The 557706-nt window shown below is 41.3% G+C and overlaps 33 protein-coding genes and 1 non-coding gene across 49 annotated transcripts; 19 read left to right on the top strand and 15 right to left on the bottom strand.

Moving 5' to 3' along the window:
• Nucleotides 1-835: 835 nt before the first annotated feature.
• On the bottom strand, nucleotides 836-7035 carry LOC115375560 (ras-related protein Rab-18-like). The gene is made up of 7 exons (XM_030075004.1): nucleotides 6828-7035; nucleotides 6357-6412; nucleotides 6146-6207; nucleotides 5069-5141; nucleotides 4440-4558; nucleotides 3323-3389; nucleotides 836-2559 (listed from the first exon to the last, which is right to left on the bottom strand). The coding sequence occupies exons 1-7, from the start codon at nucleotides 6893-6895 to the stop codon at nucleotides 2387-2389; spliced, it is 618 nt and encodes a 205-aa protein (XP_029930864.1). The 5' UTR covers nucleotides 6896-7035; the 3' UTR covers nucleotides 836-2386.
• Nucleotides 7036-8098: 1063 nt separating this feature from the next.
• LOC115374836 (patched domain-containing protein 3-like) lies at nucleotides 8099-12250 on the top strand. Its single transcript, XM_030073980.1, has 4 exons — nucleotides 8099-8818; nucleotides 8910-9031; nucleotides 9204-9349; nucleotides 10728-12250. The coding sequence occupies exons 1-4, from the start codon at nucleotides 8099-8101 to the stop codon at nucleotides 12248-12250; spliced, it is 2511 nt and encodes an 836-aa protein (XP_029929840.1).
• Nucleotides 12251-14129: 1879 nt separating this feature from the next.
• LOC115374835 (patched domain-containing protein 3-like) lies at nucleotides 14130-20177 on the top strand. The gene is made up of 4 exons (XM_030073979.1): nucleotides 14130-14849; nucleotides 14941-15062; nucleotides 15296-15441; nucleotides 18661-20177. The coding sequence occupies exons 1-4, from the start codon at nucleotides 14130-14132 to the stop codon at nucleotides 20175-20177; spliced, it is 2505 nt and encodes an 834-aa protein (XP_029929839.1).
• A 1367-nt stretch (nucleotides 20178-21544) lies between these two features.
• On the bottom strand, nucleotides 21545-34220 carry LOC115374714 (ATP-dependent zinc metalloprotease YME1L1-like). Its single transcript, XM_030073781.1, has 19 exons — nucleotides 34120-34220; nucleotides 33622-33837; nucleotides 32150-32278; nucleotides 31839-32022; nucleotides 31497-31595; nucleotides 31220-31329; nucleotides 30457-30607; nucleotides 29751-29834; nucleotides 28869-29042; nucleotides 28538-28690; nucleotides 28206-28338; nucleotides 27744-27806; nucleotides 27352-27464; nucleotides 26864-27019; nucleotides 26003-26154; nucleotides 25082-25208; nucleotides 24746-24819; nucleotides 24524-24610; nucleotides 21545-24227 (listed from the first exon to the last, which is right to left on the bottom strand). The coding sequence occupies exons 2-19, from the start codon at nucleotides 33652-33654 to the stop codon at nucleotides 24084-24086; spliced, it is 2166 nt and encodes a 721-aa protein (XP_029929641.1). The 5' UTR covers nucleotides 33655-33837; nucleotides 34120-34220; the 3' UTR covers nucleotides 21545-24083.
• Nucleotides 33995-42701, bottom strand: LOC115374715 (acyl-CoA-binding domain-containing protein 5A-like). 2 transcript variants are annotated; one of them, XM_030073782.1, is made up of 14 exons: nucleotides 42565-42701; nucleotides 42215-42337; nucleotides 41318-41441; nucleotides 40583-40655; nucleotides 39694-39844; nucleotides 39134-39172; nucleotides 38467-38679; nucleotides 37688-37906; nucleotides 37141-37235; nucleotides 36833-37016; nucleotides 36010-36218; nucleotides 35759-35809; nucleotides 35471-35628; nucleotides 33995-35372 (listed from the first exon to the last, which is right to left on the bottom strand). In XM_030073782.1, the coding sequence occupies exons 2-14, from the start codon at nucleotides 42294-42296 to the stop codon at nucleotides 35360-35362; spliced, it is 1611 nt and encodes a 536-aa protein (XP_029929642.1). In that variant the 5' UTR covers nucleotides 42297-42337; nucleotides 42565-42701; the 3' UTR covers nucleotides 33995-35359. The 2 variants fall into 2 exon arrangements, with proteins under 2 accessions (XP_029929642.1, XP_029929643.1); XM_030073783.1 differs by having other exon boundaries at nucleotides 35471-35586.
• A 914-nt stretch (nucleotides 42702-43615) lies between these two features.
• Nucleotides 43616-76047, top strand: LOC115375059 (abl interactor 1-like). 3 transcript variants are annotated; one of them, XM_030074328.1, is made up of 11 exons: nucleotides 43616-43889; nucleotides 53061-53228; nucleotides 60363-60539; nucleotides 64775-64789; nucleotides 65543-65646; nucleotides 66463-66603; nucleotides 67494-67594; nucleotides 68423-68653; nucleotides 70734-70820; nucleotides 74403-74588; nucleotides 74836-76047. In XM_030074328.1, the coding sequence occupies exons 1-11, from the start codon at nucleotides 43773-43775 to the stop codon at nucleotides 75009-75011; spliced, it is 1503 nt and encodes a 500-aa protein (XP_029930188.1). In that variant the 5' UTR covers nucleotides 43616-43772; the 3' UTR covers nucleotides 75012-76047. The 3 variants fall into 3 exon arrangements, with proteins under 3 accessions (XP_029930188.1, XP_029930190.1, XP_029930189.1); XM_030074329.1 differs by lacking the exon at nucleotides 64775-64789 and having other exon boundaries at nucleotides 43620-43889; XM_030074330.1 differs by lacking the exons at nucleotides 64775-64789; nucleotides 70734-70820 and having other exon boundaries at nucleotides 43618-43889.
• A 2989-nt stretch (nucleotides 76048-79036) lies between these two features.
• LOC115375466 (amyloid beta A4 precursor protein-binding family B member 1-interacting protein-like) lies at nucleotides 79037-96182 on the bottom strand. The gene is made up of 13 exons (XM_030074868.1): nucleotides 96105-96182; nucleotides 90078-90137; nucleotides 88412-88499; nucleotides 87748-87917; nucleotides 87579-87650; nucleotides 86611-86770; nucleotides 86290-86411; nucleotides 86099-86173; nucleotides 85612-85755; nucleotides 83398-83508; nucleotides 80921-81019; nucleotides 79801-79924; nucleotides 79037-79297 (listed from the first exon to the last, which is right to left on the bottom strand). The coding sequence occupies exons 2-13, from the start codon at nucleotides 90135-90137 to the stop codon at nucleotides 79155-79157; spliced, it is 1368 nt and encodes a 455-aa protein (XP_029930728.1). The 5' UTR covers nucleotides 96105-96182; the 3' UTR covers nucleotides 79037-79154.
• Nucleotides 96183-107154: 10972 nt separating this feature from the next.
• On the bottom strand, nucleotides 107155-114841 carry LOC115375787 (annexin A13-like). The gene is made up of 11 exons (XM_030075329.1): nucleotides 114732-114841; nucleotides 113878-113953; nucleotides 113566-113660; nucleotides 113262-113432; nucleotides 112443-112476; nucleotides 111783-111862; nucleotides 111132-111200; nucleotides 109548-109649; nucleotides 109326-109401; nucleotides 109094-109206; nucleotides 107155-108417 (listed from the first exon to the last, which is right to left on the bottom strand). Exons 1-11 carry the CDS (start codon nucleotides 114744-114746, stop codon nucleotides 108298-108300), a joined length of 951 nt encoding a protein of 316 aa, XP_029931189.1. The 5' UTR covers nucleotides 114747-114841; the 3' UTR covers nucleotides 107155-108297.
• Nucleotides 114842-117960: 3119 nt separating this feature from the next.
• Nucleotides 117961-190276, bottom strand: gpr158b (G protein-coupled receptor 158b). Its single transcript, XM_030074742.1, has 13 exons — nucleotides 189384-190276; nucleotides 179108-179213; nucleotides 159417-159519; nucleotides 152753-152964; nucleotides 149956-150024; nucleotides 138972-139081; nucleotides 135117-135355; nucleotides 126713-126851; nucleotides 122885-122990; nucleotides 120960-121106; nucleotides 120074-120317; nucleotides 119177-119733; nucleotides 117961-119010 (listed from the first exon to the last, which is right to left on the bottom strand). The coding sequence occupies exons 1-13, from the start codon at nucleotides 190247-190249 to the stop codon at nucleotides 118039-118041; spliced, it is 3870 nt and encodes a 1289-aa protein (XP_029930602.1). The 5' UTR covers nucleotides 190250-190276; the 3' UTR covers nucleotides 117961-118038.
• Nucleotides 190277-195859: 5583 nt separating this feature from the next.
• On the top strand, nucleotides 195860-209252 carry dis3l2 (DIS3 like 3'-5' exoribonuclease 2). Its single transcript, XM_030074588.1, has 21 exons — nucleotides 195860-196000; nucleotides 196557-197332; nucleotides 197464-197594; nucleotides 198063-198116; nucleotides 198403-198504; nucleotides 198704-198887; nucleotides 199211-199290; nucleotides 199494-199723; nucleotides 199818-199991; nucleotides 200508-200587; nucleotides 200728-200840; nucleotides 201095-201202; nucleotides 201919-202152; nucleotides 202595-202674; nucleotides 202861-203044; nucleotides 203590-203676; nucleotides 204107-204254; nucleotides 204725-204855; nucleotides 205456-205560; nucleotides 205927-206034; nucleotides 206609-209252. Exons 2-21 carry the CDS (start codon nucleotides 196585-196587, stop codon nucleotides 206708-206710), a joined length of 3183 nt encoding a protein of 1060 aa, XP_029930448.1. The 5' UTR covers nucleotides 195860-196000; nucleotides 196557-196584; the 3' UTR covers nucleotides 206711-209252.
• A 2812-nt stretch (nucleotides 209253-212064) lies between these two features.
• On the top strand, nucleotides 212065-241698 carry LOC115375646 (unconventional myosin-VIIa-like). Its single transcript, XM_030075119.1, is given in 49 exon segments — nucleotides 212065-212076; nucleotides 212372-212473; nucleotides 212618-212770; nucleotides 213637-213705; nucleotides 213831-213946; nucleotides 214853-214974; nucleotides 215514-215656; nucleotides 216011-216124; nucleotides 216766-216919; nucleotides 217092-217168; nucleotides 217250-217369; nucleotides 218105-218247; nucleotides 218334-218544; nucleotides 219395-219530; nucleotides 219646-219812; nucleotides 220009-220149; nucleotides 221552-221710; nucleotides 222019-222111; nucleotides 222286-222380; nucleotides 222808-222892; nucleotides 223002-223103; nucleotides 223543-223590; nucleotides 223811-224023; nucleotides 224642-224911; nucleotides 225706-225870; nucleotides 226711-226779; nucleotides 226897-227021; nucleotides 227214-227340; nucleotides 227811-227930; nucleotides 228478-228651; nucleotides 229319-229546; nucleotides 230475-230642; nucleotides 230899-231016; nucleotides 231634-231760; nucleotides 232377-232546; nucleotides 233141-233322; nucleotides 234044-234159; nucleotides 234953-235107; nucleotides 235694-235847; nucleotides 236085-236240; nucleotides 236970-237075; nucleotides 237826-237939; nucleotides 238242-238334; nucleotides 238396-238533; nucleotides 238662-238847; nucleotides 239105-239221; nucleotides 239324-239407; nucleotides 240722-240841; nucleotides 240981-241698. Coding segments are annotated over 49 exon segments (6450 nt in total). The 3' UTR covers nucleotides 241074-241698.
• A 3864-nt stretch (nucleotides 241699-245562) lies between these two features.
• LOC115374735 (serine/threonine-protein kinase tousled-like 1-B) lies at nucleotides 245563-261147 on the top strand. 3 transcript variants are annotated; one of them, XM_030073814.1, is made up of 22 exons: nucleotides 245563-246015; nucleotides 247960-248081; nucleotides 248356-248424; nucleotides 249054-249092; nucleotides 249230-249305; nucleotides 249399-249442; nucleotides 249527-249616; nucleotides 249727-249813; nucleotides 249920-250012; nucleotides 250163-250273; nucleotides 250742-250878; nucleotides 251320-251511; nucleotides 252020-252086; nucleotides 252334-252431; nucleotides 253695-253776; nucleotides 253889-253980; nucleotides 254110-254199; nucleotides 254878-255047; nucleotides 255174-255309; nucleotides 255704-255815; nucleotides 256160-256267; nucleotides 258100-261147. In XM_030073814.1, exons 1-22 carry the CDS (start codon nucleotides 245889-245891, stop codon nucleotides 258247-258249), a joined length of 2292 nt encoding a protein of 763 aa, XP_029929674.1. In that variant the 5' UTR covers nucleotides 245563-245888; the 3' UTR covers nucleotides 258250-261147. The 3 variants fall into 3 exon arrangements, with proteins under 3 accessions (XP_029929674.1, XP_029929675.1, XP_029929676.1); XM_030073816.1 differs by having other exon boundaries at nucleotides 245891-246011; XM_030073815.1 differs by lacking the exon at nucleotides 249054-249092.
• Nucleotides 261148-261278: 131 nt separating this feature from the next.
• On the bottom strand, nucleotides 261279-265766 carry LOC115374737 (swi5-dependent recombination DNA repair protein 1 homolog). Its single transcript, XM_030073818.1, has 9 exons — nucleotides 265523-265766; nucleotides 265308-265428; nucleotides 264667-265024; nucleotides 264495-264576; nucleotides 264181-264257; nucleotides 263623-263768; nucleotides 263299-263459; nucleotides 262791-262882; nucleotides 261279-262539 (listed from the first exon to the last, which is right to left on the bottom strand). Exons 1-9 carry the CDS (start codon nucleotides 265596-265598, stop codon nucleotides 262348-262350), a joined length of 1305 nt encoding a protein of 434 aa, XP_029929678.1. The 5' UTR covers nucleotides 265599-265766; the 3' UTR covers nucleotides 261279-262347.
• Nucleotides 265767-266121: 355 nt separating this feature from the next.
• LOC115374736 (Golgi reassembly-stacking protein 2-like) lies at nucleotides 266122-271717 on the bottom strand. The gene is made up of 10 exons (XM_030073817.1): nucleotides 271527-271717; nucleotides 270481-270561; nucleotides 270143-270346; nucleotides 269954-270040; nucleotides 269680-269810; nucleotides 269364-269496; nucleotides 268759-268882; nucleotides 268483-268590; nucleotides 267888-268016; nucleotides 266122-267413 (listed from the first exon to the last, which is right to left on the bottom strand). The coding sequence occupies exons 1-10, from the start codon at nucleotides 271587-271589 to the stop codon at nucleotides 267133-267135; spliced, it is 1341 nt and encodes a 446-aa protein (XP_029929677.1). The 5' UTR covers nucleotides 271590-271717; the 3' UTR covers nucleotides 266122-267132.
• A 3873-nt stretch (nucleotides 271718-275590) lies between these two features.
• On the top strand, nucleotides 275591-294666 carry arhgef18a (rho/rac guanine nucleotide exchange factor (GEF) 18a). 2 transcript variants are annotated; one of them, XM_030075092.1, is made up of 22 exons: nucleotides 275591-275751; nucleotides 280285-280350; nucleotides 280991-281047; nucleotides 281288-281419; nucleotides 282295-282398; nucleotides 282746-282886; nucleotides 283793-284043; nucleotides 284578-284703; nucleotides 285174-285291; nucleotides 286167-286421; nucleotides 287203-287279; nucleotides 287798-287976; nucleotides 288381-288448; nucleotides 288745-288924; nucleotides 289314-289457; nucleotides 290035-290153; nucleotides 290270-290332; nucleotides 290444-290491; nucleotides 290721-291188; nucleotides 291505-291832; nucleotides 292626-292730; nucleotides 293474-294666. In XM_030075092.1, the coding sequence occupies exons 4-22, from the start codon at nucleotides 281352-281354 to the stop codon at nucleotides 293614-293616; spliced, it is 2985 nt and encodes a 994-aa protein (XP_029930952.1). In that variant the 5' UTR covers nucleotides 275591-275751; nucleotides 280285-280350; nucleotides 280991-281047; nucleotides 281288-281351; the 3' UTR covers nucleotides 293617-294666. The 2 variants fall into 2 exon arrangements, with proteins under 2 accessions (XP_029930952.1, XP_029930953.1); XM_030075093.1 differs by lacking the exon at nucleotides 275591-275751 and adding an exon at nucleotides 279501-279609.
• Nucleotides 294667-295864: 1198 nt separating this feature from the next.
• On the bottom strand, nucleotides 295865-307906 carry sppl2 (signal peptide peptidase-like 2). 4 transcript variants are annotated; one of them, XM_030074845.1, is made up of 16 exons: nucleotides 307785-307906; nucleotides 306635-306751; nucleotides 304344-304526; nucleotides 303876-303965; nucleotides 303535-303674; nucleotides 302509-302651; nucleotides 302056-302152; nucleotides 301445-301561; nucleotides 300481-300562; nucleotides 300217-300291; nucleotides 300072-300134; nucleotides 299816-299915; nucleotides 299269-299346; nucleotides 298484-298644; nucleotides 298185-298225; nucleotides 297425-297567 (listed from the first exon to the last, which is right to left on the bottom strand). In XM_030074845.1, the coding sequence occupies exons 1-16, from the start codon at nucleotides 307830-307832 to the stop codon at nucleotides 297558-297560; spliced, it is 1545 nt and encodes a 514-aa protein (XP_029930705.1). In that variant the 5' UTR covers nucleotides 307833-307906; the 3' UTR covers nucleotides 297425-297557. The 4 variants fall into 4 exon arrangements, 3 of the variants coding, with proteins under 3 accessions (XP_029930704.1, XP_029930705.1, XP_029930706.1); XM_030074844.1 differs by lacking the exon at nucleotides 298185-298225 and having other exon boundaries at nucleotides 295865-297567; XR_003929713.1 differs by lacking the exon at nucleotides 298185-298225 and having other exon boundaries at nucleotides 297433-297567; nucleotides 298344-298644.
• A 294-nt stretch (nucleotides 307907-308200) lies between these two features.
• Nucleotides 308201-315906, top strand: dapk3 (death-associated protein kinase 3). Its single transcript, XM_030075006.1, has 10 exons — nucleotides 308201-308249; nucleotides 310350-310477; nucleotides 311407-311513; nucleotides 312130-312490; nucleotides 313001-313130; nucleotides 313338-313386; nucleotides 313478-313504; nucleotides 313595-313747; nucleotides 313856-313901; nucleotides 314231-315906. The coding sequence occupies exons 3-10, from the start codon at nucleotides 311452-311454 to the stop codon at nucleotides 314765-314767; spliced, it is 1365 nt and encodes a 454-aa protein (XP_029930866.1). The 5' UTR covers nucleotides 308201-308249; nucleotides 310350-310477; nucleotides 311407-311451; the 3' UTR covers nucleotides 314768-315906.
• trnae-cuc (transfer RNA glutamic acid (anticodon CUC)) lies at nucleotides 308882-308953 on the top strand. The gene has a single exon. It is a non-coding gene; the product is annotated as a tRNA-Glu (tRNA).
• Nucleotides 315907-317000: 1094 nt separating the features above from the next.
• phc3 (polyhomeotic homolog 3 (Drosophila)) lies at nucleotides 317001-327530 on the bottom strand. The gene is made up of 13 exons (XM_030073976.1): nucleotides 327354-327530; nucleotides 326650-326805; nucleotides 326414-326503; nucleotides 326145-326303; nucleotides 325271-325505; nucleotides 323915-324546; nucleotides 323701-323824; nucleotides 322958-323229; nucleotides 320806-320965; nucleotides 320612-320723; nucleotides 319720-319849; nucleotides 318590-318863; nucleotides 317001-317752 (listed from the first exon to the last, which is right to left on the bottom strand). The coding sequence occupies exons 1-13, from the start codon at nucleotides 327528-327530 to the stop codon at nucleotides 317589-317591; spliced, it is 2685 nt and encodes an 894-aa protein (XP_029929836.1). The 3' UTR covers nucleotides 317001-317588.
• Nucleotides 327531-331490: 3960 nt separating this feature from the next.
• On the top strand, nucleotides 331491-359445 carry prkci (protein kinase C, iota). Its single transcript, XM_030073598.1, has 18 exons — nucleotides 331491-331826; nucleotides 339512-339633; nucleotides 342347-342436; nucleotides 347399-347449; nucleotides 347796-347881; nucleotides 348566-348703; nucleotides 348836-348890; nucleotides 350345-350400; nucleotides 351615-351791; nucleotides 352570-352667; nucleotides 353026-353112; nucleotides 353262-353397; nucleotides 353550-353637; nucleotides 354268-354393; nucleotides 354867-354946; nucleotides 355272-355361; nucleotides 357316-357431; nucleotides 357524-359445. The coding sequence occupies exons 1-18, from the start codon at nucleotides 331744-331746 to the stop codon at nucleotides 357609-357611; spliced, it is 1767 nt and encodes a 588-aa protein (XP_029929458.1). The 5' UTR covers nucleotides 331491-331743; the 3' UTR covers nucleotides 357612-359445.
• A 6445-nt stretch (nucleotides 359446-365890) lies between these two features.
• On the top strand, nucleotides 365891-402070 carry skila (SKI-like proto-oncogene a). The gene is made up of 7 exons (XM_030073597.1): nucleotides 365891-367170; nucleotides 387356-387451; nucleotides 388132-388220; nucleotides 391348-391490; nucleotides 394446-394804; nucleotides 395550-395780; nucleotides 396998-402070. The coding sequence occupies exons 1-7, from the start codon at nucleotides 366049-366051 to the stop codon at nucleotides 397259-397261; spliced, it is 2304 nt and encodes a 767-aa protein (XP_029929457.1). The 5' UTR covers nucleotides 365891-366048; the 3' UTR covers nucleotides 397262-402070.
• Nucleotides 402071-402200: 130 nt separating this feature from the next.
• gpr160 (G protein-coupled receptor 160) lies at nucleotides 402201-406577 on the bottom strand. Its single transcript, XM_030074743.1, has 3 exons — nucleotides 406537-406577; nucleotides 405855-405953; nucleotides 402201-403289 (listed from the first exon to the last, which is right to left on the bottom strand). The coding sequence occupies exons 2-3, from the start codon at nucleotides 405886-405888 to the stop codon at nucleotides 402307-402309; spliced, it is 1017 nt and encodes a 338-aa protein (XP_029930603.1). The 5' UTR covers nucleotides 405889-405953; nucleotides 406537-406577; the 3' UTR covers nucleotides 402201-402306.
• Nucleotides 406578-408187: 1610 nt separating this feature from the next.
• nadkb (NAD kinase b) lies at nucleotides 408188-421096 on the top strand. 4 transcript variants are annotated; one of them, XM_030074950.1, is made up of 12 exons: nucleotides 408188-408281; nucleotides 409209-409505; nucleotides 409631-409714; nucleotides 410365-410494; nucleotides 413326-413434; nucleotides 414067-414152; nucleotides 415421-415523; nucleotides 415828-416009; nucleotides 417303-417402; nucleotides 417747-417904; nucleotides 419695-419777; nucleotides 419862-421096. In XM_030074950.1, the coding sequence occupies exons 2-12, from the start codon at nucleotides 409210-409212 to the stop codon at nucleotides 420019-420021; spliced, it is 1491 nt and encodes a 496-aa protein (XP_029930810.1). In that variant the 5' UTR covers nucleotides 408188-408281; nucleotide 409209; the 3' UTR covers nucleotides 420022-421096. The 4 variants fall into 4 exon arrangements, with proteins under 4 accessions (XP_029930810.1, XP_029930809.1, XP_029930808.1 ...); XM_030074949.1 differs by having other exon boundaries at nucleotides 408209-408316; XM_030074948.1 differs by having other exon boundaries at nucleotides 408209-408632.
• A 588-nt stretch (nucleotides 421097-421684) lies between these two features.
• On the bottom strand, nucleotides 421685-434467 carry sec62 (SEC62 homolog, preprotein translocation factor). The gene is made up of 8 exons (XM_030073666.1): nucleotides 434371-434467; nucleotides 431317-431425; nucleotides 430097-430202; nucleotides 428402-428597; nucleotides 426747-426842; nucleotides 426570-426630; nucleotides 426305-426424; nucleotides 421685-425190 (listed from the first exon to the last, which is right to left on the bottom strand). Exons 1-8 carry the CDS (start codon nucleotides 434404-434406, stop codon nucleotides 424625-424627), a joined length of 1290 nt encoding a protein of 429 aa, XP_029929526.1. The 5' UTR covers nucleotides 434407-434467; the 3' UTR covers nucleotides 421685-424624.
• Nucleotides 434468-435439: 972 nt separating this feature from the next.
• On the bottom strand, nucleotides 435440-442811 carry samd7 (sterile alpha motif domain containing 7). The gene is made up of 9 exons (XM_030073665.1): nucleotides 442413-442811; nucleotides 438820-438950; nucleotides 438135-438258; nucleotides 437747-437871; nucleotides 437552-437630; nucleotides 436685-437361; nucleotides 436392-436507; nucleotides 436176-436286; nucleotides 435440-436059 (listed from the first exon to the last, which is right to left on the bottom strand). The coding sequence occupies exons 2-9, from the start codon at nucleotides 438920-438922 to the stop codon at nucleotides 435823-435825; spliced, it is 1572 nt and encodes a 523-aa protein (XP_029929525.1). The 5' UTR covers nucleotides 438923-438950; nucleotides 442413-442811; the 3' UTR covers nucleotides 435440-435822.
• On the top strand, nucleotides 441579-452957 carry LOC115374659 (apolipoprotein D-like). 2 transcript variants are annotated; one of them, XM_030073667.1, is made up of 6 exons: nucleotides 441579-441672; nucleotides 444110-444203; nucleotides 450823-450870; nucleotides 451003-451410; nucleotides 451853-451941; nucleotides 452379-452957. In XM_030073667.1, exons 4-6 carry the CDS (start codon nucleotides 451265-451267, stop codon nucleotides 452606-452608), a joined length of 465 nt encoding a protein of 154 aa, XP_029929527.1. In that variant the 5' UTR covers nucleotides 441579-441672; nucleotides 444110-444203; nucleotides 450823-450870; nucleotides 451003-451264; the 3' UTR covers nucleotides 452609-452957. The 2 variants fall into 2 exon arrangements, with proteins under 2 accessions (XP_029929527.1, XP_029929528.1); XM_030073668.1 differs by lacking the exons at nucleotides 441579-441672; nucleotides 444110-444203; nucleotides 450823-450870 and having other exon boundaries at nucleotides 450897-451410.
• A 1939-nt stretch (nucleotides 452958-454896) lies between these two features.
• Nucleotides 454897-456747, bottom strand: apoda.2 (apolipoprotein Da, duplicate 2). The gene is made up of 4 exons (XM_030074926.1): nucleotides 456625-456747; nucleotides 456254-456375; nucleotides 455314-455402; nucleotides 454897-455138 (listed from the first exon to the last, which is right to left on the bottom strand). Exons 1-4 carry the CDS (start codon nucleotides 456742-456744, stop codon nucleotides 454897-454899), a joined length of 573 nt encoding a protein of 190 aa, XP_029930786.1. The 5' UTR covers nucleotides 456745-456747.
• A 6619-nt stretch (nucleotides 456748-463366) lies between these two features.
• apoda.1 (apolipoprotein Da, duplicate 1) lies at nucleotides 463367-465384 on the top strand. The gene is made up of 5 exons (XM_030074827.1): nucleotides 463367-463396; nucleotides 463615-463752; nucleotides 464179-464300; nucleotides 464416-464501; nucleotides 464857-465384. Exons 2-5 carry the CDS (start codon nucleotides 463636-463638, stop codon nucleotides 465090-465092), a joined length of 561 nt encoding a protein of 186 aa, XP_029930687.1. The 5' UTR covers nucleotides 463367-463396; nucleotides 463615-463635; the 3' UTR covers nucleotides 465093-465384.
• An 824-nt stretch (nucleotides 465385-466208) lies between these two features.
• On the top strand, nucleotides 466209-470178 carry LOC115375734 (COP9 signalosome complex subunit 9). The gene is made up of 3 exons (XM_030075263.1): nucleotides 466209-466441; nucleotides 467237-467309; nucleotides 469530-470178. Exons 1-3 carry the CDS (start codon nucleotides 466346-466348, stop codon nucleotides 469565-469567), a joined length of 207 nt encoding a protein of 68 aa, XP_029931123.1. The 5' UTR covers nucleotides 466209-466345; the 3' UTR covers nucleotides 469568-470178.
• Nucleotides 470179-475057: 4879 nt separating this feature from the next.
• Nucleotides 475058-479802, top strand: and2 (actinodin2). Its single transcript, XM_030073974.1, has 5 exons — nucleotides 475058-475220; nucleotides 476802-476846; nucleotides 477384-477547; nucleotides 478263-479162; nucleotides 479383-479802. Exons 1-5 carry the CDS (start codon nucleotides 475058-475060, stop codon nucleotides 479800-479802), a joined length of 1692 nt encoding a protein of 563 aa, XP_029929834.1.
• A 16404-nt stretch (nucleotides 479803-496206) lies between these two features.
• Nucleotides 496207-526049, top strand: LOC115375206 (RNA-binding Raly-like protein). Its single transcript, XM_030074587.1, has 9 exons — nucleotides 496207-496291; nucleotides 506193-506470; nucleotides 520664-520739; nucleotides 521530-521577; nucleotides 522417-522610; nucleotides 523340-523453; nucleotides 523793-523950; nucleotides 524529-524566; nucleotides 525265-526049. The coding sequence occupies exons 2-8, from the start codon at nucleotides 506215-506217 to the stop codon at nucleotides 524559-524561; spliced, it is 879 nt and encodes a 292-aa protein (XP_029930447.1). The 5' UTR covers nucleotides 496207-496291; nucleotides 506193-506214; the 3' UTR covers nucleotides 524562-524566; nucleotides 525265-526049.
• A 2666-nt stretch (nucleotides 526050-528715) lies between these two features.
• Nucleotides 528716-543629, top strand: lrrcc1 (leucine rich repeat and coiled-coil centrosomal protein 1). 2 transcript variants are annotated; one of them, XM_030073543.1, is made up of 19 exons: nucleotides 528716-529144; nucleotides 529782-529987; nucleotides 530136-530201; nucleotides 530285-530452; nucleotides 530940-531100; nucleotides 532032-532247; nucleotides 533185-533387; nucleotides 533986-534160; nucleotides 534467-534615; nucleotides 535734-535938; nucleotides 536335-536474; nucleotides 537036-537237; nucleotides 537865-538050; nucleotides 538363-538537; nucleotides 540133-540296; nucleotides 540913-541121; nucleotides 542149-542286; nucleotides 542737-542872; nucleotides 543024-543629. In XM_030073543.1, the coding sequence occupies exons 1-19, from the start codon at nucleotides 529107-529109 to the stop codon at nucleotides 543132-543134; spliced, it is 3048 nt and encodes a 1015-aa protein (XP_029929403.1). In that variant the 5' UTR covers nucleotides 528716-529106; the 3' UTR covers nucleotides 543135-543629. The 2 variants fall into 2 exon arrangements, with proteins under 2 accessions (XP_029929403.1, XP_029929402.1); XM_030073542.1 differs by having other exon boundaries at nucleotides 535734-535950.
• Nucleotides 543630-544258: 629 nt separating this feature from the next.
• Nucleotides 544259-550664, top strand: e2f5 (E2F transcription factor 5). 2 transcript variants are annotated; one of them, XM_030075247.1, is made up of 8 exons: nucleotides 544259-544542; nucleotides 546188-546297; nucleotides 546637-546798; nucleotides 547500-547608; nucleotides 548202-548529; nucleotides 548793-548924; nucleotides 549267-549305; nucleotides 549453-550664. In XM_030075247.1, exons 1-8 carry the CDS (start codon nucleotides 544411-544413, stop codon nucleotides 549527-549529), a joined length of 1089 nt encoding a protein of 362 aa, XP_029931107.1. In that variant the 5' UTR covers nucleotides 544259-544410; the 3' UTR covers nucleotides 549530-550664. The 2 variants fall into 2 exon arrangements, with proteins under 2 accessions (XP_029931107.1, XP_029931106.1); XM_030075246.1 differs by having other exon boundaries at nucleotides 544260-544542; nucleotides 549420-550664.
• Nucleotides 550665-550677: 13 nt separating this feature from the next.
• On the bottom strand, nucleotides 550678-555182 carry ackr4a (atypical chemokine receptor 4a). Its single transcript, XM_030075248.1, has 2 exons — nucleotides 555115-555182; nucleotides 550678-553810 (listed from the first exon to the last, which is right to left on the bottom strand). Exon 2 carries the CDS (start codon nucleotides 553793-553795, stop codon nucleotides 552683-552685), a length of 1113 nt encoding a protein of 370 aa, XP_029931108.1. The 5' UTR covers nucleotides 553796-553810; nucleotides 555115-555182; the 3' UTR covers nucleotides 550678-552682.
• Between the last annotated feature and the right edge of the window lie 2524 nt (nucleotides 555183-557706).

The following is a 557706-nucleotide window of genomic DNA, read 5'->3' as shown; positions in this document are numbered from 1 at the left end:
ACTTTTGATATCTGCTGAAATACATGTCAGTAAATCAGCAGAATAAAACTTTATGGGCTAGGCCAAGGTCCCTTGTAGACAAAATGAAATTTCTGGAAAATTTCTGGAAAAATCATATGTGAATGTCACTCTGTGTAATGAAAAGCTACTATCAACAGCTATTGTGTTGCACGCAGACCACTGTGATACAAAAATCAACAACGGCTCACAAGAGGAGCCCATATTCTGGCCGCGGAGAAACAAAACCTTGTTTTTGCATTTTCTCATACAGTTAACATCAGTGTGAGAGACCCACAATTTTCATCTGTTTTAAATGTTAAAACGTTACGTAAATGCCAAATGAGATCTCAGGAATTTTCTGACCTCAGTGCGGGGTCACCTGCCAAAAAACTCTTGATATAGGAAATATAGAGAACATGATAAACCTCAAGGGAATGTCTGGTACTCTGGCTCTGCAGAGAGAGCTGTGGGGAGCATCCTGTTCCATCTGGGGACATCCTGACACCGAACATAAGCTTATAATCACACACTGTCCGCTGGCACAGTTTTCTAAAACATGCTTACCAGGGTTTTTCCACTTGGGTCCCAGTTTCTGCCTATTTGGTGACATTTTGTGCAAAGAATGTTTTCAGTCTTGCATGTACAACAGCCTCGTCATCAACAAGGTATTATGGAAAGACCGCCTCACACCATCTCCCCTCTAACCTGCTTTTGATTAGGTGGTAGGCCTGCAAAACATGTACACCGAGTGGCAGTTCTTAAATCACAATAACACAATATTTAGTCTGTGGTAGGGGTATTTTAAGATTGTCATTTATTTCAATTTGAAACAATACAAATGTCCATGTTATGAGACCACTAACACCAGCGAATGCCATTCAACTTTAAGGCAGATTTTATTTTGACATAATGCAATTCAAACTGATGCACAACAAAAGGAGAGAAACAAATCAACAAATTCTAACAAACACAAAAGAATTCAAACACACAGCAACCATGTAACATATCCATACTATAATGCGGATATAATGCTCCTTGATGGAGAGAGCACAGGGCTTGATGATGGCATTTCTGACAGGGCCACAGGGAATTTCCTAACGCTACAATGTGAGACATGTCCTCTGTATGTTAGCAGGACACTGCATGGACCCCTACACCACACAGAGACAGTAAAATATAAAGGAATGAACAAAAGCTCACAGGACCCACTGCCCACTTTGTGCCATGAAGCTCATCATAGCCTATAATAAAGTCAGTTCATTGCTTTCTTGCCGCAGCAGATGTGTAAAATAAATGGAAAGCTCTAGTGAGTAAAATTGCATATTTTATTGCAAAAGCTCTCAGCACTGTAAACCTCTCTCTTTTGTGACAATCATTTGTGAAAATTATGGTCTGGACGTGCAACAATCAAGACAAACAAGCTTGGTTGCAGGCAATGCTACAAGACATCATTTGTTGTATTGCATGTTCCCATGTAAAGAGAAAAAAAAAAATACAGGAAATCCATCAGTTCCAAAGCATCCTTACACTTGGAAGCAAAGGATGCAGACTTACAGATGCTGAGGAAAATGACATTAGATAAACAATAATTAGGGTAACAGTGAGGATAATCTGGTGTCAGTAACTGGATAACCCACACACATCTCATGAAATGTTTTCTTTGGGAGCATTCACAGTGTTCTGGTGCAGAAGGTGCAACAGGTGAGGTGCTTTATGGGGGATTTTACATCCTACATAACAAGTCTCTTGCCCATTTCCCTCAGTCCAAGTAATGTGGTGTGTACTTCATAGCACTTGCAGATCTATATATTAAGTAGAGTATCTAATACTTCAGCTTTACAGAAACACTTTGTAGTGTATATCATGTGCAGACATGCTTTTTGCTGGAGGGACTGGATAGGAAGGTTGCCATCTTGATTAGATCAGATTCAGTTTGACGAGCTATGCATTGTAATTTACAGTACAAATTGGTGCCTGTTATAGCCACTATATATTAACCCGATGCTTTAAAGTACAACAGAATCAGTGTTGCCCATATGATAAATTCAAAACAAGCATGGGGTATTATACTTGGCATGGTTAAGTTAATTTAAACTAATGTGCTTCCTTCGACAAGAGATTATTTTTGTATGATCTTTTCATTCATGTTCCGAACAGAAAGTAATGAACTGTGACACATGGCAGATTATGGTTTGATAGGAAGTGTGCAAACAGCAAAGTCCATCCGACCAGCCAAACTGCTCCAACAATAAACTCCTCTAAAACAGCACTCATCTGCTTTACTCTCTCTCTCTCTCTCTCTCTGTCTGTCTGCCTCTCTCTTTTTTGCATCTTCATCTATGGTCCATTATCATTCTTACTGGTGCATTTTCACTACTGTCCAGGTTTAGGGTATTGAGCAATACCCTCCACAGGCCCTGCCGCCGTGCTGCTGCTGGTCCACCAGACGGACCTTCTGACCCTGGGTGTCACTCTCCCAGAGCCCTGGGGTCTGGAGGATCTTTTCCACAAGTTCCTCAAAGGCACACTCAACTCCATCCTTGGTCTTGGCACTGGCCTCTGCACAGAGAAAGAGGAGTATTGAGATTCACCAACGATCAACAAAAAGATAGTAAAAGTCATTATCACAACATGATGGTCAAGCAAGTTCTGAAATGTTACAATGTTCACTCTTGAAAACTCAACCTTTAACTCTTGATAAACTCAAGACATTCACATAACACATCTAACTTTTGGTGATATTTAAAAATGTCATGACACTTATTACAGGGATTTTAAAAAATGGCTGTGCTCTGACAAACATGACATAAAAAGTATGACATGACTTCATCTAAGAACCAAGAGGCATTTTCTGGAAACAAGACATCCACACAGCGGATAAAAATCCATGACATCTTCTTGCCCAGCCCTTTTCAAAACCCCTTAATTTAGCCATTCTAAAATGGAAACTCTACAGAAATGTTAACCTAATTTCCCAGAGAGGGGTAGATTGGTGCTGGGAATAAGGAACACGTGTATACATGGATTTGAATGAATGAAAGACTGCTAGATTTTAATCATAATGCAGTTCTTCTGGAGTGGCTACATCTTTCAATGTGATGCTGACAGTGGGGACTCAAAAATGCCAAAGCAGAATAAACAAAGCAACAAACTCAAACTAAATTCATGACATACTAAGTGATGTCTTGACTAGTTCCAACTATACAATTACAGTTCTGACTTTCAAGTTCAGTGCTGTGATAAACATAAAGTTCAGTATTATGGTTCTGTGGGACATTAATACTACAAATAACCACACTTGATATTACTGAGACATACATACCAATAAAAAGCATAGAATGCTTCCTCGCAAATTTCAAGCCCTCATTTCTGTCCACTTCACGGTTGTCCTGAAAATCAAATAGACATTTAGCTTCCTCCAATCCTGCACATGTAGGCTATGTGGAATAGGGTTGTCATGATACCAGAAATTCAGTAGTCGATACCAATACCAGTGAATATCCACAATTCTCGATACCTGTTTTGATACCGCGGCAAAAAAAAAAAAAAAAAAAAAAAAAAATCCTGTTTACTTCAACATACACACCTTTATTATGTCTGTTGAACATTCAAGTATTTAAGCCTTCAAGCATTTAGAACAAACAATAAGTCTCCTATGCTTTAACAACAACTTTTTAGACTGCACAGAATTTCAGCTGCAGTATCCAGCAGCAATATGAGAAAAATATGGAAAAAATAAGTAGGCTTCTACATAATTAGAAAAAGAAACAACTATTTAACAGGAAACTTGTTTTGCAAATTTCTTATCTCTTAAGCATCCACCTCAGATGCAAAATCCTTCCACACGACTCTCTGTGTTTCTTTCAGACAAGCCGAGGCAGAGCTGCCACTCCATCTTTCATGTGTGCTTATCCCCTCTTTGGCGCACGCTTGAACAAGCATAAATCGTATGTATGCTGCCCCCGTCAGTCCCGGAGGAATATGTTACAGCCCGCTGAAGGCTACATCTAAATAAATACTTAATCTAAATAAATACATGTGGTACCTATGATACCTATAATACCATAGAAAAACAGCTACCGTTATATTTTTGGCCTATTGGCATCGACTTGGTACTGAAGTATCGGTTCTCATGACATCCCCAATGTGGAATATACACTCTACAGAAAAAAAGGCTTTCAAAAAAACCAACAAGTGAGAATAGCATATCTACAAAATGCTTCTTGTGTATTCCTGGAGATGTATGGTGTCCTTGTTTGCTTTAAAGATTAGTAAGTGTGAAAGGGATTTGTGTTGCCAAAGCTCCCAGTAACAACACAAAGAGATAATCACCTTTGATCTTTTACACAGCCTGGCTTTTAACAGCTATCACACAACTGTAGGAGAGATAAGACTGATGGGGAAATGAAATTTGGCACCAGCACAAACAGATACCTCACCTGATCGATTTTGTTCCCAACCAGCATTTTTACAATGTCATTGCGTGTGGTATAGGTCTCCAGTTCATTCAGCCAGTTTTCAAGCTTTGTGAAAGTGTCTCGTTTCGTGACGTCATACACTGTCGAAGACACAGGGAATCAGGGCATGAGGAAGAAGGAAATAATATTTACTGTCAGCACAGACTTTCCCCTAAACCATAAAAATGTGAAAGGTAAGCTATATAAAGTAAGACTGCCGTTATCTAGAAACTATAGCATTACAATTCTGGCATTCATCCAACACGTAAGTACAATAAACTTAGAGTCATAGGTAAAAACCTCAATGCCCTGACAATTTTCCTGTGAACCTGAAGTGATCAGACAAAAGAGAAGTGCAAAGAAAAAATAAAATAAAATAAAATAAGAGCTGAGGACAGATGACTGGGATCTTTAGAGAGATTGAGTCGAGGAGATATAATTCCTTAAAGATATAATTCCTTAATGAAAAAAGCTTAAACATTTTTTTCCCATTTCAACCACTATGACTGTTTCATTAAATTAGTAATAACCTTTGTGCATGTGTGTTTTTCATGATTCTGTATTCAGGAGGGGGGGGCATAAAAAACGTGGCACTAAGCATCAGTGCTCACCAAGTATGACACCTTGTGCACCGCGATAGTAGCTGGGCGTCAGGGTGCGAAACCTTTCCTGTCCAGCTGTATCCTGCAAAAAACAAAGACTCAGTCACTCACAATGCAGACCAGCGACAGACTCCAGCACAGTGAGCACATTATGGCTGACAGGTACTGTACATTTCGTGCATGGAGGACACTGGACCTTTTCCCCTTCCCCTTCCAGTCTCACTCTACATTTCTGTTTGCACACTTACTATGTAATGTCGCCATCTTATGGTGAAAACCCATGTTTCACAACGTTTTTCAAGACATCACTGCTATGGACAAGAGGCTGACATTTTTTCGGGATTTCCACCGGTCACAGGATTCCCGTGGGAATTCCCAAGGATGGGAGTCATTACACTATTAACCACGTGATTGAGATGGGACGGAAAAAAAAGTCAGCGGGAGTGGGCGGGAGCAGGAACTATGATAACAACAGCCCAGTTTTTATTTATGATTTTATTGTATAAAGTTCAACATAGCTGTAAATGCTGTCTATAAATAGATTAACTACAACATGATATGCAATGTTTGGGTTTATATTCAACTAAGGTGGGCATGGCGTGACCCATTTACTGTATTTTTTTTTTTTCTTTTCTTTTTTGACTCTAACTGACCTCCAAAAGAGCCAGAAAAACTATTGGGGCCCACAGGCCATGTGTTATTTATGTTTTGTGCCCTTTAGTGAAGGTATTTTTGTTGTTTAAATTAAGGCAATGCATCCCTCCCTATATGAGGCTACCAGATACACTGTTCCATATGGTTTGAATTAAAATTCCAGTAGAACACAAAGTAATCTAAAAGGGATGGGGAGAGCATAAAATCAAATTCTAAAGAATAACCCCATCAAGGAAAAAAAAAACTGAGTAGGATGGGATGGAAGCGGGAGTTATTCGACCGGGAGTTGGACGGGACAGGATGTTTTATTTTACTCTGCCTCGAGACTGGGACGGGACGGGATTATTTCTGTGGGAGTGGGATGGGACGGGAGCGAAAATCCATTCCCGTGTCACCCTCTACTATGGACAACACTGTGAGGACAGGACTTACCCATATGGCCAGCTTGGCTTTGTTCCCATCTATAGAAATTGTCTTCACTTTAAAGTCCACACCTGCATTGACCAATCAGGAGAAACAGGGCAAGAGATACAGAAAGGAGTTCAGCATAAAGAAAGTTATCAGTCTCCAGGGATTGTGTGTTTGAGTGTATGTGTGTGCGTGCGTGCGTGCGTGCGTGCGTGCGTGTGTGTGTGTTTAAAACCTATCGTCGCTGACTGGTCTGGATCAAAAGTATCGTCTGTGAACCTCAGGAGAAGACTGTTGGGGGAAAGTAAAGATATGAGATATGGAAATGAGATGGGCATACAATAAGGGTGGGAAACTATTGGCGAATTGCTCTGTTTTTTGTTTTTGTTTTTTACAGTATATGAACGGCATCGTGGAATCACAAGACCACAATACATCTTTGTTGTTCACTAAGCAGCTCTTACGACTGAGGATCAGCATTACCAGTGAGACAGCTACTCAACTAAGTGACACTGACTTTAAAAACCAGCTAACATAATTTAACTGCATTAGTTAGGTACAGCTGACGGCATGCGGCACTTCCTGTAACAAGGTCAACAGCAGTAACATGAAGCACCGACAGCTGTTTGCGGAACAACAACAACCCCACTGTCAACATTCACAACAGGCTAGCTAGCTTGTGAGCTAACTGCCGACAGCGACAAACCTGGACTTTCCGACTCCACTTTCGCCAATTATCAACAATTTCAGAGTTGTCAGAACGTCTTCATCCATATTCTTTTGGGAGCTACTTTGGCTTGGACTTGGAAGTACTCTGTTAACGATATTTCACTTGTTGTTGTGCCTGCAGGCAGTTAGCGGCTCCGGTGTCAGCCTGCTGTTGGTGCAGCTTCCGCTCGTCCTGGAAACGTGACGTCACGACGCTTTACGTGTTATCGGGTTTCATGAAAATGTCACACAAATAAAAACTATATCCACACCGTCCACTACATTTTAACTGTTGAACCTTATAAAGCATATAATATGTGCGTGTTAAAACAATTTAAACAATATATGCAATCATAAAATGATGATTATTTCCGATTAGGTTTGAAGTCTCTGATGTTTACCAAAGACACCAAACAGTGGAATCATGAATGAATGTTAGCCCTATAAATCCATTCATTTTTGAAACAAACAACTGATTAAAGTAAATCAGTCAGAGTGGGATTTATCTATTTAGTCTTAACACAGAGAGTAGAAATTAATGTAAGTGGTGCTGTTAAAAGGAAAAGAAAAGTGTCTTTGTAATTAGCCAGCAACATAACAAAATGGTCACAGTGGTCAATGTGACACACGTCTGTCTTTGCGGGGTTGGTAAAAACATTTGAAATGCATGATGATGTGTTCGTTTGCTCTTAAATGATTGGTCAGGTACTCAGTTTACCTGCAGGCAGAAGTGGAGGAGAGTAGGATGGCTACCTCAGAAAATGAGTCAGCTGACACAGGCAAAGAACTTTTTTAATTGTAGGGTATCAACAAAGATGCACAGGTAGAACACAACATTCCTTTGTTCTGCGGCTTCACCAAACACTGAGCACTTCATCACCTCAGCCACGAAAAGGAACCAGTTGGGATTTGGGGGTTAAGCTACGGGAAACCAGTGACAATGATTAGTATTCAGATGGAAACAGTGAGCCATACAACAAGTGGTTTGTTTGTGTAGACTCTTTGATAGGGTCAGTTCTCAGCATCTACTTCTGGGCCTACCTTGATATTATGCAAATACCACCTAATAAAGGGGTTGTAAAACATCCCACTGCACACACATACACACACAGCCTGAGAGACAAATTTGGGTGTGATACAGTGCTCACCACAGCTAGTTAATCTGAATCTAGAGCTGTAGCTCTAGTGTGTAACACAGAAACTCTCTGAAGTGGCTTCTGCTGTAGATTTCAGACCTAAATCTAGAGGAAAAATTGATTTTCCACAGTAATGGCAAATTTCCACACGGACTGCATAGAGAAGCCCCTGCGCCTCTGGTTTGAGATGATGGGCTGTTTCATTGGATGTCACCCATGGTGGTTCTTCATTGCCCCTCTTGTCCTCTCAGCAGGGCTGGGGAGTGGATTTTATTTTCTCACGGACAGGATGTCCAACGACATCGAGGAGCAGTTCACGCCTGTTGATGGGAAAGCCAAGATGGAAAGAAGATACATTCAAGAGACTTTCCCAGAAAATGATTTGATGTTTTCTAGTGTAAGGCTGAGCACAGATGGGACTTTTGCAACTTTCATAGCCACAAGTGACAGCAATGTTCTGACTGTGGAATCACTTCAGGAGATACTAGACCTGGATCGTAAAGTTAGGACCATGGTAGTGTCATTTGACAACAAACCATTTGAATATGTCAATCTCTGTGTTAGAGTGAAAGGAAATTGCTACTCTAATGACATTCTGGATATTATTGGTTACAACACCAGCAATATAGACCTCGTCAATTTGACATTTCCATGGTATTACTATAAGTCTCAGCGCGTTGCCTTGTATGCCAGTCTGGGCAGTGTGAAATTAAACAAAGAGAACTCGGTTGTTGAAAGTGCTCAGGCCATACAACTCCGTTACTATTTACAAGACGACAACAAAACAAAAACAGACCGGTGGTTGGAAGACTTTTTGAATCTGCTCTCAAACATATCAACAACTTCCATTAAGGTAAGGAGAAATGCAGTGTGTTAAAATATAAATTTAAGTGCTTTTTCAAATTGTTTTTTTCAAATCTGTTAAGTATTTGGTATTTTTCTAGGTGTCATACTCCACGTCCATGTCAATGCAGTGGGAATTTGAGAAATCTCCAGGTTCAGTCATCCACCTCTTCGCCATCACCTACACCATTGCCATTACATTTTCTATCATGTCATGCTGGAGGTTGGTAAAACATATGCTGTCAGTGACTACAGTTTATTATGAGATGACCTTGTTGTAAATCCTCAGTTGATTTAGTAGGTACAATAAAAGACTGAAGGCAGTTCAATATATAGTTCTTCTTTGTGTGGTGGAACTGAGTGGCACTTTTTTTTTTTTTTTTTACCTTCCACAGGCTGGATAATGTGAGAAATAAGGTGTGGGTGGCATGTGGTGGAGTGTTTGCCACAGCTCTAGCGATCCTGTCCAGTTTTGGCATGTTGCTGTTGATTGGCCAGACTTTCGTCATGACAGTTGCCTCCTGCCCTTTCATGATACTGGGTAGGTGGAACATCCAGGTCAACTGTACACTGTTTAAGTCTGACTCAATACAAGAAAGTGCTGCAGAGAAAGAGAAATTATACCCATTCACACTGAATGGGTGTAAAATGCATGTTCTCTAATAATAAACTATTAGAGAACTGGATACTTATACTTCTTTTACATCTCATTTAAAGAAATGGTTAATTAGTACTCAGTTCTGTCAGCACTAAGACTTAGTCGCACCTTGCTGTCCTCAGTCTGTCTGTGCTGATCTTCTCTTGCTGTCTACTGTCACATGTCGCTATCTTGCTATCTTGCTACTGCCAGTCTGCCTTCATGTATCTGCATGCATGTCTTACTGTGGTTTTGCCTTTATTGTGTCTAATTTTACATACTGTGCATGCTTTTTGTATCTGTGCTTCTGCTTTGCATGTTCTAGTTATTGTCTAACAATGCAGCTCAGTGTGGTCTTATTCAATCTACTTTTCTATTAACATTAATGTCTTCATGCATTTATTGTCTTGCATATCTTGTATCATGAGTCCCTGTGTTGCATGTTTTAAGGATGTCCTGAAAGATGTTTTTTATTAATATTATATATGTTCTATTTTCTTCATTTTATTATTTGTTCTGCATGTTTATAAATGACCTCAGTAACTGTGTAATTTCAATCACATTTTCATACTCTATTCTACAGCCCTGTTGATTAATGTGCACTGTCCCTGTTAAATAAACAAACAAAATAAATAAATAAATAGATAAATAAAACCTAAAAACATTATAAACTGATAACTATTTGTGTGATGAACATTTGATGTAGCCTACTTGATTATTGACTGCTTTGACCTACCTGTCAACCAATCTTCCTTCAAATGGAGGTACATTACATTTATTTGGTACACACTGATGAAGACCGTGGATCCAAAAATGTTTTGTATCGCCAAAATGTGAGGAAAATAAAACAGTGAAACTCCACAAGTGCAACCCTAATTTATCCATTCACTATTCAAATGTTTCAGATGAAACATTTAGGGTTAATTGGATGATTTAGAAATAGGAAACAGCAAAAAATCCAAATTTTTATTGTCTCAAAGGTAAAAGGAACTGACCTGGTGTCAAATGCTTCCCGTTATTTTGACTTTTTTGGAGTTTTAAAACTAATATGTGTTTTTTTTTTTTTATGGAATATTTTCATGTTATATAATCTTACTTTGTCAGCTGACACCATGTTCAAGATCGGTTTTTCTATGTTCATGGCAACCATACACTGGATTTTGGGTCAACATAATGTTACAACAGATTTATGTTTTTGTATACAATGTTTTCTCTGCACAACCCAAAGGTCAGAAGACATGTTTGTCATTATCTCTTCCTCTTATGACTTTTTGTATTGAAGGTATTGGAATTGATGATATGTTCATCATGGTGTCCTGCTGGCAGAGGACTCATGTTAAGGATGATGTTCCCAAACGTCTCGCTGATACCTATAAGGACGCCGCTGTCTCCATCACCATCACCAGCCTGACTGATGCTCTTGCTCTCTTTCTGGGCTACACCTCAACCTTCCGCTCAGTCCAATCCTTCTGTCTCTATGGCGGGCTCTCTGTTGTTTTCTGCTATTTATACAACATCACTTTCCTGGGTGCTTTAATGGCTTTGAATGGACAGAGGGAAGAGAAGAATAGGCACTGGTTCACCTGTTCTGTGATTCCTTACGACCTACCAAGTGATAAGTCAAAATGCTTCACTTTCTGGTGTGATGGTGGGAGCTATGATCCAAACACTAACATGGAGAAAATGCATCCAATGAACCACTTCTTCAAGAAGTTCTATGGCCCATTTCTGACCCAAAAATGGATTAAACTTTGTGTACTTGTCATCTATGCTGGATATCTGGCTGTGAGCATCTATGGATGTTATACTTTAGAGGAGGGACTAGATATCAGGAACCTGGCTTCAGACGATTCCTACATAAGCAATTACTACGATGACCAAAGCTTGCACTTCTCTGAATATAGCCTTAGTGTGATGGTGGCTGTGAAGCAGCCCTTACCTTACTGGAGCGAAGATGGCCAAAAGAATTTCAGTTCATGCATTGCAAATTTTGAAAATCTGAATTATGTTAACAACACGTTTGCTTGGCTCCTTTCCTTTCAACAATATGCAAATGCTGCTAGTCTCAATATAAACTCTCAACAGGCTTTCCAACACCACCTGCTGGAGTTCCTGGACCTCAGTCCTATGTTCAGACAAGACATCAACTTTACTGCCGACAATGAGATTCAGGCTTCTCGCTTTTTCATTCAAATAGTCAATCAAACCTCCACCAAGGATATGTTGATTGGCCTTAGGAAAACGGCGGAGCAATGTGAAGTTAAGCTTCTGGTGTACCACCCTGCTTTCATCTACTTTGATCAGTACACTGTCATTTTGCAAGACACCATTGTAACCATCCTGGTGGCTGCCATTGTGATGCTGGTCATCTCACTCATGCTGATACCCAACGTCCTCTGTTCCTTCTGGGTGGCCTTTGCAATTTGTTCAGTTATTGTTGGTGTGGTGGGATTCATGGCTCTGTGGGGGGTGAACTTGGATTCCATTTCCATGATCAACCTGGTCATGTGTATTGGCTTTTCCGTAGATTTCTCAGCCCACATCTCTTACTCTTTCATCTCCAGCCCTAGCTACAACATGAATGAAAAAGCTCAGGATGCTGTGGCCCACTTAGGCTATCCAGTACTTCAAGGTGCAGTGTCCACTGTTTTGGGAGTGGTGGTGCTCTCCACATCTGGGAGTTACATCTTTAGGACATTCTTCAAGATCATGTTTCTGGTGATTAGTTTTGGGTTATTCCATGGATTAGTGTTTATCCCGGTGTTTCTGGCCCTGTTTGGAATATGCAAGAAATGTTGTGAATGATGTAGATTCTTTGCATCCAATTTTCAGTTTTACTCCAGTGTCTTTGACACTATCTGGGTATGTAGGAAATTATCTAAATTATGTGATTCTTTGCATTACATTTTGAGTTTTGATTTCATGCTAAGAATAACTGCAATCATTTTTGTGCGTTTGTCTCTGATGCAAGTGTTTCAAATTAAAAGCTAGAAGAACACATACCAGTGTTTTTTGTGTGGTGCTGGCAGTGGCAACCGACTAGAAGAGGGGAAAACTCACAGAAAAAAAGTGTTAAAATATAATACAAAGTACAATAACAGATAATATAACTCCTCTAACCCCACCATCATGCCAATAGGAGCATTTCAGCATAAACCCAAAAAAATATCAACCTGTATATCCTGGTATGAAGTTCAAGGTGAGTTTAATAATGTTATCAAACTGCATCAAGGCATATATAAAATAGCACATTCAAATATTTAAATATCACTAGAGAATCAATACTATGGAAATTGAGGTATGAATTGGAGGCTATGGAGAAAAATATGGTTTCCATAAATACATAGTATACTTAAACATCCGCTGTTGCTGAACAACAGCAGATGTATCATCTATCCATGAAATATCCCTGAGTGTGGCTTGACAGTGGTGCTAGAGGAAAGGTCATGGGTCAAGAAACCAAAAGGTCCTTCCTTAGTTATTGCATTCAGAGACAGGATTTGTGGCACTTGTCAGGGTGAATCAATAATATCCTAGAAACTCTCCTTTGATGATATAATTCATATGATTTAAGTGAGTCTACATTGTATATCCAATCATCATAAAAGAATCGTCATTTACAAATGAGAAACATCTGGATTGTATACGAAACATAACGTGGCCCATATGCAATGCAGATGTTTCTCACCTGTAACTGTCTTATTGATAAACCAGTGCATTTGTAATTACTCATAAAATCCAATAAAGTGAGGACTCAGATTAATATTTGATGTCATAATAATGTTGAAAAAAAAATGCAATAATAATATTTAACCATACAGGCTGCATATATTACACTGAACTTTCATAAAGAAGACAAACTACTTATAAACCTGCACAGTTCACCTTTCATTATCGTATTGGACAATCCAGCAGACTATTCCATGTCAGTTCCATATTGGAACTGTGGCCAGAATTTATTTTAATATTTAACTGTAACCAGCACTCAATAAAGTATGTCATCAGTCTAGTCAGTTTACTGCCAGTCAGTTTATTGCATGCTGGTTGCCTTGGTCGCTGTCAGCATAAACTAGACAATAAGGAAGTATCTACCTGTATTTTCCCCCTAAGAAGTACAAGTTATTGATTGGCCAGACAATCAATAATGTTGCCAACTGGCACACATGATAACAACAATAATGTGCATCAAGACTATGGCACATTTAAAAATAATAGAGAAAATGATTATCCCTAGAAACACATTAGATAATTAATACAATTAACTGAGTCAAAAGCTGATGTCCAAAAATCAGAAATGAAAACATCCATTATAATTAGGACACATCTGGATTTATATGGAACATCACATGGCCCACCCACAATCTAGACACAACAGAGATCTATTATCTTTTGAAGTTGGTACAAAGTTCACTGCCACGCCTGCCCACATTATACAAATACTTATTGAAAGGTTTGTAAAACATCTCAGTACACGCACACTTGCACTTCACAAATCACAAATATAGATAAATATAGATATAAATATAGAGTGTGATTACACACAGCTCTCTCAATTTGACATCACAGAGGTAAGGAGCAGCAAGCTCTACTTCTGTATAAAAGGTGGATATTCTCTGCAGCAGCTTCTGGACAAATTTTCAGCCAAAAATCTCGGTTCCAGAAAGAAAACTGAAGTTCTACAGCGATGGGAAAATGCCACATGGATTGCATAGAGAGGCCCCTAAGCCTCGGTTTAGAAAAGTTAGGCCATTTTGTTGGATGTCACCCGTGGTGGTTCTTCATTACCCCTCTTGTCCTCTCAGCAGGGCTGGGGAGTGGATTTTATTTTATCACGGACAGGATGTCCAACGACATCGAGGAGCAGTTCACGCCTGTTAATGGAAAAGCCAAGATGGAAAGAAGATACATTCAAGAGAATTTCCCAGAAAATAATTCGATGTTTTCTAATTTAAGGCTGAGCACAGATGGGACTTTTGCAACTTTCATAGCCACAAGTGACAGCAATGTTCTGACAGTGGAATCACTTCAGGAGATACTAGACCTGGATCGTAAAGTTAGGACCATGGTAGTGTCATTTGACAACAAACCATTTGAATATGTGAATCTCTGTGCTAGAGTGGAAGGAAATTGCTACTCTAATGACATTCTGGATATTATTGATTACACCGCCAGCAATATAGACCTCGTCAGTTTGACATTTCCATGGTATTACTATAAGTCTCAGCGTGTTGCCTTGTATGCCAGTCTGGGCAGTGTGAAATTAAACAAAGAGAACTCGGTTGTTGAAAGTGCTCAGGCCATACAACTCCGTTACTATTTACAAGAGGACAACAAAACAAAAACAGACCGGTGGTTGGAAGACTTTTTGAATCTGCTCTCAAATGTATCAACAACTTCCACTAAGGTAAGGAGAAATGCAGTGTGTTAAAATATAAATTTAAATGCTTTTTCAAATTGTTTTTTCAAATCTGTTAAGTATTTGGTATTCTTTCTAGGTGTCATACTCCACGTCCATGTCAATGCAGTGGGAAATTGAGAAATTTCCAGATGCAGTCACCCCCCTCTTCGCCATCACCTACACCATTGCCATTACATTTTCTATCATGTCATGCTGGAGGTCGGTTACACTGTTTGCCAAAATCTGCTATCATGACAATTTAGTATGAAAAGTCTATGTTGTAAATTCTCAGTCAAAAAGATTGAAGGAAATTCATTATAAAGTTCAGCAAGGGCAAATCAAGTTATGTGTTCCCATATTAAAAATCCTCCCAAAAATTAAAATCTATCATTCAAAACAGAAACAATTCTTTGTGTTGTGTAACTGAGTGGCACTTTTTTTACCTTCCACAGGCTGGATAATGTGACGAATAAGGTGTGGGTGGCATATGGTGGAGTGTTTGTCACAGCTCTAACGATCCTGTCCAGTTTTGGCATGTTGCTGTTGATTGGCCAGCCTTTCGTCATAACAGTTGCCTCCTGCCCTTTCATGATACTGGGTAGGTGGAACATCCAGGTCAACCGTACACTGTTTAAGTTTGACTCAATACAAGAAAGTGCTGCAGAGAAAGAGAAATTGCACACATACAGCTTGACAAGCAGTGGCGTGCACAGGGGGGGTGCTGCCCTCCTGGTTGAAAATTGTGCGTTAAAGTGCCCTTTTTTTTTTAGTTGAAAACGCCGTGCTAAAATGCCCTCCTAGTTGAAAATGCTGCACTAAAGTTCCCTCTTGGTTGAAAACGCTGCACCCCTAGCGCCCTCTTGGTTGAAAATGCCGCGCTAAAGTGCCCTCTTGGTTGAAAACGCTGCACCCCTAGTGCCCTCTTGACTGAAAATGCCACGCTAAAGTGCCCTCTTGGTTAAAAATGCCGCTGCTCCTATGTATTTGGTCACAGTAGAGTTGCAATTCATGAGGTTTTTTTGCACCTGTATTTTCACATAGCCCTCGACCTATAGGTCGGAGCACCACTGTTATTCTATTTAGCTTGATTTTGCTTTCAAAAGGCACCAGATTGATGGATTTAAATGTACAATTTTCAAAAATTTTCTCCCAGGGGGACACGCCCCCAGACACCCCTGCCCTTCAAAAATCCTGTGCACGCCACCGCTGACAAGTGAAAAATTTGAAACGAAAAGAAAAAAATGACATTCATTGGATGACTTAGAAACCATAAACAGCAAAAATTATCCCAAATGTAAATGGAGCTGAACTAGTCATTGAATGTCTTGGTAAATAAACAACAAAACCACTCTAATAATGCCAGTATAGCATGAAATCTGACAAATACAGCAAAAACAGTAAGGTCCATAAGTATTTGGACAGTGACACAATATTTATAATTTTGCCCTTGTATACCACCACAATGGATCTGAAATGGAGTAATCGAGATGTGATTGAAGTGCAGACTTTCAGCTTTAATTTAAGAGGTTGAAGAAAGATATGGCATTAACCTTTTAGGAATTACAGCCAGTTTTATACATTGTCACCCTATTTTCAGAGGCTCAAAAGTAATTGGACAAATGATATACAACATACATAACTATAATTATTAGGATTCTATTCAATATATGGAGGAAAATCCTCTGCAGTCTATGACTGCCTCAAGTGTAGAACCCATAGACAAGGTCTCCAAATTCTGAGTTTCCTCCATTGAGAGTATCTCCCTATCAAACCCTTTACTGCAGATGCCTTCAGCTGCTGCTGCTTTTTTGTGGGTCTTTTGGCCTTCAGTTTGGTCTTCAGCAAGTGAAAAACATTTCTCTGTTCTGTTGAGGTCTGGAGGCTGACTTGGCTATTGAAGAATATTCCACTTGTTTGCTTTCAGTAACTCTTGGTTTACTTTCGCAGCATGTTTTGGGTCCATCCGCACTGTAAAGCATTGTCCTATCAGTTTAATGGCATTTGAGTGAATCTGAGCAGACAGTATAGACCTATAAACATCAGAATTCATCCTGCTACTTCCATCAGCAATCACATCATCAATAAACACTGGTGACCCAGTTCCATTGGCAGCCATACACGCAGGGCTGGACTGGGAGTGGTGTGGTGTGTGTGTGTGTGTGTGTGTGTGTGTGTGTGCGCAAAGCCTAATCTGGCCTTTCTGTTGTGACACCAGTGGTTTGCACCTTGCTGTATACCCTCTGTATTTATTTTCTCGCAAACGTCTCTTGACTGTAGATTTGGACAATGATACACCTACCTCCTCAAGAGTGTTTCTGACTTCACTCAACATGATTAATGGGTTTTTCTTCACCAGGGAAAGAATTCCTCGGTCATCCACCTTAGATGTCTTCCATGGTCTTCCGGGCCTTTTGGTGTTGCTGAGCTTATCAGTGCATTCTTTCTTTTTCAGGATATACCAAACCATTGATTTGGCTACTCCTAAAGTTGTTGCTATCTGTCTGAGAGCTTCTCAAGGAAATTGAATCAGGTCAACAAGACTTAGTTATATATGTCTAGAAGAGATTTCGCCCCTTATCCAAGTGGCTCCATCAGTTCATGCTGTTCACCATACTAGACTGTTTGTCTGATTTTTTGTGCCTAATGATGACCTCCTTCACCTATATAGACACCTCTTTGGATTGCATGTTGAGAGTTCTGATAAACAATGCAAATGCAAACACTTGGAATGAACTCCAGACCTTTTATTTTCTTAATTTATCATGGAATAACAAGGGAAAAGGCCATCACACCTGGCCATGAAACTGCTTTTTAGTCAAGAATCCAATTACTTTTGAGCCTCTGAAAAATGGGGTGACGATGTATAAAACTGGCTGCAATTCCTAAAAGGTTAATACCATATTTTGTCCAACCCCTTAAATTAAAGCTGAAACTCTGCACTTCAATCATGTCTTGATCACTCCATTTCAGATCCACTGTGGTGGTGTACAAGGGCAAAATGATCATGTCACTGTCCAAATACTTGTGGACCTAACTGTATCTTGGACATTTAGGGCCCTATCTTGTGCCACCCGCTATCCGTTGCCACTACCTGCTACCCGTAAATTGCACATTTAGCAGCTTCCCTAAACGGTATCTTGCGCCCACGCTACCCGCTATACATTATGCCGACTCCGTTATTTGCGCCTGGAGGTGTGTCTGTGGGCGTGTTTTATGCGCTTTCCCTACAATTGCTATCTTGAGCACACACTTTAGGGAAAGCGAATAGCGGGTGCTCAGGACCACCCGCTATCCCATTTGGGCTTTTACAAGAGCACGCCAAGGCGGCTTCAATGCACGCCCCGATGGAGCCACGCTACGCACGCGGTCGGACTGATACCGGGACGCTGTCGGAATGGACTGAGTATATTACTCATACAGACTGTTTAGAGGAAAGACTGTTTTAAAGCAATACGAAATCCCCAAATAACGGGTTTAGGGACTCTGGCGCAAGATAGGGCCCTTAATGTCACCCTTTATTCTGATCTCTTTTTTTAAAGATCAGAATAAAGGGCCATATATTATTGTAATGAAATATGTCCATGTCTCATTATCTTGTTTCATCAGCTGACTCCATGCTAATGATTGTTTTCACTCTGTGTTCATAGCAACAATATTGTGAATGTCAGATCAACATCATGGGTGATAATATTGTGATGACAGACTCATTTTTTATATGCATTGTTTCTGCTTATTTCACAAACTAAAGATCATAAGTAGTGTTCCTGGTAACCATGTTTGTTCTAATCTCTTCCTCTTATGACTTTTCGTATTGAAGGTATTGGAATTGATGATATGTTCATCATGGTCTCCTGCTGGCAGAGGACTAATTTTTTTGACAGAGTTCCCAAACGTCTCGCTGATACCTATAAGGACGCCGCTGTCTCCATCACCATCACCACCCTGACTGATGCTCTGGCTCTCTTCCTGGGCTACACCTCAACCTTCCACTCAGTCCAAGCCTTCTGTCTCTATGGCGGGCTCTCTGTTGTTTTCTGCTATTTATACAACATCACTTTCCTGGGTGCTTTAATGGCTTTGAATGGACAGAGGGAAGAGAAGAATAGGCACTGGTTCACCTGTTCTGTTATCCCTTACGACCTACCAAGTGATAAGTCAAAATGCTTCACTTTCTGGTGTGATGGTGGGAGCTATGATCCAAAAACTAACATGGAGAAAATGCATCCAATGAACCACTTCTTCAAGAAGTTCTATGGCCCATTTCTGACCCAAAAATGGATTAAACTTTGTGTACTTGTCATCTATGCTGGATATCTGGCTGTGAGCATCTATGGATGTTATACTTTAGAGGAGGGACTAGATATCAGCAACCTGGCTTTAGATGGTTCCTACATAATTGATTACTACGATGACCAAAGCCTGCACTTCTCTGAATATAGCCTTAGTGTGATGGTGGCTGTGAAGCAGCCCTTACATTACTGGAGTGAAGATGACCAAAAGAATCTCAGTTCATGCATTGACAATTTTGAAAATCTGAATTATGTTAACAACACGTTTGCTTGGTTCCTTTCCTTTCAACAATATGCAAATGCTGCTAGTCTCAATATAAACTCTCAACAGGCTTTCCAACGCCACCTGCCGGAGTTCCTGGACCGCAGTCCTATGTTCAGACAAGACATCAACTTTACCTCCGACAATGAGATTCAGGCTTCTCGCTTTTTCATTCAAATAGTCAATGAAACCTCCACCAAGGATACGTTGATTGGCCTTAGGAAAACGGCAGAGCAATGTGAAGTTAAGCTTCTGGTGTACCACCCTGCTTTCATCTACTTTGATCAGTACACTGTCATTTTGCAAGACACCATTGTAACCATCCTGGTGGCTGCCGTTGTGATGCTGGTCATCTCACTCATGCTGATACCCAGCGTCCTCTGTTCCCTCTGGGTGGCCTTTGCAATTTGTTCAGTTATTGTTGGTGTGATGGGATTCATGGCTCTGTGGGGGGTGAACTTGGATTCCATTTCCATGATCAACCTGGTCATGTGTATTGGCTTTTCCGTAGATTTCTCAGCCCACATCTCTTACTCTTTTGTGTCCAGCTCTAAGGATGATGTGAATGAAAAAGCTCAGGATGCTGTGGCCCACTTAGGCTATCCAGTACTTCAAGGTGCAGTGTCGACCATTTTAGGGGTGGTGGTGCTCTCCATATCAGCTGGTTACGTCTTTAGGACATTCTTCAAGATCATGTTTCTGGTGATTGGTTTTGGGTTATTCCATGGCTTAATGTTTATCCCAGTGTTTCTGACGTTGTTTGGAATATGTAGGAAATGTTAAGGATGTAGATTCTTTGCATCCAACTTTTAGTTTTATCTGGGTATGTAGGAAATTATGTTAAATATGTGATTCTTTGCATTACATTTTGAGTTTTGATTTCCTGCTAAGAATAATTGCAATAATTTTTGTTATTTTATTTTTGTGTGCATGCAGAAGTACTTTTGGGTTACTCCATGGCTTAGTGTTTATCCCGGTGTTTCTGACACTGTTTTGGGCATGTTCTGGAATGTCTGCTCCCTGTGATGAATCAGACACAAGTGCTGTCAGACAGGAGGATAGCAGCAATAACCAGGCAGTAACACAGCCTATGAACCAACCCTCAGGCTCACCATCAACCCAAGAAAATCTTAAAACAACAAAAGGAGAAGAAAAGAGATTCAGAAGAAGAAAACTGATTCCCACCAACAAAGACCATTAGCAGAATCACTGTCCAATTTGAATCCAATTTTGGATACCCTCTCTGATGAGGGAAGTACTGTCACAACAGGAGATAGCAGTAATAACCAGATGGAAGCACAACCTGTGAATAAACCTTCAAGCTCAAAATATAGTATTGAGTTGACAATATTGAGTTATTGATACTATTGACTGATACAAAGAAAGGTAATTTGCGATCCATATATTAGGTTAAATAAGCTTTATCATACTTAATGCTCAACTTGTGACATTTAGCATTTACCATTTTACCTTGTATTCCCTTTTTGCTTGTTAAGGACAGTAGCTGAAACTGTGTACTGAACTGAGGAGAGAGGTGCTTTTCATTGCCCCTTTGAGAACGCTCCTTTTTATGACTCATTGGCTATTTTTGCACAGAGACTGTGTCAAGGCGTTGTGTGTGTCTTTTGAGGTGAATGTGTTACTTTGATTGCACATACTACCTGATATACACATTTGTTTGTTGACTTGCACTTTGTTATATTACTTGATTTTTTGTTTTCTTATGTGTGGTACTATACTGCAATCTTTGTGATTTTTTTTTTCCCTGATGCCTGCGTATGCCCGCCTGTTCTTATAATATGCATTAAAAAAAAAAAAAAAAAGACCGTACCAGTGATTCTGATTAGTTGGATGTTTGAATTTATCCATGTTTATATTGCAACAAACCATTTTGCAAATCATTTAGGGTTTGGTAAAGATTTCACAACATATAGTCAAAATCTGTCATTTTAAACATGAATTTTTGCTTGAAACACTATGACATTCTGCTTCTGTGGCTAACAAATTCATTGGCATTCCTTTTACACCTGAGCTGCTATGATTTCCCAGAATGTGAATCTTTAACCATTTCTGATAACCATGTGATAAAAGATGTACAATGGCACCACATACAGTCTTGCACTGGAAATACAATCCCCACATCACCCAGGTTTTACTTAGTTATCTTTTTATTTATTCCAGCTGCACAAATATCCGCTCACTTTTGCAATCACAGTGTTGAGACCTTGTCAATCAACAGCAAGAGAGCCATTCAAAGTTTATACAGCATAAAAGCATTACTATACATTTATATACAATGTCCCCATTAAATCCCAATCATATATACAACTAAACATGGGTAAAGGCCAATAACCAAACAATTTAAATATCTGACTGAGGCAAAGAAACCACAAACATACATACCTTATGCTGGATATCAGATAGAGGGGAGCTTAACCTTCAAAGAAATCAGTGTTCTCAAATGCGAAATAAAATATGGCTTTCAACGATTATCACTGCTGTAACTATTCACTTGAAATAGTAAGATAATTAACATTTCAACAGACTGATGACCTTAAGTTTCTATTCTATTCTGTGTTGACAAAAATGTCACATTTCAAATCAAGTGCATTTCGTTACAATTAAATTTCTTGATCTGCTGAAACTTAAGCTGTGTGTTCTTGTGACAGCTTCCCTTTTGTTTGAAGTTGTGCCAGTGAGTACTGTACATTTTGGCATTCTCCACTGTACTGGGCAAGTTTGTTTGTAAATCAAGAGGCTGTGGAGCACTATATGTGGGTGCCAAACCTCTCTAAATGCTGAGGAAATGATAAAAGAAACAGCTATGGGAACTACTGAATATGATCAAATGATTTACAGTGAATTTACAATGATATTGCAGGGATGCTCTTCAGAGGCCAAGTTCAGATCAATGGAAAAATGAGTTTCATTACATCCTCAAGATTCCAGTGCTCTCGCTATCTAAACTTTGCCTGTATCTGTTGCAAGTTGACCTAATGCATCTTTTTGAGGCAGAGCAGCATTTTTTTTTCATTCCATTTGTACACAATGCAATGATAGGCATTACACTCAGAGTGTGCTAGTGTGTTTTCAATTCACACTTACCAAAAGTGCTGAGTCATTGCAGCTCAATTTTATACATTTCCCACTTCAAATGGAGAAATTTACATTTACATTCCCAAAAAGGCCACCTTTAGAAATAAAAAAGACAGCTGACAGAAATTTGGGAATATGAAAGAGGGGTGCAGTGGCATAGGACAATACTGGTATTTCATCTATTTAGCCACACCGGACACATTTAAAGCATCTCAGACTGAGAAAGCTGTGTCAAACAGGGAGACAAAGATGGTGATCTTTAGTTAGCAGCCTATCTGACAGCTCAGTGCTACTGAGAAACACACCAAAACACACCAAAGTAGAGACAACATGGCCTGTTGCAAGTAACAGAGATATACTGGATAAATAACAGATATACAGTCAAACACTGGAAGACAAGTGAAAAAATATAAGAGCTGAGATTCAATCAAATCCTAGCTGGCATGATTACACAGCAACTCTTTGGGTTGAGTAACTGCAGGACAGTACATGCTGCTTGGTGTTTCATACTGACAGAATAAGAAGCTGTATAAACGTGGCTTCAAGGAATTTGACAAAATTTCAGCTAATTTGTGCATATGTACACATACATTTAACATTTAAAAGAGAATCCTATCCAGATACTGTATTTAAGTTTTAGGTGCATATTTACATTCATGAATACGTATTCCCCCATCTCCTACCACCCGTTAAAGCGACCTGAGCGACATGCTATACATTGCACATTACTCTTCATACACAGGACCTGTGCATTCAATGATCAAATGTAATTTCCTGCTTGCAGCAATCAGATCACATGAAAAAATAATAACACAGCAGATGACTAAACCCTAATTCATTAGACTCATGTCACATTACATGACATAACTCTAATACTCACATTAAGGGCTTCATTTTGCCTTAACTTCCTAAGTTTTATTGCTGTTCATAACAGGTTTCAATGTTGGATTGTTGAACATTCTGTATGAGCCCCCAGCTGACAGCACTGATGTTTACCTCACTGTTTATCCTCCATATACACAATACATTTCTACCATGGGTTCTACCATGTACGGGTTCTACTGCACATGCTCTGCAGCGACAACACAGTCTGTCATGTCATGCCAGCATTTATGTCAGCACTCTGTCTTATGTATATGTGCTGAAGATATTGGAGGGGTGGAGGCTGTATGTAAGTCTGTATGCTGTGATATGGTTATCTGTATGTTTTTTGTGTTGTACAGGCTGTGAAAACAAATTTCCTGTGGGACAATAAAGATTACATCTATCTATCTACATTTCTTCCCAACATATACTTCCTTAGATCTAAATAAATGACAGCTTTCATAAAATATCTGATTTAAAACAAAAGGACTTTTTAGGAACACGGACCAGATTACAAATTGATGACTGGATAACCTGCATGGCGAAATAGCACAGTCCCAGATGAGCAGTAAGATACTTAATGAATGCACGCTGTGAGCCCTGAAACCATGACCTCTGACCCCAATCAGAACCATTCTAGCACTGTCCTCCCTCCAAATGTTAAACCCTGAGCAGTCAAAATCTCAACCCTTCCCCGCTCAACCCTGATTGTTGCTGGCCTGGCTGGTTTCATCTGGTCTCTAGGGTCTTGCCCTCCAGTACCAGCTGGATCTCCTTGGCATCCAGTGTCTCGTACATCAGCAGAGCATCCGCCAGGTTCTTGTGCTCCTTGGCATGAGACTTCAGGAGCGCCTTGGCCCGCTCATAAGAGTCCTGTTGACACCAAGAGACAAAATGGTTCACTGCAGGACCTTGGATGGATGCTTCCTACAGTTCCTAGACTGGTCTCACATGTCAGAAATCAATATAAGAAGGTACAATCTAGCAGAAACACTGTTAGTGATATGTATGTGCATTTTCTTTCTATGTAAACTAACATACATGGCAACTCCACACTGTAAATGAAAGTAGAAGGAGAGGACATGCATAAACAGGAACGTGATTGCAGGTTATTTTACGAATACCTGTTTGTGAGTTGTATGAAATGGGGTATAAGATCCTCAACTGACCTTCAATAAGATCCTGACTTCATGTTCCACTGCAGCTTGTGTCTCTGGGCTCTGCTTGGTCATATCAGAGTAGGTCATCACACCCAACTGGAAGACAGGAAGAAAAGTCAACATGTAAAAATGCTGGCAAAAATGGTGAATACACTATATAAAGAATGCTACACAAACGCTATGTATATTTCTAAACTTTTCTGTTTTTAACTCCCCTCCAAGTCGACCTACCTTCTCACACATTCCAAATCTTGTCACCATCAGTTTAGCGATCTTGGTGGCACTGTCAAAATCACTGGATGCTCCTGGAGAAATAAAAAAGAAAGAGCATATTACCATAACATCAACAAAGAAGCATACAAAGGCAACATACTGTGTAACATGACACCACCAAACTGGGATTAAAAAAAAAAGTTCTTTGTAAGTGGAAATTGTAAATCCCTGCCTGTCAATCAAATGTCATCATGTGAGACAATTAAGATTTTACTCATCGGCCTCTCAACTCAAACATGACACTGGCTCACTAAGAAACTCTTGAGTGTATAATTTTCACCAGTTCTGCCTCACCAGTTGTGATGGACTCATTGCCAAATATGATCTCCTCGGCTACGCGGCCGCCCATACTGACGTCCATCTGGGCCAGCAGCTGAGAGCGAGTCTCACTCCAGCGATCGTTCTCTGGGAGCATGGACACCTGGCAGGGTAGGGGGAGGAGGACACAGGTGAGAGAGGAATGAAAAGAGAGAGGCAAGAGTGAGGATGGAGAGTTTGAGGTAAATATAATGAAAACAGATAACAGGGATGGTTGTGCATGTTTACATAGAGTTTGTGTGATAAGGAGGGAGGGCAAAGCAGGAGTGGGGACATGGAAGTAAGTACAAAATCGCCACATCCATACTAGCATGTTAAAAATGAATGTATTCTGTAATTGTATTTATGTGAGTGAAGTTATAGTTAAGCATTAAAATTCCAAAACTAATATCCCTTTCTCAGACCATGTAGGACTATTACAATACAATTGTTAGGATCTTATTCCATTTAGAAGAGAATTCCCACTTTGTACACAGAAATGCTCCAAATATGAGCAAGAAACATGTAGGCTAACTTGTGGGCTGACAAGTTATGTCATCACAATCAGATGTGTTTACATTCTGCATTCACAATGATGGATGACATCGTAGTACATTTCCTCTTTCGCGGGAAGTTGTTTGGCATTGTTTGCTTCTATGTTGTCTCAACTTTGTAACCACCGGCTTTGTAAAATGTGTCTTTCATGTCACATGTAAAGCACTGTATGAAACTGAACGTTCACACCAAGCAGAGCAGAGTCTGGAAAACGCCTTGACTCTAACCTAGACCAGGGTTATTTTACAGCTCAACCCTTTCACACTGACAATCAACCTGAGCCTTTCACAGCTCACTAGTCTGGTGTGAAAGGGGCCTAAGTAGATTTGAACCATTTAGTTAATTTGCTCTAGGTTTACTTACATGTCCCAGACTAGGTCCTCTGGGCATGATGGTGGCCTTATTGATAGGCATGGCATCTTTGGTGTAATAGGCTACAATGGCATGGCCTGATTCGTGGTACGCTGTGATGAGCTTGTTCCTCTTGTCTATTTCCACGCTCCTTCTCTCTGGGCCTTTAATGGAACAGAGGGAGGTGGGAAGAGGCAAGAGTGAGAGTGAAAGAAGAAAATTACTATTATTACATTCCTGACATGACTCTGGTGACAGCTGTCTGAGTCATACAAAGGAGAAAAGTAAACATATAAAAGAAGATAGTGATGATAGAGAGAGAGAGAGAGAGAGAGAGAGAGAGAGAGAGAGAGAGAGAGAGAGAGAGATAGTATAGAGAGATAGTATAGAGAGAGAGATAGTGAGACAGACCTAGTGTTGGAAGTAAATGGATAACTTTTCCTAGAAATGAGATAATGTAAGGGATTACATGTTAATTTTCAGTAATCACATTGCAGTTACTCTCCTGGTAAAATTCTCATTACTTCCCTCACTTAAGCACAGGATTTTTTTTTTAAGATATTCTTTGAGCTGTGTTGGGTCTGACTCCTGTCTGCTGGTCTAGGATCAGATTTTTATATTTGATTTATTTTGATTCAATATGTGAAACTGCTCCTACATCAGTACTCAGTGATTTGGTGTCCAGTCTTATAATGTCCTTCTAGGTTCTACCAAGTAATGCAAAAGTAAAGTGCAATTACAATTACAATAAGAAACAATGAGTAATTTCACTCTTTTTTGAGTAACTTCCCCAACACTAGACAGAAGACATGATAATGAAAGACAAAGTAAGTGAAGTTATGGTTTAACAAACAAAGCTTGCTCACTGCTCACCCATGAGGATCTTGTCTTTAGCAAACTCCAGTTCCTTCATGGTGACCATGTCTTTTCCGTCAACTGCTGCTTTCAAGGCAGCCTGATTCACCAGGTTTTCCAGGTCAGCACCAGAGAAGCCTACTGTGCCCCGGGCAATAATTTTGGCCTCAATATCTGCAAAGTCCATAAAGTTCCCAAAAGATGGGGAAATGGTAAGTCACATGATGGAAAACCATGTAACCAAGGTATGGTTCTGGCCTTAAGGGCATAAATACATAAGGAATTTAGCATAGGAATAAGCATAGGAACCAGGCTGACTAAAACAATACTAGTACTAGGACCCACCAGAGACAGGGTCAAAAACAATTCTGTGTCCTGACTCACAGCATAAGCACTGGATATGTTTACTTAATCAGAAGTGCTTGAAATAACATACACTACAATAATATATTTGCAAAAACAAATCAAGTGGCCAATTCTATGATTAAATCAGGCAAATTGCACACCTGGATCCACTTTAATCTTCTTGAGGTACCAGTTGAGGATTTCTGTGCGTCCCTTAACATCTGGTTTGGGGACAGTCACCTGCATGTCAAAGCGTCCTGGACGGATCAAGGCACTATACCAAAGAGCAGATCACTTGATTAGTAAAACAGTGTTCACTAGTACAGTTGTACAGCAGAGAAATGTTTATGTTTAGCTGTAGTGGTTTTGTTTATGTGGAAGCATGCAGCCATCAGCCTCTGTTAGACACAGGCTTGGTGCTGCTGTCCATTCTCTGTAATGACAAGAGCAGCTGTGACTGTGAAGGTTGTAAACCTTGACATTTACAAATGGGCACTGCCAACTCTGACAGCTCCCCTGGAAATACAAGAGACATAACAAGCATTGAACATACTTATCCAAGGCCTCTGGGAAGTTGGTAGCTCCAATAATGATGACTCCTTCATTTGGTTTAAACCTAAAAAAGGTAGATCATAATGCACATGTAAGTCAACAGATACATTGCTGCAATGCAGTAGTTCTTCTCTTGATTTCCTGCTATGGACTTGACAACAGTAGCAGCAATGGCATGCTCTGCTCTGTGAACTAATCAGCTAAATAAAGGCTTTATAGCCCTGGTGAAACAAGCTTTCAATTCAGAGGGAACCACCATGTATAAGTTCTTTTTCTAGTGTCAATATCAGCCTAGTACCAATACTGTCTGTGTCAGACAGTAAAGTCACAGGTTCAATCCCATCAACAGCCACAACTTCAGAGTGATCCACTACCTCCTCACTCATTCAAGTTGGTCTGGATAGTAGCATCAGTTCAATACCTGAAATGTAAAAAAGCATCGTTATGACATTTTTAGACATACCCATCCATCTCAGCAAGTAGCTGGTTGATAGTCTGCCTGGAGTAAGGATGCATTGGAGACTCAATCCTCTTCCCGCCCACGCTGTCCAGTTCATCAATGAAAATCACACAGGGAGCATTGGCTTTGGCCTCCCCTGGAGAGAAAGCAATGAAATAAAGCCAAAAGTTGGACTGACACAACACTCTGGAGAAGCTATTGATGAGTGTTATCTAAGTCCATTAATCAGCTGCTCATGTTTTGTCTGCTTCCTTCCTTTTCAAGAAGTGCGAGCAAAACAAATAAGACTCCAGCTGTGTTAATAAATGGTGTGTGAGGGAAAAAATAACACTCACTAAACAGGTTCCTGATGCGGCTGGCTCCCACTCCAACAAACATCTCATCAAACTCTGACCCAGAGGCGTAGTAGAACGGTACGTCTGCCTCTCCTGCCACTGCTCTGGCCAGCAAGGTCTTACCAGTCCCAGGGGGTCCAACCAGCAGGATGCCTAAAGAGAGGGAAGGAGAGAGGGATGAGGGATACAATACAACAGAGCTGTTAGAAGAGACCGACTGTATACCAGCGTAAAATACTTTCAATGATGCTTCTGTACATTGCACAGCACAGAGAAAACAGACATAACTTAAGCATTTCTGTCATTCATGTGTTAAGAAAGACAGTCCTACCCTTCGGCAGCTTTCCTCCCAGGGCAGTGAACTTTTGCGGGTTCCTGAGGAACTCCACTACTTCTTGCAGCTCATTCTTGGCCTCTTCCACCCCTTTGACGTGCTCAAACGTCACATTTTTCATCTGGACAGGGTCCACTGCTGAGTCCAGGCCTGATGTGGTTCGGAATCGCACTGTCCAGAATGGTTAGATTAAAGTTCGAAATCACACTGCATGGCATTGTTAATGGACTCTCACTCACACACACAAACTGCCTATCACTACAGGTTAAATGAATGGCCACACATGATTTCAACTATTAGTGCTAATTAGTGATAATTAGTGCAAGCTGGCATTTTTTCAGTGCAGTAAACCTAAGATGGTCCAGTCACAACAAGCTTCATTCTCCATTATATTAAAGGTCAATAAATCTTAAATTCATCATCATGGATTAGTTAGGACACCAGTCAAAAGCAATGCTCTACTCACTGCCAGGGGAAAAGAAATTAAATTATGCTGGTAATTATTTAAAAAAAAAACACAGTATTCCAAAATACTGTGTTCCCAAAAGTGTAAATGTTTATAGCCTGATATTAGAGCTCTATGAAACGTGTCAAAAAGTGATTGTCAGCTTGTCATTCACAATAATGTATTACCTTTACTGACAAAATCAGATGTTTCTGTGTTTGTTTTCAGTGTCACTTGAATGGAATGTAAGTGAATGAACTGTGGTGCATGCATGTAAAACTGATCAGAATTAATAGGGGGATGTAAAATGTAAAACTGAGCAAAAAAAAAAAAAAAATCTAAATCACACTGGAATTGTCCTTTAACAAACTGGAGATGAACTCATCTGTGATATGAAATTTGAACAAAAAACAGAGAAGAAAAGGAGCCTTTACCCGATAGGAAGGGGGTTTTGGAGATGCCGTAGAGCCCAACCAGCAGCAGGACCAGCAGGATTAGTCGAGTCCGCCTCAAAGAATCTGAAAAGCGTAACAGTACATCAGTAGTACCAAGAACAGTTTCATAATGTAATGACAGATTAGAAGAGTGACACTGCCTATGATAATAACACAGTGGTCTCGTACCCTCACATTTTTAGTATTTAGCTGATGTTCATAGCCAAAATGACATAAAATGATAGCAACAGTAAAATATGCTTCACATCTCATGTCAACAATATTACAAGTAGTAAACAGCAAAGAATGCAAGACTTCAAAGGGAAGATGAGAGTGTGATGTTCTCAATGGAGTGGGAGGGTCATTTCATTTGGGATGACAAATTAGGGATTTTTTTCTTTTTTTTTTTTGCCATTTCTGCTTTATTCGACAGTCAGAGTAGAGATAGAAAAGAAGGGCAGGACAGAGAGAGAGGGGATGACATGCCAGCTACTCCTGTGTCAAAGAAAGGAGGTACCAGTATTTAAGTATAGGTACCTTTAAGTCACATACAAAACTACTTGGAATTAGATATCTACAAATACTGAAGTACTTACATTAAGTAACATATGCAAACAGAACAAAGACAAATGCATACTAATCTCTTGTGTGCATAAGAAAGCAGGGATGTGCATGTGTGTGTGTGCGTATGTGTTTGAACACGTGCCTTGTGTGCGTTGTGTCAGGGACTGAGCTCTCAGGAAGCCCTCAGCAAAGCCACTCTTGAATGCATCCTGCTGTCCGTCAGGTATGTTCCTGTTCTTCAACAGCCTGTCTAAAGTTTCCATCTCTAACCCCTTGTCGCGTGTCAGGAAACCCTACAGTACAAGGCAAGATTTGTTAGCAGTGTTTATGAAGCCTGCATACTCCTGGACTTTAATCTCAAGGGTATTTTAATCCCTAGGAGTGTAGTTCAGGTCAAAATATTGGTGCTGGGATATTTAGACAGGGTTACACTTATTGTTAAAGGAAAAGTTCATTATTTTGGAACCTAGGTCCAATTTACAGATTATCTGGCATCATCCTCAGACATAGAGACCATCATTTCACTGGTCGGGGAGCTCACTTTACACTTTTCCCAATCTCAGAAAGTTCTGCTGAAAAAGGTATCGCAAACCAAGCATCTTGTCAATAGTTATGGGTTTGGGCAGTATTATTCTTTTTGGATTTGTTTTCACTGCTTTTACACAGAATGCTGCCGGCTGGACAGAGTCTAGCTGCAGTGTGGAAGTTCACAGTTTCAAAGGTAGTTCTTGGTTTTAAAATAAGTAATTCTGTTCCAAACAGAGCAATTCTGTTGATTTGATGACCAGTTTGCGATCCCTTTTTCAAGAGAAAATTCTGAGAGTATACTGTATCCTTTATCTGTGAAAAATATAAACAACTGATTTTGCAACAAACTGCAAACATTTGTAATTATGAAATATTACCTTCATAAAAGATGGTGTGAAGCCATCAGAGTCCATGGAGCGGTCGGAAGATAACTGCAGTTGTCTAGTTTTGGTCCTGAGAGTTTTAAACCCTCTACTCTGGACCCAAACTTGAAGAACACAAAAAAAATATTAATGCTGTTCAGAGTATATGACATAAAAAGAAATAATTAAGTCCAACAAACATCTTTTTACAACAACATTTGAGTTTTCCAGATTAGCAAAAAAGTGTGATAAAAATGTGCTGAAACTACATGGTTAAATGGTTCTAATTCACCTGGCCAGTACTGGAGCTCTGTGTAGATGGACTGAAGAGGTGAAGGGCTCTGCCTGCAAAAAACAGGGGCGATCATGGGCATAGGACCACTTGAGAAGCCTGGGAAGAGAAGAAAGGGATTATTTATTATACACACAGGAAGGCAGTCACACTGAAAGGGATATAACCTGATGAGGAACTTTTACATATAAAAGAATGTTTGCTGTGTTCAGTCTAATGTCAAATAAGTCCATGCCAACTTGGAAAACCAAGTCAGCACAGAACTGGGACACACCAGAATTCAGCTGGGCAAAGAAAAGACCGGGGGACTGAATTTTTCATTGCATAGATACACAACCTTACCATGTTTATTACAGAAGAAAGAGTGTGAGGAGAGATGGGAGGTCCTCCAGGCTGTCTGACTGCTGGTGTTGGATGGGAGCAGCACCTCCTGTTGGCTGACGCTAGGCAACACACTGTTCACCAGTTTGTCCAGCTGTCGCACTCCCAGATCTGTCAAGCCAAGCTCCCGCAGGCTGCACATGGGCTGCACAAAATGATACAGGGTCGTGGCTTTGAACACAAGCGCAGTTTGGTAGGTGCATCATCACACTTGCTATGACGGCACCCAGAAACAGCATGTTTTTTCGCTCACTAGTGTGCACTGTGGTTACCTCTGTGCCGTGCAGGTCTGACTCTGAGGCATGCTCCTTGTGTTTGCTTGATTTGGCACTGCTGCTGCTTCCCACTGAGCTTTTCAGAGAGTGGACGACATTGATGAGGTGACTAAGCGGGACAGTCACCTGTAATCAGAGAGTAAGTAAAGTGAAAAATTTGACAATGGCCATCACATGCAGAGTCCACAGGATGCTATCTGTTGGCAAAATTTAATACTGCTTTCGCTTTTGAAATTTTAATACACTGAACTTATTACCATGTTATTAGGCTGATACTGAAAAAGTCACAGGTTACTTGTAAAAAACAAGTTTAGCTTTCATCTGGCTCTTGATCATAATATTACACCGAATTCATTACCATCTTTTTATGGTAACTACTATGCCTATTGCTAACTACTCACTGTGCAATAGGCATAATTTCAAAATTATAGATGCTATAACCCTGATACAGACTAGATGTTTTGGGTACACACAGCCCAATTTTAGACCATGTAATTAAAGCATTATTACATATTTAAAAAAAAAAAAATGCATAAAAACTTGAAAATATACACAAAAAAGAATACAATGGATAAAAATGAATAATGTCTTCCTCTTTGGCTGCATTTGCCCCCATTTTAACACAACAAGCGTTTTTCTGTTGTAGCAAGTAACTTGTATTCTATAATTGCATTCAAGAACTCGTATTTTGTCATTTCATTAACTGTATCTACTATTTAATTTTGGTATTTGGTTTCTTCTGGATGTGTATTTTCAATTAATTGCATTTTTAATTAATTGCTGCATTTTTTTTAATGCTGAAATAAAATACTTCACTATAGTAGGTATACGAAATACGTCTTTTAAATCTAAAAGAACTCATAGCGTACAACACTAAGCTAAACCCTGGTGAACTTTGGTTGAAAAGCGATAATTTAGTTGACGTTTAAGTTCATGTAAAGGACGGATTTAAACGTCTGTCGCTTACTAATGTGTCACTTTTCAACCTTTAATAGCCTTAATTTGAAATAGACGTTAAATAGAGCCAATTAAACGTGTTTTCATCAGAGTGTAAAGAGTTGCATAATGAATGTCAAGCTTCAAGCTCTAATGTACTAGCTGAAGAAGTTGTCAAACATATTAATTAACTATGAAAAGTGAGTGACAGTGCTTTATTCTGAATAAACAGCGTGCAGTCCATCAGCAGCCAGGTAATTCGCTTATTGACGCAGTTTCTTATCGGCACACAACACAGCGTACGGACGCTGCAACGGGCCGCGAAATATTTCTCTTGGTCCTACAAAACAGACAGTGGCATGATATAATACTAAAACACTGTATTTTTGTTTTGCTCATCTCTGAGTCGCGTCAGGTCAAGAGCAGTGGAAAATGACACAGGAGTAGCTAGCAAACAAGCTAAGGTTGGCTAGCCGGCTGGCTCGAGCGAGCGAGCGGCGTTTGGCCAAAACAAGCCGCTTCTTGTTTCTTACCTGCGGCTGGACTGTCATTGACAAGGAAAACATTTTGGAGTCCCTCTGGCACTATGCCGCCGGTAAGCTGTTACACCACTGAGCTTAGAGTCACCTTCCTTGTTTCTCCCACTTTATCGCTCAATTCCTGCTCTTCTTCTACTTCTACTTCTTCTTCGTTTGGTGTTATTTACTGTTGGCAAACAGCTTCCCGGTGCATTACCGCCACCGACTGATCTGGAGGATGACTTAAAGCTCCATCTCCTTTAATACCCCTGCCAAACAAAGCAGTACAATCAAAATTATAAACACAAAGGACATATAATAAATTTTAAAAGGAACCAAATTCAATTAAGAAAATATAAAATAATAATCAGTTGCAATTAAGAGCACAGCCTTTGAGTTATTCATTTATTTTTTTCCTGGACATTTGATATTTCTCAGGCAGATGCAAACCATACAAACAGTATGTTTAATTCCCTAGACAGCCTGTTAAGGTCAGCCAGTGTCAAGTCTTACCCAAAAGATAAAGGACAGCCCATTAGGCAAGCAGCCAAAGCCAGCTCGACACAAGCACACACAGCCTTTCATTTCAGCAGCCTTGACTCTTCAAAGAAGCAAAATCAGTTTAAGTAAAATGAAGTGTTCTCCTCATTATCTTTATTGCATGTGAAACATACATAATGTACTTCTTAAATGCATTTCTACAATGATATCACAATGGTCTATGAACATTTGATAGTATTGCACCTTAGGTCTACAGTACATAGTTCTTGCCCAAAATTGTACAACTGGCAAAAAATAATAATAATAATAATATTTTGGAAGAAATTAAACATTTTGTCAGCTAAACTACTGGCATGCTGTGAAATGACGAATGAAGATGTGCCAACAAATATAAAAATAGCATCAGTCTACCAAAAAAAAAAAAAAAAAAACATTAAGATAAAAATGATTGTCTGGACCTTTTATGATGATCACTTTAAAAATGAAACCACTGAGACCACAGCATTTTAACCAATAAAATAAATACACATTTTTAACACAAAGTAAATGCCCATCATTATCACCTAAAATATTTATTTGGTCCAAACAGAAACGTCCCTGACATGTTTCCACGTTCCAGAGAAAGAAGAAAAAAAAGACTACAGTTAATCATCTGTCCCTTTGGGTTGTTATAATGAAGTATTTCGCTACACACATAAACACAGTTTTCAGAAACATACCAGGTCACCTTTGAATAAAATACTGAGAAGTAAATAAATAGTGTGTGAAGTGCACAACAAACACAACTTGTGTCAATGTCAGTGACTAACAGAGATTATCATTCAAGATCCATAGCTACTGTAATATCATGATGTCAGTTTATTTCAATTAATAGTTGGCTCAGTTATGTCATATAAAAACCTCTGGTGATGGAATGACACTGGAGACATGTAAAGAAAGAGACCATCAGCTCATGTTAGGCTTACAGTAATGAAGGAAATGCACCAGCTTCAAACAGCTGCCAAATCTTCACCTCCTGGAACCGTCTCTTTAAACTCCACATGCTACATTATATCGCCCAGTCTCTTTTTAATCCCTTTTCTGGCCATAAAATCATCTAAGACACAACCTACCCATTGCTGCTAGTGCCTGACCACTCTCTATCAGTGGCATAAAAAAGTAACGGCAAGCTTCAAACAAAAGTGCAACTGCTTCACCAACGTGAGTCGAACCAAGCATTCGTGTGCTGTGACTCAGATCATCCTTGAGGCATTCAAATGATTTTCCTGGGAAGAGAAGAGTTGAAACACAAGGTTAATATTGGATTTATGTATTTATGTTGATGTAAACCGGCCTCGAAGCATCTGCCTGATAATTTGCTCACCTTCTCTTCCACTGTAAGTAGAGGTGCACCAGCCAATGGGCAATGAGGGGCCAGATTGTGGTCAACACCACCGTAACTGGAGACAAGTGAAAAGGCCACCAAGACTGCCTGTGGAACTGTAAAAATACAGAACTGTGATGATGGGCTGCTATCACTTTCTAAAAAAAAAAAACAAAAAAACAAAAAAACAAGATATTTATTTGTTTTCAGGCTGCATCACAAAAGCAGCAACCATTTTCAGTTTGTAATAAAAAGCTGTTAAACTGCAGAAAGGGTTTTCATACAGACCTGTCGTGCAAGGGATAGGGAATCTTCCTGCCTTGGCGAAGGTGATCTTGACTGAAAAATGAGATGAGAAAATGTTGTGAAGCAAAAATAACTATTATGGAGATTGTCCTCTTTTTCATCCTTATTTCATTCTTTCAATAAACAAAGCACTTGATGGGCAACATTTATATCCTGTCAGTACAGTACACTGTAAACAATGTTTCTAGATCACTATGGCCAAGAGTTTGGCTCCACAGCCCGCGGTCTTTCACCTGGGACACAGTGAGCACCTCCAGCGTGTGCAGCCTGTGCAGCACATGGGCCATGTCGTCCTGCAGCCTCAGCAGCGCCACGGCAATCTGCTCGTTGATGTTTCCCTGGGCAGGGCTGACAGACAGCCTGTTCTGTGAGATGCAACAACAGGCCGCCTCTACGTTGACACACAGGTGAGAAGCACAGGCGGTCCGCGGAGACTGAGATCCTGGAATGGGTGCCAAAATGTGACCAGTTACAATACGCAATACAATATGCAAGTTTTGACATTACAATAGCAATGAACTGTGTGTCTTCTACAGCTATTGCGAAACTCAAAGATCGTGGCTATTGACAACCATGCAGAAAAGTGTAACAAACAAAATATCAGTGAAGCTGAAAGTGTGGCAGACACAAACTGGTCAAAAACGCAGGTGAACATTGTCTGCATTCATTGTCTACTTTTTCAGCGCCTTTACAAAAGCCGGCTACCTCAGCCTCCAGCTAGACGCTGTTTCAAAGAAGACAGCTCATCAAGATGAGTTACAATTTTTGTGGCAGGAAATTGACCGACTCAGAGGGAGAAGGGCAGGATGAAATGCATCTTCCTGCCTCAAGGTGGAAATTTGCATAATGTGGCTTTAAAAAAAAATGTTGTGAACACAGACAAAGGTGAAAGAGTGCTTGTGAATGCTGTTTTTGACATTGAAAAGCATCATTTGCTGTTGTGCTATGTAGTAAGCTCTCTAATGGTTTTGAATGCACAGGAAAGAGTGTTAAATGCCCGCCTGGGGAGGTAAATTATGGGTCAGTGTGGGTGAGAGGCAGCTGTAGTATTCTCACCTCTTCCTCTTGACAAGGAGCTGTTGTGCTGGATTGTGCAGATCCCCTCTTCAATATGGGGTTTTTCCTCGAGTGCCTGATCGTCACTTCCATTCACTGGCGTCTTGCTGTCAACCCAAAGGTCTTTTCGCCTTGCGGAGGCAGCTTGTGGTCCGGACGACGGGACTTTTGATGTACCCAACCCCTGAATGGAAAAAAATGACAGGCATTTGTGTGAACTGCCACAGACCTTAAATTGATATTTCACTTTCTGACAATCATCTTCTCATGCTTATTGTGCTTCATCCGTGGTGGGACAGATACAACACCTCTTCCATGGCTAGATGCTCCATTGAGTCACAAAATTCTTCGTTATCTGAGTCTGTGGCTCGGTAGTTCTTCTCGGGAATCATATCACTGTGATCTGAAGGATGCAACACACAGTATACCATCAATGAAAAATAATAATATTGCAATTTTGTAAACTGTACACTATTTTAATGTATACTACATGAGCAGTTGTTTATATTTTTAAAACATGGTGTTAATTCATACTTTATTATACAAATAAAGAACATATTTTATATTTAGTAATCCGTATTACCACATTTAAAAATAGGGATCATTTAATTTTAATCTCATTTTATTCTCTTAATCCTTAATCCTTAAAAAGAAACTGAAAAAAGTAATAATCAGGTTCACTGTAATTTTTTATGAAGGAGTTGATGTCAAAACATGCGCCTTTTTACTGCCATATAGTGAGAAAAGAAATTAGTATTGTCTTTGGATCTTTGGATCTTTTTCTTTCTTTGGATCATCTGGAATTTTGGAATTTGTTTTTTTTTTTTTTTTTTCTGAAGTGATTTGGCATCTTACCACTGAGGTGTCCGTTGAAGTGCATGTAGGAGCTGCTCTCTACACCGGGCTCAATGGAGCAGGCCAGTTCCTCCTCTTCCAGCTCACTGTTGAGGGAGCTGTGTGTCCCGTTGGTGATGGAGGACATGCTGGGATCCATGCTGCTGCCGGACCCCCTGGTGTCAGACCTCCACCTCCTGTCCTCCACCCTTAGCAGCCCCGAGTCAGCGCTCCTCCACCCTGACACGGGGCAGGGCAAGAGAGAGAGAGACAGACACAGACAGAGAGATACAAACAGAGAGAGAAAGCGTAGCTGATAAGGCAAAAAAAAAAACAAAAAAACACTGCATTCTTTAAGGCACCTTTTGTCTGCCAAGTCAGGCTGTTGCCGCATCTCATCCTGGCCTGTATTTACTGGAATGACTTTCTCACTGAAAGATTTTTCTCATTTATGTTAATGTCTGTTCAGGGAAAACTCATTGCATTCACTTGGAATAAAAAAGATGTGTGTAAGCGCACAACATGCTTTGCAGAGCAGTTTTCAGTATGTGTTTAAATCACAGTGAAAAGCACACTGCACAAGCGTCTTCTGTCCTTACATTTGGATCAGCATTGTAATGGGATTTCCAGTAGAGTTTTGAAATGTATGAAGGCAGTTTGTCTTGTTTTATCAGAAAAAATATACTTGATGCTCTTTGCTTGCTTAGTGTGTGTATGTGTGTGTGTTTATCCAACAAAACAGTAATCCTTGCAGCAAAAAAACAACTCACAACAACTACAACTACAACTAGTGATGGTACCTTGTTCCTCTTCCTCTTCATCTTCTATATTGTCTTCTTCTTCATCAGCACTCGCCTCTTCCTCACCTTTCCCCGAATCATTAATTTCCTCTTTTCTCTCCATTTTTATATTTCCCTTGCTTTCCTCTGTCTCCTCACTACTGACAGATATGCCATGAGCATTGCTTTCTTTGTCTTGGATGTTTTGTATATCATCCCACAGATCCCCAAAGCCTGAACAGTGAGGGAAATACTCATGGTTAACGCTTCACAAATTAAGTCCAATTGTGAGCTGTGCAGTGCAAATCTACAGGAAGCAAAGACTCGCTTACGCCATCTGCACTACACACCACAACTACTCTACAAAGCACAGACAACACTAAATATAGCGACATGGTGAAGGAAAAACACTTACATCATATACATTACAGATTACACAAGAAGTTTTCATCTGTCTATTCAATTCCTCAGAGTACCTGCAGTGCATTAGCATTATCCTGATTCAGTCAAGGACACTGTACACTAATCTGCCTGCCACTGTCTGCCTTTTGTCAGTGGAGTGAAACAACGATGAGAGAAAAGGAAACAAAGTTTAAATGAGCTTATACACTGCAGGGCCAAGAGGAGCAAAGCAAAAACTCAGCATCATCTGAATCTTCTACAGCTATTGTGAACATCAAAGACTTGCCTTCCATTATTGGTTTTGTGAACGGCTTCAGCAACTCATCTAGTGACATAAAGACATGTGAAAGAGGCTTAATGTTAAAAACATCCCCTCAGTGAGCAAAAAAAGAAAATTAACAGCAGCAATGAGTCATTGTACTTAAGCCGACTTGAGCAGCCCTATCCTTAGTGTACTGTGTTCTTGTTTAAACCTCTTAATGTTCCCTTAAATTTCTTGTTAAATTATAAAAACGCGACAATGTCACATATATATGTTGTGTGTCTGGTGGTTGCAACACTTCACTGACGCTACATCACACTTATATAAAATATAAAATATCTAGATGTCTTGTGCATCATTTTATACACATTTCCCTGTAATCCAGCAGGACATATTTGGGATCTTTAGAAACCACTGGATCCCCACTAGATTTAAAATAAAGCTCTGTGGGTTTCAGTAAAGCTTGGCGGTGCAGCAATGATGAACCCACCAATGGGAATGACACAGTTGAGGGGTTAGGATATTTTTCCTGGCTTGTTATGCCTCCCAGCATCGGGTGACTGTGACATTTTTAGGTCACAAACCTGCGTCTTTTGCAAAAGGCCGGGTGAAGGACCTCTTGTCCACCTCATTTTCTGCATCTTTCGCTTCTGCTCCGTCCACCTCTGTGTAGAAGTTCCCAAGCTTCTCTACCAGGTCTGTGACTTCATCTGAGATCGGGATTGTCTCCAGAATCTGCAAGTAAATAAGCGATAATGTTTGTGTTAAAAAATAAAACATAAAAAAAGACCGAAGGATCTGCGTAATTTAAAAGGGACATGATAAAGCTGGAATCTTGTATTTGTATAAATAGTTGTGGTGGGATTGTGTGCAGTCGACTGAAAACTTAATCAACAATAGATATATTTTGCAAAGGCTGACCGGTTTATCTATTGGACCAATTAATTAGGACTGCTGAGAGCTTTATAAACAATCAGTTAATGGTGGAAGTGAATGTCACTTAGTGCTATGGTGTGGAAAATTAATAATAATGTTTGAGGGAGCGGTCTGCTTCTGATTAAAATACGTTATGTCACTATTCATCAAATGTTCACAACATAATATGGTAAAAATCAAATTCATTTAATTTGTTAAATAAAATTCAGTGTATCAATACAAAATATGAGTCCCACATGACACTGATGTATGCACATGCTTGTTATTGAAATACATTCAAAATGCGGATATTTCACTTTTTATTCTGTGCCTTAAGAAATTCAGAAATGCACTAGGCATGCTACAAAAGAGAGGACTACAAGTGAGGGTCTGATGCAAGAAAAAATGATAAATGATTTGCCCATTTTTCATTCCACTTGACAATAAATTAAGTTCAAATGGAGACAGGAAGAGTGGTCCAAGTTTGTGAGCTGTTTACAGCATGTCTGCATGCTGCTTACTGTATAATCAGAGTTAATTTTTATTGAAAGGGCTTACCAGCTGGATGTCATCAACATAATTCATCATGGCTTCCTCCTTTGTCATATTTCCTAAAGAGTTCCACGCATCCCTGGCAACACAAAATCTTAGTTTCACACTCAAGCATTGAGAGGGAGGTGAAAACAAAGTTGCTGTTACAGCAGTAGCCACTGCAGCGATCTCACCACACTTCATCGGCTCTGTCTTACTGCAGGATTATCTAAATCATTTGTCTTGGGGTTGAAGCAACACAGCAGGCATGAGAAGTCACTGCGCTTTTGACCTGGTTTCCAAATGCCCAGGGTTTGTTCTGGCTCAGATAATATGGATCTTTAATATTCACAGCTTGCAAATACAAGGCACTTGTCACACTTGTCACACTGGATTAAATAATAAAATCTCTTCAGTTTTGTGCTGCAGCACAAGTATGAATAAGTAATTAATAATAAAGAAAAGCTATACCATTATCACACCCTCCCAGTGTAACTCTGGGCATAAAACATACACCTATTTTTAGACTTGGATTTTTTTCTCTTTCTCTGTCCCTCATTGTTTTATTTTCCTTCTCCATATTAAAATTTCAAAGGGTTCATCTTCTTGCAAAGCCCACTTTGAAGTGCTGTTGCTGCTTCTGAAACACGTAACTAGACACCTGCCATCTGTCCGTGGCGTAGCCATCAGCCAGAGCGGTTAAGAAAGAGCCATGAAACACAACTACTTGTGCGTCACATGAGCGTATGTGAAGTTTGTTACCATTTGGCTTTCCCACGAGAATCCCAGAAGCCGGCGGGTCTGGGGATGTTGCAGGGCCCTAAGGTGGCCTGCTTGTAGTAACTATAGAACATCAGCATCATTTCATCAGAAGGCTGGAAAGGACCTGGGATATTAGGGGAGAGAACAGAAGAACAATAATCATTACTAAGGGAGGCTCTGCTAATATGCATTAATAAACAATAGATCATATTTGTTGTTTGTTCACATGACCAGCACCACTTAGAAATGTACTGAAAGGCGGTGGCAGGATACATTTGACCAGCACATGGAGTTGTTAGACCTGAGAAATGACTGAATTAGTTAATCAGCTCTTGTCCAAACAGCTTTAGTGATCAAGAGCCAGCCAAGAAGTGCTCAGAATGTAGGTCAGTCACCTGCTCCCTGTGGTACATTTCCTTAAAAGGGGTGCCAACACACACCAAAAAGCAGAGGCTTCACACTCATACAATCAGATATCCAATCAGTACAGTCCTTTCACCCAGCTCACTTCATACTGTCACATAGGGCATAGTAAAATAGAATAGAGTAGCTGCCCTTTCATCCCTCACACTTAATGTCAAACAGCTCTCAATAGAACATTATAGAAAATCACTGAATAGAATAGAATAGAATAGAATAGAATAGAATAGAATAGAATAGCCGCCCTTTCATCCCCCTCACTTAGTCTGTCACACAGTTTACATCAGGACATTACAGAAAATCACAGGGTAGAATAGAATATAATAGAATAGAATAGAATAACTGCCCATTCATCCCCCTCACTTAGTCTGTCACACAGCTCAGGCTACATTAGGAAATTACAGAAAATCACAGAATAGAATAGAATAGAATAGAATAGAATAGAATAGAATAGAATAGAATAGAATAGGTCGTCACCATCTTCAGGCAAACTCCGGATCACTCTAACTGCGGCAGCAAATTTTGCCTCCAGGCTGGATTTGTCCTCCTCCTGCGCCATGCTAAGTCCCAGCAAGGATGACAAGAGGGGGATCTTCACATCTTGAACAGGAATTTGGAGCGGTTATTGCAAAGATCAGGGCAATGCTTTCAATTTCATGATCACTGCAGCTACGGCTAATTATCTAGGGATGTAGATATATATTTTTTTTTAATCAAAGAGATGGTCGGATAAACACATGGCTGGTTAATGTGCCCTTGTCCGTTTATTAATAACAGGTTATATGCTTTATATGATTTTGTCTGTGCTAGGTTTGCAAGAAACTCACCACAAAGTTCATGTCTGCCTGTGCAAATATTATTTTAAAGCCCGGCGTCTGCAATATGCATCAGAAACTAATCTCGAATTCGGCGAGGGATGAGCCAAACAGTAAACATATGATTAGCAGATATGTCTGGGAAATGTAGTTTTTATTGAACAAAAACAGGTTGGAGACGCAGTGTAAAGCGTAATGTTTACGCCTTCAATTCCCACAAATCCCTGTCAAGCGAGATTAGAGCCGCAGTGATACATGGGAAATGTAGTTTTCTGAGGCTGTCCTGGTTTTGCCAGTCGAAGAGATATTGTACCACCGCATGCTTTATGCTATATTTAAAAAAAAAAAAAAAAAAAAAAACGCTAAACTATAATATTCCTATAATATTCCCACAGAGGTTTGTGCTGTGTCCGTGGTATTTGATAACGAGTTTTACCGTAGGCCTATTTATAGTATTTTTTTTTTCTCTGTATGTTAGGCTACCACACTAGGAATTTCAATATACACTTTCTGATCCGCGGTTGCTTTAAAACTTTGCTGTGATATATGCAGCCTGTAGAAGGCTATACCAGTTAAAAGTTATTACAGAATTACTATAATCACCATAAATATCTGCATCTGTAAATGTTTCGTTATTTCTTTAAATAGAAATTCAGCTGTAGCGTTGGTGTGTAATTTAAGGAATTATGTAATTTGTTTACCCCATTTAGTGGTTTGTTCATCGAAAACATTGTTTCTATCTTCTTCTTTTTCTTCTTCCTTTTCTTAGAGGTAGAAGAAGTAGCCGTGGCAGCCCAGTAGAAGTGGTGGTGGCAATACTATTAGCAGCAGAAGAAACAGTAGTGCGGTTATTATTATTCAATGTGTATATGATTTTTATTAACCACAATTTAACACATAATTTATATCATACTGCAGTGCTTCAACTCGACGCAGCTGTGCGCTATTCTAAAACCTCAAAAGCCTCTTTTTTACCTCTCAATCAATGCGCCAGCGCAGTGAAATCCTATTGGCTCTTGGGTCATCCGTGTCGCCGTCTCAGCCAATCATCGCCTCCGCCGCTGACAACGCAGCTGTGATTTGTCACGGGTTGTTGTGAATTCGAGGCCAGCGGCCCCACAATGCCAGGCGGGGGAGCCCCTTTCTCAGCAACACAGCACAGCATCACCGCCTCGCCTCACTGAAAGGACAGGGAGGAGAGAAATGCAAAGGGATGTAAGATGGCAGAGCTACAAATGCTATTAGAGGAGGAAATCCCGGCCGGCAAAAGAGCGCTTGTGGAAAGCTACCAGAACCTGTCCCGGGTCGCGGAATACTGTGAAAACAACTATGTGCAGGTAGGTGGTGCGTAACTGGCTTTAAAAACGACGGATTTCTCCCTAATCTCCGTCGTGTCTGCGGCGCTGTACTAGAAGTGAGTGAAACCACAGAGACAGGAAATGCTGCCCGTAACGACAGGGATCTTCAAACCGCTAGTGTTTCACAGACTGTGGCCTCAAACACCGGCACAGGGGCTGGGTTTCAGCTCCGTGCCGAGCCGAGCCCGATTATCGTCCATTATCGTCTACTTCAGGGAGGAGGGGGGTCGACTCGGCCCTGTGTGCCGGAGCTGTGTTCACGTTACACAGCCTGTACTCCATGCCAGTGTTCAGGGCTGCTGGGGGCTTTGAGAGGGTGTGTCGTTGTTATGACCAAGTGGTTTGTCACTGCCCGCATTCTCTTTGATAGGTGCCTGTGTAAAGGACAGTCCACAGTCTTTGCCCTCATTGATTTATCACTCCATGATTTACGCCGAAATAGCCTTGTGAGTTATTATTCATTGAATACAACCAGACTGGCGTTACATGTTTAGGCCACACAGTGGTGGGAAATTTCGCAGCTTAACTCTAGAATAAAGGACTATTGAGTATTGTGTGGTATTTTTTGCCATGCAAATGCCAGAGCAACACTGTAAATCTATATAGGAATGTTATTGTGTCACTATAGGAGACTGAATAATCATGAAGTGTATTAAGGTCACCATAAACTCTTTATAGGCCTTATAGTAGCTCACTCAATACCATAAACACACTATAGCCTCTTATAGGAGTGTTATAGGAACATTATAATGATTTTTCATTAAGCTCCCAGGCTTTCTTATCACACTGACACTGTTCAAGCCTATAGCATCTATGGGATTGCTTATCGCTTCAGAGGCATCATTAAAGTAGGCCAAGGCCTTGTAGACTTCTGATACACATGTAGCAGGGATAAACATGCCTCATGTGAGGGTCTTGGTGTGTAACTGTGGGGTTTTTCACTGTCAGCCCCTCATGATGTGGTGTTTGAATGAATCAAGTGCCACAGTGCTTCTAGAGACTAGACATGCGAGCATGTTCATTAAGTGTGAATTTGCATGTAATCAAATGCTCGGTTCAAGTAATTGTCGGCATGCTTGCTTGTGTATTACACACACACAGAATCAGTGATAAATCAGTGTCAGTGAAAATATAAAGCAGTGGTTCGTGAACTGGGGTCTGGGGATCATCAGGGATCTTTAATGGGAGTTTCAGGAGGGCCTCTGCAAAATCAAGAATAGTTTGGTCATTATTTCATTAAATATTGACAGCACTATAGGTAGGGGTGTAATAATTGTCCAGATCCACCGTCCGGTTCAGACTTTGATTTTAGAGCAGCAGTTTGGTTGGAGAAATCTTGGTTGAACAAGTCTCCTTTACATCCCTAGTTATAGGATTGAATTTTCTGGTCAGAAGCTGCATTATCCCCACCCACAATATAAAATGAAGTCCAGGTCTGTATGTAAACATATCCAACAACAAAAGTTTTCCATATCAAAAAGGGACCCATAACCTAATGAGTGCCTGTTTGTGAGGCCTTGATACACAGGCTTTAATCAAGCCATTTGATCATGACAAAGTGGCAGACAACAATGCAGACCACCACTGGTTTAAATAGTCCAATGTGAATGGCCGTGAGCTCGGCTATTTGAGTGTTTTGACAGGCTGTCACACTCCAGGGACCCCAGTGTGCTGGTGTGTGGTAGTTATGTGATTGTGGAAAACCTAAATGCAGAGCTTGCTGCTGAGAAAGCCCAGAGATACAATATAATAACATACCAAATCGCTTCAGCTTGTAACCAGAAAGGTAATTCACTTTGCTGTGCTTGCATGCTCACAAACATACTGACAGATAGCCTACTTGAAGAACACACAATGTTTCTAGGTTGCAGTGTTTTCACTCCAAGATCATTATTTATGCAGCCAGCTTTATGAGAAGTACAATATTTTGATTGTGCCATTCACAGATTCAGTTTCAGATGTCACGCACACCTTTTTCTGTTATCTCTTTCTGCCATTTGACGGTGACAGTATGAGAGGAAATGCTAAGCTTCTGGTTGTAGGCTTTCACTCACTGAGTCACCATGAGTAACAGTGTGTAAGAGGTAAAACCACATCACTCTGCTCCACAGACCAGGTGGCTGCTATATTGATTTTCAGTGTTCCTACGGGGATGGATTAAACTTCAGTAATCTGGATTATTGTCTGGATATTCGATGATTGTTTTGGCAGGCTGCCCCTAGTTAGGAACACCAGGTTGACAATGTGACCTTTTTAGTGTCGACCCACTCGATATTAGGCCATAATATATGTGAGTTCATTCATAAATTCATACATGGGGTACTACAAGAATAGGGATTATGCTCCCTGCACCCAGCCTCCCAACATGCCGCAGTAGTTTCACATTTTTGCCAATCATTGATGCTCACTAAACAAAATGGAATAGACGCATCTTAGATGTTTGTAAATTGACAGCAGACAAATATAGCCATGCTTTGCTGATGTGTGATATACCAGATATTGATAGACCCCAGAATAATATTCATGTATAGTCGAAGAATGCAGATCTGTGATTCTTATCCAACATTTGACTAAAAAGAAACAAAACTGTAGAGTGGACTGTAGATATGAATGAACATTACAGGCCGATGGCTATTGGTTATAGATTTTTGCAGAAATTGTCATCCTCATTGCCTTATGATTGAGAGTCATAATGATAACAGTCATTCACCACTTTCTATGAGTCATATAGACCACTGTGACTAATGTCAAGAACTCACCATGACTCTCACTTTGCTTTTTATAGTTATACAGCCTGTGTTCAGTAAAATAGTTTCTCCTTAAGGTTTTTTTTTCCCCCGCAGCTTTTTCTTGCATAAATTTCTTGGATGCAAGGATTCTTTTTTTTTTTTTTTTTTTTTTTTTTTTTAATTCAGCATTTCCCAAAGCTGCCTTGTTAGTAAATCATCTATAATCACCTCATATGTCTCATAATTCTTGTGTACGGATGGAATGTAAAAGAAAAAATATATATTAGTAAGCGGTTTAATGTTAACAAGAGAATGATTTTTAGTCCAAAGATCTTAATTATTGTCTAAGTAGGCTACATGGTGTGTGCCCATATTATTCAGTGTTGATCAGATATTCCAGTTTTGAGTTGGCAGTTGCCGAACCACATATATTGTTTGTAAAGCCCTGAAGCTGTTATTTCATTTATGAGAAACCCAAACAAGCCAGCTGGGGTATACTGATATTAGCAGCGAAACAGAGGCATGTATGCATCTAATCTCGTTCACTGTTGATTTTCACAGCCAGCACTGACTCAGTTTCCACAGCAATCTCAAGAATATTGTGTTTATTTATGTACACAAGGATATCCATGCATAGAATATGAAGGTGCATGCATGCAGCGTTTTCTAAGTAATGATCTCTGCAGGGATATATGAAATCCCACATACTCCATTCATGTAAACTCTTGCTGGACACTGGAATTGAAATTGAATACAGAAATGTCACTGTACTCTGAATAAAGTTGTGAATGTGGCCTCTGCGCCCAGTGGCATAACATGTCTTTATTTTTGTTATGATGCAGCATTGTCATAGACTTAAAACAGGCATTGTTGTCATTATATGGGGTGGATTATCGACATAATTGCATCGGAATGGGATCTTATTAATAAATGTATCCAGGTCAAATGGAATAGCAAGTGTTATAGCTACACCTAGTTAATCCATGCGCGATATAATGTAATTATGAGATGTGTATTCAAGACAGCTGAAGTCAGGGGACTTTATAAAATCTTAAGTGGAAGTCGGGCAATGTCAGAATTTTACATTTGAGTAATTTTCCAGATATTGCCCAAAATGTGTTTATCTAACTTGTTTTACACATTAATTGTATTAGATGGTGGTTTTAGGCTGTTTTGCACCACAGAATCCCCAGTTAATGTGAAACGAGACTGTTAACCCTTTATAGTGTCTCTTTGCTGAAAAATAACATTAACAAATAAATCAGCATGGAAACACAGTTTTGGTAGGTCTTGGAGCCACAGCAATTCATCATGGAAAAGTCATGAAATTCTACATCGGGGCCATGGTAGAAACTATGCAGCCATATATAATTGCAGTTTGCTATGGCTCATCTCACAGTTGAAAAACAGGAATGCAATTTCCTGAATTTATTAGACTGTCTTAGCTTTGGTATTATTTGCCTCTGCTTGGTCTTTATGTGCACATTACTAAAGATTGTTGCTCATCACAAACCTCTTGAGTGTAAATATTGTATGAAAGCCCATAGTCACCTGATAGTGTTGTCACAATATCAATATCAAAAGGTATTTGATTGATTTTGTCCCGATTTTAAAAGTGGATCTGAAAACGGCATCAGTGCTCAGTGTTTGGTCAAGCTTACTGCATGGAGTCATTGAAGTATCAATGGGTCATGTGGGCTAATGCTAAAGGGTTGAAGCTCAGGAATCTGCTAAATATGTCCCAGTTGTTACTGGGACTGTTGTTGGCCATACCCGAAATCCCCTTTCAGCTCACATGATGTCCCTTTGACTCATAGCTGTTTCATTCATGACTCAGGGCTAAGTGGATACATCAGTCACACATACCCTGCAGTTTACAGTGATAACACACTCAGTCATACACTCAATAATTGCATTATCTTAGCACATTATTAATACTCAGCCTGGTGTCTAAAAAGAAGTCTGACAAAAGTCCCTTTATAAGCTCATTACTAAAACATTATATTTAAAGGAGGGAGGGGTGGGGGGGTGGGGGGGTGGGGGGGGTCCATGAAGAATAACGTGTTTCATCGAGATGTATTATTACCCAGGGTTTTCTATGCTGGATATTTTCAGACCACTTTAATTAGTTTGATTCCTTTGGAAGTTTCGCCTCTTTTTAAATCCCAGTGGGCACGTTATCTTCCTCCTCCTCCTCCTCATTCTCCTGTCCTGCACTCATTGCACTCCGTTGAAGACAGCAGTGTATTTCTGTCTACCTTTATTCTTTATGTGTGATTCTAGGTGTCTGTGCCAGCTATGTGTGATAGAGAGTGAGAGTATGTGACTGTGCAAGTACTGTGCTGCTTTTATTGTGTGTGTCAGAGAGAGAGACAGTGACTCATGGTGAAATTTGAAACTGCAGTGTGTTTCTTTGCATGCCCTATGTATTTGTTTTTGTTGCGGTTAAGTATTTCTGTCTGTACGTTCTTCATTAGGAAAATAAACCAGCGTCAAGCTCAGGGTAAAAAAAAAAAAAAAAAATCATTTCCTGTACCTTTTTGGCTTGTGGCTGCTCTGTCTGTCATTGCAGGTAGAGGGGATGGGCTTGGCAGAGTGTGATCAGCAACACTAGCAACGTCCTGAGCCCTGTGTGCCAGGGCTCTTTAAAAACCTCGCCGGTGACAGTGCGCTCTCCTCTTCTGGTTGTTTTGTTTGGCATCTCGGCTTTTGCGTTGTTGTTTTCCTTAGTTAATCCACCATACAACACTGACTACACACACTGTAGTTGATTAAGGGTTTTCTTCTCTGTTCTTTTCCTTTTAATAAATTAGTTTGTGAAATTGCCTCCGGTTGTATGTGCCTCCTTTTTTGACATTTCTGCACGGCCCGGGTTGTGACAAGTGGGATGCTGCTCAGTCTTTTCCTCTGCTGGCTCCGTGCCGCACGATCTAGACTGATCTTACATCTAACCTCTTCACACTCACACTCGGCCTGAGACGCCCACAGGTTGAATTTTTTAAACCCTGTAATTGAGTTAAATTGAGCGGTTAATTAACAGCATGCTCAGTCAGCCTCAGTGTAAACCTGAGTGATGATAAATTAACATCACAGGTCAATAGGATCAGTCAGTTCTGGTTCCTGTGATGGGCAATCAGGATTATTTTTTGTCTCTCTCAATCTGATATACTGTCCATGAAAGACTTTGCTTCTGACTGTCTTCTCTCTCCAGGCTCAAAGGATATGTGTGTGTGTGTGTGTGTGTGTGTGTGTGTGTGTGTGTGTGTGTGTGTGTGTGTGTGTGTGTGCGCGTGTGTGTGCGCGTGCGTGTATGGCCTTTAAGGAACTTAATTAATTAATTAACTTAATTAATTAATAAATAATTAATTAGTTTTTATGATTGCCCAATTGATTTAGCAGCTCTAGTGTGCATGCGCAGTGTACAATATGCATGTTGATTAGTAGCCTCTGCATATACCAGTGAAAAATGTGTTTCCTTGTAGTCATTTCCATAGGCCCATGGTGTGAGCGCACAGTGTGTAGAAGCAAGTGTGTGTAGTACAGCCTTCCCCACCCTCACACTAACAAGGTCGCCCAAGGTAGTAGTCTTGAAATCAAATTGTAGTCCATAAAAATAATTCAAACTAGAAGTCAAACTAAAGAGATTTAATCATAGCACATTATTTCCTCTCATCTGTGGGGAGCAAAAGGTTGCGTCTGTGTGCTCTAACGATGGTTAATGTTTGATTACACATGACATTTGGATCTTAATTTTGAGTTCTGATTGTAAAAGCTAGATTTTATGTAGAGCTGACCTATTTTGGTCCACCAGTTGTTCAATCAGCCGTGGGGGTCGTGACAAAGATTGTGGACGGTTGATTTGCCTGGATGAGTTTAACTTTTCAAGATTATGTTTGTAATGGTGTAGCTTTAAAATAGCTTTAGTGAATGCAGTTTTGCGACACAGCAGCTGAGCAAAGATAGCACAGTCCACGCAGAAAGACAAGACAAAAATGGGTAGCTGAGCTCCAGGGCACAATGTCAAAAAAGTCTGCAGTTTGAAGACACTTTGAGATGTATTAAGATGACCTTTTAGTTGGCTTTTCACAAGCTAACAAAATAAGGCAACTGCGTGGTAGTACACATAAATGATTTTAGTTTTGTTTCATTTTGTTTAAAAGGGTTGCAGTTATTTGAAGTGAGAGGTCTGAAATAGGATTAACCATGTTTGACAATGTCGATCAATCAGCGTGAAAGTAGGGGATTTAGAAAGGAAATAAAACAAATCAAGAAACCAGTCCTTGGTCGGGGACAGCCCTTGTTTTATACAGAGTTCCCACTGCTTATGAAATTTCGGGAAAGTCATGGAATTTTGACAAGTCTATCCCAGACAGAGAAAGTCAGGAAATTTAATAAAACAAGTCATGGAATATAATTATTTATTCAGGGTCAATTAAAAAACAGTAACTAGTTATTCATTCAACATAATAGGCTATTTATTTTCTGTTGTGTTCATGTTATGTTCACTTCCCTGGCAGAATAAAATGATAATAAACTTTTATAAGGCCTTTGTATCTGAAATGTGCTTAATATATTAATTTAATCTCTGCTATAGTGGGATCCTGTTTGTAGGACTTCATCACTGTGTATTGACTCCTGACAGTGGCTGTCGTGCATCTCCTGTTGTTGTATAATCTGTATCTGCATTACTTTGTCCCTCTCTCCCTCTTTCACTCTTTGAATTAGCCCGTCCATTTCAGCATCTGATTTTACGATTCAGTAATGACATGAGTGAAATCCAGTATTTTTGCATCCAGCCAAAAATGGGTCCTTGTGTGATTAGATAAAGTCAGGGAAGCATCTCCTGTTGTTGTATAATCTGTATCTTTGTTACTTTCTCCCTCTCTGCCTCCTCTACTCTTTGAATTAGTCCTGCACTCATTCACTATGTGCACTGTGGCTGGATTATGTATTCCCATCACACTTTAAGCCTGTCCATTTCAGTATCTGATTTTATGATACACTAGTGATATGAACAAATCCAATATTTTTGCATCCATCCTAAAATGTGTCCTTGTGTGATCAGATAAAAGCTGCATTCAAATGCTAAATTTAATTAAAATGCCACACAGTTTTTATGCATTTTAAATGTATGTTACAAAAACCTTCCAAACTTCCAGTGATGATAGAAGGATACAGTTGTTTGCTGGGAAAGACTGGCAGCCCCATGCTGGAGTGATTGTGTGTGGTTGTATTATTCCAATGTTCATCGCGAACTATAAATATGAGTATTCAGTCGCGGTGCTATTAAAAGCATCCTGAAACAGATGGTTTCCACAACGGGGGGGTTTGGGATCCTACGAAATGTCTTGGCATTCCTGCCTGTTGGGCTGAGCTCCCACCATGCACCTGTCCCACATTATCCATGTGAGTTGTACAGAAGTTATTGTTGTCCAATTCCAGGCTGCTTTGCATTCCGAAAAGTTGTTCCCTCTGAGACGCATGAACTCGAGTTCACAGGACTGTGTAGGGGGAAACAGCTGAGAGAGTAAGGGTCCTGTCAGGGCGAACTTTTTCCTGCAAAAAAATACCCAGTCACTCCCAGAGCTGATAGGATAGTATAAATGGATTAGTTCTCCTTTAGTGTTGCACCCTAGGAATGTTTGCACATTCATACTGATATGTGGACAGTGATGTCAATGTCAAATTTGCATGTTTCTGTCAGGAAAAGCTGTATAGGCCAAATTATGACTTCAGTCCCGTTCAGCCCACCCACTAGATTATAAATATGAACTAGGGCTCGGCATTACAGCCAAAAAATAAAATGTTGATTTTTTTTTTTTTTTTTTTTTTTTTTTTTTTTTAACTTTTTAGGATTCATGATTTTAATCTACATTTTTCTTGTTTTTCGCTAACTACTACTAGTAACTGATGGGAACCTTTGCAGGCAAGATGATGTAACAGGTGACTTGCACATGCGTTTCTGGGAAGACACCTTTTGTATAGGAATGGGCATTTCAGCCAAAAATGCTACTTGGTAATCATGGTAACTATCCGACAATTTGTCAGTGACAAATATAGTTCTGTATAGATGAGTGAATTGGAGCTTGTTTGACAGAGCCCCCAGCAGCTGTGTCTCCCCATGTTATAGCATTTGTAGTCAAAATCTCAATTTTTTGATTCAGATGTTTTTTTGTATCTATAACATAAATCACTTTATGTATTGCCCAGTCTTAACATGAACAATTTTGAAACAAGGAAGAACTTACAGAGAATTGTCCATGTTGATTTTGTTTACAGTGTCAGTATTGAACATAAACACTCATTTTGCCCTCGTCTCTTTCTGCCCTCTGCCACATCTATTTTGTCCACTGACCTGGTCATCCTTATAGTGATTAATCTTTGCTTGTCTTCTTTCTTGTGTTCCTTCTCTCCCCACCAGGCCCAAGACAAGAGGAAGGCCCTGGAGGAGACCAAGGCCTACACCACTCAGTCTCTGGCCAGCGTGGCCTACCAGATCAATGCCTTAGCCAACAATGTGCTGCAGCTGCTGGACATCCAGGCCTCACAGCTTCGACGCATGGAGTCCTCCATCAACCACATCTCCCAGGTAGGCACAAAGGCCTTCATACATGAACAGAGTTGAACACATACGCACGGAGATGGGTACCATACTGTAACCTAGCAACTACAGGAATTGTGGATATGTGCTTAATGACCTTCTTTGTGGATATAATCTTTAATTCCTCAGCTTGAGAAAGTCGCAGAAATCCTGTTAGAACATACAAATTCCTCTGAAAGTGTGTCATCTGGAGAGACTGACGAAGAGGTACAGAGCAACCACCAAAGCAGTGCATTTGCACCAGTCAGACAGGAGAAAGTTCAGAGTTTCATCTCTCCTCAGCCGTCATGCATTTGCAGGTGTACTTCATGCACTGTGCTTTGGGACTAAAGGGACAAATTTCATAAACACCTGGAGAAAAAATAAAGAAATTGTCTCTTGTTTTACAAACATAAATGATGCATGACTATGGAAACACCCCTCTGGATGCCAAATATATAAGATACTTTATTGTCATTGCACTGGTAAACAATACAACGAAAATATTGCTGAGAATATGCACTCAAGTTGCAAACTAACCGAGCATGTACAAATTGTACACATTTGTAAAACCTACAGTATTTTATTTTTTATTTTAGATGACAATGCATTTATTTAGAGTTTACTTTGCACCACTATGCATTTTTTGATCATTTTATCTATTTTTATTTAGATGCTGTTTTCTAAAACAGGAGTAAATGTGGGGGGTTTTGTGCATAGTGGCATATTTGTGAATATCAGATAATTTTTGTGGGTTGCCCTGTGGATTCTGCTTGTTGAGGCCCAATCAAATATTTCATAAACACCCATTGTTGCCACAACTGTGAAGTGCACTATATCCCATTCACACATTATAAAGACAGAGAGATATGGCAGGGGCATGGATCCTGCTGGATCTGCCAACTGCTCCACAACCGCTCTTCAGTCCCACTTGCTTCATCAGCAGTCCTCTCTCTATCACCCACCCATCTCTCTCTCTCTCTCTCTCTCTCTCTCTCTCTCTCTCTCTCTCTCTCTCTCTCTCTCTCTCTCTCTCCCATGCTGCACTCGGCCACCCAGCCCGTCAGCCAGTGATTGTCCCCGTCCCCTCCCTGTGTGCTTCATTAAGCCCTGTCAGGGATGAAGCGAAAGCCTGACGCCAGCACTCTTGCCTGGTTAGCATTCTCAGCCCCTGCTTCGCTCCGCACGCTGAGAGATGGAGCGGAGTGGGACATTGTCAAATGAGTGGCCATTAAGAGAGTCTTTTTGATCCTCTGAGATGGTCAGGACGGTTCCCCCGTGATATTTGGAGTAGAGGTAATAGTACTATAGAGCGGCATAAGCACATACTGATGTGAAAAGATGACAGCATCCCATTACAGAAAGTAATAAGTAAGTAGGATGACTTCTGCTGCAGGTGGGAGTAAGAGTGTTTTGCAAGAGAAGTGGGAGGAAAACCTTAAGGCTGTAATTTGAATTTTACTGTAATTTCACTTATAGCATAAGTGATTCTCCAAATATATACCAAGTGGGATTTGATACTATCAAGAAATGCAAACTGGGTCTGGTGATTTGAATGATTTATCCACTCTCAATACTCCCCTTAAAGTGTTGCTGGTCCTGAGCCAACCAGACGTAGATGCATGAAAATACTTTTTGTTGCACCTTTGCACCGAGATCCTGTTGAAAACATGCATTAGTCAGGGCCTTGGCTTAACACATCTTTGTGAAAGCAGTCAGAGCAGATACCTCACTAGCTAAACTTCAGACGCTAAATAAAGTGACCTGATAAGATGTGCGTTTACTTTCTTTCTGCTAAGTAATGTTCACCAATGTTCACCAGTGGCCGCTCACCGATCGTCCAATTAGACTGAAAAAATGAAAACCGGCTGAGTCGGAACTTCTTTTGCCGTTTTGACTTTTAGCCTTGTTATACACAGCCTTCAAACTTTTTGCTGATGAATAGTTGGATTCCGGCTTCATTCATCTTTTCAGACATTTGTTTGAACACATTGTGGTTTCAAGCCTTTCGACCATGGAGGCATTCAATAACCCTTTAAAGATTTAATCTTTACAACAGAAAAACTTGTTTCAGCCACAGAACAGTTATGTTTTGCTGAAGCTGTTTCTGTTCCTCCCAGAAACTTGTCGCATCACCTCATATTACATAATATTAGCCTACATTTACAAGTTTACACCACCCCTTTCAACCCAACTGAAAATTCCTTCCAATCAGGCCAGAGCCGGCCAGTCTCTTCTGATTTGGGATGGTTACATGACGCATTTTTATTCTAATTGGGCTATTATTCCGATTGTTAGTGGATTATTAGGGTTCATGTAAACGAGCTAGGGTGAGATCCATTGATATTAACAAAGTATACCTCAAATTTGTTAAATCTGTACAGAGAGTTGTGCTAAGAGCTCACAGCGATTTTAAACCACAGTAACCGATTCTGTTTCTGTTTCTGTTTCGGCCTCTTGTGAAAAGTCTTTCACAGATACTTGGATAGATCAAAAATCAAGTAGCGCCTTTTTAAATTCCATTTTTCTTTGATTCTTTTGCCATCGGTTCCCAGTGGACATGAGGTCATTGGCTACCTTGTTATTTATGTTAATATTTGGCTATGCTTTATAGGTATCATCCCATGCTTCGGTTTATTATCCTAGCAGTGATGTGTCAAGGGAATGAGATTTTTAGCTTTCTGGGTGTGCCAAGGATTTTTCTGGCTTGGCTTGCGCAAAATTATCTTCATTGGCCAGACTTTGAATAGGAGGATAGGGAGAAGGCAGCCAAAAACTACTGCCAGGACAGTACCCAGAATCCTAGCCCCATCCCCGCAAGATGTAGAGAACCCACTATTAAAGAAGCTGACACAAATTAAGACAAGGAAAGCAATCTGTATACAGAACAGAAGTGTATTTCATCAAGGGCAAGCTATGTAAACCCTCCTTTCGTCTGAGTATATATCTGTTACACTGAATAGGTTGTGTCTTCACAGACTGTGTTTTTGTATTCCATTTTAGCGTCTCATCTTAAACCATTGTAATGGTAAACAAAAGGGAAAGTGCTTCATTTTGATTCTGCAGCAACAAAAAAAAACGTTACAGGACCTTCCCATGAGTCACTCTGCCCATCTTTTCCTTTTCCTTCTGTCCTGCTGTCAGTCATCTAGCTGTATGATTCATCCTTTCTTTTCTTTCACCAAACGTGTCTTGTCATTCATCTGAACGGTGACCCACTTGTGCCTCCTCATCCTCTGCAGCTCCATCAAAGGATTTTAGCACCATTTCAATTGGTCAAATCCTCCTCAGCGAGAGATCAACTTAGAATTACATTCGGGTTTAAATCCAAACACTTGATAATGACACAGATACAGACACTTGTGAGAGTCTGTGTAACTCACGGTAGGTTTTGTTCATGGCATTGTCTGATTTCCAAGTAGCTGCCAAGCCAATGTGAGCTCTGACGCACTGACTCACAATTCTGACACCCATTGAAATCTCAATACCGACTATATCACATTCTCTACCTGCCAATAAAACACCAGCAAGAATTTTCAGTGATAATTAAAAGCCGAATGGAAGGGCATCACTCACACGGAGCATGTTCGGTTTTGATCAGATCCAGAGATCTAGCCACTGTAGGATCCCCAGCTTTGCAGTGCTGCCTTTTTCACAGTTATTATTTATTTTAGTTTGTATTCAGTTTGTTTAGTTTGTAGACTATAGAGTGAAGATATTAGCTAGCATGAATAATCTCAGACCAAATAAATACAAAACTAAGTACCCATCTCTTTGTCCTTGTAGTGCAATTAATTGAAAAGAGGAAAAAAAAAAACATGTCGCTTGTGTTTTTTTTTTTTATTCTTTCAAAATTTAGTTGGAAGGCTCATAGATGCCTTGCTTGACATTTTGCCGGATGTGAAAACACAAGAGCTGCAAGATTGCAGTCAGTGTTTTGCCTAGGAGCATGCTATGGATACATTTATGGCAGTAGTTGTGGAAAAGCTCCACCCCCAGGAGGACTTGTTTGGGGAAAAAAGCTGCATTACGAATGCAAAATAGCTGGTTGGCAGGGCGTGGACTGTACAAATTGTGCCACTGTAACGTAGAGAGCATCCCATTTGCCCAAGCAGAGATTCATTAGACTAAAACTATAGATAAAGCATTTAACATGTTGGCCTTACAGCTGCACCATCTGTTTCCACACTGATAGAGGGGTTGGAGAGCCGTCAGATGTAAAGAGATTACACAAGAAAAAGAGACAGACAGAGAGAAAGGGAAGGGCAAAACGAGGTCTGTCCCCAAAGGTTAGATAACAGTTATTATGTCTAGACGTTTCGTAAAGACAGATGCACTTACATAAGCTAAAAAGACACCCATGCTCAAGTGATTTGACCGCTGCTGGCTGTATAGATGCGTGGCGGCATAAATGCGGTAGATCCTTCACGGTGGAAATGCACCGTCTGTACTATGTATGTCTGACAATTGAGATAAGCTCATATTTTTAGTGTCTATCCCGTCACCCCTCTCCTCTCTTCTCCATTTCCTGCCATTTCTCCACTCTTTGATCACGGTAGTGATCAAAAACACCACAACACCAGAATCAGGCCTTAGCTCTCCATACTTTCACCCTCTCTCACTCTCTCGCTCTCTTTCTCTCTCTGTCTCTCTGTCCCTTTGTCTCTCCTTTTCTCTCTCTCCTTCTCTAATCTGCGCTGCACTCTATAGCTTTACTTGCCTTTCCCTGGCAGGAAATAGGCGGGTCTTCTTCGTTGGTTCTCAGTTGAAACAGGGCGTGACCCTTCAGTTTCCTCTCCTAAAAATAAGAGCATAGCATGTTCTCTATATATATCTCGCACACAGCACACAGAATTCATGGCAGACTCAGAGACAGAGAGACAGTGCATAGCAGGCAGCAGCGACGAGGGCTGGGTGATATGGACAAAACCAAATATCACAATATTTTTGACCAAATACCTCAGTAGATATTGTGGCGATATTAAAGGGATGACTATTGGTGATATCACACAATACACACAAAACACCTAGAGCAGTCTATTAAGTTCAGAAAAGTGCATCCCTTTACTGTAAGGCAGACTTTAAAACCAGGAAATGACAACACTTTATGCCAGATCATCATTGCAATATCCAAAATCTCAGGTGATATTTAGTCATATCACAATATTGATATAATATCAATATATTGCCCAGCTCTAGCAGCAACCCAAGGTCAACAACACTGAGAGAAATATTTAAAAAAAAAAAAAAAAAAAAGTTGTCTGTCCATCAGAGTTTCAATCTCCCAGGCGGTTTCTTCATCTCCAGTGCCCAGAGCGAGAGAGCTGCAGCAGTGGGGCGGCGGGGGCGACTGGATGGGATGGCTGAGAGGTGATTGATGCCTGACCCCATTGCTGTGTGGGGTGTGCACACAGACCCAGAATCACGCATGTCTGTATTCTTGCACACACGCAAGTGCCGAAACGATGAGTCAGTCAACGAGCTGATCAACAGTAGATGAAACGATTGTAATTTTGATAATCGTGTAATTAATATAGTCATTTATCAAGTAAAGTTTTTTCTTTTTTCTTTTTTTTTTTTTGGCTGCTGTTCAGACTAAGGAAGTCTGTTGACTTCCAGTAGGCATTTGCCATTATTCTTCAGTTTGTAGAGTAAGTTATTGATTAAACGCACATGTATAGGTTTAGTCCCCTCACAATTAGATGTGCAGTAATGTAGAAAGATGGACATACACTTGAATTCAGGCTCATACACTCCACACCACACTATGAGCACAAACACACCTCCTCAGTCAGGAGCTGTGACTTCATGAGAGATGCACCCGCCTGTCGTTTCTCATTCATCCACCTCGTTTCGACCGGCCTTCCCCCTCTCCCCCCCTTCCAGTTTCATCTATCATTCATAAAGTTTCTCATGAGTGAAGGCCCGTCCATGGAGGCGCCTGCTGTGAATGGCTGCTGTGAGTGATGATGACTGTAATCGGAGAGGAGATGGAGGTCACTGGTATTTTAATTTGGTCTTGGTGTGGAGGGGAAGGAGGGCTTCATCAAATGGTCCCCAGGGTTTAGGCCAAGAGAGCAGAGTGGTATTTCCAACTGTAGAGCCAGAATGTGTTTCTATGAAAGTAGATATTGGAAAAAAAAAAAAAAAAAAAACTTAAAGTAATAAACTGGGTGAAGTAATAAAGCTTTTAATAACCTTTTCATATAAATTTATGTCCACTACTCCTTGTCATTAAAGTTCTACCCAGTTTATGGACTCTTTTACATGCATTGATCACAACACTTGAAAAACCTCCAAGGCACACAAAATTCAAGGGAAAGAGCACTGGCCACTCAGTTTGATTGTCAGTTGATCTTTGGCAGCCGTGCAAAAAAAAAAAAAAAAAACCCTAAAAACATACAAAAAAAAAGAGAAGCTGTCAGGGATTACCACTTAAAACCTATTTTGAAGTGTCAACACATAACAAAAGGCTGTACAGAAGCAGAAGGCATGTACAATAAAGCTGAAAATGCTTCTCTGTCTGGCCTAATAGCGTGTTCACGCAACAAGAAAGGCATGACAAAAGATGTCAAAGTAGGGCCACAATCTGCTATTGGTACCAAATATTTCTATGATATCCACCTGCAAGAGAGCTGGGATGAAACTGGTCATGCCAACACTGACAGTCTGAAGGAAAGTAGTGACAGTCTAAGAGAAAGTAGTCCAAAACCCCAGGCCATGGAGGTTTCTGCTGGTACTATGAGCAGTATTTTTAGAAAGGGACAAAAGAGGAAGCTTAACAAGGGTTGAAACTGGGTGACGTCCTACATGTTGATCCAGTCATGAAATTGCATTCACCTTTTAAACTAAACCTCGTACCGAAAAGTGATAGGGTAAAAAAACAGACCAGTTTAGTTTATAGTTTTTTTTATCAGTGTTTATATAGTTTTTATAGTGTGTTTTTATAGTTTAAGTTAATATAAATCACTCAGTTGAATACACTACAGGCATATCCGGCATAGTCGATTCTACAGAAAGATCATTCAAATGTCATATCACCTGCAGTGTTGGTTATTTGCAGAAAGCCAGTTTGCAAAATGTCTTTTAACAGTCCTTCCTCTCTCTCTCTCTCTTTCTCTCTCTCTCTCTGTCTTCCTGCAGACGGTGGACATCCACAAGGAGAAGGTGGCGAGGCGAGAGATTGGCATCTTGACCACCAATAAGAACACATCACGCACCCACAAGATCATCGCCCCTGGCAACATGGAGCGGCCAGTGCGCTACATCCGCAAGCCCATTGACTACACGCTGCTGGACGACGTGGGGCACGGCGTCAAAGTAAGAACCACCAAGGAGGGGATTATTTTTTCAAAGTATAACCCCCCAGAAGTTTCTTTATGTTGTGCTGTTTCATTTGGTTTGTTGTGGGTAAACTAATCTCAGTGTATGTATTCACTCAGATTATAGCCCTGTTAGTCTGTTAGCTTTTGAGCCTCAAGTATTGACAACGCTTTCCAGCTGCACCACCACCACACTGTTTCAGCTAATTACTGAACTCATTATTTTGACAAATCGCCTTGAATCACAGCTTAAATCAATTTTGGCTGACAGGAAAACATGCACTTAAGAGTCCACTTCACACCTGGCACTTTCATGTGAACAAACTGTCTGCTTGCATAATTACCACTCAGGCTTCTCGGCGATCGATATGCTGGCCTTTTAGCTAATTGAGTACAAAACTGAAGAAAAAGAGCGCATGCACACACACACACACACACACACACACCATACATGCAAAGTTAGCAGCAGATTGCTGCTGAGAAAGCTTTGCTTGCCAGGGGTGTTGGTCTTGCACTAGAGCTGGACAGACTCACAAGTAGGATATTTTGTGTGTGCATGTGCGCGCGCGTGTGTGTGTGTGTGTGTGCCTGAATGAGTGTAAGGAAGACTGAGACATCTTGGCCAAATGCTGCTCACACCATCACATCCCCCTCTTGAGTTATGGGAAAATATTCTTTCAGCTGTTTTCCGTCTCATTCTTTCATTTTGTATTCTCTCTCCCCAGGATCTATCCGCTCTTTCCTCTCCCCCTATCTTTCTTCCCTTCTTTCTTACAGGCTTCTCTGTGTGTGTGTGTGTGTGTGTGTGTGTGTGTGTGTGTGTGTGTGTGTGTGTGTGTGTGTGTGTGTGTGTGTGAGTTTGTACACACAACTGTGTGCATTAATTGTTTGTGTCATAGCTTTCCACAGTGTGACAGGTTTTGAGTCGGTCTCTTCATCCCCGTTTCTGTGTCTGTCCCTGTCAAGATAGTGGCTGTTTGTTGATTTTCAAACGTCCGCTTGATTCAAATGCAAAAGCTATCGTTTCCCCCTCTGAGAACCGGCACAGACAGACAGAGATTTGGCATGGCCCGCTATGCAAATGAAGCATCGTGAACAAATGCTGCAATCAAATGGATCTCTGCAGAAATGACGAGCATAGATTTGAGAAAATGTTTGCCAGCTTTTTATTTTTTATTTTTTTATTTTTTTGGGCCTCTCAGATATACCTGCGTAAGGGAAACGGCAGCACACTGTCAGCACTCATTTTGAAAATACATGACTCATACATCCGTGAAATGACTCCAAACATTTGGATAGCATCTTTAATTTAATTATCTTTTTATGCCAATGGGGGCACTGGAGGCATGAAAGAACAAATGAAGGAAGGACAAAGAAAAGAATGAGGGAAGAAATGAAGAAATAAATGACTAAAAACTCCCCGGCCACTGCAGAGATTTGAGCCGTCCATTTTGAATTCTCTGTGATTTCTCTGTCTGGCTCGTTGCAGAATGTGTGTGTGTATGTGTGTGCATGTGTGCGTTAGTATGTATTTGTGTGTGTGCGTGTGTGTGTGTGGTTGCCTGTGTGTTTGTGGATGTGCATTTGCCTGGCTCCTGCAGGGAGAAAGGCATATCAGATTCCATCTTTTGCCCTGAGAACACAGTCACACACACACACACACACACACACACACACACAAACTCACATGCACACACAGACACATACATGTGTGTGAATAATTCAGGAGAATTCATATCAACTCAAACCCACCACTGCAACAGCCACAATACAGGAAAGGAGAACACTGAATAGTGCGCAACTGTATGAGTGTAGGCATGTTTTTCATGCTTGTATTTGATTTTGTGTGTGTGTGTGTGTGTGCGTGTGTGTGTGTGTGTGTGTGTGTGTGTGTGTGCAAAGTGTGTGTAAACATCCTATTAGCAGCCATCCTTACAGTCTATTTCTCCCAGGCTGGGGCGGATTCCCCAGGGACTCGCCTGAGGTCATCAAGGCGTGATCGCTCCCTAACCAGGAGAGCTCACCCACGGACAGACAGACTCGCACGCTGCAAGATCCATTCACACTTGTACGCTTGACTGTGCTCACCCCTCTGCCATAATGCTCTTTATTGGCATTGCTGTCAGTTGCCAGGGTGACCGAGTTATAGCCATCCACGTTACAGCCACCACCTCCCCATCCCTGTGTCTGTGTACCTTGCTCTGGTTATTTATGACCACGCCGTGCATTTCTCGCCTGTGCACCGCTTCAGATTTCAGCGTGGTATCTCTACACCTCAGACATTACACGTTATTTGTAGTGTGCTTACCAGTCAAAGTGCATGGTAACCTCACCTCACACCCTTACATTAGCAATTTTAAAAAGTGAGGAAAAAATCTTAGTTTGTAAGATTTTGGTCATACTTATGGGTTGTTTTGTTGCAGAATCGTAAATGCTCAAATAACCATAATGCCTTGCACTACACACCTCGGTCAACTCCAGCCAGCTCCGCCCTCTGCCCCACTGAAGGCTGCCTGGAGAATGAGGACATGCTCTGCCCCTCCTCTGCTGTTCTAGCTTGCCCAAACACACACACTCACACACACCCACACAAAAAGAAAAAACACAAAATATTCTGACCCCATAGATTCCATGCTTTTTACATGGACTTTGAAGTTTACAAACTATCCGAGAGACAAGTCAAGATGTTTTATGGGTCAAATGTTGTTGTAGGGTTAACTGACTGATTCTGATTACTGCCTGCATTACAAGTCTAGACACTGTCCTACACACAATAGACTCGTACATATGTGCGTATCAAATGTAGAAGTGGTGAACATCACACCTCTTCCTGTGGTGAACCCACAGGAAGAGGTTTGTAACAAGTTAAACAGAAATGCCAAAAAAAAAAAAAAAAAAAATGCACGTCATGGTGTCATAACTTCCAGATTATGCAATAACTTGACAAAATGTAATAAACTGTCTCTCTCAATGAGATAATGTAATAACATCACATTATTACATTACACTAGCGCTATTCATAAAACTGTGACATTTCCAATTCATGGTGTAATAATAATATTAGAAACTGGTACAATAACTGCACTTGTTACATTAGTCAGTACATATATATATATATATATATATATATATTACATCCTCAAATCTTTTGAAGTTGCAATTTTGAAGTAAATAGACATATTATTACTTAATAGATGTTATTACTTTTTATGCATTATTACAGCATTGTTTAATTTGCATCTATGACTAAGCAGCCATCAAAGTGTGAGAGTAATAGTAAGCATTACTCACACTATTTTAAATCAAGTAAATTTCAGATTCAGATACAGATATACTTTAATGTCATTCAAACATGTTGAAAACATGGAAGAACAAAAAGTGTCTCCCAGGACCAGTGAATAATAATAGATAGATAATAATAACCTAAAAACCAATAAGTTAAAATATATAATAAATAAAACATATAACATAGTCACAAATTTTTGGTATGATCAGCTTTTGCAAAGAACTTTGAACTGAATTTCTAAGTACTTCCTAATGAGCAAAACTGTACTTGTCTTGGAGGCAGTGGTGTTGTAGTTCAGCTTCTCTCAGTGTGAAGTAACTGTTTGTTCTCCAGCAGTGAACTCAAACACACATACACACATCTTTTGGCAACAAGGCCAATGCAACCATCAAGGATGTGGAGGGAATGGAATAGAAGCAGAGATTAAACTGAATTTTGTTTTCACTTCACTGTCAGTATTATCCCCTTACTGTTCTTCCTGATGTCTCTTTCTCCTTTCTCCAGTTGTCTTTGCATGACGTTCTTTTATCTTCACCTAATGCCTCAGATGGTTTATTCCTAAGTGCACTGACATATCTTGTTGTTTAAGATTATGTCAGGTCTCTCACTAATGGGTACAAGTACAATGACATTGTAGCCATTGTTCAGATTTAAACTGGAAATCTGAAAGGTTGTTTGTCAAATTCTATTTTCTTGTTAGCTGTCAGATAGTGCGGTGAATCGTCCAGCAATGAAATCGTTGAAAGTTTTAAATTACAAGATGCCCATTCACCTCTACTAGACAGCATTTTACACAAAGCCGCAGTTACCTCCTACAGCACTAATGGAAAGTACTTGCAGCGTAAATGCTATCACTGCATTGCAGAATCACTTTTGCTTATTTTTATACCATTAACCAATGAGCCTATCTTCTCTCCTCTCTTCTCTTTTTGCCTGCTTGCACTCAGTGGCTTAAGGCCAAGGTAAGAGATGGTTGTCCTCCTCGTCTTTCCATCATGCTCTGATAGAACACCAAGCAATCTGTGTTACCATTTTACTCCCATTAAAATTGCCGTCCATGTGCAAAACCTATAGCACAGCGATAAATTGTACTGATATTGAATTACTTTTCAGGAAACAAATTTAATTTTATGTGAGAAGTGATTTATTTCAGTGCATCAGAAACATGGTGTTTGCCTCTCATGTTATTTATAGTTACCAGCACAGTGATTGTCAGTCATTAGCCTATACCTAAGATGACATTCTCACATGAATAAAGGCTGAACTTAATGTATATGTTATAGTAAATGTGGGAAAATGAAAAATGAATATATCAATGATTTTTCTATAATTACCCTAACACACTTCTCTGTGCATTCATCCGTACTCCTGTCGACAAGTGTCATCATCCCATAGCACATGCAATATGCACAGTTTCTTCATTCATGGCAGCCAATCATCTCCTTTGCTGTTCTCCTTTGTCTGTCTCTCTCTCCTCTTTTCTCCCTCTCTCTCCTCGTCTATATATCTGTCTATCCATACCAAAGACTTTGCCATTGTTTTCCCCAAAACTTATTTGTCCTTTGATTGAGTGGAAAGCCATGCGATGTGATTCTCTAATGAAACTACAAATGTACAAATTAAATTTTCTCAGGTTGAAAAACTCCTCAGCCTTACTGGCCTTAGCTAATCAGATCTGTGCCACAGTGATTTTTAAACTTTTTTTTGTCTTCCAGCAACATGGGAACAACGCAGCAGGGCGAGGTGGGACGCTGTCCAGGACCAACCCCCCAACACAGAAGCCCCCCAGCCCACCCATGGCTGGTCGCGGAACCCTGGGGTGAGGACTGAGTTTTTTAAACTGATTTCACACACATATTTTGGAAAAGCCACACTGCTTCTGAAATACTTGTCCTGCTAGGCCTCTGTTGTCGTGGGGACCAGTGTTGGCTTTCTCAGCTGACCAGTTTTGTGTGTGTTTGCATGTTCTTGTACACACTGAAGAAAGCAAGTGTTCTCAAGGCAGTTCAGCCAATACTGCTGATGTCACTTTCCTCAGGGGTACAAACACTCTTGTCTAGTTCTGTATAGCAGAGGTTTTCAAACTTTTCATGTTCAGGACCCCCAGGTTGACTTTCATCAAGCTGCCGAGCCCCATTTGAAGTAATTTTTTTCTCTCAGGATCCTAATATAAAAATAATAATAATAATAATAGTTTAAGTATCAAATGGTTTAGTCTTACTTGAACATTGAAAAATGGATTCAAAGTGCTGAGATTAAAAACATGTTAGAATTATCACTCAGGCATGTTTTTGTATCCTAACAATTTCCAGTGAATTAAATTGTAGTGAAATTAACCTATCCTCATTTTGCTGAGGACGCCAATGAAAACAACTTCTGCACTGAACCAGAAAGGGTTCTGCTGTGGGACAAACCTGTAGAACCATTCTTTAGTACTACAGAGAACCTTTTTTGTGATAAAAATGAGTTTAAGACTTTACTTCTTGTGTTTAAGTTTAAATGAGGTGACTGAGTGCGCATCGTGTTGACAAATACTCTCCCACCTGCTGTTCTCACTATCCTCCTGCTCACCTCTTTTGCACTCTCTCTGTCTCTGTCTCCCTCTCTCTCTCTCTGTCTCTCTCTCTCTGTACAGACGTAACACTCCCTATAAAACCCTGGAGCCTGTTAAGCCTCCGGTGGTGCCTAATGACTACATGACCAGCCCGGCTCGACTAGGCAGCCAGCACAGCCCTGCACGCACAGCCTCGCTCAACCAGAGGCCCAGGACACACAGGTACAAACAGACTCCCTCTTTTCACACACAGCATTAATACGCATCCTAGGTTTGGATTCTCAGACGGACCCATAATGCATAAAAGTCCCGGTGTAATGCATTTAAATACCAGCTATAAATGTAATCATGTTAAAAATAAAATCATATCGAGACACATTCCAGTTATGATAAGCATTCCTGCCAGATGCAAAGGGGAAGCCATTCATGCACTGACACATACACAGACACACATAGGGATCAATACAAATGCACACACAGCTTATTAAAGGTGTTGCATGTAGTATTTTACACATCAACATATTGTTGTCAGATTTTATGTGATACTTGGGTATAATTACCATAAACAAACCATGGTAAGGATAATTGGCAGCCTCTGTGGTGCCAGTGGTATTGGCAGCGTTTGTGTTTTTTTAAATTACAACCACATTTCCCACAAACGCGGTTGTTGTCTAGAGTAAGGAGGATGTTGCTGTTTGCCTTGTTTGTGCTGGATGAACAGCAGCCCTCTTCCTCTTTTGTGTTGTAACGCAATAAATACGTTATGAAAATGAATGTGGTGTTAATTTATTGATGTTAAAATGATATGTGACTTTCAGCCAGGTTCATCACTCTGTCTGGTCTTTTGACCTCCTACCCTGATAGTTTGCTTTTATTATCCCAAACAGTCCTGGCTCTCACATTGTGTTTCATTCTGTTTGTTACTTTGTATAAATTTGCATGCTTCTTCCCTACAGCACAGACTGACAGGAATATCATCATGACAGAATGGCATATGAAAAATTAATAATAGGATGTCAAGTGTGGTCATGCAATTATGTTTGATTATCTATGATTATCTCACTCTGTGTGTGTCTCTGTCTGTCTGTCTGTCTGTCTGTTTGTCTGTACAGTGGCAGCAGTGGTGGTAGTGGTGGCAGGGAGAACAGTGGAAGTGGTGGTGTGGGAGTTCCTCTTGCAGTCCCCACCCCCTCCCCTCCCAGTATGGGGCAAGGTGAGTCCCAGCAGGCATCCAGAACATGGAGCAAATGGTATTTCTATGGTAACATTCATCTGGTATGGCTCCTCCCTGGAACTTCTTCTCCACATTGAGTGCTTCCACTCTTCCTCTCTCATTCAAATATAAACAAATACAAATTAAACTAACATGTTAACATGTTGAATAGAAGAAAATTAAATATTGACAGCTAATTCCTTAAATCAGAACACAGTAACACATGTTACAATAAAGGAAATAAAGGAATAAAGGAAATCTGTTAATTCAATTTATTAGAATGTATATTAATCTAAGTCAAAGTAAATTATGCTCTGCTTCACTGTGACCTTGTTTCTTGTTTCACTGTATAAGCCTGTGCTTATACCTGTGGAAAGACATAGTATAGAGTATAAAGTATAAAGAGCAAAAGCTCTCACACCTCCATGAAATATTGTTTTCAGGCACGTCAGAAAAATGATGTTGACATTGAGTGAAGAAAATCCTCATTTAATATTACATGATGAAAGAGTGTAACAACACAATACATGTACCCCCAATCAGATGTCATACACTTTGTACAAATTGTAGTAAAAGTGCAGTAAATATGAGGCAGCTTTTCAGTCTGAACTAACACAGTATTTTTGCATATTTACTTTTCTAAATGCTAACACATTTGCTTATTCAGTGGGAGAAAATCCTTTGGAAAAGACTGTCTGCTGTCACAGAGTCGAGTGTTACGTTGTGGTTAATTAACACCAAGCAGCATAAATAAGTCAGTTGCTCTCTCCTCCCTGCTCCTCTGCTCCCTCTCCCACACCTCCTCTGCTCCCTCTCCCACACATGCAGCATCGTCAGCCTCAGCCTCAGTGCCCCAGGGTCCCGGCTTGGGTCCCATCCCCATGTCTCAGTTCGGCACCATCTCACGCCAAATCTCCCGTCACAACTCCTCCACCACCTCCTCGGCCTCCATGGTGTCGGCTACCGGCACCTACCGCCGCGCGCCCTCCGTCAACTCCCAGTTCTCCGTGTCCCAGCAACCCCACCTCAACGGAGGCCCCGCCTACCCACAAAACTCAGGTAACTCAGGTTTACAGCTTTATTGTTTTTTTTTTTGTTTGTTTGTTTGTTTTGTGAAGCCTATATGCATGTTGTTCAAGGAATTAATTGTTGGTTTGTATACAGAGGCAAGGCTGTGTTTGGTCATGATGCAAAATGAGGTTTGTGCTGTCAAGCTTACATGTGGCTTCTTTTTTTAATCTCAAGTAAGAGAACGTTTAGAGAGCAATGTCCATTTATTCATTGTTTTTTGTTTTGTTTTGTTTTTTTCAGTCATGCCACATGCCAATTTGGTCATACTACATCTAGAAATATATATATATATATATATTTTTTTTGTGATTTAGTGACCATAAAATAAGTATTATCACCAAAAAATTACACACAAAAATATCCAAGCCTGTCTGCAGGGGCTAAACAGTTCTTAAATTGTATTAATTTATTTTAGCGTCAGAGTTTCTTCAATACCATTAAATTTGGCCTTTAAGTAGTCAATCCACTTGTAGAAGTCTTAAAATACAGCAGTATGGTGGTGCCCTGCTTTCCAAATCAACCAGCCACCTACTTGCTTGTCAGAAGCAGCGCTGATACATTACTTTTGTTGTATTTAATTGTTGACAATAGATGTCTAGGTATTGTTCTCCACAATACTTAAATATCTTTTTGTCCTGCTGAATACTGTCCCATCTTAAATGTGTGCTTGGGCTAGCACTTCATCAGTAAAATGATGAACCATGATTGAGGAAGTCAGGGTTGTCGAAAGCTTCCCACCCAAACTTTGCTGTATAATACAAGTCATTACATCCTCTAATTGAGTTATGACAATGTCACTTTGGTCAGTCGTAGGTGGCTCCTTTTTTCAGTGGAAAGACGTAGGCAGGAGGACTTTCGGGGGAGAACAACACACATAGACAGAGCCGCTAGACAAGGGGAAACCCAGGACATATGCATATTAGCTGTCTGAGCAATGGAAATTTACTTTGGCATCCATCACTCCGAGCCATTCTCCTCTAATACCTCCTCTCGAGGGACAGCCATCTTCCTCTGTGCAGAACACAGAAGGAGGAGGTTGTCTTGTCTGGGAACAGGGACACAGTGATGTAGAGCTTTATTTTTGCATTCAGCCAGAGCCACAAAATGGGATTTCATGTGATCTCGGGGGGATTGCAACTCATTGAACCTTAATTACAGTGATTGATTACGTACTTATTGAAATCTTGGAGGTCTTCAGTAGAAACTGCCCGGCACCAGAAACAGCTCCAGGACGTAAAGAGCCAAACTGATCCCCCGTTGAAGTCACATTGTGCAGCTGTGGATGGATGTGACTCTGCAGTGTGAGCAGGGTGGAGTGATGTGACATTACTGTGAGACTATAGACGCCCCTCCATTACTGGGGTGATTTATGAATCAGACCTGCCCTTCGTGTGTGACATCATGTCTTTGAGGGAGGGTGACTGCGTTTCTATGTGTTAATCTGCAAATTTTTATTTGGAGTGATGGTATAGCAAAAAAGTTTTTTGAGGGAGCTTGAGATGCAGATTGGATCTATGCAAGATTATTTAATGAAGGGTTTGTGGAAAGTGTTAAACTCAGTTCACGTTTAACATTTTGATGAACTTTCAGTTAAAATCAGCTTGGTGCCAAATCCTGCATCTCTACCGATAAATGATTCTCTTTCAAGGAAGCAAAGCTGCTCTACGTCATTCCTGCTGCAAAGCTACTGAACTGCTACCTCGCCACTGTAGTTATTTTGGGGTCTGTGCAGCGCTTTGCATCTCTTTTGTTAGTTGCAGAAACCCGTCGTTGGCTACAGATTCTGCTTCTGACTTGAAACGGATGCTACAGAGGTGTGTTCTCAGGCTTTAGCTCAGCTGAGCAAGTGTGGTCAAAACAAACATCAGTCAGTCCTTTAAATGGGATGCTCAGCACTGCTTCCTGCACCGTTTTGCTTGCTCACAAGCCTTTTTTTCTCTCTCCTCTCTTTTTTCCTTTCTCTGCTCCAACATGACTGCCACCTGTACTCCATTTTTTTCCTCTATCTCTGCTCTCTTTCCTCCTGTCTCTGCTGCTCTGTATGTCAATGTGGGTGTTGCTGCTCCAGTGTCTGTGGCTCCTCCTCCTCCCCCCATGGTCCAGCTGACCCCCCAGATCCCTCTGACCGGCTTTGTGGCCAGAATGCAGGAAAGCAGTAAGTACTGAACCCACACACTGACACAGACATAGGCGTGCACATATGCTTACATACATATTTCATGCATACACATACAAATGTATATCATACACGTGCATTCTGTCATACATGCAAATTCACATACACATGCCTGCACCGCATATCTAAAAACCTGATACAGCACAGTTGCATTGCGTGTGTCCCCCTCACAAAAATTGTCATGCAAATCAAGTGATAAAATCAAGTGATAATGCAAATTGTAAAATTTTCAAACAGTTACATTTACACACAACAGTAATAAAGCTGTGGACAATACTGTAAAGAAGGCAATGCTCTAATTAGTTTATGTTATGTTAATTTATATATATTTAATCGCATAAACTGACAACTCCTGCAATAATAATGTGATAATATTTTATTAGTAGTAGTAGTAGTAGTAGTAGTAGTAGTAGAGAGAATTCTGGAAATGGGATTTCCTTCTTTTTTTCTTTGCTAAAAAATAATGTTTCCTGTTCGGACACTAGCAATTTAGCTGCCTTGATTTAAGCTCTACCACCTGATGTTGTTGCAGCCATATTTAATCTCTGTAGTAATTACAAAATGCCATCCTTTAGCGACAACTTTTGGAAACCCATTAAAAGAGAGAGAAAACATATGCAGTTGTTGCACCACAGGCAATCTAGCATATCTGGAGGAGAATATGAAGTAAAAATGGGTGGGAATGGGTGCCATGAATTATTTCAGTGATGTAGAGAGGAGAGAGAACTTTAGACAAGAGCTGTGTGACCTGCTGTCTGTGCTCCTCATTATCTGCACCGCATAAACCTGGAAGCTGTTTGGAGTAGTCTACCAAGTCATAGTCATCTGGTTTGGCATGCATAATTGTATGTGTGTTCAGGGACTTATTCCGTAACAGCTCGGTGCTGGTTGCACAAGACTAAATGAAGTACCCACATGAGGTGTGCATAGTTGCACATTGCTTAGAAATTGTGCCTCGTATGGATCCAGGGGATTTCATCAACTGAAATATATCCTATAAACAGTTGTGAATGATATATATTGATAAGAATCATCCTTTCATCTAACCCAGTGCAATCTACAGTTCCCTTCTTCCTCCAGATAACATGTTGAGGTAGACACACACACAACTTGGTCTCAGTTCAATAAATGTGACTCAAGTATCCCAACAAGGCCTGTAACTACTTTCTAGCATAAAGTCGGTATCTCTGAATTATTTCAGGCTCTTCTAGTTCAAGAAAAGATATCTCTCTCAGCTTGCTGAATCTGCTGGCAGCAATGTCTCTGTCAAGCATAAATATCAGCCATCTCGGTGAAAGCCAGCCTGCCCCAAAGAGAGGCCAATCAAACAGTGCAGTCCCACTTCACAATTAAAATGACCTTTTCAAAGGTTTTGTTTGTGCTACTTTGCCTGCAAGAGCAGAGTCTGAGATGTTTGCAAATTGGTTGCAAAGTCTAATTTACACGACCAAACCATCAAGGGATTAATATTTGCAAAATAATTAAATGCAAAACGCCTATCTACATATTTATAAGGAGCACCAGCTCAGTCAGCTAGTGCCCCTCATACTGCCCCGTTCATTAATAGCATTGGCTCTGTGTTCTCTGATAGTGGAGTTTGGCACTAACACTTCAGGGTCTCAGATTTTCTTTTTTTTTTTTTTTTTTAGTTAATGTTCACACACACACACACATATCTACATACAAACACACACACACCCTTCCACACTTCTCTTATTCTCTTATCAGCACTCTGTGGCTTCCTACAAACTACACACCTTTCTGGCACTGGCATTATTTAAGGCTTGCACACACTGACACACACACACTCTTTACCGCTGCCTGTGTGTGCCTGCGTCCAAGAGTGAGAGACACACCCCTCTGATGTCTGTCTGTTGCCATGGTGACGGATCACGGCAAGCGTGCGGTGTACTCTGTCCACTGAGGAGAGAAAATGTGACCTGATGCTGCGTCCTGATTCACCACCGTCCTGTCTGGACAAATGATCTAGCTGTCTGTATCTGTCTGACCAAATGTAACGCACTCTACGCTCACACTGACCTTTAAAAGAGTACTGGAAATTAGCTCATATAGTCAGATACTTACCTGACAATGCACATTCATATTTTCAGAGGCATATCTTGCTGTAACTACCTAAATTTTAATAGAGAAGGTTGGATAGGAGTGGTACAGTCAAGTAAAGTCCTTTGCAACTGCATACTTGTATTTGTAATGGCTCATCCTTCTCTTGAACCAAATATAATGTAAGCAGCCTTTGCAAAGAGCTCAAAGCAGATGATGGATAGGCATAATAAAATCCAAGAGAATTCCTGTCATATAGTAAAGTGTTTTCAGTTGAGAGTAAGAGAACGAGGCTTACACAGTTTTACTGTCGGTCATTAAACCAGTGGAAAGAAGAGTGTGAGAGTAATGGAATTGGAAGAGTGCATTAAATTCACTGCTCTGGTAAAATATTACCATTTGTTTAATTCAAGAGCGAGCTTATGAATTAGTTAGTCCAATAGTGCAGCTGTCTTTCACTCTGAACCTGTGAGTTCAAGACTGGAGGCAGGTTTGCTCCGAGATGATGCTGTGCAAGTAGCACCCTGGAAACAGTCTCTGGGCCAAACCTAACTGGTCTTATCACACGTATATGCAGATAGCACATTGATTCATCCATTACCCATGTGCTCTCAGGGTGTGTCCTTGCCTGCTGGTCCTTCAGCCTTCAGATGGTGCCTACATAAAAATCAAGATGATGCATATTTATGTAGTCATTTCCAGAGCGGGGTTTCTAAGTGGGTAGCTCAAAGTAAACTAAATGGAAGGTTTAAGGATTTTTAGAAGCCAGTGCTTTGTCATCACTAATGAAGCTCTAGGCTTTGGACATTCAAAAAGCCAACAGAAAATGGTGTTACTTTCTCTGAATAAGTAATTAGATTAATTAACTCCCATAACAAAACTCTTTTTGAGGTACACATAACTTTTTGAATGTTCTACAAGTAGGCCTCAGTAGTGATTCATAGGCGAAGCATGAAAAATCCCTGAACTCTCCCTTTTAAGTGTGATAGCTGTGGAAAAAATCCCATCCTGTGTTTTTGAAAAAGGAGAAAGTGCCCCGGTGAGTCATTTAATATTCTGGGCTCTTACTCCAGCTGTCCTCTCAGTCTCCATGGAATGATAAATGAACTCAGTCGTAGTAGTAGTGGTAGTAGACGCAGTGGGATGACTGCTCCACTGATGAGTCACAGAGACTCTTAGCTGCCCTCTAGTGAACAGTGAAATCACTGCACATTTAACTCAGCATTTAAAACTGGAAGATAAATCCTCATAGTAACAGGTTCCTGTATGTCTGTAGTGTACAGGAACAGATGAAAAAATAATCTGACATAATCTAGCCTTTAAAAAATTGTGAACTGTGCAATGGGAAATGTGCAGGAACCTTGCAGCAAAGAAAGATTTTGAAATACATTGCAGCGAGGATCAGATCGGGTCAGCCAGTACTTTATCTGCTCACTCTTGCTTCCTTGCCTTTCTCATTTCGTTTCTCTGCCTCGGCTCCAATTCTCTTTCTCATCTCAGTATCAGACAGCCCCGCCCCGCCTCCTCCGCCTCCCCCAGAGGACATGGCCATGTTTGAGGAGCCCTCCCCCCCTCCTCCTCCACCACCCGTGGACTATGAAGAAGAGGAGGCAGCGGTGGTCCACTACAGTGACCCCTACGCCGACGGAGACCCCCACTGGGCTCCAAAGGCCTATTTAGAGAAAGGTGAGTGTCAAGAGGAAGGCCCGCAGAGGCGCAGCAGCACTCCATCTGAAAAACAGCTCCAGTTTGAAGCACCTGAGCTGTACTTGATGTCAGTGGTTAGACACTTCATCATCCCTGAAAAGTGGACACTTTCAAGAAATGCTGCTCAAGAGCTACTCCTTTTTTTTTGTTGTTCTTCACTCAGCTATCCCGCTCATTTTCAACTGAACTTTTGTCCTGATAATTTTGTGTGTCTGTCCCCTCCCAGTTGTGGCCATTTACGACTACACCAAGGACAAGGAGGATGAGCTGTCTTTCATGGAGGGAGCCATCATCTACATAATCAAGAAGAACGATGATGGCTGGTTTGAAGGCGTCTGCAACGGCGTCACCGGACTCTTCCCCGGGAACTATGTCGAGTCGATCATGCACTACGCAGACTAAAAAAATAAAGAAAAGAAAAAAACAGGGCACTGCAGTTTTGAACAGAGCTAAAACCGTGAAGATGTGCAGTATGCAATGCATTAATCGCAGTCCATACAGCTCCCCTTTTTGAATGAAGTGCCATTTTGAAGTCTTTGGAATTTACAAGTGGTAGTCTTTTCGGGGGGCGTATACTTCCACGGTTTTGTTCTGGTCCAAAAAAAAAAAAAAAAGTGCCACCCAGAGCAGGTCAGTCCTGAAAGCTTTGGAAGGCCAAGAGGGTCTGTTGGTTTACACTGTGGAGTAAAGGGAGGAGCTAAGGGTCTTTGTCTACCACCGTGACAGGACAGTGGCTGTCGGGAGAAACGGTAAAAGCACTTCTTACAATACCAAGAATTTAACGGCCATATTTCACTGAGGCCTTTCCAAAAGAATTCAAAGTTCTGGCACACTTATGCACATGGAATAAGCCCATTTGTGCAGTGGTCTTTCCAACAATTAAAAGATGAATCTCGGTCTTGAAGTAGAGTTAATTTATTTCTCAATCTCTTACTTGTCTCTTGCTGAGATTTGAACACCTCAAAGAATAGATTGGGCGATGCGACATCGTTATAATATCAAGCACGTGGCTTTTGGCACTGATTTCCCTGCCCTTTTATTGACACTGTAGGCCAGCAGACCAGCCACACTCCAAAAGACCAACCCTTTCCCTCTCATAAACAAAAGAAAAGCATCCATCTTACTTTATCCAGAAAGTAAAAAAAAAAAAAAAGGACAAGCAAACATCAACAAGTGCATTAGGACACGGCTCAATGTTGTACACTGTCGATGTCCAAATCACAGATGTTGAGGGGCAAAAAAAAATACAAGAACCTTGAGATATCTATTTACTATGCTATGTGTCGGTGGGAATGCCAGGAGAAAATGGGGACAAGTTGGGTGGGGAAAGGTGGGATGTTTAAGGGTAAACTGAGTATATAGAATGCATTACAAAAAAAAAAAAAAAAAAAAGATATGAACTGTTTAAGTTACTTATTTCTGGTGGAGTTTCTTTTTTGTTCTGTAACTTGTATATACTGTAACGTGAGAAGCTGCCAGTACATTTGTCAGTAGTGTGTTTCACCTGTGAGTTTCCATCGGCGTCAACGGGACTGGTCAATGGGAAGCAAGGTGGTGCCAAGACTGGGTGGTTTTAAAATCAGTTTGATTTTATCGGATTTTATTTGGTTTCTTTTTTTTTTTTTCTGGAACCATGTTTAATTCATCATTTTACAGTGCCATTTTTACTTTAGCTCAGCCAAGCAGTCATATACAAACATATTCTTTTGTACGGTGAATCACAGCTGTATCATTTCGTCAACTTGATCATTGCTACTATATTTTTGTTATGCTGTCCAGCTACTGTAGCAGAGCTCCCTGAGATGTGTCTTGCTTTAAACAGCAAATGTGAAGAAGAGAAGTTAATATTGTACGTTTTTCATATTGTTATGGTTTTCCATTTGTGTTGGAATAGCTGCACTGATTAGTTATCAACGACTGTGATGACTTTTTTGTTTGTTTCTTTTAATTTCCATCGTGGCTTTGATCGCAATGCAAGAGTCGCATTTAAGCCACCGAATAGTTCAACTAACCTTTACACTTTTAGAATAGTTACCTTCTATTCTTTCAGTGGTTACTGGTATGGTGCTTTACACTGGTGCTCAGTACAACCATAATCACCTACCGTAACAACCTCAATGCAAGTGCAAGGCTGTCAAGAATGGTCTACTCTACCTAGAAATGTAATGAAGGATTTTTTGTCTCCTTATTTTGTTACAAAGGGTAAACATTCAGCAGTTTTGATTGTAACATTTTTCAATCACTTTTAAATCTTAGTGAATGTAGGCAATTCAGCAGTGCGTCTTATGCGCCTAATGTACTGCAGTTAGATTCATAGTCAGCGACTTACTTTTTTTTGTCTTTGTATGGAATCAGATGAAAAAGTCTGTACCACATATGAATGATAAAGTACATTGTCATCTTAGATATTTAAGATTGTCTCGATTTCCAGTGAAAGGTTATTACGGCCTACGCACCTGATTTGCAAAGCTGCATTGGGTAAGTGAACTGCAGTCTTTAAGATATGACCGATATGAAGAATGTCATTCCAAAATGAGATATCTACCCTGTGCAAAATTAATGGTTGCACTTGCAAAATGATGAAATTAAATTTTTCTGCCTGTCTCCTATATAAAAGTTAAATGCCATGAATTGTATAATCATCTGTGCTTCAGAAAAAAGGTTCTTCTTTTCTAAAAATGGATATACAGCTTTTTGGACTGACATTTTTCTGACATATTCTTGGTGGAATATTTGTGAAGGAAATGACACATACAGCTGTCTGGTCTTTGAAGCCCTGTTACTTGAGGTCAGTGTGCTGCACCTGCAGGAGACTCAAGGTTTCAGGTTTCCACACAGCGTGGAAGACAAAACAATGCCAATTCAATCAGTATGAACAGTATTCATCCAGCCTCAGTGCATATCCATACAGTATCCGCATCTATACAGACACACATCGATACACTTTGTTTATTCCAATGAATGATTTGCCACTACATCCCATTCTTGATTGTATTTTTTTCCATCATGAGGTAATTTTTGTGGGAAAACTTTTTCTACCTGACGCATTTCTAGCTTTGCATTCAAATTGTTTTTAATGTCTGTTTGTCTGAGACTGCTGTGAAAAAAAAGGTTTGCCAGCAGTTGTACGTAATGGATTTATTTATACTTTTCCTAGAAAAACCATGAGACAACCACTGACGTGCAGAACTTTGTAATGTTTACCACTTAACGTCTAGCATTTCAGGGCATCACAGCTCAAGGCGCCTTTCTTTGATGTGTGTTTTCTTATGATGAAATGTGAAAGAAAAAAAAAAGTGATCCGTAACTTAAATGTTCATGGGAACAGAATCCAATATTTGTCCTCTCCTCTCAGTTTGTATATACGATGTGTTCATTGAAATTTATGTACAGTCCTTTTGTAATAAACAGCTCATTGAAACAATAAACTGTGCCCTGTAGTTTGTGAGCCATGAAGCTGATTAAAGATTCATATTAATAGGACTGAGTGATATTTTGGCATTGTATAAATGTTGTGATATAAGATATTATCTGGGATTTTGGACATCATAATATTGTAATTTTGGCATAAATGTCTTTCTGCATTTAAAGTCTGCATTACAGTAAAGGGATATAATTTTCTACCTTAGTCATTATATCCTAATCATCATATACTAATGACTGTTTATCAAAAATATTGTGTAAATATCTTAGAAATACCTCTACAGTATCATCACAAGAAACATTCAAGATATTTAGTCAAAGATATAATGGTAACAGGCTCTGTCCATATCAGCCAGCACTAATCAATAACCTACCATAATTATGCACATAAATAATTTTGTCCAAAACAAAACAGATAAATAGTGCAATGCATGCAATAATAAATTAACGAATTTGCTATTATTACAATATCATGTAACAGGCCATACAACACCGCACAGTACATAATAAGTCTATGTTCACCGGATTATGCAATGTATTATACTATATAACATCAGATTATGGCCTCCAGGTCAAACTCTAAGTTTGTACATGCAGGGCTGCACCACTGGCTGAAGCGCAGGCGCTCAAATTCTTTCTTACAACGGGCCAAAAATTAATCTGGATGGAGGGCCATGGGCCAAAAATAAATGTTGATGTTATGTGAAAATACATTGCATTAAAATGTAATAGAAAATTAATACCATACATAATTTAATAGGGAGGCCATGTGCTTGTTGTGCGTTAAAATATATTATATTTTATAGAAAATGAATAACATAATTCTTCATAGATAAGACATACATAATTTAATAAGGAAGCTTAACATGCTGTACATCGCTGTAAAAATCAGATCATGTACCTTTTAGCTGCACAACATTTATGTTTTGTAGTCACTGCGGTTAGGATTTTACAGTATTTTCAAAATAAAAGGAGAATAAACACGAGCTTGTCAGATGCCATGGCGGGCCAAAACAAATGGCGTGCTGGCCCCAAACTGTGCCGCCCGGGGCTGCAGGCTACATGCAGGGTGAAGGTAACCCTGCATACTTTAGGTAGGATGGAAGAAAGTGGGGATTATTTTCACAGTTTCTTCCGGCCTGGAGGAGGAGTAGGGATGAAGTCTGGTGGTGGCTCGGGTAGGTCGTCATCGCCTTCATGCATGGAGCTGGATGGAGCGGGAACAGGCTGCTGGCTGACCTGAGGGGTGTCACCATTTGCCGTTGCTGTAAAGAGAATTTAATGAGAGTAAATATTTAAATAAATGTGTTTTTCTGGATTTGAAATGTGTCAAACAATAAACTAGGGCTGAACAATGGGTTGAAATATAATCCTAATCTACCCAAGTGCAATATCCAAATCATGAGCAGCAACCTTTTGATAAAGAAACCAAATCTGTGACAAAATACCATTATTAGTGAAATATTGTCCAGACCAGTGAATCATATTCTCTAAACATGAGACATGTTTGGTCCAAACCCTTGCAAAAATGACACAATCATTTTAATCATTTTTTTTCCCAGTGAAAATTATGCACATAATGAAAGCAAGAAAGCAATATGATTTTCATTGCATCATTCAGCCTTATAAGAGCTCACTGTAGGGCAGCTCTCTTTCCTCCATCTCCATTATTGTTGTTCTTTTGAAGTTGTTCTGAAATGCATCGCTGCAAATTGTTGTGATGGGTGTTTGTGTATTTTGCCCACATGTCCTGAATCCATTGCCTTACCTTCGTGGGCAGCAGAGGGTGCAGACGGCTGGGGGGCAGGGAGAGTGGAGAGGTGGAGATTAGAGGACAGGGTTGAGGCTCTCTTCACTGCAGCCTGGTAGTTCTTGTACAAGACAGTCCCGTACTAGACGTACAGAGAGAGGACACACACCAGTTTAACTGTCAGCTTCCTCTATCTGGTTGCTAGTTACAATAAGGGTATAATGCCAATAATCATATTTTAAGTTCATAGCATGTGATGAGTGGCTCTACAGTCTTCTTATTTTTTTGCATATTTGTCACACTTAAATGTTTCAGATCATCAAACAGATTTTGATATTAGACAAAGACAACCAGAGCAAATATAAAATATAGTTTTTAAATGATGATTTCATTTAAGGGAAAAAAGCTATCAAAACCTACCTGGTCCTATGTGAAAAAAGTAATTGCTGGGGCTGCTTTGCTGCTTCAGGACCTGGACGACTTGCCATAATTGATGGAACCATGAATTCTGCTCTCTACCAGAAAATCCTGAAGGACAATGTCCGGCCATCAGTTCATGACCTCAAACTCAAGCGCACTTGGGTTATGCAGCAGGACAATGATCCAAAATACACCAGCAAGTGCACCTCTGAATGGCTTAAAAAAAACAAAATGAGGGTTCTGGAGTGGCCTAGTCAAAGTCCAGACTTAAATCCAATTGTGATGGCATGTGTGGCATGACCTTAAACAGGCCTTTCATGCTCGAAAACCCTCCAATTTGGCTGAATTAAAACATTTCTGTAAAGAAGAGTGGGCCAAAATTCCTCCACAGCGATGTAAAAGACTCATTGCCAGTTATCACAAACACTTGATTGCAGTTGTTGCCGCCAAGGGTGACACAACCAGTTATTAGGGTTAGGGGGGCAATTACTTTTTCACATAGGGCCAGGTAGGTTTGGATAGCTTTTTTCCTTAATAAATGAAATCATCATTTAAAAACTATATTTTGTATTTACTCTGGTTATCTTTGTCTAATATTACAATTTGCTTGATGATCTGAAACATTTAAGTGTGACAAATGTGCAAAAAAATAAGAAATCAGGAAGGGGGAAAATACTTTTTCACAGCACTGTATATGATGGGCAGTGTTGTGTCTGACCTTGGCTACCCTGATGGAGTTGACCCAAAGAGACAGTGTGTGTTCATCATCACAGCACAGAAACTTGATGTAATGCGACTCTTTCTGGATGCAGGGATGCTGAGGGGAGACGGGGGGAACACAGCACAGGTTAGTTAGAGCACTTGACTTGAAAAAAAAACCCTCTCCCAGTGTTTTTTGCAGTTCATCCAAAAGCCAGCAGAGAGCAGACAGGAGCCGTAACAGCAGCGAGGACCCACACAGCCTCCAAACAGCTTTAGGTTCAGATGAAGAACATCAAAGGCTTAAGCCCAGACAACACTGGCACAGGGACCAGAACTCACATATAAATGCATATTTACAACAACGGTACAAAATAAGGTGTAAAAATGCAGGATTCGTCATTCACCATTATACCAGCATAAATTAAGCTGTTTTCCTCTGTGAACCTCAGCCTGTTTGCCTTGAATGAGCTAAAAACAAAGCGACACCTCGTACAACCCCAAAATGCTTCTTTGGGATCTACCCCAGCAAAACTTTATTTGATGTTCTGAGGAGCCATTTTTGGAAAGGTTCTTTGTAATGCCATGCTCGATCGGCTCTATATACATCAGTTTTGGTGCTGTCTACAACCTTTTATGAATGAATGAAATATGCAAATTAAGCAGCATGTAATTAACTTTAACATCTCTCACACCGCACCTTTCCAGAAACCCACGAAGAGCATCTCTTTTTGCCATGTGCACAATGCATCCATGCAATTTTTCCTTCACGGGCCATTTAAATGAATCCATTAATTACTGGAAATATGATATCCAGGATGTTCATTCCCATTTGGACAAACACTTGTCTGACATACTGCAGCCTGACCAAAACAAATGCCTTCTTTGAAACAATAGGTAGCCACATAAAGGCTTGTGTTTATGTGAGCCTGTCTTCACTCTTCTCACTTCCCCACAGCATGGCTCTGGCCGTAACAGCCACCATCATTATCGACACGTCCTCACTGTGCTCATTTCCTGAGCACATGAAGCCTCGGCCTCATCAAGTTCAGCTTTCTTCTCAGTCTGTGCTCATCAGCTGTCCTGCACGTCCAGACAGCAGGGGGAGTGGAAAGATCAGCATCGTGGGTTGTGTATTATTTATATGTTTAATTCTGCATGTTGTGATGTCCAAAACAGTTATGAACTTTGACTTTTAAGACACAGAGAATAGATACCACGTTTCACCTTTGTACAGAGTTATGGATCTCTGGTTCGACGTGGAATGTAGCTGTCACCACGGCAACAAGCCAGCCCTTTAACACACAGTCCAACCCGGATGTGGTTGTCATGAGTTTGCGACCCAGGATGCCCTTTCAGCTGGAAACCACAAACTCAGCAACCTCAGAGTGGTGCTGTCAAGCCTTAGACACACACACACAGACACACACACACAGAGACACACACACACACACACACACACACACACACACACACACACCTCTTCTAACCATAGTCTACACCTGGTTTCGTTCTCTGTTCTGCCTGCGTCTGGGCTAAATTAGTTGCTCTGTTACATGATAAACTACCAGCAGAAGGCTGTAATATCTCCAGTGACCGTCGAGTTACGCTGGACTGCCTCAGCCCGCTGAAGTCTCACTTGCTGCCTGCTTTTCTGTGTTCTGCTTATTTCTTGTCTGTGCATGTGTGGTGTGAACACACTGCAAAAGTCACTAGGGTGTGAGAGGCGTGCGAAAAAAAACAGCTTAATTTAAACATGTATGTGAGCAGAGACATTTCTTTTTGCAATGTGGCAAAGACTGGGTGACTTGTTGACAGAGAGCGAGCATTAATATTCAGTGTATCAAACCACAGTAGAGTCATGCAGCATAATTACAGGAATACTCACTTGACTGACTTACCCAGACTGAGACAAGATGATCGATATCATTCTCACGTCTGTACGCCCAGTGGTTCAGTTCCAATAGGTAGCATTTTGTGTTAGCTTAGCATAAAGACTTGAAGTCTATGGGAGTCGTTAGCCTAGGTCTGTCAAAGTGACAAAAATAAAATTTACAGCAACTCCAAAACTGACTTATTTACTCAGTATGGCATGCGGATTGTATGTGTGTATAGGTCTTGGATTTTCAAAACAATCAATACGAGAAGCTTTTTTAAAATTTTTAATGTAAATTAATTTCGCTGGATCCTCCTACACCCTCAGCGATGCAAGGATTCCTGTGGAAGAATAAATGTGTTCAGCAGTTACAGTTCCATCATATAACGTCTCCTAAAACAACTCTCTGAACCACTGGATGTACAGAGGTGTATATGGTATCCAACATCTTGTCTGGGTGAGGTGGAAAAAGGTTATTTCACCCAAAATGTTGGAGTATTCCTTTAAACACCTAAATTGAGTCTCTCTGTGCTGAGGAATGTTATCCAAACATTATGTATATTTGGCCGGCGATGCCTGTGCCTCTACAAAATTGCAGGGCCAATAACTGTTCAGCTCACCTTTAGTATGAAGCAGAAGTCAGTGGGGGCTCTGTACTTTTGTTTATAGTCGCTGGTGGTATAGATGTTGACTTTTTCAAACTGGACAAAACAGGCGAGGTCACTGGACGACTGCGAGACGGAGAGACAAGCAAATTACTCAAACTGATAAACAGACATCAGGCGGTGTGGAATATATTTACGACTGAATGCAGGTTTGGACTAACTGAAGTGTAGTGATTACAAAATGTCGATATGCATAAGCTGCCGGTTGTAAACGCTCTCATCAGGTGCAGGTTGGAGCAGTAATACTGTATGTTATTTACTGGAGTTATAAATAAAATAATTATCAGAATTATAGCCATTGTGTGCAATCAGTCTAATTCCCAATTACATAAACAGATCTGATACCAAGGATTTACCCTTGACATTGGAATTTCTGCGCTCCCTCAAAAGAGAAAACATTTCCATAAAGTGCCATTGATTTTTATTCAAAATTTCTTAGAAAGTATACACGCAAGCTCCACTTCAAAGCGAAGATGCAGGACAAAACCTCCATACTGGATTGGCTTGGAAAAAATCATTAAACGGCCGACCACATCCACCAAAAATGTATTTCTTTAAGAAATGCTAGTTCATGCACAGGTCAGATTATGTTTTTGACTTTAAAGCGCAAACAAGTTGCTCAGTCCTCTCTGGGTTTAGATCTGAAGCAGAAGCACAACATGTTCACACTTCAAACCACACTGGCAAACGTCTAGCTCTACACAGAAAACTGCCTTGGTCTGTGAAAGCCTGTGTGAATGGCATGCGTTATTTCTCTCTATTCCACATCTGCAGGTAACATTTTGAGTTTAAAGGTTATTTCTGTACTTTCTCTAGTTGAATTTTCTTTGGAGAGGAGAAAAAACAGTCTATATCTAAAACTATAGTATAAGGAAGTGTGCAGTCAGTGCAGTCAATAAATGACTCATTAACTGACCATTTCTCCTTTGTGTCTCTCCAACCCTGCATGCTCGCTTTTAACCAGCTCCATGATGCTTTTTCTTCTGTTGGCTTTTCTGTCACTGCTGGTTATTGTTGTCCTGTAGTTTAATTTGGGCTGACTTCATAGGCTGCTGGAGAGCCTCAAATATTTGGTCCCTCTCCTTGACTTTGTCCTTTGCCTTTTCCTCTGCGTCCTTTGTGTCTCCTCCCTCCCCATCATCCATCTGTCCTCGGCTTCAGATGATTCCTTACAACATCAGGGCTTTTTTTTGGTGGATCTCAAATCTCAGCTCTCTTTTACTTTCATGCTTTGCACATGCATGTTTTGCCCTTGTCAAACTATTTTTCTGAGATAGCCTGGGAGGCCTTGTTTCCAGTGTCCATCATCACTTTCTCCAGCCTCTCTCTGGCACTGCTGGGCCCTTAGGCACTGAGATGAAAGCCATCAAAGACTTTATTAATGGAAAACAATTCTCTTGTTCATATTTCTCTTCTCCAGCACTCTCCTCTCATTTTCCCATCTTTTTCCTCAGCTGGAAGGTTATTTGCTGAGAGACCCTCATTTGTTAACATTATGTATGCACAAATATATGTGTGAACAATGCATACAAGCATTTCTAAGCAAATAATGGAATTTATGAACTTGTATTTATGCACTTTTACACAAGGTTGGTATCATTTTTTTAAAAAAATGCAGTAGACAAACTATTTAAAAGTGTGTATATGCTCATATGAAATGTAAATTAAGGTAAATTATGGCAGGATCTCCCTGTTTTTGGACATAAGAGAACATGATCCTTTTGCAAAACTATCAGCTGTTGAATAAGTTCAGGTTGAAGGATGTAAATAAGAGAATAGTCATAAGAGTTGTCAAATGAAGAGCACGTGCCACGTTGAGGGAATTTTTGAGCGGCTTAATAGCAAAATAAATGTCCAGAGGTGCAGATATCACAAATATTACAGCAAATCACGAAGCAGAGTTAGATTGTGCTATATTCTCCCTAATTATATAGTATTCTTTGTTTTAAAACCTCAGTAGGCTTATTTTTGTCGCCAAAAGTCACAAATATCATGTTCTACATTTTCTGTTCCGTCTGGCTTTACGTGTTTGGTCAGTTCCGTTACATTCAGGTTTAATGTCTCTCCAGCACCCACAAATACTTTGGGGTGAAGGGTGCACCATATAAAAGACACATTAGAGTCAGGAGAACATGTCATAACTGTAGCTCTGTCATTGGTTTGCAGTACCTTAGTCTTTCCTTTGGGTACATAGTAAATGCCTGAGGCTCTTAGCACAAAATAGCGCTGTTTCCAAGCCTTCTTCCCATCCTCCTTCAGGTACAGCAAACCCTCAATGTCAGGAACGATCAGGGAAGCGCCCTCAAAACTCTCCTGTCAGGTCGGAGGGGAAAGAAAGCAGGTAAAACTGAAATTAAAGCAACGTGGCTAAATCAGAGTAACATGAAATCTCACCAAATAATCACAGATATTAAAGTCCTTATGTAATATTAACTGACTTATTAGAAATCGTATTATTCCGTTAATCCTTTTAGGATGTGTTTGACAATTTAATAAATGGTTAAGAGCAGTTTACTTTCCCCCCATAATGAAACAAATAGAGAATTATATCTAATATTAAATATATGACATGAGTCCATCGGTAGCTGAGACATGTCACTGTGAGAAACCTGATTTAATCTTCAGTCAGTGGAAATGTGTGTGTTTGGTAACTGACCTTGAGTAAGAGCTCTTGGTCTCGTTTGTTTATGCTGTTCAGAAGCGTTCTGTCCTTCTTCCACATGTAAAATACCTTCAGGGTGTCAGAGGCATGACTCGGTTTACTAATTGTGCATTAAACCATGAAAGCAATGAAAGTTTGCTGGTGATGAAAATGGACAACATTTACTCATTTTTTTTCCTCCTCACCTGAGGGTCTTTAAACAAAGTGTATTTCTGCGGTCTTGAGAGGAACCAGATTTTGTTTTCAGTGTTGCGAGTCCATGCTGACAGCGGCTCCACTAAATATTCATGATCCTCAAAGCCCCTCTCTGAGAAGAAGAGACAAGCAAACAATGGGCACAGTTTTTAAAGGCTCTCCGTGAACTCAGAGCACAGTTGTGTATTGTTAAATGTTTGTGTGTGTCTGCGTCTTAATCTGTTCTTGTGCATGGTTTGCGTGCACGTGCATATACTGGTGGCTGTGTATGGTTTGTGTGCATCTTTGTGTAGAGCTCTTGTTGATCTCACCGATCTGCAGCTCGGGGTTGGTTTCACACAGGCTCCAGTCTATGCTGCGGTCACAGTGTGTCTTCTCAAACAGGTTGTCCAGAACCTCTCGGACGGTCTGTCTCTCGTCTACCATCAGCGTCTTGGAGCTGCCGTCAACCATCAGCACCTTTATTATCAACTTCGAGAAGGAATGCAGCAAAGTAAACGGATTTAACCGTGTAGCTGTATAGTCAAGAATGTCTCATTTAAACCATGAAGTGACAAAGGACAGATGGAGATATTCATCAGGATGTTTTAGAGAGCACTGCAATGCTTATCTTATGCAGCAGGACCTAATCTGTGAGGTGCATATAAAGTAATCTGTAGATTGTGAAGGAAATTATGTGCCCGTGCTTAGCAATAATGCTTCTGTTTAGCATTAAAATCATGTAACCACCACTTTTAATCCATATTCATGTATGCTCTGTGTGCACATTTTGTTATGAGAGCTTCTGCCAGTGTTTAGCTCGCTGTGTGTGTCGGTGTGCAGAGAACAGAAACACTCCCAGGCTGCACTGTCCATGTCACACTTTGTTTTGTCTCTAGCAGCAGTGAGAGTGAGGGAGGAAAACTGAGCCCCTTGCATTATGGACAGAGCTGAAGTGCTCTTTTTAACCCATTACACTGACCACTTTGTATCTAGTGACCTAATAAGGAGACAAGAGGGCCTTGTTTTCTGCCTGGCAACAGTCCTAACCATTCAAAATCTAACCAAGCCAAATAATATGTAATGACTGTAATGAAATATAATAACCAGCAGGTATAAAGAAAAGATAGCCATATTATTTAAATTATCCTACACTAGCAACTTTTACATTGTCGGTGTATTGCATCCTCCATATTGTGATATTAAGGCGCACAGAAATACAACTTTGACTGTGAGAATGAGATCAATTTGACTGTGAGAGCCTAAATTGCATAATAACTACATGACTACATGACTTTACCTTCCTCACTTTGGCCTCTCTGAGCTTCTCCAGGGCCAACTGAATTTTGTCTGCTTTGGTGTGTGGTTCTCTCTGGAAGCATAACATAAAAATGTGATCAAATTCCATCCAGGTTCATGAAAAGAGGATCGTGTTTTCATGGACAGTGACGGTTTCTCCTGTGGGTCACCATTTGCAAAACTCGAGGAGATTCGGCATTATTTGTTTGAGGGGGATTTGTGGCTGCTGGTGCCGCTGCCTGAGTGATGGCGGATGGTTGACTGGCCGGGGTGGATGATTTTGAGTTCAGGTCGGCCACAAGAGCATCCAGGTCCTGGTCCTCCAGTTCATTCAGAGACTCTATAAGGAGATAAGGGAAGGACAGAAGTGAGAAACACATTGTTGAGAAAAGCATTGTTACTGTTGTAACAATGCTTGCATTAAAACAGCTGAATTTATTCAGTTCTGCAAGGAAGGGCTTCTAAAGGTCATTTTTATGTCCTCAACTTCTCTCCCTCCTGATTTCCTAAAGGTAGAATGACGTTTCCATTAAGTCAAAGCGAACACTCCCCTCCTTCCACTGGAGCATGCACCACTTAAAGAACCGAGGAATGGCCACTTCATCCCAATAAATTATTTTCCTTTCATGTTTTCTTCCTCTACTCACTCTACTGTACACCTATCTTGAAAAAAATCCTTTCCTTTCTGTAATAAAAATATTTCTTGTTTCTATTGCTAGGACTTTTTCACTCTGACCCTTGCTTGTAATGTTGCTGACCTGGAAAATCACAGTTTATTCACTGCGAGTTGTTCTGGATTAGAGAATCAGCTACGTGCCAAAAATGAATTCTCACCATTCAGGTCTGTGAAGCCAATGGAGATGTTACTGTGTCTCTGTGAGCTGTTTTCCCTTTCTGATGCCTCTCCTTCAGACACCAGGCTCTTGTATATTTAGGGAAAAAAGTAAATATTATTTTCAAATGAAATGTTATAAGTATATTTTTGATGGAGAAATCCTAATTTGATAGAAGTTGAACTGTGTTAATGTTGTGGATAACACTAACATCATAAAAGAAGAGCATCCCAGAAATAAAAGAATACCATATGCGTCCTTGGAATATTTTTACTCTGAACTTCACATCCGGCAGCATTCTTTAGTTGTGTTTTCTAATCCTGTTTTATATCAGTGATTTGCTTCCCTGCACTTCGTTATTTTCAGTTCTCAAACTGTAGCTGCACGAGAGGATGTTCTGTTCTCTGTTTCAATATTGAGGGCAAATTATTTGACAGTTCATAAAGTAGCTGATTTATCAAAGCTGTGAAGTTGCCGGGTCATTTCTCTTTGAGCCAGTCTGTTCTCAGAAACCACAGAAATACCTCAGTGCCCAAGTCAATGACCCAGCTTATTGTGGGGCGAACACGTCTGTAAATGAAAACATCAGCACTATAAGTCTGTCCTCATCAAAGACTTTGAGCAGCATGCGGCTGATGTCACGGAGGAAAAAGGATTATTATCAAAGCTGCAACATTTTCATAAATAATGATGGCAACTCCTCTCAGGCCCAATCACATGCTGTAAACAACCTAACTGTGACTGGGCAGGCTGCCGATCTGCACACAGCATGATGTCTGCCAGCATGCACTTGAACCCTGATGACTGGGGCTGAAAACAAATCCTCATGTTGGAGCTCATGGTTAAATGACACCTCCGAGCCCCTTTAAGTCAGGGATAAGAAAGACTCGTCTTTGTCTGCTCGCTCCAAGGCAGTAAAGCAGAGAATGGGTCCAATCAAGACAATAACTGGAATTACCTCAAATCTCTTTGTTTCTCAGATTCAGAGGGGATGACTGCTTTAATCAAAATGGTTTTCTTGCAAACTCGGGTAATTGTCTTTGGAGTGGCGTTACTATGATGGCTCTCCAAGAGGAAGGATGCCCATTAAATCTCTTTAAGTGACAGATATATGGACTAGTTCTGGTATGTTTGATGATCATGTAATGTTAAAGACTGATCTCATCCTTGGGGCTGCACACATTTAAATTATATGAAAGAGACTGAAATTAACAATAATGAAATGCCTAAAGGCCATGGCTGCATCAATTAGAGGTGTCTAATGTTTTTCTTGGCAGACCACGGTGGTATGATGAGTAGCTTATGTGTGCTTTAGGAAATCTGCAGCAGTCCTACACAATCCAGATGGGATGACTTCACATCTCGGCATTGCTTTACATTTTTCTATACAATGCTTATTTTCAAAACAAAAACCATGTCTAACCAGTCAATGTCCATAGAGTGCCCAGGCGAATATCAAGAGACAGATCCGCTTCTCGTGGCTCATCTCGTTACATTTTTGGAAAGAATGGGACAAATGGAGCAAAGATGTTTGATTTTACACCCTTGTTTGGTCTCTCTATCTCCAGATATAATTTACAAATAAATAATGGCGAATGTTGCACAAAATATAAAAAGAAACCACTGCAAAAATACACTCCTCCAAAAATCTCCTAATGATAACTCACCTGAGTGAGAAGATCCATCTCCCCCAGTAGGTCAGTGAACATGGCATCTATGTCATCCATCTGGGAACAGTACAATGAATAAAGGTGATTCAACAAAATAGTCAAATACAGGGATCAACAGATATGAACAGAGTGGAGTAAACCAGATTTAAATAAATAAATTAATTAATTAATTAATTATCTTCCAGACCCAAATTTGACCTTCATTAAGCCGTTAGACCCTGACATGAAAAGATATGTTGTTTAATGTTGAGTATAAAAATGTTAAGATGTCATACTTGAGCCCTGAAAAATAAATTAAATTTGGTGAGATTAACAATTTATTGTCAATTAACCTACAGCGACATTAAGCTATTCTTCATTTTGCTGAGGACCTTTTGTAAGCCCTTCAAGGACCCCGTGCGATACATGAAGGTAGAAAGCTAAATATGGGGTGACATCTTAACTTCAGTTAGTTTCTAATCAAGTTCACACTTACAAAGCCGAAAAATCACTTTCAAGCTTACTTTCTTGAATAGTTTTCTGAGACTCAAAGTCTGCTGCCTGACAATGAACATTATTATAACAGCACACACACATACAAACACATTTACACACTTAGAGTGGTTCAAGATCTAAGGTTTGAAAACATGGTAAGATAAGAAACCTGCACTTTTTCAACCCACAGAAAGAGCCAGAAATGTGATCTGTGTTTCTTAATATGCTCAAAGTCACAAGTGTAACTATTTGTTCGTATTGTGATATGACCGCCAAGACTCAATAAAGTGACAGAGCAGTATGTGACAGACTGAAATGGCTTCCATGCTCTTCTGACTGTGAAGATAGACACACTGTTTTTATTAGACTGCAGCACAAGAAGCACCATGATCAGTCTTACTAAACCTTGGGTTGAGGTGGCTGCACACACATCTAAAATAAAATTGTTTAAGCCCTTTTCTCAGTCACTTGGGTGCACTTTAGACATGTGCTCAATCCACCAAGCCACATTTATTTCATATAATTTCGACTGTTAAATTTGTTTTGCTGATTATTCCTCTGTCTTCTATTGAAAGACAGTAAGCAATAAGAAGCAACAGCATTTTCCAAAGAAAATATGTTAGTACCAACTGTCCTATTTACAAAATATCAAAAAATAAACACAGCACTGAGGTCTTTGCCCCTGCTGGGAGACATGAATGGCTGTGTTGGTCCATCTGTCTATTCAATGCTTAACTCCATGGCAACATGCATATGAAATCTGCTGGACAGATTGCCAGGACATTTGATGAGCATATTGAGGATGAACCTTGTCACTTTTGATGACCTCATGACGCCCCTTCTAGTGCAACCCTGAAGCCAAAATGCCAACTTTGTATATAAGGTATCACAAAATGTCATCTGTGGATGGCTATATGTGGTTCATGCTCCTGAATGAAAGATTCCTGTTGATTGTGATGACCCTATGACCCTTTTCTCCAGTGCCACACTCAGGCCAAACATTTGAATTGTACACAACATATTTCCAAAAGTAACACATGTATCACCATGAAATTTGGTGAGCATATTCATGCTCCCCAGGGGACAACACCTTTCAATTTTGGTTACCTCTCCTCTAGTGCCATACTCAGAGCAAATTGTACAAACCCCGTTCTCCCATTACTTGGATCCCTGAGATGAGCACCAAGCCAACAGCAGATGATCTGTCCCTTGTTTTGTTGATTTCTAGTGATAACTCACAGCTCAAATTTGAATGATTCCAATGTTTTAACTAAAAGTTTGGTTTGCTTCTTGTTTCACGAGCTATCATTCCATGAAATCCATATAGAGCACAAACTGCTGCTAATGCTTAACAGTTTTCCAAGTTACAAAGCCACAGCCTCCTAATTGCTTTGTTTATTAATTCTTTGTTTTTCATGTTTGATTTCACAACAAAATAGCAAATGAATGCAGCACTCGTTAGCAGCCGACTTGGAAGACCCTGATGTACTGCCATCTAACAACACAGTGAACACAGTTATGACTGAAAAACAATAATCATTTAATGGCATATATCCCAGACCGGGGTCAACACCAAAATATACTCAACTGATCCATGGCCTGTCCGCCAAATCTGTTTTTTTTTTTTTTTTTTTTATAGATATCTTGTTAACAAACAGATTGATGGGTTGAAAGTATAACCTCCATCCAACTTTGCTGGAGGAGATAATTAAATTTCTAATATCCAAAGTACACTGCTGCTTGTCTGCAAAAGCGGCCCTTTAATCTTTCCTCTAGCTGTCTTGGATAATTGTATGTTTCCTGATACAATTCTTTATGCAGTTTCCCAGCTGTCAAGTGGGTTCTTTCAAGCCAGCAGGGTTAATCGTCCCATGAGCCCAGTGTTATTGCAGCCAGTAGCAAGATTAGAGATAAATGAGTCTCATATTAGGGGCCAGAGGTGGAAAGTAACAAAGTATATTTACTCATCCACTGCACTTGAGCACAATTTTAAGGCACTGGTGCTTTTCTTATGCATTTTAAGAGACTTAATAATTTAATTCCAGTACATTTCAGAGGGAAATACTGCACTTATTAATCCATTACATATATCTGAAGGCTGTAGCAACTAGCTGCTGTACAGTCAAGGTTTTGCATGAAAAACATAAAATATGTTGCACTATTAGACATTAAAGTCACTAACTTCACCTGGGCTACCTACAAATTAATATACATCTTACAGGTTAATGCACTGTAATGTACTGAGCCTGTTGTTATTTTATGTTACTGTATTTTATTATCGCTATCATTCTAAATTTCTATTTCCCTTTTTTATTGACTGTTTTTATTCTTTTAAATTGTGCCTTGTTGCTTTTAATATTTCTGTAAAGCACTTTGAATTACCTTGTGTTGAATTGTGCTATACAAATAAACTTGCCTTGCCTTGCCTTGCCTAATAATGACACACTGAGCACAGGGAGAGTGTAGATACAGACTCATGTAGGTGAGATCTGTGATCACAGCGGCTCTGGAGGTGAACATTTCCATCAGGTCACAAATTCCTTTTCAGCCTTCTGGTGGTTTCGTGGGCTTCATTCAATGAATCATCTCTGAGGGGAAGTGCCCACTTTATGAGCCCAGTAACACACCAGCTCGCACCTACCCCTCTTTCCTCCAACGCTCAAGCTGGAAAGTGCACACTTACACAGAACAAGAGAGAGTTGCATCACATCACATCCTGCACACTGATAAATGATCATTCCTAAAAAAAAAAAAAAAAAAAAAAATGGCTGCGTGGAGATCCAAGAGTTTCATCCAGCAACAATTTGTGAACCTCTGCATCTGAGCTTGTCCATATGGAGACGGCATCGGGCCAGCTTTAGGGTCAAACATACACATCTCGCATGTGGCGCAGCTTAAAACAGAAAATTGTGCTCTGTCGTACTTGCCAACCCTTTGAGATTATGCTACTAGCGTAATGGAAGCTAATATATTTCCAGGCCGCAGCGGCATTGAAACAACTTATTTTAGATATAGAAGAACAATCACAAAAAAATGAACAATTGTTAGAAATGCCATTGGATGTACAACTTGCAGTTTGGACAGTGGGGTGTAAATGGCTTTCATGAGCCTTACTACAAGTGAACTTTCAGTTCAGATTCACCTTCGGGTCATGCCACCTCTGCGGGGTCGCTGATGACTCCTCTTTTATCTTAATTCAAGCAAAATAATGAAATCTCCAGAATAGAATTAGACAGCACTGTAATATCAAAGGCTACATTAACCAAGGAAGAAGGAATAAACATTTTAACAGTAAGACCCTGGTGAGATTAAACATGGGACAGGCGAAGTAGACTTTTGTTTTGCAGTGTTTAACTTAAAAATGAAATATTTTAAACATTAGACCTTTAGCTGGTGATATGCAATGTGCATGTGCTGTCTTATACACAGAACATTTGTATGCACATGGCCTTTACGTGGTGTATAGGCCACACATACAAATTTAGCCCCTCTGTCTTGCTCTAAAGTGCTCTCTGTCCCACTTGCTTTCTCTCTCATACACAAACGCACACAACAACCACACGCACAAACATAGAGACCTATATATGCGCTCATGCCTGGGTTCTGTGTGGTGGCATTTTGTGTTTACGCTTAACATTAAACAGACCATCCATTAAACTGTAATGAGGTAAAAGGGGAGGAGGACAGAAAGTATTGTTTCCATATGAAAATGAAAATGTTGGATTAAAAAAAAGTGAACCATTTGGGCCACACAGGACTTCTTCCTGTCATATGTGGAAGTAAATCGTGACTTTGTTTTTCTGTGGCTTCTAACAGCTTTGGTGTGTCATAAACAAAACATTTAGGTGTGTCTTCATGTAGCTATTTCTTATACCTACTGCAGCACTCGCTGTGTCAAGGAGATGTATTTATGTGCTATCCCAGGCCGCTGCTCATCAAGGCATGCTTTACAAAACCACATCCAAACCACATTAGTTTATGAATTCCATACTCTCATCAGGCGTGTCACATTTGCTGCTGCCGTCTACCACTGCGGTCTGTCAGCTCGTCTCGCACACATCAGCAAAACTAGGAGCCACCAAGAGAGACATACAGGCGGACGAGTGTGAGCCAACAACTGAGTACAAGAAGCAATTAATCGAGTGCTATATGCGTGAAAGGAATAGGAACGCGGTGCCTGTTGACAGTAAACCAACATGTTTTCCCTTTTCTTGTGGTCAAGAGCTTCTTACTGTTTTCTAATTACTTGCACAACCATCGTTTGGCTGCTGTGTGAGGACATGTGTTTGTCCTAAACAAAGCTGATGTGACTCTTCAAGTATTTAACTCTTACAGGGAATGGTTGAATGCACGGGGATCAGTGGAGGCCTCCATGAAGGCTCCTTAATTACGTATACAATGTGTAGAAAATAGTAAAATAAATAATAAATAACAAATTAACAATAACAATTACAATGACAATACTGATAATAAATAATTAAATAATAATAATAACAAAAACATATAGGTTACAAGCCGATCGACATCTTGACACCAGATTTGTCCGGTATTTTTACAATGAAAGCTCTCGTCTAAATCAGAATCAGAATCAGAATCAGAAATATTGGCAGCACTTTACAATAAGAGTACAACAATTAACATTAGTTAACGTTAGTTAATGCCGTAATGGTTAATTAACTGTTAGTTAATGATTATTATGGCATTTACTAATGTTAATAATATCTACAATAACCTTTAATAACATATAAATTAATACCTTAGCATAGCATAAATAGCATTAGTATATGATTCTTAGACACATTAGTTAACGATTAGTTAACTGTTATTTAATGTTTACTACCTGTTACTTAATGCTTATTACGGCATTAACTAACGTTAATTGTTGTACTCTTATTGTAAAGTGTTACCGAAATATTTTATTGATCCCTGAGGGGAAATCGGATCAGTTGCAGTTGCTCAGTTCTCAAGAGAAGAATTAAATTATAATAAAATAGAAAGAAACACAAAATATATGTGCCTTGCAAATTTTAAAAAAGTATGTGCATTAAGTCTAAATGGATGCATTACTCCTATACAATACTACAATAAGAAATACAGAAATAAGAAATTAAGCATATATTAATAATAATAAAAAAGTATACCTATGTGTATATATATATATATATATATATATATATATATATATATATATATATATATATATATATATATATATATATATATACATGTATAGGTTATGTATATGTATAGGTTTTTGCTCAGATATTTGTAATGCTGCTGATTTTTGCCATTCAGTCACAGGGCTGCAACATTTATTTTATTTACCTATTTGTTATTGCTTTTATTGTTTCATATGAGAAGGAACAATGTATATTAATCAACATTCAAAAAAGGTAAGCATACTCAAGTTACCCAAAAGGCTAGTTTTCATTGGCAGTCCTTTTGCCAAATGATGTTTGGCACCCTAGACTGCATCCTCTGAAACGTTTCAAATCAAAAACACTAAGAGTTAATATCAACTCCTGTCATTACAATTTTCATAGCTCTTACCTTTTCTGCTCTCTTGACAAATCAAGCGTCATGCAGTGTGTGCAGAGGATGGTATGTGAAAGCTTGTGTCATTCTGTGAGTGGACACCTTGCACAAGTGATACCGCCTCCACTCTGAATGGTGTGAGCTTCCCTGTGCAGATACTAGTTGTGCTTCCTGTTAAAAGAGGAAGCGTAGCTTTAGCCTCTGCTCTCGTAAAACAGGGTGGGTGGAGTTTTCTCCTGTAATTACGGTGCAGGAGAAATATGCTGCCCTGCATCTACCTGTCCCTGCTCTGCTCACCTCCTCTCTTCTTCCCCTAAAATAGTTGATTGCAGGTTAAGTGTAGGTAAAAGGTCACCAGAGGCAATGCACCATGTAACTAGGTAACAGCTTCAAACGGTGATTGATGTTGGGGAGATGGGATTATAGAGCAAGGCTTGGTGATTATTGTTTTTCAGGGCCGAGTTGACGCCAGTGCACTCAGTTTCTTGTGTGGTCCAATTTAGCCTGAGTGAGAAAGTCATTGCAGTAACTGTACCACAGGCCTGCTATACAGTATCACCTGCTTTGATGATTTGTGTGAGTGCATATGTATGCATGTGTGTATGTGACTGTGCACGTGTGTCTCTGTGTGTGTGTGTGTGTGTGTGTGTGTTGCTCTACCATAAGCGTGTCCATATAGCTCCAAGCCTTTCAACAGTCCTATATGAATGTCCATAATTCCATACTGAATGTATTCCTCATGTGACTGCTTCTTATCACTGCCAAGCGCTGCATAACAAACAACTACTGAGGGATGGAAGATTTACTGACTTGCTTACATGCATGTGTGTATGTGAGCGTAGGAGGTCCATTATTACTGAGTTGTGCCATGAAAATGAAAAGAAGAAAGAGAGGGAAACGTTTAAGGATGGCTGAAAGTTTCTAATGTGGCCTGAGGCCTTAATTAAAGCCAGGTGGGGTCAGGGGAGGGAGAGTGGCAATAAACTATAATAACGTGTACATTTTACAGGGCCAAGCTCACAGTTTTACCTCTTATTTTACAGTATCACAGAGTTGTGTTTTAAGGGTCCTAACCCTGCACTCTAATCTTGCACCAGAGATAAAGATCAAAGCGCTGATCCCATATGAGGAGCAGTCGTTTTGGGAGAACTTAATTTTAACATGGCCTGTTAAACTCCCATATGCCTGACCCTGTCATCCAAATTAATGTCAAAGAAGGAAACAAAGACACTGAAGCTCTTAAAACTGCAAATGGTCCCTACATGTAAAATGCACTACTGATGTCCTCTTGACCGTTTAGCACTTGCCATGCATAGGGGGACATTTCCGGTCACCATGCTTGGGGGAAAATAAATAAAGTAATCCTAGATCAGATTTCTAAGTTCAGACCTTCTAATTCTTCATCCCTCCCTGGGTCAGGGTAATTCCAATGAAATGTCCTTTAATTCCTAGAAGTCTGGAAATAAAAATAACATGGATCAAAATATTCCAAATATCTACCACATGCACAGCATCAGTAGAAACAGAGTGACTCGGCAGTGTGGTATGTCCGGGAAAGCTAGGGGTTAATTTAAGACTACGGGCGAAACCTGTTGCCAATTAGGAGCTGGGAGCGCCACATGTGGGCTAGACGCAGCTATCTGCACAGAAGGGGCAAAAGGGGCAGAAACCGCCGTGCGCGCAATGGAAACAAGAGACTGACTTGCTGTCCAATCACTTGTTTAGTTTCAGATTTGAGTTAAATTCTGGATCAATCGCTAATTTGAAGAAAGATTCCTTTTGAAAGAGATGATCATGCAAGACATGCAAGACTGAAGGATTAATGCGCGAAAACGGCCAAGCAGAGGATGCTTACCATTGACGCGAGGCACATCTAACCATTCACAGTGGGGCGTGCATTGACTTTAATCTTTCCACAAAGCAATATGGCCCGTATGTCAGCAATATTTTTATTCTGTGTTACATCTTTGCTCAGCACAACCGAGAGTACATCTGATAATTGCCGAGGGACGCACTGCTTCCCTGCGCAGGACTGGAGCCGGCTGTGCGCCGGAGAGCACTGTCAAGGGCGCACGGAGGCAGCCGCTTCCAGACGGCAGTTTCATCAACCAGCACAAGCAAGACAAGCACAGGTTTACCCCAGTTACCAACAGGATAGTCACCTGGCTCAAAGCGCGCCGTTAGTACCGTACACTATCATCCAGCCTCAGCGAGGAGGCACTGCGCAAGTAGCGGGGACGGATGGCACCAGGAGGACAAACCCGAGAACCATCACGGCGGAGGTTTTCCATCCGGGCTGCGCCGGTGGCACCTGCCAGAGCGGCGTAACCTCAAGAACAGTGACTAATGACGGTGCAGCACGAGAGTGCAAAGGGCTTGAATGCAAACTGCCCCAGCGGATGCGCCAGAAGCCCAGGGCTTGCGTCGGAGACAACTGCGGTGCCAGTGGAGGAGAGGACGGGAGAGGTAACGCTTCACCGGTTCACGTGACAGACAGAGCCGCGCAATTTCTTGGGGAGTTTTCGGACTTTGGGTCTGAGCGTGGTGGGGCATCCCTGGGGATCCAGCTGTCATGTGATCTCAAACCAGGTCAGTATCAGATGGAAAAGGTCATCTCTGGTCACTTCTGTAGGTCAAAGAGACATTAGCCAGTTACACCATCTCATTAGGAAATACACAGATAGAAAATGACTGCACTTGAGTGATAATCTGACTGAATTACACTGCATCCCCATTACATGGAATGATGAATTTATCACACAGATATGTACAAAAGTTGACATGTAGTTCCTCCCATGCCCTTCCACAACTCTGCAGGCACCAATGAGGTTCCCGCTGAGGACGCCCTTGTGCTGCAGCTGCGGTTGTCCAAGGGCCAGGAGAAGCTGGTTGAGGCCCTGCGGGGCCAGCAGGACGAGGTCAGGGAGCTGCAGAGACTCCTCAGTGAGCAGCAGGAGGCACTGCTCAGCCAGCAGAGAGAGATCCTGGAGCAACAGAGGAGGATGTATGAACAGATGGACCAAGTAAGGCTGGCAGGGTGGTGATGATGATGATGATGATGATGATGATTAGTAGTAGTAGTAGTAGTAGTAGTAGTAGTAGTAGTAGTAGTTGAGGGATCCAACAGCATAAGATGAACATTTGGGCCAGCATCATGGTACAATATTAGAGAAATTGCTCAGTCAGGGTGGATCTGAATTCCCTCTTCAAGGATCAATAAACTACTACATTACAATTAGAAATGTAGTCGTGTTATTGACTACATAAGTCAAAACAGGAGTTTATATATTATATTACATTTTTTTTCCAATGAGTTGCTTGTTTGTTTGTATTTGACTGGTCCCAGGTGAAGACCCAGTATAACAGGTTGCTGGAAAGTGTCAAACAGACTACCTTCCAGGACCTGCAGGGGGAGCTCGAGAGCATGCGGGGTCAGGCCAGGGCTCAGCAAGCACAGCAGGCTTTCTCCCTGCACAAGGTGGACATGGAAGCCAGTGTCATGGAGGTGAGGTGATAAAATTTAAACATCAAAAAGGATTAAAAAATGTAGGATGAAGAAGAGTTTAATTCCAGTTTGCAATAATATATACATTTTGACAAACAAAATTATCACGGGGCACAGAGTTCAGTAATCAGTATTAAAGAAAACAGATTATTCTCCCATCGAAAAGGTAATTAATGTAAGTAATGGTTAATACATCATTATTTTAAATCAGCCCATATCTCTAACTGTTGCTATTGCAAGTGCTTTACCTTCATGTCTGCCATCACTTTTCAAGAATAGATATTGACTTTATTTTTTTAAATTTTGGATATCTCATTTTGGAAATTGTGCTTATGTTCCTTTATTATTTTAAATATAAAACATGTACTGCACTACAGAAGAAGCTTAAATTTAGAATTTGTACAGTTCTTACATGGTTTAATCTAACTTACTATTATCCAATATAAAATTAGTTGCACATAACTTAACTAACACATAACCAACCCTAACCCTAAACTAACCTAAATTCCTCTTTCCTTAGTGACCTATTCAGTAGATCTGCTTGTCATCAGGGTTCCTGTGATATATTTTACCTGGTTAACTGATGCACTGAGTCTACTGTAAATCACTTAGTAGTAGCATCATGCTGACATGTCTTGCGTTTGGCTTGGATAGGTGGGGCGCTCCCTGCTGGCCTGTGGCAGCTGTGGTGCTGAGGAATACTGTGGCTTCAGCAACGGCCATCCTCGTTGTGAGAAGTGTACCATCTGTCCAGCCGGCTTCTTCCTCGTCGCCCAGTGTTCAGTCCACGCTGACAGAATCTGCCAGGTGAATCAGAACATAGAAGAAGAGGGCAATAAAAATGCAAAATTGAAACAGGTCACTCCTACATCATTACGCACATGTGAACTTTAAAGCGCCATTCAGTTTCCATTTGTTTTTCATTACAGGACAGAGATGAATGCCTTGAAATAACTAACCTATGTGGAGATCAGCAGAAATGTCTTAACACCCCAGGTAAAGTGACCTACTAAGAACTTTTGACCATTGTATGAAATGGATTTGTAAGAGCTGCTTTAATTGGTTCTCTGTAACTTCATACTGACGAGCTCCACCATTCTCATACTTCCACTCTTTTTTCCTCAAACAAATGGATTATTTATAACTGAAGGCATTAACACTACCTCCTTTTTCTTTCTGCTATGCTATGATCAGGTGGCTTCAGGTGCCAGGGCATGACAGAGCGAGATGCCAACTCAGGCATGTGTGGCCATTCTTACTTCTTTAACTCCGACATGCAAGAGTGCCAGGCTTGTTCTGAGTGTGATGGAGAACCTGTGCTTTCACCCTGCACCTTTACCACCGACACCATCTGCTCCAGCTCTGCTTCCGGCGACAGCACCCTATCTCTGTCCTGGGCCGGAGACGTGAGCCTACCCGCAGCAAGAGGACACATCCCCGGTCACGGCATACAGCTGCAGATCCAGGGAAGGGGTGACGGAGGCCTGGTGTCAACTGAGGACGGCCGCCTGGTGCTCAGGCAGCACGGCCTGGTGTGGCTGGATGACAATCTCTCTCTGAGTCACGGCTGCCGCAGCTTCGTCCAACTGTGCCTGCGCATGAACACCACTGATGGCTCTGAGGGTCGTGACTTGAGCGGCGTCAGAGTGGAGCAGAGGGAGGGGAGGACACTCCAGAGCGTGAGCATCAGTGGGGTGGCAGAGGTCGCCCCGGGCCACATGATCTCCCTCCTCCTCAGGAGCGCCAGCCACCACTGTAACCACAGCAGTGATGTGCTGCAGCTGTTCAACCCCTCAGCACCTCCGCTCAGTCTCTTCTGGCTGTCTCATGACACCGGGGCTGTTGCCATGACAGCACAGGCAGTGGCATCTGCACACTACCACACTAACTATCGTCCAGTCTTCCGCACCACCTTGACCTCTGACCCTTATGTAGTGGGACTGACTCATGATGGCCGCGGGGTGCGTTTTGCAGAGAGTGGCACTGTGCGCTTTGTGTTCCAGCAGGCTTTGTACTCCATGGGCCAGGCGTGTGTGAGTGAGGGCTTCCATCTGTTGGCATACCTGAACCGTAACGGGACAGGCATGGAGCTGTCCCGCTCCTTCAAACCAGGGGTCCACTACCGGGATACATCCATATCTTTGTCTGGAGCAGCTAAAGTCGGCCCCGGGGACACACTAGGGTTTGAGATCCTCTCTCCTGCTCAGTGCAATGTCCGCTACTTTGGTGATGAAACAGGCATCAGTACCCTCAGCTTGGTTTGGGTTCCCGCTGCCATCTCATCCTCTCTCTCTGCCAGTGTGATTCGCAGCAGCCTTCCTTCAGGAGCTGTCCGAAACAAGCCGCTGTTTTTCCGCCAAACCAGCCACCAGGTGTCCCAGGTGGAGCTGCCAGCAAAGGGATCCACAGACCAGAGACGAGACTTTGTCTTCAGGGAGAGTGGAACTGCTAGTTTGACTCTGGACCTCAAACTCATCCATTCCTGCAACCTGGTCAAGGTGACTCTGCTCAGGCAAAATGATCCAGAAGGGCCTGGAGAAGCAGGCAGGGAGGCAGAGGCAGGGAAGCCAGTCCCTCTGGCCCAGCAGGTGGGTGGCCAGATGCCTGAGGGAAGCCAGTGGGCCAGTGTGGCACTGCGGGCCTCCTTCCAGGTTCGCAATGGCACTGCAGTGTATTTTACATTGGACTGCATTCGCGGACGGGTTAACCAGATCAGTCATCAGACAGGAAGTGGAGTGTCAATACTCTGGGTGGCAGCATAATAGACCAAATCATCCTCCAATCCAGTAGACCATGCTTAGCCACCAGTAGGTTGGACTATTTCCGTTGTTTGATGGTCAAACTGTTTATTTTGGTAAGAGGTATAACCAGTTTGATACGTATTTCTCTACTTTCTAAAGTTTGCGTTCAGAAAAGACAAAATACTCACTTATAAAAATTCATGTATCATTATGCATACCATCTTAATACCTGTGTTGTTTTATTTTTTCTTCTAAAGTACAATTAATGATGCATAAATATCAAGTATATTGTTTCCAACTGTTATATTGGTGCTAAATATTTTTTTCATGATAAGAGAGTCCAGTTCCAGCTCAGCTAGTGCTCGTGCTATGTGCTTTCTATGTTTAGAAATTGTTGTTGTGTATTTTGTCTGTCTTGTATTTGTGTAATTGAGTTATTCTGTTGACGCCAAGGAAACTTTAGAAGTACTCACTCTGACTAGAGCATTTTCTGCTTTTAACAAAAGTGGTTTACTGGTGCTGGTTTCATTCAAAACTGAGTTGTTTAAAAAAAAAAAAACATGTGTTTCATGTTAGCCGCCATTTTCTAATGTGAGTATCTTCTGCATGCCTTGTTTAATGACCACTTTCTGCATATTATGGACTTAAAGATAGTCCATGTGTTTTACTGGGGTCCTGTTGACTTTTAACCATCCTGGGGAAAAGGCATGTTATTCTAAATATGAACACAGAGAACAAGATAGTTACTGTTTACCCAAACTGTAATAAAGTGTATATTTGATCTTTTATAGTGAACCCAATAAACAGAATTTGTTTTGCCAGTCCTGCTTTGCTGCTGCCTCTGTTGCTTCAGTGAGTGCTTACTGTGACATTTAGCAGTAAGTGGCATGAAGTGCTGTAATTTAAACTTGATAATGAGCTACAGTGCTATCTAAAGCCACTAGTTACAGGAAGTGTGCTCTGATCTAGCTCACACCCAGATCACAACTGGCACCATGATCACCAAACTAATCACAATACATCTCAGACATAATCATGAGCAATATTGGCATGAATTTCATCAAAATATTGTGATTTCTGGCATAATAAGGTTGTGTGTTCTTGGTGATGACTAGGATTCACCAAAACTGCCATCTGCTGTCTCTTCTCTGATCATCCGTTAAATTTACCCTTACATAGCTACAAAGTTAGAAACATTTCTCTTCCATATTGTATGACAGTGGCACATATCTGTTCTATATCTGCTAGTTGCAATGCTTACAATAAGGAGCATAACTTTTCCATCCAAGGATGACATATTGGGCCTTATGATCCCATTTTGCTGCTCTTAATTGCATTTCCTTTGTGATTTCAAAGCAAAGCAGTGAACATTGTCTTAAAATCCCATGGCAAATCCAGAGGAGTTTCATGTTTACTTTAATTTCTAACTTTCTGTCTCACTTTTTTTCATATAAACATGCAAACAAAACAATGCACTGCCTTAAGGCATGTCACAGCCATTCTGCCTGTCCTCGATTACCCAGAGTGCTAATGGCCACCACGGCATGCCAGACAGAGTTCAGTTGTGTATATTGGGGTTGACCTTCTTTCCTTTAACGTTTATCATCCCCAGACCACCATAACTCACCCAGTCAGTCATCCATCAGTCTGGGAATGGTTTCGATTTGTCCCATGATATGGTTTGTTTCTGCTCTGCTGACTTGGATCTGGTTGTTCTCTTTGCTCTTCTGTCTAGGTTTCTGACAAAGGTCATGCACACAAATTAGAATAGGTTTACAAACACTACTGCAATGTTTTATTTATAGTAACAGTCTGCTCAGGCCGGCCTGAACCAGGAGGCATCAGAGGACCAAAGTGGAAAACGGTGGCGTAGGGTTGTCTTTTGATCCTGCAGGGCCCCAGACATACCAGCTCCTCCAGGATACCAACTTCCATGTGATCCTTTATAGGTCATGATTTATTAAATATTGTTTGGTATACAGCAGCTTGGAGGTCATCACTTCAAAGACCCAGGACAAGAAATAATAACATCCACTGGTCTACTGGTATTCATAGAACATATGCCCTGCAACATGCTGTGCCTTTTGATCTCGTGCCAAAGCAATGGCTACATTTTGGGAACAAGACGACAAGTGTGTAGGATGACCGCTTGGCTGTTAACTGGCCATCTAATATAATTTTAACTGGTAAAATCCACGGTAAAGGACCTCGCTCTTTTGATGTGTAATAGGAAACACCTGGCAGTTTCAGCTGGCGGTACCTGTGTTTGACTCAGTCTGCACACCCCCTTTCTGACTTTAAGGCACACAACAATGCAAAGCTCATGATTGGATTACAAAGTTTATCTGTCAGTAAGTGCTGGTTAGCCTCTTCAACTTTGCCGCACCCACAAGTGGGCTTTGTTGGCGGGCTGGGCTTTGTTCAAACCCACAGAAATTCATTTTCAATTCTAGCGGAGATCCCAGGGTTTCCAAAGAGACCAAACATGTCTTGCTGAATTACAGGGAAATATGTCTAAAATGATGAACAGGCATCTTGACATTTCTCCAGCTGATGTAAAGGTGCAGGCAAAAAAAAAAAAAAAAAAAAAAACATATTTCACTCAGAACAAGTTTGATGTAGCTTCAATTAAAAAAAAGTTAACTCAATAAACCTATCACTTCTGTCACAATTTTCTTTGTAAACACTTTGATGAAAAAACTCCAACTCAAGATATTTGCTATTACATTTTCACTAGAATAAATATATAATTCAATAGTAATTCAATATAATTCAAAGTATCAACAACGAATATTTTGTATTTGTCATAATACTAGATCTACATATCCTGTCATTTTGACGGGTCATAATTCCAGTACAGCATTTTTGTGATACCATTTTGATTAGTCAAATGTCACCACTGACATATATTGAATCTCTTATCAATTCAGTTTTATAAGTAAAAAAGTCCAGTTGAAGAAAAAAAAAAAACAAAACACGGCTCCAGACAAATGTGGGCAGAACTCTCTCACACGGGGACGAAAGGGAAGATGTTAGAGATATTTCTTGTCTCTTTATTTTGCAGACAAGCAACTTTGAATACAGGCATTTTAATTTCCCTCTGACATGCTCCCTTTCTTTCCAGCGCTAGAGTGCCTGGAGTTTTGCCCACATTTGTCGGAAGCCGCTTTTTTTCCTCCATATTTGTGTCCCAGTTCTTCAAGAGCACATCTTTTGGAGTTGGAGCAAAACTCACATACTTCTCATTCTGTTTTGTCCTTTGTCCTTTCTCCCTGCTAGTAGAATCTGTAATTCCAGATACAAATTGACATATTCTGGTGAGGTGTTATTCTACTTCTTTCAATAATCTCTATATTATGCCAAGTCAAAACTGAATTCTAGATGGCTACAACTATATATAAGAGATCTAAAACTGCACATCTTGAATGCTTTTTCAAGGTTTACTTATGAGCATATCAGTAGTGAATCTGGAATTACAATTTCTACACATAAAAATGTAATTGTTTATATCTTTATTAATCTGTAGTTTTTTCAGGTAAAGCCTTGATTGTTGATAAGAGAGAATGTGATTCCATGTAAGTCAATTGCAACAAATGACTGATCAAAACTACCTCACAGATATATCATTGTCATAACATCACTGTATGTTTAAGTTGACCTTGTAAAAACTGCACTGTGGACATCTTGAATTTCAGTTTCTTTGAAGCTGTGGCATTTTGTGGTAAAACAGCTTGCCGTACATTTTGGTGTATAAAATTAGACGCTGGAATAAAATCAGAGTTTTAGGTTAGTTTTCAGGTTTGAGCAAACATTTTAGATTGATCTGTTTGTCAATACTCGTGTCTGTCTGCAAAGGCGTCACGCTGGAAGGAATTTGAAGCCCCTCACCCTTCCTCTTATATGTAGCAGGCATGTGTGATACATGCAGACCTCTCACCAGCAGCCAGAGAAATAGATACAGAGACACGCTGCCAAAGAGTCCATCACGAGTTGGATGGCGCACAGGGCTGCATATGGTGCGCAGACACTGAGGACACAGGTAGAAAGAATCCAGAGGGCAGGTGCTGCTTAAAACATTCCCCTGAATATTGAACCAAACCTTAAAATCGGGGCAGCGTACGGAAAGAAAGAGAGGCATTCACAGGAGTGGGAGAAAAATATAGAAAAGCAACGAGGATGGCAAGCACCAGTAGGAAGGCCTGAAAGGAATCTACTGCTCCTGTGTTGGTGCATCTGGAAGCAGTTCTGCCTTGTTTTGAGCTTTTCTTCTCCTCAACGCTATTAACTCCCTGGCTGCATCTCCCAGAGGCTTCCTACAGATTCTGTGGCCTGTTGCAAGGCAAAATGTCTTTGGGTATGTGTAATAAAACCATCGATACACATCTATTGTGCGGCTTTGCATCACAGGCCACCAACAGAGACATGATGAAGCAGTTTTCAGTGTAATTAACAAATAAATCCCATTTATCTGACATCTGAGCAACAAGCAGCTAATAAATAACACCACACTGTTTCATGGTACGGTTAGTTGAAGCACGCAGTAGGTGGGCGTTATGGAAATATCACTGATTGTGTAATGATTTCATTAAATTGCAGAGAAGCTGATATTAATTTCAGTGTAAAACAATCCACAAAACAACAAATCGGTCACTGTAATTTAACACATCTTTTTTTCTGAAAAGTACAATTGGTCATATTTCCAACCAGTCACAGTGAGGTCATAGTGATACAGTGCTGCCACCTACAGGACATCAAGAGACTAAAACACTGTGGGTAATGCAGATATAATTTATTATCATATATGCCACATATTTTTGTGTGTGTTATTACAGTGGGTTAACAGTGACTTTATTCATATTTTAGTGTAGCAACTTGCTTTGTGACAATACAACAGGTTATTATATTACACTATTTTTTATTAACCCTGGTTTAATAGAAATATAGCTATAATAATTTATGGAGTGTTTAATTAATACATACAGTAAGGCCATTATCTTGTACTTTGGAGATTAATTGCCATAATGTCTTACTATTCATTCAATTTTTTTAAATACACAATGAACTGAGAGTTATATAATGTAGAATTTTACTCTGTTGTAGATGCCTATTGAATACCTATAGAAAAATGCTATTATTCAATAATGTGTGTAAATGTGAGAAAAAGGCAGGTCTGCAGCTGTGATTAAAAATGTGACTTGCAAACAAAGTCAGTCACTAATCGGAGTTTTTTTTTTTTTTTCTTTTTAAAAATCCCAAACAACCTTTAGGGATGTGGCTACAAAACCTATAATGTATAATTCAGAGTTTTGGTCTCTGACAAAGGAGGGAAAAATGTGATTATTTTTGGTCTTGTGTGTGATATAATCTGAGCTGAAACTTAATTATTCGGCACTTGAGTGTTGAGTGTCACGGCGAAAAGGAAATTGCATCGCTCTCATCTTATACAAGGCATTTCCGTGGCTAATAGAGGTGACAGTTACACCCTCCGATATCTGCATGCAACACAGATACGCACAGAGAGGACGACGGGTGAGAGGTGTGTGTAAAGTAGCAAAAATAAACGGCTGCATAAATATTTAGTGCAGCGGCAACTCTGTAATTCCTATAGCTTTGGGATAAGCTTCAAGCAGCAGACTGAAAGACATAGAGACTGTGAAGCTGCGGATTGTGAACAAACTAAGTTGAATAACGGAATGTAAGTATGATGCTCAGCTGCTTACAATCCACACAGTACACACACTGTACAGTAAGTGAGTTGATTTTTGGTCCATGCTGCAGAGTACTGACTGTTTGTCATTGAGAGAGAAAGAAGAAAAGAGATATGAGTGGGAGGACAGGTAGGAGTGAAAACGGTAGAATAAAGGAGGAGGAGGAGTGAGACGAGAAGAAGAGTGAGTACAGAGGAGACTGTCCCTTGGATGTTTGGTTAAATAAGGCCGGTGGGAGCAGGACAAGGGGCGATTTAGTGCAGGATCTGCACGAGGAGGCGCTTGAAGTCTCCACCACACTCAGAGGCCAGAGCTTCTTTAAGGGGAACGTCGTACTTCTCCAGGTACATATCCTTCACTGTATCCAGGTCAATCTGTCGGGCGAAAACACAACACTGCTGTCATGACCAGATCCTGCACTCCTTTTGTCTCTTTTTTTCCCCTTGAACTGGAGGATTACAGAGCGGCTTTCAACATTCAAGAGCTCAAAAAAAAAAAAAAAAAAAAAAAATCTGTGGTTCATTTTCAAAAACGCACTGGCGCCAAAAACTAAAAATACTTCTGGAAGGTTTTCAGACGACAGAATCAATGTGATCAATGAAGTTTCAAAGTGCAGAATGTTTTCAAACTAGACAGGATCATTCATACCATAACTGAGATATTAAACTCCACATGAAATGAATTCCCAGTAGCTTAACTTTAGAAAAACGTAAGATTTTTTTTTTACTACCACCCTCTGTGTCCTTCCAAATAAAACGGTTTCTCTCCTTAACTGATTTAATATCAATAAATCTATATTATCTATATTATTATTTGAATGACCCCTCCTTATGTCTGCCCCAACATCCTGTTATAACAAGAAATACAAAAAATATCAAGGAGGTAGGAGGGTCATTTCAAGAGTCTTAAATCAACAAAAATTATTAGAAAATATCAGATGCGGACAAATATGTTGACAACTATGTGGCTATCCACTGTGCTTATATCCTTGAATTTGCAATCACACACACACACACACACACACACATACACCCACACACACACACTTGCCTCAGAACGGCCTACGATGATGCGAATGAGTGTGTCCTCATCAGTGCCCGCTCCCTTCATGGCAGCGTTGAGGCGTCGGGCAAAATACAGCTGCGGGTTCTTAGCACACCTCACTATGAAAAACCACAACACACACGCACACACACACAGCATTATGAAACAAAAAACGCTAACTACTGTATTGAGTGATTGTTCATGATTTGGATGATGTGAACCAGGCCTCTGTGTCTACCCAGAGTGATGTAGCACTCCTTCAGGGTTCCTGTGGCCTCGCTGTCGATGGCATCCAGGATGTCTGTTCCTGAAAGCTGCGCAACAAAAACACATTTTCACTTTCACCCAACAAAACACTGGCAGGTGTAACTGCACACAGCTGAAACGTTTTGCAGTCGGTCTTGGCTGAGGCTCCCACTGAAGCAGCTTTTGCGTGTGAGAGGCGAGTTGCAGCACGTACCGACTCATAGACCTTGAAGGTGGCCTGAAGCTGCAGGTAGTTCCTGTGGGTCAGGATGTCAGTGAAGGTCGTCTCGTCTGTGCCAAACCTGCCTTCTCCCGCCTGACGAAAGGGACACAGAAATGAAACAACATTTATTTGCACATTTCCTCTCTTGGCTGATGTAACCAGGGATCTAGTCTACACCCAGTGTCTCTTCCTGTGAAAACATTCCCTCTAAACCTTTTCTCATGCCCAGAATCCCTACTTTCCCTAATTTCCTACAGCAATCACTGCCATTAGACTGAGTCAGGCCACCTGCACCAAGGAAGGGGAAGAGTTAATTATGAGTTCCTCTCCTTAAAATATTGTTGGTATATAAATGTTTGCTATGCTTCAGTGGGGATTTCCCTCTATCCCCTAAGTAATGGTTTGGCCCAATTAGGGTGGGGCCAGGTTGGGGTATATAAAGTCAAGTTGTCATTAAATAAGAGAGTTTTTTGCCGGTGGCAGCTTGCTGTGAGGCTGTCTGCCAGATATTTTTTCAGTTTGTTTGCTTCTTGTTAATTTTCCCAGGGCTTTCGCTTCTCTCCTCTGTGTGATTGTTGTTTTCGGTTCATAAAACCACTGCCCTTTTTTTACACCTCCAGTGCCAGACCCTCACTAGAATCTCTCATCTATGTGGAATTACTACCAGTAATGCTGTACTTCCAATTACAATCCTCAGCACTAACCAACTGATCCTGTTATATTTTGGTTGCAAATGCACGCGTCCTGACATAGAATAACCCAGGTCATTTCTACAACCCATATCCTTACATTATTGAGCAGTTTGTAATGCAATACAGCCTCAGAAATTTGCCTGTTGGCGATACGATCAGCTAATATTAGCTCATCACAGATACAATGGTATAAGTTTGTCCATATGCACGCACGCACACACACACACACACAAACACACACAAGGCAGCACACTGACTCCATTGTTTACAATACTTTGTATAGCAGTGAGCTGGCAGAGTGTCACAGCTGAGCAGATGGTGCTGCAGATTGTGTTAAGAAGTTTATTGTTCACTTGTAAAATATCAAGCCTCCAGCACATGTCTTTATTAGAGCTATCTGATTAACAAGTTTTGATGATTCCTTGCCACAAATGTGTGTTTTTAATGTATTAAAAATATTGGCCAATATATTGTAACCAGAATTTTTTTCACTCTTAAATATCAATATCGACCAAAAGTCGAGTATCTAGTATCTGATTAATAAACAGAATTAAAACTTGGAAATGTTTTAAACAAGAGAGTATAGGTGGCCCAGTCAGAATTAAAAAGAAAAGAATAATTTTATAATACGCTTTTCTCATATTCAGAAAGATATGCTGTGTAAGTTACAGTATAATATGCCATTGCCATAAATACACTATGTAATTGAAAAAAAAAAATCTGCTTTTGTAAGGTTTAAAAGTTGCATGAACAGATTTTTAGATCTAGGATAACGACACAAACGTCACACGGATTGAAAAAGATCAGCTCATCAAACCTATTTTATGAATCGGGGCTCTGATTTAGGGAAATTATGCAGGATGGACTTTATCCGGGCGCTCACCTCAAAGAGAGACGTGGCATCCTGTTCTGCTAAAGCCCCATCCACCTCATAACCCTCGTCCCTGTTTGCCTGCAGAAAACAGAGAAGGAGTGAGGGAAGAGGGAGCAGAGGAGATTTACAGAGGTCAAAGAGATGGACGACAAAAATAATCTCACATGTTTAATGGGATAACAATCATATGGTACTTATTAATGGGTGAGAGGCAGTTGACACCGCAGTTACTTTGTTAATTTTAGGAGGATATGAGTCACAGGGGCAATGCTGTTGTTTGTCCTTCACTCTAGGAGAATGGAAGGAGAGGGGAAGTGGGTGAGGGTGGGAGCGCTGAAAGGCCCACCGAGGCCAAAGCATGCCAAACAATGATGTGGTGTTTGCCGAATGTCCCAGTGTGTGATTCACAAGTGCAGCGCGGTCACCCCACAGAGCAACTTTCAGCACCTCAAAGGAGGAAAAGATGCAGCGTGGTACCACTCCCCCTCACTTCACGGCTTCAGTCTGCTGTTAACTTCTCCGCTTTCAGATATTTGGTTGTGTTTAAAGACTGCGGTGCCACTGAACCTCCCTCCCTTGCAGCTACTCCTCCATATTTCTGCTGGAAATCCCTCTCCTGGTTAAATAAGGCTAAGAAAAAGCAGTTCAGTCGGTGTTTACCTGCAGTAATGAGATCAACAGGTTCCTCACGTCTCCGCTGGTGTCATCCTCGATGTCCGCCTCCAGGTCACGCTCATGCACTGGGAGGTAAAGGCCACACATAATCTGTAGCATGCTACTTACAGAGTTGTTTTTGCACTTGTGCTCTTTTCATTCCAACACAAGAAAGAAAGGTTTTGTAACTTGCACTCAGAGAAGAATAACATCATGCTCGATTTGCAATTCATATAATCTCCGTTTTACCAAGTCATTTAGTCTCATATTCAGTGTTAATGTTGTTTTTCTTAAAACAAGTGAAAAAAAAAATCCTGAAAGAAGTGAAACTGCATTGGAAAAAAGTGGAATTATCTCATCCCACTGGCAGATTTTTGTCAATTTAAGAAAAACAACATTTTAACTCTGAATATGAAACTAAATGACTTGTTAAAATGAAGATTTTTCTTTCTTTCTTTTTTTTTTTTTTTTTGCAGTGAATCATGTAAAAGATGACTGTGATATGACTCATTCCCAAAAGTTACACACCCAAAACATTATAACTAATAGAAAACCCTTCTGTCGTTCCGTGTGCTGGTTGAGTGACCACACTTTCCAGCAGAAGTGGAACATAAATTGGTGGCTACAGTGGCCGATGCCTGTGAATCACTGCTTAAAAAAACTTACCCTGGGCATAGGCCTCCTTGTAGCTCAAAATGTCCTATAAAGGGAGATTAACAATGAGATTAAGTTAGCCATTATCATTTTACTGCCACATAATCTGACAACACAACAAGATTGCATTAAAGAAGCAAATACAGACTGCACCAAGCACCTTTTATGCAACCTTCAAGTGCTCCTTGAAAGCTTGTACTTCTGAGCTCTAAAGTTATAAATATAACTTGGCAAGCATTTTTTAGGGCTTTGTGCTTGGAAACAATAACAATATCGACCGTATACCAAAAGTAGCTATTTGCTGACTCATGTTTTACTTTGGGAGTCAGGTGGCACAGGGCTGCTTTGTGCCACAGTGGCACAACAAAGAGGAGTAAATCAGTGACAAGCACGTAACTGAACAAAAATGCTTGACGACTGTGGTTCGACAAAAAGTGAAAACACAAACTTACCACAATACTAATTATTAACGTGGGATGCCAAACAATAACATATCCCATACTACATTAATAATAACTACTGTGCGACTGATGAACTCTATCGTTGTTATTAATTAATAGTGTGGTTTTCACATTCTCTTGCCCCAAACTTCATATCACAGCAACTCGGATTCTTCTGACTTTTTGGTGTTTCTGAAATTCTGACATTCCCAGTTGTATTTACCACTTTGTTGGTGTTTTTCATGCACCCTCAGCTTGTAAATAAATCATTTCTGACAGCACTTGAAGATGGAGCTAGATCTCATTCAGTCATCTCTCTGAGGGTTTACCTCATCAGCTATAGGATTCACATCAATCATTTCAATCGGTTATCTATCAGGTATTGACAGACCTCATTGGTAGCTGTGCACAGGATCTCTACCAGAACAGCTTCATCGGTGCCCGCACCCTTCATGGCTTTCCTCAGCTCCTTGGCGAAATAAACATTGGGTGGGTCCAACATGGCCATGATGGCGTTCTCAAAACTGCCTGTCAGCTCCTTCTTCAGGACCTCCTCCAGCTCCTGGTGGGATACAGAGATGCATGATGGGAAAAGGAGGCAGCGGGTGAGAAACAAGAAAAAAAAAAACAATATGACGGACAGAGATACAGAGATAAAGTGAGGCAGAAGGAGGAGGAAGATGGTAGGTACTTACATCATCGTACTTTTCAAAGTAGGCCTGTTTGATCTCCACACGCTGAGCGGAAGATCGATTGGCCAGGATTTCAATAATGGCCTCCTCATCTGTGCCTGATGAACATTAACATACAGGGTTACATCATGCAAGTAAAATATTACAACTTGTTTTATCTGCTTTCTATGATTGAGGGAATATTTTAGAGGCGAGAATCAAAATCAGTAGCTTAAACAATATTTTCTAACACCTGGGGCTCATCTCGGAGTAATCTAGGAAATTAGGTCCCAAAATAATTACAGAGGAATGAAAAAAAACATCCCATAAACTTACCTAAACCTTTACAAGCTTTTCTAATGGCCTTGATGTCAGCTGTGACATCAAAGTTCTCATAAGGGACTATGGTGGGCTGGAGAATAAATGACAAAATGAAACAAATGGTCACACTAAACAACCAAGTGACATATATTTTTATGATGAAAACTGACTTACTAAACAGAATGTAAACTTTATAAGGATAACTCTTTAAAAGAAGTTAGAAATGACTGATTTGTGATGATGTGATTGAACTGAATTTTGTTTATATTTGTGATATTCTGGTCATGGGCTGGTGTTATACAAAACACTGAACCTCAAACTTTTTTTTTTTTTTTTTTTTTTTGCAGCACCCATCCAGCTCATTTGTTCCTGCAGGAAAAGGGTGCAGCCTGTGTGCTCGCTGAGTCATGTCATGGGACAGGAGCTGCGCGGCATGCAGCCTCCTCTCCTCGCCCACCCTGCATCTAATACAATGCGGCCTTATTGATCAGCAAACAGAAAACAGCGTTGCTGAGAAATGCCACATTGCTGCCGCTGCCCCCTCACAGTGCACACTACCAAATTCTAACTATCTGGTTAGATAGTTTAGTCTAGTTTTTCTCCCATGACGAAAAATCACTAAAAGACTCGCATGGTAGCCTCTTGCTGGAGTTTACAGTGTCAGCGTTCACTCTAAGTAACCTTATCCATCTTTAGGATATGTTTTATAATATTTCTCCTGTGGTATCACATAACACTATACTCTAGAACAGGCAGAGTATGACTCCTAGGAATATTAGTGATACACATACTCTGTTTATTTAAATAATCATGAGGGTTAATCTTTCTTTTCCTTTTAACGCATGCTCTATAAATTTTTGGTTTCTTACCTGCACGTTGCCCATGATGTTTCCGGCGAAAATTCCCAGTTGTTGTCACAAGTGAAGGCTGTGCGTGCTGGGCTGCTGTGCTGGAGTTGGTGTGACGCGTGTCAAGCCAGGGACGCAGCCCTGTCCGGTGCTGCAGAGCTGACGTCACCTCTCTGATTCATTTAACCGGAGAGACGGGGTCGTGCTGATGGGTTGGGCATGGGTGTGTATGTGTATGTGTGTTTGCGGTGGGGGGTCATTAGAAGTAAAGGTCAGACAGAAGAAAACATCAGAATAATTTCCTCAATCAATTATAAACTGACCCTTAGTTTGAGAGGAGTGTCCCATTACAATGCAGTATGCACTTCATGGACATATTTTATTTAAAACAATACCAGATACACTGCACTGCCAAACACAGCAGCCAGTAATCCAATGCACTAAACACACTAAGATGTATTAGTCTACAGTCAAGTGGAGACATCAGAGTTACACTTTTGGATCCCAATCTCCACAAGAACAAATTGAAATGTGAGCTATTATGCGCAGGGTATGCAGTTTGATGCTGATATGACCCTCTTCAACTCTAGTGCATGGGTTTGCTGCGCAGCACTGTGAAAATCCACAAGATTTATTTTAAATATTAGTGGAGATCCCAAGGTTTCCTAAGATACCAAATACATCGTGCTGAATTACAGAAAAGTGTGGAAAAAATTATGCACAAGACATGCTGTGGATATTTTTCCTATCTAATATAAGGGTACAGTCATAAAACAACATGCTTTTTCTTAATTTGAAGCTGCCTAAGGGGAAATTCAAGGGACACTGAGAGTTCAAGGGGTTGAACTATAAAATTACAAGCTGTGTATAGTAATAGATAAATCTCACTTGAACTTAAGTTGTAGGCTAAAGAAATTTGTCTCCCCTTGATCAGTTTTAAAGATATGTCTAAACTTTCCACATGGTGGCAGTGTTGTACTATGCCTCCAAGTACATAATTAACATCCTGAACACCCACTGTTAGTTGCTGGGTGCCATTAATTAAAATGAACTGGAATCAATTCCATTGAACTGAAACCGAGTGTGGCAGGTAGTGTGGGCTATCCAGCTAAGTGGATTATTATTGTAAACCATATATAAACAGTAGTGAACGGGCCAAATCCAGAGCTTATTCAGTGACTGCCACAGTGGAGGTTTTATAGAAATGTTTATTGTAGAACTGAGAACTGGGTATTTACTATATGTACATGCAACACAATATAAATGTACAATATAAATACTCCCATCGTGGATGCTACAACAGCTTATCACTGTTTGAAGCAACACTATATAACAAGCATACAATACAGTTAGTGGGCAAGTTACAACTTTGCATGTCAAAACAGCCTAAAACCATCTCATAGGAAAGCGCTTGTGAAAGTTGGACAATGCTTAAGCAAAGTAAAATAGTGGGCTTTTTTTAATTTATGAAGCCTTTCAGTTTATAGACACTGTTGCTTGGTTGCTCACCACACCTCCGTGGCCAAATGTTTTATTATGATGATGCTGTAATGCTTAAACAAATGATACTGTCTGACATGCCATGCAGATATCTGAAAAATCAGAGTTGGCCCTAGGTTGTTTCAAACCATCTTTTTTAATGTATCGCTGGTGAATTTCATGAACCCAGTATCTTCACTGTCATGCACACATACTGTACTAAAGCTGGACTGACTAACATGTAGGTGACGGTGGTGGGTGGCTGATGACAGGACAGAAAGGCTGACTGTTGTTGTTGGAGGTGTTGCTGTTGTTGACAGCGATGTGAAATCACTCGTTTTCTATTAGCAAGAAAGTGGTAACAAGGCTTTGGTCATGCATTGTATCGGTACACAAAAGACCCGCATGCACACACAAACAACATCCACGCACATATCTTACACACACACACACACACACACACACACACACACACATTTGCAGTTCTTGCAATGGAGCCAATCCTAACATTTGATTGTTTGGAGCCAAGAAATGTGCATTCAAGCAGATGTAAGATGGGCAAGCAAGCGAAGAAAAAAAAAAGTGCATTATTTTCATTATCCACCCAACACCAGTTTGGTTTTGGTCCTTCAGTAGCATGTGAAAGACCTCTAGACATTTTTCTAAATGTGCGGTAGACATATTCTGTACTACAGCATTTGAAAGATTTTGAGGGAGGGAAGTCCCAGGTATGTTTAGGATAAAAGTGTTACTTTAAGAACAATAATGTCAACAAAAGGAAATGCATCATGGATATTTTGGTACTGCTGAAATTATTCCTTTAACAGCAAGCCATTTCAAAAATCTGTGTACATTATTGATGGCAATGCACATCATTTCAGAAGCCTCATGTGTTACATCGGGAGACAAATACCATAAGCAACATCAAAAGTTTCACTGTCATATCTGAATACAAGTTAACCCATAAATATTTAGTCACTGGATGCTTCAAATTTTGCTACATGCGATGAATTTTGAAAATATGAAAATACATACATGGATTACTCTTATTGGAACTTACAGTATCCCTCATAAAACATAAAATCCTTTGCTCTCTCCATGTTACTCCAGTCAAACAGTCCTCTTCATGGCATTAATTATGTATTTGGCCTAAAGTTAAGGCATTACAACTGTGTCATCTCCATAGGGCTTTGGTCATTTTCCAACTGCCTGCTCACTTTCATCAGTACCCCTGTCCAGCATCTGATAGGTCTCCACTAGCTAATGTGTAACCTTGAATATCAGTTTCATCAGCTTTCAGGAGAAACAGCCTATAATTCCATGAACAACATTCATTAACCATATTCGGCCAAGCCACCACTGTGTTTGTTGTTAGTGGATGGTCATATATACTGGCAAGGGAAAGAACGACTCATTATCAAATGATCTTGTTGGACTTGATGTGATAAAACATACACGCTATGCAAACTGAGCAAATGTGCAAGCAAAGTGCTGACTAAATATTCCTTTACAATGAAGATAAAGTGTCGTTAAAGTTGCATAAACTGCACTATTTAACATTAAGAAGTCTATTATTTCCCAAATAGGTTGGTCTGGAATGCATTAATGGACAGCAGAATTAAGTTTTTTCTTCAAAAAAAAATTATTTAAACATCCAGCAAGAGGAGCCACAGAAAAACATTCTCGTTAATACAATGTAAAATCTTTGATTTTTATCTTTTGGATCAAGGACACACTCTCCTTTTTGTACTCCTCCAAAGGATGTCTCAAGCTTTAAGAGTTCTGCATTGTCCTCTGTGCTGTAAATCTGTGAATACAAAAATTACAAAGTCCATCATCATCCTGGATATCATGCCTTTTTTCCACAGTCTTGATCAGCGAAATCCCAAGGACAAACATCTGCCATTTTAGCATTGCTGATCACTGCAGGTTTGCTCAAAGAGTTTTCTTGCTTCCTTTCCGGGGAAGTTTTAGTCTGAGCAAGGCTATTGGGTGGGGGCTCGTTCTCCCAGTGGCAAACTTCTCCCCTCTTGTTCTCCATCACCTCAGGGTCTCTTGTGGAGCTCCTTCGCCTCTCAGAACCTGGACCACCGCACTCCGATGACTGGCTGATGCGTCTTCTCTCTGATGAAGGCTTGCTGGAAGAGCTCCGCCTTTCTTTGCTTTTTTCTTTGTCCTTCCCTCTCTCCTTCTCTGCCTTGTGGTTGGAAGAGCAGGAGCCTTTCCGTTTCCTCTTGGAGTGCGGTGTGGGGCTGTTGCAGGTCTTCTCCTGCTTGGGTGAGGGTGGAGTGTGGTAGTCCCACGGACAGATCTCCACCATCAAGGAGGGCGGCTGTAGGAGGCTCCCTGTGGACTTGGAGTGGTCTGAGTGGAGCGTCTTGGGTTTCCCATCAGTGGGTGTGACGCTTTTCTTACGCCTGATCCTGTCTGGGGAGATGGAATCTGAATCACCTCCCAGCATGGGCTGCTCATCAAAGTCCCAGGGAGAGACGTCTGGTTTGAGAGGGAGAGGCGACCTAGGAGACCGAGGTTTCTTTGTCTCTCTAATTTCATCCCTCTCTCCCCCCTTATCTCTGGAGCGGCGTCTGTTGGCGGGGGATTGGCCTATTTTCTGCTTCTGCTGGGACCGACTGCCTTTAGCGCTACTGGAGTTGCTGCCCCTTCGCACTGCAATGGTTTCACCTGGGGCAATGGAAACATGCTTCTGAGTCTTTCCTTCTGACGGGGTGGGAGGGTCTTCTAGCTCCCAAGGACAAACCTCGGACAGGTCGTAGAGGTTCCTCCCTGGCTCTGAACAGATGGATGGCTGGCTGCCACTCACCTATTTCAATCAAGCAATAATATCATTAGCCATTGAGTGACTGTTTTAATCCATTAATAACATAGCTAACCAGCACATGATTCATTCAATCACACAACCAGTCAATCAAAAACTGTTTTCCAGACTTCAAATATGATTTGCAATGTATAAATAGAAAAAAAGGTACCTGCTGTTTCATGATGCCCATCTTCATGGGCGTCTTAGAGTATTCCACTGATTGGCTGATTATCATCTTTGGATAATGCTCAGGGGTCTCGTCCACCTCTGACAGCATCCGTCCATCCCGTCCTTTCAGACCCTTCTTACTTGCATCCTCCACACTCTGTGTTTTGTTAGTAAGGCCCGGCATCCTCTCCTTGGCACTAGCAATCACACTTAGAGACTTCTGCATAATGGAGGTCCGCAGATGGACGGGTTTCTTTTCATGTGTTAAGTTGTGAGCGCTGGCTGATTTCCAGAACAGCGGAACAGACTCGGTGGACTCGGCCGGCTCCATTTTTGGTTGATTGGGCGCTGGTTCCAGTGACTTCTTAGCATGTTTCCTGCCAATGAGGGAGCCCAGAAGAGATCCTTCCCCACTGCCTCCAACAGGAGTCATCTTGTCTCCTGTGGTGGAGCCATCTTGGCTTCCAGTTTCCTCACCTTGGTCACAGACATGATCATAGCTGAGAGACTTCTTCAGGCCCAGGACTTTGTTTTTCAGGGAGTCGTCCCGAACTTTACCTGAGTGTAACATTAAAGCAATGAATGGTCTGACATGACAGTGAACAATGAATGTGGAATTTTTCCTCTAACAGTCATCAAGAGGATTGACTTTGTGACAATGTTTGTACATCTTACATGTTTTTTCATTTGTGTCTGGCTGTGGTTACTGTTATTGTATGCTAATAGTATATTTCTGTAAGCTGGCCACTAAAGATGTATCTGATAGACACAGTGGCTAACTGTTCCTGGCCATTGAAACAATGACAAAATACAATACATTTCAAAGGTGAATTTTAAGGATAAATTCCCCTCTTTTCTGCTCTGTTGCTACCAGAAAGTCTTTGGTACTGGGCCTTACCATGGTGGGACGGATCAAATGGATTCCTCCTCAAAGTGTTGCGGTTGCTTCCATGTTCACTGCCATCATCACGGCTGCACTGGCGGTGCATGTGCATCGTTTCTGGGATCTCTGTGATGCGTTTCATCAGGGTACGACCCAGGCCTTTCTTAGAGCTGCGCTTCTTTTGCAGATGGGGGTTGTTGGCCAGCATCTTCTTACGTTTGTAGACCTCCAGCTGGGCATACAACTTCTTAAGCTCATCCTGAAATAAGACAGCAATGGCAAATGGAAAATTGTGTGGTTTATTATTATTGTGTGGTTTTCCAATTAATTACATCAACCTCAAAGTTCAACCGGGAAATACGGTATAACATGGATTTCATCCTGTGGCCAAAACAGGATGGCTGTGTCATTACAACACTGAGGCTTGAACAGTCAGCTTGAACAATTTCGAAACAAATATCTAATGAAAAATGGAATTATTCCTATTAGTAAACAAGACCAAATCTCCTCTTAATGGTTCAAAAAACAAAGCCTGCTGGAAAGCTAACAACACGCTCCAGTGAGGAATGGGACACGTGTTTTGTGGACACAGACACTGCTCATTTAAGCTTAAGCAAATAACTGAACATCATGTAGAAGCCGAACCTGCGGTTTTGAACCATAAAATATGTTCCCCATAAACTCCCCCTGCATATTTTTGTTAAAATGCCATTCACAACAGATCCCTTTTCACTGTTAATGGATCTGTTCAAGGATTTGTTTTGATGACATCAGCCATTACTAGTAGCTTTAGGAGAAAGTATTAGTAAAGTTTACACATGTAGACTGACATATCCACAATCATGGGAAAAGCTGAGGTTAGATCTGTTTAAACATGTTACAATTCTCAGTGCCAGCTCACCCGTATGTCCTCAGGGTCCAGACTGTGCTCACTCCAGGCTGAAGTGATGCTGTTGTTGAGGTAAGAACCAGATCTTCCCAGGTCCAGCTCCTCCTCATAGGCTTCAGTAGCAATGTCTTCCCTGGCCTGGGTCCCCTTGGATATAAACTAGAACAGATGGAGAAACAAGGTTACAGGATGGCATGTAGTGATGACCTGACCCCAGAGGAAGTTTGACAAAGAGGTGGGAGCAAGTGGGGAACATTTGGAACTGTCTCCAGTAACGTCCCTGGCACCTTTGACAAGATCTGTTGTATGACATAATGAATATGTTGGATGGTTTCGGGAGGAGTAAAGGTAAATAACTCTAAATAATGCTTGCTGCGAATTATTAAATGGTATAGATTTTAGGACAACTAGTTGCTAACCACTAACTCTGAATAAATGATCTCCTTATGCCAAAGAATATTATACATGAAACATGGGAAGACACTGAGGGAAATAGTTTTATTTTTCATATATTATTGAATTTTGCATTCAGAGATGTAAAATGTCATATTACAGGGTGCAGATAAATAAATTATTTTGTTTGAATTATTAATTGTTCAATCAAGCATATTTTGATCAAATGTTGTCTGATGCAGCTTGAGTCACCGTCTTTGAATTGGATCTTTGATCGTTCGCGTTTCTTAAGTCCCCTGATGTGTGTCACAGCGAGTTCAGTCTGAATCGAGAATAGTGAACTTAGACTGAGAAAGCTAATTAGGAATTAAAGTTAAAACTTGAATTCAGTGGTAATCACGCTAAGTTTAAAGCAATTCAGTATGAGCATGAGGAGGTCAAATTTACTCAGTTGAAATACAATCTCTGCAGGCATTCCTCCTTGGGATTCCCTGTGTACACAAACAAGGGGCAAGATGAGGCAGCGCTATTACAGTAATGCACTAAAGTGATGGGACAGAATGATCTGGAAAGAAGAGTGGAGAGGTTCTACTTTGACTTTGCTTTAGCGGCCACATTATGTTTCCACAGTTGAATAACAAATTCAAAAACACAGAGGGAGACTAAACTTGAGCGCAGATTCAGGAACAGACGCTGTGCAAGATTGACATTCTGCCATTGTGCTTAATTATCCCATTGTGCTCAACTGTCTCGTACTTCTGAGGCACCTAATTAAGAAAGAATGAAACAAAGAATGCAGAGTGGTGACGGCGCATTGCATTTCTCACGCAGCAGGAGAATTAAATGTTCTCCATCAGACTTGAGAGATTGCGCATAAAGATACCCGCGGGAGCGCTTAGCTAAATTACAATAACCACTAACGCAGTCTGAACGAGTTTAAGGCAATGGTGGCATATGTATGTGTGTGTGTGTGTGTGTGTGTGTGTGTTGCCGATAACTCATATCAAATGAACTTGAGATGATTAATGGGCTGTTTTATGGTCCAGATACAAGTGCACAAGCTACAGCTGCAGCCATTAAATAAATCTCTCCATACTGCATCACTCCTCCATCACATTTGCAGGATTTACCAAAAAATACTGTCAGGGTGGAGCAGCAGTGTGGCAGCAGTGGAGCGAGCATGTAAAACCTGATTTCTGGCCTCATCTGTACGGTAGTTTGAATAGCTAGAGAGGAGGAGGATTAATTTACCAAACACCTGAATTTGAGGTGATAAAGGAATGTTAAAGTCCCCATCCAGTCATTTATTAGGCCCCTAAAAATAACCTTGCACAGATACAAATCAGTATAGTCAAGGTCAGACATTTTAGGGGACATAAACACAAGAAAAACACTTTTTGAGTGGAGGGGGACTTTAAGTTTTAGTAAGTGATCAGTCATAGAGCCCAAGGTGAGTCCGTATGTTTCAGAATTCAGTTTTGTAAATTCATGTTAGACCAGTTCGCATAATAAGAGCTGGTGCGGTTCATAAATCAGATCATTACCTTTGGAACAAGCAGCAGGCCCAGAGTCACAGTCACAGTCAGATGAGTGTGAGCAAAGAACAGTATGAGCATCCAGTCAGGGTGCAGGCCAGGCGCCAGGGAGAATCTGCAGAAAAACACCAAAATAAAGATATGCCATTTTTAAGAGAGTCATTTCAATTTCATTACTTCATAAACATTGTCTCTTCCCTTCCCACGCAAGAGTGGTTGAAAATTATGCCTAGATTCATCCAGAGCCTCTCTTTCGCCGATTACACAACCAGAACCCTGTCAAAGTTTGCATGGGTACAAGATACCGCATGTACACTCACAAGCACACACACAACCACAGGCGTAAAACTACAGCCCTTTGTGATTATGTGAGAAGAAGAGTATGAAATGTACCAGAACACCCAGGCAGCATCAAAAAAATATGGAAACAAGGAAACAAACAGCAAATGAACTGTGAAAAGAGGCAGAAGATGTGTGTGTAAAAGACGCAGTGTGTAAATGGTATGGGGAGTATACTACTGGAAACATTTGCATCCATTTAACAAGTAAATTTAATTTATGGAAATATTTGCGTGACTAACTTGATTGTGAGGGTAATGCAGTATATTATGTAGAGGCAACATATATTAGTTTGAATTCTGACTGCAGTTACAATTAACAGTTGAAACACTATAGCTTTAATACAAATGATAAGCCATACTGAGAACAGGTATATCAGTGAATAGAGCATCCCTTTTTAGTTAGATGGCTGTGGATCATGCCAGGCATCCATGTCATTATTTTTGGGGGAAAAAAAAAAAAAAACTGTTACTGTTTAGTTTTTCCCATGTATATTTTTGGTGGTTTGAGCTCCACAAGCCAAAACCCATCCAGCCTCATTGTATTGTGATGGCAGGGGACAGGACAGAGTGCAGCAGACTGGAAACCTCGCCAAATCACACAGAAATTACCTGGGTGGACAGATTTCCCACTAGTGGAGAAACTTTTTTTTTCTAGTTTGGGTGAACTGTGTATAAAATAAATAGCCTTTTAGAGTTATATCCTCACAGTGTGTAGCACTTCTACTCTAGTGGGAATAGTTTCACCTATAATGACATTTTTTTTCACCCACAGGGCACAAGCAGTCAGTAAATTAAGGAGAATAAAAATGATGCAAATACAAAACAATGTCTGGTCTAAATTTGACACTTACTTGACATACTAAAGCAGAGCAGAGACATTTGCAGAGACACTGAGTCCTACAACCACCAGCAAATAATGCAATTTCTCACAGAAGAATTGTGCTCAACTTCCGTCATTACTGATGCAATCCAGATTCGTATAAAATCTGTGCTAAGCCACCCTGAAGCTATTCTGGCAGCTTGCGGTGACCCAACATAGTTGCTGCAATTTTCTTAGTACATCAGGCCTGGTATTGTATTCGCGAGAAATACAAATTCTCTCTGATTACAGCCAGAGACTGTGACATAAGCGTCATACAATACTTTGGGCTCTGAGAAGTCGGTACGTTTTGTAACCATTTTTCAACCGAGCGATCTAAGGCAAGCACCATGATGGATTAATCGATCAAATGAATCAGGCTGTGTCAAGCCGAGTTAGATGTCTGTATCTCAAGAAAGAAAATATACAAAAGTATATGCCTATAAAATCCCATTGAAGCTGCTGTGAGGCAAAGTCTGGAAAAGATTCCTCTGTGGCAAGTGTGTGTATGTGATTGTGAGGGGGTGTGTGTGTGTGTGTGTGTGTGTGTGGGTGGAGGAGTGTTGATGTGACATCTCCCAGGCTCATTCTGCAGAGACCAGCCAAGGTGGATCAGAGGTCACTTACCCTTTGTCATCACTCCCAATAATGAGATTCACACTCATTAATCACTAAGACATCCAAATGTACAGAGTGTATGTGTGCGTGTGAGTGTCTGTGTGTGTGCGTGTGTGCGTGTGTGTGGGTGTGTGTGTGTCTGTGTGTGTGTGTGTGTCTGTGCTGGCAGATGAAGCAGTTGAAAATCAGCATTACAACTGTAAAATCAGCCCAGCTCCAGCACAGCACCACACACACTCCGACAAGCCGGACCCTCGGCCTTATCTCTGGACCACAGCAGCAGCCCGGCTCTGATGTCAGCCCACCAAACCGCACTCTCTAACGCCGTGCTCCTCCGCAGGGGAGAGTGGCTTGACTTGTAATAGTTTCACACCACTCGTGACGTGCATGTGTTCCTTGCACTTTTCAGTTTCTCCACAGATAAAAGGAATCTGACTTTTTTTCTCCCCTTTTTTTGTACAACTGAGCACAATAGGCTGCTGCCTAAATGAAAGAATACTCAATCACGGCCGGTTTTATCAGAGAGACTGTGACAAATGAATTTTTTTGCCCATGGCTCCGGTAGGCATTCTGTAAAATACATCTGACAAGTTCTATTCACATGAGAATGAGCCTGACAAAGTGCCGTTTGGTCTTGCAGTCTTGTAAAAGTTTAGATATTACTACCTCTTGCATTCTTTGGAAAATGCTAATTCAAATGTTTTCAAACACACAGAAGTAAAACTATGTCAACACATACATGCAGAGGCAAGAGTAAATGATTTCATAACTCATACAGCGAAACACAATGACTTATGAACCATTGAGCAGAAATCATCCAAAAGTCTGTGTTACTGTCCTTGTATAGCAAAAATCTGATGAATCATTATCATGCAAATTTGTGGACTATTCCTTTTTGCTCAGTCTTAAAATTCTTGTCTCGTAAAACAAGTAGTAATCAAATAATCAAAAAAAAAAAAAAAAAAAGACTCAAAAATAATAAAACATATAATCCCACTTGTTTCCAATGCAAATTAACTTGTTTCCAGAGGTTTCTTGAATGAAGTGTCTTTTTCTTGATATTAATGGGCTGATCTGCCCAAATGTGCATTGTCTCAATATATTTATACTTGCTCCCAGAAAAGTCCTGAAACAAGTGGGACCTAATTGGAAAAAAGTTGGATTATCTCATCCCACTGGCAGATTTTTTTCACTTGCTCTGAGAAAAACGTTGAATCTGAGACTCAGCGACTTGTTAAAATAGGCATTTTTTACAATGTCTTTAATTCTGTGCAAATGCACATAGAGAAAATGCTTTCACAAGTGTTCAGAAAAGTTGCGATACAATTCTACTGGAGTGCATGACAGCTGCATCTCCAGCAGTTAAAACTAGTTACTTTCCATCTCTGCGAGCGAGCGACATGAAGACAGACATGCAGAGAGACAGACAGTCACTTGCAGGGCACAGAGAGTTTATTTTGGGCCCAGTAGATCTATGCTGTGAGTCTGCCTGGGGAAGGCATGTTTTATTCACCTCCTCTCAACCGGCTTACTCGGGCAGCTCTGCTGACACTGTTCATTTGCCTGATGAGGGGGCGGGAGCACTCTGCCTTTCATCTGACATGTTCAGCACTTGTAATGCCCGGGCCAACAGGCAAATATCGCTATGATTATGATTAAACAACAGCTTCTGCTGTGGGCTAGGGAAAAGTCGCCTATAAGCCCTTGTTATTGTTTACTTTATTTATTCGTTACTGTCAAAAAGACGTTCATCATGTCAAAGTGATGCTTTCTCACTGTTGTCACTGTTTTTGTCTGTTCTCTACCCAGTTTGGTCTCCTCTCATGTCCTTTTCTCTTTCTCTCGCTTTCTCTATGCTGTCTTCCCACCAGAAGACAGAGCATATAATCCACTTTTCTACAACTTCTGACTATCTATCTTTCACCCTCACTCTTTTTACTCCTACCCTTTCCCACCACTGCTACTTCCAACTCCACCCGGCCCCATTTTCCTCACATACCAAACAAAACATCCACCCACCTGATGACATGAAAAATGGCCGATATTAGGAGCTCGTTGTAGATGGCCACAGCCATGTAGCGTGGCTCATGGAAGGCTGATGGGACGGTCCTGACAGCATAGCACAGGTAGACGCCCCATAACAGGAACAGGAACTCCGCTGGAGGGGAAAAAGAAACAAATGACCACCAGCACAATGAAACTGCATTCCATCTGATTTCATAAGATAAAGTGTCACATTCATCTGTAATTTCGCAAAGCCATCAGGTTGAGACCTCTGTAACATACAAAAATGTACAGTGCTTTATTTATTTATTTACTTATTCATTTATTTTTGTATAAAAGCCACCATTATGGCAAGTAACGTTTGTGTCTTGACACAAAAATATACCCAAATCAGCTTTAGACATTGATTTAGTCTCTGTCTTTACATGCTTGCTGCTCCACTGCTGCATTGATACTCAATTCAGATGAGAAGTTGGTTGTGAAATCCTGCAGGGTGGATGTGGGGCGTGGGGACTTACAGTGACCACAGCTGTAATAACTGGGTCTCCCTCTCAAGGGTGTCATGATACCAGACTTTTGGTAGCTGATACCAACACAATGACAACAACACAAATCCCATTCAGCACGTACTCCTTTATTTCAGAATTTTAACTTTAACTAGTAAACAGAAAGATGTATTGACCTGTAGCCTTCAAACAGAAAACAAAGCAGCAAGCAACATTAAGTGTTTCAGTATTCAAACATAATGATTGAGTCTACTGAGTCTACATTAGAATAACAACACTGAATTATAGAGTGAGGGATCAATTCGCATCAATTCTACTGATACTAAAAACACTGATAAAATTTTGTTATTGACTTGGTACCTAAGTATCGATTCTTGTGACATCCCTACTGCCTCTGCATAATTAATCGCTATGCAGCACAGAGGGAGTCTGAGCACTAAGGAGTTGAGCCTCAGCCCTGTTACAATATTTGATGCCTCTAGTTTTGACGGGAATAATGCAGTTCCTAATTTAGCAGTTCCCAACTTAGCAAGACTTCCCTGCCTGTCTGCAGTGTTTCCCCCCAGTGAGGCAGCTGCTGCCTCGGCTGTGTGTGTCAACACACACACAGCCGAAGCAGCTACTGTCTAATCTCACCAAGGTCACACAGCTAGACTGAGACTTACACAGCAGAGAGGTGCTGAAAGAGAGAGCAGGTTATATTCACGGTGGTAACTGCATAGCAACATGTTATGGACCTACACACGTGCCAATAATTCATTACAATATATCCTGTGGATGTATTGAAATTTTAAACCACATCAGTTGCAAAAATCAATAGCAATTACAGTTTGAATTTAATAAAAGGATTTCTATTAGGGTTGCTGCATTTTTGATGCATGAAATTGTGTCTTGCAGCAGTTTAAAATACCTTGCACTGGCTGCACTGTGGTGGGGAATAAAATGATGTTGTTTTAATGCCAGTGGGTTAAAGTACAACATCAAAGAAAACATATTTTAAATGATCTTCAAATTCAACTTAAAACAACATTGATGAGTTACCTAGTCAGAGGTCTGACCCCAGACAGTCTAACTGGTAAGTGCTTGTTGTTACTGTCAACAGCGAACACCACCAAGACAATATCAAGGATCACGTTGATATATGAATTAATAATGTGTTGACAGTGATTACAGACCATTATTATTCATGAATAGGCCTCGTTGATAAATCATTACTAATTACATGGTGCTTAGCCTCTGAATTAGGATCAACAGAGATGTGTTTGCAAGAGGGAAAGGATAACAATTCTAATTAATATAGATTAATTACTGATTGAAATCAATTGCTATAGCTGTTGACATTAACAATACAGTTTTGCACCAACTCCCTGCCGCTGTACGTTTAAATACAGAATGGAATGATGTTGTGGTTTTTATGAAGCCATGTGTTGTCTAGTCAGCATTGTGAGATTTACTGCACATGTAAAGCAATAACATGGAACAGCAATTAGAATTTAATTAATTTCCCCCAGTGTTGCTGCGCTATAGACTCTCATTGTTTTCAAAATCATCCCAAAGCAGCTTCACAGGGCAAACCTTCTGCACACCACCCTGTCCTCACTGGCTGTCAGAACGAACAGCGGGCTCCCTCACCTCCTATCCTGTCCACAGCTCACATACAAATTTGTACCAACGCACACACACACACACACACACACACACACACACACTCTCACAAACACACAGGGACTGATGTGCTCTGCATGTCTCATTCCATTTAGAAAGTACCAAGCTGTCGCTGCTTGCCACAAACGCACACACACTTCCTCTGCTCCTCCGTCCCGACTCCACCGTGTCCTTAGCTGTCCTCCCTCCACCAATTCTCCGCTCTCCTTCCCTTCCACTAAAGTTTTTTCCCCTCAGATGGAGGAAGACTCTCCTTTGCATCACTGCCCACATCCCTATAAGCTTCACACTTCACAGGCTTCACTCCCCTCGTCTTTTCCTATGCCCCCCTACCTCTCCCCCCCTTACTGTATGTCTCTTTGTCTCTCTCTCTCTCTCTCCTCTGTCTGTCAGTTTTCAGAGGCAGACCAAGAGCAGCGTCTCTCAAGGCTACATCCTCTCCCTCTTCCTAAACAGGATTAGTTTCCCCTGCTGTCAGTCTGGCTTCAGCGAGGTGCTCATCACTGCCTCAAGAACCTGTCATTAGGAGGCTACTGTAATAGATACACAAGGGCCATCCAGGCACTCATGAGATATGAGTGCCTCGACTTCCTGGCTGTGCTGCCGCTCTTTAGGCTTGTTAAAATCATTAATTCTGACTGTGTATCAGGCAGCAGAGACAGACACATATGGAGAAGTCAACATAACCAGCCTTACGCCAGGCTCAAACACGAATTGTTACGTTTAGGTTCAGTGGCTCTATATGTAGCTTGTTTGGGACTCTATGGGCATGGGATAAATGTGAACATGAGTGTATTGTTTTGTTAAGCCCTCCTCCTCCATGTATACCTGAAATAAGCTCACACTATCTCCTCCTGTTGCCCTGTTAGAGCTGCAGCAACAGGAAGCAGGAAGCACAACTTCAGTTTAATGAGAAGACTAGGTAACAGGAAGCGGTGTGAATAGAGTAAGATGGGATAGGCTAAAACTGAATAGAGCAGAGCTTAAATGTTTGTCAAAATACCATTTTTTCTGATTTACCCAGATATTCAATACCATTTTCATGCCTGTACATCTAGTGGTTCAGTTCCTATGGGTAGCGTTTTGTGTTCGCTTAGCACAAAAGACTTGAAGTCTATGGGAGTGATTAGCCTAGCTCCATCAAAATGAAAAAACAAACCTCCTATAATGACTCTTTTTTTGTTTGTTTTTTAATAATTATGAGACAGAAGCTGAAATTAAGACAGCTTCTGAGGTGTTGTACGATTATTTTATTTACTTTGACAGAGCTAAGCTAACGACTCCCATAGATGTCAAGTCTTTATGCTAAGCTAACATGAAATGCTACCCACTGGAACTGAACCACTGGACATAACAGAGGTGAAAATGTTATTGAACATTTTGTCTCAATCTGAGGTGGAAAGAGGGTATTTTGCCGAAAACATTGGATTATTCCTTTGATGGAGTATTAATGGCCAGGGGACGTTTCAACACGAACAAGTCATTAATAGAAACAAACACACACACACACACACACACACACACACACACACACACACACACACACACACACACACACACACACACACACTCTGACCTTACCCTTCTCTCCACGAAAGGCCTAGTGGAGACCCTAACCTAATCCTAATTCTAAAAGCAACAGTAAACCTACAATACTCACAGTCACACAGATACACTGTTAAAGTAGATACAAGTTATTAAATCCATAAATGAAGCCTTTCTTTCTCAATGAATAATGACATATTTATCTTTATAAACTGAGAAGCATAGCATAAGGGCATGCAGACAATTTAACCATTGACTGGTGCAGAGGTGAAAGGCCACTTGCACTGCGCATCTACACCGCCATCTGCTGTGTGTTTTGCTCCCACCTTATGCTCACCATGCAGTTACCCAGCTAATGTGCAAAAATGAGCAATGGATTAGATTAGATTAGATTAGATTATTATCCACAAGCAGAAATTCATGTGTCAGGTCATGCATAATATAAACATAGATATAAGAAATATAAGAGAATAACAGCAAATGCCCACAGGCTGATAAAACAGGGGAAACAGTTCAATGTTGCTTTTGTCCTAATTTCTCATCTTAACCCAATTCACTCTTTCTTTGTTTGCAGTTAGCGAGAGTGCCAACATCACACACCAAAATGAGGCTTAACAGCTTCCTTTTGAATGCCCTACCAAGAATTATGGTGAGAAATGAACTGGCTGCAGTTTTGAAATCTTTGCGCTAAGATTTAACAGCGATTCTGACGGCGGCTGCAGCGGCTCAGAAAATGAGCACAGCAGCTTTGATTCGTGTGACTTGAGATCTAGCTGAAAAGGGCAAGCCATCTGTGGCCGCCGAGGTTGTCAAAATTTGCACCTCAGAAAATGCGGGGGAGCTGTTTTCTGGGGTTATAAACAAAAAGGAGACAATAAACCATTTCAAGCAAGTCCTATTATCAGTTTCAACAATATCACAGAGGCTAGAAACTATGTGCAAGGAGAGGCTTTTCAGCACTAGTTTTCAGTCTTCAGTCTGTGGATTACCTATCAGTTGCTACAGACGAGCTCACAGATAAAACAGACAATGTGCAACTCGCTTTTCTGTGAGATACTTCAGTGGTGAACTTTAAAGAGGAATTACTGCACGTTTTTCCAGAGGTGATCCAATTGTGGAAGCTGTGAAAAGCCACTAAGGGCCATTTACTATCGGTCAAAGGAAGAGCTTTGCATTTTGAGTCTTGTTTAGCAGGAAGACGGGCTAGTTGTTAACCGGCTTCACTCCAGCATTCATTCAGCTGTTATCAGAGGAGATAAAACAAACAATGGACACAAACATCAAAATTCTCAACCACATCCATTCAACCTCAAGTTCGAAGCGAACGCCTTTCAAATCGAAGCTTCGGGACAAGGAGGCTGAGCACAAAGAGCTGTTAAAGTCTGATGTCCCCTCGTGTCTGGTGGTTTCGCAGGGGACCTGTGCTGGATTGTTCTCAAACAATTTGATGCCCCTCGCTGCTTGAACAGATAGCGCCGTTTCTCTCTGTTTCTCCCATTATTTCTTTCTTTGTTTTTTTTTTGTTTGTTTTTTTTCTAGACAAGGATCATAGTATGTGACACTCCAAAGTCACACAATATTGCTTTTCTATCATTCATCACAACCTCTAACTGCCAAAAGTTGTTTTTTGTAATTGAAATCATGAATGACAACATAGTGTCGAAACACAGAATGAATAACACATATATTACAGCAAGAAATAAAAAGGAGGAACAGGCACCGATGCATCACGCTGCCTTATCACTCGCTCACTCACTCCCACACATAAAAACAAGACAGCAAGGCAAAAAAAAAAAAAAAAAAAAAATACAGTCCAACAAAGACATAGCACAACATTCAGGACAAGAAACTGGAGGCCAGTGAGAGTTTGTCAGATAGTTTTCACGTTGATCGCTTGGTCAAACCAGGCTTTTAGAACAAGTCTTCTTTGCTGCTGTACTTGCAGCCATGAAAAGAAATCGTTTTTCGTCCACTGAGAGCGTAGAGTAAAAAGATGCCTGGACATTTTGGTAGGGGTAATTCCGATAAATCGTCCATAATAAATGAGACATTGTCGCATAGCTGTGAGACAATAGGATGTTCACAAAACATGCGCAGGTATGTTCCAGGGGCCCCTGCATCCATTGCACTGCAGGTATAAGCATCTGCAAGATTCATTTGGAAAGCCTATGAGGCGTATAATAGTACTTAAGATTGAATTTGAAATGAATCAATTGGTGCAAAAGGTTTTTGGAGGACGAAAAGACACTACACCATTTAAGTTTGCAATCCAGTTGAGGTGCAGTTCCAGTTAATTGTCTATTCCACACAGATACCACAGCAAGAGATTTAGTTTGTTTGGATCGAAGCTTGCTGCAGAGGGCAGATACCGGGCCTGGGAGACGGGGGGAGAAGTGAGAGTTTCTATTAGTGGATAAAGTAGAAAGGGGAAGTCCCAGAGCACCGCACACAGTAGGTCTTCACGGCTGAAGTTAACTAGAAAATAAACTGAGCCAGGTAGGTCATATTTACTTTTTAAAAACCGGAAAGGGCATATTCTATCATGATTAAAGATTTCACCAAGATTAGTAAGAAATGAAAGGCTTAGAGCAAAGAAAATTATAGCTTCAGATGGGGTATTGAAACTTACACCACATCCATATGCTGACTGATTTGATTCCATACCTGCACAGTATTAAAGATTGAATCTGTGAGGCTGCACGAAGGGATTTTCTCAATTCCTGCAAACACAAAGTCTTGACCCCGATTGATTTCAATATCAATACTTCAACAGCCCTCCATGCAGCTTCAGAGTTGGGGTCCAGCAGAGGAGTTTATCAACTTTCAACCTCCGCTTGTGAGTGTACAACTGCAAGCCTGACATGATCTACTCTCAAATCCTTTCTTGGCCTGTTTAGAGCCTGAGGAGAGCATGTTTACTTGAGAGAGCTGTAGCACATTCTGAATACCAGAGAAAGGGTAAAAACTTTTCAATAATATATCCGCTCAAGTTTAATCTCTCTGAAGCCCATACAAGTCAGACCTCAGAAGCTGTGCCTCCTATAGGGTTCAACCACAGAAGGTACGTTGGTTTACTCGCAGTTGCAACAACTCCCACTTTTGAATGGCTGAATTTAATCAGTGCCTAAGTGAAGGTGGGATATCCAGTTAAGCATGCTTCATACTCATTTTGGACAGATGTGCGAGATTAATCATGGTCATACCAGATCAAAATTCCATGACACACAAAGTTTTTTCTTCATGGCATTAGCTTTCACGTAAACAAGCTATATATTCAGTGTGGGAGACCTGCCTCAAAAAAGTAAACATATTTTACGTAAACTTTAACATACTCTATGTGGATTCGAGGGGTGAACAGGTTATTCCCACACTACGTGATATGCCTGCTAATCCAACTGTCCAGTCTCATTTTCCCTGTGGCTGCATCGCTCCCGAGATTGGCTGAACATTTCAAAATGCAATTCAACAACTTCACAAGGCCAGAGCAGGTGTTTTTATTTGGGTGCAACCAATTTGCTGTCAGTGCCACTTCGCAGTCCAGCAGAGGCCAAGACTGAGCCGCCCACAATAGACGAGGCCACATTCCAGCTGGAGATGGTGCAGCTGCAGACCAGCGCTGTCCTGAAAGCCCAATTCAGTGAGGAGGGACACTGTGCCCATCAACTGCCAAACTGCAGTAGGCTGTTCACCTTTCAACCCTGTTAGGATCAGCCTAGATTTGTAAGTTAGGATTTTAAACCACCTGCACTTGAACCGCTGCATGCACATTTACCTTGCACCTTAAAAGCCTGTGTTCAGTGGAGCAGAGCAGCCACCTCTCCGTCCACTGTTTTACCTCAAGAACATCAACTCATGGTACTTGTATGATCTGATGTAATCTACATAATGGAAGCAATTTTCAGTTTGCACCTGCTGAATTCCAATGAATATGCAGCACTTATTGTGAGTTACACGGAAACTGATGTGGTTTCGATTAATATGCAGAGTGGGCTACATAAGGAGAGTTAATGGCAGTAAAAAGGTACTTTTCTTTAACAAATGAACTGTCTTAGTCTCTTAACATTAAATATACAAGATGTGCATGTGAAAATTTACTGACAGCTTTTAAATAGGTCATAGACACTTTTAAGATAAGATAAGAAAATATATATTAATATGGAATGTAACAATATTATGAATCTGTACTGATCCCCTTTAAGGGAAAATTGTTTGTTCACACAGTTAAAGTCACTGAAAAAAGGAGGATATGTATTATTCTGTGTTTGTGCAAGACTGTTAGCACTTACAACTTCAAAACTGAAAAACAATGTAATATTGTTATTGCCACCACTAATGAGAATTTTCAAAAGAAGCCCCAAAGCTGAGTTATTGGAGCATCCCCGGCCCTAAACACTGCATTCCCTGCAGGATTTTGGGATCACGAGAATTAAGATAAATTCAAGCAATAATTGAGAACTTTTGCAGTTTTGTCCACTCCCTGCAATAATTCCAAAGAAAATGGTCATGAGAAAAATGCTGCGTCTGTGTTTATTTAGAAAGAGGGAGGGTAAGGGGTGGGAGATGATGTGAGTGTGTACCATATTTTTTTACTTCTTTTTTCCTCTTTACTTCTTGTTTCTTTAATGAGGTGAAGGGTAGGTTCTTGAAAAAAAAAACGCTGCTGATTTGCATCTTGCCAGCTTGCCACACACACACACACTCACCAACAGCCATCATGTAGTCCCATCGGTCGAGCAGACACATGCTGAACTGCAGTCCCTCAGGGGTGAGGCCTGCAGCGATGAGGGCGTGGCTCAGCTCGGGGTTCTGGCACACAGCCGAGGTCCAGGCCACCAGGAACCACAGCACCACCAGCAGAATCACCCCCAGCAGCCGCAGCACCCGCCAGCTGGTCATGTACGGCGTCCTTTGGGCCGTACGGGACAAGAACACCTTCAGCACCCTGGGGGGAGACGGGGGAGCGTCACCGGTTGAAATCATCCCTGGAAATCTGCAAGCGATGCTCTCCTCACCATTAACAACTTGTGCCCCTGGCTGTTGCTCTTATTAACATGTCGTGTTGCATAAGTGTTAAAAAAAGGAGCAGGTGGCAGAGACGCTGTTATTTCAGTTCATTAATTTTGTTAAATATGCGCAGCTTAAGTTTGTGGCGTAATGATTCTGGTGCCGCGGGGTGAAACAGAGGGAGGGCAGAGTTAAGTAGCAGGGCACAGACACGGTTTTGACTACATTCACAGTAAAGCATCATGGATAGGTGCATGTTCAGGAATAGAAGGGGGTAGGGACAATTTTTGTTGTTGTTGTTGTTGTTTTTTGTTTCTTGCACTTACACACCTTAGAAACTGAATGGATAATAATGATAATTAATGTAATGATAATTGATAATAATGAACCCGTATCTGGTAGAGATATGCATGGGGTGTTCACTGTTATAAGAACAATTTTTAGTGGAAAATAGGCATTCCTGGTTCCCTGTACATTATACATTATACATTTTTCTATACTGTTAATAGAACTACACAATGGCATTTACGACACACCTATCAAATATGACATTTTGCTAAGTTAGTTAGTTTGTATCAGTTTTTGCAGTTTGTAATAATGTTACTCAGACAGGGTGATATAAAACTGTACTTGCCTTTGTTATAGCATAGCTATCGACCAATCAGATTGCATGACTTGAGCTATAGTTCTTACTGCTGTTGGACTTCAGTACTTCTTGATTTGGGATAAATGGGGACGGCATTGCTTTGTTTTGACACAAATGTTTTATATATCCCTTGACTTTAACTAAGATATCGTCGCTGTCGGTTGAAAACTTTTATCTCCAATTTTGGTGATTTTCATGTTTAAACTTAATTTGAGTATTTGCAGAAATCTCTAAACCTTTACAAAACTCATTCCATAAACTGAGAAATCTACAGTCGTCAGCCAAGTGACACGACTGTTTCCTTAGTTTTATTGATATTATGGCGATACAAGGTTTTGGTTGGACAGCAGCAATATGTGGGAAAATACGTGCAGAAGCAACAATGGACTGTACCTGCAACCCTGTTTGTAGAAATCTGAGCAAATTGCCCAGTGTTTATATTTGAATGCACAAGACTACAATACCTCAACAGAGCACATTAAAATGTATAACACATCTCTCAGGATTTTTGTGAAATGATGAGTCCGGGTAGGTGAATGTAAACTGTCTAGACAGTATTGGCTGCAAATACACAAATATTAGTGTCTATGTTTCTCTCACCTCCGCTCTCATCCACAAGCTGACATATACAACAATCAGTCTACTGTTTTCTCTGCACTTTGTCAGCCTCCATGCTCTCCCAGGACCAGACTGAAACAAATCTACCTCATCTGTCTCATCTCTGATATATTTAGTGGTCCCGGGCTGTAAGGACTCACCCCTGGGGCAGACTCCACTCCCAGCAATCTAAAGGAAAATCAAATTTGTAATTTTTTCAAGGCCTCTAGCCAGCAATTGGCCCTCCTCCTCCATCTCCGGGGCTGACCACGAGCTCAAGAGCAGGAAGTGAGCGTGCGCTTGAATAGATGCTTCAGCACGCACAGACAGACAAGTGCACCTGACGGGAGAATGCAGATGTGCTTATTGGCAGGAGTGTGTGCATGTGTGCGTACACCTGTGCAGATTGAAATGGAGCGGTGGTACTGAAATTGAAAAAGGCTAACTCACAGGGCAACTCAATTACACAGGAGAGGAGGAGGGGAGGGGAGAGGAGGGGAGGATGGGAAGAGGAATCAGGTTGCAGTACCATGTGCATCCATATGGCCATGCTTACTAGTAGTGCTATACCTTTTTTAACTGATAATTGATTGATTTGGCATGTGATGTGGAAAGATCAATGGTAATGATTTGACTAAGCTGCCATAAGCCACTGGCATTTATGACTTCACTTATATATTATATTGTATATTTTACATTCCTTGGCCTAACCTTAGTGCCACCATTAAGATATGTGATGCCCCATTAAGGTAAGGAGGTACCAGGGAAAGGGGTTGAGTATTCTTTCCTCCCCACCTCAATTGCTCTATTGAACAACCGGCACATAGTTCATAGCCCTTAGTGTGGGTGGGATCTCTTGACTGCTTGATAATTATTTATTATGGATCATTATTTATTATGGATGAATACAGTTCTCTTTGTACTGTATATTTTTATTTCTTATTTTTAACTTCTACTACTCTTACATTTTACTGGCACTTACAATACATTTGCTATAGGGACGGCGTAAATTGAAGGGCCTGTCTACCTATAATATTGTACAAATGCTGCTATTGTGTGTTGTCTGTCTGTGTTTTTAAATGTTGATGTGGAATAAGTGCACTTTTGCCCAAGACAAATTTCCCCTTGTGGGACAATAAAGTATATCTTATCTTATCTTATCTTATCTTATTTTATCTTATCTTATCTTATCTTATCTTATCTTATCTTATCTTATCTTATCTTATCTTATCTTATCTTATCTTATCTTATCTTATCTTATCTTATTGAATGGCCAGAAATGGAGCAAATGTGAGCAGGAAAGGGAGTACATGACTTAGTTGCAACATGGTTGAGAAAATGATAACGTAAAGCACCGTGGCTCACAGAGGCACAGCGGTGTGTGTGCTGCCAGCCAGCTGAGCCACCAGGATGCCCCATTATTACCACTTCCATGACTGTTTTTTTCTATTTTCAGCCCTACTACTTGTGCACAGTCTCTATTCAAGTTTCATTTACTGCTACAGCTACTTTAATGGATACTATAAAAACAGACTTAGGTTAGGTTTTATGTAGAATCAAGTAGACATTAAAACCAGGAAAGGAAAACACAGATATTAAGGGAATCGATAAAAATACAGTGCTAGAGAGGCTGCTGAAATTAAAGGTACTCAATGCAGTTTGTGATCACTAGTGGCGCTATAGTGCACACTATGAAAACTGGGTATCAGTGTTGTTGACATAGCATGTATTTCCAGCTTGAAAATAAGTGGTTGTGCTTGTCCAATCTTACACATTTCTTTTTCTACATCTTAACATGCAGAGATTGTTTTTGGGTCTGCAGCCTTCATCACTGTGTTCAGGTGAACGAGATCATAACATCCCATCAGCAACCAGTTCATCACGTCACATTATCTTAGAAATGCCAACGTCCTGTTTTGATTTTTGACTGATTGAAAAGTCTTACCACGAATAGCGTTCACAGTAAAATTGATTTTTTAAAAAATCACTTCTAATACAAAATATGCTCATTCACCCATTTTATTATTTTTTTTCTCCTAAAATAAGACAAGCTATTATCAATTTGTAGACACTGTTGAAGCCTGCAGAGTCGGAAATAATTTGTGTATGTTAAGATGTAGAAAAATAAAACTGTTAAGACTCAAAGTGTGCTAGAAGCAGTTTTCAAAATACTACAAAATAAGGCTTTGCACATGTGTTTTGAGGTAGGCCCCAAGGACACGATCAATGTGGGTTGATGAGAAAGTTTGAGAGTAAAGAAGGAAGACTACGTTAGGTTGTGTTTCAGATGGGGCTTGTCAGCGTACAGTACCTGTATAGCTTGAGGATGACGGTGCCGTACATGATGGCGAAGCCCAAGAAGCGAGCCCACCTGAGCAGGATGCAGCGAAACACACTGGGATGGAAGTACAGGATCATCACCTGCAGAGACACACCACACACACTGTTAACACCGTGGACACACACACTGCAAAGCAAACAAAGACTTTATTATGTTAGATCTTCTTCATTTTCTTGCGAGAGTCATATTGCTCACTTCCTCGCCTTCATATGAACACAGAAGGAATTGTAAATGAAAAAAAATGAGGTGAGTTCACAACATGTGAGAGTGAGAGCTGGAGGCAGATTTGGCCCCACAGATATCTGACGCCTCCACAGCTCATGCTGACACCTCTCGGCTGTGTGTTGTTCACATGCCAATTGCCGGAAGAACACTTAAGCAATGAGTGCTTGATTGCAGGATTTATACCCTTCTCATCTTTCACGTTTAACGTTCTCATTTTCAGTGTGTGTATGCGCATGCTATATGTGCATGTATTTGTGTATTAGTATGTATATCTGTGCATGTACATGTATGTGTGTCTGTGTGTGCGTAAGTGTAGGTGTGTCTTTTTGTTCTCTTTGTCTCTGTGTGTGATTTGTGAAAAAAAAAAAAAACGGTAAGAATTCACCAGCGGCTCAGAAAATGTCAGCCTATCATTTTCTGCTTGGCGAGAGGATTATTCTCACTCATTACTGTAGGAGGTAAGCCTGCAACTAAGGCTGAAAACACAAGGCGCACGTGTCAAGCTGAACTGATGAGAGTTTCCCGTTGCACATTTTTTTATAGTTGAATTGGCGTCCTCTTTCATTTCGTAAGTGTGTTTCTCAGCAGGAGTCCAAATGTCAAATCTCCAGCGACCCAAGCGAGGCTGAGCTCTACATTCTGTTCTGAATAGTCATTGTGATGTAAGTGTGATGCAGCCTGTGACTCTGTACTCGTTTCCACTGAAGCAAAAGAAAAACTCTTTCAGCCACCATGCAAGCCTTGGATACCGTTCAAGCATAAACTGTTTCCTGAGTCTACCTAAGTCTTGCGGGCTTAATGTGCTCTGCATAATTCACACAAAACACAGACGAACCTGACCTTCAACAGCCTATTGTGTCCTCCACCTATGGGCCACCTGCTATATGGAAAATATAATAATATACAACCATTAACATTTCAAATCTTATTTTCTTTATAAGAAATGTGAGCTTGCAAACACATTTGAAAATGCAAACTCTTGTTTGTGTGTACACCTAGCTTCTTCATCCTTTTGTGCTTATTTGAATAGACTTTAATGGTGTGTTCAGACCACACATGAAGAGTGTTTTTGCTCCATGGACCCGGACAAATTTTTTGCTCAAGTTGAAAAATTTAAACTCACACAAATTCACAATGCATGTTTGTGTAATTTGCAACGCGGACTTCAACTCATTTGCATCACCCACTGCACATTTGCATCTATTCGCGTCTTTGCATTGACTTTGTGTCTGTAATCGCGCCACATTAAAAACTCACTAATAAATTATTACTATACTACTATACTATAAAAGTACAGTAATAATTGACCTGCTAAAAACTGTTACTGTGATGGCTACTGAGATTTCAAGCTCTCAGAATAGCCATGCCGGTCCGGTTTTCTCATTACATTTTGTTTCTCTCTTTTTTTGTCATTAAGATGAGAAGGAAATCTGCCTGATCCATGCAGGTTAATGCCGAATGCGTGGGTCTGCAGAGTCTGGGGTTAGCCAGGCTAACGCACATAGCTGTTTAACACCAGGAGTGTTTCAGTCGGTTTGGAAAAATGATATCATAGTGAACAAACCAGTGGCGGATAGTAATATAGTACATTTTGAGTATCTGTCCATCATTTAAGGCCTTTTTGAATAATAAACTCATATAATAACTTTTTTTACTCCACCACATTTAGCATAGACAAATATTGCACTTTTGTAAGCAACATATGCTGTATTTAACTACCTTTAGCATTATTGTTAACCCTATAAAGCCTGAACTATGAAAGAATTGGCAGAAAATTCCAATTTTTTGAAATTGAACCCTTTATTTAGTCCTATAACAAAATGTAAAAAAAAAAAAAAAAAAAAAGATTTTTCAAAAAATATGTTATTACATACGATTTTTCTGTTGAATTATATATGACAGTACTTGAAGTGCCAATGGTCCAGGGAGAACAGGGGAAGTGTCCAAAGGTATACAACAGTATTCTGGTCAAATATTAATTAAACTGAAAACGGAATGTGTTATTTGATAACGTGTATCATAAATGATACAAATGGCTTTATAGGGTTAACCAGACACCACTAATATAGCCTCATGTTCATTCTATTTGTTGCTGCTAATACCAGAGTATTATGAGTTGTTACGGCCTACGTATGATAAGTTTGCCTGGTTTCACATAGCTGTGGCTTGATCTGATACCTCAGTGGTCATTTAAACATTTCTAACCTTATATGTTAATCCAATTATGTTGTGGTGTAATAAATATTGCATCTATGTTAAATGAAATACTATTTGAGCTTATTATTCCTGAACTCCTGTCTATGCATAGCGACTAGATGGTGCTAAAGCATTCAGAGATTACATAGTGTACCTTTAACAGTCTGTAGAGTTTATGCCAAACATTTTAGGTGGGCCTCAGTCATAATGAAGTTCATTTGCATCATAGTAGGAAGCAACAAAATGACAGGGACACATGAGGATAGGATCTTTAAAATAAGAATAAATTTAAAACTTTTTTTCCTGACAATAGAGTTAGGGTTTTTTTTGTTTTGTTTTGTTTTTGTTTTTTTTTTTTTTGCATTTTTGGAGGTTTTCTTTATAATAATGACCAACCATAGGTCATAGTTTGTCCATGTTTATGTATTTACCACTGCATCACCGCCTTCCCTAGACCATTTTACACAGGGACACACAGAGCCCTATGAAGTACAGCTGGTGATTTATCCCAGCTCCTACGATGCAGCGGTATTTGAGAGATGGCAGGTATCCTGGGTAATTAAGCCTAAGTAACATGAGCACCTGCAACCTGTTTTCTTCTTTTCCTCTTCCCTGCAGCGAGGCAGCCGACCATCTGTGGCCAACTCAGCTTAGCAACAAGCCAACATGAAGCTGAAACAGGCTGCCTGTGATGTGTAAAAGGAAAGGAAAACGAATGGGTTCCTAGGAATATGAAGAACACTGTGTGTCACCTCCAACAGATAGGTGGGCTAAACTGCAAGGTGAACATTTTACATAATATTTTCAAAAGTCAGTCGTTTCTTTTCACTGTAAATTATGCTTGTCAGTTTGACATTAAAAGACCGAATAAAAGACTTCATTGTGAACAGGTTTACTTGACTAAAAGCATTAATATTCTGCCATTTATTAACTTTTTTAACCTTTTTAAATTAGATTTCCTAATATTAATACACCTTAAAAAAAAAAAAAAAGTGAGTGAAATGAGTTTCTACTATTTTCCTGTGTTTGTCACGTCTGACTTCACCCCTCATGGACAGAAATTTCTCACACCTCCTTATTAACGGTGTGACCTGCAGAGTCAAGGCACAGAGCGCAGCAGCAACACTTCTCTTCCATCCAGAATCCTCATCAAAGTGTTGCAGTGCTAAAGCCTGTCATTGGTATGCTGATCATGGGAGAGCAAGGAGCCAAGTCCATATTATACCCAAGAACAGGAATTATAGCCGTTTCTTTTTTTTTATGCTCGGCTGCTGGCTGTGAGTCACTGTTCCAGCTCAGGATCTGATAAATTAGTCTCAAGGTAAATAGACAGATATACATTAATATTAAGGATTTGGTTCCACATATCCATTATGGAAAACATATTGCTACCCTAAAAAAAATGCAGGAAAAACATGCACATACAATGTTAACCATCTGTGCTCTGAAGCAGCAATGCAAAACCATGAGAGAAAGAAAAGACTGCACAAACGTTTTTTAACCTTGGTTTTTCAACAGAATTAGATATTTATATCATCAAAAATAGAACAACTTAATGAGTAAAACTCACAACTTTAATACTTTTTCAAAATGTGCTTAGCATTTAATGCCAACAATCCTTTTTTTAAGGATTATTTATTTTTTCTCTGTGTCCCATTTGGCAATAAATCTCTTTGACTGATCTTTCTGACAAAGTGTTAGTGTGGCTGATGCGGACTGCGTGGGACAGCAAGGAGCTGTCACTACTAGACAGGATACATTCATTTGACAGTGTTTGAAAGCTGTTTTTTGATTGGTTCTCATGTTTGAATTCACACTGCCCCTCGCCTGACCGTTGAATGAGATTTGCATTGCCTCGTAATGATCTCTACACCAACAGCTGTGCTCGTGATCGTGATTTGTTCGTTTCAAATGGGTGACATCCAACCACACCAAGATCAAAACAGCCATTCCAGATTCAACGGCGCGCAAGTCAATGCAGTCAATGCAATGCAGGCAATGTGACCGGCTCCACGTCATCTGCGTTCACTCTTTCCATTCAACTTACGTTACGCCTCAGCGTCTAGATTGTGGTATGAGCCAGGTAACAAAACGTACAGCTGAATCAAAACACTGAGAGGCGTTTCAGTGATGTAAGTATGAAAAACAGGTCTGTCTAGCAGTGCAATTTGCTGGAGCCAATTTAGATCAAGTAATTGCAGTATTCTTTCTTTGAGCTCCCACAAAGCAACACAGCACTTGAATCAGATGCTCTCTACTCCGAGTGCCGAGAAGAATGATAAAGCAGACAAATGCACAGAGGAGCGAGAGCTGTAAGGATAAAGATAAAGAGTGGGAACAAAAGAGACTGAAAGTAAACAACCCTTAAGAGTTCAACAATTCACCAATCACTTAGTTTTTCTTGAAAAATCCATCTCTCTTTTTCGGTGGGTTTTCTGTCTGTCTCTTTCTCATGTCCTCCATTGTCTTCCCCCAGGCTCTGTTCTCTCGCTCTCTCTCCTGCTAACCTGTGGTTAGGATTAGCCGATGCTCCCTGGCGCCTTCATCTTTTTGCCTCCTGAGCAAACATCCAGCCTTCCAGCCCTCTGGTCTGCATGACAGACCAAAACAATAAATCACCTCTGAATATCAGAGCTATAACTAGGCCATGGGTTTTTTCTTACATCCCTATACGTTTGTGCAAATGCAAGAGCTCAAAAACACACAGATTTTTCACAGACACACAGATGGGAAAACGTTAAGCCACATATACACTCACAGGACCTTTCCAGCCTATACACACACACACACACACACACACAAGAATTATGCATACACATAAATAGTGGCACACCCTTTCTGCAGTGTGCCATCCCTGCGAACTCTAAAGCCACAGGGGACTGCATAAAAGAAGCCACATTTTTATAGCGCCCAGCAAAAGGTGGCCCTCCTGGCTTGCAACCCACCTCCCCCGCCTCCTCCATCAATTAATCAGCAGATTTATTTTTAAAACAAGTTGTTCTAGAACTTGATGGACTGTTTAAAAATGCATTGAGTGCCCGAGAAGAGCAGCTGTGCCAAGCGGAGCTCAGGGCAGCAAAAAGAAACGTGAAGACTGCAGGAGGGGAGACGGAGACGGAGCATGTGGAGGGGAAGAATGAAAGGAAAACATGAATGTTGCGGGAAAGAAGGGCAGAGAGGTTATACAGACAAGGGGATACTCACAGACAGAGAAAAGGGGGAGTTGAACGCTGAGAAATGCAGAAAAAAACGGGGAGAGACAGCAGAGAAGAGGGTGGAAGAGACTCTAGGGTGTATCTAAGTGCCTGTGAATATGAGAGTGTGGTGGGATATTTTTGGGGGAAGCAGGGGGACTAGAAAGCTATCTTTTGATTTTAGTTATCCTTGGGGTGAATGGGGAAGTGGACGGATGGATGGATGCAAAACTGAATCCACTTAGAGACATCACAACAAAAAAAAGTGTATGCAAGGTTTTGTCAAACGTGCAATTAGAGATTCATTTGACTCCTGCAGGCTTGTATTCAGGACACACCGGGGTGTTAGTTTTTAGTAAGAGCTACAATATGAGAGTATCAGTCTAATGACATTAAAAACTATCGGCGGTCCATTGTCTGATGTGTATGACATCGCGAAAAACACAACGTTTCATTGTAATGCAAATGTCTTTCTTACGGTAACACTCCAGTAAGTGCGGAATGAGAACAAAAACCTTATCCCAAGAGTCAGCCAAGCGCTCTGAAGCTCTTTCTTCTCAACAGATTGTTATTTCTGCCCAAAATGGCAAACATCCAGCCATCAGGCTCACTCTTTGTGTTTGAGGAAAGCACTGCCTCACTGTTGGCAGTCTGTGCGAGTATTTAAAGGGAGCGAATTCCCCCGGTTACATCAGCTCTCCCTGTTACATGGTGCTCAGGTTTCTTCCATCTGTTTGCCTGCTAAAGATGGGCCTCTGATGCTGCACTCCAGGTGCACTGTGGGCTGTGTGCACAAGTGTAAATACACACCCATGCGATGCACACGTACCTGTACACACTGACACCCCCACCCATGGATGCACTCACACAAAGACTGGGTAAGACAAAGACACATTCGCACATGCACACAAACTGTGATGTCCAGCATTCTGTTATTGTCTTGAAGTATCATAATTGGTATTTAGCTGGCATTCAAGAAGTACTAGGGAGTATTATTGCATAATTTACATAGTTTTATAATGTAGTATTGTGGGTGTGAATACTTGTCTCTGATTGGCTGGACAGTGTGACACATGTGGTCACTGTTAAAAATTCATATCCATAAAGTTTTGAGCAAACCAGTGTAACCACACCAACGAGCTGAAACTTGGAAAGAATAAAACAGAAAGCCTTTTTTTTTGTCATTGTACAACGTACAACGAAATAGTACAACGAAAGTAGAAGTGCTACTCCTGGTTAGTGCGATTAATAAGACAGGCAACTAGCACATATTCAGTATGATAATGATATGATAAACACTATAAAAAAGGATAGCTATTGCACAAAACATGTGCATTGCTCTTAACAGAACAGTATATTGTATTCAAATGTTGAGAGTTACCAGTGCTCAGCAGATGACGGCATTACTCTATCGTGTGTGTGTGTGTGTGTGTGTGTGTGTGGTGTGGGTGTTATGAGGGAAGGAAACTGCTCTTAGGTCTGTTTGTTTGGCTTCTGATGCACCTGAAGCGCCTCCCACAGGGCAGCAGCTTGAACAGGTGGGGTCCACGGTGGGAATGGTCTCTGATGATTTTCCTGGCTCTGCAGAGGCACCGTGAGCTGGAGACGTCTTCCAGGGAGGGCAGATGGCAGCCGATGATTTTTTTGAGTTGTTTTTATGACCCTCCGCAGAGCTCTCCTGTCCGCCGCTGAGCAGCCGGCTTGCCACGCTGTGACGCAGTACGCCAGCACGCTCTCCATGGTGGAGCGGTAGAAGCCCACCAGCAGCTTCTCCTTCAGTCTGTTCTTAAGGACTCTCAGAAAATGCAGTTGCTGCTGAGCCTTTTTTTTTTAACCATGGCTCATGTGTAGGAAGACCAGGAGAGGTCCTCTGAGATGTGCGTTCCCAGGAACTTGAAGGTGGAAACCCTCTCTACACAGTCATTGCTGAGGTAGAGTGTGGCAGGATCCACTCTGTGCCTTCTGTAGTCAACGACAGTTTCCTTTGTTTTGCTCGTGTTGAAAGCCTGGTTGTTCTTGGAGCACCAGTAGATACGAATTCAAAACTATTGTGGTTATTTTCCAGCCATTAACTTGGGTATAACATTAATACTAACACTGAGCTAGCTGAGCCAGTTCTATTTAGATATGAGATATTTAATCCATTTTGGCAAATCCTGCAAAGAGGCCACATCCCCAATGTCACCGCTCAAGCTGAATATTGTTCGTCTTGGCTCTTTCACACCTACCTCCTTTGGTCCAAACTTCTGGACTTCTCGGCTTGATGTGAACCAAAATTACAGATATGAAATCTCTCCAACACCGCAGTTCAGACCAAATAGCCGTATTTTGCTCAGACCAAAAATCGGTCTGAATCAAACTTAGCCATGGTTCAGGTCATTTCTAACATGAAAACATTTTTTTTGGATGGCTCGGACCTTTGGACCAATTACAGGATGCTCCAACAGGTTATCATAGGAACCAGAAAAAAGAAAAAATGAGCCATAGTAGCACATGGGGGGAGGAGGAGACTGAGTTTTTACCTGAAATATGGTCCGACTGTCAACTGGAAAAAACTAAAAATGCAGACATCTTCCAATTATTTCACACAATAGGACGTTCAGTTGGTGAAACCGAACGAGTCGCGAGTGTTGTGCTTCAGGTTGGTGCTGCTGGTAGTAGAGTCATAATAACACTAGCCTATTATAATGGCACAAAATAGATGTCTTCATTCATTTCTCTGTTCATTCAACATGCTGACATCAGATGCACGCCCATCTAAAAACCAATCAATGTCAAGTTTACAGTAGGGAGATGCAGCCCACTTAGGGGATGACAACAGGATGTACAGTGGTGTGAAAAAGTGTTTGCCCCCTCCCTGATTTCTTATTTTTTTGCATGTTTGTCACACTTAAATGTTTCAGATCGTCAAACAAATTTTAATATAAGACAAAGATAACACAAGTAAACACAAAATGCAGTTTTTAAATGAAGGTTTTTATTATTAAGGCGGAAAAAAAATCCAAACCTACATGGCCCTGTGTGAAAAAGTGTTTGCCCCCCCTGTTAAAACATAACTTCACTGTGGTTTATCACAGCTGAGTTCAATTTCTCTAGCCACAACCGGGCCTGATTACTGCCATACCTGTTCTCAATCAAGAAATCACTTAAATAGGACCTTTCTGACAAAGTGAAGTAGACAAAAAGATTCTCAAAAGCTAGACACCATGCTGAGATCCAAAGAAATTCAGGAACAAATGGGAAAGAAAGTTATTGAGATCTATCAGTCTGGAAAAGGTTACAAAGCCATTGCTAAAGCTTTGGCACTCCAGTGAACCACAGTGAGAGCCATTATGCACAAATGGCGAAAACATGGAACAGTGGTGAACCTTCCCAGGAGTGGCCGGCTGACCAAAATTACCCCAAGAGTGCAGCTACGACTCATCCAAGAGGTCACAAAAGAAGCCAGAATAACATCTAAAGAACTGCAGGCCTCACTTGCCTCAGTGAAGGTCAGTGTCCATGATTCAACAATAAGAACGAGACTGGGCAAAAATGGCATCCATGGGAGAGTTCCAAGGCGAAAACCACTGCTGACCAAAAAGAACACAAAGGCTCGTCTCAGTTTTGCCAGAAAACATCTTGATGATCCCCAAGACTTTTGGGAAAATATTCTGTGGACTGACGAGACAAAGGTTGAACTTTTTGGAAGGTGTGCATCCTGTTACATCTGGCATAAAACTAACACAGCATTTCATGAAAATAACATCATACCAACAGTCAAACATGGTGGTGGTAGTGTGATGGTCTGGGGCTGCTTTGCTGCTTCAGGACCTGGACGACTTGCCATAATTGATGGAACCATGAATTCTGCTCTCTACCAGAAAATCCTGAAGGACAATGTCCGGCCATCAGTTCATGACCTCAAACTCAAGCGCACTTGGGTTACGCAGCAGGACTATGATCCAAAACACACCAGCAAGTCCACCTCTGAATGGCTGAAGAAAAACAAAATGAAGACTTTGGAGTGGCCTAGTCCAAGTCCTGACCTGAATCCTATTGAGATGCTGTGGCATGACCTTCAAAAGGCGGTTCATGCTTGAAAACCCTCCAATGTAGCTGAATTACAACAATTCTGCAAAGATGAGTGGGCCAAAATTCCTGCACAGCACTGTAAGAGACTCATTACAAGTTATCGCAAACACTTGATTGCAGTAGTTGCTGCTAAGGGCGGCCCAACCACTTATTAGGTGTAGGGGGCAAACACTTTTTCACACAGGGCCATGTAGGTGTGGATTTTTTTCCGCCTTAATAATAAAAACCTTCATTTAAAAACTGCATTTTGTGTTTACTTGTGTTATCTTTGTCTTATATTTAAATTTGTTTGACGATCTGAAACATTTAAGTGTGACAAACATGCAAAAAAATAAGAAATCAGGGAGGGGGCAAACACTTTTTCACACCACTGTATGTCATTTAAAGTGTAAAACCAAAACTAACCAGATCAAATGTTTATAATGTAATGTTACAATATGTGGTTCAGACTTTCAGGTGTGAAAAGGCCCTCTGTTGTTCAGCTGTCTGACTTGTTTGAAATCAGTTCAGTGCATTTCTGCTTGATTTGATAGTGACAGTAGAGAGAGACAGGAAAAACAGAAAGGGGATGACATGCAGCAAAGAGATCAGGCTGGAATCAAACTTGGGCCACTGCGGTAAGGACTTAGTCTTGATATGTGTTACACATGCAGGCAGAATATTTTATTTTCAAATCCTGTTGCTGCTTAAATTAAAGCTGTAGTGATCACAATTGTGGAGTAAGGACTGTTTAGACTAAGCTAAAAAAAAAAAAAAAAAACACATGAAATAATCATATCATTTGATGGTTGAACCTACATGAGTCTCATTGCCAGACTCACTCTCTGATAATGGTTTTTAATCAGCTGAGTCTGAACCATCATCATTTCCACAGTTCCAGTTATTGCGCCTTTAATTATCTCTTCCTATTTGCTCATTGTTGGCAAGTGGCCATGGTAAAAGCGAGATCCAGTCCCAGGTGTGCATTCCGCTTTGTGCTGAGTGCTTTTGTGCCTCCATATCATGTATTAAAACCCTTTACCACACACCTCATCGTGGATCAGCCCTTACTTCATGTATTATGACAGGGCAGCGTGATGAGGGATGAGGGGGAACATCACCCCCTGTTTCATACAGAATACAACTTCCAGCTTGTTGACTAATTTTTGCAAGAAAGTGAGCAATTATTCAGCTCTCTGCGTTTCCTCATTTTAATGTGAACAAAGCACGCACTGAAGGAGCGATATACTGCATCACTGATTCAAGGCTGTTATATGGATACTTACGGGGAAGTAGAGCAGTAAAGCCCCGAACAAAATGGCCTCCAACAGAATGAGACCAGATGTCCGGATCCTCTGTTGATGAAAAGAGAGAGAGAAAAAAAAACAGGAACATCATCAATCAATCACAGGCAGACGGTGATGTTAGGTAGGTGCATTGTGTAGTTATGAAAGAAAATGGTTTGTCTAACACTATCATCAGAACTGTCCTCTCAGCCTTCAGCAACCTGGTGTAAAATGAACCTGGTGTCTTAAAATGCCAATAAAGTATTTGGATGTAAGAGAAATATGTTTCCAGGACAAGATTACATGAAAAACACATGACTGTAAACAGCCAGTGTAACACTAAAGGATCAGACGTTGTGTTGGTGGATGGATGTAAATGCTTACCTTCAATTCTGATAACCCAATTTCAATTTCCAACTCATGAAAAGCAGTTTTCTACCATTAGTGAAGTTAAACTTTTTAGCAAAAGTTCTTATTCAAGCATGACCTAAATCTTACTCTTGCCTTAGTTAAACTGTTTTAGTTGACGGTTTGTCACAATACATAATGTGCTCATTTCATGAAGTTAGAATATGAAAGATGGCCATGATTTTACTTGCCTGTCACCTCCCTCTGTATTGTAAATCTGTGTAAGTCACCCAGAACTGATCACTGATTTTTAAACAAACAACAATTAAGAGTTAAGACTTGTAACTTCAAGGTCTTTTCCAGAACAGTCTAATGCAGCCAAAGCATCTATGCCTCATTCCAAACAAATAAATGCAAAGAAGAGCTTACGAATGCTGAATATTTACCGTTTTTCACGTTGTGCCTTTCACCAAGCAAACAGATAAATAAATAAATAAATAAAGGACGACAGGGCTCTTCTGGGTTGGATTTAATTACTCTCTATATCCTAGAAGATTTATATGACTTTTATGCAAATTCACAAAGCTCCAGGGACATTTTTTGTGAACTGTAGAAGTGTGGGAGATGCTGAGGCAATAACACAAATGTCTATAAATATCATACCAGGATAGGATTCAATCCAACTTTGCCTGAGGATTGGTTGTTATTAGCCTTCACTGTGAGCATCTCAAATTTGCTTCAGTTTACTTTATTCTATTACCAGAATTATTTTACCAGAATGCAACTTAAATCTGACGGAAGTCACCTGACAAGCTGACTTTTGACAGGAGTGTGTAAGTAATTGTGTGATATGCATGTTTGGTTAGTTCATATGTGAACAGAGGAGGAAAAAAGAGGAAGGATTAGGTGATGAAATCAACCAGTATCTCTCAACCTTGTCTGCAATAAACACACTGAAATCAGCGCATCGATCCTCTGCAACAAGAATTTAAATATACACTTATGGACTCTGAAACATAAATATGCTGCAGATTAATGTAGCCTACATTTATGAGGCTCACTAAATCTCCACAGTCCCCACACATCAATTTCTGAACGTGTCAGTCTTTAAAAACCTTCTTGATCTGGGACATATTTTCTAATTTTGCAGCCATTTATTGTGAGAACCTATTTCTGGAGGCATTGTTTCTCTGTCATGTGTAAAAAGGTCCAGTTAAATGGGTTAGCATGGCCGTGGGCATTTTGGGCTGTCTATAGGGGCATTTGGCTTTATAAATCACTATACACTTTTTGAGAGCTATAGTGGTTGTAGAAATAACTTTATCTTATCTTAAACACCAAAGACTGTGACCCCATTCCTCAAAAAACAAACACTGTGGAATTAGCATTTTTCAGTAATAATGGAAAAGGGGGGCAAAAGTGGCAAAATAGTGACTTTCACTGCACACTAAAAGACTCAAACACCAAAACATTCATTCTTACAATTTCATAGATTCTCTTGTCCTTAAGCTTGCCTTGCCTTGACCCTACTTTTACCCCTTTTCCACGTGAACAACCCTTTTTAGGAACCAGGAACTCTTAGCCCTGTTTTCACCAGAGGAAACAGTCTCTCTTCTTTTTTGCCCTCTTTAAACCCCAAAATTGTCCCCGAGCTCCTGGTGACCACTGGTGAAACTATAACCTCCACCATTTTAAAAACAGGAGCAAGTGAATGCAAACGCAAATTATAGAAATATTTTTTTGGAAAATAAACATATCATTCATCTCCATCATAGCTGATTTCCATTAGTCCGTTACTCGTGAAAGCACTTTGATCTTTATACTGTAGCTCGTGCCTTCCTTGCATCTTAAATCTCACTTTCGGCCTCTGCGCTTATCTTTTCCAAGACCAAAGAGAATGCATCACCGTGGCGCAGTAGTAGTAGAGCATAACGCCATCTTCGACACCTTCCATGTTCACCGCTTTGCTGTTGTCAGTCCCACATAGAATAGCTGGATACCTCCTCCTTATTTGCATAAAATTCACTATTCCCCTGGTTTGTGGAAATGCAGACACACAAGAGCTGAGGATACCCGCTTTATCCCAAAAACTTCTTCCGCAGCAAGACTCAACAACTTCGACCACAGAATCTTTTGGTGTAAAAGGAGCATATGACCAAAAATCAGGAGAGGGTAGATCACAGGTCCACTTTGGTAGCTGTAAGTGTTGTCATCTAAGTTAGTATTTCTTCAACTGCAGGTCAGGGCCCAAAACAACATGGGCCTGCTGCTTCTGAGTCCCCAAAATCACAAAGGCACTCACATGTGTTTACTAGTCCTGGGTCAGGGGCTAAAAGGAAACACTCCAGTTCAAGTCTGAAGCTTTAGGTGCAGAGGTTCAGCAGAATCTGCTTTACACACAACTTTCATCCACCTCACCTCATCCCACAGCGACCTCTGACCCGCTCACCTTGTTCCTCCTGAAGTGGTAGACCACCACCATGCTGACTAGGTCCAGCACCATGCACAGACCCTGGAAGGCGGCCACAGCAAGCCGAAGGGCCCCGTCCTCTTGAATCAGGCAGGGGGTGTCGTCCCGGCAGTAGGGGCAGCCTTCGCGACAAGGCAGGCACTTACTGGACACGTCAGAGGGCTCCTCCCTGTGAGAGCCCTGCTCCTTACCTGAGGAGGGGAAAGCACCTTAGTTGCAGCTGAACAACACGGTTTTAGGTATATTCTCATATGCTTTTTGAGAATTTGACATCTACATAGTTTAAAACTCCTTTTGAGCTCTTTTTTTCCAACATATCAAAACACAAGCCTACTCCACTGCATTGTTTTCAGAAATTAACAGCAGAAAGAATGCAAAATTAATGTTTAGCTGTCACGCACTGACTCCACATTAATCAATAAATGACAAAATTATGAATAAATCACAAAGGAAACGAAGTAGGCAAAGGGATTAAAAGCAGATCATTTTAATAACTCAGCTATGGGGGCCACATGCATAACCACTGCATACGCACAAATACATGGATATACCTTTTCTACACAGAAACTGGTATTATATTATTATTATTATTATTATTATTATTATTATTATCAGATAGTATTATAAAAAGATGGTGCAGTGAGAGTGCGTACACCCAGTTTTTGGCTGCAGGCTGATGGAGAATGAATGTGGGAATTTATGTGACATTATTATCGTCTCATTATTATTTCAACATACTGTGTCCTTAATATCCAATCTCATCATGTGCATATGATTTTATACCAGCCTATTTGTCTATTTTATGTTGTGAGTGCCATTGTGTCTGTTACACTGTGTCTCAAATAGCACAGTTGTGATTGGGGATTGATTAAGAGGCACAGGAGTGATCAGCTGATAGTCATTATGAGAGCTATAAATAGGCAGAGTCGTGCGTAATGGCTGTGCGTAATGACACAATGGCAGCTTTGGCGCTGTTTGAGGACCTTGTCATTGCAAGACGAAGAAGAGAACGGGGGTTTAGAGACCGTGCTGATTTTCTGGCCCACGGTGGTGAGTGACTTATGCGCTGCTTCAAGTTTCTAAGCGCTGTTCCCTTAGAGCTGTGTGCTGAACAGGCCTCACTTTTAGAACGACAGATGCAGAAAAAACATGAAATCCCTGTGACTCATCTATTTTGCAGAGAGGTGGGGTCCCCTCTCCTCCACCTGTAGCTCACACACGTGTTGTGCACCCTGATGCACTTCTTCACCTCGCACTTGTAGTCACACCATTTCTTTCTGACTTCCTCAGAACTAATTTAACTTTAATTTAATTTATGGCTTCACTCACTCTTTGCCACTCTACATCTTTTATTTTGTGGGTGATACTCGTGTTAAGACCTCCAAACCAAATGGCTCTCCTCTTCTCAACCTCTCCACCGGTGAATGTTTTGCTTTAAAAATGAATGAGCAGCAACAAATGTTTTTATCACAGTAAGGCTGATTAGTTGTGTGGCTGATTGTAGCAGTGGGCATTAGGCTCATGCACATGTGAACAATTCCACAATGACTGAGATATATAAAACAGAACAGTGCATACACATTGTTTTATAAATCCAACACAAACAGTGCATATGCATATTTCTGCATTTGAGTATACACGTAATTTTAGTCTTGAATATATAGAGTTTTATGCATCTGGCCCCTGATCTTTAACTCCTCTGCAATTTAGAGCATTAAGCAATAGGCACCGCATGCTATATTTCCAACAGGATTTAGCTCTGCATATTGTGATTCGCTGCAGCAGCATGTGGCAGACCGTGCTTGGAGGAGAAAACAGAAATGTTGCTAATCGAACGCTGTTGCTAATTACTTTTTCCTCCATCTCATTCTAAAGTGAAACATTACAAACAAGGCATCTGTGAGCGTTACTGGATGCCTGCCATATGTTGCATGATGGAGGCGAGGAATAATTTTGCTCCTAAAGCCATTTAACCATCCAGAGGTTAATCAATTACCACATGCAGAGAAATAGACGATGCCAAAAACACAGTATTCACTCTTTCTATGGCATCTCCGCTGACTACAGCCTCCAGTTTCATCATCAGCTTATATACACACACACACTGTGCTGCTGCTCTTCTAGAAATGAATGCTTGATAAGCATGTAATTCCTCTGTAAGTCGCACAGCTCATACAGTATGCAAACGTTTTGCTAAAGTTGCACAGAGCACAAACATCATTGACAGAAAATATCATTGCAAGAAAATACCCTCCTGCTGCAGAGGCAATGACTGATTGGTTGACTGATTAATTGATTGACTGATACAAGAACACACAAAGTGGTTTTCTAAATGTTCTGAATGTGTAGTCTTGCTTGTGCATTGTTTTACTAGTCCTAGTTACTCACTGTTTGGGTATTTAGAGCAAAAGTGGCATAAGTGATGTTTTCTTAACTTTATAGCAGAGAAAAAGCAAAATTTTAAATGGTGGTATCATTTTTTTTTTTTTTTTTGAAAAAAAATCAAAGCACAAGGTATAGGAACCACTGACACCTTAAGGAGCTTAAGATTCAGAAACTCAGCAAACATAATGCATTTGTACCCTTTTTGTACCAAATTAATCTGTGGTTTTCACTTAAGTCTCTTGGATTTCTACTTTATTTTATTTAATTTTTTTATGGACACAAACATGTGCTGACAATTAAAACCCGAAGCCAGAGTTTTCCCATAATGCACAATATTCATTTGTGGCCAAAATGTCACACCAGACCCTTGTATTATGAATGTCTGGGCCTTACAGCATATGGAGAGGCCATTTCTTCACTAAGGAGACGAAAGAAAATTCGGCATCTTTCAAGTAATTTTAAGTCCCTTTCAAAGCAAGTGTGTGTGAAAGCAAAGTGTACAAAAAGGTTCTTCATGAAGGGCATGGAAAATTGGAGGTGTGTGTCAGAGCATGTGAGTGTGTGCAAAAAAAAAAAAAACGCATCAGGAGAAAACAACAGCGGCTGGAGGTCAACCTCTGAAGAATGGCAATCACGGAAAAATGTTTTTGCAATCATGGCTTCTCTTGAGGGCCATTTGCACTCCTGATGGGTAATTTGACAACGGGAAGCATCGCCTGTACAGTACATGACAACCGGCCCCGACCGGAGAGGCGCAGAAGCAGTGAGAGAAGGGGCTTCCGCTCCCACGCAAGATTTGTGAACCCAGTCTGAGTCACGAGAAATAACAGCTTAAATTGGCTTGCTCTTCCTTTCTTTCCCTGTGCCCTGCCTCCATTTGTGCACTTTCAAAAAGTCAAATCAAAGCGTGTAAAATGAACAAAGTACCGTCTCTGCTTTCTGATCAACAGAATGTGTGCCCAGATTTGGTAAAGCAAACGGGTTTTGCCCTTCTAGTATAACACACAAAGATGCACAAAGCCAACAGCAACCCAGCTTCGATTAAACAGAAAATACACACACCTTGAATGACAACGAATGCAAAATTAAACAAGGGAAATGGGCTAAACAGTCAAGAGACAGTGTGTGATAGTTCTCCTCTGAAGTCATTACCCTGATGTACAGCATAAAGGGAGAGAGAGCGAGAGAGCAAGAGAGAAAGAGAGAGAGAGAGGGAGGGTGGGGAGATCATCAGTCATTTAGTTATCTTCCTTGATGCTCATTAAGCTTGCCAGCCCCTCTGTGTAGATACAACTTAATGATGTGTGCATTATAATAATAGCATTATCTTATTCTCTCACTCTCTCTCGCCTATTTATTGTGATGTCTTGCTATGTTCTTTTTTCACCAAGGTGGCTGTGTCAATAGAGGATTGATTGAATCTAGTTAAAGGTCTCTCTTGCGCTCTCTCGAGTAAATTGGCTTCATAAATGTCAAAAAATCCCATATCCATTATATATATATAAAAAAAAGGAAAGGCTTTTCCCAGAATTGATTCGTCTTTAGTTGTTCTTGAGTGTCGGCTCATGTTGGCCATAATTCATGCTTTCATCTGAACTCAAAGACAAAGAAATGCACTTGGCAGCATAATCATACACAGACTAATGTCCATGCAGCCATGATGGCAGAAACTGTTTTCCAAGATGCTGCTCAGCTGATGTGCAGCGACCCCATGTCTACTGCAAAGTTTCAAATTTTCTGCCTCAAGTGAGTGTAAAAACCATCTCGTGATGCTGGGTAAATTTGATCCTTTGATTAGATGTTTTCTACTATTTACAACTTTTCTGATTCATTACATTCTAGTTTTCAGATAAAATAATACTTGGACGGAAACGTAGCTTGTGTATTGTTGCAGCTTACTGGACTCGATATCACTCTGTCTGGCACAAAGCAGCTCTCAGCACTCCAAGACTTGTTTTTTTTTTTTTTTTTTTTTTAATGTTTACACTGCAGAAATTGTCCATCTTAATATGCCATTTACACAAATACGCAGTCTTAAAATCTTGTTTATCTTTATACAAGTGAAAAACTCTGCCAGTGGGATGAAATAAATTCTTTTGTTTCCAAACCTAATCAACTTGTTCCCAGGATTTTCTTTGACACTTTTTTTGATACTAGAGAGCTGATCTGCCTTGTTTCAACATATTTCTACTTGTTCGCAGAAACAAGTGAAACTTAATTGGAAGCATGTGGATTTTTTTTTTTTTTTTTAATTTTACATGTTTTAAAAAAAGAAAGATGTTCACTCTCAATATGAAAGCAAACAGCTTGTTAAGATGGATATTCAATATACATTGTGGTGTGCTGTATAAGGAAGACTCACTGATTGGATTAGATTTTAACGCATTATCACGGCCGTCAAAGCAACATTTGCTCAAGCCTGAAGTGGCAGCTCATGACATGCAGTTAAAATGTCATACTTCATTAACTTGTGCTGTTCTCCCAGATGTTTTTTTTTTTTCTGTCTTATTATTGTAGGCATTTTCTCACTGTCGATGGCTGCTCTCCTTTGATATCTGTCCGTCTGGTCTGTTGCTAGGGAACAATGTGAAATCTGTTTCCAGTCCAGAATGTTTTCAGAGGGATGCGCGAGGAATAACAGGCTCGTTCCAGAAGCGGAAATCAGAGTTGCCAGCTACAGCGATCCAATCTGATTTTTAATGACGGGTCTGTGTGGGGTTTTCGAAGATGACTCTCTCTCCGCAGGCAGAGTTGTTTGACTACAGGCCTCATCACACTGCATTACAATAAAGCTCCGGCTTAGCATATCATCCCCCTTGGGGTGCTGTATTATTTGAGTCAGGGATAAAACCACCGCAGTCGTCTGATTATCTTCCTCTCATCAGGGTCCAGCTTTCTGCCTGAGGACATGGCAGCACGCTCAGTCAAGGTGTCAGAACAGAGTCATTCAAATCAACACAAGCAGGAAAGTTAAGTTAAAGGAACTGTTCACCCATAATACCAAAATATATTTTCTCACATATCCCTAGTGCAGTCTATCTATAGTTATAGAATACTATGGTATCTATAGAGATCTATAGAGAGTCTGTCTGGATGGATAGATTGCAGAAAAGTAGGTTGGTAGATTTTTTTTTTTTTTTTTTTTTTGGAGTGAACTATTCCTTTAAGGATATGCTTTAAAGCAGTGTTTCTCAACCCAGTCCTCAGGGAACCCCTGTCCTCCAAGTCCCAGCTCCACTCTTACACACTTTATCCAATTAAGGGCTTAATGCTGATTGGTTGAAGCAGATCTCCCTGAAACTGGGTGTGTACGAAAGTTTGTGGCCCTTAAGAAGGGACACTAAGGTATGTAATTTTGCATTAAAATGATTTTATTGTCATCACTGGGTGTAGAGAACATCACAACACTGCAAGTTTACTATCACCTTCAGTTAAAAATGTGAATTTTCTTACTTAGTTTCATTCTTGAGTATTATCTTCATTATCTTCAAGATTTGGCTTTCGTTCCCCTTGTAGGGTAACAATGTTGTTTGACTCGGGAGAAATCAACTGATTGGCTCTTTTCTGCATAGAAAGTACTTAAGACACTCAGTTCACTCTCAGGTCAAGGTTTTTACTCCCAGTTATGACAATAAAAATCCTTTCTGTGAGAAATGACATATTAGTTTCCTATCCCCTTAACAACACCACAGCAAAACAAGAACAATATTAATAGAGAAAAGGGCCCAACCATAACATTGCACTTGTATATACCCTCCAGGTCCAGCTTGGGCTTGCTATATTTATCAAGCGTGATGTAACAGTATATAAAGTCAGGTCAGGAACAACAAATGAAAACGGAGTGATGCTGGACACAAAATATCAGCTAAACTGTGACTATTCTTTATTCAAGTTCTCTTCCACTGAGACCTCTTCTCTGTCAACACAGCCAACGTAATCCAACAGGTCTGTGAATCAGCTGCCACCTGTGGTTGACTTGAAGCCTCCCACCTGAGCTTAGAGTGGAAACGGAGTAGACATTTCCCCAATACGAGTAGCCGGAAAACCTTGTAACTCCGGCTTCAAGCTTCATTACCCTATAGGCCCATCCAACACCCGTAACAGAAGTTCAAACAAAATGTGTGAGCTGTCAGCTGGAAACATTTTTTTTGTTTGTTTGTTTTTCTTAAGTCCCAAAAGGTTAGGCTTGTGAGATTCACCATTTTGATCTGACAGCAGCATTGTGTATTTTTACATCACACACGGATTTGTAACCTACTTGTAAAGCCATTCAGCGCCACTCGGCTTGGGTGGTAGAAGCCCCTCCTGCACTGGCACTTGTACTTGTCCAAAACAAATCCATGGCCGACGATAGGGGTGCACTGAGAGGAGGAGGAGGAAGAGGAGGAGAGACACAGAGAAACAGACACAGACAGAGATTGAGAGATGATCAGCATTCATCAAAATTTCACATCTTTCCCTTGTAAACAGCAAGAACATTATAGGGGGTACCGCTGTAGCGGGACAACAGTGGGAGGCCGAAGAAGCACTGAGGTGAATCGGAGATGCGATGGAGGGGGATGACAGATGAATGTGATGACTCAGCCAACGCAGCTCTGTTTGTGCTTCTTGAAACCAGAAGCAAGTGGGAGTAAAAATAATGAATGCTTCCTTGTATTAAGGGTGCTTAAGTCAGAATAAAATATCACAGGGAAGAGCAACAAAAAAATTCTGTCAGAAATACAAACAGAGAGATTTTCCTCTCCCTTATTGAACATGTCAAGGGATTGGTCTTGCTGATCATCACAGAACTGGGCATTTACCATGATAATATATCAGGCATTTGTCCTGCATTAAAGGAACAGTTCACCCAAAATACAAATTTTTTATATATATATTTTCTTTCTATAGTTTCTGTGTGGTTCCCAGTCTCATCACAACACAAACTGTATCCATCCCCCTCTTGTTCACACTTGTGAGGTGCTTCTTTTGCTGGGAACTAATTCCTGCAAGCTGTTTCTAGCTGCATGTAATTCATACTCACTGGGGCTGAATAGATACAGTTGACTGGTGTTCTTTGGCAGGAAATAGTTCCCAACCGAACTCTAGTCATTGAGTTTTTCACATGTAAATTCGAGCTTCACAAAACATTACCCATCCATCCCCACTGAATTGCAGTCCTAGAGCACCACAGCAGACTGGAAACCTGGCCAGATTACACAGAAATTATCTGGATAAATGACTGCACTGGGGCTAGGAGGGATTTTTTTCGGGGGGGAGGGGTTCCTTTAAAAACATAAATACAAGTGCAATAAACAGATGGTTTGTATCTCCATCAAAGGTACCCAAACTACAGTATCAAAAAAAAAATTCAAACTAGAATGGTTATAAAAATGAAGTGATTATAATATATGCTACAAGCATTAATTTTTGATTATTTGTGGCTTCACAATATGTTTCAGTTTGCCTCATGAGTAAACATGAGCTGCCTTCACAACTGTTTACATATCGTGGGAAAATATTGACAACATCTGGATGATTTATTGTATCTTACAGTGGGATTAGTACAGATTAGCACAATGTAGAGACTAGCGCATCAACAACACTACAGCAAATACTGTTTTGCCTACCCTGCAACTATCGCTGTAATGAAGATTTAGAGAATTTAAACAGAAAACAGACATCTCACAAAATGAATGAAATATGGTGATTATGCGTCTTCACTGCCTACACATGATTACAGCCCTTTTCAGGAACACACTCACACTGCATGTTTGGTCTCAGTTAATGAACTTGTCTCAACCCTGTTATTGAGGATTCTACATCTTCTACATCTTTTTTTCTGCGCCCCAGTTATAAACACACTTGGCGTCGGGGGAAATCACAGGTCTTTGCCAAGTAACAGGGAAACTAATTAATATCTAAATTAAGAATTAAGGGTTGTTTGCAGAATTTAAACATGCCCGCATAATTCCAGCTTGCATTGATAACTGTGGGAGCTGGATGAGCTCACGACCATCTGGAGTGAAACACACTCTGTCACACACACACACTTGCTTGCTTGCATGCGCACATACAGTCAAAAATAGACCTGTAATAAATTTGACATGAATGTTCATAAATAGTGCATTACACTGCATGCTTACAATAAAGCCAGTATATCGCTCCTGGGACAATGTATTGCTACTGTAGAGAACAGCTGGGGTATTTTTATACTTCATGAATTTGAATCAATCACAGTCACTGCAAATAAAGTGTTTTCATTTCTCTGTGAATGTTCACAGCAGGGAGAAAGATAATGGTGAGATGAGATTGCCTTGTTTGGGATTCGCACCATCAGACAGTGACACAAGCCTGGCTTGTTTTGTAATGCAGGAAAAGGCCATAACCTTCCCAACATGCTGTTCTGCTGTTCAGAGATAACAGAAAAAAAAATGTTATCAGACTGATCTGCACCATAAAATGTCCCCATCTCCCTTTAGATTCCCCAAACCTCCACTTTCACCTGCAGTGTGCTGCCACATGCAACATTTATATCTTTTGCAATTCATTCTCTATAGGGACCTTTACTTTAGTGTGACATTTATTTCTGGTTAAAGGGGAAAACAGTAGTGAACATTCACAAAGAAATTGCATACTAAGGTGAGGGCAAGTTCAGACACTCAGCGGCGACTCTAACAACACGTCATTATTGATTAGATATGAATTTTTTCCACACCATTGCTTTCATTAAAGTGTATGAATGCTGCATGCTACTGCACAGCTTTCAAACACACTGCTGCACAGATCTCTTGTTTTTTCAAAGCTGACAAGCAGCCCCAAATCTCACAACTGGGAAGCAGGAGGAGGGGTGGGCCGCAGATGTTATAAATGTCTAAACTGAAGTCCAAATGGCTGACAAGAATAAACAGATAAATCATAGCTCCAGTATTGCACCAGACAAGAGACAAGAGGGCAAATTATGATGCATGTTTCCACTGTTTTTTGAAGAAAGAATGTGAGCTACATCCCTTGGAGATGTCACCATTTATTGCTTTTTTCATATGAGCTATTGACTGATTGAAGTTTGCTTGGAAATGTGAGGTGGAGATCCTGAAAGCTATTCTGGGTTCAACGCTGAAAAATTGAACAGGAACGAGACAGGAGGAAAAGGGCAGGCAGGCATGACAGCTCTGCTTGAGTTGGGACCACATACTGTACAGAGAATGTAAAAATATTAGGAACATCCCTTCCTGATACTGAGTTGCAAACCCCTTTGTGTAATCCAAATCTCAGATCCTTTAAGATCCTTAGAAATCCTTCTCTAACTTGTGCTTCTCTGTCTACACCTTCTCTTTTTTGACTTGGCTGGATCTGATCAAGGAAATCAATACTGGATTTTGGCTTTTGCACGGATCAGCCTCATCAGTGAACTTCATGCGCGTCAATCAAATCCTCCTAATATTTAATATGTAGGAAAAAGCACCCACACAAAAGGTCAAAAGAGTTGTTATTTGGCAAATTCAGCTGCATTAAGTTGCATTAAAGGCACAGTTCACCCAAAATATAAAGAAAGCTTTATGCAACTCCTTCCAGATGCTTACTGTGTGATTTGATGAGGTTTCCAGTCTGCCATGACCTTTCCTGACCGTGATCTGAGACAGATACAGTACGCCCATGTTCTTTGGCACAAAATATTTCCTAATAGTTCCTCTTAGCTTTTGAGAGCTGTGGAGTATGCTGGGTATCTGTGTCAGAATTTTTGGAAAGAGCTGTTGCATCTGAGTTTTTCACAAGGAAAGTTTTGGCAGGTTGTGCTCCTTAAACAAATACCCATCCTGCCCTGTTGTTTGGGGTCCCAAGGGAAAACTGTGATCACGGTGGACTGGAAACCTCACCAAATCACACAGCAACTATCTGGGTGGATAGACTTCCCCAGATTAAGTGGGAAAATATCTTTTTTGGTATTTTAGAGTAAACTGTTTAAGCAAAATTTTTATAGTCATTCTTACCAGGCTAAGTGTAGAGGAGTTACAGTAGAGAAAAGCATCACCTATAACAGACAGTCAAAAACACTTGATATTCTGCTGCTGGATATGGACACTTTTTCACCTACAGGAAACAATAAAAACTATCTAGAGCTATCAATAACTGTCACTTTAACAACAGTAAGCTGCCACTGTGCCCATATTTTGCCACCATTGTTCTTTTGGTATCCTTTGGGATAAATCACCACAGACCGGCCAGTTTGTAAACATGAGCGCGTTGTCTGTGAGCAGTTCACTGACATCATCTTCTAGGATTTCTGGCGATTGAAATTCTGATTATTTTTTTTTTTAACAGTTGTCTCTTGCTGCCATTTGGAGCTACCAACGTGTGAAGAACAAATTCTTGGAGAGAGACCCAGCTAATAAAGTAAAATGACCCTCAGCCAAAAGCAGCTGCAGCTCATTTACTACTGTTGGTGCAGATGTGTATGTGTGTGTGTGTGTGTGTGTATTATTCACTCGCGTGGGGCTGGTACACCCCCAGCAAATTCAAATGTAAAAACTACAGAAAAGGCAACTGATTTGAGTTCAAGCGCAAATTTGCTGATTCTAAAGAAGCAGGTGGTGAGGACTCAGCCTCCCTTAAGGGCTGGGGGGAAAAATAGTCCACACTCCAAATTTTCAACACCTCCTGAGTGGCAGGTAAAGATGGGGGGACAGAGAGAGAAAGTGTGAGAGAGAGCGATAGAGAAAAAGAAAGAGAGAGAGAAAGGAGGAGAGAAACTGAGAGCACAAGGACAGAATATAAATGCCTATTACTTCCTGTCAACAACAAGAGAATATTGGCAAGGAGAGCAACCACCACCCCAACCATTCTGCACTTGCACAAACACACACACACACACACACACACACACACACACACACACACACACACACACACACGCAGTAATACAGACATAGACATACACCTCCAGCATGTATTATGAACTATGAATTTTCTGCTTATTCCAACACTCATTAGGATAAGACATACCCAGGGACACCAAGGTAGGCAAGGATGAAATATGATGCTTATTTTGGGCCTTTATTGCTCTCTGTGCATTAGAATTGTTGCATTTATTAAACCTGCCTGAGCCACCTAGGCAGAGGCAGTGTTTCCAAAGGGGAATTGTTTAAAGCGCTGGGCGAATAGAGTGTAAAATACCGACTGTGTGCATCTTTAAAATCTTTAAAAACTTCAGTGTTGCTGTGTGATGATTAGGATTGCTGTTTATGAGTTGAAAATGAAATGAAAGATACGTTACAAGGACAGTTCAACTAAAACACACAAACACACAAAAATATTTTCCCACATATGATTAGTGCCATCTCTCCATCCAAATACTTTATGTGTGATTTGGTGAGGTTTCCAGACTGCCAAAATGTTGGGAATGTGGGAATGGGCTTTGCTTTAGGAAGCTCAAACCATGAAAAATTTACATGTGAAAACTCAACAGCAACAGTTCTTTCTAAAAAAAAAAAAAAAAAAAAAAAGAAGAAGAAGAACAGACCGGAGTCAATCTTCAATTTTCTGATGAAATATTTATTATGGTCACATATAAAGCACCACTGGGCTCAGAGTGACAGAGCTCTCGCAGGATCTCGGTCAGAAAGAGCCCTGATATTAGGAAATGATACACATTTATGTTCTTGGGCTGGGCCTGCCCCGTACAAAGGTTGGACTTAAACGCAACGGAGAATAATTGGCCAGTTACCCGGACATGGACAGGCCAACCACTGTCCACGCCTTGTTTCTAGAATGTGTGATCCTATGTGTGTGAATGTTGACTGGGCGTGTATCTAATGCAACAGACCTAACTAACAAGATACAGAAAGTACATCTGGGTCCTGTTTTATCTGTCCTCTGCTTAGCAGTCAAGCTGTCCTGAACTATACAATACATTGGATAATGCAAGAGACAATCGAACTATAAGGCCAATTGTAACAGATGGGAGGCAGGGAAGATCTCAGCAGACTGGAAACCTCACCAAATCACACAGAAACTCACAGGTAACTAGAGGTAAGTTGGCTAATAGCTTTTTTTCATTGTCTTGTTTAGCATTTTGGGTGAACTGTTCCTTTAACACGTTAAGGAAGCATATGTTAAGCACGCCGCATGTGTTGCAACATTTTCCATGTATTACTATGATTACCTGACCTACACATGAACCCGTGCATTTCTCAAAATTATTTCAAGTAGTGAGACGTGCACAAGGAGACATAATTGGAGAAATGTATGCATGTCACACAGGAGAGTGACACAGAGGCACGAACACGAATCTCGAGGCTTTTCACAGTGAATAATGTAACCTTAACACGTCTGGTGTTGTGTTGTTAACCGCCATGTGTGAACTGATTCATGTGCAATCTGCTCCACACGTCATGTATCTCCAGTGCAGTCTTGTCTTGTCCATCACACACACACACACACACACACACAGAGAAAAATACAGGCGAGTTAAATGGTGCCAAGGCTAACCTCGTTTTTCCTCAGCGGCTATGAAAGGAGCATGAAACGGTCGTTTGACATGTCTCAGTGTGATGGATCACCTTCATCAGAGCACAGGCTAAAAGTGAGAAAGTAATTTGTGATTGCACCCCACTTCTGATGCGGTTAGGGCTTTTAATTCCACCTTTCTTATAACACCTTTCTGATAGAGTTCAAGGTTGGATTGTCAATCACAGAAAGTGCAAGTGAGTTAACTTTTAATAAGGTCACTTGGGGGTGTGGACAGAGAGATATTATTGCAGAACCAAGACCTGCCTGTCCTTTAAACAGTACAGTTTATCAATAGTATTTAATTGCTGACTTGCAACGTTAAAGGAAAAATCCATCCTTGTATACAGTTATAATTACGTTATATTTATTTTGTGGTTAAATGTCATAATTTACCTGTCATGGCTTTGCTTTAGTTAGTAATATCCTACATTTCCTGGAAGGAGACTAAACTTGTGGCTTGCAGTCAAAGGTGAGGGTATGGGCAAAGATAACTAACTACTGTATGCCCATTACTGAAAACACAGTATGACTTGTGGCTGCAATGCATTATGGTATACTGAAGCTGCTGGAGAAACTGGCATATCTGTCTCCAGGAGAGACTAAATTGACATACTGGACGTGCATATCCTGCCATGCCCGCTTCAGAATGGCTAGTAATCATTGCCTTCAGTTAAGGTTAGGGTAAGGGTTGGGTGTGATTAGAGTTAGCCAATCAGAGATAGAGTAGGGGTGGGTCTTCCTGCAACATGCACATGTAGCATGTCAATTTAGTCTCTTCCATCTGTCTCCTCTACAGTGGATTTGTCCCTGAATGATTGTTGAAGGAAAATGGTGATTCTAGAAAAAAGCCCTTCTTCTTTGACTTTCAGACACTAAAACCTGACATTTCTCATTATTTTAGACAGGTGAAACATTATCTACTGTTAAACTTCATTGTAACTGCAGTGGAAATGTCTCCACATCCACACAAATTTTAAAAATTTCCCACCAAAGAACAAAATGGACCTTGCAATGCAAGGTACTGTACATCGCCAGTAACTGTTTAATACTTGTCAAGTGTTTTCGTATAGATTTTTCCTTTTATTTTTTTTAATTTATTTTTTTTTTTTATTTATCAAGACATCATATAACAAAGGGTTCCCACTCTGTCTGATGAAAATGAGACTTTTCCATCATTTCCCATGGTTAAAATGTGTAATTTTCATGATCTATAATTTTTTTTACCCTTGACCAAAAACACTTCAGATTCAGAGGCCTTTTAGAAGTTTATTATTCTTTTTTTATTCGGCAGGGCAAGTGAGCGTAACTGCAGCACAATGGGAAAAAAATTCATTTACTGATTAACTTGCTGCTGATTTTTTTTAACCTGAGCCCTAAAGCATAAAGTTTCCATGACATTCCATAGCTTACCCTGAGAATTTATTAAATCCCTTGACTTTACCTGACTGGAACAGACTTTTCCAATTTCCATGACATTCCATGACCTACGAGTGAGAGCCCTAACCTAACATCTGGACTAGGACTTGCTGACCTGCACAAAATACTAATATGCTCATTAGTATGGTGGTAGCTGTTCTTGGGGAAAACACAACAAGATCACAGGTTTAAGCACAGCTCCCTACAGAATGCAGCAACAACAATAGTACTGACTGTTTCCATCATGCAAAGTGTGACACATACTATATGGTACAGTCTCCCTAAGGTATTGATGTAGCCTGAAACCAAAAATGACGTGTAACCTTCATATAAAAAGCCCTCATGTTTGGTCTGCCACCAGTGCTACAGGTACCTTCTTCAGTCTCTTCCAATGTCCAATGTGACAAAAAGCTGTAAACAAGACAGATTGAGAAAGAGAGAGACAGAGAAAAAGAGAGAGAGAGAGAAAGAGAGAGAGAGACGGAGCACTCTGCATCCCTCAGAGATCTATAAATACACTGAAAGCATTAAACCCTAAAAGCATTACAATCACTGTGTCCCCTGGGTATGGAGTCTGCCTGCTGCCTGCTGCCTCTTCATAAGACTACCACCACTGAAATACTGGACGTCTGAGGAAGAAAAGTCCTTGGGCTTAAGTCTGTCTGGAGGTTCTGCATCAATTTATGAGACGAAAACTGGGATATTACAGCCAGATATTGATTGGCGGCATGTCGCTCGTACAGTGCTGTGTTCTGCTGAGCAGGGCAACAGTCAGAGTGGTGTTCATTGCGAGGCATTGATGTTGGCCTCTGTCACATTTGCCCTGGTTCTTTTTCATATCTTTTGACATCCGTGGTTTCACATTTATCATATTTTCTCATGCAATACAAGCGTAAGATGAGCTCACAATGAATCTCCAAAAAGTGAAGGCAGCCATTTTTGAGTTAAAGAGGGCACGACATTCAAATTGTCAGTAATGACTGACTGGCGACCTTCAGAGACTTTTTGCAAATGAATTTCAATCATTGCAAATACAAGGGCAGCAAAGGCAGGCCACTTTGCCAAAGGCCTGTCTGGCATTTCAAGGGTTATTTCGATGAACCTTTATTTTTCCCACAAAGGCACAAGGGCGGGTGGGTGGGTAGTCCCTGAGCCCCCCACACAGACAGGTCTGGGAGGCCTCAGCCAATTAAGATCCAACTGCTGCTGTAAGGTTGACATCCTCTTACATTATTGCCATGGCAGCCACCGAGCTGCAGGCAACAGATTAGAGAGTGAATGGTGTTTCTCTGTGGAGGATGTAGATGAGTCCTCCCTGGCGCCTCCCCTCTCTGCTCTCTCCCCTCATCCCTCCCTCTCTCCCTCGTTCGCTCGCTCACTTTCTTCTCCATCTTTTGCACTGTGCCAGCATCCTCACCCTCACTCTCTCCTCCCTCTCCTCATGCTGTCATGCATGCATTTGTTGGCCTCATTAAAGCTTCATCAACTCGAAAAACATGGAAAGACACTGAATTTTTCTGGCCAGAACAGACTAATAAAACTAAAGAATATACAGATCGCAAAATAGCATGCCTCAAAACATATTATATTGTCTAATCAAGGTGTTTTTATTTGTTACTATCGGTAGCAGTGCTTCTCAGAGAGCATCTCTTGATAAGTAAGACACACTATTGTACAGTTAATGTAAATCAGTCTCTAGTGTAAAAGATTTTCCTGGAAGCTGCTGTTATCAGTCTTCACATGAAGCCATGGAGGCATGTCAACAAGGAAAAAAGAAGAAATAGATGCACCCAAAATAAAGAACATAGACTCTGATTTTGCTGGAAAGAAACCCTGGTCAAAGCGATATTACACTGAAAGCAGAATTACACTGAAACAGATACATGGTATCTAAAATATATGCTTGCCTAGCAAGTGGCTGCTTGTTATTCATGAAGCACTATGAGGGCAGCACTTATTTAAATTCAGATCGTTAACTTTTTGTCATCTAAGGGCTATAAGGCTATGAAATACTTTGTTTTTTTTTAAAGCATTTTATAACTAAGGAGGAAACCCGCATCAACAGAGTTTTTTTGTGAAGTTTGGGTCTAAACTGGATAACTGTAAAAACTAAAGCCATGCTGTGAAATTCCACTTTATGTCAACACCGCCAAACTTCTGTTCCCCTGTGTGATTTTCATGCTAGCAATGGTTCAGAAATCAAATCCCTTTGGCGAATTATTCAACCAAAGCAGCTGATCTACTTTCATCTGAACAGCAGCCTCAGCGTTTGCATCGCACAGATAACAGTGAGTTCCTGCTATCTGCATGTTGAGCCTCATTTGATAGCATGGGCATTGCTTTGAACAGAAGAGAATAAAACAGGACAGAATGAAACAGAATAGAACAGAATAGAACAGAACAGAACAGAACAGAACAGAACAGAACAGAACAGAACAGAACAGAACAGAATAGAATAGAATAGAATAGAAGTAGCAGGTCTATTGATGCACAATGGCTCAGTGAACACAAATCATAACATACAACACTGGACGAAGGATTTTATTCCAAAAGCCTCACAGCGCTGTGAGTGTAATGATGTAAATGAAGTGTAGGGGCAGATGCTCTGTGCCTGGGTGGCCCCAGGGGGAGGGAACGCCCTCACCCTCTCTACTCTGCCCATGCAGGACCATTCAAGAGGGCAACACAGTCTGATGGGTGCAACATGTTAATTAACAGAGTTAAGATGGTCAAGTTATGCTCTGCCAGCCATGTTCCCTGCAGCCCGTGTTTGTTGCATGTATAGTTTCCTCGAAGTCCTTTTACATTATAAAGGGCTATTACAACAAAACTCTCTTCATAAAAACTGAGAGTATATTTACCTTGGTGTGGTTTGAAAATGTGGCTTTTGAAATGGAGCTTTGAATACGCTACTTGTTTTTTTCTTCAGCTACTGGTCCCTTTGATGGTGAACAAAAAAAAAAAATGAAAGAAAGAAAGAGAAATTATGCAGACACACACACACACACACACACACACACACACACACACACACACACACACACACACACACACATAAACGCACATGCACGTCATTCCCAACCGGTGTGCAGACACACTGAGTCTTGAAACTTCAATCCAGCGTTAGCTGTGCAGCTTGAAACTCCCCCAGGAGAAATGAGGAGCCTCTGGCAGAACAAAACAGAAGGAAGAGAGTGGAACAGAATAGGACAGAGCAGAACAGGTTATTTTCTGTCTCCTCTGCTCCTCCAGTCACGTTTTTACCTGCCAGAGATAAGACGGCGTGTGTGCGTGCGTGTCTGTCTGCGTGTGTGTACCAGTGCTCCTGCCATATACAGTACGACACACCTTAAAAGAAACCCCAATCCAGAACACTGCTTATAAATACCTCTAAAAATTGAAATTATGCACAGGCTGTCCATGCCACACTGAGATGAAAATCTTGGATTAATTCAACATCACACTCACAACATGATATGATACCCACTTGTCCGACATAGATTGAGAATGCAGAGAAAACTGACTTTTTACAGCGACGCAGTGCAAAGCCACGATTAATTTTTCAGAGGAGAGAGACCTGCACGTCTCTATATAGCCATGTGTGCCACAGCACCGAGGTCAAGCCAGAAATAACTGACACGGACAAGCTGGATGAAGAGTGCTATGTTTTCAAACCACAATGCAAATTTCTTTCTCTGAACTGAGCAATCCACATCTTGGCAAAAGTGGTTTATTCTAAAAGTTAAAGGAATGTTCCATCCTCATTGCTGTTTAAGGGTTTTCCACTGACAAACTTGCAATGCACACAGAGAGCATCAAGCTACAGTGGAATCACAATGAAACAGCATTTTGAGGGCATCTTGCTTCTTTAATTTGACGTATTTCCTGTTCAAACGGGTCGCTGGGGTGGAGTTTAACCCAAATCAAAAAGGTAGAGAAAGGCAGTTTTATTTGATGGGAGGAGCGTGAGTGTTCACACCTGCTAGTTTCTCATTAATTCACCCATAAAGATGCAGTGTTTTCTAGGATGAAGTAATGGGATTTTGATCAAAAACAAGTAAACTCATTTGAATTTACCTATTATTAAATGGGTGAATATGCTGAAATGAAAAATTAGGAAACAAATTGAAAACATTGTCATTTCATTGTGACTTTAATGGGAGAAAGAAGTGAGCTCTACCTCTTCAATGCTGGATTTCTCCCAGCATGTTTGTGTAACATCACTACAAATTATCACAGAGAAGCTCTTATTGGATTATTTTTTTAGGGCTTGACACTGAAACCTGACATTTAATGCTTCTGTTGTACAGTGTTGATTTTTTTTTTCTATTAAACACCACTGTAGCTGAGTTGTGAATATCTCCCAGTGATGTCACTGGATTAACTTTTGATAAATTAGCCACGGCAAAACAAACATGAAACATACCACAAAACGGCACGTGAAGCGCATGAAAAGGTTTTAAAAAGCATTAATATGTTTGGGGCTGGATTTTTCTTTTAAACGTGTGTGGCACTCTTTCAAGATGTTTGTTTGTGCGTTGGAAGAAGCATCAAAGACATCACCTGAGGTTCATGCCAATTCATGCTGCATGTATAAAGATAAAGTGAAAGAAGAAAGTATGAGCTTTTTTGATTGAATTTTCCCATTTTTTTTTAGTCATAATTATGGCTAGGTCACTTCGAGTCAGGATTTAATGCGTTTGCACGGTGCTTGAAGTTTTCTTTTTTTAAAAATCAGAGCATCTGAACTCTGCCAAAACAGCCAAGATTGAAATATTGACAGATGGAGGGATAATTTCTGCCCTCGTCTGAAGAGTTAATTGGCTTCAAGAAGATGGAGGCAGGACGAGCGAGAGAAAGAGAGAAAGGAGAGAGGGTGGGAGGAAGAAAAAGAGAGGAAAAAAGGGAGAGAAAGCGAGAGATGTGGAGGAAGGGAGTAAGAGTGCGAGGCTGATAGGCAGAACACTGACTGAAAAACACTTTGGCAGACGAGAGATATACAAAGATTAAGAGGATGGGGAGAAATAGTGAAAGGGTGAGAAAAGAGGGGGAGACAGAGGAGGGGGGCAGCAGAGAGAGAGAGAGAGAGAAAGAGAGAGAGAGAGAGAGAGAGAGAGGGAGAGAAGGGGCAACCCTCCTTGGCTGTCACAGCAATTTACACTCATTAGCAGAGCTCTCCCTTTGAAGCCCTTTATCTTCATGCACACGTTTCACAGGCTGGGCAAAAAGAAAAACACACACACACACACACACACACACACACACACACATATACACAAACATGCTTATGCACATAGATAGATGCCTTCTCGAGTAAAAACAACCCAGAGAGAGAGTGAAAACACACATGTTCAGATGCACACAGTGTGATCGTGCTCAGGTCCTCTTCTAATTATATAAGCAGTGGCTCCTTCCTTATGTAAGATGCCTCCCCTACGACTGACTATCCATAATGCATGAAGTCTTGTATTTGGCTCATGGTGACTTAAACACATCCTACCTTCCTCTGCAGCCTCGCTGTATCTGGGCAGACCAGAAAAAAAAGGGGGCCGAGAGAAGGCTCGGGAGCTTGCTGCCAAGCAGACGGATGCACAAGATCACACAGTGAATATAAAACCACAGCTTGTAGTTAAAGGGTTACCTTGAAGCTGAAAAATGTGGGTGATACAAAAAGCAAATTCCTTCTTTTTGATTATTGTCTGGTGTTGGGAAGTAATGTATTTCATTTACAATGTAAAAGTGCAGCAGAAGAATACAATTTGAGGCATTTTGCTAGAAAATATTAGAGGTATTAATTGCCAAGCGCTGCACCAAAACCTCCTCAAGTTTCATTAAGCTACACTGCAACAATTTATATCTGAGCAAGTGAAGTTTCATATCAAGTGTTAAAATCTTGTTTTTCTTTACACCAAGTATAAAAATCTGCTGGTCAAACGAGATAATCCCACCCATTTCCAGTGCAGGTTCACTTGTTATAAATGTGCTGAAACGAGGAAGAATGAGGCAGATCGGCCCACTAGTGTCAAGAAAATTCTGAGGTTTATTAGGCAAAGTAAACAACGTTGAAGTCAAACACCTCACTCAACGTCACTGTGCCTCGTAAGATCAAATGTATTAAGCCGCATTTGACTGGAGCATTACATCACAACAGCAGCGAGGAGGGAAAATGTTGTGATAATCCGGCAGCACACTCCTTCAGAACACATTATGTTCTGTCACATTACAAAAGACTATCTTGTTATTATCTTTCTGTGAGAAACAGGAGCTCGAGGGTGTGTTTGTACTCTACAGCAAAGCAATGAGCCTTGCATTGACTTTCTACAGCCCATTTGGCAAGAAAAAAAACAACATCAAAAAAGTGAGATTTTAAACTCGACTGTTTTTTAATGGGAGCATTAGAATAAAATGTGATTTTTGCTACTTATCATATAATGAGCTCAATACTTTACTTTTTCTTTCTCACTCAGGTTTTGCTTAAATCTAACACTTTCATAGAGTGTGTGTCTCAGATCATGAGAGTTTCTTTGGAGCATTTGACTGCTTTTTTTCTTTTCAACAAATTGGGAAACTGGACTGGCAGGGTAAAGTCCTGAAAAAGTTGCTCCAGCAAAGTATGGGATGGACACTATGTTGGATGAACAGTAGCATCAGTCATTGATTGGAGGAAATGGGAAAAAGGCAAGTAAAGGAAAGACGAGGCTGAAGCACCGAGACAGAAATAACACCAAATGGCAAATGACAGGGATGAAGAAAGGAGATAAAAAGTTGGACCATGGAGAGTGAAAGAAAGAGGTAGAGAAAGAGACATCTGGTATTCCAAATTTTACCATGAATCCTTAACAAACATCTGCACATCTGTACTGTACATCCCATATTATCCAACAGTGAAAAACACTGGGATGGCACTTGAAATAAACAAAGTTATTTATTAACAGCCTTTCGGGTACTAATAGGCTACACAATAGCTAATTAAAGTATTGATCTTTCCTAATGACTGCTTCTCTCGCCTATTACAGAAATCTCACCACAAATCACGTCATGAATATTTATCTATGACTTTTAGATGATTATCATGAGCAGGCAAAACATGGTGGTGACAAAGACACAAGCTGGAGCTGCTGAGCAACACAATCTGAGTAATCAAGGGCTCCTCTTCATGAGTGTCATGACGTCAAAGACGGGGGCAAGAGACAGTAAAGAGACCATGCAGATGTGTCCAGATACTATTAATGCCATCCAATAGTGACTATTTATTACATTAATAATGCCCACAAGTGTTCTTTACTGAAGTTATGGGTACAACAGTGATGCAGTAAGTGCAATATCAATAGGACTGCTGTAATCGCAGAGAGATCCATCTTTTTAAGCTGCACTGCAAACACCCCCATTTTAACAAGACATTCACTGTTAAAAAAGCAAGTAAAAAAATCTGCCAGTGGGATGAGATACACTACAAAAATCCCCATCTTAAGAAGTAATTTAGTCTCATATTCAGTTGTAAAATCTTTTCATCAATCAAGTGACAAAAATCTTTGAGTGGAATGAGATAACCCCACTTGTTTCCACTGCAGTGTCACTTGTTTCAGGATTTTTTTTTCTGGGGACAAGACTAAATATGAAGAAACAAGGCAGAATAAGGAAGAGCAGAACATGTGTATCAAGAAGAAAAACAAGATTTTTACACTGAATATGAGACAAAATGACTTGTTAGGATGGAGATTTTTGGCAGTGTTTTTTGCAGTCAGCTTGGGTCCAGAATGTTCTTGAATAATTTTTTTAATACATGAGGGCTGATTTGCCTACCTCCGAGTGATTTTGACATATTTGTGCTTGTTGTGATGAAAAAAGAATCCTGAAAGAAGTGATTATGCATTGGAAATCAAATAGTGTTATCTCATCCAACTGGCAGGTTTTGTTTCACTTGTTTTCCCCCTGGCTGCCCTCGCTTGAGGGGTATAAAAATTATACCTCATTTCCTGTTTGCACATCTCGGCTATAATCTTTGTTTGTTTGTCACAGTCAGACTCAAAGTGTTGTGGGAAAGCTCTGGGAAGTCCAAATATGCTTTGTGCAAAATTTGCGGGAGCGGTGGCAAAAAAAATAACAGGTTTTGCATAACATTCACACTGGCAGAAATCTATCAAGGCAGAAATGAAACTAGTGTGTGCAAAGGATTCACGCTGAGTGAAGGAATGGGCTGCAGGAAGCGTTCTTGGCTTTTATTTTTCAGCTGAGTAGTGATAGAGAATTCAATTATACTGTATCCACCAAATTTGGTGACCCCGGGAGACACAGCCTCTGAGCTCAAGTCTGCTTTAAGGCAAAAAAAAAAAAAAAAAAAAAATGAAGAAACAGAGGAAAAATCCAAACAGGAACAGTGGGGCTCCTGCATCTGCTGTGCTCGAACCTAACCTCGCTAACTAGCTTCCTGATTACTGCTGTTGTTTATTGCTGTGCTTTATGGGATTTCCAGTGAAGTCAAAACACATTCAGGCTCTCCAGCTCTGATTAGCTGAGCCACATTTGAAACCAGCATGTCAAATGCTCAATGAATACGCTCGTGTGACCATGCATCTCATGTTGCTCCAGCAGTTAGTCAAATCCCCAGCTGAAGGGCCCGCGATTGTGCCTGCTTGTCAACAGTGCACACTTGGCAAGTCGCTGTGCTAAAACTTCCCCATTTCATCAAAAAGGATCATCAAACTCGAGTTACAGTTTGTTAGAGTTTTGTTCATGCTGGGGCTGGGATGTTAGGATCCACACCCTAATTGGATCAAACCAAACAACCACAGCAAAGAGTGAAGCATTTGGGCCTAATTTTCTAACTAAATTGGAATTCATTTGTTGTTTCTAAACATACGGAGGTATAATGTTTACCATCTCTACGCTGGGTTTGCAGTCACAGTGCTAAAGTCACAGCTTTGACAACATGCGACCACACAGACAATTTAAATTTTGTTCATGTGCTATGATGGATGAAAAGCTATCTAAAAATGTCTTACATCACAACTACTGCTGTTTAAAAAAGACTGTGTCAATCAAACTTGTGATTTATCACTTCATATTACTGATCATGATTAAGAGAGACTGTATACATCTTACAGAGGATACAGTCAGAGGACCGTCGTCCTTTAGGTCAAAGTTCATGGATTCATTTTTGCCTCACAGACCCAGCTGAACATCTGTTTTGTTTTGGGGTTTTGTTGTTGTTGTTGTTGTTGTTGCTTCATCGCTCGATGTTGGTAAAAGCACACACGGGTGATTTCCCATGAGAAACACATCTGAGCATACAGTGGATGTAACTAACCTAACAGGGATGTTTTGTTGAGAAACAGCGGATGCCAGCAGGGAATGAAGCTTCTGCTGACCTTCCCTCCGCTCAGCAAACACAACAACAGGTAGACCGACCTCATAAATGCAGCTCAAAACAAAACTTCAGTGGACAGGTGAATTACGTTAAACGGATGCTATGAAGGGAAGTCATCTCCTGATGTTAATTTTTTTTTTTTTTTTTTTCAAGCAGTGAAGTTACTCTCAGAGTGACAGGATTGATGACATTGCAGTGAATCAATATAGTTTCACAGTCAATACCCCTCGCCCGGCTCCGCTCAGCGTAAAATATTTGTAATGAATCAGTTTAGACTCTAGGCTGTTTATCATGCCTAATTCTCTACTTTGAAATAGTGTGAGACAAATAACACTGCTGATTTAGGCTGGCACTGAATCACTGGCTAGTGCTTGGCCAAAAACAGCGCATGGAAAAAAAAAAATCATTGGAGGATTGTAAAGAGCAGTGAGCTCTGTAATGGCCCTCTGAAAATGTCAAATTCCTCTCATAATGTTCCCATCAAAGTTGTCTGGAACAGAAAGATTGGAATGGCCTTGGTACCTAAAATGAGTGCCGGGCCTCTAGAATAATAATAGGAGCACGCACACTGCATGCGTGCACTCCACCTACACACAACCAGCACATATCTCAACCAGGACCGCCTACACTAAGACGTAAACATGCATGCAAATGAACACCCAATCCCAAAAAAAAGATGTTTTGCTCATGCATGGGTGCGCGCAAGTTCACAAACATAATCTCCCCCGAGAAGACACAACAGCAATTTCAGCTTCGCCATTCAGATTTTGCCAGACAGCCGCCTGAGAGAGTTTTCCTTAAAAATGAAACAATGGAGGAAAGGCAGCACAGTAGATCAAGGGGAACATGGAGACCTCCCATGTCTCCTCTGTAGTTTTCCCATGGTGGACCCAAAGAGAGAGGCACACAGACAAAGAGCATAGTCAATTATTCACCACATCTTGCTGCAATCCATTACTCTGCATTTATTATAGATTGTATGGCCAGCAACATGCCATGCAAGCATGAGCAGCTCCTCTCCTGCTGCAATACATCATACAATATAAAAGCAACGCGCTGGCACTGTACTGCAAAATAAAACCCCTCTTAAGTGATTTATTTTCATGGTCAGTGTTAAAATCTTTAAACAAGTGTGAAAATCTGCCAGTGGGATGAGATAATCCCACTGGTTTCAAATGTTAATCAACTTGTTTCCAGAATTGTCTTGAGTCACGTGTCATCGTCTTGATGCCAGTGGACTGATCTGCTCTATTCTGCCTTGTTTAGATGTATTTATATTATCTTACCAGGTGAAACCAAACTGGAAACAAGGGCATCCCACAGTTTTTCACTTGTTTTCACTTTTTAACAATGAATATGAGACCAAATGACTTGCTAAAACATAGAATTTGTGTTGTGTGACATGGGCGGACAGGGCAAGTACGAGCGAGCAAAGACATGCAAGTGCAAAGAGACAAAGGTGCGCACACACACACACACACACATACACACATTTTCACTCCAGCAGACACGAGTACAGTGCTATTTCTTTGCTGTCTCTCGCTTTCTCTCTCTCTCTGTCAACAGTCTTCACCCTGAAGAGTGACAAGCCGTGATGTACGGCTGCTGCCAACTCCACCATGGCAGTCACACAGGTAAGAAAACCACACAATGGAGAAGACACACACATAGACACACGCACACGTGCACACACACACATATCATCATCCACATCATCATCACATATGAGGGCCCTGCAGAAGCTTCACCTAGAAATGTGTGTGGTTTAGTCTTCCCAGGCAATTCACCCTGAACATCGCTTGCGTGACTTTTAAAAATTTTTTATCCTGTGGCAGTTTTTATAGATGTTTTTTTATAACCGTACCGCTCGCAAGCAGTGGCTGAATAAACGGGCGGTTTTACATTTTACATTTTAGCCCGTTGGCTGACTCTCTCATCCAAAGCGAGTTCAGTGTCTTGCTTAAGGGCACTTTGACAGAACACATCATGGCTATGAGACAGAAAGATGAACACATGATGAACACATGAAAGGATGGATGGAATAGCAAAATACCTATAACAGTATTCAGACAAGCACATAAAGAGACACACAACGTACTGCATGATGGAAATATCATCAGATTCATCATCATTTCTTCAGGTAAGAGAGTCACACTGGAGATGCACCAGTACCAATACTGGTATTGGTATTTGTAATGATACCAGGCTAGAATAGAGTAATTTATCCACTTTTAACAGTTCATTTATTTGATTTTGATTTTCCTTTAAAAAAGTGAAAATTTGTTTGGAATTTGTGTGGAAACAAGTGGGATTATCTCACACCACTGCCAGATTTTTTTTTTTTTCATTTGTTTTAAGAAAAACAAGACTGAATATGGGACTACATAACTTGTTATATAGAGTTTTTTTTTTCTTTTTTTTGCTCTTTTTTTTTTTTTTTTTTTTGCTTGCACATTATCAGAGATTTTACCCAAGACAAATATCAGAAATAAAAGCAAACTGTGTTGATTCTCTCCTTTTTTGGCACACAGAGGCCTGTATTTCTCAAAAGGTGGGAGAAAGAGCATTTGAAAAAATGGTGCATCCCTATGTCAGACACATGTAGACGAAGATGATGATGACAATTACAATGGTGGTGACAGTAGTGAGATGCTTAGGGGAAGGACGGGCCGACTCACTTCCATGCTGGTGAGGTTACAACGGTGGGTCCCAGCAAACCAGCCACTGTTGGAGCACTGGTCAATGTCCACATCCTGCAGGTTCACATCCACACGAACCACGCCCCTAAGAAGAAGAAAAAGAAGGAGAAGAAGAAGAAGAAGGAGGAGGAGGAGGAGGATACAATGTCAGGAGGCGTAAAGAGGGGAGGGACAGAAAAAAATAAGCAGAGAAATCAAGAGAGAAGATGGCGTGAGGGGAGAGAGGAGTAGGAAAGGAGGGAGGAGAAAGATTAAAGAATGGAAGAGGGGAAATAAAGGAGTGATATACACTAGGCAGCAAATGGAGGAGGGCGAAGACAAAGTAAGATCAAAATAAACAAAATGGAAGAGGCAGAATCAGTGGGTTGAGAACACATCATCAAGATAAGATTAAAGAGAAGGGAAGGGAAGGTGAAAGAAAAAAGAATGCAAGCAGACATAAGGAATGCAAAGCAAAGGAAGGCGGAAGGTAAGAGACGGAGGTGAAAATGAAAAGAAAAATAGGAGACGGTGAGGATGTGGAGGAGAGATAAGGGAGAGGGGAGGAGAGGGGAAAGGTGAAATGAATGGAAGAGGTTAAGCAAATTGGTGTGAGGTGGAGGAGAAAGGAGAGGGGAGGGAGGGCAGGCATGATACAAAAAAAGGGAAAATTGAAAAGAACGGAAGAGTGGTGATGAGGGGAAGTAAGGTCGAGGATGGAGAGAAGTAGCAGAGAGGAATGTATGAAATAATTTGAAGACATGGGTTTGAAGAGAAGCGAGAGAGGAAGCAGAGAGAGGCAGAGACAGAAAGAGGGAGAGGTGAAGGGAGGAGAGAAATCAGAGGCAAGAGAAGAGGAGGCAAGAGTGAAATGATTAAATCAGCATGAATACTTGCAAAGTTACATTTTACTTATGCTACTGCTAGCTGGAGAGAAGCAGGAATTACAGATGCACTTAATATAAACACATTTTCTCTTACTGCTTCAGGGAAAATATTCCAAATATGGCATCTAATGCTAAGAGTCCATTTTGTTTCTTCCATAAAAAGTATAGAAAGTTTTTTTCTTTCACATTTTCACATCATACAGTATGCTACACAGTGCTCCTTCAGAAGTCCAAAACTATTTAACACAAGTCATTTTGAGTTTTGCAAATGCACAATTGTCCTCAGTGGCCAAAATTTGAATGGCTACAAATGGCACCAAGGGTGTTACAATAGCAGAATTTTGGTAGTTAAAACCAACACCTGTACAAATTCCCAGAGTGATTCCCAAAGAAATTCCCCAATTTGTATCAACATTAACAAGTAAACAGAGACTTTTTCTGTGTTTTAAGTATTAAACACATCCTTGTAGGCTCCATTAGAATAAGAGCACTGAGTTACAAGGGCAACCATGAGCTGCCCTTGCCTTAAAGTAGAAAACAAAGTAGCCCAACAAAATACTAATTGCAGATTAGAGGAACTGTGTTAAATGTCCTGCTGTAACAATAAATACAACAGTGTAATTATGTGCTTTCATTTTGATTTACAGTCCTGAAAGCCTGACAGACTACACAATAACAGAGTTACACAGTGAGACACCATGGTGTGTCAATACCACGGATACTAAAAACACTAGTCCTGGTATTATTTTCAGGATAGTGGTATTTGACTTGGCGTCTAATCAATTCAATTAATCAAATGTTTAAAGCACCATCAGATTGGAATAATTTACCTATTTCAACCAGATCAACCAAGACTTCTCTGCTTGATCATCTTGATTCTGCTTGTTCCTGTTTTTGACTGCTTTTGATTATTTTGGTTTGGTTTTGATTATTTTGATTATTATGGTTTTGATTATTATGTTCTTGACTACTGTGCTTTGACTATTATATTTGCTTGTTTACTTTTATGTTCTGTTAATTTGATTATTTTTTATATGACAGGAGTAACAGAGACAGTGTGGTCAGGGAGGTTGGGAGAGCCTTGTGTGTATGTATTTATTCTTATGACATGGCACTTACAGTATGTCTTTTGTTGTTTAATCTCTGATTAGAGCCCCAGCTATTTCTACCAGAAGGTGATGTTGCCATTTGAAACCCCACTCATGGAAATCATTTGACTATGAAGCCATCACTGGGCATTTCTGCTTTATTAGACAGTCACAGAGGACAGAGACAGGAAGGACAGGGGGAGGGAATGACATGTAGCAAAGGTCCTGGACCGGATTCGAGCCCATGCCGCTGCAGCTTAGCCTTAGTGTTACATGGTCGTGCTCTACATGGCGAACCGCCGTGGTGCCCCCAATAGCAACCTCTTGAGATGGCCATTTTTTACAGTGTAAAGTTAATTACTCTTCAGGGATGTGACAGCAGCAGAGCATTAGAGGGAAAACCCCTGAGACTTGAACCAGTGAAGCTGAGGTCACTACCGCTATTGTCTTATTGTCTTTTGTGTCCCTGGATATTAGAGCCGAGCCCAGTAGAAGAAGGGCCATTAGAGAATCTCCCTCTATCTCTCTCTCTTGCTCTCTCACTCTCACAAACACACACACACACACAAACACACATAGAGAAAACATGCCCTGTCTCCTCTGCTTCGCCTCTCTCGTTCACTTAGTTACCTCACCGTCCCTAACGATTTCTGTCTTTGTCTAAGGCGATCTGCAGTAATTTTCTCACTATCAAGAGCGCACAAACACACACCAACACGCACAGAGATACGTTCACAGGAGTATCTCTCTCTCTCTCTCTCTCTCTCTCTTTACCTCTCTCTGGAAGTGTCTGACACCCATTACCTCCATCTGTCTGCTGGGAAGTGGAACAAACAGCCATGGAAAGAGGCTTTGGCTGCCACCTCTCTTCAAGCACCATAAATAGACAGAGAGAGAGAGAGAGAGAGAGAGAGAGAGAGAGAGAGAGAGAGGCCAAATCCCAACCAAACCCCAACACCAGGGGTTCTAAACTTATAAGTCAAAGGCCCGCATCTGATTTTCGTTCAAGGTCAGAGGTCCAGAATCATCAGTAGGAAAATAACATTTAATCAGCTCACTTATATCTTTCAAGCAACATACATTCAATTTCCAGACAGTCAAGATTTGAGCCTAGTCAAATAGCATTGTGCATTGCATACCAGTAGGACCTGTGGGCCAGGGTCCGGACTTTCAGAAGCCCTGCCTTACACACTCCCCTTATCCACTCCCCTCCTTTTGCACATTTGTGTGGCAGGTCCGCCACATTAAGGACTGTCCCAAACCAGTTAGCAGGTGGATGAGGACAGTAAAGCCCCCTGATAACAAGTCTATTAAGACTCGCAAAATTCCACTAAACACTAAACGGGAGCACATAAAGAAAGACAGAGGAGTTTGCACCGCCCCATCATCTGTGAATATTGAAGGAGATTAAAAAAAAAATGTTTTTAGGATTCCTGCATTACTGTACAAGTACTCAGATATAAACTACACAGATTACTACACAGATAAACCACCTACAGCAGATATTTATACAACAATACATTATATCAGAGAAAAAAAAAAATAAATATTTAACAACTAAAAACATAACTGTTCTAATATGAACTGTGAGCATTGCCATACTGGAATTTGTAAAAACAAAGAACTAACATGCCATGAGGTTGAAATGGACATATGGCAGAGATCTCTTTAGCCTCTCTGTCTCTCTTCACTTGCTTATTGGCTCCTGTCTTTCTGTCCATCCATCTCTCTGTCTTGCTCCCTCTCCCTGTCACTGTCTTCCTCTCTCCCTCTATCTCACTTTCATCTCTCTCGTTTTCACTTCCTTTGGCCTGTCCTCTGATTTATTTGTTCCTGAAAAAGCTGGAGATGTCCCCATTTTGCCCTTTGTCTTAATATTCTCTGACTCAGATTAAAGCCATGAAAGTATTTGTACAATCAAGACATTTGACGAAACTGTAGGGGTGCATGACGAGCTAACAAACTATTGCTGTTTTAGGACATGCCAGGTTACTGATTATCTTTGAATGTTATTTCATTAAAATATAATCTATCTCTAGGTATAGAACACTGGAAATATAGTTCAAGTTTATTTTGAGCCCCAAACCACTGTTAACTGCAGGGGTGCATGTTCAAAAAGGCTTTACGGGCCACGCGTTCATTCGTCAGATCATTTTCTTGTGAAAACAGAGCATGTTTCTGTTAGCCGTGCACCAGTTCACCAGACGTAAACAAACACAGTGGTGGCTGTCTCCTCCAGCTGCTGCGTCGGTATAGCGGCGATCCTTACCAATATATTGTTTGTTAAAATGTGAACTAGAAGCGTTGTGGTTAGCATTCTTTTGCCGTTTGTTTCATCAAGGCAACTGTATTTACTTTCTTGCTTGCTTCCTTTTGTTTGGCCTAACCCTAACCCTAACCCTGGCGAGATGATGACGTGGATGGACCAACGGGATGAGCACACCATGTACAGGCCGTGCTCATGGGAGTAGTAGTATCATGTAGTATCACACTGAGATGATTTATTTAGTTCAGGCCCCTTTCGTGAACTACTTTTCAAGCAAAAATACTGCCTGCCAAAGAGGCTAGTAGGAGTGTTACGCGCCACTGCCAAATTCTGCCCGCATTTGGCAGGTGGGCAGGTGTTAATGTCAAGTCCTGCTCTTGAAATGATCCACTGTCATTTTCTGCTGCTACCGGCTGGGCTGCTACGTATAGCTTAGTCATCTAATGCTGCTTTCACTTGCACTGGGACAAGTGAGTTACATCTTGCCAATGTGCAATCAGGGATGACGTTTAATTTTTTACACACACACACACACACACATATAGATAGATAGATAGATAGATAGATAGATAGATAGATAGATAGATAGATAGATAGATAGATAGATAGATCTCCCAAAACTTGGGATGGCATCTGGGGTGGCAAGGCCTTTCTGTAAGGTGGCAGCTGCTACCCTCTAGAACCACCATTGTTGTCAAATACTGTTGTTTCCCCACACAGCCTGTTCACTTGGCTTTAAATGTCATAGAACGACATTTAAAATCAAGGCATGTGTAGCAATTAAATATTATTTTGTCCCAAAGTTCAAATGACTCTCAGATTTTATAGACAAATTACAAGTATCCATCATTTATCTTACTGTATAATGGAGATTATTTTGGTGATATGACACTTTTGCAGGGAATATGAAAAGACCAAGGAGACTATGACACTCAGAAAAGAGGATGACTTTTTTATGTATTTTTTATTCAGCTATTTTATCTTTTTTTTATTTCCTTTTTTTTACACTTTGTGAAAAGGTGATTGTCAGTAGCCATGGTAACACCTGTTTCAGGTGGCAAGTGATGAGGGCATCTCCGAGTTTCCCCATGTTTTTATACCCTCTCTTTTATGAAGGGGTTCCTTCTGCAGTTCCGAGTGTGACTCCATGAGGAGTGTCACCCATTAGTGGAGTGCAAGTCAGGATGGACCCATTTGGGAAAGGGCCACAGAGAAGACAGAAAGTGTTGATACCTGTGAGTGAAAGAGCCTGCGTGCGTCAGTGTGTGTTTACAGTGCAGCACTTGGTAGTGGCTAAAAGCATTAGAAAGAGAAAAGATATGTGATTGATGTTAGATCTAAGAGCTGTCTGCACAGGAAAACACATGGCATAGCATTTGAGCACTATGTAACAGCCGTAGCCATCACAGGCCACCCATAACATTTAGTTTGGTTAAGTTTATTGGACACGTTTTTAAAACACATTAAATACTTACATAAATTGCAAAATTCTCAAGCATATCACAAAAAAGTGCATATTATTTCCACTATGATGTTTTGTGTTTTTTATGTTGTTTGCAGCAGTTTTAAACATCGTGACATCAGAGTCAAATTGTGATACCTTGCTAGAATTACTATAAACAAAAGAGACTGATGACAGCGATATTGTTAGTGCTGGTGTTTCTCAAAACTAAAAAACGCATTTCCCATAAACCCTTTTTCTCTCCTGATGCAAAGAGGATGCTGCTACTTGTTTTCTCTTAAGTCTCACTAAAGAGGATGAACATGATGGAAGTGATTTTTCCATCAACCTTTCATTCCTTCCACCATTTGCCATAAAACTGGAAAGTGGCAACATCACCACTGGTTAACTGGCAGTTTTAATAGTAAAGGACAATGAGAAAAATCGCTGGGCTTCAGACATAATCTACTATAGCTTGAGATCTGGAGATCAGGAGTTACCTATAGCCTATGCAATGTGATGATAAATCTGGGTTTATTAAATGTGCCTCCGTATCTCCCATGTATCTCCCCTGCTTTTGCAGACAACACACCTTTTTTCACCTACCAGGAGAAGGCAATATACGAAGGCACTGCCCGCGTATCTCATATCCCAGAGACAGATAATATTGGCATTTTCACTTTGAAATAGACATTTTACATCATTGATCTTTTAGAGTTGTTTCTGTACAGATTTGCACACCAAGGTACCAAAGACAGCACACCTTATGGAGATCTGCACTCCTCTAATTGCTGCCCTGCATCTGCCAGATTATTAACTAGCACTAGCTATAGGTCCAAATTTACTCCCATTCTTGCTTCCTTCCAGTGGTTACCAGTGAAATTCAGAATAAACTATAAGATTGTATTGATTACATATAAAGCACTGCAAGACCTTGCCCCCGCTTAAATTTATGTATGATCTCCTCACTCCTCAGTCTAAGCCCCTTATCCATCCCCTGCATCATCAATTTGATTTGCTGGACTGTTTTAAGCAGCTTCTATTTGCACAGGTCTCTAATTAAGATCTTTGGAAAGACTTAGGATCTCTATGTGTTCTCCATCTGTGCTTTTTTGTATGTGTGTGTTTTTTTATTATGTGTTTGTTTTTATTTTCCATATCTGTAAAGCACTTTGTAACTCTGTGTATTAAAAAGTTTTACTTACTTACTTACTTACGTAGTTTGATTGATTGTGCATTTGTTCAGGGTTTCATGGCCTTGTGGAGTTCTCCATTTGCTCCACTTTTGTGCATAAAACAAATCGAACAGAGGTAAAATATAGTTGAAGGCCTAATTGCTGTCTGGTGGGTGGGCATGGTTTGTGAGTGCGGGCAGGCGCAGTGGTAAAATTTGAGGGTGCAGGTGGGTGCAGTACAAAAAGCAGTAGGAGTGGGTGGGAGCAGAGCAGTCTTGAGGTAACCAGACCACTAATAGAGGCTGACGGCATTCTCAACTGTCTTATTTGTTTATAGTGTTGACTGAACATCTCAACATTAATGTGGCCATAATTTATTGATCGCAAATGTAGACATGCCCAGTATACCCACGTAATTGTTTAGGGTCCTGTGAAAAATGGGAGAGTTCATCACAAAGGTCACACCTGTGATGAACTGATAAGTGAGCCTGAAGAAGCTTATGCAAAACACATTGTTAATTCCACCGATTGTACTATTATTAGTAATATTTTGAACTCAATGATTACCGATGATAAAATGCCACATATAGAACCTCTCAAACCAGCTGAAAACAATCATAGCTATCACGGCCTGGCAGAAATTATATGAAGTTCTTTAATCACAAACATAGACTATTCATAGTCCCCTTAAACCTCCACTGGGAGAGTATATTTCTCTCTCCCTCTTTCTTTGTCTGAGAAAGATCGGTTTGTGTGTGTGTGTGTGTGTGTGTGTGTTCATGCGTGTCTCAGGGTGTTCTCAACATTACCTTATGACCACAAAGAGTGTTCCAAATTTGCAGGAATCATTTACATTTTGATTAGGTTTACAAAAACGAATGGCCTTGGTGTATGTAGATTGGGTTTTAAATTTGGCCTGGGAGGATAGAGAGGCAGAAAAGGAGGGGAAGGAGAATGAGGAGAAAGAGCAAGCTGTGAGAGGAAGCACTAAAAGATGCTAGAACTGACTCCATCATCTACTGTAGCTTATTCTTTTCTGTCCACAGCAAACCATCTTCCTATTTTTAGAAACTTCATCATAAGACAAGGATGAGAGGAAGAACCAGCCACAGAGTTGCAGATTCACAGTTCACACTACAGAAAATAGAGGGAGGAGGAAAACAGCATGCAACTTCACTGAAGACTGGAATTCATATTCCACAGGGCGTGGAAGTACTGACTCAAAACTTGACTCCACTCTCTCACCTTTTTGTCTTTTACTTTTCATCCTCTAGTAGCTTACAAATGAAGAAACTCATACACCTAGTCCTCTATTTGGATGCTTATATGCTTGTAAATATTGTGGAATATAGCAAGAGCAGTGTGTGGGAATTTCTCAACTCTTAATATATATTCCTAAGAACATAAAATATTGGAAGAGCAAGTTATCCTGCTTTTCATCATCTAATTGTCACAAGTCATCTACAGACACTTGTAAAATGTCATGGTCATTTTAACATTCCCTCAAATTGCCCTTGGCAGAGCTTGAATGATTGACTGATGAATTATTAATTTATACATTAATTCATTCATTCATTTAATGACATGTAGCATTAGCAGATGCTGTGGGCAGCAGATACCAGCAGAGCTGCCATTTCTCTCAACCAGTTGGAGATTATTCCTCAGAAACTAACAGTGAATAGCAGAGACAAATGGGTTGTTTGAGCCTCTAATGTTGAAAAATGTGACTTGAAAGTTGTACTATGGCAAGACAGGCTCTCACTGACTTTCGAGCTCGTATCAATCTGTAATCTTCATTATCAATAAAAAGTGTTGTGCGAATAGGCATTCTGCTGTATATCTGGCAATATGTTCATTTTTCATTATGAGGTAAAGTAACCATCCACCCATCTGAAGCAGCAAGAGTCCACAGCAAGATGCTGAGCAGCGATAAAACTGATAGCAATGCAATTCCAAAATGTGCGTGTAGACCAACTTCAGGGCCTTGTCATGAGCATCACCACACAGGAGTAAACAGTCAACCAGCAATATCACCTTTGGACCTGGAATACAAGTAGTATTTGAAGAAAAATGTTGTGTTTGCACTGATTTCCATAGGGATATTCCTTTTTTTGCTTGGCCCCCTGCTTGCCAGCATGAAGCCTTGAACCCGATCCTCCAAATAAAGAATGGTCTCCCTACTCAGCACACCACTCTGCTGCCCATAAACCATTGACCAGCATTCATTTTTTATTATACTTTCATCCCCATAGTTGCACTATGTCATCCACATTCCTTCTGGGCAATTTACAACTCCCTGTCTCTGCTGCAGGTAATAATACTCAACACCACCATTGCCTCCATAAGGTTTTATCTTTCTAACCGCAGGAGTTGCAGCATTTTTGGGGTAGGGGGAGGGGTCAGAGGGGTTATGTGGGGACAAGTCTGGATGCAGGAATTCTGAAACTTTTGTACCTTCAGGGCCTAAAACAACACAATATGAAATAAGCTACATCAAGAAAAAAAAACAAAAAAACAAAAAAAAAAACCTTCTCTCTTGTCTAACCTTCCTGAGGATTTACTAAATTTAGCTGTCGGCCAGTATTGAACCTTGTTTCTTGTTTTGACACACAGCACCACTCAGACTGGGGGTTAAGTGGAGCTGACATTCAGAGTGGTTTCAGATTGCTGTTGTTCATCTTTCATTGTTTATTCATGACTAAATTGATCTTTTTGAGACACACTTGGACTGGGGCCTTGAAATATGACATCCTTGGTGTTTTGTAACACACCAAACTATGTTCAGCCAGCCAAATTATTTGCACACTGCACACTGGTCTACTGTACTTCACAAGGCCTATTGTAAGCCTGATGATGAAGTACACCCATAACAAATGAAGTGCAAAAGTTTTTTTTGTTTGTTTGTTTGTTTGTTTGTTTGTTTGTTTCGATTGAATTAGGTGTTTTTAGGTGTGTCTAATGTGGAATACATTTACATCTATATGTCACCTTCTGGAATTTACCTTAGGTCACATGCATTGACTTCAGTTTTATCAGTATTTTGTATTTTTGCTGTGATGTGTTTTTTTTTTTTTTTTTTTTTTTTTTTTCATATAGTATTGATGAAGAGCTGACTGTGATGAGAATGGGAGAACAGCCTTGCAATTACATTACTATTCTACATTGACTAGAATAGAATAGAATAGAATAGAATAGAATAGAATAGAATAGAATAGAACTCCTGTCCTGATTTCTCTTGTTTCTGGGACAGTGCTGCTGATAGTTTTTGTGTCGCATGCAATGTCATCTTACGCATTTAATTTGTGTATTCATATTGGTGAGTATTGAAGAAGGAAATAGCGACTGCAATAATAAGAAGTTGTGGCCGATTACAGCAAACTAATACAATCTCACTGAGTCACACACACTCATACACACACCTGAACTCTGGTGCAGAGTTGGTTCTCAGTCCGTAGAAGCCAGCAGACAAGGTGAGCAACCAGTAGGGTACGAAAGTCCCGTGTTCACACTCCAGGTAGGGCGCCGACCACTTGATCTGGTTTTTGTCCAGAAGGTAACTTCCGCTGTTGGTGACGGCTGAGTCCGGGCCAGGTGGGGCCCTCCTCTGCAGGTGTGGTCTCTTATGGTCCCTAAAGTCGTTGAACCACTCGGACTCCGCGGTCCTGCTCTTCAGATGATGGTGCGCGGTGCTGGAGAGGTCCTGCAGCACCACCTCCTTCTCGGTTCTTGTCGCCTGGAGGAAAACGTGCGGCCCCGGCGTCGGCGCGTCTGTGTGGAAGGTCACCACCGCCCTGTGGATTTTGGGGTCCCCTTCGAGGATGCTCCGGACCAGCGCGTGGTACCAGTGGATGTCCCTCTGGAGGGTTTGCTCCCGGGACCTGTTGGTCTGTAGGATCATGTTAAGGAAGTTTGTAGCGTGCGCCATGGTGTCCAGGACGCTGTGGAGGGAGTAGTGGGAGGCGACATGCACTCCGCCTCGCAGGCTGCTCAGCTCGTACCTCCGGGAGCAGTTCACCTGCCTCAGCGCCGAGGAGTCGCCGGTGTGCAGGAAAGCGGTCACCACCCTCGGTAGATCCTCCTCGATTTTGTGCGCCACCACCGTGCGCTCGGTGGCGGGTCCCGCGTAGTAAGTCGGATGGTGGGGCGGCTCCTTGTTGATATTTTGGGTGCTGAAGATTGTGGGATTTTTAACGTCTTTGTCATTGTCAGACCATTCCACATAACCGTAGTTTGATCCGAAAACGAGCCCTGTTTGCAGAAGCAGCGGGACTACCAGGAGAGCCATCGTTCCTTGTCACAGGCACAGAGAAGAAACCGTGGGCACTTGGCGAAGTGTAGCGAGCATAACCAAACACACTCCCGTCTTTCACCTCCAGGGATTAGGAACAGATCAAAAAGCACACACACCAGATGATATCCTTAATTCCAAGTCCATGATTTAAAGAAAAATAAATTCGAAGAATGGACTCAAGGCTTTCCACTTCTCATTCCCTGCATTCTTCTTCTCAGAGAGCGGCAGAGGGACCAGAGACTTTCCCTGTCTTCTCCTTTCCGTTTCCTCGGGGATACAGCTTATTTCAGTCTGATCCCAACTGCTGCCCAGATCGCCTCTAGCCTCCCAACTTATACAAAGTCACAGACTGAACACAGATAACGGCGACTATCCTCATCAATTCGCAGCCCATTTAGTGCATAACGATGCAGTGGTGTGAGCGAATCCTCAGGCCTCCTTTAACTCCTCAGAGAAATCCATGTGAACGGAGTACGGTGATGTGGAAAGGAGAAAACTGCTTTTGAAGTTCCGTCCCTCCCAATATTGGCTTTAATAGGCCACCTGAAGTGTCGCGCACAACTGTGTGGTTGTTTCTCTCTGCCAATCTGCCGGAGGTGGGCGGAGCGTGGGAAAGGATGGGAGCTGTCCGGTGCTGAAAGTAGCGACCGTAGGAAGAAAAGCAAGGGAGGGATGAAGGTATTCTGTTGGTGAAGCGCCGTCAGTGATGAGAATGGAAGAGCAGCCTTGCAATTACATTGTGTCTAAAAATAGTACAGAATAGAATAGAATAGAATGTTTCTGGGACAGGCAGCATACTCTGCTCGTTGTTGTGTTGCATTCATAAACATTTTGCACATATAGTGTGTGTATATGGGTAAGTGAAAGGAGAAATATATAGAGAAAAGTTACCTACACAGCGTAGAGAGACTGTGTGTGTGTGTGTGTGTGTGTGTGTGTGTGTGGTGGTGGTGGTGGTGGTGGGGGATTCCTCTCACTGTCTTTGTTTTGAAACTGCATGAGTCCATCTGTTGTGGATCATAAATAAACATGAAACCCCTATCGATGCATGTGTGTGTGTGTGTGTGTGTGTGTGTGTGTGTGTGTGTGTGTGTGTGCGTGTGTGTGTGTGTGTGCATGCCTACATGCACACGCTTGTCCATCTCTGTCTGCTTTGACATTCTCCGGGGCTCATCAGGAGTCAGTTCCAGACCATAAATGGGTGTTGCAGAAAGAGCTCGCCCGGGGTGAGTGACAGGCCGTTGCCATGGTGACAGAAGGTGACGACCACAGAGATCTCCCCATGCTGCCCCTCTGCAGCCAGTGATCAGCAAGCCACACACACATACACACTCATCAACCTACGCACACTTCGCACTCCCAAACTCAGACAGACTGATGAGAGAAAGACAGATGATCTGATGAGCGCTGTCAAAAGAAGATGAGTGAGCAGACATAATGGACACATAAACAGGACACGTCGAGATTATCAGAGCAAAGAAAGAGCAATGATCACACACAGGCAGACAGATAACAGCAGACAACCTACAAAGTATTGACAAGCCGGTGTTTATGAAACACATAAATCATTATGAATACTCTCATTCAGTTTCTGTGTTGGCTTAAATGACTAAGCAGCCCACCAGGTGCTGTTAATGAGGGGGAGGTGGTTACAAGGTAGAAAGGGAGTTCAGAGGAGAGAGAGAGAGAGAGAGAGAGAGACTGTGGAAAGTGACTGCTCCTGCCCCCTCCATTTCATCCTCTTTTATAAGCCTCACAGCCTCCCCTGGCCTGATAAATATTTGATGGGCATTTGCTGCTTCATCTGCATGCGTTACAACTTAGGTTCATACGCCCATACAGTGGTAGAGGCCACTGTGCCAGCCGGTCGCTCGCCCCCGCTCTAAGTGTTTTCCCAAAGGTTCCTTTATATTTCCTCAGAAGAAGGCAAGGGGAGGAAAAGGCTTACAACCAATGGGGCATTTCTCCAGCTGTTTATTCTGTGTGAAGTAGTCTGTTTTTTTTTTTTTTTTTACTGCATCCTCGTTATAAGATGCAAAGAACATGATTGCAATTAGTAGAGTGCAGCTCTCCACCAGGCATATCTCCCCTTTTCTGGACTATAGGTGCCCCAATGTGATGAGCAAAACTTGGGAGAGACTCAGCAGCCAATTGTATTGTCAAGTGCTTTTGAAATTGCAAATGAAATTACTGTATGATTCAAATATAATACAGTAGAGTATACAAACTATACCACAAGACTCCAAGCCTCTCCAGTTTAGCTGTTTCTTGTTCTATGTGTATTTCTTTAACTTTATTGCACACATTATACCAGTAGTCAGGAACCTCTGGCTTGTAAACCATCTCAGGTCCTTTGCCAGAGGTCATATGGTTTCAATGGACACCGTGTCCATCCTGCATTTTTTCACCTGCGATTGGAGCAAACACAGCCAAAACAGGATGAAAAAACAGCAGCCTAGACAGTGAATGAAGGAAGGGACCACCATATAACAACCCTGGAAGAGGGAAAGAGAGAGGGACAGAGAGAGACAGAAGTGATGGTCAAGTAAGCCAGACAGTAAATGAAGAGAGAGAGCAGATGTAGCCAAAATAAATATTTTGCAAAGGTCTTGAATCACCGCAGCAACAAGAGGTTCTTAATTATAGTCATAACTGTGCACAAAAAAAAAATGTAGGCTGATAGGCCCAGTAATTTCCAAGGTTAGCTGCAGACAGGTGTGCATACAGAAAGGACCAAATACATGGTCTCCTCCAGGCTGCCACCTGACAGAGGTAATAAACTGACCCAAGTGAAATGTTGGATGCCCCATTAATAGGAAGGTCAATGGGAATTCCATTATATACCTGTAAATGGTTTATACTCAGAAGATTGCACAATGTTACGCTTATTTAATGAGGGTTGGTTTTTAATGAAATTCTTCGATTGAACATGAACTTAAAAGGCACTGGGAAAACATCAATACCTAATCTTCACAAGTATGAAAATATTTAATGCCTTGATCTTGTGAGCAGGACATTGAGTTCATAAAAAATATAAATTTTCAAAGGCTTAAAGGCTAGAGGCTACTCAGAGATAGATTGAGTCTTCTATGCTGAGCCATCACATATATATATAATATGCAATGATTTACTGGTGTGTATTATGATGTTTTTGTGCTACTTAAACTTGAAGCTGGAATGTGCTGCCATTACAGCAGCCTGCTCCATTAAAGACACTGGCTTCAATGATAATCCTTCCTGAGATGTCAGCAACATCAGGGCTCTGCAAAGAGGGAATATTTTATACACTCCTATATAAAGCAATTAGTGGTTGATGGGCCAAACTAACAGTTACCAACTTGGGTATGTTGATTTGACATGTCAATTCCATTCATTATCACTGTATAAATGGATAGTTTGGGGAGGTTTGGTGGTGATGGGTGCTAGAAAGCTTTGGATCCTAGAATCAGACACGTCTATTTCTGTACTTCCGTTTCTGCATTTAACAATTTGAGGGTGGCCACTGGTGACTTATAAGTGGGATAGCTACTATAGAGAAAATAATGATGATGATGATGATGGCGGCACACACAATTAACTGAACGTAATCACAGCATAATCACACTGCACTGGCATGAAGATGGGCAATCAAATTAATTACATTTATTTATGCAGATAATCCATTATGTGTAACTTTTAGAAAGTACACTTCTCAAATCCTGATGCTCATCAATACTAATTCCAAGTTTTTCGTGTGGGGTGTCGGGGAAAGCAGTTCAAAGCAGCGTAAATGATTTCAGAAAGGACAACAAGGTTCAAAGTAATGATAAAAGCTCTTTAATTTTAGTGTACACAGCCATAGCAGACCCCCAACCACCACACACACACACACACACACACCTCCCTAGAATCAGTCACGCTGTTAAATGCCAACTCTTTGACTGCCAGACCAACTGCAGCTCCCTGATTAAGATGAAAAAGGTTGAGTGAACTCTGTAACTACGTTCATTTCCCAGGATAAAACATGCCAAAGGAATGATGATGTGTCAAGAAGCTGGTAACAAAATGTGTTTCGCCCTCAGGTATCAACAGAGTTTTTCCTGATGTGAGTGTGTACTGTTATCTTGCCAAAAGTTGACAACTTTAAATGTGGTTCTGTCTGTCTGATCTCTCAACTTATGCTGTTTTCTGACAGTCTAAATAAAAACCTGCAATTAGACCCTCATTTAATATAATCAATGTCTCATAGTGTAATAGCAGGTGAACCTTTGCTGAAATTATACAATCAATCTGTTTGAAATCTTACAGTGCAGTCACTGATATTTCTGTTTAACTGGAGAATACTGCACAAGTAGGTAATAAACAGAAACCAGAATTTTCCACAGTGCAGTGATTGTGCTGAAGTGCTGAAAGGTTGTGAGGAATGTGTGTGTGATGTGGCATTGAGCAGCATGTGTTTGGCATCTGCCTAGTAGGCCAACTATTTTTCAGTTGGCTGAGATTTTTTTTCATAAGTGGGTCAAGGCATAACTGCTACCAAAGTGTCACCAGCCTTCACCTAGATACAAAATTATTTATTTGGCTAGTTTTAAGTGTGATTAGTTTTTATTTTGGCTTCACTAGATGTTGTGAACATCTCGTTTTACTTTAATGACATGGAAATTATACCTTATGTCATAGATGCATGATATTGTGGTTACCCTGGAGGGACGTTTTCTCTGTTGCCATGAATTCTGGACCCCTAATGCATCTAAATATAACCCCAAACCCACTGATGTGGCGAACCTGTGTATGACGCAAGAGTCAACAAACAGGTGTAAAATCACAGCTTGTCCGAGGAGAGAGTCTCCAGTGACATATGTGTGATAACCACACCTATAAAATTACACACATGCACAAAGACACATATGCACACACCTCTGCCTCTATGTGTCTGATTTGTTTGAATTTCTCCTCCAATCTTTTTCATAAGCACACACAAGCAAAACCAATAACCTATTGACTGTATAAGCACTTAAAACATTGGCTCTGTCTCACAAGGCCTGCATGTATCTGCTGTCTGAGTTAGCACATGAAGGCATAGTTCAGTCTTTGCTGCTCTCTAGTGGTCGCTTTATTGACTCTTTGTGGTGCCCCATGGATGAATGGAGCAATCAAGTATCAAACTATGATCAGACAGTAGGTTCAAAGGTCAAATATAATGTCAATTTATCAATAAGAATCAGCAGATGCAGCCTTAAAGTGCGCCTCGTAAATTTGTAATCCTGAATTGAGTTGGTTGAATGCTGGCGGATGTTATCACATTTTTAAAAATCAATGAACAAATGCCTACTTTATGTTGCTGTAGCACAATAATACCATTTATATTTTAATTCAATGTAGCCAAAAGTTTTTTTGTTTTTTTTTAATCCTGAAGATGTAAGTCAGTATACTAGCATATTATTTTTTCCCTGCAGTTTTTATAATCTGTAGTAGCCTATATTCTTTGCACTGCAACCATACGTGCAATTCATAAATCAAAGAATACAAGCCTGTATGAAGACTCAATGTATTAAATGTTCCATAAAATGTCAAATACCTTTATTTCCAACTGAAAAGTAGAAAGTGGTCCTTCTAGCGGCCAGCTCTTGTATGACGCAGCTCCATTGCCAGCAGCCAAACAACAGCAACTGGAAGGAAGTAGCCACAAGTGTTAGCGTCGTTACACTGAAGGAGACTCACTGTCAAGACAACAAGACACTGTTGTGTGAAACTGAATCGAACAAGGTAGCTATAATGTTACGGTGGTTTGGCTTTCCACAGACTGAGGTGATGGGCACACAAATGAACGTAAAACCAACAGCGACAACTGGTCAGCTAACGCTAGTTTGCTATCACTAGCTGTGAGCTAGGATGTTGGCTAGCTTTTTAATGGCGTTAGCAGCGTATGACGCTTAAACCGATGATGATGTAAAGTTGTCAGGTTGTAATGTTTCCTGTCTCTGTTGTTCTTTGGCAATTGACAAGTGAACGGATGTAACTTTAGCTTGTTTAATGTTGTATGTTAGTCCTAGTCGTGTGTCACAATATACAGCTAAGCTAACGTTAGCTAACGATGTGATGTAAGGTGTGTAACGTTATTCAACGAGTAACCAGAGACACATGCTGTGGACTTACTCATGTAATTAGTCAAGCGTTGTTTCCATTGTCTCTTAATTAGACGTTTCTCTCTTCTGTCTGTCATAACTTACTGGGGCGAGTGCTTTGAACACTTCATTGGTCTAAACCAGTTTGAATGTTTTGGTAAGATATAGCAAAATACATGACACATTTTTTGTCTTAGATTTTCAGAGACAACATCTTCCAAGGACATGGATTCTCCCCGGCAGTCCAAGAAGGCTAACCGTAATCGAGAGGCAAAGTGCAACCAGAATCACTCAAGCACTCCACAGAAAGATGCCTATGCCAGGCTCGTCAGCCAGCACAACAGCAGCAAGTTCAGGTTGTACCTAGAACAGTATGCAAAGGAGTCCACATTTCAGGGTGAGGAAAACGGGCCCAGAGCACCAACCAGCGCCCGTAGTGACAGACTAGACATACCACAGCGAAAAATGGACCAAATGTTTATTGAGTTCTCGGATTCCAGTGATTTCTCTCCTTCCTCCATGAAAAGTAGAGGTGAAGAGAGTTCGCTGTATTTGTACATGGAGAAGCGAAATAGCCGCGGTGGGCAGCAGGACTGTGACAAGAAGCACAGTGTGTCTGACAGGCAGCGACGGGGACAGAGGAGGGACACCGCCACCAGTCACGATGGTGACATCGAGTCCGGGGAGGAACTCAGCTCTCTCAAACTGAAAGACTCAAAACAACAGCAGAAGCAGCAGAAGAAAAGCAAAGAGAGAGACCATGGCTCAAAGGAAGCCGTGTCAATCCAGTCCCCAAAGAAAATCAGTCCAAGTGGACCTGAACAAGAGAAAACAAAGAAGTTAAAGAAGAAGAATCTGGCAAAGAACCATCAGGAGGAGAAAAGCAGCGATTTGTTCAGTGCTGGAGTTGATGCTGAGATGTCAAGGCCTAAGTCTCCCCAGAATAAAACCAAGAAACTGCCGCAGCTTCAAGGTAAACTGTTGGTTAGTTGTTAAGAGGTCCATTTTTTGTGGATCGACACAAATGTTAATACTACATTTCTATTCATTTAATGAGTTGGGAGTTTGGTCACTGACTTCAGTCTTTTTTTTTTTATTCTTCAGCTTCAACTTCCAGTTCTCCTGCAGACAAAAATAAAAACAAAGGAGGGAGAGGATCAAAGAAACAAATCTTTGAGTCCTACATGACCTGTGAGGATGTTTCTCATGGTCTTAAAAGAGGACAACTCATTCAGGTGATATATTACAAACAGAGAAATGCCTTTCCTATATTGGTTGCAAGAAAGATCCACAAATATGGATTTTGTGTGTGTGTGTGTGTGTGTGTGTGTGTGTGTGTGTGTGTGTGTGTGTGTGTGTGTGTGAGTGAGTGTGTGAGTGAGTGTGTGAGTGAGTGTGTGAGTGAGTGTGTGAGTGAGTGAGTGAGTGAGTGAGTGAGTGAGTGAGTGAGTGAGTGAGAGATATAGGGTTATAGAGTTCTTACAGTGATTGTATTTTGCAGGTAGTACAGGGTAAAAAAAAAAAAAAAACACATTCAATTTGTAAAAGGTGTCTACAAATGATAAACTTTTTTATGCCACAATGAAGTATAAAGTTCAAGCTCAAGATCCCTACCTTGGTGCCTGAATTTTTATCACTCATGAAGTAGTGTGGACCTGAGTACGCCATACAGAGTACACTCCTGATCTTTGTAATCTCTTTAGGGGTCACTAAGAATCAACCCCAAGAAGTACCGTGAGGCTTTCATCCCATCTCCTGTAAGTTGTCATTGCTCATTTTCAAACATTTATCTTGCTTGCCAGCATCCACAACATAAATAACAACTGACTCATTAGTTTGTTTAGTTGTGGTTATCTTCCAGTTTGGTTCTGTCAATGCACCATGCAGTTCATCTGCAGCACATCCATATTAGAAGTTTGGCTATCTTAGACAATACATGAATCTGAAAAAGAATCGACAACTTGTTTGTCTAGGCAGCATGATGCAGTTTGCATCAGCAAGTAAAGATTGGTGAAAGACAAATGTTCATTTGTGTCTCCACAGGACGGAGATCGGGATATTTTCCTGGATGGAATTGTAGCACGCAATAGAGCACTGAATGGAGACGTAGTGGTGGTGCAAATCCTCCCTCGGGATCAGTGGAAGGTGATTTACTCTAATCCATACACAGTATATCTGCAAGCCCAACATCTTTACAATGCATAATAAAACAACAGCAACCATCCATCAACCATCTGTTGTTTTATCATAACAGCTATTACTTTATTTATGGAATGACTTCTTAGGACATTAAAGCGCACCAGTGAGTGTGTTAGCAGCAGATTAATGTTTGTCTCTCCTCCAGGTTGTGAGGTCAGATACTGACTGTGAAGGCAGCACTGAGTCAGAGCCACAGACAGGTAGGATGGCCCAGACAGCCCAGAAGAAAAAAGAGCGGGATCCCAGCCCTGATGTTATTGTGGAGGACCAGTATAGTGACCAGGATGAGCTCGTCCGCAGAGTTAAGAATATTGCGCTCAGTGCTGCAGGTACTATATTAATTCAGCAACAAGGGTTGTAATTGCAAGTTGTCAAATTAGCGAGTTACGATTAAACCTGATCATCATTTCACATTTAATAACAAATTCACTGTGGCAGTGGGAAACCGTTTAAACAGTTGTAGTTAATAAAGTAACTGGTGTGTCAGATGAAAATGAAATGATGCAAATTGTGTTGCTGAAAGTAAGATTTACATTTGATAGTTTTTTTTTTCTGTTTTCGAGATTTAATTAGTGCTCGGTAGATCTCCCTGTAGTTCACAATAGTTGTGCTAAGTCAGTACTTTCCCTGTTATCTGCTTATACACCATCAGAAAAAGGGGAAATAGGAGGATCTTTGGAAGATCCTTCAACACCACGATCCAACGGCGAAATTCTTCAAAGAACTGCCAAAGTGAGAATCTCTTCTGTCTTTGTTGGCTCCCTAATTTATAATTTCCTTTAATATCCTTATCTCTCCCTTCCCTTACATTGTTTTTTTTTTTTTTTTTTTTTTTTTTTTTCACTTTTATCTGATTAAAAAATACGTTATCACTGAAACAATCCCAAACTATTTTAAGTCAACTGAACTGAAATCATTGCGTCCTGGTCTTCTAGGTGGTGTATATTGTTGAGCGGAAACACTCGAGGGCTGTAACCGGCTTCCTCAAGTTCCTCCCAGACAAGCCCTTCGCCATGTTCTCCCCAGTGGACCACCGTGTGCCACGGATTAATATCCCCCTGACCGATTGTCCCGCTGACTTCAGTTCCCGTTCAGGCGACTATGTCAACACCTTGTTCATTTGTCGTATCACCAACTGGCCAGCTGACAGCAACTTTGCTGAGGGGTGGGTATTATATCCAGTTGTGTGATGTTTGTGTTTTTGATCAGGGTGCTCTGGTTTGACCTCCTTCCAAAATTTCTCTACCTCTGTCCTCTAGTCGTCTTGCTAAGACGCTGGGCCAAGCTGGGGAAATAGAGCCTGAGACAGAGGGCATCCTGATAGAGTACGATGTAGATTTCTCTGAGTTCTCCGATGAGGTGCTGGACTGTCTACCCAAGAACCTGCCCTGGACCATCCCACCTGAGGAGATGAGCAAGAGGAGGGACCTCAGGTGAGACTGTTGGCCTCTATACTGTATTGTTCTTATCAAATCCTCTTATGGTCTTTTTGATGCATCCCATGGTTCATACATGATGTTTGGGTGGAAACATGAGCCTAGAACAGATACAAATTGGTTCCACACTAGCACTGGAGGAGTAATGTGAACTGCATACATCCAGGCTAGGATAGTCAATGCTTTCTTCCAGAACTATTAAACTGCCTAAGGGTAGTCAAGTTTAAACAAGCAGACTTTTGTTAATTTAAAATTGCAACAAGCTGTTGCAATTTTATCTGCCAACATTAGTTTTAGAACAGAAAGTTCTGAATGAGCACAAGTAGGATGCCAGCCAAACAGATTAGTGGTCTTGACAGAAGAATGAAACTTTACCAGTGCCTCACAGGTGGTTTCTGATCATTTCAATCTCTCATCTAATGGCTGCAAGCAATTGCACTACATGGACACTTAAAGTGGTGCACCATGTCATTTTACTCACAGTGCATTGTTCATTTGTTATTTTATCTTCAGGAAGGAGTGTATTTTCACTATTGACCCTGCTACTGCCAGAGACCTGGATGATGCCTTGTCTTGTAAACTACTCCCAGATGGTACGTAGATGTCTAACTGTGATGATGATGATCATGATGGTTTCCCAGTATAGAGACACAGTGAGGGGTCATGTGTGTTTGTTTTTTTAGCTCAGCTCAGCGCAGTGTGTAGATCATCTTCACAATGTGTTTTTAAACAGGTAATTTTGAGGTGGGAGTCCATATTGCTGATGTGAGTTATTTTGTGGAGGAGGGCTGTGACTTGGACTTCATGGCCAGCCGAAGAGCCACCAGCGTATACCTTGTCCAAAAGGTGAGTTCTCCCAGCTAACCTTTCTATTGTATTATGTTCAGTTTTAAATTCACTTGTTGTCATAACTAGAACTGCTAGTTAATCCAGCTTTCATTGGATTTATATGGCTTTTTTTATCATTGTGGTAGTTTGTTGATATGAGCAAATACAGTAGTGGTTTGTGATCATTTAGCATTCTGCTGCCTGGCAGCAAGCTGGTGTCTCTGCCATAGCTCCTGTGAGTACTCAGCATGCTCACGCTTTGTCACCCCCAGGTGATCCCCATGTTACCCAGGCTGCTTTGTGAGGAGCTGTGCAGTCTGAACCCTCTCACTGACAGACTCACCTTCTCTGTCATCTGGAAAATTACCCCTCAGGGGAAGGTATGCCAGTTTACAAGTATATTTATCACAAAACAAGTCCCGGTTTTGTCCAGTTCCACAGCACTGTCATGGTTCTGCAAGCTCTGGGTATAACATTTTAAAAGTAAAAATATCAGTCACAATAGTAGTACTATTTACTTTCTTTTATGAAAGATACAGCTCAATATCAGGGTGTCTGCAGATCCTTAAAATGTCTTAAATTCAATTTAGTAAATATTAGGTCTAAAAAGGCTTTTAAATAGTCTTAAATTTAAATGTATGAGTTCTTAATTTCCATATAAACATGTTATCTAATTTCATTTATCCATCTTTTAATTTCTTTTTTTCAAAAACTGTCAAGCTCCTCTGTATGAAAATCAACATTTCTGATGTTATAGAACTCGTACCACTGATACCTACTCCTTTATACTAACATGCTACACTTAACCTGTTGGGAAAATGCCTGATGCACTTATTCACTTCATTCTTTGTCTCATATACTACATTTACATGCACTTAAAAAAACAGATTTCAGTTTATCTTGACAAGGTCTTAAAAAGCACTTAATTTGACTCTCAGATATATGTAGACACCCTGAATATGCAAGGCATGATTTGTGAGAAATTATTTGCTCAAGTGTTGTAAGTGAAGTCTGACAGCTGACTTGATCAATCTCAGGGGAGGAGCTGTATTTTCCTCCTTTTAATTTATCTCTCCTCCAAATGCCTATCTCTCAGATTCTGAGTGAGTGGTTCGGCCGCTCCGTTATCCGCTCCTGTGTGAAGCTGAGTTACGACCATGCACAGAGCATGATCAATGCCCCAGATAAGATGTTCTCTGCAGAGGAGTTGCCCCCTGTGGACCCTGAACACCCCATTGATGAGATCCACCAGGCTGTGCTCAACCTGCACTCTATTGCCAAGAACCTTCGAGCCCAGCGCTTCGAAGGAGGAGCCCTCAGACTGGACCAGGTTAGTCTGAGTTCCCTATTAGTACTTGTTTTGTGCTATTGTTTTGTGCCTCTACCTTTTGTAAGAGAAAAGAAATCACAATGATCACAGGAGGCACATACAGTCTATTTTTTTTTCTTTTAAATTCCTTCAAGCAAGGGTCTTGCTGAGGGAGATGCATCATCTGCATTATCAACCTACTTCACTTTCAAACAGTAACACATTCACCTCTGGCACTTGACATGTAGAACCACAGTCTTCTACTGTGGGACAGGAGCAGCTCCAGTTTAGCAACTGCAGGTTATGCTTCTTGCTCAAGGAACTTCAATGGTAGTTGCTCAGAGAGCATTACTAATTAATTAATTAATTAATTACTAATGCCCAGATCTCTCTCTCTAGTCCAGATTTTTAAATTGGTGAGCTCGCTGCCATTCTTACTTCTTACTCTGTTTTTGTGTTTCAGCTGAAATTGTCTTTCACTCTGGACAAAGACACTATGATGCCACAAGGCTGCTATGTTTACCAGTACAGAGACAGCAACAAGTGAGTCACAAGCTCTCCTCAGACAGTTCTATGTCTGCATCTCTTCTATATCTGCTCTTCTTGAAAGAGAACCACCTTGATTGAACAGACCTATAACCCTTTTGAATCATTCTGGAGTCCTTTTAAGGCTTCTTTTTTGTTAATTATTTTCCTATTCATTCATCCTTCCATCTATCTGTCCTCTAGATTAGTGGAAGAGTTCATGCTGCTGGCTAACATGGCCGCCGCCCACCAGATATATCGCTCCTTCCCTGAGCAGGCCCTGCTCAGGCGCCACCCCCCACCCCAGACCAAAATGGTGGATGAGCTGCAAGAGTTATGCGACCAGATGGGCCTCAATGTTGACTTCTCCTCTGCAGGAGCGTTACATGTTAGTGCCCCATGTGCTAATGTAGCATAGAGTCTAAACATTCAGGGACAGTTAAGAAATACTTCTCATTCTGTAGTCCAGTGGTCCACAATCATAGCACAGGACACGTTAGTCTACTGTTGAATGATCTCCACTGGGCTTTGTGATCTTTCCCAAGTGATGAAAATCACAGTTGTTATTGTTTCATTTTTCTCCAAGTTGAAACAATTTGAAGCAGCATCAGTAGCACCTAATGATTGCTAGACCCTTTTGCATGGCACTATGTAACCCTTAAGAACAGTACTGTTACTATGTTTTTGGTTGTGTCAGTGGACCAAACAGGTCGAGACCTTATGCTGCTGTAAGGTACACAACTCATATTAATTTTTTTGGGGTGTTTACCTCTCCAAGAAGAATCACTAACTAGGAGGACCCTTTTCCCTCCCTAATTAATAGACTTATTAGAAATATCTAAGAAACACAAGTTTTTTAGAAGGACCACTGTTTAAATTTATTTCCATATTAATGTTTTCATATGAATCGAAATCTCCACTTTTCCAACACAGAGAAGTCTCCACGCCACCCTGGGTGACGATGAGTATTCCAGTGCCAGGAAAGAAGTGCTCACCCACATGTGCTCCAGACCCATGCAGGTGAGAGTTCAATGGGTTCAAAAGTTAATTTGAGTGCCTTCCTCTCTTATGTTTATTTTCCTATATGATTATATTCTCCTGTTTGTAATAACTTGTGTAGGGATTTATTTCAAAGAAGATAACCATGGCACACAGTCTTTCATAATGACTGTTGGCACAATAGTAAGCCATACCGTATAAAGGGCTTTTGTTGAATTTAAGAGTCATCTTGCACAAAAAAAAATTGTTTAGTGATGGAATCAAAAGTCATAGTTTTTAAAGTAGTGAGATGGATGTATACTGTTTCAGAAGGAAACTTTTGTATAATATAAATTAATTCACAGAACTAGAGTATTTCATGTATTTACTGTTTAAGTTAATTGTGGCTTTGCAATGAAGAGATATTTTTGTATTTAATCTGTGTTCTCTCTGTGTTATCTGTATTTCCTAGATGGCAGTGTACTTCTGTACAGGTGTCATAAAAGAGGAGCACCTGTTTAAGCACTATGCCCTCAATGTTCCATTCTACACACACTTCACATCACCTATTAGACGATACGCAGACGTTATTGTACACAGGCTGCTGGCTTCATCACTGGGTGGGTATAGTTCTCTCTCTCTCTCTCTCTCTCTCTCTCTCTCTCTCTCTCTCTCTCTCTCTCTCTCTCTCTCTCTCTCTCTCTCTCTCTCTGTCTCTTCATCTCTCTTTTTCTCCCTTTGTCTTTCTCTCTCTCTCTCTTTGTCAGACACAAAGGACCATATGTTTTTCTTGTTTTGAACAGTGCTTCAATTGTAGTGCTGGATATTTCTGGATGTTATTGTAGAATAGCAATTCAGCAAAAGACAAAGCAGCCTTTGTCTGGAAGCATTGTTTGCGCCATTGTCTTTAATATTGTTACTGCTCGCTACCTCTTTCAGCTTTCCCTGTGTGAGTGTGTAGATATTAATGTCTCTATTATTATTATTATTATTATTATTATTGTCATTATTAGTATTAGTATTATTTTCATTGCCCTTAGTCGTCTGTGTATGTTGAATGTTTGAACATATGCTGAATGTTTGTATGAAGGTTGTGGGCAGCACATAAGACTTTCAGAAGAAGAAGTCCATAAGCAAGCAATGCACTGCAATGACAAGAAGACTGCCTCCAAGAGAGTCCAGGAGCTCAGCTCTGAGCTGTTTTTTGGAGTGTTTGTAAAGGTGGGTAACCAAATCACAACATACTGTTCAAAGGTGGCACTAAAAAACAACACATATCTTCTGCTGTTGTTACTGCAAGCTTTTTTTCTCTTTTTAATTGTTATTGTGGCAGTATTTTAGGTTTTTTTTACAGTGTTTGCCTGTTGCCTGACTCTGAATTCGTCTCAAAACACTGAACTCCTCTTTCCAAAGCTCCTGTTTTAATTATTTTCCCGGTACAGCTCATATGATTTTGTAATCACAAAGGGTCATTCATTGTGACTCTCACCCTTAGTTATACCGCAACTGGAGCTTATTCTACTACCTATTGGAAGCTGTTCAGGGCAAGACAATGCTCATGGTACTTTTTTGTTCTGAAAATTGCCTGTAAGGCAGTGCCTCCTAACCCTAAGTATAACCATAACCATAGCTCCAGAGGCAGCAACACGTTACAGAGAACAAGGGGGGGCAAAAACCAGAGTGAGTAAGGAATTCAGTTAAATGTCTAACATGTAAATGTAAGACTAGGGTGGGCACAGAGCGTTGATGGTGAGAACCTTGTCACAAACCAAAACTGCAGTGTTTCTTGGAGGCTGACTTGTCTTGCTCTGTTCACTGAAGGAGTGCGGCCCTCTGGATTCTGAGGCCATGGTGATGGGTGTGCTGGATCAGTCTTTTGACGTGCTAGTCCTTCGCTATGGTGTGCAGAAACGCATTTACTGCAAGGTGAGCTTCATGATTTCTTTGATTCAGCTTAATTTTCTATACATTTGTCAATACACTGTATTTAAGTTGTTGAGATAAAGGTACCATTATTTACCTTTTTTAATGATTTTATAAACGGTGTCAGTGCACTCAGCAGGTGCCCTTTAAGATCTAAAAAGGCCTTTTCTTTCAACTTTTCATCTTTGGGGTCATCATCACAGACATCAAAGACAAATTATCTTGGTCACATGGTATTTCAGGCCACAGTGAAAATGAGACACTGTAAAACAATGCAACAAAACAGCATTGTGCAACACTGCGATGGTAGGTAAAATTTCAGTTTCATTTGACACCATTTATATCCATCTGTGTCTTTCTGTCCACCAGACCTTGGCAGGCCTGGACTCCTTCCACCATCACAAGGTGGGGAAGAAGGGAGAGCTGACTCTGGTCTGGTCACCAGATGAGGCCTCACAGAAACCCCCACTACAGCAGGTGAGAACCACAGCTACTGAAACAGATGGTCACAAGGTTTTTATCATTGTGTGATATACCAGAGGGAATTAAAAATAAATAAATACATGTAGATATGTATGTATGTATGTATGTATGTATGTACATATAGTGGCCTGCTAGTTGATTTCAGGCATTTGTTTTATCTTGTTTTCTAATGTCCACTCATAGTTTTAATGAACTCCTACACAAGCTAGCATTATAGTAATAATACAAAAAGAAGAGAACAAGACACAGGGAAGCATCACCAGTCTCATCAAACTACATGTAATCAGTGTGAAGAACATCTTCTCCTGTATTGTAGCTTTTGTGAATACATTGTATAGTTTCAGTTAAGATCAATGCATTTGGAAGTTTATTTAAAGTAGTAAGCAGAGAAAAAAAAACAGGTGAAAACCAACAAGATTACTAATTAAACCCCTTGTTACGACCTTGTTAACAGTTTTCCTAGCTAGCTGTGCTTTACATGAATCCTCAACATAGTTGACCAATCAGATTGCTTGACTGAAACTGCTGTAGGATAATGTTATTTAATAATTTACTGTTTTCTCCACAGGTAATTTCTGTCTTCACCTTAGTGGAGGTGCAGCTCAGAGCAGATGGCGGGGCCATGAAATACAGCGCAGTGCTCAAGAGGCCTGATGAGAATGGATCATAATCACTAATATGTACCATAGATCACACAAACATATGTACAGAAAGTGAAGCACCGTACTGAAAAAGTATGCTTGTACATGCTGTGAGGAATTGCACATTATTTCTTTATTGATTGTCAGAACTGAAGTGATAATTCCACTGGCAGAGGTTGAGTTGTGAATGCGGCCTGGCCAGGGTGTAATTTGGAGGCAGTATGACTGTGGTTCTGTGAGACTTGACTCCTGAGGAGTCACTGAACAGGCTGCAATCCAACTGTAATCATATGAGCATGTATGAGCTCCCTCATTGGCAGACTTTGTTTGCCATTTTTGGAACGTTGAGTTCCAAGGAACAGTTGCTCAATCAAATCAGAAAATTAATTCAGTATGGATATCAAATAGTATTCGAGCCCAGGTTTGACTGTGAAAGCACCAAAACCGAGCAATGAAGTTTATTTTGCAGTTCATTTAATTGTAATTTTTGGCTTGGTATACTTGATTCATATAGTCTGGTGTGGGAGAATCTTGTAGATTATAGAACTATTTTTAGTTTAATATTGAGGCTTGGTTTCCTGATGCTAGATTGAGGATAGCCTCTGTTTGCACAGCTACTGATTTTTACTTTTTTGACATGTCTTGCCATGTAGTTGACCAAACACTGACTGGCCACAGTTGCTATAATACTCCTGTTGTTTTTAGCACTGTGTAGCATCGGTAGAGTTGTTTTCTGAAAAATATTTGCTTGCAAAACAGTTTCAAGATAATTTTGTTCATAGCAGACAAGTATCTGTCATTGCTTTACAAACACACCTGCAGTGACATGCCATCAAGGCCAGTATATATTTAGAGTTTTCATTCCTGAACCAAACAAACAACAAGAAGTTGGTGTTGTGTTTTATTTGAATGAAAATCACTAGCCTAGTCGCTCTCTACAGGTTGAGGGGTTGGTTGGTCCAGTTGTCTTTGCTGCTACGCCTGGTTGCCAGTCAAATATTTATAAAGCGTCTTAGAATAAGACTGATATTGATATTTCAGTCCGATTCTTACATACTTGCCTTCATGTTGGTGTAGTATATTTCTGTTTTGTTAAGTAATAATTTGGTCTGATTATGCTAGTGGTTAGTTGTCTTAGGTCAGCTTCATTGCCAAAACCACCATTTCAGCATTGGGGGGCACATTTTTGGAGTGCCTGAACATTGGGGGTGACGTGTACCTCTCAATGTATATGGGCGTTTGGGCCTTGGTCAGCTTCATTATTGGTGTTAGAGGTTGAAATGTTCAAAACTGTGGAAGCATGCAGAATGTGTGGTTAAGATTGAAAGGAAGCTCAGTCTACGTAGAGGAAACCTGCAGTGGTAGTTGAAATGAGGGCCTCGTTTCCTTGTTTGGGCTAGAGTGTAATTTTAATTACATATCTCCAGCTGTTAAAATGTAGCAGTCATGGCAAGGTTTATAGCTTTCACTGTATCGAATCCATACTGCAGAACTCTGCTCGGTGACAGATGATAGTAACTGCTCCATAGAACCACAAACAGCTACAACATCTGCCATCCTGACTATTTTTATTGCCTTTGCAATATTGCATTATTTATAGTGTTTTAGTGTTGTTATTGTATACTTCTCGTTAGCTAGAGTGCAACTCAAGGAGTTGTTTCACAGACATGAAAGACAACAAGTCACAGTAATTTTTATTTACTTTAAATTATGAAAAGGGAATCTGGCATTATTTTTACTTCTAGACTGAGATACATGTGCATTATAACACAAGTTATGAAAATGACGTGAATAACTTGTAATGCTGCTGCAAATTGTGTGTGGCCTTGAGATCTTAATGAGTTTAATTTTGGTTTAAGTTGTTTTTTTATTGCTTTGTTTTATTCTCTGCTAATCAACAAGTCCTCTCCAACAGCTGACTTTTATGAAAAGCATGCACAGTGAAATCAATACAGAGCCAGTCTTGAGTTTTCTCTTTGTTTTGGCCCTTTAAGCTCAAACTTAATATTGCAGCCATAACTCACTGAAGACCTAGACAGCATTATGCATTGTGAACAGCTCTCATTTTGGAAGTATACATTTAATGGGCAATTGCTTTTCCTTAAACTGAATGATGTGCCTCTTTGTTTCATCTTCATGTTTTCAGAGTAAGAGGCTTGTTTGTGATAGGATTATGGTGCCCCCTGTCGAACAACAGCTAGTTTAATGCTTTCATGTATTGGGCCGAAGACTTTTTTTTTTTTTTAATACATGGACTGACAGTATGTGAGTTTTAAATTTATTTTTAAAAAAGCAAATTGTTGTGTTGTTTGTAAAAGACTGGAACAAAACAACTGTACCCTGACTGAGGTTGGGATCTAAAGTTGATGGATGAAATTGTAGCCCCAAGGGTTGAAGTATAACTTCTTTATGCCTTTTGAGAGGATTGAACTCTCACTGTCACCTGTCAGCTGTGATTCTGTTTAGTGATGAAAATGTGTCTGTACTCTGCATCATCATACAGGGCAAAAGATAGTTGTCCTTGTCTCTTAACGAATAAATAGATGCCTTAGGTCCAAAAGGAGCAAATGACTGTAACTGTTGTTTCATTTTTTTCAGCTGAATGCTAATTTTAACACAAACCCTGCTTGGAGGGGTGGAGGATTCACTGATAATAGTATCAGACTGGGAGAGACAAGGAAAAGGAATTTGTGAATGTTTTCTGCTGACTGCACTGCTGGTGTCAGTTAACCGAACTGTGCCACTGGCCCCACCTATGCATGTTTAGTTTAGATAGTGAATAAACGTTGCTAATCGGTTTGCCAGGGAGTGTCTTATTATAGACATTTATTATTATAGATTATAACAATAATCATAAACCCGTTGCAGTGACCTGCTGGAGACAGAAGTCTTCTGATATCACTGTGCTATCACTGTGTCAAGGTTGAGGGTTTGTCTCTATGAGCTATATGTCACATACCTTGAATTCTCAAAACATCACCTTATGTAACACCTATTTTCAAGAACTGCACTGCAGAAGCTGTCTTCACCAGTCCTCCTGTAGTGAGGTTTAAAATGATTTATTCCCCAAAACAAGGGGACATATATCTGTTAGCAGGGTGAGCCTTTGCATTCATCTCTACCAAACCAATGATCTTGAATCCAGTAACATCTTACAGATTGATTTACCTCGTTTAAAGATGTCTAGTTATTCTTGGCATTAGTGTAACTACAGTTGAAACAAGTCAAATTCATTCAACTGGCATATTTTTTTCACTTGTTTTAAAAAAATTAAAAAAAAAATCAAGATTTGAAGACTAGGTAATTTGTCATGATGCAGATTTTTTACTTTGTGAAGCATCTCCTCAAGCAGGTCATTCAGAGTAAGCAGCGCTGATCTAGTTTTAGTTTCTCTCCCTGTCAGTATCATGATAAAGTCTGTGCCAAAATGGTGGTTTCATGACATCATGAAGACGGTAGTCAAAGATTAATATAATGAGCTGAGATAAATGAGCACGTCTCGCCCTTGATAGGAGGAAAAACTCAGCAATCTGTGTTTATGATAACTGTGGTTTCCTGTTGTGTGAAGTGCATTATGTTTCAATATCATCACAGGAGTTTACACAATTAATGAGCTGAGAGGTGATAAGATTTTAGTGTATGTTTTATGTTTAAAAAAAAAAAAAACTGGAGGCAGGTATACCAGTTGTGGGAAGCAGGGTCCACGTGAGGCTGAACCTGCCAGTACAATGTACTAAAACACCCAGTTCCAAGGTGCTCAAGTCAATAAGTAAGAGAATTATACCATTATTACAGTTCACCACACACAGTTTTGACCTACAATCACCCACTGTTTTGAGACTTCACAAACAAAAATTGCAGCAACAAGTCCACTCGCCATGTTGTTTTTTTATGGCAGTTTGTCACGTTTCTTCCATGGTTACCTGTTCTCCACGTCATATCACAGGAAATTAACATCACCATGTTCTCTGGATACACAGATGCCAGTGACTGACACTTATCTACCTGTTGAGCAATTGTTAGCCTGGTAGCCTCCACTATTTTCACATTACAAAGATAAACACTATAGGCTGTTCAGATTTATAGTGCAGTAGATATCTCAGATTTCAGGATTCACTGAAGCTTCTTTCTAGCTTGTGCTGTTGCCTAGCTGATGTTGCAGTGTCACTCATATTTATACTCAACAGTGCAAGTTGTACTGAAAATTTATGAGGTACTGTATTCATCACAGCCATCTAGTAGAAGATGAGATGTGATTTAAAACCCCAGGAAACCCCATGCTAAGCAGGATATGACATAAATGATAATGATCATGCAGTAGATAATCAAAAATCAGGTTTTGTTCATCTTCAGTCCAAAGATGCTTAGTTAAGCCCTGTATTTATAGCTTTATTGCAGTGATAGTCAATGGAAGGACCAGCCACTGTCTCCCCTGATTGACGCAGCCAGGTCCAAAGGCTGTTGTTTTATTTTTTAATTAGAGAACTCACTGTCCATTTGGATTTTACAGGAAGGAAAAATGCGAAATGACATTTGTCTGAGGTGCTTTTTCATGTAAGAGTAGTAATACAGCACTTCAGTTCTCAAGACTGCTTTAGTACAACAGCTCTACATGGACAATGCTTAGTCATAGCCAGGCCCTCTCCCAGGATTGTTAATGGTTTCGCCATCAGGCCAAAAGTCCAACAGTACACATGGATAAAAGCTGTAGCAGCAATACTGCAGGAGTTGACTGTAAGATGGAAAAGCTCCTCTAAAAGCACAAAATGGAGACAAAGAAGTATGCACAAGCGAAGTGACAGAGAAGATATTTCCTGCTCCGAATACAGGTAGAGTATCAACTCGCTCACCCCCTTTTTAATAGTCTTGTTACTTTAACAGCTGGCTTCACCTCATCCTGGTGCCTCTGCTCATGTCAGTTCAAAGTCAAAGTGCCATAAAAGAAATTTCCCAGTCATAGGAGCTGTTTCCCCCTTCCTGGTGTCCAGCTGGATTAGCGACATGAACATATGAGCTTCACAGCACACTGAAGGAGAGGGATTTTAATGAAGAGCATTGATTGAAACGATCATCAGGTAGAGCCTTAATTGATCTTTGGGTAGATTAAGTTTTAGGTTTTATCTTGTAAAGCCTGTAGTCTCTGGCTAATGTCATTGAGCAAAACAGTGTGTGTTATTTGTTAAATGAAATCCACTAGGATGATTTTTTTTTTTAATATGTGAGAGGAAAATCTTCAACGTGTGCTGCTTATGGTCTTGATGATTTACCTAAGCTACACACAGTGACAGAACTGATCAGTTTTTGACATTTCTTGGAAATTGAGCGAGTCATCAAGTGAATTTTTGTTTCTTTATTTGTTTGTTTAAGGAGTTGGAAAGTTGCAATGCTGAGAAAGGTAAGACTGACGCCAACTAGTATTTCTTGAGCAAGTTTTTGTGCAGCATTGTCAATGTATAATTATGTTTATGGATCCCATGGGAAAGAATTTTGCTTGCCGGGAAGATCTGCCATTCAGTTGGCTGTGTTCCTGGTTACAGGCATATTCCTGTTACTAAGTCATTCATTCATGGAAATTCTGTAAGCTAAAAATTGAAGCCCTTCTCTAAGTTACAGGTTATCTAACTATGAAAAATGTACAAGAACACATCAATGGATTCATTTACTCATTAATTTTAATTTCATATTTTCAGGGTGAGTGGGTGTGGGTGGACTCCAATATTGGGGTGGTCATCGGCGCCAGGCTCAAACTGACAGATTCGGGTCAGCGGATCCTGGTGGACGATGAAGGACAGGTAAATACTCACATCTGGCTGTCACTCAATGCCAAATCTCTGTTTTTCACAGTGTGTGTCAGACAATTATGTGTTGTTAAACCTTTTTCAGGTTAACATTGTTACCTTCGTTTTTAATTGCGTCCCAACTTCTTCACGTCCCAGGAACGCCGTCTGTCCCAGGAGGAGGAAGCCTCCCTCAGGGTCATGCACCCCACATCAGTGGAGGGGGTGGACGACATGATCCAGTTGGGAGACCTGACTGAGGCAGGCCTCCTCAGGAACCTGCTGGTCCGACACAAGCAAGGCATCATCTATGTAGGTCACCTCACTAATGCACATAATGCACAAAATGTCCATTTTGCCAAGTTTTTTTTTTTAAATGTTGTATTCCTTTTAAAAAAAAAAAAAGTCAGTAGAGTGAGGTTAGTTCATTGGTTTCCAATGCAGTTTCACCCCTTTCTTAAAACGAGTGACCTTATCTTGAAACAAATCACACAAAGTATAAAGATAATGTCTCTTGATAAAAGGAAATTCTCAAATACAAGGTGATTTGCACTGGAAAGAAATGAAATTACCTCATGGAAGAAAAAAACAGACATTTTACTTCAGTAGAAGTGCCATTACCACAACGGAAAAATATTTCATTAAAAGTGAAAGTCATGCATTCAAAATGTTACTTAAGTAAAAGTATAGAGGTATTAGTGAGAAAATTCAAGTAGGAAAAGTAAACAGTTATTGTTAAGAATGTCCTTTCATTAACCTGCATTTTAATGTTTAGATCTAACTGCTCCAGATACTGCTGGCTAGTTTTCTCAAAACCGATTTTATGTTTTATAATCAAAATAGAAACACTGAAGTACCAGTGTACCTCAAAATAGTACTCAAGTCCAACACTGCAAAAACGCAAAATCTTACCAAGAATATATTGCTTGTTTCACTTGAAACAAGTGAAACAAGCAAATTTTCAAGTGAAAATTCACTTGAAACAAGTGAAAATTGTCTAAAAACAAGTTATTTCTTAGGTGATCATGTCTTATTTTAAGTGTAATGAGATATTTTAACTAGAAATAAGACAAATATTCTTGGTAAGATTTTGAGTTTTTGCAGTGAATACATGAATGAGTATTACTGTCAATCCTAAATGTCTTACAGTATTTTTTTTTTTTTTCTAATATTGTTAGACATACACAGGCTCTGTGCTGGTGGCAGTGAACCCATACAGAGAGCTGCCTATATACACAGGTGACCAGGTGAGGCTGAGTGAGCACTGATTTCTTTCTTTCTTTTTTTTTTTTTTTTTTTTGTGTCACTGATCATGGAAGAACAGTGTTTTTAGGCTGTTGCTCCTCCATATAATTTTCCTGCTGTCTCTCAGGTGAAGTTGTACCATGGTCGCAAACTCGGGGAACTCCCTCCGCACGTCTTTGCCATCGCCGACACTGCCTACTTCAACATGAGGCGGTACCACAAGGACCAGTGCTGCATCATCAGGTCAGAATAAACCCACTAGAGAGTACGGCTGCCGTGATATGCTTATCTCACAATTCAGTACTATCATACCTCATATCCTCTGTTTTGGAAATTGCTACTATTGCTACTCCCTCTTATTGTCAGTATACCTTAGAGAACCATACATCCTGTGAATGGCCTCGCTCTCTGGTTTGTGGTTGTAAAGTTTAATGAGGCTGTGATCATCCTAGAGGTCACTAGAGGTCATTTAATACGATGACATCAAGTTTCGCAAAACGGTCTCACTACAGTGACATGGCTACTATGGGAGACTAACATCATCGCACACAATTAAATCACTGAATCCAAAAGAGTCTCAGCTTTCCAGTCAAACCCAATTTATGCAACTTTAAGACTGTTTAGGCCCCATGCAGAGGTACACCATTTTTCAATAGGCCAAAAGAACACATTTGTGCTGCATGGGATTAGCATAAGGTGGTCATGTCTGCAAAGGGGAGACCCAAATACCAGTAGAGCCCAATTTTATTTAAATATCAGGTGAGAGGTCAAGGCCAATATCTACCCATCTTACCGACAATCTAGCATGACTTACCTGGCATTGATTCAGGAATCAAAAAATCAATTAAAAACGTGGAGAAAAAAAATCGCTATACTTAAGTGAATCAATTTTTCCCACCCCTTCTAGACGGGATGCATCAATACAGGTGAAAACTGCAAACTGCAGACTCAGATACAGCCCTGCTAATCGGTGCTGAGAATCAGTTTTGTATTGAGCTAATGGTGCCGGCTATTATGCATACAATCTTTTCAGTGAAGCAGGAAAATCTATTTGAACTCTTTCTCACTCTTTGTCTTCTCTCTCTTTCTGTTGCACTCTCCTTTGTCATTACTGTCACTCTCTCTTTTCGTTCACGCTCTCTGTCTCAGTGGGGAGTCGGGAGCAGGGAAGACAGAGAGCACTAAGCTGATCCTGCAGTACTTAGCAGCCGTCAGCGGTCAACACTCCTGGATCGAACAGCAAATACTGGAGTCCAACCCAATTCTAGAGGGTAGGACAGCATGGCAGCAGAAGCTTTCACCACACATTTAACGGTTCACCTTTTTCACCCTTCACCTTTTTTTTTTTTAGCCACGGTTTGATTTGTATGATGGTTTACATCGTGAAAAACTGAAATGACAGGTTCTTTCTTTTTTCTAGTGTGAAGACACACCTGAAAATTAATCAGAAAAAAATCTTACATGGGGCTTTTGGAAATGTTCTGTTAAAGTTGCGCAATGTGGCAACAGAACATATTTGGAAACGGCTCATGGAAATGCTAGTTATTTGCTGTTATTAATGAAAAACAGCGTTGAATGTACTACATTACATAAATACTTGCTGAAATGTTGCATCATGCAAAAAAAATGAAGCACAGTTCATGAATGGCTCATTGAATCGAGGATTGCAGAATCACCATCTTTCGTGTTGTTACACACCTGTACAGGTTGTGATGAGTGTCCTCACTTTCTCTATTCAGGCAGAAAACACAAACACACACATGTAACAGTCCCCAAAAACAACGCTCAAACGTCCTTCTGTCTCATGCAGCTTTTGGAAACGCGAAAACGGTTCGCAATGACAACTCCAGTCGCTTTGGGAAATATGTGGAGATCTTCTTCAATAAAGATGGAGCGATCGAAGGCGCTCGCATGGAGCAGTACCTTCTGGAGAAGTCTCGTGTCTGCCATCAGGTGAGAGGGCTGTGCCCACTGGAATCAAGTCCTCCTTATCTCTTTAGGGTGAATCTGTATGAGTCATTCACAGTGTAGTGCAATAAGGATTTTACAAGGTGACACCCTTGAATTACTCTTAAAACAAACATGCTCCTACTGTTAACACGGCCATTAATGTTAACTGTGTCATCCATTGCATCACTATACTGTGTAGTAAAAATATACACCACATGAGACATTACTACACATGTTTCTGGGCTCATTTGCACCTCTTGACAGAATAGCCACAATGAATCTGTGCATTCACCTGTTGCTACTAGTTTAACCTTTCTATTGCAGTAATAAATGTACATTCTTGCTCCACCTTCGCAGGCCCCGGAGGAGCGTAACTACCACATGTTTTACTGCATGCTAGCAGGGATAACAGCAGAGCAGAGGAAGGCCCTGAGCCTCGGGGATGCCAAAGACTACAACTTCCTCACCAAGGTATTATATAATGTTTAAGAATTTATATTTCATGTATCATATTAAAATGTGCCAATTAAACTGCATCAATCTGCTAAAAGAAATTAATAGAATGCATTGCTCTGGCTTTGGCCTGCATAGTTGTGGCGATGTGCCAGAATATTATGAATTGCGACTTATCCAGGCAATATTTTTAAGAATGAATAATATTAAAGTAATTCTGTTGTCTGATTTTTTACATTTCAGAAGAAACACATAATCTCACATTGTTGCCTGTTCATTCGGTGGATCTTGTCGACTTGTCATGATGCACAAACTTGAATTGAACTGTTCTGAAAAGTAAAAATCTTTCTTAAATTGAATTATCAGCTAGTAAATCATCAATCAAATTGAATCTGTGTTAAGACAAAGATTCACACCCCTGTATGAAATGAACTATCTGCTATTTGGAGAGAAAACTTACACTGTAAAATACACAGCTTTGGAACATTATTCAATAGCGACACAGATTCTGTCTATTAAAACAACTGTGTCTGTATAGATGACAACAAATGTGAAAAAATGAATACGTCAACAATTGTTTTACATTTACCAAAATGTGCTTACATAATCTGTACCTACAGTGAGTGATACAATCTAATCCTCCCATCTCTGTGCTGTAGGGTGACTGTATCGTGTGTGAAGGCCGTGACGATGCTAAAGAGTACAACCGAATCTGTTCCGCTCTGAAAGTCCTGACCTTCTCAGACGACCAGCACAGGGAAATCCTCAAGCTGCTCGCCGCCATACTGCACCTGGGCAACGTCTGCTTCCAAGGTGGGCGTCTCCTGGTGAACGCCGTTAGTTATAGAGTTTCTGTAGGATTTTATTGTAGATGATACAGTTTCATGCAGTTTACTTTAGTTCCACAACAAACCAACACAATAATGTCATCTCAGTGCCTTGAAAATGAGATCCTTGCATTTTATTTCTTGTGTTTTGCCACCAGCCACCACCCTGAACAACATGGACTGCAGCGATGTCAGCAAGTCAGAGCATTTCAGCCTCGCAGCTTCACTACTGCAGGTGGGCTTTGGTGCCACTGATTGATTTTCATTTTTCACGGTGACATGATGCTGATGAAGTCCTCGTGTGCGCTTTCTTCAGGTCCAGAGTCCGTCCCTCGCTAAAAGCTTGACCCATCGCTCCTTTCTGACCAACAGAGAGAGGGTGACTAAACCCCTCAGCTCTGAGCAGGCGTCTGACTGCAGAGACGCCTTCGTCAAGGTAATGAAGCTGAGCCGCTGGCAATAAATCGATATGTGGTGTATTTCCTTATTGTTAGTGACATTGACCCACAAGATCAGAGGAACATTATGATGATTCCAGAAAATCATTGAGATGAAAAGATTACCGAAAATGTGGTTAAGATTAAAAGATTAAAAAGACAACCGAAAGATCACCAAAGGATTTCCGAAAATGCAGAAGTGTCTCAATTCAGCCATATTCAGACACAAGTTTATTTCGGGGTTTTTTGCTGTTTTTATTTTGTTTTGTTTTTTAACTTTTATTTCTAACTTTTATTTCAGTACAAACACAGTCTTCGAGTTGGCCTCTGGGCAGCTCCGCTACTTTAGCTTAGGTTTCCACAGCACACTTTTGTTCTTTTAACAATGTGGGAATGTTTCTTTTTAGTTCTGTGAATGTTAATTTCAAAATGTCTCCTTAATGCACCTCAGATGTTAAAGTGACACATTTTGCTGATGTAAAGCTAAGCTTGCTAAGTGTCATGTAACATGCTGACAACAAGGAACCTTGGCAACGTTATTGACACCCACCCCACCTCCCCAAGAAAGCAACAACAACAAAAAAGCCTATTATGTGGTTACTGGAAGTTCCTTGCTGAGTAGCATGGTAACAGTGGATGTTAAGGGCTAAATATTGTTTCAATTTAGATCGTTTGAATTTATTTTTGGTGCTCAGAATACCAAATTAAGCAGTGACATGTGGCTGATCTTTCAGGCCATCTACAACAAGCTGTTCATCTGGATCGTGGGAAAAATCAACAGTGTCATCTATAAGACAATGACCAACGGCCCCAAATCCTCCTATAGGTCCATCAGCCTGCTGGACATCTTTGGCTTTGAGAACTTCAACACAAACAGGTCATGAGATTTCTCAGCAGGACGACATATTTGGTGAATAACAAGTGAGCGTTTGTCCCAATAAGTGTCACCTCATGTTTTTACAGTTTTGAGCAGCTGTGCATTAACTTTGCCAACGAGCAGCTGCAGCAGTTCTTTGTGCAGCACATCTTCAAGCTGGAGCAGGATGAGTACCTGAGAGAGGACGTGGTGTGGAACAGTGTCAGCTTTGGTGACAACCGGCACATCCTGGACCTGCTGGCCGGGCAATCCTGCAACCTCCTGGCCCTCATTGATGAAGAGAGCCATTTTCCAAAGGTACTGCCATCCATGAATCATTGGTCTGACTCCTGCTCTGTGAAATCTGCCAGTGAGCTGATTATTTTATTTTTTTTTTAATACAGAAACATGTGTTTTAAGAATTTTTTATGAACCGAATGTCTTGATGCTGATGCTTGTTTCTTGAAATATTAAGTATTTGCATGGAAAAGAACCTTTTTTGCCTCACTCCAGCTGCAGATCTTTTTTTTTATTTTTATTTTTTATTGACAAAATAAATTTTAGACTGAATATGAGATTAAATGGCTAGTTACGTTGGACATAGCCTACACTCACTGGCCACTTTATCAGGTCCACCTGGATAATCTAATGCAGTTCAGTAAAACAGCTCTGCCATAAATTGTACCTTTCAAGAAAGTTTATAATATTCAGTTTTTGTTGGCATTAAATAAGTTTATTATTGAGGCTGTAGTTTACAGAGGTCTTGTTCTGGACTACATTATATTGCAAGGCGTTTTTAGTTTTTTTGTCCTCTCTTTGTACATACATTAGAGGGGACAGAATATTAGAAACACCTCAATAAAATGCATTTCAGTCTAACAGCAGCACTAACTAGGAGCTCAGTGCTAAACATAGAATTGAATGAACACCTCTATTACTGTGACAAAAAGAAAACCTGAGCATTATAGGCATCAGAAAGGTAAACTTTATGGCAGAACATTTATATTGGATTGTATTAGATTGTACAGGTGTGCCTAATAAAGTGGCCACTGAGTGTATTTTACTTGTATATATTGTGATATCAGATGGTAATGACTTCAGCCTAGTTTAGTGTTTGATAAAATTGCTCAAATGAAATCTCATTGGTCATTGTGTGGGTGGATCACAGGGCACAGACATCACTATGGTTACCAAGATGAACCAGCAGCATGGCAAGAATGACACCTACATCCCCTCCAAGAGTGAACACGGCTCAGACTTTGGGATCCGCCATTTTGCTGGGGTGGTTTACTACGACTCCACAGGTACGTGAACAAATGGAGTGGATTACAGACAAATAAAAACTTTAAAATTCTATTAATAGTAAAACATGGCAAATATGCCGTTACATCTTCACTAATTTTCTTTCTTTCCATTAAGGCTTCCTGGAGAAGAACAGAGATACTGTCAGCTCTGACATCATCAAGATGATTGAAATGTCGACCAATAAGCTACTTCGTCAGATATTTGAGAATGAGCTTTCAACCAATGGAGTGAAGGGTCCCGTCAACGGCAGGATCATCATGACACCCAAGAACTCACTGCGGGTATGAAAGTCAAACCCTGAGTTATATGAGTGTAAACGCGGTGTAAACTCTCTGTTTAAAGAGCAGCCGTTATGTCTCGGATGCTTCATTTCACACCAATGCATAACCATGATGCTCTCGATGTGGCAGGATTTTTTTCACTTATTTCAAGAAAAGTGTTTTTTCAAGGTATTTAATGAGTATTTTGTCCACGCAGGCCCAGACTGACAAACGTAAGCAGGTGGTGACGCTGAGCGGTCAGTTCCGCCAGTCCCTGGACTCCCTCATGAAGGCCCTTTCTGTCTGCCAGCCGTTCTTCATCCGCTGCTTCAAACCCAACGACGACAAGCAGGCCAAGGTGAATGACACCAGTGCAACATGGGATAGCAAAGTCCTACATCTGTACCAGCGACTGCAATTTAGATGGTTGCACAAACACACAAGAGCTGCCTTCTTCAACATATTATCGTCAATTTAATTTTGATACCTTTGTATAATTACCATAGACAAATGAGTTCATAATTAGGAGTCTGTAGAGTATTTCAGCTTGTCTAGGCCAGCTGGATTTCCATTGACACTTCTGGTCTTTGATCGCGCCTCAGTGGGGCTGTCGGGGCCGGTTTCCAGGTGCTAATGGCCCACCAGATACCCATGGGCCGGACAGGGCTAACCGAATTCTGGGGTGGAGCTAAGAGTCATAAGTGGGGAGAGTTACAGAAAATAACAGAGTAAAGAAAAATGGAGAACAACTGGCAGAACTGGTCAAACGAGGACATTGGGGCTTTGCTGACTGGGCAGAGGATGATGCCCAACGTCAAATCGACGGTGTTTGCTGAAATGAGGCCGTTATGTGATATATAGTGATAGAGGTGGGGATCCAACACGCAATTGAGCTATTGTTGGCATTGTTAGTGCTTATGTAATTAAAACAACATTTCCTACAAATCCCCCATTAAGTCCTATTACAAAGAGAAAGCTGCTTCCCTGTTGTTGCTCTGTGTATTTTTGCTGTTCCCAACAACAAAATTGGGAGAGGGATTAAGAGCCAGCTCTGGTTCGTCCGTGCCATAAATCAGATTTTAATGGAAGTTCCAGGGATGATGTGTGTCTTTTGTCTGTCGTGGCACTTTCAAATATACAACATTTGTCTTTTTGGCTTTACTGAAGACGATAAACATGTTGGAAGTGATTTTTCTATCAGTCTTTAATTCCTTCCACCATCTGCTGGAAGAGCAGCACCCTCTTCCTGTTTTGTGCCATAACACAATATCACACATTTCACACCCAGTGGCAAACAAAGCAAAATGCAGTGTGGAGGCCAGGAGAAACCTCCAGTCTTTAGTGGTGTGGTTCACATTCAATGTCAAATGTCTAAAATTAAACACTGTTAGGACAAGGACTGTATAAAGATATATCTGTATGTTCCTTGGATTGATTTATTGATGCTGAAAAGCTCCATGTAGCTCCTTAGATTTATCAGGTGACTGATTGGTCTTGAAGGTTCGTTTATCTTGCTTGACGGTAATTTAAATTAATTAGCAGTAGATTTAATGATTTTCCAAATTGATGTTTGAATAATTGGCTGGCATTACAACAATATTCACTAATATTACATGCGCCAGATCTGAGGTCTTTTTTCATTTTAAGTAGCTATACTGTGGTCATTTGAAGACAGAAATCTCATACACAACCAAACAGATAGAAAATCACTACTGTGCCATGTATCTGAAAGTTTTAATCCCTGACTGGATCTCCTCTAGGTCTTTGATAGAGAGCTGTGTATGCGTCAGCTGAGATATTCTGGCATGATGGACACTGTCCGGATCAGGAAGCTGGGATATCCCATCCGACACACCTTTGAGGAGTTCCTGAGGCGCTACAGGGTGCTCCTGAAGACAACCACCTGTGACCCCAAAACTGTTAGTTATGCTGTAGAGCTGTTGATGGTGATGGGCATGATAGTCATACATTGCATTTTTTATTACCCATATATATAAAAATATAAGCAAATGTAAACAATATGTACATGTACATGAATATAAGTGTGTCGCATTTACAATACCTAGAATATTCCTGCAGTATGGTGCTCAAGTTAATAGGCAAAGCAATACATACATACGTACAGCATCCTTCATTTTGGCTTTGTTTCTCAATCATTTGGCAGAGATTGTGCAGTCTTTGACCTGTGCTCAACACTTATCAAATAAATGTGTTGTTGTGTCTCCAGGCAACAGCTGCAGCCTGTTGTGAAGCCATCTGCAAGTCGGTGATTAGAGGAAAGGACGATTGGAAAATAGGGAGAACTAAGGTTTTCCTGAAGGTGCATAAACCTTATGTGAATTCACACTGTGATATCAACTATCCCGCCCATTTTGTTGCGCAAATTTGACTTGATTAGTCGGTAACACCCCGCTTTTTGTTGTCTCAGAATGTCTTTAGCTGGGGATCAGTATAGTGGGAATATGGCCACAAATGACTTTTCACCTCATTTCAGGATGCCCATGACTCCTTCCTTGAACAAAAGAGGGAACAGGAACTCAACAGGAAGGCCCTCATCATCCAGAGGGTCATGCTGGGACACCATGACAGGTACGGTGTCTATGAATAGAAACAGGAGGAAAAAATTATACAGAGATTATAAACTGGGAGACACTATGGTGGAGAGAATATGGACAGGCACAGGGGAGGATTGGGATGGTTGGCAAAGACAACCCGATATCAAGTTGTGCAGTGAAATAAGAGAAATACTCCAATGCAAAACAGATATGAGCCAAGATAATATGGTAATACAGCAGACAAAATGAAAACAGATCAAGATAGGAATTTAATAAGGTTGTGGGCTGTATCCGCAGCACATGACAGTAATTATATGCAGAGATGTTTGACGCAGATGATGTGTTATTTTATTGATGAAAATCTTGAGGTTACAGAGACAGACAAGAGAGATGTGTGGACGGTAATTGATCAAGGTGTGTGTGTGTGTGTGTGTGTGTCCCACCCCACCCTCCCTTTCTAGAAAAACGTTTTTGAGGAAGAAGAGGGCAGCTGTGGTGCTGCAGAAACACTGGAGAGGTTACTGGCAGAGGAAACAGCAAAGACGGGTGTGTGGCTCTCACAGCTTACTTTCAAACACAACACGTTCACCTTTGCCACACAAAGGAACCGTGACTCCGCTGACCTTGTCCCTTAATCCTTTCATCCTCCAACCAGCTCCAGCACGGCTTTGAGCGCCTGGCATCGAGGCTCCGTGGTCGGAAGCTTCAGTTACAGTACCAAAGACAGCGGGCGGCAGCAGTCACCATACAGAGTCAGGTATGCCGATACCTTGGCCGATCAGTGTCTCCTTTATTCATTTTTGCATGTTTTACAAATAAATCTCCCCAGTTAAAAAAATGTACTTAACTTTTTCTGCCTTTTGGCTCCATATAAAACGCAAATGAAGAATAGATCGAGGAAGCTCAGTTAAAATCTCAACCAAGATGGACAAAAAATTGTGCCCAAAGCCAAAAGTAGATCCAAAGTGCTATTGAAAAGGGCCAACACTCAAAAATAATGGCTCACTAATACACATAATCAATTTCAGCCACATGCCTTCAGTATCAGTGAGACATGTTTGCAAATTCATTAAGTGTAATATTCATTGCTTTATTTTTGATCGCTGGCTCTTCTCAATAGCACTTTTCATCTTAAACACGAAGATATGAATAAAATCAACAGCGTGAGATCTAATCTAAGTGCTAATAAACCGTAGGTACGAGGCTACATGGCGAGGAAGGCCTGGAAGCAGAAGAAAGATGCGGTCAGGTTGCTGCAGGCCTCCACCAAAGGCATGCTGGCCAGAAGAAAGGCTAAAAGAATAAAGACTAATGTAAGTGCTGAAAGTCTTGAAACTGGGACTAATTTAAGGAAAATAAAGAAATGAGTGTGTGTTTGTGCATTTGCGTAGTGTTGCATGTAACATCCTCTCCACACACACACACACACACATACACACCTCTCTCTCTCTCTCTCTCTCTCAGGCCTTCCTGTCAGAGCAGGAGCAAGCAGATCAGGAGCGAACAGCACTTGAGCTCCAAAACCGACTGCAGATGGTTCTGGCCCAATCGAAGCAGACCGCCCAGGAGGCTGAGCCAATCAACGAGGAGGAAATGGTGGACAGAATGTTCGGCCCCCTCTTGACAGGTGTTGCAGCAGTGGGAGGACGTCAAGGACCAGCACCAGAGGGCATGGAGGTCCGTGTAGAGCTCTGAGCAATATGTCATATTAGTAGGGCTGTATTTTGACTGATCATTTACTTAGTACTCAATACTATGTATGATTCTATGTTGTTGTAGTTTTTTTTTTTTTTTTTTAATTCAAAGGCATTATAGCCGCTAGAAAATACACTGTTACATGTTTCAATAATACTCAGAGCAATCATAATCAGTCATAATCCAATGCAGCAGATGTACCATGTCCTGCTGAGCTGTGCAGTGATGTACTGTATATACACTTCAATGTCAATCAAACATATTTTGAGTGCTTACTCTAAAAATCTATCAAATTCATCATGAGACTTTGTCTGCACATTATAATTGCTGGCCACTTTGCACTGCAGACACAAAATGCTAATGTAGTCTCCATGCATGATGGGCAAACTCTATCCTTACTGTCTTTAAAAAAGGAAATACAGACAAAAGGACTGCAAGACCTAAAGAAAGTAAACTGAACCATCTGTGCAACATGATTAAATGTGATGACTTATGCAACTTACTATGCAGCGTCTAGACTGGTGCATAGTCTCGAGATTACATGGTTAAATGCCTTGAACTTTATTATACATAACTGACTGTCTCACTGGTTTGCATTAGGACTTGGAGACGAAGCAGAACATCCAAGAGCTGGTGGTGGAAAACACCGTGGAGACCTCAGAGCCGGAGCCGAAGTCGGAGCCAGAAGCTCCAGCCTCCCCAACATCTCCACCGCCGGAAGATGATTATGACGACTATGATGACAGTGACGAAGAGTTTTCACTGTTCAAGTTCAGCTCGCTTTACTTCCAGGGCAACGCGACTCACACACACATCACCCAGAGGCTCAGGCAGCCCCTGCTGCACCACGAGGATGAAGGCGACACACTGGTGAGAGGATGGACAGACAAAGACAGTATTCTGATTGTTTTTTTTTTCTTTTTCTTTTTCCCACCCTCTGCCTACAGTCAATAATGCACAGTTGTCGGGCCAGGTGATAATAATAATTGAAACCAATATTGTGATATTCAGTGATTTTTTTCCCCACTATATATTGCTATTAAAATTCCAATCAAATTCTTCTCATTGAACTTGATGGTATCTTAGGTGCGATGTCAAACAACGCAACAACATTTTCAAATTTTCTTAGATGTTAAATGTTTAAACAATCTAAAATGTTAAATGCTTAATTTTGTCAACTTTTTTCTCTTTTTTATTTGGAAATATTGACAAGCACAGCATACAGCGATACAGCCAAACACCCCCCACCACCAATACCTAAACCACTGGGGTACACACACCTAGAGGAGCTGAGAAAAAAAGAAAAGAGACATTTTGTCAGTTCTCAAATAGAAATATGCTCATTAGTTTGGACAGCAGAATGGTATTAAGATACCTCAGTGTGACTTTGTCATCATCATATGATTCTACTGAGAAAAAAAAAAAAAAGATAATATTAAAATGTTGCCCAGCCCTTAGTGTGGTGGTAAAGAAAAAGCTGAGTACACTATGACCTCCAGATGGTGATGCAATTGAAACATACTGATGTTTTCTATGAATTAAAAAGAGGAGGCTAAATTGTGTTCTGTGAGTCGTGAGCTGTGGGTTAACCCTCCACTAGATCCCTGCCTGCAGTGATATATCTTCATCTGTCACATCCATTTTCTCCCCCCTTCCTCCTGCAGGCATCTCTAACAGTGTGGTGGGTTATCCTGCGGTTCATGGGCGACATACCAGAACCGAAATCATCACAGGAGCAGCAGCGAAACACCCCCGAGTCCAGCATGGCCTCCCGGTACCTGAACTTGAGACAGGGCAGGAGGCTGAGCAACCTGGTGGGAATTGACCAGGTAAAGTGGAAAAAAATTCCTGTATGTCAAGAGAATTACCTCTGACTCCTGACAACCAGAAACAGACGTCTGCGATCAGTGGACAGATGGTTTCACTAGAGCGACGTTTGGTATTTACTGTGGTATTGAGTAAGGAAGTCGCCCGCCCTGAATCTCTCCTGCATTACCGCTGCAGGATCATCCAAACAAATTCCTCCTGGAGGTTGAGCAACAGCACAGCAGCACTGAGCCACATCAAGAGTTAGATTTCTACAAATGCTAAAAAAAATGTCTGCCAACGTGTCAAACCAGGTCAAACATACGCAAGCGAGTGTTACATATGAATGTTCAACTAAAAATAACGGCAGCTGTTAATAGTACCCGATTAAGTATCTTTAAATTTGCCCATGCTCAAGCCAAATATGTACCACATTATGCATGTATTAGATATATCACACAAAATTGTATCCTTGGCAGGGCAGTAAAGCCTCGGAAACATTTTGAAAACAAGCGTTTCTGCCAAGAGATGATACAGCTCTTTATTAAAAATTAGGCCAATAATAATAAAGCATACATGCCTGTGAGGAATCCAGTCCAAATGCAGCATTATAATCAATTTCATGTTTAGGGCTCCCTATAGAAAATTAGTGCTAAATTCCATAATAAATATGTCATCAGTCAAATTTCATCAAATCAGAGGTGAACCAAACTGATGTCTCATTTTTGATATTGACTTCTTATATCACCAAACTAATATATTGGTCTAACCCTATTATGAATTGCTACTTTTCTGTTATTGTATAAAACCATGCACCATTTATTCCTCTCACTGAAAATAACTGCATCTGTTTTTTTCAACAGAAATTACTGAGGAAGAACAAGAAAAAACTTGGCGGTGGAATCAGAAAAGGCTCTATGATTCCTGAGGAGGTTAGCCGTCACATTGCTGGCATCATCATCTTTAACACAGAGCTGCATTCATTCTGTTTTGATTTGAATATAATATGATCCGCCCTATTATTTTGCTCTTTGTTTAATATTTGCCAGCCAGAGGATTTGACAGGCGAAGAGGACATCCTTATAGGAGAGGGGCCCACGCTCGATCGACCGCTGACATCCCTGGAGAAACTGCACATCATCGTGGGATACGCTCTGTCAAGACGAGACATAAGGTAAAGCTTGTGTGTGGTTTCCTTTCTTTTTTTTTCTTTTTTTTTTAATTTGCTCCATGGTTTTCCCATCCCATTAGTGCCTGTGTGGTTTGTTTGAAATCCTGACGCCTTCAATGTTGAGTGCTTCTCATTTTTGTCCTGTTTGCTGCTGTGTTTGTCTGCATGATGCTGTGTGTTTCCCTCATTGGGCAGGGATGAGATTTACTGTCAGATCTGCAAGCAGCTGGTGGGCAACAGCAACAAGAAGAGCCGTCTGCGAGGCTGGATCCTCCTCTCCATCTGTCTTGGGATCTTTTCTCCTACAGAGCTGCTCATGAAGGTCAGTGTGTCCTGTCGATGCTGTACCGCGGTGCTCTAGTCTAGTCATCATAACAGTGTTTTCACACTCCAATCTCTTTTTCCCATTTTTGTTGTATTATTTGAATTGATTAAAATTAGCCTCTTTTTAGGCCATTAATTTTCTGTCTTGTCTTCTTTTATTTTTGAGTCTAACTGATGTCACAGGGCCTCACATTATTATTATTATTATTATTATTATTATTATTATTATTATTGTTATTATTATTATTATTATTATTATTATTATTATTATCATTATTATCATGGTTGTTGTTGTTTTAATATTTATTTTTTTATTTCAGAACACTTAGATACTCTGTACTGTTGTATACTATATTATACTACATTAAAACAGCCAGTTCGTTCTTGGGGAAATTATTGTCCTTAAGCTAATCTAATCTATTCTATTCTATTCTATTTTATTCTATTCTATTCTATTCTATGCTGCAGTACCTGGAGTTCTTCCTCCGCAGAGGGCCCAGTGGTTATGGTGCATATTGCAGTGAGCGGCTACGTCGGACAGTAGCCAACGGAGACAGGACAGAGCTGCCCTGTTGGATAGAGCTGCAGGTAAAGATGCTCATCAGTGACGAAACAGGAAGATGTTGCCCTGTCTAAAAATGAGCAGCAGGGGGCGCGCCGGTGGTTCACGTGGTAGAGCGTGGACCAAATATCAAGGCTAGGTCCTAGGTCCGCAGCGGCCCGGGTTCGATTCCGAGCCAGGCCTTTTGCTGCATGTTATCGCTTCTCTCTCCCTCAGCTTTTCTGTCTGTGTTTACTGTCACTATCAAATGGAGTAGAAATGCCAAAAATCAAATAAATAAATAAATAAAATAAATAAATATGACTAGCAACACGAAAGAGTGAAACTGAGTAGAAGATACTGCATTTTGGTTGGTTTGCCTTTTGCTGTATGTTATTTGGAAAATTTGTGCTTATCTTTGATCTTTTTTTATTGTTTATTACTGTTTATTAAAGCATTGGCACCCTCGGTGACTCCATGAACATTACAGCCCTGTTGTTTGAATAACATTACAAATGAGCACAGCCTCCTGTCATCTAAATTATGTGCTGATTGAATTCAGACAGAGCTCATCTCCCCTCTCCCCGTCACCAGGCTACCAAGTCCAAGAAGCCCATGGATGTGTGTGTGGCTCTGATGGACGGCCGCAGCATCAGCCTGCCCGTGGACTCAGCCAGCACCTCTGCTGAAATCTGCCAAACCGTGGCCAAGAAGATTAATCTCAAAGACACCAGTGGATTCTCCCTCTACATCGGCCTCTATGATAAGGTGAACCTAACCCGCAGTGGTAGAATACAGATTTTCATTTCCCAATTTTTATCGGAAAATTTTAAGGACAAATATTGTTTTTAAAGTATAATCTGCTACAAATCCACTACCAATGTGCTCTACCTTATCCATAATCTGTAAATCTGTCCAGAACAACAGGATTCTGTTATAGCCGTTATGACGAAAGATATTATTGGCATCATATAGATATTGTTTATTTGTATTTTTCTTTTTGTTTATGTCTGTTTTCCTACCTGTTTCTACCCTGAATGGCCTTTCTTTATTTTGTTTTCCAACTTGTACATGTACATGTTGTTTAATCATATCTCATGTTCATCTCATCAGATTTTTGCTCTTCTAATCTTATCTAATCTAATCTCACCTCTCCTCATCCCATGTCTGTTCATCTAATCTTTTTTTATCTTGTTTTTCCCCATCTCATGTCCATTCTATTTTTACCTTTCATCTAATCTAATCTCATTTTATCAGATTTTTGCTCTTCTTATCTGATTTTTGTTCATGCCATCCTTGGGACTCTCCCAAACAAATATGCATGGACGCTCTTTAATCAACACCATATGAATCCAGTTTTTGAAGGTTATAAAATCAAAATTTGAGCATAATTACGGACCGTGGTGGTCTAATCTTGGCAGTCTTTTCTCTGCAGGTTTGGTCTCTTGGCAGCGGCGGGAAACACGTGATGGACGCCGTGTCTCAGTGTGAGCAGGAGGTGAGGAGGCAGGGCAAGGAGGAGCAGGACGCCCCCTGGAGGCTCTACATCCGGAAGGAGCTGTTCACACCCTGGCACGACTGCTCTGTGGACCCGGTCAGCACCGACCTCATCTACAGGCAGGTCATCAGAGGCATCAAGTGTGGCGAGTACGTCTGTGAGAAGGTGAGGCACGGAAATAAAACAACCTCTTCTTTTTTATCACATGGCTGTGTTGAATACTCGATTCTGATTGTCCGAGTAAGAAATTCTTATTTTAGAACATTAGTTATCACTGAAAAACATCAGAAGACCACTGTCCAGGCTGTTGTCAAGCTGCAGCTTTGTCACCACATCTTTTCTTTCCAAATGAATGCACTCCATGTTGCCTTGTTGTTGTGTGTTGTAGGCAAAGACAGCAAGCCAGCAAAATATACAGAAAGAAGTCAGTTCAGTAGCTGACTCATACAGAAGCCTATTGTATGTACTTGAGCAAAAAATCTCCCCATTTTTTCTGAATTCATGAGTTAATTATCTCAGAATTCTGGGAGAAGTTTTCATTTAAAAAAAAAAAAAAAAAAAATCATCAGAAATGATTTTTCATGATGAGATGTTCTCACATGGTGCACTTTTTACATCTGCCGTGGCTAAAAGTCAGTACTCAGGTTTCTTCTCATTCCAACACAGAGGAATTACATCTTGGCATTATATGTCCACAACTAAATCTTTCACTATCACAAATAACCTTATTTGTGATAGTGAAAGATTTGGTGTTTTCAAATTCTTGCTCTGAGGTCAGAAATAATATTCTAGTTGGGTGAAACATCAGAAAGGCTAAATGTAAATAATCACATACAGTAACAACCTAAGGTTACTCTGGATGTTTGGCCTCATCTGTCATAGTTTAACACAGCCAGATAAGATTATTTCTGCTCTGCCTCTGAGAAAGGTTGACGGGAATACAACTAATATTAGTTGATGTCCATCATGTTGTCAAATATGGCAACAGCTTCCGCCTGCAGTGTGGTGGATCAAGTTAAAGTCTCTCAAACAAGAAACTACACCAGTTGACGAGTAAGTGGGTCGGCTGTAAAACATGTTTTGCGTCACTCAGGAGGATGAATACGTCCAGCTGGCGGCAAAGCACCACTACATCCAGTTTGGCCCTGTGAGCAGCGCAGAGAACGTACAGAAGGTGGTTGAGGACTGCATCACCACCACGCTCATCGAGACCAAATCCAAGGCAAAATGGGTGCAGCTGGTCAGCTCAGCAGTCAGAGAGGTACAGTGTAGTGCCACACAGGCAAACAGACGGACAAATTAACTAAGGACTAAGAAACAAGTGGGATTTGAGGATGCCGTGTGTCGTATTCCAGCTGATAGTTTCTTTCCTGAATGTGCTTAGTCGCAGTGTGCCCATATATCTACACAGCGGCTGTGCTGTTTTTCTTTTTCAGCTCTGTTGATTATATTGATTATGAGAACATGTAAATGAAGGTGAGTCAGCCAGTAATGATTCTTAAATCCTGATTACACAGGAAGCTAAGAGCGACGGGAAGAGGAATGCAGACAGTGTAAAAGGAGAAATAGTCTACTTTGCCCGTCAGAAATGGCCCCTCTACTTCTCCAAGTTTCACGAAGTGACAATGATCTCAGGTTGGTCTCTCAAGAAGTACATGCATGACACTTTGATGGAAGAACAGCTCATAATTTTAGATTTTATTTCTGGTCACCCTACAACATGCAGTCATTAATTACATGGATGATAATGCACATCGGTAGGAAAGGATTTTTAATAGCCCACTAGCTTCTAGCTCGTGTTTCTCAATAAAAGCTCAAATAATTTTTTTCTCAATTGACACAAGGCTAAAGGAGATGAAGGAGAGATCAGGGTTCACACAGTGGCTGTGCTTTAATTCCATGACATTTCAACCTCCCTGAACAAAGTCAGAGCATTTCCATGACCTAAAAATGTTTCTCCAATTTTTTTGTGTTTTTTTTTTCCATTTCATAAAAATTGCTTGGGTTTCCTATGGAGAAAACAGCTGAAAAGCCCCATCTAGCGTAATGAATGTCTGAAACAAGTTTAAAAATGCATTCAGCAATTTTTTTAAATTCCCTAAAATTTCCAGCTTTCCCACAGAAATGATCAAATTCCTTGACTTTTTCCACAAAATTCCATGATTTTTCAGAGAAAATGCACCTGGTTAATGTAAAAATAAAAACTTGCAAAGCTGCTCTTGAAACACTTGCCTACCTATATCTGTCCACAGGACAACCTTTGCCCAAAAGCAGATTCATTGTGGCCATAAACTGGAACGGAATCATCTTCCTGGATGGAAAAGACAAAAAACTGATTGAGTTTCCCTACCTTGAGGTGACTGGAGTCCATACGATGAGGTATGGATCATTTCTCAAGAATACAACCAAGAAATAACAATTCCTATGTCATAGCTGTGATTACAGGGTATTCCTTTTTGAAGATAATTGCTTCATTAGACGGAGGAGAGAGACAGGAAACACAAGGCAGAAAGAGGGGATGACATGCAGCAAACAGTCTGGGTCAGATTCAAACCCAGGCCGCGGTGTCTTCTCATCACAGTCTAAAATTGCACTTGGCCTATTCCCAGCGACAGGTTTTCTATTGATATTGACTCACCTTGGCGATACACTTAGGTATATTAGCCCCAGGGGTCTGCTCCATCTATCCATCTACCTGACAGACCATCTGATTGGGCATTTGCCATCAGAGCTTTTAAACTTTGGAACGACCTGCCTGAGGAGGGCAGACCTGCTAATTCTGTATCACCGCCGAAATCATCTCTTAAAACTCAATTTTATGGGCTTGCCTTTATGTAATAATCTTTTAGTAATTGTCCTCGACCTCTGTTTTTGGGCCGCCTTTAATGTTTCTTGCTTTACTTTTACTTTGCTTTTGTTTGCTTTTTGCTTGTACTTTTGATTTTGAGAAGTGCTTTAAGAATACAGATTGTAAGCGATGATAATGTGTGTGTAGTGACAGCAGGTCCAGCACTCAGGAGGTGAGTGTGGTCACAGTCAGAGGAGAGTTTGACCTGATGTGTCCGGATGCTGAGGATTTGGCTGCACTGGTGGACACAAACCTGAGTGGGCTGAGGGAGCGCTCAGTGTACGCAGTGGCCCTGCTGGATGCCAGCAAACAAACAGGCATGTAGACCCTCACACACACACACACACCTGTTACATATGAAGTATGCATACACCCATTCAGAAATAGACATTTACATATAGAAAGAACCTGTCTATAAACCTGTAGCTGGACTATTATTGTCATTTTCGTACTATTTAACATTTATAATGAGGAAATACTTACAAGCTGACATGAAATCGGTGGTTGGGAAATTGATGACACTTCCAAGATTTCTGCTAGCATTGAGGCTATGTGGTGGTGAGTAGTTGCGTGACTAGATGGTTCCAGATTTCATTCATCTCAGCACATTAAAATGCATATCTGTGACCACCGTCTGGTAATTTCCACCAATGCACAGGGAAAAAATGGATTGAGCCACTGACCACTGTTCATTTGATTCTGTTTAGTCCAGTTTGAGTGCATTACTTTGCACCCTGGAGGTAGCCTCCAATATTCTTGTAGGAAGAATAACTCCCTATTGTCTCTGGTACACAGGCAGCAGTACACAAAACACACACATTGTTGTTTATTGCTTGCTATTATTCTGTAAGTATTTGAATGGCCAAGGGATCACTTCCTCTGTCACTCTCTCCATCTCTCTCTCTGTGCAGAGGACCCCTCATTCCTGGCCTATAAACGAGGTGACCTTTTGGTGATAGAAAAACATGACGATTACTCTCCTCAGCGGAGCTGGAACAGAGCGACTCACGATCGGACCGGTAACAACGGTGCCATCTACATGGATACTGTCCAGTTTCTGCCGACGCTCAGAAGTCCCAATGATGACACACTGGTAAGACTACATTTACTTCATTCACTTACATTTTCACTCATTTGCTATTTATTGTGACTCATGTGCTAAAAGATACACATACACATACACAGGGAGGTGGGAGACATGATTTAAACATGACATATTTAAATCACTGAGCACCTGTAGGCTATGGTATTGCAAGTGACAAAACAACACTTTTTATTAGAAAAGTTGAGAAGTTATTGAGCCCCCTGGGAAAATTAGGTAGTTGCCACAGCAAAACTAACAGGATTATGCAGGGGATGAGGATAAGAATAGAATAATGAACAATAAAAACTCAAAGCATTGAACTGGAATATAAATAATTCAGAGGCCGTATAAAGATCTGCTCCCAACAATTGCAATATTTGAATATGCTGAAATATATCCAGGTGGGAAAAAACAGTGCAGAGACATTAAATATGTAAGTAAGATAAATGTATGCATACATATAAATATAAATGGCGTTAGCATTGTGCAGAATAAAATTATATGTGAGAAGTGTACAGATGGTCACACATATCTAGCGGTGTGTTGACAAGTGCAAAAAAAAAAAAAAAAAACCCTTATCAAAGCCCTTTATCCACAGAATGAGTTCCAGCTGACAAGTACAGTAGAAATGCTGCAGTTTTCTGTTGTCTTCAGTGGTGGATGTGTGAATGTGACAGATCAAACGAGCCCCTCTTGTGGTGTTACTGATAAATTACTTCTAACCCATCAGAGCCTGCTCTGTCCAAGTCCGCAGCAGAGGAGAATCTCACCTGCACAAAGCGCACCACAGAGAGAAGAAACAGTGGCCCCCATGTCTTTAAAAGAGTTTGCGCTTGACTACTTCAGGTAATGAGAAAAAACTATATATATCTTATTATTTTTCTCACCTCTGTCAAACACTAAATAGCACCACTTTGCATCCGGGCAGTCCTTGATAACTGGACAGTCATCATAAAATAAGCTGAACGTCTGGATTTGGTTGGTAATGCTTATTAGGGATACTTTATTTTGCCAGCAAAGCAGTGATGTTGTGCATATTTAAACAATTCAAACTGCTCAGTGCTCAGGGGTTTTCCAGTGTCAACGTCATGACCCAAATGTGGGCGACAAAAAATTTTAATTGGCTCGTCAAAGCTCTCAGAGTGATCTTCATGCCTGCAGTACACAAGCTCATATTAAGCTATGAGCTTATCTACCCTGAATCCTGACTAGCAGGTCCACCTGCTCAGCCTTAACAGGAAGTATGTTAGCTAAAGTGTGCCGCAAACAATATGCCAAGTGGTAATTCTGGTCATTTTTACAATTTCTAACCACAGCTATGTATTAGGGGTTATGAATAAGGATAGAATAATAAACAATAAAAAAACAAAAGCTAAGTCTAATATTATTCATTTCAATAACCTAGTGAGAGCTTATTGCTCTGATCATTTTGGTTGTAGTGACACTGAAAGTGACGTTTTTTTATACAGATAAAGGCTTAGAACTATACCATTCAGGGAAACAATTTACATTTATTAAAAGAAAAGAAATTAGTGAATCATATGAATGTAAGTTTGTTTTAAGTAGTGCAAAAAAAAAAAAAAAAAACACCTCAAAGGAGCATTAGTCATGCGTTAATCTGTCCTTCCCTGTCACCCAGGCCACCAGGTAAGGATGTGGGTCGGCCGGGCGTGTCCAGAGGAGCCGGCAGGGAGAAGCTGTGGGCCTGTTCCAGAGAGCCTCTCAAGCAGCCACTGCTCAAGAGCCTGCAACGCCACTCTGACCTCAGCCACCTGGCCTGCAGTGCCTTCACTGATATCCTTCAAACCAGGGCACCATTTTCTTTGCTTGTTTCCACACCCGTCTAGAGCTGAATAATTAATCCAAACATTGTCTAAAATGCGGTATGGCCAGGTGCAGTAGTCAAATTGCAGGGGCTGCCATTGACAATGAAAATGAAAATCACAATGCTAAAATGATCAATTGTGTTAAAACTGATCATGTCTGTCAAAATAATTGTAATTCTGTATGATTTTTAGGAATTATATCCTTATATCTCTGAGCCCCACACCCATCCGTCTTATTATAAATGTCAACACCTGTAAAAAAAAACTGGGTTGGTTTGGTATTTGCTTTGTTTCCATTTCAACATTTCTGTAGCAACTGTGAGAATTTTCCTAGTGCAGTAGTCTACCGTTGCTGTGTGTAAACTAATATTAGGAAGACTAACAAAGACAAAGAATGTCTTGGTGTGATAATGAAGGCTATAACTCATCCAAAAAAAAAATATTATTCACAGCATTTTATTGGTACGCTGTAATTATACAGCATGTAGTCTAGTTTATATGGTGTGTGTGTGTGTGTGTGTGTGTGTGTGTGAGTCCTTGACCTTGGTTGCCACCTATCATGAAGTATATGGGAGACTACCCCATTAAAAACACCCGCAGCCCTGTAGAACTCTCTGACCAGATCTTCGGTGCAGCCACCCAGAATGAAGCATTAAAGGATGAGATCTACTGCCAAATTATGAGACAGATGACCAACAACAACAACAGGTGCTCCTTTTGTATGTGTGTGTGTGTATGTGTGTGCGTTTGGTGCTCTACATTTGAATGAATTACTAGACAATCAAGAGGCAATATAAGGGCAAAGCCAAGGCATTTCATCTGCTGTCTTTGTCTGTATCAGCCTCCAGTTTTGTTTCCATTTCTACCTGTAACTGTAATCCTTTGTGTATTTCCTACCCTCTCTCTCTCTCTCTCTCTCTCTTTCTCTCTCCTGCTCCCTCTCAGGCTGAGTATGGAGCGAGGTTGGCAGCTGATGTGGCTGTGCTCGGGCCTGTTCCCACCCAGTCAGAACTTGCTGAAACACACCCAGCGCTTCCTGGAGTCGCGGCCCAGAGATCCGCTGGCTGCCGGCTGCTTGCAGAGGCTGCAGGCAATGCTCAGGTTAGACAAACACAAGACTGAGGAATAATGGAGCTCGTGTAATGAGATTACAGTCATGGCAGTCTGTTACGGGGTACTAAGGGTAGCCAGGGTGTATATATGTGTCAGATGAGCAGAGGAAAAATGGCTATGATTATGTGTATTAGAGACAAACACATCACGTTAACTAAACCACATCCACAATCTGAAATAATACTTCCCAAGCTATAACTGATTATTCTGGTGCTGTTGAAATGACAATGGAACACATTGTGTGTTTTTTCACATTATATAGATTAGAATAATCCAGTTGATTAAGTAGGTGATTATGAGTCTATGTGGCTAATCATTGTTCTGTAACTTCATCAGATCCTGCCATATTGTTTATATAGAAAACTAGTAAACAATTTGGACTTGACTTCCTAAAAGAAAGTATGGTTCCCATTTTAGCTATGGATTTATCTTGACCAGAGGGATTTAAAGGGAGTTTACAGATAAGTGTGTGTGAAGGCTAGTGTTTAAATACATAATTTGTAAGTTGCAGTGTTTAATTTATAACTATAGGGAATCTTGAGTGCACATTTGCTGCATATTGTACATATAAAATAAGAAAATCAGTGTTTTGTGGTAAAATGGCAAAGTGATGGACAGTGGTATTGTACAACAAGAAAAAAAGATACTGTCCATTCATATGTGTGTGTAAAATAAAATTTTCTGGGTTTTTTGTTTGTTTGTTTGTTTTTTTATCAGCATGGAGGCAAGGAAGCTGCCTCCTCATCAGGTGGAAGTGGACGCCATCCAGCAGAACAGCATGCAGATCTTCCATAAAGTCCACTTCCCCAACAGCACACATGATGTAAGACACAACACACTTCTATAAACACATAACTAACTTTTCTCAGCTGATTTTGACGCTTATATTTACTTTTGAAACATACAGTGTCACCGGCATTTGGTTTTGCTTTCTTCCATTCACTTACTGGAAGTGGTCACCTTCACCCTGCGGCGCAGCGCTGTGCTGTGTGTCCATGTTCTACAGTTTAACTTAACCACTGCCAGCTGTGCACGCAGTGTGCAGGCTGTTGGAAACACTCTTCAACATGTTTAACCCAGTATCACAGAGTGCAATGTTGCTTCTTAACAAAAGAACGAAAGACTGTAGTTGAAAGATTCAAAATTTGTACAGGGGAAATATTTTGGAAAAGAAACTCAGGTAAAGAGCGGAAATTGTTTATTTATGGTCTTCAGGCCGTTGCTTTTAAAAGTAAAAGTCAATTTCATGCTAGAGAGACATTTGTAATGACTGATGAAATGTGGCTCAGTCTTTATTATTTCACAACTGCTTTTATCAAACTTTTCTTTCATTGTATCTGTTTGTTGGATAATTTATCTGTTTGTTCACTTCACTTTCCTTTATCTTGTTTCTATCAATCTTTGTTATTGTTATTTCCACCCTACATACACCCTACAGCAAAAATGTATTCTTGTGGATAAATGATTTTTTTTTTTTTTTTTAATACATATCTACTTATAAATCGTCAACCATTAAATACTCAGATATTGTCCTGGTTCCTCAGCAGTACACTTACTTGCACTTCCATTGCAGCTATTTGAGGTGACATCAACAACCACCATCAGAGACCTGTGTCGCAGCATCGCCTCTCACCTCAGTTTGAGCTCATCCGACGGATACGGCCTCTACATGAAAACACCAAACAAGGTGGGCCGGGTGGTAATCCTGTCAAAGTACTTTTACCCACAAAGTTCCTGATAAAAAGTTGGTGATCGTCTCATTAGTTAGTTTGCCATCCACAGGAGAAGTTGGGACATTTTCTTATTTGGATGTCATAATGACAATGATGTAACTCGTTTTAAAGTGAGCCTACAAAGTCAGACTTTAATGCATCACTGGATATGTGGAGTGTTTCATCTCTGGATGGTCCAAGGCCTTATGAATGACAATGACTTCTCAAATTAAATGTTTCTCTCCTTGAATATATTTATCCCTTTTTCAACTCCTAGGTCCAGAGCTTGGATGACCAGAGTTATTTGTTTGACAGTTTAAGGCAGTTCTCAGACCAAAATAAGAAAGCCAAAAGGGTCAGAGAAGGTAAAGTGCCATAATGCCATCATCTTCAGTTGTGTCTCTGTGTTTTTCCCCAATTTATAGTTAAAGGTAAATCATTAAAATGTGTATTGTTTCCCAGGCAACACATCCAGTACACCCTACCTGGTGCTCTTTATGAGGAAGCTGTGGTTCAACGTGACTCCAGGGAGAGACCTGATCGCTGATCTCACCTTCCATTTCCCGCAGGTATCAAACTCACAACCTCGAGACGCACTTTATTCCGTTGCTATTTCCATTCACTGTTACTTATTCCAACTGAAAAGGTACAAAACAAGCAACTAATGACGTTCCTAATGACGTTTGCCTGCGTACAGGAGTTGCCTAAGTACCTGCGGGGATACCACAAGTGCACCAAAGAAGACATGATCAACCTGGCCGGCCTGCTCTTCAGAGTCAACGTAGATTCAGACAGGTCGCAGTTTGTCATGATCCCCAAGATGCTGAAGGATCTGGTTCCAGCCGACCAGATGAAAATCATGTCCCCCGATGAATGGAAAAAGGTAGACAGAGAGGGGGAGGATTAAAAATGAATCAACAAAGGCACAAAGAAAAGACAGAGGGAGAAAACAGAGAGGCGAGGGAGAAAACAGATGACATGCTGATTTTTCATATGTAAACATACAAAAGATAAGAAGAGTGGGAGCGGGATTAGGAAGGGCGAGCTAGCTTTTGTAAGGCTGTTTCCAGTGTAGGGGTTGTGCACTCACAGCTGCTGTGTCTGAGTATTATTTCTACTGCTTTTGTGTCCTGCCTGCAGCACATCATCTCCTCCTACAACAAGCAGACCGGCATCACCGTGGAGGAGGCCAAAGTCGCCTTCCTGCGAAACATCTCGAGCTGGCCCACCTTCGGCTGTGCCTTCTTTGAAGTTAAAGTAAGTGATCATGATAGAGTCAGCAGGGTATTATTTGCAGGGAACTGTCTTTCTGGGAGGATATGTGAACTAATTATATCATTTGACATTTTTACTTTGCAGCAAACATCTGAATCTAGCTACCCAAGTAGAATAAATATTGCCATCAGCAAGCAAGGTGTGAACTTAATAGACCCAAAGACTAAGGTACGTAGAGTCACTTCCCTCCACATCACATGTACCTGTGGGCTTCTTCCTCTAACCTGCAACATCTAGATTGTCCTTATCTGCTTAGACAAAGAACTGTTCTATTCTATTCTATTCTATTCTATTCTATTCTATTCTATTCTATTCTATTCTAATCTATTTTATCATGTTTCATCTTACTGTTTTCTGATGTATTCTTTTCTGTTCTGTTCTGTTCTACTCCACCCTGTCTTTTTATGTTTCATTTTATTCTATTCTGTGCTGTTCTGTTCTGTTCTGTTCTATTCTGTCTTATGTTATTCTAGTTTATTCTTTATCTTGTTTATTCTTATTCTTTTCTAGTTTTATCCTGTTATGTTTTGTCTTATTCTATTCTATTCTGTTTTCTCCTACCCTCTTACCTTGTTCTAGCTCATTCTGTTCTACCAATGCTGTTATTTTTTTTTATCCTATCCTATTCGATTCTAGTCGAGTGTATTCTGTTCTGTCCTGTCCTACTCTATTCTATTCTATTTCAGTCTAGTCTAGTTTTATCTATTCTGTCCTGTTCTATTCTATCTTATTCTATTACGTTTCACCTTATTTTTTTCTGTTGTATTCTCTTCTTTTCTATTCTACTCTATCCTATCATTTCACGTTTTATATTATTCTATTCTATGTCATTCCTTTCTGTTTATTCTATTATGGTACCTTGTTCTTGTTTATTTTGTTCTAGTCTATTTTTATATTACTATTTTTATATACTATTTTTATATATGTCTATTTTATCTTACTCTCTTCTGTTCGATTCTATTCTCTCTTGCCTTGTTCTAGTCCAATCTGCTATATCTATCCGGTTATTTTTTATCCTATCCTATCCTATTTGATTCTAATCTATTCTGTTCTTTTGCTATTATATTCTCTGCCATTCTATGCTACGACAATAATACTAATACCACAAGTATTAATACTAATACTACTACTCTACTATTACTACTACTACTACTTCTATTGCAACTACTACTACTACTACTACTACTACTACTACTAATAATAATAATAATAATACATTTGTTTTATCTGTAAAGTGCTTTTCAATGTTACTCAAAAACGATTTATAATAAAAAGAGATAAAATCACATGAAATAAACAATATTTCAAAAAACAAAGTACATAAGTACTATTCTTCTCCATTCTATTATGCCTTACCTTATTCTGGTGTCTTATGTTCTTATCTGTTTTATCCTATTATGTATTTTCTTGTGACATTCTGATCCATCCTGTTCTGTCGGACTAAAAAAACATCAGAGCCTAACAATGAATTGAACCTTTCAGGAGCTGTTGGTCATGCACCCGTTCAGTCGCATCACCAACTGGTACAGCAGCAGCAGCTCCTTCCAGATGACCATCGGCAACCTGGTGAGGGGCAACACCTTCGTCTGTGAAACCTCACTGGTGAGTGTCCGATCCAGCCAACACCCGTTACTGTTCTTTTTGACTCGATCGCATTAACCGCGCTGAGAAAAAATGAACGACAACGACTTTACTATGAAAAGTTCGCTGATAAAACATCTCGGCTCTCTCTCTTTTTCAGGCCTACAAAATGGATGACCTTCTGAAATCATATATCAGCATGTATGAGAAGGAGAGGCAGGCACTTCGACCAAGGCACCAGATGTTTTCTTGAGGATTTCATGAGAAAGAAGAGGACAGATTGAATAGCCTCTCTTCATATGCAACCTTGAGTTACACCTAGTATGCCGAACACTTAACCATAATACACACTCCCAACAAAATGAATTAATAATACATCTCATTTTCAGTGTAACGCTCTTGATTGTGGGAGTTGTTTTGTGCCTAGAGGATTTATCAAGGATTTATATGAATGCATTGTGTGTCCAACGATATCTTGAGACATTTTTGCCTGTGATCGCCTCCTTCAAATATTGCCATCAACAACCATTTCAGTCACAGAGAAGCTGTTGAACCTGATGTCCACTCTTAAGGATACATTCAAGGAATAATACCTCCCACACTGTTGCCAATTGAGTCATCTTGTATTTATTTTTGGATCTTTTTTGTATATCAAATAGGAATCACAAGAAGCACTGGTGTAGTTAACATAGGCAGGGGAAACCACAACGACTAAACAGACAAAGAGGATAATTTAATCAAGAGAAAATCCATGAAAAACTTGGTCACACTGCTCCATCTCTGGAAAGCGCAGTGCAAAAAAAAAAAAAAAAAAAAGCTGCATTAATGGCTCAGCGTCGTCTTTTCTAATTTATTTTGCTGTGTGTGTTGCCTTGTGTTTGAAGACACTGCTGAGGAGTGATTGGTTGGTACATGACGCTGTTCAAGTATATCTACCGTAGATTTTAGCCGTTATTTTGAATTTTTAATGCTTGAAGCCCCTGTTTGTAATTTTGGTGACATCTTTCATAATAAACTGTACATCCCCTGAAATATTTCTCAAACACTGTCAGTTCCTGCTTTTTTTCTCAACAATAGTTAGATCGCCACTTCCTTTTATTCCTAATGCAGATTTCTAGTTTCTTGCTTTCTCTTTGCATTGTTTGCTGACTTTTTCCACTCTTGGCATTGCTGAATTGAGGTTATGGTTGATCAGTAAAAGGGATTATGAGGTCTACAATGTGTTCCAGCACCAACTTGTGACATGTTGATACATGCACACTAACATCCTATTATAATCCAACATACTCAAGTATTCCACTTTTGAACTGGCTCAGGTAAACATGGTATACAAAATCCTTAATAAGTTCGTAAGTATGTGTCCATGCATGTATGTGTATATTTTCCTATATATTAAGAAACCTTGTGATGAGATTTTAGGTGGTCCTCACAAAGAAAAAAGCCTAATTTTGACTTAATAAGTTGGTTATGGCTGGGATAAGGGAAAAGCTGTAGAGATTGAATGTAAGTCAATACAACATCCCAACAAAGATAGAAAAAATAAAGAGTGCCTATGTATAAACAGACTCCGAGGCCAGCTCAAGCCAGTCATTTGGCTCTGTTTGGGCTTTTCTTTTCCTCCTCAGCTCTCTCTGCTCAGGTGTAAACAAGATGTGTGCATGTGAAAGACCTCATGCTTTTGAACTCAAGGCGATGCTGCTAATGAGCCACAGCAAAATTGCACTCAAAGTAAATATTGCTGTGGCCTTTTTGATACTTCATCTTTCATTAAATGCTATTTATAGATGCCCCCTCTCCATTTACCAGCACATGCTCTTAATTGGTCTTGTGATGTTGCATTAGCTCAATTACTGCTGTCAAATAATCCGGGAAAACGCTGACTCCGTTGTAAGCACAATTCTCATCTCATAACTCATGCTGTGCAAACTTGACCCGTGCAATGAATACATCAAACGCATTTACCTCTTACAATTATTTTGCTTTGCGCCCTCCAACTAGGAATAACTGTTGAAATGAGCTGTGGGAAACTATTTTGAGAAAATAAATGACTACAAACAATAATGGGATGTTTTGTGCTGTTTGTATAGTAACTATAGTTAATAGCCCAAAAATTAACACCTCAGAAATTCTGTCCTACATTGTGAGGGTAAATATGTGAACTCAGGATGATGTCATTGTAACTTGGTCAAAATATCAAAAATGCTGTTGGGAATTTCCGAATATCATTGTTAAAAATATGAAAGATGAAATACAAACTATGCATTGATAGACTTGCCTCTGTGGTTACTCACTTGTTTTCAATTCATTTTTATTCACAGACCTTAATCATTAGTATTTCCTCTAGTCCTTATCTGTTTAGTAACTTACTTCATATCCATGTAGACTCACTTCATATTGATCAACATATTTAATTGTTTATTTACTTACCTACTCATGTCTGTATATGGAATACATTCATTTGTAATGCAGAAATAATAATAATGATAATGATAATGATAATAATGCAGTTAAATTCAAAATGAGAAATAAGCATATACTGTAGCATAATTCCAACTGCACAATATATCAAGTAGGTTATTCTATTCTATTCTATTCTATTCTATTCTAAATGTAATTATTCTTTTCATTCACTCCCAGAACAGTTATACAACAGTACAAATAAAACAATCAAAATGCATGGCCTGCCTACATTTTAGTATGGTCTACTGCTTCCTCTCAGGCCTGTTGTACCATTATGTGTACCTACATTTTGTATTTTCAAAATGCCTTTGACATTTTTTTTTCTTTTGGAGGAGGTGGGAGCTTACTTTGTTACTCAAAAAATTAAAAAATTGGTGCCCTCAGACAAATCTTGTCAGAGATTACAGGCTTGTGTTTTGACATCCAGAAAATACCATTTAGCAAATCAAGCGAAGTAATCCAAAACACCTGTCAAGTGATAGAAAACAATTTCAGCATTAAAGCCAAGACATTCATGAAGTGACACACCTTCTGTGATGGGTTTACAATAATAACTTCTTTTCTCTCTCTCTCTCTCTGCCTCTCTTTCTCTTGTGAATTTACAGTATTTTCAAACAACACAGGCTCCCTATTAGGATACAGCAGAGTGTCTTTTCTTCACAGGCTATGTGGGCCATTTTCAAAATGGCAGCCAACACTCCCAGTTTTCCATGGGACATTCGATGCTCCTGGAATGCCCTGGCTGCAGCTTGGATGTCACCAAGCCACCACTTCCCTCACAACACAACTCCAATTACATACCTGAACTGATGGCACCAAATCGTGTGTGCATGTGTGAGTTGTGTAGTATAGTGTGGAGTTAAGTGTAAGTGTAGGGTAAGTGTAGTGTAGTAGACTGCTTATACAACCCTCCTCATTGCCTGTCAAGACTATTGCTCTGTTACCATGGAAACCATGTGACCAAAAAAATCAGGTTACCATGGGCAGGTGCATATGAGGTGCAATACGATTGTTTGTGCCTCAATCTGTTTCCTGATGCAATCTGACTGCAAGGGAAACAAGGGGTTGACAGAGAAAAGAGCCACACATATGCCCAGTTATTTATATGCTTGAGAGCTTTAGTGGAATCAATCAAATCATCATAGAATCTACATGGGACTCTATTACCAGACATGGCATTGTTTTTTTCCCACAGTATTATTGCATAGGGTGTCCGGGTACCCCCCTCCTTCTCCCTTTGCTCCCCACCTTCCCTTTTTGGATATGCCTGCTATCTATAAGCCTCTGCGGGAAGTTGGTGAAAATTTCCACAAGGCTGCCTGATATCAGGACACGGACACGGACACACACACACACACACACACACACACACACACACACACACACACACACACACACACACACACACACACACTTATTGACACTCAACTCACTGCTTGGGTTAGAGCAACTCATTTTTGTATCTGATGTGAATGTAAAGTGAGCACACTAAGATGTAGAATGTAGGCCAAACAGTTGAATGTCAGTAAGAATGTATGTGCATCTGTGTGTGTGTGCATGTGTGTGTGAGTGTGCATGTGTGTGTGTGTTTGTGTGTGGTGCCCTACAAGGCTTTTTGATGCACTGCACCAAATTTGGAACAAAAGACCTTATAGCCCAGACCACATCACTATCTTCCCACCTGCACCCTGCACCCCTCCCAGCAACTTGTATTTCAACACTGAACAATAGCATAGCAAGACCATAGCCCCGCCTAACACACTCGCACTCTCACACACACTATCTCTCTCACACACACGCGCACACACGAGCGCGTGCATAAACGCATGCATACACAACGATCGCACCCCTTGTAACTGATGTAATGAGTTTTAGTGTATATGGACAGCTGTAAGTACAACATATTAATACATCTAATTACTACACACGTCTTGATTGGGTGTTTCATTAATATATGTTACACTGTTATATATCCTATATCACAGTTCATATTTTAATAACTTCATGATTACTGAGAGATAGAGGACGTCTCGCAGTGTATTTCCTCACATGCTCCTCAAGCAGAATAGACAAGAACTTTCGGCCATTTTTTCGGGGTGTTTGTTGTTTTCACCAAAACACGAGGCTGTTCTCAGGTCGATGCTGAGTTTCGCCTCGCAGTGAACCGAAGGCTAGTTTTGAGGAGGGTAAAATGATCCGGGATCTGTGTCTGTGTCGGTGTCATGCCATCTCCCCCCCTCCTCCCCACCTCTCTCTCTCTCTCTCCCTCCCTCTCTCTCGCGCCTGCTAGGTGCGCGCCAGCCTCGCGATAGCCTCTCCTAGAATCAAAGCTTCGCTCGCGCACTGGATGCTGACAGGCGGTCATCATGCAAAGGTTACATTGGATCCGTTTCAGCGAATCTCGAACGTGAAGAAGAAGAAGCCGCCGCTCCGCAGGACCGACACGGGATCAAAATGCGAGTCGTGTAGCTACGCAAGAATGTGTTAACTCCATTCTGGCCGGCCGGTTCGTCTACAGCAGGTGTCAACGATGGACGCGAGTTCGGGATTTGGGATTTCCGCGAACGGCAGTGTGTGTGCTGGCTCCTCTCGGCGGTAAAGTGGCTTCATGAGTGTCCAAAGTAACAGTGGAAGTGGTGGTGGAAGTTTGGAGGCGACGCCATCTTGGTCGCAGCTCTCCTCGTCCCCAACGATTTCTCAACAACATATAACGGCGACCGCAAAGAGCAAGGAAGGTATCTTAGCTCGCCAAAATGCACGACCGACACTTAACACTTCTCGGAGTCCGTCCTTTTGCAGGGGAAGTGGATTATTTTGGCCGTGTCGCGATATCGTTAGTTGAAGTAAAAATGGATGTCAAGTTCACTGATGCCGTGAATTGGAAGCCAAACGTCAGCTGTCAGTTCAGTTGATGGCCAGTCTAAGTAGCAGCGAGCTATCTTGTTTTGCACAAAGGCAGCGCTAGCTTGTTGTTTTGTTTGTTTGACTGTCAGCTTTACACGGCTGCTTGCAACGGTAGCTAGCTGTTGATGCGATAACACATTTTTGTTTTAACAGTTTGTCACATTTGTATCCTGTCAACAGCATCCGATTGGATATTGAAACAACGTATGCATGCATACATGTATGCATTGCAATGCATGCCCCTGCTGCTTTGAACTTGAGAGCAGGCCCTGGATTGTAGTTTGTGGGTAGTTTTAATGCCGCTGTTTATCCAAAAAATAGTTTTTCATCTGGTTGTAGAGGACATTTTTATTTACTTCGATATTGCTGAGTTGAACATTTTAATATGATAGTGCAGCGATCATGAGTAGCAAGAGCTACCATCTGCAATTCCTTTACTAGATCATAGATCAACATTTAAAAAATAACACAATTTAGCCAGTTAGTTTGGAAATAACTCAGTAAGAGTTGGTGTTTGTATTATCATTACCTAAGGTCGATGTTAGTTTAAGTTTTATAAATCTCTCTCTGACACATTATGGATAGGAAATATAAGACAATAGGCTTGACATGGTGGAACCTAAAGCTCTATAAGGAGTACTTTTCTCAATTCTGTCTGTCCCCTATCCTTAGATAACCTCGTGGGCCATGTACTGTGCTCTCATTGGTTCACAGCACAAGGCTTTTGCATAATGTCCATTATTCCTTTTAGGGCTTGCCCCTTTGTCAGAAGCTATGTAAAGATGACAGCCAGGAAATGTCCAATAAGGAAACACATGCATGCACCAGTATTCACAAGGGAGCAGAGGAGCAGTGTGTTTTCTCTCTGTGGAAACTGGTTGTCATGGAACTAGGCCTAGTCAGTCCCTTTATCAGTCAGCATATCCATATAGTCTACTGTATGTGTGTTAGTCATTTCACGCACACTGTGGCACTGCTTTACGGTGACACAGTTATTCACTCAGTCGATGTCTGCAGATTTGGCATTACTTAGGAGATTAGAGTCTTTTTTTAATTGCACGACTCTGGTTGAAAAAGTTGTTTTGTGCCAGCTTTGACAGGCTAGAGGTTATCTCCTGTTTCCACTGCCTAAGGAACACTGATCTATAAGTGCAGCCCCTTGGGTTAGGCATGCATGTTGTATCTCAAGGCCTAAATCCATTTCTCTGATACTGAGCAGCAGGTAGAGAGATAATCAGCATCCTTTGGATTGATTTGGGGATAAACTCCCAGCATGCTTATCTCAGTTGTTATTGTGTATCACCTGTAAGATTCCTTAGCTATCAAGACTAACTGGTGTGCAGCTGGATGGGCTGGTTGATGATTTCTGTGTTGACAAACTGGATATCGCTCTGTCCTGCCTTGACTCCTCTCCCTCTTGGCTCCTCAACGGTGGAATGACCTTCCCACTCCAGTCAGAACAGCAAAGTCACTCCCCATCTTACTCTGTAGGCTTAAAATTCATCTCTTAAAGAACTGGCTCACAGCACCCTATCCCCACTGAATCACACCCCCATGCCTACCTTTTCCTCCTCTATACAGTCTTTTTGCTCACAGTCTATCCAAAAACTTAAAAATTATAATCAGTTCTGTTGCAGGAACTTTTTTTTGCTGACAGTATTGGTAATCTAGGCATTTAACTGCACTTCACTGTTGCCTTCTTTGTGTTGTAAATGGCTTTGTAAATGGATAATAGTGTCAGCTGAACATCTAACATTTAAACTGTAAAATGATAGGCCCCATGGAGGAGCTGCACAGCTTGGACCCCAGGAGACAGGAGCTGCTGGAGGCCAGGTTCATGGGAGCCGTCAGCGGAAACACAGGAGGTAGCACTGGGAGCACCAGTGGAGGTGCTAAGGTAACAGATGCACAGGCAAATTAATGCCTTTTTTTTATTCTGGAGATACGTCACGCGCCACACACAAACACACAAGTCGACACCTAGTACGTAACCTCAGGTCCGGAGTGTATTCCGATGAGCTGTGGTAGGCTTGAGGCCTGCCTCCAGGCTTTCTGTCAGTGTTGTTTAAATTTCATTAGATCACTAAGCTTGGATGCCACTGCACCTGGGTCTGATTTCACATTGTTGTCTCATGTGTTTGCTTATTTGTTTGTATTCTTTCTTTGTTTAGGGTTTGGCCAATGAGTGCTCCAACCACAGCTATGGCAGCCTAGGCTCCTCGAGCGACAAAGAGTCAGAGGTAAAATACTAACAGCTGGGGTGTTACAAGAATCAATAATTTTGTACCAAGTCGGCACCATAATTTTGCAGGTGATACCATGCATACTAGTAGTTTTAGTATCGGTAGTATTGAACCAACTTGACATGTCACTCTGTAACTCAGTGATCTTATTCTAATCTAGCCTATATGTTTAAATAATACTTTATGTTTACAAGTTATTACAGAGTTCATAAAGGAGTGAATAGGCATCAGAATAGGCATTTTGACATCAGGATATCCCTAACACACACCCACAATCTTATCTGTAATGCAGAGACAGCAAGGTTTTGCAGATTTGCAAGGCTACTTCACTTCTATGTATGAATCTCTACAATATAAAAATGTTATGATAAATGCCTTGGCACATTGATTACTAATATGTAGTTATTCGTTGTCGAGGTCATATTAATAATCTTGAAATAGTTCGGGTTAGCATGGTGAAAGTAAACAGGTTTTTTAGGCATATGCCCATAGTAAACCCTCTCTAGACACAGAAAACACATAGTCAAAAGACTAAATGCTACTGTCTGATTTTGTCTTTGCACTGCCCACTGGTCTCCCTGTCTCTCCCACTCCCACCACCTCTCCACCTCTTCTTCTCTCTGTAGAACTCTGATCTGAAGAGAGGGAGCTCCCCTGCCTACTCAGTACGTATTCTTCCTTCCTACTGTTCTGTCCTGTCAAACACCACTACTGGAATCTACATTGTTAAGCAAAAGGCAGGGGTTTTATGCATAATAAATATATATATATGTGTATTCTTTTATATCCTATCTTTTAACAGACTCCGGAGAAGAAACACTCTGAGTCGTCCAGAGGGCGAAAAAGGAAAGCTGACACCCAGTCAGAGAGTAGTCAGGGTATGACTGACACCTGTGCAAAATCAGTATAATGGAGGCATGTGTTTGTTTTGATTGCTCATTTTTAACCATGTTGTCAATTTTCAACCACAGGGAAGACCTCCACACGTGGGCCCAAGATCAGTGACTACTTTGATGTGAGTATCACTTCCATATTTTATTGTCTTTCCTGTTATCTCGAGCTAACATGTTAAATCTGTCCATTTGTTTCCCTTGCAAAGTTCCAGGGTGGAAATGGCTCCAGTCCAGTGAGAGGCCTGCCTCCTGCCCTCCGCTCTCCACAGAACTCACACTCTGCTCCAGGCTCAATTGTAAGTATTTGAGAAAGAGCAAAATGTCTTACGCAGGGGATTTTTCTGTTTGCAGGTCAGATTTGTGTGAGAGCCTGTGTGAATTTATAATAATAAATTTGTGTTCGTAGATCCGGCAGAACAGCTCCTCTCCCACCAGTCTGTGTTTCGGGGAGCACCTGATGAATCCCAAAGCTTCCTCCAGCAAGTGTGTCCAGGTAATATGGCACACATACGACACATGCTGCTTTTAGATGCTTAATCTGTTTATAATCAACACATCTCTCTGCAGTATGCATAAATCCTTTTCTATCTCTTTCTCAGACGGAGTTGACGGGCCTGAAATTAGCAGCTTTGGAGAGCAACAAGAGTCTCGACCTGGAAAAGAAAGAGGGGCGGATCGATGACCTGCTCAGGGTGAGTCCAGTGTTTATAACTGTGTTTTGAAGGTGAATGTTGAGTGGTGTGACTGGCTAATGTACTAAGAGATGTTATGTGTGGTTTCATCTGTAAAATGTTTGTAACTACACAGACTTAAGAGTCTCCTTGTTGCTTTTTCCCAACCAGGCTAACTGTGATCTGCGGAGACAGATCGATGAGCAGCAGAAACTCCTGGAGAAATACAAAGAGAGGCTGAATAAGTGCATCACCATGAGCAAGAAACTGCTCATAGAGAAGGTACCTATCTATGCACATGTGCACAATTTTATAGGTTTACTTATGCAGGTGTATGCAAAAAATAGCTGTCCTCTTCAAAATGCTACATATCAAACTGAAAATCCATATCTTTAGAGAGTGTTACACACTCTCTAAAGATATGGATCACAGAGAGTGTTTGCGATTTTTAAAATAAATGTACTTACTGTATCTGTACCTACGTTCTCGTAGCGATTGTAGGTGTTAAAGGAGATTTTAAAGAAGAGGGCTTGTGATTGTAAGATAGCCATTTTTTAATACCAGTTCTGAAGTAGCAGATTGTGGTGTGATTTAGTTTAATTTTGCAATCTTGTAAGAACAGGCGGCTTTTTTCAAATGGTGGTTTTCTCGTTTTGAAACTTGTGAATTAGAAGCAGCAAGATTTGTCTCTGTTGCTGTCATATGTAGCTGTGTGCATGTGTGTGTGTTCATGTCTGCCTGCCTTTACAGAGCACCCAGGAGAAGCAGTCTTGCCGTGAGAAAAGCATGCAGGACCGTCTGCGTCTTGGCCACTTCACCACTGTCCGACACGGGGCGTCCTACACCGAGCAGTGGACTGACGGATACGCATTCCAGAACCTGGTCAAGTAAGCGTTTGCAAACACACACAGTTTTAAATGTGACCAAATAAAAGCTCTAATGTCTGACTTTTCTCACGGTATAGTTTTCTGATGAACCAGGCAGATGCATAGAGGAAGTTTAATTGATCCCACTATAATTTGAAATGAGTTGTAGTTAAATGTTGTAAACTTGTCAAACATGTCAACGGTTGGACATATTGTACAATATGAACTACGCAACAGATGCTGTGGACAATTTGTCCTTGTGTGAGAACAGAGTAAAAAATGTGCCCCAGGTTTTTGGCTAGACTGTCTGTCTGGCTGACTGTTCCACTGCTTTTAGATTCTGTTTAGAAGACGACTGGGTGAATGTTGTGTGCATGTTCCACCTAATGACTGTTTATTGTCTGTTGCAGTATTACTCATATAACCCATTCCCTCCCCCTCTCTGTCCCCCTCTGTGTGCAGGCAGCAGGAGAGCATCAACCAGCAGAGGGAGGACATTGAGCGCCAGAGGAAGCTACTGGCCAAGAGAAAGCCTCCAAACCCCTCGTCTCCCTCGCTGTCTGTGGCCTCCACCTCAGAGCCCAAGCAGCGCAAAACCAAGGTGGTCAATGGGAATGACCCTGACCCCTTCCTCAAGCCCTCCTTGCCACAGCTGTGAGTGCACTTACTTAAAACGTAACTATTGACGTTAGAGAGCAGTGGCCTAAATAGCCTTATACATTTGGATCACTATTGTAACCGTTTTTGTTGACCGCAGTCTTCCTCAACTTTTCGGGCACCAGCTTCAACTGATGAACAAAAATTACTTTTTATTTATTAACATTTTCCTTTAGATTTATATAAAAAACAGAAACTAAACTTGGTAGAGCACATACCACTTATCAGGGCTGTGCCCTTGCTGCATCGGACCGAAATCCTTTGCTGCATGTCACCCCATCTTTCTCCCATGCCTTCCTTGCACCTCTCTCTGCAGTCACAAAAAATAAATAAAGCAAAATGCCCAAAAAAAAAAATCATCTTTAAAAAAATCTTGAATAGCATCTCAGCCCAAAGACATTGTTGTAGCATTATAGCTATGTGATGACCGTGTCACATTTTCCTCAGTTTTTAGTCACTCGTGCTGTGTTCCTGCTGTGTTTGAGACTCGTTCTTATTTTGTCAGACTGACCTTGGCCGAGTATCACGAGCAGGAAGAGATCTTCAAGCTTCGCCTCGGCCATCTGAAGAAGGTTGGTGACAAAGAAAAAAAACAATCACTCAGTCAGCCTCGAAGAACAGTTCAGAAAACCAAAATGTGCATCAAAAAATGTACTCAAAATGATGATGTTTATTATTCGTAAACTGCCGTTTGGGCATAATAATATATTAGGCTGAAATTTTTGACTGAACAGATGAGGTTAAAGTATGTGAATCCTCATATAGGAACAGAATCGAAATATATATTTTCTCCATCACATATGGTGTTTATGTGTGTAGGAGGAAGCTGAGATCCAAGCAGAGCTGGAGCGGTTGGAGAGGGTGAGGAACCTCCACATCAGAGAGCTGAAGAGGATAAATAATGAGGACAGCTCATCGTAAGTCCTTCACACTCACTAGATCCATAACATGTCCACTAATGGTCAAGACTGGTTGAATGTGCACAATTAATGATGTGTTGTTTGACATTGCCATTTTATTGAAACCTTGAAGATTGAAGATACTGAGACAACATTGAAAATTTGATTTTGTTTACTTAAAGTAAAATATGTTAATATAAGATTCCAGAAGTACAGTAAAATTGTGTTTCACACATTGTCAGGATGAATATTATTATTACTTGTGATCTCAACATCTCAACATGAGAATAACCAGAATTGATATTTTATTACCATAATTGTGCAAGCTTAACTGAGACTAGCAGAAATGCTTGCTGATACCGGATGATAATAATAGGAAGTAATGATATAAAACACAATATATTTGGGAGAGATAAAATTGAAGAGAAGAAATGTGGTTAAAAGTAGAATAACATTAAAACCATAAGAAGCCCCACACCATAAAGTGGGCAAAATACAAACTCAGTTATCTAAAAATTCATTTTAAGTTGTTGTTTTGAAGGTGATTCTAAATAAGTTAGTCTAAATTGGGCTTGTTTGCTAAGTTTGTAGATGAGAGTTGGGTACAAGAAGAGTGGTTCCTACACCCAGGCATACTTGGGCAGTCTACTCAAGTACAGTAACATCTGCCCGAGTATATTTTGATCGATTTTAGTGATTGTTCACGTTTTACTTACCGCTCTGAGAAAACACCACCATTTATTTCACTATTCTGAGAAAATAGTGTGCCTTGTTTCCATTTTGGCTGTGACATGTGAAGGTATTAAAACAATTCCAAGTCAGTCCATCTCTAACAGAAATCCCTCTATGACTAATTTCGAGTAAGTAACGAAGTGTAAGTAAGTGGTTGTTCTTCCAAATGCTTTGTTTATCCATTCCATAAGTACTTTCATGTATAGCTATGGAAAACAGGTTGCAATCATGGAAGTAGTTCTGCGATAGGATAAATACACTGTTTGGACGCATAAACACTTTATAACATTATATGCATACTGTACACATACAGCATTGTATATACAAAGCAGGAAAATGGTAATATGTTACACAGAGTTCCTGCTCAGTATTGCCAGTTATATTATTTCAGATCTAATATCGATCTAACAGATGCATTTAACCCATTCACCTGACCTTCCTTCCAAGTACATTTCAGACCTGTGGGAAATACTGAGTGATAAACATTTCCTCCTGATGACACCTGATGATGAGCTTACTAAGAAGGAGCTACTGTTCGTCTGTTCTCAGGTTTAAAGACCATCCTACTCTGAATGAGAGGTACCTGCTGCTGCACTTATTGGGCAGGGGCGGCTTCAGTGAAGTCTATAAGGTAAAGTGCGTATGACTGTACTCTTTGTGCGCTTTTTATTTTTCTCTCCATCCCCTCATCATCTTTTATGCATGTTTGGAGACTGATGTGTGTGTTTTCTTGTCTTGCACAGGCTTTTGACCTATTTGAGCAGCGCTATGCGGCCGTTAAAATCCACCAGCTCAACAAGAACTGGAGAGAGGAAAAAAAGGAGAATTATCACAAGTAGGTCCCACACACTGAAAGGCAACCCCACACATACACATAGACAAAACGTATCTCCACCAACACCCCATTTATAGGATTAACTGGTGTTTCCTGTATATTGCCACAGTATCATTTATTTCCTCTCAGGCATGCATGCAGGGAGTACCGGATACATAAGCAGCTGGACCATCCCAGAATAGTCAAACTGTATGACTATTTCTCCCTGGATACCGACACGTGAGTCACCTCTGACCTGCCAGCTGCAGCCCTTTTAGTGGTGACAGATCCTGAAGTTGTTTTTCACACAGCACTGGGTCAGATAGCATTTCTGAATGATTGTAGCGCTTGGTTTCAAACTGCCTGATGGACTAGAACCGCACGGTTGACCACACAGGGTAAAACAATGAGGACCAGTAAGAATAGGCAAGGAAAACAGTGTATTTGAAGGCTGATTTAGAATACCTCTGTGTGATTGGCAACTGGAATTGTCACGACACACTTAAACCCGCCCATCTAGTGCGTGCAGCCGGGTGGCGTAATGAGTAGCGACACTCAGTCAGAAGACCTTCTTCAACTCCCCGATAGCAAGCGTCCACTTTGCTGAAGTGTCCTTTAGCAAAACACTGAATCCACACCAGCTCCAGGCATATTGCTCTGTTGCTGAACCTGACCTCTGACCTCTCTGTTAAGGGGGGAAAATCAAGAGAGAAACTCCTCAGGGCCTCATAAAATAATCACGGGGTTATTACATTATTGTTTTAATAAGAGCCAGGAATGATTTGCAAGCACCGTTTGACCCAGTTCTGTTTTTGCTCCGTTGTTGACCTCCCTCCTCTATTTTTTGCCTGTCCTTCTCTGTCCGACTCGAATCTCGATCACCATCTCCACCTCCGTTTCTGTTCTGGGCCCCACCAGGTTTTGTACAGTGCTGGAGTTCTGCGAGGGCAACGACCTGGACTTCTATCTGAAGCAGAACAAGCTAATGTCAGAGAAGGAGGCGCGCTCCATCGTCATGCAGATTGTCAACGCCCTGCGCTACCTCAATGAGATCAAACCCCCCATCATCCACTATGACCTCAAACCCGGTGGGTCACTCGGCCAGAAGGCATTTGTATATTATTTAGGATATATCGTTTATGGAGTTATAAATTGTTGAATGTTAGAGCCAGACACGGACACACGGCACTGGCTGACTATGTTTGTGTGTTCAGGTAACATCTTACTGGTGGATGGTACTGCGTGTGGAGAGATCAAAATCACAGACTTTGGCCTGTCCAAGATCATGGATGACGATAACTATGGCGTGGACGGGATGGACCTCACATCACAGGGGGCCGGAACCTATTGGTGAGACACACACACACACACACACACACACACACACACACATAGTGGTAAACAGTTCCACTGTCACAGAAAACCTGGGGAGTAATGCTGTTTCCCCATGGGGGTTATTAAAGTGTCATCTTATCTTCTTTTGAAATTGTGTTATCCTGGCCTTGAAAAATTTACTGGCTGCATTAGTCATAAGCAATAATTTATTCCTCCTAAACACAGCCTAGGACACTGATGTCTAAAACAACAAAAATGGAACATTGTAGTCTGGCTGTTCATCATGGAAATTATACTGTAATGTGTATCATGGAAAAGTGGAGTGTGATGTGTATAAACTCGGATGACACTGATAAAGCACACCACACTCAGTATGGCACTCCATGTGTTGTGTGGGTGTGTTTTCTAGGTACCTCCCTCCAGAGTGTTTTGTGGTGGGTAAGGAGCCACCTAAGATCTCCAACAAGGTGGATGTCTGGTCTGTAGGAGTGATCTTCTTCCAGTGCCTCTACGGACGAAAGGTACAACACCAAATGCCACCTTTTAACACTGTTAGAAGAGCAAATTAACCAGCAGTTTGTGTGCATTCACACATCAAAGACCAGACGTACTCCCAGCTGGGTGTTCTGCACAGATTTACAAGACTGTGTTGCATCAGTTCTCTGAAACATTGCTTTGAAATGCAAAAATATATATGTTGGTAATCTTGTTTGCAGTGTGTATATTTGTTAGATAGGATTTGTATTTTATCGTCCATTTACCTGAATTCCGTGTCCAGAGCAACACCCACTTCTGGAGGCGAAAGCAAGGCAGAAGCCATCGAACCAGACCAGAGTAATTATGATGTTCTTTTATGTCTCTCCAGCCGTTTGGTCACAACCAGTCTCAGCAGGACATTCTCCAGGAAAACACCATCCTCAAAGCCACAGAGGTCCAGTTTCCCGCTAAACCACAGGCCAGCACAGAGGCCAAGGTAACACACACACACACACACACACACACACACACACACACACACACACACACACACACACACACACACACAACAGCACATAAGGACACAGAAGGAAAGGATTGGTAGTTTTACATACTTTAGTATACTATAGTATACTATAGTTTACTATAGTTTACCTCAGTAAACTATAATTTACTGAGGTAAAAATGTTAATGGCACCATCATAAACATCATCATGAACAGCTTGCAGACCACAAGACAATGATCATACAGATATCACGTCCAAATAAACACATTTAAACAGAAAAACAGCTGCAGTATGATCAGTAGTCTTTAATGTACATACTTGTGAAAGTTTCAGTAGAATACTGTTACTTCTGTGTAGTGTAAAACACAGCAAATTGGTTGTAACATATATTAGTTATCATGGCAACATTATCATATAAAAGATGATCATCGCATTCAGCTAGATACAGGTTAGTAGGGGTGTTATGATTGTTTAAGGGTGAGTTTATCAGCAGAGCACAATCACTTACAGGGTTTCCTCCAGGATTTTTTGAAACTGTGGGGGAGGGCTTCGGCAAGGGCTTCGACGATTCCATGATCGCGGAAATTATAGGGCCCTACAATGTTAACATTAACATTAGGGTCGTTTTCACAGGCTTGAACAAAAAAATTGATTAAATTTAATCTTGCCTAGGTACCTTTCTCTTGCCCTTTTCTCTCCCTTTGCGAGCGCGCAGCAGTAGAATCAAAGAGGCAGGTGATGACTCCGGTGTTCATTTTTCAAAATAGTTAATTGCAGTGTAGTGTAGCAATTCATGATATCTAAATTATCATTTCAAACTCTGATTATAGTAAGTATATGTGCGCAAATATAGGCTATATATATGCATATATATATATATATCCATTCATATAATATACTTTAAATTGTTTTAAGATATCAAAAAAAAAAAATCATCATTCCAAAGGCGTGGCGGTGCACCACGATCAATTACATGTAGCGGAAACCCTGCATTTATCTTGAGGTTTTTATTTCTTTTGTAACTTAGTTTCTTCATGTTATCCTGTGCCAGTAGTAGTTCCTCTACCTTTTGTGATAGTGGCTTTTGTTTATGCTGAATTCAATTAATGTGGAAATTGGAAATGTTCAGTCATTCAGACTTCATCTTGAATTATGTTGTTCATAATGAGCTTTTTCACATTTTACACGAAAATCTATTGTTACATTTAGGTATTTGTTTTAGAGCAAACCAGATATTGCATTGTCAAGGATAAAAAATAAGCAGGTCATGGTCTGCTTTTGCATTTTGTTCTTTCATGTTTAATGTGCAGAGACACTCGTGGTTCTGTTTGGATGCTTTTATATTACTTATCATTAGGACTAATTAGCCCACTCATTTTGGAATGCAAGATTCTCATTTATCCAGCAGTGGATCAAATTGCTTAAAGAATGAAAATTATAGGGATCACTGAGATCATTTATGTTATCAAGCTCCAGAGAAATAACCAAAATTACAGCATTAGCTTAGTATTTTGTAAATTTTGTCAGTAAAATATGTACCTGGTTTTATAGAGCTGATTAATCTTTATGTAAGGCTAAGGATGTGATCATGAGTCAAAGATGATAACAAATTGTTTTGTATCAAATCAAAAAATTAAATCATTCCTGTTCAATTGTTGACCCGCTCAAAGACAATTTTCTTTATTTAATCACTATGTCTGTAGATTGACGTTAAATAGGTTTAAGGAAAAATTCACATCCCTATGGACCGATACCCAAAACACATGCACACACACACACATACAGTGCTACTCAGTGTAAAATGCTTCCCTCTGCTTCCCAGGCATTTATCCGGCGCTGTCTGGCCTATCGCAAGGAGGACAGGTTCGACGTTCACCAGCTGGGCTCGGACGCCTACCTCCTCCCTCACATGAGACGTTCCAACTCTTCCGGCTCCCTGCAGCCCGCCACCTCCTCTCTCCCCAGCTACTGACTGGCTCTCCCACATGATTGACAGGACCCTCTGGCCAATTCCAAAGCAGGATTGAACGAATTGGAGGATGAGGGGAAGGGATGGGTTGGGTGTGGGGATGAAGGAGGGCAGGTGGGGAGGACCATTTACCTGGGCTGTTCTGAACGGATAGGAATTAGCAGCAGAGCACGATCAAATGGAAAACCTGAGATGGAAGCAAGAGAAGAGGAGGAAAGGGGGAAACTCCTGTTGCAAATGTTGCACAACAGTGTTGCACTTACAATGCGACTGTGAGAGACAAAAGAGAGAGGGGTGGGGGTGGGGATTGGAGAAGAATCCGTGGAATTGCTCTGAATTGTTTTCCTGTGCTAGGTTGGCCTGTCAGTGGAGCAAGAAAAGGTAATCTCAAACCTAGTGGATGTGTTTGTTGACTTTGAATTTTAGTTAACCCCTGCAGACATTTCAACAGCTCCTAGATGCCCTGTCCAAGCCCGCCTCTTAGCTCCTACACCCTAGGGTGCACTTAATAAGATGGCAGACAGTTGAGAGAGAATTGCTTCAACCTCCAGTGGCTGTTTGAAGATGTTCCCTTGTCACTTATGTGAGGGTGGTGTTATAATCAGATACAGATCCATGGTGTAGAGGAGGTATGAGTGTATGTCAAATGTGCATTGCCCGTTCAAGTTAGGCCCTGAACACACCGCCTACCTGAGTCTGCAGAACCCCTTCTTTCCATATTGGCGCCCACAGATCAGAATATCCACACAGCCTGTGTTAGCAGTGCATCTCAGGCACGAGTCGAGCCTTGCTGCAGCAGCATGTCTAGAGTTTCGGCATGGAGCTTATTTCTCTGCGTGAGGCGTGAGTCCTCAGCAAAAATAGACAGGGAAAGTGATCTGTTGATAGTCATATTGACAACATGCCAGCGACATTACATAACTGACACCTTTCAATATAGTTTCCGTGTCTTTCTCTGGAATATGTCACAGGCGTGAAAAAAATATAATTTGTTATCTTAAAAACTTTTTATTTTAGAAATTGCATGTTATTAAAGGAGAAAGAAGAAAGTGTAACGTTCCTATAGTCCTCGAAGAAATCCCATGTATGTTGGTAAGGTAACAGCATCAGTTGAAGGCCAGAAGTTTTCTGTAATGATCAACCTCTCCCTCTCGCTCTCTCTGTCTTTCTTGCTCTCTCTCTCACTCTCTCCCTCTCTCTCTCTCTCTCTCTCTCTCTCTCCCTTGTTCTCACTCTCCCCCTCGCTCTGAACAACAGTAAACAAAAATCACTGCTCTCTCTGGTTACAACTCTTCAATTTTTGGACTGCTCATCAATAGTCAGTGAACCAAACCGCATAGCAACTCTGAACCAACATCTGCCTGGGAGTTTTCGAGACACTGAACAAGTCAGTCTTGGTCCCATTTTCCAAGACCTTCCATTCTGGAAATATAAAAAGATTACATTGGCTGTTATCACAGGCAAACTCAATGTAAAAAGATAGGGCTGCCAGTAGCAGCACTGCAGCAGCACTACTGTCTGTGTGGACACCACAAATGTGTGCTCCACAGTTCAGTGAGGCAGCCGTCACACACAGGGAGAGGTAAGCAGTGTGTTCAGGGCCTCAACTCTGCATTACACATCTTATTGAACACACCCTCCCACCCCTCTGCACAAGACGGGGCGAGTGGCCAGTGGGGCACAGGGCAGGAGTCACAAAGTGAGGTTGTAACCCTTTGGGACTTAACTTAAAAAATACCCCAGATTAAAGCTCTGGGATTGATTTGCACTTCAAGATCAAGATCATCTGGTCGCAGATTTGGCATGAAGTACTACAGTATAGGTTAGTTCTGGACTATTTAGAAGGTCAAGTCCAAACCTCCGTTCACATTTTACATTGTTTTGAAATCCAAATCAGGTTGACTATCAGGTTTACAGAATGTGGATCTGTGAATCTGTCTTAATCCATTGTTGCTGTTAAGATAAAGAAAACCGATCCTAACTGCTCCAGTTAGAAGTTTTTTCCCTCATCGACCTGCCTGCATCGAGACTGGACTGAACTGAAGGATTGGATCACCTGTTACCATGCCGCCTAAGACTCCTTTGTTGCAGGACTATTTTGGGGTGACACGGAATTTAATGTATATTTCATACGCAGGAGAAGACATTGCCTACTAGCAAATATATAATAATGAATCTTACCCTTGCTTCCCAATGTCTCACTTGCTCAGTTTATTTGTGTTCTTCTGAAAGCTGTTCTCATTTTGCTGCTATAAATGTTGCTTTTAGTTCGTAAAGTGTGAATGGTTCTGCCTTGGATATGCATACTTGAACTGTGTTAAGAGGAACACTCTGAAATGGACACCCACTGTGCTGTTCGAGGGGATCCAACGAGTCCTACCACCCAACATTGATGTCCAAATGGGTTTTTGTTTACCGTCATGTAAAAGTTCAACAGCCATTGTATGGAGCGAAGTCCCTGTATACTGCGAGTTGATGCTGAAAGAAGACAAATGGTCATATTTGTTCTTGAAAGGTGCAGGAAGTGAATTGATGCGGGCATTTTCCTGGTTGTTTACCTTGCTAACTTGACCCCAGCTAGAAATCAAATGGATATATCAAAATGTGCTCAATCTATAAAGTACGTGTCTACCCTCCCAAATACAAGCAACCTGGAACCTGCCCAAAGTACGCCAGCGGCTAGAAAGGGAAATACTGTAGTAATAAGTCAGATAAAAGACAAGTGGGAGCAGCTCACAGCAAATGGTGGTTGTCTCATCTCCCCTCTGTATTCTGGCCTGCCTACAATACAAGCATGAAGTCTTAATTGCTTTTCTGTGTGCGAGCCCTCTGATGGACAAAAAAAAAAAAAAAAGCCAAACAGACCTTGTTTCAGTAACATGACAGGCAGTTAAAACTGAAGGAAATACCTGCTCATGGCTTGCTGCCTCCAAATGAAAAGCAAGTGATGAAGTGCAATGAAATGATTGAAACAGGTGTAGTCTGTGTCCAATTTGATTAATTGTAATTATATCCACTTGGGTGCAGTAAGGCATAAAACAAACTTCCAATCCCTGTGCTGTGTAGTTTTTTTTTGTTTTGTTTTTTTTTTTTTGCTCCTCCTAGTTGATGACACGACAGTACAAAATGGGTGCTAGTGTCAAGTGCATACCAGACTATTAATGACAACCGTATGTAGACAGGTGTAAGTATAGCCATTACTGAGCTCAGATACATGTCAAATCACATCAGTTGAAGGGGTGCAACACTAGGTCATGTCATTCATATGCAATAAAGATTGCCTTACAAGTCCTAAACCTGCAGTGTGATCCATATTTCCTTCATAGGGTGATACAACACTGTATGTAACAGCATGGAGTATGTATAAAGACGATTGACGTCCATGGCTCGGTGAGCTCCACTGCTGAGAGCCTGGCAGACATGGTGGTTGAGTCAGGAAATGTATCTATTCATTACAGTATGACAGTACAGCTGTATTTTGGTGTAAATGCCTCAAATCTTTGGGGCTCTTCCTGCATCGGTTCAGTGACTATTCTTGACAATAAAGAGGATGTGACAAAATTGAAACCCATGACGATGTACAGTACAGAAGAGAAAGAGCAGCTGGAGTAAACAGCAAAACAAAAGGAGCAGAGAATTTAGGGGCAATATATCAATACTGTGATATCATGGCATTTTGGATTCTGTGGTGTGGTGTCAGTGATGTCTTTTCTTGGTGTTAAAGGTTGCATTACAGTAATAGGGTGTAATTTTCTGAACTTAGTAGACCTTCAACATCATCACAATATTGACACTGATGTATTCAGATATTGTGATAGTTGATTTTCCATATTTGATCCACATCACCCAGCCCTGTGAAGTTCTATTTCGTTTCCTCCAGACAGAGGGAGGTGCAGGGAAAGCTTCAGAAATCACTCTGGATGTAGCCGGTCCATTGCCCAAAGACATCAAGGATGATCTGGTAGATGTGAGTGTCACCAGTGCATGACTTACTGAACCTTCACAATAATTATTTTACAGGCTCTCTGGATGTGTGGTGTCAGTGTTCGGCCAGTCCAAAGGTCTGCTCACTCAGCTTTGACTCGAAATACGCCGAGACTCTCAGCATGATCTTTTCTCGGACCTTTCCCCTCCCTCGTCACTGTTGCATCCCTGCTCTGAGTGCTCGTTTCGGCAGTCTGACTGTCCTTCCTCGCTGACAACAAGGAGCTTTTTGGGGAGGTCTCCGCCTTGTGATGACGGGGAAGGATCCAGTGCATGTCTGCCTGTGGGAGGGGCAGAGTTGGAGGAGAGCTGTTGGGAGAAAAAGCATTATATTTAATCTCAATCAAGCTTTGTGTGAGTTTTAATTTTCATTTCAAAAATATACACAGGGAATAACAACTAATCAATAAGATCTATTGCTAGTAGAAAAAAACGACTTGCATCAGGCATGTATGTGATGTCAGTATCCGCCTTTATGTTAAATTAGTTACGTTTGTTGACCAAAAGACTGTTTACAATGGTGTGGCTCAAGGCAAAGAGACACAAAATAGACACCCCACCTTCCTGACGTCTTTTATGACAGTGAACTCTCCCTGGCTGTGCCCACAGTTAAAATATCTGGAGCCACCGAGGCAGCTGTCATTTTCACCACCTGGGAAACAGGAATAAATGTCACTGTTGACTCCTTAACACACACACACAGCAAACGCCAGGCCTACAAGCTTAAACTTCAGCCTCGTCTCTAACACACTCCCGTTAGTTCGTCCATGCCGGAGAACCTCAGCTTTCTCTTCTGGGATGATTTCTGCAAAAACCTTGAGTTTGCTATGTATTACAGTGATCACCACGTGGGACAAAAAACAGTGACCAACAAAAGATTTAAACAATCAAAGGAAAGGGAACTTTTCTGTGACTGTCAGCTTTCTTTAAATCTGAATTGTTTAATTGCAGTAAATGCCACCCATCTGGTATTCAAAGAAGGTGAAACTTAACAGCAAGAATCATGGACAACCATTGTTTAACTGAAGCCTAACACACACACACACACACACATACACTTTGACTCACAGGGTATATTCTGTTCCACACTGATGTTGACATCTGTAGAGTCGGTTGCCCATTGAGGTCCAGTAAACTTCACCACTTCTCCCCTCTCTGCCCACTCTTCCTCTTTCTCTTTTCTGGTTTCTACAGCCACTTGCTCATTCACATTTAAGTGGTGTTTCCTCCTAAAATGCACACAAGAACCACTAAACATTCATATTCGATGGGATGATATATGAGGGAAGCTACACATTTGAAAAGATTTTGGAGTTGATTTGGTAAATCCTGGGGGACTCTGTGGGGCCAACAACTTTATACTGTTGTTTCAGTTGAACATTTCTACTATACCTAATGGAGCTTGGATGAAGGACCTCTCCCTGGGAAAGTGTTGCCTCCTCCAAAGCCTCGTCTTTGTCATCTTCCTCTTTGGAGTCCTCCTTGTCTTCTCTCAAAGGATTTCCACACAAAGTCGTCCTCTGCAAACAGCCTCTTTTCTTACATGGTGAATGGAAAGCAGTTTTATGTTTGCAAGTGTGACTTCATGGATCCTCATAGAATCAACACCTGAGGTACCTACTAGGAATGGATTGAGGGTTTTTTTTTTTTTTTTTTTGAGGCCATTATCAATATGTGATATCCTCCTACACATAACGGCTATACCAATGTGTATATTTGTAAGAATTCCTGTCCAAATGCACTGTTATGTTTTATTAATTATAATGGTTAAGTGACAGACCTCACTTAAGACCCACCTAGAAAAGAGGGTCACAAAAATGACAATTACACAATCAGCCAAATATCAGCATCAAATGACAGTGTTGGACCAATACTGATACTGATTTTAAAAGCTGATTTTGACCGATATAGATAGTCTGTCGATAAAATGGTCCATCTCTAGTATCTTACCTTGAGAATGCGTTGTGTCTTAGATGATGTTGCCCCATAACCTGAAGATATGGTCCTCCTGCCTCCTGGCTTCCTGACTAGAGGCAGGTTTATTTCTACAGTGCATTTCTTACATAAGATAATTCAATGTGTTTTGCAAGCATAATTGAAAAGAGACACAAAAAATAACGATTCAAAGAAACAAGAGGAAACAAACAAGGAAAATTATACATGTGAGGTTGGGCAGATTTATGCATGGGAAAAAATGCTGGAGGAAACAAGACCGGAATCAGATACTTCTTGACCAGATGTGTCATGCTGTCGTGTGCGAGCACCTGCATTGCTCCTCTGTCTGGTGGAGGGAGGGTGAGGAATGATGGGTAGTTTGTTCCCCTCTGTGCATGGCACAGACAAGGCCTGATGGAGAAGCATCATCATCATCACTATCAACATCAATACCATAGCCTCCTTGAATGATGCAGCGTAGCACGTGGACGCATAATTTACCTGGTGGTTACAAAGGCTGATGGGAGGATGAGGATGGGGGGTCTCTGTGAGATGAGGCAGGAAGGGAGGGGTGGTGGTAGATGACAAACTCCCTCTTCCTGAACTGCAAGAGGAGGCTGAGGGAGAGGGAAGGTAGAATGAAGAAGAGGAGGCAGGTGGAGGTGGAGAAAGAGAGGGAGAAAGGAGGTTGAAGCCTGACTGAGGGAGAGGAGGGAGGCGAGGTGAGGGTGAGGAAGAAGAGGTCTGCGGTTGGCTGGGGGGTTCAGGACTCGCAGGGTCATCAGGTGAATGGGCCAGAAAGCACAGAGATCTCAGCCGCCTAATGAGAGCTTTCTGTGCCTCTATGGTCTGCTGAAGGCTGGGATGAAAACACACACACACACACACACACACACACACACACACACACACACGTACATACACAGTCAAAGGTCAAGTCTGAGCCAAGGAAAACATGCAGTCCAACACACCAGGAGGGGAGAAAAAGTCAATAGTTAACTGTACCAGAGGACAGACCCACACTGCAAGAAATATCCATCAAGTTATTCAATCTAAATTTTAGTCTTGAAATCTCACCATCTTGAGTTAGTATGGTAGATATTTCTGATCAGTGATATTGATCCGCGACCAGCAGGATTTACCTTCTATTCTCCCGCATTAAGTCTGCGACTCTGGCGCACAGGTGAACTGCCCCCCTCTTTGTGCCGCTCATGACTAACAGCACGGCTTGGTGTGCAATTTCCTTGTCCTCCTCTAGATCGTCTAAGGGGGGAAAAAAGAGTTTCCTGATCGGCACGGGCAGATGGTAAGTTTTGATGAGTTGGTGGATCAGTAGAATAGATAGAATAAAAGCTACCTGATTTGGCATTGCGCCGGTCAAAGTCCAAATCCAGCGGCATTGTTTGGCCACTGCACTTCCCGCTGTCGTTCATCAAGAAGCTTCACTGTTGAATCGTTTCGGTAGCAGATGTATCATGTGTTGGTGAATACGATACATCAGGTGCATACTCGTGTGTTGAACGCTCAATCATGCCTTCTCACTCACATCTACAGGCACAGCGACGTGGAGTTTTTCATCAACCGCTGCAAACTTTGCCCTGTGTTTTCTTGTGCCACGCGCGTAAAATTACGCACTGGTTGGATGACTGTTCAAACGATGGTCCGTGGATAAACCCTCAGCTAGTGTGACCATCATGCGTTATTATGCCTACTTATTGCTTATTGTTACACTTGAACGAAACAGTAATGTTAGGGTACATAAGTATCACGGAGATTATAAAGATATTTTAAGGATATTATAGTAGTGACACAGCAGGACACACTAAGTCCCCATAAGAATATTTTAGATTTTATAGATTCCACCATCACCCTTATTAGATAATAGCAGGTGCAGTAACAAGGACAGGAAATCACTGCCTAAAAGACCAACAATTGACACACATTAGACGCATCGTGTAAAATTAGTTTTGGCTTTATTGCTCGCACTGTACATGAATTTTTAGTTATGTCACACTGACACCTTGTGGCTGTACGGCATCACTGCAACTTCGCGGCCCCTCTCACCCAGGCCATGCCAGGAAGAACCAAGTACTTTCTTCTTCTTTCTTTATTATTTTTTTTTAATAACCAACACCCATGTTTTATCATATCTAATGATCTCCCAATAGCAAACATGCATTCTGCTCAGTAGCTCATGTAACGTAAAACCTCCAGTCCCTTCTGGCATGGCCTTTGGCTGTTACCACCCTTGTAGTTTTATGAATATATATGGAGACATACAAAGGGACAGACATGCCTAATAATTTCAAAACACAAATATGGTGCAAAATAATGCAGATCCATTTATGATGTGGAAACAATCATACAGTGATTCAAACAAAAAAAATCAATACATGGCAGAATCAAACAAAATCTATTGGTCAGGTATCTAACCGGGAGGAGGTTATACATATACAGTATATATAAAAGAAACCCAAGGTGAAATGCAAAGGATTGCCAGATCAGAAAGGAGAAAAAGTCTTGAGAGTTATTTGCCACCTTGTAACTGCAGAAGTGTGAAACACACAAGAAGCCAGAAAGTAAACCTCGTCCTCCTCATACAGCAGCTTAAGCAAGCCACAGTGCTGCTTGGTCTTTATGCAATATGACACTTAATCTGGTTACACAGACATGTTGGTAAGACAAACCTACATCTGTCCTACCATCCACTCCTCATTCCTCTTATCCATCCATCCTTCATAGCTCCAGACAAGCTTCACAATCCACGACTGCAACATGCCGACGTTCAAGTCTGAACGGGCACCGCTGTCTGCCTGTCCCTCTTGACCAAATAAATAGAGAGAAACACATAAAGACAGACTGAGGAAGAGAGAAACTGTGTGTGTGTGTGTGTGTGTGTGTGTGTGTGTGTGTGTGTGTGTGTGTGTATGTGTTTTGGTTTGATGGCGAGTGAATTTCTTTGTCATGTTATGATGACGTTTGCGTTGTTTCCGTAGGGTCCTGTGTTTCCGTGATGTCTGTGGAGGCGGTTTCCATGGTGACTGCAGGTGTGGCGGCAGTGGCCTCAGGGGCAGCGGGCGCCGTAACAGTGACTGAGGCTTCGGGGGCAGTGGTGGAGGTGGAGAGGACAGGGGCCACTGCCTGGGGCAGAAGAGGAGGCAGCTGGGAGGGCAGGACAGTGGGCAGAGGGGGCAACGGGGCAAGACCAGGCAGATTGAGGGGTGGGAGTGGAGCTAAGGGCGGGAATGCTGACAGTGGAAAGAAGGGAGAACAGAAAGAAGAGAAAGATGCATTAGTCACAGGATAAACTGCCTTTAACCCGTTCTTCAATGTGACTTAGATCAGTGGTTCTCAACTGTTGTTCAAAAGTGGACCGCAAGTTGATTATGAGCAGACCCTGGGTATGTAGGTGCACTTGATGCAAAAAAAGAGGGGAAAAAAACATTTTATTTTGAAATGCATACATTAAAACATATACAACTTATAAAAAATTAGCATATAAAAAATATGAAATCTTTTAAAAATGGAAAAAAAGCTTAATGTCCAATTTGAATGTGTATACTTGTTTAGACAAGTTGGTGGTTTCCAAGTAGAAGAAAAAAAAATGAAAAACATGAAAAAACTGAAAATGAAAAATCTGGTTCTTCATGAGCTAGAAAGAAAGAAAGGAAATTTAATTAAGCTTTCAGAGCTAATTCACAGTTCATTTACAGCTTATTTACCTGTGGTTCCTGCTGGCGGGGGTAGGCTGCTGATGCCTGGTAGCGACACGGCACTGAGGTCTGGCAGTGCCAGGTTGAGGTTGGGCAGGTTAGGGAGAGGGGGCAGGCCGGCTGGTAGGGGCATCAGACCTACACAAAGCACACAAAGGTTTTCAAACTCTTATTTAAAGTCAGCTGCCTTCTATCTGTTTCAAAAAGCATGGCATGCATTGAGAGCTTTCTTAAGTTTAGAAGGCTGGCAGCAGCTGTTACTCTGGCATGAACACATTGGTTGTGCTGAGGGAATCTGTGGTAAGTGTTTGATAATTTTACATAAATACTGATAGTTGCAGTTTGTCCTTATTGGAAACAAAGAATGTGTTTACACAGCCCGCTTTACATAATCAGCACCAAATGCGGTTGAGGCACCACGTTTCTTGTGCAAGAAAAGTGAAATGCTGTGAGAGCACCCTGAGAAAACAGTGGCGACAGGGAAGTAGTGTGACTGTATCGGCAACGTGGTGTTGAAAGTTAACTGACTCAGCAGGAGTTAAGACATAGTAGTAATGACAATGATGACGTGCTTTGGGTGTGAGTGTGATTGAGAATCACCTACCTGGTAGCGTGGTGGCAGGGTTGAAGTTGGTGGCAGCAGGATTCAGAGGAGAAAGGGGGGTGAGGGAGGGACTGGAGGAGGTGGGAAGCAGGGGAACTGTAGGCAGACCTGGATGGGAAACAAATAACACATGGCATGAGATAATACAAAGTAATTACACAGTCGATTACTTTCTGAGAATGTGGACGAGCTTTATGGAAGTTCTAAGGAACTAGAGAGAGAGAGAACATGAGAGAAAGAAAGGACACAAGAGAGAGAAAGAGAGAGATGAAATACCTGTCTGCAGCTCACTGGGTATGGTGGGCGGAGCTGAGCTAATCGACAGGCTGGATAATGACTCTTCCAGCCCGGACGGGACCGCAGGTGCAGTAGGAGGAGGGGTCACAGCCGAAAGCTGGACCTGAGGGAGTTAGAAAGAGCACGAAGAGGAGAGGAGGCGGAGGAAGAGACGATGCTGTCAAACAGGTAAGGTCAACTTCATTCAAACATGTAATTAGCTCTAATGAGCGTCATTCCTCTCTGTTTCATAATGAAGGAAGGTCGCGTTTCCAGGGTGTGTACAGATTTAAGGAATCAGAAGCCACAAAATGATGGAAGTCCCCAGCGTTGCATGTTTTCATTAGTCAGAAACAGGCAGTGCACCTCAGACTACGGCTTGTCTTTGTGATATGCAAGGACGGCATGGTTTACAAAGACTGATATTACAGTTTTAGTACTTGTATGAGCAGTGATGTTCATCCAGCGCATTAGTATTTAAATTATGAGGTGCTCAGACAAAGATGCATTTATTTGCCAGCTTTAATTGGACTCCTTGTGGACTGAGAGCTGGAAATTTTCATTCTGTTGTCCCAGCAGAGCATGAATATTTTGAGTGTCCTGACCTCAGTGAATCCGTCCTTTAGCGGGCTGACGGGCTCACTGGAAGTGTTTCCAGGGAAGCTGATCTTCTTTCCCTCTTCAAAAGGCCGGGTTGGAATCCTGTGGAGGTATCCATAACCAATCCCACACCCTAGACTAGAACAGGAAGAAAAAAAATCTGCTCATTCAACTGAGGACCCTAAGATTTTCACTCAAATAAATGAAGATGACAAATACAAGGAAAATGCTTTCATATGTTTTCTTCAGAGTCTTTCGTGGAGCAAATGTGATCTGTATGTGTGTGTATCAGGAGAGATACAAATGTAGTTAATTTGTTACCTTCCCTCTCCTCCCCAGGCACTGTTAGGTGTGATGACCACCTCTCTGCAGTTGTCAGTGTCGGTGTTGTACACGTAGAGCTTCAGCCCCTTCCCCTCATGGGTCTCTATCAGAGAGAAGAGATCCTCTGACTGGACGTCCAGCCACAGAGGGAAGAAGAAAGTGGGCAAAGTGAAAAGTCAGTTACTGCAAGGCTACAATACCAGGGGCTAAAACCCCTTCAGTGATAGCTCCTATTAGCACAAGTGTTACAGAGGTATTGCATCTCACATACCTCATTCATAACAGTGTCAGCGCCAATGATATAGTCAGTGTGCGGCCGCAAGCCAGCCAGAGCTGCTGGAGAATTTGGCTCCACCTCCTAGAAAAAGAGAGAGAATGAGAGGGAAGGTGAGGAAAGAAACTATCAGTATGAAAACAAGATGTAAAAGAAAAGGAGAATATCTCAACTCCGGCTACTGACCAGCACGTGCCAAACATTCTCATTGGCTCCCTCAAAGCTGCAGAAGCGAATGGAGACGCCAAGCAAACCCTGACCCCCCCACAGGTTGCTTGGGGTGACAGTGGACTCCCTCAGCTCCAGGGTCTTAGAGGAATACACCAGCATCCTCACCGGCTTCTCAACACTGGCTTTCAATAAGTCCTTCAAGGTGTCGTTGTCCTTGTTCTGCAGGAGAGGAGATGTGGACCAGAGAAGGGGCAAGAGTGAATCCCATTATCTCCATTTTGGCTTACGTATATACAGTACATACAGTGGAGGCACAATACCAACATTCACTTTCCACTCTGTACAGAGCTTACCAGTCTGGTGTTATTGATAGAAACAATGAAGTCAAAGAAAGGCTCCAGCCCTGCCCGGTGGCCCGGCGAGTTCTCCTGAACCTGCACATGGGTGAGAGACAACTTCAGCATGTCACTGCTGGAGAGCAAGTTGTAACATCACTTTCCACAATTCATTACATTCTTACAGAACAACTACACTACTGGAGGTGTCAAACGCTTTCAAGACAGATTACACCTGAACTGATGTTGACGCAACACAAGACAGAGGGGAAAGGGGCGATATGGGCTAATGTCACACCAAACTAGGTAGCCAAACTCATGCTGGCGTTAAATTAGTGACTTGTGAAACGTTAACAGATCAAACTGGTATTTTCTATGGATAACAGATTGATGGCCTCGTGCATTGTAGCTTGCCTCCTACAAGAATATCCCAAATGACACACACAGCCGAGCATGGACTCCGCTGCTGCTCAGCACAGATGTTGACTATTGCACGGCCCTTACACCAAGAGTATCCTCTCCCCTATTTGTTGAAAGGAAGCTGACAAGAACAGGGCAAGCAACTTCGCAGCGCCTACTTGTTGTCTTCCTTATCCAGTAACTGTGCATGACTCCAAAACTTAGACGCACACATAAGCCTGTGCCAGTGGCGTGGATTGCCTGTCTGGGGGTAGTCTTTGGCTAGATTTCACATGAAAAGGAAAGAAACAGCACAGAAGACGGGGACGTGTCCGATAATGGACGCATTAATATTACAAGCTTGGCTGCTGTCATTCAAGACAGCTAGGTAGCTAGCTAGCTTTAGGTAGCATAGCATCACAGTAGATTCAATTATCAACAGGCAGAAATAGATGAAACATGAAGGGTGGTGACAAGTGCCACCGACACAGTTCTAGTGCACGGGAAATGTTGCATGACAGGGGTTGAGTGTTGTCCAAACGGAGGCCCAGGTGTCATCCCCGGCCTCTAGTCAACACAGGCAGGCGGCGGGGCATCCTCCATAGTCAGTTAGGTCCAATGCTAAGCTAACGGCTAACTGCAGGCAACGGGAGCCAAACACTAACCCGGAGAACATGGTAGCCCTCTGAGCCTCCTCCCGGTATCTCCACACTTTGCGAGCCTCCCATGGTTCCGCTGTGTTGGACTTTTAATGGTTTTCAGGCAGTTGTTTTCCCCCAGTAGAGGTGAGATGCCTGGCTTCACAGCCGCACCGGTACACGTCGCCAATTTACTAGCTGAGCGATGCGCATGCGCCATTACGTGGCAGGAAATTACACCCACATCCTAGGCAAATTTTATTTTATTTTATTTATTTATTTTTTAATATCGACTAAAGATATTAACCTTGTAATGGTTCTGTGAATGTGTTTATCATCCTACTGAAATTTTATTTACTCACCCTGTTGACACTCCTTCTGTTTTGTATGTCTAAAATAATAATAATATTAATACATTCCTTATTTCAGCATGAGAGTATTTCTATCCCTTATGTCGCCCCCTACTGGAATAATTTTGTAATAAGTGATAAGTGATATTCCAAGTTTGGCTGCCGCCTCACAAATCTCATCACCAATAAAATAAAACTCCTTTTTCCCCACAAATTCTACCCTGTGATACATTTTCTCAAAAGATTTAAGAACGATATTTATGTTATGCACATCTTGGAACTGTGCCTCACTTATTTTGGCATTGTTACTACACTAAAAGACCGTGGCAAGAGGTTTCTAAGTTTATTAATGTCACCTTTGTAGCAGATTTTACTTTACTCTATGAACATGGTCTGTTTTTTAACAACAGAAAGATTTATATAAGTTTTATAATTTTAGCTAAGTTCCATATTCGTAAATATAAGTCTGCCAAAACAAAAACAAAAACAAAAACAAAAACAAACAAGCAAACAAACAAACAAAAATTGTATGCAGGCGCAGTCATGGTTTCGGACATGCCAGTGCTGCATTTTTCATTTGACTTTGCTTTGGCGTAAGATGTAGTGAGGATGGCCACAGCCTTACCGTTGCCAGTGAGCATCTTGTGCAGAATCCATACATTTGTATTTATGGCATTAATGACTGGTTCCACATTATGGTGATCATATCAGGGGCCCTCATGCACTTCAGCTTTACATCCATGTCAAAGCTCTGTTGATGAGCTTTAAGGTCACAGTTGCAGAGTGCAGAGCATTCACACATTTCTTGCAGCTTCAAGCTCTTTAACAGCCTTTTTAAATTTGCAATTAATAATTCAGATAGAGAGATCAGGGCATATCTATGGACTCAGAATGACCTACTAGTCTTTTTTGAGAATTTCACTGGAGCCTTAAAATGCTGCACCTGCTTTTGAATATGAAGTAACATAAAGGAAATTGAACTGAATTTCCAGGGTGATTTTTTGTGATTTAGTGGAAACTAAACAACTTTACCAGTCTCATAAGGGCATGATATGGGTGTAAAATTCAGACAATTGGGGGTGTAATTTGTGAATATGTAAAAAGCCATCTGTGTCATCACTATTAAGTGCTATTTTGGAAATAATACATGGGCGGCACTATGGCTCCGCCTGGATCTTTGCTTAACTGGCACATCAGGTATTTTCAACATTAAAATATTCACATAAGTATGCAAATTTTTACCATTCTACACACACATTTGATCCTTTTGGACATATTCTATTGGAGTATATGTGCAACTTTTGCATTGCAGTTCCACAGGAGGGCCATCCAGTGAAAACCATGAGTTAGGTTTGTGTCATCATATGGGATGTTCCATAAGAGTTTAGTAAAGAATTAACAGTAAAAGTTTCATTTGGGACCTGCAATTAATTTCTTGAAAGTTGCATTGTGTAAAGTCTGTTTATAAATTATAATTTTAGTGACAGATGCAATGGTAGCTTCAAACAAAACAGTAGTATAAATACTGAACATTACAGTCATGCTTTTTATTTGTGATTATGTATATTCTGTCATGAACATGAATATTCATATAGATTATCTGGTATTGTCTTACAGAACATCCATCAGGTCCACTGTCATTCTATCACACCTCCTCTTCCCTTCATTTTGTTCTGCTTCTGCTATTGTGTTACTGCTATATTTTCCTGCTATTCTGTATTTCTTTTGGCACTGAATCTATCTCATCCCCCACTGGATAATCTCTTTCCAGACATCCCAGCATGCCCAGTACTTGTCATCCACCCAACACACACTACATATGGGCACACATGCACTCTTCTTCCTGCGGAAGGGCATGACGCCCTCCCCCGGCGTGGGACAGCTGCTGTACCAGCGTGTCCTCAGTGAAGAGGACTGGGTGGGACTCAGTTGCAGTGGACGCCTCCGTCTGGAGCCTCTTTGCTTGCTTTGTATCTTGCTTTTACCTTCACTGGTGCCCTGCAGGGTGCTGTCAGGAGAGGAGCTTACATGCACGATCCAGCTGTCCTATTTATTAAGGTGAAGCCTAATGGGAGGCTTCCTGCCTGGCATGTTTGCCCTGGCCTGGATCTTAGTGCACTCTTCTCTTAAGACTTTGATTACATTAATGCCCTTGTTGATTCGAGTGCAGCCTCATAGCACCCGCCGTCTTGGTCCCTGCAACCCTCTGATGTTGCTGGTCCTTCCTCAGGATGGTCATCCTGCTAGGCTCAGGGCTTTTGGTGGGTCCCACAGCACCCACTATTCCAGTGCAGTCCTTGGCAAGATCAAGATCAAGATAAACTTTATTGTCCCACCAAGTGGAAAATTTGTCTTGGGCTAACCACCCATGCTGCAGCCATTGAAGAAATAAATAAATAAACAAATAAATAAAAACAACCATGAAAAAAACATAAAACACATGGAGCAATTAAAAAGATACATAATAAATACAATGCAAAAGATATTAAAAACAGAATAAATACCTACCCAATACCAAATAACAGCTCTAAAAAATGAAAAATGCACATCCTATCATACCTGCAGTGCAAATATGGAGATTCACAGGAGCACCAGCTTTATCTGGTCTTTACTTGCTGCTATTTAAAAGCCTAATGGAAGAGGGGATAAATGAGTTTTGGAATTTGTGAAAGCCTCTCTGCTCAGCTGGGCACAGCTCTGTTCTCATTCTTGGTCTCAGTCTTGTCCATGTTCCCTTTTGCAGAGCGCTGCTTTAATTTACTCCTCTTCAAACTCCCAGACTCTTTCTACTCTTTAAGAGCAACCATCTCTATTGTCAACATTTCTCTCTGCTCAAGTTGCTTCACACCAGCCTTTCCTCTGACAGTCTATCTCAGTTTATCACTGAAAACAGCATAAATGTCACTCATTTACTTGTTCGGTTAAGTTAAATGATACAGTCAAAACTTCTTTGACACAGATGAATGGTGCTACGTGTGGACAACCAGACTTAGCATTATAAGCTCCATCACTCCATATTTTACTTTTAATCTGGTGTCTCAAACAAGCTACAGTTGCAAAAACAACTTCGCTCTCAATTAATAAATAATTAGAAAATGACCAAAACTATCATCTTAAAAGACTTTAAAATGTTTCAAGATATCCTCTGACATTTATTATTAGCAATCATCAACATGGATGACTGAATCATACCACCAAACCTAACGTTTGTTTTACAGATTCAAATCACCATCAAGAGGATGAAACATAGTTTTCCACAGTTGTCTCTAGTAATGCTTTGTTACCTTATGCAAATGATAATGATGACAATAAAATTATAGACAATATGATTTAACCTACCTATGCTTTCCCTGTAGCTGAAAATCAAGTTGTATATTATGGCATATTGTACATCTTGATTTGTACACCAATTTTCCATGGGTACAGCTTGTGTCAGTGTGAATGTCACATTAAAAATAAAACGGAAAATTTATTTCTATACCACCAAAATCACAGCACTGTCACGCAGCAGAATAGTCATGGAGATATGTCATGGATGCCTCTGTCTCTACTAATTAAAAGAAAGGGTGCGTCTAAACAGCAGTCAGCCTTGTGGAATGAACTTGTGGAATGTGCGGCCAAAGTGCTGCATTGAACCATACGATTCCCACAATGCTTAGAGAGAGGAGGAGGAGGAGGAGGGCTCATCCAAGGGGGCTGGGACTTTTCCTTTTTTCACCAACTCCATCCTTCTTTTTTTTCTAATGAGTGCACTTGTTCCTCCGGAGGTATCACCGCTTCGTTTTAGTGGGAGTTGTTGAAAGCTATAATTTCCCTGCCCTGCCTCGCCTGGAAATAAACAGAGAAACAAAGATTTGATTTAAACTTCCGCTGTGCGCCGTGCTGCTGCATTTCAACACCGGGTAAGAGTTAACAAATGCTAACTTTGTTGTTCGGGTTTTTTGTAAATTAAAGGTCAGAGGCGGCAGACATGTTGATAGACAGACACGTCTAATGTGATATCGAGTCAAAAACGCGTGAACACAATTTCCAAGAGGTGACGAATGTAGTTTTCAACTCGGCTAGAACTGGAAAATCTTGAATGTATCAGCCTTCTCACCTGACACAGTAATGCCTGTTATCACCAGTGTCATTTTAGCCTTATTTAACGTCGGCTACATCTATATTTGAGAGTGTGTTAGTAGTGCGAAAGGTAAACAGTCACCTGCCCACTCGCAGCCACTCCTAAAGCCACTTCCACCTGTCATTGGGTTTGCCTTGGAGGAGTCTGAGCCTGTTTTGTTGTTTTTTCCCCCCCACTGAAACTCTTCGCGTCTGTCTCTGCTGATAATGATTTCATCTGACACATGGGAAGCGCAGTAATGTATCCAGGTCAGTGCTCTCACCATGCACCTTGGCATTCCGCACATTCCCGCACCGCGGCACACATGTACACTTAACTTATACACGTTTATATAAATTTAGTTTGAATCTCGCTTGAAATTAACGTGTACCTCTGCTAACACAGCCACCCCACTCACGAAGACATAAATGTGACAATAAAATGCGAGATGCGACTTGCTTTTGAGGGATTATTTCCTGGCGTAGACTGTAGGTGTGCGCGTATTGATATCAAAAAGGGACACTAAAGAAACTAAATTAACGTACCTGTTGTCTGTCACCTGTCAAATGCCAGAATAATGAGCTGGAGTGGCCGTGAGGCAAGGCTTTATTCACTGGGCACCGTGTTAATGATTGAAATGTAGGAATCTGGGCGCAGCTGAAAGTGAATATAAGTATCTCTAAAATGTAGCTAGGAGTGTGTGCACGTATGTTTTTGAGCTGCCAGGCAACTGGGTCCTCAGTTTGTGTCTTCACACCCAGCACTCACTGTGTGAGGGGGAACATCGTTTTAAATAAAGAGGAAGGGCCCTCAGGCTGGGCAGCCATTGAGGACTACAGTTTTCCACTGTGTCCCAGGTCCTATAGGTCTCATAGTCACATGCTTATAATTATATCTGCCAGTGGCAGCCCGGAGGAGATCATGTGTCTGGCCGTGTGTATCTGTCCTCTGCTAATCTTGGAAAACTGCTGGGCCTATCAGCCAAAAATGTTCAATGCATGATTAAGTCTGTATGATGAAAAACTTGCATACTTGTGGTGATTAAAAAAATCTTTGCAGAGTGCTTGTTCTTTGTACCTCTGTTCTTTCTTCGTTCACTGTCTAGCTGTGTTCACTGGTGCACTGTGTGTAATAAGGTCAAACACATACAGAGAGCAAAAGAAAAAGTGAAACCCAGAGAGGCTTTTGTAGTTTTATGGTTTATTTTCTGTATTGTTCTGTATTGTATTTGAATCATGCATTAATTTCATATGTAAACTGAAAAGCGTTTGGCAATACAATTGGCTCCTGAGTCTCTCCCAAGTTTTGCTCAGCACATAAGGTAGCTTATAGTCTGGAAAAAGCAAATATGCCCGGGGGAGATCTGCAGTCTACTGAATGCACTGTTCGAGTTAGCTGAGACTGAACTCTACATCACAATCACACAGTTCACATCTCTCACCTGTTAGGTTTAGGGCTTATTATAAAGCTTAAGGATTCACCAGCTCACACTTTATGATACACTTGGCTATCTGTGTACACACACACTCACTCAACAACTGGGGAATGTAATATGTTGCAGTTAATTAGTAAACTGTCAAGGCTGGTGAATGTGAAAGCAGCATGGAAAATGCTGGTGGTCCTTTTAGTGTTGGAACGAGGAAGCATGAGCAAATGTTTTCTGTTGACAAATGCAAAACCACTGTAATGATATTTTGCAGATACATTATACATGTTATTAGGACAGGAATAGGAGCAGCATGGATCACTGCTCAGCTTTTATGGCCTCATGAGCTAATGGTTAGTTTCATGCTTGTTAACTTTTGATGGCCTGGTTTGGCGGCGGGGTGGGACCACCAGTGGTACTTTTCAACGAGGCCTTTTGCTTTGTCCTTGCCCACAACACGACCAGACCATCAGCAGCGCTCTGTACGTTTTCACTTGTTTGAACAGTCCTATTCCCGCAGCGATTACACCTCACTCTGCCTCAGTGAAACTGTTTTTCACAAACACAGCATTTAGTGTTTTTCTTTTTTTTTCCCCTCTGTCTTTCCGTCCTCAGCAGGATACTTGACCGACTTGCTGGTCTTGTTTTGTCTCTTACAGGGAATGACCTGTATTTCATGCTGCTTTCTCTCTCACCCCTCCAGCCCCATGTGGGTGAATCATATGAGGTGTGGCTGTCACTCAAGACGAGGGGCTGAACCACACACACACACACACACACACACACACACACACACACACACACACACACACACACACACACACACAATATGGCTAATAACATAGCATGAGGCTTACAGACAAGTGCTTAAAGACTGTAATGTGACACCTGGCCCTAAGAAATGTGTTTTATGAAAATAGTGCTTCAAAGGTTATTTTGTTGGTTGGTATTTAGCAGTGATGTTGTAAAGCACATTGATATTGTTTGTGTCCCAGACAAAGGAGAAGAATTAGAGGTCTAAGCTTTTAATGGTGGAACAAAAGTATTTTTTCCTCATTTAGCTTTTTTTTATGTGTTCATTTTTTTGATTAACCTTTATTTAATCAGGATAAATCCATGTTGAGATCCACATCTCTCCTGCAAACTTGACCCTGACCAAGAAAGGTGGCATGCATGCTTTAAAAACCACAAACATTGAAAACACCCAGAAAACATTAGGCTACAACAACATGTGCATCAAATAATTAATGCTGTGATCCAAATCCAAAATTAAGAAATGATAAAGTCTTGAATATTTCTGTAGCTCATTCCAGAAATGTGGAGCACTGAAACCAAACGTGGCCTTTAAAAACTCAGACCTTACAGGAGGAGTTTGAAAATGGATGGAAGCAGAAGTCACCGGAATGCAAACTGTGTTTCAAGTTCATGTTGTTTTTGAACTGAGGCAAAAAGCATTTGATTAAAATTTTCAGTACCCCTCAAAAAAAGCAGCAAGGTGATGTAGGACTGTTGTTCCAGCTCTGACAGCCTGGGTTCGAGCCTTTATAACACCAAGCATCTGGCCTGCTGAAGTGTACAAGTGAATGGATGTGTTGCTGGCTTTTGCGTGTCAATTTCTCTCTGTAGCTCAAGAATTATGCAGAGTGTGAGAAAACATTGTTTAGGGAGTCATATGAAATACATTTTCCTCTGAGGAAAAACTCACTGCAGCACTGTCTTTCACAGACCAACTTAAAGACGTTTTCAGGACAGAAGACATTATTTTAGCCCGCCTATGTCGTGCACTGCAGCAGGGCTGAACAATTTGACCAAAAAAAGTATGATTAATTTTACAGATATTGCAATTGTGATATATCATAATTATAATTTTCTCAGAAAAAAAGATTAAAATGATGATAATGTGATTTTTACTGGGGTGTGTACCAAACAAACATGCCTTCTTACCACTGGACAATACGATTTGTAAGCCAGGGTGTCTCTGTAGCACCATAACACTTTACTTACAACAATGTTTTGTCACACATTTTAACTCCTCGATTTGGATATTGCACCTTGCCATATTGCGATTTCAATAATGTGTTTATTAATTGTTCAGCCCTGCACTGCAGATAGTGACATTTCTACTCCTGATCTGCAAGATGGGCTGGAGTGTATCTCATATGTGAGCCAGAGGTGAGCGTGTGAGCTGCATGTGTGCACCACGGTTCCTCCAGTCAAATGGTAGCCTAATGTGTAAGTTTTAGGTGTGTCTGTCATTTGACAAGTTCTTTTTGTTCCTTTTAAAAATGATCTCATGTTACACAAGTCCAAACCTCACTGGCCTCTTTTTTGGCATGTGAAACCGATTTGAAACTAACACCTTAAGAGCAATACAACACAATTTGTCAAAGCTCTCACGTGCATTGAAGACTTTTTAGGTGCATGACCATTTGCAATGTTGTTGTCTCTCCGCTGCATTTTATATATTGTTCAGGTTTATTTGTCGAGTATCACCCGCATTTCCAACCACAATAGAAAGTTGTTTGCCCTCCTTTAGTTTTATTTCCAACACGCTTTGATTGTAAATGTTGAGTGAGTTAAAACTAAATGGACAGTGTCTATTAAAAACAACTGGTGCTGTATCAGGTGGAGGGTGTGTGTACACAACAGTGGATCAGTCTCTTTGACCCTTAAGGGCTTGTTAAACACACACACACACACACACACACACACAGCCAGGAGGGTTACTAGGGGCCACTGTTTGTAATATGGGACACACTCATTACACTGATGCTGATTTTGGTTAGTTACTGGCACCAAAACCTTTTAAGGCTGTGAGCCAAGAGCATTTCCAGTAGTTGCAGCATATTTTCCTCTTCCGTTTTTGTCCACTGCTTTAGCAAGCTTTTTGTCTTTGTGTTTTCTTAGAGCCATGAGGAAGCTCTGGAATAAATAACGCTGGGGGAAAAACAGAGCTGAACTCTAGCCTATAAGGTGAGTCACAGTCATTTGAAGCAGCTCTATAGTTCGCTTGGTGGCTTGGGTTGGGTCGGTTGGTCGGTTGATTCTCACACAAGGAGGCTGAAATCTGCCATGGTCGCAGCTGTTGCAACTTCATGCGTGTTTAAAGGTTATTGTCTTTTGACTCCATTTAAGAGCAGTAATGAGGTATAATCCTCAAAGCTGGTTTTCTCAGGAGATGTTAGTCATGAGATTAAAGAGTCCATCAGCATTATAACACCCTGCCCAGTTGAGATGTGTATCACCCTAAAGAGGAAAATGCTGAGTAGATAAAAGCAGGGTGACAGGCAACTGAAGCATGCACTGCTTAGCTAACCAAGGAATAGCAGATCCAGTTATGTGCACACAATTTAAATGTTGTAACCTCACAGTAAATCAATGCAGTATTAATATTTCATCACATAATGCAGCACAGTTTTTGAATCGTTCTCTTCCTGTCTTGGACAGCGTCTCTGTCATTTGTCTTTGTTGGTTTGACTTGAGCTGTGCTGTTGCAGTCTGCCAAGTCCAGTTCCCTCTCCACAGGGCTAGATTAGTTTTGCAACAGCCTGTTGTTAAGATTCTGCACCATGAAATCCACTTTTGGTACTTATGCAGGTTTTTCTCTCTTCAGAGGGATTGTGAGTCCACATAGCAGAACATAGTGCACCCAGTAACACAATAAATAAAGGTACGTTTATTTACATTCTATGTCGACTAATAAACTTTCATCTTCACTACTTTCCCTGTAAGATGATCACAGACTGTTGTTTGTTCTAACTGGCAAAATACAGAAGATGAAGGAATGCAGTCTGAGTTCTCACTTGCAGCAGATCAACTAAAACTCATTCTTTCACACTTGTTCTCGCTCATTTTCTTTTTGGCTGCTTGTGCCAGTCTAACTCTCTCCCTCTCTCTCTCTGCCCCTCAGTTCAGGGGAGAGTGTTTCTCCCCCATCCTCCCATGGCGCCCCTGCCTGCTCCCTCACCCCAGGTATGACAATCACCCCCACAAATTACAGAGCCCAGCGTGCTACCTCCTCTGACAACGATAGCAGCCCCAGGTTGGTCACTACATTTTTAAAACCATTTATTAAAATAGATTCCTTGGAATAACTCATATTAATGTGTATAACTAAGATCAAGGAAAAAGAAAAGGATTTATTTATTTATTTATTTATTTATTTATTTCCTATACACGAAAAATTGTCAAGTTAGGTAGGTGAGGCTGAAGCTAGTCCATTGTGATCATATAGAGTATTTAATTTGTTCTTCCTTAACCCCTCTAACGGGTGCTGTGTGTTACCTAAATTACCTGAAATGGTACAAATGAATTGTTCAAGTCTCCTGTGTCGTCATACTGTATGTATGTTGATGGTTGCATGTGTGCATGTGTTTTTCAGTCTAGATTCACACTGCATCTGATAGTATATGTGATACAAAATGAGGTCTTGAAGCATGTGACCTACTTGCGACTTGTATTTGAATGCTCAAAGTAAAAAGTGTTTGCATTGCCCTGACAGTAATTAAATTGTACATTACTCACCGGAGACAGTTGTCAAGGGGTGGATAATGAGGCACAACAATGGAAACAAAGCAGAATAACCAACATGACTTGTTCTTGGGGTGACACGTCCACGCATTCAGAAGCTGGAAGGCATTTACTGTAATTTAAATGTTTGCAAAACAAGCCAGTGAAGCGGATGTGATGTCTTGTATTTTTACCCATATTTGTCGTTTTGATATCACATTTAATTCATATTGAACATCTTTAGATGATCCTGTCATCCAAAAAGAAAAAAAAAATCAGGCCTGTGCAGCAATCCAGAATTTAGCATGAAGGTCTGCTGTGTGAACGTAGCCTTGCAGTGTGTTTTTTGTGCACTGACATCACTTTTTAATTTTATTATCGACCCTTATCCCACCACATACCAACTAGATCCCGTCCAGCGCAGATGGATGAGCTTGATAGCCTACGAGGGAAACTCTTCACTGAGGACTCGGTTCTGGCTTCCTTTGTGACTGAGCCCATCAACCTAGAAGGTCAGTCAGTAACACCACGGGGGATGAGGACCTGTTGAAAGCTCACTGTACCTCTATCATAACAGCCCGTCATAATATAACTGTGGTCATGAGGGCATTTGTCAAAGTATTACCTTGAATCACTCTGTCCTCAATGTTTCACTGTTGAAGATGCACATTATGGTGCATGAAATGCTTTTTATTCAGTAGAGAAAAACTTTTCATATTTATTTTTCATCTGTCAGCAGTAATGCAAATTGTCAAGGGGCATTTTTGCCCTGTACATGGTATCACTCATATGACCATAAAGCACAAGCCAGCCACTGCTGAACAATAGGTTTTAGTGTGACTGTCTGTGTTTCCCCTAGATAACCACTATGCTCTGTTGCGAAGTGAGATGGAGTCTGACGCCCAGGACCTGGAGGCAGAGTCCTGGAGCTTGGCTGTGGACCAGAACTACCTCAAGAGCCTGAACAAAGAGGCTGTCAAAAGACAGGATGTCATCTATGGTAGGTACACAGCTATATCCAAATCTAGCATAGGATGGGATATGGCCTTTTGCAGACTAACTAAAGAGTTTCAGTTTTCTGCAAGCAACTTTGTACTTTTTTCCTAAGTGGAGAATGTCAGTTATCTCTTTAATTACACTTCACTCATGTTATGTACTGATTATAAACAGAGGATCTACTTGACTTTTGTTAAAGCAATTGATTCAGTATTTTGTTTATATATGTGCAATTTTCTGAGTCTATTAGGAAATTTATTAATAGCATATCCAAAGTGCATTGTGTGTACATGTTCTTTTTTTTTCAAATATACTGTGGCAGATGTTCCTCATGGTGTTTTGTAAATAGTAGTTTAGTTAAAAGGGTATTTACTGATTGAATTTGAAGATTAGGCCATTTCCTCACAGTGCTGGACTGAGAAAAGAATGGACTTTTGTAAATGCAGTAGCTCTAAATTTAACCACTCTAATGTAATCAGTGTCTTAAAATAGAGAGAGAGAGACAGAGACTGTGGTCATGCCAAACAATCTTCCTTTGAAAAAAAATTCTTAGTTTAGCATTGTTGGCAAAGTACGTAATTATATTGCTGAAGCAGAGATAACAATGCCTGTAATTATGATGATAATAGACGCTCTCTTGAATACATTCTCATTCACCGCAGTGGCCTGGCATTGTGCAGCAGCTCTATTGTGTTCACATACACGTCTTGTTTAGTGTCAGTGGTGATGCTGAGATGTGTGGGGTTAAATACCTTGGTTTGTGAATGTATAATATTAAAAACCCCTTTTTGTAGATAGTTCAGAGTCCAATTCAAACTGGATTACAAACTCACACCTGTCACTATTAGACCACCAACCCCTAATTTTATTATGATAATCATCAAGACATTCCCCTTTTTCCATTTCCCAGAGTTGATCCAGACAGAGATGCACCATGTGCGTACCATAAAAATCCTTCTCTATGTCTACATGCACGAGCTAAGAGAGTCTCTGCAGATGGAGGACGCCAAGCTGGAACGTCTTTTCCCAGGACTGGACGTCCTGCTCCACCTCCACCAGCACTTCCTCATCTGCCTCAAAGTGCGGCGCACGCAAAGCCTGGAGGCAGGCTGTCCAAATAACTACCAGATCACACAGCTCGGGGATATACTCATTTCTCAGGTAGACTAGAACAATATGTCAAGCTGCAGTAAGAAAGCTTTTTTGTGTAAAAATACATAAAAATGTAAGAGTTGTATTTGTTTCATTCACCAGTGAGCTCCCAATACTCGGTTTTCAAGGGACTTTACAAGAAGGAAATGCACATGTGCACTCCTGTTTTTCCACTTTGCCCCACCTCCCTTTTCTTATCTATTTCTCTCCCTCCTCATTCTTTCTGTCCACTAACCCTCGACCCTCTGCTGTTCATTCATCTCCACATCTTTTGTCCGTCTCTCTATCTGTCCCCTTTTCTCTGCCCTCCTCTCACTGTCTCACTCCATGAGATGAGTGAGTGTATAGGTGTCTTGGAGAATGATTGGTATATCTGAAATGCGGGATGACAGACGTGTGTGTCGGCTCTCACAGCTCAGGAATGATGCTGTGTCACTGGCATACCATTCTCAGGAAAGCACTTAGTAATGTCTCTCACTGAGGGCTCGGAATCAGCACAGACTTTGTTCTCTTCTTGACTTAACAGTCCTCTTGTTTTCATAGTTTTCAGGTGATCTTGGAGAAAAAATGAAGGAGTGCTATAGTGTTTTCTGCGGCCACCAAACTGACGCTGTTGGTTTCTACAAAGAGCAGCTACAGAACAGCAAGAAGCTGCAGGGCCACATGAGGGTAAGAGCTCCAGTCTATAACCACTGTGTTGGTTGGCCAAAACTGGATTCTTTCTACACACAGTGAGGCATGGCAGTGTTGTCTGTGCTAGGCACCAGCTGCCAGTATCTAAGAGACGGCCTTTTCACAAACACCAGTGTTGACGTTTTACAAAGCAATGTGAAACTAACACAAAAAAACGTACAGTTTGCTGCACCGAGGCTGAAAACAGCTTTTTGATGAGAGGAGCATGTCTAGACAACAGATGGTTTACAAGTGTTTAAATACCAGTGCAGTGCAACAACAGCACAGCATCACGGAGGTACACAACTTTGTCTGTCTTTGCCTTGCTTAAACTGGCAGTACCAACAGATGTTTTCCTGACTAGTACATGTCATGAGTGTACCTAACAAGCTGGCCACCAAATAATAATGTATCAGTGAGTGTTTAAAACGTACATAAAGCTCATGTGGAACGTGTTGTTTTTACAGAAAATTGGCCAGCTGCCCCTTGTGAGAAGGTTGGGCATCCCAGAGTGTTTTCTCTTAGTGACTCAACGAATCACAAAATACCCCGTCCTGGTAGAGCGAATCATACAGAACACTCAAGGTGAGCAAGCATGTAATGCACCACTTATCACATACTTGCATTTCCACAGGTTGCATTGATCTTCAGACTTCCCGTTTTGAAGTCATCACCGGCTGTTTTTATTGACTTGAAGTCATTATTGCAGTTGCCACAGTATTGGCTTATGCACAGAACTGATTTCATCCTGATGCTAGAGGTACACCGATGCTCTCTTGCAGTATGGAGACGTGAATTGTGACCTGACTGCATTTGCCAAAGACAGCCAGAACGTGACCATCTAACCGCTTGAATATAATGGGTTGAATTAGATGGATGCATGAAAAACCGGAGGGAGAAGTTGCAGTGATGCTCTGTGTTGGTCAAGTTCTTTCCTCACCACTTTCATTTAAATTCTTCAGCCCTCCTTGGATGGCTTAAGTATTTCATGAATGCCTGTATGGTGAAATGTTTGAGGACCCCAGGAAATTTATCCTTTCTGGAACGAACATCGCATACATTTTCTCTTGCTCTCTTGGTGAAAACTGTCTTTAAATTACTTTGAAGTCCTAGTGTAATTTTCACCCAATCTGTATCTCTCTGTTTCACACAATTGGCAACTTGGTATCTGTTTCACAAGGTTCATATAATTGAGGCAGGTCAGAACAGCAATACCCTTGACAAGGAATTGGAGCCACTTTTGCCTAATTTTTTGTATGGTGGATGACATATTTGCATGGGCCTGTCTCTGGATTATCATACTCTCTCGTTAAATGACTTCACTGTCTGGATGGCTGACTGAAATTACTGCAATTACCAACCTTTCCTGGTGATGCTAATACTCTCTGGAAAGGTATTTTATGTGATGTATTGCTATAAAATGAAGATTAGTTCCTTATTGTGTGTCTTTCTCCCTCCAGCTGACACAGAGGAGTATGATTCTCTGGTTGAGGCCTTAGCGCTCATCAGAAACACGATCTCCGAGGTCAACACCCAGGTCAGCGAATATGAGAAAGCTGCTCGTCTGAGGGAAATCTCCCAGCGTCTGGAGCCCAAGTCTCGGGGCCGACTGAAGGACGGCAGGGTCTTCCGCAGAGAGGATCTGATCCAAGGCACCAGGACACTGCTGCAGGAAGCCACCTTCGTCTGGAAGGCAGCCTCCGGTAGAAGCAAAGGTTGGCTTTAAGTTATGATTAATTAACTGACTTGAATTGATTATTTAAGGAAAAGCAATTATGTGGAATATTCACGCCAGCACTCAAGAGAATTCACATACATTATTATGTAAAAACTATCACAGTTATGAGTGCTAATCAACTTTTTGGGAAATTAGGGAGGATGATTAATGCATTCAGCTGCCTCCACCCATTTATTAAACATGAAATCTCACTCTGATTTTGATGAAACTTGTGGGCATAATGCATCTTCACACTGCTCTGGCAGCAAAAAATTACACTGATTGGCCTGATGGGAAGCTGTAATTAAATTCAAATTAAATGAGATAGTAGTGCAGCCCATATAAGATTAACTATGATAAATTGAATATGGACGTTATTTATTGGTGTGTTTGTATGGTTCTCATTTCAAAGCTCTGCCAGAGCAGCAAATTACACGAATAAAGTTTGAATTGTGCCATTACATTGTATTGACACAGAACTTCAAAAGCCCATCCAGCCAACCTTACAAAATACAGTGGAGCGGCTATAAGTACAGGTCAAAGTTTTATGGGGGGACTTGTTTCCTTTGTGTTCATCAGTGGGAGGTTCAAGGTTGTGGCAAAACTCCTGTGTTATTTTATCTGATTGCTTTATGCAGTCAGCATGTCACAATGCATAGTGTAATATCCACCAACACACCTAAACATTAGATCTGAATGTGTAGAAGTGTTTGATAAAAACACCTCAGCATTTTGTGTGGTTTTGATGTTGGTATGATGGTCATCTGTCTCTCCTGCAGACATCCATGCTGTACTGCTATCAGATGTGCTCCTCCTCTTACAGGAAAAAGATCAGAAACTGGTATTCGCTGCTGTGGTGAGTTTTCCTCAAACATGACCATTTCCATATCTCCTAGAGTAAACTTAGAGTGTTGAGATAATTATCTTCTTTATGTCGCTGAAATATCTTCTATAGATTTCTCCTCATCTGTCAGAGGGTTTCTTCAAAGGTTTTTTTTTTTCTTCAAAAAAAATGTCTTAACTTTAATGCTTTATGGACTCCATTATTATTAATCACTACCTATCTTTTACCTGGACAGAACAATATTAAGGACATGGACATTTTCCTTTAATTATTTTGATTACACTATGTTGAAGGTAATTCTGCATTATTGCATGTTATGGTTAGGATTAGGGTTGCCTTTATTTGCATGTCAGCCCATTGACCTGTATGGACTACAGTCTTGCATGTTAGACAGCAAACCTCAATGAACAAACAGATTTATAGATTGATAACAATGATTAGAATGCTCTCAGAGTACTGATCATCGCACAATTAGAATAGTAAAACCTGTTGTACTATGATGACTCATTTGTTTTCCCCTCTAAATGCAGGATAACAAGCCGCCGGTGATCTCCCTTCAGAAGCTGATTGTTAGAGAGGTGGCAAATGTAGACAAAGCCATGTTCCTTATCTGCGCCTCCTCCAGTATGCCAGAGATGTACGAGATCCACACCAGCTCCCGAGAGGAAAGGAATACCTGGATGGCCCTCATACGGGAAGCTGTGGAGACGTAAGCCCAGGGCTCTTAGGGGGAGGATGTTTTTTTTTTTTTTTTTTTTTTTTTTTTTTTTTTGTGCAACAAAACTCCTTTTTATTGTTACAACTCTGCATTATTTGATAGAGGAGGGGACACTACAGCAGCCGAAGAGTTAACACCGTTCTTTACAGGAAGGTAGAAAAACAACACCATTGTAATATATATTTTTAGAAAAAAATAGGAAGCACATTATAGAAGAAATAGGTTAATAAATAAGTCTAAATATACAGAAAAAGGAGATTATTAAAAGAAAATAAATAACAAAATAAAGATGGTTAAAATTAAAAACAAATATAATTTTGCTGTATAACAGCATGTTTTATAAAGTCAGTTTTAAGACGTGATTTTAAAAGATGAGTTTTGTCTGTGTGGTCCAGTTGTCCAAAGGGAGAGAAGGAGCTGTACAGCGAACAGGAGGCCAGCGCCAAACTGCAGGAATTCCAAGGTAAAACACACAGATTATCAGACACCTCTTAAACAGGGTGTACAGGTCATCATGTATGTGTGTCTTTATGTGAGCCCTGCACCTTGTTTAAGACAAATTTCTGTTATTGCTTGGATTAATGGACAAAAAATTTTGCAATCGTGAATATTGAAATATGGGCAGGGACAATAAAGAGACTAACACTCTTCTCTACCACAATAAATGCTGCTGAGATGTCTGCATATTTATTACTGTAAATCATGAGGATGTGTGTTTGTTTTATATTTGTGGGTTTGTGTGTGTTACTTCCTGCGCAGATGGTCTGAAGATGAAGGATGACCAGATAGTGCAAAGCCTGACAGACAAGCTGCAGATGTTTGCCGCCTTCTCTGAGACTGTGACGGGGAATGAAAGCCCACAAACCAGACTGCTGCTGCGCGGAGACGCCACCGACCTCCAGCAGGGGGAGACACTGCTCAAAGGAGCTATTTCTGAAGGTACAGCAGGAGCTGAGACAGTTGCTGTGTTTCATTAGTGGTTTAATTCGTCCTTGGGGGAATCCCCACCCCCATCATAAGTGTCGTTCCACTTGTCTGAAAAACTGAAATGAACTTGGTGAGATGGAGGAAGGCTGAGGGAGTAAGTCAACGGAGATGGCTCAGTACATGGGTCACTCTCCACTTCCTTCAGCAGATTTCAGTGATGTCTGTCAATCAGAGATCGGGGAATTCATCCAGTAATTGAGCATCAATCTTAATTAGGTCCATGTTCTTAATTCTGAGGAAAATTCACCTACGGAATTGGACAAACTAATAGATATTAAAATATTGTGGATAATTGTTGTTTAGTTTCAGACTGATGTGCTGTTTTATCATTTTTTCTACAGTGGAAAACCTGCAGAATATGCTGTTTTCTTGGATGAAGGCTGCAAACCTTCTTGTAGAGGAGAACCACGGGCAGGCGAGGCAGCTCAGGAGGGCTGAGACCTTCGGGGGGATCAGCAGTAACCCCGTTGCCAGCACCATGAAAAGTAAGCCTTGTTCTACTCTTTCATAACACATGCAAGTTCATGCAGTAGGTTAAATAGACATACAGACTATCGTTGTGGGATACAACAGATGTTAAGATTTGGAGATTTGGACAACTTTTTTTTTTTTGGTTGTTTTTTGGTTGTTTTTTCCCATTTTAGTGTGACTTACAGAGTCCCTGCTGGTCCCTGCTGGAGTATCATGAAATTTTGAGAGTATTCCACACAAGGAAAGTCGGGGAGTATTATGAATTGGAAGTCAGTCACTTTAGGAATATACCAGAATTGAGTTAGTTTAAAATTGATTCAAAATTTGTCCCTTATCTTCATTGTATTGAATGGTGTTTTTGTTAATGTCAAGGTCAACTTTTCTGAGCTTAAAAAAAAAAAATAGAAGTCATCCAAATTTACATCAGGGCCACTGTAGTAACCATGGATATCGCTCCATCTTGTTACATTTATCTGCACTACATACCAGTGATGAAGTTGGCACTGCACAATAAACAAAAATGAGAAAAACTACTCATATGTGAGGATGTTAAATGAGTTTTGGGTGGTGTACATAATTTGATTTCCGCAGATGGAGATACATCCGAGAGGCGAGGTAGCAGCGAGGGCCTTCTGATGGGCCACATTCATCAGGCCAGCAGTGACCCCCAGCTCCTGGAAATCGACCACTTTGAGAACCTGGAACAGTCTGTGAGTGAGGAAATGAGTCTGGGAAAAAAGTTTTGCATTTGCAGTGGCTGCTGAAGGACTTCTACCTGGTGATGAAATAAGAAATATTTACATTTCTCTTGTTATTTTGCCTCAAGGCTGATGATGAGACACAAGTGCCACATTGGAATTCAACCTCCAATTCTTTCCCTGTAGCAGAGGTAAGTCTTCTGAAACAGGTATTCATAATTTGTTTTTTAAATCTGTATTCATTTTTGCAGTAGCTGCCCCTGCAGTTCTTTTGATGTGTGTTAATCTCTTCCTCTCTTTAGGCTTATGACAGGGTGATATTGCTCTCACAGAGGCTATACAGCTTGCAGGTAAGAATGTGAAATTACTCTGAAATCTACATAGACTACCTATGATTGCACTTGTGAAGCCAAAGTTGTAATTTATGAAAAAAATACCTTGAAAATCAGGAAATCAAAATCAGTTATTTAGATTGATTCTCCCTCATTTTCTTATATATTGGAGAAAACATAACTTTGTTTTTATTGATTTTATTAATCAGGCACAAACTCACCCATCTCTCGGTTCTTGTTTTCTCAGGCCATCATCATCCAGCAGGACAGCCAGATCGAGTTGCAGCGGGCTTTGCTGTCGGATCAGGAGCGGCCCTCCCGCCATCGCAGCAACGTGCTGCTGGAGCAGGAGAAGCAGCGCAACTTTGAGAAACAGAAGGAGGAGCTGGCCAATTTCCATAAGTTGCAGGCGCAGCATCAGCTGGAGCAGCAGCGCTGGGAGAAGGAGAGGGAGCGCCAGAAGATCCAGGCTGAGACCTTGGAGGCCCAGCTCCTCCAGAGGGAGGAGGAGTGCCAGAAGCTGGAGCAGCGGCTGGAGGAGGAGAGGGAGGAGCTAGAAAAGCAAAGGCAGACATACCAGGAGGACCTGGAGAGGCTGAGGGATGCAATGAAAAAGGTAGAAAAGGAGAAGGAGCTTCTGGAGCAGCAGAACAATTTAAAGAGGCACAGGAGCATAGTACACCCAAGCCATGTGAACTATGATGATCCCACACAGGTGAGAAACAAGAAATACAGTCCAGTTAAAAATTTCTTGTTATTTTTGGTCCTGTGTTTTATTCTACTGCCTTAGTCTGTTGTGTTTATTCTCTCTCTGTATGTTAAATGGAACATAGACTGTGTAACCTAATTAGGGAAGGTCCTGTCAGCAAATACTTTGTGTAGCTCAGGACTGCCTGCAGCAGTTTTCAAATTGCTGTTTATTTGATTTTATTGTTTTCTGTTCAGTGTTATGCACCTTCAACTTTTCAAGATGAAGATGTATAACACTTAACCATTACCATTAACCTTATACAGTTGCTGTTTGTCCATAGTTCTTGCAGGTTTCTCACTCCCCGTCATTCAGAGGAGACAAAGGGAGCACAGGTGGGCTTCTGGCCTTAAGCCCCAAGTCACAAAATCGGGCCAACATCTCCAATGCTGACCCCAAAGAAGTGCCCCCCGTGGTGCCCCCGCGCAAGGAGAGCATCAGCCCCCAGCCCGCCAAGGCCGAGGTGCCCATCCACCTGATCAGCACCACTAATCAGGCCCACAAACAAGGGGCCGTGCAGCAGCAGATCCCCACCAAGCTGGCTGCCCTCAGCAAGGGCAAGGAGAAGAGTTTTAAAAGCAAGAGGTCCCACCAGAGAACACAGAGTGCAGGTCAGGATACAGGGTGCTGATGTAAACCTTATTTTGCTTTGGCTTGCCTCATTTCTAAATCATGTAACAGACAGTTCAGGTCTTTCCTCATCTATAAATTTAAATTCTAACCATGTATTCACAATGCCAGCAAAGTCAAAAAATGAATCACCAGAAGATTCTTCACCAGACGATCATTCATTTTCTATGACCAGAGAAACTGCAGCTCCCTCATGTCTTTGGTTGTTGGTGTGAGATATTTGGCTGCAGCTGCAGCCTTTGGGCAAAATTTGCCATCAGCAGTCAGTCATTACTGACGTTACTACAGGTCCTGCCGGGTGCTGTAGCACCACCAGCAATGCATCTGGCAGAAGGCTCAAATCAGTCATCAGACATTAATATTGCAGTCTGGTTTAAGCAATAAGCCATGTATCATGCTGACATAGTCATGGTCCTTAAATCACTGTGCAGCAAGCATCAAGTGGCTTGCTGCTTTGGAATGGCAGGAACATAATAATGTCATTAAAACATAATTAAGTCTTTGAATAATGACAAAAGGTAGTTTATTCAAGCAATATTGTGTAGTTTATTTAAGTAGTGGCTGAACAAAGCTCCTGCTCTCCCAAATGTGTTGAAATCTTCAAATTCATCCATTTCAAATGCCAGTAAGTGAGCGGTGATTACAGTTATTGCATTAGTGACATGGTCTTGTATATATTATACAAAGCTTCAAACATGACCATGTCGGTTTGAATTGATTATATAATAAGATATGAATCCTACCATTGACCCAGTGCTGTGTTTCCACATCCAGCCTCTATCGACATGAGCCAGGTGGTGCCTATCAGAGTGACTGGGAAAGAAGGAGGCAGTCTGAGAGCCAAAAGGACAGCGAGTCCTCAGAGGATCTACCAGTCAGGTACAGCGAGCAAAACACTATCAGCCTGTCAGACTCAATCCATTCACCCGATACAGCAAATGTAGAGGATTTCCTCTCGGTGAACTTGTGTAGCCTTGAACAACTTAGAGAGTTACAAACTACACTCTGATACAGTGCCTGGACAGTACGACCTCAAACAGTGTACACATATCACGCGACAGTTTCTTCTAAACTACATACTCCTCGTTAGCAGAAAAAAATGAAAACAAATCTTTGTACTTTTTAAAGCAAGGTAAGTTACAAGTCCTCTGCTGGCATAGTGATACTATTTGTTCATATTGTATCATTTAGCTTTGATGCTGTCTGATGACCAGTACTGGGGGCACAAAGTAATGTGTTAACAGTACTCAGAGTAGTTTTTGTGCAGCTAGTAAGTTAACATGCTAGTTTTTAAGTTCTTGTAATCCATTATTAGTTACTTTTTAAAATTAGAATCCTATGATTTTTCTTTTTCTTTAATTTTGCAGTAGATATGAAAAATGAACTCCTACACACTGCTTCTAGCAATAATCACCCTGTGTTTATTGTGATGCTTCAATCACACTGGATCTTTTTCAAATTGTTTCAAAAAGATCCAGTTCATTATTCATTTCTCATGAGTTTTATCTCCAGCACACCTGCACTGACCCTATTTGGATGTGCACTGTACACTGCAAATGTACATCCAGAATTTTTGCACTATTAACTATCAACAGAAAACTTGTGTTCCTCATCCCCCCCAGATCTTTTCAACCCACCTGCATCCGTCAAAACCTCTGAGTCTTTCAGCACACAAAAGAGGAGCAGCAGAGCTTCTCCACCTTTGCCACCTCCTTTTCCAAAAGATGTGGCCGAAACAAAGAAGGAGAAGGTAATATTCCTTTAAGCATGAACGACAGACCGCTGTTGGGAAGAGTCTCATCCTGCGTACAGGACAGCACATTTGGAACGTCTGACTACTCTGTTGAGACTGTGGAAGACTTCATGACGTCGACGTATGAGCAGTATGAGGCGGCCAGTCACTGATATGATATGGTTATCATTGAGCCAACTGTATAAGCTGGAGACTGAACTTGAAGAAAAATGAAAGAACTACTGATGGACACACTTTTGTGAAATCTGTATCTGTTTGGTGCACTAACAAGTTATTTAAAAAAAAATGCACAAAATGAGTCGCATTTGTGCCTGTTTGCACAGTGGGGAAAAATGTAATTTTATATTCACATGTTGCTAACACTTTTAAAGATTTTGCGCCTTTATTGCCAAAGACTTTTCTGAGAAGTCCTTTTTATGCCTTTTTTTTTTTTTAATGAAAATAGGTTGTGCCGGTAACCACTTAGCACTCAAGTCTTAACCTTTAATAGCTTTCTTTTGTATTTTATGAAGAATATATGGTGTTGTAAGGAAACTATATAAAGCTGCCATGTTTACATACATGTAGATCCAAAGTGCCAAGCCCATAATTGTATTTCAGGATGCAAAAGGCACTCTGTAAATCTATACTGTGGACCTGCTGCTCAGCATCTGTTATGTCTAAATACAAATGATATCTATGGAAGATCATGGATGTTAACTGTCAATTTAATATGTTTTGGGAAAGAGGTACTTTGTGAATACTTTCTACTGTGAAAGATGAGTAAAGGACCTGTGGTACTTTGTGCACTTCTTGATTGACTCAGTCCATAATACAAGCATCATTATCAGCAGAGTTTTAGTTAACCATAGACAATTACTTGCATGTAGAAGAATGCAACTGAATTGATCCTGAGTCACACGTTCACTGTTTTTGAATTAGCATGTTGTGAAATTAAGACTGTAAATTATTTCGAGAGTGAAGGCATTTGCTGTGGATGGAAGGCAATGGATGCTGTCAGCATTTTGAAATGTCCTGCTGAGTTTCCCAGCCCATATGGAATAAAAAGACGCTCAGTTTTCAGGTTTTGAATTGTTGTGTGATAAAATCAGGCTTCAGTTTTAACTAATGGAGGACGAATGTCTTAAAAAATGATGAAATAATGACTCCACTTTAGCTGAAAGAAAGGATGAAAGATCACTTTACAGATTAATTTTAAAACACACCAGCATCGGGATCATCTTGTACATGTGCACAGAGCTCCGTCTGCCCTGCTGGCTGACTGGGTTTCCTTCAGCCTCCTCGCTGCTCATCGTGGAGGACGTGAGAGCCGAGAGCAGCGCCAGGCCAGCAGAGCTGATGTGACAGGCCTCCAGTATCCACCAGCTCCTGCAGAGCCACACAGACGGCTCATTCAGACGGCACCATCGCCCACTGACAGCGCAGTGAAAAGGACAGGCTTCTTTATAAAGTTTAGACCTACATATGGGGCCATTATTGGCTCTTTATTAAATATTGGCTATTTGCCTGTCATGTGGTTCACGGCAGATACAGTTGAGGTTATTCCCTCACTTGCTGTTCAGTATGAGCTTTATTCTTCATTGTAAAGGCAGTGATCTGTGCATTCCTGACAGCTTTTAAACCCTACCAGGAATAAAATAACACTGAACTGCAAAGCGAATACTTATCTTTTGTAATGAAAATGGAAAAATTGAAAATGATGAATATTGGGATATACTGAGCTATAACACAAGGCTCTGTATTGACCCCTGTTGGTAAATTCCTGATCATTTTGCATCTGGAATGGGAGATCTCTTACTTATCCCGTTAGACTAAACGGGATCAAACACTGCACCAACAAGGGGTTTAATTCCCAGTGAGGCCACCCACACTAAATTTAAAACCAGTACTGTAAGGCGCTTTGTGCAAACACATCCACACACTCGAGAAGTGAGCCAGTGTAAATACAAACTCTACTCTACAAACTCTACGTGGAGTAACTGAGCTGAAGCTGTTACAGGAGATACAGGAGTCTCTTTGTCAGGCTGCTGCTAATCTCCCCAGTGCCTGAACAACAGTGGACCTTTCCACCGCTGAAAGAGACCCTCTGTCTCAATGTTGTGACCCAGGCCATTGCAAGGTGCTGCGATACATTAGACATCAACATAAGCAACCACTAACATGGGTGGCTTCATTTTCACACAGTGCCCAAGTCTGTCCAAGGCACTTGTAAGCAGGACTATTAGGCTTTTTTGTGCGGTACACAAAAAAATACACCAAATGTCAAATACCATGTTTATTTATTTCATGTAATATCCTCAACAGAGGTATTTAAAAACCATTTGGTGACATTAAACTATACTGGTGAATAATGTCATATCCTTGAAAACACTGTGCTATGGAATGAGCGAGGGCACACACACCCAGACAAGTAAACTGCTGTCATTCCACCTCCGAACTGAAGCACTCTGTTTTCGGCTTTGACAATTCTACGAGGAACCGCTGAATTTGGTTAATAGGCGTGATAATATGAATGACAACCAACCCTATCTAATATAGTCATCTAGCAGTAAAGCATCATGGTGACTTCTGCGCTCTATGCTGTAGATGAAAACTTTCATCTCATAAATGGATGAAGGCAAAAACAAAAGCATAAAGAATACCGCATACACTGATACCATGAATTTCCGTGTCTTAAATTCTCATGGGTTATATAGAGATATGTATTTATATATATATATATATATATATATATATATATATATATGCAAGAACCAACAGTCTTCTCATCAGTCTGTCGATTCAAAAAATACTGTGCAAATATTTCATACGAAGGACAGAAATCTAGAACTGTTAGTCTTGTGACGTCTCAAACATCAACTTCACCCACTCCACAGCTCATACATTAAACCGCAGCACATACTTTTGAATACAGTACTCTGTTTCTCATAAAGCAAGTTGTACACTGACACATTCTATCTCCACACATGGACACAGTAAGGCCCAAACCAATTATTAAGACAATATGAATAACTACTGGAATCAAACAAACAAACAAAAAAAAAAGAAACTTCAGTGGCCAGCAGTTTGACTGTTGGACCACTAATACTGTATACAAACAGTGTGGTACAGAATATACACTGTATTTATAGAAGGGTCAAAAGCAAAACTATAGCATGCAAGATGAAACATAACCAAAGGCAAGATGAAAGAAAAAAAAAACATGTTTTAGGTAAAAAGAAAACAAAATAGCATCTGATTCCTTTGGCTCAGTCCAAGACCATGGTAGCACATTTTAAAGGGTATGGAACTGTTTGGTTATCCTTCCTGTGTAGTGTGACACTGGTGTGATTCATGATGACAACAGAGGGTTAAAAAAAAAGGAACAAGCGCCCAAAATGGCTTCATAGCTAATTCACAGCAGTGTGTATACTTGTGTGGGTTTGAGAACGAGGGCTGGCCAGATCCTCAGCTGAGAGCCTCAGGATTTTTAGTGGCGTCCAGCTGGAATTGGACTGATGCAGACTGTACGCAGGGGAAAGTGCCGGGGCTTTTGTGTGCCGTTTTCATAGCTGAGTTTGACGATTTCACAGCCTCAACCTGTTGTGATTCTGATCCCACTGCCCTGCCGATCCAGCCGCTCAGAATGCAGATGCCCTCTGCTCTTCCCTTTGCACAATGTGCACTCAAACGTTCATACTTGAAAACGTCCATTATGCGTTTGACTGAGATACTATGTAAATTTAAGAAAAAAAAAAGTAGAACATGGAATGAGTTCCACAATGCTGCACTAGTAGTCCATTTTTTTTATTCAGATTTGTTTTCCTCACTCTCTATGGGGGGCGTTTCCTGAGCTTGATATGGGGGCGGGTCTTCGCTCTGATTGGCCGTCTCTGTGCTTTGTGGCTCAGGATTGGTCGGGGTCCCCTCCGCTGGCGGCGCTGCGGTTTGTGTACAGTTGATCGGTGCGAGCACTATGGGAGGCTGCAGGGGACATTAAAAAGGAAAAAGATGAGACAAGGGGATTGTGCATGAAACAAATCTTAATCATTATCAATAAGGAATGAGACAGAGATCAGAGAAAGAGAACAAAAACGTACAGTCATTCCTCTGCCCACAAGTAGATTTCAGCTAAATAAACACTTTCACTGTCTTTCATTAAGTCTTGCTTAAGTCTTGACAATTCAACCCCAATTAAAAAGGAGCGTGATTTGATTGTTGTCAGAGGCATTACTGTACACAGAGCTAGAGAAATTCTACAGTCCATAAAGCATATCAGAGAAAAGACCACAGGTGACTCAAGTCCCTCTAAACTAAAAGAAAACATCATGCTACCAACTGTAAACACTATGTGAATCTCTAATAAATGACAGGAGGTAATCAACACGTTTCTTGTCACCACCAATGACAGATCGAATTGTTGTTACCCTCTCCCCTCTATGATTATCAATCTACTGTTCATGTACACTATGTACACAAAAAATGGAAATTAAAGGTCTATTCTGCAGGAAAACAAATGATAAAAAGGAACCTTAAGTAAGATCAGGATGTTTTAATGGTAGAGTGGAAAGTAGAGGCAAAAGCAAGCCCAGATAGAATACCTGCAGCGACATTCACAGACAGCTGAGCCCTCAGCGCCAGACTAGAGCACACCCACAGTAAAATATAAGGGAAGGAGCAGCGATGGGAGGGAGGGGGAGGACAGCAAAACAGAAAGAGGCAGTTGGAACGGGTGGAACTGTTTAAAGGGGTTACTCAACTTGAAATTCTACTTTACTGTGCGTGTTAATTAACACTAGAAATTTTTGTTCTTTTTTTTTTTGTTGTTGCTTTTTTCTTTTGTTTTGTTTACGTCTTTTGCTTCGTCCGCAGTAGGCACTCAAATCAAACTGGTATTCACCACAAATCCACTTCCAGTCCAGAACTGAGGCAGCTCCCTGCGCCATATCGCTACGGCCAGGCTGGTGAGCAGAGTACAAGGCACCAGGTAGAGCAAGGCTGGCTGGCCCTTCTGCATCAAAGCCAGCGCCACAAAGGTGATCAGCAGGCCGATGCCGTAAGCTGAGAAGAGAGACACAGAGCAGTAGATACAGTTAGGCCAAACCCCGAGTCACCCTTTTCCTTCCTTTTAAACAACGCGATTCTGGAGCCCTAATGCTGCATTTGGGCGGGCCTTGTTAACTAAGTCAAAAAAAAATGTCCCATGACCAACTCATTTTCACCAGTTTGTATGTATTCAGGTGATCTGCATCCACTCACTGGGATGTTAAGAAGCTGGACCAATAACATTGTCCATGGAAAGATGTAAACAATGAACACCATGAGTAAATTGTTCAGATCACTGTTGACTGCTTACTGATAAAGCCAATCACTGTCACAATGATTCATATGATCAAAAAAGGCAAATTTATACAGGCAAGTTATGTGGATATTATTATCACTGACCTGAAGTATTGCTTTCAAGGTATATACAAATTTAGCACTGGTTTTTACCCCTTTGTCAATATCACAAATAATTGTGTCCTTGTTCATGGAAAATCCTTAACAGATATATGACTTTTGGGATAAGCTATGAATTAATAATTAATATAATGATAAAGAAACGAGTATCTCAACAATGTCATGACCAAGAATAGTACACTGATTACAGACTATCAGTGCCTAAAGAGCATTTTGAGTACATACCGATGGTGCAGGCCACAAAGTAGATCCTGGAGGACTGCATTAAAATGTCAAACCTGTGACAGTATGCCACCAGCAGGCCTGGAGGCGAAACAAGAGGCGTTCATGTTAGTCAGTGTGGGGAAGTAACTGTATTTTGCCATATGCCAGCATAGAGCCTTAGGTTTATCTCTGTAAACACAATTATGAATTTGCTGTCAAATTAAAACTAGTTTTAAATCAATAAACTGGTTAAATTAATGAAAAAAAAAAACTTCAATATGCCAATATTCTACAATTGTAGAATATAACATTATTTGTTGTAGAAAATAAAATTATATAGCATTAACTTTGCAGCAAGGTGTATGTGCCTTAATGTTTAATGCTCTACTGGTCCAACAGCAAACCTGAGCTTGCTGAATTTCTGGCTGCTAGTTATGGAAAAGGTGAGCTGTAGCCATCCTTTCTGCACCAACCCAAGATGAAAAAATGTGGCAGTATTCAACACTGGTCAGAGCATTTCTGTTTATACGAAAATGAGTGGGCATCTAGTAGTTAGCCCATTAGCTACCTGGGACTAAGACATCACCAAAGCCCAGGAGGGAGAAGGGCCGGTCACACAGGGCCAGGGGAGAGGAGTTTAACCTTGGCACTTTGAGCACCATAGGAAGCTGGAGCAAACAAAATACTCAGTGTTAATACAGCTTTCATGACATCCATTCAGCATGAGTATTCAAAGACAGAAGAACAGTATTTAATGTCAGTGCTGTGCAGTAATGAGACCCCCACCCCCACGGGGAGTCCTGGAATTTGAAAAACAGGCACACCTTTTCATGCGGGGAGGAGTCAGAGGGACCAGCCGCTACCTCCACCATTATACTTTCCCCGCTCTGTGAAGGAAAGGCAGGAAAGTAAGCAGAGACTCTGAATAGATACATATACATTACAGTGTGACCAGCAGTCTTGACATACCTTTGTAAAGTGAGGTGTAATAAATACAAAGAAAACATCGTAGACAAAAAGGACCACCAGGAGTAAAGTGCAGGCCTGCACAGAGGAGAGAGAGCAGAAAAATAAATCAAACAAACTACTACTGATAGTGCAAATACAAGCAAACAAGGAATCATCACTAGAAAAAAGATAGGAGTTGTATATTTTCAAGAAGCAAATCCTGAAAAAAAGAAAAAAAAACACCCCACTTTATTATGGTATGTGAGTATGATAGCGCCAACCCACCTTAAAAGTGGGCAGTCTGATTGTTTTGAGCATGTAGAGACAGAAGGCGATCCCCAGGGCGTCTTGTAACACCCACGCCCACCTAGAGGAGACACCATATGGAACAGCAGGACTGTTAAGTCAGCCCAACCGAACTGCAACATACATCAATGCTTTCGTTATCAGCTCTGACAAGTTATTTCTCACACACAAGCAGGACAATGTCACTGTTATATCATCCAACACACGTCTATAAACCAGAACTTACAGTGGACATAACCCTGGAACAGAACCAGGCTCTACACTGACATTTGAATGTTAAGTGCATGTTTTTTCTTTTTTTCTAAAATTCTTGTGATCCTTGTTTAATATTATCAGGACAATTTATTCATTTATTTACTTTCTAACGTACAGTGGATCTTCACATCTACTCAAGAAAGACTGTCCTTTACAGCTGAAGTGGAAAGACAGATGAATTACAAGCAAATCACATTAAATTAATGAAGCAAGTTTGTGTGTGACTGTTTACAAGCATGGAGAATTCTGTTTTTAACTGGTAACCAAAGTAAACTGATTCTGGGATTGATGAAGATAGAAATTGTTTAGAATAACTTAGGTAAGATCATACTCATACATGTCTTACTCCTTCCACTTTTTGTTTTTGCTGTCTGCCCTACTCGTATGGGTTTATGGGTACTTTCTGATGTCAACAAAAAAACATGCTGCAGTTGGAATCACTCTTTCTCTCCTCTGCTGAAGATATTGTGGAAACAATGATAGTCAGTGGCAGGGCATGCACTCTGTGTGTAAACAACTAGCCAGCTAGGTTAATTCATTCATTCAGCCTTTATTTTTTTTTTACCTCAAAAGATCATTGAGGGGTTATCTTTATTTACAATGGTATTGAGGTTGCATACTGCATGTAAATACAGCTTGCATGTTTATGTCTATGTGGGTTTGACTGTGTTTGTCCGTCTATACTCACTGGTCTTCATTGCGAAATACCACCCAGGTGACACTGACACCAATGCAGACAGCTGAGAGCAGCAGCATGCGGATCTGTGGCCGTTTGTGCAAGTATGGCAGGTTGTTCTCTGGGATCCTGTGGTCATAAGATGTAAAAAAACAAACAAACAAAAAAAAAACTGTAATACAGCATGAATACTTCTATTTATGAACTGTCTGCCCCCAACATTTGTTGCCAGTGTGCAGGCTTTCACACTTCTACAAGACATACAAACTACAGTGGACAATGTTTCTTGTGTTCAGGGTTGTGAATGAGGGCTTATACATGCAAGGACGCAAAAAACAACACAGAGAGATAGATAGATAGACACACACACACACACACACACACACACACATATATACATATACACTATATATACACTGTTTAGACATATATGAAAAAGATTTTAAGTCCTTAATGAATCACAACCCTGGATCTGAATCGAGCTTTGAAAATGTTAGCTGAGAGAAAATGAGATTGCAGGCCGTGACAGCAGATCCTTTGGGCAGCTGGTGTCAGCGCTGAATATTCATTAAGTGACACCGGCAAATAACAGATTGTGTGCACTATGATTTGAAGAGTCTCACCTGCACTTGCAGAAGGGGAGTCGCCTGACAAAAGGCCACAGGCAGCTGTAGAGGCCAACAGAGGAGGCCACACAGAAGACAGCTATCACCCAAATGGCTAAACGAGAGGATCAGCAGAGGCAGTCAGAAGATTAATACAGTTTGTCAGAGTAACATTTTATTCATTTACACGCTGTTTAAGAAATAACCTTTTGGGGTAATTCTGCTCTTTGGCCAAGTTAATGTTAACAGATGAGAAGTGAACTGAGCAAACATGCTCTTTTTCCAGAATGACCTTCCTTCATTCTCACACATTTGAAATCTATCATCTACGTATATGTCACATAACGGGGCATTTGATCAAAGAGCTTATTTTCCAAAAAGTGATACTTGAGGAGGCTATCACACTGTTATCACACCATGGTTACTGGTGTGATAATGGAGATGCACAGCTCAGTGTTGTGGATGTCGTACCCAGGTGGTCGTAGAAAAAGTAGAGTAGCACCAGCATGCTGCAGCACATGACCACGAACACACAGATCATGATGGGGGTGACGTCTACCGTCTCCTCGTCCTGCTTCTCTGTGCTGTCATCCCGCTTGTGCTTCATGTAGCGCCTGCAGAGGGACAGGAGGAGGACTTGCGAACTGTTTGGAAGGCTGGGAGTGTGTGCAATGAACAGATGAGTACTCATCTGCGAACACTCGTCAGGACACTTAAACATATTCATCCTACCACGCTTCAAAAGAAAAGGAGACTAGATCAACACAGAATGCTCAACTTTTTGTCCACTGGCCACAAATGACAAACGTAAGCCACATTCAATATTTTACCACACTGGTTTTTTAGGATGAACTTTAACTGATGGTGGGTTACCTGTCAAGGTGGTCAGGCTGACAAAAATACCAACAACGGCTGATGTTTGCCAGCACTTGGCTGGTATCTAAGTCAGGCCAAGATTCACACTCTATTCTCAAATGTTTTTATCTCACGGCGCTATGCGTCAAGAGACTCCATCTGACCATGCCCTTAGTCACCTTGGCAACTCTGTGAGGAAGGAGAGATTCAACTGGCTTAAGATGGTGAGTCACTCAGATGGCCCCAAATAAACACCTCACCATGGTATAATCCAGACTACTGCAGAGAAAAGATGCGTGCTCTTCAGACTAAGAAATTTTTGAGACAAGCACACAAAAATGAGTCTATTTCCTGTGCGCCAGTCAAACTACTTGTAATTCCTTCCAAGTGAAACTGTGACAGATTTTCCCCAGAGATGACTCCCCTGATAAATTAACCTTGATATATATTTAGCAGCCGGGACTAATAGCACGGCATGTGTAGATAATTCGTGAAGACTGTATCCTGTAATGAATTGCATGTTGGGTAGAGTTAGTTCTGTGACCGTGTAACACTCAGTCAGAGCTGAGCATTCAAGACTGTGAGATGATTGTCCGCATGGGAGGCCAGTTTTCTCTTCTATCCCCCAGTTTGTTCACTTACTTCTTGCTGTCCCTGCTGCCAGCCCAGTATCCTCCGATGGCCACCGTCCCCACTGCCATTAAAAATATGATCACCATGTTGTAGTCCAACACCGGCTCTTTGGGTGCATACATGGCAACCAGTCTTCCTTTCCCAAAGTTCTGCAGACATCAGGAGATAGCATGAGTTCAGGACTGGGTAATTAGTGCAAGTTTGGGGTGACAGATTTGGGGGATGGGATTGTTGTGAGCCTGTCACCACATTAACCAGAGTTATATGGTGCAGAAGAACTGAGTTATGTACTTGTGTGTTTCCCCTGTCAAACTGTAAAATGGTAACAAATAATAACTTTGACCTCTCACCTTGCTGATGTCCAGCATATCAGAGTAGCTGAGCAGGGCTACAGGAATGTCGATCTCCTCGTACTGAGTTGTGTTTCCTGCAGGCGGTGTCTGTAATTGAAGAAATAAATATATACTGTATATATGGGCATTGATATTGTTTTTTTTAAACAACCAAAACTTGATGCCTAATCTTGAACCACTTCTGGCATGACCAGACTAATGGTAAGCTGCAAGATAACTGCTAATAGGACATTTTGATATGAACATAGGAGAAAATAAATATTGGGAATGTTTTGACATTTATTTTTAAATAGGTGTACAATATCATATGAAGAATTGGCTAACGTGATTTCATTTCCCTGAGACTTCGGAAAAAAGACATTATCAACAAATATCCTAAAAAAGACCTAATGAGTAGACTTTCTATAAAAAGGTAGGGATGCTGTATATAGCACAGCTGTGCCCATGTTAGTGTCTCCCCCTTACCAGTCTGTCCTTGCTGACGATGAGCAGACCTTTGGCACCATTAATCTGGGCCAGTCGGACCTTTTCATAGAAGGTGCAGTTGCCCCTCATCACCATGGGGATGCGGTTGGGGAAGCCTCCCTCTGGGACCTCAGAGGGGGAGCACAGGACAGATGTTGTCAGGTCGTAGATCTGGAGACGGGACTGTGGGATACAAAGAGAAACACGCAAATGAGTTCACAAAGTTTGCAAAAGCACGATGTGAACCAAGGCTGGAGTAAATTCAGTTACAATTCAGCTGCTGAGGACAAAATAAGACAACTGCGTCACATCCAGTCTGCACAAAGATTTATTCTGTCCTTCATCGCTGAAGAAGCACAAACCAAAATAAAACAAGGCATACAGAGTAGGGCTGGGTAATATGGCCAAAAATTAAATCTCAATTTCTTTTCAGATATGTCATGATTTTTCTTGTTTTTCCACTACTACCACCACTACTAGCTGATGGGAATCTTTTCCGGGATGATGATTTGCATATGATTTTCTGGGCATGCACATTATGTGTTACATGTGTTGCATCCCACCTCTCATGGGATGTTAAGCAACTCCCTAACCTTCTGACTACAACATCGGGGAAGAGTATATTTTGCAGCCAAGAACAAAGATGAAGATTAAGAATTAAGCATTTTTAATGCTTAGAAAAATAACGAAAGTACACATATTGCACAAGAAGAATCTCAACTCTCCCTCTGTCCTTGGTGGCCGGTAAAAAAGGATATACTTGTGCCAAAAGTTAATACACATGTTGTGGGATGAGTGATTACTTCAAAAAGAATTAGTGCTTTGATAAAATGATTTGGTTACACTGTGCAGCACAAACATAATAGTATTACAGAGTTCAACTTTTACACAAACTCTTACACAACCAATTCTGAATATTAATTAAAACAATCATTTGCTTACCGATGAGTGCATTTTTCTCCATTTACTTCCTTGAAAAATAGCTTTAATGAATTTCATAAGGCAAAGGTCTTTATTTCTCAAAATACAAAGGAAAACTGATACTTGATTCCATGAAACTTAACTGGACCCATCAGGAGTTAAAATCCTCCAACATCTCTTAAACGTCAAAATTTTTCAGATGTTCAATACTTTCACCAAATGTCACTGTGCAAGATGAAATTGTACTTAAATCAAACCTCTAGAGAGTGTACTAGTTGACTGTAATTGTTCAAGAGAGATGCATCAAGTTTCTACATTTGTCAGAGCACATTTGAAACTTTTTGCAAGAAACCTTACTGTGCCTTTTAACTTCCAACTTATATTTGAGTTAAGAATGTTGTTTTTTTCCCCATTCAGAAATGTTTTTCAAGTGACATCATTTTTGATTGCTTATAAACTAGAAACGGTGATCGAGGTATTTATTTCCTGAAGAACTCCCTACACTATGGTATCATACTGCTCTCATGTAACTAATGAGGGTAACAGCTAAGCTCTTAAAAGGCCCTAACTCCACTGACCACCTTCAATAGATGTTTTAGCCCCATCTTACATTCCCATCCCAATAGTCAGCAATATACTCTCACATCTGAGAATATGGCTTTTCTCCAAGTTCCCAAGTGCAGACTGATGTCAAAGGTACAGCAGGCATTTGCAGGAGGAGCTTCTAAGTTGCGGACCAGCTTGACAACTTAGATAAAAAGTTGGTAAAATCTGTGTCATCATTTATGGCTGCTTTAAAAACCATCTTCAATGACCTGCGTCCTCTTGACTTTTTTATTATATTATTTCTTTGCTCTTATTTCCACACTGGATTTAGTATCACCCTCTCTTGACTTATAGTATCAATACAAGTGTTTTTATTGTTCTTCCATGACTGCCCTTATCTTCTTGACCTTCTTGTCCCATTGGTGGGTTTATTATTGTTACGCAGTAACAATGTTTGTTTTAACAATTTTTGTTTTCGTTCAAACCCATAGAATTTATGTATTTTCACTTCTAGCAGAAATATCAAAGTTTCCAAATACAAGGGAAATGTGTGTAAAATGATGCATTAGACATCTAGATATTTTCTATTTGATGTAATGGTGCATCCATAGAAGAATGGCACCTTGTGTTTGAAGAGTTCACTAAATGTTAACAGTGATGTAGCTTCATATACAGAACATGTATGACATTTTACAGTATAAAACATGAAATACAACACTAATGGGCATATATAAGGGAAATCAGAGTTGAAGGGGTTAGTTTTGGTGTTGAAGTCAAAGGTCTGATACGTTGTCGGCACTACTTGCTCATAACTCTTCACTTACTGCCTTGTTGAGGTCCTGAGGTAGACGTGCCCATTGCGAGTTAAAGAAAATGCAGTAATCCTTCCCTTTGCTCTTGCCCTTGTCACTGAAATGGGCCATGCCATATTCACCCACGACCTGTTAAAAATGAAAAAAAAAAAAAAAAAAAAAAAAAAAAAATCAGAGTTTTTAAACTGATTAAATGTTCATTCAACATATTGGTAGCTTTGTTTTTATTAGAGGAAAGACAATGAGAACATATTGTAGAGCCTGAACATCAGCTGTTTTAATGTTAAGGTACAGAAGAGAGGCCCTACAACAGCTACACATTTAGGATGTAAGCAATTACTGTTCAACTTATCAGTCCAAACAATTAGTCGTGATGCTCTAGTCTAGGCTGTAGCTGTACTAACTAAGGTGTACACTGTCGCACTTCTTGTTGCTTATTGGTGCAAGATCGATTAGTATCAAAATCAGAAACACTTTAATGATCCCCGAGGGGACATTGGGTCAGGTGCAGTCCTTCAAATTCTCTAGAGAAGAACTGAATTATAAGAAATAGAAAACGAAATAAGAAATATAAAAATATTTCCCTTAAAATTTGTAAATAAATAAATAAATAAATAAAGTATGTGCATTATGTATAAATATCTTCATTAATACTATTTGTGCATTAATCGTACAAAATACTGCAAAAATAAATACAGAAATAAGATGTACACTGGCACATTGCACTGTTAAAGTGTTGTTAAGTCCTACAGGTATAAATTATTGTACAGTTAAATTAGCTGTCAATAACTGCCCTTGACTATTTACACAGCTTACTCTCAGTGGTCCAGTTGGCGGTGGTTGACTCAAGCGATACCACAACTACTAGGTTTATTGTTTACAGAGTTGTTTTTCTCACTAAATGACAGAGCCACCTGTGAATTTAGCTTTCTTGACATCAAAGAATCTGTAATAACCGTATTGGTTGTTTGAAATCAAAAGGTAAATCATAAGCAGGTTGTCAGGGCCCGTTCTGTAATCTCCGCAAGCTAACACAGTCATAGCATGCAAGCTAATGATTCCGGAGCAGAAAAAACAATTTGTTTTCCTCGACCACGTGTAGGATACGGCAGTAGTTGGGCACTGCAACATGTTGCGAAAACGAAGACGTCGTTTCTCTCACCTTTTGGATACAAAAAGCTGCCCAAATCAGGGTTATAGGGACCCTCATGATGTCTAGCTTGTTGTTTTCCCCATCAACCGCACGGTTCGGTCCACACTCCGCAAGCCACCAGCTGTTACTGAATGTCCCGCCCATTTTCTGCAGTGCGGTTTCCTATTGGCTGACACTGCTTGCACGCGTGTAAACAGGCCTCTTCATTAGTTGAGGTCAAAGTCAGTCAAAAAAAACAAAAAAATGGACGTTTAAATCATGCGGCTTTGATTCTAAATTTGTGGAAAGTATAACATTTGGTTTAAATTTTCAACAACTATATAAACAAGTGAAGATAAGAGAGAAAAAAACCAGTTGATTTATCCGGGGTGAAAGGTCGTGAGAAACAAAGAGGCGTGGACAAGCGTTTAAAAATGGCGGTGTAAATACTACATCCATGGTAACATTACACCTTGAAAAATCTAACGGATTAAGGTAAAAATAAACCTTTAGTATCCCATTGACACAATGATTTGCCATCTTAACCATAGTTCTTTCATAACCAATTTAATGTCATATAGGTAGTGGAGTGGTTAACTGAAAAATGCACAACTATTAAGCATTATAACTATATTTGCTTCTGTCTTGGGGTTTTTAATACTTCTACACTGCCCTGTCTGCTACAACACCACATTGAGGTATGCTTTATGAATGAGACCACACTGACTTGGACACCTGTCGGCTGGGTCTGGTGGGGTGTGTGTGTGCTTATCTACACACAGGATGGTATTTTAACTGGGCCCAGTCCCTTCAGCCAGGAACAGGAAGGCTACACCTCTGATTTCCTACCTCACCCTAACTCCATTTTTTTTTTCTCTGGACACTGTAATGTACTGCCTCCAACCTAACTCCATTCATTTTCTCTGTGACTGCCTCCACACTGCCACAGCTTCATGAAATGCAGACCACACATACCACATGCCTATATTTATTACCTCTGGTTACCCGCTGGTTTTCTCCTACATTAATAAAACATTTGTGTTTTATTATGGGCATAGATATTAATAACATCCCCTACCAACATGATTTTTTCCCACAAAGAAATCAATATTTTTCCCCTTGTCAGCTCCCTGGTGGTCTAGTGGTTAGGATTCGGCGCTCTCACCGCCGCGGCCCGGGTTCGATTCCCGGTCAGGGAACGCCTTTTAAAGGCAATGGGATAGTGATTTTTTCCCCCCTCTTTCACCTGTCCAATATACCATTAAACCTGACCCTGTATTCTACTAAGCTCAGAGGTGACTGGTGTCTGTGCCTTCCACTCGCTAGGTGCCATTAGGTTGCATCATGTCGATGTTTCTATTCCATTTCCAGGTTTCTTCCACTTGTCATCCAGTTTTCAACTATATGGGGACTTTTCTCCATGGAAGTAACACACATTTGTTTTCCATGTCTTCACTGAGGGAGCCTGTGATGTCTTTTCATAAGAGGCCTCATACCCATCTAAGTAACTATAAGTTGGCTCCTTCACTGAAAAAAATCCTTTTAGACACACTTTCTTACGAGTTATATATCGTGACTTTATCTTACATCTTGGCTTGATAGGATAGGCTAAATCAAAATTGTGTCAAGTTTTTAATAAGAGGGTTCAGTATAATAGTTGTTCATTTATGTGTAAAAGTTCCGCATTGCAGGTTTAATAAAGGCATTCATCAGCACAGTATGACATCAGTTATGTGTCATCTTTTTCCTCACGACTGTAATTGCCGCTCCTATAAATTAAAACTGTACAGGTGTCGCGTGTTAGGGATACCATCAAAGATGATACAAAATCTCATACATTAATGTTAATGATTTTTTTTTTTTTTTTTTTATTGTTAGTGTTTTATAATTATTGATTAATCGGTCCTTCTAGCCTTATTTTGTTCACTTGGGAAGCCTTTGATTAGACTTTTTCAGATAAGAGAGCATCATCTGGTCCTCCCTGAGACATCCTATAATCTTTGCCTTGCATGCTCGATCTTGTTATCCTTTTACGTACAAAAGGCGGAGATAGGCGTTGATTCACTCAATATGATGTCATCCCACACGTCCGTCCTGCTGCATAGCCGTCAAGTAACCTAGAAACAGCTAGAGTAGCACCGAAACTGGAATGATAGAACCTTCAGAATAAAAGTACACTTGTGCGCGTATTTATTATTTTTAATTGTTTTGTCACTTGCTTGTATACTGTCACTGAATTGTCATAGTGAGCGTTTTGAAGACTATATTTTATAGCATACTTTAGCGTTGCCTGCCATTACGGTATATACTATTTATTATTGATTTCTGTTTTCTTCAATCACTTTGAAAACAGATCAGTAGAAGCACTAGCATTAGCGTGGAAAGCAGGTTGACCACGATTTTAACTCCATAACAGTGCCCCAAAAACCGTTCAGGTAGTGCATACCATAGATTGTATGGCGCAGACTTGAAGCCAAGAGAAACCTTAGACGTTCAAATATTTCATTAATATATTAAAATGTCTTGTGAACGGAACAAAGAACGCCATAAAATGTTGCTTGATATGGCTCTCCTGATTTACTATAATTTCTGCAGGGTCCATGCTTTTATGTTGGAAAAAGATACCGGATGTGCTGCTTTTCATTCTGGCACACTTGACACGTATCGGTCGGATAATTCACTGTCGTCAGGAGAGGAATGCAGCACTGCTAACCAACTGCAATGTAAGTAGTAAACCATTTTATTGTTTTATTAAGAAAACCCTGTTATCGCCCAAATAGTACACATCCCATTCTGTAAGCCATTTCATGTTAGTGTGATGAAACCATGGACTTTATCTCTGAAGTAACGTTAATAGTTAGCGACAATACAGTGAGAGCCGGGTCTTATGCTAACCCTAGCCCCATAAGTTAGTTAGCTGTCTTGCTAAGTAGCTACCTTTCCAGGATGCCTTTTTATCTTTTCCGTGGTTCGTTTAAACTTGAAGTAATTAGAAGGAGGTACCTACGGCTGTACCGAGTTTTTAATCGTTTTTTTTTTTTTTTTTTTTTTTTTTTTATTCACAACAAGCCTATCATTGTCGCTGTTTGCAAACGATAAGGCAATTCCCTGAGAAATGTTCCTGCTGCCTCCTTGCCTGGCTTGGAGTAGCTGTAACAACCGAGTCGCTGTTCAATATCTATTGTTTCGCTGACCACAGTTATCAACATGGTGAACTGTGTTTCTATTGTGTTTTAGTGGATCGGCACTTTTTCACCAGTAGTTAAACAGCTAAACAGCCAAACACCAGGCAGTGTATTTAAATCCCAGTCTCTTTAATAGAATCCCAGATAGCTGGTTTTGGGAAGGAGGTGACGTAAGTAGGACTGGTATGCAGAGGTCTGACACCAGCCAGAAAGTCGAAAAAACAATGTGAGCTGTGCTGAGCTGAGCTGAGCTGAGCTGGCCAGATAGCTGACCAGGTTTTTGGAAGTGAACTGGCATGTCATACAAAAACGGCATTATTGACTTTTGTTCAGACTTGTGTCAACAAACCTGTCAAAATGGCATGTGTTTAAGTCATTGTGGTATCTTTGGCATTTTAACTAGTAATGTGCAAATCCTGATTGGGTTCATTTCTTCTTCTTCTTCTTCTTCTCCTTCTTCACTGCAGTGACATTCAAAACATCGCTGTTATCAGCATCCCAGTCAGCAAACCATGGCTGGCTTCAGGCAAGAGGATGTTGAATTGTATTATGAGATGGGAGAGGAACTGGGGAGGTAAGTTCTGTATATTTTTCCTGTTGGCAGTAACTGTGGGATTCCCTGTACCCCAATTAATAGAAGTCTTTTTTTTTTTTTTTTTTTTTGTCATAATGTGAAGGTGTATCTCAGCTTGTGTAGTACTCAAGCAATGTATTGCATATCTTTGTACACTGTGCTAGAGCTTTGTGAGTCATTAACTTGTAGTGGATTAAAGCTGACTTCTTACCTTTATATGGAAGTATTTTTTTTTCCTGCAGTAATGCAGCAAAAGCATGACATCACTGCCTCTCAATGTGCCTTTCCACCTCTGCTGTGGTGTAGTCTCTCCTAAGGAGAGGGCGCTGTGTGTGTGTGTTTGCTGAAGAAGAAAAGAATTCAGAGAACATTCAGTTCCTTCCTTAGTCTTCCTTACTACAAGCTATTTTAGTTGTTTGTGTAAATAATGTTTATCCATTGTGCTGTAATGTACAGCACATTGTCTACTGTTTTCATTTTGTGAAAAAGTTTTAGTTTGCCTGTTGTTATGGTGTGTATATATTCTCTGTTGACCTAAAGGTCTTAGCACAATACATTACACATCATTTGCTAATATCATCCCACTACTTGTCCTTCTTTGTTGTCCTCCCTGCAGTGGACAGTTTGCTATTGTCCGGAAGTGTAGGGAGAAGAGCACAAGCTGCGAGTATGCAGCAAAGTTTATCAAGAAACGGCGTCTGTCGTCCAGCCGGCGGGGCGTGAGCCGCGAAGAGATCGAACGCGAGGTCAATATACTGCGTGAGATCCAGCACAGCAACATCATCACTCTGCATGACATCTTCGAAAACAAGACCGATGTGATCCTGATTCTGGAGTTGGTGTCTGGCGGAGAGCTGTTTGACTTTCTGGCTGAAAAGGAGTCTCTGACTGAGGAAGAGGCCACCCAGTTTCTCAAGCAGATCCTGGACGGTGTTCAGTACCTCCACTCCAAACGCATTGCCCACTTTGACCTCAAGGTCAGTGCTCTGAGGGGAAGACAGTCTGGTATTGACACACTGGGCCAGCAGACGTAGATAATGTGTTAGTGAGAAATTCAGTTGACCTTTTACCAGAAGTTTAAGTACAGCTGTAAGCATCTAGCACTGTGTTCTGCATTTTTCTGTGTTATATAAGACTATAAACACACAAGGCTGTCCAGCTACTTTTGGTATATAGGTAATTCATTAATTATGCTATCAGTCTCTCTTTATGGCTTTTAGCATTTTACAAGGAATATGGCAACTTATTTCAAATGGTGACAAGGCCAACATTCTGACACACTAAGAAAAACACAAAGTAGATCTCATACTTTAAATGAATCTTAGCTCTTAAATCTGAGGAGATTTTGAATAATCTAAAAAATTGTTGTTGTGATGGGAATCCCAGTAGCATTTACTGTCGTCACACACTTCTGTGAATATCTCTGGCAATTCAAAACCTGTTATCCCTGTCCGAATGATGTATTGCTGCATTGTCTTATCTTTCAGCCAGAGAACATAATGCTGCTGGATAAGAACGTCCCCAACCCCAGGATCAAGCTGATAGATTTTGGCATCGCTCATCAGATCAAGGCAGGAAATGAGTTCAAGAACATCTTTGGAACGCCAGAGTTTGTTGGTGAGATACTTTTTCTTGTCTCTAATATCTGTAACAACAGCTGAATAGTTCCACTTTAGAAATCACTAATGAGTTTGCTGTGATACTATGTGCCCACAATGTAAAGGTTGTTTTAGCTCATTAAGCTGTATAAATGTAAATAGTGTGTTTGAGATCTACACATCTGGCTTGAATCAAAATGTTCTTTTGTATGTGTTTACATTACAGCACCAGAAATAGTCAACTATGAGCCACTTGGACTAGAGGCGGATATGTGGTAAGATTTCAACATGTTTTATTCTTATGAAATTGTGTACTCTTCAGTATTACAGTCCCCATTAATAATAGATCCTTCTTGTCTGTCGCAGGAGCATTGGAGTGATCACATACATTCTGTGAGTACTGTTTCACATTAGACTGTTGTCATAGAAATAACTTCACTTTTCTTGATCGATGTTCTAAAATAAATCCTTTATCTGTGTCAGGTTGAGTGGTGCCTCACCATTTTTGGGAGAGACCAAGCAGGAGACCCTGACCAACATCTCAGCTGTCAACTACGACTTTGATGAAGAATATTTCAGCAATACCAGCGAGCTGGCCAAAGACTTCATACGTCGTCTGCTCGTCAAGGATCCCAAGTATGAATAGTTTCACATCTCGTGCCGAGAGAGAGTAATTTCTGAGGAGTTAACATATTAAATTCCAAATTCATGTTTTTGTCACTGACAGTTAATTTTCTTTTGCAGGAAGAGAATGACTATTGATGACAGCCTTGAGCATCCCTGGATCAAGGTGGGTAATATGCAGCATTAGTGTCATTATTGTGAGCATGGACTGATATGTTAATATTTAATGATGTGTTATAATTGAAAGTAATATGCACAACAAGATGAGGTGCCAATATGTATAGCTTACATTAGAAAGAAGTGAAGCCTCCAGGAAGTTTATTCATGTCTCTCATTCACTTACATTGTTTTGGACATAATTTTTGATAATTTCAAGAGAGTCATAATCAGTCAATGACCAGTGTACAGCCGGATTTTGAAATGGGCTTCAGTCTATTATTCCATTATCTAATCACCTGCGTTCAAATTCAAATCTGAACTCTTCTCATGCTCTAGGTGATTAAGAGGCGGAATGTGCGCCAGGAGGAGAGCGGCCGCAAGCCTGAGCGCCGGCGCCTGAAGACCACTCGTCTGAAGGAGTACACCATCAAGTCTCACTCCAGCATGCCGCCCAACAACACTTACATCAATTTCGAGCGCTTCTCACAAGTGCTGGAGGAGATTGCGGCAGCCGAAGAAGGCCTGAGAGAGCTAGAGCACAACCAGCGCTCGTGCCGGGAAGACGTGGCAGCGCTGCTGTCCATATACGAAGAGAAAGAGGGCTGGTACAAGGAGGAGAACCAGAGCATCTCCAGTGAGCTGAGCCACATCCGCCAGGAGCTGCAGCGCACCCAGGCCCAGCGCAGGCAGAGCCAGGAGGAGGCCCGGGCCACCATGCTGGCCGCCAACGCCCTCAAGCGCAAGTTTGGGCGTCTGGAAAATCGTTACGAGGTCCTGGCTGAACAGGTGGCGTCAGAGGTCCGCTGGGTGGAGGAATTGGTCAAGTCCATATCTGCTGAGAAGGACGGCCTCGGCACTGGCAGCATGCCCTGAGCCTGGCCCCGGTCCCACAATGACATTTTCACCCTCAAATATCCTCCTGCTCATTTTTTCTCTGCATGTGTGCCTCACAGCAGGGATCGAGTGGGCCAGTCCTCATCATAAGCTATGCTGCTGCCCTCTGGGAAAAATGGTTCACTCCTTGTATGTCATCCTTGAGAGAACAAGCAAGTACAAAAGTCACCCTCTATTGAAATATGAAAACACTCATTCCAATGTTTTTTTTTGTTTGTTTTTTTTTATTTTAAATAAATTAATTTATAATCTTAAAGACTCTTAAGTGATCATCATGCATAGTACTTATCACATTGGTGAATTATATTGGCAGTTTGCAGTTGCCGATATCTTATTTTAAATTAGCCCCATTTGTTTTCTCCGAGATTTATTTACATTCTGAATTCATGGGCCAATGCTTTAAAAGCCATAGATGTTTGCTCATTTGTTCCTGCCTCAGGCTAGTGGCCAGTTATGTGAGGCAGTACTCTGCCTCATAATATACAGCGTACAGTGTCAGGGTTGCACAGAATTCAGGGGTATTTATTGCATGGAAATCCAATTACATGCATTTCAGATCTGATTTTTGGTGACATAAAGATGCTCTTATATTTTGGGACAGAAAGCCTACCCTAGTGGATGCAATAAACATGAACCAATAACCTACAGGAAAGATTTGGAATGTATAAGCTCATCTTTGCAGTGCCTGTAAACTGAATGACCTTATTGCCTCTGCAAGCTTTCATCTGTTATCACATCAATGACATTTAAGTCACAGTGATATTGATCAATGTCTTAAATGCACTAACTTTTGCACAGTAGCTGTGGAAACCAAATTATGTGCATGGAAACTAGATGTGTCTCATAAAAATCATGATTCATGTTTTCATGACCATTGTCACACACTTCAAACATTCCATCAGTAAGTTTTACATCTAGGCCACACATTCCCATGTATATCTTTGAAAGTACATTGTATGGTGTATTTCAGTAGAAAATTGTACTCATTTGCACTTATAGGATTATAGCAATGTGCCAGATGGTATTTTAATCAATCTCATAGATGTAAGTAGGAACTATACTTTCAACTGAAAAAAAAAGTTTGGATTTGTTTCAAATAAACCAACTTATTAAAGTAACCAAGTCTCAGTTCTGAGTTCTTCTTGAGTTGAATGTAACTTTGTCCTGGGAAGGTGAAGTAATGAGATGTCTACTATGCTCACATCTTTAATAGTTTGACACCATGTAAACATTAACTTCATCCCAGGAGTTGGTAAAGTGGTGGGTTAGTGTTATCTGTTGATCTAACTAGTTTTGTATAAAGGAAATGCCTCTGTATCTCTTTGGGACTGTACTTTAATTTTACATTTATTGAACATAAATGACTGCCACTACAGAGTGTAACCATAGATTATATTCCTGCCCTGATAGCTACTCACCTCTTGTTTAAATCTCATCTTATTAAGTCTTAGTATTAATTTTGTAATATGCAGGCACACAATTAACTAGACTTGGGCCAAGTAGTATTCACAAATACTTTGAAATTCCGAGTACTACAGTTTACATGGTGGCAAAAAAACGATATTAGTGTTTATGATGCCCTCTGGTGGTGGTTCACAGGAATACAATATGTTACATTCTTAATATGAGGCACATACTTTGGAATTCTTGCCAACCACCTAAGACACACAAATATCTGTACACACACTGCCTGACAGAAAGTGCTCAGTTAGTTTTACATAGATAAATAAAGCTTAAAACTCAGTTTATCTGGGTTGAACTCAATAAAGAATTCATATTATGCAACATATGAAAAAAAATGTGTGTGGCTTATGACTGTGCTTATACAGTTTTAAGTCTCAGCATTGATCAAAGCAAATCTCAGCTATTTTTATGTGAGTTTATGGAAGTTAATTTTGCTTTCATCAACAAAACCATGTTTTATGACCGATGTTTGTGCAAACTGCTGTGCAGAAGCACATAATGCTATTGATTCATTTTATTACAGTATCTGTATGTTTGAGCCTAATAAATACCAATATTAAAACACTTTAATGTAATAAATCTCCTCAGTCCAAATTCATCTCCATAACCACACTCATCACATTGTAAAAGTGGAATTCTGGCACCATTTGTCAAAGCTATGCCAAAACACAGGACCAAAACACAATGTTTTATGGTTTTATTTGAGTATAATAAATAATAAACAAAATTATATTCAGTTAGCCTCCATACATTATAATAGTCACTTGTTTGATGCTGTAAAGTGTATCAAATTCCTCTCTCAAGATAATATACAATCATCTGTTTTGTAAACTCTCGAGTTTGTACTGCAGTCTTGTTTCTGTGTAATGTAATGTTCTCTTTGCAAACTTTGATTTTTACAAATGATACAAAGAACTTTTTAGACCATTTTGAAACAAATGGCAAACTGGAGCCAAATCGCTACAATCACTACAACACAAAGCCGACTGATGACAAAAAGAGCTGTTCCTCATTACATTGGAATCACTGGTGTCAGTGTGTGGACTGCACTGTGATCAACCAACAGCTGGAACAGATGAGGTCTGAAGAGCAAAAATTTCTTGGCAGTGGTCTCAGGGAAATGCAACTGTTCTCTGTGCTCTAATGATTATGTTCCTTTTCTTTGCCTTTTATCCGGCCAAAGGCTCCGTCTAAGTAATGAGGTTGCATTATTTACACAACCTGAAGGCAGTGTTTCTTTCCTGTTTGTCCTGGTGGAGGTCGAGGATGAGAAAATCTTCTGTTTAACTGTCTTGGTCCAGCCCGGCACTAACCCAGTCCATCCGATCTGGGAATGCTAGATTGCCTGCGAGTCCTTCAGGGAATTAAAATGAGCACAGAGTTTTAGGGCCGGTCCCAGTTTAAGGTTCATGGTGCTGACCAGGTGGTCTTCTGTGAGCAGCAGCAGAGCCTGTCCATCTATTTCCTGGGAGCGAAACTGCTCGGCTATGTCCCGACCTCCTGGGGAGAGAGGAGGACAGAGGCTGCTGAAATATTCTTGCCAACAGAGCTCGGGTCCCCTTGGTTCATTTAAACATATTATCTTGATGTGTGTAGAATTACTCACTCATGTGAGTCTTTAATTGTTTTAATCCATGTTAACGTGTTAACGCATTATTCCTACTTTGTGAGCAACAGGGGGCTGTTTTAAGGGGACTTACATAGACAATTCTGGGTAATGATTTTTCAGCATTTATGGAGCAATTTGAAAGTAATAATCTGTGACATTTTCATCTGAATAACAGCTTAGTCTTTTTTCTCACCTCAGCCTTTTTCTTCCATTTATTTTTAACTCTAATGTTATCTGATTTTGTTATTTTGTGGTGTTTTATTGTCTTTCCCCCCCACTATCCTTAATGCTCCATTTTTGTTTAACCGAGGCACATTGCATTACATCACACTACTCTTTATTGCTGATTAATATAACTCAGTAGTGAGTTAACCAATACGAAGTTCATTAGCTTTACATTTGTTGTTTGTAATACTTGGTGGTGGGTGGTTTTGAGTAAAAAATATCCTCTGGTGCAGAAATTTCAGTTAATGAATAGACAAGGAAAAGAGCGCCACTTACAGAAGGTCAGATTTAATCAACAGGAAATCCAAGGAAAAGCACATCAGTGTTGTATACTGGATGGAAATGCAGTACACAAACACCACAGCAATTCAGAGCTCAGCACCAAACATGGTACCTTTAATCTAAGCTGATGAATTGTATTTGTTCTCTCTCTGTGTGTGTGTGTGTGTGTGTGTGTGTGTGTGTGTGCTTTTGAGTGACAAATGAGGAGGTGAAGTTCGTACCGGGCAGGGAGTTGATATAAGAGCACACTTGTTCCACATTCCACTGGCACGGGCTACAGAGGTCTTCCTCTCCGTCTGAACCGCTGGCTGTTTCAGTCATCCTCTGCTCCTGCTCCCTCTCTTTCTGCTGTGCTCGCCCACTCTCTGCCTGCCTGCGGAGCCTGGTGGTCATGGGAACAGGAGGCGCATCTTCCTCCTCCTCCTCCTCCTCCTCCTCCTCCACCTCCCTCAGTGGGGCTTGCTGGGTCTCCTCAGAGCAAAATGACCTGTGGGCCTATGTGAAGCACAATGACAATCATGTCAAAGCATCTCCTGTCATTAGAGTTAACACTCAGGAGGATGAGACGGAGGTTTTTCCTTGGCCCAGCTACAGGAAAATTCTGTGAATTCTGTTCTTTTAGTTTTTTGTTTTAGATAAATTAATTCTTCATTTACAGTAAGGTCACAGTGAAATAGCATTTTGAGAGCCCCTTGATTCCTTTCATTCAGTGCATTTCCTATCGAAATAGGGTGTTTTGGTGGGGCATAATAAAGAGAAGCACCTTTTGTTTAATTGGAGGGATGTGATGGTTTTGTCAGTTGAAGTCACCATTAATGATCCACCATTAAAGATCCACTGCTTTTCTGGAGGGAGAAGCAATGGGATTCTAACATAAAAAAAAAGACTATCTAAATTTTGGAAAATCTTTATCATGTCTCTTAGTTAACAAGGTGAAAAGTTATTTTTCATTTTACTGTGACTTTAAAGGAAAAAATGCATCCAAGAGTTTTCCTTACCATTACATGCGTAGGGTGGGGTCACTGTGCTAATCCTAAAAGAATTTAATTAGCATGGGTTTAGCTTCATTACTGTTTCATATTCAAATGATGGTCTATAGGCTGCTTCAGTGGGTTTTCCACACTAATAGTGATATAACATCTAGAAAAAATGACTCCTCCTCCTGAAAAGAGAGTCTATAAGAAAATCCAAGGCTGTATTTTTTATGTCAGTGCTTTTTTATACAGCTACAACAGAGTCTGTCACTGTCAGATATATACCTGTTCCCCAGAGAGCACCTGTCTTAAGACCACTGATCCCTGTAGCACTTCTGCACTCTCCTGTATGTATGAGATCAGTGATGCCATCTAACCTGTCTCAGGAAATGTTCTCTTGATGCCCCGTTGACTCTGCCGGGGGGTCGGCCTCTCCTGCCCATGGGCCTGTGACCCCAGCGCCCTGCTTTCAACAGGGTGACACGCTTGGTGCAGCTCACACTGAACCTAAACAGTTGGAGAGGAGGGCAGATTAAAGCCGTTGGTTTGTACATTTCCTACACCACAGACTATCAAATTTGTACAGTGATGGCAAGACGCTCGTTGCATCGCTGACCAAGCTAAGGCAGTATAATCCAGTAATGCGTCACCGCCACGTGACATCAATCACTCCTAAAGCCCAAGAGCCCTTGGAGATCTGATTTTCCTCTGTACACTGAGTGAGGGCAGTTAGACAGGCATTTGCCATTGGGTATTTGTTGTTAGTCTGCATCTGGACCTCTCCTGTCTTTGATGCCTGGTTGGAGAGCCGGGGAACGAAACCTGGGAGTGATTATACACTTCGACTTTCTCTTATGACACAAATGGAGCTCAATGAGATCCAGATGTCAGATGACGTGTTCCACCGCCACGGAGACAGAAGGCATTTCAGTTTACTGTCTACTGCGGCAGGAAAAAATAAATATAATACAGTATTTTGGATCTTTATTTATCCGGGGAGGGTTTGCTGTTTTTCAGCAACACCCTGCTTCTCATTCATGAAGTTACGCTTGAGAACTGCCAGATGCAACCACAGTGTTTTAGTGGTGGCTTCATGAGCCGCTCTACTAGACCAAATGGGAGTGAAATGCCTTGCTCAAGGGCACCTTTGGTTTTAGAGGGATGAGAGTGTTAGTTAATCTCTTTAGCCAGATTTTCCCGGCCACTGTGGGGAATTTGAACCAGCGACTTGCAGCAGTATTCACAGATCAGTGTGCTCAGTGCTTTTACCTTCTGACACAAGTCATGGAGCAGAAACGTCTGGAGCGCAGAAACGTGTGAACGTGACCCATCTTCCCACAGAACTCGCACTGCAGCACATCTGCCACACACTCCTTTGGCTCTGCAATTTTACAGGGTCAGCTGTTAGACGCATACATGCGCGCTCAAACAAACACACACACACACACACGCAGGGTCCCCACCATCTGCTGCAGGGGCATCATTTTCCATCTCTGAGTCTGTTGAGTCTGACTGCTCGGCCTCCAGCGGGCTGTCCTCAGGTGCTGCATCCCCGTTGGCCTGGATCTCCTGGGACTCAGGAAGTGTTGCCTGCTGGTCCGCTAAGAGTGAGGAGGGGCCCACCTACACCCAAGGATGTATTCAGAGAAGAAAAATCTTCTACAGTAATGTAAAAAGATGTGAATAATGTGCAAAAAAAAAAAAAAAACTTGTGGGGTAGCTGTTTACCTCATGTCCAGGGATTACAGTAAGTTAAATAAAAATACTCATGCAATCAGTAGTTAATATTTTCTAAGTAATAATTCATTATTTTCTTATTTTATGACTTTATGACTTTAAGATCAGTTTGCCAACCATTGTGGAGAGGTCATGCTTGTTTTCCAGTGTAGCCTCTCCATTTGGTGAGAATATATGACAAGATACAGTGTATGGACAAAAGTATTGGGACACACCTCTTAATCATTGAATTCAGGTGTTTCATTCAGTCCCATTGCCACAGGTGTATAAAATCAAGCACCTAGCCATGCAGTCTGCCTTTACAAACACTTGTGAAAGAATGGGTTGTTCTGAAGAGCTCACTGAATTCCAGTGTGGTACTGTCATAGTAAAGTAATAGGATCCCACTGTTGCAACAAATCAGTTTGTTTGTTTCTTTCCTCCTAGATATTCCACCATCAGCTGTAAGTAGTATTATTGCAAAGTCAAAGCGTTTAGGGAACTCGGCCACCAAATGACAGGCCATGTGAAGTGAGTGAGCGGAGTCGCCGAGTACTGAGATGTATAATATGTAAAAATTGCCAACACTCGGCTGACTCAATAATCGCAGAGCTCCAAACCTCTTCTGGCATTAACATCAGCACAAAAACTATGCAGTGGGAACTTCATGGCATGGATTTCTAGCAGTCTGATGGACAAGTCTGGGTTTGGTAAATGCCAGGAGAACATAACCTGACTGACCAAAATGTGCCAACTGTAAAGTTTGGTGGAGGAGGGATAATGCTGTGGGCTTGGTTTCCTGGGGTTGGCCTCAACCCCTCAGTTCCAGTGAAGGGAAATCTTAATGCCTCAGTTCACCAAGACATTCTGGACAATTCTCTGCTTCCAACTTTGTGGGAACAGTTTGGGGAAGGCCCTTTTCTGTTCCAGCATGACTGAGCCCCAGTGCACAAAGCAGCTCCATAAAGGCATGGCTGGGTGAGTTTAGTGTGGAAGAACTTGACTGGCCCGCACAAAGCCCTGACCTCCACCCCATCCAACACCTTTGGGATGAACAAGAACGGAGATTGTAAGCCAGGCCCTCTTGTCCAACATCAGTGTCTGACCTCACAAATGTTCTTCTGGATGAACGGGCCAAAATTCCCATAAACACACTGCAAAATCTTGTGGAAAGCCTTCCCAAAAGAGTGGAAGCTGTTATGGCTGCAAAGGGGGACCAACTCCATATTAATGCCTATGGATTTAGAACGGGATGTCATAAAAGCTCCTGTAGGTGTCATGTGTAGCTGGCCCAATACTTTTGTCCATATAGTGTAGCAGTGCTTTAAGGAAAACTCCTCCCTCAGATATTCTTACACTGTTCATGTACATCTACCTCAGTAAGTGATTTCCTATATTTCCCAGAATGACTTTTGACAACTCCCTGAGGTGGCATACCTGTTTTCTTGTTGCATTCAGTTGTGGGTTATACATGTAGTTTGAGAGAGCAATTGCATCAGTAAGAGCAAGAGTGCAAGTAGAGAAGAAGTGAAAGTTTTATCCTTTAAAATATTGTGGCTGAGTCTTGAACCACAAATTTGAACCACTTGGTAGCTACATTGCATTCTGGTGTACTGATGGTACTGTTGGTGCAAAAATTGGCATCTCTGCCTCTTTTATGATGGTTTTCTCCCTCTACGATTGTTGCAAAATTGTGAGTCTAGCAACATGTCTGACACCAGTGCAGCTACATTCTCCAGTGTAGCTGCACTGGAAACATCTCAATATGTTATTATGTCATTATTTATGTTTGACCAGATGTCAGTGGGTGATAGGAAAAATACACCACTAACACGTTTAATGTGTGTTTGGGTAACTTTTCCTTTCACTTAAACATCCACCTGTGACTGAGATACCTACCGGAAACGGCTCCAGGCCCTCTCTGATGACAAAGCCTTCTATGAGGTGTGTGAGGATGTGGGGTCTAAACAGGCTGTCGGGGCTTCCTGGGAGGCTGGTTGGGGCAAGAGGGGGCTGGCCAAGACCTCCTACCACATCGGGCAGGATGGGAGGAGGTAGAGGAGATGGTGGAGGAGGAGGGTCGCTGCTGCTGGTGCTGTGCGAGGGTTTCTCCACTTCTGATGACTGGACCACTGAGTGACCGGATGGGATGCGGGACAAACCCGTCGCAGCTGGAGAGCAGAAGGTGTATAAAGCACAGTGCATGCCAGTGAGTGTTTAACATAAATTAATTCAACAGTATATGACAATATCGAGTGAGACATAAAGACTATTTCATTCTAGTCTAGTGTAGTGTTGTCTGGTCTTACATATTCTAGTCTAGTCTAGTAATCAAGTCAATTGTTCTAGTGTAATCTAATTTAATCTATTCATATCTAGTCCATTCTGGTCTGTTCTAATCTGTTCTAGTCCAATTTTTCCTCTTGGTCTAGTGTAATCCAGTATAATATAATCTAGTCCAGTCTTGTCTGGTCTATTCTGAACTAGTCTAATCTGGGATAGTCACTTCTAGCCTAGTCTAATCTGGCATAGTCTATTTGATTCTAGTCTAGCCTAGTCTAGTCTGTTCTGCTCTTGTTATTAGATAAAATGAGGTAAAACGAAACATTAATCATCCCCTTAAATCGCTGTTTTACATGTACCTGTGCCATTCTCTCTAGAAGACATCTTGGCAGGTGAGGGGCTCCTGTCTCTCTGTGGACTGGGAAGATGTTCCTCTTTCCTCTCCCCTGAGCTCAGTCCATTTATTTTGCATGTTTGCGTCAACTGAAATACAAACCACAACAAAACCTTTGTCAACTCTTTATAAGAATGGATGAGCCATCGAAGTGGAGGCTCAAACACCTGGCGACTCACCGCTGGAGCTTCAGTGTGCCTGACAGGATGGACCTTCAGATCCACGGCCACCGTCTGAGGAGGTGGGAGGCTCTGGTAGGGCATCTGGACCAGGGCCTCTGCTACAGGCAGCTCCTCCTCTGTCAGCAGCACTTGGCCTGACTGGGCTGCCAGGGCCTGGACTGAAAGCAGCGACTGCCTCTGGAGTGAGGCTGGAGGGTTCTGGGGCAGCCTGGGCAGGACCAGGGGTGGAGGAGGAGGTGGAGGCTGGTTTTGAACTTGGGGGAAGGAGGTCCGTCGTTGGGGAGCAGCTACCAGAGGAGGCGGCTGTGGCTGAGTGGTGGCTGCTGGAGCTGAGGTCTGAGCAGATGATGCAGACATGCAGGTGATGCAAGAAGAGGACAGGGCTGGGGAGTCATTGCTGGCTTGTGATTGGGTGATGGCTGAGGTGGGAGTGGCCAGTCTTTTGATTGATAGAGGAAGTGGGGTACAATTGGTTTCTTGGGGCGCTACTCTCAGAGCAATTGGCTGGAGCTGTCTGTGGCTCGAAGCTCCACCTGTGGCCTGCTGGAGGATGAGCTGGTGGGAGTGTTGCGCCCCGTGCTGGCTGGGAGGGCCAGGCAGCTGCTGCTTGACCAGAGCATGGGGCTGGACTGCAGAAACAGGTGTCAGATTGGTGATACACGGATAGGCATGAGGACAACAACTAATAAACAATGAAACAAAAGTAGTATTTCTAAGCATACCACATCAGTCACAATGTTAAAATCACCCCAAGTTGCAAGAATTAAAAATTATATTGACTAAACTAAACAAATCAACTATACTCAGTAAATAAAAAAAATGTAAAATGTTAAGCATTAAAAATTATGTGCTCACTCCTTCTTTTGTCAGCTGAGTCTAAACAATCCTCAGTTAAAACATTTTGACTTTTATAGCCTTAGAAATGAGAACATGAGCTTGCTTGGTATTGAACATTAAAAAATATTCAGCATCAGGTGTTATTATAATTAATGGTATTATGTTTGTAACTGATTAATGGAGTGGTGTCCACTTTGTGAAAACCTTGTCACCTGATATCACTTTGCCCCTGCACAACACTTCATAAGATAACGTGACTACATAATGAGTCTCTCCCACATAAACAGAGTCATTATTTAACCAGAAGATTATCAGTAGGTTGCAAGCAACTGTTGGAGATAACAAACCATGAGCAAACACCCAGCAGAGATACACTCAAAAATAATTAACAATGAACCCACCGTTCACACCACAGATTTTGTTACTGGCAACCTAAATTGAAATTTGTGTCCGAGTCTGACAAATTTGACTTTTTAGAGAGCTATCGTTAAAAACACATACAGTGCAGTTACTGACCTGGGGCTATAATCTGGGGCCCTGGGGTAAGATGAGTGACATCAGCCTGCCCAGCCTCAGATCCTGTCTCTGTTGTTGTGTCAGGGTGCTGGTTGGCTTTGAGGGCACAGATGGACATTTTGGACAAGGCGGTGGCAGGAGCCATGGCTTGGGACTGAGAGGAGGGCTTCAGGAACACACTCTGGGCTGTAGTCAGAGCTGCAGGTAGATGGGCACGCACAGCCAGGTTCTGAACCTGAAGACACACAAAGATGAAGTCATTTTTCACTCAAGCTCTGAGTTATATGAGGCTATATAAGGCAAGTGTCTATTACACCTCAGTCAGCCTATAACAGCATTCCGATAGGTTTGGCTTCACACAAAGCAGCTTTCATGCAGCTAATTACAAGTTGCATTTAACATTATTTCCATGCTTTGTTGTTCAGCTAACATGCATAAAATCTCATGCAACAATTTCACTTCTCACATCGTTAATCTCTATTTATCTTCTGACTGAAGCCGAAGGTATATGATATCCTGTATTAATGTCTGAGGTATATAATGCAGGAGTCGTGTGTCACGCATGAACTATTATCCTGTGGTGCTTGGAAAACTTTATACCTGAGAGGAGGGGGGCAGAGAGGAGCAGGAGGTGACAGCAGGGAGGTCTGACTGAACTGCAGCTACTGTGGCTGCAGGAGTTAGAATGAGCTAATAGCAGAGAGGAAAAGATTAAGGAAAGAGAGACAGGAGGCAAGTTGGTTTAAGTGTGTGTTGTAGGATGAAAGATAGGAAACACATGCAGTGCAAACTGCAATAGGGCAAACAAGCAATATATTCTTGAGTGCTAATAATAATTATGGCCAGCAGCTCTAGACGTTTGTAAAGCATATACCATCTGAGTGCGAAGGTACATCTGAGCTTGGTTACAGTTGGCTGGTCGATTTCCTAAGAGCATGGCCTGCTGGGATATGGTGCTCCCTGCAGCAGTGGAACTAGAAGTCTGTGTCCTCCCAATCAGCTGGGCCGCTACTGGGGAAGCTGGTAAAGTGATCTGGATTCAGGAAGGAGTGATTAAAAAAATGTGATAGAAGAAAGAAACAGAGCTTTATATTTCTAGTCACAGCAGGTCAGATTGATGAGAGTGGACACAAGAACACTTACTGAGTTTTGGGATGCACCAGCAGGCTGAGGCAGGCTCCCATTGGATGAAGAAGGCAATGAAGGTGACTGTCTTCGACCTAAGATTGAAGCCTGAAAAGCATTGGGAGGACTCTCATATTCTCTTTCATCCTGTCTCATTCGCGTCTAAATGAATCTTGATGCATATGTACATAATTGGACTCATATGCGTGATAAAAGTGCGCATAAATCCACAACACAGATACATGCCCTCTGACCTGCTGTATGGTGGCCAGGCTTTGCAGATGGGGTGTGTGCTGGTGTTGCTGCAGGGCTGCTGTTTGCAGCATGAGGTGCTGCTGCTGGGCTGCGTACATCTGATGCAAGTATTGGGCTGCCATGGTCTGAGGTCTGTGGATGGCTTGCTGGATCACCTATTGGGATCACACAACAACCAGAGCAAGCCCATAATGCAACTGCAATCCATTAAAACACAAGCTACAATACCTTATTCACTGCACTGACCAATAATTTATTGACAACAGACAATGGTTGGAAAAAATATCATTACCTCAATTTAGTCAGGTATTAGAGGATCTGAAAAAGGTGCCTCCTTTTGTCAACTAAAGATTTACCTAATTCAAAATAAATAAAATTATGAATTTATTCACTTTTTTGCTAACAGATATTTTGTAAGCATGGGAGTGAGCTTTATCAAATGGGGAATGGCTCATTTTGGAGTGGGAAAAAGCAGAAAACTTATTTGAAAAGGCTTTTTTGAATCGGACTCTTACCTGCTCTGTGTGCCTACCTAGTGAAAATATGCTCAGAAAGGACTGTGTATTTCCTGCCTGTGTTTCAGGTGGTCAGTTGTATCTCTTAGCTGAATTGCCGGTATATTAGGTGAAACACTTACATGGGACCATCTGCCTGCCTGTCAGGGGAAACCATGGCTCTGGAGGTGAAGGGGACTGTCTATTACCTGGACTGCCTGCCTGTCAGGCGGGACAATGCTCAGTGTAGTAGAGAGCGCCTGGGTGCACGTGGGGTTTCCGGAGCTGACTGTTGCCATGGTGATGACAGCTGATGTGGTGGGGGTGGTGGCAGCAACAGCCCTATTAGTCTGTGCCTCTTTCTCTCCTGGGCTCTGCCTATCCATCTCCCAGGTCACAGAGAATCACTAATAGGAAAACTGTGGAGATAAAAGGACCTTAATTAACAGGAAGCAGTAAAGAAACAGTAGCCAAGGACGTTCTTCAGGTGTTCAGATGTTCATGGGCCAATACACTGTTTTTCTCTTTATTTGTCTAATGTTCTCACTCACCATCACTACAACTATAGTCCATTTTATGTTCAGATAAATGTTACAGAGAGCAATTGGAACTTAAAAAGATACTGACGATATATATATATATATATATAGCCTACATATATATATAGTGAGAGAGAGAGAGAGAGAGAGAGAGAGAGAGAGAGAGAGAGAGAGACCCTGACATCCTCAACAGTCACCCTATATTTGTGCAGCAGTGATGATTTGATCTTTATGCTAAATAATCAAATAATGTAACACTGGGGAGGCATATGATAACAAAATGGAAGGAAGGACGGAAATACGTAAACAAACAAACAAATGGCGTGGCTACTCTCAAAGCTTTGCACAAAATATAGTGCAATAAATTTCAAGGGTATTCCATTATTAGACGAAGCCAAAGCGCTGGTGCTTTTTGCTTTATGAATGTGAGACAGCGCTATGACCTTAGCCTCTTAAAGAAAGAAAGAAAACTGACTAAATATGAAAGTGATTAAATATGAATAACCTAATTAGATTTCAAAAATAGGCCCATAGGTACCCTAACTAATCGAGGCCTATTGTAATTGAAAGTTACAGTTGAAGCGCAGTTTTGGGGGACAAACAGAACATTTTAGACTGTAAACCTTTCAACTTCATATGGTAATCGTGCATTTATATTTCATTTGTTCGATTGTTTAGGACAGGAACAAACTTTCTCCTGTGGCATTCATTTCAGTGCAATTCACTTCAACGTTGTCCCCAGTTTCAAATTAGCCTCCATAAAAACAAGCACAAAAAACACAATAAATAAAATAAACATAGCCACGAGAAAAGTACACACGCTGATGCATAACACAAGACGAAAATTAAGAAAATCATCAATCCTTCACAGCATCGAAACAGGCCCAGACAGGAACAGAAACACACGACTGACTGCAATATTCATTACTGGCGTTAGATGATGTGAAAGATACAGAAATGTATTGAGCCGTCAAAAGCTGTCAACTTACAACTTTCACCTTAGCTCTGTGTTAATGAAACCAATCAAAACCCTACTGCAGAATTTCGTTTCCCCATTTATGTTGCTCTTTTAACAGAAGTTCGTGTCCTTTTAAAATGATTCAAATGAGTCTTTTTAATTCAGACAAGCAAGCTGATTTATGAGAAAGATTTGGCAGATTAAAACTATGTTTGAGTTTGGGGATTTTTGCTGTAATAAAAGACAGCCGATGGCACAGAATTATCAAAATAAAGAGACCCCAAGTGAGAACAAAAGATTGAGTTATAATTAAAATATATCAGAACACACGGCTTGAAATGAAGAAAAAATAGAGGCAGAGTTCTTTTTGTGCACTATAAACTGTGAAAATGTGGTTATGGAGATCTGAATAAGCGGTAGGATATGAAAAGCATGATAAATAAACTGAACCATGTGCAAAATTAATCTGAGTTCTCAAAAGTACCTGCTCACAGGCTCTGGCATCACTCACACATCTGTAAAGAGGCTGCAACTACCGGACAGATGTGCTATAATTAATGGAGTTTTGCCACCTAAAATGGAGATACTAAATCCTGCTGGAAATGTAAACAAAATATTTTTAATAAAAGAAATTGCAAAGAGGTGGAGGCTCATATAAAATAATCCACGGCACATTTCATCAAGCTGAACATTTGCCGTTTGCAGGCGGAGCAGCCTGGAAAAAAGCGTATTGATTGTATTCTGCTGCATCGCCGCCTGTTTCCAAATAAACGCAAGCGGAATATTCGTTGTATTCCCTGAACGACCATAAAAATCAGTCTTAATAAACTGGCTCTCCATAATTTATATATACAGACACACACATATAAAATATATACGAATGCATTCAACAGCCATAAATTGGCAATCATCTCCTTTCAGTCTGGTCCTCGGCTCCGCTTCATGCATGCACAATTATTCACCTCTTGTCGGCGTTACCTGCCTGGTATTGATAGACATGACCCGTCAGGAGCGGACCAGACCCCGGCACATTGTCCCAGTCATGTACTAATGCGTCAGTAGTGTCTAAAATGGAGATAAAAACAGACGCTATTGAGCAGGCAGTGAAAAAAAAACTTGACACAGCACCGCTTGCAGTGCGGGAGGACCTTGCACAGCCGTGGAGAGATTTCATGAAATCCTCTTTTCATTTTGGAGAGTGCGTGCTGTGTCTGAGGAGGGGACTCCCAAAGAAAAATAGGCATGTTTGGCAGTTGGCAGTATCCTTTTGTAGGCTATTTTAAGTTTCACCTAGAGGAATGAGACTGCCTCATGTGCATATGACGTAGTTATAAATATGACATGAAGACGACATCAGGTTTAAGAGTTGTGTGAGAGGTTCCCGAGGTTGTCTACTAAACATGAGTGACGTCAGCTCAAACCTTGGGTATTATCAGGATTTCGATTTTTTCATTTGTACAGAAATAAATAAATAAATGAAGAAAGAAAGAAAGAAAGAAAGAAAGAAAGAAAGAAAGAAAGAAAGAATATTTTTGCCAATTTGATTTAGTGACAGTGAAATACGTTGAATACATATGAGAGACTGAGCCACTGCAGCAGGACGTAGATATCCTTAGTTGCTTTGTAGCTTGCTTGGCCTATATTGTTTCCTGTGCTATGAACTGCCAACATATCAGGTGGTGTGGTTTGGTTTTCTTCTGCAGTTGGGCTGTTTTGTGTTCCCTGCACGCCTGTCATCAGAATAAAAGAGGAACATGAAAAGATGGGTAGGAGGAGGGGTGAGAAAAAAAGAAGGAGAAGCCAGAAATTGCATGCATATGACATAAACAGATAGGCTCCCTTCTGTGCCAAGCACTGGAGATTGCACACATAATCGTGTCCTGTCAACAGCTCCATCAAGGAAGTGTGTGGAGGATATAGAAATTGAATGAAATGGAATTAGTTTTCTATCATTTTCTATCATCTGTGGTGGAAGAAATCAGATGATTTACTATGGCAACTTCGTGTGCTCTTAAAAAAATGTAAATACTACATTAACCGACATGAACGATCGAGCAAAGTGGTAAATAGGCAATGGGAGAGTGGTAAATGTGATGCAAAAATTTCGTATTTGTGTGTGTGTGTGTGTGTGTGTGTGTGTGTGTGTGTGTGTGTGTGTGTGTGTGTGTGTGTGTGTGTGTGTGTGTGTGTGTGTATGTGTGTGTGTGTGTGTGTGTGTGTGTGTGTGTGTGTGTGTGTGTGTGTGTTCAAGATTTTTTTAAAAAAAAAAGTGGTGTAGGTTTTTATTTTCACCCGTTCTTTGATGTTTACTGCCATACATGTAGGCTGTTTGATTTTAATTGTGCACTTTGTGAATAATATGATAACAAACACATCAATTTCATTTACTCATCATTTGACTTATGTACTTTTTTTGTCGCTGCAGAACAAGGTGCATCTGTGCTCCTTCATTTCTATAATTAAACGCCAAAACCAAATATATACTTTTGTTACAGGGACCATTTTGTTATTACTTCCGACTCACATCACATGAATGCGAGGCAAGTTTTTCTGGCTCTTTGGGATCTACGAAGTTGAAAGGTAGAACCTGAAGGCAGCACTTTACCCACATGAAAGACCACCCCTCTGTTTTTTAACTTGGTACGGTCGGAATGCTCGCAAAGAAAAATAGTACACTTTTCAGAGATGTGCACCAAAGTTGGACTGATTATTCACGTAACTTGAGAATAAAGTTGATCAGTTTTTCCACTGTAGTGTTATTTTTATGATGCGTGCGTATAACTTCAGCGTGGGTGTGTATATTGTTTATGTATCCAAGTTATGCGCCTCACCTCCGAGCATTCCCCTAATGGTTTCGTCCGTCATCAGGCCTATGCAGTAGGGAGTTGTTTGGCGGACCTCGCAAGTTTTTCATTACTTTACATGTTAATTTTGTTTGTGTTAGACAGGGCGTTTTGTTTCCTTTTATAGCCAGTTCCCCCTGTAGATTCTCGGTTTGTCGACGGGATATAGAAACAAACTGTTTTGGGCGTGGCGCACAACTAGAAAGCTACAGAAGGAAGGCATCCTTCTCGGTGACTCGGACTGACCGCGGCTGAGCTTATGATGCCGACGTTGCGGGACAGCACCATGTCCCACCCCGGCGAGAATTCCCACCAAGTCCGGGTGAAAGCTTATTACAAAGGGTAAGATATTGCAATGTCTCTGTGCCTGGCGGGGAACCTGTTTATAATCCGACTGGTAGCGGTTTTCGAGGTGGAAAGGTGGCTCACCAGCTGGCTAACGTTAGCGAGCTAATGGCTAACAAGCTTGCTAATGTTGCCCATCCAGCTTGATAAACTTGACAAGGCAGCTAGAGAAGTGAAACTATTTCGACATGTCGCCAGGGGTTCAAGCAAAGCCTCCGTGTGATTTAGGTGACAGGTGTCAGCAAAACAACAGGTGGTCAAACGGTATCATTGTTGATATATTTGTTGTTGAAGACTTCTGTCACAGTTTCCCAGGCTTTTAGCTGCTAGCGGCGGGTCTTGGTTCAGGTACCTGATAGTGCTAGCATGTAGGTAGCAGATCATTCCTACTGATTTCATGGACGTAGTTTACTATTCGTCTGACACATTTTGCCCTATTGTTATCACATACCGGCAACACTGCCAACCTAACCTAACCTAATGTACTAAGGTTAGTTGTGAATAAGCAGTTTGGGACGCCACAGATTGGGGTTAGTGCAGCTAAAAGTCGTCTTACACAACATAACATGCAGATTGTTTGAGTTTCGTTCATGCGTTTGGTGACGGAAACAATCTGTCATATAGTTGTTCCTACGACACTCCCTGTCCTCTGACTCCATGTGATGAAGGCAGTGATTGGACTTCAGCCAAGACTTGAAAAACATGTAGGGCAAGTCACCTCGGCAGACCTGTCTCACCAACTCCGTGACACACCTAAAAGATACTGTAATGCGCCTGGATCATAGGATGCCTTCTCACAGAGTAAAGCATCCAAAGTATTCATGAGCTTGCTCAAGGAATCTCAGCTATGTAGAGGAGGAAGGGGTGCATTAAAATGGTCTCAGTCGGTTCGCCAGTGGGACACATTAAGCCAGGCTGTCATCGACTTTGTTATGTATAGTATCCCACGGTGGAGTTCAAGGCCTAATGTCATGTCTCTGGAATCTGTATTTATTTAACATTGGCCACTTAGTTTAGTGGATACTTTCAGTCATGGTTGGTCCTAGTGGAAAGTGAACCTGGCTGTGCGACAGTACCTCTTAACTTTTCAAGATGCCTTTATTTGGTGTGGCCTATATCATCCTAATAAGCGTTTTGCAGTTCGCCCAATGTGTTTGTATTTGTTAAGTAATATGGTGGAATGATTTCTGTCCTCACCTCACTTTAACATTAGGATATTAGTTGTGAGCATCAGAGAAACACTATTGCTGTTGAATCAATCTAGGGCAAACATGTTATCTTGTAACATTAGAACCTCTTTAATGGCATAATACTCAGATGACAGAAGTTATTCAGTGGCCTAAGAGTCGACATGTTTGAACATGTGTTAATATCGAGTGAAATTGGTTGATGAAGTGAAAACATGTCCAATTCACAGAACCTAATCCGTGTATATCAAAGACTCTGTTCTGTTGTGCTCTCACAACAGGACTAGTTTTCACAACAGTTTGACTCTGTTCATTCCCATTTGCACGTCTGTTGTCAGCCAGCCACTGTCAGCACCTCCAGTCTGGTGTCAGCCTGTAGCAGTCTCAGCCTGTCACCGCCTTGTCTTCATTTGTGCACATAAAGCCTGCTACTCAATAGAGAAGACTGGTGATGGACTGGCCACATGACCAGAAGCGGACATTATGGTGATGGTGAAGCCTATAATATGGTATTATGGCAGTCGATCGAGTGGAAACTATTATACTGACAGTGTTATACTGAGTTTAAAAAATATATGAAGAAAAAAATAGTCAGTACTTAGTATTCCACTCACAAAGTGCATAGCCTATATTTCAAGTGTGTTATCAGACCATTTCATTGGCAGCAGATTACAAAGTACAGCTCCCCAGAAAATAATTGTTTTGTAGGGTTTCCATTGCCAATACCAAAATTACTTGCTTTATGCTTCTTACGCACCAGATCAGCATCAGGATCCCTGTGTAAGCCGTGTTGTTTGGCAGGAATCTGGAATTACCCCATCTTGAATGAGTAATTCATCAAAATGTTATTGAAGATGCAGTAATGCCAAGTGCAGTATCCAGTTTTTGATAAAGACAAAATGTATGATCAAATAGCAGTATAAATGAAGTATTTTGGTGCTACATAGAGGCCCTGGCCAACCAATTGTATACTTTGGATGTAAGAAATAGGGATGCAGCGATGCCGCTTTTTTCACAGGCACATGTTTGTTTGTTTTTTAAAAACTGTGTGCAACACTGGTATCAGTATGAATTGTAGCCTGCATCTTAGTGTTTTCGTCACCCACTTATGAGTACACAAAAGTACCAGTTATGGTATCCCTAGTCAGAGAAAACATTTGTTTGGTACAGACACCAGAAAAATGACACCATCATTTTAATATATATGTATTTTATTGACAGTTATACAAAAAGATAATTTCCATTAAAGTTGTGAATTATCTTACAAAAAATCTGGCAAAATAACAGCAGTATGATTTTTTTCTGTGCCATTCAACCCCACTGAGTAGTTAAGTAATTTTCCTCTTTTGTGCAGAGTTGCCCATCTTTTCTCAAAGAGTCTTCCATCTGCATCAGTGCTCCAAGGCTGGGCTTTGTTTAAAATATGGGAAGCGTTGCTTGTCTTGCCTTCTTCTTTTGCCCTGATAGCCCTTCAAGCACTAAACCACAAAGCCCTTGAACTCACCCCAACACACACACACACACACACACACACACACGCACACGCACGCACATGCACACACAAACTCCTCTTGTGATGATGGCTAACAAGTTTGAGCACTGTTGTTGTCAGCAGCTCCTGACATGCATATGCTCAAGCTGTACTGCAATCTGCATTAAACCTATATTGAAAATTGAGTAATGTACAGAAGTGCTTGTCCATCCCACACAGTATGTGCATGTGTACACATGTCTATGTGTAGTTACAAGTGACCTTGGCTTTCTGCACAGCAGGAGTGCATTAGGCTGGCTCTAACAGTGCTGCAAGTAGCCCTGGTTAGTGCTGTGGGTGGGCTGTGTTGCCTGGAGACCAGAGCATCCTGTAGGTCAGTGGAGCTGCGTTTCATTTACCCTGACCTCACCAGAAAAGAGTTGGAGACGTGCCAGAGCTAGGTGGCCGTTGTGGTAAAACTTGAAATGTGCATGTTTAGTTTTGTACATGCTTTAGATTGATGTCAGTATGAATTTGTTGCAGTGAAAATTTGTGCGTTTATGTTTAAGCACCTGAGTCCCTGCTCTCTGAGTGTGTGCATGTGGGGTTGGGGTGCATACCCATGCAGTGATGACAGAGATAGATGGTCCAACGTATGGATGGTAGTCCAGGGAGGCACCATGACCCCTCTCCCTGCTTGAGCGCTCAGCAGTGACGAATGGCCTCATGCTGGGCAGATGGGGCTGCAGCGTCCCGCTCATGGCAGTTGAGACGCTGGGGGCCCAGGCACGCCCTCAATGCCTCTTTAATTTAGCTGTACGGTACGACAGAGGAGCACAGAGGAATGCCAGGTCTGTGGGATGCCACTTCCTCCTCCTTACTCACCAGTGATGAGCTCCTCATCCTGTGCTCCACAATACTTCTGTCTTAGTCACCCTGGGAAATCCCACATCTCTTTTGTTCCGTACAGGCCTTATATAGTTTTTATTTTAGTGCTGTATTTCTTACCTCGTTTCAGTTTCAGTTATTTTTCAGTTGAGTGAGATGATCTATTGGCTGAGGTTGTGCAGTTAATTAATAGATCTCAAAAAAGATCATTGTTTTTAGCTCTGTCCTGTGGCTTTTTGTATTAGGCAGTTATATTGTAAATGTATTGCTGAAAGTATTTTTCTTATTTGCTAGTTAAGGTCATGGCAAAGGGTCTGGGCCAGATTTAAACTGCTGCGACTTAGCCTTTGTTTTATGCGGTACGTACTCTGCACAGTAAGTCATTGGGGCACCCCATACCTCACCTTTTTTTTATACTAATAATTAAGGTGCAAAAAGAAAGAAAAACACTTTACATTTTATGTGTTGTCACACATATGTTGGAGATATCATAACAATATAATTTGGGTTGTCCCCGTGGCTCACTGTGTATACTGTGTACACAAACAAAATCACAACATGATTTTAAGTATTTTGCAGCCCTCTTGTATGTTATCACTATGCAACCTATGTCAGCTTCTTTTAAGTGTTGTAACCATTAGCAGAGCCTGTATCTGTGTCAGAGAGAGTGTTGCTGGAGGCACCTGAGATGTAGCTAAAGTTTAACTACAGTGTAGTAGCCACACAGTGTGTAATGAACAACCACAGCTCAGGTCCAGTTACACATGACGCAAGTCAAGTAGCCTGCTGGCATTAATAGGCTGTCTGTACTCTCTCCAGTCCCAGCAAGGCAGTTGGTTTTGTGTGTGTGTGTGTGTGTGTACGCGCTCTCCCTATCTCCCAACGCTATCACGGCCTGTTGGTACTTAAGGCGGAAGTAGAGCTGCCCTGCCAGCCTGCGAGGGGAGATCAGACTGTGGGAGTAGAGTTGCTAAAGTGGTGGCAAACAGTCTTTTCCTTTCCTCCCTCACAGGCAATGATTAACACCAGCAGGGCAGAGGAAGGGGTGAGAAAATGGAAGAAGGGGGTGGGGTGGTGGTAGGAGGACAAATAGGCTTCAGCCTGATCCTTCTATCAGTTTGTTCTTGCCCAGAATAATTAATTCTCTCTTGGCATGTGGATTCCAGTCTAGAGTTTATTATCAGCTATGTGGAAGCTGCAGCTACAGTAATATTAAAGAATGTGTGGATGCTGAACATTGGCAAGTATAGTCATATTTTACCAGCCATAAACCAGCCTCTAGTATTGTTTGTGTGTGTTAGCTACTGGCAGTGCCTTGCCCTACGCTGACCTACACTCTTTACACTTGGCCTGGCCTTGTACTGGAGATGTCCTTGGAAGTGTTTGTGTGTGTTGTTTACTACTCAGACTGGGTTTTTATTGCATTGCTATAAAGCTCTCAAGTCAATGAGACCAGGTCCATCTCTGAAGATGGCAGTAAAGAGAGCAAGAGGACTGTGTTTGTAAGGGATGTCTTTTTTCATTATCACTGTGTTATCACTTGTCATTTTTTTTTTTTATTTCTGTGTCTCGTTTATCCCTTTTTTGTTAACCTTATCCATCGTTTTTTCCTTTTTATTTTTCAACCTCATCCATTAGTTATCTTCTCCTTGTCCTTCATCTCACCCCCCCACCCCGTTTCCTCCGAGACACCCAAGCTCCGACCCCTGTCGCTTTCAGACCTGTAAATGCTCACGTGCCGTCTCCACCCCTCCTTCCTCTCCCCAGTCATAAACTCCACTGTAGTGGGTCAGGGGGCTGAGCGCAGAGGACATCAATCCTGCTGCTGCCTCAGTTCCCTACCGAGGAGCGATGATGAGGGACAGATGATCAAGTCCACTGGGATAAATATTCTGTCACCCGCCACTAAGCTCCTCATCTAGCTCCCCTCCTCACTAGCATGCTTGTGCGTCTTGGGGAGGCGGTGAGTGATAGATTAGGATTGTTGTGTGAGGCTGAACTGGTGCTTGTTGATTAAGGACAGAAAGCATGGCTCTCTTCCCCCCCCCTTGCTTTTCAGGAACTGATTGAATGCAGCGGAGGACAGTGAGAGCAGCCGCAGCAATGCCAAACCAATACTTTCTTCCCCTGTGATTCATTCTGTTTAAGTTTCTCTATAGTCTTTTACTCTCTGTCTCTCTCTTCTGCACTCTTTCTCACTCTCTTTTTCTCACACCCACCACTACAGATGAATGCACAAACAGTGTGACAGACTGAGAGACGGTGAGTCACACAGCAGCATTTGAAAAGGCTGCTCTCTCACCCCTCGTAAAGGGTGTGAAGATTCATCGTTCCCATTGATACATCCAATTTAAAATCTAATGATGCAACTACATCAAGAGGAGATTGCAGTCATTAAAGCTGCATTGTGAATATCATTGGCTTTACGTGCAAATAACCAATGTATAGCCGTTAGCCACTTGGTTAATGCTATAACAAACACATTTTCATGTAGACATGAAAATGGAACAAAATGTGTGTAGTGACTGCCAGAAATCATGATGTATAACCTCCATGTTGTGTGTCTTCTCACACAATTCCAAACACATAGCCGCACTACATTTCATTTTCATTGCCAAAAAAACATCACAGTGGCATGAATCAGCAAAGTGAGTAGTATTCCTCCTGTCCTATGTGTTTGTTGGTTGTAACCACATCTTTTTATGCCCGTGTTTGCATCTGTTTGGCTCTGCCGTGTCAGGTTGATAAACCATACCTGCTGTTTTTTAGATTGGTCTGGATCAGCACATTCAACCACAGATTATACTACCTTACCTTTCCTTTAAAGGGATCAACTGCTCCAGAGACTTGACTGTGTGCCTTTCTGACTGACCGTCTTTGTAACTGTGAACACCAGCTGAGTTTTTCTTTTAAATTGATGACAAAGTAAAGTTTAAGGGGACAGAGTCTGATCGAAGAGCGATTGGCTGGAATACGTCCTTGTGCTAATTTCGTGTCCGATTACTGGGAAAACCGGAGGAGGATTTTATTGTTATGAGAATTGAGCTGAACTGACCTTCCATGATTTATTATTTTAGCTATTATGTGAAAATTAGAGTTTTTGTATAGGTTGGACTCGGGTTACAAAGGCACATAATAGAAGGTGTCTTCTGTTTGATTATGATTGCAGGATTCATCTGCTGTATTATGTGCATGCATCCTCTGTGGCGGAGACTGCTGCTGACACGACCTTGGCTACAGAGTCACTTTTGTCATACTCTGTTCTAGCTTGTACTCTGGATAACCTTAAAGTCAAAACACTGCACATGGTACTTCCCAGCTCCTAATCAGTAAGATTGGGTTTAGTTCATGGCTGCCCATTGTGCAGTCATGTACTATTCACAAATTCAAGTGTTTGTTTTATTTCAGCACCTTTTTGCTTTGTTTCTGTACAAGTCGTTTCTTACTTTTTTAACACGTACAGGTATTGATTTTCATAGATGACATATTGAATTACAAGCTGAAGTTGTGATCGTATCATATCAGCAGTCTATTTAATCATGTTATTTTAAGTGAATTTCTATTTTGCTTGTATTATATCAGCACCTAGGCCTACATTACCAGGTAAATCATATAGGTATTTCATCGCAACAATTTGAATTGTATCAAATCATATCATTTTAGATAAAGTAGTAATCGTTCTTTGATTGTGCCGCTATCCGCGTATCTTGACACATCTTATCACTGTTAAAGCAAAGTTTCACACTGATATTCTCACCATTTAAAGTCCATAGTTTTCAGTATCATTGCGTCAGAGAGAGAGAGACACAGATGGAGGACAGTGGAGGGAGGGAGTGATAGGAGTGGGAGACTGGGTGAGCAGTTGAGTTGTTTTTAATTTTATCACTGTGGTTTACAATATAATTAATATGTTAGGGTGTTTTTCATTGGTGGTTTTTGTGGCCTTGTGTATTGGCTTGATTCAAATTTCAGTATGACAAAACCACTCCTGGAAATGTAAATTACGGGAAGAGTAAATTATTTCCTGATTCAAATTTAGGTATGCTAAGTTTTTGTTTCGGCACAGTAATAAGCATGTTTCTTGACTCCCAGCTGTCTCTAAATTAACATGCTGGACTCCTTTGTCTGTTCTGCAGGGACATCATGATCACTCATTTTGAGCCGTCCATTTCATACGAGGGCCTGTACGGGGAGGTGAGGGACATGTGCTCCATGGACAATGACCAGCTCTTCACTATGAAGTGGATCGATGAGGAAGGTTTGTCTCCTTCACCCGTCTCTCTGTCCTACAATTTATCTGTCTATCACCCAGCCTCTCACCTGGGAAAAAAACTCATTGGCTTGAGTACACATACTTACCAGCCTCATACTGAATTTACCAGCATTCAGTTGGTAGCTATTATTAGTTTCCTACTCATATATGAAAAATAAAGAAACAAACATCCATAAATATATATACCCCTTTTCCACCATGCTCAGAGTCAAATCATGAACTGTTCTGAATGTTTTAACTGTAAAAAGGCCTATGCTCGGGTGGGGAAATGGGCCTTGAGGACGATTTTACTGGCCCCATTATTAACTTCCTACTCTTGAATCAAATAGCAAGTGACATATGAGGCTGGAAGGCAGGGAAATGTCATTGTTTATACTAGTTGAGCCACCATTTATATAAACAGCTAGCAGCAATGACAGCAAAGCTAGCTTATCACAAGAAAAAAAAATGATTGAAGTAAGTCTCAAAAAACAATGGATCAGCACTCTGAAAGACATCAGTGCATTATTGGCAATATGGCATAGCAAATCCTGGACAAGTTGGGAAGTTCAATTGAAGCTATATGAGGAGGTTAGAGATGAGCTAGAGACGTCCAAAGTTATTCAAACTGCAAAGGAGGAGTCGAGCCGATTAGAGGAGTTGAGCCCTGCACCAACATCATGTCAGAGGAAAGGGGATAACGCCGCCTTCTCATTTGTAAGGTTATGTCTTGTCTTGTCAGTCACAAAAAGTGCACCGCCCCCCCGATCCCTTGCTGTCAACCCATTAGTCAGGCAGCAGTAATAGTGTCATATCAAAGATGGAGCCCTCAGGTCGCTGTACTCAGGAGAAGGTCAAACTGCCTAAACTCATTAGTCTCAGATCAGCCTCCATTGGTGGCCGTCCAGATATCTCACTGACCATTAGCCTGTCTTAGAAAAATCATCGCTTGATGGACACGATGAAGTAGGCTTGTCCGTTCAGTGATATATGTTTCTCCCACTGCCCCAACCACCAAACCAAAAGGAAAATATTCTACTTGCTGCAAGAGGAAATGCAACACATCAAGGGCAATATAACTGGATGAATGTAGCGAACCATAATTATGTTGGACTTTGTTTACTTCATTAGTCAACAGTAATCAGTGTTTTTTCGTTTAGTAGTGGTACACCACCACAGCAAGGAAATTACAAACACTGAAAAAGGAAATGTGAAATTAAAATGGAGTGCAACTCAGATGTTTTACAAATGAATATACTGACTATTATTATTATGATTATTATTGGTGATTGATTATGATGAATAAGAACATTTTTAACACTAGAACCTCAACTGGCAGGCTCTACGTGCACAGCAAACACTTAGCTATGTGCTCTGGTGAAGGGGTGCACTTAATCAAGCCTCACTAGTCACCGAGCACAGTGAAAATGAGTGCTGCCTGTTTGGTTGTTTAATAAACTGATCAAGTTTGCACTGTACAAGATCTATCTTTACTTTCAGTTTGCCTGAATGTAGGTAAATCTGTTGCTTGTGTTTGTTTTACTGTCCTTAGCCACACTGGGACGCCCACAGGTATTTGGTGTGCACAGTATGTTTATCTTCAACCACGCAGATTAAGCATTCCTTTAAACAGCGTTAGAAATGGTAAATTACATGTAAATAACACAATGGAGACACAGGGGGAAAAAAAAGACATTGCAGTGTCTTTTTTCAGTATCTTGCAGCCCTAATCAGGAGCCTGGTTCAGTCCATAAGGAGACGCTGTGTTCCCTGTGTGACTGCTAGAGGGGCACACATGCTACTATACTCAGCAGGAGTCATTATCTCCAAAATTTAACTAGTGGTCTGATTTCGGACATGAATTTTTCTTATCATCTGTGATTTGGAATTTGGACTCACTGCATGCTTCTGGATTTGCAGTCACAAGCCCTCACATTTTTTTTTATTGGTTTCTGTACCCAAATACTGAAAACTTCACTTATGTAGGGGGATTGATTTAAATATCACACCAGTAAAATGTCATTGTCTCAGTTTTGTTTGTTTTAGCAGTGAGTGCATATATCTGTTCTTGTCTGTCGGCTCTCTATTATCACACACAGAAGTTTATGCAGGTACACATAGTAGCCATCAAAACATGCCGACATGCACATGATACCAGGTGATTTTTTTCCCTCTCTCCGTGCCTCCAAATAACCCAGGCCTCTTGGCACAACACGTTACCTCTGATCACAGTCCATCCTTTTCTTTCATATCAGCTTGAAGCTGTTCGTGTCGTGCCATCAGTTTTTAAACACACCATTGTCTGTGTCATAGTTTCTGTTCTCAAACTATTTGCAGTGCTATTGTTTTCCCATTAGGATTTACTACATATGCTGCCAAGAATAGAACTCATTTTGTATCTCAGTTGATCTGTATCTCAGTAGTATTTAATCGCATTAATCACTATAAAAACAGGACTCCGAAAGTGAAAGAAAAATATTGAAATGACAGTGTCTCTTTCACAGACACCTGTACCACAGATTCACAATTTATTACACAATTGAAAAATTCAGGATTCTTTTTTTCTAATGTCATATTGCTATACTGTATAACCCAACTTTGAGACCGTACATTGACAACCTTTTGGTTTGAGGCCTGGAAACATCAACAGCAACTCTTGTTTCTCCATTGTTAGGGCTTGTCTTGTTGCTAACCTCCTGTCTGCCTCCTCCCCTGTTAGGTGACCCCTGCACTGTGTCGTCTCAGCTGGAGCTGGAGGAAGCCCTGCGCCTCTATGAACTCAACAAAGACTCAGAGCTCATCATCCATGGTGAGCCTGACTGCTGCTCACACAGGCAGTACTCACAGCCAGGGCTGCAGCTATCCAATACTTTTGTAATCGAGTGTTCTACTGATTATCCCATCCATTGAACAGTAATTAGAGAAGAAAAAACTTTTGTTTGTGTTTTATTAAATAGCAAAAAATAAACAAAATATACCAAAAAATATACACAAATACATAAAAAATACACAAAAAACTAGGTCAGGTTTTGTAAAATAAACAATTCGTTTCCTTTTTTTATTGCATATTTTAAAGATATAATAACTTTATCTTTCCAAACAAAACACATTTAATGCATCAAGTGCCATATTGCATTCATGTATTATAAGCTATTTGATACAGTTTTTTATTAGAGGTGTGTGATATATATCGTCTATGATAATATCTTAATTGTTGTTTTAACGATGATGGTGAGTTAATGACAAACTCGCAAAAACCAATCAAAACATGCCTTCAGAGTCCGCACACATTCACTGCATGTGATCACGCCAGGTGGGACAGACTGCTGTGCATGTGCACTGAGAACACATGTAGTTTTCATGCATCACAGCAGGCTAAGCTGCTGTAGCTGCCTGTATGGCTGAAGTTAAAAATGAGTGAACAGCACTATGAACAGGGCCAGGAGACAAAACACAAACACCACCAGCCTCTGAATTGACGTCGCTAGGTTTAACTGCTAGGCATGGATCATCCTCACTCGCATGGAGGTGGTTTGGCTTCAGGAAGACAGATGTTGCTCAAAAGACACCAATCTGCAGACCATGTCGGACAGTGGTTGCCGTTAAAGCCCGCTCCACAACTAACTTGTTTCACCGTGTGTGAATTAACCACTGCACAGAACATGAGGAATATGAAAAGCTTCTGGAGTCAGGGCTCAATCATGACCAACCAGCTGAGGTACCGGCAAATCAAAAAACACACTCAGCAAAGTTTGGCAGAGTCATTCTGCACAAGAGCGCCTTACGACAAGAAGAGCAACAGATGGCAAGAAACAGCAAACGCTGTCACCAGTTATATTGCGGAGGATCTGGTGCCGATTCAAGTGGCTGAGAGAAACAGTTTCAAACAACTTTGACTACTTTGGACACCCTGCCTCTCTGGGAATATTTCAGCCATACAGCTCTGCTAGTACAATACAAGACTTTTACACATTTTTGAGTTTTTTTTTTTTTTTTTTTTTTTTTTTTTTTTGAGGGATGCAAAATATCGGTAATTATCATTATCGGCAAACTCCCCAAAATATAAAGATATTATTTTTGTCAATATCGCACACCCCTAATTATTATACTTGTTGAACTTCAGTTTATAGCAAGTAAATTGGTACAAAGTTTATAATTCCCTCTGTAATATTTATTATATCTTTATTTTGCTTTGAAAAACATAAACAGATTTCTCCCTCAAACAAATATATTTATTCAATTGCTCACATTACATTTGAACACATCATGATAGTAACAAGGAGATGGCAGCAGCCCAGTGACCCTCAGATCTTGTAAAATTGTAATCCTGCTCCAATTTGGATCCGGCTATGATCCTCGTCCCTTTTCTGTCCTGATTTGCTCTCATGTGTGAGCGGTCGTTTTGTGTGTCATCTGTGACAGTGCCTCTAGAAGGCAAAATCTGCAGTTCCACACATGTAAATTTATCTAATTCAGTATAATTGAAATTATAGTACATATTTTGGCTCCATGTATAGCCCTACAGCTGTCTTTTTCATTTGGACGTCGAAATGATATGGATAAGCCATACTACACTAAAAAATTGCAGGCAAGTACTCACTTCCTCATAAATCAGGCTCTCTCTCTCTGTCTTTTTTGTCTGATTACATGTTTCCTACCTGGGCTACGAAGTGTGAATGCTTCTGTGTTCCATCTCCATTTTGTAAAGATACTCATTGAGATCAAATTGAAACAAATGTGATTAATCTGACTATGGATACACATTGATGGTAGTCAATACATTATTCGTGCCAGACTCTAATTTTGCTTAGTTGTCCAGTGGACGCCACCCCAGAGCACCACCAGCTACTGCAAACACTCACATTATTCCCACGACATTACCCTCTGGCCTTTTGTTGGATTTTATTTAGTTTGAGAGTTTTTAAACATCATTTTTCTGTTGTACATTATGAGCCTTTAATATTTTCATTTTTGCCTATTGGATCAGTGAAAATATACTGGGCGGCCCCAGTGGGAATGGAGCCTCTAAGCCTGATAGTGCGAGGTGCCAGCTCTACCCATCGAGCTGTATCAGGCTTTGGCCTAGAAGAGCAAAGCCAGTAGATTTAGTGCCCTCCAGAATTATTGGCACTCTCATTTTAAATAAGGAAAAATTACATGATTAAATTCACTTTATTGTTTATCTAGGTTTCTGTGCTCAGCAATATGAGAAAGTTATAAAATTTTATTGTTCTCCCTCCTCACAGAGTAAAGGGAAAAAATAATTTGAGTTACAAGTATTGGCACCCTCTCTTTCTGTACTATGCAGCAACTCTTCGCAAGATTAGAGTGCTTTGTTGTCACTTACAGTATCTGATGTGGGAGAACACAGCAGGGGATCAGAGACCATTCCTCCATCCACAGTCTCTTCAGATCCTTGCGGGACCTCAGTCCTCAACTGTGGACTCTTGTCTTTAGCTCACACTGCAGGTTTTCAGTTTGGCTTATATCAAGGGATTTGGGTGGCTGTTGCAAAATGTTGGCTCTGGTGATAGTGAACCCTTCATGGTTGGATATGGAGGTACACTTTGGATCACTGTTGTGCTGAAGACCCAAACACAGCTCAGTTTTTAGCCCCCTAGCAGCGCCGCAGTTTTTTCTCTAAAATAAGCTCATGATGCCATGCCATCACCAAAGGGCTCCCTGGGCTCTTGAAACTAAAACATCACCACAACATCACAGCTCAACCCGCTATATTTCTGCGTGATCGTTCTTCTTTTAATGCCAAATCCACCTCTTACATTTAGAGTATTCCACTTGAATGATATTTAGCGTTGCAGGTGTCTAATTATAGTTTTTGAGGCTCGTCAATCCCAAGTTTCAACCAGCTTCTGCAGTTGGCCATCTGCGGTCTTTGTGGTCTTTTGCCTCTCAAACCATCCTCCTCACTACGTGTGGACAAAATATTCTTGCATCCTCCTCCACTTGCATCCAAACAGGTTCAACACAGCTCCAGTGATTTTTATTATACTTTTAAACTTAAACATGTTGCCCTAATTAAGAAGATGAGGAAATGGGTTTTCAGATGTATATAGCTATTTTTTCATAGCCATTTCTCCATTTATGAAGGTCACCCACCTTTTGTCTCATTTCATTTGTTTGTTCTCTGATCTTCCTCATGTTGATGGATGACTAATGACTTGGCCTGTATGTCACCACATATTTATGTTTAAACTGGAGATCATGGATGTTATGTTAAGAGTTCCCAAGGACTCCAGTGAAGTTAAAAAAAAAAAAAAAAAAGAAAGAAAGAAAATTAAGTGTGAGAAAATTAATTAAGAGTTTTTTTTCACTTTGTCCGTATAAGATCAAGCTGATAAACAAGAAAGACATCCAAAGCCTTTATTGCCATTTTTTACTAAGAATGCAAATAATTCTGGTAGGCACTGTTGACATTCCTGCCATCCAGGTGCTTGCTGCAGACAGTTATCATGCTATTAAAAAGTAATAAGTCTACTTTAATGCCTTTTACCTCTACAAAGGTATTGACTATTACTCCTTACAGCCAGTTGTAATACAATATAGAGATTTCAAATTTGCTCAACATCAACCTTTAAAATGGTTTGATGGTTTAAAACTGATTGTATTGGAATTAATGAGCATGTACACTCTTAGAGTTATGTTGTTTTTATTACTTCTCTAGATACAGTTGGCATTATGTCAGGCCAACAACATTGCAGAACATAGGCTACTTGGATTCGGTTCACCAACAGTCTAAAAATTTGCGGGTTTGATGAGGACGTCTATGCATGTCCGCTGATAGCTTGTAGTTCTCTTCCCTTGCCTTTTTTCCTTTTCTATGTTTATCTCCATTTCTCTGGAGTCTGTCTCATAGAAAGTGCGCCGATTGCGTGTCTGATAATGTCTGTACACAGGCGGAGAAATGCACAACAAGGAAGCATCACAGCATATGGTTAATGCTGCATTGACCTGTGAAGGAACATTACTTATGCTGTTGACGTCTAGCTAAGGGCCCTTGAGCGAATCCGTGCCCCTGTCTGAGCATACCCTACTTATCTTTGAGAAATAGTTTTCCAACTTCACTTCTGGGCTGACTAAGACCTGGGGTGGAACTGGGAGTCGTGGTTGTGTATACGAAATATGATGTGTCTTGTGATATGGAACATTTCATTGACAGGCCATGCATGTGTGTGCACGAGCATGTAACCTGGGGTGGCGGAGATGGGAGCTGTGTGGTCAATGTAGTTTAATGAAACTAGAGGTGAGGGGTCAAGAGTACAGTGGACTGTCAGCGAGACGGTGGAGGATGAATGAAGGGGGGTGTAGCAGAGAATGTGACTGTGCCGTGGGGGGTCGCCAGGTCTGCTCGTTAATGAGCACATCAGCTGTCGCCCACGCCACGCCTCTGACTCACACTGCCCCCGGACTCCCTCTCTCTCTGTCTCTCTCACTCACACACACACACACGTGTCATCTTTTCTGCTTCTTTCTGCATCCTTAAGAGTCTTTTTCCTTTTCTCTCCTTTCTGTCAGACACACACACGCACATATAGGCCAACATGAAAACAGAATGAATGAATTTCATTCTGCATTGCTTGAGGCGACAGGTAAACTAACACCACATCACTTTTGTGCAGGTATTTATAATTGCTATGTGATAAGATGAAGTGAAATATATCCACCACGATACAAACAATATCAGATGAATGCTGTCAGCCTTAATTGAAATAAAGACTCACTAAATGTGACACTGTTTTTCCCCTCTTTTCAGTGTTCCCATGTGTACCTGAGAAACCAGGCATGCCATGTCCAGGAGAGGACAGTGAGTTATCCTTTCTTTATTCCCTTCTTGAGATTTAAAAATTTTGATTTCCAGTGTCCCAGAGAAATCTCATAACCATATTTAAAATACATTTTATAATTGAGGCATCTGATGGTTTTATCCAGAAATACTTAATGTGAATAAACATGTTACAGGTTTAGTGTCTTGCTCAACAAATTAGTTGCTGCCTCAAAAAGTCAACTTTTTAGGATTTCACAAGCGTATATGTACAAAAAGTCAATTCCGATTTCTGCAGGACACTGTTGTTACACAGTTTGATCATATATGCACAAATGCATGCAAAGACAGGCTGAACAGTACTCAGTCATCCTGCACTCCTCCACAGAGTCTATATACCGGCGTGGAGCCAGACGTTGGAGGAAGCTTTACTATGCCAGTGGCCACGCCTTTCAGGCCAAGCGTTTTAACAGGGTGAGACATGCACATGCAATCTTTTTTCATAATGTTTGACACTGCAGGGCCCACTGATGAGGGATGGGAATTGATAAGATTTTATTGAAAACAATACCATTATCGATTCTGCTTATAGTATGCCCTTACTGTATCCCCTTCTCTAGTGCTCAGATTTAGGCGAAAAACCTCAATGATAAAAAGAGTCGATAAGATCAGAGTCATACAATTATGATGGATTGGACAATTTAGAACCTGTTCTCAACTTGAACTGGTTCTCGATTCCCATCCCCACCGCCTGCTTTATAACTGGGTTTTCATTTTCCTTAGATGGTGTAATCAGAGAAGGGCTACATAGACATGCAGCTCAGCAGAACATTTTGTGCATTATGCAATCATTGTTGAATCATTGTAATTGGGGTGGTAGTGGGGCATGTTTTGTAATGCTGTAAAATTTGAATGTGAAATGCACATGTGAAAGCTCATATGTTTGTTTATTTAAAGATGAGTGAGAAGTTTAGTCCCCTTAGTTATTTGTAATTTTATCGATGGAGCAATTAGGATGTTGTTGACACAGAAAGGAGGCTCCTGCGGGATTTGATTCTAGGCCGTGTTTTAGAAGCTGCCTTAGCTACTATAGCATCTCTGGGAGCACAATGTATGCTTATTTATGATGCTGTTTTCTGTGTCCGCCATGCTGAGCAGCGGGCCCACTGCGCCATCTGTACAGACCGCATCTGGGGCTTGGGAAGGCAAGGATACAAATGCATCAACTGCAAACTACTGGTTCATAAGAAGTGCCATAAACTGGTTACAGTGGAGTGTGGCAGGCAGATGATACAGGTAAGGCACAGCTCTAATTTAACTGTGAGCATCAAGATTGTAGTGGGAGCTGCTGTTCTGGCTCACTTGTACATAGTAGGCCTGATTATGTGTGCTGTTTCTTATTATTGGTATTCTCATGTTGTTGTTCAGGAACCTATCCTGCCCGGCCCGGGATCTGCTCCATTAGACCACCCTGAGCAGCCAGGTAACACACACACATGCACACTACCTAGAGAGGGCTCATTATAGATTTGCCATTATCACATTGCCATTATGTGGCAAAGCATAGCGCTGCACTTGGACAGCGGGTGCAGCGTATCGCTCCATCTGGTTACTAGGTAACAAGTGGCTCATCAACTTTAACTTGAGCTGCCTCTCTGTAGTTCTGCCTTTTTATATTCTACCAGTTCTGATTGGTCAGGTCACGCTGAAGTGACACTGACAAGCGTCGCGTTTCAGATTCAAGTTGGACCCAGCTCAGTTTTAAGTGTCGCAGAACCAACACACCGCTCTGAGCTCCACTCTGGAACGATAGCGTGATCAGTCACACCGCTCCAAAGCCATTATGCTGCTACCTCCACCACCTGCCAGTGTGATTGCCATCTTACAAAGCATGCCCATAGAATGTTTGATAATGTTGTGATGGAAATTGGTCTTAATTTGGCACATGAGACTCAGAAGGCTGATGAGTTACCATGGCAATGGTGTTGTTTGAATGAACATCCCGGAGGCAGTTGTGTTGAACAAGCCAAATGTCTCTTCAAGTCTCATGTTCTGTCCATACAAGAAACAGCTTTCATGTAAATGACAACATTAAAAAAAAAAAAAAAAAAAAACTTCCATGGAAGCTATGTTCGGTTTATTGAAGGAAATTACTATGATACACCAGCAAGTGTTGTCTTATCCATCAGATTTCCATGGACTTCACTGGCCAGAGCTTTTAACCGCTGGTCCTTAAGAATAAACACGCTGACCTCAGGAATGTGTCGGTGTCAGCGCAGCACTGGCCATCCAGACCACAAGTTGATCAGCTGCATTTAGGGTTTACTTGCAGACCTAAGTCCAGTCAGGTGGTTGAGAGGCTGACTGGAATGAGAGGGCTTAGGATCCTGGTTGCTGTTGTTTGCGGCGAAGTACAAACTCCCTCCGCTGTCACTTCCCACAGGCCACTTTGGTGCTTGTGGGGTGCAACTAGAGTGAAATTTAGTCTCAAAATCTTTGAGATCTTTGTTTTTATGCTATTATTCTTAGATTTTTCAGTCTGTTGACAGCATACAAACATGTAAGTGTGTAAAGTTAACATGTCTGACTAGATATTTAGATGTAAAAGTAGGGACATTGCATGAGAATCCGTGAGTGGAGTAGAGATTATTTTGCCTCCCCACACAGCCTAGTCTCTGCATACACAGAGGAAGTTGTTATCTGAGATGTCTGTTTGATATTAGTTAATGGAATATGAGGACAGATATGAAAAGTGTTTAGTTGCTGAGCAGCCAAGAAATTAGGCTGGCATTGTGGAGCTGTGAACAAAGCATGTGACTGTCTCTCACCCCGTTTCTCCCCTTTGTCTCTCATGTTTCTTTTTTTCCTCCTGCCTCCTCCTCCTCTCCTTCTGTCTGTCTGTCACTCTGTCTGTCACTTTCCTCTTCTCCCTCTCAGGCCCGCAGACTAAAGACTCCAGAGAAAACTTGACTTACGATGGAGAAGAGAAAGAGGTGAGAAGGAGAATTATTTTCAAACGCTATTGACGTGTGTGACTCATACTCCGTCATCCTGTCATGTCATCTAAATGGATGTGTGTGTGTGCGTGTGTGTGTATTGTTTAAAGTATATGTTAACTGTGTGAGAGAGAGAGAGAGCGAGGTCATCTACAATGTTGAGCATGTCTTTGTCTGCTTGTTTTGCCATTGTGTGCAACTCGGGTGATCATCCCTCATGCTCTTGCTGCTGTTCATGTGTGATATAGAGAGCGTGCAGACGTAGGCACCCTTGCAGCAGTGCGGGTATTGATTTCCTTTGCTGGAGCTAATAAAGTAACCTTTTATCACAGCTCTTAACACCAGGGGCTGATTAAGGGCCAGGTCTGCGCTTTGGGTGTGTGTGTGTGTGTGTGGATGGATGGAGCAAGAGAGGTGAAAATGGATAAAGAATAGATGGAGTTGGACACAGAGATAGACAGAGATAAAAGAGAGTAGTCCAAAGGATCTTATCTAGGAGTCCATGTAGGACTCTGGAGATGGGGTTTGTCATGTGAAGGGGGGTTAGATGTATATATATATATATGTGGTGGGAATGGTGTAATACAGAATAGGCTAGAGGGAGAGGAGAGAGCGGTGGGGGAGATGGGTGAGAGGAAGGTTAATGTGATAGGTATAAAGAGACGTAGGTCTGTAATACAGTGTTCACATAATAAAATTGTGGCTACATGCTAGTATTTCACAAGCTAGGTTTTTCCACTATTTTTTTCGACTGAGAGAATGAAACAGAATAATCAATTTTAATATGATCTATGAATACGAAGTGTATTGAAAATTTGGCATATGGAAAACACAACTTGATGCACCATTTCAATGCTCAGTCACCTCCAGCTGTCAGTCAATACATTTTTCCGTCGTTAGCCTATTGTTAGCTTGTTAATTTTTTTACATGGAAAAAATTTTGTTGGCCTACATTCCAAAACCAATGTATTGACAAAATGTTATTTGAGAAGTCAGATTTACACAGTTTTTAGCAATTTGGCAATTTTTTTCCCCATTTTGAATCGTTCTAAGGGGGTGGCCTGTTAGCAACAGCTGACGTGTATTTAAGGCACTGAATATTTCCTTGAAAACCCTTGGAAAATTTCCTTAAGAGTGAGAATCCTGTTATCTTCTCTATGATACTCATTCAAACTTTTCGCTCACTGTGTTTCTCTGTAACCTCCTGCCAGGCGCGGAGCAGTAGAGACACAGGGAAGTCGGCGTCCAGCCTGGGCCTGGCAGACTTCGACCTCCTGAGGGTGATTGGCCGGGGCAGCTATGCCAAGGTGCTGTTGGTGCGGCTGAAGAAAACAGAGCGCATCTATGCCATGAAGGTTGTCAAGAAGGAGCTGGTCAACGACGATGAGGTAAAGCAGACTGATGTATCACCTGCCATCGGTGTCAAAGTCAAAATATTGGTGCTGTTAGAGCACCAGGCTGGCCTCTGTTTGGACTCTGTACTGCAGGGAATTAACAGGTTTTGATTAAATCTGAGCTGTGAACAGATGACACAGCACCTCCTGTCTATTTAGATATGCCACAATTGGTTAGGGTGAAGGGTAGTTCATAGTGAAGTCATCAGTCTTCTGTCACTGGCATGTATAATTAATACAATCAGCACAATCAATTTGAGCTGTTATTCATAGCGGAGCGAACATTTGTCTCACACGATTGGACATCCATCTTGTGTATCTTGTCTGAAACACTTTCGGTTACACTGACAGAGCTCTTCAAAGCCATCAGTCTTTCTAAGAAGGTGTAGATAACTACCATGTCATCAAAAATTGATCTCCTTGTATACATCTAGCAGCACAGCCGGCAGCAACGGGTAGTAGTTAGCCTTGATTAGACGCACTTAGTGTGATTGACAAATTGACAAGTACCTCTCGATCGATGCTGAAGTGTTCTGCTGTCCCTGCCCTGTCAGTGTGAGCGGTGTCCGTGTCCAGACACGTTATCATCTACCCGTCGATTGCTTCTACTCTCCATCTACTGGCTCAGCTGTTTTTTGCTGCTAGCCTGACATATGAGTGAGCCTTTCGCTGCGGAAGATGGTCAATCAAGCAATGTGCTTATTTGCCTTATAAGTTCAAGGTTACTGTGTCAGAGTGATCACTGATTGACATTTGTGTTTGTGTGTTCCAGGACATTGACTGGGTTCAGACAGAAAAGCACGTTTTTGAGCAGGCCTCCAATCACCCCTTCTTGGTGGGCCTCCACTCCTGCTTCCAGACAGAAAGCAGGTGAGACACTTCATATGGTTCTTTCAGAGCTCTGGAATTTTTTGGAGCATGAATTTGATTTTTAGCTCTTAAAGATTTGGCAAAATATATAGAAAAGCATATTACAAAATAATTTCTGTAAAAAAAGATAGGAGTGCTCAAACAATTTACAGTGATGTAAAACAGTAATGCAAAGCAGGAAATGAGCAAAAACTCAAATCACGCCGGAATAGTCCTTCTCTAAGAAAGAAGATTCTTATTTTCCACCTCGAGCCTCAAACTTTTCAAGAGTGTAGTACGTCATGTACTGATTCCCAGTTGTGGCTTAAAGGTTAAAGAAAACTAACTTTGTCAACATTAACACTTGTTCTTTTCACAGACTGTTCTTTGTTATTGAATATGTGAACGGCGGCGATCTCATGTTCCACATGCAGAGACAAAGGAAACTTCCAGAAGAACATGCCAGGTAGAGTCGGCCTCTCCTCCCGACTAGTCCGAGTTATTTTTCTCACGTCTCATTAAGGATTAAGATTGATGTCATTCGGCTCAGTGTGTCTGTACATTGCCAGAGGCGATTTTCAATAGACTGAGATCTTTTCCCTTCCTCCTTATCAGATTCTACTCAGCAGAGATCAGTCTGGCGCTCAACTACCTCCATGAGCGGGGAATTATCTACAGAGATCTGAAACTGGACAATGTGCTGCTGGAGTCCGAGGGACACATCAAACTTACAGACTATGGCATGTGCAAGGTGCGGTTTCCCACTACGTGATTTAAGTGACATACTTTAATTATGTACTGCACCATAGCGGCATGTTTGTGTGTGTGTGTGTGTGTATGTGTGTGTGCATATGCTCACCTGTCTTATCTAAAGGCTTTTTTCTGTTTCTCTTTTAATTGCAGGAGGGCTTGAGACCAGGCGATACAACCAGCACTTTCTGTGGTACCCCCAATTACATAGCCCCCGAAATACTCAGAGGAGAGGATTATGGTGAGGAGTACAACAAACAAGCATTTACTCAATTTCCTGCCCACAACAAAAGCAAAACAGTTAAATAAATAAAGACAAAGCAATTAAATAGACGATAAACATTTAGGGGGTTCTATAAATATATATTGGTGTCTTTAGACATGATATATATAGTTGAGTGTAGGTACTGGAGAAATGGGTAATTATTACTAATGTGGATTAAAGTTACATTTGCCGCTGAGTTCTCTTGTAATCATTAAAAATAGATGTTAATTGCGGTCACAGCTGCTTATCTAAATGTGGATATCTAAATCATAAATATGTACTAACTAAATATGAGGATGTATAAACATTATAAAAGTAACCGTAGGGGAACTGTTATGAAAAAGATCACTGAACTCCCTGGTTACCACAAGAGCCGTCATAGCAACCACTTCCACTATTAATATCTTGTTCAAGTTGCTCTATTTCAGATTGCCAAACCAAAAGTACTTTGTGTATATGATAGGATTTGTATGTGATTTATAGCTTTTTGGGCACACATTTCCATTCTTTGTGGATTAGTAATTTTTTTTTCAGTGTTGTGCACATCTCTCATCATGCCCATTTGCCCAGAATATGATATTGAATGTATGTGTGTGTATGTCTCAGGGTTCAGCGTGGACTGGTGGGCGCTGGGGGTGCTGATGTTTGAGATGATGGCGGGCCGGTCGCCCTTCGACATCGTGGGGAGCTCCGACAACCCGGACCAGAACACAGAAGACTACCTCTTCCAAGGTGACGCACCACTAAAGGGTTAAATCTGGAAATAAATATAGCACGTAACACTTTCATGATGGCACCTTCTTAATGGCCAGTTCTCAGAATACGAGGTACATGCCATCTGTTTAAGGGAAATGTGTGAATTCATGTGGTTTTTTTTTTTTTTTTTTTTTTGTCTACATGTTCCATTGTAAATATGTTTCAGGGTAGAGTAGTTATCTACTCAGTGAGTATTTGATGGAAGGGGCTAACATATCACCTCTTCACAGACGTGGTCGTGTATCAGACACTTGTATAAAAAGCCACTGGCACTTCAGTGAAAGGTTACTCTATGTATTTTCAATACGAGTATTCCCAGAAGGGACTGAACTCATAACTGCTGCAGTGTCAGTACCATTCTCTGTCATTTGAGCCACTGGGGACCATCAATCTGACCCTCTCCTCCTGTCGTACACCCTCTCATCCCCCCACCCCCCCACCTCCTGCAGTAATATTGGAAAAACAGATCCGAATCCCCCGCTCGTTGTCAGTCAAAGCTGCCAGCGTCCTCAAGGGATTCCTCAACAAGGTAAGGAGGTTTCAGACAGGCCTGGATCAATCTCATACACCGACTCAGTTGCCATCTTCATACATCGTCTCACTATCTTGCATTCTTCTCTTTCTTCCCCCGGTGTCCATGCGCCTCACACTCTTCACCTGTCTGTCACCCTTTTTTCTTCTTCCTCTCGCCCTCACACCCTCCTCTTTCCCTCCCTCTCGAATCCTCTTCTTTCTCACTCTCTCCTCCCTTCCACTGTCTCTCTCCTCCACCATCACCTCCTCTTATCTTTCTCTCCGTCTCTCACTCCCCTTTCACCCTCTGCCCTCCCTCTGCCGTACTCTCTCTCCCACAGGAGCCCAAGGAGCGTCTTGGCTGCCACCCTCAGACAGGTTTTGCTGACATCATGGGTCATCCGTTCTTCCGAAATGTTGACTGGGACCTTGTGAGTCATTGGCTTTTATCATCTACCCTTTCTCCTTATCTCGGTTTCTCTTTTATACAGTCTGTCTCTATAATCTCAGTCTTTTTTTCTCTTGTATGTTGTTCAGTTAACCTCGTTTGAGTTACCTCTTTATATGTGTTTCTTAATTCGTAATTTCAAATTAAAGAGCTTCACTGTATGTTGGATGCCAAATAGGTCAAAATCAATCCATGTATTGATCAGGGAGGGAAGGAAAAACAGAGAGCAGCTACTAGATAACAGAAGGTCAAATCTAAGTGCAGTGGATCACCTTGTCTCTCTCGTGCCCTGCAGGCATAGAGGCTCCGTCAAAGCCGAGGGTTATTAGCGAGGAGATGAGACTACTGCCCTTGCGCAGGCGGACAGAGATAGACTGAGAAAAAAAACAAATAAGACAGGCAGGAGCAAAGATTGACAGATGGACTGAAGACACACAGACAGGAAATCAGCCAGACATACGCTGTTACACCAGTATAGCTGCAAAGGCAGAAAAGCACATGGAGCTAAAATGTTGGGTTTCTGAAGTACATTTTCCCCCATAGGATTTAATAGTCAGCTATAATTTTTAAACAGTGCAAAGTGGATTTACCATGAGCTGCAGAGGCCATCAGTCAATGTGATTTCAACCACTCTCGTGATGGCATCTCATTTTATTCCTCGGTTCCTTGTGAAATACTGACTACACACAAGCGGTAGCGAGTTCCCACCAACTGGAGAGGTTGCTGTTACTATAGAAACATTACCTCTTTCACAGTTGCACATGGTTTGTAACCAAACCAAAGCAGTCATTAGGTGTCTCTTGGCAAATTGTAATGGAAATAGAACCTAATGAAAAATGAAAATGTTCCAGTAGTTAGCTCTTATTTTTGTTTTGTTGTTTAATGCTGGTTTTCCCCCTCTGTTTTGATGTTTTTGATTTTATGTCTCTATATTTATGTATAATTTATGCTTTTGGAACTATGCAAGGGTTTGATGGAAAAGAACATTCATATTAAGCCAGTTTAGCCCATGTAATTAAATGTTAAATTAAAATAAATAAATAAACAATAAAAACATAGGAAATTATAAGGAAAAGAAAGTGTGTAGTGAGGAAAATAATTGCAAATCAGTTTGCAGTATTTTTTTATTATTTATTAGCACCAATGAGAGTTGACAAAAGGATGAACAGGATGAACAGAACATTCCTTCTTGAATAATACATTGCCTACACCCTAAAGATTTTTTATGTAGCTTTTTATTTATTGTCACAAGCTTATGAATCAAGGTGTAGCTGCTTTATTTTTGAGGATTTTCTGAAACATCTGTGGGGAAAATTAATATGAACCTTACTTCTGGAACTTTGGACACTGAAAAAAGGAGGGTCTTGTTTCATCCATTCAGGCAGATTGAAACGAGCGCAACAAAAGGACAGACAGACATGCACAGATGGACGACGGGACACACTCGCTGATAGATAAACAGGCACACTGTACCTCAACAGACAGACAGACATGAAGTTAGGGCAGCAGCTCACGAGGGATCACCATGACCTCTTTTTCCCTGTTTGGTCTGGGCTGCAGGGACCCACCAGTCGGTCAGACTGTCTGGAGGGATCGGCTTACACTTCCTCTCCCACACATATACACACACGCACACACACACAGCAGTCTGCAAGCCCGGCAGTGCACCCGTCTGCCTGCAGGGGGAGCAGTCAGTAGCTCACAGGCAAGCACACTGGTAATGGAAAACTGAGAGGCAGAAGTTGAGGCACAGAAAGTACCTCATCAAGAGTTTGACCTTTGTTATAAATGGTCTAATCAGTCTGTCTTTCCTTCATGCATATAGCGTGTTTTTGATTCATATTATATTTGTATGTTGGATATATGCAGCCTTTTCACTCCTGTGTGCTATTAAAAAAATATTGTGTTCATTGCTGATGTGTGTGCTGCTGTTTCAGATGGAGCAGAAGCAGGTGGTCCCGCCATTCAAGCCCAACATCTCAGGGGAGTTTGGACTGGACAACTTTGACGCCCAGTTCACCAATGAGCCCATCCAGCTCACGCCTGATGACGAGTGAGTTTCTACTTTTTTATGTCTTTGCAATGATTTACACATTGTAGAATTTTCCATGAACTGATGCTACTATCCTTTTTTGTTCACTTTAGCGATGTGGTCAAGAAGATTGACCAGTCCGAGTTCGAAGGGTTTGAGTACATCAACCCCCTCCTGATGTCAGCGGAGGAGTGTGTGTGAGGGACCCGACGCACAGGCCTGCCTTGCACACACACCCAACACACACTCATACACGCGTTAAAATGTGGCATCTCAGTGTCTTCAGCTGCATGGTTATGAGACGACCCGACAACATCAACCTTCTGTTCGAGGGCCGCACATGCTCAATAGAACGCTTATTTGCCAAAACCAGTCTCACACTCTGCCATTTATAACCACTTGCCCTTAAAGCCTACCTTCTTTCTTAATTATTTTTGTACCATGTAAAACTGCACTGATATCAGTTTTCTCATCGGGGCCTGTTTATCAGTAGCCGACGAGGCTACAGAGTTCTTCCAAGGTTGCTGGACACCGGGGGCCGGGGCTGAGCGATGAACTAAGTGTCCTCTTTCCTTTGAGCCAGTGGGGTGTTTCCAATGCATATTTTATTTGTATATATGACACTACTCTTGAGGATAAATGTTAGACAAGGCCTTTTTAGCTCCAAGCTAGATCACAGTCGGACGTAACTGACAAGAAATCATCATAAAGTCCACATGGATTAGCTTTGTCACAGCATCACGTCTCTAGAATAAAGAAGAAACACGACTCTAGCCTTTTTTTAAAAAAAAAAAAAAGAAAGAAAGAAAAAGTTACTCTATATATTTTTCTCATGTTTTATTTAACGGCATAGCAGTCACTATATATGTTCTGAGTGTTAAATGTCCAGCCTGGTTAACAGAACCAAAAAAAGGTTAGATCTCTGTTGTTGAGACAAACAGTGATGAACTCAACATCTGGAACACAGGAGGTGTCTAGTTCAAGTCCCTTCTCCCAGAATGAAGGAACATTTTACAGTAGAAACCAACCAACACTAATAAAGAGAGCTGATAGTCACAAACTGTGAATGAAAGAGTTTACTATGTGGGGAATGGGCTGGAAGAGTAGGACATAATACCGAAGGTTGGGGCACTAGCTAAATTTAGCTGTGCAGACCATCCACACAATTTACATTCACACAGGACCAAAAAAACATTTTTCAGAGAAATGTCTTGCTGGTACGTTTTAGAAGGTACAGTATATATAAATAAATAGGAAAATGTGCTGTTCTAAGTCATAGAAATTATATATTCAAATTTTTATTTCATTTTTTTATACTATGCCTTTCTGAAACTTATGGTCTGTTTTCAATGTTTTTTTTCCGACTTTATCCATTCCATGTATGTCTTTCATTATAAATCTAAATACTATGTGATTGTTTAAACGAGAGCTCAGTTTGATGTCCAAAGCCCAGACACAATGCAGTTTCGTTCCCTTGTTTGGCTCTGCTCTCAGGCCCTTGAGATGTGGCGTGAAAACTGTAATTTGTGTCTGCAGCACAAAGAATGGGACTCTATATTTTTCCATCTCTAACCCACAGTTCATTTCCTGAATGAGATTTTTTTTGTGTGTGAAATCCAACTGCTTTAAAGCATATACAGAGCACCGGAGAGCCATTTTCTCACCCCTGACTGTAATGACAGTAAATGATTATGCATGAACTTCCAGACTCTTCTCCAGTCAGAGGCTTTGTTCTACTTGGAAAATGTTTATGGGCCCACATGGTGATAGGAGGAACAAGCCCGTCTGTTACACACTTTTTTTTTCTTGTTACCTTTACTGAATCAGATTTACTGTTGATTTTGTTATTTTTTATCACTACATTGATTCCTAATTGTTATTGGGTCAACCTTCTGGAAACCCTACTGGTTGATGAACAAGACTGGTGGTGATGTGTCAAATGTGGGTGGTGGATACCACCCACAGGACTCTGCTGATCTTTATTATCAATGTGTAAAGAGAAAACAATGACAGTAAAATAAACATTTTATTTCCCTTCTTGTGGTAATAAGTGTTGGTATTCATGCAAGTCTTTGTTAACCCCATTAAATAGTATGAATGAAATGATATATATGATTTGATATCCTGCAGACGTGGTATTAACTCACTTTGAGTTAGTAGAGTTCAGTAAAATGTAGATTCTGTCATGTAAATTGCAGTTTGAACTTATATCCTAACTCTGACATCTTGGAACTGGACTGGTAGAGTTTCTGTTTATTGAGTGTTTTTGTCAAAGCAGAGGTAATGTCATCTGAATTTATGTCCTCCAAATCATGCCCAGTCATGCACATCAAGCCTTGTAATGTTAACAACAAAACATTAAGGGTGGTGCCGGCAAATCTGGACCATGCTACACTAGAATTGTTAAGCTAGCTAGTATAGCCTGAAAATCCTACTTAAAACTGAAACAGTGCCCTGTCCAGATCATGCAAATATATCTCAGAAAATTTGGCTGTAACAGCCTGTAACAGCTTCATTGCTGGGAGCCAAGCTATTCTCCCAGAGCCACATGGGTGTCTGGACAGGAGGGAATTAGGGTTGAGTCATTAAATAGCCTGAGCCTTTCCACTGCAGCTGCTTGTGTCTGCACTGGTCACATGACTCTGGCCGGGCTTTTAGAAGGCACTCGACATCCCCCTGGGGTGAAAAGGTCACTGACACCAGAGCCCTCCCCCCTGCCCTCACACAGTGCTGAGCATTGAGAGGTGAAAGAAAGGGTAATGGAAATGATGATGTGTCAAAAATAATAAAACAGATTGATTTGTGTGCTGCAATAACTCAGACAATAGCAGATAGAAAACCATTGTATGAGGCATATTTCACGTCCTACCTCCCTTAATCTGTTGTACATTGTCTCAGTTGAATCAGATTTTGTGGAAAATTACTCTACAAGAGACAAATTCAACATTGCTGTACCAGGGGTGCGGGTAAAATGTCTTTGCGCAATTCTGTATTCCCAAGATGCTGTGTTTGACATTGTTCCTGTGCCCTCTCCTGTGGAGAGAGGGGGCTCGTCTCCCCAGGCACTGTGGCTCCACATCACCCTGTGGAAGACACATGGAAGACTAACCTTGTATAATTAATGATGTAAAACGGAGGAGGATCTGAAAAACATCCTGTTTTAATTGCTCTTATCTTGTTGGGGTGTTTTATTCTGTCCCTAAAGGGATTAATTAAGCAATAGAAGACTTGCACTTGTGTTAAATGTAATCCATTAGTAAAACACACAATTCAAGGTGTGTGCTGTATTACTTTGGCACAGTCTGCACATGAACAGTGCATTTACAACTGCGCTTGACTCTAGTAGGGAGGCAATCAGTTGGGAGGAGTGATTTCCATCATCAACGGGGATATTCGTCACACCTCTTACAAGGTAGCTGCAAATTGAAGGCAGTCTAGTGTATGCCACTTCAGTCAATGTAATGACACAGATGAGGCAGCTTGAATGATAGTGTCGTTTGCTTCATTAGCTGACACTTAAAGATGATTCTTCACTTGACCACCTCAGTAACACACACCTACATGTGTTAATATCCCTGGGAAGTGGTACAAAACCTGCAGTTACAGGAGATGTGAATGAAAACAGGAGCAAAACCAATGATAAACATCAATAGGTGAGATACAAAAACCCAAAGGCTGTACAGAATAGCATCTCATCTTAAAACAGACTTAAAATTATGTGTGTAGTGAACACTAGGCTTGGGTGATAATCCAAAATGTAATATCACAATATTGTCCTCTCAAATTATTGTAATATTCAGTAGTAGTGTACAACAGTAAGGCAGCCTTTCCCAAAATCTATTTTTTTTTTAAATTGTAAATTCTCCTGAAATCTCATGAATTTATGCACATTAAACAACATTGCCATTTGTGTGTTCAAAATTACAACTGCATACTGTTACTGTGCATCTGTTTGTGAATAGGTAACATGCCGCTGGACAAAGAGAAGGGGTAATATTGTAGAAAATATGACATATGGTTGCACACATCACTATCAGAAATTATCGGCTATAGAACCAAGCTATTGTACAAATGAAGAGATATAAGGGATGAAATAATAGAAACAATAAGCTTCTACTATAGTTGCTAAATAAAATGTGGCAACGCAATGACCTCAAGACAACAGCCCTAAACATTTCCAGACCCAGTCTGTCAGACCTGCACCAAAGCAAACATCATTACCCCGAAATCACAGATGCATCCAGTGAGCAGCTCGGAACACATTTCAATATCCCTCATTGATCTCAGAGAGGATGTATGAAAATGATTGTGAGATGTCTGCCCCTAGGGCCCACTTAGCACTAAGTCCAATAGCAGTTGAGACAGAGCCTCGGCTAATAGTGCTAGTCAATGTGCTAGTCAGTTCCATACTGTCTGTGAATCCCTACTCCCCTGCTACTCTCCATACCACCTCATCCTGCTGCTTTGTGTTTTCCCCTTTAATGAACAATCAGCGCCAGTCATGTTATTGCACATATGAGATTAATTTACTCCCCGCAGCACACAGAGTGATGTTATTACAGGAAAATCAATGTCCCTCTTGTTGTTCTCTGGGGCTGAACAGGGTGTACGCACATCTGCTCTCATAATACAACTGCTGACCTTGCTGTCAGAGAGTGAGCCAGAGAGAGGCTGCGGTGAAATGGTCAACGGTGTTGTTTATCAAAGCTTTATCAAGCCGCCCCGCTCTCACAGATCTGTGACATCAGACTGCAGGTCAGCCAGCCATCCAGGCAGGGTTGTATACTCCCTGCCCAGAAAATGACCGAGCACACAGCCTGTGCAGCCAAGGTATGATAACCTTTAAGATGAAACAGCAGGGATGGCCAGGGAAAAGTTGCAAAGAAAATTCAAATTGTCTTGTGCAGATAAAGAATGAAAATACATTTCGCTGACAATTTAAGTCTCGTCTTTGTGTTGACCGTCTCCCATTTCTCCAACGCCAAGGACAAAATAATCTGCCTGACCTTGTGACCTTATGCAGGAGGTGGCCCATAAAGAGAAGTGGGGGAGGGGATCTCTGGGAAAGGGCATGCTCACCACCAATCCACCCTTTTGCCCAGTGTGGGTGTTTTTCTCTCTTTTTCCTCTTATCTTCAAACAACCACTCATTTTACAAACTTGACACTACGCCAAGAAGATAGAGCAACTGATTGTCATATTAATCTGGTGCCAGCAAATGCCATCCAAGGCCATGTCAATAAAACTGATCTACAACATGTTTTAGACCAGCAGCAGCTAGGGCCATTGAACACAAACGCAATTTGAGGAGCCAGTAATACTGATATCATGTGATTCAAGTAATTGGACTCTGTATGGGAATAATATGGGAGTATTATGGTGATGCCATAGGAGATAAAGAAATTCCATTAAGTATGAGGAGGTTACCATAAACTGACTATTATGGAGACTATAAGCATCATAATATTTAATAGAATGGTAGAACGGCTTGTTGACCAATTAATTTAATCCTGTCGTTTGCATATTCCTTAACAGACATGCAAAAGAAAAAAAAAAAAAAAAAGATTTACACTATGGTTGGGCGGACACCAATTTAGAAATTGAACCCTACAATGAAAATACTCACGCTGTACTTTGCCCTATTGGGCTAACCTATAGTAAATAACATAATATGCTTGAAACAAATGTGTTATAAAGGTACTTTGCTGTGGCCCCAACATTATGGGACGTCCCGTAGGGGCCCCGCACTCCACTTGGATCAGAAATGCTAAAAAGCCTATGGACTCCTCTGTTTCTAGATGCTCGGTGCTAGAGAAAACAAACCCAGCAGATGAGGCAAACGCAGACAGGCAGACAGACAGACAGACAGACACCCCCGCATAGTTTCCGTCAGCCGGGTGACGTCTCCGCCTCTCACAGCTCGTGTGCAGTGTGACGTACCGAGGCTGCTCCTCTAGCTGCATCTTGTTGACGGTCCGCTAGGCTTCCAGTACGGAGAGGACCCCGAGCGAATGCGGACGGCCGACGACGTTCAGGCAAGTGTTTACACGGCACAAGATGGAGCTGGGTCTATTTTTACTGAGGTGTATCGTAATTAATTGAACAACGGAGCCCCCGGTGACGGTTTGATTTGAGCGTTTTGTCGCAGCGGATGGTGGGAGGACACAGGCTGGGGCTGGGGATTTAACGGACGAAGCTAGCTGGGTTAGCCGGCCATGTCGCTCTCCGTCCGGGGTTAGCCTGCTTTTGTCGCTCGCTACGCTGGGTTGTTAGCATGCCTTATCCGCTACTACGGGGTTAGCCTGCTACGTGCTGTCTGTGGTGGTTTTGCCTGTTTTATCGCTGTGTTTGCCGTAGTGAGCTGAATTAAGATAGCTTTATTTATCACTCACTGTGACGGGGGGATCCAGATTTAACCAGCCTGCTACATCGTTCTCGCTGCTTGGGGGACCCGGGTTACGTTAGCCTGTCTTAAAACCCAGTACGATGAAGTGAGCTGGGTTAGCCACCGTGTTGTGCTCGCCTGCTGTATCTCACTGCACCAGGGGAAACTGGGCTATCTAGCTGAGCTAGCTAACGCAGATCTGGGTATTCAACACTGACCGTTCGTCTGAAAACGACCAGATATTTCTCCAGTGTGGCAGACGATTGCGCATATTTTGTACACTTTCAGTTTCCCAGAGCGTAAATACTTGTGTCCCACAGGCGCCGATTTTTTGCAAATTAAAACCTAAGCTAATATGTTTTGTTTCAGCGGAGTGGAAAGTCGGTATACGATTCAGGCACTCTCTGTATGTCATGTTGGTTGGCTAGGAAGCAAGCCGAGGTTACAAGTCCTATGGTACACTGACTAAATCTGTGTGTGTGTGTGTGTGTGTGTGTGTGTGTGTGTGTGTGTGTGTGTGTGTGTGTGTGTGTGTGTGTGTAATGTCGTCTCGACCGTGGTGCCTTCGCAGACCAGACTGTAGACAGTGAATGTCATTATCAGTGCTGTCTACATACCAGTGCCATCGTGGCGAGCCAGCAGAGGAGGCGAAGTACAGTTTACAGTCTGAGAGGAGGGAGGTGGGGGAGCTGGGATGGAGCAGGGCAGTATTATACGCGGTGTCCTTGCAGCAAAGGATACCACAAATGTGTACGTGTGTGTATATGTTAGGGTTGTCACCTCGAAATATTTACCTGATTTATCAGGGGTGTGCAAGTCGCAACATACGAGGCTGTTATTGGAAGAAAGGATGGTTACATTACATTTTCTGAGGGGGAAAAAAATCCGATTTGTTTGAAGGTTGTTTGGCTCAACCGGGAGTCCCGTATGCTGAGTAGAGCTGAAGCCCCCTCGCTGTAGACCTTCATTTATTTATCGGCGTTGGTAGCTGAATTGCAGTGTTTTGCAATCGGCCCGCTGTCCGTTTTCGGTTTTCAAACACCCACGCAGTCCGCTTCTGTGTCGAGCTGGTTATTTGAATCACAAAACCGATGCAATTGGTGGAAAAAAGACAAGATGTTGGAATTTACAAAAGCCGTGCAAATCGAGTCACTATGGATAATTTAGCACACTGAATGCGCGTTATTGCGTTTTGATTAGTGCAGTTTGATAGGCCGAATCCTTTTTTTTTTTAATTATAACCTTAGATGGCAAATGACAGATTGTCTTTTTAGTCGGAGGTTGTCTCGTTAATAAGCGTTCAAGCTCCCCTCTGTGGTGTAGTATTGCCGCAATAGCCATTGTCAACATTGCTTTATAAGTTGGGGATATAAATTGTTGTTTACCTTATCACGGTTGACTTAGTTATTCCACTGAATTACTAGTGAGGGGGAAACACCTTGGTCGACACCATTGACTGTCAAGCTGTGCACAGCTGAATGAAGGGAATGACTGCTGTTACTCTTATTTATCAATTGTTTTTCATGCAATTGATGGGGTCAGCATGGGGTAAGCAGACCGAGGGGGAGGGACAATGGCTGGGAAGGGCACTTTCATTTGCAAAGTGTTAAATCTGTGTCCCTTGTGTATCAGACTTACAGTTAACAATGCAGTGGAAGAGGGGCAGGGTCGTGGTGAATTTTTCTTGAGCTGCCTGTCTGGCCAACTGGTTTTGCTTGTTAAAACTGGCACTTTGTGTTGGAAATTTTGTTTCACTGCCATCAGTGAAAACCTGGATGCAAAGTCCCCCCTGGGGTTCAATTACAAGGACTGAAAAGCCTTGTGTTTGTGTGAAGTATGGCCATTTGGCTTAGTGGTCCATGCAAACAGCCATTGACCTCTTCAGCCTCCAACCGGGACAGCTGCCATAAAACATTTAAAGTCCTTATGGATATTTCATGCTCCACAACATTTTTTGATGAGATAATTTTCTATTTGTTTATTCCTCTACAGGGAGCAAATCGATTAGCTATAGTTTGGATTGAGATTGAGTGTTTTCCCTCCCCTCTGTTCTCTTTTCTAAATCCCTTTTTTCTTCTCCTTTTTATGCTCAGGAAACGGATCAAAACACCGAAAACTTCAATCACCATCATGCATGTGTCTGAATACCAGAAGATTTGTATCATTTGAAAAGAGATAAGTAGAAAACACAGACTCAGAGGAATACAAGAACTCAGCCAACAGACAGAAAGAACAATAAACCTGTGCTCAGACATGGCCAGCACCCAGACCAGTTTGAAAACCCCTTTCAAAGACTTGACCTCATTCAAGGGCAACATGAAACGGCTGTACAGGGAGCGACTAGAAGATGCGCCCATTAAGAAACGGGTGATGGCGGAGATCAACCTCAAGCACCGCAACTTGGATTCCTTCCCCAGGACCCCCAAGGTGAAGAGGGAGCAGGCCGAGGAGCAGCATCACGACTCTGACATGAACGTCGAGGGCCGTGCTGAGTTGCACGTGGTGGGCTCTGCCAAAGCCCTGGACCTGAGCCCTGGGCTCAAACACACACTGGCCCAGTTCACCCTCAGCAGCCAGAGCTCCCTCGGGGGCCCAGCTGCCTTCTCAGCTCGTACTGGCCAGGAGCACTCCCCTGCTGGCATGCCCCCACTGCCTTCCCCTCCTGTTCTTGGAGGGGGCCCCCTGCTGGTTCCCTGTGACAGCTCAACTGAGCTCACCCATTCCCTGCTGGAAGGAGAATCTATTTCTTGCTTCGCAGTGGGGGGAGAGAAGCGCCTCTGCCTGCCCCAGGTGCTCAATTCAGTGCTCCGCGACTTCTCGCTGCAGCAGATCAATGCTGTGTGTGACGAGCTCTACGTCTACTGCTCGCGCTGTGATGCTGAGCAGCTACACATCCTCAAGGTGCTGGGCATTCTGCCATTCAACGCGCCCTCCTGTGGCCTCATCACCCTGACAGATGCACAACGGCTGTGCAATGCCCTCCTGCGCCCTGGGGCTGCCTTGCCCACTGACCCCAGTGGCAAGCTGCCGGTTCAGGGCCTGCTGAAGGAGAGCGAAGCCAGCTTCCAGGTGGAGCACCAGTGCCTGGGGAAGTGCCAGGGCCTCTTCGTGCCCCAGTTCTACACCCAGCCCGAGGCACCCTGCATCCAGTGCGTAGAGTGCCAGTTGCTATTTTCACCACAGAAGTTTGTCATGCACTCGCACAAGTCGCCTGATAAGAGGACCTGCCACTGGGGCTTTGACTCGGCGAAGTGGCCCTGCTACCTGCAGCTCGCTAGGAAGTACCAGGGCACGCCAGAGGAGCCCCAGCTCAAGCAGCTCCTGGACGAGGTCAAAGAGAAGTTCCACTACCAGCTCAAGCGGTCGCTAGACAAAGTAAGTGCCCCTCTGGGAGTTATCAGTTTCTTCTATCTTTGTCCTGGCTTGCTTGCATGCAGTAAAATTGTCATTCGTCACCGACCCTCCAATCTGTGGTTTTGTTATATTTGGCTATCGTTCTCTGATACTCTTCCCTGTTGGCAGCGTTTTCACCTCTTCTATGTAATGTTCTGGTCCCATGTTCTGTGTGTCCTGCAGCTGTCAATAGACTCCCTTACTGCTGGTGTTTTCTTAAACCAGAGCTGACCTAATATGTGTGAATGAGGCTTGGGACAGGTGGTGACATATGCCTGGCCAGGTCTGATCAGATGAGGCTGGGCCAGCTGGCCCCAGCCAAAGGGGAAGTGCATCATTTGTCCCCTCAGGTCACCTGGAGGTCACTTGGAATGTCACTGAACAAAAGGCAAAAATGGAGGCCCAGTAAAGGAGGAGCCTCTTTGACTCCTGCACTGAGATTACAGCTTTTTTTGGTGACCGCCATCACTCACTTTGTAGACCTAATATAAACTCATTTTAAATTAAGACAGTTTGCACAAGGTAACTGGAGTTTTTTTTTTATTTTGAAATTTGTCAATATTTCTTAGATAGACACCCATACAAATACACGTGAGAGCCCTGTATATAGAAGTTGTCTACTTTGGAGCACTTACGGGATGCTCAGCAGTGGTGATATGGTGCCTGTCACTGTCCAGTTACCATCTGACAAATGGACTTCACCCCTTTGCTTCTGCCAGGGACTGAACCTAGTGACACTCTTTACCTCTAGGCAAACCTGCCGTCCCGAAAGGAGAATGGCCATTTACCAGCTTATGTCTCATGACCTCTCCCTGACCCACTTTTATGTATTGTTTTACCACTAAGGGTTGGGTTGTGTCTTTGTCTGTCGGGTGCAGTTTGTTCATGACCAGCTACCACAGGAGACACTGAAATAGCCGCTATTTAGCTTGTATTTATAGCAGGGCTATTTTCACTTCACTATTAAATCAACCAATGTAGATGGGTTTTTGTCAAGAGGCTACAAATTGAGTTTTTATCACGCAAACCTTCTTTAAAGGTCCATCCTGAATGAAATATTTGATTGGCATTAATCGATCAACTGTGCTCTCACTTTACATTGTGAACTGAAACAGACTTGACTATAGTCCCAAGTGACAGGGTTTGGCTGTGACAGTGGCATGGCAGGCATTGGGTTAAGCAAGAGACGGTGGAGCAGACAGGCTGTGGAGTGTGTGTGTATTTATAGTGTGTGCAGGTGTGAGAGCGCACGGCAGCACACACATTCTGTACTGTTTGTGTATGTGAGATAGGGAGAAGCCCGGCTGTCTTCCTGTGTGTTTAACTTGGTGTGAGTGTGCCGGAAATACCGTCTGCTGTCTCGTCTAGCACCCCGACCACACCTCCCCACACACACAGTCTTCCTCGTCTTCCTCCTCCACCTTGGCTGAAGGTACATGTCTTGGAAGGTGTCGACATTCTTGCTCAAAGACACAGGCCTAGACATTTCGATACTACAGATGAAATGTGCATGTACACACACACACACACAACCAGTGACATATATAACCACAGGTGGATGATGAGTCTTCCACTTCTTGCTGTGTGTGCCTGACGTTACCACCCTCCCTGTGTGTAATGAGCTGCTAACTAGAGGCTAGTATGACACATCTATGTCGCTCTGTCTCACACTTCACCAGCCTCTCTGGAGCCTCTGTCTCACCACAGTTTCAGGTGCTGTCTCTTTGCTGGGGGGATTTCTCTGCTTGATGGTGTTTGGTAAACGCTTTTTTTTTTTTTTTCCTTTTTCGTTATTTTTTTTTTTTTGAGTTAGTCACAGTTGGGCTGTGGAAGGTGGTTCTACCCTGTTGTGTCATTAGGGGGGCAGGGCATGTTAATAAAGAGTGGTGTCGTGCAAATGTGGAAATGAAATCTTATGCAACCGCTAAAGCTGTGCAGACAGACAGACACCCCCACACACAGTCACAAACGGCCAAATTCTTGGAAAGACACTTGCTTGCGAGGCTACAGGAAGCAGGTGACTTTGGCACTGGAAGAGGCCTCCCGCCCACCACCCCAGAGCGGATGGACGGGTGTGTGAAAGGTCAGTGGCCAGAGAATGAGATGACCCAGCACGGCCTGGTCTGCTCAGGACACTGAGGTTCCCTTCCAAGTCCAACAACTCTGTTTGTGTGTCTGCATGAGTGTGTGTATGCGTGCGTTTGAGCGAGCAGGAAGTGAGGCAGACGGACATGTCTCTCACCCTGAACATCCTCCAGACTCCCAGCGTCCAGGCGCCTCCGCTGCACTGGCTGTGTGACTCATAGTTTCCACATCCCAGTGGATGTTAGTGAAAGGCCAGCCAGGCAGCTTATAGTCCTCACATACCTTCAAAAAGATGGCCCGGTGTGTTGGTTTAACCCCGACTCCAGACCCTTTCCCCAACGGCCTGTATTTACACAGTGTCAATGTGCACATTTACAAGCAGTTCAAGGTTTTACCAGAGAGCTCTGGGGCTGCTGGAGGAGAAGAGACTCGAACAAGGGAGCCTTCTGGAAGTTTTTCCCCCTTCTCCAGTGGATACTAGTCCCATATCCTGTTGGCAGTGTTTGGTTTGAGAGGGTGCAGTTAAAACTCCACAACTTGCTCTTTGTAAATGATCCTTTGTGCCCCCAGGCACAGCCACCTAGCCTCCTGATCCCCTCACTGTAAATAGAGTTCACTCGACTATTGGTTTTCAGAGTCTTTGAGGGTTTTTTTGGTGCTATTTTGTATCTGCATAATAGTAGTTTTTTGCTTATGTTTTTACTAATATTCTGGTCCTTTTTGCTAATTTGCTAATCACACTTTCGCCCTGTGTTTGAAAGAAATCAAGTGAATTTGCTTGGGTTTCGAAGGGTTAATTCACTATGACACAAATATCAGCAAGTGATTGTTTTATTTTAACGTTATTTTAATAACCAAATTATTTTTTTCTTATGAGAGTCCCAAGGCCAAATAACCTAAAGTGATAAGTGATAATATAGTCATAATGAGAGTCAACTAGGGGTCCAGAACATGAAAAAGTTTGAAAACACCAGTAATATGCCACTGACACACTATTCAGACAACAACAAGCCAAAAGCTTACCTCAGGAGTTGCTCTAATGTCCTAAAAACAATGAGTTCATTTGGCTTTCAGCTCTGACGATAGTTGTACTTTCCCCTGAGACTACATAGTGTGTCGTCATCGTTATTGGGAGATTTTTTCTTGTTCTGCTACACAGGAGGAAACAGAAATTCCATTTTGATGATCTGTTCCTCCTCCCCCAACCCTCTTGTGAAATATCTGTCTCGCTGGAGGGACATTTTGTTTGTTTGGGCTGGATGTTTACATGGCCTGTCATCAGACAAGCTGCAGCAAAGCAATTTATTGTAAAACATATCAGCGACAAAATCCCCAGTGGATAGATATCTGACTCTCGTTGTTGTTGGGGACAAAAGTATTTTAAGTTACTGTATTCTAACCTACTATCACAGAGCATCATTAAGGTGTGTGTTTTTCAGTATTAGCCTATATTTAATCATACATGTACTATATAATATATATTAGACAAAGTAATAAACAGCAAACTGCACAGTATAAACTTGTGTGATTGGTTTGGTGTCCTTGAGTCATGAACTTTTCATACAAAAAAAAAAACATCATATATTTGTTACACTTCCAAAAATAAAATACATACATACATAATGCCATGATATTTTGGTCACATTTCCCAACCCTAGCCGGTTATTAGCTTTACCATAGCAGAGCACCCTAGTGAACATAGCTGCTTGTGTGTTGCTTATTTGCCTCGGCCCTGTTTTGTAGCGTTGTGTTGGCCCGGAGTCAGCAGTGTCAGACAGAGAGAACAGCCTTCCTCTGTCTGTCTCCCTGGCCAGGCTGAGACAGTGGCTGCGGCACAGACGGCAGACAGCTGCATCTCTCTGGCTTCCTCTATTTGCTATTTGGAAACCAGTGACTTCATTACCGCAAACCAGTGCAGCTGCACACTCTGGCTGTCTCCTTGGCTGTCTCTTCTGTCTGTCTGTCTGCTTGTCAGTCATTCTCCTGGGCTGTATTTAATTGGATTTTGGCCGGCCTGCTGTTTGTTCACCGTGCTGCCATCGCTATCTTCCCTCTGTTCTTCCTTCCCCTCTCTTTCCCTTGATGTTGATCTCCATCTCCCATCTGCCTCCCTCTCTTGGATTTATGTCCTCCACATCCTGACTTATGGCCTCCAGTCTGCTCTTTACTACATCATCATTCACCCACCATCATTCCTTTCTTCCTTCTCAGAACCCAGACAGCTTCACTGATGCCCACGTGTGTCTTAAACAGTCAATACCCCCCGGACCCCAATTAACGGACAGTAACAAAATCAGCAGCCAAATGACCCAATAAGTCGATCGTTACATAAGCCAGAAGACCACTTGTGTGCGTCTGTGAGGCAGATGAGAGGAAAGCCAGCAGGTATTGATCGGGTCTGTGACCTTGATGGATGTGGCGAGTCGCCTGGTGACACCGACACTGAAGAGGAATGGTTTGTGGGGGGAGCAGGTGGAAATAGAAGAAGAGTGAAAAGAGGAGGCTCGGTCGCAGGAGCCGCAGCCAATGTTACATAAGTTCTTGTCTATGTTCAGACACCCGTCTCCCAAGTTAACCTCACCTCCCCGGCCGCCGTCGCCTGCATTCGCCACCGTAACTCATGCAGGCTGCCAGACGGGACTAGTGTCAGGCAGACAGACAGAAACAGTACAACTGTGGTCAGAAAACACACCATCCCCAGGGAAAGCACATAAGCATGAACTGTGGTAAGAGAGGAGAAGAGGAGGAGGTGGTGGTTAAGCTTTGGACAGTTGGCTCCTGCTGTTGTCACAGTCGCAACTTTCCCTTTCCCTTGCCTTCCACTTTTTCTTTCTCTGGCTCTTCCTCGAAACAAGCAATGCCCACAGTCAGTGGGTTGCTGTAAGGGGGGCTCGGGCCTCAGCTCTTCCCTCCCTGGGTGAAAAATTAACCTCCCAAGACCTGAGCTGAACCGAACATCGAGCTTGGCTGGAACAGCCCTCTTGCTCAGCCAATGGCATGTCGGCTATTCTTGCATTCCCCCCCAGACACTCACTCTTTTTTACCTCCTCCCACCCCACCCATGCACATATTTCTATGTCTGTCTGTGTTTTGCAAAAACCACTCAAACACAAACAGTTATCCACTTAAACTGAAATCACAGCAGCTTTGAATGCTGGCCCAGAATAACCGAGAGTCAGTTGTGTCCTGAACTGACAAGCCTGTATGTAGTTTGGTGTGGACTTTCAGCATTGCCTGTGCACAACAGGCTGTGCCTTGGCCTGTGTTTGCTGCCTGTTGTAAAGGGCTAAATGGGGCCCCGTTGGGTGGGAGGGGCTGAGCTGAGGGGCCTCTGGTATGTCTCCATCAGGTCAGCGCCGGTATCACAGCTCCATAACAGCTTTGCAGCGCAGTGGAGGAGTGCCAGAGTGCTCGATACTTCTCTGTCCCTTTCTAATTTGGATAGGAAAGTTTCTGATCTCAGTTCCAACATTTGAACATGACCAATAGCACCAGCCTTAGCTGAGTTTATCACCTTAGTTGTGCACTAGTGGACAGCTAAGCTGTGCACTACAGCCACTACAGGAAGCGAGTGTTTCTGTCTGTCAGATAGCCACAGCCAAAATTTACCGTTGTTGGGCTTGTGGGTCATAATAATTTTGCACCCTGCCTCCAGCTTGTTATTTGTCATGGCTTGCCAGGTCAGTGCTCTTTTCCTACCTCACCATCGGTGAAGATAATGCACAGCTGTGGGACTGATGGTCACTCCCCACATCAGCAGGAAGCAGAGATAGGCTAGCGCAGATGGAGAGGAGCCTCTGCCATGTCTGCCAAGAGACACATAGACTAAACAAACCAGCTAAGGCCCTCCCAGCCAAATCTCCTCCAGGCTTTACAAGGGCCCCGCACTGACAGCCTGTTTGCATGTTCGCCGCACTCTGGCGCTCTCCCCTCAGGGCTTCAGATCAGTTTGTGGCTTCTAAGGAAAATGAGAGGGAGAGTGAGTGAAATAGAGGGGAACATAATGTGTTATGAGTTCAAACAAGACTGGAGGAAGAGAAAGCCGCTTGGATCGCAGCAGAGCCGACTAGCCTGCCTGGGTTGTTTTTGCATGAGACCAGAATAATGAGGAACCTTTGTATTAATTAATCTGTGTGTTGATGAGAAGATTAACTGTCCAGTGTCTCATCTCCTGGGAGACAGTCAGAAAAGGACGGGCCTGTTGTTTGTGTGTGTGTGTGTGTGTGTGTGTGTGTTGTGGGTGGGGGGTGGAGGCAAGGGAGGGATACTGTAAAGGGGCTGTGGGAGCCTGCCAGCCTGAGTGTATGTCTGTGTGCAAGCAGAGCAAGTGCGTTTGCATTTGAAAGACTCTTCTGTGCCACCTTCCCGGTGGGAACGGTGATTAATGGAGATATAAATGGAGAGACCCAGAGACGGCGCTTTCCATAGGAGCGCCATATACACAGCAGACACAAACCTAAGTGCCACCATATAGGCACTTAGACTTGCTTTCTCATATTTTCTCCCATAGCTCCAGCCTCCCAGACAGGCAGATAAACAGAGGATATCAAAGGCGTGTCATGAGTCCCGCTGGGCTGCCACCCGGCACATCCACAACACATTAAGCCCCAGCCACTGCGCTGATCAATTATGCATGATGCAAACACTGGGAAATCTGGGGAAAATAGTCAGGCGGTACGATTAAAGGAATCCCCATCCCTCCACTTTGCCGCTAATTTATTTGTGTGTTCAGTAATGGCTCGTCATTTCCATATGGAAGCGATTCCGCTAGCGTTGTTTTATCGCGTATCCGTGCTCTCTTGTCAAATGCCACCATGCGCTTCACGGCACAGAACAATGGTAGCCAGGATAAATTCTGCTGTGGCTCATGCTAACTTTAACTGTCAGCCCATACACCGGATGAAAGCGGATGGCACAGCAGACTAACGCAAGTGGGGAAAACAGGCTAACTAGGCTAGCTTATTACCTGCACCTCAAGTCATTTATGCCGCAGCCTCACCTTTGCTCCACTAAACATCAAACGCCTTCCAACATTTTATTCCCCTTCCATTCCTGGCACCCCCTGTACCCTGTAAATCCTTATCACAGCAGGGGCTTGACTCATGTTGTTTAGGGCTGGGCTGTAAAGTCAGGATCCGGGAACAGGCTGCAGCAATAATGGTTGAAGCAAGTGACATTTTTTGGTCCGCCAGTCTTCCACCTCTTTCAATTTAATACTGATGTGTTTATCTCACTGCTATTCTCTCACACGGTAATGCCACTCACGGGAATCATCTGTCTCCCTGATCTTTCTTAGAGAACACACACACACACACACACACACAGAGAGTCCTCTTTGCTTCACACGAGTCCCATGGGGTTTCAAACCAGTTCATCTAGACCCTGTAAATAGATGGCTGTTTTCCCATCTCCTCAACAGCCCTGCTGCGTCTTTCTACTATACAAGCTAAGTAGTAGACAGTCCAATAGGCCATTGACCTTCAGATACAATTTCTCAGTAGCTTTAAAAAAATATTCAATTTACATTTTTATATCGGCATACCACCATGATGGAAGCCCAATAAATGAATTTGTGTGCATGCGAACTGATAGTCCAGTACTCCTTGACTGTCTCCAAGCAGTAAGAATAGTTTGTGTTTGTGTGTGCGCCTCTTGTTGAGTACGTGTCACTCACTCCCATTCTTTGAGTGTACAGTGCTTTCTCTGGCTTCATTATTGCTCGCCTCTAAACAGGCTCGCTGCTGGGAGGTCTTTGCTTGCACGAAACCAAATTGGCCTTGAGTTTGTCCTTTTATTTGAAGTCCAAAGCATTTCTTTGCGGGTTTACAGTCTAGCGATATTTCAACCAAATCCTGTGACAAGTGCACATGTCATGCGAGACATTTTCTGTGTCATCAGTATCAAACTGTACTGGCTGAAACACATCCTGATCTCTGGCTGAGCCAGATGCAGTCCTTTGGAAGTCTGACTCACAGTGGCACATTCGCAATTTATCAGACAGATGCTGGTAAATTTTGGCTGCGGTTGGGAAGGGTTTTTTCATCAGCTGCTTTGGCAGATGACCAACCAGTCTGTTTTTCTACTGTGAAAAACACTGTCTGGTTTTAAGGGATGGGTGGGGGTAGGGGCATGGGGGGGGGGGTTGAAATTTGGAAGCTCTCAGCGACTGTTGCCTGTGTATAAAAAGTTAAATTTGTTTGTCTGGTGTCATCATGAATGTCATAAGTAGGTGAGAGGGGCCAGACAGTGACATGACCCTGACGTGAGTCTTGAATGTGTCCCTGTGATGACATCTCTCAGAGAAAGCGCACACACACACACACACAAACTGCTTTGGCACACAATAATGTGACGGTGACACAGTACACAGTGGGGATGTGTAAATTTTTTTTCAAGGTCAGCTAGTCAGTGGGTTGTCTGAATAATTATTAAAGTAGATGGCTCCAAGAAAGGCCTTTATTTAAAGTATGCTGTGCTTTGGGTAACCTTAAGAGTATCTTGGCTATGAAGTCTTCATTAGTTTCTTCTTCTAGATTGAAAAAAAAAGAGTTGAGATAAATGCAAAAGATGTTTCTGTCCTATTTGTGGCTTTGTGCTCATGTTAAACATGGAGCTACAGCCTTGATCCACTTTACAGTTTGGGTGTAATAATATAGTTTAACTAAATGATGGAACATTGGAGCATATTTAGAAACAAGAACACTTTTCTCAGCCTTTAAAAAAATGTTGGGAATTGTTACACAACATTGCCGCTAACACAAAAATGAGCAAACATTTTGTGTTGTATGAGTATCTTGTAATGTTCACCTGCTTTAGAATTTTAACCTCAGAAAAAAATGTAATTGTTGATTTAGCGCTTAAAGAAGCTGTTCATCATCTGCTCCTATATATGGATGTAACACGCCTCAAAAAATTCTGATCCCTTTAAAGGAAAGCAAAGGGTCAAACACTGCCAGAGAGGGACATGTGCTCACATACACATACACACACACACACATGCATACATGCATGCAGACTCCAACCACTTCCTTCCGTCACCACGCCAACCCTATCCTCTACAGCGTGAGTCACAGTCCTCCATCAGCACTATGTTCTGCTCTCCTCTCATCAGTGTCACCATGGAGCCAGGGCAAAGATTTATCACTGTCCTTCTCTCTGTCTCCCTCTCTCTCACACACACCTTCACACACGAACACACGCTCTTTGATCTATGCACAGGTGTGTTCACTTACAGCTCTGACTCAACAATAATGACTTCTAACTCAACCGCCATTTTTTGGACGCTTGTCAGGCATGCCTCAGACAGTGACTGTCTCAATGAAGGAAGTCTGGTAATCCAGTGTTGTCACCTCACTTGTTACACTCTTGAGAGTATTAATGTCAGTGCAGGCAATGTGGAGAAAATGAACACCAGCCTCCAGCCAAAACGATAGTAGCTTTCTGTCTGGCATCGGTGGCAGGTTCGTGAAATGCTGTTTGAAAGCAGAGAGAATTTTCCTCTGAGAACAGAGTTTTGAAAAACAAGAGCTTGCGACAAAGAGAAAGATGGTCATGGTAGTTGATAGGTTTTCATTACAGGAGCTGTGCGTGTGTGTGTGTGTGAGAGCAAAGAGAGAGAGAGAGGCAGGCCCGAGGGGCCCGGATGGCAAAGCCAAGCTGCCCATGAAGAGACAAGCAGGGGAGGCTTCTAACAGGCTCCTACATGTAATATGGATGAGACCGGAGCTCCCTGCAGAACAGACACTGGGCCTGGGGCTGCTTTGGCTTTAACTCTGTCTTTCTGTGTGTGTGTACGTGCAAAAGACATCACCCTGCAGGGAATTTGGGCCAGGTGGAGCTCTGTCCTTCTTGCACAGTGACTGTATCATGGGTGGGCTCCCTCTCCTCTCTTTCTTGACCCCCACCTCCTAATCCATCCCAATCCATCCATCCATCCCTCCTCCGGCCTCAGTGCAGACAGCAACGACCAACCCAGTAATGACATTTCCTGCAGTATTCTACACCACCGCCTAGGAAGAAGTAAACAAACCAACGATCGATATACAGTCAGATACAGGGACCAGCGGGGACAGTTTTAGTCAAGGGCAGTACCAGCTCTTAAATTAAAAAAAAAAAAAAAACACTTACTAAAGGAATGCAACTCTGAAGTAGCCATTTCTTCAGATTTTTTTTTAAAGAGAACAAGAACGAAAAGGTTTAAATCATCTCCGGCTTTCATAGCGTGACTTTTTGATCGCGCAGGCCTGGCCTTTGTGAGCTTGAAGAGACACAGCCTTAAAATGTCCTCCAGTAAATCAGGACAAAATAATAAATAAGAAAATAATAAAGGATTAGTGCAGGTGGTAAAGTACATTTATCTACTGGATGGAAGTGAACAGCAGGCTTCAGGCCTGCATTGATTTTTAAGGTGTTTTTTTTTTTTTTTTTTTTTTTTTGGATGCTGCCCAATTTAGTGCAAGGGCAGAGGATCAGGCTGGATCTCGCATCTTGTTCTCTCTCACTCTCTCTCTCTCTTTCCCTCTCCTTCTCTCTCTTTCTCTCTCTATATATCTCTCTATCTCTATCTCTCTCATGCACTCTCTCACTCACTCACTTACTCACTCTCCACTCTCTCTCCCTCCCCCCTCTCTGTAGTGATAGCAGTGCATTGCTCGCTTGCTGACAACCTCTCTCAGCTTTTTGTCTGCTTAGCAACGCTCGTCCTCTCTGCCTCTCTCTCTCTCTCTCTCGCTCTTTCTTTTTCTCCCTCTCTCTCTCCCCTCTCTCTCCCTTCTGTCTCCAAGCACTCCAAGTTGCTTCATCCATTCTAATAGCAGCAAGCTACCAGGGTCTGTCTTCCCCTATACAGAAAAGCAGGCAGCTATGCACCCCCATTGGTGTGTGGCGGCAGTGGCAGTGTGTGTGTCCCTGATTAGAGATTTGAACCAGTAACCTACCACCATACAGCAGAGCTGAATCCTGCCTTTATCCAATGGCAGCAAGCCTTTCTTGGTTCTGTCTTTTTTTGGAGGTGGTAAAAGCACACGCAGACAAACACCGGCCCAGATGAAGCCCGACTGATGAACACAGTCAGCTGCAGACAAGACAAGGGCCCACTGGCCTCATTCTCAGTCGAGGCGTCCTCCTGGGAGCCATGCAGGCTCCGTTTGTTAGTGTGTGTGTGTATTCACACACGACAGTTTGCTCGCAGTAAAGCGCGTCATCATCCCATCCTCCCACACTGTTGTTTGATGGAACCGGTATTTGATGAGATGTCTCTTTTACGCGCACGCGTCTGTGTGCCTGTGTATGTATGATGTGTCTCTATCTGTGTAGTGGCCTGGTTATGACTCACATAGGTGAGCCCTGACAGCTTTGGTAATTAACGCTCTGGGGGGCGCAGGGGAAGGAAAGTGGAGCACACACTCACCTAGATTACTGCACTAGAGGAGCTGGGCTACGCACACCGGGACACCACGGGCAGATGGAGTGTGTGTATTTTATGTTGCCACCATGCCCTGACGAGCATAAATGATTTTTAAATACTCACCACTGACTCAGACGCTCATATTTCTCTCTGCATGGTCTGATAATATTCCTTTGATCACGTAAGAGAAAGCATAAAGAAGGCTCGTTGAAATTTTGATATTATATTGATACCACGATAAGAGGCTTTACATCTGGGATTTTGGACATCAGAATATTGTGATATGGCATAAGTGTTGTCTTTTCCTGGTTTTAAAGGCTGAGTTACAGTAGAGAGATGCATTTTTTTTAAAATTCTGCTCTGCTGCACTACCTTTTATTTACACCTCAGTCTGGTACTCTTCACAACACACATCAATATACATTAGATCTTTAAACTGACAAAATTGATTCAACAACTGGAAACCATGACTCGATGAAATCCAGTCCTTTACCATTTAATTTTACCATTTAACTATGCCAAATACAAAATTTTATTTGCTTTAATGATAATCTGACTTACATTGGTCATGATTATTGATAATGATTACTGCTCTTATTGATTTGAGGAGCAATATCATTTAGGCCTAGTTGTGCTTTTTTTTTTGCCTCTTGTGGTATTATTTACAGTTTTTAAAGCAACATTCCAATATTCTCTGATAATTAGGCATGGTAACTAAAACGCAGTATTTCACAATTAATCATGCAGTCCCAGTCTTTTAAAGTGATGTTCAAGGTCTGAGAGAGATCAAGATGTCTGGATCATGGACAAAAGATAGTGTCATTGTATTTATTTATTTATTTTTTTAGCCATTCCAGGGTATACTTTATTGTCGATGGTGTGTGTGTGTGTGTGTGTGTATGTGTGTGTGTGTGTGTGTGTGTGTGTGTGGTGCAGTGGTCTGTGTGACCTGCCTAGTGTATTCCAGTCAGACAGTTTGTCCATTCATGAGGTAACGTTATTACAATCCCCCTCCTTCACCGCTGTGAATATAGACTGAGAGCCGCCGCCTGGGATTTGACTCTGAAATATGAGAAACAGAAGAGAGAGACAGAGACAGAGGGAAAGAGAGAGAGAGAGAGAGAGAGAGATGAATAGAAAAATTGATTGAGAGAGCTTAAAAAGAAGCCTTTTTGCGGAGGATCATGGAGAAATACTGTAGTTGGTTTCCAAATTAAACTCCTCATTGCGAGTGCTGGGGGAGACGCAGGATCGCGCACTGGGGGGAGATTCTCAGCCATCAGTTTCATAACGAGGTTTAAGGCGCTACATTTTCTCCCATAGATTCCCATTAACTGTTGCTCCGCTGGGCCCCGTTGGCTGTGGCTGTCATGGCTCTGCTGTAGTTGTGTGGATTGTAAAATGGCTGACTGGAGCTGGAGCTGTGGAGGAAGGTGCTCAACATGTTGTTGGCAGGGAGGGGTAATGCTCTGTGTGTGTGTGTGTGTGTGTGTGTGTGTGTGTGTGTGTGTGTGTGTGTGTGTGTGTGTGTGTGTGTGTGTGTGTGTGTGTGTGTGTGTGTGTGTGTGTGTGTGATGTCTGTCTAGACAGACTGCCCATGTGGTGCAAAAATGTGCCTGAGGCCTCGAGCCAAAGTGAGTCGGGAATGAATATGTCCTTATCTGCCTGTGTGTGTGTGTGTGTGTGTGTGTGTGTGTGTGTGTGTGTGTGTGTGTGTGTGTGTGTGTGTGTGTGTGTGTGTGTGTGTGTGTGTGTGTGTGTGTGTGTGTGTGTGTGTGTGTGTGTGTGTGTGTGTGTGTGTGTGTGCGTGCGTGCGCGTGTGTGACTCTGGCATGACTCGTCTGGCTGATGCTTATCAGTGTGCTTGTCTGGCTCTGTTTCTCTGTGTGTTTGGAAAGAGGGAGGAACAGGTGTGTGTGTGTGTGTGTGTGTGTGTGTGTGTGGGGCTTTGTCTGTGTCTGGGGAAGGAGCAAACAGACAGTCACATGCAGTCTGTTTGTCTCCTCGTCTGTCTTTGCAGTCTGCCGGTGTTGTTTTTCCCCCTGTGGCTGATTGTGTTTGTCATCTCTTTGTCTGATTGCCCACCTGTCAAACCTGTCCTCATCTGCGTCTTTACATCACCACACTTCTGTTTGTCCGAGGTTAAAGGGGAAAAAAATAGCTTGGAACCGTTTTCCTCCACGGTTTATGGGAAGCCCTGTGTGCAATACACTGAGTGGGATAAGAAGAGGCAATTGTTGGCCCTTGAGTTGAAATGATGAACAAAATGTGCCGTCTTTTTGGCAAATAAGAGCTCGTTAATAAACAAACACCAAGGGACACAGAAGTTTGCAACAATCGTCTACTTGACTAAATCAAAGAGCCTCCACCCAAAAATGGTATTGCCCATTCCTTTAAATAGTATGCATTTCACCCCCTTTGCTGCCTGGTTCCCTTGTGGGCTGCTATTGATTTGGCTGCTGAAACAAAGTGAGGCCCCCAGCCCATGGATAAATGGCTTACTGGATTAAAGCTTCCATACAAAGGCCTCTTGTCGGTGTGTGTGGGGCCAGGTGGGACCACCCTCGGCACTGGGCCTTGTACCTGTTCACTAGCCTCAGCCATCCTTATATTTTTTTATTTAACGTTTTGTTTACTCAAACGGAGACTGTGGACACTTCAATTTGCTACCCCGGAGTTATCAGCGCACCTAATTAACCATCCACAGATGAACATGATGTTTTTTTTTTTTTTGGAAGCAGCCGCGACTTCAAACCAAAGAAACTGTGTTGTGCTGTACAGCTCGGCCCAGCGAGTCTGAGTATCTCCTTCTATCTGTAGCCCGATCTTCGACAAACTCGGCGGCTGCAGCAGAACAGGATGTGGTCGAGAAACAGACAGGGCGTGACTGACTGGCTGTCTGTCTGTGTGTGTGTGTGTGTGTGTGTGTGTGTGTGTGTGTTCCTCCTTCCCTCCCTCGCCGTCTGAGAGAGAATGAAACGGCACCCAAATAAAGGTTGTTTACTTCCTCCAGTGAGAGGAAAAAGAGAATGAGCTGCATTACTCCGTCTTCCTCTGCTGCCCACCGCCCTCGCTCCCCTCCCCTCTGCTCACTCCCCTCCTGAATGCCAGGCACATGAATGGCTCAGAGGGGGCATGGTGTCGGGGAGCAGGAGGAGGAGGAGGAGGAAGAGGACGAACAAGAAGGAGAAGGGGAGAAGGGGGGGGTGGCACAGTTTGGTTTTGTGGACTCGCTCCCAGTTTCTCTGCCCGCTGTATCCCCCCGACCACCCGGGGCTAGATTGCGGAGCTGTTGTGGCGGTTTTGTTTGTTTTTTTCATCCATGTCCACTGATGTTAGGGATTCAACAGATTGACCCAACAATATCCGCATGTGTGTTGTGGCACAGAAGGGAGTTTATCTCTTAAATTAGAATATAATAACTCCCACGCAGTCCAGCTGCTGAAAGGTCAGGCCAAAGCGCTCTTTACGGTGCCCTAGATAAGATTCGTCAGTAGGCTGGTGGAGACTGTGTGTGTGTGTCTGTGTGTGTCTGTGTCTGTGCTTGGCAGGGTTTTACAGTGTTAACATTTAAGTAGCATGCATATTCCCCCTAAGAATCAACTCATGCTACAAATTCAAAGGGAAGCATATTGATGCTATGGGAAGAAAGTGTGTCTGCAGACTGACACCGTTTCAGCTTGTTTTCATTTTGACCACCTTCCATTTTTAGGGGTTTGGAAATGGGTTCCAAAAGCTCAAGGGTCTTACAATTTCCTCAACCCACAGAGGACCGCGTTAATGTTCAGTTGAAACATGAAGGTGTAAGGATTTCACTTCTCAGCAGCTATACCTTGAACTCAGTGTTCGTTTTTGGGATGCTTATATGGTTGTTCTCTTTCTGGGCCGCACGCCTAAATTTTTCAATGTAAGTGCCGGTTTGCTCCCCAGAAAATACATCACTTTAGAGTGTTTTTGTGTATATGCGTGGAGGAGTAGCTGGGTATGTGTTTTATTATACATGTAAGGAGACAGCAAATGTATTTATAGCCAAGATTGGCAGGGTTGTGTGTGTGTGTGTCTGTGAGACAGCAGTCATCTGGAGTGTCCACGTGACAGGAATGGAGAGACAGCGGGGAGGAGGAGAGCTTGACCTCGGATTCGTTCACTCTGCGTGTGGGAGTGTGTCTGTCTCTCTGCGTGAGTGTGTGTGTGTGTGTGTGTGTGTGTCTGTGTGTCTGGCTTCAGCTGAGTCCCATATTTCACCACGAGAAGGTAGACCGGATTCTTTCTCACTTGTCTACGAAGAGGAGCGCAGACTGGCAAGAGCTGCAAAGGACTGGCTCACCCTTCGCAGTCTTCCACTAAAAAGAAGTTGGCCGGTTGTTGACTTTCAATAAAGCTGAAAGCGCCAACCCCAATCAGAAATCAGCTCTTTACCCAGCACAGACTATTATGAAATCTGCAAAAATGAATTTGTATTTTAAACTACAAACATTTTGGATTAGGACTTGGCAATATGAACAAACCAAATATTACAATAACTTTGACTGAATAGCTTAATACTGATCACATCAGGTTATTGCAGGGACGACTCTTGGTGCTCTCATAAGATATTAAAACACATTTTTAATGTGGATATGATAATGGTCCATCTCATAATTTCAGAGAGTTGCATCCCTTTACTTTAATGCAGCCTTGAAAACCAGGAGAAGACGTCACAATATTATAGGCTAATATCGAAAATCTTAGACGACATCTAGCCTCATATCACAGTGTCAAGATAATATTAATATATCGGCGAACCCTGAGATAGATGGATAAATGCTTCTTATAAAATGTCTTTTCTTCTGCGTTTTTGCGTTGAACAAGAGGACAGAACTAAGCGGTGTTCTTTTAGTGTCAGTTTTCAGATTACTGTTCATACAGGCTGATGGCGACAGGAAAATGGCAGCCTCCATTTGAAATATGTCTTTGCTGCAAGTTTTAGGTTTTGCAAAGGGAAGTGAAGAGAGAGAGAGGGAGAGAGAGGAAGTAGAAAGTAGGAATTTAGCTTCGACACTGAAGTGCGTTTTACTCTCTGCTTGGGCATGCACGCCTCTGTATGGGAGTGTGCGCGCGTGGACGTCTCTGTGGTGTAGTGTAGAGCTCGTTATTGTCGAATTTAACAGCACTCAGGCTCCGCAGACAAAAACCACATTCTGCTCCACTAATGTGTCTGCTGGGGAAGTGTCACGTGCGCTAATGGTCTGGGGACCATATTGAGGCTGTGCAAATGGGTCAGTGTAAAAGTTCACAGGGCTGGCTGTGTGTGTGTGTGTGTGTGTGTCTGTGTGTGTGTGTGTTGCAAAGGCAGAGCAGTATGTTTCATCTAGTTGTGTTATTATGGAATGAACTGTGGCACTCTGCGTGTGTGTGTCTGTGTGTGTGTGTGTGTGTGTGTGTGTGTGCTAGCTGCAGCAGGAGGCAGACTGCTGGTGGTTAGGAACAGCGGGGTAGAGTTCAGCTGAGTGAGTGCCTGGAATGCTAATCCACATTGTCATAAGGCTAGCCTCAGTCTGACAATGGGCAGGAGACATGGAAGGTTGCTTGGTGTGTGTGTGTGTGTGTGTGTGTGTGTGTGTCACAGCAGCAACCCCCAGATAAGAGAGGTGCTTCATTACTGCAGATTAGCACAGACTAGCAGCGATGCGTATGTTAACTCCTTGAAACCCGGGAACTCATGGGCAGGCAATTATTTTCAAAGGTTTTATTTTACCCACTGAACAAAATTCATTTTATATATTTTTTATTTATTTATTTTTATTTTTATTTTTTGTGATTTTTGTTTTTATGGTAATTTTCTTCATTTTTTAAAATATTTTTTGGTAATTTTGTGGTAATTTTGTCATTATTTTCTTGTAATTTAATTTTAGATATATATACTTACAATAATTATAAATTAAGTTTTCTGGGCTTTTTGTGCTGATTTTCTGTTCTTTTTTAGTTAATATTATTGTCATTTTTAAAACCCAGTAATTAAAAATTTTTTTTTTTTTTTTTGGTAATTTCATGATAATTTTCTTTTTTAAAATTTTTGATTATTTTGTGATAATTTATGTTTTTTAATAATGTAATTTAAATGATATAATGTGAATTTGCTCAGGTTTGAAAGGGTTAATAGTATGTGTGTGTGTGTGGTAAGGGGTAGTGACAGGTTGGAAGGTGGAATGGACTGAGGGAGACGGGCAACAGGGGAGATATGAAAACTGGTGTATGGAAATGCACACACACACTCACACACATACTCATTAAGGAGTCACACAGAGCAGTGGCAGTTTGGGGAACAGCAGGAATAATGAGCAGGGGTGTGTGTACGTGTATGTGTGTGTGTGTGTGTGTGTACGTGTGTGTGTGTGGGCGGTGGGAGTCAGGCTGTCAACTGTCAGACAAGCTAGAATTACAGGGAGAAACACAAGCAACCATTAGAGAAACACACAGACATACATGCCTGTGTATTATGTATGCACACTCACAAATGTGTGCGCGTACAGGCAGACGCGCCACGATAACACATCACACAGGAGTCTCATGTGCAAACACACTCTCACTCTCTTTGTACCACACACCCGCACACACACACCTACACCTACCTTTTAATGAGCTGTCAGTTGTCTCGTCAGCAGCACATCTGCTGTTGTAGAGGTCAAGCAGATGAGAGACGTCTGGATGACCTGGTGTTAATATCACTTTGCCCCAACGGTCTCTCTCTCACACATACACACACACACACACACACACACACACACACACACTACCTTGATATTGGAGGGAATCTTGGCAGCAAGGACTCAGCTTGCCTCAACACCACTGCAGTGGGTTTATTGTTGTTGCTGTCACTCTTCTCCTCCCTCCTCCCTCTACCTCTCCCAGCCCCCTCCATCCATCCCTTGGACTCTTTCTTCCTTCCTTCCTTCCTTCCATTCCCATCATCCCTCTCTCCCCCTCCCTCTCTCTCTCAGCCCAGCGCACCATATCTCTCTTTCTTTCTCTCTCTCCCTCTCTCTCCCTCCTCCTGCTCAGTGCTGCAGTGCTGCCTCTCACAGAAAAAAAAAAAAACACCAACCACAAGCGCTCGTAAACAGACGAGCCCCCTTCTACACAAGCAGCCAACACACACACACACACACACACACACACACGCACACACACACGCACCTGGCTGTGCGTATGGGTTTTACATTTGCATGCACATGCTCATTCATCCATGCCCTTGTAAATAAGGGACAATCCCCTGCACACACACAGACAAGCACACACACAAACACGCAAATCCCGACTAGTAGTTAATATGAATACAGGGTGGCTAATACCTTGCTGTCACAGTAATTTGGTCTTATTGTTTTGAGGCTGTTTAGCCCTGGTAATTGACAGCACCTCTTAGCCAATGCAGCACAGGAGGAAAAATCCTTAAGTCAGGCCAGAGAGAGGCAGTCTATAATTCACTGTGTGTGTGTGTGTAGTCTGTAGACAAACATATATACGTGGTTTTAAAAGGCTAGTGAGTCAATTATTGATGCCTTCCACTACCTCTCTCTCTCTCTGTTTCCGTTCCCTTCCTTCCTCTTACTCTTTGCCTGTCTGCTTCCTCCTCATTGAATTCACCCCACTGCCAATGCCACTGGCCTTCTGTTCCCCCCCCCCCCCCCACCCCCCCCACCCCCCCACCCCTCTCTGTAGCTGTGGGCGATCTAGCGGTGCGTATTGTGATGCTGGAAAGTCTTGTTCCTCTGGTGCCTGTGCTACCTGTCAGATTGGTTGTGTGTGTGTGTGTGTGTGTGTGTGTGTGTGTGTGTGTGTGTGTGTGTGTGTGTGATTGTGTGAACTGTGTGTAACGTCAGGCCTGTCTGCCGCCGATAAGCATCAGCCCATCAGCTTGTGGCCTCTTCCTGAGCGCGTCCTGGATCTGCTCAAAGACAGACACACGTGCACACACAGGCTAGCGCCAGCGGTATTTACTGAACACACACACGGCACAAAGGTTATGAAGCTAACAAAATGAATACTTTCTACACACACACACACACACACTGAGAAAGAAGAGGCTTCTGCTCCAACCGCATTGCATGTTCACCAGTGAAATCCCTCACACATGAGCGCCTAACGACGAGCCATGTTGTAGCCATGTAGCCCCAACTATCAGCTCAGCTTTTCCTGTGTTTTATTCATGGGACTTCCTCACTGGGCTCATTCAGTCTCTCTCTCTCTCTCTTTCTTGTAGACTTATTCATTACCCTGCCTCCTTCGCTTTCCCTGCCGCTGTACCAGGGCCGGCTAGGGCTATAGCTCACTTTCACCGTTCACTTTTACGCCATTTGTCTCCATTTTCTATCTCTTTAATGTCATTTGTCTCTATTTCCCATCGCTTAAATGCCATTTGTCTCTATCTTTTCCCTCCGTGACCGCGGTGTTAGCCGTAATTTCTTCTCCCCGCTTTTGCACTTTCTCTCCCAGCCGCGCTCTGTGACAGAGCACATCACTTTAATTGTGCAGTGTATTATAATGTATACCCCCCCCCAATCCCTTCCCTTTATTCCCAATCTTTGTTCATAACCTCTGGGTTACTTAACCCTTCCCTCTCTCTCTCTCTGTCTCTTTAACCATAAGAGTGTGTTTGTCCCTGTGCTTAACCCCTGTCTCTTTTTCTCTGTGTTACAGAAGGCGGTGGAGGAGGAGGAGAGCCAGGTGAGGAAAGTGCCGTCAGAGCTGTGCTCCCCCAGCAGCAAGCTGGCCGATACTGACCCTGCAAGAAAAGTCAGTTTTCCGTCCATTACCTTTACTCCTTCTCTCCAACCCATCCACAATCTCCTCCCCTTGCTCCCTGCACACACACACACACACACACACACACACACACACACCCTCCCCCTCCTGGATACAGGGGTCACCTCTCAGGGTCACTGATCCCAACCCACCCATCTAACAAACACACCCCTATTGAAAGTGGCACACTTCTCCTCTTAGACCTGGCAGGAAAGACACACTCACGCAGGAAAGAGTAGAGCCACTTTATCATAATAATCTCCCTTTTCTCCAACTCATGCACAAATGCACACACGCTCTCTCTCTCTCAGCTGATGGCTGATAGTTGATCCCTCATCCACATGCATGCATATATTAGCTCTATTAGATTATGGTTGTAAGAGCGCCATGTGCAGTACAGCACATTCCCTTCCCCTCCTGTTCCCTCTTTCCCCTTCTGTGTGTCTCTGTCCATCCGTGGCGATGTATCAGATAGTCATTGTGATAATTCATCCATTCTGTTGCAAAACGGTATGCACCAATCAATAAATGTGGATGGAAAAGCCACTGCCATTCTGTCTCTTTTCATGCTGTGACCCGACTGTAATATCTAGACAGATAATATCCTGCCATTGAGTGTGATATTGATGTCTGTGTGTGTGTGTTTGTGTGTGTATGTGTGTGTTTCACAGGGTAAAACATCTCCACCCACTCTGGTGTTCAACCGTCTCTTCTCTGACATCAAGGAGGAGCCGGGACACCCTGCCTTGGTCCACCCCAGGTACGACACTACCCATAATGCCCATGTTTCTGCAACTGCATTATGATTTGTTTTTCTTTTGTTCTAATTTTTTTGTTCTATGTGTGTGCTTTATTTCGCCGGGGGAACATTAATTGACAAAAGTCCTTTTATGAATTCAGTTTGTCGACTGCATTCCCTCTCCATTCCCTCTTCATCCTTTTGCCTGCACCACTTCACTTTGCCTCTCCCTCTCTCTGAAAGCTGCCAACATTCCTCACTCCTGGTACTCTCCCTCCCTCCCTCCCTCCCTCCCTTTTTTTTTTTTTTTTTAAACCGCCTTTCCCAGAGCACACCAGGCTGTGTTTGGATCCAGCGCTCGGCTAGCTACCCCACTAATCTGACCCAGATTAAAAGCTGGAATTAGCTGGTTTACAGTGCCATAGCTGGGCGAGCTGCACGTGACTTACTGACTGAGTGACTGAGCGACTGGAGGCTCGCAGACGCCGGGCCAGACACATTGGCCAGAGTGGGATTAGAGCCCCGCCTCATGTGGTCACCAACCAGCATCACATGACTCAGTCAGTCTCAGACCAGTCAGGACTTGTGTGGACCAGTTCTGAGCACATCTCTTGCATCGCACTGTTAGTAATAATGAATTGTATTTCCACAGCCAAGCAGCTCGCTAGACAGCCAAAGCACTTAACGTCGTATTCGGGTTACTACCGACATCCATTAGCGGTACACTTGTCAGATACGAGCCAGGTTTGCATTATTCAATCACATCTTAGCTATTTAATGTGAAGAAGTTCAAAATTTCCAGTTAGGCAAGCAGGCAGCGCTCCAATGTTGCATTCCTATCCAGAGGAAGAGAAAGCTAGGCTTCGGTTGGTAGTGCCGTAGTATTGCAGGCAGAGCCCTAGTGAGCTGTCATGCTTAACCTAGTTCACAGCTCCAGCCCGAGCTCTGTCTGGAGGGGACTGCTAGTGGGGGAGGGGTTCAAAGCCTCTCTTCTCTTCTCTTCTCTTCTCTTCTCTTCTCTTCTCTTCTCTTCTCTTCTCTCCTCTTCTCTTCTCTCCTCTTCTCTTCTCTCCTCTTCTCTTCTCTTCTCTTCTCTTCTCTTCTCTTCTCCTCTCTTCTCTTCATTTCTCTTCTCTCTTCTCTCCTCCCCTCTCCTCCATGAATAGGCAGATAGTGTTGGCTCAGTGGTTTGAGCGCATCTCCAGGCACTATCTCTCTCAGTTGCACCCGCTACCTGGACATTTGTGATAAGCTGGAGGTCTGCTCAGGCTAAGGTCCTGTACACACATGATAAGAAATATCCACATTTGACACTCGGTTTCAGCCCTGGTCTTCAGATGGTGCAGTCACTGTAGGCTAAAACACTCTCCAATTTACTGTGTTGTTTTGTTGCTCTGATTCAGCTTTGTCGTACTGTAGTATAGGTACACACGGGCCATCTTGCATGCATGTCGTTAATCCTCTAGTGATTGTAATTTTTCCGTACTATTGTTTTATATTATATACACTATATTACCAAAAGTATTCGCTCACCCATTCAAATGATCAGACTCAGGTGTCCTAATCACTTGGCCTGGCCACAGGTGTATAAAATCAAGCACTCAGGCATGCAGACTGTGAAACAAGACATTTGTGAAAGAATGGGCCGCTCTCAGGAGCTCAGTGAATTCCAGCGTGGAACTGTCATAGGATGCCACCTGTGCAACAAATCCAGTCGTGGAATTTCCTCGCTCCTAAATATTCCACAGTCAACTGTCAGCTCTATTATAACAAAATGGAAGCGTTTGGGAACAACAGCAACTCAGCCACGAAGTGGTAGGCCACGTAAAGTGACGGAGAGGGGTCAGCGGATGCTGAAGCGCATAGTGCAAAGAGGTCTCCGACTTTCTGCACAGTCAATTGCTACAGAGCTACAAACTTCATGTGACCTTCAGATTAGCCCAAGTACAGTACGCAGAGAGCTTCATGGAATGGGTTTCCATGGCCGAGCAGCTGCAGCCAAGCCACACATCACCAAGTGCAATGCAAAGCGTCGGATGCAATGGTGTAAAGCACGCCGCCACTGGCCTCTAGAGCAGTGGAGACGCGTTCTCTGGAGTGATGAATCAAGCTTTTCCATCTGGCAATCTGATGGACGAGTCTGGGTTTGGAGGTTGCCAGGAGAACGGTACATTTCAGACTGCATTGTGCCAACTGTGAAATTTGGTGGAGGAGGAATTATGGTGTGGGGTTGTTTTTCAGGAGCTGGGCTTGGCCCCTTAGTTCCAGTGAAAGGAACTTTGAATGCTTCAGGATACCAAAACATTTTGGACAATTCCATGCTCCCAACCTTGTGGGAACAGTTTGGAGCGGGCCCCTTCCTCTTCCAACAGGACTGTGCACCAGTGCACAAAGCAAGGTCCATAAAGACATGGATGACAGAGTCTGGTGTGGATGAACTTGACTGGCCTGCACAGAGTCCTGACCTGAACCCGATAGAACACCTTTGGGATGAATTAGAGCGGAGACTGAGAGCCAGGCCTTCTCGACCAACATCAGTGTGTGACCTCACCAATGCGCTTTTGGAAGAATGGTCAAAAATTCCTATAAACACTCTCCTCAACCTTGTGGACAGTCTTCCCAGAAGAGTTGAAGCTGTAATAGCTGCAAAAGGTGGACCGACATCATATTGAACTCTATGGGTTAGGAATGGGATGGCACTTCAGTTCATAGTATGAGTAAAGGCAGGTGAGCGAATACTTTTGGTAATATAGTGTATATCATATTAATGTATTTGCAGCAATGACAGCCAAATATGTGAAAGGTTACATGGCTCCTAAGCTTGCCTAGGCTAACAAAAACAAATTAAAAATAAATTTACCTCCCTATGTGCTTGCTGTTTACCCTGCTAGTTTTTTCCTTGCAGCTCTGCCTTTGAATATGTATGCATACATTGAGCCTGAATATGAACTCAAGCAGTCATGTGTACATGATATGAGCCACAAAGATACTCCAGGAATTTTATTTTGAATGATGACATGAAAATTTTATGAAATTACTTTTTCATACTATTAATCAGGTGCACTATACTGTATGTTTCTTGACATGTAAAGCCAGTGTAGAGTTTAAATGTCTGCCATCTTTCTCCCTGTGCCTCTGTCTCTCTTAGTTACTACCTGTACACATATGATAAGATGGTGGCTCCAAACGTGTCTCTGCGGAGGGAGGCGGAGATGAGCCCCGAGGTGCTGGGAGCGCTGCTCAAACATCACTACAGCCGCAGAGCGCTTGGCCACGACGAGCCGCCCATGGGTCAGTAGTGACACACACATGGATCCACACAGGCGCACAGGACTGGCCTGCACTGATCATACGTCCCTCTCACACACAGCAGAGGCATATTTATAGACATACACACGTGCTGTATACATGCAAAACAGGCACGATGCAGATGCACAGTTGATGACATTTCAGTCATGAGTTATCCATATATTCATAATTTTTGAATGTTACTTAATGCTTCTTGGTAAAAAGGTTTTTATCAACATGAAAATAACTAATAACTGATGATGTTAATATAAAAGTCCTTTTAAAAAGACCTAATAAAACACTAATACAGTTTTAGATAATCACATCTTTCTGGACTCTGTCAAACACACGGTAACAAAATTGACTTAATTTGATACAGTCCAGCCTGAACATGGTTTCCAATTGAAACCTGCAAACCATGAGAACATTGCACAACCAAAGCTAGACCGACCTCACAGACTTACAGGGTTCTCTCTCTCTCTCTCTGTTTGGACCCTCTTAAAAATCTCGTCTCTAATTGTTGTAGGGATTTTGATATTTCGGTTTCACAGTACCACAGGGCTGCAGTCGCTCCTGAGCAATGGAAGAGATTTAACTGCGTATCAGTTCTGCCGGCTGTGAGGTCAACACTTTGACGTTCAATATCTGAGAACTGGCTTTTATCCAGATAGAACATTATACTCTAAAACACAAAAATCGTATATGTGTACAACACACAACACTGCTGGCATGCATACTGGATTGGAGCGATGAGTATTGCTGAATGTATTTTATTTATTTATTTATTTATTTTTTGGTGCCAGTAGCTGATATTTTGTGCCAATATACAGTATCTTTAAATTTCAAGCATTTTCATGCCAACAAATTGTGTTTTTCCCCAAACCCTTCCCCTTTATTTTATTGTTGTTATTGTGAAAATGCCTCTGACACAACAGCAACAACACCATGAAGCACTTTTGCTTTACACATTTCCTTTAAAAACTCTATTTTTATTACGATGCTGATGATTATGATATTAATAATAACATGCGTATTTGTGTGGAATCCAATCAGTAAACTCAAACGGCTTTGCATAGACAACCAATGTGGCACTGATCAATTAAACTATAAAAATGTAATCCGATCGATCATATCAGAGGTGGGTGACATCGCCCGGCCAATATCATTTTTGTAAATACTATCATAATACTTAAAGGTGAGCAGCTACTATGTGTACACGACACACACACACACACACCCTGCAGACTCATACATACTATAAATAAAACGCACACACAGCAGGGACTTTACATGCCTACGACATAACAGACGTGCATCTCATATTAACATATACAAAGAGTCGACACGTGTGCATTGTAAACATGCACACACACACACGCCGCATTACACACATGCACACACACATTTTGCTGCCCGCAGCCACACGCATAATCATACATTGACCTTCACATATTAAGGCTCTGGGGGCGCATCGCTATTGATGAACAAGAGGGGTGGAAATGGCAATGGCCTCCACTGCGCACGTGGTGTGTGCTTATATGTGTGTTTTAATTAGATGTGTGTCTCTGTGTGTGTGTGTGTGTATGAAGAGAGTGTGAGTCACAGAAATGGTGGACATGGTTTCCCTCTGCCATTACGCTACGTCTGACTGCCAGGCTGTCTCTCTCTCTCTCTCTCTCTCTCTCTCTCTCTCTCTCTCTCTCTCTCTCTCTCTCTCTCTCTCTCTCTCTCTCTCTCTCTCCCTCCCTCCCTCTTCATCTAGTTACTCTCTCTCAGCTTGTGCATATCTCTCAGGCATTCTGCTTCCCTTTTCTTTCCCGGCCAATCTGTCTCTTTCTCTCCATCCACCCTCTCTCGCTCCCTTTTCCTGGCAGCTATTTCCACATCCTCTTTGAGTCCGTCCTCCGTCTGCTCCCCGCACTTCCTTTTCCATCCATCCTCCTCTCTTTCTTCTCTGGCTCGCTTCATCTCCGCCTCCCTCACAGTCTGCTGTCACTGTTTTTTTTCCCCTCCTCCTCCTCCTTCTTTTTCTCTGAATGCTTTTCTCTCTGTCTGTTCGCCTTTCACTCTTTCTCTCATGCACTTCCCACCCCCCACATACACACACACACACACACACACACAAATACAAATACGCGCACGCTCAAATGACTCACCCCTGATTAGTGTGTGTTTGCAGGCGTTTACTGTTGTGTCATCGCCTCTGTGCGAGTATTTTGCGCGAGAGGCTGAATGTATGTGCGCGCATGTTTTCTCTAAGTGTGTGCGCCAGCTCGTAAATGATTCTCCTCGCCAGAGACGCTGCACACGGAGTGTCCTGCTTCCTGTCAGATACATACATGAATGCATCAGGCCGGCGAATACCCCGGTCTTTCTCTTTCTTTCACCGTCTCTTTCTCTTAAACTGCACTTTCAAGCTTTCACTGTCATTACCAGCAGTTTAGAAAAACCTACACACGCCGCACCACAGCATCCCACTGTGTGTGTGTGTATGCGTCTGTGTGTGTGTGTGTGTGTGTGAGAGAGAAGCCTGTTTGATCTGTTTTCCCCATGATGTACAACTTAAAGGGCACAGTGAGTGAGCGAGCCAGAGTTACAACAGAGGAGACACCCACGCAGAGTAGCACAGCACCCACACAAGGCCCTTTCATTCCTCTCCATCTCTCCATGTGTCTGAGGAATTATTTGTAGGCGAATGTTTGGTTCCTCGGTTGTTGCCATGCATTAGTTGTGCGTTTGGTGTGTATGCGCGCGCGCGCGCGCGTGTGTGTGTTTCGTTGTTTTTGTGTGTGCTCACACTGAGAAAGAGGTGTGAGCGTTTGTGAGGTTGTGCGAGGGTGTTACTAAGCGTGGGCGAGAGTGCGCACCAGCTCAGCTCACACTTCCTGTCTTTCAACCTCCTCCTCTCTCCCTTTTTTCCCTCTCTCCCTCCTCCACCTCGTCCTCCCTCCTCCCCAGACCTTCATGCGTCGCCTCCCGTTGCTACCGGCGCCGAGGAGGCCAAATCCCAACGTGCTGCTGCTGCCTCGGCCGCCGAGCGGGAACGCCAAACCCAGGCAGTTTCCATGGAGACCAGCAGCCCGGGCTGCAAGAAAGCCGCCCACACCCCTCCTCCTCCTCCCCCGCCTCCTGTGTCGTTGTTGTCACCAGGAACGGAAGTAGCGGCTAAGGACATGGGCTCCGCCGCTAGCGCTGCTGCAGTGGTGGGGGGGTTGGAGGACGACAAGGACAGGATCGTGGTGGAGATCATGCAGATGTACAGCAGGCAGCAGGAGAAGCTCAACTCCACCCTGCACAAGCAGCTGCAGCTGGAGATGGTGAGTTGGCGGTCAGGAGGAACAAAGCCCAAGATAAATGAGCCCGAGATAAACCGTCCTTGCCTATTAAAAGCGTCCTTGATGTGAATGGTGGAGGTGATGCTGTTCACCTTCCAGTGACCCCCTCCCTCCCTCTTTCCTTCCCTCTGAAAACCTTCAAGTGACTAGAACAAAAAAAAAACCCAAAAGCCACTGACGATGCCAAGTTTGGCATCAGATGGGTTTGTCTTTTTTAAAAAATAGGTTGGCATCTCAATTAAAATAGATTACTTGGTTTACCAGGATGTAATGTATTGTTTGTGTCAGTGTGCTCATAACAACACATAATCAAAACATTACAGAATTTCTGTTTGGACTAAATTGAATCTGTGCTGGCTCGCATTACCTGTAGGTACATTTACAGCTAGTAATGAATTATGTTATTTATATACGTTTTGTTCTACAACAAGATATTCACCATTTGAAAAGATGAATGGGTCCCATCTTAAAATGGTAACACAAAGATGCTTCTGTTTTTTATAGGATGCTAAGTAACTTAAATCTGAATTGACAAAATTAGAACTTTATAGTCAATATCCTCTATATCCAATCTTAACTTAACTTAATCTGTATCTGAATTTGGGTAGATACATGCTGTAGGGAGGCCTTCTTTGAGCTTGAAGGCCTCCCTGTGAAAGGGGCTAAGTGCAAAGAGTATTTCCCTCCTGAGAAAGTGTTTGTCCTGACTGAGTGTTTGTGTATCCAGGAGCTGGAGGCGTTACGCGGGGGCGAGGCAGCAAGGCTACGGGAGCTGAGCGCAGAGCAGCGGGAGCTCCGCAGCGAGCTGGAGGCGGTCCACAGCGAGCAGGCACGGCGGCTCAGTCAGGCCCGCCAAGAACAGCTGGAGCTGGAGACCCGTCTGGAACAGCTCCGACAGCAGGCCTGTGCCTGCGAGCCAGGGGCACAGCGCCAGCAGGAGGCCCACTACGCTGCACAGGTATCTGGGGGTGGAGGGGTGAAACATGCATACAGAACATTGATATGGACAAAATGCTGGAGTGACGTTTGCACATTGGCTTGCATTGCAAAGCTTATCCCATTATGAAGACCTTTTTATCCAAAGCACCTAAATACCAAGCTCCTAAACTATCCAGGATCTTACATTCAGAATCACTTTGCCTTGCACAGTGAATGGCATTACTGAAAAGACAGTGTCAGTTTGCCTTGGACTATACTACAACACTGATGCTGACAGCGCAGGCACAACAGGACCTCACATAGAAACAACAGTGTAACACATACAATAGACAAGACATATCACTCTACAAATGTGTTTGATCAATGTCCGGATTTATTCACAAATATCAGCTATTCTCTCCGACCAGTGGATATCCATTAAATCTGTAGTTCTCAGCCGTTTTGGTGTCAAGGACCCCCAAATTTATATGTATCAGACCACAGACCTGTATTTGATAAGATGTGGTCTCAAGGATTCCCATCTGATAAGATTTAGTTTGCCCGTAACTGTCTACACTGTAGACTGGCAGATTACCTGTGAAGAGTATGAAACCTGTGAACACAGCAGTCATTCTTATACATTCTCTCACTGGGATAACTTCTAATCAATGAAATGATAGTGAAAGTAATAGTGGACCCCAGGCTGAAAACCGCTGCATTAGATGGAGAAGGATTATGAGCTGTCTTTAAACTGGTCCCATCAGATAGTGTGTCTCTTGTAGCGTCACACACACACACAGTCAAGTCAAGGCCAACACACACCTGCATGTCTCCTCTAAGCGCTGCAGAGCCGCCTGAGTTAATAATGCTACACAGAGCGGAGGCAGCACCTCATCTGTGTCTGATTGAGACTTCCCCAACCAAACTGTGTGCACAGGTGTGTTTTAGGTGCGTGTGCCGTCTCACACACACAGGGCCTTTGTTTGGGTTTCCACTCGGTTTTATCTGGAGATAGGGGCTGTTATGCTGGCCCGGGCTCAGCGCTAGAATGTTCCCCTCCCGCCTTTCTCACTGAAGCTCCGGCTCCTCCTGCGCCGCTCCCCTTGGCACTGAACTCAGACTGTCTGGCAGTGAAGAGAAAGGGGTGTGTGCGTCTGTGTGTGTCTGTGCATGTGTTTGTGTTCAGTCGAGACCAACCTGACCTCATGTCCCTCTCTCTTTTCTCTCTCTCTCTCTCTCCCTCTCTCTCCCTGCTAGTTGTCGGAGCTTCGTCAGAGGCTGGAGAAGGCGGAGGCGGACCGGCAGGAGCTGCAGGAGGAGCTGCGCAGGGAGCGGGAGGCACGGGAGAAGCTGGAGCGCATGATCTCCCAGCTCAAGCAGCAGATGGCCCAGTCTGGCACGGCGGGAGGCAGCCCCTCTCCCCCTCCCACCCCTTCCACCGGACCCCCCCATGCCCACTCCCCACCCTCCTCTTCCTCCTCTTCCTCCACCTCAGAGGCCCCAGAGGCTGGCCAAAAGTAGCTGCCGCCCTTCCAGGCCCCTCCCTCATTTCTCCCTCCCTCTATCCATCATCCGCCAGCTCTACAGACACAAACAAATCAGCCTGAACCAGAAAAGAGCTCCACATTTCCCCTGAGGCTGTTTTTTTTTTTTTTTTTTTTTTTTTTTTTTAAGTTTGTTTCAGTGTGCATCACCCTTCTCTCCTTTGTTTTTTTGTCGTTTCTTTGTCCCCATATAGGACTGACTTTTGTTTTTGTAATTTAACATTGACTTAAAAGAAATAAGTTCTATCTTGTGTTTTTTTTTTTTTTTTTTTTTATTCCCACCTGCGTTCCCCTCCCTCCTCTGTAAACAGTATTTAAACATTTTTGGGGCATGTATATGTTGATTTTAATTTATAGTTTTTACTGAACAAAACGACTGCTTCACACACAGGAGTCTGGTCATTTGGAGACCAAATTCATTCATTTCAAACCATCTTTCTCTTTGTTTCGCCCCTCAAATTTCACCTCCCTGCTCCGTTCCTCTTCACTCTCTCTGGAATCAGGAGCTGAAGAATTGTAATCTACAGAGATTTAGGAGTTCGGCTCGGACACACAGACTCTTGTCTCAGCCGCTTGCAAACTTCACTTCAATCTACTACCTGGCACGGCAGTGTGGCGCCCTTGGACACATAACGGCGCCCCCTCTCTGTCCTTCTGTACATAACAGCCCAAACGCTCAATTACCAGCGACTGCAGGAAACTGCATGGACATTTTTCATTACAGTTTTCCTTTTCCGTTTTCCCTTATCAAGTGCAAAGAGAGAAAGATTTAACAAGTTCTACATGTGTATAAAAACATCAAATCTATATGGATGAAAAAGACGTTTTATTGTATAAAGACAAAACCACAAAAAACATGTTGCAGACATCGTAAAACCTCATGAAAATATGCCAATAGTGATGCTGAACTTGAATTGAGTGTTTGAGTGCGAGCCCCAAGGTAGCTAGCTAGTCCTCTGGTCTGGATCCCAGCCGCTCCCAGCGCAGACTAGTTTCTCTGTAGTTTTCTTTCTTTTCTTTTTTTTTCTTCCTCTTCAGCCTGCTGGGCAACACCTGGACTCTCCTGCCACAGACCAAACAGTCTGTTGGCTGATCCGCCAGCTGCCCGCCGGCCACGCCCCCTCCCCTCCCTCCCCCTCGAGACCTCACACCTTCCACTGCTGTAGGCTAGCACCAATGCCCTCTGCTGGGAAACTCCTTAACACTGTGGTTTTCACCCACTTTGGCCTAGACAGGAAACACTGTGTTCTTTTCAGGCTTGGCATGAGGAAGCTCATGAGAGGTGTTATGCACTTAACCCCCCCTTCTCCTTCTTCTCCTTCTTTTCGACTCCCCAGACCCCCTGGGAATGGAATGTGTCTGGGAGTGTGTATATACACACACATATATTTATATATATGTGTGTATATATATATATGTGTGTGTGTGTGTGTGTGTGTGTGTGTGTGTGTGTGTGTGTGGAAGGGGGGTGAGCTAGTGTAGCTTTTGTGAGAGGGAAAAAGGCAGAGTCTCACATGTGTGGTAGCTGCACTCTGTTACCATAATACGACATCCTCACACACACCACGCACATTCGAGTGTGTCAGCGTGGTCCAAGCATTCAGGCAGAACAATGGCCCCATCGTTCCCAGAAGATGATCAAAGCTAGAGTCTGTCCCGGTTTTCCGGGCCTTTTTTTTGGTTTTGTTTTATTTGACTTCATTGTCAGTGGACGGTTTTTATCCCCACCCTGTTTGTCAGAGCGTCATCTTGTCCCAAGAATGTGGGTCACAGGTGAAAGCAGTTAGTCCAGGGTGGTTTGGGGTTTCGGGTCCAACCCCTGCTTCACGTTATTCTGCCTGGCTGAACAAACAGCACCGAGGAAGAGGGAGGCGAGGGATCGAGGGGAGCGCGCAGGGGACTGACGCCCCCTCCATGCGGCTGGCTGGGTGGCCCGGACGCCAGGGGTACAGAGAGAGCCCCTTTTGTCCATGCCGTCAGAATGGGGGCAGCTGTTGTTGTCTGGGGGCCTCTCCCTGCCCTCGGGTGAGACTGTACAGGATCCCCCTCCCTTCTCTTTGACGCCCCACCCTCTCCTCTCACAGAATGGCCATCACTCACTCACTCACACACACACACACACACACACACACACACACACACACACATACTCACACATACCCGTCCATCCATCTCCAGTGCCAGATCAGCTGTGGGGGAGTGGGGTGTGCAGTGTTTTGTAGATGCCCAGGAGAGCGAGCAGACGTCCAGCCAGAGGAAGAGAGGACTGTTATTGTGTCAGTTGCCAGGCAAAAGCGCTTTTTATTGCCACTAAAGAGATCCCTGCAAGTGAGTGCGTGTAAATAATTGTTTAAAAAGAAGGGGATTAGCCTTGACTAAACTCTGAGCTTTTTTATGCATCTGCTATAAATGCAAATTGATAGACATTCCACTGTGCTCCATCCTGTTCAATGCAGATTTTTTTCTTACACAGCCTCCCTTTACAATGACAGACCTTAAAGACCGGGCAGAGTACAGTTGTGGTTTGTTGGCAGTCATAAATGCAGGTGTATTCATGAGAAGAGAGAGTCTGACAATAGAAGTGGGTAAGCCGAAAAATCCAACCCATGCCGCAAATGTACACTCTACTGTTGTTCCATATAAACCTTTATTGAAATTATGAAAGAAAAAGATATTTAATGTATTAACTAAAGATTTATATACATGTTGTAAATACAGTAGTCATTAATATATTAACTGTTCTTATATGAATAATCTTTAAAAGGTTCTATAAATTGGACCAGAACTGAGGCTCCAAACAGATTAAATGTGTTTCCTTTCTTTTTTCTTTTTCTTTTTCTTTTTTTTTTTTAACAAGTTGACTGTTGTCAGTGATAACCCTGCAGCAAGGGTGCAAGTTGGATGTGGAGGAGTGTGAAGCATTGTTCTGAGACATGATGCAGGACAGACACAAAATAGGAAAAATGCTTTTCTCTACACAGTTCTCCCCTTCTGAACTGATTGCTCCATTTGTTTATTTGTGGATTTAATCTTGATGGACTGTGGATGTGTAATGTAATAAGCTTTTCCTCTTTGTTAACCTGACCCCGTTATTCCCCAGCAAAAATGAAAAGTAAACATTAGTTTGACAAAATGCATTTTGGAAAAAAAAAAACTAAAATTATTTTGTCTTGCATGTCTCACTGCCCTTTATGTTTGATTTCACCAGGCCACTCTATTGATCTGTTTATTGTAAAGTGGATATCCATTAAATACCCCCCCAGTAATGCACAAGCTATTGAGATGGCTCATATGCATGATAAACTTTGACAGAACATGTGCAAGTTTTTATAATGAATTATTCTTATTGGTTGAAAATGTAAATTCAAAGTTAAATTTACCAACAACGTAAAATGTAGCCTCATTTGATTTGGAAATGATACAGACCTGTGAGCGTGTGCATGCGAGCGTGCGTGCGTGTGTGTGTGTGTGTGTGTGTGTGTGTGTGTGTGTGTGTGTGTGTGTGTGTGTGTGTGTGTGCGTGCACATGTGTGGGCACTTAGTGTGTTGGCCACCCACTTTTGACTGAAGCAAAGCACAGCAGCTATGAAAAGGGAAAAGACTTGCTCATGTAGCTCTGTGGATGTGTAATCATGTTATCTGATTTGAGATGGTGTATCTTTGGCAGTGGTCTTTTGAAATTGAATGCATTGTTTGGATGTGATAACATCACTCAAATGATAATCAGTATTAGTTTTCTATTGACATAATTACCTCTTCAGCAGTCAACACAAAATCCTTTTTACTTTAGGGGATGTCTGATGTATTTCTGTATTTTACTTTCTGTGTAAGTTGCATTTTATACACAAGGGGGCGCTCTTTATCTACTTTAGTTCTATGGTATAATGAGAAAATGGACTTTAAGATGGGGGGGAAAAATCCCTTGTAACACGGAGTGCTGGGCCCTCTTGCATTTGCTGTGTTATGAGATCTTGGATATGCTTTGTACAGAATTTTTATAGGTGTGCAGTTTGCCCAACTCACTAAAATAAGGATTTGCCCTGTCCCACTGGAAGGAACACGGCTTTACCATTTGAATACATTTGAATACAGGATTTGCATATCCATGGAATGCTTCCCGGCTGTATGAAGATTATAAAACTAGGCGAGTTCTGTAAACAAAATTCAAGGTGACCTTTGAACTGATTGGAGGTGACAATGCTTTGTAGTTGAGTGTATAATTTTCAGCCAGCAAATTGCGATTAAGCCAGTGTGGGAGAACTAGGAAGTAGGCTGCACCTTGTGATAAAATTGATCACATGGATAGGCATGAACTGGTTACTAAGAATAGGTACACCATGTTTTCATTTTATACACCTTACACATCCTATTAGGAAGATGAAAAAAAAAATATTTATGGCTTTGTTAAATGAAACATTTTTTTTTCCCTCAATGCTATTCTGAAACTTAAAACGCAGTGTCTGTGTATGACCATTGCATACTATGTTGCCAATACTACAGTGTGATGAGACGTTTGTTCTTGCATGAATCGAGACACTGTTCTCCTACCTCATGTTGTGATATAAAAAAAAAAGTTTTTTAAGCAGAAGACACTGCATCTCTAACCGTTTATCATAATTGATATTTACTAGTAAATTACATACCTGTAAATGCTTTTAGCTAATACCTCAGTTGTATCTAGTGTTTTTTTTTCTGTTTTTGCCCTTCCTTGATTTCAAATCTTGTAAATATACCCTGTATAGACAATGAACTTGGATCAAATTCAAGTAAAGTTCTGTAGTGTCAAGCCAGTGTTGCCCTTTGCCTTTATTATAATGTTGAAACTGCAACCTCCTCAATGACATGAAGATTCTTAACATACATAAAGCCAAATGCAATCGCCAGTGTGCTTTCGTTTCAGAGTGGTGGCTGCAAGAGGGGAAGCCACCACTGCACTCAGGAAATGGCCCACAGCTGTATTATCAGTCTGAGGGTGTGAACGTTTTAAACATTACTCTAAATAACGTTGAAGCCGTTGTGCAGTCATATTCTGTGCTCTGCTGTGGAGCTTAATCTCCAGTTGCAGAAGCTGTCAGGGGGAAGTGCTGCCAAGCCTTGTGCTAACTGTGAGGCTGGACAGATTGCACATAAAACCACTCCGATCAAAAGGCTGTTGAGGAAACAAAGCCAGGGAACGTTCAAGCCCAGGTATGTGGGTATTCCCGCAGGCAGCAGGAGGAGCACAGCCAGGAAAACGAGGAAGAGAGCCCAAGTGTTCAGAAATATCCTCAAGGCTTGGTGAACAATATCTCTCCTGGACTGAGTAACACTTTGGTCAATAGTTTGGTCCTTTAATGACAAGTATTGAGGGCCACGGTAGCTATGAATAGGACATCCTGCGTGCAATATCAACAATGCACATCCCACAGTCAGGAAGAGCACCATGGCAACCTGCAGGATCTGAGGCATGTGAAAGACCGAGCATTGGCGCAATAGGTAGGGAGACTGATCCTCCAAGACGGGAATGAAGTCAGACAGCAGAAACACATAGAGAAAAGCCACGTTCCACAAGAGGCCAGTAAGAAATGAGCAGATGGCCGTTCGGTTCCTTATGGGCACAGGCTGTAATCTCTGAGACACGGTGCAGTAATGGTCCACACCTGCCACGGCCACCACAGGCCACTGCAGCACGCTGTAGATTTCTCCAACAATTTGAACCAGCAAACACACATGATGCCTGGAGAGGTGAAGGCCCAGGAGGAAGCAGTCTCCCTGGAGGTGGATGGCAGTGAGAGTGAGAGTCAGGGCCGTGTCGGCGAGAGCCAGGGAGACGCTGAAAAACCCTATGAAGGTCCTCCAGATGTGGCTCCTCTGCAGAGCCACCATGCCCCAGTTGAGCAGGCACTTCAGCCCCAGACCAAGCAGGATGGAGGGGATGGACATATTCATGGCATATGGAATGGTGTTTGCAGTGGGATCTGTGGCAGTCTCCTCCCGTGGCTCCCACAGGGCCATAGCAGAATTAGCTGTGATTGCAAAAACAACATTTTCAGGTTAAACCAGTGCAAGGAATGAAGAGGCCCGCTACACACAACACCCACAACTCACTTTACACAGGAACCTAGCAGCTGCAGATGAGCTCATATCAGCAAAACCAATCATCAGCTTAACATGCACGGAAATAAAACGAATGACAACCAAAGAACTCGAGGCGACCTTTAAAATTAGAAAGTGTGTATTCTGTGATTTTCATTCCTTTTTTCCCACTGTAAACTACAATCCTAACAATCAAAATGTAATCTTATCTTAAATTATTTACACCCACTTGGTCAGGTACATGTCACAAAGAAAATACTACAATAATAAGATAATATTTTTTGCTTTCCAGTGTCTAAGCACCATCCTATAATCTGAGGTAAGGGCCAATCTGCACTGTAGAGTTTTTTGTGCTGTCAATTCCACCTCTTCTGGTGTTATACCTAATACACTGAGTGCTGGGCTTTGTATCAATTCAATACCAAGTACTTTGTTATGGAATATTATTATATTATCCCACAGATTCCTAGTCATTTGACAACCATATAGCATGTGCGTGAGTGTTCCTTTAGTTCTTTCACATCTCCAACATAAATCCGATTCCCGTAATTTTAGTCTTGCCATCTTACAGGGAGTCCAATAACTCCTATGAATGACCCTATAGGTAATTAACCTCGTCTGTATTTCCCTTGATGTTTTATACCAGGATCTCACAGTCTCTTATCGTATCTCATTAGTTATCTCTCCTTCTAGATCCTCTTCCCAGGATCTCTTGAAACCATTGAGTTTTGGTGGGTGGGACTGTCTCATAATACTATAAAATCCAGATCCTCCTTTAGCCATCTGGCTGTTCTGTAATGTTTCCTGTACAATAGTTTGAGGTATTAACGAAAGTTTTCTTCGTATGGACATTATGCAGCTTATCAGTCGAAGATACTTCCAGAAGTCCTTTTTTTTTTTTTTTTTTTAGTTTTTTTAGAAATTTTATATTTAGTTATTAAATGTCATTAAACTGTCACCCTCAAAAACATCTTCAATAAAGGTAATACCTGCCTCAGCCCATGTTTTCCAATAAAGAGTTTTCTTAGCCACCTTCAAAAGTTTGTTATGCCAGAGGGCTGATTTTTTAGTGAAAGAAGGTTTTGCCCCTATGATTTGATGTGATATTTTCGAAGTGTTCCCCTCAAATTCAAGCAATGGGTTCCTAAATGGGATTTCTCCCCCTGTTTGTGATATGAAAGCCTGAACAGGAAAGGGTTCTGTAAGTTCCATTTCAATTGATACCCATCCTGGAGTTTGATCTTCTGCCATATACAGTTTGGACAGCTGATTAAGAGAAAAAGCATAGTGGTACCAGTCCTCTCTCAGTAGAGTGAGACCCCCATCTTCTTTGGGGGTCTAGGAAAGACTTTATTGCCCTATTGAACCTTGACAGTAGTGGGGCGGTAAAACTCAAAGGTAAAAGGTATGTGAAATGGTTAATTTGTGAAGGGAAGAATTTCTTATGCCATTCCGGGAAAGGAGTCACTGTGATTTTTTTTTTTTTTTTTTTTTTTTGCCAGTGATCCCAAATGGTTCTCTAACCCTGTTCAAGAACAGTTCAAACTCACTTAAATCAACTTCAGTGACAGAGTCACTGAGCATCATAGACACATTATAAGACCCTATAGGAATATTAAAGCAACATGTCAGTGATTTGTGAACAACTGGGGCCCAGTCTCTTTTCTCTCTCTCTCTCTCTCTCTCTCTCTCTCTCTCTCTCTCTCTCTCTTTTTTTAAGGCTAAAAATGGGCATTTTCTTGAATGAGAATCCGAAAAATGCATCCTAAACCGTTTCAGTTCAGTGGACACTGACATTATCAAAGATTACTGGTTGACATTGCAAGTCTACTTCTGATTCATTTGAAGAACTAAATTGTCTCTTTTTGATAACACAGAGCAGAATGATACCTAAGCCACCACTATCCATCTCTCATTTGTATGCATATCAGAACCTGTCATTGAAGGATTAGTTTCCTCCTGCTGGGAAGACCCAGTGTGAGTTTTTGACAGTCTAAATTGTTTAAATCACAGCGGTTTGGTCATACAATTACTTACCTATCAGTATCTACCACATGGGCCATGCTACAGCCACAGTGCACCTGTAACTTCCTGCCTCCGTTGTTCTGTGGTTGGCAGTACACAAGTCAAATAGGCTGAGCTGCCGTGTAGCTTTTAATGGCAGCTTGATAAAAACCAAATATTGACACAAGGAAATTCAGTCACTGTTAAAGAGCCAGTAGGTAGAAGGGAGCAAGGCATCATTGCAATATGATGCAGATATTGATTAAGAAGGGAATATTCTCTTTGGGTGGATGTATTTGGTTGTCCTGTGTACTACCTCATTAAAACTAGTTCCTTGTACAGAGGAATGAATAAAACACCTGCACTAGTCTTCTTGGTTGACTCAGTGATTCAAGACACAAGCAAAAGATTCATTTTGCAATAATATTTGAGCAAAGAATTGAACTCAAGTTATTGCACACAAAGGCGAAGACATCACACGTACAGTTTACCTTCAGTTGCAGTTTCCTGTCTGAATGCAGTCATCTGATGGTAAATCTAGTATCTTCAACCATGCTGAATTCAGCCTTAATGTCCAGGGTGTCGGTAACCTTGAGTTTATTCACAAGGTGTGGTCGAGAGAGGGGAAACCAGTGAGCCAGTATCTTTACGTTACACCAGCATTTACACCACGTGACCACTTATACTGAAAGAGGAATCATACATCTGTAAATCATTACTCGTGTAAAGTTTTTATTATAACATGGCATATTGTTTAGAAAACCAAAGCAATATTAACCACACACTGAATTTTATGTATACATTTTCCATATTTTATGTAGTTCAGTGGGAGAACATCATAGCTATACAGCATAACCATAATTATAAAGCACCCAAGAGCATGTGCAAGTGCATTGTGGCCAAAGTGCATTGTGAAGCAGGTGAATAAAACAGCAGAGAGAAATAAACCCCTATGAAGAAGAACAGAGGCTCAGTGTATTCTATGGTATGGCAGGCTATAGCATATTCTTACATGTATGTAAAACAGGCTATCACCAAAATAAATTACATCCATTGCCTTACACCATAAAACACACTGTTGCAACATGAATGAGTAGGAACACACTGAACAAATCACAGAATAAGAATAAGAATAAGAATACAAAGGAGAAGAAGTAATCTAATAAGACATACGTTGATAAAAAGTCCTCAGCCATCAAACAATTCAGTGTCCAGTGTGTTCAGTTTTTCAACTGTGAAGTGTGTAGTGAACAAAGAGGAAGTATCACTGTGGTCCTGTCACTCAAAAAGCCAAATTTGGTTAACGGTTAAACAGCAGTGTTCGAGAATAAACCTGACTGTGTGGTAAACTGATTTCATTGCCATTATGTAAAATATCTTACAGCGTTGAAAAACTACACGTTTTCAGCACAAGATAAAGTAAATAAACATTTAAAATTGAATGTTAGTCAAAATAAAATGAAATGAAATAAAATAGTGCCTTTTTTTGCAAGGGGACTTCAGGTGATGACCCCAATCGGTAATAAAATGCTGCACTGCAACATAACTCAGACTAACAATAACCTGCGCCAAGTTAAATTACAACTATGCTGCAAACTGGTGATAACAGCATTGAAACACTCCATTTACACTGCATTACACTGATCTGATTGTTTGTGTGAAGCTGTGCTGCCTGAAAAATACAAATGTGAGTGCACCAGGTCCCTGATTAGTGAAGAATTAGATCCTGACTTGTCTGGTGGGGGACCTGGAAGTTGAAATCAGATAACTTTAAGGATCCATTTCATTATTCTTTACTAGAAAGGCTTCTGTGCCATTTAGATCATTTATGTCACTTGATATAAAAAATAAGTGCAAGTTGAAAACAGCAACAACAAACAACCACAACATTTATTTCTTCATCCATCCACCCATTCATAGAAAGAGTTATAGAAGCACTAATGTAAACACATAATATAAGTGTAAACACATAATTTCATATTAATGCTAAATATTCAGTTCTCCTTATTTGTATTACACTCACAGAGACAAAAAGCAGCATTCTTCCATGATAAGACAAATTTGTTGCAACCATGGTCAATAATGTGTCAAGCATACACTGATTGCTCAGTTCAGGGAATTTTAATCAGGGTGCAGCCTGCTTTCACTGGAGCTGGCACTGGATTTGCTGTAGTGTCGCTATTGCTGTTTAATGGCTGTGCATGACACTGCATGTCATCAGAGGAGCGACCACAGCACCAGAAATAATTGCGGTTACATTTTTTTCACAACAAAACTTATGCATGTTTCAGGATATCGCTTCTGTACGTGGAATTGAGCTGTCATTGAATGAAAGCCAACGTCAACTGATTTATTCCTCTTAATTTATTCTCAAACACTGGGCTGTCATAAACTATCAGGTTTTGATCCAGCATTAATCCCAACAGATTTTTTTTCCAGCTGGGATTCAGACAACCACAGGGTGGTTTCCAAGAGAAAATAATGTTGTTGTACTTGTGCAATGACTGTAAAGGCTTTCTTTTGTCTATGTTCCTCCACATGCTTTCATTTAGAGACTCTTCTCAACTTTAAAACAGAGGGATGATGTTGCTTTTAATTATCCCACTGAAATAAATAGTCAAGAGTGACTATAACACAATAGCAATCAAGCTGTAAACACTTAAAAAAAATCCTTTGAATTAATTCAGGATTATGTATGTATGATTTTAGTCAGCCCTTGCATCGTGGACTTTCCTGGTTTGTCCTGATGGGATGTTGTTCTAGGTTTGACCAGCAGGGGAAACGTGGCGCTGTTCCTGTGACCGACTTTCCCATCCTGCGTAAACGGGTGTCACTCTGATGCTCGTGACGTGAGCAACGGACCAACGGAAACAACATTGCAGCGTTTTGTAATGTGATTTTGAGAAACTGACAACAATGTTAGTGTGTTGACAGTCGCTTTAACACTAATTTGGTAGGGTTCAAGCACTCGCTTTAACCGTGTCTATATGAACTAGCAATACACGTGTCTTTGCTCACTTTCGAGGAAGTAAAGCTTGTTTATATTTTTAGAGTGATTCTAACGGGTTAGCTAATGCTAGCTAGCTGTCAACAAATTAGCCGTAGTTGAGAGTTGTGACAGTCTCAGGCTAAAACGCGATAAACCAGACAGCTCTCTCATGGACTCGCTCTTTATGTGCTTATTCATTTGTTTCACTGACAATCAATGGGATATCTTATGATCTTTGTTGTACGAAAGCGGTTTCAGTCTCACACAAGCTCAGTCCAAGGTCAGTGTGTATCACTCTCAGACGAAAGAGACAACGTGGCTTGAATTGTTTTTACTTAATTGCTGTCAAGTTAAACAGAGTCCCAGCTCCAGTCTTGTATGGTTAAAGTGTTGGTTTCGTGCATTTAGTGCTGCACTGGCTGTGTTTTGTGGCACAGAAGCAAAGTGAGATATTTTTTAAGTCGTGTTGTGTCTGTACTAGGTAGCGTTACACGAAATAATTTCAGTCATAAACAGCTCTTACACATTTGTGTATGGAAACAAGAACATGTAGGACAATTGTAACTTTAATCAAGTTGAGTGAGGTGTGTTTATATAGCTGTAGATTACAGCTATATTACAGCTTGGTCTCAAAGGACTTGACAGAGAACAAGCCCACATAGAGCTTACTACTCAACAATCAGGTTCTCACACAAATAATAAAACACTGTACAGAAAAAAAACAAAAACAAAAAACAACAGCACATGTTTAATGGTTAATGAATTACTTTTTAACATTCATAACACCACTTCATAGAGTTGTGTTTTCAATGAGTGATTGAATAACTTTTTAACATGTAGGGTTGCTTTCCCGCAGAATGGAGAATCTGGAGACTGGTCAGGGATCTCAGCCCAGCCTAGCTATGCCAGGGAGGGGAATGGTACAGCCCTCAGGGCACCCAGGGCAGGTGTCAGAGTCAGCCAGGCCCTCCAAGTACCAGGAGCACCCATCCAAGTCACCAAGGAGACGGCGTGAGGGAAAGAGGTCGCAACGAAGGGGGGGTGGTCATGAACAGATGCTTCAGGAGAGCGAGCGGCGGAGGTTGCCAAGCCAACACGAACACCCGGAACCGTCTGGCTCGGCGATCGACACGGCGGAAAGCTCTCCTAAGAGGTTTGCTAAGTGCTGCAGGTTGCCAGCTGGTCAGCTGCGCCGCTGGCACAGCTCTGCTGCCCTGGAAATGAGGTGGTGACTGAGTAATATTGTCTTGACTAGTCTTCCTGTTCTTCCCCTCACAGGAGAGCCCACTTTCTTCATGGACCGTATCCAGCCACTCACTTTGGACCCAAAGCCTGTATTCTTCCCAACCCGACTTCAGTCATGTAAGCTTATGGGTGTGGAATGTAAGAGAGGGATACTTTCTGGTTTGTTTCTTTGGGACATTGACACAGAAGCTTGTGTAACTTGGCTCTGCAAGATAAGATAAAACAAGAATGCTAGGCTGTGATTGGATGTTGAATGAGATGGGATGGTGCACAGCAGATTCAGATTGTAACTTGGTCATTTAGAGTGTATCAGAGTTCCCTTGGATCTGATCTGAAAACACACTCATTATATGCGCAATGCCTGTTATCCACCACTCAAAAGAAGAGAGAGTCAAACGGTAAATACGAGAATGAGAGACTATATTTAGGGCTCTGATTAAACTATGCTCGGAGTTTGCACCTTATTCTTACAAACATTGACTACTCATGTAATGACTGTTAATGGTTGACTGCTGCTGTGTTAGAATTATGTCGGAATTTTCTAGTAACGTTGGACGTACTTTGGAACCATTCAAGAGCTAGAAAGAAAACTAAAACATGGATACAGTGTGACAATGTAACATTTAACATGTTCAGAATCGTGTTAAGTACATGTTTGGTCTGTAGCTTTTGTAAATCTGTGTTTCTGTGTACTAGGCTATTGTCTGGCAGTAGTGGTGTGTGTCTGAGCATGTGTGTCTGTGTATATCTGTGTTTCAATGTTCCAGGCACATCCAGGACCCAGCCAGCCAGCGGCTCACCTGGAACAAACCTCCGGTCAACGTGCTCGTCATCAGGAAGATCCGAGATGAGAGCCTGGTGGAGCCCTTCAAAGAGCTCTGCAGGTTTCTAGTAGAGGTACTGCATGTATGCAAAAGCATATGTCTTTGATGTTGATTTGGGAAAATAAGGAGGCTGACTCAGTTTGATTACCTTACATAATATAGATAAGATCTTGGCCTCTTAATTCTGCGAGCAGACCTGAACAGCTTTTGCCCTGCCAATTTTTCCAAAACTTGGCACTGTGTTTGAAGGGTATTTCTAATGGCCACTAAATAAATAAAGTATTGATTGGTGTTGTGATAATGGGCTAAAGTTTACAGAAGCAGCTAGAATTTGAACAGGCACGTCTCATGTCCCATTGAAGCCTGCTCTCGACAGAGAGCCATTTAGCAGGGATGCACTGATATCATAAACAAAAAGAGATCACTGGAACACATGGTCATACATAATCTTTTAACCAAAAACCACTAACATTTTAACATTGGCATCTTCATCAGAGTCTGAACACCTCTGATGAAGACACTGGTGGCATACAGACTGTTTTGATTTGCACCTATGAATAAAGGCTACTTATGACCTTGTAGTGCAGTGAACTCTTCTTGTTTCTGGTTATGCTTCTGGCTGCTTGAAGCACATGTTCTGCATACATGACCAATAACTGGCTGAAGTGCAGTGAACTCCTCTTTCACTTTATTCCTCCACTTTACTAAGAATGAAACTTTTAAGTGTGATACTCAATTTCAGCCTGGTGTCATCCTATTTCAAACAGGCTGTTGTTCAGCCTCTTAAAAAGCCCAATCTGGACCCCTTTCTACCAAACAATTTCAGGCCTATATCCAAGCTGCCTTTTGTTTCCAAGATCTTGGAGAAAATTGTAGCTAACCAGCTTGTCAGTGCTCTGAATCAGCACAAGATTTTTGACAAATTCCAGTACGGTTATCGTTAAGAGCCATTCAACTGAAACAGCTCTTCTCAAGGTATCTAATGATATCTATATCTAATGATATAATTGATGGCGTCTGACTCTGGAAAATGTACTGTTCTGGTGCTGCTTGATCGCAGTGCAGCATTTGACACTGTGGATCATAGAATCCTTTTAGACAGGCTCAGAGACCATGTAGGCATCTCAGGCAGTGCCCTCAACTGGTTTGCTTCGTACCTATCAGGCAGAACCTTTTCTGTAGCTGCTGGCACTTTTATATCTAAGTCTGCCTCCCTTTCCTGTGGGGTGTCTCAGGGGTCGGTTTTGGGCCCCATTTTGTTTGCACTGTATATGCTGCCTCTGGAAGAAATTATCAGCCAGTTCCAGCCAGGTGTGTCTTATCATATGTATGCAGATGATATTCAGTTAGTGTTCTTTTAAACCTGACAAGACCAACAGTCTGAATGTGCTGCATGATTGTTTGTCAGCCATTAAGGTCTGGCTGGCTGACAATTTCCTTCAGTTAAATTCAGATAAAACTGAAGTCCTCATTTTTGCTCCTGACAGCACTGTTTCTAAGGTGAAGTGCAGTGTTGGATTCCTCAGCTTAAATGCATGTTCCTTGGTGTCATTTTTGATCATGTCATGACCTTTGATAAACACATCAACACTTTGACACGCACCTGCTTTTTTCATCTTAAAAACATTGCAAAACTGAGAACTGTTGTGCCACAAGCTGCACTTGAAATGATTGTTCATTCATTTGTATCATCACGGCTTGACTACTGCAACTCTGTGTTCACCTTTCTCAGTAAGGCTGCCATCAACCGCCTGCAGCCGGCACAGAACGCTGCGGCTGGGCTACTGACAAAATCTCGGAAGAGCTGCCATATCAGCCCCATTCTGGCCTCGTTGCACTGGCTTCCTGTTAGTTATAGAATCCATTTTAAAGTCCTTGTTTTGATTTATAGAGCTCCCCATGGTCAGGCACCAGAGTACGTGTGTGACCTGCTGCACCCTCATGTACCCAACAGGTCTCTTAGGTCTGTAGACTGGGGTCTATTGGTTGTGCCTTGTACCAGGCTAAAAACCAAGGGTGACAGAGCTTTTCAGTGTGTTGCTCCCAGGCTGTGGAATGCTCTTCCACAGGACCTGAGAGTCTCCGCTACTGTGGACATGTTTAAAAAGGAACTTAAAACATACTTGTACAGGCAAGCTTTTCCTGAAAGGTCGTAAACCAACCATGTTCTGACTGTCACTGTCTTTTGATAAGTATGTTTTGTGTTTTTTTAATGTTTTTATTTGTCTTCTGTGTTTTTATAGTTTTTACTGGTTTCCTTTGTTTTTTCTGTCATTTATAAATAAAGCGCTATATAAATAAATTTTACTCACTTACTTACAAAACATCCCTACCTTACGGTTTCAAAATCATTTTGTTGAGAAAGTTCTTGAAATGCTGGTTGCCAAATACCTCATGCACATCATAAATGAAATGTCTCTTGCAATTTCCAAGTGATTGGAAAATTGTAATTGACTGTCATCTAATATAATTTTGCCCTTGTTTAAAAACTTAAGCTCTTGCTATGCTACGTTGAATGTATGATAAAGAAATTATATCTCAGAACATTATTTTGTTCTAGAACTAAAACTATTACTGAATTTTTCATATTGTGTTAAAAACAAAACAAAAGCATATAATGGGTCTCAGACAACAGGAGCAGTTGAGGCATCTAGGTGAAAGTTTCCAATTGTTCCTTTGTCAGGATGTGGTTACAGCATCCTGTGCCTTCCTAGGCTCAATACAAGCTTTTTTTTTAGTTGTGCCTTTTGCACTGAGAGTCAAAGCTGAGGAGCTGGTGCTGTGCGGTTTCTTGTAATCCACACACATGTTCTCTATAAGCTCATCTCCATTTTGAAATGCTCACCACTGAAAGATGAGTTCATTTGTTTTGGCTGTTTCTGCTAAAATGTGTCTGTGTCCCAGGAGAAGCAGATGATGGTGTATGTGGAGCGCAGAGTGGTTGATGATACCAGCCTGTCAAAGGATGAGGCCTTCGGCTCCATTCGCAATCAACTCTGCACCTTCAGAGAAGGTAACATTCCTACAAGTCCTCATTTTCACATGTCTTGAAATCATGTCACAGTTATATGCCAGAAAGTACACGGAAGGGAAATGACACTGAACCACAAAATTTCAGTTATGATCACACTGGTTCTGTGGAAGTGCTCCTTGCAGGTTTTCACTTCTGTCGATATTGAAACTTGCCAGTCATGATAACCCTGTTTTCTGTCCATTTTGAAATTGTTTTCAAATGTGAAGATTCCACAGAGCTCGACTTGCACTTTCTTGCTAATACTAAAGTATATAGTTGCTGCAGGAGATTAAGAAAAAAAAGTTGACACATGAGCTCAAGTTGACGCATGAGCTGTTTTAAAACCATTGCCTTTTCTCTCTGTTTAGATGGGTCTATCATTGATCATTGGGCATGGTTTATATCTTTCCAGAAACCTTTATACTTGGATGCAACAGTAATTGGGCACATTCACAGGCTGCCTTGAGGACATTTTCTCCGCTTTTGACCAAATTCTGGAACAATAATACTAGGAGTATTTTTGCTTTTTGTATTTTGAGTGACTTGTTTTGCCTTTTTTAGGTAATGTAATAGTATGAATAAGTTGAATCAGTTGACTATGTTGACTATATTTTGTTTTTATTCAACAACAGGCTATGATGATATCTCTGACTGCATAGATTTGATCATCTGTCTGGGAGGAGATGGGACTCTGCTCTATGCCTCCTCTCTCTTCCAGGTAATCACAGTGAAGCTCTGAGTGATTTTGCCAGCCTAAGCTGATAAAATCAGTCATTCAAAGCAGGCTGATTTTAGGCCACTGATTTTATCTCTCAAAGCTGATAAAATCAGTAGCCTCCTTCCTCTGACTGGTTGATTGTTACAGCTATACTATTTAATCTCAAGTTGCTTGAATTATTTTCTGTAGCCCAGTTTATAGTAGATAATACACCATGCTTTTGCATTTTGGCTTGTCATAAATGTTTATTAAAAATACAAAGCCAAGTCTGATCTTGTGGATATTAATTCCATGATCTGCATCTCAGAGGACTGGTATTTTATGGGATTTTCATTTTAGGCATTAACTCGGTATTACAGTCCAGAGCAATTTAACAGTTGGTGAGCAAGTGGGGCCTCACCCTCTTCCTCAAGGACACCTGAATAATGCCACTCTAAATAGATAAAAAATTGACCAGTTCATGTACATGAGACAATACTGTCTATGTTATTTGGTCCCTGTTTGGTCAAACACTTTTGGTCAAACACTAGAGCAGAGATGGGCTGCAAGTGTGTTCATGGGCTGTATGGCCCTTTCATACCTTAAATCTTGTATATAGATGAACATCTAACTTCTCTGGGGACTAACAGGTTTGAAGATTTACTCAAGATGACACATGGGTTTTGCATGTGGTGTAATTTTTTTTTTTTTTTTTTTTTATCTTTCATTTCACTGAGGCCTCTTGCAATTCACACATTGACCTCAGTTAATGCTCACCTGTTTATGTTGTAATATGAACTTTCTGAATCTACTCTGACCATTAGAGACTGGGATATAACAAGGAATTTAAATTTGTGAAGAAGGTGGTGTACTTAAATCTTAGATTTTTCAAGTCAGGGAATTCTCTAACACTAATTTCAACAATTTGATCTTTTCAATAAGTGCCACTTCATGCGGCATATTCAGGATGAGATCCAGATCATTTGTGACAGTATTTGAACTTTGTTTGAAGACTCTTCATTCTTAAACATGAAGAAATCAGATTGCTACAGTGGGGTTTATATATATATATATATATATATATATATATATATATATTTATTTACTTGATTTATTTGAAAACACCATGGTTTAAAAAAAATCTTCTAATGCCAAATTTGTAGAATCTTAATATTGAGAGCAGTATTTGGAAAAGAGAGGAATTTCAGGTTATGATGGGACACAGTGATGGTCCTTGGGTGAGAGGGGACATGATTTAAGGCTGGGTGGTATTCCTCTTTCTTTTGCAGGGCAGTGTCCCTCCAGTTATGGCATTCCACCTTGGTTCTCTGGGTTTCCTGACACCCTTCAAGTTTGAGTCATACAAGACTGAAGTGGCAAAAGTATTTGAAGGTAAGTACAGGCTCATATATTACACCTGTAGTAGTAGTCATGTTAATGTAAACAAAAGATTACACTCTGCAACCGTCAGACTCCTTGATTCCTTAAAGGTCAAATTAGTAATGTGTCATCTGTAGTTTCCCAGTTGTGTAACTATTTCCTTGTACAGATCGGCTGAATTGCTTACTACATTTTTGTGCTCGCCTGCCCCCTTCTGTCACTCATCATGAGAATAAATTTACACCCACAGAGCAACTGTGTGTGTACAAGAATGCTACGTGTTTGGGCTTATGTTTGTATGTGCATGGGTTTTCAGGCAATGCGGCCATCACGCTGCGTAGCCGTCTGAAGGTGAAGGTGGTGAAGGACATGCTGCAGAGGACAAGCCTGCAACCGTACAGCCAGGAGCCTCAGCAGCAGCAGCAGCAGGAAGTCAACGGGCTCCTTCCTCACGGACACATGAATAGCGAAGCCGGCAGGGTCACCCTGCAGCTACAGGTGAGGACAGACACGGCAATGAAGTGAGAGGGGTCAAACAGGTGAGGAATGCTGTGTGTATCTGCACACAAATGGAGGCACATGTTGGACAGGTGCTTGGCAAGCCAATCAGCTGCTGGTCTGTGTCTTTCTGTCTTTATAAATCTGCAAAATCCTCAAGTGTTTTTTGTTTTTTGTCTTGGTGAAGTGCAGCTGTCTTTTGCAAGGACTTTGGATGATGTTAGAAAGGTCCAGAGTGCAGTATGAGCTCAGAATAATACAAAGTACTACAAGATGTGGATCGGCATGATTGTGTTCTTTCTGTTTATTACTTATTCCTCATTACACTCCTGTAAATGATGTCATTTGTGAGTGCTGTCTCCCTGCTGAGCTCCAGAAAGATGATGTAAGCTGACCTGTTCTGTGTGTGTGCCTTGGCTGTCCACTCAGACATTTCCTTTGCTTGACCAGCCTGTGTGTTTGTGTGCATGAGCGAGTGAGCGTCAGCCGGGTTGCCATGACGACAGTCATAATAAAAGCTGCTGGGTGAAAAAAATAGGAAAGTCGGATGTTGTGGGGTTCTGTTGAGCCAGTTGCCATGGAGACGGTGGCGTCAGTGCAAGTGATGCCGACCGAGCCTCTAATGAGCTCTGACGCTTTTCGTCTGACACACTCGGTAACTAAATAACATGCCACAGTGCTGCAGTCATGCAAACACAGACAGAGACAGACACATCCACACACACACACACACACACACACACACACACACACACACACACACACAGTACTGGGTTTCCTAATTTTCAGTGCAGCTCTACTCTTTCTCCAGGATCTTTTTTCTCTCACTGATAAAAGACAGTAATAGTTTGTTTTTGTTTCAGAGCCTTAGTTTGACCTCGTGTAGCATCACGTCTGCTGCATTCAGCAGGTGTTCAGTTGACGTCAGACACTGCACACATAGAACTGCACTTACTGCTCTGCGTAGCAGTGTCTGTTAAATTGTGATTGGACTGAAGTGTGGAACATGATTTGTATGCTGCCCTGCTTGTCTGCAACATTTTGTGCCTGTACTATCCCCATGTTGTAATGCCCTGTAAGCCTGTGTCTGTTGAAGTGAAAATGATACAGTATTAATTTATTCCAGCCTTTTTGGTGGCTGCATGGAGCAACTCTGCACTCTACAGTGCAGGCTTCACAGTAATCTCATGTTTATATTAATTGTGGTCTCTGTGTGTGTGTGTGTGTGTGTGTGTGTGTGTGTGTGTGTGTGTGTATGTGTGTGTGTGTGTGTGTGTGTGTGTGTGTGTGCAGGTGTTGAATGAAGTGGTGGTGGACCGAGGCCCCTCCTCCTATCTGTCAAATGTCGACTTGTACCTGGATGGACGACTCATCACCTCAGTGCAGGGAGATGGTAAGGCCAACCACAGAGGGCAATGGATCCAGTTTATTGTCTTGTTGCATCACATTTTTTTTGTCTTTTCTTAAACTGAAGTAAAAATCAACATACAGAGAACATCTAGAAATTATGCAAAGAGGTTAAAAGAATAAATAAAAGCATAATAAAGCACAGGAAGTAAAAACATAACATTGTCAGTCTCTTTCCATATTCCTCTCCATAATCTGTCTGTCTCTATGTCTCTGTCTCTTTCTCTGGCTGTCTGTCTCTATCTGTCTGTCTGTCTGTCCCCCTCTCTCTCTCTCTCTCTCTCTCTCTTTCTCTCTCTCCACACCCCTCTCTCTCTCTCTCCCCTCTAGGTGTGATTGTGTCCACCCCTACAGGCAGCACAGCGTATGCAGCAGCAGCAGGTGCCTCCATGATCCACCCCAATGTGCCAGCCATCATGGTCACCCCCATCTGCCCACACTCACTCTCCTTCAGACCCATAGTAGTCCCTGCTGGCGTGGAGCTCATGGTAAGAATGAGGGGGATGCAGCCGAACTGAAATCAACCCTGCGTTCCAAATCGCATACTTATACTTTTTACTTTTAGTATGTACTGCAGCTGCCCTTACAAAGTATGTAGTTCAGTATGAAATATGCATGCATATGCATACTATTGGGACACACTACGTACATCATCCCTGAAGTCCGGCCCTCTCGCTCACTTCCACCGCCGTCCGTAGTGGCAAATTTGAATGTTGTTGTCAAAATGCCGGTGCTGTTTCATACTGCGCTGTCCTCTGTTATATTTATTATCTTCTATCTTCCTGTCGCTTCTGCGGTCACTGAGCGAGTTTTGTGCAATATGTGTGTTTTGTTGTCGTCCGTATGTGGGCGTGGCCTGTACACGCAGTGCGACGTAACGTCCGCTGCACAAAGGATTGTGGGTCAGAATGGCCAGAGCAGCATGCTGAAATCCATACTGCGAAATCTGACTGGATATAGTAGAACATCCTGGTACTCTTGGCATACTGCATCTGACATACTATGTATTGGGACACACTAAATCTTTTTTTCCCTACTAAATAGTATGATAGTATGAGTATTGGAACGCAGGGCATATCTCACACTCTGCATTCTTGTAAGATGCATATAACTTTAATTCTTATTTTTTTGTCGTCCAATTCAGGAGAGTTTATTCAGCTGTGAAATCATACATTTGCAAATCAACATTCAGTTTGTACATTTTACTTAAAATCAGAATATTTACTGTAATATATAGTATAATATACCACATGACCCTCACACCCTTTTTTTTGGTTGGTACAGTGTGTTCTTGCAGGTTTTTACTCTAATGCAAGAGTGAGGCTTATTGTACATATTGTACACATGCATCCACACACTCTAAGCACTTAGAATACATGTCCTATCAGCTTAAACTATAAAGTAGGACTGGAATGATTGATCAAGTAACTTGAATAATTCCATCACTAAAACCCTTGATTGAAAAATTGCCTTGAAGCTTTGTTTCATCTGTACAATTCTATGCGGTGGGCTGTGGAGCGCACAAGCGATAATTACTTTGACACAAACACGTGGTTTGTCTGTGCAAGTGGCATATTATGGTAGTGAGATGGAGGAAGGGAGAGAAAACACAAGCGAAGAGTGAGAAGAGGTAGGCTCATGTAGAACATAGCAGACGGTGTGTAAACTTTGGGATCTATGGCTACAGCCAGTGTGTTCCACTACCGAGCATCTCTTCTCGTGCTGCTAGTGATCACTGGCTGTCCCTTTTGTTGACTCAAGTGCGAGACTCTTATAATGATATAAAATGTAATTATTCTGTTCCCCTAGTCATCAAATCAGTAGAATACTTCATTACTAAAACAGTCAATAGCTGCAGCCCTACTGCAAATCGGGGTATATAATAAGAATATTCCATTGCTACTAACTGAGTCTGTAAATTTGCCTTGTTCAACCAAATTCTGGTGTTTGACTTTGGCTGCTTTATTGCTGCTCTTGTCTGTTTGCTTTTCTTTGTTATAAAGCAGTTACAGAACAGCTTGGGTGGTAAACATCAGTGTGTAGTGTTTCAGTTCACTAATGTCATGTTAGAGGGGTTGCATCTCACAGTTTCCTACTGCTGCAGTAACAGCATGTTTAGTCGGTGTTACATTTTAACCCGTCTGACAACATGATGATCTGCCTGACTATGCCATGCATTTATCTTGGTGGCATTTATTGCCCTTTTTATAATCTCTGTGAGTCATGATGCCCCGCTGCTGGAAAATGACTGCCTTTCCCCTTCCCGTCTCCCAAACAGATCACCTTGTCCCCTGATGCCCGGAACACAGCCTGGGTGTCTTTTGACGGCAGGAAGAGACAAGAGATCCACCATGGAGACTGGTAAAAATCACTGTCACCACTGGTGGTTGTATGCCTTGCTAGTGCTTTACAAATTACAGTAACTTTCTCCCTCTCTACCCACAGCATCAAGATCACCACGTCCTGCTACCCGGTGCCCTCTATTTGCTGCCATGATCTGGTGTACGACTGGTTCGAGAGCCTGGCCCAGTGTTTACACTGGAACGTACGCAAGAGGCAGGCCCGGCTGGCAGATGTGTCCGACTCTTCGGACACGGAAAACTGAGACGCTGCGCGCCCACACACATTTTCACACCTGCTCAATGCCCATTGAAATGATCGAGTGAGAGGCGGGGTTCAGCGTTGTGCTCCAAAATATTTCAATAGGACACATGCTTGTTAACAGCCATATGGACTGAATTGAACCTGTGGCCTTTCAGTTTCAGGGCAATATTTCTAACCAGGCAGTGCTGGCAAACACTCACTGAAGACGCTGGATTGCAGTGTGTTAATAAACCAAAGCAGTATTTGAATAGCAGATACAATGAGCATATGTATTATACATGCTGAGTCATGCTTTTGAGTGAGCATCTCATTACATTCCAAGCTTTTCAATACTAATGACAGACAGTAGGGTGCAGGGAGAAAGCATGTTTCTCATACTGAAATGAAAAATATATGGTTTTATTATGATGTGAAGGATGAGGGACACCTAAAGCAGTACTTGAGCAATAACCATTTATTCTGACTTTCAGCACTTCATCATCTATCTGACACTCAGCTTTTAGAAGCCTGCATAATGCCTGATATGGGGTGGTGGGGACACAGAAGCAGCAGAAATAAGCCAAAGGGACTGTTTCTCTCTCAACCTTAGTTTAAGCCTTTTAAATTGTAAATTTGTACATATACATGCTAGGGATTGCTAAGGAGGAGAGATTTATTTAATGAGATATTTATGTGCTATTTATATGATCTCAACATCGGCCCCATGCTGAGATTAAAGGCCTTGTTAAGGCAACCCACTGAAGCTTTATTTGTAGGTTACTGAATCCACCACAGACTAATGTATGTTATTTTTATCCACATTTCAAGGATTGGTCATCATTTAGACAATCATACAAGTATATGTATCGTCTTTTAAGTGCTTTGATAGCCTCTCTCAGTAGCCCAAAGGTCATACATTTGCCATTTTTATTCAAAATATTGAGTTTAGCCACTCGTTTATTCAAAAACATGTTTTAGAAGTAAAAATGGAATGATGGAGAGAATTTTACATGGGCCACTATTTAGCTGTCAGGCTGTCATGTAAATTGTGCAGAGAAGGGAGTTGTGCAAAAATAAAGCTTTAACAGTTTCCATTCTTTTCTTTGAAATGAGACTCTGTCGATACTTTAAGCTGTTACTACAGGTTGTAACTACAAACCACTACCAGGGACAGATTGTAGGAGATGCTGGCTTAGTCATTTATCAGGAGAAAGATGTAGTTGTGTGCTTTTTGTACTTAAGAATAACCTTTCACTAAATAGAAGAAATCATGACTTGAAGCCTTATCCAACAGTGTCCTATGTGAGTGTATTTTGTACCTGCTTCTAGTCTGAAAAACTAATGGAAGCACCGAAGGAAAAGGTTAGGACTTCGCTGCAATGTCTGGATGTTTTTCCCTTTCTTGTTTTACTTGCACTAATTACTGACATGCAACCAGGTAGGTGCCAACTACTCAAATCCAGAGACATGAAACACTTCTGTAATTCCTGAACCTTCAATAAAAAAGCTAGATACGCTCACTCACACTTGGCCAAACACTTTTTCTTTTCTTCTTTTTGACATTCAATCCTGCCTGAAGACAAAGAAACAGATGTTTTGATGCACAGTCTACATGCTCGAAGGAGTTTTGTCCAAGACTTGTCCAAAGGAAAAAATTACTGCTACACAAATACGAGACGACTCTAATCCTTTCTATATTTTTATTGCAATGATAAGATACAGATATATTTCCAGACATCCAATTTATTAAATTATACTCCAATATTGCATGAGACAGTCTTCAGAATGATATTGATCCAAACGTGGACAACTAGGTGATCAAAAGACACTTTTGACCAGAGATAAAACATGAAGGATGTTTACATTTTTCACTTTTTTCCCCCAGAAATGTGCGATGAGAAGCAGCAGCATAGAGAGTAATACTACAATATACAACAGACTGATACTGTGCAACACTCAAGAACAATTGAAGATTTTTTTTTCTTCTTGAAATAGTTTTGCCAAAATTCAGAGTACAGCAACTGGCACCTCTCTCCAGAACAGAACACAACAGGACACAGAGATGCACTGTGCCTGTTGGGGAAAAAAAGGATACTAAAAAACAAGAGCAACAATATGGTGCGTGAATTGGAAAAGTCAAATAGCTACAAACTTCGATGGGATTACAGGAGATTGTGAAACAAACTGATAAACAAGGCTAAAGGTTGAGAAAATTACCAAGCATGCTCTTTCCAGAGGAAAATACAAGGTGGGCAATTCAGTGACTCAGTTTTAGACAAAATTAATGGACAGTTTTGTACAGTTCAGCTGTGTGGAATATACCAAACAAACTTTAAGCTGATTTTTGTTTGGTGTCACACCGTCCTGTAAGGAGAGCTTGCCACAGATTTAGTGGGATACTGAAAATTGTTGTCACTGTTATGCAAGCCATTCATTTCCCAACCTCAAGTTAATGATTAATCATTCTTAGAGAGAGAGAAACATGTGGCAATGCTTTACACATAATCTATCTAGTTACAGTTATATGTTTCACACATTCAATATCATGGTGTAACATGTAAAAATACAATAAAGAATGACAAAACCATCCAATATATTCCAACTGTTTTCTAATCCCAGATGTCATGCTCAAAAAGAGTGTACTCTTGAATGAGTTTGCCAACTGATGATCAAATAAAAACGAAAAAAAAAAAAAAAAAAAGCATTAAAAAAAAAAAAAAAGTATTCCTATTTTGACCAAAAAAGGACACTGTTCAAGTTGAACAAGCTGTTACATAATTTCTTGGACTGTAAGTATGTATATATTTGATATATCAATAGAATTCATATATAAAATGATACATTTCTATTTTTTTATACTTAAATATTATCCTCACTATGAGTAAAAAGAGCATCTAAAACAATTCTAGCCAAAAGATAATGTAAATGAAGGGAAGGACAGCGGTGGGCTGCGGCCCCTGTGGGTGTGCTAATCCACCTCCAGGGCAGGACGGGGCCGGGCCCGGTGCCGGGGCCGCAGCCGTGCGGGGTCAGAAGGTGTCAGACTGGGAACTCAGCTCTAGTCAGTGGGCCTGACTGGAATTCCAGCAAAGGCAAAGCAACAAAGCAAGGTTATGGTCAATGGATTCAATAAGCAAGCCCACCATTTTCACACATGACAGCTTGTGCTAAACTAGACGGGGCATGGTTTGCTCGGGATGGCGTGTGAATCGGAGTCTAGTGCGTACACCCTTAAATGGTTTCATTGAGACCAAAGATCTTTGTTTAGCTAGACACTAACAACCTTGTGCTGTGCTTTTTTTATTTTCTTTTCAAACGTGTGAAAGGTTTGGAATTTGACACTACTGTTACAAAATGAATGAACAAAATGTACCAAAATGTGTTGCTCACACTTGCCTCTCCATATGAACTCAGCATGCATAACATTGTATGTTGTGTTTGGCACTAGAGTTTTCTTTTATATCTGGTTCTCTCTGTAGACAGAAAGTTAACAGGTGAACTTTTCATCTTTCAGCTGTAACAGCGATGCTGCTTTTTTTGTTGTTGTTTTTTAACTGTAAAGAAATTAAGCCAAATGTATCAGCTGCTCAGTTTTGAGTCCCACTGTGAACAAACATGAACTAGAAGTACTTCAAAGTGTGTAGAGAATTGCACTATGACCATAATCAGCCATACAAAAACCATCATTTCTCATTTCTGAAAATATTAAGTACCTCAAAGAGCCATATGATTCTCATACGACTGCTCCTCAAAAGCTCTATCCAGCCGCGCTATCGTGGATTTTAGGATCCTTCGGGTGAACTAGGGGGATTTGGTCCGTTTGACTAAGTTCAGTTTTCAGTGGCAAAGCGGAAATGTTGGTCAGTTCACTAAAAGTGTAAGTGCTGCCTGAGAAAGCTATCAGCCTGACTGGCATTCAACAGGATGTGATGCGTGCTCCTGGCATAGCTGGCTCACCGGGCACAATTTAACATCATAACTGCACCAACTCATGGAGGACGACGAAACCACAGGCTGGGGGGGGCAACAGCTAAACGAGATGCCACTATGTCCTCGTTATTAGCAAATTTAGGAAGACAGCAATTCAATTATCTGTATTTAAAACAGGGATTTGACCTTAGATACAAAAAAAAAAAAAAAAAAAACATCCAAAGGAAACCAAAGATGGGACATAAATAACAAGTCATTTTGAATTAACAGGGGAGAGCAACTTCATGACAATAACAGAGCTAAGCCAAAGAAAAATAACAACAACAACAACAAAAAAAAAAACCTCCATGGGTGTTGGTGTGATGGGGGTTTTGGTGACAACTTCCTCAGGCGAACATGTCTGGTGGCAGATTTCATTTTTACTTAATCACATAAATAACAGGGCAGGGGAGGAATCACATCCACCATAAGGCTTCTTTTACATTTTTCTCTCCATTGTCATAGCCGTTTTCTTTTCACCGTTGTGTCTATCCCGGTACTGGTCTATCGGTACGGTTTAGTGGAAGATCTCAACAGACAAGAGATGGGAGCCTCTCCACAGCCTCGGCGTGGTCAGAGGGACTGGAGGAGCAGGTCCTGGGAGCACAGGCGGAAGGGCGGGGAGGAGAACGAGAGAGAGATCGGCTTGAAAGAGTTTATGTTTCAGCAGTCTGGGGCTTAGTCTCGCTCGCTCCCCCTTCTTTCCTCTCCTGTGTCTCCTCCTCCTCCTCCTCATCCTCCTCTTCCTCCTCCGTGTGCTGCTCCAGCTCCTCTCTGGTGATCATCTCAAAGTCGTTTCCGTTGCTGTGCTGCGAGCCTTCGTCCTCTCTGCGGTCGCTGTCTGTGTCCGATTGCCGCTCTGCCGCCGTCCCCTCTATCTCCTCCTCCTCCTCCTCCTCAGCTTCTTTGCTCTCCTCAGGCCCCGCCTCTTTGCTCTCTTCCTCCTCCTCGTCCTCATCCTCATCCCCGTCCTTCTTCTCACTGTCTGACTTCTCATCGCTGTCTGACTTCTGGGCCTTGGTGGAGGCGGCACTGTCCCCCGCCTTGTCGTCTGACTTGTCCGAGCCCTTCTTGGAGTTGGCCCTTGGGCCCTTGTACTCGTGGGTGTAGAGCGGCCTGAATGAGTCGATGAAGCCCACGTCTGCTGTGAGGTTGGGTAAGAACCAGAAGTGGTGGCGCCCGCCCGTCACCACCCAGATGATCAAGAAGAGGATGCAGCGGGCTGAAGAGAGAGGTGACAACCAATGGGGTTCAATTTTCAACTACAACTTGCTAGGACATGTTATTTAGTTTGTTACAGGGTTCACACACATTTTCTGTTCTCACATTCATTATATTTATAAGAGCACAATTTCTGGAATGGCTATGGAGATTCTGTTCAATGCACAAAATGTTGTATCCTGACAGAGGGCAATGTAACTTCATCAAAGAGGTGCTATCTCTCTCAAGATGACCACTACCTTTTTGTGTTACATAGGGTGTCCACAAAGTCTCTTTACAATTTAAAAAATCTATTACAAAAGCAATTGATGAGATATGTTAATCAGATTTGTTCTATGTACTCAGTGGTTATCAAAGTTGTTGATTGATGAGGCTCTGCGTCAGTGAAGGATGGTAAGAAATCGAGTACCGTCTTGATGTGCTTCGTGCAACTAATGGTGCCCATACAGAGGTGTATTAAATAAGGCAAAAAAAAACTTCAACATCTAATCCATTTTGTAATAATTTCCACAGATTTGTCTATTCATTTGATTTTGTGATAAATTTGTTAAATTGTAAAGAGACTTTAAGGACACCCTGTCTGTATAACCTTTACCTTTTGTCAAACGCAGTCCTTCTTGAGTACTGTGCTCTCTCTGAGCTAATCCAATCAAAGCAAAATAATCACTCTGCATCAAACAGCATCCTGACTGCCCGTTTCACTGCTATACAACGCTCTGGCACCTAAACTTCTGTTTTTGCATTTTCTGGATGGTTATTTCACTGATATTAGCTAAAACACAACTTTATTCCCATGTGGCAACACATAGCAGGTGTAAAGGCAGCACAAAGACACAACAAAGATCAGATGAGAAAGATCCATTTTATAAGTGAGTGAGCAATTTCTAAACTCTAATAGTCTCTTTGCTGAACGTGTCACAATTTCTATACACAAAACAGCAGGTAGGGTGACATTACTATGAAAAAAAGAGAGAAAGAGAAACTGCCAAAAAAAAAAAAAAAATGCACACAGATTTACTAAAACCATTAGTGGGTATTAAAAAGTCTTCAGTGTTGCAGTGTAGCATTAAGTCTAGGTGTGCAGTGAAACATTTTTAGCGACTGTCTGTACTTACCAACAGCTAGCAGTAATATACTGGCCACGAAGCAGCCTGCTGCCACACTTAGGTAGTACACTCCTACACGCATCTCAGCTGGCCACAGCGGGAACAGAGTGGCCGCTATTACTGCAATGACTGGAGAAGCAACACACACACACACACACACACACACACACACACACACACACACAGGGCTATAATGAGTACAAGTAGCAGACTCTGCTATTCAGTTGTTGTTTAGCAGAACACCATTTCTTCTGTCATTCAACCTTTGACTCACCCAGTATCAGTCCCATGGCAAAAGTTTTAAAATGGACTGGATCGTAAATCCACACATACACCTAGAGAGAGAGATGTGACACATTTTTAGTGTTTTTTTCCTTCCACATTGATGAGCACACCATCAGGAGTGTGTGGCTGTACTCCTACACATCGCTCCACTTCTCTGCCTACTCACCTCGTTTCCATCCAGGAACAGCTGGTCTTCGTGGGGCTCCAGTTTGAACTTCTTCTTCACCTCCTTCTTCTTCTTCGGGGTTCCAGGACTGTCATCCTGTGAAAACAATGATTAAACTTTTTTTACTCAAGTCAAAAATGTGTCTCCTACAAACGGCAGTGTGGCTTAGCAATTAGAGAGACCATCTTCTTACCAAAAGTAACAGGTGCAATCCTTGCAACAGAGCTAAGTTTCCTGTTGAGGTGTCCTTGTGCAGTGGCTCACTCATTCTACCTCACTCTGGATGCCCTGCTTTACATTTTATATTCCCTATTTATTTTGGAGTCATCCAAGCTCCAGGGGACAACTTTCAAAACTTTACAAACACCATCTAATTTTTCTAATATCTATGATTTGTCCAAATACTCGGTGCATATCGATGAACCAAACTAGAGTATGCTTGAATTTCACATCCTATTATCACAAATTAGAGCCTCTTTAATATTTGGGACCAAAAGAAGAATTTGTGCTGCTGCAATAAAGAAAAAAAAAAAAAAAACTTACATGTGCCACCAGTGGCGCCAAGAGAGAAAGCACTTCAGTCATCAAACAAACACTAACTAAATTTTACATTTTGGATTAAAACTATGTTTACACAATATATACTGGAGGTCTGACTCATCAGCAAAATGTTTTGCGGATCTTTTGAGCAGTGAGTGTCTGGCAAATATCAAATGCTAGGTCAATTTTACTACAGTCCACTTTCTCAGTAAAAAACTGATGATAAAGCCTTCATTATCATCAACGCTGTAGGGTCGCAGGTTGTTCGAAGTGAAACAGGGTGTGGAGAGAGTTAATTTCCTCACTTGTTCAGAGTTGACTTGCCACACTAACGGTACTATGATGCACCGTGAGCTCATGGCAGAGATGCCTGAAAACTGAAACCACGAGGTGGCTGAAAAAAAAAAAAATGAACCAATCAATTCATAATCGTGGAAGATAAGGGTCGCGATTTTTACCTGAATAGATTTTTTTCCTCACCCAGATCACATCTTCCCGTTCTAGAGTGGAATTCTATTTTTTACACTTATTGTGTACTTTGACTTGATATGCCATTGTTAGTAGAAGGTCTGAATAAAAAACATCAATTCAACTGGAGACTGGATTATTGGCGATTATTGACTCATCTAAGCCTCCGTTATAACCCTTGTGGTACATATATAATTATTTGTCCATTCAGCTGACACTCAGTGACAATTTCTCTTCACGCTGATGAAGAGTGGGACCTCACACTAACCTTATCAGCCTTTTGCCAAATGCACTTTAACCTACATAGTCCTGCAACCTGCAAAGTCAATATTGGCCCATTTACTGTCAGGAGAGGAGGACATTTAGATCAGCTCGGGGGAACTCACAGTTGTGACTTTTAACAGAAAAATCTACCTATGCAAAGATGTAGTGCTCCACACACAGTGTTAGCCCTGGGGCAAACTGCCCATATCATTAAATGGTACACCATTTCAAGGGTCTATCATTTACACCAACAAAGTTTTGCAATACTCCTTTTCGACAACATCAACTTCCGCTTTATCAAGCCTCCCACCATGATAACATTATCTTACTGGGACAACTCTAATCTGGTGTAAAGAGCTATGTCAACATATGTCATAACGTACACTCTTCTCTTTCTTGGATTCACCAGCCTCAGACTCTTTCTTCTTCTCTTTCTCCTTCTTCCCTTTTTTCTCCTCCTCCTTGCTGCTGTCACCCTTGGCTTTCTCCTTTTCTTTTTCTTTCTCTTTCTTGGTCTCCTTCTCCGGCTTCTTCTTCATCACTTTGAGAGCCCGATGAAAGAACTGCTTCTTTAAGAGTCTGTTGTAGGAGAAGGAGAACAAAATGCTCATTACTGCTGGATGTAAACATTAATTAAATTCAAATCATAAGTGCATCAAAATGAGATGCTTGCAACGTGCAGAGAAAAAAACAAACAAACTTCTATTTAATATTTGTAAAGTGTTCTATCTCAAAAGCAAAAGGTCTTGCAAACCAGGCGTCAGGCCTCCCTCCCTGAGAGCCATTTCCCCTGGGGCATTGCTGCCTTGTTATTAAGCTCTAACCAATCAGCACATGCACAAGTCATATGATTTAGACAGTGTGCAGCTAGGTTAGCTGGTTAACAGTGTTAAGTAGCTTAGCACATAAGAGCAATGTTCACCATTTATGAACTTCATCCATGGTGACCCTATTCACATGCTTGATACAGTGTAGATGAGCATGTTTGTCCATTATCATTCACCTGCTAATATTACAGACTAGTGGGCAGAAAAAAAAAGATAGTGATCTTTCAGCAGAAGATACTGTGACCAGTAAAATAACAATAATACTGATGATAACAACAATCCTAACAATAATAATATTGATATTTAGAAAGTCATTTTCCATAGATGATCACTGAGTCATTATTAACACCAAGTTTACCCAGTTTTGCACATTAACAGAACCAAGAATGTAAATTACAGAGACAGAACAATAAGTGTGAGGTGAGGCTAACCGAATCTGGTAGGAAGAACAACAAAAAGATGTTCTCTGACACAAATGTATGCCTTTACTGAAATTATTCATTCTACTGCAAATGCTTTTGAATTCTGAAATAACAGAGGCCACTGCTTCATCGACACAGACAATGCTACCATTGTTCTTTAAAATACTGCTGCTTTGCATCTCGCTTACATCGCCCCCTTGGATCAGCCTCCAAGCGGTGACTGGACAGCCAACTTTGTGGCTGAAACCACCTGAGGGCCCGTAACATCAATTTTCAAAACAAACTGTACACTGAGCATCATCGCACAAGATAAATGATGATATCATCCTCCAAAATGTTACGTTACTCTAAGAAAAAAAAAAGTCTTAAAATAGACAAAACATCAATCACCTCTACCTCCTTTCGTCCAGTTTCACAGTAATCACTTTACAAGAGTAGTGGTCAGACGTTCAGACAGTGTTTCCTTTGTATTCCAGAGGTGTGCCATCATAGCAAGGAAAAACACCACCATCGCAAAAGAAAATGTGAAATTACAAGAAACACTGTGACTGGATCTTACTATTATCTAAAACTAAGATAAGCAAGTAGGCCTATATTGTTTTAGATAACATGATTATATCGTCATTAAAAACATTTTCAGCATTAGAACCTCAACTAAGATAACATATCTGAGACAATCAAAGATATGGGGCAAATGTAGAACTGTCACTCAAAGCACCACAGCAGCATGAAAAATCTGTCTCATTTTGACATACTGAAGCCCTTCTTATAGCAGAGTTCTGTCCTTCTACAATGGCAGAGGCCTAGCAGAGGGTGGTAGGGAGCCAACCTGTTGCAGTAATCCAGCACAGACTCCCTGGTGGTGAACAGTGCCTCCTCTCCCTTCTTGGCCTTGGCCCACTTGGAGTCAAGTAGACAGTCCACTGCCTTGGAGGCTAATGCAGGGAAACAGAGACAGACATTCAACTACACACAATAAATACAGGTCTGTATAAAACTATCATGGTGCAACTGTCCTGGTTAACCATATTAACACAGGATTTATTATCATGTTACCAAGGTATGAAGTCCTGAATCAGAAATCCTGAAAAGTGTGTGCACATGCTATGTAACTACTTCTCATGTCATATCATGATCTTTGCAGGAGATCCCTTTGAGGAAAATGACCAGCTGCCAGATATCAGTTATTCCACCCACGACCGCTGCGTAAACAGCGTTCACCAAAGTTGTTGACAAATGGATTCGTGGATGGATAAATGTAAATATTATGTAGGAGGATTTTTCTGAGAACTCATTAGTTCTCGGCCAACATGGCACTGAGCTAGCCCTACGGAGGACACTGTAAATGCCACTCACCGTTGGCTGCATTTTTATCATTTACTGCGACAAAACAAACAGTGTTTCAATCCACATTGGATCCCTGCCTATATATATTTATTTAAATTGCAGTAATTCAGTCAGACAACTCATATAAATGTGTTATTAATACATTAACAATGTAAATACTGAATAATATAATTGTTCTACCTAGGCTCTGATTTTATCACATCATGTGCCTGAGCAAGCTGAAAGAAACAGGGAGTGGCAGTAGGTATCTTAACCCCCACTGGGGGACGTGTAATCAGATCCTACAGGTGGAAGGTGTGGAAGAGGTGGGATTGAAGACTGCAGCAACCGGGAAGCAGAGAGCAGCAGCAAAGAGGAGTGGAGGGTGAGTAGCTGTGCTTTGGTGGTTTACACGTTAATAGGCCACCTTACTGGGATGGAGCGTTTGATGCAGATGTTGTGAGCGAGTGTTGGTCATGTGATGGCGAAGTGACACGAGCTGACTGCCTGAACCAGCTTACAGCTCACTTCATTTGATGAAGTGCCAACTAATAAGGTGTAAATTTCGGCAGTCCTCTTCCAGCTCACAGTGAACCCTGCACCTGGTCTGGATGTGTATTGGAGTCTTTGATTTCTACAGACTCTGCCTTCTGCCGCACACCCTGCAGCTGCAGTGAAACTAAACAGGCAGGAAGTGAGTCGAGGTGAGAGCTGAGCACTGACCAATGAAATAGTCGACCCGATGGCCCATCATGTTAGTGGACTTGGTGGGGCAGTTGAAACGGAGGTACTTGGCCACTGCCTTCTCCTCCTTGGTGGGCTCGCTCACCTCCTGCATGGACATGCACATGCATGCGTGCGTGCACACACACACACACACACACACACACACACACACACACACACACACACAATCACAAAAAACAAAAACACAGCTGCAATCAGTCCATCCAGGTGATAAACTGGGGTTGCAAGCTGGGGCTGAATTGAAGACAGCCCTCCAATGGGTCAGTGTTTAGCCACATCACAAGTTAATAAGGACACATAATGTCAAAACAGATGTAGGCTTGTGTGGTGACTCTTACAAGATCTGGGCAAAAACATATTACAAGAAACTGGCAATAGCCTTTTGATTTATATTAATAAATGCTTAAAAATGCAATAGTTATTTTTACTGGCCTTTTTATTGACCCTTAGCGCAAAATTACAATTAAAATATATGTGGGGGGGTTGATAGTATTTTTGATCAATACCGATGACTCAACAATTACTTCACCATGTGGTGAAATTTATAGCTTTCAAAACTCACTTTCTGGCCTGTACTTTCTGTTTTGAAATGAAAACTCAAGTGTTGCCCTGTTGTGAAAGATAGACTCAAATAACATGAAGTAAGGAAACATCATGTTTGTTCTGTAACCATATCTGATAGATAAGCAAACAATATTTTCAACAAGTGATGCTGTAACAAATTGTTTCAAGAAAAACCTGTTATGTGTCAACATATCACACTCAGAAGATTATGTACATTTTTGTTCACATTTTACAGAGCGACACATCCAGTTTCATGTGGTTGTTCATCTGTCTCGCTCTGTGAGCACAGCAGCCAAATCCTCCGCTACCTTGTTCTCGCTTCTCACGTCTGCACTGCCAGCCAGCCAGAGGCGGTGGACTGCATGCCAACACAGGGGGAATGAGAGCATCAGCACAATGACATTCAACACTGCTTTATCCTGCCCAGCTGGCTCTGGCCAGCATGCACCAGCAACATGAGGAAGACGGGGCCCTAAAAACACCCTTTGTTCAAAGAAGCAGGTATCAATCACGGTTATGTGAGACCCCTCCACGGAAAGCCCCCTGTCGCCACCTGCATGATGTACCTGGCCTGTCCACATGACACAGGGATTAACCTTTCTCTTCTCATGCTGTAAGACATGTATAAGGCCAAAAGTGGCAACCCTCTGGACCTCTTTGTGCCCACAGTGCCATGAGCAACTCGGCCCTTGGCCAGGACCCCAGTCTGTGAAGCCAGCTGGCTAGACCTCCACACCAAAAACAACAGAATCACCATTTAATGTGCATTATCAAAATAACAATCTCAGCAAGAATAAAATGTCACTGTCAAAACAGGCTAAACAAAATGTAACCCTCTCTGACCCTTACACAACGGAGTATGATAGCATTTGAATAATCAGGAGAACCTGTCAAGAAAGGGGCTGACAGTTGCATAACGTACAGCAGTGATCTTGGAGACAGGCACAACCATGAAGGTAACAGCTGAAATGCTTGTGGTAAAGCCATAAAGGAGAGGGGAGTCTGTGTTGTTATGCAACTGAACTGATTCTAACGAGAGGAGAGCACTATAATGCTGGCTTGTTGGCTTGCAATTGCTATAGATTAGTTTAATGACAGATGGAGTGAGTAGTTCAGCTCAGCATTGCTTAATGCCTTGTTTATCTAAACACTATCAGCTTGGCAGAGCTCACAGGACACCCAAAATAATAACAAGAAGCAAACAATAAGGACTCCATTAAAAATTTACCACCTGTAATATTTCTTCCTATGGCTGCATGATACGTCAATATATTATTGATGCCATGATATGAAATTGGATATCGTTTGAGATTTCAGATACTGAAATATCAATATGATATGACATGACAGAGGTGGTGTCGTTTCCTGGTTTTGAAGGCTGCTTTATAGAAAACAGATGCAATTTTATTAACTTATTTGACTGTTCCAGCGGTTTTATTATTTGCCTTTACCTACTTGGTCATTAGATCCACATTACTAGTGACTGTTTTGCAAAAATATCAGGTATGTAAATATGTCATGACAGCATCAACAGACATCTTTACAATACTGTCACAATATCAGTATCAAGGTATTTGGTCAAAAATATTGTGATATGTGATTTTGTCCATTTGCTCATCCTCATTTCTTCCTGTGTTCCACTTAATGTGTATCTTCTGGAAACAGAGCCATCACTTTGGACCTCATCCTACCATAATGCCCAATGGACAACAGAGCTAAACAACCCATGCACGTTCAGCTCTTCAGATATTAACTTTCCATATGAATCAGAGGTTATAAACTCATGGTTGAGATTAAGTTTGGGAGTTGAACTGAATTGATGATCCCAAATTTTAACTGTTTATGCTTCATATATTCAGTTCGTTCCAGTTATCCTTGAATGAGCCAATTTTGACATTAAGTAGTGCGTCGCTACCTGTATCGTTTGTGCTGTGGGTATAAATCAGAGTGCCTGTGTCACTGGAGCTGCACTGCATGCTACGGACACAGTGCAGCAGGATGCAGTCTGTTGGCTTCTTGGTAAAATTCCCCACAGGCTGGGCATTTAAACTTGTCCGACGCGTGAATATGGTTAGAGCTGACGCAGCTTGGCGAGCAGTTAACGTTAATTAAGGATGAAAATGGATGCACTTGCAAACCGACTGGGGATACCGCTACCCAGCAATTCATTATGATTACACGATTCCCATTTGTAGAGCAGGATGTAACTACCACTGGCAGTCCAAATGATAAACAACTGGGAAATTCCTTTTCCAAATAAACATCTGTTTTCGCCTAGACAGCTAATGCTAACGTTAGCTTCTGCTAGCTAACGTGTGTCTTCATCTCTCCGCCTGTGAACAGCTACCGGGGCTGCCGTGGTTAACAAATGTCATGCAACAGTTCATAAGCCAGCGTATGGTTTGATTCATTGCCCGTATAGCTGCAGAGGCAATGTTTATTTATGTTGTTGAATAAAAGTGTTACCTGGATCCGTTTTTTATGCCTCCTGCGCTCCGCCATGATCCTCCAACTCAGCGCTTCCGACGTGCGCGCGACTGCTCATAGAGCGTGTAGTATCGCGAGAGCGCCCAATTAAAGTTCGGGGAAAGAGACACTAAGAAGTCCGTTCGCAGCAGTGTATCTCCGTGTTAATGTTATTAATTGGTGGGTGTATATCGTGTGACGTGAAAGATGGCAGCTTTGATCCATTCAGAGATACATTTTGGTCTGCAGTATGGTAAGAAAACAGCACTGCGGGATCCTACATTGAAAAAGACTTTATTTACAAACCACGTCGTACACATCCAGTTCTTTAGAACTCGCTCATCCTCAAATGGTGAAAAGGTATCAAACACCCCAAATCCCAATCCCAAAACTTACAAAAATAGTTCACCCAAACAACGCTTAAAGCTGCAGTCTGGGCCATTTCATTAGGGAGTTTAAGCAACGACGGATTTTGCGGCGGCTACGGCAACCGGAAATGGATCTGCGCTCTGCTGATCGAGACTTCAGCCGTCGCGCCGGCGTTGTCTGCCGTAGTAGCCTGATCTACAACGGCGAAAGGATCATTCTCACGTTGTCGCTACAACGCGTGATATAGGCGTGTCAGTTAAATAGTTTTCCTCATATTTCTGAAATTAAATGTGTTCTTGCACGTCATGCAGGTCACGCACTGATCCCTTCACACTCCGATCAGATGTGTGCTTAATTGTAAATAATTAATTATTATTATTAATATATTATTATTATTATTATTAAATCTTTAAATTATTGTCCGAAATGCACACATCTTTCCGTTTTGCTTTCTACCTGCACTTGGCATAATGACAATACATTTGAATAGCAAAAAAACTATTCACACTCACTATGAGTGTAACACTTTTAATTAATAAAACTGCACAGCGTTGACGCTGAGGAAAACGCTGCCGCTGTCGCGGTAGTTTGCTTAATGACTACTGTGGATTTGACGGCTACGGCAAGAGCGTCGGGAGAGATCCATTTCCGGTTGCCGTAGCCGCCGCAAAATCCGTCGTTGCTTAAACTCCCTAATATCAGCTAGGCTACACTATATTCACATATGCTCTCAGACACTTCAGCCTGTAAACTCAGCAGTTGTTTTTTAGCATCTTTTTAGCCCCTCACAGCTCAAAATCCACACGAATTTCACTCAAATCACAAGCATTACAAATGCACTACAGAATACATGTAATAGTACATGTAAAACTCATGTTTAGCTGTCACCTAGGCCTAGTGTGGACTGTTGTATCAAAAGCCCAGGAAATAAATACTGGAAAAAAGCATTTTCAATCCAATAAATCATGTAAACAAAACCACTAGTGGGGCAACGGCATTTCAGTAGTGCAATTATTGCAATTATAGACTGGGCCTGGTTGGCTTAGCATCTGTCCACATGGTACACTTTATACTGGGACTGGTTCAGGCTGTCTCACTGCTAGCAGATGGAGGAGAATTGTTTTCTGTGTCGTGAAGGTGCTCTGTGGACTTGAGAGCCTCTGGGTCTCTGGGACTCGCCAGCATCTCCTCACTGTTGCAGTTAACGGGGGAGCCAATCTCAGATGAGCGGTCCCCAGGCTTCTCAGGAGCAACCTGCAGGGCGGCAGAGGGCAGCGGCAGGTTCATCATGTAGAACATGCTGCCCAGCCGCCTGGACACCTACAGTAAAGACAAAAGGGAGTGTGTTAATGACAGATTGTGCTGGGTGAGTACCTTCTCACTCAAACGTCACACAGTGCAGTTTTATATGGTCTGATCTTTCTGTGCGTCCACACCTGTGAGCGAATCTTGAGTGCAGGTCCCAGCTTGAGTCCCAGAGTATCCAACAGGTGTTCTTCTGAAAGGAGCGGGAGAGTCTCTCCATCGATCATGTGGTCCTTGAATGTCTGCACAGTGCAATTAGCTCATATTAACAAAAATATAGCAGGAACTGAGACAGAACAACAGAAAGAATAGAACACAAACGCTCACAGAAAATTGTAGATACGAACCTGAGCGTATTCTGAACAGGTGGGTATGCTGTTGATGAAATTGTAAACATCATCCACTGTCCACTTCCTTATGTCCTCAGACACATCATCACCGTTGAGAAAGAGACTGGGTGGGCCTGAACACAAGAAAGAAAGGCAGAAAGAAAGAATGAAAGACTTAAATATAGAATTTTGAACAATTCTTGGTGCTAAAGTATACTGTGGATTAAAATTGCTTAATTAAAACTTGTGTTTCTACAGTATCTACACATTGGAATGTCTCCCTTGTTTTTGTTTTTTTTTTTCAAACGCACCAGGTGGGAGGAGACCATTTCCAGGGACGGGGAACATGTAAGGCATGCCTGTGAGAGGTCCACCAGCGGAGGGATACATGAATTTGTCCTGGAAAGCAGAGCATTGGCTGGACATGTCTTTCTCACTGGCACCGCTGTTGACCACATCTGAGCACCCATCTTGGCTGTTGACACAGGCTTTACGCAAACCTTGCTCGCCTTCTTTGTAGTTCTTCCTGCTTCCTGCGTCGAGCTCGGAGTCCATTTTGGCTTGATGATGCATCTTGCCGGTGACGCCCTCCTCTCCCATGTCCCCCTTTATCTCTGCCTCTTTCTCCTCCCCTGAGGTGGCACCTGGGCTCTGTTCTACACTTTTATCTTCTGCTTGGCCCTTCAGGCTGGACACATGGCTCTCTGCGCTCTTGTGAGTGGTCGGTCTTCTGCCGGCCTTGCGTCCCCTCTCCCTGTGGAGCGTACTGATTGGTGGGTAGGGGCTTGCTGACATGAGTATGCTGTTGGAGTGCAGTTCATCCAGGGTGGGACGGTGTACAAAGACGTCATGGCCGTCAGGCATGCGCTGACGTCCTCTGAATGCCATGGGGTTGGGAGGGTACGCCATGGGGTTGTCCATGCCCATTAGTCCCTTCTGATGTGCATTCTCCAACTCCTTCTGATGCAGGATGGCATTCATCTCCATTCTGAGTGAGAACACATGTAAATATTTCTTAGACCTATTTGTATTGCAGTGACAGTGGAGCCATAATACCAGGCCTGCTTGAATCAGTGGGCACTGAATGAAACGTCTCTGAAATATTCAGTGGTCTGAAATGCAGAACTATGTGTAGGTGGATTGTGTGTAATATACTAATGATATTCTGCACACAGTACCTGGCAATCTTCTGCTTATGAATGAGCTCCTGTCGCCGGGCAACTGTTTCCATGGGCTCTGAGGGCAAGAAGCCGTAGCCTGCAGGGACACAAAAAAGAGAGTGGGTGTTAACAATAGTCTCTCTCTGAGACTATTGAAACTAGAGACAAGTTGTGAATTTTCTCAGGAATGAGCATGCATTGGCATGTGCTAACCTGCTCCAGGGAAGGCCCTCCCAGGGAGGACACTGGCATGCGGGGGAAGAGGTGGACCCAGGTGAGTTCCCATGTGCATCTGTCTGGCATCAGAGGACACCATCTCACTGGGCTGGACCAGCTCCCTGAGGAGGTAAATGCATGGAGGGTCAGTCAAAGGGTGAAAAGGGGCAAAGATCTCATTCGAGTAAGTTGCTCTTTGGAGCCATTTGCTAAATCCAGAGCAAGAACTCCCCCAGGCTGGACAGACAGATAATAAGACAACTGTTTGCATCTTTACTGACTCCTATAGAGCTGATGGCTAAGATATATGTGGGTTTAGGAATGACATTACAGCTGAGGCAAGAAGCAGCAACATGCAGAAGACACAAAACTCATATGATCTCACCTCTCCATGAAGCGAGGTTCAAACTGTGTTGGGACCCCCTGTAACCTCTGCTGCCCCTGGGCCAGGATCTGTGGAGCCAGAGCCATCTGGTTCCTCATCATCAGCTCCTGCCTCTGCCTCAGCTCTGGATGAGAGTAAAGAACCAAACATCATTAGGAAACCAGTACAACCACAGTATCTGAAACACACTCTGCCTGTGAGAGATGGAGACAGCATTTGTATGGGACAATTCTCTGTGTTTGCATCAGCAGGCTTTTGTTGGTGTAAATGCTGCATAATAGAGGCAATTAAGCCTGATTTAAATCATGACCAAGCAGCTAAATTAGTGCATGTGGGCCAGACTGATTTGTTTTCACCTGCCTGACAGGTTGATGGATGGGGTGTACTGCATTCAGGCAATTCTCACCACATTGTGAAAATGTCAATCATAGAAAAGTAGGAAATTTACTTTTACATACTTTTTTTGTGATTGTCTAAACTCTCAAACTTTTATTCATTGCACTGCGTGGCCAACACCAACCCATACCCAGCAGCTCTAAAACATACCAAGAAATGTCTGACAATAGCATTGAACCAGGTCTGTTGCTCCCACAATGCACCCCAAGATTGAGACCGAGAGAGCTATGCTGCATAACATGGATCTTTTTGTGAAACTCAGATTCCTCTGTGTTATCTTGTCTCTTACCTCCAGCCGACATGCCGTTGACCAGCCGGTACCAGTGCTTTTCATCCAAAGCCCCCTGCTCTCCCAGCGCTGTCATCTTCCTCAGCTGTTCCCGTGGAGTCATGATATGACCTCTGACCTCCACGTGGATTCTGCAGAAGGTAAAGTTTACAAGAAGGTCAAATGGAGAGTTGTGTTCCAACACAAGATATTTATCATTTTAAAAGGAGACCTGGTCAAACAAAAAAGTTGAAAATTAATGTTGTTAGCTAACATATAACTTGTGTCTACAAACATTTTGGGGTATTGTTCACAGTGCTTTTGAAATATGGCTTCATGAATGAGACTTTGTTTTCCTGTAAGGTACAATATTATGGGAATAAATGATTGTGAGGTGTCCTGATGTAAATCCAGAATTATAACTGAGCATCACTGCTACATCAGCCCACTTTACGATATACCCCTTCCTCAAAATTATTGTAATTGTTCATCCTGCCAGCTGAGGCAGCACTGTGAACAAGTTGCAGTTTCCTTTTCTTACCACTAGAGTGCAGCAGTAATCAACAAATTAAAAAGCTATGCAGTGCACTGTAAATTACCTGCACACAGATAATAATCACATAATCAGATATCTCCATTTTTCATACTGCTCATCATACACTGGACATTGCTACCCCACAGATTAGCAAAGCATGGGTACAACATTAGATATTTCTATTTTATTATTATTATAATCATTACTGTTGTTATTGTTAGACATATTCATTGCGCATGCTTAGTAAACTCCTAGTGACTAAAACAGATTTCTGCACTCTATCAGTCCTCTGTAAAAATACAGTATGAAAATACACACACACACACACACACACACACACACACACACACACACACACACCAAGTGGCCACATTGTTCTTGGCTGAGCCAGCAGCTTGTGTACACAGGCACAATCGACTTAGACACCTCCAATTAGCCTTCTACGCTGCAGAAATCCCATTACCAAATATGATACTGTAAACGACAGCACAGTAATCCAGTTCTGATAATCCACGGCCAACATGCACTGTGCCGCTGGATAGAGGAATGTGAATGTGAGCTGCATGAAAATTAACCAGCCATTTATTTTTATGATATCAGTGAAAAAGTTTGAAATTCGACCTGATTCACATACATGTGTTCACCAGTGTACATATTTGTGTATAAAGTGGTGAAACTGTGTAGGCGTACTTGACCGCATTTATGTCTGCTGTCCCCCTCCCCCCAGTCATATCCCTGCCCTAAGATTTGCCCCGGGTCCCTGGGCATTACCCACAGTCCCTCAAGTTCCCTCAGAAGTCCATCTAATCTGAGGGCTGTAATCCCAGTGTTAGTTGAGCAGCAGTCTGCTAGCTACATCTGCTGACTGGCATGCAGACTGGCCTGCTGGCCTGGCCAACCCCCATCCCCACCTTCCCAGGCCCCTGCTCCCCCCCAGGATCCTATTAGCTAAGTCCTGGCTATACAGCACTTTAAAGGGATGTGTTGGAGGTAATCCGCACGTTTAGAGTTTTACCCTCAGCAAACCTTGCCTGTAAGCATCCCGGACAATACACCCTAAGTGCTAAGCCTATTAGCCTCCATTAGCCCTCAGGATGTCCTAAAAACACCTTGGGGATAAATCTGGGGATGCAATCGGTTTATGTGCAGCTATGTGGTGCACACACATGCACCCTGCCTCCTTCTCCTTCCTTCCCAATGTCATAACAGCTAGTGTCAGCAAATGAGAAGAAAAGTATTTTAATGTTTGTGTCCTTGTAATTCCCAAGTGTGCATTAAGCTTTGAGCTTCCTGCTGTAATGTGTTAAAGCCCTGACATACATTCCCCTGGGAATACATGGTGCATGAAACTGTAAACTACTGAAAAATTTCAAGGTTATTAGTCTTTTTTTTTTTTTATCTTGTTTGTGTTAGTGGTAAAAGTTAGTGGTAAAAGTGGTAAAAGTCTTGACATGGTTACATACAAGGAAAACATGTTTGATCTCTGAGTTATAACAGAAATTGTGCATCACAGTCCTCAAAGTAGACCCGCACTTTGACAGTGTTCAGCCCAAATATTACTGCAAAATAGTGAGAACGGCCTCAGCAAAGGTGGTTTGAAACTGAGTTGTGAAGAGGAAACTTCTTGAAGTCCTTTGATCGCAGCAAACTTCATCCTTTTACCAAGGCAACAGATCGCATTTGTAAAGATATATATATATAAAGATATTTATTTATTTATATATTTATATATTTATATATGTGTGTGTGTGCATGTGTGTAAGAGCATGCAAAAATAACTCCGATGCTGATTTGTGTCTCCTTACAGTACACCAAATAGTAGCCTAAGAATTGGTACGTGTGAAAATATACTTCGTGACCCAATGCAATTTATTGCATGCGTCATTTTAAATCTTTAATAACTGTGACGCCTATGCCAAACATCTTAAATATTTTTAGAATTCCCACTGAAATTTCATGTGGAATAACTCTCGCATTAGCCATAGCATCTTTTTGTGAAAGCTGAAAAATGCAATATTGAAACGGTCAAAGTCAAAGTCTGCTCAGGTTTTCTTACCAAGTAGAGGCCACACTACAGTGACCAAGTCCAGGGATTGGGCTGCTTGGATTTGCTGTTGCCTGCTTAATCTCATTACAAGCATGAATTAAAGGGAAAAATTGCTGACGACTTAGATGGAGCCCTGAGGAGGTCATATCAGACAAGGCAGAAGCATTGTCTAGCCCACTTAATCCCCTGCACGACGTTCACATGCTAAAGCCATGCATATTCTTTCAGGGTTTGCAATGAAGCAGCTTAGATTTCCTGGGAGACTTAAGCCTGAAATGAGTGGCAAGCTACAGTGAGTATTGATTTAAGATTTGTTTGCAGTGTCATAAGCTCATGAGTAAAGGCAAACTGTTGGAAAAACATACTGGCATAATAAGATATAATAATAATAATCTTTGATTATATATGCAAATAAGTCATAAGATAAATATATATCAATAAAACTGAAAAGCACCATTTTGGTATATTTTTGTGCTTGCTGTGACATTATTGGTTCCAGTCGCCTACTTTTACAATTACATTCCAATAAATGTTACTTTCAAAATCTAGGCTAATTAGTAGGTTAATGATAGTGATATCAAGGTTATTCTTTTAATCGCATCAGTATTTAGATGAATCACTTGCCGAGGGATCAGGCGCCATTTATATACCATTTATTCCTTATAGCGTTACGCACTGAAATGCGCTACTTTATTTTTTGCATGGCAATAAAATTTTGGTTAGTCTTCCAATTATTTTCACAGTTTTCAAGGTTGTCCCAGTGAGGGTTAAAATAATGAAAATAAATGATGATAACCTACAAAGGGATGTGTCGATATGTATGTTGTTCACTGCTGCAGTACAGATTGCATTCTAAAGTATAGTTGCCAGATTTTGAGTATTTACAAGAATAATGATACTGAGAGAATGTTACATTTAAGGAAAAAGAGCAAAACAATTCGACCGGTCGCACAGACGAACATGAGGAGAGGGGAGGAATCGGGACAGAAAGGGAGAGGGAAAGATTGAGAGAGGAAGGTTTAGTTAACCTACCTTCAAATTCCCACCAGTGAGCCTGACTTGGAATGGGGCCGTCCCAGTTCAAGGTGAAAAAAATGAGTTAAAAAAAAAACAAGAAGAAGAAGGAGGAGAAGTAAATAAACAACTCAAGCTGCTCACAGAACCTGCCACACTGCCTCTTTCACTCACAACTGAGCGGCCTCCCACTGACCAGCCAACTGGTCCAGCCTCAGCCTGTTGCCAGCTAACTGCCTTAACTAAAAAAGACCTTTTAAATACCGATTCATTTCATCTCCATTAGCTGGCCTTATCTCCTGTAGTAAGCCCTCCCTGCCCTGACATCACTGTGATCTCCCATCCAACTGCTTGCTGCACCTTGCAACTGATGTGTAATTACTGGAGCAGTGCTGGCCCTAAGCATGGAGTGCTAAACCTCTTTCAACGTTTACCTCACTAATCCCTTGTTAGCACTTTAGGCCGTGGTTAAGACACCTAAATGCTTAGCTTCCTTTTCCAGTGGCAAAATGGCTGCCCCCCAAACTACTCTGTGGCAACATGCTGGGAAGCAACAGGGTGCAGGTTGAAGACATAAAACAAATTAGATCAGTCTTATTTTTCTTGCCTTCAAATGTCTAGTGTCACCATTATTGTACACCCTAGGGTGCCAAGCGGTTAACCCAAACATGCTTGATGGTAATTTGCAAGAAATCCGGCTAAATGTGTTGGCCGGATCATCCTCCCAGACCCCTTAATCTGACAGTTTGTGTGCACCAACTGCTTATAGCATGGGCCTGCACCTCCTTGGAGTATGTTTTTTAATGCTTAGGAGGATAAAGGGTATTAGTTAACAGCTAGGTATGCACAATTGGTGGGCTGATGGGTAATTTTGCTAAACAGCAGATGTGACGATGGGTGGTGAGGGGGGGGGCGGCTTGGTGTCTCTGTTTCGCTCCTTAGTCTGCAAGAAAGAGGGTTGCTCCTGGAGGGTGAAGCAAACCCAAAGGCTGACACACTGCTGTCATACTCAGTTTTGCCAAGACATTTAGTCTCATATTTGGTGTTAAAATAACATTTATTCAAAAAGTGGAAAAATAAGAAAAAAATTGAAAAAGCACTGGAAAGAAGTGGAATTATCTAGTTATACTGACAGAAAACAATATTTCAACACTGAATATGTGACTTCATAACTTGTTAAGATGAACACTGTATGTTCTTTTAATCCAATTTATTCAAATAATAGTATAGCATGGTCCAAAAACATCATTGCCATCTACTCCAACAACAGTGCCATTGTAGATATGCTTCATAAAGGATGGTTGGATTGCCTAGAAATCATATAGTTCATGCTGAGTCTCACCCTGGTTTCGCACAGCATCAGTTCATCATCCAAGCATCCCACATCCCAGGTTACAAAAACTCAGTTACTGACTCACTATCTCTGTCCTCCTTCCAGAAATTCAGACAATTTAGCCTCCAATCTCCTTCTAATGCCGGTCACACTGTTTTGAGCCACCATCTTCAACTGACACCACAACGGGAACAGTTAATCACCACTTTGCAAGACGCCATCCTCAACAGCATTGCTCCCCGCACACTCTTCATGTCGGCCCGCATGGAACTGCTTTATAACTTTCCACAGCCTTCCATTCCCATAATTTCACGTCTCGATCCTCTCCAGCTATATCACATTTGCCCATTTAATTGTAAAGATAAAGTCTTTCACCATACAGGTCTACATCAGTGGAATCAACTTCTTCATTAGACTGTCCTAAGGGGCACCATGTCCAGGCTTATCTCACTTGCACATCCACATGCTAATCAAAGGTATGGCCAAACCACAACCTGCATCAAAACGTTTTGCAACCCACTGCCAACCTCAGGGCCCTATGCATCCAAACTCACCACACCAGCTATCTGACCCCTTGAACGGACAAAGTGTTGCAATAGCATTCTTTGGTTTTCTGTGATGCTCAGGGTTCACTGCTTCTACCCACAATTATGATCCACCTCGTTACTCAACAGTATCCAGCATTTCGATTCTTTCTTCCAACACTGTCGTCTACAACCTTAAATGTAAAACCAACCAATCTGGACTACCTCAACAACAAAGTCCATACTCTAGTCAAGACTACTCAGTCAAGCCTCCCCCCAAAACCAATCTTCATCTCAGAGAGTGGTCAAGTGACCACATGCTTCTGGTTTCATCACTATTTTTGCCAAATATTATACAAATGTGAAATATCCCTCAAGCTGTACTCCAGGCATTCATTCCACATCGGAGCTGCCTTCACTGCTTTTTGGCAGGGAATCCCGGATCGCATCATCAAAGTTCTTGGGCTTTACAGTTCTCCAGCGTACCTTACGTGCATCCTCAATGATCTGAATGACATCAGAAGTGCTCACACCCATTTTTCCATTTGAAGCTGTTTTGGAGGCTGAATCTTATGAGACAGCCGCAAGAGATGGCTCCCCCTCTCTGTGGGAGTTCCTCCTGTTTTCCAGCCTCTGGTCTACATCAGCCAATCATTGTACTCCTCTACCCGTTCGTTCTTGACCTTTTTATTTCCCTCATCCCTTCAACTTTCTCCCTCCATCCCTTCATCCAATAACCCTTGACCCTTGATCCCTCACCCTTCAACCCTTATCTCCTCATCCCTTCATCCATTGACCCTCATCTCACATCCTTTGACCATTACTAGAATCCATCCATCCCTTAACCCTCATCCTTCTCTCTGGACTTGGAATATATCATCAGTTCTCCATCATACAATAAACTATTTTAAATTTGTTTCCTTTTGGTGGAGGCTTTTGGCAGTGAACATATTCTTATCCATATAATCTTATATATTACACACTAAGTCCATGAGTGCTGAATATATACAAAGCACTGAATATACATACAAAGTTAAATCTTACAATATATTTATGGGTAATTCTTCAATTGAGGGAACTTTTGACTTCTTAAATTGTAAGAAAATACAACTTGTAGAAACATATTTTTATCCATCTGAATATTGCTTTTATTTTCTCAGGAATTCATTCTTGTGGATGGTTGTGACCATTTATTTCAGATATATTAATATATTTATAGGTTTTTCCAAGATGTCAGGACAAAACGTCATTACCATCACATCATCAAATAATGAATTATTTTTCAAAACAACATGAAAATATGGTGTTTTTAAAACATTGCATGTAATTTCAAACATTAATTTTGACTAAGCTGTGCTGAGAATGATTTTTATTTCATTTTAAACATATTTATAGGAGTTGTTTGTTCTGATATTTCAATATTATGTTAGATGCTACTCTGACAATTAAATTTATGCTTTCAGTACATTAATAACTTATATATTTTTTGGATAAAATGTTAAGAAAAAATGTTAAATTCTCACAAATACAAAATAAATATATAGAAATTATTTAATAAATTTGTTTTTCTCAAAAAATATGCGCTGTGGTGGTAATGACTGTGTGTTGCGGTAATGACAAAATGTTTTGGTAATGACATTTGATACAAACAGCTAATGTAAAAATGAATCAAATCCACCTTTTGAAATAGAAAATGTTTATTACCTTGTTACAAAACAGTTAACGTTAATGTTTTTGACCTTTGCGCAGTTGTTTTTGGTGCCATGTTGAATTAACTGTAGCCTATTAAGAGAAAATGTATGAATTTATTTTAAATGACACGTGAGGCCTTTATAAAGTATTCAGACATAATATTTATGAATTGGTGCAGAAAAATGTTATTCAATAATGTTATTTAACACAGCTGTTATTTTAAAATTTTAACACATATTATCCTTGGGGTTAAACCTCCAGAAAATCACGCACACACACACACACACACACACACACACACACACACACACACACACACACACAGACAAAGACAGACACATATGTTTTATAGAAGCCAGGGCCCAAATTGACCGCATCTAAAACCCCAGTGTCAAAATAGTCAAAATGTGTACTAGACATTGATAATACAGTACAGGCCAAAAGTTTGGACACACCTTCTCATTCAATGCGTTTTCTTTATTTACATGACTATTTACATTGTAGATTCTCACTGAAGGAATCAAAACTATGAATGAACACATGTGGAGTTATGTACTTAACAAAAAAAGGTGAAATAACTGAAAACATGTATTATATTCTAGTTTCTTCAAAATAGCCACCCTTTGCTCTGATTACTGCTTTGCACACTCTTGGCATTCTCTCCATGAGCTTCAAGAGGTAGTCACCTGAAATGGTTTTCACTTCACAGGTGTGCCTTATCAGGGTTAATTAGTGGAATTTCTTGCTTTATCAATGGGGTTGGGACCATCAGTTGTGTTGTGCAGAAGTCAGGTTACTACACAGCCGACAGCCCTATTGGACAACTGTTAAAATTCATATTATGGCAAGAACCAATCAGCTAACTAAAGAAAAACGAGTGGCCATCATAACTTTAAGAAATGAAGGTCAGTCAGTCCGGAAAATTGCAAAAACTTTAAATGTGTCCCCAAGTGGAGTCGCAAAAACCATCAAGCGCTACAACGAAACTGGCACACATGAGGACCGACCCAGGAAAGGAAGACCAAGAGTCACCTCTGCTTCTGAGGACAAGTTCATCCGAGTCACCAGCCTCAGAAATCGCAAGTTAACAGCAGCTCAGATCAGAGACCAGATAAATGCCACACAGAGTTCTAGCAGCAGACCCATCTCTAGAACAACTGTTAAGAGGAGACTGCGCCAATCAGGCCTTCATGGTCAAATAGCTGCTAGGAAACCACTGCTAAGGAGAGGCAACAAGCAGAAGAGATTTGTTTGGGCCAAGAAACACAAGGAATGGACATTAGACCAGTGGAAATCTGTGCTTTGGTCTGATGAGTCCAAATTTGAGATCTTTGGTTCCACCCGTTGTGTCTTTGTGAGATGCAGAAAAGGTGAACGGATGGATTCCACATGCCTGGTTCCCACTGTGAAGCATGGAGGAGGAGGTGTGATGGTGTGGGGGTGTTTTGCTGGTGACACTGTTGGGGATTTATTCAAAATTGAACCATTTCAGGTCACTACCTCTTGAAGCTCATGGAGAGAATGCCAAGAGTGTGCAAAACAGTAATCAGAGCAAAGGGTGGCTATTTTGAAGAAACTAGAATATAAAACATGTTTTCAGTTATTTCACCTTTTTTTGTTAAGTACATAACTCCACGTGTTCATTCATAGTTTTGATTCCTTCAGTGAGAATCTACAATGTAAATAGTCATGAAAATAAAGAAAACGCATTGAATGAGGTGTGTCCAAACTTTTGGCCTGTACTGTATATCTGTGAATTTTATCTTTACTCAGTTATCTCCATTAAATAAGGAAAAATCATTGAGTATGAGGCAAGAAAAAAAAAGAAATGTCATTACCACCACAGTTTGTCTTTACCATCACAGCTTATTGTGTGGTGGTAATGACGTGTGATGGTAATGACATTTCTTACTTTCCTGGTAAAAAATAGCTCATTGTATGACTTGGCAAGGCTAACCCAACAGCTAGTATAAAATGCACTCTAGTTACACACAAACAGAGCAAATTTTCATAAAACTACACTAAAATAACAACATTGAAGCTTATTTGGTAATGACGTGTAATAAACATACTCTACTGTCACCCTATATAAATCTTGAATTTACTTACATTTCTGATGATCAAAATGTCAAACTTTCCTCTTGACAGCCATGTGCTCATCTGCCTCTTCACATATGCAGATGAGTGAAGTGAACTGATTTTGGAAAAACTTTATTATTCTGTGATTTGTTCAAAGTGATGGTAATGACCACAGTACTTAGGGACAGCCATATTTTGTTTGAGAAAACCCACATATGGCACATTAAAATGAAATATCTATGTGAAATTTATTTATTCAACTTGTTTTGAAGAAGTATAATGTAAAAATTTAGTTATTTTTAAACTTTTTTTCACTTTATAACATAGTTGAAGTATCACACTCTGGGCTAGGGACATGGCCAAAGCACTGAAAATTTGACATAAAACACATTTAAAAAAGTATAAAAATACATGACAAAGAGACAATAAAAAAAGTTCAGGGTTAATTTTATTGCTACTTAGCAAATGTGACAAAACCTAATATGATTTTAATTTTTTTCATGAAATTTTAGGCCAGGGACTGAAAAGTTACCCAAATTGAAGAATTACCCTTATATGCATGAGCTTGTCTTATTCTAAATTTTAAAAAAAGTGTTAATAAAGAAATTTACAAATTTCCCACAGCTTTATCAGTCCAAAACATTTCTGCTTTGCACCCACAGTTGCAAAATTACTTTAAGAAACTGAATTAAAAGAATATTTTGATGGACGTGGGTGTGCCATCTCCTTTTTGATGCTATTGGATGCTTATACACACATACACACAGCAGAGAATTAACAAATATGAAAGCACACACTATGAACACAAAACATTACACACTCCATAATCAACTGATCTGCCACATTTTTGGTATTCGTGTTTACAATTTACAATTTATAAGATAACTCAAAATGACTTAAGCCAGTAGCAGTATAAGGAGAAATATGGTAATAGTGGTAGTAGTACAGTAGTAGTGCTGGTTGTAAAAGTAGTACTGTATTATTAATATAAAAGTATATAATTGTTGATAGCAGCAGTAATAAGTAGTAGAGTAGAGTAAGTATTTTCTATTCCATCAGTGCCTCATTTTTATTATGACTATTAGACATAGGGGAAGAGCAAGTACTGTGCTGTACCTATACGACCCTCAAATAGTAGAGTGTTTACAGCCCTCCAGACAGCATAATGTCAGGTGTTAGTAATTTTTCTCGAAAAAGGAGAAGAACCCACTAATGTAGGACTTAAGACTTAAGTGTACAGAGAATTAGGACCAGTAAACCACTAATTAAAGAATCTTCTAGGTGTAAGCTTTTTAAAGGGGATTTTTGTCCGGCTTGTTTGCACCCAGCATTACAGAGTCACAGCGAGGCAAAGGGATCAGATCCGTTTAACCTGAAGAAACAGGCCTGGCTATAAATGCCACAGGTCAGTGTGTGCATGGGCCTCCTTCTAATTACAGTAAAACTGTGGTGTCCGGATGACCTGCATTGCCTGGCCCACTGTGTGACGAGTACTGCCAGAGCTTAATCCCTCTAAGGTGCAGCATTACACTTTTTGCACAATCCCTGGAAGCAATCTTGTTTAGGCCTTGATTACGATAAGATCCTGGTAGTAGGATTCCTCAGGATCAAGAATCCCTGAAATAACGGAAAATCCCTACATCCAGAGTATTAAACCCAGAGAAAAAAAATGACCCATTCGTATGATAAATCTATTTTATGTCCTGATCAAAGGAAAAGAAAAACGAAAAAAATCCTGCTATATTCGCAAACAGTAATTCTATCCCAAATATCAGTAAATGATAAAAAACTACATTTTGGCTTTGATTTAAGCAGGTGACCATCAAATAAATTTACTTTGTCAGAAGTAAGTTTCTTCTCCAGAGGGAATAATCCCTTTATGGTGAGATGCTTGATATTTTCCAGACAGGTAATCTTACTCTCACTTCAGTAACACTTCAGTGAAGTCTTCCCATCTTTCCCTGGATAAAAGAGGACTACCTTTGCCCTTCTGCGCTCCCAGTCTCAAGTGGGCTGATCAAACATTTCATTTGAATCAAAAGGATTCCCTGCTACAAGCGTTTTAGAATGGGCTTTGAAAAATGTCTTCTTTTCCTCAGTTGATCGGCAGACTTTTGGTTTGACAACTGACAGTGGTAGGAGGCAGCCAAAAATAATTCACTTGAGTTTTGACTTAATACAAAAGGTGTCTCAGCAGGTTTATTGTTAATTTCCTGTATGACGGTCTGTATGGCTGTCATGATGTCACCAATTTTGCCAATTACACCTGTCCAAGAATAATATTTAATACCAATCAGTGCAGTGGAAAAATAATTTTGTGTTATGTAAGTTTTGTTCTGTGGCTTTTCAACAATTTGCACTATTATTGTGTATGTGCTGAACATGCCAATATATCTCATGAAGCATTGCGTTCTTTAATATTACCCTCTTGCCCTTATTTAATTTAATTTAATTTAATTTAATTTAATTTTACTTTATTTAATTTAATTTTACTTTATTTAATTTAATTTTGCTTTATTTTATTTTATTTTATTTTATTTTATTTTATTTTATTTTATTTTATTCTATTTTATTTTATTTTCAGTTTAATTTTAGGTTGCCCATGGCACACACATCTGGACCTTTGAATTTAGAATAGAATATATTGAATGAATTGGAACAAAAGGTTTATATCATGTTACAGATACATGTTCTTTATTTAGTAATAGGTCATGTATGTTATATAATAGATGTTCTTGAGATTGCAACAATAATCTGACCACTCCACTAACCAGTCAGTCACCCGTTTTTTCTCTCACAGGCCTGGTTAAAACCTCACTACTGTCAGGAGGCTCCTGATTGCGTGCAGGTAAGCAGGCTCTGTCCTACTCTTCATCTCTCTCTGAAATGTGTTGTCGTAGATCAACTCTATGAATTATACAAAAGGACTTGAAAAATAAGAGGATACTATGCTCATACTGTCTGTGCTGTTCTCTTCAAGTTGCAGTGGTAAGATGAAGGCTGGTCAGGTGATCTCCTTGACTCTGCTGTGTGTCGTGGCAGCCAGCGCTCAGGTCATCCTGCCTTGAAAACGCCCCAAACCCGCTGTTCAGGAGAACTTTGATGCTGCTAGGGTGAACACCAGACTCCTTTTTTCTATTTAGTTTGAGACAAAGGCAGTGTTCTGTCTCAGGAGAGAATTAAACAAACCAGACTGACCAGGATGATTGACTTAGTGGCCTTCTCTGCTACTTCATGGCATCATGTCCCCTGTGTTGCCTCTGCAGTATCTTGGAACCTGGTTCAACATCCAGAAACTGCCAGATGTCTTCCAGAAGGGTGAGTGCAGCACTGCCACCTACAGCCTGAAGAGCCCTGAAGTTGTTGGTGTCCTCAACAGAGAGCTGCTGTAAGTAGAAACTACACATCTCCAGTGAGTATGTAAAAAATGACAGGATGCCTGCCAAGATACAATAAAATTATTAAGGATTTATTTGCCATCACCAATAACATATATCCACTGATGTTCTTGAAAGGTTTGACTTATAAAATAAGCATTTGAGAACTTTCTTTCCAGCCATAACTGGTCTGTTTCACTGCACTGTTTAAATACATAATGAATGAAACTCTGTAAAACTCACGCTTAAGTTATCACATCCTGATGGTTATTAACTCAAAAGGTCACACAACACAAGAAAACAATGTTCCCTCTCAGAAATCACAAACAAAAGCAGCAGAGGGATGACTGTGTTTTAACAGGTAGCGTCACACTGCAATTACAGCTGAACTTTAAAGGAGTCAGATTGCTCTACTTTGTGTTGTTCTACTTATATGTCATCTATCTTTTTTAGTGCTGACGGGACCATTAATTCCATCACAGCCTCTGTCAAAGCCAAAGACCCCTCTGAGCCTGCCAAGCTGGAGGTTTCCTTCATTGAGAGCAAAAAGCTTTAACTTATACTCATACTCATACTCATACTTATACTCATATTCTCCTAAAAACTGCAAAAATCTGCCATTGGGATGAGATAATCTGAGATAAAAAGTTTCCAATGCAAATCAAACTGTTTCCCGAATTTTCCCAAATGAAGTGTCATTTTCTCAATCTTAGTGGGCTGATCTGCCTTATTCTGCCTTGTTTCACTGTATTTATTCTTGTTACCAAAAAATTACTGAAACAAGCAAAAATGCAATGGAAACAAGTGGAATTATCTCTTCCCACAAGATTTTTTTTTTTCATGCTTTTTAAGAAGAGGAGATTTTAAGACTCATTATGAGACTAAAAGACTTGTTAAAGTTGGGAGTCTTTACTTCTTTACTTCTCACAGTTAGAAATTTATAAAATCTTGACTGTCCTGTGCCCTTTTGCACCCCCAGACTCCCCCCCTGTCCCCTATTGGGTCCTGTCCACTGACTACGACAACCACGGCCTCGTCTACAGCTGCACCGACTACGGCCTTTTCCATGTGGACTTTGCCTGGATTATGAGCAGGAAGCAGGAAACCATCGTGGAGCTGCAGAGCATCCTGGCCTCTGCAGGAGTCAGTGTGGACAAGCTGCTCGCCACCAACCAGTATGAGGCCTACTGCAGCGCCATGAGCCAGTAAACACACAGAGGGGAACTCCTGATCCACCCTGCAGGCCTGCAGACTGTGGTCTGCTGCACATTGTGCTGCTTACCTGAGGACTGCACCTGCCCTCTAAGTCTCATGCAAGATCAATGCAATAAACCTGTTCAATTGCATTAAGGTGTCATGTTCTCCTTTTGGAATGGGCCCAGGACTTTGAGGTGCTAAGATGTAATACTTCACAACACAACTTTCCTTAACCTCTCAAACCTTGATTTTGCCTTAAATTTCCTTGTAAGTAGATTAAAAATCAGAAAAAAACTGTTTCCACACTATATGATGATGTTACAAGCATATTCTGTATCTGCTGGTTGCAACACTTCATTAAAACTACATCACACTTAGATTGAGTGAAATATTCAAAGCCAAGACGCCATTTTTTATGGTTGCACTGTTACATCAAATAGAAATATCTAGATATCTTGTGCATCATTTTGTACACATTTCCCTGTGTTTCAGCAGGACATGTTTAGTATCTTTGGAAACTGTGGGATGTCCTGTAGAATTTTAAATAAACTTCTGTAGATTTTGGCAAAGCTTTGCTGCAATGTAATGACCAAGCTACCAATGGGACCAGCAGAGTCAGATGCCCAGCTGAAGTGACTCTTGAGTAAATAAACTCCTAACCCCAGCAGCACTAACCAGTCCTATATGATCTAGAGGAGTTGTGCTCGTGAGGTGTGCTTTTATGACTCAAAGAGAAAAATAGGCACTGCATGTCCCAGGTGCAGCCTCCACAAATAGAGCTAAAATTACATCAAAAAGGAAAAATGGCTTACAGTGCCATTTAGGGCATATGACTCATGAACGCACCAAAAAGGAGAAAAGGAGGCTGCAGGCTTGCATGTGGTGAGTATATCTCTATTAAATCATCTGCACATCCTTCTGAAGACATCACCAGGGAGAATTTTGGTATCTTGTAATGTAATCTTGAAAAAGGCCTGCAACCTGAAACATTGATTTCACACAGATACAATCAACACATGCAAGCTGTCCATCTTTTTTCCCCTTTTTATTGCTCTCATTACTTACAATGGCCTAAATTGCACAGTGATATAATTTGTTGATATGCAAAATATTAGCTGCCAGACACACACATAAATAATTTTATACTACTACTACTGCTACTGCTACTACTATTGCTACTACTACTACTACTACTGCTGCTACTACTACTACTACTATTACTGCTGCTGCTGCTGCTGCTGCTGCTACTACTACTACTACTATGACTACTACTACTAATAATAATATTAATCATTATCATGATCATCATCATCATGATCATCATCATCATTTACACACATAAATAATTTACAGCTATATGGGCATCAGAATTACTAAGCCAAAAGGTAATAATCAGCTATAACTTTTAATTAAACAAATGAATAATTTACCCCCATTGTTTCCAATAATTTTTGAAATCACTGACTGAAATGTGTATCTATAAGAATGTGCTGTTAAATGCACAATAGCAGCTCTGCTGCAGTTCTTTCAGTGATTTATGAAAATTTGAGTTGCTGCATTTGGCAGCTGATTTTTTTTTTGCATATCAATAATAGCAACACCACAGCTATTAAGCCAAAATGGTGTTTGTACTACAAATGCAAGATTCAATTATTTTTTATTGTTATTATGGCTAAAAACACATGCATTAGCTCCCTGTAATCATGATACATTACAGCTTATAACGGCTTCCTGTAAGAGGGACTAGCCTGGTGCACTACATGGATACACGCAGGCTTTACTGTCTGAGGAGCCATAAAAGCACACCTCAGGGTTTCAGATCCATGTGGCATGACCTACCAACTAACTTCACTGTCTGTGTGTTCTGCTGAATGGATAGCAAAACGATGTAAATGTTTAAGATATTGGAGTATAATACAGCCCTATACAAAGCTTAAGAACTGTAAGTACATAGGACTAAAAATATTGTTGGCTATTGTATAGTTGGTACTATATAATACACATATCTATCTGTCTGTTTGTCTATTTATCTACCTATCTATCTATATTTATATATATACATCAAGTACTGACATTTGATTTTTTAACAGCGTTGTTATGCAGACTAGGGGACCCTACAGAGTCATGGCTCATTCATAAAAGACACCACAATGTGCATTTTTTTTCTTTACAGGTTTATTGCACTGACTCTGCATCACATCAACAGAGCAAACCCAAACACATAGCATGCATCACACTACATATCAAGTTGCCCTGTGTCTCGCAGGCCTGCAGACTGAATTAGGAGCATGTCTCTCTGTTTACTGGTTCATGGCTGTGCAGAAGGCCTCGTCCTGGTTGGTGGAGGTCAGCTTGTGCACACTGATGCCATAGGCGGTCATGATGCTGTGCAGCTCCTCGATGGTCTCCTCAGGAAGGGTGGGCTGCCTGCTCAGGATCCAGGCAAACTCCATGTGGAACAGGCCGTAGTCGGTGCAGCCGTAGACCAGGGAGTGACCCTCGTAGTCGCTGGACAGCACCCAGTAGGGACCAGGGGGAGATGCTGCAGGAGAGGGGTGCACTCGAGTTGCAATTAATGCAGAAATAGACACTGATACATTTTCTATTGCTGCAAATCTATCTGTAAAGACTAATTTTACATTCTACAGAGTTAGAATCTGGGTGAGAGTTTAAAACTGTAAAATATTAAAGATTATAGTTCTCTTAGCCGTCCTTACACTCATAGAAGGAAACCTCCAGCTTGGCAGGCTCAGATGGATCCTTGACCTTAGCAGAGCCAGTGATGGAGTTAATGCTACCATCAGCACTGGAAAAGAAAGTAAAAAATTGTATAAATCATAAAACAGCACAAATAATCAAGCTATTTAGTCATTAGAATGTGGTTAGGAATAAAGCATCTTGAAGCTGAGCATGGGCAAGCAAGACTCCTTGAAAGAAAACACAATGAATATTGGCATTGGTTTTTCACTGCAGATTCTTTTTATTTTCTGCCTGCTTCTTCTGTGCCTGTGATGGCTTTGTGGGATCCAGTTACCTTGGCTGCTCTGCCTCTATTTATTCTCTTTCAAAGTCAGCAAGTTGCTGCTCATGAGCCAAGCATGCACTGTGGAGAAAGGAGTGATACAAAAGCTGGAGATCTCAAATTGTATGACTGCTCTCTCCCTTGCTTAAATATTCATTATTTTACCTAAGGTTAGAGTGTATTTGCTTGCAGGAAACATGCACTGAATCTTAAAATGTTTGGATAGGACAAAGGCGATTAACTCCCACTTGCTCCCATGACTGAAATGCCTAGATGTGACCAATTTGAAGTAGGGGCCACTGCTCCTTCCACCTGCTGCTGAACACCTCGTCAAGTTGAGTGACAAATATGAGAGGAACCGAGCAACTAAAAGTAAGGAGAGAAGTTTGTATATGACACTTACTGCCCTCAAGTATAAATATGAATAAGCAGCTTTAAAGGCCCACACCAGTGATTTTGCCTGTTTGCATTAATGTAATATATACAAAATGTATAAACTTAATATTTCTGATGATCTCTACCCAAAGCAAGCTGTCATATTTTATAAATCAGATATTATTTTCATGAGACTACTCGAGTATGAGATCACTCGTGTCAGTGTCTCTGATGCACTGTGTTGTATTAACTGTACTTACAGCAGCTCACTGTTGAGGACGCCAACGACTCCAGGGGCCTTCAGGTTGTAGGTGGCGGTGCCGCACTCACCCCTCTGGAAGACGTTTGGCAGCTTCTGGATCTCATGCCACTTTCCAATGTACTGCAAAGATGGCAGACAGGATACAACGTCAGGCACTGTGACTGAAAACCTCAGTAGGTTGTGAATATGTATTTATAACTGATGATGTATCAGGCGGTGAAGTAGACTATTGTTTTACTGGTTAGTCATCTCCGAGAGCCAGATTTGTTATATTCTGAGGCTGTGTATGCTCCACACTGCATGTAACATTGATTAGTAGGTAAAAAAGAGAGGCGGTAAATAAAAAAAAGGCTAAGGTTTAGTATTCACCCTGGTAACATCAAAGTTCTCCTGAACAGCGGGCTTGGGGCATTTTCCAGGCACAAAGACCTGAGCGCTGGCTGCCACAACACACAGCAGAGTCAAGGAGATCACCTGGACGGCCTTCATCTTATCACCACAATCTGCAGGGAACAAAACAGACAAACATGATCACCGAGGAGCTCGTCCTCAGTTTGACATCAGAAGACTGCTCCGGAGCACAGGGCATCATTCATGCGCTTCACCCACAGAGAGGCAGACAGAGTGGAAGAGGCAGACTCACGGCTCCTGCCTGCTTACCTGTATGTAGTCAGGAGAGCTACCTGCTTGCAGTGAAGTGCAGAGGTTTGGGCTGGTTTTTATAGACCCGCAAGACCTGTAGCTGTAGTACTGACTCCAACCCACCGCCCCTCCTCCGTGTTTACATGTCAGGGTATTGTGATGGAGCGTGTGTGAGAGTTGGCACCTGTTCAAATCGATATGTTGTTCAAACAGGCCTCATACCAAACGCAGGGATGATTGACAGGTAACTGAAGCAATGTGATCTACCTATCTCTCTATCTATCAGCAGGCTTGTGGCCAGGTCTACTTGAATTTTGACTAAACAAAACCACGACAGCTCCTTCTTTAGTCTGCTGCCACACGTTCCCTCATTAACAATCTAAACCCGACACAATGGACATTTTTCAGCTCTTAATCATTTTGTGATGAGCAGAGTGGGTGAGGGCACTTTCATTTTATTCAGTTTTGACCTTTGACTTCAGGGAGCAAATACAAAAACACACCCTGTGACTGTAAACAGTAATTTCCTCTGACATTTTTAGAAATATAAAAACACGGTGATTTTAGGGCATGGGTCCAGAATGGCTTGACAAATTAGAGTGTACTGATGAATACATTTTGTCAGTCAGAGTTTGCAAAATCATTTCAGCAGCATTTCAAAGGCTTTAATATGGTTTGTACAGTAACTTATCAGATTCTCAGCATACAGATGAAGATTTCTAATGGACACATTTTAACACCTTAAATTTGTATTTTATCTTAAATTTACTGTTAAGTAGCTTCATTGTTAGAAAAAAAACAAAACAAAACATTTTTTCCATATTGCATGACAATGTCACATATGTGGTGTGCTGACTGCAGCACTTCCCTGAAACTACATCCCACTTACACTGAGTGAAATACTCACACCCAAGAAGCCATTGCTTTATGGCTGCAGCATTACATCAAATAGAAAATATAGATGTCTTGTGCATCATTTTATACACATATCCCTGTAATTCAGCAAGACATATTTGGTATCTTTGGAAACACTGAAAAATTCTCTTGAATAAAGAAATCTGGCTCTAAATCCGAATTTACTGTAAGATGAAGTTCTGTGCATTTTTAACAAAAAATAAATGATATATATGACCAGGAGTCCCTGGGAAAAGAGATATTGTATCTCCTCCTTCATGGATGAACAACAGATAAATAAAATGACAAGACTGAGCAGGTTTGCAATGAGTAGAAAAGCTTACATGAAAACATACTGTAATGTATTGTCTAATGCAGGAGTAAGAAAGCCCTTCCAAAGGAATTATCTTCTTAAAATGTCTCCTGCTCGAAAAAAAATATATCTGAACTGCAGATTTAACTGAGATGAGGCGGTAAACTACTCATGACAGTACGTCTCCATGCTGTGTGAAAAAATGCTGTGTGAATAACACATATATTTTTCATGTTTGACTCAGTGTCCTTGGTATTCTTTATCTTTGTAAAGGAGGAAATTCCCTCACAAAGAAATGAAAATTAAATATTTTACCATTATGTCCTTAAATATTTATGATCTTCCCTGCTGCCCTCATTGTGCTGTGTTTCCTTGCTCAAGCCTGCTGAGCATTTGAGTACAACAGCGTCTTGAGTTGCTCACTAAAAAGCACCATGACCAGTACACAATGTTTGGAAATAGGGCTTTAAATATTAAGCAGAATGGGACACACTTAAACACAGGAAGAGCAGTTTTCTAAGATTCAGCATCCAGATTGAAAATCATTTTCTGAAAACCAGAGTTGACATGTTTTGGACGAGCAGGATGGATACTTGAGATGGCGCTCAGGCTCTCACTTGTTTTTATTTACTCATCACCAAAAGGGATCAAAGAAAACCCAAAATCTGAGCTGCTGCTGCTGCCTGTATCAGTTTTCTCCTATTCAGACGCAAGTGCAGTCTCCAGTGCACAGGCATCTATCTTCCTGCTTCAGTCCACATGCTCCTCTCTCAGCATCCACTAAAACACACACAGATACAAACAAAGGTTAATTGGGCGCAGATGCACCATGTTTTCCTGATGGGCCGCTCGCACAATCGCTCTCTCTGCCTCTTGACTGCACGTTTAATCCCTGCCCTGCTTGTACACAAAGCTTTAAGGGCCTTGAGTTATCTCCTGCAATGGAAATGGACTGCTGCAGCTGAAGGACTGAGCAGTCCTTGGCAGCTTATCAACACGGGATTGCACAGGAGTGGGAGAGAAGGCAGAATCCAGCGCAAAGCCAGAGGATACAAAGTGCTCATTAAAACCATCCACCATTTAAATCAGCAGTATAACCATTGTGAACACAGAAAAGCAATCCATTACTGCTTAATTGATTTCCACATTTCAGCAGGAAATACAATCCTTTATGATATCTGTGAAACCAAGGATGCAGTGTTTTGGCACTGAAAGCATCACCAGCATTTAAATTCACGGCCAAGCCTGTGGAAAGCAATAGATTTAACCCCCAGTTTCCATGGGACTATTGATATTGTGATTCTCAGTGTGGTAAACTGTTACAGAGTGAAATTGCTGTCTCATGACAATCCAAGTCTGGGTTCATACAATACCTTCACAACAACAAATATGTTTACTTGCTTCCTGCTGCCGTTAGACCTTGTAACAAGGACACCGCCTGTGGATCTGAGCGCAAAATCTTTTTCCCAAAACTCCCCCCAAAACATTATGAAGCAGATATTCCCTTTGATTCAAAGAAAATGCCAGAGTTGTCCAGAGATGTGAACATCAAAGACTGACGCATTCCATTTTTATTCAAGCAAGGGGCTTATGTTTCTTGTTTATTTCTACTTGTAATCTAAAAATGTATCAAATGCACAGCTTCTGTTCTATTCCCCTGATTGATTTGTGTGTTTGATCTTAGGCAAAACTCCTCTCTAAAAAGCAATTTCATATCGTTTGGTTAAAATGTAATCTGTCATTGATTTGTAGTGTTTTACATAAACAATGTGTTCCCAGGTCAAAAAAAGTTCACTCATAGTAAAACCCCTGTGATTTTTTTCTGCCATGAGGCGCTGGAATTTCACCTGCGATGCCCTATGACCTCCCAATGTGACACATTCCCAGGCATGTTTGACCACAACCCTCAACATAAAGGCCAGAGGAAGCTTATCTGTGTTAAAGTATAAACCACATACAGTATCTGACAGAAATACACCACTTAAACAAACTCACCCCACTTGACTTGATAATACATGTGGACAATGGTTACCACACAGTTTGTTGTATAAATACAAAAGGTTATATAAGTTATGGAGTGGGCCTCATTCATCTAGCTTAGAAGATGGAATTCATTCTCTATAATAAGAAAAATATCACAATTTTGCTTAAAATCCAAATGCAACTTTATATGAAAAGTGAGAGCAAACAGTAAACCTCAAGAATGTGATTTTTTAACACTGAAGACATTGTAATACATGTCCTAAAACCACATAACAAAGCATTGAAGTCTGTAATGCTTGCCCTCAGCACGGACGCCGAACACAATGTGTGTTATGTCTTTAATGTATTAATAAAAATCATTTTAGATGCATAGTTTTGATTGTTTTTCAAATTTCCCAGTCCAATTGTTTGGTGATCCTCACATCAAACATGAATAGCTGATAGCTCTTTGGGTTTCAGCTCCCTCATTTAGGTAATTATAGAGTAATTATGGTGTTATGCTACTAAAAAAATGGAGATGAGTATTAATTTATCATAATTAGTGATGGATTATCTTTGTGAGATAGCCAGTGGGGAAAATGCCATTTGGTTACTCGGAGATTTCTCTCTCTCTCTCTCTCTCTCTCTCTCTCTGCTGTCCCTCAACAGCAGGGACGTTCTCAAGCAGTGTGTCTGTGTGAGAGAGATGTGTAGGAGGTTGTGTGTGTGAGAGCAGGTTGTATTCACTACCAGATGTTAAACGAACACAGTGTGTGTACACAGGTGCCGGAGCCCTGGGTGTGACCTCGTGTGTGTGGGTATGAGTCTTTACTGTAGAAGTCATGTCACGCTGCCTGTCAGTCATAACTACATGAACTTCCCCACCTGGGAACAGGAAACAGTCATTTTGACATGAAATAGCTGGGAAACTGAGGTGTTATTAATGACGTTAATTTTAGGTTCAGTTCCATTTAAGGGGACCAGAGCCTTTCCAGTGAGTCAGCATGAACAGCACCAGGACCCAGACTCTGTTTGACCCAACACCTGTGTTTACCTGCTATTTCATATAAAAATGGCTGCTGTGAAAAAAAAAAAGCTCTACTCCACAGAAGCTGAATGAAATAGAATGGTAATTGAACTGTTTGCTGTGGTCATTTGGCTGGTTCAGAGTAAAAATGATGAGGGTGGTTAGTTGCCATGGTGACAAGGCATGTCAGTCGGGCATACAGTGTGTCACACTAGCTGGAGAACCGATATGTTGTGCTGTGGCGGCTTGCTAAAAGCAGTAATCAGCGTTAACATCAATTGGTCCAACAATACCCAGCTCCCCTCCTGCAGCAAGATGGAGCGCAAGATGCCTTTCGGGCTCCACGGCTCGTCTAACCGCTGCTGTAAAACCTCTCACCTCAGCGAGTCAGTCAGCTCTGCAAGGCGGTGTGTACAGTTAACCTGGTGCATTGGCCATACTTCACTGTAATGGCATGTATGCACATAAAGGAGCTTCAACCATCCTGCTGCGATGAGTGGAATGGGAAGGTCTGCTCTACTCAGTTCAAGCTCTGTGGTCTGTTCCATAAGAGCATAAGAAGCACCAAAAGTGGAGCTACCAGGTTTTCTTTCACCTGACGTTGAATATATTTGGATTAAATGTGAAAAAATACAGAAATTATCTCCCTGTCTGTGCATTCCCATTACGTCACTTAAAATTCTACATCACCTTGATATCTCATGCATGTTCCCCCATCTCAAGATGAAGATGTGGGTGCTGCTGGGTCTCTCTGTGATGTCTCTCTCTGAACTGACCGGTCGAGCCCAGATCCTCCGTCCTGGGAAATGCTTATGGTGCTTCCTGTTCAGCGAGGCTTTGATGTGTCTGGAATATGGCACAAAAAAAAAAGTTTCTCCCTCTGAAGTGTCATATTTAGCTGAAAGTGGAGTCTTTTGATCTTCTTTTTTTTTAGTTTAACCTTGTTTGTAGCCAGGGGGCTTTGTCTGGAGCCAGACAGCATCAAATAGTTTGTACAATTATTTATCAGTGTTTGGTTGAACCTGCTTTGAGTACAAAACAGGCAGGAGTGGTTTTCTGCATCAGGATATTGCAGATGGTACCAGGAAGGGTTCGACCCACATGAATTTTTGAATACCGACATAGATATTAATATCAATTAAATTTAAAATTTTAAAAATAAGTGGCCAATATTCAAAACTCTTTCGTTTACATTTTTTATGCCTACGTACAGTATTCAGTGAATGACCATACACTTTGGGTTTTGCAACATACTGGCATGTTTGTGTATTTTGCTACAGTTGGATGAAGACCAACTGTTTTCAGCTTTTCATGAATATAAAACAACAACCAATTTTTTCAGACAGATTACCATGTGTTTGTGAAAATTTAACATGAAATGAACATCAAATTTTAATGGCTGTCATGGGTCCAGCATCCTGAGACTCGCGTCAACTACATGAAAACATTCAGTCCAAGGGAGAAAACTGAAAATCACTCAGTAAAAATGTGACTTTTGATTCTGTATGCATCAGCAGCCACAATGTTCTTGTGTGTGTGTGTGTGTGTGTGTGCGTGTGTGTGTGTGTGTGTGTGTGTGTGTGTGCGCATGTGTGTGTGCTAGTACAATCAAAACCTGAGGAAATGGCCCAGAGATCCTGCTGTGCAGGAAGTCAATTTCTCTGAAAGCGAAAGCACTGCTGAATCAATAAGCATTTTAAATAAGAACTGTTTGCATCCTTGTCATTCTGGGGCCCCGAGATTTTAAACCATAAAAACCAACATCTTATCGTTTCATATTGGTTCATGTCAGGGTTCCCAACTGCTCTTTTTTACCCAACAGTTTTCACCACATATAATGAGAAATCAGTGTGAAATGGTCATAAGAGAAATAATCAGTTCCTATCAAATAGCATAGCTTTGGCTAAAGGCACCAACACAATAAATGTAGGGTAGGCTATAATCATTCAGTCAGTCCAGTCATCTGTCAAATAGAACTCACTGGACACTATAGGACGATTAAACCCTTGTATGCTCCTGCACCAGATATCCTAAGGAAACAAAACAAGAATGGAGAGGCCCTTCCATCTAAGATAGGGTTACTTCCAGATTGTTTTATAACATTTCTACTGGAATGTCCCCCATGACTTCAATTTGCTAATGGCTTGCTTCATGTCAGAAATAAGGCTGGCTCTGCACAAAGGCACCCATTGATGAGACAGGCTTCTAGTGTCGCAAAACCTCGCAGACAGCATCGTCTCTAATACATCCCCAAGTGTTTCTACCGGGGAGAGACCGCAACTCAGTCGCACCAGGCCACAGAGGTAAGACTAACATTTTTGCTGATGTGTATAAATGGTATAACAGCTCCTTGATTGCATAGTGTAAATTTGCCAAAATCAGTGGTGTGTTTGGTGCTTTGTTGTGCTTATGGGGCATCCAAAGCTGGAGGATAATTTTTAAAAATTGTTGGGCATAGTCTTTTACCTTTAGTGTGTCATTTAGTGAGATGTTTGTATCCTGTTGGTGCTAATCCTCTCAGGTGACCAACACCCCTTTCACCATGAAGCCATCCTTCGGTCTGGTTCTTCCGTTCCTTCTCCCCCTCATTGCGGCCCAGGTTCCCCACTGGGGCCCGTGTCCAGAGCCGGCCGTCCAACCTGCCTTCAACCTTAAACAGGTACCACCACAGGGCCACTTTTCAAAGATAATATTGAATCAAACTGGTGGGCCTGATGTTTGATGGTGTGATACACTGCTGAAGCTCTAGGGCTAAAATGCCTGTGTCCTTTTTACTTCCCTGCACTGTGCTGGCTAGTTTTAAAGAGGATTTCTTTCCTCTTGATCATTGTGCCAAATAGACTTTTTGATTAGTAAACCAGTGGTGAGCAGTATGTCATCAACAGCTAAAGCCAGAATTGGATAAAAATAGTAGGAAAAATAGTTTGGAATGATCTGTTGTTCCAACTTCTTGATTATTATTTAATAAGGATTTGGGAAGTGTTTTTTTTTTTTTTTCATTTTTCTAATTTCAGGAGAACGCCATGCTTTCCACTTGAGCCATGCTACATTTCTTTGAGCTCATGCATGATTTTTGCCCTCACAGTTCATGGGTAGATGGTTTGAAATTGCCAAATTGCCGGCCCAGTTCGAGAAGGGAAGGTGCATTGAGACCAACTTCACTCTGAAGCCAGATAACTCCATTCGAGTGGTCAGCTCTGAAATACTGTGAGTCCTTATGTAACTGCATGATGCAGTATAGTGTATGTGGCGTCAGGTAATATGTGCACGGTGTATATTTCTGTTAACCTGACATGAAATTTCCCTGCCTGGAATACAACAGGAAGGGAGAGTTGAGAAAAATTGAAGGGACTGGAGTCGCAGAGGATCAGAAGAATCCTGCCAAACTGGGAATAACTTACTCATACGGTGAGCATGAATACATTCTCTACACTATCTAAAAATGGGTATTTGTGTGTGTGTGTGCATGTGTGCATGTGTGTGTAGGTAGGGGTAGGGGGTTGAGAATGCCAGTGGGTATACTATCGGCTAGAGTATGTCTCTTCACTGCCATCTTGCTTTTTTGACCTCACAGCAGGCAGATAATTACATTTTCTCTGTTCGAAACAAAATGAGATCAGTGGAATAAGTTTCATGTGATCTGTTTTTGATCGTGTTTTACTCATCTTCGCCTGGTGCGTGTTTGCCTTTGTCCATGTGTGTATGCATGTACATCCTGCTGCGTGTTCATCATGTGTATCCTATACCCTTGTCCAACAAATAGTCCTGCCCTACTCTCCCTACTGGATCCTGGCCACTGACTACGTGAACTCGGCCCTGGTGTATTCTTGCACTGACATCTTGAGGCTCTTCCATGTCGACTTTGCCTGGATCCTGAGCCGAAAGCGAACCCTGCCTGACGCCACCGTCGAGCGAGCCAAGGACATCTTCACCAACAACAACATCGACGTGAGCAGGATGATCGCCAGCAGGCAGCAAGGCTGTGACAAAACCCTCTGACTCACATCTGAGCGATGAGCAGCACTGGAAACGCAACACAAGATGGCACTGTTGTAAACAGGGAACACCTGGGGAGATGTTCATATCCATGACTAATCTTTGAGTAATTATCAGGCTCTCTATGTAGTGAAGCTTAAAGCCCTCAAAACTTATTTTACCAACATTTTTATTTTTGTTGAACAGCACTTACCCAGCTTTTCATGTTAATAAAACTTCTATGGCATAAATTCATTATATACATTATACTAAGTAATGTGATGTAAATTATTAAAGGACTTTGAAGATAATGGCATAAATTTAGACTTCTTTGAAAATATTATTTTTATTGTTTATTGTAACTGAATTTGTGACATCACCAACTGGAGATTACAGATTACCCAGCTTTTTAATTTAACACTACATCAGTGATTGTGACAAAACAGGCTGTGGAAAACATTCTGCACAGTCTTAGCCATTTATAATGCTCTTTTTGGCATAATAACAATGGTTGCTATTTCAATTGCAGTATGAAGCAGTGGAATCACATCATATGACATGATAAATGATAATGCCTAAATCAGATGTTTGTCATGCCACAAACTGCCACAGAGATTCTCATTAGAGTCATTAAAACTGTGCTGAAGTGATATCATGTGAGTTTGACTGAGCTGCTTCCTTCCCCTGCCTGTTCATACTGATCATATTTTCATACTGCCTCTCCATGAACATACTGCATAAATATCAGTGCGCTGTGCTGATCTGGAGTCCTAGGGCCGGAAACACATATATAGAGTCAAAAACAGAATTCGATTTTATATCTGATGATGATGATGATGATGATGATGATGATGATGACTGTAGTTGTTGTTGTTGTTAAGATACAGAAGGATTGCATGGTCACAGCCTGACATCTGTAATATTTCCCCCTCTAACAGTTCAAATAACGTGCCATGTCATCATGTAACAGTCATATCAGTCAAATGTATTTGACCTGCTGACTATAAATACATCATAAGAATTTGGAGAGTCGATTTGGGGGGATTTTTGTGCGTTTATTGACAATAACAAAGAATTGTCTCATCAATATGTTTCATCGAGGCGAGGCTGTGTGAAAACCTACTGCGGAACCTTCGTTGCTTGACCGAGTTTTCACCTCGGTATTATTTTCATCTGGCGCCGCGTATAATTTTCGCCACCGCTATCGCTAGCTAGCAAATCCGTAGGAGTGTGACATTGAAGTGGACGAAGAAAAAGGACCGTCGTCTGATTCATCTATGCCACTAAAGGATCAGTCAAACTCGACCGCCATGAAGCCAGCAGTTGACGAGATGTTTCCTGAGGGTGCCGGGCCCTACGTGGATCTGGACGAGGTCAGCTAGTCAGCTAACTTCACTAGCTTGCTAAGTAACATAACTCGGGATAGCATCACTTTCTATTTAGCTTTCATTGCGATATAATATGCAGTTTTCATATGTCAGCGGGCTTATGAACGTTAGGAGCAACGACTTGGCTTGTTCTTTTGTTTTGTCGCAGAAGTTTTTGACTCTCAAGATTCAAGTTTTGATTACGCAGCTACAGTTAGAGTTAGTGACGCGGCATTAGCAATGGCATTGAAAACGGTAATGAATGAACTTATGGCCTACATGTAGTACACTGTAGGCTTATATAACTGTGCAGTGTATTCAGTAGGACTTAGGAAGAGTGTGTTCACTTTATCATGAAGCCTTGGTGTCATGGTGGCTGTCAAAGTGCAGTGACGCCATTCATTCAAATTCATTTAAAGCGCCCTAAGTAAGGGGTTAATGTCATGTGGACCACATGACATTAACCACAAGTATATTGTTCTAGATAGTGGCAAACGATGACGTAATTTGGCGAGTTTAGGATACTAATTACAGTAGTTGACCAAAAAGTTACCATTTGGCTGTAGTAATAATAGGAAAGTGCATCAGTGAAGAAGTAATGCTTAAAAAAAAAAAACAAAAAAAAAAAAACAGTTTGACTTAACTGTTGGATTTTTAATATTTGGAGGACATCATATGAACACATATGAAGATGAATGAACTCTGTCAAGCAGAAATAACCCTCATCTGAAGGGTGGGAATTGACAGTTTATAGGTTGTTTTGCTGCTTTGAGTCTGAGATGCATGTTTGTGCTCTGGCAGGCTGGGGGAAGCACAGGACTGCTGATGGACCTGGCTGCAAATGAAAAGGCAGTTCATGCAGACTTCTTCAATGGTAAAGACCTCCGCATGTTGATAAAACCATCAAAATATTGAATTGTTTTATGTAAAAGTTAAATCCAATTTAAGACTCTCAGCAGTGACTGACTAAAGCAGTGAGAATCCCAGATTAAAACTAAATCCTGGAGATCCTTGTGTCTGCATACATTGTTTATTCTCACTACTGACCTTACCTGTGCAATTATCTAAATCTTTTCAACAGGAAATGATGGCTTACAACAACTTTGGCTATAATGTATTTTAAGAATATCACCAACACAAGTATCCTTGCAGAGTATTTTTGCAAAGATCATTTGAAGTGAAGTGAGGAACAGTCTGTCCATCATCTTGAAATGGAAAATTGTCGTTCAGGGCAGACTGAATCTATTAGTGCATGCCTTCTTTTCACCCCTGGGCGTCGGAGTGCAGTTGGCTGAGCAGCAGGAAATGTCTTTACTGGCCCCAAAACATTCTTTCTACCCCGTCCCCCTTTTACAAACTGTGTTTTATAATGTAGTGTGATCTCTGTCCCGAGGCGCAGCTACATCAAACAGCCATGACTTCTCACCATATGCAACACAGACTCTATGCAGACATCCTCGGCAGGAAAGCTCATTTAGGGAGCCAGGCTTTATTCCCTCTTGATAGAGAATGTGTGCAGCTTTGCGGTATCTTCGCTCAAGGAAATTGGCTCCCAATTACCCCGGCTTATATTTATATAATTAATTTACCAGTCAAGTGGCATGCTTCCTAAATTCCTATCACGGTAACGGAACTAAAACTGATGTTCCAGTTTGTGTAAATAATTTGTGCTGTTCCACAGTCTTGAGAAACACTCAGGCAACAGAAATTCCAAGGTAATATTTAAAAAAGCATCGACTGATTAGCTTAACATGAAAGTGACCATGAAATGTGTGTGGAGCACATTGAACCGCCAAGCCTAAGCATATTCAGAATATTGAATTACTATGATAGGCACACATTCTTAAAAATGTCTCTTCATTCCAGGCATGGTTTAATTTGAAGTTAAAACGCCTTCAGTTTGATCAGTCATTAAATAAACTTGATTGGTTGCATACAGTTTCTGGAAGCTATTTTCGCACCGCAGTATGAATGTTTATTCAGGCCTTTTAATTAAGGCAGGCAGGTCAGGCTTGAAAGCTTATACTGCAGAATATGAGTCATTCCATATCATGTAAGATCAGAGGATCAACTTATATTGACAAATAATGTTAAATATTTAATCATAGTGGGCAGTTTTGTGTGATAGTGTGTGCTGGAGTACAGAGTTTTAGTACCCACATTCTTAATGGCATTCAGTGGAGGCACTCAAAAATGGATATTTAACAGCTGCCTTGCATCGTGGCTCTTAAAATGAAAATATCATCCCTGCAGTTTGCCTGCAGTACAAATGCAGAACGTGACATAGGCCGTTTTTGTCACCTCTAAGTACCTGTCTTTCGTTGGAAGTAATGTTTTCTTTGGCCAAGGCTTTAATTTGGCTCAAAATATTGTTTTTCTGTTGCGTTGTGTCTTGGATTTGTTTTGTGTGTCTAATGACACCTCTTTAAAAGGCCAGCTTGTGCAAAATACAGTTTGGAGGAAGCACAAATTCAGAACTGACATTCAGTCTGCATATCATTAATAACATACAAGGTATTTCACTTTATTAAGCCCCCATAGACCACTTTATTTACTCTTTATAAACAAGTACATCCCACTAAAATGTGCAGCGATCTTTAATCAGGCAAATAATAGAATACAGATACCATTCTAATGCATCTTTGAGTGGTATGTACATAGTATGAAATGGCTTTATAGGAGGCACACTAGACCACTGAACAGTATATTATATGCATAAAAATGTCCTTTCCATGGTTTTTAGTTAGTAAATCAGTGTTTAAAGGTAGGCTTCTAGCAGAAGCAGAGGATGTGGCACTTACTTCCTTGCGTGTTGGTACAGTTCTCCTACTGACCTCCGACCTCACAAACTGACAGGCCTACAGGAAGGACACCCAGACACCTCAGCAAGTGCATTCCCAGATCCTTTTACTTTTATCACCCTGCACCTCTCTGACCCACCAACCTATTAGGTTGCTTTATGGGAAAATGGCTGACTTGCAAAAAAAAAAAAAAAAAAAAACAAAAAACAGTTTGAAATACAGCCATCTCTGTCAAACTCTGTTATGTAACTTATGTGTAATGATACCAAATGCATTTCTGTTTTCTCCCACAGACTTTGAGGACCTGTTTGATGATGATGACATCCAGTGAGAGCTTCCCAGATCATCAGTATTTGTAGAGATGGATGATACTCACAGAACTCCATGTCTTTTTTTTGTTGTTGTTTTTTTTTTTTGGGAAGACAAACTAGCCATTGACAGTGTAATGACATACAATTTCCTTTCATAGGTGTCCTAGTTTTAGGCTTTTAAAACATTCTTAAAAAGCTGCCACTGGCTCCAGATGTTGTGAAATTCTTAAGATCCCAAGGATTCCTCCATATACGGTATGTTAAAATTATGAGCTTCTATCGTGCTCATGCCTTCAACTGCTTCCAGACTGGATTGCAGGTTTCCGTGTGCTGGAGAACACCTGTTAGAGGCACATTTTGAGGGTAATTATAGATATGATGGCAGAACCTCCTATGCTGTCAACCTTAAACACACTGCAGATGACATATGAGAAATGATGGTTTACTAAAATGGCTCAAATTATTTGTAATACCACATATAATAGTCAAATATATGTTTGGTTTTGACATCTACCATGTGTCGTGTTTGTTCATGACATTGTACATATGTATAGTTGCATCCTTGTCAATATGTTTGTGGATGATTTGTATGTGTGAAGCAGAGGAAAAAATAAATGTGCTTTATAAATGACGTAATAAGTTTGTGTTATTCATTTAACATGTATTTAATACTTGGGAAAAAAACATTGTGCGAAATTTCCAGTTAATCAGGTGTTTTTTTTTTTTTGTTTTTTTTTAATATATATATTTTAATCAGGTTCTTGAGTTGTCCCAACACAACCAAAACATCAAGCCTCAGGGTGTGCTGCAGTTAATTTCAAGTATGCAGTGCAAAATCTAAAAGCAATCTTTCCCAGGTCGGTGCGGACTCGAGGCACCTGGAGCAGCAGCCGGTCCTCAGAGCAGCTGTGATAAACTACCTGTCCAGTCAATAAACAACATAAGATATGAAAATAACTTTTGGAGAAGAGTTTTATAAATAAACCAAAACCAATGCTTATCTCTTCTCACAAGAGAGAGCCAGTCTGCTTTTTGATAGAAAATACAATGATAAGAACCACTGACATTTTTAATTATAAATCAAAACGCTGTAATAGTAGATAGCGGCTTAAGAGTAGAGACTGCTCTATGTCCATAGATTACATCACCATAGTCTAAAACAGAAATGTTGCCTCAATGGTGAAACAAGCCTTATTTTGATCCTGAAAAGTAAGCTTCATTCTTAACCTGTTGGTAAAAATAATCATAAATAACTTTGTCTTCCACCCATATAACTAGTAAGGTGGGTTATTGGCATGGACCTAACCGGTAAAAGTGCAACATACTGCATAACACTTGGGGAGACTTTTAAAATATATAACGTTTCAAATTGACTAAAAACAACTGATTTACAAAATTCCCTACTCCAATTTATTAAACCAGAATTAGCACCATATGAAAAAGCACCATAGGGAAATGAATGATAAAAACACTACATATCAATAGAAGGGGGTAGAGAATTGATCCAGCATTGCAAAAATATTAATCAACTATACTAATTTCCAAATAACTAACTTCTAAATAATATTGAGAAACTTCTGGATTATGAGCACCATTTAAGGTCCTAACCTGCCAGTCACTGTAATTAATATTTCTGATTTTGTGCAGCAACATATATTTTTTAGTTTTATCTGCAAGCAGCACAAGTTTAAGACATTTGTAGAGTACTGAAGGCAAACTGCAGGTTTTTTGATCATAAAAAGCCAGCTGTATTGGAAGAGAAATGTCTTGCTCTTATGTACAAGACAGTGTTATTAACATATAGAGTGAAGGAGATGGGACCCGAGACTGAACCCCAGGTAAACTCCTTAAATTATGTTTGAAAAACTCTTGAGTGTTCATCATCCAACACTACACACTGAGATCTATCTGACTGGTGGTTTTGAAACCAACCACAGGCTGCAGGAGCTGGGCCAAAAACAAAAGTTCCTGTAATACCAGGAAATGATAAATTTTATGAAGGTCTACAAAAAGAACAACAGGGTGTTGATTACTGTCCAAAACTGACACAACACCCTCTATATCCTGTGAAGAAACAGAGAAGGGACTGTTCAGCCTTGAATCCAGACTGCTGACTGTTTCCAATAGAGTAGAAAGGAAGGCTTTAAAATGATTCTTTATTAAACATCCTGAAAATCTGGCAATGCACGACCTTAAATGACAGCAAAAATCCACACAAAATGTAGGCCTTATTTTTATGCTGAACAGGTCAATCAATAGTTGTGAACATGAACAATATTTCTTTCTGAGCCATAGACCAGGGATCCAGGTTTCTATCTGTGATGCCTGGCTCGCTGACAGTGAATGACAGACTGACTGAGAGAATCAAGAAATGTTTAAGCCTCTGCAGCTTTATTTCACATTAGCGTCAGTGCCAAGGGAAAGACGCACCTCAATTCCAAATAATTTACGCTGGTGCTGGTGTAGCCTAAACTGGAACTTCACTGCACACAAACATACATTAGAGGACCACACACAGACTTGTCTTGCCATTTGCAAACAGATGCCCAACGTCTCAGGTTCACACCTTCATCTGGGGCGAAACAGAGAAGATATCTCCAAAAAACTTTAAATATTACTATATATTTAGAGCCCAAAATCACAGTTTACAGTCTCAAAATGGCTTTTCAGGTCCATCACTACACAACAAACAAGACAGGATGACACCCATTGACTTAATCCTCATAGTGGGCAAGAAAAAAAAAACAGGATGGAACTGAGAAAAATGGAAGAAAACGTGAAAAGGACTACGGAGAGGGGAGACCCCTTCATGGCCAGATGGGTGAGCAATAGGTGCCAACCCAATGGGCAAATTACCAAAGCAAGGCATTCCATTGGACAATTACAAAAATTACATTTCCCATCACCTTTGTTGCTCAGTGATTACATAGACTGCACTGTTGTATCATCAGTACCATGGCCATCAAATGGGCCAGAGTGAGGATAAATGTGAAAAACAGAAAAAAAATATATATATAAAAAAGAAATATTCCATAATTCCATATATGTTATAAAGAAATCATCCCAAATCAATCTCCTCATTAAGTTTGTTTGGTGAGGCTGTGTTCAAATGATGTATCCAATAGGTTTCACACTGTTTAAAAAAAAAAAAAAGTCAAGATTACCACCACATCTAGGGCAGTTAACCTCCTCTGTGCCCTGAGAACATAGACAAGAGTCTGTAAAAAAATTCTCCTGTCCCTGAAAATTAAATATCTTTGGTACTTTCACATCCACAAACTCAGACTCATTTATTATCAAAGCAGCTCCATGTTTTGTATTTTGATGATATTACAGGTAAGAGTTTTGTTAGTTGCTGTTTTGCCTTTGGAAAAAAACAATTGCTCTCAGTTCTGGGGAAAAAAAAAAAAAAAAAAAAAAAAAAAAAAAACTTGTTCAAGATCACAGAAATAACCCAACTTATGTTCAAGGTTGAGTGCTGCCTTCATTAAACAGCTTAGGCTTTTGTTGCAAACTTTTTGTTTTGGTTACATAATCTCTTCGATTTTCTTCTGCACTTTGAATTATTAATGATTGCAGAGTGATCTGCTTTTTATCAACTATTTGTATTTGAAGTACAACTTGAACACAAGCAAGAGACCACAACTGTGAAAGCAGTCACATGAAAGTGGTTGTCGGCCATCATCATTTTTTACAAGGGTCTGCTTTTTTAATGAGCTTTTCTTTCACAAGTAGCACATGAGATGCTTTACGGGTTCTTAGCACAAATTTAATTTTCCATGCATAGGGAAAAAATCTCTCTGTTGACTGTTGAGCCTCTTGAAGATGAGGAAGACAACCATTTGTCTTGATTTGTGACAGCCCCGGTTATTCTGATATGGATAAATTACAGGGATCATGGCTAAGGCTGGGTTGTCATCAGTCATTCTGGTGTGACACATTCCTTGAAGATAGATTGCACAGAATAGCGGCATTTAGGATCTGATTTGAAGATTTTTTTAATAGACTGGTCTTTGATTTGATGTTTTTATTTTATTCAGATTCAATACCATAACCAAGTCATCCAAGAAAACTACACATGCCGGTCTACAGTGATTATTACAATTTGTCTCTACCAAGACAGACAAAGACTGTCTTGAGCACAGGTCTGCTGTGCTGACTGACATTATTTTTAGCTAATGCTTGCTGGTTTCCATAGTTTCCAATACATATTCGACTGAAGCAGGCTGTTGGCTGCACGGACTACGTGGCACATCCAGGCAGCAACACCCAGCTCTAAGCAGCCAGGCTGGCCCTAATGGCTTTACCTTATCCAGCAGTTCGTTTCATTAGTTGCACTCCCTATGAGTCCTGCTGCCCTAATGACTCCAGCCACCTCCACATTGCTAGAGGAAAACTATGCATCTGCAAGAGAGAAGGATTTATAGAAATGTGGAGAAGAATACTTGTTTTCTCTTTGACTGGCATGCACTTTTGTAAATGAAGAATTGTCTTTTTTTTAATCAGGTTTTAATGGTCAGTGAGATTCAAATCTCATAAAGGAGACTAGGCTTGTAGATGAATATTTTTCTGCATCTATAAACTGATGTATAAATTGCCTGAGCTATACTAAGGCTACAGAAGTCTGACGTCACAGGCTGACAACAAGTTGAAAAAGGTTATCATAAAAGGCTGGAGCAGCTATTAGATGTAATATTGCATCACTGAACAGAAATTTACTTGAGCCGTGTCTGAAGTTCCTGTCGTCCTGGACAGTATTGCTCACCCGCTTGTCAATACACTGATGCAACGCAGGAGTTACTTCAGCAACAGTTTTTGCCTTTGTAGAGTCTCCACAGAGACACCCAGGCAGCTTTTAGTGAGATTAAGGTTTGAAAAGAGTGCAAAGAAGGTTTACCTGACTGATTGCTTCTGTGGCTCTACCCAGTATCACAGCAGCTGAGAGTTATTTACTGCAAGTTTCTGCATTATTGACAAATAGATTTTGCTCTGTCTGTATGAGCTGTATCCTGAACATGCTTATTTTTCTGTATATGAATTTTCCATCGTGAGCTCAATAAAGCACCACTGATATCAATAGGGCCTCTTGGTTGGCTGCTTGCTACTGAAATTTTTATTAGAGTCACTTCTGCTATTGCCGCAGGCGCTTCTTTGTAGATCTGTATCCCTGTAACAGAGGCCTCCAGCTGTGTGGATTTAACAGCTTACAGTTTTAAGTTCATACCCACTGAGTGGTGTAATATGTAAATTTCAAATTTCAAAATCAACCTGATGGCTAAGATATTGCCCTGTGTATCGTGACCCTAAATTCCAAACCTGTGAGGAAAGAAACCAATGTGCACCTAAATTGCACCCTGCTAATGTTCCTCCACCAATAACACTCTCCTAATTACAGGACCCTTATTGGTTGGTTGCACTGTGGTGGATGAGCCAATCCTGGAGAGCCTAGCAGCATGCCAGACTCGTGTGACATGCCTTTTTGTTTTTAATGATCAAGGGGCTCCTTAAAAATGTTTCCCTGCCCATTGGTCGCATACAGGGGAGCAGAGAGGTATAAGGTTTACACTGCCACAACACCAGTGCAGCAGCCCCCCCACCACAAGAAGCTCTGTGCAGAGAGCCGCTGGCTCCCAGAGGTGATCCCAGGAGGTCAGACCAGCAGCACCTTAACAGGTAAGCTGTCACTCAGATGCTACGTTGACCAAAGGTTTGAACATTTCATCAATGAACTTTCTTTCGAGCTCAGCAAGCCACAGAAACTGCCTGCAATGCAACTTGATTCTCTTTGGATGAAGCAGGAAAGTCCTCTGATTTCAAATTCCAAGTGCAGTCGAACAAGACATTCTGTCTTCTCAAATAGAAAAGTAGCTATCATTTCAATAGCCATTCATGTAGTAATAGAAATGAACATTTCAAGTTTTGGGCTCTTTGATTGGTCTTTTCACTTGCAGTTTGATATTCTGATGTTCAGAGGGAAGCATTTTCTCTCAAATCCCTCTAAAACTCTACTATAGTATATCTTCAGTCCTCTCCACCTTCATGGCATCAGCCATTTAAATAAAAGTTTTACCCTTGTTTTGAGTGCATTGTCTTTTGGTGTATTTGCATATTCAACAGTTTACTGAAAGACTCCCTTTCAGCAAAAGCCTTAAGATGAACGGATAAATCCATCTCTTGTTGCTGAGAAAACAATATCATTATATTGCCAGAAGTTTGTATTAATCACAAAACATCACCAGATGCAATATTGTTACTGAATTATTATTGAATATTGCTATGCTGTGTTTTCCCTCAGGCAGTACACAAAACAGAAAATGGCTGGAGGATCATTGTTCTCTCTGGTCCACACTGGATTCCTGCTAGCAATTGTTTTATTACCAGGTGAGACTTGTGTGATTTAATTTGTTGACTTGAACCGACATTAATTTAGCTATGTTTTTTTAAATTTCATTTTTCTTTCATTCAGCTGGTAATGCAATGGTGCTTTTTTATGTGGAATTAAGGATGATGCTGCCTTTTAATTTTTGCCATGAAATTATTTCCAGTTCAGAATCAGAATCATTAAAGTATATCTGATTCTGATTCTGAGCTGAGAAATAATTTTATGACAGAAAAGTTAAAAAGACAGCATAAGCTTTGTCTCATTTAAAACTAAGATGGTATGTGGAGACATCCCTGAAGTACATCAAAATCTTTTCAAAGCCCCTAAAAGAATTTTATCCTTGATCTATTGGGAACAAAGTTTTCCACATTAATAAAAGTGAGGGGCTGGAAGTCTCCACCATTATCAGCTGACTTAGTTGTTATTTCATAGTCATTAACTTCTGAAGGAAACCCCCAGTGGAGCATCATATACTCTACATATGGAAACAGGAGTGTACGCATAACATGACCCCCTGCATCCTCTTTTACAATGCATCAGTAATTGGTGTATGTGTGTATGTGTGTGTGCGATGGTGTGTGTGTGAGAGTGATTGGAGGACTGCAGGGGGGCACTCTCTAGATGTTGCTCTTTGTAGTTTTACAAGTTAACTTCAAGTAGCCCCCCAGTTGCCATATAAACCAGCAGACTCCAAAGCCAAACGGAGACTGGGATGGGTTTGGAAGTTTGGGGCGCCACAGCCCCAGCGCCTGCCGCGTTCTCCCAGGGGCTTATTTGTAGGTCAGCGTTTTCCCTGATATGGGAGGGGGGGCAAGATCAACATCTGGTTCAAGTCAGCTAATGCCCATGCTGCTGCTGTTTGCGTTTTACAGACTTTCTGGGGGCCGTTCCAGTGGGGGAGCAGAAGGAGGAGGAAGGTGAGGACTCGGGATGTGGCATGTGGGGCGCTTTATAGTCTCTGAGGTCAAAAGTGACCAAGGAAATGAGAAAGTCACTGGGTTAATGGCTGTCATAAAAAAAGACACATTTACAGAGATATATACCATAAATATCCATTATTCTTCCACCTCTCAGGGATCCATTCAGCAGTGGAAAAACTCCTTTACTGAAGTAAAAGTAGCAATGCCATACTGTAAAAATACTCCAGTAAAATCACAAGTTCTGCACTCAAAATAGTCCACTTAAGTAAAAGTGCAGATAAATTTGCAGTAAAATGTATACTGGAATTAAAAGTAAAAGCATTAACCTGCATTTACATTGCATTAATCTGTCAGACGTATTTTAATATTTTTAATGTAGGTCTATCTACTGTATATCTTGGCTAGTTTAAACTCTGGCAATGCCTCAGATTTCCCAAACTTATTGTACATTTTGCATTCAAAATATTATTCTGCAAAGTAACGAGTAACTACGGTTGAATTATTCTTTTATGTTTCGGTTTTTCTCTCCCTCAGTATCTGCAGTATCCAGTGATGTGAAAACTGAGGCCATGGCCAACCTGAAGAAGCTGGTTCGCAACAGAAGGAACGTCCATGTGCTCCCTCTGCCCCAGTTCCAACGTGTCCCCGACTTCTGGGGATGGTACAAATACTTCATGGACACCCACAACCAAGAAGGAGTGAGTGGAATCATAAGTCTTTCACTGATTGTCCAATTTCTCCCAGCCAACACAATAAAGCAGAAATGTTGACTTAGTCTGTTAAAACCGAGACAACAATTTGCATCAGCAGTTTGTATTTTATGGACAGTCGTTCACTTAATTACTATACATGCACTAAATAATTTATGTTGGACAAAAATGGAAAGTGTATTGCTTGATTTAAACAGCTTTTTGATGAGTTTTAACAGCTTCATTATTTTTGCAATTCAGAGTGCAGCAATAAATTCTTTATTGCTCAGACCATGATTACATAAACCTATTAATATGCCATTACCCTCTTAATATGTCAGGATGCTCTTTTCAAGGCAACTCATGTCTCAGCATGTATTCTTAGTACTGGTGAGAGCTCTGTGGTGTAAGTGCCATGCTGGATCATCTGAGTGACAACACAACAAGCCCAAAAGTTACATGGGTTTGTCTCCAGGGTATTTCAGCCAGTTAGCTTAATTGTTTCTGTCTCTATCTGATGAGTTCTTTTCCAAAACATTATACCCATATTTGGAAAAAAAGAGCTCTTGAAATTCCTTATTTTCTAGCTGTAAATAAAAAGGGTCCAGTCTTTTATTAGTATACTAATCCATTATTGTACTATCAATCCTTGTGTAAACAAAGCCTACTCTTTTTTCTTTATGGTGCTCACATCATTTTTTCTTCCTCTCTGTCGCTACTTTAGGTTGAGGATCTGGATCGCCTTTACATGGCCTACCTGCAGAACAAGCACAGGTCAGAGGAGGGCCCAACCTTCAACCATTACCTCACCCACCTTAGTGAAATCTACAAGGCTTGTGCCAATTCAGACGACCCCGAGTGCATCGCAGAGTCCACTAGCAAACCAAAGGCTGCAATGGTGATGCCTGCCCCCATAAAAGCTGCCGCTGTTGGGGTGTGCAACCCTTACATCGACCCCTATTGCCTCTTCCCCCTCGTGCCCAAGGCTGCAGCCCCAGCCCCAGAGCCTGCGCCGGCCCCCATCAAGGTGCCCGCTCCTATCCTCACCCCGATGCTGCCTGTTCCCCTGAAGAGCCCCACTGGCTACTACTACTACGCCCCTGTCTTGGAGCCCTTCCTCAGTGCTGAGCAAAGAGCTGAACTACTGAGGATCTGCCAGCCTTCAGATGTGGAGTGCCTGCAGTACCACCTGAGGGCAGCCTTTGGTTACCGTCCTGCCCCTGGCCCAGCCCCATCCTACGCCGCCCTCAACTGTGACCCCAAGGACCCATACTGCAGGCCCATCCTAGTCCAGAAGGCCCCCACCGGCTACTACCACCTGCTCTACCCCAACTGTGACCCGGCAGTCGATCCTCTGTGTGTGGCTACTGTGGCCGCCCCTGCCCCGCTAGCTGACAAGGCCCCTAAAGAGCAACACTGCAACCCCCTTTTTGATGAGGGCTGCAACCCCCTGACTGCTACCAAGCTGTCCGGCCTCACCAAACCCGTGCTGGATTACCCCCTCAAGGATGAGCCAGCACCTCCCGCTGCTCCTCTGACCTGTGACCCCCGCACTGACCCCTACTGCATACTGGCAGCCGCCGCTGCCCTGCGCAAGCCACCTCCACAGCTGCCCGAGCACCAGGTCTGAATCTGAAGTCTGGCTACTAAAATGAATAGTTAATTGTTTGAACTAGTCTAGTGTAATTTTGTTTGTTGCATAGTTGTATTAACTTTCCTTTGCTGTATTAAATAACATGATGAAATGAAATGTGGGTGTTGCACAATGCTTTCCTAGGCTATCTTCTGGGTGATCTTTGATATTCTTCTTTTAAACAAAAAACACAAATCAATCAATCAACCAGGTCCGCTACAGGCTTGGCGTGCGCGGCAAGACCAAGGAGGGCTACGACTGCTATATGCACTATGATAAAGACTGCACCCCTGTGGAGGCCAGCCCCAAGGCCAAGGCTGACATCAAGGCTCCAGCCAAGCCCTTCTGCCATCCCTTCGACCCCAGCTGTGGCAAGTTTGCTTCGCCCTCCAATCTTGAGGCCCCTAAGCCTGGCAGTGATGGCATAATTCTTCCCGACCCCAACTGTGACCCTGAGTATGACTACAACTGCCGCCTACGTCGTGCCGAGCCTGCTGCTGCTGATGAGCCCGCCGCTGATGAGGATAACGCCGCTGACGAGCCTGCCCGTGAGGTTGCTGTACCACAGTCTGCTGTCCCACGCTTTGAAGACTTCCTCAGGGGCTTCATGAGCCAGTACAAGAAGAAGTAAGCAACCGCACAATGCCAAAATCAACAGCATCTGCTAGAAAACCGAACTGGAGGAAAGGGAGCTCACTCAACAGTCCCAGTTTCTTCACAGACATCCACAGTCCACAAACAGTAGTGCTGGAGGCCATCAAAAAACATAAAATAGTGAATCTGATTGGCTCAGACAACCTGAAGGCTTGCCACAAGTGTTTGCTTGATAAATGGGACAACTGAACCAGACTTTCAATAGGTTTACCATTCTCATGGAAAACTATGTAAAACATGTGCATTAAATATTATATGTATGTTTGTAGAAAAGATTCATATGTATAGATGTGTGATAGAGTAGGGGTAGTTTGAATTTTTTGTCTCTTGGCAGGTATTTCCCTCTGTTGTACATTCTGTTTCCATTTATTTTATCCTGAGTATATTTAATGTTGTTTTCCATAGTTTTCTGTAACTTTAAGCCCAGAAACATTTCCTCTGTTTAGCTTTTGTAAATTTCTGAATAAAAAAAAAGATTTGAAACAGTTCTGTGTTTTGTTTTCAGAGGATGAACCAGCCACACACAAAAGCCATACATACATTTGTGAGAGCAGCGAGGAAAATACTGATGAAATGTGATACATCGTTAACCTTAACAGCAAAACACTACTACTTGACTTTTTTCAGGTGGTGGAAGAATTTAACATGAAAATGTTAGAATGTTTAAATGTTTTGTAACCATGTTAGAGCTGCATATCAGTTACCTGCTGCTGCTATTAACTTGTTCTGATTGTAACCTACCAGGTGACTCATTGGTTGTGCAGAAGCTGATACTCCACCATTAGAAACATAGATTCTCGCTACATCCAAACATTGAGTGCTCACACAATATCACCACTGATGTTGCATCAAAAGACATTAAAGTCAGACTCCAGTGCTTCGCTAGGTCTAAATGAGAATGTGAGGTCAAGTGTGAGTCCGGTGTGATTCACTGGTATCAGCTGAAGAGCTCTGTTCCCAAGAAAATGTTTGAAAGCATGTGCATCATACTCACAATTCAACATGTCTTGTGACTTCATTGCATCATACTCTATTGAGGCTACTGTCAGTTCTGAAATGGGTATCTCTGCTTCTTCCATGATGGATTTCTCCCAGCATTACTGAATGATGGTGAGTCCAGAAGGAAGCTCTTGCTCTTTTATTCTGAATTGCTGACACCAAAACCCGATGTTTTCTATTGACATTTTCAATAGATAATTTAATAATAGATAGCTGATCTGCATAAAAGCAGACCTAAGCAGCTGGTAGCTCGAGTGGTGGGGCAGCAGAAGCAGCAGACTTTGCATTTTGTGCACACCTCAGTTAAATGCACTGTCCTATTCATGAACTTTAATGCAATTTGGTCTCTAGCAGGGAACTTTCAAATATTTTTGTGCTCAGGATGCCGAAGTTGACCAAAGACCTCCGTTTGAGGAGATTTTATTCCAAAAGACCCTGGTATGATAAGAAATTTTATTTGCATAGTCATTGCAAGTCATACTTGAAGACAAACAGAGTCAAAGCAGTAAGACTAAAACATAAAGTTTAAATAATCATTCAAACATAAGGTCATAAATTCTAATAAGTTAAATTAGGCCTCATTCTGCTGAAGACCCCCTGGAACCTTTTCAGGGACATGTGAGGGTCTCCAGACCCCAGTTTGAAAACCATTGGTCTATAGTGAACTTATTACTGATGAAGCTTGGATTATACCAACGAGAAGTTCTTGTCTGAACTTGTGTTGGTCATTACGTCAGATATCCAAGACACATCCCCAATAGCTGGTTCAGATTTTTGCTTTAAGAAATGTAAACAGGTACTTTTACAGACTGGACCATTTTTATGTTAGAAACACTGAATGATGAACTTCTAGGAGTTTAAAATGGATATACAGCATTTTAGAGAAACGCCAAGCCTGCAGCCGTGAGCTACGAGGCCTTCAGTTTCCATTTAAAGTGTCTCCAACGGCAGCACACAGCAGTCGCCTGGAGGAAATGAATAGTGCCGCCGGTCCTGACAGCTTTAAAGGCGGGTAACACACAGCCTGGCCCTGTAATGACTGCCTCAGTACAACATGTTCTAGAGGAAGCCCCATGGAAGTATGTTCCCTAATTGCAGTTGTTCTCCTCCAAAACTTTGACTTCTGCTGAATTCTCCTGTTGCACTGGAGGAAATAATAGACACACTTTAATTTACTCCTCCAAGCCCTGTCACAGATGTCAGTTGTGTTTAACAAGGACTATTCAGAAGTGTTTGTCAGTGCTACTGCTGCCACATGGAAATGTATGAAAGTTACACATGTGCATGTAGGTGATTTCCAAATATGGCATGTATGACCAAATTAAATAGCCTTATATGAAACATGCAATAAATATAGAGATATTTCCATATATTACAAATCCAGACATGCTCCCCTTTGTTTTCATACATGCGCATAATGTAAGTTACACACATACAGTACTGCATGTTCAAAATGTATGGAATGCACACATATCACTACATCCAGAGGGGATGTGTATTTTATTATTTATGGTTTATTTGATAAGGACCGGTACAATGTATATGAAAACACCTATATAATGCAAGTATCATGGTGTTTGCAGTGGATGCTAATTTACAACAGCTGTGCCAAGAAGGGCTTTTTTCTAAAACTTAGAGACTCAAAACTAAAAAAAAAAAAAATAAAAAATAAAGGGTAAAGTGATTACAGTAACATGCAATAAAACACATTTAGCAATAACATAACTAAAGAAAATTAGAAAAGGACATAGTTATAGACAGAGGGGAAAAAAACTCTGAAAAATGTTTGGTTTCTATATGATATAAAGATGCACAATATAGATATAACAGGTATGACAACAGTTCTTCTTTTATAGGGGCATATTAGATTTCTATATGCGATAGTGCAGAACTGGAAAAGCCGATGATCAGCAGTTTTTTTTTCCCTGTTATTGAGTCTTACAGCATATAAAATATCTGTCTTTATGTCCTTTAATCTGGTTTTGAGATTTGAAATCTGCCCTCACTGTGAAATTGTCCATTTTACAAATGAGTTTGTTCAAAGAATTCAATATTCAAAGAATAGATATTGATATTTCTCCCTTAAAATTCCTTGAACAAGGTGCAAGTAAGAAAAATTACATCACCCCACTTGCAGAAATTTTCACTCGCTTCAGAGTGAGAAAGAGAACATTTTACAGTAAGGGGGACTTTTTTCAGTGTGAGGTTCTTCCATAATTGTCCATTATTGATGGGGTGTTTCCACCAGGTGGCACTGGTCTCCCAAAGCACAAATGGGCCCTCTGAGGCTGTCAGTGCTGTACAGAGTGCAGGTCTAGTGTTTGGATATACCTGATGTCACAGCCGTCTGAATAAATGAATAACTCCCTCTGTCTCCATAACAGGCTGAATGTCATAGCAGCTTTAATATGCGTCAAAGCTCGGCTAGACAGTGGGTAGGAGGTGTGTAAGTGTGTGTGTGTGTAGTGTGTAGTGTGTGTGTGCTGATTGTAAGAATCAGCTTCAAGCGTGAAAAAATATCAACTCCTCTCAAAGTCAGTTTATTCTCCTGTGTCACCCAACAATGGCGCCTCTTATGTAATTAAGCTATGCAGTCTCAAAGGAGATCATCAATTCAAGCACCTCCCTGTAACACAAGTGCAGTGTTTTTACATCCCAAAACATACAAAGCTGAAACACTGACGTCTTTAGGTTGGATATGTAAAGTCAAAACGTTGTTGCTCAAAATTGAATTTTATCAAAGGTCGTCTTGGGGGAGCAGAGATCAAACAGTGTGAGGAGGAGAAAAGGAAATGTTTGGAATCAATTTCACGCCTCTGTGAAGAATAATTGCTGTGGATTTTAACATTATGATGCGACGATAAGCGCCATTCAGCTTGTCACAGCGGAACACATTTAGTCTACTGGTTTTATCACGGCTGCCTGTCTTGTGTTAATTACTAAATAACTGATGAATTTATCTGGCATGAAACCGCCTCTTCAACTGCTCCCACCCGCTTTCGATAGAGAGACAGATAGAAAGATGGATAGATAGATACACACATACATACATACATACATGGAAGTGAAATAAAAATGAATATGAAAATGAAAATTGCTCTCATATTGTGCTTTGACATTTTTTCCTGAATTATTCACATCAGAACATTTATAACCATTTGCAACACTTGTATACATTATGCATGACCAATCTATGGTCTTTGGTTTTGGAAGTAGGGGACATGAGCTTGATGAATGCACTGTGGCATTCATTCTTATTGTCTGAACTGAATCACATCCCTGCCTGAACAACTGTTTATGTCATGATTTCATCCCAGGGACGATTAATACATATAACACATATTAATAACTCACTAGGAAATACCCGTTTCAGTGGCACAGGACTGAAAAACTGAAGTGGGCTAGAAATGGATCCCCATGCCCGGTCTGAGTGGTGTTTGCTGTGCCACTGACTGGCTCTAGATGATGGCTTTTGGCGGACTAAAAACACTTCACTCTCTGCCAGTGGACTGATTGAGACTAAAGTAGCAATATGAGGAATGGGATTTCATTTTCTCCACCATGTCCCAGGTATTGCTTTTAGTATGAGTGAGGCAATAAAGGGGAAAGCTACACTAGGGCTATAAATTGTCAAGGGTTTGTATCTGGCAGTCTGTGGGGACATTTGCTCTTGTGTTACAGGTAATAATTATGCTTTGTGGACCTGCTCTCTTCAGTCTGCATTATTTTGCAGTTTCAGGGAGATGATGGAAAATGCAAATGATTACCAAGGTGGGAGACCGTCTGAAAAGTCGCCTGAAATGTGGCAAGAAGAAAGAGTGAGTCATTTAAAAGGTCAGCAGTGTCGGAGCTCTTGGTGTGATTTTGAAAGAAATCTAATCATGAACCAACCATATATAAATGTGTTTCCTGTCTATAATTGGTTTATAATAATGGTGGCTTAGGGGTAATTTAGGTTCTGACTCCACATTCAGCCTTGTTTTGGTTCCAGTTTTAGCTCAAGTGATACCACCACATCTGTTTCTTTTATTCATCATGATAAAAGCGCTAATTTTTAAAAGTGGCCCAGCTTTGTCGGTGTATTTTGGTAAAAATGGGCAGATGATGCTTTCAGTTCCCCATTTTCTGTCGTTAATGGTAGCTTTTTGCTGTGGTGGTGTTAGTAAACAAATAGAGGCACAATAATATAGCTTCACCTCTGTCATCACCTTGTTGTCCTACCAACATTCATTATATTTCAATCCAGCAGTAGGTCACAGCAGGACCACAAACAGTGACAGAAGCCCCGCAGAGATTCTCCACCATCAAATACTGTTGCTTGTGTTCCTTAAATCTATTTTCATACATAATCATCCACCCTAATAAATCCAGCCCTCTATATTTTTCCCCACAAAAAAAAAAAAAAAAAAAAAAAAAAAAAACCCTGCAGCTGTGTGGGAGGCTAATTGCACCAAGAAATTTTGGAAGCTATTTCTTCCTCTGCCAAGGCTGCATTAGCCTGTGTTATATAGTTGTTGCATAGCTGGAGGAATTTTGCTGTTTCTTCAGATGAATTCCACTTTATTGCTCTTGATGCAGTTGCTGCTTTGAGTCTTCTAAGGCTGGAGGACCAGAAGAAGACAGACTTAGTTTGGTGAGATTTACACAGGACTTTGGCAGTTCCCTGCCAACAGCTGCCACATTTTGACAGTTTGTTGCGTGACTGCTGCATGGCTGAACCTTGATAGACCAAATACTTGTGCAGTCAGGCCTGTGTAGCGCCAATGTGCATGTTATTTATTTGGGGGCTAATTATCATTTAAATAAGTAGTTTACAGTGAGAAAGAGAGCAAACAAGTAGCTGTCAGCTACATCCCCAAACCGTCACCCTCTCCTCACCCCCATAAATGATAGATATTCATGGCTGTCAGCTGATCTGATTGGTGTTGGCTGGCCGCTTCTTTAATTCATTAACTGCATGGCACATGGCCTTTCAGAAACAATCTAAGCTTGAATAACACTGCGCTGCCCTACAGGCTTTGTCATCGATCTGTCCCAGCTCAGCAGGCTGCCAGAAAAGATCAGATCCATGGGTAAACCTGGAGATGCCTGCCGCTTGTCCACATCAACTCACACCAAGAGGCAGGACGAGGAAGGTGAGGGAGACAGACTGGGAATGAGGAGAGAGCTGTAGTTTGTGTTGCGTGTTTGCATGCAGACACAGTGGGCAGAGAGAAACGGGGATGACAAACAGAGACAGACAAGCATACAGACAGATGGAGACTTAGAGAGACTGACAGGAGAGTGAAAAAGAAAACGAGGGGGGCAAATGGACAGGCGTGCAGACAAACAAACTGTGAGAGTGAGGGTGAAAGAGTCAAAGGCAGCCCTGAGGTGCTGCTGGCTGGAAAGATCACAAACTGAACTTGGTTTATTGTTATTCAGCTGGCATTCCTTCAGGTCTTGTGGACAGCGATTTCAGCTGACTTGCTACAAACACGACTCCTCGCTAAGTCCTGGCCTTGGAGGCTGCGAGGGAGACCCAGGAGCCAGGGGAGTTTGCTCCGCTGCTTGAGTCAGCACAGACGAGGTTTGCGCTGACTACGTCTCAGCAAGGCCTCAGCACCCAGCACCTCCAGAGACCAGGGGAATATCATTACCTCCAATCAAACAGGCAGCCTATGAATGGCAATGAGGAAAAACAGAGCTGGTGAATAAGCTAACTGAAATTAGCTCCCCCCTCTATACATTCATTACACCCTCCGTGCTGCTACACCATTATGCTGCCCGAGTCGGAACTGTAAGTGCAGATGCAGCCTGCTGCACATTTTGCATTCAATGCACGGAGGGGAGCCTGCAGCCTGTTCATCAAAAAGTTTAAAACATAAATGAAAAAGCTTCAGTGCGAGCTGTCGCCAAGTTCATTTTTCAAATATTCCCACATTATGAAACTGAAAGATGTGACTACATTATACACTGTTTGGACGAGGATCCCAACAGATAAAATTATGTAAATATTAAGTGAGACCATTCACCGCTGACAGCAAACATAGTCTTCACAGCCGGTTACTGTTGCATTAGATGTGCCGCTCGCAGAGTAAACAGTAGAGGTCTTGTTTGCCAGCAGAGGCTACATTATTGGAAGTGAATGCACTGAAGATCACAATCACATGTTGTCAATTCACAAAGTTGCTGTGATTGTATGCATGCAGTGTTACAAAATTATAATAAGTCTAACAAGGAACTAGCTGGGGCAAAATAAAGCGACTTAGTGAGAAAGGTTCCTGGCCTCTGGAGGGCTTTAGTCAAAATTAAGGAGCTCTGCAGGGCAGCCAAGACTCCCTCAGCCCTCCGTCCATCAAACGGACATTAATCCAGACCATTAAAAATTAAAATAAAGAAAAATAAAGAGAATCATTAAATGGCATGATTTAAAACATTTAGCGATAATAAGGCAGACTTCTTTTAAGTGTCTAGACTGTTATTTTGTATTTTTTCCTTTAGATACAAATGTTTCCTTGTGTTCAAAGGCAGTGATGCTGTCAAAGTGCCTCTCTGCCTCGGGGTTTATTTATAATTCACAGTTTCCTCACTCTTACAAAAGAATGGGACTGGCTTCCTCCAGAAGCATCTTAATGGCAATCTGTAAATTGCAAAGGCAGGAACTCATATGATCTTAGTGCTACTGGTTTTCAGTCTGAAACAAAATGGGAACAGATTGCAGGTGATGATCTTAAATGTTACCAGCACTTGACAGCTTTGTCTCATGTCACCTTTGAGAGCTGAAGGGGGTGGGAGATGTTTTATGTTTTCCATTTTAAAGTTTGCTTCTAAATGGATATGGACGGTTTTTGTACATGATGTATTTCATGGGTTACAGAAAAAGAAAGAAAGAAAAAAACATTCCTAGACCCTGACTGACATTGACCCTATAGAGTTCAGTAATTTTGGCCAGTCTGTTGATGGTAGTAAATACACACACACACACACACACATGCACACATACACACACACATGAAACTGAAAGCATCTGCTTTAAAAAATCTGCTGTGAAGACTGTTTGACTCTTTCTGAATTTCTCATACATGCTCCATCTTTGAGTGGCGTCCTTGATGTCAGATCGAAACAGACTTCACAGGTCAGTCAGTGCATACATCACTTTGACCCAAATAGACTCAGATTACTGTCAAACACAGTACACACATTTATGCTGAATAGAGACTTCTGTGGTGGAAACATCTTCTCAGCTTTGGGTGCTTCACTTGATTCAACTTCAAGGAACATATTCTCATATGCTGAGGTCTGGTGGAATCTGTATGGAAAGAAAAAATGAAGTTGGGTCTACCTCGTGTGTTGCTATTATAAAACAACATGCTCTGAGGCTAATAAAAAAATTAAGCAAGAGAGACAGGAGGGGAGAACGTGCTTCAGCTGCAAGATCTGGCCTGGATGAGCTGAAAGTAGATGACTCATATAACTGCATGTCCTTCTCTCCTGCCTTTTGAAGTTAAAGACACAATTACTCAAGGTCAATAGTTGGCTGCAGCCAAGTGGAAGAGGAAGTAGAGCAGAGGCAAGATGGCACATCCTTTGTCTGAGGAAGCAACACAGCATCTTCCTCGTAAGACAAGGAGAACTGGCAAACCCCATCTTGTTTTGCTGTCTTCATTCTTTGGCACAAGCCTTGCAAGAATGAATGAATGCATTCATTCTTTTTCAGTTGTACTCAAAGCTGCATGGCTTATTCAATGCCCGTGGGGTTTACATACACACATCACATATCTTGCCTTCTTCCTCATCAATGAAATGTTTCTCTTCACTGTCATCTCAATAGGTGCCTCATCATTCATAATGTGGGATTTGCTTCTTTTTCGATGACTTATCAAACTGTATTTCAGATGTAACAAAGTGCAGAGGAAACTAGTTCTGGTGTCTCACCTGATGGCGAACCCATAACTGTTCATCAGTGTTGTGCCGGCCTGAGTCAAAGCCGTAACTAAGTGGTTCCACAGGGACTGACTTCTCACACAGTAGGATGGGCAAAAGCAACACAGTGCTTGACATGAAAATCCTCTATTCTTGCTCTGCCCTGTCTTCTTTTTCTCTGCTTTTCATCTCTTTCTGAGTTGCTTATTATGTACGTTTTCAAATCAATGGAGAATGGTGTCTCTGAGCTTTCAACAATGTGAAAAATCTATTGGAAAATGGCAGAACTGATTTTTATTACTGTAGTCGGCTTTTTCTTTGGGATATTTTGTGTGCTTTTTTATTTTACTTGGAGGGTTTATGTGTGTCATGGTTAGTCTGTCTCTTTAGTACATACTTGAGGTTGGAGGCAGAGGTACTGTAGCAGATGCTGGGCAGATGTCAAGGTTAAAATATGCTTTGAGCAATTCACTTTCTGTTTAACAGGCAGTCTGGAGCATGCTGCACAGCTGTAGCCTATGGATTTGTTGGCTGTTTGGTGTGTGTATGTCTGTGTGTGTGTGTGTATGTTGGGGGGTGTACATGGTGGCCTGTGTGCAGAAAGTGTGAGTGTTTTGCGTGTATATGCTTGCAATGCCTACGAGGGAACACCTGAGAAGCCACATGACATGAGATCTAAACATTCTTGTGTATCTGTTGGCAAAAAGACAAAGTTCTCCATTTTTCATGAGGTTTGAGGTCGGATAAGAAAAGAAAGAAAGAAAGGAAAAAAAAGAAAACACTCTGAGAGGCAGGTCTCGGGGGAACGGTGACAAAGTACACAGAGCAAGAATAGACCTGCCCTGAATTGAAACAGCGCTCTCTACTCTCCAGCTTACGCTGAAGGAAGCTGCCAAGAAGACAATCATTTAAGATTCAACTTAAGATGGAGCCCTGCTGCCTTTTGAAAAATATAAAAGACTGACATTCGCCATTTCATGGGCAACATGTGGGAGAGAAGTACGAACACGGAAGAAAGGAAACACAGGAGAGCGCATTTTGAATCTGACGTCACCCGTGCAACCTTCACTGAAAAGCATGCAGGCTTGTTTCAGGGTAGCACTTTTCTCTGGGCTGCTTTGGTCCAAAATGCGCATGCGTTGTTGATTTTAAACTTGTCTCCATATTATTTCTATACAAGGCAAGAAGCCCATATAAGGTGATTATATGGAAGGTATGGATTTTGGGATGGCATTTTTTGTGTAAAGTGCCTCTTTTTAAGGGTGGAGTGGTGTCATTTTTAGATTTATGGCCCCACAGAGACAGAGGGGAGGCTTCAGCTTCTTCTTCATCTTTGACAGTAACGAGCAGCCATCCCATTAGCACAAGTATTTCACAGTCCAGTTATCTTTACATGCACAAGCTGGTCCTGAGGACTCATTTGGACAAAAGTGAGTTCCTGTGCTGTAGTCTTGCGTTTCTGTTTGTGTTCCCGACCTCAGGCAGATGCCTCTGTGTCAGCTGATGTTGTTCCTGCTTGTTGTGTTGTTTGACAATGCCATGCGCATCAACCTAAACTTCTTTGGTGAAAATTAACAAAGCTGTCTTTTTATAACGGGAGATGCAGGGGCGGGCATGATGGTGCGAAATTACCCACCTGATGCATGCAGTACTTGACAACACACAGGGAATTGCTTTGCTCTTTCAGTATTTGATAATCAGTTGCAGCAACAATCAGAATGGGAAATGAAGCAGCCATAGAAATGTGTGCCTTGAGTGCACAATGTATGCATGAGTAACGGCTGCAGATCACACTCGACTCCTATTCCCAACCATTTCTCCTCTCATATTAGATGTAACTGCTGATTTATTAATGCATTCTCACAACTAATACAGATGTATCTTCCAATCATACCCTCCTACATACAGCCTATAGGGAAAATGATTCAGTCACTCTCCATCCACCTTTCATACCGTGCTCTCACTCTGGGTCACCATTGGGTCATTCCAACAGAACTTGTTTAATAATTCAGGCGTTGGACCGGAGGGCTGGGACCCACATGTCACACACAAAGAGAAAGCACGTCGCACTAAACCTCAGCCAGACACTCATAGCTCATCATCAGCTGCAGATGGGAAATGAACCTAAATGACCTGACATGAGCAGAGAGAGATAAATTAAGTGCGGTGCGACTGAAGAGCATGCACAGGAAAAAAAATTGAGGTTATGATGCTGGTATACCTGCACAGTAATACCTCATCTCATTTAAATATTGGTTGCTGTGGTTACCTTGGAATGGGTTGAGTTATGTAAGCATCGTGGCAAGATACTGAAGCATCCAAAATCATCTCTGGAGGAATTCTCCGAATACGACGTAGTCAAAACTTTACAAAAGTGGAACAAGGATGTGCTGAACGGTTTTGACAACTTCAGGACGTTTTTTTTTTTAATCCCCAAAGGTTGCTCACTAATCTCCTCATGTGCTTAAGCTAAGAGAGGAGGGAAATGAGGAGAGAGAGCATCAAACTTCTCCATCATTTGAATTAATCAGAAGGCTGAAAGCACTCTTCAGAGCACAGACTAGCATCATGTCTAATGGCTCCAAGTCAGAGCACAGCATGTCCCTAATTGAACTTTAAACACTTGAGACAGGAGCGAGAGGAGAGGAAAGTAACACTCTCTAGCCATTACTCTTTACACTGCTGTGTGAAAGTTTGCTCTAAAATCTAAGTGAGATACACAGAGACCGAGCCCCCACTGGGATTAAAGGTGCATTAGACCTGAAACAGTGACAGATTTTCACTGGAACGGGAATCACAATGAGCCTCCTTCAGTGTCTGCAGTTTGCAGACGCAGCCATTTGAGTCTATTCTTACTGAATGGGCTTTTTCAGGGACTGTGCCATGAGACCTTGCTTCGCACAATAAGGACATAAGCTAATACAGATGACAGACAGATATTCCCAAGGGTGCTATCATGGACTTGGCATATGAGGCGAGCTAATACTCTTTTTGAAATGCATAGCAACCCCACCCCCACACACAAATTCACACACTCTCTCTAGAGTAATAGACTACTGTCATTGATGAGTCCCTGAGGTGTGAGCAGTGAATCTTGTATCGATTGACTGACTACTGCTACCTGATTTACATTGACAATAGCATAGGGATCCAAATGAAAGTAAGCATGTTTACCAAACTGAAAGCACAGGGACACATTGCTCCACAGACAGACATCTGCAAAGTAAAACAAACAGTTGGATTGTACGCTATGGAAGAAGGCTAACTTTATTTCTTTTTCTGTCTCAATCATTTGGCATTGAGCATCTTGAAAACTCTATTCTTATTATGTAATGGTGATTCAAGGATTATTTTATCCACATAAGATTATGATTAGTTATAACACAGGGATAAAACAACAAGCAGGAACAGGATTTTGATTAAATGAAACTATTTGACTACTAGGTCAGTTGTACAGTAATTTCAGTATCTTTCATGGCAGCCAAAATGTTGAAATATCATTTCCTATACTGCATTACAAAATAGGTTTCAGTTCTCAAGGGGTGAATAACTGGCACAAAGCTTTGTGGTGACATGCAATTTGATATTTTTAAAGCATGACTCAGCAGTCTGAGTTTGCAAAAAGAGACTGCAATGCTTCAAGAAGATTTTGCACGAGGTCTATGCTTGCGTTTATTCATGGCAATTAAAAAGGCCTGTACAGTAAAAAAGTTAAAATCCACAAAATGATACAGGTATATTAGTGTAAAATAATTAACTCCATGTTTCAAAATTTGAATAGTATTCATTTCATTAAGCATCACTTTTATCCATTTGTTCATGCAGAATAAAAATTTTATGAGGTGAACGACTGAGCTTGCCAGGTTAATTCACAGTATGGTGGTGGGACTCACAACATATGGGTGGCCATACTGAGACTCCAAATGAACAGATGGACCAAACCCCACATAGTCGTTAGATGTCATGACTCATATCTAGGAAGAATTACTGTCCATGACTGAATGTCTGATGTCAAGTGGTCAGTATTGCTTTTTAAGTTTCAGTGAAATGTGATCAATGAGCTGGTAACCACATCAGAGGACAGAAAAGTCTTGAGAGGTTCACCAACATGCAATTTGTTTACCAAGACCTGACGTCAAAGCAACTGAGTGATATAAATATACTTTGCTTGGTGCAAATATAGAGCCTTGTAAAGAGCTTTATAGAGTCATCAAATGCCATAAACAGAAAGGAAATCCAGGATATCAAATATTCCACCCACACGAGCAGAGCAAGACAACAAGATGTTTCTCAACTTTGTTATTGCATCACACAATGGCAGTGGGTGGAACACCCTTTATTTTAAAGCAATACATTAACCCAAATTTGTATTTGACAGGGACCGGATGAGGTGGCGAGGCTGATGTAATTATGTTGTTGATGCTGGCTTTGCATGATATGAGAGATGACAGGCGAGCGGCAGAGGGAAATGTGAGCTTAAAGAATGTCAGGGGTTTTAGTTTCACAGAGGAACACGACAGATCTCAGGAAATGTCAATGTATAAACGCATTAAAAGGTTACGCTTCATCAATCACATGCACACTGGCAGATGCACACGCTAGACAAATACATGGCCTCTCATGCACAGACACAGGCGCGTGCACCTACATCAGCAAAAAATATGCATATGCTCACAAAATACACACAAGCACAAAAAATGTATTCACACACACACGCACACACACACAACACTGCAACCGTAAATGACCTTTTGTCTAATCATTATTTTTGAGTAAGCAGCACAAATGGTGTTTTCATGAATCTCCCAGACACCCAAATTACTTTTCTTTGCATAGTTATTTCTGTGAGAAATGGCAGCGTGTGTAAAAAAAAGAAAAAAAAAAGAAAAAGCCTGCAAAATGGGGTATGAGCAAAACAGAACCAAAAAAGAGCAAGATAGAGAAGGCGGGAGAGGACAAGCACTCAAAATTTCCTCAGAGCTGTAATTTAGACACCATTAAAATGTACTCTTTTTTTCCCCCAAAGGACCTTGCATAATACTGGCAGCATTATACCAGGACAAAGCTTCATCGGTCTACATATATAGCACTCAGCCACCCGCTTTCACTTCTCTTTCTACATATCCTAAATTGTATATAATAACTCCAATCAGTGTGGGGATAGTGTGTCCTTACTGCTAATGCACTAGTTGTATTTGAAAAGGGGACATTGTGGGCGAGGCTTCAGTCCCTTTGCCATTAACGTTGCATTACATGTCCTGTTCCCCACTATAATTGCAGCTCTCGCTCTGCTAGTGTGCAGACTCATGACTCGGCCTGAGGCTCAGAATGAATCCAGCCTATCAGGTGTTACGAGGAAGTGACTTGGCCCTCAATGCACACACAGCCTCTTTGCACTCCCCTCCCAGTGTTCAGACACATGGCTGGAGCTGGGAGTGTCAGCCAGAGTATCAGCTAAGACAAGCCGCATGCCAGACAACGTTGGAGCATCCACACGGTGCTTTGGACCCCAGCCAAAGAATTACCATGTGTGTTGCGTGGAGGAAAATGGACGGAGATGAATGGATAAATCAAACCTTGGTCGTATTGTCGTGGAACAGCAGCTGCACTGAGATTCGACTGTGTGTGAATGTGATTTATGTGTGACAGTGAGCACAGGAGACTGACTAGATGTTTTGTTTTTTTATCTCTTACCTTCTATCCCTGCGTTTGTGTCTTATGTCTTACTGTCAGAATAGCTGCCGACTTGCCATTTCACAAGCGTGCCAAAGCTGCTGTGCAATGCAATGTTGGAATTAACCTCTGAATCCTTTTTTTTTGTTTGTTTTTGTCTCAGTTTGACTGTAACAGCAATAAACACCAGTTTTTTAAATGATCATTTGATTGCAATAACATCTCCAATGTCATCTCATGAACCTACATGGACAGTGAAAATACATTTGTAAATGCTTCTCCCATGGTGGCTGCCAAAATCTATCAAGCAATTTATTCTCCTAAAAGGGAACAAAGAGGCCTGGGCAGGAAGTGCACTAACCTTGCATCTGTCTGTCTCTGTCTATCAGCCCCTTGAGAAAGCATTGATCCATACAGACCCTTTGCTCATATGCCCAGCAGACGCTGCAACAAAACAACAAAGACTTTTGTTCCTTCCTGACAGCATGACCACTCGTGTTTCTGTCTCTGAGGCCTTCCACAAGGCTGGTCAGGAACCTCGGAGCTGTCATCCTTACAGCGGAAGATCAAATGAAACATGATGACAAGCCAGGCTGGAGCTGGTTTTTGGAGGGTCCTGCAAGTATTCCCTCGCCAAAATTCGGTGCATCTTTTATGGCCTGGAGCTGTCTTGGTGTTTAGGAGATGCTTGATCAATATTGTTTATCACCATTGGGGCTGTCGGCTAAACCCATTGCCCATCATTAAGTGTTAAACCCAGAGCTGCGGAGAATGTTGATATCCTCACTCATGATCAATAGCCTCATAAGGCTCAATGGCAGCCCAGTTCTTTAATCCTTTAAGTAGTTTTTAATGAGACAGCACAAAGAGGTTGTAATAGTGATAGTATGAGAGAGGTAGTGATGATATATGAACACTGAACATTTAATGGATAATGGTGCCTTCAGCAATGATGACAACTGACAAAGGAAACCAAAATCCATGTAAATAATGTAATGGGCTACAAGGAACAATATATTAAAAAATGCTGTTGGCCTTTATTGCAGTAAGAATTTCCCATCTATGTCGCCCACATGGGGGTGAGCTTGAGACAATAAGCCACAGGGAGTCAGCCACTGTATTTAAAACCAGCACTCGTGTTATTATGTGCATGTATACCTGCAACTCGATAGAGACACCTGCATTAAACCACATTATAGGATTATGAGACTAACCAGCAGCTCATTTGAGGTAATGTTCCATGCTGTGTCAGGAATAACACACAAATCATTTGGCCAACTTTTTTCTGTCTAAGAGCTCTCCAAACAGATAAATATTAGACCACAGACTCCTATTTGTTGAAAATGGATCCTTAGGAGCCCCCATGAGGAGGTGTTAGATGATAATTTAAGGCAGAATGACTATTCTGTGGGTGAGGGTTACTCCAGTGCTAAGAGTGAAACCTAATCAAAATAGTCATAATTAGGGCTATACATGGTCTTTATAGATTAACTACTAAGGATGGCAAAAACTGTTAAATTCAGCTGTTCCTGACTTTGTTAGCCCCCCCACCCCACCCCCGGGACACTGTCAGTGACTCCCGGTAGTCCCCGGACCACAGTTTGGGAACCATCGGATTCAAGAAGCACTGCTGTGCAATAAAATCAATACCATTAACAGAAAAGCTCCTATCCATTACCGCAGACTATTGAACACCTTTGCATGTACCGGAGAAAAAGCTCGGACGGATTCAAAAACTCGGGCCAATCCTGAGTCACATGACACAACCACCAGCAGCGATAGAGAGCGCAAAAGGGACGCAGAGGCTCGGTATACAAGCCTGCACACCACCAATCCACCACCGCTATACGCCCAATTTCTTTTTAATTGAAACCTTTTACTCCCGCTCGGTGAGTACCTTTTCCAATGCCATTTTCCTAAGCATATTTTTATCCTCTTTTTCTTCCTTCCTTGTCTTGGTGTTCCGACATGGGAAATGTTTTCTCATTTTCTGCATGCAATGATTTGAATCTTGGATGCTGAGTGTTGGTGCTCCGGCGACATCCACTGAGAAATAGCCCTACGTGCTTGCGGACGCTCTTGATATATTTTTTCCCTCTCTCTCCCCCGAAGCAGCTTCTTTGTGAGCTCACTTGTTATATCCCCGTCTTTCTTATTTTCTGCCTTTTTCTTTATCATGGCTTATTTTGGTGTGATTTTGGTTTTGGTGCTTTTCTATGATCTTGCAGTGCTTCTCTGGTGTTGGAGGCTGTATGTCTCTGAGGGCGCAAAAATAACAGTTTTGATTTTCATCTTTGAGGATTTTGCTTTTCTAATAGGTGAGAATTGAACTTTGCTGGAGTTTGTCTCGTCATTTTTCCCTTGTCTCCTCTTCATTCAGCGTAATGACCAAATTGGAACTTTTTCCTTTTTCTTTTGTTTTCTTTTCTTTAACCGAATTACATATCCTGGACAGAGCTGGATTTGCTACTGAATGCACATATAGTTTTATGTTTTTTGATCTTTTAGTATAATAAAATCTTTACTACCACTATGGAGAAACATATATCAAATAGCATTCCACAACAATGAACATGTTTTACACCAGTTATTACTATATGTTTTAAATTAAGGGACTAATTAAAAGTAATAAATAATATTTGTATGCTCTGTACTTCAAAGTTCCCTTCCAGTGACCACCACGATTTGGGATATTTCAAGTCTCTCAATGCAAATCACTGTTGTTTAAAAAAAGAAAGAAAAAAGAGGAGTAACAGCAGATTCCTGCCAATTGAACCAAACACAGCTGTGCATCACCGCCCTGCCTCTCCTGCTGCACACATGAATCTCATTGTGTGAGGGACTGGGGGAGATAATCAGACGTCACTTTTTCCCCCCTTTTTTGCAGAGGAGCTTGCAAACTTTAACTTGGAAGAGTCACTGGAGGGGGTCTTTAAGGCCTAGGAAAAGTCTGCAGTAATTCATTATGCAAATTGGACTATGCCAAAGGTCTCTTAATGATAGATTTGATTAACAGTTTGACCTTGACATGCAGCCAGTGCATCTCACCTAGAACCCTGCAGGGCACAATCCAACAACGCACAAAACTGCCAGTAACAGACAGGTCTGTGACATTACCCTTTCAAATGACCCTTTGGATCACCTCACAAATCCACAACAGCCAGAAGTTTTTATTTTTGTGTTAAGATACTCTTAAGATCCGATCTCAGCAACTTTCCCAGCTCTAGACACCCCCCCACCCTCCACATTTCAATCACACTAAAAAAGATATGGATGAAAGCATTTGAGAGCCATTCCAGCCTTCAGACTTTGCAGGTCAGGGAACAGGTGGGGGAAGCCAAGCATGAAATGTGCTGCTACGCAAACAATACTTATCTCTCACTAGGGATGGGGTGGGAGGCTCTGGAATAGCCAGCATATATACACATGTACTGAATCATTATGAGCCAGAAAGAAGGAATTAAGTTTAGCCAGTTATTTCTCAACCAGGCAGGAATCAGTTCGTGTCCTTATGGAGGCCCATCTTACTTTTCTGGCCGGCTGGCTGGACTGATCACTGACCCTTAGCAGGTATATGATGTGGGCCGTCTGAAAGACATGCACCACAGAGTCCATCTTCTGAGATGAAAAGCATTTTAGAACCGTTGCAGCTCCCAGACTATAGGTCATGGAACAGGTGGAGGGAGCCGCTCCTCTCTGTGTCTTTTTTATCCCTGCATGTGAGAGATAACTAGGGAGGAAAAAGATGAGAGACAAGCAAAGAGACAGTTTAGATAATGATATGTATGCATGAAAGAGTGTGTATCCCAGATGATGAGCAAACATGTGTAAGATCTCCTTTGCACCCAGAACAGTGATGCATTACATTATGATTGTGGCAATACCCATTACTCACTATTTGATCTTACGTTCTGCACACTGTGTTCCACTCTAGCATCAGACACATTCAGCACATTTTTCAGCACAGCCCCACTAATAGAGGATCTTTCTTTTCAGGCAGTGGAAACCTGTAGCTGGGATAAACAATGCTCAGCGTATATGCATGCACCTGATGCTCACTTCTGTTGTTAGACATGCCATTAGCCTGGCAGCATCAGTATCTCAGCACCACGGCCAGCTCCTTTTATTCTTCATTCAAAGAGATAGCAGTTGATTTCAGCACCATGGACAGCGGCCAGTGCTTTATTGCTCTGGCAGCTGGAGTGAGCTGATTCTTGCCTGCAAGTTGGTAGTGTTTTTACTCACTAACCCCTGCCCTCACTGTCATTCACATCCCTTTCAGAGCCGTTTCAACTTTGTCTCTGCATTAAAAAGGGCTAAAAGTGAGAATTCACTTCAGATCACAAACAGAACGGTAACATTTTTACAGACTGCTGCTGAAAAAAAAATATTCAGGTAATGTTTAGACCGTTATTGATATGCAGCTTTTTTTTTTTTTTTTTTTTTTTATAAATGAACTCTAAATTAGTTATTTGTTTAGTCTTAATTCAGCAAGAGTTTTTTGAAGTTAAAAATGAGACAACCAGTTGAACTGTGAGGTCATTTAGAGAGAACTCCAATGCTTTTTTCTTCCTTTTTTTAATTGTCAAGCCTTTATAGTCTCAGCTCAGTGAATGTTTGTTTGAGTATTACATTCAAATGAGCATTATTTAGTGTTATCATTTTGAATTTGTGTAAGTTGTGTAATTTCCTCCTTTGCACTACCCCCTCCTACAAAGTCAGCGTCCCCTTCACTAAAATGGAGAATATTAATCATGCTAGCTTGGAGTATTTAATAACAGACTGCTCCCTGTTTTCCATTTAAATTGCGCCTAAAATGAAATTTTAATCACTTCCTTATCATGTTGTTTTCATTTTTTACAGAGTATAGCTCCATGTTGTACAGATCTATTCCAACCTTGTGAATTCTTTTGATTCATTTGATCAAACCTGTAGAGTGCACCAACGGTCCTCCACACCTTTGTGGCCTTTTGCCCAATTTCATGAACTTTCACCCCAAAGTCCTACTCCATATCAGCACCCAATGTGACATTGCGCCTCCATCTGCAGCCCTCTGGTGTAATAAAGCAGAAACATATTTTGTTATCAGCTAATTACTCATAGCTCTAGTGACCCAGTTACTTTAGCCTAGTGGAACGGAAGCTATATTTGGCAGTCACACAAGAGGGGAATTAAGGAAATGGAGAAATATGTCCGTGCCAAAAGATATGTGAAAGCATGGCATATGTTCTATGCCCTGGAGCCGAGCTGTGGACTCCCTAGCCACGAGAGCAGGTGGACATTTTTCCCCTGTTTCCCTCAAGCATTCCTAGTGATGTAGAGAGAAGAGAAATCCTTCATACTGAGTGTTTTTCATATTACAAGACTGGAGAGTTCTCCATAATTTAAAGGTAAATACAGCTTAATAATAAATAATCTTCTAAGCATAGTAAGAGTGGTGACACAATGTTAGATGTTAGATGTTTTTTGGAGCAATGTTGTGTGCGAGCCACTCCTGTCAGAAAAAAAAAAACAGCATAAATAAGGTCAGAATTAATTAAAATGTTTCCTGGTAACAACATTATGTTCAAAGCAGCAATGCTGAGACAACTTCTCAACCTCAAAGTTGCCCTGTGTATGACTTCCAAAGAGTTTATGAAAGCGAAGTGCAAGTCCTGAAAAAGTCTGAAGTTAAGATGTCCTCATGATACACACTGACCTCATAGATCAGATGTCTATTGTGTAATAAAAGCACACACACACACACACACACACACACACACACACACACACACACACACACACACACACACACATCCCAGGGAAAACGCCTTGATTTTCGGGATAATCAGCACAGCCATTATTGTAAGATGAAAGATAAAGTGCCTTATAGAGATATAGCTTCATTCTCTCTTTCTGTATAGGTCACATTGTATTTTTTATCTCTGTGCTGTCATCAGTGGTCGAGGCTATAGGTTGCTCAAATCAGATTATGGTACAACTCATTTTAGGCCTGTGAGCATCTGCCCTCAGTCGCCATGCTTCAGAGAGCTCCCATAAATTCACATAGGAGGAAAGAAGAGAGATAAGGCTGCTTGAAATTGGAATGTTTTTTTCTTTTTCTTTTTCTTTTTTTTTTTACAGGGGCTTTGTACCCATATTCCTGTAGGCTTTCATACCGTGAGGCGTAGCGTACTGCATTACAGTTCAAAAAGTCAGTTCATTAAAGGTATGAAAAATATGTAAATGATAAAAGGGTGATAGAACAGTAATATAAAGGGATAGAGTTACAGTAATAATTTATAAGCTAGCACTACCTACCTACCGCATGGTGTATGTCTGCATTTTCCGTCTTTGATATTCCGGTCCTAGGCCCAGTTCTAAGCTCCTTGAAGATGATTGGCATAGCAAAGGCTTTTTTCCCCTCTTTTTTGAAGTTCCCTCATTCCCTCATTCTTTCTATCCCCCTCTCATTCCCCCCTCACTCTCTCTCTGTCTCTCTCCCTCCCTCTCTCTCTCTTTGCCTCTATATCTCTTTCTTTCTCCTTTTGTTGCTATTTTCCCTTCTCCCTCCTCAATTCAAACTTAAGACAGGTATTATGCAGAAGGTAATGGGGTGTAGGAATGGAGGAAAAAATAAGAATAGGCCTTGACTGTCATCTTTCCTTGTTAAGATACAGAGCAAAACTCAAAGAAATTCCTGGTACATGGTAAACAGGACTAAAATTGCAAGCCTAGTTGCTCATTATATGTGGGCAGTAACAGGCTATTCTCTATCTCCTCTGCAACGTTAGGCAGCATTTACTGTACAAGTCCTGCAGGAGAGATTAGATTCCTCTGGGTTTGACTGGACTGGGAGCAGCATATCCCCGGCAAGGACCTCTATTCATTAAGGCTTAATTGCTAATTGAGGTCTTTGAATGATTCAGCAATAGCTGCTGCTGTTAGGGCATTAGCTGGGTAATTTATGGCTGTAACGAAGCAGGGGGAAAAAGTGGGGGAGAGGAAGTGTTATTAAAAAGGACATTGTTCCCCACAAAGCATGCACAATGTATCTTAAGTTGACTTTTTCCTGAGGAAAGTTTATGCATTTTTAAAGCATTTTTGCGTGTTTGACTGAGTGTAACTCATTACATTCATTGATTAAAGTTAATTTGTGGCAAAAAGAAATTTTATTTTCCACTCAGTTTTATGTGCTTTTAATTTAAGTGCAGTATTTTTTGTTGTTTTTCAGGATGCTTTAAATGTGTAATAATGCTGTTTTTTTCTTCTTTTCTGGCAAGGTCTGTCTTCAAAAAGAGAGATTTTAATCTCAGTGGAGCTACTGGGAAATTGTCTTGACCCACCAGTCCAGTCATACAATATGATAGTATGAAGTCTAGCATGTTCCTGTAATTCCTAGTTTTTGTGTTATTACTATTATCATCCTTGCTGAGATATGTTCTCAATATTAAAAGTTGGTCTGACCACCTTTATCTCCTGATTTTATGTGATTATTCCGCCATAATTTTTAAGCAGCTCTTATACATAGAATCCGAGATATGTGGGGAAAGCATAAAGAGAAAAATAACCATACCTGCATTGCAGGGTAGTTGGAAAATTTAGACTGTGTAAAAACATAAACAGACTTCAGTCTAAATTTTATATCCTTGTAATGCTTTTGGCTGTCATTCAACAGAGTGAGGCAAAATTCCCAAACTGGCTTATTATAAACCCATATTTCATTTTCCTATTCAGACACATTTTCACTAGGGAGGCACTAAAAGTTGAAACTTCGTTCCAGAATTTTCTAGCCTGATAAGATAGAAGGTGACATGTGTCGATGTCTCACCGCAGACGGTCTATGAAATCAGGAACAAATCAAACTCGGCCTTATTCCCTCTAATCGCAACAGTTGAGGGTAGATGCTTTCAGTTGTACACTGTCAATTTAAAGAAAAGATAAAATGCTGCAATGCAACACTGATGCAGAGGAGACTGAGTGTGGCCTGAATGCATCCTTGACATCCCATATGTATTTGTCATATCACATGAGGAGTTTTGATCTTTTTTCACAGACAGGAGCATGAGTCAGTGAGGAGATCAGGGAGAGGAAGTGCTAAAATGATTACTTTCTCCAGTTTCTCGCTTCTTTATCTCTGGAGAATTCAGACTCTGAAGCCCCTGACAGTCGGTGTGAAAGGACCAAAGAGGATCCATGAAATACTTACACTTGGAACCTCTGCTACATCGTAAAAAGCTGTAGAGGCCCGGAAAAAAAAAAAAAAAACATAACTGCCAAGCATTCACTTCACTATCATGAGTAAAGAATCTGTCAGCGGGAACTTTTAATATTTCAGAAACAAACACGGTACTTGTGTGGAAAAACATGCCAGCGATGAGTTGGATGCGTTTACAGCTCCACTCATGCATGAAGATGTTATTTAGCATTAATTTCTGGAGCGTAAGCACGCTGGGAAGAATCCATCCAGTCATTCCTCCCATCTTGCCTACTAGGCTGCTTTGGATTCAGTGTGTGCCTGTGCTGGCCTGGGACATTTCCACCAGCATTTGCCAGTAGTTATGCCGCACGCCTCTTAAAAGGCTTTGAGGATCTTAGAGACTCATGAATATTGTAAAAGAGTCCCCTTTGAAGCCTCATTTTTTCAGTTTGAATACCATCCCGCAGAGCTAGAGCAACAACGTAATACACTTTTTCCTGTGATCTTTTTCATTAAAAAAATGTAATTGAGTGTAATTGGGAAATAATACTGAGCAACTCTGGGGTAATAATCAGAGTTGCTGCATACGAAAGAGAGAGAGAGGCTGCAAACGTGTGAATGGCCTCCATCTAACAGGAAGCCAATAGCCTGTAGTTATTTTTCTTCCAGTTGCAACAGCTTGCAGCCCACTGCTATTTTGTGCATTTGTTCTTTCAAGTCAGCGCTTCTGTAGTGACCATTCGATGGTGCCAGCTGCTGATCGAAATTTGACGAGTTCAGAGACACTGTGAAAAACCACAAGCCATTTGACGAGCTCATGTCTTGTCTCCATAAGCGGCTCTACATCAAACTCTTATTTCAAAAAGCAGACTCGCTTCTTTAGAAGCAGTTTACCCTTTCTTTATGGTCCGTAGCAGCTTTGTTGAACTGTTTCGCTACTATTGCTTTTTTTTTTTTTTTCAACTTTATGATATAGCGCCCCAAGGCTTTTGAAATGGTTGTTTAAATTCCGAAAGAGGTTTTTCTTTTTATCTTGAACACTAAGGGACCACCGTAAAGCCGATTAGTAGCCTGCTGAGTGGCCCACCGGTGGTCTGCCTCTGTTAGACTTCTCTTGGGTCTTTATATTTTCCTCTACACCCAACCAGTTACTCTAAGAAACAACCAAGTTGGACTACTCATATATACTGGCTGCAGTTTTCTGCTCTGACAGAATGGAGTCACCCATCCAACTGAGTATGAATATGCATATGAAGTTAACTCTAACTCTTGCTGTGCAGTTTTCTAACTCCCCGACCACCATATGCCCTTCCTTCAAACACTTCAACCACGATTTAATGAGCAGAGCCGGAGTGCTTTCATTTGACACTATATCCTGGTGCAGCATGGGCTGAGGTGATTTTCTTCTATTAAACCTGCTTAAAATGTGCCCCTGCTTGCTTAATTAACCACCTAATGGCCTCACCTCTGTACACTTGCCTTAGAGAGGCCATTCAATACATTTCACATCCATCAGCCTCTTAGTACCTTGGAGAGGGTGGAAGGGTTGTGAGGGCGTTCTGCATTCAAAGGTAGAAACTGGTGAATGAGATTTAATTGGAGTGACTGGTGGGCTTTTAGTTTGCCACTCAGGTGAGGACAGAGTTCATCAGCTCCAAAAGCCAATGACGGCATTGTGATATTATCATATTAAGGGACTCACAGCGCAGTCAAAATGTCCCCTGTTTCAGTATATGGTGTGCAACAATTTTTCAATTGTTGGTGAGGAGGAACTGCACAAGGAGAGCTACAATGGATTATGTGTGGGTAGAGTTGAAAGATGGAAGCACAGAAGGGGTAGGATGGGGAAAAATGTGAGTGTGCCAGAGAAAGCATGGACTGCATTGGTGTGTGTGTGTGTGTTGTGTTAGTGCGCGTGCATGTGCATATGTGTGTGTAGTTCCCACTGAGTTGAAGCGTGTCAAACTATCACCTTCACATTCCCCACTGTGTTATTGCATGCCTGCCCCCCACTCCATCTCCACAGGAAAAAAGTACATATATATTATTATAAAAGATAGATACTATTACAGTTGTAGCCTCTCCAGAGACAATGTGTAATGTGTCTACAAATTGTGGCATCTGGGTTAAAAAGCCTCATTATTAAGGCGCAAGCATCCTGGCAAAAACCACATCAGAGACAGGGAATTCCAGGAAGCAGCAGCCTATGAAGAGCTTCCTTCATCTCAGCTCTGACTGGACGTGCCACGTTCCACACCGTGGATTTCAGTGGTGACAGTTACTGATCCCCACAGAGTACTGTAGCATTACCAGAACAAACAGGCAACAGGAGATGGGGAGAGCGCATGAAGGACTGGCGATGTTTAGAAAGGAATAGCTACAGGGCTCATTTGAAATGATTTGTCAGCCTTGTGCCTGCAGGCTAATATATTTGGAGTGTCCAACCAAAGCCTCTATTTTCTTCTCTTTCTATTTCAAAGTAATGAAGCTGTCTCTGGTGCACACTGACTACAATTTAGAAAGGCATTGTCAAAGCCTGCAACCAATACTTGGCAAATGCGTGACCAAAATGTAAAGGTTTTTCACATGAAGATGATTCAATTATTACTGGGAACAAGAGGAGAATGAACAAGAAAAACCCTGAGATTTCAGAGTGACATGCTATTTTCAGCAGTGGTAACACCGTCTTCATATATGGTGAGATTTGTCAGTTTCACACATCTGAATCCCTGCTGCCCTGTCAGAATTCCTCTCACCTCCTGCAGACAGGGATCTGTCTGAGGCACTGTAATAACAGCTCCCAGTTTGCTGGACCTCACTTAAGATAAGGCACAGGGCATTGGTGTGAAAGTATATGGTACAGGTGAAGACAATGAGATAACGTACTGAATAAGAACATACAGCAAGTAAGCAGTTTTCACTAGCATGTGTAAACGGCTCACATTCAGGTTTAATGTATTGATTACTATTTACAAGATAGTTTTGTTTGTGCTTATGAGTTCATGAGCAAAGTTTTCAAATCCCTTACCAGCAAAAAATGAAAATATGATTAGTGTACTGGGGCTTGAAAATAACGTATCTCCAAAATATTAGCTTTCCAGGATATAAGAAAAGCAGCCTTTCCTTTTTTTATCCTGACCAACATGCACATTTTTTTAAGCTCAAGTTTTATTCATTTTTCAATGCTGGAGGGAAGTATGAAGGTAACATAAAATTTGTGTGCAGATATACAAAACATCTGATTATCTTTTTTTTTTTTTTTTTTTTTTTTTTTTAACCCATTTGGGGCTCTTTTTTTTACCTATCTAGTCTTTAAAATTTCCCATCCTCGCATCCCCTGCCCTGAAAGTTGGTAGAATTTTCTCAACCCACAGAGAAGAGTGTAATCTTACAATTAAAGTGAAACATCAAAATGACTAATACTACAGTTACGAGGTTTCATCTGACAGCAGCAATATTTCCCATGTAACTACTTCCCTCAGCTGAACAATGTATCTATAACATAAGCCTCCAGCTCTGACCAGTGTTTGCATCAGATCAGCTCTCAGTGTGTGTAATCTCCACCATCGAACCCTCCTGGCTCTCTGAGCAGAGTGTGCTGTGTTTCCCAGCAGGCAGTGCTGTGGGACTAGGATGACTGGGAAGACCCAGACCAGCAACGTGACCAACAAGAATGACCCACGCTCCCTCAACTCCCGCGTCTTCATTGGCAACCTCAACACAGCGGTTGTCACCAAGGCCGACATCGAGGCCATCTTTGCCAAATATGGCAAGATCGCCGGCTGCTCTGTCCACAAGGGCTTCGCCTTTGTTCAGTACGCCAGTGAGAGGAATGCCCGGGCCGCAGTGGCCGGGGAGAACGCCAGGGTCATCGCTGGCCAGTCACTAGGTAATGTTGACCAAATGTACATTCACTCAGAGCTAAGCAGTACCTTTGACTCTGACTAGTCAGTGTATATTTGCTTATGTATGTGTGTTTGTGTGTGTGCCATGTGCATGTCTCATCTGCAGATCCATATAACAATATTGCTACCAATATGACAAAATTTTTCACAACACCATCACAAACACTTGACAAAGATAAAAAAAAAAAATGACATAAAAATATAATGCAAAAACAATAAAAATGAGTTAAAAATATGTAATAAGCGAAGCAAGGGTCATAAAAGGGAGGTTGAAACCAATAATAAAAGACCATTTCATAAAAGCAAGCCTATAAAAATGGGTTTTAAGATTGAAAAGACGTTAACAATTCAGGCAGTGTGAGCTGGATCTACAAGGTCTTGGCGCCCGGATGACAAAAATACAATCATATCTTATTTTTAACCTATACTGTGGAAATGTGCATGGACCTGAAGCTACAATATATCTTGTATTCGGTCAGAAGTTCTATTATATAGCTTGCAGGCCCATCCATGCCTTAAAGGTGATCAGTAAAGCTACATTAACATGTATTCAGTGTGAGGATGCTAAAATACACAGTCACTACCTTGGCATTCACTGAGGCTACAGTGAGGACAGTTACACATTTACTCCCATTACTAGAACTGAGTTGCATTTTTGTGTATTTATACGTTTTGAGTACTTTTAAAAGGCAGTAATTATACTTAGGTAGATTTGTGATGACGTATTGTGCTTTGCTTAATTATTTGTAGGCTCTCCATTAGCAGTAAGCCATAAATTGGCCAACTATGGTGCCATTTAGTGAACAGACAATCCGCAAAGAAGTAATCCCCCCCCCCCCCCCCCCCCCCCCCCCCCCCCCCCCCCCCCCCCCCCTTTTAAAGCAATCTAGCTTGCTTTCTGCAGTTTCAGCCTATTGTAACTGGGAAAGATCATATCTAACAATGTTCTGTTTCTAAAAAGTAACTCGGTAATTTTACTTCTGCTTAATGTAAATATCAGCAAAATAACAGCTCTTGTGCTTGGACAGAATATTCTGCTCTTTTTCCACTCTTGGAAATGAGGCAAGCTTGAACATAAAGATAAGGATGCACAGGTTTGAGGACAAGAGAGAAAAAGGAAAGAACAGCTGAGACAGACAGACAGAGGTGGGGGGGAAAGAAAACAATAAGGAGGAAACATCCAGAGCTGGGCTCACATAGGCGTTCAGTGGATCCCTGTAAATCTTCTTTATATTACTTATTGATTAGTTCTCAGCCTCCTCTCTGGAAAATAAAAGTCCTCCCCCAGCCCTGCAGTCTCATTAAATATGAATAAGAGTCCTGCAGGGTCACATCTGTAATTCCAGCCCGGTTTCATGCATTTTTAGCTGTGAAATTACATACGACGTTCGTAAAACTGCAAGGTTGAGTGATGTCCACGGTACTTCGCTATATAATTATGTGACTTGAGAACTATTATTGTAAAACCGTATGACTGATATTCTTATTCTGTACTTTGCATTAAAGTGCACTCACACCCAAGTGGGGTGGCTGAGCCATCCTAGAGTGTCAGAAGTGCAGCATTTGCAATTCTGTGAATCTCTTGTTGCATTGGCTCCTATAGGTCACAGTAATTGCATTGGTAAAAGCTGACTACAACTAGGCTATTTCCTCTTACAGTAATGTATGATAACTGAGGAAGAAATGAAGGAATCACATGAATGCTTTTAGTGAAATGTATGATGTTGTCAGGCTGAAACAGAAGTATTTTAAATAGATATGTTTTTTTCCCCAACACAAACGCACACGCTACCTTTATCTTCTCCACTGTGTGTCTCATTGTGTCCACTCAAAGGAGCGTGTGTCATAGTAACGTTTGCTGAGAAATTGCATTATTATCCACCATACAGCTGCTGTTCTTAAGAGCCATGAAGGTGTATTGATAGCTCAAAAGCATGTCCAGCTGAAACACATTTAGGTGAACATGTGCTGCAAGAACAAAGGCAGCATAATAAGTAAAAAAAAAAAAAAAAAATCACTTACAGCCCAGCTCCATACAATCCAGCCTGCCATACCACTGCAGTGTTATCGCAGACCAAACTGAAATGTATTTCTTTTCATAGCAGCTAATACAGCAGCCCTATTGGCTATAGTGCTTAGTGTTCCTGGAAACACCCTTGTTTGGAGTGTTTGGAGTAACACGCAAGAACACTTGGCTAGCCCAGACACACACACACACACACACACACACACACACACACACACACACACACACACACACACACACACACACACACACACACACACACACAGATCTCTCCAAACGGCACCAACATCAACAACATGCCTTCTCTCCTGTGAGTACATGCAGATGCACACACAATAAATTCAATACATTGGCAATGTGCTGTAGGTGTCAAGGTCATACTCACTATCTCCTTGTGCATTGGAATATTTCTGCTTCTATTCTGCTGCTCCTGTGAACTTTAACCCTTCAGGTCCTCATGCTTTATCTTTTAAACATTACGTGCATATTTGAGTGGGCTCTGGAGTGATTTTGCCAGAGGTGTGGACTACATGATACATAACTTACATAACAGACAGGTGTGTGTAGGTACAACATGACAGGAAGCATGAGGTCAGATCCAAACTTGTGATGTCTTGAGTACAAATTGTAACGCCTCAGCCCACTGAGTTACCACAATGTCACAACGTGAATAAAATTTAATAGCTGAGAGACAGGCCTACTGAAGCGCCAGCAATTGCTTTTCTCAATTTAATTCCTTTGGACATGACTGGATTGCCGGAAGAATGACTTTAAGTAGCTCAAGCAAATAAAAGTGACACTCAATCACACTTGTGGTTGGACTGAAACAGAGGCTACATAGATCCTGATGGAGATGTCTGCCGATGATGAACGGTAGGCGAGAGCGTTTCATTCGGTCAGCGTTTTTTCCAGCACACTCCTTTCCGCTTCTGTTGATAAAATCTGGACAAAGATGTATTGGTTGTTTGGAGGTTCATTTTTTAAATCAGTGCATAGTGTATTCATATCTACCTTCTCATCATCTTTGGCTCCTGTGCATGACTACTAACTGCTAGTCTTTGAGTGCCTCTCTGTGGTTGAAAGAGTTACTGCAGTGCACAGCACCAAAACTCAGATATTGTGTAGGATCATCATCATGCTGTATGATACAACCATTTATCTGTTCTCTAATAAATTAAATAAATAATTATGGCTAAGGCTTTGAACAATTCAGTATTTATATATTTATACAACCCCCCCCCCCCCCCCCCCCCCACCCACCACCACCACCACCACCGCCAAATTTATTAGCCATTTAATTGATGCTTTAAAACATATGTTTTGCATAGAATAAATTACATTATGTATCATGCTGCTGATGGGTGCTTTTATTGTTGTTAGGATCAAACCTGTCACCCTTTAGTTACAGGACAGTCTGTCTAACCAATAAACCACCCTGTCATACCCATATGAATATATATTTTAATAAATAATATAAAAAATATAGGCCAAAAACCTTAATTAGGGCTATCATTTTTTTGTTAAGATGGATTGTTTTTTAATTTAAACTTGCCCAAGTGACCCATTCATTTGGATGGGTTCTCTTAATCATGTGTTAATTTCTGTGAATTTTCCATCTGAATGAACACTAGATGGTGCTAAGAGAATAATAGTGAGAGCTATACTGACACAAGTGGGGCATCTGATACTGTCCTGCAGCATGTGTCCATGTGACTCATTTGTATCCCCAGTGGTAAACGTCACCTATAGCATCTGTCCTGTGTGATGAATTTGTGCACATTCATCTGTTCACGAATGTTGTTAAGCCATGATTGGTGTTGGAGATTGCTGAAAGGGCATGCTGTTTCTTTAATAGCGCTTAACAGTTTGGAAACAGCTGACATGGTTTGTTTTGCACTCAGGGATGTGATGCTAATGACAATGAGGATGATGATAATGATGACCATGACGCTACTGAATTGAACAGGGGAAGGAGAAGAAACAGAAAGAGCCTGGAATGACGTTACTAAAACCAAGCACAGAAATATAAAACTGTGCATTTCAGCTTTCATGCCACACCAACCTTCACATTTCCCAGCAGTTAAATTTCTTTTTAATATGCTTCCAAAGACATTGAAAAGTTACAGCACTAATTCAGTAGAATGGACTCTGACTGTCATAAATGGGCACGAAGCCATCAAACTCAGCCTCCATCTTCCTTGAGCTTCCAGTTAGCCTTTTCTTAGGGAACAAAGGAGCTGGGAGACTATTAAGACGTCAGGCTGGGCGAGAGACAGCTGCACCCCCCCATGTCAGCGTAATTAGATATTACAATTACAAGACTTCATCTGCAACAGAGCCTAATTGCTGCAACAGCTGGGGAATCACTGGGCTGTATCCCCTTGGGCACACTGTGTTTTTGAATCTGTCTCTAAAGCGTACAGCCCATCCACTTTAAAAATGGGATTGAATAAAAGATTGGAGGATGAATGGAAGACAATTGCAATAGGAAGATGATTTGCTGTTCCAGTGGGCACGAGAAAGCCCATTCTCACTTGTCTAGTGGGGTCAAAAGGGATTTTTCTGCAGGTTTAGAGGGGAGAATAAGCAGGATGTATTTTCTGAGCTGATAATTTAATGAATCTTGAGTGGCCAGTGGGAGTCACTCCCTTATGACTCTTCTATGACATTTACTTTTTTGTTAATTCCATGCAAATGTGTATGGATTTGCACAAGTGTGTGTGAGAGCCAGAGATAGTGCTGCATTGCTCAAAGGCTGAGTTTACTCCTGCAACAGTGCATAATAAGGCAAAGTAGAAACATGTCTTTTAACCTACTTTGGGGCACTTTCATATTACTTATATATCCTATATAAATGTATACAACCATTCCTATTGTGTATGCATCTATTAAAACATATTACACAACATATAAACATACCAGTCGACTGGTATTGGATTTCTGTATTGTCTTGAATCACAATCTTATGTTTACTTCTCATACAATAGCCTTGTTTATTGCTATTATTGCCACTCTTATCTAGTAATTCCCCGCTGTATATGCATGGCAGCACACATGTAGATAGTCTACATTTTTACATTTTGATAAAGAGAGAGGAGAGAGAGATTACTTTTTTTTTTTTTTTTTTTTTTTTTTGGAGCAAATTATATGAAACTGTCGCCCATGTCGAATCACAGTGATGTTTAATTGCTTACAACATAATTTTCTGCGCCTCAGAAGCAGCGGGAATTGCACTTCTAACTTTTAGTTCATGGGCTTGTCTGAGCGGAGCAGCTGAAGTGGAGCTCCCCCTGGAGCGGTCTGACAAATGGTATGGTCTGAGGTGGCTCGGCTGTGTCTCCTACAGTAGAAGTACACCGGCTCCTCTATTTTTGGGGGAAAGAATAGGCAGCAAACTGAGCTCGGCCAGAGCATCAGCTCCTCAGCCGTCATGACCATGTACAAAGGCAGGCGCCGCAACCAGAGATGTGAGTACGAGACGCAAATTATCCGCCTGATCACCAAATAGTTGAGTCAATCAATCGACACACCGGAGTTAATTTTGCCACTTTTGAGATAAACGTGCAGGCTGTCGGGCATTCCGAAATTACATTAATTGATCCAATTAATATCTTAGGCAGCCATTAGACGTTTGTTAATTAAGTGCTTTTGTTCATCAGTGTCATTTTAGTGCTGATGTGGTTGAATGAAGCAGTTTCGCAGTTTTCTGTCTTTTTTCCTCCTTTTTTTTGTAAACAAGTAATTTCCTTAAGCTTGACATTTTTTAGGCTATACTTTAATGTGATGACGTGATCCACTGATTATAATGTGCAAAATATAGTGTTTTCATGGTAAGATGTGTTTGTAGTTGGCTATATTGCACTGGTAAGTCTCATACTTTGAGTTTGTTCTGTATGAATTTACATGGCTTTAAATGTGATTTTCAAGCTCCCAATTTAAAAAAAAGAAAAGAATAGTGATTGAAGTGTTTATTGGTGCTGAGATACTGCCTTGTCTCACAAAATAGACTTCATTACGCATGGTAGAAAATGGGAATTGATGTAAATTACCATTTAATGGGCCACAGCTGAACTGATGGTAATAAACCACAGACATATAAAAAAGTCCTGCCCTTCCAGATAAATAGGGTTATAATCATTGAAGCCCTGTTTTGTATTTGTATTTGTATTTGTATTTGTACTTGTATTTGTATTTATTTATTTTGCTCTGCCTTGCTTTCATGGGAAGATTCAGATAGTGTTATTTTCTCAGCCAGGATTGACCTGAGAGCAGCAGGAGGCGTTGGGTTTTGTTACCTGTCTATAGGCTATATCTCATCACATCAGTCTAGTTGGTGGTGCAAGGTTGCCGGCAGGAACATTTCAGAATGGAGAGTGACAGAGCATCATTCTCCCACTACTGCTGAGGTGTCCTGGAGCAAAGCATTTCACCTCTGCTCGCTGTGGTGGAGGAAGAAATCTGTGGCTGCACCGTGCAGCTTGCAGGTGTGAATATGTGGAAAAATATGTGAAGATTCTGTGTGGTCAGCAAATCTGTGAGTAAATGAAGAAATTACCATATTAATTAATCTGTCATATTAATAAATAGCTACTCGTTAGATTCTTAAATACATTAAGTTTGTTTATTCACCCAGGAAAGGTTTTCTGAGCACTCAGTGTTTATTTGTGCAAAAAAATTAGGCTGTGGCCAGTGACGCACTTCATTACAGTATATGCTGGACAGATGTGATTCTTCTGCGATGGCTTCCAGTCTATCTATCCACTCTGTATGTTGCCACATTTAACTCATGAATGCAAGATCAAAGTTTGGGAGCAGATGCTGAAGTGGGTTTAGCAGGCGGAATCTGTCTGCTCGTTTGCCAGCTGGTTGCACGGAGTGAGAAGCATGTGACCGGGCGGAAGTGATGGACTAGCTCTAGGGGTTAGATGGTTGCAAATTGTTGCACTTAACAGTCACACAGTTACATCATACAAAAGACCCCAAATCGGAAAAAGAAGAAAATACATACACAGCTCAGGAGAGATGAAAGACGAAATCATCTTTACCTCAGGCTACATGCAATACGCTCATTATGATTTAATGCAAACATCAAACAACACACACCAATATTGAGATGTACCCCAGAAGGATCAAACTCTTACCTGCTGCTGGGCTGTGCCTTTGTGATAGCAGTATGCTTGGCCAACTGAGTGCATTCCCCAACTAATTGTGATTGTATTTTTAATGCAATATATCGAGCACAGCCAGCCAGAAATCCTAGCAATCTCACATCAGGTAGCCCTTAATGGACCATAGCTCAGCAAGTCTAATAAAATAGTTTTATTAGGTGCTCATGAGCTGGGGGTTGGGCTGCCAAATTTATACGCTGCCAAGTAGCAATTTTCCTTAAAAGTGCAAAAGAGCAAAGTACAAGGAATTCATTAAGGAAAAACAGGCTGTTGAGCAATTAATCCATGTCCAGCTTCCGACCATAACAAAAACTATTAAAGCCTCAAGGTTCCCGGTGCTGATTGGAATAGGTTACGATGTAATGCATTGTAGATCAGTGCCTGAATCTTGGAGGGAGTAGGGAAGCGTGGACAGACTTCAGTGACGAACGTCTGGAAGCTGACAGGTTGACAGGTTGTTCCCTTGTGTGAACTAGAGGTCATCTCACACACACACACACACACACACACACACACACACACACACACACACACACACACAAGCCCAGTGTCTGTCCTCCCAACCTGTCACTCACCCTGCCCTGCTTGAGGAAACACTCTCAGGTGTAATAAAAAGAGGAAGCAGCTCGTGCCCTTGAGCAGGAATCAGAGATTATTCTAGTCATCGCTGTCAGATTTGCTGGGCAAAAGAACACAGCGCAGATTGAATCTGCGACCGCTATCACGCTGGATGTCTCTTATATGCACATTTGTATTCACACAGGTACTGAGATAATCTCCTATTCAAATACTGCTCACCTGCTCTAGAACGTGTGTAGTAGCAGCGTTGGAGCTTGTTTCCCTGTGTGCCACAAGACTTCTGTAGCTTACCAGGCACTGGGATTGGGGAATGCATTTTCTCTGATCTCAGCAAATATATACATATTACCAAGTCAGTTACTTCTTCTGTGCTAATTAGAACACTAGTTTATACATGGGCAGCCGCTTGCTTCCTGACTATTCCCATTAGACATTCCTAAGAGCAATTGAGTGAACTGAGTTGAAAAAGCCCCAGCTGCTTTGTAAAATCTCTTCAATGCATTGTATCCTGTTGATGTGGATGAGAATAACACTAATTGTGCCACAGCTTGCTAAATAGCACCAGCATGCGGTTTACATACCTATTTAGCTGCCTTTTCCCTTTTAAACCAAGCTTATTCCCATGGACCAGTGTGTGTGTGCGTGCGTTTTGCTGGACTCTCATTGCCTGTGCCCAGTCTGCTGCTTACTGCAGTATAATGACTCGTCCGCAACCTCCAGAGACAGAGAGCTCAAGGGCATGCTGAGGGGCTACGTCTAGCAAAATAGAAACACACACCACACACATGCACACGCAAACACAAAAACACACACATACATGCACAGACACACCAAACACGTAATTTAGCACAGTCTCATTAATATGAATGAATCCAACTAGACAGAAGGCCCTGAGGTAGCGATGATTGTGTTCTTGAAGAATCCAGTGTGGATGGATAAAACTGTTATTGAACTCAACCACATTCTCACCATAGGAGACACTCAATTAAAATGGGCTCTTGTAAAGCTCATGATTGATGCTTTCATTCTGCAAACAGATGAAGGACGACAGTGTGTGTAAACACCACTCTGACCTGAGAGCGTATGACTGACAAACTACTGCTATAAAAGAATAAGGCAAATGAAAAGTATGCATTTATGAATTTGTTTCTGAACATTTGCTGGGCACATTTGCTGTTTTCAGCAGCAGCCTGCTTCATCCACATCGTTATGGACCTGTTCAGGCCAGATTCCCCGATGGTCTTAACATGAATCTTAAAAAAATGACCCAAGAAGCATCTTTAAGAAGTTCTTAAGAAAGGTCTTGAGTGCCAGTTCCTCAGTATTTTCTAGAGTCTAGTCTCATATTTTACAAATTTCTTTAGGTGTGCTACTTACACACGTCTCAAAATAGGAGTATAACTAATTTTCATAATAAGGTTTAGTGTTACTACCACTGAAGCTAGGGTACCAAATTTAAAATTTCATGCATTAAAATAAGTATGTTTATCAATATTAAGCAAAGTTTAAAAAAAAAAAATAAAAGAGATACAAAAAGTGTTTTTTTGAATATGGTTGTTTTCTTTCTTCTCAGTGGCAAATCTTCTAAACTGAGATTTATTTTTCTTAGCCCTGTAAACTCTACATTTTCCCTTCAATTTCCCATAAGTAGCCTTCAAATTAGAAAAAAAACCACATTTTTTCCCATATTTTATAACAATGTTACGAACATCAGGACAATATGATAGAGACAGATAGATAGATATCTATCTATCTATCTATCTATCTCTATCATATTGTGTATTTGCTGCTTGCAACACTTCAATGAAGCCTCATCACACTTACACTGAGTGTCATAGTCAAACCTAAGATGCCTTTTTTTATGCTGCACCATTAGATCAAATAGAAAACATGTTAATGTCTTGTGAGTAAGTTTTTTTTTTTACACATTTCCCAGTGATTCTGCAGGACATTGTTGGTATCTTTGGGAAGCTCGGGATCTCCTCTATAACATCAAATAAAGTTGTGTGGGTTTGAACAAAGCTCGGGGTGCATCAGCATTGATGATTGACTGATGGGACGGGCAGAAAGTTTGGTGAATCCAGCCCCTCGTCATCTACTATATTCACCACTGAGCTGCCAGGGGTTTAGCGCCTTGCTAAAGGGCACCTTCACACTAGTTTTTTGATGATTCATTTTCTCTGCCCAGATTTTAACAAGAGTCATGTATCAACAGAACCGGCCCTTGTTTGATTTGTCTGTTTCTTTTTGTACCTTGTGAACTTCGCTGTTATTCTTGCTGCAGCCATTTTTTCATAATGGCTTCAGCATAAAGTAAGATTTTATGTTCTCTCTCATTGCAGCACAACATACAGTTTACAGTATCAATCAAGCCCTAAATAGCTATTGCTTAGCAACACAGTCTCTATCCCTCTATCTCCAGGCTCTACTTTTTTTATGGACCCACTCACACACACACATACACACACACACACACACACACACGGACACATGCACCATTTTTGTATATGATTAGTATAATGACTGTAATTAATCAGAGGCACAGTGTGTCGCTTTCAGGCAGGGAGGGTGGTTGGGTGGGGGGTGTACTTAGAGAGCTTTTTAGTGCTCCACTCTCTCATTACTGGCCTAAGCAGGGGACCAGAGGAGAGCACACTTTTACAATGTGAACCATTTCTCACGTCTTCCCGGAGTCTAATGATACAGCTGTCCCTGTGCACCTGAGAGCCACCAATATATCTCTAATCCATTAGTCCATTAGGGAGAGATAGGAAGAGAGCGAGAGAGGGAAAGAGAAAGTCTGTCGCTCCAAAGATAGAACTGTGGCTAACAGTTCATCTCTAAGCAGTGTGGTGAGGTATCAGACACACAGGTGGAAGTGCTGGACTGGTTTGTGTGTGTGTGTGTGTGTGTGTGTGTGTGTGTGTGTGTTCGGTGTTACGTGACAGAAAAAAAGATAGGGCGAAAAAGAGACGTTCTTTTCCAGTCTGAGTTTCCCTGCGTTCTTTTATTTATAAACGCAGTGCATTACGCGGGGGATTTCATTATCGTCTCACCTCGTACTAAAAAGTATGTTATGTCCTTTGCTGTGAGGAGACTGTAATGCTTTTGGCGAAACATTTGGTGACTTCAGCTCCTGTCATGACATTTGCGAGCGTGTGATCCCCAAGGCAGTTGATGCAAAGCTGATGTTTTATCTGTGCAACTTTTTGAAGCTGTCAGGGTGACTCATCCATTAGACAGGGATCTCTACGGCTTTTTTGGTGTGGGTATGCATGCGCCTGTGTGTGTATATGTGTGTGTGCAAGGGGAGGGGTGTATTTGTTATTTGTTGGTGTATTTGTGTATGACCTTGAGCAGCACTCACGGCTGATTGAGCTGAGTTTGAGCAGAAGCAGAGACGACAGGCCAGCAGTCTAAAACGTGGCGATACCATCTCAGTTTAGCGCATTAGGGCTGCTTGGCAGGTAGAAGGGGCTGTCAATCATGACAAGAGCCAGGAGGGGTGTTCGTCAGGGTAGCCAGCCAACAGGTACGGAGGGAATATATGTATAAAACTTTGCCTTTTTTCAACATATTAAGGAGACCCTCATAATATTGAGCTATCGCCTTTTTTTTTTTGCACAATCCTTGTCTCAGTTGTCTCAAGGTTTAAAAGCCCTTTTCAGCCTCTCTCCTCCCTTTCATCTCATCTCTCTTTCATGATTTAGGTGGATTGAAGTGAAATCAATGATGGAATCAATACTTTCAACTTGAATTCACCTGGTTAGCCTACCACACAGAAACCTAGAAGTAATTTGGAGACTGCGAAGCCTCCACTGATGCAACCATTCTCTATGATGTAGTTATACCCAAAGATATTATTCCTGTCACTTAAATTTGAACCTTATCGATTTCATGGCCCTGTAAACATTCCCTTAGGATTTAGAATCAAGTCGTTATCCCTGTTTGTTCAAATGTTGTTCGTAAGTAAATAAATTGGAAATCATCTAATCCCTGATCCATATCACCACCATTATCTCATCAGTTGCTACGTGACCCAGTGCTTTTTGCCAACAAAACTGGATGGAAATCCATTTAGATGTTTTGAGATATCCTGCCGACAGACAGAGAGACAGACAGACAGACAAACTGGGACAAAATCATTTCTTTGGCAGGGATGTTGAAGTGTCCCTACTGTTACTCTGGATTGCTTTGACCCAGATTTCACAACAGTTTCAAAGTGTAAAACTCTAGCGGCAAAACGTGAAAACTGTCTTGCCAAAATCTTACCTCCAGACCCAAAACGCTGCACTTGAAAAGCAACACAAACGGCACAAGTCTAATTCACAACCTCTCCTCTCAGAATACACCCGTTTCGTATAAGCGCACTACTACTGTACACATTCAGCTCACTAAATCAGCTCAATCATGCCTTGTTTGCAGCTCGGCAACATAATTTCTAATCACAAGATAAAACGCTGTGTTTTTAATTACTGTCATTATTGTAATTTTGGTTTGTTTGGATTAATGTGATTGTAAATCAGTGTCTACTGGGTATCTGTTTTATATACAATATACAGCATTTTGCTGCCATAGAAATAGTCACTGTATGCTGCAGATAATTTTTTAGTGCACACTTTAGGTAAATATTTTATGCCACAGCATTACTGTTTTTGTCCTTCCTCAGTGAATACGATATTTGTGAGTATAATAATGCAATCAAAATAATTGATGGGTTCTGTTTTCCATGAAAACTTTACTTTTAGATTGATGCAGAATAGAGAATATACAGCCCGCATATTTTTGGTGATTTGGACATAATAGTCTGCCTTCTTGTGCCTGTCTTGCATTGTGAAGCATTTTGCCTTGAACAATATGCACTAGTATGCAAGAGCAATAATATTTCAAACTCTGGTTTGGGGGATTTTTTGACTGTTTCACAGTTATTGTTTTAGAAAACATACATATGCACTTTAGTGGCTAAAATTCATCAGATACATCTTTTGTATGAAGGACCAGTTTTTTGACACACTTGCTTTTATTGCACAACCTTAGTGATCGTAGACCCAAAATTAGGGGATATATAGAATTTTGCATCGTGGTGGACTCCTTCCTGTATATTTCTTGTCCTTTATACCTCCAGCTATGAACATTTGAGTGAGCGTTACTTTTCTTATTAAAATTCTGCCTCTATTTGTGTTGTTTGTAAGGTGCCTAACACTCCATGGAAACATTAACTGAAAGTGCAGATAGTTTTGTTGCTATGTTTCTACCCAGGCTTACGGATGTCATGTGGGAACATTTTCCCACATGACATCTATTTCTCTGAAAAGGAGAAATGCCAGTCATTTCGCTGAGGTTACCCAAGAGGTGAAAACATAGAAGATGGAGAGAATGAAGCCTGCGTGATGTGTCTGTGTCTGGGATGTGATTTAGGGGAAACAGACCTCTAACGCCTGTCAGCTCTGCTCTTCTTCTAATCTCACCTTGCGCTCGTGTTCCACTCCAAAGAAAATCTGCTAATTAGTGGAGTATCCTGGTCCCCCTAAGTTTGACTTGGAGGAGTGAGACTCCAGTTTAGGTGATTTCATGGCTTGCTGCATATACGCTGTACTGCAGGCTGAAGAAATTCTCTGGCCTCCGGGTTTATGAAAGCCTTTCAAAGCCAAACTGGATGAACTCAAAACTGCATGGTAGTTAAGTTAAAAAAACAAAGCTTTCTCCCGACCCCTGAGAAGTTGAAATTTCAGAAGTAAAACAGGTTTTCACCTGACTGAGTTATTGGTGTGTGCCCTGCAGTATGATTTATGTGTGGTGGAAAAAGCTTTTGAAACAAGCTCACGAACCGAAGCGGCTACAGATAGACAGTAATCTCAACGTCAAACCTGGCACTATATTGACATGGGTTTTCATCCTTGGTGCAGTATCAACAGCTATTCACTGCCAAACTTTTTGTGTGTTTGTGCATTTTGTATTTCTGTTTTGTATGTTCCCTCATCCTTTCCATTTAAAGTTACAATGAAATAAAAAAAATTGCCTTTTCTGATTTTGTTTGCTAACTTTCTATGCCATTTTATTCACTTGCTCAACAACACTTTTTTGGTATTTTTAATTCAAAATCCTGTTTCTGCTACTTCTTGGAAAACTGTGCAAGTTTAATGGTGACCTCATGAGGAACTAGTAGTCGTGAACAAAAAAATCAGCCAAAGAAAGCATCACATTTTTCAACAATCACACCTTTCCTATCAAGCCTTTCTCTCCTGAACTGATCACCCACTGGTTTACACTTTTGGAGGATGCATCTCGATGTTAAGCCCTATAACCTGTTTCAAGCAAGGTGCTCTCAAGATGCTGTTTCCTTTTCACTTTAAGTGTTTATATGCCACAGCTGTATCACATCATGATTACAATTTATTTTCCAGATATCAACATGGCAGGAGAACCCAAACCGTACCGGCCCAAGGTCGGCTCTAAGAGGCCTCTCTCTTCTCTCTACAGGTCGGTATGAAAAAATACATCTTTTCTTTTACTGTATAAATCCCATATCACTTTGCTGACCTACTTTTCCTCACTATACATACCTTCTGGTGACTGCATTTACATAGACATCTGCAAAAGATACTCACTGGCAGCCCGGGTACTTGTGGAGAGGCAGCCAGCTCCCTACCGATGTTATCAGTCCTTTTCCCTGTCTGTTAGTATTACAGATTCATTCACTCTTGCCATTTCAGAGTCTGCTGGTAGCAGACGCAGCCAAATATGCAAAACGTGGCTGACATTGTTACAGGCTCACAAAAGGACAAAATGGCTGTTTAGATTATAGCTTTTTAGAAGGCACGAAATAGACTGTTTAGTGGCTGATTGGTTCAGATGGGGATCTGCAGTACATTATGAATGCAGGATGTGTGTGCACCGCACTAGCATGTTTTCCACTTGGCCCTGTCTCTCCATGTTTGTCAGTATCGTCTGGTTCTGAATGGCTTAAATCAGTGCTTCTCAACCTTTTTGGTGTCAAAATGAATAATAAATAGTCATCCTTATATATTCTCTCTAACTTCTAGTCTCTAACTTCTAGTCGATGAAATTATATATATAAATAATGAAATTTAAATAGTACCCTTTTTTCTTGGGGCCTCCTCAAGGACCCCTGGAGGTCCCCGGACCCCAGGTTGAGAACCACTGGCTTAAACGGTACTAACACTGCAGCTATGTAAATGTGTCCAATTAATCTGACTTAATTTACATCAACATGATAAGCAAGCAATAAAATGGTGTTTTGTCTCCACAGTGGCTATGAATTTGACTATGACTACTACAGGGATGATTTCTACAGCAGGTAGGCATTAAAGATGATCTTGTGTCAGTGGTAAATAATAGTATAGACTGGCTCTACTTTATACTTTTGCAGCCTCTTTGCATGTTGTTTTTCAAGTCCCTCTTCCAGATATTCTGCCCTTCAGTCCACCCCCCTTCCTCCAAATGCCCCCCCACCCCACCGTCTCCCCTTTTCCAAGTCGGCTTCTTTCAAAAAGACAAGTTTTGGGCAGAATAACCCCATTTCCATCTGAGGCAAAGTAACTGCATTATTATAGGTGTAATGAATGTCATATTGGGGAGGTTTTTATTCCTCTCCATTGGGCTTACTAATGATGCTTTTATCCGCATAGGCAAGTGCTGAATGTCAGATAGTCCCCCGGCTGATCATTTACGCTGGCGAGGCAGAGAATATGTCTTCCTTCTGACATTTTCATTGGTTTGTTTACTTCCTCTACTTTGCAGTATCCATGGAAGTTGAATCCTTCCGCTTTGAGTCATTATTGCCATTATAGCAATTTGGCATGTCTTAGGCAACGGGAAGCAGGATTTAACTGAGTGACCACAGTGCTGTTCAATATGTGCCACTATCATTCAGACATCTTTTGAAGCTTGACTGTCTGGTGCTCTGTAAGCACTTGTTGTTGCTGGAAAGATGAACAGCAACCATGAGGGTCTGTAGTTAGTGACTTATTGAAAAACACACGGAGTTCACAACGTCCACTTTGTTGTTCAGTTGTTCGATAATAAAGTCAGTGATAACTCCACCTCCTGCGTGGAAAAGTGCACTGCTGAGCTGCACAGAACCTGGGTAACATATTCTTTAAAAAATCTGCGACTCTGCTTTTCATGTCTCTTCAGACTTTTTGAGTACCACGGTCGTGTTGTGCCTCCAACTCGGGCTGTGATCCCAATCAAACGCTCACGGCTAGTTGTCCCATCCACACGCAGAGCCAAATCCTCCTTTCCGGTCAGGACCTGTTCTTCCTCTTCCTCCTCCTCTTCTTCCTCCTCCCGAGCGCTCATTGCTGGCTCTTCTGTCACAGGCCCTAAACGTACGTTTTGCTTTGTCTCTTTGCCTCCTTTTTCCCCTGTGTTTCACTCTTTCCTCCTTCACTCTCATTGTTCCAACAGTTACCCCGCTTCCCAGTTCAAGATGATGCAGAATATCATCCTATTGTCACTTAAATTTTGCTTTCTATCTCCTTCTCTCCATGCCATGCCTGAACCATGTTCACAGAGAGAAATGTGGAACTTAGACACAGCCACTGCATTAATAAATAGCCTTGGATGATATGAAAAATTTAATATCATGATATCCTTTTGGCAAAATTTTGTGTTTTTCAATATTATTTCAGTATTTGAATAGAAAAGAGTTGAGTCACCTAAGCCAACATTTATATAAAAATATTTATTATATTCTATTCTGAATTCTTCCTTTAATATCTCCTAATTTACATTTTATGTACATGATTTGTAAATAAATGTTCAGCTGCTATGTAGTTAACTTGCCGCTGGCTGCAACCTCTCTGAGACAAAATTAAAAATGCAACTTCCAACACTTTCCGAATGTCACAAAAAATCTAGGCTTAATACTTAAGTGTTGCCTTGCATAGTCATTTTGCTTTGGTTTAGCTTTAATATTGTAGGAAATATTGCATAAGACCACAAGTATCACAATATTCCATATTGTTAGATATTGGCCCAAGCCTGCTAATGTTATCATTTCCATGGCAAATATCAATTAATAAACATGCTTCTAACTAAATTATGTGTTTTCACAGTGAAGACAGACCAGCTCCTAACAATCAAAAAGGAGCTGTCACAGATCAAGACGAAAATCGACTCTCTACTGGGCAGGCTAGAGAGGATTGAGAGGCAACATCGTTCTGATGCCGGTGCGATACGAAGGAGGGGAGAGGGAGGGAGCCTGTCTGTCCATCTCATCTGTCTATCTATATATCTATGTGTGTGTGTGACAGAGAGAGAGAGAGAGAGAGAGCTTTCTAGGACAGAGGAACACAAAATATAATAAGGATATGCGTGGTGGCTTGTCTGACGGAGAGATTGCTCTATTAGTAAAAATAAGATATCCATTGAATAAATCTATTTTGCTCCTTGCAATATTGAATATTGAGGTCACTATGTTCTGAAGTTAAACGCAAATCTCTCTCTCCCTCCCTTTCTCTCTCTCTCTCTCTCTCTCTCCCTCTCTCTCTCTCTCTCTCTTCCCTCAGAGATACAGAGGAAACAGGAGGAGGCGTATGAGTGTCTCCATGGTGACACAGCAGATCACTCTGGTGAAGAGGAAGGGGAGGGGACACCCGAAGTGGAGGCGGGGGAGATGACGGACGGCGGCGAAGACGACTTTGAAGACGAAGGCACCAGTGACATGGTGAGTAGGCCAAGTAAATGCTGGGATTATGTATTCAGAGGGGTGTGAGTGTGTGTGTGTGTGTGTGTGTGTGTGTGTGTGTGTGTGTGTGTGTGTGCATGTGTGTGTGTGTCTGGGGTTGACGGGGTTGACTTTGAAGCTGTGTCAATGGATCATATTTTTATGTCGTTAGTATATTTAGGCTAATTGTTTATTTAAGCATTAGTTCTCAGATGTCAGTATCTCCGGCTTGTCAACACTAGCTGCCTGTCCACAGTTCCATAAAACTACTGTAAGGGTTAACAGTGACTCATAATATCGATAGCCTCACAGGTAGTCCTGAATGACTAATCCTTAATGTTTTGCCATTAGTATTTAATGATGACAGCCAGGTATGTGACACATTAAACAAATTAACAAGTTAATAGAATCCAAAAAATAATGTTTACATCAATCAAAAATAGTGAAACATTGTTGCTTGGCAATATGTTACTGGTGAAGATGAGAGTGCACCTACTGGTGCCTAGCAACACATTTCTGCCTGTACCTATAGGAAGAACTGATGTCATAGTTATGATCTATTTTTGCCCTTATTGCAGATAGAGAACCACATATCGGATATAGAGAACTGAGCAAGGTCAGTATTAAATCTCTGTTGAACAGACCATGGAATAGAATACTGTTGTGCACAAGGTATTCAGTGATTTATATAGGAATGTTATAAACTTGGTATTTGTTCTGGTAAACAGGACATTAATGGAGTATGAAAAATATTTGGACAATATGCCCCTTTGTGTCCAGTAATGTACAGTCAAAAAGATCTAAATTTTTCAGCCTTATGCTGTTCTAAATGGCGTGTCACTCTCTCTGTCTGAGTTTAAGGGAAGGCAGCTCCTCTGCAGTTATCACTGATGACTGTCTGAACAGCCACAGAGATAGGACTCTGTCTCATCCACACCTTCCATCAAATGATATTTGAATGCCCCCTGATTTTCTTAGAAGGAACAAATAGTTATGAGATTGAATTTTTGCCTCTTGGCTGACATTTCCTCCCCGCTGTCCTCTACTTCCCGATAATGGAAATATTTTTTGGCTGTGCTGAATATAATAGATCATGAAGACGACGGCAACACTATTATATGTCAGTTTTTTATGTAATATCATGAGCTTGAGAATTGCTACATGCACAGCACCTGAAATTGCTCAAGTGCAATTACCAAATTTTAACTAAATATTATAGAGATGGGTCTGAATATAATCTGATGAACATTACAATAATTTTCACTGTTTTTTTTTATTATTATTTTTATTTAATTGTTTTTATCTTTTTTCAAGTTGTGAAAATGAAGCCTACATGAAGTTGGGAGAACAGATACCAGCAAACCTTTCTTGATGAGGAAGGTGCATTTGAAATCAAAGGGAAACAATGAGGGGAAAGACTGACAGCAGAAGATGACTTTTTTTGAACTTGTTTGTGCTTGTTTTCCTCATTAGAACATGACACTACTGGTGTGTGCTCCATAAAAATGCTGGTTATTAATATTCTCCAGGCTACTGCAAGAACAACTGCAAACAGCAATCAATTTTCCTTCAAACTGTTTGCCTTTCTTAAAGGTCAGGATGACCTGTTGTGTGCTTAATATGTTATGATCTGTATTGTGCGTAAAAGATACAATTAATATGAGCAATCAGATGAACCATGATACACCCTCCTCCATTCTCCCCCATATATATGTTTGTTCTGTTCCTGTATATTAAACTGTGGTGAGCCAGGACGCTGGCAGAGAGGTAAATATGAATGTAAGAGTAACACATTTTTTTGACACTTGACTATTATGTGATTTGCTTTATTTGTACATTTTGCTGGAATGTATATAATTCAGTCTTTCACAATGTCTCCATGTTGTATGCATATCCTGTTTGTCATTTGTTATACATGATGAGTTCAAGAACGATGCATTTTGACTTCTGTTTATGGTTATCAAATGTAAAAGAAGACTATTTTTATGAGCAGCATGTTAAAAAACAAACAAATGTGGCCATTATGTATCATTTGTATTCATTGCATTTGTTGTACAGCTATGGATGAAAACACCAACTGTTTTTGAAATAAATCAGTTCCTCCCTAAAAGGTTATTGAAACATGGCATTCAATAGCCTGTATATCGCATTCTTCATTTTCCACAGATGACTGAGAAAAACCTTGTGCACTTTTCTTTGTGGGTCCTCTGTGCAGCACAAAGACATTATTTTCACTTTAAGGCTTGAAAACCAATTTCACTGCTACGGTTATGGAACAACCTTTTATTAACCTCATTTGACATCAGTGGTAGCATAGCAAACTACCGGACTCAAAGGCACACCAATCTCAAAGTCAACTGTTGGAGCAACTTCAATATACTTTTTTTATTGCTAACCCTAATCCTAAAATCAAATATTAAAACAAATGCGAACAGTGGGGTGAAAATGACGCCAGAGAATGATGATGAATGCATTAACACTTCACTCGGCTTTAATTAGAACAAACCTATACATACACCCGATGCTCTAATGTTGGGCATGAATATGCATTTATTCTCATTTTTTATACAGTGCCCTTGAACACTACCAATTTCTGTGGTTTTTGAGACATAAGCAGTGGTGAGGCAACAACAGATGGCCTTTCTAATTCGCTCACTTCATTAGCACCAGATCATCATTTTCACAGGTTAAGGAGGGCCACTGGCTGGGTCGCAGGTATAATTGGTTCTATCAGTCCTGGCCAGCTGCCAGTAACTACTATTATCAGTCATGCAGCTCCTCTAATATGGACAGTGTTCAGTGTGTGATGAACTGAATCAATCACCAGCCTGTAGCTGCCGGAGAAATTGAGTGTAATAGGGGTCAGGATCTTTATAATACACCTCTGATTAGCCATAGTTGAGGGAGAATGCACAACGCAAAGCCATCATTATTTCATATAAGTCAAAGATAGATGGCATATAAGTATTTTTGTGATGGATATCTTATGGAGAGCAAGCTTAAAAGGGGCCATCTATATTTAATTCATTGCTCTATGAATAATTCCATAATCATAAAGACTGTCTGTCATCTCTCAAATCTAAATCCTTTATCTTGCCCTCTGAAAGTGGGTATATTTCACTAGCGCCATGTTAGTACCCTAAATCCTAAATCCCTTTCCCCTGCGCACACACACTTCCGTCGTTTCAATTTGTCACGCACATGCTCATATTAAAGTGTTTAAAGGCATGCATGAAGTACGAGAAATATCACAAGTTTATCTTCTGCCAAGTTTTAAAAACAAAGTTTTGGACTTCCTTCCTCACGGGAAAGGGCTAGACTAAGAAAATGAAGCCAATTAATTTAAATCTTTGATCCAGAATTGAACAATCATTGCATAGATAAGGCCATTGTACAAGCACTGACTGCATAACTGCTTGAAGATGCTATGTGTGGGTATGGGTGGAGCAATGTATACAACTGCAGCAATATAAAGTGAATCTAAAGACAAATGAATGGTGTCAACAGGGGCATTGCAACCAATTTCATTTAAAAATATTTATTGAGTGAGAAGGATCTGAGTGAAAAATCCTTCTGGGCCTTAAGGGATTTTTTTTCACCATAATATTGACAGTTAGATATAGCTGAAAACATTGCTGTAATGAGGCTTTGCTCTTCCTTACCTGCACAAAGGATTAGCACAATAAAATAAAGTCCATTACTTTACAGGCGAGGATTTTATTTCAGACTATTGTAAAGAGGTTGTTGTTTCGAAAGGTCGATCTGTAATTTCAAATATGCACCATAACTTGTATATTTTTACATTTTTGACATAAAAAGCTCTACTTCTGATGAGGGATTGCCCTCTGTTCTTGTACTTCAGCCAATAGCTTGCATAATGAGGCCACTGCGGTTTCTGATAATGAAATTAAAGCAAGGGAGGCTCCAAATTCAGAGGGAAGCAGCTAAGTCCTGAACATAGTGATACAGTCTTAGACACCTGAAATCTGTTATTTACTATCCACTACATGCATTAGATTGAAAATTATTCCCTCCCCCCTCTCTTCTTGGCCTCAAAACAATTGATGTGAGTCAGGAATAATACCTGAGTGTCTGAATACCTGTCATTTTGGGACTGCAAGTCAGACGAAGGGTGTGTAGAGATCATTACACCGGTGTGCTCACATGCATGCCTGCTCACATACACACAAATTAAGGACAAACATTGAGATGAGCACTTTAACACCACAGACCAGGTCTGAGAGGCACAAAAGCCCCTTTGATTTACACTCTCATACAGATAACAAATGGTCCTCGTGAGATTCTTTGATCCAAACTCACAGCCAACAGGTGCTTTATTAACTCTGCCGCAGAAGAGCAGGCAAGACCAGCTCTGAAGTAATATCTCCCGTTGACTCTTGATGTTTTTATTTATTATTAGCATCAGACAGACAGAGGCAGGTGTTGTGCACTTACAAAATGGAAAGTCCACTTTTAGAGTGACTTTACGTAGTGACAAATACTTGGTACTCATTTTTTACTCACCACTGTTCACTGTTGCAAGACACATTCCCCTATGTCACAGCTTTATGTATTACATATTAATGTGGAAATAAATATATTGTTTTACATTGTAACAACTGACTATGACATCAAATATGCACAGATCTAATATGACCTTAAAAAACCTTTATAGCTACCTAATACAGACCCATACAGCCCTCAGTGGGTGGGACAAATAAAGAGAAACCGGAAGTCCCTGTTAACTACGTCATGTAAACAGGAAGTCCGAAGCCAGAAGCGGCGAGTTCAATTCCAGGAGCCAGCCGTTAAATAACAACAAACTTTATCAGCAACGAACTCACATAATGTGGCGTTGGTTTTTATAGATACATATTTATAGGCTCTGCTGTGACTGTGACTGTGTTTTGACGTGTCTGGATGATTTTGCGTCATGATTTCGCTCGCTCGCTAACTTTAGCAAATCTGCTAACGGTAAACATATGAGACGTTAACTAGTTTGGGGATTTGTTAACAAATTCCCACAGACAGTATTTCACCCTAAAAAGGCTAGCATGGTTGTTTTCGGTGTTAATGGCACAAGGTGACAAGACAAGACAGTGGCAGACTTGTTGGTTAATTGTTACCCAGCCAACCGACGTCAGCCTGGCGTCGTTATGGCTGAGCTGAGTCTGATTGACAAGAATATAACGAGGTAACTACAGTTCATATTCCCCTCTGTAGCTCTGCTGAACAGTTTACTAAAAGCTTATCGTGGCATATGTTGTGTAAACTGGAGATACTAGGAGTAACCGTGTTCTCACTATTATATTTTCACTATTACAGCTACTTCACAACGTACGGGCATGCTTTATGTTTGGCCCCAGTTATGTTTTACACCTGTAATTTCAAGGCTAATTGTTAAGCAACAGCCTTGTCTTTTTGTTAATCATTGAAAAGGAAGGCGATTGTTTTCATCCATGTGCAGTTCATATGTGGTTTGACATTGACATGTATGGAGGTGTACAATATTTATTCTTGCACTCATTGTGTTATTGCTCTTGTTATATTTGTAGTGTCTTGTAAGATCATGTGGGCTGGGCAGCTTTTTGGTGCATGACACTTTGAGAGAAATTGCCTCACCATACCCACATTACTAATTGGGGATATTTTCCCTCTGGCTTTTGCAAAATGTTTTTGAGTAGTGCATGGGTAAGGGTTTAATTAGGCCATTATATACAAAGCTTTTGGATGTTTTTCCTACAAGGCTGATGGATCTGGGCACTTAGACATCAAATTTCAGTCTGTTGTGGTAAATATGTCACAATGTCCCACTGTTGCCTTCTCTCTAGTTTGCTGGAAGTCCCCTTGCGTCCTGTTGTAAAATCGCTCAATCTGCACTGCAACCGCATCCCGAGGATAGAAGGCCTGACCTCAGCTTGGCGTCTGCGACACTTAGACCTATCGTCCAATTGCATCTCTAGGATTGAGGGTCTTAGTTCTCTGTCGTCCCTGAGGACCTTAAATTTATCCTGCAACTCATTAACCAAAGTTGAAGGTAAGCCTTAAGCCACCACTTTACACAGACAATAGATGTTTCAGCATTGTGGGTGTTCTCCAAGTAATAAGTTTGCTCTAACACTGCTGTCACTGCTTTATGAGCCGTAGATTCACTGAACTGTTAATGTCTCCTTGCTGTACCTCAGGACTGAATGGCCTCGTGAACCTAACAAGAGTAAACCTGTCCTACAATCAGATAAACAGCCTTACTGGTGAGTCAGATACAGACTAAAAAGAATGAGCTAAGAGACAGTTTCCGTTTAATGATACTGACTCACATTGTGTTCATATTTAGGCTTGCTGTACCTACATGGTAGGGACTACAAACTGAAGCACCTTAGTCTTCATAGCAATCGCCTGGATAACATCAACCACCTGCTGCAGTGCATGTTGGGACTTCAGAGTTTGAGAGAGGTCACTTTGAGCCAGGATGGTACAGACAATCCTGTCTGTAGTTTACCAGGTTGGGAATCATAATTCTGTGTTGAAGATGCTATGTGTTGAACTTTTATAATATTTATAACAGACAAATAAAATGCTCTCTTCTCTCTCCCTTCCTTTGGAGGCATCATTTAACAACCCAACACAAGTTAACTGTTATATTTTTCAGAATATTCATCTCATAGCTCCCTCCTTAATGAGTATAAAATGGAGAGCCGTTGGTAGTTATCACTTTAGACCATTTGTGTATCCATCTAATTTTGTAGCAATGGAAATAGTTTTGATACCTGGTTTGCCAGCAGTTATCTAAGTGAGAAAAAGCCCTTCATGTTTCCTCATGCTAACCACAATCCATAACTTCCCATTTTATGCTTGATCAGTTTGTATGAAGGGTTGTTATTAAAATCACCTTGATGTTTGAGACCTGTCCCATTAGTAATGACCATTGAGAAGAACAGTTACACTCTTCTAGTTCACTTTCCATTGTTTGTGTGTCTGCACTGCTGCAGGTTACAGGGAGACTGTAATGCAGTCGTTAACACAGATCTCTGTTCTGGATGGCTTGGACCGGCTGGGACATCCAGCACCAGGAGGACAGGACAGCCCTGGTGACATCCCCGGTTTGGAGGAATATGTGGACTTCCTGCTCCTCTCAGACAGCAGTGAAGTGGTAAATGCTGACACCAGTATTTTACAAAACAAAAAAGGGTGTGCACTGCAAAGGCTTTATTTCAGTCTATTAATCTGTAGAACAATGCATGATTGCACAAATGGTACTTGGAAATGGTATGTGATGCCATAATGTCAGCACTGTAAAACATCACACTCACATTATGTTAATGCACACTGTTAATGCAATGTGTAAAGATTCCGGTATTTTTATTTCATGTATGGTGTGCTGAATTAGAAATGCTGAATGGAAATAAAAAATACAAAAATATCAACCTAATTCTAAATGGGTGCATTTTCCAACATTTTGAAAAAAAATGTTCTCCCAACATAAAACCAGCTAAGCTTTTGACTCCTTCCAACAAGAAAGATTAAACGCTAAGTATTTGAAATGTGTTGTGAGAGATTGGTAAATCAGGATTGTGGACTTGAAGGAGAAGTATTCTGTAGTGGGAGGATCACATACAGTAACTCCCGACGCCCTGTTCACTATACAAATCCTGCTTTTGAATTTTGCTGTGGGTTTACTTGATTTGCTCATTTCTCCTGCAACTACAACTTGAGTTAGTGAGTGAGGGAAAGTCAGATAATTTGATAAATTATCCTAGATAGAGGGAATTTTACAAATGGGTTACTTAACAGGAATACACCAGTATATTTTAGTGACGTATTTATCACCTTTATTTAGATGGCTGTTTTCAGCTGTTCTTCTCTACAGTTTACAGCGGGAGACAAGGGCTTAAAACTTTTATGAGCTGAGAAACATTTTACCAAACCAGGGAGGAGTCACATTTTTGGGTCACAGAAGTGCTCTGATTTTGGGAAAGTCATGCAAGAGTTATGGAATTTTATATAATGGCCACAGTGGGAGCTCAGAAATAAAAATATGTTTGTAGCCAAATGCAGAAAATAAATTTAGTCTCTGTTTGCAGGCTAGAGGGGATGGTCATCTCTCCACTCCCCACATAGATGAGATGCTGACCCAGTTTCATCAGAGGATCAGCTCAGAAGAAATCACAGATCCAATCTCGCGTCCAGAAAGTCAAAGCTTCCAGGCGGGGCAGCCCACTGTGGCTGATCCATCACAACCTGCTAATGAACAACGCATCAGGAAACTGGAACACCAGGTGTCCCAGCTGTTCCAGCAGGTGTGTTTCTTTTTTTTCCAGCTGTTAAATACACCTGATCAGTCCTGATAATTAGCACAGTGTGAAGTAGAGGTGCTGATAACAATTTATGAGAACCAAAATGACACCAAGCTAGGTAATTTACAGAGTATAATTTACAAAGTATTCATGTTGTCTAGTATTGGTTTATTATAAAACAGTTGCAGGGTCAAGTAAGTCAATTATTTAATTAATGACCCTGAGTCAAAAAAACAGTTGAAGAAAAGTGTGATAGCTTATGCTTGATAAAACAGCGGTATTTAAGCTGCACAGACAAGATTTTTCTGTTAAACAGAGCATGGTGTGCTAAGTTGGTATCTCAAGGCATGCTTCATTTAAGTGTCAATATTGAGACAGTTTTATTTGTGGATGTGAATATGCATACTTGGGAGCTGAATCCAAATTTTCTGATACTACAGACATTATCAGTGCAGTGCAAGGAACAGCTCACCCAAAATACAAAAAAAGCATTTTCCCTTTTACAAATTGTATCTATCTGCCCTCAAGGTGTTCAAATTTGGGATAGATAAAGCTTGCTGGTGGTATTTGGGAGAGAATAGATCTCAAGGAAAGTTGTTTTTTTTCACTCAAGGCTGTAGATTACAATGGGCAACATTGTTTCTGGAAAGACCTGTGTCTGTTCAGTCTTCTGAGTTTTTCTACATGTACATTTTTGATGGTTTGAGCACCACAGGTGAATACCCATCTGGACCCTTTGTATAGGGGCAACAGGAGACAGGAAAGATTGCGCAGAGTGGAAACAACAACAACTTTTAACATGTTTTGGATGAACTTCTTTAAGTCCTAATGCTTCTACTGTAAGTGTGTCCTTTTGCATAGCTGATGATTGCCGTACCAGTAGGCTATTGAGTAGTTATTTTACCCCATTGCAAAGAATATTTTTGCAATAAATCCCCAGGGCCCTGCAGGTGACGTCTCCAGTAGCTCCACTCCCACAGTAGTGACGATACGGAAGGCCAAGAGGGACACAGACCTCACATCAGAGAGTGAATGTGACAGTGGGAAGGAAAACAGGAGGCGCACCAGGATCCCAGTGCATCGTAGCAACACCCCTACAGTGAGGAGAACCAGCAAGGAGTCCAAGGCCAGAAGATCAGACAGGTGATAGGATCTTTTGAAAAACTATCTCATTTTAATGATGCTAATCAGATTCATGCACTTACCCAAGTGTGCTGACGTGAAAATGCTTAGGATATAGTCGTTGGTGTTCTAACTCATCAAACACAATATTCAGCAACGGACACTTCCATGTTGTTTATCATGCATCGACCTTACCAGCTATCTTGATGACAGAGGAAACCCTTCCCTTCACAGCAGGATGTGGGTGATAAATTTTCTTGCGTGAACGAAGTTGTGAACTCTCCTCCTCTCTGTTAGAAATTACAGCTGTCATCCCACTGCCGTGATTAACGACTGCACTGCTATGGCCTACCCCCTCATCTTACTTCATCAGCCTCTTTTGACATGTGCTTAGGATTCAGTAATTTAACTTTAGTCAGCTCCCAACTGTCCTCATCAAAAGCAAGGTGATGGTAAGATAATAGCTCAAAATTAAATTCAGAGTCGCTAAAACTTTGTGTTCCCATGAAAGCGAATAAATCATCGACTTTGACCTTTATTGAGCCAGATATTAGCTAGAGGGCTGTCCATGATCAATTTTACATTTGGCTCAATATCTGTGATTTTGTTTTATGTGCAGCGATCAGGAGAATCATAAACAGAGGAGTTCCAAAAGTGCTGTGGGGCCCAGGAGGAAAGGGGAGGGCCCGGGGCGTTTAGCCACAGTGGGGCCAGCAAGGAGGAGTCCCTTGAAAGCTGCCAAGGCCTCAGGGGAGAGGAGCACCAAGTCCACTGTGGAGGAGGAAACCTACAGGGTAAAGACTGGATAAGTTACCGATAGACTGACGTATTTTTGCTGAAAAAAATCTTGTCAAAACCAAAAGTACAGTGAACAGTCTGGGGAATCTACAACTGTAGTGTGTTGCAATACTTCTATGAAACTGTACTTTTGTTTGTATTTTGTTGTGTCTTTACTGTGTGTGTGTGTGTGTGTGTGTTGTGTGTGTGTGTGTGTGTTGTGTGTGTGTGTGTGTGTGTGTGTGTGTGTGTGTGTGTGTGTGTGTGTGTGTGTGTGTGTGTGCGTGCGTGCGTGCGTGCGTGCGTGTGTGTGTTTGGTCTAGACAATCGTGGAGGAGCGTGACCAGGAGAGGGAGAGGCGTTGGAAAGCTGAGCAGGCTGTGAGGAAGCTAACAGAGCAGCTGAAATGCCTGCAGACAAAAGCCAGTGAGGAAAAAGACTTGCAGAGCATGGCCCTTCACACCACAGACAGGTATGGATAGGTATATACACACACACACACACACACACACACACACACACACACACACAGAACAAATTTAATACAGAAGCTCTGAAGCAGATACAGCAAGGAACAAAAATATCATTGAACTAGTCTCTGTGGATTTTAGTTGTCAACTTCATAATGGATTCTCATCCATTTCTATCCTCTTCATCCTTTGTATTGTCTCTCATGAGACCCAAGCCTGCTGCCTGTCTCGTTCTTGAACAATGAATATCTGTCCCCCTATTAAAATTCCTTGCTATCATCTTTGCAAAGCCTGTTATAAAATCAGGCATACATTTTGGCTCCATTACCCACAACTAAGTAACAACTAAGTATGCCTGCAGTTGTCTGTGATAATAGTGCATTTAGCATAAAGAAGATCATTAACCAAGTCACCCAGCCTTGCATATGTAAATTATATTTAAATTGCAGAGGTTATAATTATCTTTAATTGAATATCTCTGTCTCATTCCCCACACATGTAAGACCATTCGACTGAAAACATTGTTGCTGCTGCACCACAAGGACAGAAAGCCAGATGTAGCTATCTCCTGCACTGTCCTTGCTCACTTCACCCCCTGCTACGATCATAATGTTGATAAATTAGCATTATGATCGTAATTAGAGGGATGGTGACAAGCATATGTCAGCAGCGTCAAATAAATCAATATTAACTGTCACGTTAGAATTGCCCCCTCATCGTAAATTTAAAGAGGGTACTATGATATGAGGTGGTCATGGTGTTCCAATTTTGAGTGTGTATTTTTTACTTCTATGTGCCCTCATTTTTCCCAGCTTGCTTCTGTGCCCTGTTGTCTTTCACTCTTCACCATTCTGCCCTTTTGTCTAATCATTTTCCACCCTATTGAAATTTCCTCCTCTTTGAGATTAGATTTCCATTATGCTGTATTTTCAGAGTTCTCCAGTTTCATAGGCGATCATCCTTTTAACATTTGGAAATGAAACAAATGTCACAGAGAGCAAAAAGCTGCTGCACAAAACTGCCAGCAATTGGTGTTACAGAAATACACATTTCCATATAAATACAGATTTATTAGCCCTGCTGTTTCTGTATGTTCCTATATTTCTTTTTCACCTTATAGACTGAAAGAGTTGTTATTAAAGGAGCGATCAGGGCGGTCTGACCTGCAGGGCCGCATTGAGGAGCTGGAGGCGAGGTGCCAGTCCCTGCTCCAGCAGCTAGAGCAGGCCCGCAACAGTGAAGAACAGCACAGGAGTGCGGTGCGCAGCCTGGAGGACAGCATCTCCCATGGAGAGGCACTCAGGGCTCGCCAGCAGGCCGAGGAGGTGCCTAGTTTGGTAGCAATAATGGCTCTTACATGATTGCAATGCAGATAGTGCACATTCAATCACACTGTTATCAACAAAGAAAGACATTGCTGCCTCCATAAGCAGTTGATTTAGATTAATGTCGAGAAGGCCTATCATGCAATTTAAGTCCCATCCTATTCCCTACCACTAGACATGTTAACTTCCTTGCATGGGATTAAAGCTTCAGGCTAGTGTTAAGGAATATTAAGGTAGCATTTTCATCATGCCAGAACAGGTTAGTGATTCAGCCTGGTGAGTAAAAAAAGGAAAGAATTCAGCAGAGAGGGTCATTCAGTTACAACCATCAGCATGAGGCATAATTGGGCATATTTGTGACAGCCTTGGGCATAATGTGCTGCTGAATTTGTTCAGATGAAGCGACACCAGGAGCTGGAGAACAGGGCAGCAGCTCTGAAGAGAGAGGTGGACATACAGAGAGCCTCAGTGCGCCAGCACAAAGACAAGCTGCAGCAGCTGCATGAACTACTGGCATCCAGGGAGCAGGAGCACAGGTAGACTTGTCTTTTATTCTAAAGCACTGGAAGAAGACTGTACATGTTATTTTTCATGTATTGTGTGTACTAGTTGTATTAGTTGTAAACTAAAGGTGCACCATGCAATATTGAGGACTGATTGAAATGAGGACTGTTTAGACTCCCCTGACAGAAAACACAAAATAAGCAGCAGTGGGTCATTTGTGTATAAAGGGTCCAAATTTCAGTCAGCCCCTTGCCATTCCACTGTCTCATACAGAGGCAGGATACCTTTTTCACCAGCAGCTGTTTTGATATGAAATGGCAGGGTAAACACAGGTGTTACTAATGATATTAATGAAGGTTCTGTTCCATTGAAGTGTAGCAGAGCCTAGTAATGACTGAGTTAGACCTAAATGTAACAGAGCCTTAATTAATCTCATTATAAGCACATGTGTTTAGCCTGCTGTTCATGTCAAAGGGGCTGCTGTGAAAAAGGTTTATTGTGGCACTGTCACATTTTTCAGACGGTAGATACCTCATTTACAAATTAAAGTCATTGTTGGAACACAGACCATACTCGTCTTTGCTGACACTTAGGAAAGAACTGAACTTGCGGCTGGTGCCCGGTGGAGCAGATTTCCGTGAGGCGGTGGCGAAAGAGGTGGCATCAATGGAGCAGAGATACGCTCAGAAGGTGGCAGAGCAGGAGGAGAAACTGGCAGAGGGCAGGAAGCAGTATGCCGCCCTGGAGGACGAGTTCCGCATGGCACTAACCATTGAGGCTGCTCGCTTCTCTGAGGTCTGGCACACCAGCTGCACAGATGGTGCCCAGACCTTGCAGCTGTGTTCTTTTCAACTTTTACTCTATATTTTATCTGCATTCTAGCTGAAAAATTATTCTTGTGCCCAATAATACATGAAGGTTTGAACTGGAATTGACCCCTGTCCCAGACTCAGTGTTTCTATCTGCCTGATGGTGAAAGCTGAGATTGAACTTGGATAATTTGACTGTAGAATGAGTAGTCTTGTTATTGCCACAGGAAATAAAAGCTTTATAAAAGGACTGCATTTGAATCAATCTTTACTTTCTTGTTATAGTTACAGATTTCATTTGCCCTGTGCAAGAAATGTAATCTTATTCTTGATTGCTAATGCCCAGGCAATTTGCTTCTTTGATTCTATAACTTTTTAACCTTTGGCAAAGTATGAAGGAGATTGCCAGTCAAATCCACATCCATGGGAACCCTTAGAAGATTGCTTTCTGTAAATCTATTAGCTCGACAGCCTCTTCTGTCAGACCTCAAACTTGACATTGATTGATGAAATTGTCAAGTCAGGTGACACTTGAACTAACATCCTCACTCTTTTTTTAACTCCTAGATTTCTCCTTTACATTAAATTCTCTCTCCTCCCTCTGCCTCTGTAGGTGAAGGACGTGTGTGATCATCTGGGTGCAGAGCTGTCGGAGCTCAAAGCTGCCCTTGCCCAGTCCCAACAGAGGGAGAAAAAATCAGGCTCCCTGGTGCAGGAGCTCACAGCCATGGTCAAAGAGCAGAAGAACCGCATCTCTGAACTTATCAAAGCCAAAAAAGATGCTGTCACTGATCTAAAGGTACAGCAGCACAGTGCCAGGGCGAGATCTGAGATCATTTCATTTCTGTAGGACTCAGCAAATTTATTTGAAGTTATTTGATCAGGTTTGGTAAATCAATTCATAAAGCTTAGTAAACAGAATGGAAGTTTGTGATTTTGGGTATCAGTCACTGCCTTTTCAACATTGTTCAGTATGAGCCTCTAGGACACTGAGCAGACAGCCTTTGAGAAGACATGAATACTGCATGGTGCAGCTGCCTTTCCATCTGTCAGCCATGACATCAGTTGATCTTTGTTCCTGTGATTGCCTCTCTGCCTGTCTATGGGCCAGGGCCGTCTGCACTCCCTGGAAGCAGAGGCAGACAGGGATCGGCGTCTCAGCCTGCAGCTGGAGCTGCTGAAGAAGGACAAAGCACGACTACTGTCCCAGCTCACAGCCCAGGAGTCGGTAATAGACGGCCTTAGGGCAGAGAGGAGGATCTGGGGCCAGGAGCTGGCTCAGCAAGGTAGGAGGGCATCAAGGCCCTGGTTGTGCACTGTTGTAGCTCTTAGCCAGTCCATTTTTTTTTTTATCTTTGAATGATGTAGCCAGATTCAGGTTCAGGTTCAGGTTACTTTATTTATACCTGTAGATAGATTTGGTCTGCAGTATTCAAGGCATTTTCACCTACACTTTTTAAAAACAACATAGACAGTAGACAAACATACACAGGCCACAGGGTCAGCTGAGAAAAAGAGTAAATTCTCAGTATAGAAATCTGAGCACACAGTTTACAAACTGCTCTTGGATTCATAATCTGTGCTCTTGGATGACGAATCCACGCCCACCGATTTGTAAACTGTGTCCTCAGATTTTGAGGTCAAATCTATTGCCATGGATTCGTAACTCAAGGTCATGGAAGACAGTTTGTAAACTGTGCACACAGATTTCTCTACCAGACTTTCACAGTGGAGAGAGTCAAGACGGACAGAGCATAGAGAAGGGACAACATGCAGCAAAGGGTCTGGGCCGGATTCAAACCCACGTCGCTGTGGCTTAGCCTAAATATTACATGATACACGGTGAGCCACTGGGGCACCCTATGTGCATAGATTTCTAAACCAAGAGTACAGATTTACACATGGATCTTTTTTTTTTTTTATTCTCAGTTGACCCCAGGGAGGGCTCTGTACAAACATGATAAAAGTACTCAAGGCTCCAATACTCAGGACTTAAAAAGAGAAAAATATTAATAAAACAGACAGACAAACAAACAAAAACCATTAAGATAAATAACTGCCATCTGTGCAATGTTGCTAATACTTGTTCATCTGAGTGAAGGCTGCTGGAACAAAGCTATTTTTTTACTGCTTTGTTCTATACCTTGGGACTATAAAGCTCTGTCCAGAGGGAACAAGATGAAATTTTCTATGCAAAGGGTGGGAGCTCGTTATCCGCTGTGACTGTCTGGTGTACAGGGAAGCTGTGACTCGCCAGTCAGCCTAGTAGACCATTTAACAATTTGATTGTGAGCGTTTCTGTACTTTAAAGATAGGTTTCCAAACCATGTCACGAAAGAAAAAGATGAAACTGATTCAGTAGAAACATCATAGATCAGTTTCATCATGGTTTTGTAAACACTGAAATAAGTCTTCTCAAAAAACAAACAAACAAAAAAAAAAACAAATGCTGGTACCCCTTTATGCACATGGCTTCACAATTTGCCTCACAGTTCAGTAATACGTTACTAATTGTTAAGATATTTATGATTTCACACATTTCATTGGTGTTAGTTGTTTATAAAGATTCCTCTTTGCTTTATTATATGGCGGCCAGGTGATACTTACATATCAGCCACAGGCAAAGTGAGTCAGCTCAGTATCTAATTCAGTTACTCTCTAAGTACCACAACCAAGGTGGAGATTCTACTTCAGCATGAGTAGGGAGGGATCAGCATTGGTCTGCTGTACTGTGACCTGAGGTTTTCTTTCTTAGGTAGCAAGTAAAGGCTGACATCTAGTGGTTACCTGGGACATACACACCCACACACTCACTCAAACGTATTAAGTGCTATCTTGAGACATAATCTAATTCACATTTTCATTCATATCATTCTGGTAGGAGTGTCTTTAGCTCAAGACCGTGGTCGTCTTGAGGCCAGGATCGAGGTACTGGGCACTGAGCTGGAGACACAGAAGAAACAGAATGAAAAGGACAACGATGCCCTCAAAATCAAAGCCAAAATCATTGATGACCAGACAGAGACCATCCGCAGACTCAAAGAGGTGCATGTTTTTATGAGTGAAGTCAGCAGGGTGATGACTGTCTAAGAAATGAGTTTACATTTAGGTTGTTTTGATTTTTTTTTTTTTTATCAGTCTCATACTTACTTTTTAACTGTTACCATTCATTTACACTTACCTACCACTTCATAATCTGCACTCTCATAATCTATAGCCCATGATACTCATTTTTTTCTCTTATCTCATTAACTTCTCTTTTCACGTGTGAACCTCATCACTATCAACCAACACCTTGAGGCAACATGAAAAGTCAACATTTCCTCAGTTTGTTTTAGCTGTGTAGAAACATTTCACACATTTTGCATTGTAGTGACTCTTTTTCAAAGCAGTTAACAAATTGGTTTATAATTTTTTTTTTTTTTTTGTATTTTACTACTATATATTAAAATGGGTATTGTACAGAAAGGGGTGAATATTAATATGTACCTAGCTGTCTTGTCCTGTTTTTATCCTTAGACTTGTCAACACAAAGTCCTAGCGACTTGGTTTTATATGGCAATAAATTATTTACAAATTGAATAATGCATAATTCCCTCTTTCCCCTTTTGCGCCTCTCCCTCTCCTCCCATGTCTCTTCCTCTTCCACCTTGCTGTCCAGACCTTGCAAGAGCGTGACGAGCAGATCCGAAGGCTGCGTGAGGAGGCCGCTCAGGCCCAGAAGAGGTTCCAGCAACAGCTGGATGAGGAGACGGCCCCGCTGGCTGACCTCCGGGAGCAGCTGGAGCAGCTCAGCCTGCGCAAAGAGGAGTTGAAACAGCAGCTGGAGGACAAAGATGTGGAGCTTGATGACATCAAGAGAGTTTACAGGCAAGAGCGTTACAGCACAGTACAAGAACTGATGTAACTATCATGACACAGTCTACCATTCACTCACTTACTGTACACCCTTAAGTTCATGGGACTGAGGTCCTGAATTTGGGCTGGGCAATATATCTATATTATATTGTGATTTGAGACTAGATATTATTTGGGTTGTCAGATATTGTAATATCATAAGTGTTGCCTTTTCCTGGTTTTAAAGGCTGCACTAGAGTAAGTAAGTTTTCCAAACTTATGAGATGGTGGTGTTCATCATATTCAAATTACTGATGATTGTTTATCAAAAGTCTTGTATGTAAATTTCTTATGATGGTGTCAATAGCAATATGTACAATATCAATATCAAAGTATTCGCTTCAAAATATTGTGATGTTTCCTTTTTTCTATATTACTCAGCCCTAGCCTGAACAAACATACAATCAGTCAGTCAGTCAGTCAGTCAGTCGGTAATTCATTAATTTCCCCTGTCTTTTTAATAGTACTTTTTTATCTTTAAATATTTTCAATGGTGGTGGATTTCTCCTTTTAGTTTTGAATATTTCTCATGTTTTAGACGTGGTCGGTGGTGCATTTTAGGGCACTGGGCACTCCAAGTTGAACATGTCTCAACTTAAGCTGTGCATTATGACAGTCATCCTAAATAGTTTCAAAAGCCGAACAAGCCAGCGGAGCTGCTCCAGTGTCAGTCAAAAATAACCCTGTAAATGGGCATTATCTCACTCTAGGAGGAGATAGTGCTCTCCATGCTCTGTTCTTACTAGGAGAATGCCATGTCCCCGCATCCACAGCTCTCAAATGGGCCAACTTTGTCAAATCCATATTTGTTTTGTTGTCATTACTCAAGCTATGAATGATGCAGGGCTCTTCAACTTCTTTTAGATCTCTCCATTACTAGTGATGCTCACAGCTGTGCAAGAGAAAAAAAAGTGTTCTATCTCATCACAGCCAAACAGCTCTCCTTCATGTTCACACGTCCACCTTTCTATTCTCTGATGGTCTGTCTCTTTCCTCTTAGTGCTTCCAGTAAGAAGTGGCAGGAGAAGGCAGACTTGCTGACTCGGCTGGAGGGCCAGGTGAAGCGCATGAAGGAGAACTTTGACTCTAAGGAACACATGCTGCTGGAGGAAAGAGAAAAAGCAACAGAAGCTCACAAGTATGGTATATCAAAGGGTGGCAGAATTCACTTTATGAATTCCTACCTGTAATTCTTTTTAGGACAGTCTAATCAAAATTTATGAACATGAGCAATTCTCTCCCAAAGCCAGAAGATGGATAACTTCAAGACTCAAACTTTTTCTTTGCATACAAAGTCTGGAGCTTCTTTCTCCACAAACAGTAGTTGACTGTCTTCAAGTTTAGCAATGATACATACAGGCATAAATTCTCTAATATTCCCCATGAACTTAATGAGGGTCTGATCAAGTAATGTCATATTAAATAAAGCCATAGATATGCTTCACTGCCTAAGTTAGAGGTTCACTTCTTACTCGGGCCATCCAAGATAAAAGATGTGCACACTCATTGTGCTGGAAGGGAATTTCAACGGCATCTACCAAATGGTTCATGCTAACTCATGTTATATTTGCTGCTGTTTGTCCTCCAGAGCTGCAGTAGAGAAGTTGCACTGTGTGGACGATGCATTTCGGCGACAGCTTGAGTCTGTCCAAGCCGTCCATCAAGCTGAGCTTCTGCGACTGGCCAATGATAAACAGAAACAGATTGAACAGGCAAATCAGAGGGTACAGTATTGCTTACCTTAACTACATGTTGCCACTGAAAATTGGTTTCACTGTTGACACTGAAGCTTGTTACAATTTTAAGAGATGAGACCTTTCTGTTTGCTGTAGCTTAAATTTTGTGTGCGTCTCCTTGTGCATTTCTGTTCCTCAGGTATATCAAGTGGAGGAGGAAATGCGTCAGCTACTGGAGGAAACAGAAACTAACAAGAGAATCATGGAAGAGAAAATGAAACGTCTCACCAGTGTGCTGAAAGACTTTTAGAACTTGTTTGCCACTGTTGAAGGCCCACAGTTTAATCTGTAATGTATTTTTATGCTGCAGAATTGGATTACTTAAAGGCAGACTATGCAGTTATGATGTGGTTAAAAATGGTGAATGCCACTCACTTCACTTCAAGATTATAACCGCCTCAGGAGTTCAGCACAACTCCTGTATCCCATCATCATTTTGTTCTGTTGTTTATGTTTTTATGCACATTTGACATCAAAATATTAGGTTCAATACAGGCATTCAAAAGTTTTCCATTAATTCTGTGGATTATTAGTCTTGGCATGAACCTGAAGGGTTTTATCCTCCCTCAGCTTCATCCTTAACATTAGTAAACAAAGTGTTGTACCCTCCCATTTCAAACCGTACAGTCTGTCCTTAATAACCTGCCTTTAATATGGTTGAATGAAAAATCAATTTCTCATCCTTTTGTAAAATAATTTGGAGTTATTTTGGTGTATTTTATCATATTATTTATCCAATAAAATCTCAAAATATATTGGTTTCTTTTTTTTTAAATTATCAGCCTGACTTTACAGAATAACCTGAAGGTTCTAAATGTTCCCAATGAAACTTTACTTGATTTTACTTTACTGTTGCTATGTCACCCAGCTCATCCTCAGCCACAACACATGATGACACAAAACCAGTTCATGATTTTCATTTGGTGGCCCTCCCACAGAACTGAACAAATCTAAACTGCACTCAACTGGGGCTGCATTCAAATTGGAGCCCATCGTGTAAACCCAGATTGCGATTATGGTAGCAAAATTAAATCACTGTGTTTGCTCTAAATCGACATGCTAAGAGGTTGTGCTCTTTTCCGCTTTGAAAAGTGGAGGCAGAGACTAACAAGCGTAATCTCTGGGTGGAAATACGAATAATTTGTGCACGCTCGGTTAGTTGGAAATGAAAAATGTGAAAGTGAGAACCGATTTTTTTTTTTTTTGGAAGAGACTAAGATGAGAGGACAGGTCGTAATCAGAGTAATCTCAGTTTAGCGATCAGTATTGGAGTACGTGGCCACTGGGTCAGGTGGCGGGGGGAGGGGGGCTACCTTGGCAAAGAGGGCGCGAGGGTTGCCGTGGCAACTGTAATCTAACGTAACGTCCGTTCATTTAAAAACCTTGTAGATACACGGCCGTCACCCCTTTGAAGTAACGCGAAGGAGCTGAATGGGAAGATATTCGTTGCATTCGTAGTCAAACATAGGAAGACTAAAGCCGAGTGAGGTTTTATTTTTGACGAAAAGGAGATTTATGAGAACAGAATGGAGCCCGAGACAATGGCAGAGAGCGCACGTTCGACATCGAGTCGACACGAGAAAAGTTTGGGTCTCCTCACCATGAAGTTTGTCAGTCTGATTCAGGAGGCAAAGGACGGCGTGCTTGATCTGAAAGTGGTCAGTGAAAACTGCAGCCCAGCTCTCTGGTGTTGTCTGTGGCTTCTTTTCTAAACTTTGAATTGTTCTTTTGTTGTGAAGAGATGAACAAAGGCTCGGCTATTGCTGTCAGTTTCAAACGGGACCAGTCAGGTGCACTGATTGATTTGTTTTCCAGGTGGATAAGGAGTCAGTTAGCCGCCTTTGCTAAACCTCCGTTCTTGTTTTTTTCTTTTCTTTTCTTTCTTTTTCTTTCTTTCTTTCTTTCTTTTTTTCTTTTTTTCTTTTTTTTTTTTAAGTCCAGCACCACCTCACAGACAATAAACATGTTTTAATCTTTCCCAAAGAGTGTCTTCTAGCTTGCTGTCAAAAAGGTCAATAACGGTAAACCACTATAACGTTGAAGATGAAGGGAGTCGCAGTTGTGCTTTAGCATGGACTCCTTATTAAATTAATTCTTGACTTTATTGATTATGGAGTCTAGACATGCATAGCAAACTCCACTGCAGCGGTTCTCAACCTGGGGTCCGGGGACCTTGAAGGATTCCAGGGGGTCCCCAGAAAAGTGGAGAATATTTTAGTATCATTATTATTTCACTGACTATAAGTTAGCCCAATAAGAGAATGTATACGAATGACTATTCATTTCATAGGTTTCACACTATTCACTGTTTATCTGCCAATCTACAGCATAGACAGTAATGGACTGACGACATTGGGGATCCTTGAGACTACATCTAATCTAAAACAGGTCTGTGGCCTGCTTGGTATCAGTTTGGAAGCCCTTGACACCAAAAAGTTTGAGAACCACTCCTCTGCTGTAAATGGGGTGGAGGTAGTGGAGCCACGAATATAAATACTAATTTCTATACATTAATTGGGCTAACTTGGACTAACAAGTGAGTTCAGTTACACTGTTCCTAATTTTTATTGCAGACTCCCTGGGACCCTGTCAGTGAACCTTGAAGGTCTACAGATCACATTTTGCGAACCAAAGTGTTAGCTCAGCTCTGATTTGACACCTGTCTGCCATGTTAGTGAGATGTGCCAACCAGTAAAAAATACACAGGTGCAGGCTAAATCTCAAAATGTCTCTCTGTCATCTCCCAAATTTGTCTCCTTGGTTCTCCCCTTTTCCTCGCATGTTACCAACTTGTCAAATGTGCTGTGGGTTAATGGTGGCATTTTAACATTTTAAAGCTTTTCAAACACATTCAGTCATGACTAGCTCGCTGCTTTTACTACCTTGACAACCTGTGGCGGTATCTTCACCAGAGGTATTTGAAGTATTTTCTACAGGTCTACCTTTTGTTCATCACTGTGATGATAAGGAGGATTTTTCCCTCTCCTCTTGCGCGCCAAAGCTGGGTAATGTTTACACAGCAGGCTCCTTAGCCCCTTTCCCTCCTCCCTCCTCCTCCTGCCATTGTATAACTCTCTTCATTTGCCAAGGGTTTGATTTGTTGTTTTTGCAGCTTAATTTGCCAAATCCTTGATTCCATTCAATGGGTTTGCCTCAAGTCTTTATTTTCCCTCATGCATTGTTTCCCAGAGGAATTCCTGCGGATGCTGGTAAAGTGTCAGTCGCAATGTACTTTGTCAACATGAGTATGAAGCTGTCAGTGAATAACACCATTTATGAAGTGTTTGTTGTCTGAATTGACAGGCTGCAGACAGCTTGGCAGTGCGGCAGAAGAGGAGGATATATGACATCACCAATGTGCTGGAAGGTGTAGGATTGATTGAGAAGAAAAACAAGAACATAATTCAGTGGAGGTGTGAGCACTGAAGGGTTTTTCCTTGGTTAAAATTGGTGAAATATTTGTCATGTTGCAATTTTTTTCATCATCTTCAATATTTTTAGGAACTTGAAAGCTCAGAACATAGTTCCAGGCTATAACTGATGAAGGGAGCCCTATTCATCACCACAGTGTATTACTCATCTTGCTCTCAACTGATAAACAAAAAAACAAATCACCTCCTATTTTTCTGTTGTACCATAATGGCTAGTAGAACCCAAAGTTGCACTAATTCAAGTGAAATTTTAACAGCATTCAGCTGGTGTTGTTTTCTAACCTTCTTTCTCCTCTTACCCTTCCTGTTCCTTGTGTCCAGGGGGGAAAACGCATGCAGCCAGACACAGGAGGTATTGGAGCAAGTGGAAAGGCTAAAGGCCCAGATCTCTGAGCTGGATGCTCAAGAGAGGGAGCTGGACAACCAGAAGGCTTTGCTAGAGGATAGCATCAAACACCTTAGCCACGATCCCATCGCAGACACATATCCTTTCATGTTTTCTTTCATTACTATTAAAACATTAAGCTTTTATTATTATTTTCCATCTGGTTTTATTTTGAGGTCATGTAGCTTATTTATCTTATGCAATTCAGTTCTGTGCTTATGTTTTATTTTTTTGTTTGCGCCTTTGCTTTTCAATTTCACTGGGACAAACGTGTAGCATTTTATATATAGATGAATTAAAATGTAATATATTAAACTTTTGAGTAACAGGATGGCGTACGATGAAACGACAGAAAATTTCCTTCTGCCTCCTATAATCATTAAAAAGCAGATGAAAAATCTGATTGCATACATTTGACCTTTAAAACATCTTCTTGGACTATATTGCCTCTCTGTTGCAGTCTGAGAACTGATGTTTGATGCCATGCCATTCAGTGATACTGAACTTAATGTGTTTTGTGCTCTTGATTTTCTCTCTCTTTCTACAGTTAGTAAGTCTAGCCCTCTAGGGGCTTCCATTTATCCCTTTTGAAATGGCTGTTTGATCCTTTTAACATTGTTTGCTTCTTGAATGGAACAAATTCTATACAAAAGGAGGATTATAAATATAACTGCCGTTGTTAGTCCCCTGTGAAATCATGGCCACGATAATCCTCAGTTGCACAGTCCTGTTTTTCCAGTTTATTTGTCTCCCTTTTCCTTCATTATGAAATCGTTCTGTTTTCTTAACACTGTCATACTTATAAGTTTGTGACACATGAAGACATCTGCAGTGCCTTCTGTGGAGACACTCTTCTGGCTGTTGTGGCTCCTGCAGGGACACAACTGGAGGTGCCCCTACCTGAAATGGTTTGTCACTGTTAACAAGCTTGCTTTATTGCTTTTAAAGCAGTAAAGCTCTTCCCTATTGTAATGATTAATAGTCACCAGAAAGACTGTTTTTTTTTTTTTTTTAATGCTTGCCCCTTGTTTTGTTCATAGACCCCAACCCCTTGTTTTTTTTTTATCATAGACTCCAAGTAACCTGTTATGAAAGCAGTTTATGTGTTGAGATGAGAAGCTCCTTGCAATATGTGAGGTGTCACATGCTTGCCTATGAGGCACAGCCTCCTCACCACCATCTGGCTGTTTATTCTGTAAGCCTTGGCATTTATTTGCTGTACCACTGATAAACAGTCACAAAACTTGGGAAGCAGTGTGGTGTAGTGATAAGGGAAATGTCCTTCAACTGTAAGATGTGGGTTCAGTTCCCTGCTACAACAAGTATCCATCCTGCTTGGTGGTTTTTGACCAAGGTAACGAATCCCTGCCAGCTCCATGAGGTACTGCGTTTTAGCCTAGCATCACCAAAAAAAGATCTAAAATGATTACCATTCCAGTCCTGTATAGAAACATCATACTGTTCATGACAATAAGCTGATCTCCAAACTGTTGCTGTCCAGGGCCCAAATGGTAAGAAGAAGTACAAAGTGAACCTTCGTAGCCAGTCAGCTCCCATCCAGGTTATGCTCATCAACAAGGACTCAGCTGCTTCAAAGCCTGTGGTCTTCTGTGTGCCTCCCACCGACGACATCTGTGCCATGCCAACTCCACCCAGCACCCCTGCTGACGTGCAGAGGTTCCCTCACTCGTGCTCCTCCTACTCAACCTCAAACACCTCCTCCTTCTCCTCCTGCAGCCAGGACTCTCTGTGCTCAGACCACCAGATGGCGCTGCCAGAACACGATGAAGTGCTGACACCCTCATCCACCCCACCTGATGTACAAATGGGTAAGGAAGGGGACTTGCATGTAGATCCAAACATGGGTAGGTAGATGAAGATGTTGTAGACTGAAGCAAACAAGATAATTAAAATGTCCAGAATTCTTCCCATCCCTTGAAAGTCATCCTTTGTATTGCCACGAAGATCATACAATTTGGATAAAGCTTCTGTTTTAGCAAGAGAAAAGATTTTTTTTCTGAATGCTGTCCAATTTATATATTTATTCTGCAGAATCTTACATGTGCCTTCTATACTTGTTATCCTCCTGCAGAGTGTCCCTCTCAGCCAGCACAAGTACTAATGCAGGAGACCTTGGCTGGCCAGGAACTCCAGTCTGGATTGGATATGAGCAGTCTGCTGAAGCTACACTCTACTGGAGATCACATGAAGGAGGAGAGAGAGGGTAAGGGCAACAAAAAGAGGGTTATGTGAGCTTATATAGCCTGAGTGGTGCTTCGTCCTGCAATTAATGCAGCATTGACGCTTACAGGAAATTTCAGCTTCAGTGTGTTCCAGTCATGGTTTTACTGAAGTTTTTAGTTGTAAACATGTTTTCATTTGGAGCACTGACTCATCGCTGAATCATACACCTTTGTTTGGTTTCATTCTTACTATTTTGCTAGCTGTGGAGGTGATTTTCCTTTTACTGTTTACATTACTGTTAATGCAGTCCAGAATGGCTAATGTTTCATTTCACAATGTGGAATAGATACGCTCTGAAAAACCTGTTTTATTTTTCTATTAGGAGTTGTGGACCTAATTGATGAGTTCATGACTGCTGATGGTAAGCATCACATTACCTGGTTTGAAAAAATTAGCTAACTTTCATATCAGTGATTACAATTAGATACATGGGGGCTTATTATAGATTGGTGTCGCTCCTGTATCATTTTTGCAGTGTTCCCATTGGTGCGCCTCTCTCCAAATGCAGCCGTAGACTACAACTTCAACCTGGATGACAACGAAGGAGTCTGCGACCTGTTTGATGTACAGATACTCAATTATTGACAGCTGAAAACAGTACTGCTCTAGACTTGTTCAGTCTCCAGAAACTCTTCTTTCTCTTTCTGAAGAAGCTTTCATGACGTTTTCCCTCTTTGTTATTATTCCACTGCCAATGTTTAAACTTATGGTTGCCATCCTGAAAGCTTTTTTTCAACACACATGAAATTTTGCCTCTGTGCTGCAGAGAAGTCCAATTTAATATATTGGTCTTTTGTCTACTGACAACAGTTTGTCCAAGTTATATATATGATAACAAGCGAATTTGCCATAGGATATTTATTTTTGTGGTCAGGAGTAATGACGTTTCCACAGAGTTTAGTTTAGGGCTAGATGGTAATGGAGTCGTGTTTTTAATGGTTTACATGGGGCAAATCTGTAACATTCCAGAGAAGTAAGGGAAGTGGATCCAGACAAATTCTTAAGCATCCTAAGTGCACTTTTGTGTGTATTTGTGTATTCCTCCAAAGCCCTAGTTTCAGTGGACTGTAGACTGTAGCTGCTGAAGTACTTTCTATAGTTCAGCCAACATCCAGGCCCATGTCAGTGTTCTGCTTTTTTTGATACTTTACAGATTCAAAGTGACTCAAATGGAAACTTGTGACTATTCAGTATTGATATGAATGCTTTATTTTTTACAATACATTTGATACAGGGTTGTTGTGTCTAGTACAGGGTATGTCAGCACACTGGTAACACTGTTTGCATGTAGGTCATATTGTGTCAAACCCACTTGAATCCTCCACTTATTTCATAAGATGTAATTATATTGTATGTTCAGTGTTTGGATTACATTTGTACCAACCTTGATGTGAAAATCAAGGTTACACCATGAAATTATATATTATTTCTGTGACACTGCCATTTTAGGCATCAGAGTTTTTCTGTCTAATAAGAATTTAGTTATATATTTGAACAGCTAATCTGTTTATATTATTTAAGACAAAACAAATCTTGGTTGTAATTTGTAGAAATTAAAGCTGTTTAACTGCCTGAATTGTAATTTAATAATTTAATTTGCCATATGTCTGGTCTGAATTTTCAGAGGCCTTATGTAAGTGCCTTGGTACTTTTGTATATTTATGGAGTTGTTTATTTTGTTTTTTGTTTTTTTTTTTCAATAAAAAAGAAATGGGAGGTTTCTTTTCTGAACTTTTTAAGTGTTCTTCTCTTACTGATCATGGTTTAATTTGTTAACAAAGCAAAAAGGATGACCAATTATAAATTATGAAAATGTGAAAGCAAAATACCACATTCATTACAGATGTTGTCTCTCACTAACCTGACTTTCATTCTGCACAGGACTTTTACACTATACAGTGGGCTTTGTTTATTCTTCGTGTCAAGTAAGTACACTTTTGTTGAGAGCAGTGTTTCTCTCAGCAGAGAGTAATTAGGTCAAATAGTTTCCACATGTGAGGACACACATGCCAGAACATGACCTGATAACATTACAACAGCCTAATATCACTTGATTGGCACCATCTGAGGTTAAAGAAGACCTCAGGCTTAGGCGTTTGTCAAATATGCTATTACAAACAATAAAGCTGATGAAACAGAGATCCCTACTTGTGTAATGCCATCTGCAAGTTTTTGTCCAAACCAGTATTGGAGACAGTACAATTTGCTTACTGATAATACTGTATTTGGCAAATCAGTAGCAGTACTAGACTTTGGTAATGCTGGACTTTCCAAATAACCCTTCCTATCTCCTGCAACTACTCCTACAGACCGATAATGTAGGAAATATATAAACTTGTCTGATTATATCTGGGTTTAAGAAAAAACAAAAACTCTACCTATAAGATTCACAACTATCAAGAGACTAACTTACTGACAATCCTTCCAAAACATTACCGAATTAATCTTTCCACTTTTCATCCTCACCCTGTAAAAAGGCTGCTAGAAGTTGTTTTTCAATCTGCTGTGACATTTTCCAGTCATCTCCTCCTGAGAAATAAGACGTGAGGAGAATGAAGATGTAAATGTGGGTTTCAGATGTCCTGTGGAATTTAGGTCATGTAAAACTCAGGAGTCAATGCCCACTGGAAAAACCTGTACTTTGAACAAGAATGTGTTATCTGCAGCACAATGCCAGCAGTCCAGAAGCTCTTTGGGGAATTTGATGATTCATCTTGTGATTTAGCGTAAAGGGTCATGGGGTGGATAGATCAGGGTTAGCATTAGTCTGTGGTGTGATGGACGAGCAGAAATGAGGAACAGTGTTTAGAGGTTATCAGTGCTCCCCACCCACATCAGATGACTCTTACTGGCACTGGAAACTTTTCTGGTACATTGCCTGTGCAGATGTCATTTCAAAACAGAGATGTAGCCTAACAGCTATATTTATTTTAGTTGATGATGATCAGAACAAGCACTTCTCATCATGAAAAAAGACCCTTTCTAACTGTGACCAGATGGACAGTCATTGCAGAGTTGGTTTCAAAGGGAATACAGCCATAATTAATGCTTCCAGTTTTCACTTCCTATATTCTTTTAATAGCACATTGTCTTTTTCTTCTAATTTCATTGTTATCTGCACAGTATGTAATGTACTACTGAGTATCAAAGCCAATCCCTAATCTTATTTTACTTTGTACATCTACAGGTTGTAAGAATATCAGTGTTTCTTGTGGGTTCCAGGTGGGCTAATTTCACAAAACTGGTACCTGTAATTCATCAGGCAATATTTGAAATCCATAGATCAGTCTGGCCACAACAAAAGAACTTTTTTCTGGGCAAATTTCTGAGGTGTCTTGTAACTTTCAGTGCTAAACCATAAAGTGCTTAAGTTCATTCCAGCAGTCACAAAATAAACAATAGATTATACAAGCCTGTGAGATATCCAGCAAACAGCACTTTTCCATTTAGTAAAACTGATTTCTATTGAATGGTTCTTTCCTTTCTTATGTCCTTATCTGTGCCGTTTGGTAGGGAAAGCAGTGAAAGGTAAACACAAGTGTATTTTGCTAATGATAATTTTTTATAATAAAGTCTGAACAGGGAGAGACTGTGACACATACAATAACATCCTCCTGTTTTGTCAAGGAGGAATTGCACTGTTTATGCCAGACTGGAATTCCTTGGTACTAGATGGCTTCCACATATGGTTCCACTTCTCCTGTTCTTGCATTCTACAAATGAATAATGATTTATAACTCATATTGAAAATGTGTTGGTCTCTTGGGATGCAGTGTGGGAGTTAAACGACATCTCTATTCCTTGCTCCTCTTGTTGGGTTGCCCTTCCTTCTCTGCTTTGTCTCCTCCTCTCGCCAAGCATCTTGGCCACTTTCATCATGCGCTGTCGGAGCGAGGAGCCCACAAAGGCGTAGAGGATTGGATTGAGGCAGCAGTGTGTGAGGGCCAGGCTCTCTGTGATCTGAGCTGTCTGATCCAGTGCTTTGCTCGCCCCACAATGGGTCACCAAAGAATAGACAGAATCCATGGCCCGATAGAGCTTCACCACGTTATAGGGTAGCTGAGTGACCACAAACACCCCCACCACTATCAGAAGAACCCGCACAGCCCTCCACTTCTTGCCCCTGCTGTCAATGGGGAGCCCCCTTAGCGCCAGGCCCACACTCCAGTAACAGAACACCATGACTAGGAGAGGAACCACAAAGCCAAGCAGCACCTCCACTATCTCCAGGGAGGCTTTGACCTCACGAGCCATAGACTGGGGGTAGATGGCCAGACAGATGCTCCTGTGGCCGATCGATCTCACTTTGGAGAGAATCAGGTCAGGAAGGCCCAGGATGAAAGCTGTGACCCAGACAACCAGACACACCTTCCCACTGTGCTTCCTGGTGAACACCCTCTGCAGCCGTCCTCCAAGATCTCTGCCTTGCGCCCGCACTGACGCCATGTACCGATCCAAGCTGATGCAGGCCAGCAGCAGCATGCAACAGGTGAAGTTGACCGTATAGCAGGCAGACACAATCTTGCAAAGAGCCTCACCCAGCTCCCACCCTCTCGCGGCATCCGCAGCCCAGAAGGGCAGCGTGAGGAGGAGGAGAAGGTCGGCCACGGCCAGGTGGGCCAGGAATGCGTCAGTCATGGTCTTCAGGTGCTTTTGGTAGGCATACACAGCCACCACTAGGGTGTTTCCGGCCAGGCCCACCACCAGACACATGGTATACATTATGGGGAGAAAGACACCAGCGAAGGAACGGACGTCACCTTTCTCACACAGGGTGGAGTAATCCTCATAACTGTAGTTGAAACTGATGTTGTCGTGGTAATAGTAGTCTTCCTCCTCCGAGACATCCATTCTAATCAGATAAAGCTGTGAGGGAGGAAATGTTTGGATTACTTGTCTGCGGAGTTTTAACATTTATAGGTTTGCTTGTGCAAGACAAGGTTTTTAGCTGTTTGGGCTAGGAAAACATCTCAAATTAGAAGCAGACTCAAAGTGAAAACTTCCACTGCCAAAAGAACTGTGAATCGTACAGTAAACATGATTTTGCGAATGTGCCCCCACAAACCACAAGAAAATATAGAGGCAATGTGTGGAATTTGTATTTTCATATCAACAGTGCTTACAAACATGAGTCATAGTACTGTTACCAGCACTGTTACTGAAATTAGGCAAGAAGAGAGGCAAATATTTGGAACCAAAAATACCCTTAACTTCCTATAAAATATAGAAAAGATACTGGGTCTGCAGATAATTTTCAGTATGTATCATTTCTGGCATGAGGAGACCAGGCACTGTTGCAACACTGGGTTAGTAACAATATCAGTTAGAGCTGAGGGCATGCCATCGGGATCATACGCTCCCATTTCCTTTTTGAGCTTACTGGTCTCTGTGAACCACAGTGTGAATTTTACAACCAAAAAGCTGATTTTCAGGTATGAAAGTAATTTTTTTATCAAGATTTTTTTTTTTTTTTTTTTTTGCCTGGCATTCACTGAATTGTAGATGGAAATGTTTGACTTTTACTCTTTATTCTTTAATACAGTTCTTACATAATTTGGATAGTGTGGCTCTTATTTCAGCAAAATTCCTCTCATTATTCCATCTCTCCACAGACAGAGTGACAACTCACCCCTGTGGTAGGGTTGGTTGTAACAATAGACATCTTTGTATTTGACTTTAACTCACATATTATTTGTACAGCCATGAACAGCCACTGAGTTACTGACACGCAAACAAAAAGTATCACAATCATCCCCTAATGAAGATGTATCAAATGAACATCCTGACCTGCTTCCAATGCTTACACCTTCACTGTGAGGGTACAGAGAGGAAAACACTCTGCACCACACAATATGACTATCAAACACCAGAGATCTCTTCCATAAAGTAACATGCCATTCAAAGACAAAGACTTTTACTCCAAAATGAACAATCCACCTTTTTAAGTGCTTGCTTTTTCTCTTATTATAACAAATGATGATACATTATAACATTGTGGATAACTTATAGCCATGATTGAAAAAAATATATTTTGCACAGTGATGTATTAGGCACCTATATTGCTAGAGCAGAAGAATAGCTGAATCTGCAAACGTGATTTTAAAAGGTTTCGGATATATAATGTACATGTACAGTATAGCCTATGCAGTCAATAAAGAAACTGGTCTTACCGGCTCCGCTTTGGTTTTCTGCGCTGAGAGGAGAGGGATCCAGTTCAGCTGAGAGACGCTGCCGCAGCTCTCCGCGACAGGAGGGCGTTTCTCAAGAAGGCGATTAATCAGACAGAGACAGTCAAACAGAAAAAGAAACAGAAACACACTTGGTAATCTTCCTCTTTGGTTGGATGGTTATGAGATTGATTATAACAACATATGGTGGTTATGTTTCAAGATTTAAACACACACACACACACACACACACACACACACACACACACACACACACACACACACACACACACACACACACAGAGAGAGAGAGAGAGAGAGAGAGAGAGAGAGATACACACACACTCACGGACTTGTAATTACATACAATTACTACTTAGCATGTAAATGTAAAAAAATCATTATCCAACCTAATGACCAATAAACTTCCTTGTATCCTTGTAAAAACAAATTGCTGTACAAATACATTCAAGGATCTGGCACCATCTAGTGGCCAACTAGTGTTATTGCACACTATTGCTCTAAATTCTACAACTGGAAAAAATAATTCTTGACTAAATATTTAATGTCCATTGTCAGTGGAGACAGATTTTTAATACGGCTCGTGTAAAGACCAACCACCAACCCACTTCAGTATGATTCCAGTCCAGCAGGTAAGGCTTCTTGTCTTTGATACTAAGTTTAAACAAAACAAAACAAAACAAAACAAAACAAAACAAAACAAAACAAAACAAGCAAACAAACAAACAAAAAACTCTGCAGTTTCCAGTAAAATCAACACGTGTCAATTGTCCCCCCCACAACCCCCCACCCAAAATTTAAAAATCATTGTTAACACTAATAAATAATTTTGAATAATATAGTAATATTCAATGAAAGTACAATGCAAGCGGTGCTATTTATAAATGTAAAACAGTGTGTTTTTAAGCGTTAAAAAGTTATGACCCCCCCGTGCCTCAAAGTGGTTTGGTCCGCATCCTGCTGCCTGCAGAGCGGCAGCTCGGTAACTTTCAGTCAGTCCGTCAGACCGAGAGGCAGCAGCCTGATGAGAACTAGCAAGAAAACTTCCTCAAGTGAAAGCCAGTGAGTGAGTCATTTATCACACCACTTGTTCACCAAGTACAAGGTTGGAATATAAGCGATATTTTTCCCTGCTTGGTCCAAAACCTGCCTCTTTCAGCTCACTGTTTAAGCTAATAGCTAATGATTGTTTACAAGCTGAAGCGAGTGCAGGACAGTGAGGGAGAGAGAGGACAGACCACAGGAGGAGCAAATACTGAGCTTTTTAATCTTTCAAAAAGTCTGTCAGGATATTAATGTCAGAAATAGTTCATATTTTACTGATGTTTTGAGTTTGTCTCTAGATAGATATCTTTTTTTTTTTTTTTTTTTTTTTTTTTTTTGGCATTTTAAGTTGCATTATTTTGTGGCAGTTTCATTTCATTTTCTTATTTCATCTAAAAGGGACAGTGTACAGCTCAAACATATACTGTATGTCACTATTTGATGCCATATCTTGCTTTGTTTTTTGTTGACACGACAATAAATATGTTTTTTGAAGAATAGTTTGATGTAGTTGGATTATACAAGGTATTTCCTTTAGTTTTAGAGCTTATTTTGAGTTTATAGGTGTTGTAAAGCTACTTTGACAGACTGTAGTGGAAATAGAACAGTGAGCAAAGAAATTTGGTTAGAGGATTATTGCTTTTAATACCATCATTTAAAACATATGAACATGCTGAGGGCTCAATGCTATACGTCAAGTTTCAAAGGAGCGTGAGAGAAAAAGAGGGAGATACAGTCGTGCCAGACAGACCTTTTTTCAGGCTATTTTGTTGGTGCGCATATTTTAGTTACTGGTTAATGTCAATATTTTAAAGCATTTGTTCTGTTTAGTAATACTGTTGTCTTTTGAGTTACCTGTTAGTTCTTGGTGTGTGGTCCAGGCAGGAAAAGAGAAGTCTGTGGGTGCAGGTAGTATAATTTATTATTAATTATTTATTGTTAATTATTTTCTGTATTTTCTTAATAACCTGAACATTTGTCTATTGTGTTTTGTTTAGTTAGTTTTGTCTTGGTTTATTGGTCTGATCAGCCACTATATAAGTTCACCTTGTGTGTCTAGTTGAATTGAATTAATTATGGACACTTTTACTTTTTGGCTAAATGCCTCTTTTTTTTTTTTTTTCCAAAGTTAACTTGCGAGTCCTTGTCCTGCCTGCTTGGTCCCTCACAGAGTGATAGGAAAGTTTTAAATGAACTATTTGGCATTCATTTCTAATTAACAATTATTTAACATTTAAATTTATTTTACACAATATTTTATTTCAACTTTGCAACAGCTGAACAATTACGACATGTTGAAAGTGCTTTGTACTTTTGGCAGATGACTCCACATGTTCAGTCTCTGGTCTGTGATTGATGTTGCACCTCACAGTCATTGCTGAGGTTGCAACAAGTTTAATTTGGAGCTGTACATTAATTTAATTTTGAATGTGGATGCACCATGGTGGGCGTGTGTTTAAGTGGTACATGTGTGCTGATGTCAAGGCGCCCAAGACAAGCTCCATGACCAACTTGAATGGATAAACAGAG

Source organism: Myripristis murdjan, chromosome 17 (assembly GCF_902150065.1).
Source record: "Myripristis murdjan chromosome 17, fMyrMur1.1, whole genome shotgun sequence".
NCBI lineage: Eukaryota > Metazoa > Chordata > Actinopteri > Holocentriformes > Holocentridae > Myripristis > Myripristis murdjan.
The sequence above is the reverse complement of the archived record's forward strand: the minus strand, read 5'-3'. Positions and strand labels throughout refer to the sequence as shown.

Bases quoted from the DNA above. Each gene is read 5' to 3' on its own strand.
- dis3l2 (XM_030074588.1), top strand. From the start codon at position 196,585: ATGGATTCTCCCCGGCAGTCCAAGAAGGCTAACCGTAATCGAGAGGCA. The intron at 201,203-201,918 runs GTATGCCAGTTT...CCTATCTCTCAG, and splicing joins AAATTACCCCTCAGGGGAAG to ATTCTGAGTGAGTGGTTCGG. The intron at 205,561-205,926 runs GTGAGCTTCATG...TCTGTCCACCAG, and splicing joins AGAAACGCATTTACTGCAAG to ACCTTGGCAGGCCTGGACTC.
- LOC115375206 (XM_030074587.1), top strand. From the start codon at position 506,215: ATGACTGGGAAGACCCAGACCAGCAACGTGACCAACAAGAATGACCCA. The intron at 520,740-521,529 runs GTCGGTATGAAA...TTGTCTCCACAG, and splicing joins CCTCTCTCTTCTCTCTACAG to TGGCTATGAATTTGACTATG. The intron at 523,951-524,528 runs GTGAGTAGGCCA...CCCTTATTGCAG, and splicing joins ACGAAGGCACCAGTGACATG to ATAGAGAACCACATATCGGA.
- LOC115374736 (XM_030073817.1), bottom strand. From the start codon at position 271,589: ATGGGAGGCTCGCAAAGTGTGGAGATACCGGGAGGAGGCTCAGAGGGC. The intron at 270,562-271,526 runs GTTAGTGTTTGG...ACCCATGTGCAG, and splicing joins AGGGCTACCATGTTCTCCGG to GTTCAGGAGAACTCGCCGGG. The intron at 270,041-270,142 runs GTCAGTAGCCGG...CTCTTTTTCTAG, and splicing joins AGAATGTTTGGCACGTGCTG to GAGGTGGAGCCAAATTCTCC.
- gpr158b (XM_030074742.1), bottom strand. From the start codon at position 190,249: ATGGCTCTCCTGGTAGTCCCGCTGCTTCTGCAAACAGGGCTCGTTTTC. The intron at 179,214-189,383 runs GTGTGTGTATGA...TCTTCTTCTTAG, and splicing joins AACTCTGCACCAGAGTTCAG to GGGCGTGGTTCGTGTGGATG. The intron at 126,852-135,116 runs GTGAGTGTGTGT...TTTCCCCTCCAG, and splicing joins GGACTACATGATGGCTGTTG to CGGAGTTCCTGTTCCTGTTA.
- sec62 (XM_030073666.1), bottom strand. From the start codon at position 434,406: ATGGCGGAGCGCAGGAGGCATAAAAAACGGATCCAG. The intron at 430,203-431,316 runs GTCAGTGCTCAG...TCCCTGCATTAG, and splicing joins TCGGGTCGACTATTTCATTG to CCTCCAAGGCAGTGGACTGT. The intron at 428,598-430,096 runs GTTGGCTCCCTA...CTCCTACAACAG, and splicing joins GTGCTGGATTACTGCAACAG to ACTCTTAAAGAAGCAGTTCT.
- LOC115375466 (XM_030074868.1), bottom strand. From the start codon at position 90,137: ATGGATGACATAGATGCCATGTTCACTGACCTACTGGGGGAGATGGAT. The intron at 83,509-85,611 runs GTACTGCAAACC...TCCGTCTCGCAG, and splicing joins TACCCAAAGGAAAGACTAAG to TCGTCCAGTGACCTCGCCTG. The intron at 79,298-79,800 runs GTAAGGCAATGG...TTCTCTTTACAG, and splicing joins ACCCTCTGCTGCCCACGAAG to CAACGGCAAATGGTGACACC.
- LOC115374735 (XM_030073814.1), top strand. From the start codon at position 245,889: ATGAGTGTCCAAAGTAACAGTGGAAGTGGTGGTGGAAGTTTGGAGGCG. The intron at 249,617-249,726 runs GTAAGTATTTGA...TTGTGTTCGTAG, and splicing joins ACTCTGCTCCAGGCTCAATT to ATCCGGCAGAACAGCTCCTC. The intron at 252,432-253,694 runs GTAAGTCCTTCA...GTCTGTTCTCAG, and splicing joins AATAATGAGGACAGCTCATC to GTTTAAAGACCATCCTACTC.
- LOC115374836 (XM_030073980.1), top strand. From the start codon at position 8,099: ATGGCAAATTTCCACACGGACTGCATAGAGAAGCCCCTGCGCCTCTGG. The intron at 8,819-8,909 runs GTAAGGAGAAAT...GTATTTTTCTAG, and splicing joins TATCAACAACTTCCATTAAG to GTGTCATACTCCACGTCCAT. The intron at 9,032-9,203 runs GTTGGTAAAACA...TACCTTCCACAG, and splicing joins TCTATCATGTCATGCTGGAG to GCTGGATAATGTGAGAAATA.
- gpr160 (XM_030074743.1), bottom strand. From the start codon at position 405,888: ATGACTGCATTCAGACAGGAAACTGCAACTGAAG. The intron at 403,290-405,854 runs GTAAACTGTACG...TTGCAATCACAG, and splicing joins ACAGGAAACTGCAACTGAAG to CTAATTCTGCTATGGCCCTG.
- samd7 (XM_030073665.1), bottom strand. From the start codon at position 438,922: ATGACTCCACGGGAACAGCTGAGGAAGATGACAGCGCTGGGAGAGCAG. The intron at 437,631-437,746 runs GTTAGCACATGC...GTGTCCCTGCAG, and splicing joins GAGGGCCTTCCCTGGAGCAG to GCTACGGCTTCTTGCCCTCA. The intron at 436,060-436,175 runs GTGTGGACGCAC...TCTTTACTGTAG, and splicing joins CACTCAAGATTCGCTCACAG to GTGTCCAGGCGGCTGGGCAG.
- LOC115375787 (XM_030075329.1), bottom strand. The intron at 113,433-113,565 runs GTAAGTACCTAC...GTATCCCACCAG, and splicing joins ACTTTGAAAAGTACGATGAT to GAGCTGGAGGAGGTCCTGAA. The intron at 108,418-109,093 runs GCAAGTGTGTGT...TTCGCCCGACAG, and splicing joins TCATCGTAGGCCGTTCTGAG to ATTGACCTGGATACAGTGAA.
- LOC115374714 (XM_030073781.1), bottom strand. From the start codon at position 33,654: ATGTTTTCCTTGTCAATGACAGTCCAGCCGCAG. The intron at 31,596-31,838 runs GTAAGGTTGTGT...TTCTCTTCCCAG, and splicing joins TTTCTTCTGTAATAAACATG to GCTTCTCAAGTGGTCCTATG. The intron at 28,691-28,868 runs GTAGGACTGTCT...CCCTCTCTTTAG, and splicing joins GGGAGGAAAGCTGCCGAAGG to GCATCCTGCTGGTTGGACCC.
- and2 (XM_030073974.1), top strand. From the start codon at position 475,058: ATGTTTCCCTGCCCATTGGTCGCATACAGGGGAGCAGAGAGGTATAAG. The intron at 475,221-476,801 runs GTAAGCTGTCAC...TGCGTTTTACAG, and splicing joins GACCAGCAGCACCTTAACAG to ACTTTCTGGGGGCCGTTCCA. The intron at 479,163-479,382 runs GTCTGAATCTGA...TCAATCAACCAG, and splicing joins CACAGCTGCCCGAGCACCAG to GTCCGCTACAGGCTTGGCGT.
- LOC115375560 (XM_030075004.1), bottom strand. From the start codon at position 6,895: ATGGATGAAGACGTTCTGACAACTCTGAAATTGTTGATAATTGGCGAA. The intron at 6,413-6,827 runs GTTTGTCGCTGT...TTCCCCCAACAG, and splicing joins AGTGGAGTCGGAAAGTCCAG to TCTTCTCCTGAGGTTCACAG. The intron at 4,559-5,068 runs GTGAGCACTGAT...TGTCTTCGACAG, and splicing joins TGCACAAGGTGTCATACTTG to TGTATGACGTCACGAAACGA.
- e2f5 (XM_030075246.1), top strand. From the start codon at position 544,411: ATGGAGCCCGAGACAATGGCAGAGAGCGCACGTTCGACATCGAGTCGA. The intron at 547,609-548,201 runs GTTTGTCACTGT...GTTGCTGTCCAG, and splicing joins AGGTGCCCCTACCTGAAATG to GGCCCAAATGGTAAGAAGAA. The intron at 548,925-549,266 runs GTAAGGGCAACA...TTTTTCTATTAG, and splicing joins CATGAAGGAGGAGAGAGAGG to GAGTTGTGGACCTAATTGAT.
- apoda.2 (XM_030074926.1), bottom strand. From the start codon at position 456,744: ATGAAGGCCGTCCAGGTGATCTCCTTGACTCTGCTGTGTGTTGTGGCA. The intron at 455,403-456,253 runs GTAAGTACAGTT...TTTCTTTTCCAG, and splicing joins GTCCTCAACAGTGAGCTGCT to TGCTGATGGTAGCATTAACT. The intron at 455,139-455,313 runs GTAAGGACGGCT...CCTCTCCTGCAG, and splicing joins GGAGGTTTCCTTCTATGAGT to CATCTCCCCCTGGTCCCTAC.
- LOC115375734 (XM_030075263.1), top strand. From the start codon at position 466,346: ATGCCACTAAAGGATCAGTCAAACTCGACCGCCATGAAGCCAGCAGTT. The intron at 466,442-467,236 runs GTCAGCTAGTCA...GTGCTCTGGCAG, and splicing joins CCTACGTGGATCTGGACGAG to GCTGGGGGAAGCACAGGACT. The intron at 467,310-469,529 runs GTAAAGACCTCC...TTTCTCCCACAG, and splicing joins TCATGCAGACTTCTTCAATG to ACTTTGAGGACCTGTTTGAT.
- LOC115374835 (XM_030073979.1), top strand. From the start codon at position 14,130: ATGGGAAAATGCCACATGGATTGCATAGAGAGGCCCCTAAGCCTCGGT. The intron at 15,063-15,295 runs GTCGGTTACACT...TACCTTCCACAG, and splicing joins TCTATCATGTCATGCTGGAG to GCTGGATAATGTGACGAATA. The intron at 15,442-18,660 runs GTAGGTGGAACA...TTCGTATTGAAG, and splicing joins CTGCCCTTTCATGATACTGG to GTATTGGAATTGATGATATG.
- phc3 (XM_030073976.1), bottom strand. From the start codon at position 327,530: ATGGATAGGCAGAGCCCAGGAGAGAAAGAGGCACAGACTAATAGGGCT. The intron at 326,806-327,353 runs GTAATAGACAGT...TGATCCCAATAG, and splicing joins CTGACAGGCAGGCAGTCCAG to GTGATCCAGCAAGCCATCCA. The intron at 325,506-326,144 runs GTATATGCTTTA...GTGTGTCTTCAG, and splicing joins TGTACCTTCGCACTCAGATG to GTTCAGAACCTGGCTGTGCG.
- skila (XM_030073597.1), top strand. From the start codon at position 366,049: ATGGCCAGCACCCAGACCAGTTTGAAAACCCCTTTCAAAGACTTGACC. The intron at 367,171-387,355 runs GTAAGTGCCCCT...TCTGTGTTACAG, and splicing joins TCAAGCGGTCGCTAGACAAA to AAGGCGGTGGAGGAGGAGGA. The intron at 395,781-396,997 runs GTATCTGGGGGT...TCTCCCTGCTAG, and splicing joins AGGCCCACTACGCTGCACAG to TTGTCGGAGCTTCGTCAGAG.
- LOC115375059 (XM_030074328.1), top strand. From the start codon at position 43,773: ATGGCAGAGCTACAAATGCTATTAGAGGAGGAAATCCCGGCCGGCAAA. The intron at 43,890-53,060 runs GTAGGTGGTGCG...TCTCCCCACCAG, and splicing joins GTGAAAACAACTATGTGCAG to GCCCAAGACAAGAGGAAGGC. The intron at 67,595-68,422 runs GTGAGTCCCAGC...CCACACATGCAG, and splicing joins CCCTCCCAGTATGGGGCAAG to CATCGTCAGCCTCAGCCTCA.
- nadkb (XM_030074947.1), top strand. From the start codon at position 408,569: ATGGGATATCTTATGATCTTTGTTGTACGAAAGCGGTTTCAGTCTCAC. The intron at 413,435-414,066 runs GTAACATTCCTA...ATTCAACAACAG, and splicing joins ACTCTGCACCTTCAGAGAAG to GCTATGATGATATCTCTGAC. The intron at 419,778-419,861 runs GTAAAAATCACT...CTCTACCCACAG, and splicing joins GAGATCCACCATGGAGACTG to CATCAAGATCACCACGTCCT.
- ackr4a (XM_030075248.1), bottom strand. From the start codon at position 553,795: ATGGATGTCTCGGAGGAGGAAGACTACTATTACCACGACAACATCAGT.
- sppl2 (XM_030074844.1), bottom strand. From the start codon at position 307,832: ATGAGGGTCCCTATAACCCTGATTTGGGCAGCTTTTTGTATCCAAAAG. The intron at 300,135-300,216 runs GTATGTCAAGAC...TTTCCTTCACAG, and splicing joins TTACACCTCACTTTACAAAG to AGCGGGGAAAGTATAATGGT. The intron at 299,347-299,815 runs GTAGCTAATGGG...TTTCGCCTCCAG, and splicing joins TGGTGATGTCTTAGTCCCAG to GCCTGCTGGTGGCATACTGT.
- lrrcc1 (XM_030073542.1), top strand. From the start codon at position 529,107: ATGGCTGAGCTGAGTCTGATTGACAAGAATATAACGAG. The intron at 534,616-535,733 runs GTATGGATAGGT...TTCACCTTATAG, and splicing joins GCCCTTCACACCACAGACAG to ACTGAAAGAGTTGTTATTAA. The intron at 542,873-543,023 runs GTACAGTATTGC...TCTGTTCCTCAG, and splicing joins TTGAACAGGCAAATCAGAGG to GTATATCAAGTGGAGGAGGA.
- dapk3 (XM_030075006.1), top strand. From the start codon at position 311,452: ATGGCTGGCTTCAGGCAAGAGGATGTTGAATTGTATTATGAGATGGGA. The intron at 311,514-312,129 runs GTAAGTTCTGTA...TCCTCCCTGCAG, and splicing joins ATGGGAGAGGAACTGGGGAG to TGGACAGTTTGCTATTGTCC. The intron at 313,387-313,477 runs GTAAGATTTCAA...TGTCTGTCGCAG, and splicing joins GGACTAGAGGCGGATATGTG to GAGCATTGGAGTGATCACAT.
- LOC115374737 (XM_030073818.1), bottom strand. From the start codon at position 265,598: ATGAACGACAGCGGGAAGTGCAGTGGCCAAACAATGCCGCTGGATTTG. The intron at 265,025-265,307 runs GTAAATCCTGCT...TTTTCATCCCAG, and splicing joins TTAATGCGGGAGAATAGAAG to CCTTCAGCAGACCATAGAGG. The intron at 264,577-264,666 runs GTAAATTATGCG...CTTCTCCATCAG, and splicing joins TCAGCCTTTGTAACCACCAG to GCCTTGTCTGTGCCATGCAC.
- arhgef18a (XM_030075092.1), top strand. From the start codon at position 281,352: ATGACAATCACCCCCACAAATTACAGAGCCCAGCGTGCTACCTCCTCT. The intron at 287,977-288,380 runs GTAAGCCCAGGG...TGTGTGGTCCAG, and splicing joins ATACGGGAAGCTGTGGAGAC to TTGTCCAAAGGGAGAGAAGG. The intron at 291,189-291,504 runs GTGAGAAACAAG...GTTTGTCCATAG, and splicing joins ACTATGATGATCCCACACAG to TTCTTGCAGGTTTCTCACTC.
- LOC115374715 (XM_030073782.1), bottom strand. From the start codon at position 42,296: ATGGCGCAGGAGGAGGACAAATCCAGCCTGGAGGCAAAATTTGCTGCC. The intron at 37,236-37,687 runs GTAAGATGCCAA...TGCATCCTTCAG, and splicing joins CTTCAACGGACACCTCAGTG to ATCACAGTGATATGATTCCC. The intron at 37,017-37,140 runs GTGTTGTATCTG...TTTTCCATTCAG, and splicing joins AGCATCTAGCCATGGAAGAG to GGGTTGGGTACATCAAAAGT.
- LOC115374659 (XM_030073667.1), top strand. From the start codon at position 451,265: ATGTCCCCTGTGTTGCCTCTGCAGTATCTTGGAACCTGGTTCAACATC. The intron at 451,411-451,852 runs GTAAGTAGAAAC...TATCTTTTTTAG, and splicing joins GTCCTCAACAGAGAGCTGCT to TGCTGACGGGACCATTAATT. The intron at 451,942-452,378 runs GCAAAAAGCTTT...TTGCACCCCCAG, and splicing joins GGAGGTTTCCTTCATTGAGA to ACTCCCCCCCTGTCCCCTAT.
- apoda.1 (XM_030074827.1), top strand. From the start codon at position 463,636: ATGAAGCCATCCTTCGGTCTGGTTCTTCCGTTCCTTCTCCCCCTCATT. The intron at 463,753-464,178 runs GTACCACCACAG...TTGCCCTCACAG, and splicing joins CTGCCTTCAACCTTAAACAG to TTCATGGGTAGATGGTTTGA. The intron at 464,502-464,856 runs GTGAGCATGAAT...TCCAACAAATAG, and splicing joins GGGAATAACTTACTCATACG to TCCTGCCCTACTCTCCCTAC.
- prkci (XM_030073598.1), top strand. From the start codon at position 331,744: ATGATGCCGACGTTGCGGGACAGCACCATGTCCCACCCCGGCGAGAAT. The intron at 339,634-342,346 runs GTTTGTCTCCTT...CTCCCCTGTTAG, and splicing joins GAAGTGGATCGATGAGGAAG to GTGACCCCTGCACTGTGTCG. The intron at 353,113-353,261 runs GTAGAGTCGGCC...CCTCCTTATCAG, and splicing joins CTTCCAGAAGAACATGCCAG to ATTCTACTCAGCAGAGATCA.